The 543,204-nt window shown below is 47.8% G+C and overlaps 6 protein-coding genes and 1 long non-coding RNA gene across 26 annotated transcripts; 3 read left to right on the top strand and 4 right to left on the bottom strand.

Moving 5' to 3' along the window:
* Positions 1 to 88,053: 88,053 nt before the first annotated feature.
* On the top strand, positions 88,054 to 136,494 carry NDRG1 (N-myc downstream regulated 1). Its single transcript, XM_006207995.4, has 16 exons — positions 88,054 to 88,206; positions 99,095 to 99,175; positions 102,230 to 102,265; positions 113,694 to 113,799; positions 115,723 to 115,843; positions 119,322 to 119,384; positions 120,352 to 120,412; positions 121,430 to 121,516; positions 123,683 to 123,739; positions 126,498 to 126,601; positions 128,024 to 128,080; positions 128,858 to 128,909; positions 130,124 to 130,171; positions 131,300 to 131,335; positions 131,728 to 131,779; positions 134,624 to 136,494. Exons 2-16 carry the CDS (start codon positions 99,113 to 99,115, stop codon positions 134,833 to 134,835), a joined length of 1,155 nt encoding a protein of 384 aa, XP_006208057.1. The 5' UTR covers positions 88,054 to 88,206; positions 99,095 to 99,112; the 3' UTR covers positions 134,836 to 136,494.
* A 5,729-nt stretch (positions 136,495 to 142,223) lies between these two features.
* CCN4 (cellular communication network factor 4) lies at positions 142,224 to 171,482 on the bottom strand. Of its 2 annotated transcripts, XM_072949749.1 has the most exons (5): positions 171,215 to 171,482; positions 158,210 to 158,489; positions 151,126 to 151,389; positions 148,053 to 148,246; positions 142,224 to 146,274 (listed from the first exon to the last, which is right to left on the bottom strand). In XM_072949749.1, exons 1-5 carry the CDS (start codon positions 171,278 to 171,280, stop codon positions 145,975 to 145,977), a joined length of 1,104 nt encoding a protein of 367 aa, XP_072805850.1. In that variant the 5' UTR covers positions 171,281 to 171,482; the 3' UTR covers positions 142,224 to 145,974. The 2 variants fall into 2 exon arrangements, with proteins under 2 accessions (XP_072805850.1, XP_006208058.2); XM_006207996.4 differs by lacking the exon at positions 151,126 to 151,389.
* Positions 171,483 to 182,894: 11,412 nt separating this feature from the next.
* LOC140689197 (uncharacterized) lies at positions 182,895 to 185,181 on the bottom strand. Its single transcript, XR_012064081.1, has 3 exons — positions 184,987 to 185,181; positions 183,818 to 183,975; positions 182,895 to 183,119 (listed from the first exon to the last, which is right to left on the bottom strand). It is a non-coding gene; the product is annotated as an uncharacterized lncRNA (long non-coding RNA).
* A 24,401-nt stretch (positions 185,182 to 209,582) lies between these two features.
* TG (thyroglobulin) lies at positions 209,583 to 412,365 on the bottom strand. The gene is made up of 48 exons (XM_031690392.2): positions 412,261 to 412,365; positions 411,169 to 411,277; positions 409,753 to 409,850; positions 408,422 to 408,625; positions 407,787 to 407,946; positions 401,988 to 402,094; positions 400,679 to 400,822; positions 400,296 to 400,481; positions 395,305 to 396,387; positions 394,298 to 394,885; positions 392,044 to 392,283; positions 388,675 to 388,791; positions 388,177 to 388,254; positions 387,569 to 387,681; positions 385,312 to 385,414; positions 384,311 to 384,511; positions 381,356 to 381,568; positions 379,847 to 380,001; positions 377,244 to 377,400; positions 375,588 to 375,812; positions 368,759 to 368,908; positions 366,566 to 366,736; positions 364,100 to 364,216; positions 363,499 to 363,614; positions 361,330 to 361,438; positions 356,063 to 356,254; positions 351,367 to 351,531; positions 348,317 to 348,382; positions 346,250 to 346,330; positions 343,086 to 343,223; positions 342,081 to 342,257; positions 340,730 to 340,841; positions 338,790 to 338,869; positions 337,905 to 338,048; positions 330,928 to 330,990; positions 315,674 to 315,808; positions 314,099 to 314,263; positions 309,912 to 310,131; positions 308,271 to 308,364; positions 304,619 to 304,778; positions 298,068 to 298,270; positions 241,789 to 241,953; positions 240,673 to 240,840; positions 228,327 to 228,508; positions 225,939 to 226,046; positions 212,382 to 212,516; positions 210,823 to 211,013; positions 209,583 to 209,813 (listed from the first exon to the last, which is right to left on the bottom strand). Exons 1-48 carry the CDS (start codon positions 412,325 to 412,327, stop codon positions 209,695 to 209,697), a joined length of 8,274 nt encoding a protein of 2,757 aa, XP_031546252.2. The 5' UTR covers positions 412,328 to 412,365; the 3' UTR covers positions 209,583 to 209,694.
* SLA (Src like adaptor) lies at positions 260,997 to 292,137 on the top strand. 3 transcript variants are annotated; one of them, XM_031690393.2, is made up of 8 exons: positions 260,997 to 261,152; positions 270,799 to 270,944; positions 278,930 to 279,029; positions 279,785 to 279,871; positions 282,651 to 282,754; positions 285,212 to 285,343; positions 289,106 to 289,241; positions 290,117 to 292,137. In XM_031690393.2, the coding sequence occupies exons 2-8, from the start codon at positions 270,884 to 270,886 to the stop codon at positions 290,328 to 290,330; spliced, it is 834 nt and encodes a 277-aa protein (XP_031546253.1). In that variant the 5' UTR covers positions 260,997 to 261,152; positions 270,799 to 270,883; the 3' UTR covers positions 290,331 to 292,137. The 3 variants fall into 3 exon arrangements, with proteins under 3 accessions (XP_031546253.1, XP_072805849.1, XP_006208059.1); XM_072949748.1 differs by lacking the exon at positions 260,997 to 261,152 and adding an exon at positions 269,631 to 269,659; XM_006207997.4 differs by lacking the exon at positions 260,997 to 261,152 and having other exon boundaries at positions 270,437 to 270,944.
* Positions 412,366 to 426,049: 13,684 nt separating the features above from the next.
* Positions 426,050 to 496,739, bottom strand: PHF20L1 (PHD finger protein 20 like 1). 14 transcript variants are annotated; one of them, XM_072949741.1, is made up of 22 exons: positions 494,261 to 494,361; positions 489,745 to 489,887; positions 486,450 to 486,501; positions 478,653 to 478,824; positions 478,425 to 478,509; positions 474,724 to 474,812; positions 474,400 to 474,477; positions 469,958 to 470,171; positions 469,253 to 469,381; positions 463,711 to 463,793; positions 459,924 to 460,176; positions 457,637 to 457,825; positions 457,165 to 457,371; positions 451,315 to 451,371; positions 450,006 to 450,113; positions 440,675 to 440,839; positions 436,944 to 437,125; positions 435,396 to 435,495; positions 433,826 to 434,021; positions 431,136 to 431,505; positions 429,712 to 429,877; positions 426,050 to 428,285 (listed from the first exon to the last, which is right to left on the bottom strand). In XM_072949741.1, exons 3-22 carry the CDS (start codon positions 486,464 to 486,466, stop codon positions 428,143 to 428,145), a joined length of 3,003 nt encoding a protein of 1,000 aa, XP_072805842.1. In that variant the 5' UTR covers positions 486,467 to 486,501; positions 489,745 to 489,887; positions 494,261 to 494,361; the 3' UTR covers positions 426,050 to 428,142. The 14 variants fall into 14 exon arrangements, with proteins under 14 accessions (XP_072805842.1, XP_072805836.1, XP_072805839.1 ...); XM_072949735.1 differs by lacking the exons at positions 486,450 to 486,501; positions 489,745 to 489,887 and adding an exon at positions 496,457 to 496,739 and having other exon boundaries at positions 494,261 to 494,380; XM_072949738.1 differs by lacking the exons at positions 486,450 to 486,501; positions 489,745 to 489,887 and adding an exon at positions 496,457 to 496,739 and having other exon boundaries at positions 469,253 to 469,378; positions 494,261 to 494,380.
* A 138-nt stretch (positions 496,740 to 496,877) lies between these two features.
* Positions 496,878 to 532,109, top strand: TMEM71 (transmembrane protein 71). Of its 4 annotated transcripts, XM_072949397.1 has the most exons (13): positions 496,878 to 496,968; positions 498,302 to 498,497; positions 499,437 to 499,553; positions 500,658 to 500,759; positions 510,592 to 510,660; positions 511,885 to 511,948; positions 513,505 to 513,717; positions 515,794 to 515,966; positions 521,983 to 522,162; positions 525,832 to 525,907; positions 528,046 to 528,107; positions 528,199 to 528,259; positions 531,786 to 532,109. In XM_072949397.1, exons 5-13 carry the CDS (start codon positions 510,615 to 510,617, stop codon positions 531,799 to 531,801), a joined length of 891 nt encoding a protein of 296 aa, XP_072805498.1. In that variant the 5' UTR covers positions 496,878 to 496,968; positions 498,302 to 498,497; positions 499,437 to 499,553; positions 500,658 to 500,759; positions 510,592 to 510,614; the 3' UTR covers positions 531,802 to 532,109. The 4 variants fall into 4 exon arrangements, with proteins under 4 accessions (XP_072805498.1, XP_072805499.1, XP_015097898.1 ...); XM_072949398.1 differs by lacking the exon at positions 496,878 to 496,968 and having other exon boundaries at positions 498,299 to 498,497; XM_015242412.3 differs by lacking the exons at positions 496,878 to 496,968; positions 498,302 to 498,497; positions 499,437 to 499,553; positions 500,658 to 500,759 and adding an exon at positions 508,832 to 509,106.
* The last annotated feature ends 11,095 nt before the right edge of the window (positions 532,110 to 543,204 follow it).

The following is a 543,204-nucleotide window of genomic DNA, read 5'->3' as shown; positions in this document are numbered from 1 at the left end:
CGACCTCTCTGAACCTCAGCTGCCTCATTTATCCAATGGGCGCCACAGTATGGAACATCAGAGCAAGTGGGAGATTAAGAATAAATGGAGGAAGCAGGGAGAGTATGGCTGAAGTGGCAGAGCACATGCTTAGCTTGGCCCAAAGTGTAATTAGCATTTGACTTTTTTAGGTGTTATTATCATCATGGCTTTTTTAAACTGTCATATAGTCAGTTTACAATGTGGTGTCAGTTTCTGGTGTACAGCACGTTTCAGTCATACGTATACATGCAGATACTCATTTTCAGATTCTTTTTCATTATAGGTTACTACATGATACTGAATATAGTTCACTCGCCCAATCCAGAACATCCTTTCTCCAGCCCTAAGGAAGGGGTGCTCATGTATAACCTATTACTGCAGAAAGTTAAGTGTCCTGAAAGGCACCTCTGGATCCACAGGTGTCCGGATCAGCTTCCTGTGGGGACCGATCAGTTCTGAGAACCCCTACCCCTCCATGGTTTAGAGCATTTGGACCGGCTTTCCTGAAACTGTGTCCCAAACAGGGAGCTATAGTTAGTGTAGATTTGTGGATTGCTGGAAGATTCCTTCCCTGTGGAAGCCCCCCAAGAAGGGGGCGTGGCTGGATCACAGGCACCCACAGGTCCCGGGAGTCAAAGACCTGGTTTCAGACATGGTCGTCTGTAAACTGGGAAAGATGGTTCCTGACTTGTCTGCCTCATAAGAAAGTGTGAAAAACTAAACTATGTTATATACACACACATTTCATTTGATGAATGTATACAAAGGCCACAGAGAGCTGGAGATGGGCCAGACCAGTTCTCGACCATCAGAAGGTCCCAGTCTTAACGGAGGACAGGCAGAAAGCAACACTGTGAAAAGGGTGAGATTATTAACAATGAACGTGGTTCTCTTTCACACTCTGTTCAACATGCACTAAATGCTTTGCCTGTGTTAATCTCATTTAATTCTGCAACGATCCTGCCGAGCAGCACTGTTTCTTCTAGAGGAGAATTTAACAAGGAAACTGATGAAGTAACTTGCCAGTGAGGAAGGGGTTTAGCCAGGACGTCAAAAGTGAGACTCTGAGTTCCGCACAAGAGCAGGGGGACACAGAACTGTCAGCTTTGCTAGAAACCAAAGCGCTTTGGAGATGAGCCCCGATGGCCTGGTTACCCTGCCCTGGGACTGCCTGGAGCTGCCAGCCTTTCACTGTGACCTTGATTGAGAGCCTGACCAGGAGAGATTGTGGCCACCAGAGGGCGCAGTGGAATCACCTTCAGCCAGATTTTCAGAGCAGGATTGGTTGGGACCAGAAAGAGTTTGAAAACCACATGAGAAAACACACACACCCAGCTCAGAACTTTAAAAAAAAAATATTGGCATTGGATATTATCAGGTCCACATCCTCCAGATAAGGAGATTGGGATCTCTGTCACTTAGCCAAGAGAACTGGGTCAAGAGGAAAAGTTGGGACGCAGTTGGAAAATGTCAAAATCCTGAGCTAATGTGGATGGTCTAAAAAGCTTTACATAGTGTCACATTGTCTCACAGGACCTGCTGGACCTCCAGACCTTAGAATTTCACTAGCATCCTACTCTCAACCCTTCCTGTGTGACTCTTTAGCTGTGTAACCTATGGGATAAACCTGATTTCTTGGAACCTTAGTTTGCTCATCTGTCAAATGGATATTAAATGACAGAGTCTATATAAAGCAAAGATGGTAGCATTGCATTCTCCAAGTCCTTTCTGTGTACCAGCATTCATCTTGCCTTTTATCATTCCATCTTCACAAGAGCTCCATAAATGAGATAGTGTTACCACGTTCACGGCAGATCTGAGGTTCAGGGACAGTTAGTTACTTGCCTGTGGCCACATGCTCCTACTAGTTGTCAGGGTTGGGGAGGGGATGCATCTCCCCAGCTGGACCACCAGTCCCTCAAGCATTCCTAGAAGTGAGCAGAGAACCTGACCCAGGTGTAGAATACATGTGTGAGGAGCTGAACTGAGTTGAATGGAATGGATTTATTGTGGAAAGTCTCAAGTTCTAGCATGGGTGCTGGGGTCTCACAGCAAAGATATGGGCAGGGCACATCTTCACCACAGTTCCAAGCTCAGCATCCTCCATCTAGGTGAGGACGAGCATCACTCTGAGCTTTATGCGTCTACACAGGGGTAGTTAGCAATGCTCCACAGAGAACCACGCAGGCAGCCCAAAGGAGGGGAAAAGTTCTCTTACTGAAGTACAAAGTTATTTCCCTTTCTCTGTGAAGATAGAAAGAGGAAAGGAGGGAGGAGAGAGAAAGGGCGGGGGAGAAAGAAAGGAGGGAGGGAGGGAACAAGGGAGAAAGGAGAATCTCCGCTCCCATCCTCACCTGCACAGGTGTATTTTAACAGAGTTGTTATCACAGAGGGGAATCTAATTTTGCATTTTATCAGTTTGTTATTTTGTAACCATATTGTCCACATTGAGACATTGTTTCCCAACCACCATTTCAACTGCAATAAAAGTGCAATAAGAACCTCTATCCAGGAGGCCAGCCTTACTGTGTGTCCGCTGGGCACTGGGCATGGTGTTATGAAACAGAGAGCCCCGCTGCCCGCTGGTGCTCATGGGACAAGAAGGGGAAGGATAGGGAGGGGCAGAGTTGGGAGGGGTCCTTGGATGGGAAACATCACAATTAACTAGGCAAGTCAGGTAGGGAGGGGGCAGGATGCCTGGAGTACCCAGAGGATGCCTCCCTTTGTTAGAAGGAGCCCAGCTCAGGGAGTGATGGATGTCAGCAGGAGCTGGCCAAGTAAGGAGGACAGAGAAGGGTGTCCCAGGTGAACAGAAAAGTACATGCAAAGCCTTTCCTCACCTCCCTTTCCTCATCTCTAAAGTAAGAATGGTACATCAAGAATAAATGAGAAAAAATATATAGAGAGAGGGAGGATATAGCTCAAGTGGTAGAGTGTGTGCTTAGCATGCACGAGGTCCTGGGTTCAATCCCCAGTGCCTCCTCTAAGAATAAAATAGATAGATAGATAGATAGATAGATAGATAGATAGATAAATAAATAAATAAATAAAATTACCTCCCCCTCCCAAAAATAAAAAGTGAAAAGAAAAACAAATGTAATTTTTTAAAAAGAAAAAATACATTAAGTTCTTAGCATAATTTCTAGAACAGCTAGTGTCCAAAACAAAAGAGAGAGAGAAGAAGAAGAAAAAGGAGGAAGAGGAGGAGGGAGAGAGGGAGGGGGAAGGGGAGGTGGAGGGAGATGCAGCAATGCTAAAGCTACTAATATGTACCAATTTTCTTTTCCATTTTTCTAACTAGTATTAAAAATATTTTTTTCAAAACCTACAGAATGGGAAGAACTGTTTCCAAATCATATACCTGATAGGTCTCCAGAATATATAAAGAACTCTTATGACTCAACAAAAAACAGGCAAACAGCCACATTAAAAAAATGGGCAAAGGATTTGAATAGATATTCCTCTGAAGAAGACAGACAAATGGACAATCTGCACATGAAACATACAAAATACCTTTAGTCATTAAGGAAACACAAACCAGACCTCCGTGAGGTTCCACTTCCCACCCACCAGGAAGGCTGTAACCAGAAAGATGGAAAATGACCAATATTGGCAAGAATGTGGGGAAATTGGAACCCTCGTACTTGGCTAGTGGGGATGGAAAATAATGCAGCTACTGTGGAATATAGATTAATTTGTTCCTCAAAAATTTACACACAGTATTACCATGTGACCAAGTGACTGTGCTCCTAGGTGCACACCCAGAATAGCTGAGTACTTAAACACATGTACCTGAGTGCTGACAGCAGCACTATTCACAGTGGCTGAAAGGTGGAAACAACCCAAGCGTCTGTCAACGGAATAGTGGATGGATTGTGATGTACACATACGAGGGAATATTATTCAGCCATGAAAAGGAATGAAGTACTGATCCACGCTGCCATGTGGATGAACCTCAAAACCACCATGCTCAGTGAATGAAGCCAGACACCAAAAGGGCAGATATGATATGATCCCATTTATATGAAATAACTCTACTTTGTAAATCCAGAGATAGAAAGCAGATTAGCAATTGCGAGGACAGAGTGTTAGGGTGGGGTAAGGGGGGCCAAGAATAACTGCTTATATCCTGGGTTGATGCAAACACTGTGGGACTAGATAGAAGTGGCAATTGCACAACATTGTGAAAGTACCCAATGCCACTGGAGAGCACATGTTCATATGCTTATGTGTTATATGGGTACCGCCTAAGTCAAAAAATTAAAAATTGATTAAATAAATAATTTAAAATAGCCATCAATATATTTTTCTCATCTATCTTCTCCTTTGATAAGATGAGCCCTATTGGGAAAGGGGCACAGAATATGTGCTGATAATCCCTTTTTATGAATGTGGAAACCTCAGCCTGATGAGGTTAAAGCAGAGTCTCACAGGGTCTTAGCAGCAGGAGAAAGATGTGACCCGGATTCCTTGACTGTCTGGCTTCGAGGGCGAATCTAGGGGCCAGTGTCTGCATCACAGGTCCAAGTTCAGAGGTTAGGCAGACATGAGCCCCTCTGGGCGGAGTCCCTGGGCAGTTGCCCGGCCCTGTGTCTGATGGGTGGGGATTCTTCTGGAAGCCCTGAAAGAAAGCCTCCAGGTTACACATCCCCCACAGCCAAGCCTTTGAGCTGGAAAGGAGGGAAGGTGGGAGGCAGGGAGGACCACAAACAATGAGAGAGAAATCTGGCCAGCGGGGTTCCATTTACGGTTTCTAAAGCAGTTAGAGCCCATAGAACTGTTCCAGAAATAGAGCTGAGACTGCAGGCACGTCCTGGAAATCCAGCTTCCTGTTACACACACATGGCTTCCCTTTACCGGCTGAACTTTCAGAATAAAGATGGAAAACACACAGCACAGCCTCTCCAGGTCCTTGTTGTATAAACAGTGCATGTCTCTCTGTCCTGACGCACGTAAGCACTGCTGGGAGTGGGAGGTTGGGAAAAGCAGAGCTGATTAGGTGATGCCTCTGGACAGATTCTTCCCGGGGCTCCAAATCCCTGGGAAACCAGGTTCCAGGCCAGGTGGCCAAGGCCTTGCCCCAGCCCCATCCCTGACCTCCAGCTCTGCATTCTCCTTACTGGGCTGTGGTAGATTGACAACCTTCCTGCTTTTGCATCAGCTGGCCAGATGGGGACGGGAGCAGCCTTCTGGCCCACTGGAAAGTCATCCATTGCCTGCTCAGCTTTGGCTGGAGGATTGATCTCCTGCTCCCTCTTTGCACTCAGGTTTCATCTTGGGCTTCCAGAGCCCCCAGGAGCGCCATCTGCCCTCAGAAGAACATCCTTATTCCACCAGAATTATTTCTTTGCCTTTCTGTCGACCTCATCCCCTAGAGAGCTCCCAATCAGGGGTTGGGGAGTTCCGCTTGTGTTCTCAGTGTCCAGCACAGCGCCTGGCAGCTGGCAGGAGCTCCATCAGTGCTGGCTGAATGGAAAAGGGCGTCACCTTAGAAGTGCTGGCTGGATCCGTGGATAGGTAAGCGTGAGAGATGCAGCAGAACATGAAAAATGGGGGACGAGGAGTGGGAAGCTCGGAGAGCCTCCTTGTACCATTCTCGATGGCAGTCCAGTGATTTAGCTATTTTCTTACTACACTGGGCTGTCAACATGTGAGCCTGGAGTGTTGGAAGGAAGGAAATAATGGGCTGAATGCCTTTAGGAAGAGCAAAAACGAGAAGGCATTTCAGGTACAGTGTTAGCCAAAGTCTGTGGGCACAAATCAAGATGGCGCCCCTTCCAGACCCAACAGTCTGTGATGGACTGATGTTGCCATGGTTCCCTGACTTCTGCCCTCCCCCCAGCCTGCCCACAAGGCTGAAGTCCTCCTGCTGATGCAGAAAAGACCTGACGCTGCCACATGCTTCACGTGCAGATTTCTTAATTTCTCTGAACCTCAATGTCCTCATCTGTAAAATGAAAAAGAGGCACATCTTCCTCAGAGTTTGGTCAAGGATGGAAGGCGAACACCATGACTATGAATTGCTTCATATGGTGCCACCAACGTCGTGAGGGCTCAAGAAATGGTTAAGGAAGTCCAGTGTATTTTTGGTACATGTGGTGAAATGTATCCTCTATACACTGTACGCTTGCCTGATCTGCTCGTGTTCCAGAGGGCTGACCCCCGGAGACTACATTTCCCAGGCTCCCCTGCCAATGACTTCTCACTGGGTTCAGCCGATGGGAGGCACTGAGGGGGATGGAGGGCAGGAGGAAGGAGGAAGTTATACCTTCCATCCCTCTGCTTCGGGCAGCATCTTTGCAGTGGCTGCATCCTCTCCCTGGTCCCAGCCCCAGCGAGGCAGTCCCTGCCAAGGTGCCGGCGCCACGGAGCAGCCTCAGCCCCTGGACCCTGGTAACAGCCCCTCCTTTTTTGTCCCCCAGGCCCAGGAAGGGATGCTTCCTGCTATGCTAACCTCTAGGTTATGTCAAAGTACCCTGTGAGCAGAGTTTATCAGAATTAATAAATAAAAATGTAGGAAGCCCAGTTAAATTTGCATTTCAGAGAAACACATCATTTTCTTAGTATAAGTAGGTATTTCCAAATATTGCATGGGACATACTGATGTGGAAAAAATGTCTTGCTTACTGGAAATGCAAATTTAACTGGCTGTCCTGTATGTTATCTGGCAACCCCACGTGTAAGGCCTCTCAATTCTTCCGACACCGTTGTACCTAACTCTGTGTTAGATGTCCTCTACTCAACTTCCTGGTAAGGGTGCTTTCGTTGCTGGATCCTGCTTGCTATGGATGCCAGGCCCAGTATGAGCCAATGGCAGACTTCTGGAATTCTAAAGTTACTCCCTCACCCCAGCCTTCTATTCCTCTTCCAGCTCCCCAGGAGTTCAAAGAAGACAGAATTCAAAATTAACATTAATTGAGTGTCTCTAGATGCCAAGCACTCAGAAACTTGGCAGACATAAAACACTTGCTATCTTAATTGCTGGCATCGGAACACAACTCTGAGAGAAGTTTTGTTTAGGAAAATACCTTAACAAGCCATTTGGGGTGGAATCTGAGACCCCGAGGGCAGTGACTAAGACAAGAAGAGAGGTGACTAATGCGATGCTTAAGAAAAGGAGGAAAACCTCTTTGGCCTCTGGGAGAGCGGGGAAGGGATGTTCCAGGGGCCGTGTTACTGCAGAGCGAAGTACAGCCCCCAGACCTAGTGATGGAAAAGCACAATTTTATGATGCTTGTGAATTCCGTGGGTCGGAAGTGGGAAAGGAGCACAGAACGGTGGCTCCACTGGGAAGACTTGGCAGTGTGCCATCTCAACAGCAGGGAGCTGGGGACATCAAAAGGCATCTGCCCTCGCCAGTTTGGTGGCTGGTGCAGCCGCGGCTGGGGCTGGTGACCAGAGCAACCATCGCAGCGTCTCCATATGGTCTGGGCTTCACCACCACTATGGTGGCCTCAGGGGGGCTGGACTGCTTACCTGTCAGCACAGGTCTCCAAAAGCAAGCGTCCCAGCGGACGAGGCAGAAGTGACAATGACTGTTGTGACCCGGGCTCAGAAACCACATGTTGTTTCTTCCTCCTTGTTGTGTTTGGATGACACAGCTCTGCTCAGAGTCAAGAGAAGAGGACAGAGACCCCACCTCTGATGGGAGGGTGGCGAGGTCACATAGTTGAAGGTTACGTCACTGAAGGGAAATGGCTTTGGGAAAAAAGCACAATCTGCCATGAGGAGAGAGGGGAGCGGAAGACGACGGACAAGAGAACCAGGAAAGGACCATGTCATTAGAACAACGTGGCCATGGCAAAGGAGAGCAGTGGGGGGCCCTGGAAAGTATAAAGGGGCCCCGACTTCATTCGGAAGTTGCATGCAAAGCTGCGGGGTGATGATCCTTGTCTGCTTTCATTTTCCTGCCCCTTTTTTCTGCTTCTCTACAGATATTATTTATGAAAACTTGGAAGCCCAGAAGACCTGTGGGCTCGTCTTGGAAGAATGTTTGCCAGTGCCCCCGACTTGGAGCCAGCTAGGGGCCCAAGACAGGGGTGGCGCCTGAGGCCCTGGGTCCTGTGGGAAGGGAGACAGCCACATCCCCAAGATGCCCGGGTGGAGGGCGGGAGGGAAGCCCGTTTCCCTCCAGTGGGCCTTCCAAGTCAGAGGAAGCAGGCCTCCAGGGCCGCCTTCCCCGGAAGACACCCACCACGGGGCTTTTCAGAGGCGCCCAGGGCCCTTTCCACTGCAATTCTCAGGGCTCCCGACAGAGGGCCCCCAAAGCAAGCCCAGCTTTGACCCTTGGCCACCCCCATGGGGGTGGTGGTTTTGGCCTCCCCAAGGGTGCTGAGCAGCTGGCAGGCTGGGAGAGCAGGGCTGGTTAATCAGTAAGCCTCTTGTTTGTCTGGCTTGGCCTTTGGGTGACTTAGCACACCTTGGCCTACTTGTGAGGGCTGGTGATATCAGCATTAATAAAATGTAATGAGTAACCAGGGTCCTGAGGCTTCCACACCTGCCTTTTATGGATGCGACTCATGGCCACCAGTCTCCCCGGGGACTTTGGGCTGGGAGCAAATCCGACACGGTTGAGAACCTGCAGCCTCCTGTCAGGACAGAGGCCTGAGCTCCAAGCTCTGAGCCGGCTGGTCTTGGGTGTCTGGGCCCAGCTGTCTTTACCGGCTGGGGTCATCCAGCCTCCCAGGGTGTCCAGGTCTGCCTCTGCAACGGACACTCCTTTGTCCATTCGACAAATGCTTCTTTTTAAAAAAAATTTTTTTTATTGAAGTTGGATTGATTTACAGTGTAGTTTCAGGTGTACAGCAAAGTGATTCAGTTATACATACATACACATATTTTTTCTCAGGTTCTTTTCCATTACATTTCATTATAAGAGATTGAATATAGTGCCCCGTGCTGTGCAGTAGGTCCTTGCTGTTTATCTATTTTATATATAGTAGTTTGTATCTGTTAGTCCCAGACTCCTAATTTAGCCCTTCTTGCCCTTTCCCCTTTGGTAACCATAGTTTGTTTTCTATGTCCATGAGTCTGTTTTGGGTTTGTAAATAGAATTTTTATCATTTTTTTTAGATTCCACATACAAGTGACACATGATATCTGTCTTTCTCTGTCTGACTTAGTATAATCAGCTCTATGTCCTTCCATGTTGCCACAAATGGCATTATTTCATTCTTTTCACGCCTAAGTAATATTCCATTGTATGTAAACTGGACAAATGCTTCCTTTGTTGTTGTTGTATATATTTTTTTATTGAAGTGCAGTCAGTTTACAATGTTGAGTCAGTTTCTGGCACAATGTCTTAGTCATACATATACATACGTACATTTGTTTTTATCACATTGACTTTCCTGTGCTTTTTTCTTTTTTTTTCATTTTTCAGCTTTATCAGATAGAGTTGTTACAATTTGACTGCACATGTATGATATATTGCATGTAAATACATACACACAACATACTGCACATATTTTGAACAAATGCTTCTTAACCATGAGCTCTGCTAACTGTGCTGAGGGGTACAAATAGCACAGAAGGAAGCAGGTGAGGGGATCTGAGGCACCTGCTAAGCACCCAGTAAATGAAGAGCCACTTCCCATCAGTCCCTGGATGTCAGCCAAGGTGGTGTGAGCTGGCCCCCGAGGGCTCCCAGAGAGCTGGGGCCTCTAAGAGAGGCACGTGCACTGGGTGGGGGCATAGGTTAGGTGGACATGGTACTGGGGTCACCATCCCAGGGGTGTCAGACTGAGGCTCTGCCCTCAACCCCCAACAATGGAAAACCTCTTTCTGTGTAGAAGGGAGCTCCCCGTGGCTGGAAGCTTTCCGGCAGAGACAGGCTTCCACACGTGAGTGCGGTATTAAGAGAAGGTTAGCATGTGTGGGCCTCCTCAGTGGCCTGAACATCCATGGAGTCGCCTGTTGCTGGCAGGGGGTTCTAGAGACACTGACCACTGGGGAGATGGGGAGCAACTGGGGGGAAGAGCAGCAGAAATGGTGAGGTCAATAGGACGCCCCTGTTCCTCAGACCTGCCTGCTTCCAGGACAAGACACCCAGGCTGGGTGCTCTTGCTGGAGCCTCCTTCGTGGCCAGGTTTAAGGCACGGCCTGCTCTTGAAGCTCAGAGAGTTTGAAGGACATTTCCGAGAGGGTCAACTGATATCATCTAAGCAAGTTAGAGCTTGACGGAGGCGCAGACACTACTAGATCCAAACCTTCATTCTGCAGATTAGGAAGCTGAGATCCCAAAGCTTGGGGACTTGCTCCAGGTGATGGTCAGGGATCCAGGCAGCTGTGCCCTGGGTGGACCTGTGACCTCACACAGGCCAGTTCTAACCTTGCTGGCGTCCTCCCGGCATCCTCAGGCTCCCAAGGACTTTGGTTCATTCATTCATTCAGCAGGCATTATTTGGTATCTTATCTACCGGGACAGAAGATAACCTGGCAAGAGAAATTTCAAAAATAAAAATAGTTTCTGTCATTGCAAAGCCTAGAGGTAGGACAGTTATATATTAAGTTACTATACAAATAGCTCCTGGCTTTCTCCCATTAAACCATGAGCCCATGAAGCGCAGGATTAAGTTTGTCTTTGTGGAACAGATGGAGAGAGGAAGCTCAGAAGATCCTAAAAGCCGATTGTTAAAGATGCAGGAATCTTGCCAACCACTTAAACTGTTGGTGGCTTGACGTGGATGGCGGTGGGAATGTTTACACCACAGCAGTCGGCAGAGGACACACACCAGGGCTCTTTCCTTCTTTTGCAGTGTGTGGTTTACCCACATGGCCTCTTCCCCTCTGTATCAGGGGCTCACGCCCAGGAGAAACTCAGTAATACTTACTCAGATAGATGAACACTCACAAATCATTTCTTTGAACGAGGCACTGTATTGTGCCCATTTTTCAGACGAGGAAACTGAGTTGTAAGAGGGTGAGTCATTTGCTCAAGGTTGTATAGCTTGGAAGTGGTGAAGCTGGATTTGAGACTTAAGGTCCCTGGCTCCTATCTGTTCTCAGCCTCCTGTCTGCACGGCCAGGTCTTCTGGGGAAAGAGGAACGTCTACACTGCAGGACAGAGAAGGAAAGGGGCCTGGGGCTTGGACCCCTTGGCTGCCCGATGAGACAAGGAAGGAGTTTGAGACACTGGATAGTGAGACCAGATCTGAATTTCTGAAAGTGGAGGCAGAGATTGCTTTTGGCTGTTGTGATCAATTTTGTTCCCCAAAATATAAACGTCCACCTGAGGGGTCTGGATTCCTTTCCGGGAAGGTATGTGTGAAGCCGAGGTGATGGACCCCAAGGCTGATTGCTTAAATGTGCGGCTGTCGGCGGAGCTCCCAGGCAGACCTGCCTCTTTTATAAGAACAGGTGGGCTGTGAGGGCTCCACGTCACTGGACCAGCCGCAGCTCTGCGGCCTCCGTGAGCCCAAGGGCTGCGTGAAGGCTCGCCGGCTGGGGCTTGAGCATCTCGGCAACGCCCGGCTTTATCAGCGCTGACCTCAGAGTCGGCACTTGGTGAACGTGATCGATGAAGGAGACAGTGTATCTCTGATGCAGATTAAACAAATAACACCTATGTTTATTCTGATTTAAAAGTAATCTAGGGTATAGCTCAGTGGTAGAGCACATGCTTAGCATGTACAAGGTCCTGGGTTTGACCCCCAGCACCTCCAATTTAAAAAAAAGAAAAAGCTAAAAGTAACCTACACTTAGTATACTGTCATTCTGGAAAACACAAATAATTACAAGAAAGAAAATAAAAGCTAAGCTGCAGTCACAGAGATAACCATGCTTAGCATTCTGGTATATTCTTTTAAAAAAATATTTGCCCGTGTGTGAGTGCATCCTTATTGAATCACACAGCGTGCACGCATTTGTATTTTCTCATTTTCATATAGTCCTTTATCAGAAAAGAATTCTATTAAAGTCCAATGCTATTAAAGTCCAATCTGATGTTCCTTTTATAGTCTAGGTAGCCTACTGTCGTACAGAACTCCCCCAGTGCAGCTGATCCCCCCAGCTGACTTTAGTATCGGTCCTTTGTTTATGCTTACACCTAGCATGGCCATGATGCCGTTTCTACGTAAGTCATTGTTCAGATGTCTGTTTTGCCTTCTTTTCTTTTTGATTATGATTCCCTAGAAGTGGAAATAGTGGGTCAGAGGGTCAGAAGTTTTCAAAGTAATACATAAGGCTACTTTGATTTCTAGCAAATTTGTTCTGGAACTTTTGAGGGAGTATGTATATTAGCATTTTTTTAATGAAGTACAATCAGTTACAATGTATCCATTCCTGGTGTACAGCACAATGTCCCATTTTTAGCCTCGGGGTGCAATAGGTAACTAATGTGTGTTTCTCTGACTGCTTGTGGGGGAAGCTGCGTTTTCCATCTCTTGGCGAGCCGCCCACAGTTTTCTTGCTCTGCTTTGTGCTCGCGGGAGCCCAGGGTGCAGACCTCCAGCTCGACTCTGGGGAGGGTCCTGGAGGGCTATCCTGCCCCAAGGCCCTGCATGCGGCTGCTCCCAGCCCCTGTGCTGTCTGCTTTCCTGCAGGCGGACCAGAGCACAGAACCAGAACATCGCCTGGCACAGTGGGCAATGCAGATTCCAGGAGAAGATTGGCACAGCGTGGCGATTTCTGGGAAAAGCCACAGCCCACCTGGCCAGTGCCCGAGGCCGACTTGGCACCCTAACATTTCCCCTCCTCAGTGGGACGCCAGGACTGGGGGGCGCTGAGGCAGAGGCGGGGGTGTGGCTTGGCTGGCTCCCCGACCTGCCTCCCAGCCCACTTGGTTCCCAGGAGGCCAAGCCACCACTCCAACTGTTTTCCTTAGGGCTGCCAGCTTCCTCCTCGGGGAGGAGGGAAAGAAAAGGGGAAAAAAAGTGAACAAAGAAAGAGAGGTTCCTGCCTCGTGGGTCTGGGGATCCGGAATAGGAAGGAGCTAAGATTCTTTTAGATTATTCCTTAGAATCAACACTAACGCAGTCAGCTGCTGTGTCTTGGGATCACAGGGGTGAAGGTGCCCAGCACCCTCTCATTCTGGGGTGCAGTAAAGAGCTGGTGCTGCAGAGTCGAGTTCCACGTAGCATCCACATGGCAGTCACTTCACTTCTCAGCCTCCGGGGCTCAGAGACATAACCAGTGCTGCGTGCCGAGCACAGGGAGGATGCAGGGAGCCCCCCATATGTGTTGGCTGTTCCTTATGCAACGCTTTCCTATCTCTGCTCTGACAAATTACAGGAAAGCTAGCGCCTTAAAACAAGATGAACTTAGGATCTTACAGTTCCGGGCACCAGAAGTCCTAAGTGGGACTCAAAGAGCTCAAATCAAGGTGTCAGCAGAGCTGTGCTCCTTCTGGAGGCCCTGGGGGAATGTTTCTTCCTCGTCTTTTCCTGATTCTGGGGTCACCGGCACTCCTTGGCACACAGCCCCTTCCTGCATTTTCCAAGTCAGGATAACTTCACTTGGGCATCTGCTTCCATCATCTCATCTCCTTTCCTCACTATGGTACCTTCCCCTTCCATCTTTTAAGGCCCCCACCCCCACCCAACCTCCCTATCTTAAAATCTTTGACTTACCCGTATGTGCTGAGTTCCTTTGGCCACGGACATCTTTAGGGGCCATCAGTCTGCCTATCCCACGGTTATATTTCCACACATAGTTCTCGAGTACCTGTCTTGCCAGGTGCAGTATCTTATTCTGAACTAAAGATTAAGGATTGTTTTCTCAAGGGAGTCACAGGTGAGTGCAGAGGACAAACATGCAAACAAAAAAGCAAACGGAAGAGCTGCAGAGGGAAAGGTGTTACTCTAGCTTGGAAATGGAGGGACAGGTGAGGAGAAAAGGAGGCCTGGGGGAAAAGTACATCCCAGGAAGAGAGGGCAGGAAAAGCAAAACCGTGAAGGTGAGAAGATGACGATCAGAAGCCACGTCGAGGAACTAACGGTAACTGCAGCTGAGGGCAGGTGGCTGCCTCTGTGCACTGTGTGTTGGTTGAGTCAGGGGCTGAGGTGGCTTTGAGACATGAGCCTAGAGAGGAAAGAGGAAACCAGGTCACAGAGGGCAGCCTATGTCCCAGTAAAGAGCCTGGACTTTATTAAGCAGGCAATGGAGAGAGGGAGAAAGATGGAGAGCACCGTGTGACATGGTTAGAGTTCTAGTTTATGACGACAAGATGGAGTGCGGATTATAGAGGGCGAGGTTGCACATCTCACCCACTTCCATGCTTCCACCCAGCCAGCCAGCCATCCAAGCATCCAACTGTCCATGCTTGACTCCATCATCCATCCAACTGTGCATCCACCCAGCATTTAATCCATCCATGAGTAGATGCATATATGCTTACATTCTACCAACCTGTCTGTCCATTCTTCATCATCCATCCATTCAACTATTCATCCATCCATCTACCCATTAATCCATTTATTCATTCTTTAATGCATCATCCACTCGCCCACCCACCCATCCATCCATTGAGCCTCAGTCCATCTACCCATCTATCTGTTCAATAAATATTTATTTAGTACCTATTTCTCTGCTTGGTGCTGTGCTCAGAATGCAGAGATACAGATGACATCATCTATGTCTTGAATAGCTCGGCTTCTAGGAGAATAGGCAGATGAATAAAGGCCAATTACAATAAGTGTGATAAGTATCAAGATAGCAAAAGCTCTCTGGAGTAAGGGGTGGGGGAGATGTGGCAAAGAAGGGTACCTAAGACAGCCAGACTAGAAGATCAAGGAAGACTTCCTGGAGGAGGTAGTGCTTGAACTGAGTATTTAAGCCAAGTAGGAGTTAACAAAGCAAAACAGAAGAAGAATTAAAAAAGCAAAGAGGATGCTGAAAGCATGAACAAGCATGATGGGTTCCGAAACTGCTTGAAGGATTCATAACAAGACTCCAAGCTAAGCACGTAGTGGGAAATTATTGTCCCAGAGCCCAGCAGAAGATCAGCTCCACGAGAGAGGGGACTTTGCCTTGTTCTGACACGTGGTAAATGCTCAACTAATATTTGTTGAATGAATGAATGAACGAATGATGATGAAAAAGAAGTGTGTGCCCTTATGTACGTTTCTAACATCCCTCCATTTCCTGGTAATTACACTCAGGATCAGTGATGCTTTCAATGTCAGACTTGCTACAACTTGCTTTCGATTTCAGAATCATACTTCTCACATTTGTTTTGAATCACTTGGGCATTTCATGGACTCATTGTTGATCATTAGTCTGTTTATGACAATTTCTCCGTCTCAGTGTCCTGTGTTTGATTTATCGCTTGAATAACAGGAATTCATATCATCTGTTTTTTCTCGTTTTCTCCTTTTCTTCCCCCAAGAAGAGCTCATGGATGCTCTGGTTCCTCATTTCTTGCTTGACTGCAAATATCGGTCTGCTGCTTTCATACATGCAAGTCAGCGTGGCTGGAAGTTACATGTGTGAGCCCCACTGCCTTTCTTCAAAACGTCATTGCCATTGTCTCTGGCACTTAAGGCTGCTGGAGGACAATCAGGAGTCAGCCTGGCTTTAACCTCCTCTCACACACAATTGCGTTTTCTTCCTGAATGTCTCCAAGGTCCTTCCCTTAGCATTAAAGTTCAGTTACTCTATCTTGACCTTCATTATTTTGCAGCCTTTTTTTTCCCCCTGGGGCTTTGCCCATTGAGTCTGCCTATTTGTTTTAGGAAAGTTTCAGTCTAAAGCATCTGTGGATAATTTTTCTCTGATTTTTTGTTTTTCTTTCTCAGAAACCTAATTATAAAGGAAAATGGATGCCTTCTGTTTGTCTTTCTTGTTTATCTCTCTTCTGCTCTTACCTTATTTTCCACAAAACTGGAGCAAAGGAAAGAAGAGACCAGATCAGAAAAGAAGAAAGAAGAGCTGATCACATAGGCCTTTGTAGCCACCGTAAAGCTTTTGGCTTTTTCTTTGCATGAGGGATGGAAAGCCGTCAGGTCCAAATCAATTATTATTATCATTGACTTTGCTGTTGTGTTCTTGTTAGAAGGATGGCTGCTGTGGCCCGGATTGCTGTGCTGAGTACTGGCCACTGATTGGGTTAGACCTGACCCTTTCTCTGGGCCAGCAGGAATCCATCCAATGCTATGATTTCTGTAAGTGCACTGTGACTCATGCTGCTCCACCCACAAGAGCCAGGCTGAGCTCCCCGGGCCACCCTCCTGGTCCCAGGCCCCAGATAAGCAGCAGAGCTCCATCCAAGGTGCAAAGCACGCTGCTGAGTGTGCAGCCAGCAGGGGAGACCAACTGAGCACCTGGCCCTGTGCTTGGCTCCTCCGCCCATGACCTCATTGAATGATTCCAGCAAACTCCTTGAGGGTTTCCATCTTTATCACCTGGCTTAAAGGAAGAGGGAGTTGCATGGGGGCAGGTGAGGGGCGGAGGACAGCAAGGGACAGTCTCTTATGCAGGGTGATAATGTCTGAGGAATCAGGGAAATGGCTGGAGAAGAGAACCTTGACAGAATGGCCACCAATTTGCAAAACCAGGAAAGAAAGCACAGATGGGTCTTTATTCAAAGATGAGGGCAGGGGATGGGGAGCCAGAGAAGGGAGGGCAGGGCACACAGGAGATCTGGGACAGGAGCAGGTGCTGGGGACAAGACAATTGCCTTTTGTGTGTCCCTGGGCTACGATGTATGAGGGGCAAAGAATATTCAAAAATGCAGCTCAGAGCCAGCAAGAGATGCCAGGTCTTGGGCTGAGTTTCCCAAGAAGCAGACTGTGATGCAAGGATTTGCGTGTCGATAGTTTATTGAGGAAATGATCTCAGGAAGCACTAGGGGTGGGAAAGTGAAGCCTGGAAGGGAGGGACACCAACGCCAGCCGCATCCATGGGCAGGTCACCGCTGAGGGCCCGGGGCTCGCTCCTATGGCCATGTGGGCTCTCTGAGAGACCACAGAGACCCTGGCTTAGCGTCGTCTCCCTGAGGGGTGAGAGCTGGGCTGAGACCCCCCAGCTCCCACCTGCCGTGGGTCACAGGCAGCTCCTGGAACTCCCGGGCTCCTCCATGCGCAGGTTGAGTCTGCTTTGGCTCAGGGAGACAGCACAGTCCTGGGGGAGGAAGCCATCGGCCACTGAGAGAACACGGCTGGGACACAGGCAGCATCGGCCTTGTTCAGGGGGTGAGAGGCCCCTGAGATGTTGTCACCACTGCGTGAGACCATGTGGGCCCCCACTGTTTACCTATGATCCTGCACAACCCCAGGCCAAGTTTTCCACTTCTGCCCACCTTGGGGGCTGTGGGAGGAGAAACGTTGGTCTAAAGGGCTCAGAGTCCCTCTCCTTTAGTTGAGGGTTTTCTCGGAGGAATGTTCCGTTCTAGCCCGACGGTGGGACCATAAAACCAGCTATCACCTCACACACGTCCCACCGATGCAGAAGCTGTTTCCTGCTGTTGCATATAGAGATATGTCTTTTCCCTTTTTATGACCCTAGGAGGAATACGTCTGCATGATATAAAGTCTAAACCATATAGAAATGCGGAAAGAAAAAAATTACACCTGAAATTCCATCACCCAGAGATAAACATTGTTAAGATTTTTGTAATTCATCTTTCAGATTATTCTCATTACACATATTTTAGATGCTTGAAGTTACATTTCATACATAGCATTATCTATCCTACTTTTTATCTAACATCCTGAGCTTTTATTTTATTTTTTTTGTTAAACAAATATTTGCAAGCATGCCTTTTATGACAGCCTGTCATTCCAAGCTGTGCTTTACCTTTATCTTATCCACTCAGTCTGTAATAGCTGAGCATCAAGATTGTACCAAATGCTAGCAATATAATGTACATCGCGCTCCCTGACCTTGGGCCCCGACTTACTTTTGCATCTCAGATTATTTCCTTAGGATTCCACCCCTCATACCGTCTCTCGAGAAATGAGAATTTTATACTCAAGTGGAGCAAAGCCAGAAATGTGTGGCCAAGTCCCTAGAAAACTGCTTATTTCTCAAGAACAAGGGGACATCACGCTGACCCATTTTATTATTTTTTAAATTAATATAGTTAGAGACAAGGCAAGCTGAGGAAAAGGAGAAAATGTTTGTGCTTATGGACAATTTCTTTCACATGTTCTCTTATGAGTAATGGAAAAGTAAGTTAGACATGACTTTTAACCTCTAAAATCCATCCTTTTGGTAACAGAATCCCAATTTTTAAATGGACACATTCAATGGACATTTAATTAGAGGATTGAAAAAGATGTCTCAGGTAAATGGTAGCCAAACAGAGTAGGCGTGATTCTATTAATAACAGACAAAATAGATTCGAAGTCAAAACTGTCACAAGAGTCAAAGAAGAAGGTTCTATGATGAGAAATAGGTCTATTCCCCAGGAAGAGAAAGCAATTATAAATGTGCACCAAACATCAAAGCTCCTAAATACAGGAAGCAAACGCTAGCAGAATGGAAGGGTGAAAGAGGCAGCAACACAAAACTAGGAGATTTCAAAGAAGTCCCACAGAAGGACGAGCACTGGAGCTGAGACTTGAGATACCGGGAAAGATTCCCTAAGCTAAAGGGCTAAGACGGTAATTACATCGCAAAGCACGTATACTGAGCACTGTTGTAAGCTCTACCCGAAAAAATTCATGAAACCACCCCCTGTGCTTCTGAAGGAAGTATGTTATTTTCCCATCAGACCGATGAGGGAGCAGAGGCTCAGGGAGGTTAGGTCACGCGCCCAAGGCCACACAGCTAGGAGGTGGGGGAACTGGGATTATGTCCCCGTCAGAGCTCATCTCTGTGACCCCTACTCTTGACCCCCAGCGTGGGCCTGGCATGGCGCCAACATCTCCAGGTGGGTGGGGAGCCAGAAGCGCTCCTTGCGGCTGGAGGGAGGGGTGCAGAGGGGCCCACTGAGGAAAGGGCAGGGCTGGAGCAGGGATGGCCTGGCCAGCCATGCTTAAGAGCTGGGCCTTTGGGCTGAGGTCAATGGGGAGCCTTCAAGGTAGAAAGCAGTGGGAGATCCATGCTCAGCCTTGCCTTTTGCACAGATCATTCCTGCTTCAGGAGGGAGGGGATACCGGAGGTCAAAGGATAAGGATGCAGGTGAAAAGTGAAGATCGTGGGGAAAGAAAGGCAATGTGACATCTTACGATATCTCCCCAAGTTCAAACGATAGACGCTGAGCCCGCTCTGTGTGGCCCTGCGTTGGGCGCTGTGGGGTGGAGTCAGTACTGTGAGGTCCGCCCACCGAAAGCTGCCCGGGAAGAGACAGACCTGCCCCCCGAGGGGGGTGGTATTACCCACTTGTTTGCTGAAGCCAGTCAGAGTGGGAGAGGTTCCCCAAAGGTCAAGCCATGGGTTGCACTGGAACTTGAACTCAGACATAGCGTCTCCTCGGGACCTTCCGAAGAGTTTTGGGTAAGTGTGAAGCCCTGGAGAGGTAAGGGATGACCGTTGCCTAGTTCAGGAGAGGCGGCCAGGGAAGTGGAAGCTTAATTCTGCGCGTGGCCACTGGGCACTCACTGTGTGCCAGGCCCATGGCTCATGCCAGGAGCTGGGGACTAGAGATGAAACGGAATCTGCCCCTGACCTCCAGAAGCTCGCAGTCTAATGAAAGAGAGACAGAATTAAGCAGGTAACCACTGGGGACCTTTGAAGAGGCTCAGCCCATTAGCACCATGAAATGCCTTCATGGGAAAAGGGAGCGGTAATGAGATCAGAGCCTAGGGAGCCGTCTCTGCAGGGCTCTGTGCATCACACACACACACACACACACACACACACACACACACCTGCCACCGCTGATCAGCTCTTCTCCAACCCTGAAGTCACAGTGGGGGCGGCTCCCGCCATCCACCAGCTACCAGCACTCGTGCAAGCAGAGTCAACCCTCCCAGGCTGCAGGGAGATTCCAGACCTGAGTTACCCAGCTCATCCTTCTCCTGTGTTTTTCTCTCACATTTTCCAAAGGGCTGCTCCAGTATCTTGAAAACTTGCTTTTGTTACATCCAGCATAACATTCTTCCCTTGAGTATTGGCCACAAATCCAAACAAAGCACCATCTGCCTGTGTTTTATCAACTGTTGTGAGTCAGAACTGTCAATCAAAATGTGAAAGAAAGAAAGGACCAAAGGAGCATCCACAGAGGCACAAATGGCACCACACGTGGCAGAGAACACGTTCAGCCTGGGGAGCCCCAGAGAGCCCGGCTCAGTGCTGGGAGCGCGGGCAGCGCGGAGCACCAGGGAGCATGCGGAATCCGAGAGAGAGCTGGGGGTGCAGAGTCAGGAAAGGGCAGAAGCCGGGACCTCAGGGGTCTCACTCAGCATCCTTGTCTCGTGAGGGTTTGTGTTATTTCTACGGCTGCTGTAACAAATGACTACAAACTCAGTGTCTGGAGCAACACAGAGTTGCTGTCTTACAGTTCTGCAGGTCAGTCAAGGTTCCAGCAGGGCTGTATTTCTTCTGGAGGTCCCAGGGGGAGAATCTGATCTTTGCTTTTTCCAGGTTCCAGGAGCCGCCCACATTCCTTGGCTCCTGGCCCCACATCACATCCCTTTTCTCCCTCTGCTTCAGTGGTCACCATGCCTCCTTCCATCTCTGCCTCTGATCCTCCTGCTGCCTTCTCTTAGGACCCTTGTGGTTATATTGGTCCATTTCAAGATCCTTAATCACATCTGCCAAGTCCCTTTTGGCATGTAAAATAATCAATTCCAGGTATTAGGAATATGGACATCCTTGGGAGGGGATAGTGAGACTGCCCAGAGTGACACCAGCCATCTCGGTCACACGAAGGTCAAGGACTCTCTGCCAAGCACTGGGTGTCACGCTCTCCAGGAATGATGGCTCATCCTTAAACACACCGTGGGATCTTTGTGACTATGTCCATTTTACACCCGGGAGGCAAGGAAACTGAGGCTCAGAGAGCTTGGAGAATACTGCCTGAGAATATTGATTTAGTAGATGGTCAAGGAGAGAAACCTAGCTATAAAAGACCTTAAATTCCGTGCAATAACTGACTCAAGTGTTAGGCTGCTTTGTCTTTTCTTCTCTGTTTTGTTTTCCATGAAATTCAAGGCTGGGTGGGTAAAGAAAGGAATCTGCTAAACTCGCTCAGGTCTGGAACTTTTCCCAGAGCCCTGGGGGCAGAGAACCAAACTGTACAGACACGCCCTTTCAGCCAGAAAGTTCTTTTCAACAGCCAGCCCAGCCGGCCCAGTTCCTATTTGCACCACGGGGAAGGGAACGCCTCCAGGCCAGCGTGGAGGGAGGAACGAGCGCTCACGGACGCCACCGCCCCCGTGCAGCCCTGAGCCGACGTGCTGGAGCCGCAGAGCAGAGAGAGGTCAAACAACCTGCCTGAGGTTACACAGAGGGAAAGAGGGGGTCCCAGGAGACGAAGCTGGTTCTGCCAGACACAGATACCCTCTGATCAGTCTCCTGAAAGGACTTTCGGAACAGATGCGGCCTTGGAATCGAGGGTCATCAGCCAAAGATGACTCCTCAGGAACTGGAGGAAGATGCCGTCATTCCATCCCCGACCCAGAGAACGTTTCTCCTCCTCTCGGGCTTGCGGTGGCCTGAAGTTCCAAACAGAATCACCAGCTCCAGGGGGTCCAGCACGCTGCCCCAGGATACCCCAGCTCGTGAGCAAAACAAGAGTCTACATAAAACGTTGTTTTATACCTTTGCTCCGAAACCAACAAAGAAACACTTGGCAGCCCCGGCTTGCTCCTCTGTGAAGTGAGAACTTTGGAACTGAGAGGACTCCACGCAGAGGCTGAGCGCTCGCTCAAACAGCCTGGGCGCCTGGAGACACCCCAAGGCTCAGGCGAACTTTGTGGACTTGCTGTGTGACTTTGGGCAAGTCGAGCCCCCTCTCTGAATCCAGTTGCCTTGTCTGTGGAGAGAGAAGACCAGGGAGGGCCCGGGGGGTCCTACAGGTGGCAGCCTCTCGGAGTCAGGGCCCTAAGAAGGCCGTACCTCTGACAAGTTTCCCCTGACCACTCCCGCTCTGTGACTTGCAGGAAGAGATCCATTGCGCCTCCTCCCACAGCAGGCTCTGCTCTGAGAAGGCGGGCGGGGTCTGCCCCCTGCGGGGTGGGTCACGGGCTGGCAGCCAGCCCTGGAGCAGGACCTCTGACCATCTTCCAACGGGTCCAGCGACTTCTCCCCATTAGGGCCCTTCCCCTGTCCGCCTGTCAGCCTCACTTTGTGTCCACATCACGTCAGCCACACTGACCTCCTTTGAGTTTCAGACACATCCTTTCTCTGCTCAGAGTCCTCTCCTGGTGACACAAAGACGCAGAGCCCGAGCCCTGGCCTCGTTCTCTGCTTGGATAGCGACTCCCTGTGCGGCCTGGGGCGAGTTTCCACTTCACTGTCTGTCAATCGGCAGTGGCGGCGGCTGCAGCAAGGACCCTTCTATATGACTTATTTTAATGAATCAGATTGTTTGGCTTTTTGATATTGAGTTATCTTTTGTTTCTTGTATTCACTAATGGGGTGACATTATCCCCATTTTACAGATGAAGAAAATGGAGGATTACAGAACTGAACTATTATGTGCCGACTGTGTGCCAGGGAAGAATGATTAATTCAACAGCCAGATCGTCTCTTCAGCCAGGAAATGCCTACAGGTGGCCAAATACTTTGAGTGTCAGCCTCGATACCTCTCTTGTTTATATAGTTGAATAAGACAAAGTCCTTGATGTATGGTCAAGTGGTAAGATACCGACAGATATATGAATAACCATTATCAGCAGAGTGGTGATAAGGTACATTGGAGAGGTTCAAAGTTGGACAGAAGACCTGGGAAGGGAAGGTGAATTCAGAAAGTGGGTTTTTGGGAGGTTCCTGGTGGGGCGGGTTGGCCCCGGGTAGCCTGCGGCAGGGCTTGGACTATATGGAGTGGGTGAGGGTAGGAGGGGGGCTGCCGCAAGTTGGGACATAGAAAATACCAGAGTTCAACGTGGTTCGAGTCTGAGTGCAGAGCAATCTAGAATTCGAGAATTATCTTCTCCCGATTTGCCGGGCCTTTCAGCCGTGTGTCAGAGAAAGCCATGGAGGACTTTAGAGCAGGCAAATGCGTGTTCTCCGAGCTGCCATCAGAAGGGTTTTTGGAGGATGGGTTAGAGCTGGAGAGACCAGGGCCAGCAAGGCCGCGAGGGAAGGGATAAGAGGACCAATCTGAGAGTCGAGGCACAGCCAGATGGGCCAGGGTGCGGCATCTGGTTCGATGGGGAGTAAGGAAGCAGGGAATGGGGGAGCCTGGTAAGTCTCAGGAGCTGGTCTCAGAAAAAGACTCTGGGCAAAGCCATCCCACAGGCAGTTTGGTGAGGAGGTGAGGCTGAGGAGCCCATCTGGAATTTTCTGGGTTTGTACTGATGCCTAAGGGGTGTCTAAGAAAGAGCTAGCACTCGGATCCAAAGCTCAAAAAAGCAAAGGCAGCTCCCTCTAGAAGGCGATTTTAGGGCTGCTTTTGGTCTCTAGCTTCTTGGCCACGGCAAGACCTGAAACCCGAGCCCTGCGTCTTCCATGGTGTCCTCCAGCCCAGGGCAAGCAGGGCCTCTGTTTCTCGTTGCTGTCTCTGGAGGGTCCTTTTGGCCCCTGGCCTGGCTTGGACCCACCACATTCCAGAGCCCTGACTTCTTGCAGGCCCCTGGTTTCAATTTCTTATCTGGAGTGTTTCTTCATTCTCTCTGCTCCCTGGTAACTGTCCTTCACCCTTCATTTCTCCGTGTCTTGGGCCAACTGGGTTTTGTCTGCGCTGAGCCCCTCTCCTGTGCTTGAGGACGGACTTTCTGTGAGAGGGTGGCATTATCCCCATTTTACAGATGAAGAAAATGGAGGATTACAGGACTGAACTGGCTGAACTGAAGCCCCCCTGATCTCTGTCCTCCAGGAACTCACTTAGTGACACAAATAAATCCAAAAACACCTAGAATGTCATCCCACCATAAGTGAATGTGAACTCTGTGATATTAAGTTCACACCAGGCAAAAATATGAAGCATTCCCAATTAATGTGCAAAGCGTGAAATAATTCACATTCTCCACCCCATCCTATGTCAATCACGTGATTTCCAGGTCCGTGTGTGGAGTGAGTGGTGAACAGTGCTTTTACCACCGCCAAATCTGTGCTCCTTTGCCTGGAGAGCAGAGATATTCTTCACCACCGTTGGCAGCACTGGTGCTGAGTTAATTACTTATGTTTACAGTGATCTGCAGGGGCAGTGCCCCAATGAGGTCTTCATGGTGGATGCTGCAGATGTACCTGTGTCCATACAGGTGGCTGAGGGTTCCAAGGGACAGCAAAGTCAAGTCTGCCTGGAAGAGGAGGGGGAAGTCAGTGAGGAAGCAGTTTTCTCTGTTGGGTCACTCTTTCTGGGGAAATTCAGCTGCCGTGTCACAAGGACATTCAAGCAGCCCTGTGGGGAGATGCATTCTGCAAGGAACTGAGGCCTCCAATATCCATTCTTCCCTTCTCTTAGAGGTAGAGACTTTTTACTAAGACAGGATACCCAGCTAAACTATCCATTTCCTAGAGTCCTTTGCAACTAGGCCATATGACCAGGTTCTGGTTAATAGCAAAGGAGAGGAAGGATTATGTGCAACTTCTTCTTTCTCCCTGCTCATTAGGTGGAGTGAGGATGGGGTCAGTAGGACTGAAGCCGCCATCTTGGAACATGAGATGTCAGTTTCACATTGAGAATGATGGAGCAACAAGCTAGAAGGAGGCTGAGTTCTGACCACTGTTGCTGTACAAACCCTGGATCACCTCCCCAAACTTTTATGGGAAAGATAATTAAATTTAAATTTCTGCATCAAGTCATTTCTGTTATAGCAGCCAAGCTGATACATTAACTAATGCAATCACTATGTTCTGCTGTCCTGTGGCATCTCAGAAATAGTGAGAGTAGTGAGAGGGGTACCCAAAGCCACACATGCACCTGGAAGAGTGTGTACGCTAAGTAAATCTTGCCTCCCAAAAAATGCACTATCAGTTTTCCAATATACGTGGGTACTGCTTGCTAATCATGCACAAATTTTTCAGAAGTGCCACTGCATTTTTTTAACATTTTTTATTGATTTATAATCATTTTACAATGTTGGGTCAAATTCCAGTGTAGAGCACAATTTTTCAGTTATACATGAACATACGTATATTCATTGTCACATTGTTTCCTCTGTGAGCTGCCATAAGATCTTGTGTATGTTTCCCTGTGCTGTACAGTATAATCTTGTTTATCTCTTCTACAATTTTAAAATCCCATCTGAATTTAAAAGTAAGGGGAGCAAATGATATAGATATAAATGTAAATAACGGAAGCAAAGCCTCTGACATACGGTAAATTTTCAAAAAAGATTCATTATTATGAGGCTGTAAATGATAACGTTTCCTAATCTGCAATTGGTACCAGGCAGAGAGTCACAAGATGTCTCAGTAGTTACAGAGACATCTTAGCTGAAGGTATGGGGCTGCTCTGCTGATGGGAGGCCCTGTGGTTGCAGACATCAGCTGATTATCTGGGGAGGTCCTTGGTCACTCACACTCAGGCAGGGATCACACCACTCACGCTACCAGCATGCGGCCCCAGGATTCTGGTCCAAAGTGAGACCAAGACCTGGGAAGGCAAAGGTGTAGCCTGACGTGAACTGGAGTGGCACAGGGGCAGTCCAGACCCCCAAAGGCCGCCATCTCGCTGCTCATCCTCCCCACGTGAGGCAAAGAGGAACAACTCAAGTCCCTGGGTCTCCCGGACTGGGTATTTTCGCTACCTATGGAGCTGCACCCTAAGAAACCCTTACATCCACACCTATAATTAATTCTATAAAGCGTTTCTTATCCATGGTTGGATACCACAAGACTTCTTCCTAGAATCAAGAAGGGCTTTTGAACCCCCACTTTACACTCTTGGAACTTGATGCTCAGAGAGGTTCACTGACTTGTCCCAGGTCTTGCAGATTGTTAGAGGCAGAACCGGGACAAGACATCAGGCCCCCTTCCCCTACATCGATTGCATTTATCCTGTCACCTGCTGGCCCACAGCAAGTGCAGTCAGTCAAAACCTGCCGGCTTGGTAACTTCATGGGGCGTCTTTGCATCACTGGATTTGAACAAAGCCTCAAGGGACCCCTGAGGTTGTGCACAGTCTTGTGCCTTTTCTGATCCACTTTCCTCACATCTTACCCTCTGAAGACTGCAGAACCTCCGCGGGCACCCCGCAAGAACAGGAAGGGCGCTCAGCGTACATGCCCACGCCACAGCTCGTGAAAATGCAAACAGAGGGAGAAATCTGTAGACACCAGCCACTGCCTGGCAGCCAAGCACCTTACAGCGGTTATTTTATTGATTTTATTTCATTCACTCTCTTGCAGATTTCCTTTGTGTAGCTTCCATTCTATCCTATTTCTACAAGAAGGACATGAAACTACAGGAATGATGTGGCAGACCCCCAGCCAGAAGTGACAGGCCGGGTTCCAATATGAAACCTGTTGGCTTCAGAATATCTAATTTCTATAGATTTCGACCAGTAGTGTTACCTTATATTCTGCCACTGAATTGCACTGCATTTTGTAAGAACAAGCTTTATTTGCTGTGAGCTCACTTTGGGACGACCGAGTCAGACAGGTTTCCTTGGGATGTCAGGAGGGGCATGGTTCCTGAAGTGTATATTTCAGCCTGTTTTCTTAAATGTTGTCTCTGTGAGGTGGGGGAGGGAGGGAGAGAGAGGGGCTCTTATGGGAATGTAACTGCTTGAGAACAAAAAACCTTTCCAGGAAAAATAAATCAGCGTTTATAGAGGAAATGATTTCTTCCACTGGTTGAGGACAGGCTGCGCACTTACTTAGCCAGTTACTTCTCCCAAATGAATCCTCAGCCCCACCCAAGTTCTCTCCTCTCCCAGCTCCAAACATTCCTGCCTGTGCCCCTGTGGGCACGTGAGTGCTATGGGTTTTCAGGTCGCCCCAAAGCTGAGTTTGTCAGAGGATGAGCCACACTGCTCTGACGCATCCTCCCAGCCCTGGAGAGTGACCAAACCCAGGTCAGGATCATGTCTGTTCCTTTTTGTCTCCTCAAAGCCACAGGCATTTCCTAACCAACAGTACAAGCTCCATACTTGAGAAATATCTGAGCGTCAAGAGCCCCAACAGATGACCTTGAATTCCTTTCTCTTACCTGCTCTTTGGGGAAGTAGACCAGTTCTCCAGGAGTCAAAACTGAGAGCAGTAAGCGGACACTTCACGAAATCAGATGCGAACACTATGTAAGAAAGAACATTCAAGACTCTCCAAAGGTCAAAGGAAAGGTAGTGAGCTCCCTGCCACCAGATATGTTCAAGCAGAGATGGGCAGAACACTACTTCTGCAAAGATTGTTTGGCTGTTCCTTCACTAAATACTGCCTGATACCAAACACTGCACGAATAGGAGTGTGGACTTTGGGTTCTAAGTGGGAGGACTCTAGAGGCATGCTTGCCACTGTCTTTCTTCGTTATATTTGGCACATCATTTTTAAAGACCTCTCTTGCCTCACCTGTAAAAGGCAGGAGGGTGGGGAGGTTTAAAAAGAACAGGAACTAGTCAGCCCACTGTGGCAATCTGTGCTGGGCTCTGAAAGCCTGGTGGTGAGGGTGTTTATACCAGGTGGCTATTGCAACGAGGTTTATAGTGTTGAAAAGCAACTAGAAACCTCCTCAGGATAGCAACAGGAAAATTGTTAAATAAACAGTGACGGACGCCTGCTATAATGTAACAGCCTGATATGGAAACGATTATGCTAGAGTGCTGCGTGCCCGGGCCTGGGGGGTTTGTCTTTGATACATATTGTTTAGCAAGGACTAAGTATGGCTTTGGGGAGGACACCATTTTCTAGGCATGCACACATAATACATCTTTGCTGGGAGCGTAAAGCTGTAGAAAGATGCGATTGCTAATACCGGTCATGTCAAGACGGGTACCAGGGGAGAACTTACTAGTTACAGTTAGATCCAGGTCCGTACAATGGAAAACTCAAAAAAAAAAAAAAAACCAAAAGTGTGGCTTAGGTAAATAGGAGGTTTTGTTTCTCTCACAAAAGGAAGTTCAGAAATAGATAGTCCAGAACTAATGTGGGAATAGCTCAACAGTCATCAGCTCAGGCGCTGGCTACCATTCTGCTCCGCCATCCCTGACTAACAGCCTCTGGCCTTCAGGCCACCTGCGGTCCAAGACGGCAGCCAGTACATTAGTCCCCGCGTCCAGGCAGGAACATGGGAGAAGGTGTTTATGCCCCTTCCAGGAATCTGTCTCAGAAATCCCACCAACCATACCTAACTGCCAAGGAGCCTGGGAAATGGAGTTCTTTAGCTCCCTGCAATCATTGTTTTATCTTATAGTTTACTGTATTGGGGCCCCTTAGTACAAGAGTTTTACTAAGAAAGAAATGGAGAGTGGATTTTGGGTAAGCCAAGTCATGGTCCCTGCCACAGGGACATAATTAGCTTTTGAAATAGACTTTTGTATTCTCTACATAAATACCGTGAGAATTCACTGTTTTGCAATTTTAAAAAATCCACTTCGGAAAGGTTTTCAGAGAAGAGGGGACCTACCTTTTCTTAGCATCCACCATGAGCCCAGGAGGCATTCACGCTATCTCATTTCATCCTGGCGGTAATCCCACAGGGGCCGGCTGACTGTTCCTCCCCTTCTGTGAGAGGAGCAGTCCGGGTTGTAGATGGATGGCACACATTTCCCAAAGTTTCACTGTCACCAAGGAGCAAAGTCAGAGCTGGAATCCAGGAATGCTTGATTATAAATTCTGTGCTGTCATCTCTAAGACCATTCTCAGGAGGGGGAAAGAAAACCAAAACAAAACTCATGTAGGATTCTAGAACCCTGGATTTGAAAGGGGCTGTATTCCCTAACCAGATCATTAGGAAACTGAAACCTGACTCTTCCTTAACATCCAGACCTCTGATGGTATCCAACGTGAGAGGCTTATGATACCAACTTCTGGGATGTATTCAATTCCCAGTAATGTGAATCTTTCCTTTCCTTTCCTTTCCTTTCCTTTCCTTTCCTTTCCTTTCCTTTCTTTTCCTTTTCTTTCCTTTTCTCTTTTCTTATTTTTCTCCCTCCTTTCTCTCTTTCTTCTTTCCTTTCTTTCTTTCTTTCTCTCTCTTTGTTTCTTTCTTTTTTTTTGTTTCTTTGGTTAATTTTCATGCAGACATTCAGGCAAAGACAAGGAGGCAGAAACTAAAGAACATGTTTTTATTTTTTCGTTTCTGTTTCCTAACAAGTCTTGTTTCCCAAGAGTGAAAAGAACAAGACCAGAGTCTTATACAAACACTGGGCTCCTCTCGGATTTTTATTGACATGAATTTATGAGGGAATTGCAGAGGGGACCCTACAGAATAATATTAGTCCTGCCAAGGTGCTGTCTGCCGCCTGCTGGGTGGGAAAGCACAAGTGCTGGGGTATTTTTCTTGAAGCAGTTTCAATTCTAGACAGGTCAGAAACAAACACAAAAAGAGAAGATATTGTGTTCCTCTGTCCTGCGCTAACCTGGGCTTCAGGCCTTGGTCTCTACCCTATCAGAGATAGAGTATTGCCCTTGAGATGAAAGCTTTTCTCAGACAAATATGAGCTCCACTCAACAGAGGGTCTTTTTCATAGTGGCTTCTGGTTTGCGCCACATAAATTCCTATAAGGGACCAGTCTTGCCCTCTTCAAGCTCAGAGAATGAGCCAGAGCTTTCTTCCCTGGAAGGCCCATTGGCTTTTGATACACACCTGGCGTTTCTGCCAAAGTGCATCTACTCTTGCTCAGGAAGGCGTGGAAGGGAGTCAGCCTGACCTGGGATGGAATCCCAGCTTCACTCATCACCAGCGGTGAGAACTCTGGCTGATCGCTCAACTCTCCTGGCTCAGTTTCATCACCTGTAAAATGGCGAGAGTGAAGCTGGGTCTTTGCTTTTCCTCTCCCTGTCCTTCAGGAGTCGGGGAAGGTATCTGACTCATCTCTGGGCCAATATAACGTTGCTGGAGAAATTCAGGGAAAAAAAAGGGAAAATCAAACAAAGATTGTTCTATCAGTATATGTAAGGCTATATATACGCTTAGCCACTGAAAAATTGGCTGGAGGCTGGCTCAGAGCCTGAGAGGCGGTGCGGTGAGAGCACATTGCCACGAAATACTCCGAAACCCCAAAGCTCAGGTTCAAATCCCAGCCTCACCCACCACCTACCTGTTATGTGAACTTCCACAAATGACCTGACCTGTCTGTGCCTTTGTTTCTCCATCTGTAAGTGGGAATAATAGTCTCATCTGTGAGTCGACTCATGCAAAGTGCTTAGAACAGCCCTAATAATGCAGACTCAGTAGACACAGGCAGGTGACTGCCACTATTCCCACAACCGCTCAGGAGAGGTCCACGTCCAGAAAGCACGGCCGCTCCTGTGGCCGAAGCCCAGAGGGGCAGGGGGACCCCTCCTGCTGCTCCCCTACAGAGTTCTAAGACCCATGCTCTTTGGTCCCCCACCCCTCGTAGAGCCCACAGGACGGAATTTTAATGAACCACTGGTTAATCGGAAAACAACTCATTTGGAACCAGTGAGTGTTGCTGGGATCCAGCCTTCACCTCCCAGCTGCGCTTACGGTGCAACCTTAGACTCAGACAAAACATCCATTAAGTGAGGCAACCAACCACTTTCTCAGCGGGAAAGATGTTATCGGACTGGATTTGCAGTTCCTCCGGGGCTAACTCAGGACACTTGCACTTGGTGAATTTACAGAGCTCCCAGGATTCTGGGCTATGCGTGGCTTTTGTTCAAGCGGATCTGATTTATTGAATTCCTCCTTCATCCCAGGTCTTTTGTTAGTTTCCTTACCTATTTAGTTCTCTCAAAGGCCTGGGTGGAGTGTTCCAGACACTTCCACAAATAGTCACTGAGCACGCGTGGCCCTCGTGTAGCATGCTAGTTAAGCCGACAGGTTCTGGAGTCAGTCTGCCTGGCCAAGCTGTGGCTCCACCAAGAACTAACTCAGGCACTAGGGCAAGCCAACTTCCCCTCCGACACCTCAGCTTTCTCATCAGCACAACGGAGATAATAATGGTGCCAGTGGAGATAAGAAAATCCACGTGGAACCCTTGGCACGCACTGTGTATTTGACAACGTCAATCAATGCCAGCTGCCGGGTGACCAGTGGCCTGGGTCTCGGGGGTAGGGAGGTGACAGAGGCCGAGCGCCCAGCTCTGAGGAGAGTGTGGTCTGAGAGGATGATGCGGAAGTGAGCCTGGACCGCTGGGCATCTGGGCCTCCCTTCAGAGAGGGGGCCCAACAAGGCTCAGTGACTTGCCCAAGACACCCCCCCGCCCCCACCCAGCACCAGGTGGAGGTACAGGGACTGCCTTGGTGAGCTTTAGTCTGACCTGGTCTGGTCCCCCCATCACACATACTCTCCACCCGCTGGTCCTGTCAGTCACCCCAGAGGAGGCATCACACTTGCAGACTCCCCTTTGGGCGACCCTGCCTGGTTGAAGGAGTGATATACGTCCCCGGCTGCCAGCTTTGATTCTGAGTGAGCCCTTGGGACGTGGTCAAGGGCAGGAGCAGCCTTGGCCTCGATGGATCTGTCTTTGTCTGGAGGCCTTTCGTTTTGTGCACTCCAGTGGGTGGGAGCTAAGAGCTCCGTTGTTGCGGGAGGTGGCTGAGCGGGGGGCAGCATGGAGAGGGGGGCGTTCAGAGAAGTCAGCCAAGCCGGCCCTGTGTGGAAGTGTGAGAAATGTAGGGGAACTGTTTCTAGCGTTTGCTGCTGCCCGAGTCGTAGCAACCCCTCCCACACCCACCTTCAGGATGGTCCGTGGTACCCAAGTTGCTCGGGGACGCTTGGTACCTGGGCTTTGGAAGGGAAACCCAGAAAAGAGAGGAGAGGGGCTGATGCTGGAGCTACTGCAAACTCCTTCCGAGTTTACAGGCCAGCGAGGGCATCAGCTCTTCCTCTGAAATGCCCTCGCATCAGCCTTCCTCTGCCCTCCTGGTCCTCTGGTTCCATCCACCTGCACTGCCTCCATCTGGGCTGGACCATGGGTGGTGTGCTTGGAAGCAGGAGCTACTTCCCACACCTGCTCTAGTTTCCAGGAGTGTGGTGCCTTGGGCTGGTCACCTCGTTGCTCTGTTCCAGCGGCCCCATCGGTAAAATAGGAATCACAAGAGCATCTCCCTGAGACGTTCTTCTGAGGGTGAGGAATCACAAGCAGCTGGAATCAATTCCCAAGCAGTGGCCTCAGCGCTTCCAAGGAAGGACATTGTTTCATCCTGACCACACGCTTTGCAGTCCCCAGCAATTGTTGCCACCTCCTTTTACAGAGGAGGGAAGCAAGTCCCCTGGGGCTTGGGAGAATGAAAGTGTTCCTGGAGGGGAAGTGAATAAAAGGGTGAAGGGGCTGGGAGCTGAGCGGGGTGGTGCAGACGCTGAGTCCAGGTCCTGACCTGAGGTGGGAGAGGGGAGGACACACAGGTCTGGGTTCAAATTCAACCAGTGGAGCTGGAACAGCCCTGAGCTCTCTGTGCCTCAAACTTCCCGTTCTGGCCAACAAACCTGAGCCTTGAAGGGTTTCAAGCAGGGTGGGGATATAGTCCATCAAGCGTGGCTCATGGTGGGGGGCGGGCATGAGAATTCATGCCAAACCCCCCGCATGGCGCCTGGGCCTTCATAAGCACTTCTTAGAGGTCAGGCCTCTCTCTGTGGACATGTTTGTCTTCCCAAGTTCATTTGCAAAGGATCAAGATCTCCCTTCCTTTGGGACCCCCAGGGGCTCCTCAGCCTGGGGAGAGATGAGTGATGCTCTGGACCTTCTGGAAGCCCAGGGCTCTGGGAGGTGCCTGCCCAAGGCCAAGGCCTGTGGGAAGAGTACAGGAGAACAGAAACAGCCTGGGGGGACAAACACACAAACAAACCCACTAACAAGGGCTCTGTTTGTTCCGACAGAGAAACAAGGGCCCATTCAGCTCTGGGCCCTGGGCTCCTGTGCTTCCTCCAGGCCTGGAGCTCTGAGAGCTGCTCTCCGTTACCCTGGGGCCTGGCTTCCCCAAAGCCACCTGTGACCCCTGGCTGCAGCGCCAGGGCTCAGGGGCTGAGGCCTGACACATCCCGGAGTCAGGATGGGTGAAGGCAGCTGCCATTTCCCCAAACGCTCATGGGTGGGCTCATCTGAGAGGCCGAGGCACCTTGGCCCGGCCACGCGGCCGGGGTGGGGTCTCCCTTTCGCTTCCTCTTCCTCCACTCTGCTGTTTCATCACCTCTGCAGCTCCAGGGGCAAGCGGTGGAGAGAATTAGTCCAGCCATCTTCGAGTGAGGGGGAAAGGAAAGTGGTATTCAGTGAGCACCTACTGTGTGCCGAGCGCTCTGCTAAGTCATCATCTACCACTCCCGGCAGAGAAGGAACCGAAGCTCGGAGAACCGAAGTGGCTGGATCTGACTCACAATTCATTTTCTTTCCAGCACAAAATCTGCCCCCTGGGGCTGTGATGGGGAGAACGAGGGTGAAGAGGAAAGGCTGCAACAAATGTGGGAGCAGCTAGCACACAGTAGGTGTCATTAAATGCATGTTGGGCCCCATCTCTGATTCCCCATGGTATGGGCCAAAGACTTGTTTAATGCAAGGAAAGAAAAAATGGCTGCTATGATTGGTTCATTTATTTCATTCAGCAAATATTTACTGAGCACCTACTATGTGCCAGAAACTATGTAGCAGCTGGAATACATTGGTGACAGAGACAGAAGATGCCCCTGCCCGCCTGCAGTGTGCCCGCTATGCGGTACTCTTTTCATGCATTTATCCAGTGCAAATGTGCTGAGGGCCTACTGTGTGCCAGGTTCTGCCGTGTTCTTTGACCAAATTCTGTCAAGCTAGGAAGCAGTGTTGCCCTGGGCCACACTGCAACTTCATGGGGACTTAAGAGGTGTCTTTTCCTCTGACATCTGCCAGAAAAATCCTAATTAACACACAAATCGGCAGTTGTAACAATGTGAATGGCACCCCCGGAGATGTGTAGCTAGTGAGTTGCCAATTAAGGCTGTACCCAGTGGGGCTGCAGGGAAGCCACTAGAGAGACCCTCCAACCTTAAGGACGTCCCTCCCGTGCTCTGCCACACACACTGGAAAAGCTCCATCATGACAGCAATAGTAGTAATTACTGTTAACGAAAATCAGAGCTGACATTGGCTAAAGACTCAGTAACATTCCAGAGACTGTACTCACCCTTTCTGATTCCGTTCAGTCCTCCCCGCACCCTAGGAGGTGGTGTTATGGGCTGAATTTTGTCCGCTACAAACTCACATGTTGGAATTCTAACTTCCAGAACCTCAGAATGTGCCTATATTTGGTGAGAGGGTCTTTAAAGAGGTGATTAAGTTAAAAAGAGGCCATTAGGGTGGGACTTAATCTAATGTGACTGATGTCCTTATAAGACGGGAGATCAGGACATGGACAGGGACAGAAGGAAAGCCACAGAGACACAGGGCAAAGATGGTCATCTACAAGCCAAAGACGGAGGCCCAGAGGAAATTAACCCAACCAACACCTTGACCTTGAGCTTACGGCCTCCAGAACTATAAGAAAACAAATTGCTTCAGCCACCTGGTCTGTGGTCCTTTGTCACGGCAGTCCTAGAAGACCAATACCGGCAGACAGTTTTTCCCATTTTACCAACGTAGAAACTGAGTCTCAGAGAGGTCATGCAACTTGTCCAAGGCCACAGAGCTAAGAAGTAAACATACGAGGTTGAAACTCAGATCTGTCTGATTTCAAGCCCATGTGCTTAGCCATGCTGCACTGGACAGATTTTTCTTCGTTGATACTTTTTTGGGCCTTTCAAAGCTGCATTTTTTAACTTCATCTCCACAAGTAGCAAGCAAGCATGTGGGGGAGGGAGCCTGGCCCTAAGCCCACCCGGTACTCACACGCCCTCACCCCGAGCAGAAGCAGCGGGACCTGGCAGTGGGCTCTCCGCTCACCAGGCCCCAGCCCTGCCGCTGGGCCCAGCTACAGGGACCGCCTACGCATGCTGCTTTGTTTTCTAAATCGTCTTGGTCTTTGGAAGCAGTGACCTTTGGAAAAAGAAAGAAAAATGCACAATATTCTAAAGACAGTGAGTAACCTGTAAAGTCAACTTTAGACCAGGGGACAGCAAGCTTCGTCCGCAAAGGGTCAGATAGTAAATACCTTAGGCTTTGCTGTCACGTGGTCTCCATGGCAACGATCGACTTAGCCTCTGTGGCTGGAAGCCATCACAGCGTGTAAATGAATGAGCATGGCTGTGTTCCAATAAAACTTTATTTATAGATACTAAAATTTGAATTGCACATTATTCTCCCCTGTCACGAAAATGTTCTTCTTCTTTTGATTTTTTTCTACCACTTAAAAATGTAAAAATCATTCTTAGCTGGTGGGCCCTAGGAAAACAGGCCCTGGGCCGGGTTTGGCCTGTGGGTTGTAGTCTGCCAGCCACTGGGGAGATAACTGTATTTAATGTTGCTGGGAAGCAGTTTTGGACTGTTAGAGATTAAGGCCACCCGCCTTGGTTTACAGATGGGGGCACTGAGGCAGCTCAGAGTGTGAAGTGATTTCGGGACCCTGATTTCCTGGGGGCTGCGGCTCTGTCTCAGGTCTCCTGGTCTAAACTCGCCTGTCCCCCTGAGGACACAGGCCCCACCATGGGAGTGATGGCTTCCCTTTCCAAAATAGTCTCCAGACCCAAGGGTCCGCTGTCTCAGGTTGTAAAATTTCCAAGAACAGTTCACCAACTCAGCTGAAAAGCTCTGAGTTAGAATTCAGAGCCATTTAGGACTGTGGGTGGCACACAGTCAGTGCTGTCTACGGATCTGCAGTTAACAGCTTGCTAACTCTGGGTAACTTCCAGCCGCCACTGGATACTTCACCAAGTGCCCCACTGGCATCAGCGCTTTATCTCTGTTAATCCTCACGACAGCCCCGGGAGGTGAGTGCTATGATTGAGTCCATTTTACAGATGAGATCCAAACTCAGAGAGGTTAAGTTACTTCACTAAAGACACACAGCTAACAAGGGACAACCTCAAGTCTCAAACCTCAGGCCCAAGTGGCTTTATTGCTGGGTGGTCAGTGGTGACATGACCAGTCCCCGCTGCCCTGTTGGTCCCTCAGGCCAGATGTTGGGCTTGGTAATAGAGTCACTCTGACCATGGGGCTGACACAGTGTAGAGCATTTCTGGTGCAATCACAGGGACATTTCTCAGAGAAGGTGGAGACACAGACTCCTGTCACTCAACTGTCCCTTGAGGCAAGAGAAGGCTTTATCTTTCTGTCCCCAGAAACTCAGATGACAGCCTTGCCACCCCTCCTCTCTGTTCTGTCCAGACCACTTTGAAATCGATCCTGACAAATAAACAGGTGGTCAAAGTTGGGCACACAGGAATGCCTGTTGCTATGTTGTGTCGGAAAGTGCAACTTGAAATCAACCCAGAAGTCAAAATAAGATGTGAGTTTAATAAGGGATGGTCCATCCAAATGACAGAACTGCACAGCTGTTAAAATGACACTAAAGAAGATTTCTATTCGTTGCCCTGGAGAGATGGTTATAGTACATCAAGGGAGAAAACTGATGACAAAATCATATGTATGGGAAGGTCTCTTTTAAATGAAAAAAAAGTGTGTACATGGAACATACGTGCCTGGAAAAATGTCTGGAATCTTATCCAGCAAAAACAGTTACACTGTTAGTTTGGGTTTGTTTATTCACTCTTTACTCATTCAGTGATCCAAGGAACACCTATTCAGTACCTACTATGTGCCAGCAAGCATACTAAGTGCTGGGAATGCAGTAGCAAATACAAGAGAAAATTCCTGGGGCGATGAGTGACTGTTTATTTCCAAATTAACTTTTTTAAAGAAGTTTTAAAGTTACAGCAAAATTCAGCAGCAGGTACAGAGACTTCCTCTGGCCCCCTTGCCCCAATGTATGTGTCACCTCTCCTGCTATTAATATCCACCACTAAAGCAGTGCATTCGTGACAATCCAAGAACCTGCACGGATGCATTGTCATCACCCAGCGTGCACAGTTTCATTAGGATTCGCTCTTAATGTTGTACATTCTGTGGGTTTTTACAAATGTATCCACTATTGTAGCATCATACAGAATGGTTTCATTGCCCTCAGAATCCTCTGTGCTCTGTGCTTTAGCTCTTCTTCCCTCCCTTCCTCCCTCCTAATCCCTGGCAACTTCTGATCTTTGCACTGTGTCTGTAGTTTTGCCTTTCCCAGAATGTCCTATGGTTGGAATCACACAGTGTGTGTCCTTTTCAGACCTAGATTCTTTCACTTGAATATGCATTTACATTTCCTCTGTATCTTTTCCTGGCCCCCTTCTCTTTAGAACTGAATGCTATTCCATTGTCTGAATGAACCCCAGTTTATTTATCCATCCATCTACTGAAGGACATCTTAGACACTTCCAAGTTTGGGCAATTATGAATAAGCTGCTATAAACATTTATGTTCATGTTTTTGTGTGGAAATAAGTTTTCAACTCATTTGGGTAAATACCAAAGAGTGAGATGGCTGGAGTGTATGATAAGAACATATTCAGTTTTGTTAAAACAAAAACAAAAACCCAAAACACAAAGGGTCTTCCACAGTGCCCGTACCATTTTGCATTCCTACCAGCAATGAAAGAGACTTCCTCTTGCTCCACATCTTCACCAGCATTTGGTGTTGTCAGAGTTTTGGATTTTTGCCCTTCTAACTGGCGCATAGTGGTATCTTATTGTTGTCTTAATTTGTATTTCTCTTATAACTTATGCTATCGAGCATCTTTTCTTACGTTTGTTTGTCATCTGTATATCTTCTTTGGTGAAGGTGTCTGTTCAGGTCTTTTGCCCATTTTTTTCTATTGTTGAGTTTTAAAGATTTTTTATGTATTTTGGATTAACAGTCCTTTATCAGATATGCCTTTTAAAGTGTTTTTTCCAAGTCTATGACTTGCCTTCTTGTGCTCTTGATGGTGGGTGATTTTTTGAATCTTTTCTTTTTGATTATCTGTATTTTCAAATCTTTTTGCAATGAGTATGTATCACTTGAGTATGGACCATTTGAAAAAAAGATTTAAAGCAGGAAAGAGGGAAATTCCATATATGCCACTTAATATTCACATTAACCCTGTAAGAAAAAAAAATAGTGATCGTGTGTGTGTGCATGTGCATGTGCGTGTGTGTGCACGTGAAGACCAAAGTCTGGAGAGAAGAAGTCCTGGCTCAAGGTCACACAGCTAAGAGGTGATGTCGGTGTGTTTGAATGGGGCTTTGTCAGTTCTAGGACCCAGAGGGTCCACACCACTCCAGTCCATGCCAAGGAACACTAACAGAGGAGACCAGCTCTGCCGGCCCCTTGGTGGTCCTGAGCTGCCCCTTCCAGGACTCTGCGTCCACCAAGACCAGCCTGGCACTGCCTGCCTCGTTCCATCTCAGCATGTCCCTACTGGATCTAACTCCTAGAAAAACTTCCAGATTTTCCGTAGTGATCAGACAGCTTCAAAGCATCAATGACTATCCCCAAGGCAAACAGCAGGGTGGGGAGAAGACGAGGATGTCTGGCAGACAAGATGAGCCAGAAGGCCACACTCCAGCTCTCCTGGGAACAGCCCCCCTCCTGCTCTTGCCAATGCCCGGGCCAGCCTGACCTGCAGCAGGTAATCACACTCATCACCTTGTACCTAGCACTGAGCTGAGCTCAAGGGGACTCAATGAGACCCTTGAGATACTTGGACTTAGAGGACCATCTCCTCTCCTGATGGTTCTCCCTGATGAGATGCCTCCTCCGAATCCCCTAGGCCAGGGTCTGGTCCATAGTGAGCCCCAAATACATGTCAGAAGCAAGATCCCAGGTGATGGGCCAGCCTCTTCCTCCCCTCCTGCCGGGGGCACCGCAACACACACTCTGGTCACTGTTTCATCATTACCACTCTTTCATTCATTCCTTGAACAGATGATTGTTGAGCCTCTTCCATAATTCTAGGTCTACAGGGATGCAGGAACGTGCTCCGTGTGGTTCTGGGCACTGCAGGTTCCATGAACAAAACAGCCCAAACACCCCTCCTCCCACGCAACTTACGTTCCAACTGGGGGAGGTAGGTTTTCAGCAAAATGAATTCATACATTCCACAGAACTGAATATTGACAGCCATCAGTGTCATAGCGGAAAAAACAATGAGAAAGAAGCACAGGGCATGAGGAGTGTGCGTGGTTTGCAATTTTAAATAAGTAGTTCCTTGAAGCAAGTAAAATTTTTATTGCTACCCAATAAAGCTATTTTTAAGCGTTCTTCCAAGTTAATCATATGTCTGTCTTACAAATGCAGTCATCTTTCTCCCTGCCAACCTCTCTCCAGGATTTCTTTCTTTTTTTTTTTTTCTTTTGTTCCTTTCTTAAAGCTAGTACTTAGGGAACCCAAGGAAGACACTGGCACCTTCTCTGTCCCCTGTCCTTACCCAAAACATTCTGCATCTGAAACACTCTCAGAGATCAGGAGATCTGGGATCCAGGCCCGGATCTTCCACACATTGGCTGTGTGAGCCTGTGTGCCTGAGTTTCACAGAATGATTTGAACGATCAGATAATATTAGGGATGCAGACTGCTGTGGGAAAGGTATGAAATTATCCTGACCAAGGCACTCCCCTGCAGGACGTTGTCCAATAGAACCAGAATGCAAGCCACACTTGTAATTTAATACACACAATGTCCTGGTAACCATGTTTTAAAAAGTGTTTCCATGTTTTCTGTCTGTCTGACTGTGGCAGCTCAGATTGAATGGGGTAATACAAGGAAAAAATTTTGCAACGCAGATGTAACTTTGTGAACATTGATAGCCTGCCTTACTTCAAAGAATGAGTTTACAAGAAAAGTATTGGAAAATTATTCTCCCCCCCCCCAAAAAAGTGAAAAGAAGCAAATGAAATTAAGTCAAACTGTATATTTTTATTTAACCCATTATCCCTGACATGATTTCAACATGTCATCAACATAAAAAAATTTGAGATGTTTTATATTCTTTATTTCATTCGAAGGCTTTGAAATCTGGTGCTTATTTCACGCTGCCAGTACATCTCTACTCAGACGCTAAATTTTCATCTGAAGGACTTGATCTGTACTTAGATTTCATAAAATTTGCAGTTGGAAAAATTAGATTCACATCCTTAACCCCCTGTTGCAAATACACTTCAAAGTTTTCCAATATCTGAGTTTGAGAATTGATTTTTGTTTGTTTGCTTTTTGTTTTGTTTTGTTTTTTTGATTAAGGTGTAGTCAGTTTGCAATGTTGTGACAGTTTCTGGTGTACAGCACAGCACCTCAGTCATACGTGAACGTACACATATTCATTTTCATACTCTTTCCACCATAAGCCACTACAAGATATTGAATATAGTTCCCTGTGCTCTGCAGTATAAACTTGCTTATCTATTCTATATATACCTGTCAGTATCCACAAAGAGAATTGGTTTTTAAATGTTTATTTTCACTAGTTAAAATGAAATCCAATGAAACACTCAGTTCTTTGGTTGCTGTGGTTAAACACCAAGCACTCCAAAGCCACATGTAAACTGTCATGTGGGCAGTGCAGTTCCACACCTCATTCATTCATTCATTCATTCACTTATTCATTCATTCACCACCCCTGCCCTGGGCAAGCCCATGCCTCATCAGCCACAGTGCCCACCCTGAGGAGCAGAGAGGCAGCCATGGTCCTGTCCCAGGGCAATGTCGTGGTGCCCCTTCTCTCCCCCATCAGTCACTTCCCTTCCTTGTATCTCCGTCTTTCTCTCTCTCTCTCTCTGTAAAATGGGCAAAAGTGGGTGAGCTGTCAGAAGTCCCCGAAGGGCTCACCCATCCCCACTCAGTGTGACTGCTCTGGGAGAAGCTCACAGTCTTGGGGTCAGGCTGAGCTTTGGGTTTAAATCAGCCCCTTGCACAAGTCGTGGCCCCTCTCTGAGCCTCAGTTGCCCTCCCCTGCCTTGCAGAACTGCAGAGAGGATGCAGGAGGGAGATTCTGTGGAGACTCCAGCACTGCAAACCATCCCACCGGCCCTGAGTGCTGCTCGGGGTGTGAGGATGGCAGAATGGAGAACAGGACGGATGTGTGCAGTCCCTCCCAGCAAAGTGGAAGGAAACTACCAGAGGGAGCGGCAGGGGCAGAGCAAAGTCCCCACGGCAGCGCAGGTGCAGCTCCTGCAGCTCCGGGGCAGGGGGAAGGGTCACCCTGCCCTCCGCGCACACCCCGCCCACCCGCCCTCCCCACTTGGCAGGCCCTGCACTTGGCGGAGGAGGCAGGGCTCACGGGGCGCTTAGTCACCTCTTGGCCTTGACAGATTCCTGGGAAGGCGTGAGGTGCAACACGTAGCATCCCTGTCTGGGCGGACAGGAGCCGGGAGAAGGAGGGTGGCTTTAGCACCAGCTCGCCTCTGCTGCTGGGCAGCCCCAAAGGGAAAAAGACTCAGGTTTCTGGGTACCAGCAAGGACCTTCTTGGGGTTCAGTCACCCAGCCCTTGCCCAGCCCTCCTGGAGCCTGCAGCTCCGCATGGGAGACAGACCTATAATTTTATCCCAAGGCACAGGGATTTCGGGTGCCAGGCCTTGCCATCCAGCCGCAGTGACCCTGGGCCCAGCTCTTTGCTCTCTGAGCTGCAAGCTGGCACATTTACAACATGGCCATGAATAACATGTTCTGCCCTGTCTTCCCGGCAGCTACAAACAAGTGGGTGCAGATGCCCAGAGACCTCCATAAAGTCAACGGAGAGGCTGGCGGAGGCTGGGAGCTGCAAGGGACCCTCAGGAGAGAAGGGGCCAGATTCTTGCTGGGCATTTAAGCCTGGCTTGGCCTTTTGGAGGATTTTGGAGGGTGGAGGACTTGAGGTCTCACCTGTCTCTCCCTACCCACCTTCGTTTGCTTTTCTGCCAAATGGGCAAATTCCATCTTCCTCCTATGGCAAAGCGCATCCTCAAGATGAAATGAGATGATGGATGTGAGGCAGGTGGGGACTCCCTGGCCACCCAGGGGACCTCATTGATTCTTACTTGGCAGAAGGTCTGTGGCCATTGGTGACAGTCATTTTGTTAGTTTTCTTGGCTTTTGTGTGTTTCACCCTCTAGACTCAGCACCATGGAGGCAGGAGTCTCCCTTGGACTTGCTCTCCACTGTGTCCTCAATTCTTGGGCTTCATAAGCCCTCAGAAAATGTTTGTTGAATGAATAAAAGTAAGAGAATGGCAGAGGGTATGCTAAGAGTAGGTGCCTGTTGCCCTCGGAGGCCTGGTGATTCCAGAGCAGGAGGAGGGTAGACAGAAAGGGTGAGAGTGCAAGGCAGGCTGGCTTGGATGTGTCTACACTACTCGACCCTTGCTCTGTGTCTGACCTCATAGGCCTCAGTTCCCTCATCTGTAAAATGGATATTTGAAGATGCAACAAGTAGTTGGGTGAATGAACTTTATTATCTTACAGAGAAGACAGCTGGTTGGGCCCAAATGGTGGATTTTTGCTGCCATGGATGTCTTCTGTTGTTGAATTGAGGAATGACATAAATAGACAAAGCACGCAGAACTTCCATCATCTCATTTAGCCCTCACAAGACCCCTGCAGCTTAGGCATTCCTAGTCCCATTTCGAGGTGGAGGAAATCAAGACTCAGACAGTCCCAGTAACTTGCTCACGGTCACACAGCTAAGCAGCACCGGAGCCAGCTTCAGAATCAGGCCTGGCCCACTGCAGCAGGGAGCCAGGCACTGGCAGGCGAGGTCCTGGAGTCTCCACCAGGACCCAGCTTCTGCTGGCAGACCTGCAGCACCCACACGGGCGTCTGGAAACCAGGCCCGGGTCCAGGACTGAGCTGGAGAAACGTGCTGCCCTGGGGGGCACATGTCAGCCAGGGCGGACCCTGCTTTCACTGGGATTTTAAACACTTCTAACATTTCAAGCTCTTTCTCTCTCTCCCCATCTCTCTCCCCCTACCTTTCCCAGAGTCACTGCAGGCTCCTGCCCCGTCCCTCCTACCTGTGCTCCCAACCTGTGATTTTAAAACTGTCAGGGGCCTCAATCTAGTTGTTGCAAATGCTGGCCAACCAACAGTGAAATGGTTTTGAAAGCATTTCAGAACTCAGCCAGCCAGCAGAAGGAGAGGAGGCAGGAACCTAAATGACTATAATCCAGGGCAGAGAGCGATAAGGGTCCTGGAGATAACAGATCTACCTCTCAGTCAAGGGCCGGGTGGGTCCTTGGGCGGCTCCAGTTTACTGAAAAGAGACAGAAACAGGTAATTAAGGTGGCTGAGATAAGGGCTGGAATAGAGCTGTGTGCAAAGGACTGTGGGAGCCCAGGAGAAACCAAAAACTTTGCCCAGAGTCCACAAGTAGCTCCCAGGAGGAGGGGCCTTGTGAACCGGGGTTTGCAGAAAATGCTGGAACTTGAAGAGCCTGGGAGGTGGGAGGGGCGATCCAGGCTCGAAGAGCAGCAGGCGTGGACTGATGTGGTCTAGAGACCGCCGGAACCCCAAGCTTGTGGGCGAGGGACCCTTGGACTCACAGTCTTCACTGCTCTGTGCTTTCTGGGGGTCCTGGACATGCTGTTTTACCTCTCTGAGTGTTTGGAGAACTAGAGGGAATATTAGCTGTGCTCAGGGCGGCTGCTGGAATCAGGGGAGGGGCGGGAACGTACTCCTGCAGGTCTGCTGCTAACGGGAGCCCCACTGCTCTCGGGGGCTCTGCTTTTCCACTGGGACTTGCCGTCTCCCATACAGGAGAAGTCCCAGGGCCGGGGTCTCCAGGGCCGGGGGGCACCGGCAGACACACTCTGGGGTCCTCAGGGCTTTCCAGAGCCCTCAGACCTCTGTGTCTGAGGGAATGATGACAGGTACTATTAAAACAAAAAATTTTTTTTTCTATTGGAGTTTAGTCAGTTTACAATGTTGTGTTAATTTCTGGTGTGCAGCACAGTGATTCAGTTAAATATATGTATATATTCCTCTTCATATTCTTTTTCACTATAGGCTGTTACAAGATATTGAATGTAGTTCCCTGTGCTGTACAGTAGGACCTAGTTGCTTATTTGTTTTATATATAGCAGGTAGTATCTGCAAATACCAAACTCTTAATTTATCCCTCCCCACGGCCCCTTTCCCCTTTGGTAACCATAGATTTCTTTTCTATGTGAGTCTGTTACTGTTTTATAACTAAGTTCATTTGTGTCCTTTTTTTTTTTTGGAGTCACATATAAGTGACATCATATCATATGTTTTTTCTCTTTCTGACTTACTTCACTTAGTGTGACAACCTCTTGTTCCATCCATGTTGCTGCAAATGGCATTATTTTATTCTTTTTTATAGCTCAGTAGTATTCCATTGTATAAATATACCACAGCTTCTTTATCCTGTCATCTGTTGATGGCCATTTAGGTTGCTTCTGTGTCTTGGCTGCTGTAAATAGTGCTGCTGCCATTTGTGGAGCGCTTGCCGGTGCTTCCCAGTAACTCTGCAAGTAGAAGTTAACATCCCCACTTGATAGATGAGGACACTGAGGCACAGAGACATGCTGGGTGCCCTGGGTTGCACAGTTAGAGACAGAGCTGGGATTCAAACCTGGACCTAGGCCTAGGCTGGGGGTGCTCATTTAATGTTTAAAGACAGATTGGCAGTTTGTAAGTGAGGAGTAGTGGCTACAGAATTTGAACAATAGACCCCATGGGTGGGCAAGTGGGACCAGGGAGTTTTGATTGCTCCCTGACAAGCTATCCACTGCTGATCCTTGATTACCTTTAGTAACGGGGAACTCGGTCGGGAACCCAAGTTCTGGGCTTGGTGGTGGGATTCAAGGACTTGAGGAAAGTCCCTCTCTGGGCCTCAGTCTTTCCCTCTGAAATACTGGGGTGTCTGTCGATCACCCTAGTGATCAGATCTTGCCCCAGTGGAGTCCAGGTAAGCATGAACATATTATTGTAAGCAGGGTACTGATTGCCAAGATAAGTAAATCAGGAACCTGGCCTGGCTCCAGGAAGTAGGTCCAGGAGGAAGGAGAAAGTTCTTTTTGTTTTGTTTTGGGTGGGGAAGGGGAGGAGCAGAGTGTCAGGGGTGGGCGCAGGGTGCTGTGGGGGAAGGAAGCAGAGAGCGGCTCTCCGCTGGGTGGTCAGGTGTGGGTAGAGGGGCTTGGAGCTGACGGATCATCCCGACTGAGTTCCCCGTTACTAAAGGTAATCAAGGATCAGCAGTGGATAGCTTGTCAGGGAGCAATCAAAACTCCCTGGTCCCACTTGCCCACCCATGGGGTCTATTGTTCAAATTCTGTAGCCACTACTCCTCACTTACACACTGCCAATCTGTCTTTAAACATTAAATGAGCACCCCCAGCCTAGGCCTAGGTCCAGGTTTGAATCCCAGCTCTGTCTCTAACTGTGCAACCCTGTCTCTGCCTGGTGTGGAAGCTGGGCAAACCCGGACAGCTGGGCTCCCTACACCACAGCTACTCGCGTTAAAGCCGAGTGACCCCCAAGACCCCAAGTGAGCTAATATCACCCATGTGCATTACCAACACGTAGTCCCTCTTCAACCTCATCTCCCCCTCCCCTCGCCCCCATGCGCCCTGCTCCAGCCACACTGGCCTCGCTGCTGGTCCTTGAATCCACCATGTTTCTGACTTGGGGCCTTTGCACCTGCCGTTTGCTTTACTAGAGTTATTTTTCCCTGTGTGTCCACGTTGCTCTCTCCTTCACTTCCTTCTGGTCTCAACTTACTTGTACTTTTATCAGTGAAGCCTCCTCTGTATACAGTATCATCCCCTGGTCTCCAAAAACAGCTGCCTGCAAGCGCTCCTGGGTCGTCAGGCATTTGCCATCCCTCAGGTCGAGGGAGCGGGTATCCCTCCTTTAAATCTAGGCCGGCTTTGGACGCCTTCCACCAGTAGAATAACACTGTGTCCATCCAGGCCTAGCCTTTAAGACTTTCCTTCCCTCCCTCTTGAAGGCCAGCTGCCACAGAAGAAGTCACACTCCTGAGCCATCGTGCTGTAAGGAAGTCCTCGCTAGCCCGAGAGGGACCACTTGACGAGGGAGAGATGCTCGGTCAGCCCCAACTCTTCAAGCCATCTCAGATGAGGTACCAGATATGTGAGAGGAGACGCTGTCTTGGTCAGAGTTGTCCCAGGAGGCTCCATGTGGAGCAGAAGAACCAGCCAGCTGAGCTGAGCCTGGACTGCAGCACAGTGAGAAATACCAAACCAACGTCTTCGTAAATTAAGACATTTGAGGGTCTATTGTGCAGCAACCTAGAACTGAAACACCCCCTCCCCCTGACACACCAGTCTCCCTGCTTCATTTTTTTTTCCTATAATTTTATCATCTCATAGCTCAATAAATATTTTTGGAAGGAGTGCTTGGTGAATTTGCACAGTTATGTGCAACACAGAACCAAACCTGCTCATGCTGTGCTTTATCACAGAGCCCACAGCCAAGCCCGGGATGCCACCAGCGCCGTGTGGAGCCTCACACCATGTGAGCACTGAGGGCTGAAGGGACGGCTCTCCCTTCTCACCTCATGACCCCTCTGTGGCACACATTCACTGAGGGCAGCACAGAACAAAATCATCCATGACATTCAAGCGGTGTCTTCTCTCCTTTTCGTTTGTGGAACTGGTGGTGAGCTATCGCATGTGTGTGTGACATGTCTGCACTGCACATATGCAGATATAAAGATAAGCAAGGTTTTAAGATGCCCAGACGTTGTAGCCACCCAGCCTTCTTTGAGAGAATTCCTCTTCTCAGTGTCCTGGGATTCTCGAGCGGTAATTATCTCCCAGGCCTGCCGGGAAGGCCACGCTTGATCTCAAAACTAGAACTTGGAGAGCCCAGATTATATGCAGCATCCAGGAGCTTGTTAAAAACCCAGCTGTCTAGGGTCCTCCCCTGGGAATTCTGGTTGAGTAAGTCAGGGTGGGGCCTGGGAATCTGAACTTTCAACCAGAATCACTATGCAGAAACTATTCTAGGAGAATGAGATGAAAGAGAATAGACAGTGTAATTAAATCCCACCTCGATGTCCATTGCAGCCAGGCGCGGCCACGTGACCGAGTTACGGTGTGTGGTTTGTGAACAGAAGTGAGATGTGCAACTTCCAGGACGAGTGCTAAAGGGAAAGGAAGGGCCGTCTCCTCCCCTCCCCCACTCCCGCTTTGCCCCCACACGGAGGCGGTGGAGCGCGGCAGGGCCACGTTGCACAACCCCAGGGAACACCGTTCTCCCCACATCCTATGTGAGTGGCTCGGGGATTGTGCAATCAGAAGCCAGTTGGTGAATCATCTCTAACCCTGTGGATTGAAGCAATACCCAGGGAGGCCTGAGCAGCGAAGGGGAAGAGCCGAGTCCCCCAGCACCTCACACGGAGCAGCCATTGCAATCATGGGCTGCCCGAGCCTGGACTGTAGCAGGAGAGGGAAATAAAATTCTCTTTTGTTCTGGTCATGCTTATGTCTGGTCTCTGATGGAGCAACTGACTATAGTCAAACAAACAGACTGCATAGCCTTCCATTGCCAAGAGTCCATCCCTCAGACACTGTGGGGTGCGCTGGCCAAGACCAGGTCTTTCTTTAAACAGCCATGATTTTGACAGCAAATCCCACCTGCAGAGTCCTGTCGACTGGACACTGGCACCCAGAGGAGCTGGCAAGACGATGTCGTGTGTGATAGCATCCATCCACCTCTGGACTGTAAGCCCCAGCAGGGCAGAGATCAGACCACTGCTGTGTACCTGGAGTCCGTCAGAGTCATAGCTCGGCACATACTAAGTCAACAGGGGAGTAAATGAACACGTGGATGACCCCAGCCAGTGCTTGCTGCGGTGAGCATCGCTAGGCCTGTGGCCATGTGCTCGAGCTATTCCGAGATCTGATTCCATCCAACCTCCTGCCTCCTTCCTCTGCAACCTCTTCTTCCCCGTGTGGACCAGCAGCTCCAGCATCACCTGGGAACTTGGTAGAAATGCAACTTTGTGAGCCGCACTCCAGAAACCCTGAGGGAGGAGTGCAGTGATCTGTGTGTGTCTTAATAGATTTTATGGTTTATGGTACTTTTAGGTTCACAGCAAAATTCAGTGGAAAGTACACAGATTTCTCATAGACCCCTCCCGTTATACATGCATAGCACCCCCAACCATTATTAACATCCCCTACCAAAGTGGGACATTTGTTACAAGTGATGAACCAGCATTGATTCATAGTCACCCAAAGCCCATAGTTTACAATAGGTTCACTCTTGGTTTGTACATTCTTTTTGACTAATGTACAATGACTTGTATCCATCAATATAATATCATACAGAGTAGCTTCCACAGCTCTAAAAATCCTCCGCTCCATCTGCTCATCCCCCCTCCTCCTTAGCTCCTGGCAACACCTGAACTTTTTACTGTCTCCATAGTTTTCCTTTTCCAGAATGTCACATAGTTCGAATCACACAGCACGTAAGCTTTTCAGTTTGACTTTTTGCACTTAGCAATACGCATTCAACTTCGCTCCATGTCTTTTCACGGCTTAAATAGCTCGTTTCTTTTTAGGGCTGAATAGAATTCCGCTGTCTGCATGGACCACAGTTTATCCACCCACTCACCCACGGAAGGACATCTAAGTTGTGAGAATTGTGTTTTCCCACACTGTCCAGGTGATTCTGACGCCAGCTAGCATTCTAGAGTGACTGTTTCCTAATCCTGGATACCTTTCTTCTCACCTCTGCCTACAGCAGTCTTGCTCATATTTGGAAGGCACTGAAAATGCCAGCCCTTTGAGAAGGCATCTCCAGACCCCATCTCCAAACCTCAGTCTGAACTAGTGATTCCCTGGGGATGCTTTCACGGCACGTTTGTCCGTGGGCCCATTCTGGCTGGAGCTGCCTGCCTGCCCGACTGGATGCGAACGCTTGCAGACTGGACCAGGGCTCCTGTACCTCACCAGCTCCTCGCTCCAGGATGGGTTTTCAGTGGGGCACAAAAAATGCTGTCTGCTTGAACAATGCAAAAAGGTAGCCATCTAGGAAGCACATAGACACAGATTCACAAGCAAGCAAGCAATGTGGCAGAGCAATTTTTATCACATTCCCAGGAGTGACATCTTACAAACACATGTCTCTCCAGACCAAAACCCATTTCTGAAAAAAGCACTGATAAATTTAATCTCCTTCTAACGGTAAGGCAAGGGAAAAAATTAACATAAATCCAACAGTATCCAACTGCCTGCTCTGTTTTTGCTTTCTCTATCTAATTATGGTTCATCACCCAGGTCAATATGTGCAATTGTCTCAGCTGAAGACAGCAATGCTCAGAGATGTTTAATAACTTGCTCCTGATCACACAGCCAGGGATTTACTATTGGCCCAGGGACCTGTGACTGGAATGCTCTTCGCCTGTGCCAGTCCCCTCAGAGGGAGGACCCAATAGGGTGAGAAACAAATGTTTTGCAGGAATGGACTCTTCTGCCCATATTTGCCCCATTTGTAAAAAAGGTGGGGTGCTGCCTTTTGGGGGGACACCACATCTCAGGCAGTCTCAGCCAACGGGAGGCAGCATGTGTGGCCGCTGCAGGGACAAGCAGAAACATTTGTCGTTTCACAGGCTTTACTGGGGCAGGCCTTATCTGGTTAGACTTCAACTCAGTTTATAAGTGGAAATCATAAAACCAGTGAAGTGTGAGTGGGTAGGCCGCTGCCCGTCCGTTTCGAGGAATAAACTCGAAACTCCAGGAACGTTGCAAACAGCCGGGGCAGGCAGCGTGGAGAAAGAGCAGGGACCCTGCCGACGTCTGCCCCTGAGTCCACATTCCTGAGTCCTTGCGTAAACACCCCCTGTGGGAGCATCGTGCAGAGCACGTGGACATACAGGGTCCAGACTGGTGTTTCAAATGCCATCAGCTCACCTCAATTGGAACCCGGGGGCTCTTTCACTGTTCTATACTTCTGTTTCCTCATCTGTGTGGACAATCGTGGGATCTACCTCTGGGTGGCTGTAAAGATTTGGGGACATAGTTCATGTCAACCACTGGCCCCATGCTTGCCCTGGGGCAACTCAGTGAGTTTCCAAGACTGCTCTCTGCACAGGGTGTGATGGGACCGGGGTGTTCACACAGGCTGCTTCTAAATCCTCACAGCAGAACAGGGAGGAAAGGATGGGTCCCAAGGCTCAGGAGAGAGCAGCAGAGTCAGGGTAGAGCTGGGAGATGAACACGCACCTCCTGACCTCGGGCCACTGCTGTTTCTCCTCTGGGTTGGAGTTGGTGGTGAGGGGTTGCTGTCATTTGCTCCTCTCAGACTCAAAAACCCACATCATGGTGGCTCAAGGCAATAAATATCTGAGATCTGCTGTCAGATCAAAGTCCTTATTTGAAATCCCTGGGCCACGTTTTATAGGAGACATAGTCCAATGTCTCTTTTGAATCTCCGCAGGGCTGTGAGGGAGGTGACACTTGGGGGCATGTCAAGCAGAGCACGCACTTGCAAACTTGAGTTCAGATTCCAGATCTGCCCCCAACAATCTGCACGTCGTGGGGCAAATTTCCTGCTGCCTCTGAGTCTCCACTGTTTCCTTCCCTACAAAAGCAGAAGAGGAAGACCCATTTCTTTAAGGACCCACAGAATACACACAGCCCACTAGGGATAGAGCAGGGTGGATGGAGGAGGTGCTCCCAAAGGGTGATCAGTGCTCCCCCACTCATGCCAAGGCAGAAAGACTTAGTGCCTTACCCGAGGAACCGCCCAGTGGTAACCTGGTGACCCCCACGCCCTCACCCCTCACCTGCATTGCACCGGCCTCTGCCCTTGGGAAGTTTCCATCTCCCAGGGAGAAAAGAGGCAGCTCAAAGCCCCTGTAAAAAGGTACAAGTGAAGAGCCAGAGGGGACAATGCCGGTTTGGAGAAAAAGGCCAAGCTTCCAGGAGGAGGCGGCGGCGCGAGGTTGGGTCTTGGAGAATTAACGGGCTTGGAGGAGTGGGTGTGCTGGGCCCTGGCGTGATGGAGCCTTCCGGGAGTGGGATAGCTCCATGGTGCGCTCTGGGGAGGTAGGCAAGGCAGGACTTGGTCACCACTGATGGCTTTGGCAAAGCTGCCCTGGGAGCGAAAAATACGCATTCCTGTCTCATTTCTTCCAGGTACCCTTCCTCCCTCCTGGTTCCCAACCCCCATCTCCTACCCTCTACTGTCCTGGTGTCCTTGAATTGATAGAGGAACCAGCAGACCCTGGGCCCCAGTGGGCTGGATGCAGTGTTATGTCTCAGATATATACACAAAACTCTGAAATGTAAAGATCAGGTCAGAAAAGGGAGTGACGTGAAATCACATGGATGGCGAGGGAGAGTCAGGATGTCAGCTCCTTTCTCTCTGGTTCTCAAATCCAGCATCTTTCCATTAAAACACGCTGCCCTGAAGGCTGAGGAAGGCTGTGCTGGAGAAAAACAAACCTCCAGGAGGAATGAAAGGGATCGACCTCCTTAATAACCGGCCAGTGGGCTGATTAACAGCCTAGTACCCACCACTGAGTCTGCACCGTCCGCCTTCACGGGCTCTGGCTAGCTCGGCTTAATTCTCACCGCTGCCGCCCAGTCCGGGAGGCAGTGATGTTATAATTGGCCTCTATTTCTCACCAGGCAATTGACACATAGAGTTTAAGTGGCTTGTCCAAGGGCACATGGGTCACGGGAAGTAAGAGGTGGGATTTAAATCCGGACAGCCCTGATCCAGCTCACTGCCCTAGCCAGAACGATGTGTGCGCTTGGTCAGGCTGCGCCCTGCAAGGGGGTGCACGTGGAGGCTGAAGTCCAGCTCCAGTTTTGCTCTCTGGGCTGTGTGACCTGGCCCGGGACTGCCCCGAGGAAGGGGCACCTTCATGCACCTTACACACGAAGACCGCCAGACCAGCCATCCTGGGAACCACAGATGCTGACCACATTGTGGCTTTTGTTATTTGCATGATTGATTTTTTAATGACCTTCCCAAAGCCATCTAAGCACACAGATCAAAACACAAAGTACATGGAGGCTGGGAAAAGGTATTTAAACACTACCCATCACAGACTTTCCTCCTCCAGCAGACAGAAGTGAGCCCTGGAGCCGTCTTTCCAGCGGGCGGCTTGGCAGGCCCATCTGGGCTGTGTGTCCACACTGTTGACCTGGCAGTCCCTCTTCTAGGAACCAGTCCAGCTGAAATGTTCATCATCCTTGGCCAAGGTCTACTTGGGAGCACTGCGTGTAAGAGCAGAAAATTGGAAACCCACCCAAAAAACCATAAAGAAGAGATGGGTCAAATCAATTACGGTAGGTTCGAGTTTGGAGTACCCAACAGATTTCTAAATGAAGGAGGCAGATACGCTCGTTAATAACAGTGAAAGTGGCAGAAGCTCTACCCCAAGTGCGGGATGTTGAGCATACTTTGAGACGGTCTGGGCAAATAATATTTTAATGGAGGTGTGTGTGTTTAATCATCACTTCGAAGGCAGCAGAGAATGGGGTTAAGTCCAAGCCTGCTTGGGTGGCAACCTCGGCTCCCGAACCAGGTGGGTGGGTGTGGGAGAGGATGGGGGAGTCACTCGACTTCCTGTGTCTCAGGGTTAAGGGCTCAGACTCAGAGCCGGGTGTCCTGGTTCTGCCGCATCCTTCCTGTGTGAACTCTCGCTGTGCTTCAGTTTCCCCGTGTAGAAATGGGCATGTAGTCTGCGTGCCATGGAGCTATTGAAGGGATTAAATAGGTGAAACCACGTGACACTTTCAGGCCTGGAGAGAAGTGAGCCCTCAGGGGTTTCAGTTATGCTGAAGCCTGGAAGGAAATGCTAGAGAAACGTACGCAGCCAACGTTGGTCATCGGTTGTCTCTGATGGTTTATGGTTGAATTCACACGTTTCGTATCACCTGACGTTTTGGAAAAAAGAACGAATTACACTTGCAGCTGGGAAAAGAAATCATTGATTCCAAAAGAAGACACTTGCCCACGGCCCTGCCGGAGAGGTCAGTGCTTCCTTCTGCCGCCGTCCCTGGATTCACCCCGCTAGACTGCCGGGCCTCCCTGCCCCTCACCCCCAGTTCCCTGTGCCCACCACTGTTCTAGCCCCTGGGCCTGTCCCTTTGCAGATCAGCCTCCCCACAGCCCTGGGAGCTATCTAAGACAGGGATTGCAACTAATGGATGGCACTGCTCTCCAGGCCTGGTTTAGGGCCTGCACAAAGAAGGTGCCTGAGGAGAATTTGCTGAGTCCTGGATCTGGACAGCATCACCCAAAGGCTTAGCGGAGGAAGGTCCTTCTACAGCCTGACAGTAAACACGCTCCCTCCTGACCCCTTAGGAATGCTCTTGGCTCTCAGACCCAAGTCAGGCCCGAAAAATGAACACTGTGTGTTAATTACACAACAAAACAGTGTGTTCTGGACTCAGCCTCCAGGCGGCTGACCCTCTGGGCTGCCATGTGGTCCACCAGCCGCTGCAGAGCCTGTCCCCCGGGAGGGGACCTCTGCCCCCCCACCCAGCCCAGCCTTCTCCAGGGCCTCCAGGGCCAGACGGCTGACCACGGAAACCAGGGGCCCACTCTGCATATTAAACAAGAAGAGCTGTCATTTCCAGACACATGTGCATGCATGTGTGTACGCGTTCACACACCCACACAACACACCCCTCAAACAAAATAATGTAAAAAAAATTGTAAAACAGAGAAAGGGAAAATGTCCCCATCCTAGGTGAACTCTCTGTTTAGCTTTTTCCCTCTCACTTTAGAAAGACACAGATCCTGAGGAATATCCCTCCCTTGTAATAGGGACAAGCGAGCTCCTGAGGACAGCGGACACTTGGCCTGGGGACCCCAAGGGGTAGCAGGGGTGGGAAGGCCTGAGATCCAGCATCCCATACCCAGGGGCAGCCAAAACCCTACTCCAGCCACCTTCTGCCCTGTGGGAGATGAGCCTGGTGATGCCAGCGTCACACTTTTCTAGCAAAAATCCAGACAGTTGGATTTTTATGACATATTTTGATTTTTTAAATTGCTGTAGGAGGTAGAACACAAAGACAGGAAGGAACAAACAGATGTTTGTGGGCCACGTAAAGCCCCTGAGTTCACAATTACCAAAGCTCCTCCCCATTTTACAGATGTGTAAACTGAGGGGCTACAGCTTGCCAATGGTCATTAAGAACGAGTGAGAGAGCCAGGATAGAGGCATCCGATCTCCGAGCGCAGACTCTTCCCTCAATTCTGCCCTTGAGGCCAAGGGTCTGCACTCCCAGGGGCAGGGTCTTTCAGGAGAGGAACCAGGTGCTCCTGCTTCCGCTCCATCCCCCAGTCCCATCTCTTCCCAGGAACCCGTGGTGACAGCGGGTGACCAGTGCTCGTGCATCAAGTAGCCGAGGCTTCCAGACCCAGGAGAGAGCCCAGAGGTAAGGGACTCCGGCTTTTACAGAGACACTAGGGTCAAGGGAGATGGGAACTTCTCTGAAATTGGAGGTCAAGGGCAGGCGGACCAAGCTGGAATGCCAGCTCTTCCCCTTCCCTGCTGGATGAGTGGATAAGTGACAGAGCCACTCTGGGCCTCTGCACTCAGGTTTAAAATGTGGAAACACACGAGGTTGTAGGCATGCTCAGTCACATACTGTAAATAAGGCCCCGGGGTGCGAGCAGGTGCTCCTTGGTTGCTAGAATTCTGGGTGGGCCAGGCACGGCCCTGGCCAGAGAAACCCGAGTCCCATGCAGTTCTAGGAGGTGGATCAGCGCTTCATGACTGATCAGCACCAGGAGGAATCCTCCCCTTCACGTTGAGATACAGCAATCAGGGCTCAGTCAAGGACTGAGGACAGAGACTTGCTCCGCAAGAACAGCTCAGAGCTTGCAGATTCAGCTCCCCAAATGTGCAGGGGAGGGGAGAGGGAGCTTGATGGGGGAGGCGTCAGGCCAGGTGGAAAGGGCACCGACCCAGGCCTGTCTCTACCCCAAATAGCTGTGTGACTTTGGGAAAGTCACTTAATCTCTCTGAAACCTAGTTTTCACAAGCGCAACAGGGAAAATGCATCTTGCAAGCTGGTGGCAAAGAGCGAAAGAGAAAGTAGATGCCTACGACATGTGACTCCCCAGTGGTCCCAGCTCCTTCGCATCCTAGTTGCCTGGTGTCCTCAAAACTCCCCGCCTGGATTCCTGTTTGTCTCTGAATAATGCTTCCCAAAAGGTAGTCTTTGGCATCTTACATTTATGGTTTTCACTGTGAGCCAAGCACATTTTGTAAAATTTATTACTTCACATTAAAAAAATATCTAATGGACTCCCTTATATAAACTGAAACATAAAAATTAAAGGACAATGTTGCATCAGCGTTCTTAGTTGAGAAGCCATTTTGCAGGCCATAAACTGAAATCATTGGTAGAAAATAAACACAATCAAAAGCAAACGAGGTATTAAATTCTAGCTGAACACAGCTGCCCGGGAAGGTTCTGAGCACAGAGGCTGCTTTTTCCTTGTTACAAGGAAAGAAACGTTAAGTGTCAGAGAAGTGGTAATGCTGACACCAAACCGAGACCTGCTCCTCGATGGAAATGGGAGGATTTAAGGAATTAATCTGGGAATAATGTTTGTCCTCTGCGGTTTGATCTTATTCACTGCCTTGAACTTGATGTCAGGGAGCCCCGACCATATCTCCATAGGCAGAGGCCTGTGGGCCCGGCAGAGGCTGTGCCCGACCCCACCCCTCCCCAGGTCTGTCCTGGGCGACGCGAAGTGACCGCTTATCAGGAGGGGGTAGTTCGGAGGGCCCTTGGGAGGGACCACAGACTCCTCAAACTTTGGGGAGGGGCCCTGGGAGGGGACTTCGGTGCCGACCTCTGGTGTGGCCTATGGTAGCCAGGGCGAGAGGGAGAGGCTGGGACGCCGGTCACAGGAAGAGTATCTTCAGGATGCAGACGAGACCAGTGACCTTGAAAATGGTACTAATCACAGCCCAGACACAGCCATCGCTGCTCTGACTGGCGGTGATGATAACGTAAGGCCGAGAGACCCACTAATCGCACGCTCCCCAGCCTAACACTTGCAAGAGGCCTCCCAGGCAGAACTTTGATAGCTTTCGTTTTGCTCCCAAGTGGAATCAAGATAATAAAATCTCCAGCCTTTCTCGGGTGTCTCCCACGTGCTAATTTAACTGTTTTGCAGTCTTTATTTCACTCACTCTTTACAGTGGCCCGCGAGGTCATTATCATTCTCCTTATTTTAGGTCTGAGGAGAGGAAGACTCAGAGAGGGTGATGAGAAAGCCAGGGTCACCATCTCTAGGATCCAAGGCCAGGATTCAAATCTCTGACTTCATGGGGTCCTGCCGTGGAAAGTGAACAGGTGTGGACTGGCTCTTGTGACCCAAAGACATAAAACGAGGGACAAGGGTAGACATTGTCCAAGGGGCAGCCCAGGATTTGAAATCTAACAGAGACTCCGGGAGCCAAAGGCACAGAGGCAGGCTGCCTGCTGGCACCAAGACCGAGGCCCGGCCTGAAGAGTCCACTGGCTGATCGCCATTGTGACCCTGGGTGCACATCCACAAGGCACGGGCCAGGCATCACCTCCCAGGCTGCTGGCAATGCGGTGAGCTGGGCCTCCTGATTCTGACTTTACAGACTTTACCACAGGTCCAGAGACACGAAGTCACCTCCCAGAGTCACCTGGCCACCGGGAGGCTGAGTTGAATTCAAATTTGTCCCAGAGAAGAGACTTGATACTACACATTCCCTGAGTCTAGAACAGTGCCTGGTGCCCAGCAGAACGAATGAATGAAAGAGTGAATAAATGAATGAGTGAATGACTTCCGCTTTCCCTTGCTGCATCCAGAAAAGGCACACGGGGAAAGGCGTGCGCTTGTCAGCAGTGGCGGTCTCCGGCCTCCTGGGTGACGTGTTCACTTCCCTCCTCGCCTTTCCTGGCTGCTGTGAGTTTCCTCCGACGGCTACACCTGGGCCTCGCAACGACAGGCACGTGCAGTGTCTTTTATTCTTCCTGAGCTGCTCCACTCGGGCGGGCCACCCCAGGGGAGCCAGGATCCCAGGGCAGAAGCGTTTTCTAACACTAAGTGGAGAGAAAGAGCTGATAAAGACCCTTGGGGCACCACTGCCCTGTGGGCATGGCCTTGCCTCGAGGTCTGCTGCAGAGACAGCCTGGGACCCCGGAGAGCGTTTCCCACCCCTCCCCCACCCCGCTCCCCACATCTGCTCCAGCTTTACCAGGGCAGGTCGATGGGTGGACTTGGCCCCGCACGGGCCCGACCTACTGCAGCCTCGCTCAGGGCCAGCCTGGGGAAGGCCCATACAGGCCGGACAGTGCCGGTGTCGAGCACTGCTCTCAGCAAAACGGAGAAGTAGGTCAGACTTGGCGAGGAGGCCCTAGCTTCCCCTCTTCCTTCTTACCTCCCTGGGGCTCCTCATTCTGGGCTCTCCACCCATCCCCACAAAGACTGAGCCCCATCAGTCTCATGGGTTTGGGCCCCAGGGGACCCGTGACGAATTCTGTTTCTGCTACTTGTTTGCTATGTGGTTATTTTTTACTTACTCACTCGGAAGCTCGACTGTCCTTGAATGCTGAATGGGCGTAACAGAGCCCACGTCACAGGAAAACTAAGCGTGTGGTACACGGATCTTGCAGCGGAGTGATTGGCACAGAGTAGGTGTTCACATTTTGAGTGCTAGGTACCCTGCCGGGCAACATACGTTTTTATTTTAACACCCTGACTCAGTCAAAACCCCCATCACTCAAAGTGACTCATCCCAGCTAGGAGCTAGGAGAAGAGATCAATGCAAAACTAATTCTGATTAAAGTGTGAGTGATGGAGAGTGCTTAAATAAGGACCCGGACCCTCGTTCCTAAGTGTTTGCATTTTCAAATGCTGTAGAAGTCAAAGAGATGTCCCTTCATTTATTTAGGGAATATTCATTGACCATCTAATACGTGCGAGGCATTTGACCAAGTGCTGAGGTTGGGATGGCGTAAAAAAGACAGAGTCCCTGCCTCAGAGCAGAAGCGCATGGTGGATGAAAATAACCAGCAAGATGAGGGCAGATAAACTGCTGCTGGAAATCAAGGAAGGCTTCATGGAGGAGGTGGGTTTTGTAAAGTATGTGGGACCTGGCGTGTAAGCGCACCTACCCACCCAATGACTGGTGACAAAAACCCAGATGTTCTTCATAACTTCTGCCTCTCACATCTCACACCCGGTCACCCATTAGCAGGTACTGTCATCATTTCTGTCTTCAAAACATCCCTCAAATCCAGCCATTGCCCCACCTCCGTCAGCCATATGCTATTTTATTCCCAACCTTCTGCTGGCTTCACACCAATTTAGAATAAAGTCCATCTTCCCTTTCTGGCCCTAAAAGGCCTTCCAAGACCCTGCCTGTTATTGGCTAAATGTGTTCCCTTCCCCCAAACCTGTACTTTGAAATTCTGACTCCCAGAACCTCAGAATGTGACTATATTTGGAGACATGGTCTTTAAGGTAAGATGAGATCATTAAGGGGGTCCCTAGTCCAATATGATAGTTGTCCTTATAGAGTTTAGGACACAGATACACAGCACACACACAAATACACACACACACACACACACACACACACACACACACACACAGAAGACTTCATGGAGGCACAGCAGGGAGAAAATGATGATCTACAAGCATGGAGAACTGCTTCAAAGGAATCAACCACACTGACACATTGATCTCAGACTTTGAGCCTCTGGTCTGTAAGATAATAAACTTCAGTTATTTAAACCACCCAGTCTCTGATGCCTTATTCTGGAGGCCCTGGCACACTGGCACACTGGCACACTGCCCTGTGACTCTCCCTTTTGCTCTCATCTCCAGACACTGGCCTCCAAGTTCCTCCAAATTCACTGATTGTGAATACTTATGCCCCAGGGCCTTTGTACAGGCTGCAGTACTCTGTGCACTTCCCCCCGCATAGTCACGGAAAGATTAATCTGGAAGCAGAATGTAGGATGCATTAAAAGAGAAAGCTATTCACTCAGCACCCACCCTGTACCAGGCCCTGGGCCAGCTCCAGAGCTGCGCAGATGAATGAAGAGGCTTTGCATTCCCTGAGGAGGGAACTGGAGTCCAGGGAGAAAGCAGAACGTTTTAGATAGTAAGAGAGGTGGGCTGGAGAATTTGCAGAAGAATGAAGAGGCCAAGGGGCCTGAGGTGTCCTCCAAATCTTGGGGAGTGCTTTGGAGTGAATGCATCCCCTCAGAATTCACGCTGAAGTCCTAACCCCAATGTGGTGATATGTGGAGGTGGGGCCTTTGGAAAGTGATCAGGGTTAGCTCAGGTCTTGAGGGTGGAGCCCTCATGATGGGATTAGTGCCCTTATACAAAGTGGAAGAGACAGGAAGCTCTCTTTCCACCTTGTGAGGACACCTGTGAGAAGGTGGAAATCTGCAAACCAGGAAGAGGGCCGCGCCAGGAACCTAACCTGCCTTGAGCTCGGACTTCCCAGTTGCAGAAGTGTGCAGAATCAACACTTGTCATTGTAACAACCTGGGCAAGTGAAGGCAGGAAGAGTGAGGCCCACGAGTGGGTGTCGGGAGATGCAGTTTGCATCCCTCTTCTGCTGGTGTGACACTAGGCAAGGGATTGCCTGCTCTGGGCCTCAGTTTCCCCATCTGTACATATCAGGGTTTCTGACCTGACTATAGGAGATGACTTCGCCTTAGCTGACCAGCTCTGAGGCCCCAGAAAAGGCTAGAGCCTACACCCTATTGGCTGGGAGCTGCCGGGTAGCACCCTCCAGGGCAGGTGAGAAGGAGGTGGGAAGGCAGCCTCAGGCAGGGACCTCACAAAGCACTTTTCAGGAGTGCCTGGGGTCAGCACTGGAGCTGAGTCCTGCAGGATCTGGCAACCACGGGACATACATTCCCCTCCTTGGTTAAATATTTGCCTGCTTTGGCCCCATCTCAGAGGAGTTGGACTAGTCAGCCCAGCCAACACATTTGTACGTGGCCTTGAGCACACATGGGCTTACGCTTAGGCAGCACTTTTGTTACCCAGTTTTTTATTTACCTAGAAAAGGAAAAAAAGAGATACTTGCTCCCTCCCCTCCCCCTATACCCGCTCCCGCCCTACTACCCAGCTGACCTTGGCTCCACTCAAGACCAAGGTCATTCAGGCCACCCTAGTAGGGGAAAAAGCCACAGGTCCTCATGCTGAGAGTGTGGGTCTAAATTCTTGCTCTGCTGCTGGGGCCGTGTGTCTTTGGCAACTCTCTTAACCTCTCTGAGCCCAGTCTCCACTTCTGCAAAGTGAGTTAATAAAGGGTTTGTGGTCTGAGCCCTCTTAGTTCTCAACCCTTCCCCTTCCTGGCCCTGCTCTGCCAAACTCATTGCCCTTCTATCGGGCAGCTCTCCCCCTCTGGGCTTTTGTATTCCTGTCTGGGCCACACCTGTCCTTTCCACATGGCAGTGGGCAGCCTCGTGGGTGGGTTCAGATCTCCTCTGTGTGGCTTACCTGTTAGGGGAAGTTACCTAACCTCTTTCAGCCTCGAAGCCCTGTCTGGGTGATGGGGGACGAGAACCAGAGCTTCTTCTCAGGGTCGTGGGGAGGGTTAAGGAAGACGATGCTTGCGCTTCATGGTCCTGAGGAAGGACATCGGTGAAGATCAGCGTGAGCATTCACGACACCAGCCTCGCTGCCCTCCCTGCCTCCGCCCTCTCCCTGTGTCACCCTGGTTGGTAGGACGCATCCTCCTTCTTCCCCTATGCCATGCTTACCTCGAAAGGCACAGCCCATGCAGGGCTTGTGAAGACTCAGAGTGCCGCCAGGGCAGACACCGGGCCTCCTGTATCTTCCAGCCTCCAGGTCACCAGCGCTTGATCAGAGCCATGATCTTGAATGAATGACTAAATGGGTGAATGAATAAATAAACTGCCAATGACCTTTCCAGCCCTGTGGGGAAGCGCTCTTGGTCTTCACCAGTCAATCCTGATCCCTGTCCCACTTTCTAAGTCATGCCCTAGAAAACAACTGCCAGGCACAAGTGCATGACAGAGTGATCGATGGACGGACAGCCCGGCAGGACAGAGGAAGGAGGCCAGAGCGGTCACGAGGGCCAGGCCCTGGTTCGCACCACGGCTCCTACAGTGGGCGAGGGAATACCACGCATGTCTACACCCTTCCATTCACCTGGCCTTGGAGGCAGGTTTGCTGGGCTCCCAGTCCAGGCTGGTGCAGTCCCCAGAGAGTTTCCATAAATTGCATCTGAGAGCTGCCGGGGATGAATTCATAGGGTACATGAGACCTGAAGCTCAGCTCCATGAGGGAGGACGCTCCCCTGGCCACGCCCAGACCCTGAGGCTGGGCTGCCACCAACCCACTTTGAACTCGGCCCCGGGGTGGGCCTGCACCACTGAGGCCGACCAGCAGTTTCTCAAGGATCATAACAAAATCCCGAGTGAGAACCCAGAGACTGTACCTCATTTCCCTTGGCACCAAGCCTGCTTCTTATTTTTTATTTTTGAAAACAATACAGTGATCACTCTTCTAACTACTTCTTAAGACTCAGGACCCTTTGTGGTTTATTTTTATTGCTGCTTTTGTTGGCTGGATCTTTGGAAAGTAAGATGCAGACCTCATGATCACTTACCCCCAAATGCTTCAACAAATTATCTCCTAAAAATAAGGGCCTTGTCTGAACATAACCACATTCCACCTTCTCATTTCAGATAATTAATGATAAATTCCTAATATCATTTAATATCCAGCCCACAGTCAAATGTGTAGAATGGTCACCCAAATAGCTTTTATAATTTCTTTTTCCCCAATCAGAACCTGACCAAGATTTATGCAGTGTGTTCTGTACGGTGCATCGTAAGTGTTTTAATCCAGAGCTGGGTCTCCTGCCTGCACCTCTTGTGTTCTGTGTTTTTCCCCTGACTCTGGCTGCTGGTCAGAATCAGGCCAGACATCATGAAGGATTTCTCACACCCTAGGCTTGTTCACAGTCCCCTCATCCACCTGGAAGTGGCTCCCAGATGGGCCTGAGTACAGCCCATTCCAGGGTGAGTTACGGCTGGTGATGTTAGTGAGGGACACTCTGTGACCCTTTCCAGCACTGGCTGTGGGGACCCAGGGGGAACTGAGCAGAAGACAGGCTCTGGGGATGAGGCACCACTGTCACATCAGAGTGAACTCAGAGGACCCGGGCAGGTGGGGGCTTCTGGATCGCTCCTGACTCCCACCCACCCACATCACTTGCCCCTGCCTCCAGCCGCCGGCGCTGCCTCACATAGCTTCTGCCTCCCAGTTCTTCTCATCTCAGGTCTGGGAAAAACCCTGGGTACCCATCCTCTAAACCTGCCTTGGTTCAGTGTAAGCTCTAGATTAACAGAAATGTTCCGTATCGCGTCAAAAAGTAAATAGATAAATAAATAAAACCAAATTAGAGATACAGCATTACTGCACTTCACCGAGGTGAGTCGGAGCTTTCAGCATGACCTCAAAAGCTGAAACTGTGCAGAGAAAAAGGAATGGATTTGGCTAAATCAATCAGCTATAATAAACAGCCGAACAAAATCTGGGAAAATAAAATGAACTATACTTAACCATGGTTAACTGTTGACACATCGTATCTTCAATGTATAAGATTTAATCTGTAGAATTTGTATAAATAGTAGGCACTTTTGGCTTTCTATTGAGGTATAATAAATTACTCCAAATGAGTGGCTTGAAACAAGAATTGTTTTAAATATTTGCTATTGCTTCTGTGGCTGGACAGGGCTTGGCAGGACAGGGCTTGGCAGGACAGGGCTGTCTCCCTCTGCTCTGTGCTTTGGTCATCAAAGTAGAGCTGGACTGGCTACAGGACCCCCCTCCAAGGTGGCCACACACCTGGCCGGCTGCCAGAGCCAGAGCTGTGAGCTGAAGCCTCGATTTTCTTCCTTTCTTTCTTCTACAGCTGGTCCATGTAACCAGACGGGGCCTCCGGCAGCATGGGGGTGTCATGGTGGTGGGACTAGTTGCCTGGCAGCTGGCTTCCAAGACAGCCAAAGCAGAAGCTGCTAGACTCTCTGAAGGCTGAGCCCTGACACTGTCCCGGTGTCACTCCTGCCTCATTCTGTTGGTTCAAGCAGGTCACCCGAGCAGCCCAGATTCAGGGGAGAAGGGAGCAGAGACATGACTGCCAGGAGACATGGTTCACTGGAAACGCCAAAGGAACCTTCTGCCACAATGAGAAACTCAACAAAATCCCAACAGAAAAACTGGCAGCAGAAGACAACACATAATTCACATAAAAAATACAAATCACTGATAAACATATAAAAATGTATTCAACCCAACTAATAACTGGAGAAATACGCCTTTAAATTTCATCTAATTTTTCCCGACCCAAGAACGGAAGAAGGCATTGCCAAGACTCACAGAGCACTGTTGGCGTGGAAACTTCTGTACATTTCCCAGAGGGAAATTTTGATAAGAGGTATCAAAAAACCCTAAGAGTGGTGAATCTTTTGATTCAACAATTCCATATTTTGGATTTTCCAGAACATTTTAGCAAGGCAATACTCGGAAAAGTGTACAGTGTTGTTTAGTAAGTAAAAGATTGAAAGGAACTCGAATAGCGGACTAAATAAATTGTCACATTGACTCGGTGGAACACAATGCAGGAAATGAGATCTTAACGGACTTGGCATTTATGCCACTGACCTTGCATCAGGAAATATTTGGCCACCCTTCCTGCCTCACATCACCCAGCTCAGATGTTCGTTTACTCATTCGTTCCACAAACATTGAGAGTCACACGGGTGCATGATACAGCCCCTGCCTCTGAAGCGTTTTCACAGTCTTTGGAGAAAGTGAATAGGGATGTTAATTGCTAAGTATAACACAATGTGAGTAACAAGGATGGATACACATTGACAACCCACTTCTTTCATTCAGAAGTCACCCCCATAAGGCCCCCAAATGAATAAAATAGTACCTAATACTGGTGAGGATGAAGGCAAACAGGCTCAAGGAGAACCTGTAAATTGGCATATCACCCTCATCTTCCAATAGAAACTCATTAAATGGGGGGAGGGTGTAGCTCAGCAGTAGAGCACATGCTTAGCATACATGAGGTCCTGGGTTCAATCCCCACTGCCTCCATTAAACAAACAAAGAAACAAACAAACCTAATACTTATCCCCCCCCCCAAAAAAAACCAACAAAAAGAAAGAAACTCATCGAATAAATTATGGTGTAACCATAAAATGGGACTCTATATAACTCTGAATAGAGATTGATCTATCTCCATGGTACTTGCTATAATAATAAAAAGATTTTACTTCATTTTGTTTTGTTCTGTTTATTTCTTCTAATTGAATAACTTGTCCCCAGTCACATAAGACATACAAAAGGGACATTTCTAAAAATATAAGAAATCATTTTCAGGGTTGGAACATCTGGGGAGTGGTACCAGGAGGTAAAAGAAAGACTTATTTTTCATTTTATGCCCTAAGAACTGTATGGGCTGAATGTTTGTCCCCCTCCAAATTCATGTATTGAAATTCTAACCCCCAACATGATGATATTAGGAGATGGGGGCCTTTGGGGTGATTAGACCATGAGGGTGGGGCCCTGCTGAATGAGATTGGTGTCCTTCTATAAAAGACCTCGAAGGGTTCCCTGACCCGCTTCCACCACATGAAGACACAGTGAAAAGATAGTCATCTGTGAACCAGGAAGCCAGCTTTCACCAGGTCGTGAATCTGCCAGGACCTTGATCTTGGACTCCACAGTCTCCAGAACTGTAAGAGAGAAAGTCTTCTTGCTGAAGTCACCCAGTCTATGGTATTTTGGTTACAGTAGCCTGAACAAACTAACACAGGCACCAAAGGATTTTTCTGGGACCCAGTATGCATGTTTCATAAAAATACTGTATTATAATAAAACATTTAAAATGTATCAAAGACAGGGTTTTCATTACAGTATCTTACTAGCATCCTTTAAATTCATGCATAGATTGATCCATTTGTTCACTGAGTCATTCAACAATTTGGTGGCAGTCACATCCCAGGTGGGACGATACAAAGAACGGAATACTCAGAGTCTAGGGGAGAACCCACAGGAAAAGGCACTTTAGCACTGCAGGAGGGTTCAAGAGCCAGTGACATCCTCGGTCCACCTAGGGCACACTGCAGGGGCCATGGAGTGGGCAAGCAGGAGGTGGGGAGTTTCGAGGTGGGGGGTTTCAAGGAGAAGGGGACATCTGAGTTGGGCTTTGAAGGGTGTGTGATTTGAGCCAGGTGAGGAAGCCCGGGCAGGAACCCTGGCATCCAACATCACAAACAATTAATGTTTCCAACTCAACTGACCTATTTAGCAGGAATGAAATTTGCAAGCCAAAGGGAAGAGATAAGAGAAGAGAGGCTTCCAGATTGGGGAAGAATGTGAATGCATTTTATAGCTTATCACAGAAGGAACCACACCTCGTTTGTGTGCGGGTCTTTTTTCTTTTTTCATCCAGAACAAGAAGCGTCTCTCACCATCCCTACCCTGTCACCATGGTAACCAAAGGCCCTTCTGCTCAGTGTGAAGTGATGGGCTTTGTGTCTCCTTTCCTGGGATAGCTCGTGGTTCATGATGCAATGATTTCCAGGCAGGGCTTCCATGAGGACAGCCCACATCCTTCCTTAGATGCTGAAACACATTTCAGTGACACAGTGCCAGGCAGTCGAGAGTTCTGGGAGGGCCTCTCAAACCTCTGTCCTTCAGTGTCTCGGTTAATAAGTAGATGTAATCATGGCTTGGTTTCTACAGATGTGACCTTGAACAAGTCACTTTCTCTCTCTGAAGAACAAATATCCCAGGGCCAACTAACTCTCAGGATTGGTCCAAAGATCCCAGTGATATTGCCCCACATCAGTTGCCACCCATACAAAACTCATCATCTTGCAATCTCAAGTGCCTAAGCTTTGTCCTCCATAGCTCTGGGCTAATGTTCTCTGCCCAGGGACCTGTTGGCCACAGCCATCTCGGCTTACTCCAATCACTCCTTTCTCTTCTGCCTCCCTTAGCATCTTTCAGCCCAGTTGCCTCTTATTGACACCCACGTCCAGAGCCCCAGTTTAATTGTCATTGTTTCTCCCTTTATAACAGGCCACCAACCATTTCTCCCTGCTCTGGTTCTTCCATCACACAACGGGAGACATCAAGCTCTTTTGAAAACATAAATCTATGTCCTCTCTTGCTTGCAATCCCGCAATGGTATTCGTTGCTTGAAAGGCAATGAAAATTCCTTATAAGAGTTTATAAGGGCCTTCCTGGTTGGCCCCCATCTACCCAGTCAAGATCAAATCTAGATTTTCCAACCCCCATAATATATGCTCTGTAAATCTATTACTAATCAATCTGAAAGCACGCCATATTTTCTCATGCCTCCATGCCTCTGCACAGGCTGTTCCCACTGCCTGGAACTACCATGCTTTCTAATCCTTCCCTTCATGTAAAACAGTTATCTCAGGTGCCGTGGGCTCTTTAGCACCTCCCATAACACCCACCTGTGTGGGGGCTCCCTCACACATCCAGATAGTGTACAAGCCTGCGCTTAGCTGTCTTCTGTACCCATCTCATCATTGACTGGGAGCAAGCCGAGGGGTCTGCTCAGGGAAGGTGCTAATCAAAACAGACGGGGGGCCCTGTGCTGACCCAATATGTGAGGAGGGAAAGCCCTTTGCTCACCACTCCAGACACAGGAGCCCTGCCTGAGAGCTTACACAGCACATGGAAATGATGGCCATCACCTTCCTCTCTGGAAGTAATTTTTCCTTCCGAGGCTATTTCTATAGACGCATGGAATATTTGGGGTTTAGCTTCTTTCCATTATTTTTTCTGAATAAATGGATTCCTCCTTTCTGCGAACATGTTTAACCTTAAAGTAATTTCGTGGGACTTTGGGGGACAAATAGGCCTTAGGACATATCTGGTGAGTTGGGTCCTGCACCCACCTTGCAGATGGGGAAACTGAGGGTAAGAGCTCAGGCCCCAGGGTGGCAGGACCAGCTGGTGGACAGAGCCAGTCCTGAGGCCTTCCCAGCGTGCCTTGCTCTCTGGGGGTTGGCAGAGGGGGGGCCTTACTCCCTGCAGGGCCTGTGGGCTCAGCCTCCTGGGTAAGCTGCTTCGTGTTCATATGGCCCCTTACAGACCTCAAAATGCTTCCCTTTCAGAGATAGGACTACTAGTCTCGCTTTTACAGATGAGGAAACAGAAGCTCAGAGAAGGGCAATGTCCCAAGGTTAGTGGCACAGGGGGACTCAAATTAAGGTCTTCCACCTGCCAGCCAGGCACCTTTCTCTATGAAAGACAAACATCCACAACCCGTATCCTGAAGAGCAAAACAACTTATTTCTAAAGACTTTTAAGGGCAAAGACACATGGATGTTGCTGGAGTCTTAGCAGCCAGAAGAAGTGCAGCAGAGGCTGGGGAGGAATTACTGGAGGAGCACCAAGTAATTTCCCCAAGGGATGTTTACATGCCTGAAATTCCATGATCCTCTCCCAAGGCACTTCCTCTTCCTGACCTACTTATTTCCTAGAAAAAACTCACGGCTCCGTGTCCCCCTTTAAAAGTACGCTGTATTATCTTGAAATCAAAATCATATTATAATCTGCTTGTACAGATGGTTTTAAGAAAATACATATGATGCTCTAACTTGAATACAAAGGGGGAATAAAAAGGAAATGTTTTGCAGTTCAATGATACATATTTCAATATGCAAATACTCGGGCAGGGTTGTACTAGAAAACATAAGGAAGCAATCAGATCGCCTACACCTATAAATAAAAAAAAAATCACCAAGAATAATTACAAATGCCGGCCAGGCTGGGTGTGTTCTGTCGGTGACGTAAAGTGCTTCTCGGAGCGATGTGATTTTCCAAAACAGTAGGCAACACTTGAAAGAATCCCAAAACCGACAAAGCACAAATTTCCCTTGATTTTCATGGTAGCTACAGTCCAGAAAATTCAGAAAATATGAACTGCTTTGAGAGTCTATGCAAAATGGAAGTAGGTTCTGGGCTCAGATCATGATAAGAAACTGTTTTACTTGTGTGGATGTCCAGTGGGAGATTTTTAAGTGGGGCGGGGTGTGGGGTAAACTTTGTTGTATGATAGACCATGCTGGGAATAGTAGCATTTCTAGGTCATTCACGTTAGCCCAAGCATGGTGTATGTGAGGGTGGGAGTGAAGGGGAGATGTAAATAATGGTAAATAATGATAATAAAAGTAACCACTGCCATTTGATAATCTTTACCAGGTGTCAGGGACTGTTCTATTAACTCCTTGGATGCTCACAGTGACACTATGAGGTTCGTCCTGGTATTGTGCCCAGTTTACAGATGAGGAAGCTGAGGCATGGAGAGGTTACTGGACTTCCTTGAGGTCACGCAGGTAAAAGGTGTTTAGTTCAGCACGACAAATGCCCATGAGTACCTACTGTATGCAAGGGCCGAGCTAGGCAGGGAGAATGTGGAAATGAATCATGTTCAGAGCCCACAGCAGAGGGAAATAATGTTTACTGAGCACCTGTTATGCACCAGGGTCTATGCTGGATGGTGTACAGCCAAAAATGTATCTCCAAATGTATCTCCATCCCTTCCTTCCCCGTCCACTGCCCACCCTAAGTTGGGGCTGGCACAGTCCCCTCTCACCAGGACGGCTGCGGTGGTCTCCTCACTGATCCTGGCATTTCCACCCTTGCCCCACACCTGCACACAGCATTCACATCATCTCCCAGCTCCCCCGCTGTGGACCTCCAGGACCCCCTGGACCCTGGGAGGGAACCCATGCTCCTGGCCATGACCATGGGGAGTCTCCCTCTCAACCCACCCAGCCCCTCCTGCCTGCACTGCAGCCCACCTGTTGCCTCCTTTTCTCTTCTTTCCAGAACCTTTCTCTGTTCCACCCCATGGGATGCCTCTTGTCCTTTAGGTCCCTTCAGCTTCTCATGGAAGGTGGTCCCCCAGCCACCCCCTCTCACTCTGTTTCCCTTCTAGCTTCCCTGGCTTCCCAGATCATTTTATCATACCAGTCTCCTCCCACTGGAATACAGGTTCCACCAGGACAAGCCCTTGTCCTCCACGTCTCCACTGGAGTCTTCATGCCTGGCACGTGGTCAGCCTTAAGGCAAATGAGCAAACAGATGAAGGAATAACTGAAAAATAAATGAACCCCTGAGTTTAATCTCGTACAAGCCCTGGGAGATGAGTGATACTGTGCCCATTTTTGAGATGGGTAACTGAGGCCCCAAGAGTGCCCGTGGTTGCCCCCAGATCAGCTCCGAGGGACTGGACCCTAATTCAGCCCAGCTCCCCAGGTGGTCCTACTGCTCCCACTCCCCAGCCCCAGGATGTGCAAGGGGGTTTTTGTCCGAGCAAGGGGTGCCTGCATGTGCACTATACTGTGCTGGCAGCCAGGCAGGGAAACCTCTGGGGGTGCCACCTGGAGCCGACCTCAGAGTAGATTCTCCAAGAGTGACTCACCCTCTCCTGGAAAAGTTGAGGACCCGCCTTCAGACGGCTCTGCAGAGTCTACCGTGTCCTTGGGCAACAGAGCTGGCTGTTTTATCTGTGCATTTGGGAAGTAGCTTTGGAAGAAGAAACACCTCCCAGCCTGGCTTTCCGACTTTATAAAACCTCCACAGTTAATCCCTGTGACGCTTCCTTGGGCTAAGATCTGACTTCTTGGGGCCCATTGTTTCTTTAGCTAAGAACTGGGGTTTGCCAAATTCCAGCCAGAGGACAACGCCCATAAGCCCCAAGGGGAGAGTGAAGTCATCAGCTGGGAAAGGAAGTCGTGATACAGGACAGGTGAGGCAGGGGGGAGTGTGGAATCAGACAGCCAGCTCTCATCATCCATGTGCCGTGAGCCTTCCTGAGAGGTGCTGGCCCCTGTGACCTGGCTGCATCTCACTGGAAAATGATCTAGAGAAGCTTCTCTAACTTCAGTCTTCCTCATTTAGTCAGCTGTGCATGAGGGTCACAATCTGACCTACCTCGTATGAGGGGCAGTGAGGGTCAAACGAGTTAACACGTCTTCCATAAAGCAATTTTTATTATCCCCTCACCGCCCCCAAAGCAGAAAGCATTTTGGACTCCCACTGTTAACAGTGGTCCCACTAAAACATACGTACCCCGCCCATCACACCGGCAGCAGAAAATGTTAATGCTCGCTCCATACAGACATGACCCTTTTTGCTTTGTTTGGGACCCTATATCTACTTCTGGCCAATGGACTGTGAGCAAAAGTGATTTGTGTTGGTGTGAAGTCATCTCCCCTCCTCCCTTTTCTCCTGTTACTACAACCTTGCAGGCCATGTGCTCCTGACAGCCCAGCTCCATACAGAGACAAGTCTCACTAACGGATGTCAGTGCAGAACTTTTAAATAATACACTAACAAATGAAATCTAACAGGACATTAAAAGAATGATACACTGTGACTAGATAAAATTTATCCAAAAATTTAAGAATGTGTTAAATATTCTTAAATGTAAACTCTCTTAATTTATTACATTAATTGACCTGGGAGAAAACCTCATAAGTTCATTTTTACAGAAACAGAATATCCATCTGACAAATGCAACAATTTGGATGTTTTTAAAGTAATACTATAGGAATGGATGAGTATTTCTTTAACATGGTAAAATGTGTCTCTAAAAGTCACATCACACTTAATGAGGAAACAGATATGATCCTGTTAAAGGCAGTAAGTCAGGCTAACTATTCTCACTATTGCCAATTTTGTGAAAATTGCCAATTTTACTTCACTATTGCCAATGTTTTCAATATTGCTATTGTGAGTTTATAACTAAATTCACTGTTGCCAGTTTTAGTTAGTGTCTTACTGATGGTACAAGGCAATTCATTACACGATTAGCATTTCTAAAAGAAATGTAGAGAGGGAAGTTTGGGAAAGGAAAAAATAAAACAATGACTCTGAAGAAAATATAAAAACATATCTGGAAAAAGAAGGCATCCAAATGAGCCACTATTACAAACATGATGAGGATTCAGTAAAGTGGTCAGGAAAAAAGTACTATAAAAATAAATAATTTTTACACAGACCTATATACAGTGAGAAGATATACTTTAAAAAAAAAAACAAACAACTTTATCTCTTAGCCTCCCTTCTATATTCTGTTCTGAACTTTGAGGGCTAGAAGACCAAAAGCTACGTTTTCCAGGCTCCTTGGAGCCTACCTCCTATTAGGTCCTGTTAGTAGGAAGCACTGGCAGAGACTGGCGTTGCAGGGCGGGAGAGGCGAAGTGCCCCTGGCAGATGCCTTAGTGCACTAGCAGCAGCCTGGCTGGGGCAGCTAAAATCTTCAGGGACCCCCCTGCCTGGCACCTGGCTGGGGGGCCAGCACTGACAGCAGCAGGCTTCCCCCCCACAATACCGCCCCCCATGTAAGCGGCAGAGCAGGCTCTGAGCTCTCCCCTTTGGCGTGAACAGCTTCCTGATCTCAAGGTAAAACCCCTTCTCTTTGGCTCCTCAGCAGCACTTCCAGTAATTCTGAAACAAATTCCCGTAGTAAATTCTCCCGAATAAAATGCCAAACAGGATTTCTTTTTACTGACTGACTAATCCTGACTCATAAAATAGACATAGTAGAAGAAAAAACAATTTTACGATTACAATAAAAAGGTAAAATATCTAGTAATAAACTTGAAAGGAAACAAGCAGGAGCTCTTATGGAGAAAATATAAAGCTCTGCTGAGACACACAGAGGTGGACTTGAAAAGATGAAAAGCCGCCCTGCCCTCGGTAAGGCAGATTCCCCTTCGTAACAGCGGCGATTCTCTCTAGGTTAATTTCTAAATTTAATGTAATCTCAATAAAAATGCCAAATTTTCATTTCAGTTTGAGAAGTAGGCTAGATGATTCTAAGGTTCATATTGAAAACAAACAAGGAAAAATCTGATCAAAAAATAAGAACAATGAGGGAGGTCCCGTCCTCTCAGATATTAAAATGTGTTATGAAACTCAATAATCAATTAATTATTGTTAATTAAGTTAGGGTGGTACTGAGGCATAAAGCCCAACTGAACGGCATAGGAAGTTGATAATTAGAACCAAACATATTCTGTAACTTAGCATAAGGCAAAGATGGCTTCTTAAATCAGCAAAGGAAAACAGTGTAAAAAATAGTGAGACAAGTGTGGGCATCTTTCTGAACATCTTACTTCATACACTACAATACACTCAAAATGAGTAAAATACTTAAATGTAAAATTGTAAACTATAATAGCTCTAGAAGAAAATACGGAGTAAGCAGCTGATTTAAGTATGGTCCAAAATCTAATGCTCTTAAAATAATTGATTGGTAAGTGTTATTATATAAAATCTTTTAAAATTTCTGCATAGGAAAATAAAAACCTTTAGAAAAGTCAAAAGGCCAAAAAAAAAAAAAACAAAAACAAACCAAAACAAAACAAAACCTCAAACTGGGCAAAATATTTGCAATGCATGTTATAGACTAAGCTTTTAATTTTTCAAAAATGTAAAGGTCTCTCAGAAGTAACAAGAAAAAGACTAATAACCCCAAAATGGGCAAAAGATATGGATATATAGTTCTTAGTAAAAAACATAAATGAGTTTTTTGAAAAGTAATAGACTTCATTTTTTTAGAGGAGTTTCAGGTTCACAGCAGAATTGAGCAGAAAATACAGAGAGTTTGCACATAGCCCTCCCCACCCACACATACATACTCCCCTACCCTCAGCATCCCTCATCAGTGTGGCATATTTGGTACAACTGAGGAACCAACATGGATACATTATTATCAACCAAAGTCCATAATTTACATTAGGGTTCACTCTTGATATTGTACATCCTATGGGTTTTGACAAATGCATAATGACATAAGACATAAATAACTTTTAAAATATGAAAAAGATGTAGCTCTTGACACAAAATAAGAGAAAATGAAATTAAAATAACACTAAGATATTACTTTTCACCTATTGGGTTTATTTAAAATTTTAAATATTAATAATACACTGTGTTGGTGAGATTGGATGGAAACTGGTTCATTGCTGGTGACTATGTGAATTAGCACACATTTTATGGAGGGCAATTTGGCAATACTAGCAAAATTATAAAAGCACATACACTTTGAAACAGCAATCCCACTTCTTGGAATTTATCCAACTGATAATCTTGCTCAGTTACCATGTGACATGTATTATTGCAACAATATTTGTAGCAAAAAGTTAGAAACATATCTGATATCTACCAGGTAAATACTAACCAAACACCCCAGTAATCCGTTCAATAGAATTTATGCGATGTCACAAAGAAGGAGGACATGCTTTATGTTTTGTAAGGGAAAAGCCTCGGGAATATATTGCTACTTGAAATAAACAAGGTCCAAGGTGATATATACAAAACTGCTAACTTTTGCCCAGCAGAAGTGGGGTGATAAGCATCTATGTTCATATATGTGAGGGTTTTCTCTAGGAAACTCAGAAAAGACACACACAAAGGTAACAAAAGTGGTTATTTATTATGATGGAAGTGAGGGAACTCAATGGTTGAGACAGGCATGGGAATCAGAAATTTTCCTTTGTACTTTTTATATCATTTATTTTTTAACCTATTAAAATGTATTCCCTATTCAAAGTTACTTAACATTAAACATTAAAACACTTGCAAAATTAGCACAAAGGTCATACAAAGAAGAAGGGGTGCGGGTGATGGGGAGAGAGGGCACCTGAGTTTCCACAGTGAGCCTGCTAAGAGCCCTCAGATTCTCGCCCTGCAGGCGAGGAGCTGGTGCAGGGCACACAGGTATTAACACTCCCCATTCTGCTAGAATAAGCAACCCCGACCATCCAGGCTGCCCTGAGTCAGCACCCGGCCCTGCCCCTGCATGCAGAGGAATGACTCTCTAAAAGTGAGTCCGTGGAGAACGTGCTTGCAGCCCAAGCTGAACTCTCTGGGACAAAACACCGGCATTTCCCAACCCCTGGAAGAACCACCCAACTGTCTGGTGAAAGTCAAGGCTGAGTCCCAGGGCCAAAGCCAAATGGAGGCTGAGGAGGTTGCTCGGGAGGGCCAAGGAGAAGCGAGCTTCCATAATTGCCCAGCGGGATGGTCCTCCCCTCTGCCCCGTGGGAACAGTCTGGCTGAATGGCCGCTTCCAGCTCTGCCACTTAACAATTCAGTAAACTTCTGGCAAGTCACTTAAACCCTCCGAAACTCAGTTTCCTAGTCTGTACAACGGTGTGCTCTTGCTCCGCTGTAGAGTTGTTGGGAAGATCAGAAACAATGTCCAGGGTCGGGGGTGGGGCGAGGGTGATAGCTCAGTGGTAGAGCACATGGAGGTCCTGGGTTCGATCCCCAGTACCTCTATTAAAGGGAAATAACAAAAACAAAAAAATACAACACACACCAAAAAGCCCCCCAAAACAAAATACCAAGTATGTAAAGTGTTTAGAATTCTGTGCTCAATTCTGGATAACTTATCAGAGGATCCACGTATCAACGTGTATTTCCCTTCCAGCTCTGCCTGGAGGAGAACTTCACCAAGAGGAGCTCTCTGAGCTATTACCTGGCTATTAGCTAACTTTACAAGGTTTAATCAGATGGTGGGAAGGAACTAATCCAGGGGTGGCAAACACTCTGACCATGTGTATACGGTCACACTTTGGCACTTTGCCCAGGGCAGACATCACTAGCTGATACAAAGCGCAGAGGCAGCTCATGGCCCAAGCACGTGAATTCTGGACCTGCCCACCTGGGTTCAAATCCTGGCTCTGCCCCTGTGGCCCCCAAAATTCATATGCTAACGTCTTAATCTCTAGGACTTCAAAATGGGGCTGTATGTAGAGACAGGGTCTCTACAGCGTTAATCGAGTTCAAAGCAGGTTATTAGGGTGGGCCCTGATCCAACATGACAGGGGCCCTTTATCAGAGGAGGAGAGGAGGACACGGACATAAACAGAGGGAAGACGGTGAGAGAGGACAGCCATCTGTAAGCCAGGGAGAGACGCCTCAAAAGAAACCAGTCCTGCCACACCTTGATCTTGGACTTTTAACCTCCAGAACCGCGAAAATTACATCTCTGAGGCTCTGGCCGCCCAGGCTGTGTTCCTTCTCCATGGCAACCCTACCAAACAACACGCTGTGTGACATTTTTTCATATAAATTCTCTGTGTCCATTTTCCTCATAAAATTGGACGCATAATAGTATCTCCCTCATAAGAATGTTTTGAGGCTTCAAATATGGAAAGTCCTAAGAACAGGGCCTGACATGGGATCAGCCCCAGGCGGGGGAAACTGTAATTAGGGTGATGACGACCCGCCCAGCTGCCCCACCAGATACCAAGGGTGGAGGTTCCCTAGCCGTCCCCCCATCTCCCGCACTCAGTGGAACATAGAATACTCCGCTCCTTGAATTGTTGGACAAATGGGTGACGAATGAGGTTTCAAATGCTTCTTGGAAGGAGGCAGGATAAAAATGCTGTGAAATTGTTTTTAATTGACACCTGGAAATGCTTATGGACAAAGTGAGTGCCCTCGTGTGGAAATGGGGGGTTTCTGTATTTGGCAGGAAGAGAGGCAGTGACACTCACAGTTATCCCTACCCAGCAGGGGACCCTTGCCAGACTTACCTGCGTCTGGGCCAGAGGCTTACCTGCATCTTGTGAGGCTGACGCAGCGAGCGTGGAGAGCGTGGCCAACGGGCAGGACGTGACTGAGCATGTGGGCAGGGTGGGGATGTCAGGGAAGCTGGCGAGACGCCTGTCCAGCCCAGCTGGGCCGCCTACGAACACAGTGCTGGCACCTGTCCTGGGCAGACCCAAGGGCCTGGCCACCCCAAAGGCCCAGCCCCTGTTGATCGATCTTTCTCCTTCTCATTGGCTATTGAGTTTCAACCCTCCCTTCCCGTTTTCTGGTGACTGATTTATCTATCTGTCTCCTACCTGTAACCCCAAAGCCAGTTCTGTGAACCTATGAAAGCAATGGAGAAATCTTGGATCCTTACAGAGCACGCTTCTGGCTCTTAAATATACAGGATTCTTCTGCCCAGAGTTGGGGGTTGTGGTCGGCAGAGATTTCCGGGAGAGGATGAGGTTTAAATCTAGTTATATCGGAGAACAGAGCCAGCCACCCGCAGCCAGCCTGCCATCCAGGGATGTATCCATCCATGCTGTCAATGTTTATGAAGCGTCTTCTGTGTGCCAGCCAGGCTTTGGGTGTCGGGGACACACTGGGGACCAGGAGATTTTTCTCAAAGAGCTAGCTCCCAGAAAGAAGAGACAGCCCTGCAAACAAAAAATTAAGGCTTCATTGTCACACTGTCATCCCCAGAAAACCTTCTTCAGGGGCACCACGGGGGGACATGGCAATGGAGACCTCATCCCAGACATCATCACAGAAGGCCCTGAGAAGGAGGGACCCACAGATGCATCTCAAAGAACAGGAGGGCCACGGATACATACGCAGGCCAGGTAGAGACTGTTTACATGAACACTCCCGCTGCACAAATTTTAATTGTGCCCCAGGCTTTTTCCAAGCCTCTTCTTCTATGATTACTGGAAATCATTAAAACTGCCCCTGAAAATGGTAGGAGGTCTTCTCCCGTCATCAAGCAGAGAGGAGACGGTTTTTTCCCCATTGCTCCCAGGGAACTGTCCAGATCAGCAGTGAACAGAACCTCCTGTGATGATGAGACTATGTGCTGGTTGGGACAGGAGCCACTGGTCACATGGCGCTATTATCGGGCACTTGAAATGTGGCTAGTCTTTCATTTCATTTCATTGAAATTAATTTCAAAATAGCCACCTGTAGCTGCCGGCTAGTGCATCAGACAAGGCAGGGCTAGCATCGAGGAAGCCACCTCGTCAGACCCGCAGCCACCCTATTTCCCGACAGGTTTGTCCTCAAGACACACTCTCCCCAGGAGCACCGTGTGCCCGGGTGCTCGGTCTCCTGCAGGGATGTGGGTGCCCTGCCATGGGTGTGGTTTGACACCTCAGGCCACATGCTTGGGTGCACAGGAGAAGTCTATTTCCTTATTTTCTTTAAATCAAAGTAAATTTGATTGGCGGCCCCCATTCTGCCATCTCTGGGGGAAGTTTGGTCTCCATCCTGTGCCCCCCACGCCAGCATCATGCCAGGGTTCTAGGATTCGCCCTCGGTAACCCAAGCTTCCTTCCAGGCAGGGGTTGCTGCCTGGGCACCAGGACCCACTGCAGAGGATGGACCCCCCCACCGCCTCTCCTCAAGACGTGGGGTCAAGGGTCCCGGCTGCTAAGAGAACCCATCCAAGGCAGAAAAGTCTTCCCCCTCCACCTTCTTGCTTCTCGCCTTCCCTTCCGATATTTTTACCACAAAATCTTTCTTGCTTCAGACTTTACAAAAACAAAAGCCAGCAAGGGCTGTGTCTTGTCTTGGGCCCAGTAACCCTAACGCTGGATCCAGAAGTCTCACGATGGCTGGGTTATTTTTCCCTAGAATCCTACTAAAGATAAAAAAATAGAACCCTACTATTTAATATTGTAAGGAATTACATTTCCTCATGAAACTGTAATGCCCTACATGGAGAAACAAAGTGGGAGGCCAGGAAAAGACTCTCACAGCAAAGGGAAATGCATGTGCAAATGGACAGAGGCCGTTAAGCCCCACAGCAACCACACTCCAGGGGGGCAGCCTCAGAGGAGCTCATCTTACTGGTGGCAGCTCGCTGACTGTCTGCTCTGTGAGTATTTCTGCTAATCCTCATGATTTAGATGTCAGTGTGCCCATTTCAAAGACGAAGAAACTGAGATTCCAAGAGGTTAGACCGCTTGGCCAAGATCACCTCGGATTTAAACCCGGGTCTCATTGACGGGGAGATTTAGTTTCGACAGCCAGCCTGTGAACAGATGATGTAAATGAGGAGCAAGAAGGGAGGTGAGACAGAAATTTGCTTTGGGGATTGGGGTGTCTCAGAGGCAAGAGGCCAAGCCTTCAGCTGAGGGAGCGCATCACAGGAGACGGCCTGGAGTCTGAATCATCCAGGTGACTCCAGAAACCGCTGGCTTGTGGCTGAGCATACCATCTTCCCCAGCTTCTATTAATAATCAGCCACAGAAAGTCCTAGAGTTACTCACTTAATGATTAAACACATTATCACTCCTTCTCAGAGTACCGCCCCACAGTCCTGGTGGGGCAGGGAGGGGTGACATCACCAAAAACACCCTCTTCTGCTTTGAGAAGAGGTGGTGTGGGCCAGGATTGCACTAAGACAGGATTCAGAGGCCCAGGACCTGGGACCGGGGGCCCGGTGCACTCTCTCTGATTGTCAAAATCCTCCAGCTACAGAGAAAAAGTGTTGGCTCCAAGCGTCTCCCCACCAATGCTACAGAAAAGAGGGTCTCTAGTGTCCCTTGCATTTAGAAGGCACTTGGTGGTTTAGGAAAAAAGGTGGGTTTGGGGGTCCTCCAGACACAGTGGTTAGGGACAAACTTGGGAGGCCGAACACCTGGGTTTGAATCCCAGCTCTTCCATCCAAGCCAAGCCATCTTGGGAAAATGACTGACTTTCTTTCTGCCTTGGTGTTTCCATTTATGAACTAGAAATGACATACATAGGACCTTCAGTTGTGGAGATGTAGTAAAGATTATAATTAGTACATGCAGATGGTTTACAACAGTCCCCAGTGCTTGTGGGCTTAAGAGGTATCAGCTCGTCTCACCAGCCATGAATCCTTGGTCCCAGACTTTACCTGTCTGGGGCCTAGCTTTCCCATCTGCAAAACGGGGACAGAACCCTTCTTTGCAGTTGGACTGTTACTTGCATGAGAAGATGTATGTAAAGACCTTGGGGCAGAATTGACGTTTAGTCATTGAAAGCCCCTTCTCCTCATTCTTTTCTTCCAAGAGCCCTGAGGTTAGACATTCTGAGTTTCCATCAGGGAGAGCTTCCTAGACAGGTGTGAGGCAGTCTCTCCATCAACCTGGATGTGTGTGTGTATGTGTGTGTGTGTGTACCTGCTGGCCAGGAGATTTTGCTCTACAGCTTTATACAAAGATGGGTTTGGGGAGGCATGTACAGGGATGGTCACTCCAAGGGAAAACCGGAAACACCCAGAATGTCCAACAATCTGGGACATGTTAAATGAAGTGTGGTCCATCCATGAAATGGAATAAATACTATGTGTCATTAGGAAAGATAGCATAGCCCGGTGGGTAGTGGTGGTGGACATGGGGAGCATCCATGGGGCTGCCGTATGCCCTGTCTAGGCGCCTGGTGGGTGCCATATTCTTGCATGTTCATTTTATAATTATTCTGTTTGATGCATTTTCTGCTTTATGCATGCTATATTTTATAATTAGAAAGTAAAAAAATATGTGGGCTGATTTTTTTAAATGCAAGGATGTTCATCATGTATGCTCTGTGTAAAAAGCATACATAAACATATCTTATATATAATGTATAAAATATAATATGATAGCATTTTAAAATGCTGTCATCAAAACATCTATTTGCAATTAAACATTGTCATGCAATTGTAAATGCATATTTACAGTCACACACACCCATAGGAAGATGTCTGGAAGGACAACACTATAATAATAGAGATTATTTCTGGGTGGTGGTTTGTTTACTTTGATTTTTTGTAATACTTGTGTGTGTATGTGTGTATATATTTAGGGCTTATCTGCATTTTCTAATAGGTCTACATGGGGCATTTGTTTCTGAAACATTTTTTATTTCTTTATTATGGGATAACACCCCCTCTGTAGCATTCCCTGGTTCATAACAGGCTCAGGATTAAGCCATGGTCCGCTGATGCTGGTGCTCACGTGCTGAAGGAGAAGTCAGCATCTACCTGGGCAAACGTGCACTTGAACGAGATATAAACAAGGGCTTGTTTGTCTGTTGTTGGCAGACTGGGCGACTCAGGCTCCACCCACTGCCCCCACCCAGATCTGGCTCTGGGGGGCTCTGTCCCCTGCCTTCCCATGGGACCACAGCAGCCACCTTTTCTCTTCCCCAGACACTCCCTGGCTGTCTTCCTCCTCGGAGGCAGCCTGCTCAGGTGACCAGCTCCCTGCCCAGCAGCCATGCAACCTGTGGGTCACCAGGGCCACCTTCTCAGGCCTGGGCCAAGTGTTGGATTGCTCTGTGGCATCAGCCAAATCTGGGACTGAGCTTCCTTATCTGTGAAATGAGGCTAATCAGAGGTGGCACTTCACTCTGGTAAGTCTGTGCTCTGCACTTGCAGAAAGAATATGAGGTACAAATCTGCCTCCCTGCTCAGGTGAACTCTTCTGAACCCAATTGGGTTACAAATAAAGGCTTGTTGGTTTCTCCACACATACCTCCCTTCTTTGCTTATGAACATGGCAGCTCTGCCTTGTCTGCTTTATACCTTGAAAGTAGCATAATTCCCCCTGCCCCAGCCCTCCCTCCCCTGTACATGCACACCTCTTTTATCTGGTTCTTTGCAGCTCACAGGGGCAATCCTGGTACCGTGTTCCCCCAAGTGGAGGGGGGGTGGGTTGCAGAGCCCCCTGATGATGGTCAAAGGAACACCTTGCTTGAACGCCTGGGTGAGGTGAAGATTTCAGTCTCTGTCCAGAAAGAGGGAGCAACAGGTCCCTGCAGATTCAGGGCTGGGCTGAGCTGTGGGTCAGGACACTCCTAGCAAGGGGTGAACCTGAGAGTCACCCAGGTTTAATCTTAGAAAGCATTGCAAAGCAAAAAAAAAAAAAAAAAAGGCAGTAGACTCATAGACTCCCCTTCCTGATTGTAATGACACTGGTCCAAGAAGGATAATTTATTGACCAATGTGGAATTTGCCATTAGGACCAGCAAAGGAGGTCTGACTAAGATTTAATTTAACACAAGGAATGCAAAGTCATGTGATAGTCCTTACCTAATCTTGCTGGGAAATAAATTTCATGGTTGCTACCAAAAAAATCCTTTTACATTTCTTGAACCAGGTCCCAGGTGATGGTGGGTGGGGAATTCTCAGCCAGGAGCCAGCAGGGAGATTTACTCAGGTCTAATTTCTGTGCTAACTAAGACAATTCAATGATTTGCATGGAACATCAGCAAGCACCTGCAGGGATAAGGTAAATGCAGCCTCAGAGGCAAAAAGAGCAGATTCAAGTTTAGGAAATGCTGGAGAAGCATTTTATCTTCTAACACTGGATGAATGATGGTAGTGGTACCCAGCTCAGGTCTGTCTGCTTGTTGCTCAGGAATCCAATATGGAGAGATGAGCGTTGGGTAAAACAGAGACAGCTTTATAGAAGAAGCCGGCAATCCTGGGGAGAAGGTGGACTCATGTCTCAAAAAACCAACTCCCTACTCCCCATGTTTTGCTCAGAGATTACACAGAGAAAAGAGGAAAAAGGCTACGTGCTGAGGAGAGGGTTGCAGGGTGTGTGATCAGCTCCTGGACATTCTTCTGATTGGCTGGTGGTGCGGCAACCAGGAGTTACCACCATCAACATTCTAGCTGCAGCCAGTCTGGGGGCTATGTGCCTGTGGCCAGCGTATAGTTAACTTCATCCACCTGGTGGGGGTTTCAGGCTCTGAAAAACAGCTCAACGGCTCAGCTATCTATAGCCCTTGGGGAGGAACTAAAGGTCCTTGACTTTGTTTAATGGCTAACTTATTATTATTCTGTCTTGTTCGATTGCTTTCCTTTGCTTTTTCTCATTTCTCTGATTAAATTTATTCTTTGGTTAAAGTTTTTCTACAGAGGCAGGTGGAGGACCTGGCGGGGTGGGTGTCTGTCCCTGGAAGGCCCCGTAGGGTCCTGCTCGGTTACAGTAGTTTGAAGCGAATTGTCTGTACATAAGTTCAAATCTTCTTTCTTCTTTCCCTTCCTTGCTTCTTCCTTCCTTGCATTCAATTAGCAAATATTTAAGTCTTGCCCATTCTGTGCGAGGTGTGGCAAGGGGGTCCCAAGATGGTGGAGATGCTGTCCCTGTTTGCAAGGAGCGCTGTCTGCAGAGGTACGAGTAAAGTGCAGAGGATAAAGGAGTCGAAATGACTGGGCAGGTAGGCAGGCAGATTAGGCTGGAAGGTGCAGTTGGAGCTGGTGGTGGAGACAGACGGTCAAGCCAGAAAGGTGGGCAGAAAGGGAAGGGCCAGAGACTTCAGGATGGGTGGCTGCCAAACATACATACAGGTTCCTTGAAGCTCCCAGGACCTCTCAGAGAAGATGACAGAAGTTTCCCAGGGCCCTGTCCTCCTTGGAGTTCAGCAGTTCTCTAACCAACCAACCTAAATTTACTTGACAGCCTTCTGATTTAATCTAGAAAGGATCTGCCTGAGAACCAAGCCAACATGGACTAAAACTCATCTAGGTGATATTGAGAATTAGAGAGACTGAGATCTCAGGCTCCAGATCCAGCTGTGCCTGAAGCTAACTCCTCTCTGGATATTACTGCTGTATGAGCCTGTACGTATGCTCCTCTTTTATTGCTTAAGCCATTTCAAATTATATGTATGCCACATATACACTAAGAGTTCTAGCTGATAACAAGAAAGGAAAAACACGTAATGCTCTGTGGTCAGAAGATGGTAAGGGCATGCTCAACTTCGCCTAATTTAATGGCTGCCTGCGTCAAATATTTCTTTTGCTGGAGGGCTTTTCCAGAACCTCCAGTGTAGATGAGATCTTGGGTCATAGAGTCTTCTAAGATCCTGTGTTCTTAACACTTGTTACAATTCCAATTATATAGTCGTGTCATTTTTTTTTTCATTCCTTCTTTATTCCTAGCACTGCACACAGTGCCAGATGGATTTTAAATGGTCAACAACTATCCACTGAATTTTTTTAAGAGTGAATCTAGCTGGAGAAGAACAAGAGAGGTTTACTGGAAGAGCCGGTGTCTGGCACAGCCTTGGAGGACGGTGACCAGTCAGGATGGGCTGTGTTGGGCTGCAGCGACAAACCCCCCTCGTCATCCCAGTGGCACACGGCAACAGGGTGTATTTCTTTCCCTTGTCACATGTCCATTTTGATCAGCTGGGGACCCTGCCCCGAGTTTCCTCCTTCCAGGGCCCAGGGAACGGAGCCTCCACCATCTGGAGTACTCTGTGTGGTGGGAGTGAAAAAGTGAGCATGAAGACAGTGCGGTGAATCACAGGCTGGCTGCTAGAGTCCCCACCCAGAAGTGACACACATCACTTCCGCTCCCCATTCACTGACGTGCCTGATTTCAGGGAGGGAGGGAGGGCAGAAAGTGGAAGAGCTGAAATGGTGGCGAACGATCTGATCTCAGTATCTCCCAGATCTGTTCTACTGCACGCTAGCTTTGTTCTCAGGCGGGTCCTTTCTAGATTAAATCAGTGTTTTCCCCAGACTCCTCCACAGGTGAAGGGGCTGTGGGAGGGCTTTCTAGAAGGAGAAAACAACTTGGCCAAAGGTTCAGAGGTGACGACGTGCAGGCTCTATTCAAGGGAAAGCAGTGAGTAACCCTGTGACTGGAGGAGGGGGAGAGAAGTCCGGACATGTGATGGGAGACACTTCCATTGCTACCCTGGGGACGGGCGGTGCACTTGGCAGGCAGCAAGAGCAGTCAAAGGTTTAATTAGGCAGGACCTATGATTTGGGTTATTCAAGGTAACAGCCAAACATGGGATGAAGGGAACTGGGAAGCGTAGACGACAAAAGTGGGGAGGCTGTTGGGACATGGGGTGAGTCACTGCAGGGTCATCTGAGAGCAGCTTGCTTCAATAGGGCTGCCCTGAGCAGGCCAGTAAGGAGGTCTCTCTGCAAATATGCAAAAAATATTTGACTCCTGTTGCCCCCCTCCACCCCAATTCATTTCCACCCGGAACCTCAGAATGTAACCTTATTGGGAAATACAGTCTTTGCAGATGTAATGAGTTAGGTTCAGATGAGGTCATACTGAATTAGGGTGGGCCCTTGAACGAACATGACTGGTGTCCTCATAAGAAGAGGAGTGATGCAGAGACAGAGACAGAGACAGAGACAGAAGAGATGAAGGCTGGGTGATGACAGAGGTGGAGGTCAGAGGGCTGCAGCTCCAAATCAGGGGACACCAAGGATTGCCCGCCAGCACCAGGAGCTGGAAGAGGCAGGGAAGGGTTCTACCCTGGAGACTTCAGAGGGAGCACAGCCCTGCTGACACCTTGATTTTGGACTTCTGGCCTCCAGACTGTGAGACAATACATCTCTGTTGTTTTAAGCCATCCAGTTTGTGGTCATTTGTTACAGCAGCCCTGACAAACTGTTACAAACCAGGAGCAGAGAGAAATCGATTTTTTTATGGGCTAAACACTGTATATCTCTTCATTTCTGCTCAAAGTAAAAGAATCACTAGGAACCCTGAGTGTAGGCTAACATCCAACCTCATTTGGAATTGTTTTTCTTTTGGAGATCTTCCCCATTGCTTACAACTGGCTATTATAGGTCAGGATGCTCTCAGAGGATCAGGAGAGTTTCCTTAGGTCCACACATACAGATTCTCTGACTTGGGCTCCTGAAGCAAGTAGAAAGGTCTCTTTCCCTCCCAACGAAGTCCAAGCAAGGCTGCAAAAAGTAGGGAGAGGTCAGAGGGAAACACTTACATTCCCTCACTTATTCAACCAATATTTACTGGATTTCTGTATGAGTCAGACACTATGCTAGACACCAGGAGAGATGGGATGCGGTGGTGATGATGATGATGGTGGCTAACATATTTTATCAAGCGCTTTCTATGTGCCAGGCACTGTTCTAAGTGCCTTCCATGGATTAACTTATATATTTCTTACAACGATGCTAGATGTTAACTCTATTATGATATGTATCCTCTATATGAGGAAGCTGAGGCAGGAAATTCTAGAGCTTGCCCAGGGGTAGAGAGCTGGTGAGTGGCAGAGAAGAGACACAAACGACCTGCAAAGAGATGGAAGAGAGCCTTCCGAGGAGGAGGGGGAAGTGAGAAAGTGGGGGGTTGGTGAGGAGGCAGTAAAGGCTTTGTTTTTCCTAACAAGCTTTGTAGAATTATTAAGCTAAGAGTAACCCATGAGGAACTGCATAAATTAAACACTAAAAAGTAAAAGGAAGGGAAGATGAGGAAGTGGAGACTATGTGGATGGGCATCTATTTAGAGAAGTTTGAGGAGGAAGGGGGAGCAGATACAGCTGCAGTAACAGGAGAGGGACTTGGAGTAAGAGAGGGCTGTCAGCTTGGGCCATTGATGGCTGTGAACATGTAACTGGCGATTAGAAATGACCCACAAGAGAGGGAGATATGGCTTCTGGAGGAGCTAAGAGATGGAGGGGGAGCTCAGGTCTAGAGCTGGGAGATGCTGGCTTTTCGGGGACACTTTCTAATCTTGACGGGAGGGAAAAATATGGAACAGCAACAGTGGCTCATAAATTGTGGTCAGAAGGTCTTATGGCTACTTTTAACCGTTTCCTCCATGTTCATGTGGAGGAAATGGATGCAGAGAGAGGCAGGGTAACTGCCCAAGGTACCACCTTGAAATCAGGTGTTCTTCCTCGGAACTCTAGCTTTCTCCTGAGTCTCTTGCAACCCTGGGTACCCATACATTCCAAGAAAGAAAGTTGGGAATGGATGAGCCCTATGGTCCTTTTAGTTAGAAGATTCTCTGCAAAAATGTAAGGTGTTGATAAATAGAAATTTCCAGGGACATTCATCCAGAAAATCCAATCTCATCCTGTGATGGATTTGCAGCACATGTGCATTTACTAAGCAAATCTGATTCTATTGCTGACCAGAGAGAAAGAGAAATCATTTAAATAGCTCAATACAATTGCACCCACATTTGGCCCCAAGAGCTTCTGCTGCCTCAGCTGGCCTGGGCTGGGGGAGGAGGAGGTGGGGTAGCTCTCAGTTCCCTGAGGCCACTCCATAAGATGAGTATCTTCTACCCACGTGTGCATCCAAGGTTGCACCAGATTCAGTCCTTTCTACAGTGAAACTCAAATAAAACCTCTTCATCGGGTGCGCAGGGAAGAACCAATAAAGCACGCAGCCCTGAAGGAAAACCTGGCTGTGCTGAGCCTGTGAGAGGGAGTGTAGGATCCAAATGACACCTTCCTCAGAACTTTTCCAGGCTGATTTGGACTCTGCAATGATCTCCTTTCACTCTGGTTTTAGAATGCCACCCTTCTCAGAAAATTCTACTCCCCTGTTACTATTCTTCTCGTCTCCTCTCTGTGCCTCTGGCCACTGGTCTCCCCTGTCCCCTAACTTGCTCTCTGCACGTTGTCTTCAAGAAGGTTGGGGTTTCTTAAACCAAGCCTAGCCTCCCGCTGCAGGTCCTGCTGCAGGTCCAGGCTGCTCTGTGTGCTCTGCCCCCCAGACCTCCTCAAAGGGGAGGGAGTGGCTTCCCCTGGCAAAAAGCTTTTTTGCAACCTTCACACAAAGGCACCCAGTTGTTTCTGAAGGAGTAGGCAGCCTAATTTTCTTTTGAACTTTACCCTCTATATATTTGCCAGGCTCAATAAATGTTGAGTCAAAATGTGGGGAAATGGATGAACGTGAGTGGCATAAAAGAAAGCTGTCCTACTGACTGCTGGATCTGGGAGGGTCTTCAGACAACAGAGACGCTCTGGAGGTGGCAAACTCTTTGTTCATGACCATGTCCCCGGTGTCTAGAACAGAGACTGGACATAGTTAGTGCTCTATCCAGTTACGGAATGAAGGTGCTCAGCTTAACCTTCTTGTTGTGTGGATGGGGAAACTGAGACTTGAGACTCCTATGAAATGACCCCACGGGAAAGGACCTTGTTTTCTCAGTCCTTTTCCAAGCAGCTGAGCACAGGACCTGGCTCCCAGCAGCAACTCAACATGGAATGACAGAACAGGTAAATATCAGGGTGTATGGAGGCAAATGGATGCACAGAGGAGAGCAGTTTCCCTGCCTTAAGCAAAACCTGGGCTGATGAAGGGAGGAGGTTCACCATCAGCAGGCAGAGGGAGGGTTGGAGAGGGGCGCAGGTACCTCCAAGCACAAGTCTGGGCAAAGGGCCTGGGGACAATAACAGGGTCTTTCTTTACCCATAAAATGATGTTCTCCCAGTGCAGTGATTCTCACCCGGGCTGCACGTTAGAACCATCTGGGAAGCTCTTAAAACACCCCAATGCCTGGTCTGCAATCCCTGATCAAATTGTCCTGGGGTGGAGCCTGGGCACGGATCTTCTAAAAAAAAAAGGTTCCGCCCGGGATTCTGCTGTACAGAGCGGGTTGAGAACACCGAGGCAAAAAACAGATAGCAGAGAAGGCAGCTAAGCGTGGAAAGGGTTCTGAGTACAAGTTCTGGGAATCGGGCGAGGAAAGAGTGAGACTCTTCCCTTCCAGCCCTGGTCCTGGGGGCGGTGAGAAGGTCCCCTGGGCGGGAAAGGGCGAGTAGGCTTAGAAAAGGGAGGTGGATGGGAAGAATGGGGTCCCAGGCGTTAGGGCGGGATGAGCAAGAGGGACTTGATTCAAGGGAGCGAGGATTTCAGCGGAGAGCTGACGCAACAAGGAAGGGGCATAGGGTGAGAATCGCAGGGAGCGGGTCTGGGGAAGCAAAGGAGGCAGCGGCGAGAAGGCAGCCAACGGACGCTTGGGTCTCGGGAGCTAAGATCTGGAGGAAGCAGGGGAGTCGGTCACAAGGGATGTCAGGGCGTGGCGCAATGGGGTTCGAAAGAAGAAACTCTGAGACGCACATGGAGGCTGCTCGGTCATACAGAGACACACGGAAGTCCTGATGCACACGCACCCGCGCACAAACGCATCCCCAGTGCACACACTCCCGTGGCACACGCCGAGGCCCCGGCCTTCCGGGCGAGGGAGGGGACAGCAGAGCCGCCCCGCAGCCGACGCCAGGAGGCCCCTCCCCGCCGCGCCCCTACTCAGGCTTGCGCAACAGGCGGCGGCTCCGGCGGGCGCCCGCCGCGCGCGGCCCCTGCACCGTCAGGCGCGCGGGAGGGAGCGGGAGGAGCGCCGCGGAAGAGGGAGCGGGCGAGGGGTGTGTCCCGGCTGCGGGCCGGGCCCGAGAGGGCCTGGGCGGGGCGGGGCGGGGCGGGGCGAGGCGCGGGGGCGGGGCCGCGGCGCCTATAAAGTCGCCCTCCTCCCGGGCATAAACAAACCTCGCCTGGCTCCGCGCTCCGGCTCGGGAGCACTCGCCCATCCTCGCGGCTCTCCTCGTCCGCTCTGGGCGTCTCAGCCTAGCTCCGGCTCCTTTTACCTTTTTTCTCTACCTTCGGTAAGCCCGACGCCCTCTTCTTGCCAGGCAGGGAGGGATCGGTCGCCCGTGAGTGCTGCTGCAGCTCCTGGACCGCCCTTTGTGGTCCCTCCGAGCTGCGAGTGCTTGGGGAACCCGTGGCACTAGCTCGAGGAGGGGCTTTGGGGCGCGGGCACTGCTGGAATAGAGTGTTTCGATTTGGAGGGAGGAGAAAAAAGGTCCCTGCTCAGCTTTCCCCCAGCTGAGGAAGTGGGATTCTGAGGGTCGGGGAGGGGCGGAGGAGAGCCGCGCGGGGAACACCTTGATCGCGCTTCCCGAGGCCCTTCCAGAGCGCAGCTGGCGCCATGGGTCGGGAGGCGCGCTGGAAATGGGAGGTGGAGGAGGGACTTGGAGTGTGTGTGTGTGTGTGTGTGTGTGTGTGGTGGGATGGGGTGTGTCCCTGGGGTGGGGTGTCTGCGGAAGGAGAGATTGAGCGTCCGTGTGTAAAAAGGAGGTGGGGAGGGGTGAGGCGCTGGGGCTGAGGCTGGAGAAGGGGGCGTGGGTACGTCTGGTTCCCAGACTGTGCCCAGAACCAGTGTGCGTCTGAGGGGCGGGGGCCGATTCAGACTAGAAGCCCGAGTGGGGCCCGCGCTCGTGTGTGTGTATGTGTGTGGGGGGGAGGGTCCGAGGTGTGTTACAGCGCGTGCGACACGCGCAGGAGCGCGGCTGGGCAGGGTGCGTCCCCCCGACGTGGCCCAGGTTGGGCGCCGTGGCAGCTCAGAAGAGGTGGCCTGGGCCTGGGGGTCCTGTGGGCATCTGGCGGCCCTGCGCTGGCTGGGGCTTGGAGTGGCGTCATTTTCGCCTCCGCCCATCCTCCCCCGCTTTCCTTCTCTCCCCTGCCTCCGGGGCCAGCCTCTCCTGCCCTCGAGGGAGGAGAACAGCTGGAGTTGCTCCGACGTTCCCGGGAGATCCGCCGCGGTCTCTGATTCACCCTTGGGCAGGGCGAGTGCGACGTGGTGGGCTCCGGGGGAAACGCGCTGTCCCCGTTTGGGTCAAATTAGTGGCTGACGCTGGGATTTAGTGGATCTTTCCCTTACTCCCCACCACCTCCCCCACTCTCCCGTCTGTCGCCTCTGCTGTCAGATGTTCCTGTGGGTCAGAGGCAGCACCGGTCTGTGGCTTGAAAGGGGGAGGTGCCTGGCAGCTGGTGGGGGAGGGCCCGGTTATCTTGTGCGGAAAACGAACTCTTCTTCACAGATGTCCCGGGCACTTCAGTTTGTTTGGTTCCTTTGAGTTACTAGGAAAGATGAAAGATTAGAAGACAGTTCAGCCAGTGGCCACGCAGGAGGGCTTTAGCCTCCCGGTAATGTCCCTCAGCCATATTTCACCTTCTCCTAATGAACAAAATCTCTAAACACAAACTGTGTTCTTCCTGTGAAAAATGCAGTTTCAAGACAAATCTTCCGCCCCGACCTCCTCCTATGTACAAATTCCTGAGTCTTTACTGAGTTTCACAAACATGGATGGAAATAAGCAATGTGCAGAGAATGCAAACCCCAGCACCGGCCTGCTCGGGGCCCACCAGCCAGGGAGTGACTGAGGTGAAGGTGCAGAGCACAGCCCTCTGTGTCGGTAAGTGCCGGGGTGGTATAGGGTGGGAGTCAGGGGAGTAGGTGAGGTAAGGTGGTCAGGAAGTGATGGGGAACCTCCAAAGAGACAGTGCTCTGGTATAAGGAGCAAAACCTGGGCTGTCTCCAGACCTGTGACTTCTTAGCTTTCTGGGACCGTGTCTCCCATTAGAGAGTGAGAAGAAAGGCGTTGCCTGCCTCGCCCTGTGCCCTGGCACCTGACCCTGGGCCAGGCAGTTGGGAGGAGATGGAATACAGACATGGAATGAATTGAAAGGCTCTTTCCCTTCTGCCCTACTCCACTCTGATCCCACAGCTAGAGTCCCAAGGAGGCAGTTGACCTTCTGGGTGGTAACGTGTGACTGGGCTTTCCAAGGAGACCTTGGAGCATCTGTTGGGGTCTCCTCTCCTGAGAAGCAAGTCCGGGATCACTAATGGTTGGTTTGATCATTTGGAATAGAATTAAAAACTCACCCAAGTTCCTGGTCCGATTTCTTCCCATTATACAGATGGAAACTGAGGTCCAGAGACAGGGAACAACTTGCCAAGGACGAGCTAAAACTGGACATCGGCTCTCTAGAACCTTTTCCGGCAGTTTCCTGGTTGGGACTCAAGGTGGTGCAAGGAGGTCTCAGTCTTGATTTGTGTCCCTCTGCTGTCAGAGGGATAAAAATAAATTGGATCTCCACTGAGTTTCTAGTGAGGAAACTTTCCAGTCAAAATGTGGGTGATTGGTTGATTTTAAGTGCAGATTGCATGTTCTTTAAAGATTAGTAGAATCAGTCTAGTGAGAAAGGGCTACAGCCCTGCTAAGTGGTGGTGGATGGAGTTTGGGCCACCCCCTCCAGGCTGGACCACAGAACTCAGAACAGCTGGGATCCCCTCTTCTTCCCTCAATGCCCTGAAATCTGGCCCAGCTGCCTTGGTGTGGACGGGGAAGAAAGATCACATTGTGTTTTTCTGATGGCCTGAAGCTGCCGTCCTTCCTTGGGATCTCACTCCAGAGATTCCTATCCAAGGCATGACTCAAAAGGCCCTGGGCTTCAGAAGGGAAGCCAAGATGATGACTCAGCATCTAAGATTCTAGCAAGGAGGGGGCCTGACTCAGGCAGAGGGGCCAGGGTGGGGCAGGACCTCTCTCTCCAGATCAGCTGCATCACCTCTGATCCTTGCAGGAGCTCTGCCTGGGCTGGATTGGGACCGCTGAATGGATGAGAAAACCAAAGCCAAGACTGTTGAAGGGACTTGGCTGTGGCCACATGACTAAAAGGGGGTGAGCCAGGCTTAGGATCCAGAGAGTCAGACTTCAAAGCCTTTGTTCTTTGTCATGTCAGCATGTTGGGGTGACTGCAGAAAGGCTTGAGTGAAAAGTACAGGGTGGCAATCAGGAGCTTTAGGCCTCAGCTTCCTCCTCTGTAAAATGGGAATAACAGGCACCGTCTCACCGGGATGTGTGAATATTAATAGAACTAATCCATGGAAGGAGCTCAGACCTGGACTCGGCATGTGGGGACACCAGGTGGGAGTTTGCTGTCAATCATTTCCACAAATGACATTCTCAAGGCATTTTCTTGGCAATCAGTGTCAGAGACCTTTGTTCTAAACTTACCCAGGTCAGTGGGAGTGCCTCCAAATGCCAGGCTCATGGTTTGCTTCTTAAAGTTTTTCCAAAAAGCTAGGCTTATGCAGATTTCACAAAAATATAATGGGACTCTTGTCTGAAATGCAGATTTCCAGGCCTGGTGGATCTGGGATAGGCCAGGAATCTGCATTGTTTCAAAGCTCCCTGGGCTGGGTTGGGAGTAGGGTGTACTGAAAGAAGCCAGAGTAGAGGATATCTGCTCCAGAATGATGGACAGGGGAGACAAATAGGACAGCAGTGACTTTTTTTTCCCAAACCTCTAGGGTCCGGGGACACAGCGCTCCATCAGCAGCTCTTATCTATCTAAAGTGCCTTGTGATTTCAGGGCATGCCCTCATTCAGTTGAGCTAGGAGACATCTTTGCCATTTCTCAGGTCAGAAAACTGAGGCTCGGGCAGGTAACTTGCTTGTCCAGAATCAAATGATGGGATCCTGTTCGAAGTGAGCCATCCCAGTCTTTCCCATACAGTGTTGCCCTTTGAGGTTGTCCATACCCTTCTGGAGCATGAACTTGGGTTCTTGGACTCAACTCAGGCTGCCCTTTCTGCCTCCCTGATCTCAGTCTGGTCCCAGCCCCCGCCCTTCCACTTGCTCTTTAAGTTCAGGGACAGAGATAGATGGGACGGTCATCCCTGCTGCAGAGCCTGAAATGGTTAATTCCCTGAGCATTCACTTGGCCTCTGCTGTGCCAGCCCAGGCTGTTTGGAGGAGAGTGTGCAGGGCAGGCCGGGGACTCTGATCTGGTGTGCGTGAATCCCAGTTCTCCAGGGTAGGCGCCTTATGAGAAGAGACCCAGGAAGTCCTGGGGAGTCTGACTTGGCATTGCAGATCAGATTACAGAATTCGGGTCCCCACACAGGTCTCTCTCTGACCCAGTCTTTGACTTTCATGCCGAATATCTACTGAAGACCTCCCAACCCTGCCCTGCCAGGCTCCATCTCCAGGCATCTCCAGTCCAGCGGGATGTTCCTCCAACCCAAGTGTTGGGAAATGAGGCTCATTAGCAGTCTGGGGATCTCATCTTTTGTTTTATAGATTCCCACCCCCTCTCCTGCCCCACCTAAACCTGTGGAAACCTCTGTCCAAGTATAAATTTTACACCCATGTGCAGCTCTGCTCAAAGAGGTGGATGGGGCCCAGGGCTCCATCCTGTTCCCCCATCTTGACCCCCAACTCCACCCTGCTGGCTTTGAGAAGGTTCTGAGCAGCACTTTCGGGATGTGAGTGTGAGGCATTCTTAATAGGGAGGTAATTCTGAAGACTCTCCCAGCTGGGAACCCTCGCCTCCTCCCCTCTCTCATTAATCATTGAACTCACCTCCTTCTCCGGAAAGCCCTCCCTGGTTTTCCCCTCCAGGCAGGCAAGCTGGGTTGCACGCCCTTCTTGGATCATTCTGGGCTGTGTTTCCTTTTTTACCCTTTTTTCCCTGGAGACCTGAGAGCCTGGGACTTAACAGGCACTCAATTAACGTTGGTCCAAAAGAGACCTCCATTTATTAAGGAAATAACTTGGGTCATCTTGTGTGGGAAAGATTAACAGATCCTCCAGAGGACAGAAGCAGCAAGACCAATTCAGAGAAGAATCTTGTCAGCGTGGCGATCATCCCATCTTGGGGACAAAGGGTTTTGTAGGACGCATCTCCATCCATGTCCTTTGCTAGTATTGGCTCTGTCTGTGTGCTTTCAACAAATGATGTCACAGACCAGCCGGTGCCGCTCATGCTTCTCCCATAGATTCACAGAAAAATCCGCTAACCCAACCAGCATCCTCCTTCGGACTTCCTTTATTCTGCTTGTCCCTGCGGACAGTCTGATCTTTCTGCCAAACAAGTGCTGGGCTGCCAAAACTCCCGCTGTGAACCTACAGGAAGATCCTGGGTGGTGCAGGGAAGGGGGTGGGCGAGGACGAATCGCTGACCCCTCCCTCTTCCTGCTATTGTGTTCCAGATCCACTGCCTGACCTTCTCGCTAGTTCTGTGTTCTGGCTGAACACAGAGAAGTTCCATTCCAGCTGCAGCTTGGTACCCAGGGAAGGAGGCAGCTGGTGTCTGCTTCCTCCTTAGAGATTGCCTTTGCATTCTTTCCATATCAGACAGTCGGTGAGAGGCTCCTGAGCTGCAGCCTCTGTGCAAAGCGAGGAGTTGGGATGGTCTGCTGGTCTTTCCGGCAATAGCATCTGCACCATTTTACTGGCTTTTGAAAGCCCTGGTTTTGACTTCCCTTGCCCTCGACGAGGGAACTTTCTTGAAGGTCCAGTGAGTCCACCCATGTTTACTAGGTTGATTACGTAAGAAAAACATTGAGAGTTAAGGCCACCAACTTCCTCACCCTCCCCAGAGCCTTGTGTTTCAGAAGGTCCAGAAAACATCAAGAGAACCCGGGAACTGCCTGGTAACTTGATATCAAAATCTCTCTGGCAAAGAAAGGACCAAACGCATCCACAGCAATCAGGGGGAGGCAAGGCATACCCCAAGGCTACTCTCCTTGAGGTTGAGGCAGACATGGGACTGTTCTCTGGAATCTTCTGAGGACTGCTGTATTCGGGGGAGATGTTAGAGCAGACAGCAGTAGCGTGCATTGATCCCCCTGCCCCACCCCCTTTTAAATTCTGTTCTATAAAGAGCCCAGTGTGCTGGAAAGAACAGTGCTTTCACGTGGCTTGGAAACCAGGCGTGTTCTGGAGGGGACACAATCTGGGCCAGTTCCTGACAGTCACAATCGATGCAAACTTAACGACAGTCCCTGGTCCCTCTCTTTCTCTGCTTCACTGAAGGACTTCTGGGAGGCTGTGGTCTGCCCACCCCTTCCCTGAGCACCTGCACCCACATCGAAGGATGGAGTCTAGGCCTTTAGGAAGTCCTGGGGGCCTTGGTGTTTGAGCCTTGAGTGGCCTGTCTGTCAGCTGGGAGGGTCACGTCCACTGTCTCCCAGTTCCTCCTTGAGGAACACACAGAACAGTGTGGGTTCCTGGGAAACTCAAAGGGAGGACAGAGTTTGGAGCCCGGGAGGCACCATCGGAGTTCCTGTTGCTGTATTGTGCTCTGTCTGTGCCGGGTTTCAGCCACTCTTGCCGAGGTGGGTGCATCCTGGGGTTCCCAGGACACATCCTGGTTGTTTCTCTGCTGGACACCTACCTCTGCCCTGCCTTGGGGGAGTTCTAGGGGCCCCGGAGAACTTGCTCAAGAGGGAAAGCAGATTGGGTTCCCCCAAGTGGCTTGTTAGAGGAAGCCAGAGCTGGAGGCCTTGGTTTTACACACTCAGGTCTCATGGACAGGAAGGGGTTGAGGCTGGAAGGAGAGCCTCTTCCAGGGCCCCAGGGCAGGCGGATCCAGACAGAGTCGAGCCATGTGGGGCCCTGGTAAGACCCCAGGGTGCATGGCCCTTTGGTCAGGGTGCAGCATTTTCCAGTCTGGGCTCCCGTCCTCCCTGAGTGTCTTTGGGACCATGTGATGTTCATAGAACACACACTGCATATTTTGCAGATGGGAAGTCAAGGTCCAGGGAGGGGATGAATGACTTGGTGAAAGTCACGTGGCGAGAGGGGCAGGGCTCCCACGGCCCCACTCCTAAGCCAGTGTTCCTGCTGCTCCACCAGGGCTTTTAAAAGTCCCAGGCTCCGTGTGTCCCCTCACTCTCTCAGTGACTGTTTAACAGCTTTCACGTGACCTCATTGCCTGAGATGCCTCTGCCCGCCAGCCTCCCAGTTCCCAGGGTCACGTTCTTCCCTCCTCCAGGCAAATATGAGGTTTGGCTCCCCTGGACCCGTGAGGTCTGGCTGATTGCTGACTGTCTCCTGGGTGTGTTGAACTAGAAAGGCATTTGCCTGCCCCCAACTTGGGCCTTCGTTACTCACTGACCAGCATCGCTAATTTCCTATCTGGAGTGGCTTCCCTCTGTGCTGAGACATGATTGGCGGGTGCCCCACCATCCCCTGTCTTGCAGGGTAGAGCAGATAGTCAACAGTCAGACCCCTGGGCTCCTACCCACTGTGCCCTGTGCCCTACATGGCCTTGCCTTGTCACCCCGTGTCCACTGAATGACTGCCTTGGCCCTTCTCGGTCCGACACTCTGCACTGGGACTTTCCAGGAGGCAGAGGAGAGGGGCAGGGACGGGCATCCAGCGCTCGGCCTCAAGCCCAGGGAAGGATCTTGCTGTGGGCTCTGAGTGGCACCTAGGAGGGGCAGGGGCACCAGCTAGAGCACCCAGTCAGGTCACCTCCCATCCATCAACCTCCTGCAGTGCTGTGAGAGCCTCCACAGCCCAGAATGATGAGCGGTGCAGGTGGAGAGGCTGCACCCGAGGAGAGGTGTGGGGTGGACCACAGCCCCCCTGCCCTGGGCGGAGCTTCCCCTCCTGCAGAGATGGATGGTTGTGACTGGGCTTGGTGGGAGAGCAGGTGCTGCGGGACCCAGGGGTGGGGCACCCGGCCCCAGGACTCGGCCAGCTCTGGGCTCAGGACTGAGTCTTTTCATCTATGGCCCTGTCCCCAACTTGTCACATCATAGAATTTTGTCAACAAAACTATTTTTGGTACTTTCTCGCTTTGCTCAGCACCTGGTGCGTGAGAGCCTAATGTGCAGGAAGCCACCTCTGAGTAAATCGCGGTGTCAATCTGGACTTCCTGGAACTCAGATGGTCTTTGAGGGCTGGTCTTGCTGCGTGGGTAGTGGGGAGGGGCAGAGGGAGGGGAGGGGAGCATGAGGGGCTGCTGGTAGGTGTCCCTGGTTTCATCCAAACAAACCTGATTTTATGTATTGAACTTCCTTGTAAGATTTCCTTTAGGCAAACAGCTTCTGAAACAAAAGTTCGCAAAGTTCTTGGATTGAGGCAACAGAGACAGGGTAAGGGCTGGCCCTCAGCCGGCCTAAGTGGGCAGAACTGGGCGGAGGGCAGCCAGCCGTCCCCCTGCCCCTTGCAGGCTGACCACCAAGACGCAGAGACCACCTTCTGCAGCCAGTTTGGGCAGCCTTGGTGACTGCAGACTGTGACCTAGGCGGAGGGCCTGGCCGAGCTCTCCCTGCCGGCACATTTGTGGTTATCAGCTGCAGATTCTCCCAGGGACAAGGAGTCCCTCCTGATGCTCCCTCTGCTTTATCTAGTCTCCCTGCAGACTTCTGAGTCCCGGATCCCTTACTGGCTGCTTCTTGGTCTCGGCCAGAGTGTCTCAGCCCCCTCACCACTGAGACCAGATGATTTTGCTGCCGGGGCGTCCTATGCTTGGCAGGGTGAGAGCTGCCTCCCTGGCCTCCACTCGTTAGACGCCAGTAGCATCTCCCAGTCGCAACAATCAAAAATGTCCCCAGACATTGCCGAACGTCCCCTGGGGGACAAAATCACCCTGGTGTAGACAAACACTGAGAGGTTATCCCTGGTGTCGCCTCTGAGCCTCCCCGGAGCCTGAGCACACCCGGGGCGGGGTTCCACGAGACCCCCTCCCACTCCTCAAAGCAGCAACTCTCAAACACTGATACTGAAGGGAGGCTGGCCAATTTTCAACCCACTGTCTCATGGGGCCTGGGAAGCTGGGTCGTAGGAAGGGAAAGAAACTGGGGGGTAAAGAGAGTTCGCCAGGAGCACATCAGCGAAGCGGTGAAGGCTGGAACTGAGCTCTTCCCTGTTCTAGAGGAGCATGGGGGGTGGGGCTGGTGGAGGCTAACTCGAACAGGATTGCAGCGTCTGGGAGTCAAGGACAACTGACCATCTTGGGCTGAACTATAGCCTGTGCTCGAGGCCTTGTAAATGTAGGCTTGTTTTCACGGCGTTTCACTCTTGTGGTTTAGTGACCACGGAAGAGTGAATTTAAATACAGACATCGCTTATGAGGCTGCATAAAACCTGTTTATCTGTCTATTCAACAAGTGAGTCGAGGCTGGACTTTGCACCTGGTCATAATGCTAGGAGCTACAGGTAGGGAAGGGAGCGAGCCAGGTGGGCTGCCTGCCCTGGGAGCTCCCAGGTGGGGCTGAAGATGCCCGCCAGGGCCCGCCCACGGGGCAGTGAGACTGTGACTTCACCCCCAGGTTCTGAACGGGCCCCTGGGAAATGTGAAGTCTTTTCACTCTCAGCACGAAGGGTAGCACTGCCAGAGCCCTGGGCTTCTGGAAAGCTCTCTGGGCTGTGTAGGCGAGGTGTCCCACGGCCAGAGTCTCGGGACCATGAACCTGCTGAATTAGCAAGGCCAGCAGACCTTGGCTTTTCATGCCTCCTGCCTCCGAGCTGGCAGCGGCCCAGGAATGCTCACAGATATAAAACCGACTTTGTTTTCGGAATGTTCTGGAGCCTAGACTCCAAAGGCTGCATAAAGACATTCTTGTGGGGCTGGTTATCTGCTGGGGAAAATCGTGCTGGGGCCGCAGACCAGAGCATCCCAGGGGATCTGCCCACGGAATGCCACGTGCTGGCACGGGGCTGGGTGCGGGGCGGCCCTGGCTCTGGTGCCCGCCGAGCTCTGAGAGGTGTTTCACAAAGAGGGTTCTTCTGGGTTCGGGGAGCTGGGTCTTCAGAGGAGCACTGGGCTGGAAGTTCAGAGGCTTGCACTCTCTCTGGCTGTTACATCTGTGGGGCCCTGGCGAGCCTGGGGCCAGGCTCCCACTCTGGGAAATACTGTGAGGGCCTTGATCAGAATGGTTTTCGCCAAGGTTCCTGATTCAGAAGGTCTGAGTCTGTGAACCAGGGATTCTGTTGCTCCTTCCCCCGTCTCTTCTGCGTCTGCCTGAAGCACTGGACCCTCATTCTGGGCCCTTTGTGCCTCCCCCCGGTACTGGTGGGCACCTCATCCTTCCAGTTTGACTATCCATCAGTAAGAAGAGGCGTTTACGTCTCCTGATCCCCAGTTAAGCTCCCGGAAGTGCACATAGTGCACATCACCACTCAAACCTTGCTCCCCAGGGACTGAATTACGGCGGCACCCCAGCATCCCTAACTCTGCCCAGTCCAGCTCTCCTGGCCCTTCTGCACCTGCCCCGTGCCAGAGCCGAGGAGTTCCTCTTCTGGCCCACCCCGGCCTCTACCCCTCACCCTTGTCCCCCACCCCTGCCCTCCCACCCTGTCCCCCCGTCCCCCCACCCTTCTTCCCCATCCCTGCTCTGACTCATGAGGTGCTTTTTGCCTCAAAGTTCCTTTTTCTTTCAAAATCCTACCGAGTGTTCAGTTCTGTTGGCCCCCTTGGCTTAAGGTGCTCCCCGCCCCCACCCCTCTTCCCCCCAGCGTGGAGCAGGACACCCAGCACAGAGGTGGACACGAGGTATCTGTGCAGCCACCCCTCTGCTGGAGCTGGTTTGAAGAGGATGGAGGATGGAGCTGCCTCCATGACCTTTTGTCCCCTTTTGGTTCTCAACCTGGGACTGCCTGACTTGGGGATCAGAGATGTGGGTCTCCTTCTAAAATGCAGGAGAAACGTCCCTAGTGTGGTAGTGAGCCTGGACTGGGTATGAGGACCTGGTTTTGAGGGTACTTGCATCCCTAAGCCTCAGTTTCCCGCCATTGCAGGAAATCTCCTACCCGGGCCCTCAGGGACAAGAGTGGGATGGGGCTGTGGGCAGGAGGTAGGAGCTGCTGGGCCGGGCCCAGTGAAGCCTCATTCCCTGATCTCAGATTTGCTCCCTTCTGGAAACATCTCTCAGCCAGAAGTGCTAACCTCCTGGCCTCTGTTCCTTTGCAGGCAGGTGACAGTGGGGACATGTCTCGGGAGCTGCAGGACGTGGACCTTGCTGAGGTGAAGCCTTTGGTGGAGAAAGGGGAGGTGAGTGGAGATGCTCCTGGCTCCCCCCACCCCATACACACTCACACACAGGCGTGCATGTGTGCACAATGCAGCACACATCCACATACACACGTGAGCACATACACACCCATGTCCACGCTTCCTTGTTCCCACAGGTCAGCTTGTCCAGGGATGCAAAGGGACAAGAGGTAACAGTTCAAGTCCCAGTGTGGCCACAGAGTTCTAGGGCACTGTGGACCCGACCTCTCGCCCATCTCTGGCTTTTTCGCTCCTACCTCCCTGATCTCAGTTGTAAAGTAAGAGCATTGAACCAGAGTTCCTCCCAGCACCTCCACCTCTGACAACCTGTGTTTCTAGAACCTGCAGCGTGAGGCCCATTGCCCATTGGCTCTGTCTGCCCCATAGCTTCAAGGTTAAGGCCACACACTCTGGGGCCAGACCACCTGGGTTCAGATCCTGCCTGTGACACTTGGCAGCTTTGTGACCACTGGCAAATCCTTCGATCTCATCATGCTCCAGATACCCAACTTTAAAACAGTGACACAGCGACTTACATCGTGGGGCCAGGGAGAGGATAGAGTGGTTTAATTCACGCAGAGCAGTTAGAACCTTGCCTGCCTCAGAGGGAGCCTGCAGGGCACAGGAGCTCTCACTGCTGCAATCATTACCATCTTTTTGGTCAAAGCTTTTCATGGCAGTTTCTGTTGGAAACAGAAGCCCCTGCCCTGCAGCCTGGCCTGGCATGATCCATCCGGGACTGGTTGTGCTGATGATGGATGCGAAAAGCCTTTTCATTTGCACAGTTGATGTTGTATTTTTAAACTATGTTCACATCGCAGTCCTCACTGAGACTTTTAACTGCCTGTGATGAGACACCGTTTTTAAAAAGGAAAGCTCAGGTTCAAAAGTGAAGTTACTCCAAGGTCAACTAAACGCTTTCGAAAAATACTTATTAACACACATGGACCACATCCTGCATGCCTGTCTCTGGGCCAGTCGTATTTCGTGGGTTATCTTGTGCTAAATGAAAGGATAAGACTGGTTGATTAGACTAGGTTCTGTGATTGTTCCCATTTTCCAGAAGAGGAAGCTGAGTCCAGGAGTAGAAGCCAGGCCAGGGGAAGCTGCAGAATGCTTGATGTCATTGCCATGCCAGGGGTCTGCAGATGTCTTCTGCATAAAGGGCCAGAGGCAAATATCTTAGGCTTTGAGGACCACGTGGTCTCTGTTGCGACCACTCTGCCTTACAGTTACATCATGAAAGCAGCCCTCGACAATGTGTAAGTGAACGGGCTTGCTGTGTTCCAATAAAGCTTTACTCACAAAAACAGGTGGAGGAAGGTAGAGGGTCATAGTTGGCCAACTAATAGTATTCACTATGCATGCTCCAAACCTATTTCTCTTCCGTCGGGGTCTTTGACATCATCTTAAAAAGCAAACAAACAAACAAAACCCCTCTAGGTGATACAAATACATATCAACATTGTCTTATCGCCCCTCTTTGAAAAACCACATGACATACTATTCCACACTTTGCTGTATTTATTCAACCACACACGTTGGAGACCTTTCCGACATCAGTCCATAGAGCACCTGTTTTTCTCTTTCCAGTGCCGCAGGATTCCACCACGTTTATTTGACCAGTGCCCTGTATGTGGACCCTTGGGCCCACGTTACCGTTACCAGCAGTGCTACACAGTGTTCATACACTCATTGGATCCTTCGTCTACATCGTTTCATACACATGGCAGGTGCATCTCAAAGATAAATTCCCCAAGTGGCATCACTGGGTCCAAGGGCAAATGCCTTTTTAAACACAGCATTTATATATTTCAGGCAGTCTAGTGGCATCCTTGGAGAATTTTATTCCTGAAACAAATATCTAAGAGATTATCAACTCCAGGTCACATGTCAGTCTATCTCTAAGTAGATATTTACCTTTTCTTTCAAGGTTTAGATGGAAGTAAACCTTCCGGTTCCTTGGATTGACTCAGCAAAGTGTTTGTAATTAGGCTAGCTGTTGGGAAGTTCTGCCTGATGTCTGTCCTCAGGCTGGGTGGCCACTGCACTCCTGTTGACATTCTGAAGATTAGGGTTGTACACAGTAGCTGGTCTACTCCCTCCTACCAATACAGAGACACAGACACACACAGACATACCACACAAAGTATTGTTGGTCACATTTGCTTCCACCTGAATTTATCAGACCTCCCTGACGTTCTTAACCCCAGACCAGGAGATGTGAAGTTATTTTAATCTCCTTCAGCAGGCGTTTGTTACTGTCTTATCTCCCAGCTCCTGGCTAGCCCGAGGGGCCCCCTTCCCCTTCCTTCACCTCTTTTGCCCTTGGCTCTGCTGAGCTGTCTTCCTTCATGGTGAGTGGTGGTAGGTCTCGCTGGGGCTCTGCTTTCAGATGGTGTTTGAACTCCATCTCTGAGTCGGGAGGAACACGTGCCAGCAACATTTCTTGGAAACACTGGCCAAGCATGGCTCCCTCTCCAACTCTGAGTGGGACTTTCACTACTACCCAGGTGACAAGCGCCCTATTGCTGTCTTCCTCGGCCTGGCCTGCCACTGACAACTCTGGTGAAAGATGGAATTTGGGCTGGAAACTCAGAATTATTGGATTGAGGGAAGTGCCCTGCTCTCCTCCTCCATCCACGAGAAACTGGATTTTAATCCAGATGGTGGGCTAATGTGGAAGAAATGTAAAGACAGTGACATGGTCAGGTTTGAATTTTAAAAATGTAGTACATGGGTGGAGACAGAGACATCAGTTAATAGGCAATTACAGTCCTGTATCTCTCAAGCTTGTGGTATGCTTAGACCTTCAGATCTTTTTTTTTCACCAAGGCTGCAGTCAGAACAGAATCCAGCTAATGTGTCTACTTTTCTGTGAGGTTGCTATTCTTTGTGGTGAAAAGTGTCTCTCTGTAAGGAATTAGAGAAACCCCACAGAGGCCGTCAGGTAGATACAACAGATTCAGGGCGTGGAGAGGTCCTTGTGTTCTGACATTCCATCTCTGCCCCAGGAAACTGATCAAACTGACTGTCTCTCTTTTCCCTCCACAGACCATCACTGGCCTCCTGCAAGAGTTTGATGTTCAGGCAAGTAGAAGACGTGGCTTCCCTTCCCCCTTTCTTGCTCTGTCTTCTCTTTCCCTCCTTCTCCCATTGGTTTGAAGTAGATTCGTGTTCAGACCTTAGGGGTGAAGGCAGAGAAGCCAGTGAGCTCAGCTGGTTCCCCACACTCAGGGCCTTCTCCCCAGAGGAAAGCTGGTTTGAGTTCTGGCCAAGGAAGCCGCAAGCCAGTTACCCGCTGTGCAAGCTGGTCAGATACGGCCGCCTTTGACCCCACAGAGCTGGGCAGAGCTGTGGGGCGAGTGCGGGGGAAACGGCGAGGCACTGGGTGGGCTTGGGACCCTGCGGCGGGAGGGGACGGAAGCAAAGGCTTGATGTTCTTGGCTCTGCTTGGGAAGTGAGACCAGCCTTCCCTGTGGCTTTCTGGCTCCACCTCTGCTCCGGGTTGGTGTGAGAGCAAGGTGGGGGGTGGTGTCTGGAAGTGTGTTCAAGAACTAGCTTTCGGGAGAGCCAGTTGGCCTCTCTTGGCCGAGGGGTGGGTCAGAACCTCAGAAACTGTAGATCCTGGACTCGTTGTCCTGGAGCCACGTGGGCCCCACGCTGGGCCGGGCTCTGGGGGTGGGGCCGGAAGCCTGGGCAGATCTGGGTCTTGTAGGCTCCCGGGAGAAGACAAACCAGACGCCGGCTGACACGCTCACCTGGACCTCTCCCTGCACATCACACAGGTGTCCCTGGCTCCCGGCCCATTCCGAACTCCGCGTCTTCATCACACATTTCATCCCCATCCCCCCAAAACAGCTTCACTCTTCCTCCGGAATCTCGTATTTCAGTTTTTGGCCCACCATCCATTGGAGGCGGGGATCTTGGCGCTGTCTTTGGAAGGAAGTGGGGAGAGAGGGAGGAGTTGGAATCATTGGCTGGTCTGAGGTCCTGGGGGCCTTGAACAGCACATGCAAGGTGTGTGGGCTTTAACGTGCTTGCGTGTCATCCCAGCTGTGCCTGGGGGCCACCCTGACCTCGGGCCCCAGGGAACCCCTGGGATGTGCCCGAGGTATTGGTTTCTGTCCCTGGCATTTGTTCTCTGAGGCCAGTACATCCCACTGTGTAACATCAACTTGTTCAGAACACACTTATTACACCACCACCGTGCACCCCCTGGACACCCAGACAGATGCGTGGCACCTGTACTCTGCGGGGGACACCCCACTTAACGCCAACCGAGTTATAGAGTGAAGATCGCTGTCTCCATTCTTAAAGCTGGGAAAACTGAGGCTCAGAGGCCAAGCATCCCTGGCTCTCGGTCGCAAGGCTAGCATGGTGCCCTGTGCAACTTGACCATGAAACCTCCTTTGATAGCCTCCTAGGGACAGGGTGGACATTGACCCCTGAAGTCTGTGATTAAAAGCAGCTGAGCACAGAGACGCCCTCTTCCCTCAGAAGAATTTCCGACTCAGCCCTGGGTTTAGAGCTTCACTGCTGCCCCAGCATCCCCACGCCCCTGCGGTGGGTGAGCTCGGACCAGGGCTGGCTTCTCCCCACTTTATGAATGAGGAAACTGAGCCACCTGGACAGTGAAACTTGCCACGGTCAGGCCATGGCAGAGACATCATGCCATCTCGAACAAAAGCATCTTTCTTCTCTTTTTTTTTTGTGTCGGGCCAACCAGATTTAATCCTAGCTGACCCTTGCAAGGTGTGTGCCCTTGAACAAGTGACCCTCCATCTGTGAAATTAGCCTGACAGTAAGAATTAATGCTCCTGAGCCCTCACTATGTGCGGAGGCACTGTTCTAAGCATGCTGCCTTTAATTATATTTATCGAATTAAAGGCACTCATTTAATCTCCACAAGGGCCTGGGGCTCTGGTATCACCTAATACAAGGGCCTTCAGGTCACACAGCCAGGGAGGCCCCCCCAGCTTTCAAGTCCCCTGAGCCCCCCACCCCCTGTGATAACGCCGACACCAGTGCTGTTCACAGCCGAGCTCATTGTTGCTTAGAAAGCAAAGGCCACATTGTCTGCAACAATGCAGGTTACAGGCATGGATGGATGTGTGGAAGTGACCCTTAAACTCTGGGGTCTGGGGACCCCTGAGCCACCATGCCTGGGGGTGAGAGGAGACGAGGTCAGACCTCCAGGCACAGTTTCTCCTCTGGGGTCACTGTGGGTAGGAGTGCAGCGAGGTGGTCCTGGCTCAGTCTGCAGCTCCACTGGAGCTGGAAGCAGGGCTACCTGGCAGGCTCAGCCCACCTTTGTGCATAGAAACGGGAGAGGGGCCTGGGATGGGTGGGGCAGCCTGGGTCTATGTCTGAGCCAGGGAGGGAGCTCTGAGTAGCCCAGGCCCCAAACTAGTCACTCGCCCCCGCCATCACTGACTGTGTCTGTCTGGCTCGTTCCCCTGTGACTCAGACCATCAGGTCCCTGCACCTTGTAGGCCATCAGAGGAGGGAGGGACCCGAGCCGGTCATGTCATTGGCTGCATCAGCACTGAGGACACTGACTGTGGCCTTCAAGGAGGGTGTGGTCTCACGGGACGTGGCCTCCGGTTCTACTCTTTATTATTCTTGTTTAAGAAGAGAGTCAGAGTTGGTAGGTCGCTTGCCCCAGGTCACCCTGCAGTGACGGGAGGGTGGCACCAGACCCTGGGCCCTCCCTCTCCGAGCCCTGAGAGCTTCCTGTTCTGCCCACGCCTGATGAGGCGGGTTTAGTGGTGCTTCCTGCAAGCCAGACCCTGTGCTAAGGGCTTCCTAGCCAAAATCTCATGTAACACCGCAACAACAGCATAGACAGAGGTACTGTTATCCTCTTTGTTCCGATGGGGAAACTGACTCCAGAGTGGTGGGACTGGGACTCACACCCACGTCTGCCTGAGCAGGAAGGAAGCCCGCAGTCTTACTGTGCCGTCTCTGCTTCTCCCAGCCCCGGGCCAGAGCTCCGTATGTTGGTCTCTGTCTCCCAGGACTCTGGGCACGTGGGGGATGTTCTGGGGAAGCAGGAGGTGAATCGGTCCCCAGGGATCCTAGGTTTATCTCATGCAGCCCCTTGTTTTACAGCTGGGGAAATGGAAGGACAGAGACCGAGGGGAGTCGTTTGTCCAGGGCTGTGCGGTGGGGGAGCTAGGAGTGATGACATCTGATCCTACCTGGTCCTTTCCCACCCTCCTGAGAACAGGGAAAGGCGGGTCACAGGGCGGTGGAGCTGGACAGATGCTGCAGCCATGGCCTGGTGGTTGGATTGGCTCTAGGGACTTGAGTCTGTGAGTGACAGCCCCTGGGACGGGCGGATCATTCAGGGCTGGGCTGGGCGAGGCCCCGGAGGAGGGGGAGCCGCTAACCTACTTTCTTTGCCATTGAAATGTCAGCTTTTTGTGACCCTACTGCCAAGGAGGCAGCCTTTAGCTCTGTGGTTTCGTCTTCCTGCGGCAGCCCTGTGATGTCCGTCCCCCCGCAAGTTCAAGGCCACAGATTCCCCCAGACTAGGCATTCAGCAGCTGGGTTGCCCTCTTTGTGGCTGTTTGACCCAGAGCAAGATGCTCCCCCTCCTTTCAGCCTCTGTGTCCTCATCTGCAAAGCGGGGAAAGTCGCTCCAGCCTTGTGTAAGTGGCAGTGTAGGGAGGATAGTGACGACGAGGACCCTGATGTGATGTTCCCCAGTGTTGACTCAATGACACGCCATGTCTGCCAACTCTGTTGTGAAAAAATACTGTGCAGCCATCACCACCGTCCATCTCCGGAACTCTTTCCATCTTGCAAAACTGAAACTGTCCCCGTAAGACACTCATTCCCCATTCCCCTCCTCCCAGCCCCTGTCAACCACTCTTCTTTCTGTTTCTATGAATTTAACTCCTCTAGGTAACTCACGTAAGTGGAATCACGGTGTTTGTTCTTTTGTGATTGGCTTATTTCACTTAACATGATGTCCTCAAATTTCATCCACGCTGAAGCATGTGTCAGAATGTCCTTCCTTTTTAAGGCTGAATAATGCTCCGTTACACATCTGGACCACATTTTGCTTATCCATTCATTAGGCTGCTTCCAACATTTGGCCATTGTGAATAGTGCTGCTGTGAACAGGGGTGCACGCTGCCTGTTGATGACTCTGTTTTCAGTCCTTTGGGGTGTAAACCCAGAAGAGGAATGGATGGGTCATACGGTTATTGTAGATTTCCAAAATCTTGCTCATCAGAGAAACCTAGAAAGCCTAGTTTATCTGCTCCTTGGGAAGATAGTTCCTCACTTTTATATCCCTCTTGATAGTTTGCAAAGCACTTTACGCGCTCCTATCCCCAGGCACGGGTAATAGGTAAAGCAGAGAACAGGAGTTTGGTGCCATCTATCTGTGCAAGTCAACTTGAAGGTCGCTCGGGCTGGCGTGGGTGGGGTGCTACGTCCTCCGAACTCAGCAAAGTGAGGACCTGGAGACCACAGAGGGAAGCCTCGGCGTGGGGCCGGGGAGACAAGATGAGGTTCATCAACATCGTGCACCAGCCTGGGCTGAGCCCGCCCAGCCAATCCCAAGAGCTCTCCTGTGAGGTGGAGGCATCTTTCTGATCATGCATTCCTTTGTTCTTAACAGATGCCTGCTTTGTGCCTGGCACTGTCTTAGGTGCTGGGGCTCCAGGGTGAACGTGACAGGCAGTGAGCGCTGTTTTTAGGGACTGTAGTTCCAAACTAATAGTAGTATGAGCTGCTGGGGCTGCAGGAAGGAAGTGGCTTGATCCGGCTCTGCAGAGAAGTTTCTGGCATCAGACTAGGCAGTTGTGTTTTCAAATTTGATGAGTACGGAAAGTGGGAGTGTTTGGGGTTCTGGTTTATTTTCTTTGGCTAGAATCCTAGAATCCAAGAATATCAGAGCTGGCAGATGCTTTAGGATCCAGCCCTACCCCTTCTGCTTCAGGTGGGGAGGCTTTGTCAAAGGCCCCTGAGGGGAAGGGAGGGGAGGGAGGGGAAGGAGTGAATGAGTATTTGTGTGCCCACCCATCGTGCAAGGCTTCCTTGCTAGGTGGGAAGTGATACTCTCCTTTGCAGATGAGGGACCAGTTTGGAGATGTTAAGAAACTTGCCAAAGGGTTCTAAGAGATAGCCCTGAATTTCGGCCCATCGGACTGTTAGATACATAATAATCATGGGGGTGGTGAGAGCTGACGTCTCTCGAGCACTGTCTCTATGTCAGAAACTGCGCTGACCTCTTTCCCTGCATCATTTCATTCAGTCCTCCCTTTGGAGAAGATATTGTTGCCATCCTCGTTGAAGAGACAAGGCTCTGAGCTGGCTTAAGGGATTTGTCCAGTGTCACACAAAGATGAGATCGATGAAAAGCCTGACTCAGTCTGGAGCCCAAGTGCAGAACCAGAGTCCGTATAATTGGTGGGGGCGGGGTGATGTGGGGCGGCAGAGTTGAGTCCGCTGCTCATCAGTCCTTGCTCGTGGGCTGGGTAACTTCCTTTGGCCCCAGATCACCTCTCTTGGTGGATTTGCTATTTCTCATTCCTTCCACCTAGATCTTTAGCTATTCAGATAGTTTGATTTGATTTGGTTTCCATGGGAACCTCTGTTTGTGTATTTACCAGGGATCTCTGGGCAATGAGCTGATGTTAACCGCCGGGCCCTAGGGTAGAAGGGATGGAGGGCCTGGGGCAGGAAGGGTGGTGGGCTGGAGGGTCTCCCGGGGTCTGGCTCCCGCTCTGGAACACCCAGTCTGGTGGAGCTGGGCCTGGGGGGATGTCTGATCCTCGTCGTGAGGGCAGTGATTTTTTTCCCCTCTCTTGGAAGTAGACCAGCTCACAGGGAAAACAGAAATTATGCCCTTTTGCGAATTTCCTTCTTTGCACACAGTTGCTTCTTGTTTTCATGCCCCCGACTGAAGGTGGGCAGAACTCAGAGGCTTGGAAATCCTCAGCCCACTCCACCATTTCCCGTCCCTGCCCGCCCCCAGCCTCACTTCCGAGGAAGCCATGGGGACTTATAGCAAACTCTGAGTGACAGATGGCAGTGGCATGCATCTGGGTCAGCGCCAAATGAGTCTGTGCCTCTCCTGCTCTTCTCTGTGGGTTTCCTGGGAAGGCCCTCCTGGTGGAGGCGACAGGACACCCCACCCGCCAGCCCCCCTGTGGTGAGGCTTTGATAGCCTCCCTAGGGCTGTCCAGCCCAGGCCATCAGGCTGACCTAGTGTGGACGCCCATCTCCGGGTGTCGCAGAATGGGTGCAGTGGATTGCGGGTTGGGATCAGCTCCGTCTCTGCTAGCCCCATGCCCTTGGCCAGTCACCTGACCTCCTGCAGGCTTTGTCTTCTATTCTGTAAAAATGGGGACCGTATCTCTGTCCCCGAGATGTCACGATTCTGATGTGAACTCAGCATCAGACTCAGCAGGCGGGCCTCCTTTGCCTCCCTCTGCTCCGTGGATGGCCCTCCTTCCATTCTTGCTCTTTTCCCTAACGCCAGACAGACGTTCCTCCTGATTCTCTCTGGCTTGGAGATGCACATTCTCGGCGTGGGTTCCAGCTGCTGTATCCCCAGGCTGACGCCTTCCTACACACTATGCATCGTTTCCTGACTGTCACTACTCTTCTGTTTCTTGGTGTGACAACAACATTAAGGAAGGCTGAGAAATGGTGGGAGTTGACCTCTTTGACATCTTCTAGATGTCCCAGCTGGCCAGGGATCAGAACTTGGGGGCCCCAGGGTCTGTCGCGAATCTTAACTCTACTCCCCGCAGCTGTGCACCTTTGGGTGCTGGGCTTCACCCCAGAGGCCGTCTGGAAAGTGGCTGACCTGATAGCACAGGGGTCAGACCTGGCTGTGTAGAGTCTGCCCAGGAAGGGGATGGCTGTCCTTCGGTGCAGATACAGTTGTGTTCCTTCCACACACGCATCCCTCCCCATCGTTCTTCGTGATTCGTGTGCTCCTTACCCAGTGGGAAGGGCAAGGTCCGTGGCACAGCCTGGCCTACCCTCCCCCGCTGCGGGCACAGGAGATGGACCAGGAAGATGGGGAGGGGTACGCTATTTTACAAAAAGGTGGGACAAGCCTGCGGCGTTTTCTCTTGAGTCTCTGTTCTCGTGATTTGCCTTTCTTGCCTCAGTGAGCCCTGATGTCATGCTGCGTCTGATGAGCCAAAATCAGCTTTCTTTGCCTATTATTCCAAAGGTCACCCTCCACCCTCGGGCCATGCCTTGACCAAGGCTTGCTGGACTGAGGGGAGGGGCAGCCTGGCTCCCCAGCTGACTTAGAGCCTGGGTAAGTGTGTCATCCTCTTAGTCCCAAGTGTTCAGCGTCTCTCTAGGGCCTGCTGGGCGGGCGGATTACGGAGGGAGGCGACAGCAGCTGGTCTCAGAGCTCCTCTAGATCATCCAGCCAGTTGACTTAAACCATGGGGGCTGGCCCTTGTGGCTTCACAGTAATCACCTCTGGGGTAGGTGTCTGTAACAACCAACATGGAGGGAAACACTGCAATTTGCAAAACACTCTCCAATCCCTACCATGGTTTTAGTTTTGGGAGCATCTCCATAAGCAGATATGTTTGCTACTGATCTCAGTTTACAGCTGAGGGAAGGAATTCTCAGAGAAGCCTGGTAATTTAGCCGAGGTCATATGGTGGGTGTCTCATTAGAATTAATATTAATCAGCAGTACCCTGAATAAGGAAATGTTTGACATTTTTGCTGACCTAGAAGGTCTAGTACAGCAGGCTATGAATGTCACCCAGTCTTAGACTCCTTCCAGCTTCCTGATCTGCCATCCTGAGCTTGTAGCTTTTGTCCTCATGCTCATAAAATGGCTGCTGAACCCCCAAGCATCTCACCCATGTTCCAGGTAGTAAGCAGGTGGAAGAGGGAAAGGGAAAAATCAAAAGGCCAAGTTTGATTCTTTAAAAAATATTCTCCTCAAGTCTGCAGCAAGTTCTGCATCTCATTGGCCAGAACTGAATCTTCTGACCACCCTTGGCTACAAGGGAGATGGAGAAGTGGAGACTTTTCTGAGGTGCATTGCTGGGAATTCTGCCATAACGAAGGAAACAAATGTCTGGAAAGCCCACCAACATAGTCTGCTCACAACATAGCTCACAAAGCTTCCAAGCCAGAACCGGCAGCCAAACGGCTGGAATCTTTGAGGAATACTTAGTGGTGGGTACTGTTTTCAGCAGCTTACAAGCATGCAGACAGCCGGCAAAGGTGCCGTTTCACAACTTGCTGGCTTACAGGTGGTGTGAAGTGCGTACATCTCTATGCATCCCCTGCGGATCAGACCATTTAGGGCAGAGCCAGCCTTTCTCCCTGGGAATCCACAGTCAGGTTGAGGAGGCAGACATATGTCGTTGTGGCGGGTGCTACAGCCGAGGGAACAGGAACCACGAGCCCCGTGTGCAGTGGGTGGCAGGAAGGGCCACCCCCAGGAAGTGATGTTTGTGCCGAGGCTTTTCCAAGTGTGATGCCCTGCTGTACGTTCCTGCTGGTGGGGGCAGATGCAGCTTGAGGAGGATGAGAGGAGCAGATTATTTCTCTGGTCTACAGGCCAGTATATCCCAGCATGTGACCTATGGATTGCTGGTTTTTGGAGAAGCTGGAGAGATAGAAAGCAACCTACAGTCACATCAGTGGGAACCTGACTTCCTGCATCCCTCTTTAGAGAGTCAAAGCGCACGTTGCACATTAAAGGTTTTCTTTCTTCGCGGGACACCTGGCACAGGGTGTTAAAACGGAGACGTCAGAGAGCACAGGCTTTGGACTCGGGCAGTTTCAGATTCAGATCCTGCTGCGCCGTTCCAGCTGTGCGACCTTGAGCAAATTCCCCTCTCTTGGCCGCAGTCTCCTCATCTGGGAAATGTGGACCATCCCTAACCAGTGGGGTCGTTGTGTGGATTCAAGGAGGGAGCGAGTGTAAAAAGCTTGGAGCAGGGTCTGAAACAGTGATTACTGCCGCCCTCCTGCCCTCCCCTCTGCACCCTGAGAGAGTGGCTTTCTAGATTCTTCCAGAGGAGGTGAGAGGAAAACCCATGCAGCCTGGATTTCTCTCTCTTTTGCGTGGCCCCTGGCTGGGTCAAAACTCTGAGCAGGGTTCTGGCTCTGAACTTGGAAGAGCCAAGGCTGGTGATTTGGAGGGCGGAGGGGTCTTGCCAGTGTTTCTAGCCACTGTCCTAGCCAGACCAGGGACCCCGATGAGCCCCGAGACGGGCCTTTCCCCGTCAGGCAAGAGGACGCGAGGTGCACCGTGCAGCTCTGACGTCCTGGGTCCCTTGGTGCCCGCTCTTTAGGGGAATGTGGGGAGGTGCAGGGTGGATTCCTTCCCCCGCGAAACTGGGTGATTCATCCCCACAGGGACAGGACAGAATGTTCCTCAGGGACTGAAGAGGACAAACGGATGTGTCTGTGGGTGTTTTAATTCCTCCATCCAATCTTAGAGCCTGTCTTCTTAGTTTGGGCCAGTGGGGAGAGAGCATCAGGGCGGGCTGAGAACTTGTGTGCATGTGCGGGACACTTCTCGGGCGAGGTCACACTTGCCTTCTCTCCCCCTCCCTGTGAGGGCTGGTGCGCACAGAACTCAGAGGAGAGCTGATGGGGGCCAACACCAGTATGAGGACCCAGAGGAAGTGAGCTGTAATCCTGGTTCATTCGACAAGCTGGGTGCTCTGGGGGAAGTCACCTCAATTTCTTTGTCTATAAAATGGGACTGCTGGGCTCACCTGACTCTTGGTGGGTGCTTCGCAAATTGTATCCCTTACCTGAGCCCCCCTGCACGGAGGAGACCGTGCCACACCCCCACACCTCCACCAGGCCTCTTCCACTTTCTGAGACTGGGTTCTTTACCCTTCCAAGTAAGGCTGACCATGGTGCTTCTGTTAAGAGCACAGGCTGAAGCTCCAGGTGGTGCGAGGCAGAGGGCCACGGTCACAGCGCTTCCCTGGTGCCTCGTGAGAGTGACGTGTCAGTGCCCCGTGAGGCTCGTGCCGGTCCCGGGAGGCCTCACACCAATCCTGGGACTCACGTGGAGAGGGCTTGCTGAGACTCTCACAGCCAGTTAAGGGGCAGAATGGAGCCAGAATCCAAAATGCGCCAACAGACTTTCTAGAGACATTATGTTTCCTGTGATCGTGCGAGCCTCAGGTCTTTATCCAACAGATCCTGAGCAGTGCGGGGGCCTGACGATATCACAGTAAACAGGACGGAGGCAGGCCCTTCTTTCTTGGACAAAATTTAGCTCTGGTTCCGCAGCTTTGTAACTTTAAGGCCTCCAAAGAGATCAGTCAACATCTGTTACCCATCCCCATGCCTGGGGGCTGCCAGACGCAACCCTGATGCCAACCAGGGCTGGACATCCCATATCTGCCACCAGCGTGGTGCCCAAGCACCTCATTAAACCCTCTGCCACCGTGCACTGAGCACGTCCATCCCTCCTGGGGCTGTGTTCTGACCAGCGTTATCTCCTCCGCAGAGGAGCCCGGGGGGAGGTGGCTGGCCCCCGTCTTACAGGTGGGGCCTGGGGGCTCAGAGGGCTTGAGGAAAGGCAGAGCTTGGATTTGAACCCTGATGCCCCAGGCCAGTTCCAGGACACTGCCTGGCCGGGCCTATTTTTAGACAGCGCCGTGTGGGTCAGCTGGGCAGACAATAGAGAATGTGGCCCCCACAGTGGACCATTGTTCCCACAGCGGCTACAGGGCCAAGGCTGGGCCCAGCAGATGATCTGTGGCCCCCACTGGGGGCCAGGCTGTCGCTCCATCGTCTGTGGATTTTTCCAGCACTTGTATAGGCAGGAGCGAACAGGCACTGAGAGGAGGAAGGAGAGAGGCCCGGGGAGACGGGAGGCTCTGTGTTCAGGGCACTCATTGTGCTGGGTGATTAGGCAGGTGGGCCAAGAGGACCAGTGTGCTGGGGTGGGCCTGGGCCCCGACAGGGAGCAGAGCCCCCTCCATCCTCGTGCCTGTTTCTACCCATCGCCATCCCGCCTAAAGCACTCGCCGTCCCCCGGGCAGCCCGGGGGACGCTACAGGGGTCCTCAGAGCAGGGCCCTGGGAAGCCCTGGCCTTGCTCTGCCTGGGATAGAGAAGGGAGCCAGTTTTCGTTAAAAGTACAGATACTGAACTTTCCCACTCTCGAGGTAGAGCCTGAGAATTGGGGTGTATTTCTTTACTTTTGAGCCAAGTTCTTTTGATTGACAACCACTGACATCAAGGGATGGGGGGCTGACTACCTCAGTCCCCTCCTACCATGGCCCTGCAGGCCCCCTGGTGGGTTAAACCCCCTTTCTCTCAGTTGAGCTCTCACCCCTCTTCCATGTCTGCCGCTCGGAGTGGCTCCTCTGGCCAGAGAGGCCTGCCACCTGAAACTCAGTGCTTCCACCACCGGATGAGAAGCTGCCTCGGGACACAGTGGGATGCGTGCTGGGGGTCTGCAGCAGTACCTCCCGCCACGCCGTTGCTGCACGTCCCCCATGACAGCCCCGTCTGTCTGCTGTCTCCCCCCAGGAGCAGGACATCGAGACCCTGCATGGCTCCATTCACGTCACACTGTGCGGGACCCCCAAGGGAAACCGGCCTGTCATCCTCACATACCACGACATTGGCATGAACCGTAAGTCCCGAGGTGCCCCTGGGGAGCCGGTTCCCGCCGGGGCTGGAGGACCAGGATGGTGGGTGGTGGGGAGTCCAGTTCTTTTTTTGCTGAGACTTCCTGGAGCTGTTCTGGGAAGAACTCTTGCCACAGACTGGAAGAGCCTGGAATGCACTGCCTTCCTCCACCGTCTGTCTGTGTGACAGGGACTTCTTTCAATGAATGCCTGCAATGGTTTTTAGTATATTCACGGGGTGGTGCAACCATCAGCACAATCCATTTGAGAGCATTTTGATGCTGAAAAGAAATCCTGTCTTCTTATCTGTCATCCCCCCAATCTCCCACACCCCTCAGCCCCTGGCAACCACTGGTCTACCTTCTGTCTCTGAGGATATGCCTATTCTGGACAGTCTTTTATCAATGGAATCACACAGTATGTGGTCTTTGGTGACTGGCTTCTTTCAGAATGTTTTCAAGGTTTGTCCACATCACACCATGTGTCTGTCCTCCATTCTTTGGCTGAATGGCAGATATTCCATGGTATGAATGCACCACATTCTGTTTATCTCTTCTCAGTTGACGGGCGTGTGGCTTGCTCCCACGTCCCCGCTGTGCTGAACACTGCCGCTGTGAATGTGTAGACTGCGGATTTTTAAGATTGTCAGCAAGTGTTACCAGATGTAGGTTTTTCACAGATGGGAATGGAGTAAGATCTTCTTAATAGTAAAATTACACAGGACAGAAATGATTCTGTGATGATTCAGAAGGCACTTACAGCCCTTCCTGGTCCAGTGAGTATTGCAAGCCGGATGCTTGCTTGCACTTTGATTGACGGGCTGCCGATTTACATTGGTTTCTTCCCCCTACAGCTTGTAATTCCTTGAGGCTGGGAATGATGTCAGCCACTGAAAACTATTTTTCTCTTTCACGCTCACTTTTATCTCTCTTCTTGCCCTGTGTGTCCCCCTTGTGATCATTACGAACCGGGTGCCATGTGAGGTACTTCGATGTGCACCACCTCATTCCACTGGGCTCTGAGGAGGACGTGGGGTGGATAGTGTCAGCGTATCACGCCCCGCTGTTAGAGCGCCACCAGTGCTGTAACGAGGGACCCAAGGCCTCTGTGGCTTAACACAATGTATGTTCACTTCCCACTCGTAGAACAACTCCGTGAGCGTTCTGTGGGACACCTTCCACGTGGGGATTCGGGGACCCAGGCTCCTTCTAGCTGTGACTCCACCATCCCCTGGGGTCACTAAGGCCTCTGTTGGCTCCTCCACATCTGGCAGAAAGGGAAGGGCGCGAAACCTAGAGGACTGGGTGGCAGGTGTCTTGAGGGAACTCTGAGCCCCACCTGCTGTTGTCCAGAACCCGATGGCCTCTGATCACAAGGGAGGCTGGGAAGTGTAGTCCAGCTGTGTGTCCGGGAAGAAAAGGGAAAGGGTTTGGTGACCAGCTGGCCATCTTTGCCTCAGGCCGTTAGCAATTAGGAGACTCATCCCCGGCCACATAAGAATACTCCTGCTTGTTTGAAAGTCATGTGTGCCCTGGCCAGTATCCTTGAAGTGAGGGTTTAGGAGACCCAGAGAGAAACAGAGGGTCAGTGGAGCGACCCCACCTCACTGGAGGACCATCAGGCCGTGACGGACGGGAGGAAGAGGGGGAAGCCGGCTGGGACGGGATTCCCTCCCAGTGCTGACTGGAGGCTTAAGGACATCCGCCAGCGTGGGCAGTAGCGTCATTGACCGGGTCCACCTCCTCGCTCACGCCCTTGCCCCATGACTTAGTCTTCCCTTTTATCTCCAGAGGAAAGTGGTAAAGAAAAGGTGGCTCTTTCTCGGAAGTTCCGTGCCCCTACTGAGTGGGCGTGAAGCAGACAGGATGAGCCGCTGCCTTAGTCTCCCCTGACTTCTCCCTCTTCTCTCCCGCCTGCCCGCTCTCCAGACAAAACCTGCTACAACCCCCTCTTCAACTCCGAGGACATGCAGGAGATCACCCAGCACTTCGCCGTCTGCCACGTGGACGCGCCCGGCCAGCAGGACGGGGCTGCCTCCTTCCCCGTGGGGTAAGGGGATGGAGCCTCGGGCCCCAGGGCAGGGGTCGGACACCCACGCAGGGTGCAAACAGCTGGTGGGGGACGCAGTGGATGGCTTTTAATACTTTTTTTTTAATTGTGGTAAAACATATATAACCTGAGCTTTACCGTTTTACCCGTTTCTAATTGTACGGTTCAGTGACATTAAGGACGTTCACATTATGGTGCAACCCACCATCTGTTTCCAGGACTTCTTCATTAGCCTAAAGTGAAACTTCGTGTTCATCAAACAACAACTCCCCATTCTGCGCCCCTCCCTGCTGCCCCCTGCCTCAGCCCCCGCCCCACACCCACTTGGCTGGGCTGGATTTTTAATAGGTGTACACGGCCTGGGCAGGACCGAAGTGGGAGAGGGCCTTGAGAAGACTAAATAGTAGAAAGATCTCAAAAGTTGGAAAGAAAAAGGGAGGGCATGATTGAAAATCATATTGATGAGGTACGTCCTGTGGGCCAGGCTTAATAATCTTTATTTACAAATGTCATCTGCATTTAATCCTTACGTGGCTAGTACTGCTGGCCCATTCTCTAGATGGAGAGACTGAGGCACGGAGGGGTTCACGACCTTGCTCAGGGTTGCCTGGCTAGTTTAACTGGGGGAGTCAGGTGTGAGCCCATCTGCAGACCCTGACTTGTATTCTCTTTGGAACATCAGGCTGCCTTGTTCTTGGGTGTTGGCACTGCCTGCTCCTCCGCAGCATGTGGCTGGCATGGCCCTTCAGTTCTCATTGTGAGGCTGAGTCCAGAATTACAGAGTGCACTGGACAGTCTGGGTCACATCGGGGAGGCAGACCTCTCAGAGGCCCCCCGCCATGCTGCCATCAAACCAAAGTAGGAGCAGGTTCTTGGGTTTCAAGTCTCCTACAAGGGGCCTTCCTGGTATCCACAAATAGATCTCCTTTTTTGTTAGTGTTCTGAATCATCTTTAATAACTAACCTTTATCAGAGGAAGGGAAGGGACACCGAGACCTATGTTAAGAGTTGAAAGCTTCTTAGCACAACAGTGGATTAAGACAGACGTGTCAGTGTGTCCATCTTTGGTTGGAACAATTGTCTGAAAGACCTGGAGTTGACCCCATGGCTCTCAGCTCCCCAAGGGGATATTTAAAAAATATTCTGAAACCTGGGCCCCATTCCCAGGGACTTTTATTCAGTCGTCCTGGAGGCCTGGTGCAGGGCATTTGTTCCCTCATGTCTCCAGGTGACTTCAGTGGATGGCTGGTGGGAACTGCTGTCTGAATGGGGCCTGGCTTGCTCTGCCTCCTGTGGTTGAGGGTCTCCTGGCCCCTCTAGGATGCACTCTCTCTCTCTCCATCCTGAGGCTGAGATGGCAGAGTAGGGGTGGGGGTCCCTGGCTGGGTTCCTCCCAGCTCTGGAGTCAGCTTGGATGAGTGGGGATCTTGTGAGTAGAATGTGAACTTGACCCCCAAGAGCAGTGAGGAAAGAAGTCGCAGAGTCAGATGGCTCCCCCACTATCACTCTCTGGGGGCTGCTGGCCCCACCTGAGCCATAGCCATTTCAGAAAGAAAATGTCTCCATTTACGTGTAGCCACACCAGCCAGGGTCTTCCTGGCTCTTGCCTTTCGCACACGTTGGTCCCCCTGCCTAGAATATGTTCCCTGCGCTCTTCAGTCCTCAAGCTCCCTGCCATGTCCCCTTCAACATCACTTCTTCCAAGAAGCCCTCCCTGACCACATGATCAGATCTCCCTGTTTCGATCTCCCCCCTCAGACTCTTTGCCTCCCTCGTGGTCACCATTGTCATTAGTCACACTCACCTGCTTCTGCGGGCCCCCTGCCCGGCTCCTGCATAGGACTGTGTCTGCCTTGCTTACGGGGGCCCTCCTGTTGCCCCGCCAGGAGGCTGGCATGAGGAAAGGCCAATGACTCCCTTGTTGACCGGAAGGGAACCCTTCCTGCCCGCTCTGAGTCCTCTGCCCCGAGGTCGGCACTGGAGAATGCCTCTGGTCAGTGCCATCCCCACTCCTCGCAGCACCTGGACCATCTGGGTCTGGTGAGGCATCTTGACGGCTCTCCCAGGGACCTGCCGGCTGGATCAGGACATTTGGAGGAGCTGGCTTCTCACATAGCATGTCAGGTGGACCTGCTTTTGATGAAAAGGGCCAGGCTCCCTGATGACAGCCACAGCCTTGGTGAAAGGGACAATTCTTTGAGTTCCTCCTGGGAACACAGAAAAAAAAATGGCAAGAACGCTGGCTGGGGTTGTTGGCACCTGGTGGAGCAGAGGTCCTTGGGCTCCTTTTTGGAAATTCAGGGGAGATGAAGGCACACTTGCTTCTGGGGAGGCAGAGGGAACAGCGTGTACAAAGGCCAAGAGGACAGCCAGCTTAGACACAGTAGATAATCGGGAAGGAGAAACCTGGGTTCGGAGAGACACGGTGGGTGCGGTTGCTGCTGGCCCAGGGGGAGGAGCCAGTGTGGAAAGTGGCTCTATATGCTGCCAGGGGTTGGCCACTGGCGTCCGCATTGGAAAGGAGGGCACAGTGGGAGCAAGAGACCCTTTCCCGGCCCTGCTAAGGAATGGTGGTTGTAGACTCTGTTGTTTCCTGCATCCGGCAAAGGGGAAGCTCTCACCTTAACGAGCACCCAGGCCGCCTGCCAGCTCCCTAATCACCCTAATCACACACCTGCTGTGTGTCCTCACTGCGATCACCCTCCTCCGTACCTGCTGTCATGGACCAGTTTTGAGCCGAGGGGAGCGCCCTCAGCCCTCTGGTAACAGGAGGTGTGGTCCCAGAGGATGTGTGAGTCGAGGCATCCTTGTGCCTTAAAATCCCCCTGGAAATCTGTTTCCCAGAGCCCGATAGCCCACCGGGTCCAGCAGATCAGGGTGGCTGGCCTTCTCTGTCTCCTCTCCCAAGCTCCTTCCTAAGCATCTCTTGGTGAGAGGAGTTAAGAGAGGGAAGGGCTTCCTGAAGGTCAGAAATGCTCCACGGGAGGGCTGCCAGGAGACCTCCTTTGGGGTCGTGAGTGAGTGCATGGGCCTTGAAATCCCAAGAGCTCCAAGTCCTGCCTGTTCCCCTGAAGCCAAGCTGCTTATCCTTAGCCTATGTGATAGGTGATGTTCGCAACTTTTCCAAGGGGGACACCCTCGAAGCCTCACAGAGATGTTGTGAAGATTAAATGAGCCTATAATGCTAATGGAGGCTTAGGGTTGGGCCTGGAACATGGGAAGCAGTTTGCAGAGGGTCACTCTACAAACAAAAGGTGGGGGAGTCAGGATGGAGAGCATCCTTGCTCAGGGGAGCAGGCCGTGTACCCTGTGGGGCGGGGTGCTGGGAACAGGGGCCACAGGGACGAGACTGGGGAGTCTGGGCGCTCGGGGCGGGTTGCTGCGCAGGCCCTGCCCTCCAAGCACATTCCCGTTTGCGCCGTTCATCCCCCCCGGGGTCCGGGCTCTCGCTAACTGCCTCCCCCTGGCCTCTCCCAAGGTACATGTACCCCTCCATGGATCAGCTGGCCGAAATGCTCCCTGGAGTCCTTCACCAGTTTGGGTAAGAGTCGGGATCCCCTTCCCCGCCAGCTTGCAGACAAGGGTGACCTCTAGCTGCTGCCTCTCCTGCGGCCTTGCCCTGGCCCCACCCGCTGCAATTTTGGTTAACGTTTAAGGATCAGGGGAGAAACCAGCTTGTCATGCTCTGCGAACACTTTCTCCCGCAGCCGCTTTACTCCGGTCTGCTTCTTGCAAGCTGAGTTTTTCTCCTGGGTGACTCCATCGCCTGATGACAGCCACCCCACCCATCCCTTCCTCCCCTCTCTTTCATTGCTTTCTCTTTCCCATGGAACATTCTGGAATAGGGTTGCATGAGCCCTCAACTTCTCCATCCAGGCCCTTATGTCTTCAGTGCTCATTTCCTTCTTTCTCGAGCCTTTTGTATGATGATAACACCTCAGAGTTCTTGCCCAATTTATTTATTTATTTTAATTTAAATTAAAAAAAATTTTGTTTGCTTTTTTAATTGAAGTTTAGTTGATTTACAATGTTGTGTTAGTTTCTGGTGTACATATATATATTCTTTCTCATATTCCTTTTCACTGTAGGCAATTACAAGATATGGAACGTAGTTCCCTGTGCTATGTATTAGCATTCCAGGTTCTAGAATCCAAACTAAAGCTCAGGAGCAGGAAGAAGCAGTGCAGGAAATAGGCCTTCTTGTAAACGACAGCCGGGCTCTCAGAGCCTGGCCGCGGTCGGGAGAGCAGTGTGGAAGGGGGCGAGCCTCTCCAAGGTCATGGGCTTCCGTCAAGCCTTATAAAGCATGGTGCACTGCAGGTCCTCCAGGGCGTGTACGGCAGTGGGTTCCCCTTTGGCTAGCCTGCCAGCACCCCAGGGAGGCCCAAGACAGACGCTGGGGCAGGCAAGGTTCCTCAGAGCAAGGGGGAGCCAGGTTCTCAAAGGGTTGTGCGGGCTCCCCTCATTCGCTCCTTCTAAGACATGATTTTTTTTATTTCTGCTTCCAGGCTGAAAAGCATTATCGGCATGGGAACTGGAGCGGGAGCCTACATCCTCACTCGATTTGCTGTGAGTTATTTGGCATTAAAAAAATAGGTTTTGAATAAAATTAATTCAAGATTAAGGAAGGAATTTGGAAAAAGCACCCCAAAATCCCAAAAGGGAAAAAAATGGCCCATAATTCCATTTCTCAGAGGAGAACCGCAGTTCACATTGGGGTGTGTGGTCCGGAGTTCTGCATGCACATGGGGGTGCGGGGGTGCCATACTCACCAGAGGACTCTTTCTCCTACACTGAAATGCTGTTCCAGACATATTTTTATCATCGTCTTTGCTCACGTCGTGGTGATTGTGGCCGGGTCCTCACGTCACTGACTATTCTACTCTGCTGCTTCCTCGTGATAGCCGCCCCGTTGTTGTAGTCAGGGAACTCTTGGACCCTGGCCGATCCCAAACTAGAATCAGAGATCCACGTGGTAACGTGATCACTGTGGGTCCCAGTGGGTGCTGCCGGGCCCTTTGTATCCCTACCAAACAATTGTTTAAAAATGCAGGGATGCTCAACTGTATGTATTCCGCCTGCCTGTTACTTGCGGGACTTTGCTAGAGGTCAGCAATGCCGACGTGAACCCTAAACGGTCTGGCTCTCTAGGCTCTGAGCAGATGAAATCAGCTCTCAGCTGTATGTCAGATTTCTATCCCTCAGTCTCCGAGAAGTAATAGAATTCTTACTGATGACTGAGGGACATCTGAGTGCCCCGTCTGATTTATGAGGTCAATGGTATGGCACACCCATTTCACAGCTGGGGAAGCTGAGGGAAGTGGAGTGAAGTGACTTGTCCCGCAAGTCTGCCAAGCGCACATGCTCTACTTCTACGATGTTCTCTTCCCACGTCCCTAGGGACAGTGTAGTGTCTGCTAAGCGGGAGCCTCCACTGGCAGGGCCGGGGCGCTGAAAGCGGCAGCCTGCTCTGGGGGCCACAGGGGCTCTCTTCTGGTGCTTTTCTCAGTCTTCGGTTTGAAGTTTAAAGTTCGCAGTATCTCGGATGGCGGGGTTGTCTCTCTCATTCTGTATCTTGAATTGCAGCTGAACAACCCTGAGATGGTGGAGGGCCTCGTCCTCATCAACGTGAACCCTTGTGCGGAAGGCTGGATGGACTGGGCCGCCTCCAAGGTGAGGCTGGGGGCTTGGATCGGGCAGGGGTTGTCCCAGCCTGCAGAGGGACAGGTGTGCCTCACCCTGCCTGAAGGACACAGTCAAGAGACCTCTCCAAGCCCTACCTTTCCATCACCCCCAGCAAAGAAAGCAGATTGCTTGGCTCTGCTTGGCTTTGAATAGTGAACGTGACCTCAGCCGTGTGCCATTCAGATTCCAATAGGACATCCTTGCCCAAGCCGGCAATACCAGTGGGACTTGGGTCCCCAGCCAGCTTTGATCAGCACAGCCTGGGTTAAGAGGTATTTACTGGGGACTTAGCATATGCTGGGCTTAGATCACGATGCTGAGAATAAAAAGATGAACAAGACAGATGCCTCTCACCCCGGTTACCTACATACTACTACTGAAAAAGAAATATGTATGAGGCACTGACTCTATGCCACTTAGTTCTACGACAATAATAACTAATATGTACTGAACGTTGATCAGTTTCCCTTTCTGCTCTCTGTGGCTATGCGTGCGTGACTTCATTCAATACTCATGGTCACTGTAGGAGGTGGAGATTGTTATACCCATTTTACAGAGGAGGAAAACTGAGAGTTGCAGGGATTAGGAATCCAGGGATCCAGGGTGGCACAAGGCCAGACAGTGGGAGAACTGGGGCTGAATGCAGATTCCTTGGACTCTGTGCTCTGTGACATCACCCCTGAGCTGGGCCCATTGCCTGCCCCGTCTCTCCAGCAGGCATCGAATGCCCGCTTTGACCTCAGCAGCGCAGGTCTGGGAGCGCAGAGCGAGTAGGACACACCCCTGCCTGGAAAGGCGGCCCGAGCTGTCTCAGGAAGCTCTGCTTTGGCTGGTGTCCTCGGGTTCCTTGTTTATCTTTTAAAAATGATTTTTTTTTCATAAAGTCCCCAGTGTTTGCCAAGGAGGGGGAAACCATTCCAATGGAAACAGGACAAAGACTTTCAAGCTAGGGGTGATTCTGGCTTCTCAGTTTGAAAGTGTGTTTTTCCCAAGCTTGGGGTGGCTGCTAGGGACAGGGGGCTCGCAGGAGTCGTGCTCCTCCCCCCACCCCCCACCCCATCCCGGCCACTCTGATACTGCATTTCTTCCTGGAGCACCCTGCCAGAATGCGCGGGAGCCCTTTCCTCCCGCTGGCCTGATACTCCGGGGCAGAACACACTCCCTGTTTTTTATATTGTTTTCCAGTAAAGGGAATGGTGCTGCAGTTGGCCAGTTGGCTTCTGAGCCGAATGTGGGGGCCTGGGGTGCTGACCACTGGCTACCATGGAGCCTGAGGACTGCTTGTGGGGTTTTGGTATCTGCACCGTATCCTTTCTTTTCAACCCCAGCGCTGGTAGGAAAAGGCCTCTCTCAGGGGTCTAGTGTGTGTCAGGCACTGGGGTCAGACCCTGGGACGTGTGTAGTTACCTTGTGTGACCTTCACCTTGGCCTTGTGACTCTGAAATTCCTGGCACCCTGGTTACAGATGACAGGTCTCAGGTCCAGCAGCTCTGCCACACAGCTCTTCCAGGGCCACACAGCTCGGAGGTGGCAGTCGGGTCAGCCTAGGAGCCCTGCATCTAGAGCTTCTCTCCCCTACCAGTCCCTGCCTGAGACTGAAGTTGGTCAACACACACTTACGGAGCTCCTGCTGTATGCTGAGCATTTGCAGAGTGCCTGCTGTATACCGAGCATTATTCGGGGGGAGAGGTAGAGAAGAGAAGGTCGCCAGTATCTTTAGTGACCTCAGTATATTCTGAGAGAAAACTGGCTTGAAAGGGAACATCTCGAGGAGGACACAGAAAGAATAATTCGAAGTAAGCAGCTCTTGTCACGTAGACCGGGAGAGCTCAGTGTGTGTTTACAGGCAACAGACGGGTCCCCTTGCTGAGGACTTGGTGAGCTGTGGCACGGCGAAAGCTGGGAGCACGTGGGGTCTTTGTTCAGACACATTTCCGTGCATCTTCTGTGCACGGGGCTCTGAGAGTAAGGAACTGATGGAGGGCCAGGCCCTGCCTCCCGCAGCCCCAGGTCTACCAGGTAATGGCGTCCCCATCAAGGGGGTGTCCTCAGACCTGGGTGCTGGCAAGCCCAGCACTGCTGCTACAGCCCAGGGCAGTGGGGTCATGACTGCAAACACCCGCTTTCTAATCCCGCCTGCCTCTGTCCCCCCAGATCTCCGGATGGACCCAAGCCCTTCCAGACATGGTGATATCCCACTTCTTCGGAAAGGTGAGCAGCATGGCCTGGCCTTCTGTTTTTGACATCGAGCAGTCGTGTGCCGCCTGGCACGTAGGGCTCAGAGGCGAACCAGATGTGGCAAGGGGGTGTGCCATTTGACCCTCCCCAAATCCTGCGTCATCATTCATCCACGATTGTCAAGTCATTCCTTCTCTCTCCCTCTCCCTGTAGTAGAGGTCTCTTTTAACAGCTTTGTTGATGCACGATACACTGCACATAGTGAAAGTAGAAAATCTGATACATTTTGACATACGTGGACACCAATAACCCAGATAATGAACAGCATACCATCATCCCCAGGTCTTCCCCTGTGCTGCCGGGCAAGCCTTCTCTCCCTCCTCTGCCTTCAGTCACTGTTGATTCGTTGGTGTTTACGTAAACAGCATCATACAGTATGTGCTGGGGTTTTTTTAAATCTGGTTTCTTTCATTCAGATAATTATTCTGTGATCTTTGTTATGGGTGTATGAGGAGTTCATCCCTTTTTAGTGCTGAGTGGTGTTCTGTGGGATGGAGGTACCACAGTTCACCTCTACATTCACCTGTGGATGGACACTTGGATTATTTCCAGTTCTGCGCTCTGACAAATCACACCTACGGCAAACATATCCACGGAGTTTGCTGTGTGTCAGGCTTGGTCCTAAGAATTCTATGAGCCATGTGAGAAATAGTTTTTATTCGAAGTTGTGGCTAAGGAGACTGAGGCCAGAGAGGTTGAGGGACCAGTGTGAGTCTCACAGCCAGGGAGAGAAGGCTGGGATTGGAACCTCTGAGTCTGGTTCCGTTGTGGTTCCTGTAAGTTATGCAGGATGTTGGCCATCTGTGCTCCTGCCGGTGCCTGGCTCTCAGATGGATTGTCCCGCAGGTGCCCCGCCGAGGACGGGCTAAGCCAAGCCCTGTGCAGCATGCAAGTGGTGTGTGGCCCCACCCTAGCAGCCGGCCAGCATGGCCCCTCACCCTGGCTTTGCACCTCCTGCTGGGCTTTAGGATGTGCTGGGAGCTCTCCTGCAAATCCAGGGTCTGAAGTACCCCTCAGCTGCCCAGCTCGAAGTGTCTTGCTCTGTTTACTCTGTGTAGTCCACACACCACGGTTTGCTCCTGAGCAGAAGAGTGGGGCCATCTGACATGTGATCGTATGATACCCAGGGAAACAGATGTTCCGCTGGAGTTGATGAACTGTGCCCACCATATTTGGTCTCTGTATTAGTTTCCTGTGGATGCTGTAACAGAGCAAGGCCAGCTGGGTGGCTTAAAACAACAGAAATATGTTCTTTCCCAGGTCTGAAATCATGTGCTGGCTGGGCCACACTCCCCCCAGCAGCTCTAGGGGAGGGTCCTCCTTCCTTGCTTCTTCCGACTTCTGGTAGCTGCGGCGCCCCTTGGCTTGTCCCACTCACGCCCATCACTGCCTCCATCTTTGTTTCAAATCTCTTTCTGCCTGTCTCTTACAAGGACACTTGTTGGGTTTAGGATTCACCAGGATGATTCAGGATGACCTCATCTCTGGATTCTAAATTACGTCTGCAAAGACCTTTTTTCCAAATAAGTAAACACTTGAGGGGTCCAAGAATTTGATGTGGGTGTATCTTTTAGGGCGGCCTTGGGCCTTTCAGCCCGCTAGTCCTCCTTCCTTTCGTATGCTTCGTTTCACAGTCTGCAGTGTATTTTCTCCACTCTGAGTGTCTAATCTGAACCTGATAGGAATATGGGAAAGATCAGAACCGATGTCTGTCTGTATTTTCTTGGAAGAGGGGTGTCAGGCACAGGGTGAGTCTGGCCTGATTGTACCCCACATTACTCAGGGTATCTGTTGGTGCCTCTCAGTTTCTGCGATTGTGTTTCAGTGATCTGTAACCCCAGCATGATTCCTCGGACTGTTTTTTTCCTGATTTTTTTTTTTTTTTGAATAACCGTTTGGTCTCTGTTGCTTCAAGGATCGTGGACTCTTTTGACACAGCTCGGAGCTGACCCTGGGCCCCCTTAGCTCCCTCCCACTCCTGCTCTTCTTGGCCTGGATCACATCAGGCCATTCTGTGAAACCTACAGCCTCTGACGTTGCACAAATGAGAAACAGAGCACCCCAATAACTTGTCTGTGTCCCAAATCACATTCTGGAAAGAGCCAGTGAGAGGGAAGGCTGAGGCTGGACTTCTGCATGGGTCTCGTTGGCCCTCATGGGATTCAAGATCGTCCTTTTTTCTAGAAATTTCCCGTTGCATGAATTGGTTTTGTTTTTCAAACATGGACTTCTTTTCAACTCTTCCCATTAAAAACATAATAACTGCTAGCAGTTGCATCAATTTTTTACGGTTTACAGTGGGCTTTCCAGAGTGCTCAAACGCTATTAAATCCCACCGTTGGTGAGGTGGGTAATATCATCCACAGTCTTTTTTTTTTTAAGGGAACAGAGGCTCAGGGAGGTGAAGTGCTTGCCCAGTAAAGGGGCAGTGATGGAGCCAAGCTCCCGATCTGACTGACCTCACATTAAGATGCCTGAAGTCTGAGCCCAGCAGGGCGGGCTTGTCTCTCCAGGTCTGCATTCCTTCTGCTCCTGGCTGATACCCAGACATCAGTCTGCGCCTGGGCAGCGGTTTCCGCTTTCCCAGAGGTGCCCTTAGGCTCCATCGCAGGCTCGTGGAGAAGACATTAGTCTGTTGTCTCTGTACCTGAATCACCTGAAGAATGGCGAGGGTAGAGACTGGCCCGGGGACACAGTCCCCACAATGACCTTTCCCCCTCTCTCCATGCAGGAGGAGATGCAGAATAACGTGGAGGTGGTCCACACCTACCGCCAGCACATCGTGAACGACATGAACCCCGGCAACCTGCACCTGTTCATCAACGCCTACAACAGGTACCGGGACGCTGCGGGGCCACGCGGGGGCCACGCGTCCGGCTCCTTCTGTAGGCCTGAAACGAACATGGGGCAAGAGAGGGGGGATTACAAAATTAGTAGAAAATGCAGCCCCTGAGGAAATAGATGACCAGAACAGGAGTGCCCGGTAAGGACCCCAGGGAAGTAAGTTGCCTCCCAGAATTTTGCAAGGAGCTGAACTTCCACTCCAGCCCACCAGGGGCGCAGGCATGAGTGGGACACAGTCACACCTCAGAGGGTTTCCAGGAAATGCCTGTGCTGTGGCTGACTCTCAGGAGAGGCCAGATGCGAGGAAAGCTGAGAGGGAGAGCTGCAGGGCTCTGGGGGAGGGCAGGGGGGAATCCAGGGAGGCTATTGGGAGGCGAGGGAGTCATTCCAAGGATGAGGACCTGGAGTGCCCAGTGAACTCCGCCCGCTGTGCTCCCACAGAGGACAGGGAGGAGCCTCCTGGGCTCTGTCTCCTCACATGTTAATCACCTGACTTCATGAAGGGCGCTGGAGTCTGTTTCCTCTTCCTCTCCTCCCCGCCTCTCAGTGCGGGAGGGACTGGTGACATCCACAGGGCGTAACTGAAGACGGAGGCTGAGCTGTTCACTTATTCAGCCAGCACTAAATGAGAACTGGAGTGGGTGGGCTTTCGTCCCGGCAGTGGGCACCCAGAGGAGACCAGCAGCATCCCCCACAGCCCGACATACTGCAGGAATGAACTGATTCCTCTCAAACACCCTATGACGAGGGTGCTGTCACCATTGTTTCCTGCTGAGGAAGCAAAGGCACAGAGAGGTTCAGCATTCTGCCCAAGGTCACACAGCTAGGGAGCAGAGGAGGGTGATCTGAATCCAGCTGGTCTGGCTCCAGGCTGTGAGCCGGGAAAGGGTATCTCAGGATGAGAGCTGCCAGGCAGTGAGAGGCTGGGGTACATCTCCAGGCAAGAGTGATGGGGCCACACTGGGCCTTACAGGACAGTGGGGAACTGTAGGAGGATTTAAAATGAGGAAGTGAAAGGATCTGGTCTGAGTTCTAAAAAGATGGTCTTGGTTACTACATAGAGGACTCAGAGTTGGAGGCGAGAGTGAGACTGAGACTAAGAGTAGAGGCTGGAGACCATGTGGGAGGTGGTGACAACGGGACGGGGGGTACGGATCCTCTGTAGATGAAGGTGTGATTTCTACTCCAATAAAAAGAAACACACACACACACACACTTTGGGGACAATGAAGTGGCTCCACCGGAAGTGCGTGAGTCCTGCTCTCCCTGAAACCACTTGTATGGACTCTAAGAGGTTGGATGTGGGTGTTTGCCAGAACGGCCAATGGCAGGACCTCCTGGGATTGGCTCAGTGGGAGGGGGCTTCCTCCCGGGGAGGCTCCGCTGATGCATTTGTTTGTCACTTGTCCGTAGCCGGCGGGACCTGGAGATTGAGCGGCCGATGCCCGGAGCCCACACAGTCACCCTGCAGTGAGTGCTCTTCCTTCCCTCCCGCCCTGTCCCTTTAGCCTGGCTCACAGATGCCGGCAGCACCTTGGCTCTGGGTTTGGCAGGACTGCCCCCCTTGCCCTAGGACAGCGCAGTCAGTGAGAACTGGATGGATTCTGCCTAGGTATTGGGCACAGCCTCGTTCATCTCCTCATATAGGAGTTTGGTTTGTAGGGTGCCCCCAGGATCCAGAGGGGAGACTTGGATCTCAGACAAGGAATGCTAACCACATGAAACAGAATTCATGAAGCACCTACTCTATGGCTTTGCTTCATTGAACTTGGAGATGAGTAAGACACAGGACCCACCGTAAAGCGCTATAGAAAGCTAGAAGGAAAAGACAGTCAGGGATACATCAACTGGATTTTTTTTTTTTGTTCCTTAATTGAACTATAATGTTTGACACCTGATCTTGGCACATGCCACATCCTTTGTCAGGCATGTCCTTTTTGTCTCTGATCTTGATTGCTGGTGAAGTCCTACTCATCCTTCTTTGAGGAGAGAGTTCTTAAAATAAAACACCAGGGAGCAGAAATTCTCTGGCCAAAATTCATACTAAGGTGTAAATGACTACTTAAGCCATTTTATCCTAAGAACATAGCAGAGGAAAGAGAAAGAAGGAAGTAAAAAAAAGCAAATGGTATTGGGGAAAACAAAATAAATTTTTTTTAGCGTTCTGATCCCAGCCTGGCAGGCCCAGGAGTGTGAGAATCTTTCAGTGAACATTGCGTTAACTCCCTCTTCTCTCCCTGCCCCCAGGTGTCCTGCTTTGTTGGTGGTTGGGGACAGTTCTCCTGCTGTGGATGCTGTGGTATGTAGAAATCACCCACTGGCTTCTGGGCTAAATGCAACAGTCCAAATCTTGCTGACTTTGTAGGAAGTCTCCCTGTTCACCCTGCTTCCCAACTCTGCTCTCATCAGGACAGGTGACATCTTCTCAATGCCATATTAGCCTTTGGGCAGAGTCCCCAGCTGCCAGCTTCTTTCCCTGGTGACTGCCAGCCCTAGTTGCTTGGCAGTGGGCCCTTTATCTCCTCTCCCAGGCCCCCTCACCTGCCTATCTGCCTCCCATTGGCTTGTTTATATGGGCGTGTTGCCACTTGACTTCCTGGCCAGGAGACCATTTGGGAATCAGGTGGAGCTTTCAGACCTGCTTGGTGCCTGATCATCTGGCAGGGCAGAGAGGCACCTGGGGAGCAGGGCTTAGGAAAGACTTTCTGGCTCATTTCACCCCTTAATTCCCACCTGTGATATTGTGGAGGCAAAACAAGGCCTCCATCTTTCCAGTATTGCCATAGCTGGGGACATGGGAGACTTGGGGGCTGTTGAGCAGAGTCCTAGAGTGGTGACATGTCTTGTGCAGTGGGCTAGAGCAGGGTCTGCAAAAGTTCATTTAGTAAAGACCTGGAGTGTCTTAATAAAACATGAATTTCTTGTAATCTAACCCACTGGACACAATCATAGGATGCATCAATAAAGATATATTGTTCACATTAGGGGAGGTGACAGTTCTACTGTAGGCATGTTGAACATCACAGGTTATATATGGGTATTTTTCTCACTTCTGGATGTACTTTTAAGAGGGCCATTGACAAACTGAAGATAGAAACCATCTTGGTGGATGTGATTTCATATGAAGAATAACTGTTGGGACTGAGGATGTTGAATCCATAAAATCACTGGCAGCAGCTGGTTAAACAAGGCCATTCATTTAGCAACTATTTCTGGAGCATCTTTTACATTTTAGCTAATCTTCATCACCACACTTTGCAAAAGAGATTATCCCTATTTCATTAATGAGGAAATCAAGGCTCAAAAAGTTAAGTAACTAGTCCAAGGTCACCCAGCTAGTAATGGCGGGGCTGGAATTTAAAGCCACATATATTTGATCGCAAAGCCTACATTCTTTCTTCTGTGCCCATAGGAACACTGGAGTTTCCGATGATAGTGGCAGGTGTGGGGAAAGGTTATGACTTTGGCACCAGGTAGAAAATAAGCGAATTTCTTCTCGTTCTCCTTGTCCAGGTGGAGTGCAACTCTAAGCTGGACCCGACGAAGACCACTCTCCTCAAGGTACAGGGAAATTGATGGGGATTTGCATTTGTGCTTAGAAACCCTTGAGTTTTCTGCTAACTTGCATTGTGCCTGATTGAGGTGAAGCTGGTGGTCAGAAACCACAGACATGATTATTTAACGTATCTGTTCACAAACATCTATTGAGTGCTCGCTGACTGATAATCTAAGGCTATAAAGATGAGGGGATCCCTCTTCTGGGACCCCAGGAGTTTACGGGCTGCTGGCTACAGCGCTCTGAAGAGAGATGGACAGGTATCGTGTGGGCGGGGCCTGATTCTAAACAGACTCTCCCCCCTGCACCCCCAGCCCTGCTGAATGGGCCCCCGGAGTTCAATTCCAGTATCTTTTCTCTGCATTCTCATGGAGCTGAGGACTGCCCCAGGTTAGCTGACCTTGAGGCTGGCCTCTGGGATTTAGTCTTGAGGCTGGGCTGTAGGATGGCCACAGCCTCACCCACCCTCACCAAGACCTCCCAGTTCTTTTTCTTCATCCTCACCCCATCCACACCCTGCTGCCCAAGTGCTCCAGGGCCCTGGGCTTTGATATTCACACCTGCCTGGAATGGCTTTAAGCAGTAATGGCTTTGGGTTTGGTGATTTAGTAGGAACTTTGGAAGTTGCAGCATTTACCAAGGGTGGCCAACCAGGAGCCCCATCAGACCAGTAGCCTTGAATCTAGCAGTTTCCTTCTGAGAGGTCTTTGAACAGATGGTGTATACAGGGCCTCATACAGTGAATGTTCTCTGGCCAGAGAGACCCTGGACAGAACTTCGCAAATTCCTCAAGTTCTCCCTGGCCCAGTTTCTGCCTCTAAAATAAGAACCTTCTAGCATTCTTGGGGAATGGATTGAAAGCATCTACAGGGCCTATCACAGCGCCTGGTCTATCATAAGCTGCAAGTATCAGTTGCCAAGAAGACTGAGTTCAATGCCAAGACAGACAGTAATCAGAGCGGCCTTGCTAGATGGGGTGGGCGTTTCCCTGCCTGTAATATGGCCACGCCCCCTCAACAGGGCCTGGCCAGGGCAGGGCAGTGGGCAGAGTGGATGCCCATGGGGAGCTGGTCCATGGAGCTGGGATCTCCCCGCCAAGGCATTTGACGTTAACCACCTTTTCTCTCTCCCAGATGGCAGATTGCGGTGGCCTCCCACAGATCTCTCAGGTGAGTCACACCTGTCCCCACTCCCCAGGTGGAGGGCCCGGGCCTCTGGGGCCTGTGACCCCTTTTCCTTCACTGCCTGCTCACCCCCCACTTCACTGTGACATTTGATGGCACTTTGTGGACCTGTTACTCAGACTGGCCCTGTAACTTGGGCAAGCTCCCCCAGCTATGAAATGAATTTGAACCTTTTCTTCCTGGCCAAAGCTAATTTTGGTCTCCAGAATTATCCCATAGTCTTTCCTTTACTTTTTTGCTTGCTCCTATCAACCCGTGATGGCTTTCTGTCTTGGGCCAAGCTCTTTAATGAAGGTGACCTGGGGCACAGCTCCACATGGCCACGCGTGGTCTGGACCTGCAGTGACTGACTGCATGTTCCCTTTTCTCTCCTGCAGCCAGCCAAGCTTGCTGAGGCCTTCAAGTACTTCGTGCAGGGCATGGGCTACAGTGAGTACGACCTTTCCCAGCAGGTGGCGGGTCGAGGGGCAGATGTGGGGATTGGAACCAGGTTGGGATGAGTATTCTGTCTCACCTTGGCCAGCTTCAGCTTTTTGCAAATTGAGCAGGTCAGGGAAGAAGGACTTAGGTGCATGGAGGGTGGGCAGCAGTGCAGAGGTTCCGGTATCTCCTCACAGCATAGTGGCTCCTTCTCCCTCCATGGCTGAGCAGAAGCTGTTTCACACCAGGGAATTGTTGTAAGGTTTAGGTGAGGACTGTCCTTTTAAACACCAAGAAGGCAACAAACAGTGAAACCATGAAAATCTTTTTGATTTTGATTACATGCTTTCTAAGAGATTTCCCCTTGTAGTGGTGATGACGGTGGTGGTGGTGGTGATGGCGGTGATGATGGTGGTGGTGATGATGGCGGTGATGATGGTGGTAATGGTGAAAGATTAATAAATCCTTTGTGTTTTTCTCATTTAATCTTCACAATAATCCTATGAGAGACTCTTAACCTCATTTTACAAATGATGAAACTGAAACTTTGAGATATTAAGCAAGGAGCAGAGTGGGGATGTGTGAAAGTTCTTTGGAAACTGTGAAGCTCTGAGTAGGTGGGTGGTAAAGTCGCTTTATATTTAAGACAGGGCATGTCTTTGCTAAATCATTAGACTGGGAATTGGAAGATAAAAAGAAGCACTATTAGAGAACTTGAAGCCTCTTCCGTTACGGTGATAGTTTATTTATAGACCAATACAGCCCTTTTCAGAGCTGCAGTCCCATGACCAGGACAGACAACACCCAGTTTAAGCGCCCTGTTGGGCGGCAGCCGCCACTGCTACACGGTGGTGTCGGCCACGGTTCTGGCCCTGATGTGGTTCCTTTGGCTCTTTCTGCCTGCTGCCTGGAGTTATAATTCATGTGCCCATCTTAAGTAGGAAGTCTGAACACCTAACCATTTCCATTTTTGTTTTCTCTGAGACTTCCAAGTGTTTGCTCGTTTAAAATAGTCATGTTATGTTTAGTAAACTGACCGCAGTCTTAAGATTGGCCTCAGGCGTTAGACTTCTAGTGCGGCTGAGAGCCTGCAAGCCTGATTTACATGCTTCGGGCAAGATCCGTGTCCCAAACTGCCCTCTTCCAACAGGAAACCTCTGCCTGTGGGGCTCCTGCCTTTCAAGCCTCTTTCTCTCTGGGGAAGTGTGTGGGCGAAGGTGGTAACCGGAGAAAGCCATCGTTCACCTGGCAGGCATGAACCGTGACTCGTTTGTCTTGGACCTGCCCTGGGCTTGGATTTCTGCTTTGAAAGTGCCTTCTGGGGAGAAAGGAGGTGGAAGGCAGGCCTTGTATCTTTCCCCCCATCAGCTTCTGTTTCAGAAAGCCGAAGTGTCCTGCAGGTTGTAGGAAAGGCAACAGGCAGAGCTGTTGTTCCACAGGCATCAACCAAAGACAAGGAGAGTGGCCATTTACTGAGTGCCTGCTCCCTGTGGTGGGCCAGCCCTTAGCATCCGCGACAGCATGCTGTAGTCACCCTGCAAGGTCGGTTAGACCCCAGATCGGGGCTCAAGAAATAGGGGCTCAGAAAAAATACCTGAGCAACAGAGGTGGACTCTATTCTGATTTTTTCTAGATCCAATAACTAGATCTTTAAGAAAGGGAGTCCATACGGCAAGAATTAATTCTGTTTGTGGGTGTCTGCTGCAGAAAGCCAACACATATGCTCACTGAGCAAATAGTGTAACGCTTCCGTGTAGCTGCCTCAGTGCGTGACGTCCGTTTTTCAACATGGCCTTGGCAGTGATGCTTCACCTGGGTGGTGCAGTAGTTTCCTGTGGCCGCCGTAACAAATCCCCACCAACTGAGTGGCTTAAAACAGCGGAAATGTATTCTCTCACAGAGCTACGGTTCTCAAGGCTAAATCAAGGTGAAGGCAGGGGCATACACCTCTGGAGGTTCTAGAAAAATCCTTCCTTGCCTCACCCCAGCTTCTGTGGTTGCCAACAGCCCTTGGCGTTCCTTGGCTTGTAGCTGAGTCACTCTGGTCTCTGTCCTGTCTTCACCTGGCTTCTCCTGGGCGTGTCTGTCTCCTCTTCTTATGAGGAAACCAGCCATTGCATTGGTGCCCACCCTAACCCAGGATGACCTCTTCTTAACTAAATAGGTCAGCAAAAACCCTGTTTCCAAATAAGGTTACAGTCTGTGGTTCCAGTGGACATGAGTTTGGGGGGGAGGGTGGAGATGCTATTCAACCAAGGACAGGTGGGGGTATTTTTCTTTTTATTCCACCTGCTGTGTTCAAGGGCATTTGAAGTCCTTTGGACTGGACAGTGCCATGGAGCACTCCTGGGAGCTCACAGGCTTCTCAAGGGAAGAGGTGACAGCTGACACTTCTGTGTGGCTGGGGTTTCCGGCCTGTGATCTGCAGGGATTAGCCTGGCTGACCCTCAACATCCTCCATGCTCTAGGACTGCTGACCGTACAGGGTGGTGGGCACACATTCGGGTGCTGATACCAGGGGGTCAGTGTTAGGATTCTCATTTTACAAGTGGGGCCAGAGGGACACTCCCAAAGTCACACAGCTATTAAGCAAGTAACAGAGCTGGGATTCAGACCCAGCTGTGGGTTCCAGCCGCTGTGGGGTTGCAGGAAGTCCTTACCCCATCTGCACCTCGCTCTCCACCTCTGGGAGCAGATACAGAAGCGATGGGGAGCCCGACAGCTGGGTCACCACGAGGATGGACAGGAACAAATGTGCCCGGCCAGGTCGGGCATGCAGCAGTCACCATTGCCGGCGTGCAGGTGCCTCCAGTGTTCTCCCGTCCCTCACCGGGCTCTCTCTCCTCTCCCCAGTGCCCTCGGCCAGCATGACCCGCCTGATGAGGTCCCGTACGGCCTCAGGCTCCAGCGTCACATCCCTGGAGGGCGCCCGCAGCCGCTCCCACACCAGCGAGGGCACCCGCAGCCGCTCCCACACCAGCGAGGGCACCCGCCTGGACATCATCCCCAACTCGGGCGGCACTGGGAACAGCGCCGGGCCCAACTCCACAGAAGTGTCCTGCTAGGCGGCCTGCGCTGCGGGGATGGCCGCCCCCTGGACTCTGGGATCAGTTGCTGTAGCTGTCCCTCCTCCGGCCCCTCCCCACCCCTGCCTGCCGACCGCACGTAACTCGGTATTAATCCAAAGCTTATTTTGGACAAGTGAGCTCTGGTGACAACAAAGTTAGATTGGGTTTGTGGAGGGCACCCTTTTGGCCGAGGGAGGGGTGGGCTGGACCAGAGGGAAAGAAGCATCTCATTGTTCTGTTTCCACTAACGAGGGGCCTAGTGGCCAGTCTCTTACCTTCCCTCCGAGACGCCAAACTGCCAAAAACAAGAAATGCAGCAGTAAACACTTCGTAAATCCAAGCTTAGACTGACCTGAGCATCCTGGTCTAAGGGACATTTGATTGGAAGCCCAGCCCACCTACTTCCTGTCTCCTCTCCAAGGAAAGATGAAACAGACTCAGTTTCTGGAAACCAAACCCTTTTCTGATTTGGGGAGGGGGAGAGCAGCGAACTGCTCATTTAACCAGGCCAAACAGGAAGTGGGGGAGTGAGGTGGGATTTGTGCGGAGGCCCGGGAGAGTTTGGAAAAGCAAACCTACGTAGTTCGCTTGAAGAAATAGATTTTTAACATTTGTGCATATATACATTTTTTATTGTTGAAACCTACAAGCCTGTTTTTCTGGCTTTTTTTTTTTTAAGGACAATAAAAGCAGGCAACCACATCTCCCAGTTTTTCAAAGAAATGGTCTTGGCAGACATTTGGCATCGTGGGTTTAAGGCGTGGGCTCTGCTGCCTGCCTGCCTCCTCCATGGCCCCTACATCCCACCCCCAAAACATGAATGAGTGATTCTTTCATTCATGGGGAAGATCACTGAGATTCGCAGTTGCTTTCCTTGACGTGGAGGGAAAGATTGCAAACAGCTTTGCCTGGCGGGGATGCAGCTCTGTGCAGTGGGGGCAGGGGCATCGGGGTGGGTGGCGTTTTGGTGATTAGATGTAAAGGATTCCTTGTGGTTGTGATGGAATCCAAAGCAGTCGTGATTTCGCTTGATCCCATCTGGTTCCCAGGAATCATGTCCACTTGAGTTAAATCCAGCTTCCAATCTTTGGCAAGCGGGGTTGAGTCTGAACTTGACGGCCAAACGTTTCTGACTTAGTGATCTTCCCGGATCTTCAGATAGAACTGTTTGCTCTTGGTGGGGTGGGGATTCGCATGGGGAGCAGTGGCCCGGAAGATGTAAAGACTCTGGGATGTGGAGTCCATGGGATTTCCTTCCCTCTCCTGCCTTCCCCTCTTCCTGGCCCCTCTAACCTTCCGCTGGATGGGGTGGCACCACTGACATTTCTGGGCAACATCAGCGTTGCTGTCAAGTTCCTGTACTACTCTGCCTTTTGATTTTCATTTTGGCTAACCATGGATCTCCTTATAGGAAGTTTGAGTTGAGAGAATGGAACATTGTGAATCAGCCGCTGGGGTCTAGTGGTCACTGGGAGGATGTAGTCAAGCCTTCTAGGTACCTCGAGGGGTCTTGACTCAGTTTACCTGCCACCTACCACCTGGGAGACAGGAGTGACTGAATCAGAGCAAGAATCCGTTGTGTACAAGTCTTTCCAGAGGAGTTTCTTAATAAGATATTTGTATTTATTTCCAGACCAATAAATTTGTAACTTTGCAGTGGCTTGTGTCTTCTTCCTCTACCTGAGAGATGGTCCACTGGGATGGGTCCTACCTTGCCGGGGGGCCTCCTGCCACAAGCCCCTCACCTTTGGAATTCTTTGCTTTAGAGCATCGCTGTCCGACAAAAATGTACTGCGAACCACAGATGCAGCTCTCAGTTTTGAAGTAGCCACATCAATAAAGGTGGAAAGAAACATGTGGGACTAATTTTCATCATACATTTAACCCAGCATATCCAAAATATTACCATTTCAACATAGAATCAGTATGATAATTATTGTTATTTTGCATTCTTTTCATCTTCCTACTAAAAAATCCAGTGCGTATTTCACATCACAGCGCATCTCAATTCAGACCAGTCCCGTTTCAAGTGCTCGGTAGCTGAATAATACAGTGACAAAGGGACAAGGCTTTTCAGCCCATAATTTAGAAGAAAATATCTTTTTTTGTATTTTATTTCCATTATAGAAAATCATGTGGAAAGTCCACCGGTTGACAACCACAGCCATGCTTTCTGCTTTTGTACTTAAAAAAAAAATGTAAACACAATAGGTTTCAGTATAACTTCCTGTCTTTCTTTAAGATTAGTTTAAAATTTACAAAACAATAGCAAAGACAGTACAGAGAGTTTCCGTATACCTTATGCCTGGTTTCCCCTATTATTACTGGCATCGTGTTTCTGTGGCACATTGGTCACAACTAAGAAATCAACATTGCTGCATTACCATTGACTAAGCTCCATACTTTCTTGGGATTTCACTGGTTTTTCCCCGTTGTCCTTTTTCTGCCCCAGGATCCCATCCACGTACCGTGTTATATTTGGTCTCCTGGCTCCTTAGCTTCCTATGGTCTAGAACAGTTTCTCAGACGTTCCTTGCTCTTGACGACCTTGGCAAGTTTGAGAAGCCCTGGGGAGGCGTTTTGTAGAATGGCCCTCCTCTGAGGTTTGTGTGGATGCTTTTCTCACGGTTCGATTGGGGTTCTGAGTTTTGGGCATGAAGACCACAGAGGCTCAGTGTCATTCTCACTACCTTGTGCTATCAGCGTGATGGGTCGACATGGTTTATTAAGGACGCGGTTGACCTTGAGCCCCTGGCTGAGGTAGTGTTTGTCAGGTGTCTCCAATGTCAAGTTACTTTTTCTGCTTTTCCAGGCTCCTTCTGAAGCAAGTCGCTGACTGCAGCCCACACTTAAGACCCGCCACCTAGCTATCACACCGTTTCATTTGTTTGGTTTTCTTTTGCTTACCTTGAGGAGTTTGTTAGAGTGTGTGACTGGCTGTAAAGACTTCTGCAGTCTGCATCACCATGCCGCAAGGGAGCGAGGGGATTTGCAAGCTCGCTGGCCCTGATGTCTGAGGGAGAGGTTTGGGATACGGAGGAGGAGCTGACGGCAGGGAAAGGTGAGCGGGGTGATCAAGTGTGCCTCACACAGCAGGAAGGGAGGCGGGAAGAGTGTTAAATGCATAAAATACAACACATAATACTGCAGAAGAGATCATTTACAGTAATTATCCAAATGGTAAACTGTGTGACATAGCACACGCTTCTTCACTCATACGTTAAACAGTAGTGCAGGGGCAGGTTTCAGTGTGGCTTCAAGGTAGCGCTGAGCATGACAGCGTAACAGCGTCTCAAGGTAACTGCCACAACGGCGATAAGAAAACTACACGTGACGCCAGCTGGTGAGATTAGGGTTTGTGGCCCATGTTTAGATAGGAGGAAATGCTCAGCTGCAATTAGAGGTTAGTAAGAACAAAGATGCATGCCCTCGCCACATCCAAGCACACGGCCCCTGCGTTAACCCACGGATCTCTGGTCCCAAGGACCCCAGGTTAAGGAGCCCTGCTTTAGATGCAGGAGGAGAAGTATGCAGGCTCATCCTTATTTCTACATTCACAGTAAGTGCCTTTCTGTGTCGGGATCTGTGTGAGGGTCTGAAACAAAGGAAAGGCAGGCACAGAAGGGCCAGCAAGTAATCATCCTAGCTGTGGGTGTATACGTGGCACAGAGACCCCCCGGATCTGCTGCAGTGGGCTCCGTGGAGCTCAGGCTTCCACTGAGGGCGATGAACTGCTGCAGGTGTTTGCACGGATGGGATGCTATTTAGAGAAGCCATGCCCAGAGGCTGTTGTGCCAGCTGGGGATCTATTTCTGTTCTCCTAGCTGCTTGTTTTGGTTTCGATCCCCGAACCCTTGGGTTTTAGCGGCAGCTGAGAGACCAAGTGTGCACCAGCATCAGCCATGTGCAAGCGATGCAGGAACAAGTAAGACCCCCATCTGCCACCTTCCTCATTCCCTTTCTCAGACACAATCTCACTGTTGGTCATTCATTGGCCCCTGCATGTGGCCTAAATCCATCTTCGGCTTCTCAGGCTGCAAGGAAACCCTTCAACTGTGTCCCAAATGGAATTCAAGGGCAAAAGGGGAAGCTTGGCCTAATGGGATTGGAGATGAGATTAGGGAGGAAACCTAGGGAGCAGATCAGCCTCCTTCTTTCTAAGATCAGATTTCCCCGCTTCTCTGAAGCACAAGTTGGTGGTCCTGACCTAAAGGCTACTTATCCTTCTGGTTCTTGGATCTGGAACCACTCAGGTCTTGTGTCTCTAAAGGGGAAGAATTGCATTGGCTCAGCTTGATTCAGGGGTCCATTTGCTGTCCAATCAACTGTGACAGGGTTCATACTACTCCCGCCCCCTCCCCCACGTACACATGGCTCCTGGTAATTGATGTAGTTGTAGCAAGTGAATTTCTATGTCCTTTGCAGTTAAATCCATTGACAGCCAAACTATTGCAGGAAAGGCCCTTCCTCATCTCCGCCCTGAGGAATGTTTTCTGAATGCCCAGCCTTCCCCAGGAAGCACTGACTGTGTGACCTCATGACAGGGGCACTCTGCAGAGATGGACTAATAGTACTATTTAGCATACATTATAGTTTCTTTTCCCTTTTTATCTTTACCTGTGAGGATGCATTATCCTTGCTCCATAGATGAGGAAGCCAAGTCTTGCAGAGAAGAAATGGTTTGTGCAGCCATTTCTAAAATGGATCACATCCCTGCTGCCTTTTGTAACACATGGCTGAATCATTAAAAATCCATAAACGATAAATGCGGGAGAGGGTGTGGAGAGAAGAGAACCCTCCTACACTGTTGGTGGGAATGTAGTTCGGTGCAGCTACTATGGAGGACAGTATGGAGATTCCTTAAAAAAGTTAAAAATAGACTTACACTATGATCCAACAATCCCACACCTGGGCCTACATCCAGAGGAAACTCTGATTCGAAAAGATACATGCATCCCAGTGTTCACAGCAGCACTGTTTACAGTAGCCAAGACATGGAAACAACCTAAATGTCCATCAACAGATTATTGGATGAAGATGTGGTGTGTGTATAAACACACACACACACACAAACACACAGACACACAATGGATTTCTACTCAGCCATAAAAAAGAATAAAATGCCATTTGCACAACATGAATGGGCCTGGAGATCGTCATTCTAAGTGAAGTGAGCCAGAAAGAAAGAAAAATACCATATATCACTTATAAGTGGAATCTTAAAAAAAAAAAAAAAGGACACGTACAAACTTACAAAACAGAAACAGACTCACAGACACAGAAAACAAACTTATGGTTACCGGGGAGGGGGACTAAAAAGAATGTGAAAAGGAATATATAAATATATATGTATAGATGGATCTCTATGCTGTACACTAGAAATTAACACATTTGATATCACCTGTACTTCAGTAATAAATAAAGAGTAAATAATAAGTAAATGAATCCAACAGGTGGCCGAGCACAGAGCTAACGCAACCACCTGCTGATGCCTTGGGATCCTAGAACACTGGTTAGTTCCTGGGACCGACAATGTGGAGGACTTTAAGCCTTTTATTGCCTGAGTGGGTATTTGTCCCTCCATTGAACAGTCCCACCGGGGCTCAGGTGACCTGCTTTTACCACATTTTCTATGGCTTCTTAGTTCTGTCTCTGCTGGCAGGAGGACATTGTTCTCATTGCTATCAATTAGCCTGACTTCACCATCTTCCTCTTTATGGGCTGGACTAAGAAACCCACTTTTGTTAGCCTTGTGTGAAAAGCAGGATTTAGCACAGAGATCTGGAAACATTATTTACAGAATGTAATATACGGAACTGTACAGAGGCTTGGTGCTGGCTTTTTCATCTCTTTAGGAATCATTTTTGCTCAATTCTATGTTGGAAAGAACCCAGCTGCGGCTGGAACCTGGACCTCTGAACACAGAGGACGCTTCGGCATTTTTATTTCACAGCTGGGGCGGAAAAGAGCACTGGCTTCTCTGCTATCTGCTTTCTTACTTTTATAATCAAATGCTCTGGCCATTTTCCCTGAATCCCATTTTCCCAAAACTTCAACCACCTGATAGCATCAGAAATTTCTCCCCAAGTCTACACATTCACCTTCATCTGAGGCATCCAATGGACTCCACAATCTAACTTTCAATTTTGAAAAAGAAGGATGCTCCAGGATGGATGTGTTCTTGGAAATAATTCACGTGACAATCATTTTTGTATTGGAATCGATTCTCTCCTGCAGTTTATTATAACAGCATAATGTGCGCTGGGGGGGCATTTGGATGAGGTGGACTTAGCCGAAAGGTATCGAATGTGTCATTCACTTCATTTACTCAGTCATCTGTGTATCTGTTCAAGTAGTTGAGTGTGTGCCATGCTTTGTGCTGGATTTGGGAGACACAGAAAAGCATGTCACCCTTTTTGCCTTAAAGAAACTGGGTGTTTAATCAAATTACAGCATAATATGAAAAGATAAAGATAAAAAATTAAGGGATCAAGCAGCCTATGATTTAAGTACAAAAGCATTCAACTATTGGTGACATTTGTTCTTTATGTTTACTATCTGACTAAATCAGTAAAATATACAGACACAAAATATATTGACTTGAATTCTTACTATAGCCTTGTGGATTATCCCTGCCTCGTGAAGAAACTGAGACTCAGCTAATATTAGATGTGTTTGCTAAGTGCTCACTGTGTGCCAAGCTCTAGTCTAAAACTCTGCCTGCCATATGCATTTCATCATCACGTCATCACCCTCAATAAGGAAAATACTATCATTTGGTTTTTTGCATTTCACCGCTGAGGAAACGGAGGCATAGATAGGTTAAGTGAGGAATTCCAGTAAAGAATAAAGTATATAAAGACCCTCTTGACTTCCATGGTCAGAACTGTTCCCATTGTAGGATGCAACCTCCCCTATACTTCATTTTATTCCTTTTGGTTCCTAAGGCAGCTGGCAACAGGTACTCTATCTACCCATCTCTCCATCCATCAAACCCCTGCTCCCCATTCCCTTACATGTGCTGGGCTCAGAGGATGCACTCAAGGTCCCTGACCTCTAGGTACCCACAGGGTAGCTGGGGATATAAAAAGGCACTGAGTAAATGAGTAAGTGAGTGAATGAATGAATGCCAAAATGTTCATTTTAGATTTACGTGAGATGTCTTCCAGCTTGGACACATGGTGTACCCCTGGTCTTTTCTGAATGCCAGAAATCGTATTTCTTGGTGCATTTCCAAACTTTAGCTATTTTTATTGCCATGTATAAAATATCCGGGACCTAATATCCACCATCCGCACATTTATTGAGTGTGTTCAATGTTCGATCATTTCCTCATAGTAACTGAATCTACAAGAAAACTCATCAAATCCAGTAAGTCACTTTACTGATGATTTATTGCTTTAAGGCAAAAAGGCTATAAACAGGGAATCTGAGCAGTGAAAACCGTTCACTTTGAATGAACACGTTCCACGCTACACGAATCATGAGAAAAATGAGGAACGCTGTAAAACATGACAGATTGCCCAAGCGCTATTCTTCCTCTGTTGGGAAATTCCAAGACATTTCTTCATATGCATTTTTAGTTGCTTACAAAAATGGCAGTAGGAATACTTAAATATTAAGTCACAGTTTGAAAATAGATACATACCTATGTATATACGAACACATGCATATGTATACGTGCAGAGCTACACAGCTGACCATTCTCACATCCGTGATTCCCAGCTATGCAAGGTTTTCACTGCAGTTGCTTTGGATCAAAGGTCGTTATAAATCAGTGACCCAAGTCAATCTAATAATCACGGGCAGCATTATGTCCCACAATTCTATCTATACGAAGTATATACCATGTTAATGAGATTATAGGCAATCATATCATTTGAATCTACTTACTTTGATCACAGTCTGACTCATTTTCAAAGTTAAAATTGCACCTATTATCAGTAAAGCATCTCTTCTACCTTCTGATTTTGGGGAGGCAGGCTGACCAGGCTTGGGGTGAGGAGAGATGGCTCAGGTGTCAGACTAACCTTGGTTTGCAATCCTGGTCTGCAGTTCATTAACTGGTAAGACATTGAGCAAATAATGTAACCTCTATGAGCCTCAGCTATCTTATCTCTAAAATGGGGAAATAATATCTCATAGGTTTGCTCTGAGGATTAAATAAGATATGGCAGTGAAGCACCTAGCATGAGGCCTGGTAAGTGCTCATTAAATGCTAATGATAAGATTTAGCAAACATTAGTGGTTTGGTAAATTCAGGTTTCCTTTTTCTCCCACACTGAAACACGCAAGAGAAATTCACTTTAAGCACTTGCGTGGATTTCTTCACCAAAGGTTGACTAATTTTTGGCGCACCCTCCCTTATCCCCGAACTTGGAGTTACCAGGGACTAGAAAGGCGATCTTTCGGCTCTATTTGGTCCCCTTGCCAATGTGGCACTCCAACAGGGTTCATTCGAGCTCTGCCTGGAGGCCTCCCTGAGGACAAGGCAGAGTGGAATAAGCCAGGATTTGGGCTTCCATTTTGTCAGACTGATTTCTCAGCCTCTTTGCATCTCAGAGTTTCCATGAAAATACAGGGAAGGGTTGCTTAGGTCATAGAATTAGATATGATTATTATTCTTAACTTTTATTGAAGCAGGTCACACCCGTGCTGGGTAATTCTGACTGCCAGCAAGAGCTTCCTTACATTGGGCCCATGTCTCCTTCTCCGTGACTTCCAAGCACAGAGCTGAGACTTGCCCTCTGGGGCTTGCATAGGACAGATTCGTTTCTCAAACGGGGGTGTTCCAGCCACCGCATCCCACCCACTCCCAGGATCACTTCCAATTCCTCCAACCAGGCTTCTGTGTTCTTGGAAGCTATGCTCACTTACCCAAATTGGGATGCAGATTCAGTAAGGACCTAGCTCTTGGGTGTCTGCTAAATTTCAAATGGGATTAGTCCTCATCTGGTCCTTGTAATTTGTAGATGGTAGGTAATGTCACTCTAAGAAAATCCAACATGAGCCACATAGACTTACAGCGGAGATTATTCATGGGATAAATTCTCTTCGCACAAGAATTCCTGAGGTGTTTTTCTTTTCAATAAAAATGTGCATTTCTTTAATATTAAACATCTCTTTTTCTTTGGCATTTAAGATTTGGCTGATAAAAATTAGATTGTCATGTACCTTTGGAAGAAGAGATCTGAATGCAAGCAGGAACACATGTACAATTTCCTTTATTCATCAGATACATATTAAGCACCACTGTATGCCTTGCACTGGGCATTCGGGAGGTCACAGTAAGGCGAGCACATTCTCAGTCCTTGTTCCCTGTCTAGAAATCCCTCCGCACACCACCCAGAGCTCCCTAATGGGTAACTGCAGCTTCACCGTGTCTGCAGCCCTGGATAAACAAAATCATCCTTTTAAATGCGTGATGAGAGCTGGTTCTGCTCAGCAGGAGGGGACGATGTGCTGGGGGTTCATGGATTTTTGTTTAATCCCATATTTTGTTTGGTGAGTAGGGACCTAAATAATCAGACACTCTCTTGTCTTGGGAAAGGAGCTAGAAAGACAGAAATAAGAGCCAACAACGACAGCGAGAAGTCGCTCAGCCCAGCATGTTTTCCTGCTCAGACACATTTGGAAGCTCTAAAAATAGGGGGGAAATAAGGGTTACAGAGTCAGCCCGACTTGGACTAACTCCCCCACTGACCAGCTGAGTGTCTTTAGTCAAGCTCCCTTATCTTTCTGAGCTTCCATTTCACATTTGTAAGCACAGAAATAACAACAGACACTTTTCGACATGACATCGAAGTTCCCGTGAGCTAGGGTAACGGCGTATGTGAAGCGCTGAGAACAACATCTGATGTGCAGAAGGTATTAAATAAGAGAATTCCGGCCGTAAGTACCTATACGTTACTAATAAAATAAATAATAGCCTCATTTCCATTAATAACAACTTTCTCTTCCTTTTAGCTTCAAACCCTTTGGCTTTTCATCCGTGTTAAATAAAATTCTGTTTCAAAACAACTGGTAAACCTCTGTCTTCACACCAGAACTGGGTTGTTTGGGTCAGCAGACCCACAGTTTGTGAAATGGGTCACTGAGGCAGAAAGAGACCCACTTCTTGGTTTAATTCAACTTCACCTGGACCTGTCTCCATCATTGCAGGCAGGTCTGGCCTCTCCCAAGACTCCCCCAAAACAGAGAAATGTCATAGGACACCACTCTCAGGAGTCAGAGACATCATCCCAGGGGACTCCACCAACTCCCACGAGCCCCCAAGCAGGGAGAGGGGCCAGATGTGAGGAAGAGCCTGGCTAGTTGCCCAACGCCCTGTCCACGAGCGGCAGATCCAGTGCTGAGTTCAATCGCTCCTTCTGAAAACTGGCTGGCCTTGCTCTGACCCTGGAGTATTGACTGGGAGCTTTTCCCAGGAACAAGAATGAAGTTTCTCGAGTTGGCTTTCTGATTGAGATGAACCCAATTTACACCCTTCACAGTGTAAGGGTGAAGAGAAACTTAACTTCAACAATGCCCAGATTAATGAATACAATTTTCCACTAAAAAACAAAACCAAACAACCATTCACCTCGCTTGGCAAGTGTCTGGGGACCTTAGGATGCACAGATCTTTGGAATGAGAGACACTTCGGTGTGCTGCAGTCAGCACTGTCTGTTAGAGGGCTGCTTGGCAAATAATGGACCGTTCTGCTGTCCTAAACCCCATCTGTCCTTCTGAATGGACCCAAGGAGCCTAGTGGCCTGGCATCTAAAGAGGGAACAAGTGATATTGAATGTCTAGCTGATCCTGTTCCTTGGGACTTGGGCAAGATCCAGGAGGACTTCCAGAGACTTGGATGGGCCAGATCCAGCTTGGGTACTGTCCAGAACAGCTGGAGACAGGCACTTTCTTTGAAGGGTATGGAGAATGCTGCCGAGGAGAGGACCCACGGTCTGGGCCTGAGCAGCACCATAATATAATGGGTGCTTTGGGTGGCTGGAGACAGGGAAGGGGCCCACGGGTCTGGATCAGGGTAATTAGAAATGAGTGGGAGGTGGACAAAAGAAGGCTCACCGAGGGCCTCAGAAGGCTGGCTGCTTTGCAAGCACTGGGCCAGGTCTCAAGCCCGTGTTTTGTCCCTGCCTAATTGGCAATTTCTGAGAAGTCAGGGTAGGAGTCCAAGTCAGCAAAAATATCGTTGGGATTCCTACAACTCAGGTTGCAGAAGCAAGCGTTGATCCACAGGGCCTGGCGGGAGAAACCAGGCCCATCGGGGCACTGGAAGGAGATGTCGATGGTCTTGGACTTGTAGGGGACGCAGCACCTGCTGTCTGTGCAGACCCCACAGTACTTGGGCCGGTAGGAGCGTGCGCTGACACAGCCGGCGAGCGTAAAGTTCACGGACGCTTCCGGCTGGTACACAGCCAAACACTTCTTCCCTTTCTGCAGGAAAAGGAGGCTTCAGTTGATATCAACAACCACTTTCTTCCCTCCAAGCCCTCAAGTCTTCCCTTTTCACTCTCCATGCACTCCTGACTTGCAGATTCGCAGCATCTTCCAAGTAGGAAGAACTGCCCCCAGTACAGCAAGACCCCGCTGTATTACGTGGGAAGAAACCGAGGACCACAGAAAGGGATAGCCTTGCTGAGATGGTACCTCTCAACCTCCAATTTCCCTTCCTTCCTGCATCTCCTCCTCGGCAACACCCAGTCCCTCATCAGTTTCACCAACACAGAATGCCTTTGTGGATCCTTCAGGCAACCCAGTGGCCCCAGCTAGTTAGTGGCAGAGCCAGCATGGCCTCCATGATTGGGGAAGTGCGTACCCTACCCCCTCCTCCTCTGCCTCCCACAGCCTCTCACACACACCCTTCCTGTGCAACTGATTCAGCTGGACTGGCATTATTTAAAGAGAGCTCTGTCTCTCCACTGGGCTGCAGGCCACTCAAGAGTGGGCTCTTTCTGTGTCTCTCCAGTCTAATTTGTGCTTGGTATACAGTAGGCACTTACTAAACTCACTGGACTCCTGGTTGTTGGGGTCTACAATGTACCAGCTTCATGCCAGAAATGGAGGTAGAGCAGACCCAGGCTACAGTCTAGGGCCTGAGGTTTATACAATCTAAGAGCCATCTTAGGCACATAATTATGGAAATGAACTTGGATGGAAATCATGAGCCAACAGCAGGGAATTTGGATTAGCTTTATGGTAAATCCACCTCTACCTCGAATGCCCTGTGCATTCACCCAGCTTAGGACTCTGCTCCTGTTTCTCCTGCTGCCGGTAACTCAGAGATGTCTGCTGAGTACCAACTGTGCTCCAAGCACCAAGACGACAAAGGCTAGTCTGGAAGGGGGAATAATCTGAGAGGAAGAAGAGAGATGAAGAGGAGAAAGACGAGGAGGAGGCAGAAGGGCCCAGCTGACTGCCATGGAGATGACTGTCTGGGAGAAGATGTGGGAAGCAGGCTGTCTTGTCCACAGGGCAACCATCTCCTCAGCATATCCAAGAAATCCAGAGCTCCAAAAATGGAATCAGGGCTGAGTTTTTCTTTTTCTTTATTTTTCAAATGATACCAAGGCATATCACGTATCACACCAGTCTAAGGCATAAGCGAGGAGGCCCTAAGTTAAGAAAATCAGATCCATTTCTAACTCTGAGAACTGGGTCTTAGTCTACTGTGTTCTGCTACATCCCTGATCCTTTATTTTAATTATCTTTGACTCTCAAAGCTAGAAGGGATATCTGAGTTCAATTCCAAGATTCTACCAATGAGGGGACTGGCGCTCAGAGATGCAAAGAGATTGGCCACAGGCACATGCAGTCAGCAGCAAAGAGGCATTTGACTCCAGCCCTCCTGAGCCCTGTTGCCCCGTACCCCCAGTGTGGTGGTCATGCCCGAGCCCGCGGGTGTGCGCAGGCCCGGGAGCAGAGGGGCAGTCAGGGAGGGTCCCTCAGAATCATCTCAGGAGAGCACGTCTGAGGATCCCCAGGCTGTCTCCAGAGCGACCTTGATTCTAATGACATGGTGGCCACTTCCACTGAATGAAATTCACAACCCAGCCAACCTGGTGACACATGCTATCCCAAATAACTGCTCCAATGTGGGCTTGATCATTCCGACCTTACAAATGACCCCCACAAGGGCGCTCAGGAGCCAGGCTCAAAGCCAGGCTTGTCTGTTACACCCAGGACGCCTGCCCCACCCTGGGAGGTGGACCCACCTTAATGTGTGGCTGGAGGTCCACGTCACACAGCCGCAGGTTGCAAAGGCGGCTCTCCTGCTCAGGCCAGCACCGGGCGTTGACGTTGGAGATCCGAGTGGAGACCCCCAGGCCGCAGCTGGTGGAACAGGGGCTCCAGGGGCTGGTGTAGGATATGCAGTTCCTGTGCCAGGGCTCTACCTCACCCGCGGCCACTGCGGAGGGGGCCAGATTCCTGGTGAGCCTCCCGCCTCCACCGGCCCCCAGTCCCCACCATCACCGCCCTAAGGGCTGGGGCCCCTGAAGCTCGGAGAGGAGAGGGGTGGGGTGCCCCTCCCCACAGGAGGGCAAGCTGGCCTCTAACTCAGGGGGTGGGTTCCCACCACCAAGCGTGGGTTCCCAGTGAGAGGAGGACTTGTCCTGAGCTCCTGATGCTTTTCCGGAAAGAAGACCATCTGAAGAGACAGGTGGACCAGAGTTCAGTTCCTGCTCGACCACCTACAGACTGGGCGATCCTAGGCAACTCACTCTGGGCCTCGCGCTCCTCATTGGAGCAGTAACATCTGCCTGGTGGGGCTGGTATGGCCGTAAAATGGTCCCGATATTGACTGAGTACACACCAGACATCTGCAAGGTGCTGGGAATAAAAGGTTAAAAAGACACCATCCCCGTCCCTGTGGAGATTATGTTTACCTGGGAAAGGTCGCCGGGGAGAGTCTACACAGTAGCAACTTGGTACTAGCGTTTCATCTGGGTGATGTTGAGGGGTTCAGGGGACACCCAGGTTTCAGAGGCAAATGGCCTAGGTTCAATTCTGAGTGTGGTCACTTAGTAGCTGGATAGCTTCCAACAAGCTAGCTCCCACCTCCATGCCCCAGGTTGACAATCGCACCTCCCTCCCGCCTGTCCTTGGCGGTGGACAGAAAAGATCAGCGCACATACGTGACAGCACTCAAGCTGTCCCTGGCCCTCAGTAAGCCCTGGGTAAAGTGAGCTTGTGCGGTTGCTTGACTGTTGGCCAAACAAACACCAGCTCTTGGATGGTTCTGTTAATGAGTGTATCCCGGCATCCTGCTCTGCGTGGTAGGTGCTCAATTAGTAAGAAAATGGAAGTGGAGAATGGAGTGAGCTAGGCACAGAGGCAGGTAAAAAGTCAGTAAGACAAAGGTGAGATCCCACAGAAAGAGGGAACAAGACACAGGAGAAAGACCCAAAGAAGCCAGTTTCACTTTGACACACACGTGCATGGCAGCCAGAGAGGTGCAGGCAAAGATGATGGGTGTGCAGGGGATGTGGATGAATGAGTGCAGGAAGGAAGGATTGAGAGAAGAGAACCTTTGAGAGACAGGAGAAAGAAAAGAGAGGCCTCTGAGCACAGAAGAGAGGAGGGGCCGGGCTGGGATGAGCTGGGGCTGGGAGCCAGCGGGAGGGAGGGAGGCAGGCCATGGGGAGGGATTTGCTTCGGAGGATGAAGGAGCTTTGGTTTCTGGGTCACCCACTCGGCAGGGGCTCTGCTTGTGCTCGGTCAGAATGGGGTCACTGGGCCACACACAATGACACAATGGGCAGACAGCCATTGCCCCCCACCCCCACCGTGACCCTCTTGTGGCTCTGCTGAGTTTCCTGGTGGGACTGCTGTCTGGGCCTGCTAGGGACAGAGTCCCCCCCCCCCACTACAGGGACAGGGGGCTGCTGCTCCATGGGGCTGCTCAGCCTAGTGGGGGCACCCCAAGCCCCACCCAGAGAGGCTGCGCATCCCTGTATGAGGGGTAGGTTGGGGGGACACCCTCCTTCCTGGTCCAGTCAGATCACAGAAGGCGGGCAGCCTGGGGGCAGGTCTCTGCCGTCCGGGCTGAACCTTGTACACCAAAATTGAGAAACCCTGCTCTATGCAGTCTCCCTGAACAATTCCGTGCACTTGTAATTTGTACAAAGTCACCAGTACCCTCAGAACCCCCAAACTCCATTGCCATTTCTTTGCCCTGTCATGTCACTTGTCTGATAGACGCTTTCCTTCCAGAAGTGTCCTCACCTGCCGCCTTCCATGTCATCAGATGCTCCTGGTCTTCCTCTTACATCCCTGGCTCTGCTTCCTGTCCCCCTCTCGGCTTCCTCTTCTGTCCACCCTCACACGTCAGCCCCCCAGACGTCCACTCCAGGCCCCTCTCTCTCACTCTACATGTTACACCTAGGCCGTCAGCAGCTCCAGGTGACTTCAGAGCTCTCTCTCTGCCCCATTTTCTGCCTCCAATGCTGTCCCCAAGGATGCTTCTGGGTGATCCTACCCATGGGCAGGGCACCCCGCCCAGCCTCAGTCTCAACCCATCTTAAACAAGGGAGATCTCCTCCCAAACATACTCCTTGGATCCTGTCCTAGGGAACCTCCAGCCCTGGGAATCATCTGCTGCCCCTCTCTTTCCTCCACCCCACGCACTGCATTGACGCCAAGACCTTTGGTCTTACTCAGGCAATGGCGCTTGCATCTACTCCTTCCTTGAAGCCTCTGCTCCCACTGCCCCTGTTCAGGTCTCCTGAGCCCATCTCTCCATCCACGCATGCATGCATTCATTCATCCGTCTGTATGACCAACATTGATTTGGCCCCTGCTGAGTGTCTGGCATTGGGTAGGCTCCATAATCTGTGGATGAAACAAACAGGCCTGCCCCAGTCTTCCCTTTCCGGAACTTTCTCTGGGCTGGCTTACCTGGTGAAGCCTCACCTGTCCATCCATCCCTCGTGAGGGGGAAGCCATGGACTCCCTCTCCTGCCCTTGCACTTGCTGCTCAAGCCTCTCCTCCGGGTACCCACACACCACCTCCACCCCTCCCCACGTAACCTCTTGAATAGGAAACTAGGCAATCGCAGGCATCTACTTGCTCCTTCACACAGCACTTCCTCATTTTCCGCAAGGAGCATCCCACGGGACAGATAGGACAGCCGGCGGCATTTTCATTTCTTCCATGGAGAAATAAGGTCCCAGGGGAAATGCGACTTTCCCAGGGTCACGCCGCTCCTGCGTGGTGGACGGGGGTGGGACTCAGGGGCTCGAGGCAGCACCCGCCCGCCCTCCCCGCGCCCCACTCCCCGCACCCACCGAAGGCACCCGTGTGGCGCGGCGCCGTCTTGCGAGGCCTCCTGGCGTCGTGGTCGTCGCACAGCCACTGCTCGCAGCAGCGGCCCGGCACGCGCACCGGGCGCGGGCGGCGGCACCAGAGGCGCGGGGGGCGCGCCCGCAGGCACAGCGGCGTGCAGCCCACCGCGCCGTCCACGCACGTGCAGTTGTACTTGCAGCTGGGCTGGAAGGACTGGCCGTTGCCGTAGCGCACTCCGTCCAGGACGCAGCCCACGCCGACCACCTCTGCGGACACAGGCGCGGCTGCGTCAGGCCAGCGGGCTCGGGGGCCGGCAGGACAGCCCCACCCCCCTTCCAGGGCGCCCCCGTCCGGGGGGGAGGGGCAGGGGCCGGGGGCAAAGGCAGAGCAGTGTGAAGCGCGGCGCGGCGCGGAACTGGGTGGGACTTGAGCAGGCGGAGGGCCAGTTCCTGTGCAGCTTCAGTCGCCACCCTGGCGTACCACCCGGTGCCGGACTGGAGGGCTGGCCTTGGAGTGAGAGGCAGTCGCACGCCTGGGATAAGGGCCGTGAACGAAAGATGTTGATGGCTGTTGTCAGCGAACAAAGGATGCTACTGCCGTGAAGCCACTGGCCACTGCCGCTGCCCCTGATGTGCGCTGGGGGGAAGTCGGGATGGCTGCCAGGCCCTCAGCCACTTCAGCTGCCCCCAGTAGTGCCCCGAGGGGACTCAGGATGGGAAAGAACAGGATACTGGCCCTAGATAGCCGAAGTGCATGTCAAAGGCATGTTTTCAGGGAGCGCAGACCTTTGCACCTCCCCACACATAGAAAAGCACTTAATTCATTAACTTGAGATGTCTGTGTTCTTTAATTCCCAGTTATATTTTGATGTTCCAAATACCCAGTCTTTACTGCAAAATCTCCTCTACATCCTGGCGCCTCCCTTACCTCTTCGGAGCAGCCCCTCGGAGTGATGTGAGGGGCTGCCTCCTTGGCTTGAAGTCCTCAGAAATTCCACTGAATGAAACATAATTCTTAACTTTTAGGCTGTGCTTTTTTTTTTTTCAGTCAACAGGACTCATGGCGAGCCCCTTGTCCTATCCCCACTAAGTGGCACAAAGCCAAGTCCTGATAATTGTCTGCTTTTAGATCATGGTTCTGAGAAGGGCCAGATATGATGTAAAACCAACGGCAACACTTTGGAACAAAGACTTCATTCATCCAGTGCAGATCTATGGAGTGTTCTAGGTGGGGAGGGGGGGTTAGCTGTGACTGTCTTGGCCTCATAGGGCTTACATTGGCCTCATAGGGCTTACGTTGTAGTGGGGGTGACAGAAGAAAGACAAAAGATCTTCTTTCTAGAAGATCAACATATGTGTTGATAGGGGCAAGTGCTAGGGAGCAAAGTAAAGCTGGAGGGAGTTGGGGGTGGGGAGGTGGAGGGGTCGCAGATTTAAATCGGTGGGCAGGCAAGGCCTCGCTGAGGTGATGATGCTTTGGCAAAGATGGGAAAGAGGTGAGGAGGTAGGCCACCCAGGTGTTGGGGGAGGAGCCTTCCAGGCAGGGAGGGGGCTGCAGGTGTAAAGGTTTGAAGTGGGAGCAGCCTGGGATGTGGGAGAGGGCAGGGGAGAGAGAGAGAAGGCAGGAGGCAGGAGATGCGGTGAGAGACAGCTTTCCTGCAGCTTAGAGGAAAATGCAGAGTTCTTGGTGCCTAGAATTGAAGCTGACATGTAGGTGCTCAGTAACTATTGAATCAAGGATACGCATTATGCTTCACGAAATCACTCATGGTGCTGAGCTGAGAATAGATTGACCGAGTGAGGACATAGCAGTAATCCAAGTAAGAGATGGTGGTGCTTGGACCAGAGAGGGACAGACAGTCTTGAAGAGAAAGGGCTCGCTGACAGATGGGATGCCAGGATGACAGGGGAGGAGTCAAGAGTGACTCCTAGTTCCCGGTCCTGAACCCTGGCAGGAGAGTGATGCTCTGTCCTCAGAGGAGCAGGGTTGGGGTGGGGTGGGGTGGCTCAAGTTCTTCACTAGACATGAGATGCCTGGTTGACATCAGAGTGGCGGGGTGGAGCTGGTTCTGCAAGTTCCAGGAGGGATGTGGGGCTGCTGGGCCCCGGTCAGCATCCCCACCCTTGATGCAAAGTCCGGCCCTAGGAGAAGTGGAAGCGAAGGCAGAGAGCCCAGCGCAGCAAGGGCGTGCCCCCAAGGAGGGCTAGTTTGGCATCTGCAATCTGCCAGTAGTTCCAGCTCCTCTCCTGGAGTCACCTGAAGGTGGCTTATTAATAAGGATAATAACCCCTATATCCAACAGGAGTGAAGATTCTCGGTTGCCTGACCTGCTTTGTGTTAGGCTTCCGTGCACTGCTGACTTGATCCCATAAGGAAAATCTACCGTGTCATCACCTCCATTTTTATGTGCGGCAAAACCGAGTCTCAGCGAGGTTAAGGCACGTGCCCAAGGCAGCAGAGCGAGACTCAGCGGAGCAGCAGGGGCAGGATCACAGCCTGTGGGAATGTCCGAGTGACTGCTGGGTTTCCTGAGAGGTGACTGTGCCGGAGGAATTGCAGGAAGGAAAGGCACTAATGCTCACTGCCCATCTGATCTCGGGCCAGGCACCGTCTGATCCGTTCTCGCACACAGTGCTCCCGGTGGCTCCACCAGGAGAGCGTTGTTGTCTTCCTTTGGCAGGCCAGGAGGAACAGTGATTCATCAGCTTAAGGCCACCCAGCCGGTGAAGGATGGAGCTGTGCCCCAAGCCCAGGGGCTCTGACTCCACTGTCCATTTCCTTCCACCAGGCACCAGTAAAGGAGTGGAAATAGGAAAACAGAGCAAAACAAAGCAGAGGAAGCATGGGGTGAATCACCAGTCCCTGCCTTCTGCGTCACCCCTGATGGCACTCTCTGGCTCTCCAGGGAGTGTGTGCGTGCCTGTGCCAGGGTGTGTTGGCGGCAGGGTGGTGGGGGAGAAGGGAGTGTGCTAAATAAAGCCCACATCTCTGCCCCTGTGTGGGTGGACATTGGATGCAGAAGGCAGTGCTGGGTGCCCGGGAGTGCTTAGCACAGTGGTTCTCATCGCCAGCTGCAGGACGGCAGCCCCCAGGGGAGCTCTTGAAAATTCTGATGCGCACGCCATGCCCCAGTATATGGAAGCGGACCTGGGCTTTGGGGTTGTTTTTTATTTGCCTTGGTAGCTCCCCAAGTGAATCCAGTTCGCAGCCAGGATGGGAACCACTGCATCTAGAGTTGCTCCTGCTCTCCTGGGAGCTTTGGGGGTGGGGCAAGGGAGGGACGCTATGCATCGGTGGACTCTGGGGCCCCTTCCTTATTCACTTTCTAACTAGTTGAAAGACCGGCTCCAGGCTAGAAGGTGAAGCCGGCCACGTTCCCTTCACCATCTCCTATCTAATCTCAGACTTGCGAGTCCAGGCATGACCTGGAGAGCTTTCCTCTTACTGAAGGACTTCCAGGAGCTCAGGTCACCTTGCTGTGCCACCTGGACTTTCCCTCCTCTCACCAACCCCGGGTGGACTGTCCGCTGCCTGGGAGCAGGGACGTGGGCCATGTCTTGTTGTAACCGCATTGTTGGATTATCACTAACCTCCATTCACCATGTGAATGAACCGATGGATGGATGGATGGATGGATGGATGGATGGATGGATGTCAGGTGGGCTGAGCCCTACTCTGTACTGGGTTTCTACCATGTGTCTAGCGTGCGGCTTCCCAGCCACTCAAAGAGGCAGGCATTATTTGCTGCATTTTCCTTGATGAGGAAGCTGACACTTAGGTTAAGCAGCTTTCCTAAAACCAAAGTACTAGTTAATTATGGCACTGAGGTTTGAACTTAGGTTGTCTAGCTCCAAACACCATGGGTGAGTTTTCTGCTCCCTCACTCTTCAGACTGGGGAGTCCGAGCTTGGAACCCAACTTGCCCCCTGACTCTGAGGGTGACCACGAATGGGGCTGAAGTGACTTCTATGAAGAAAAGTTGAGGCACATGAGACAATAACCAAGAGCAGGCAATCACATTTCGGGCTCTAACGGAATCCTTGGTTTATCCTCAACCGCCAGGTGAGCTCCTTAAGTGACGTGTCCAAGGTCACGTAGCCAGCAAGTGGCAGGGCCAGGAGTCAAAGCCCCAGTCTTTCCGCCTGTAAGTTTCATGATCCTTCCAGCAAACCACACCGCCCTCCAGCCTGACCCAGCTGCACCGAATGCAGAGTCGTGTTTGTACAGCCGAAATAGCCAAACATTCGGAGGTCACCCTCTGCCCACAGATGTATTTATTTTGGCCCGTGGAATGTTTTAAAAAAATTTTTTGAATGTGTTGCCAATGTTGCCAAATCATACACAAGTCTGGATTCCTGGATTCTCTTGAAAACGGAGTGAACTGGACCAGACCGAGCTCACTTTTCTGCCACAGTGGCTGGAGCCCAGTAGGGTTGACCTCCGATAGCCAAAGCTTGCATTCATTAGTTTCCCATGGTCCCCACCATCTTTTCTTTGAGTTACTGGTGCAATTGCTCATTTTTACTACCTTGTCCTGGCCTAGTTGCATACACACCTCTAAGGACAGATTTACCCTGTCCTGGGGAGTGTCTATTGGTTGTTGGCCATTTGCTGAAAGATTATTTATGTAGAGGAATTTTTATTCCTCTTTCTCCTCTGGCCCTGAAGCACCTTCTTCTCTATAGACTTCAGATCCTGGATTCCCCTCTTTCTTGCATTAAGGTCCCACGAATTCAGACACAATGGCAGCATTTCTGGGAAGATGTTCAGTAGAACACTAGTGAATTTGTGTGTGTTTGTGTGTACCTACACATGTATGCATGCTGTGTGTGTATCTGACTGTGTGTGTGTGTATGTGTGTATGGTGGAGGGGGGTGATTGGGTAAAAATCTGCCTGGACAAGAGTTCACTGTGCAAATAAGTTTGGAAAGAAAAGCCTTTCTATGATGGCTCCCCTTTGGAATTTGACAAAACCTCTGAAAAGTTCTGTAACACTTGTGTAACTTTATTTATTCCAATGTCTGCAAACCTGTATGACCAGAGGACCCTTGGCAAGTGTAAGACTTATTAAAATCCCTCGAAGACCATAGTTTTCTTTCCAAAGGCCAGGAAAGGAAATACATGAGACCCACGACGCGGAGGAGCTGGGAGGCTGTGGTGAGTGGAGGTGGGGGTGGGGTGGGTTGGGATTGTCCAGGCCCCTGGAGGTAAAGGCAGGCAGGAGAGGTAGTTCCAGGGGCTGCATGGTCTCTGGGCCTGTGAGAGAATGTCTACAAAGGCATGGCGGCAGGCATATGGTGAGATATAAATGCAGCTTTAGAGGTTAGTAAAATTACAGTGAATTACCTTTTTAAAGACCTCGAAGAACAGCTGTAAAAGGGGAAAGAGATGATGAGACAGTCTCATAGAACTGGAGGGGATTCTAGTGCAGAAAGGCTCAGCCTGGTTTCCTTTCCTGGATAAGGGAGAGTCAATGGATGATGTATCTATTAGCAATCAGCTCAAACGTGGGCATGAGAATCACCAAAGGAGCTTGTTAAAGATGTAGAGTCTCATCCCCACTTCCAGAGAATTTGAATCAGTAAGTCTGGGGTAGGGCTCAGGAAACACATTTTTAACCAACACATCAGATGAGTCTTTGCGGATGGTGTTGCAAGTTCTCTTTGAACACTGTTTTGTGAGGCTACTGATGAGTCTGAGTAAAAGAGGGGAAAAATGGAAAGGTGGGAGAATCAATGACGGTTACTTGGAAAACTAAAGACAGATGACTTGGTATCAAAATTGAAGGATGAACTAATGTCAAAAGAGCAGAAAGGGCTCATAGGTAAACAATGATTGTCTGACTTGGAATTATGGACATAACCCTCATCAACAACCCATTTCAGGAAATATAATGGGTTAGCTGGCTTTGAGAGACTCTGCTGTGTGGGAATATGTAATGGATTGTATTAGAGTCATAGTTATGGGGAAAACCTGATTCAGCATTGAAGGAAGAAAGGAGTTCTTGGGTTTATGAGGCTTTTTGCAACTTTTCAGAAGTTAGGCTTCTGCGTCATGATGCCTAGTTACCTCTCTTTATCATGCCAGATCATGTATCTGGAACAAATGCTTGGATGATTCAAGCTAAGTGAATGCCAGTTCTGACTCAGGAGACCAGAAAGTCCCAGAAAGGAGGTCTCTGGGAACAAAAAAGGACATGATAGAGCCCTTGAAGGGCAAACAACAACAACAACAACAGCCTCTCCCCCAACATGAGGCTGTTATAAAGATCGAGAGTAAAGAAAAACAAAGGCAACTAGAAACCCCAGGAAAAACAAAAGGCTTCATCATAAAGGAAATTCAAACAAATACACTGTCTCATGCTGTGGCGAAAAACATTTACAAAGTCGTAATACTGTAAACAGTGGTTAGATAGTGTTTTATAACCAAAAATTGACAATGGTATTGGAAGATGGAGTTAAGTTATCAGCTATCACATAGGACTATTAATAGATTATCCACAATTAAGCCAGTCAAGATATAGCAGAAGACATGCATATATTGAATAGTCGCAACTACCAGAAGGAAGGACTAAAAACTTTAAAGTGACTGTAGTAACTGGAGGAAGAGGGGTGGGTGGTAGGAAGGGATGGTTGCAGGCTGCTGGTTTTTATTCTGCCAAGGCTACTATATGTTTTAAAACCATATTATTTTAATTTAAAATATTACTGAAATATCTGGAATTCTGCAGGGTCCTAGTGCCCCCTGGGAGGTCATGGGCATCCCACAAAATGTCCTACCACTAAGAGGACAAAATCAGGCTTTGGTCTTTCCTGATGACTCCGTCTTCCTTAGAGTCAGCCATGGAGGTGCCTCCAGGATGGAGAAGAGAAAGAAAGCCAGGTTCTGGACACATGAGAAATGTAGCATCCGTCCTTGCTCAGGAAGGGCCCAGCCTCTGGCCTCTAATCATGGACTGGGGTTGGGGTGGGGGGTACTGCCCACAAAACTGGAGCCTGGCCAGAGAAAGGGCTATGGGCAGGGGCCCTGAGCCAGACCTGGGGGTGCTGGGGGCTGGCCAGAAGGTGGAGGGGGGATCTCACTTACGTGCACACACTCCTACTGCGTACCTCGGGCGGTCCCCACTGTAGTCGCAGTAAAGGCCACGGTGGGGGTCACAGACGGCAGCCTCCGTACAGTTGTCCCCCAGCTGCTGAGCGCACATCTTACAGCATTCACAGCCATCTGTGATGAGGCTGACCCCCAGCGGGCAGCGGGGTGGGGACGGCGGGCACTCACATGGCCACTTGCAGAACTGGGGGCGTGAAGATGTGTCCTCCAGTGGTGCCGGGGTGGAGGCCATGGCCGTGGGAGCTGGAGAGAGGGCCTGTGGGGGAATTGGAGATATAAACGGGGCTGCCCCACGGGGGTTTCAAAGCCCAAAGGCCTGCAGCCATCTTTCCAGCTTCATGCTGTTCAAAAGGCTTACATCAAATTATATTTTTCTACTGTGCTTTTGGTAGCCAGACATTTCCTTTCTCCTCAATGAAACAAACAGGACGGAGGAGCCTGGAGTTCAGAGAGGCTAAGCCAGTTGCCAGAATCCCCCTGCTGGTGGGTGGTGGGCGCAGATTCTCCCCCGGATCTCTGAGCCCCGTGTATGTTTCCTTCCCTTCTGACCACCCTGCAACCTGGGAGGGTGGTGAGTGTCCTCGTTTTACAGGGGGCGCTGAGGCTTGTAGTAGCCGCCTTCTGATGAGTCACACTGTGGGGTGCGGCCAGTACCCCATTGCTCTTCTCTAAAGGTCTGCCCTCCCTACCCCGTGAAGGGCCCTTTAAGAGCGCGCAGAGCCAGCTGGCTCACATTTAACGCCAGGTTTCAGCCAGCTGACCTATTATCCTATTATTATTTTACCCTCTGAGCACCAGGAAAGGGCTGCAGTGGGTGGCGGAGGTGGCAGGTGTACAGCCTCATGGCTCCTGAGCCGGCTCGCCTCACCCCACCCCGTGGGGAGGGGAGTGACGCTCCTTTTCCAGAGCGAGCCTTGCAGAGAGGGATCTTTTCATTTTGCGCTCAGGGCGATGGATGACCGCTCCACTCCTACCTGTGCTCCCTGCCAGAACCCATTCCCATCCCCCCACCAATATGTTCATCTTCATCTGGCAAATATGATGGACGGATGACAGGCAGTGTGAAAAACAGAACAGGAAGCTGCTCTGGGGAGTAGGCCAGTATGAGATGCTTCAAGCTGCCTGTATCTCAGGGATGCAGTCTCCTGCCCACCCCCTTCAGCATCCTCCCTGAACCGCCATCCTTGCCCCTCACTCTTTACACTGGATGAAACCGAGGCCCAGGGAGGAAGGGCGGTGCCTGAGGACAGAGAGTGTGGGCTGAAGGCAGCTTCTGGCCATTTTCTGACTCCCAGGCCAGTGGTCCTCACTAGGGAGCCTCCTGTCCCCGGGCTTCTCAACCATTGCTCCTGATTTTGGAGGTTAGTGGAGGCGGGGCCAGGGCTTGTGGGGGGACCCCACATGTTGCCCCCCTCCATCCTGAAGCAGAAGAGCCCTGCTCTGTGGATTTATAGATCTGCATTTCATTCCTTGAACAGCAGAGGCTGAGATATTCAGGTAGATTCTTCCTTCCTTTTATTGAGGAGGAAACCAAGACTCGAAGAGGCAGAGGGACATGTCCAGGGTGACACAGCCCACGTCAGGGCCTGGACACGAACGACTCTCTGAGTTTTCATTTCTGCACCCTTTACCTCTGCCTCTCTGGGATCTTTCAGTCACTCGACAAACATTTGCTGAGCGAGCTCACAATCTCTCTCAAGTTATAAGCATTTGAAGATGAAGTTAAAATTTTACTGTGCTTATGGGACCACAGCTTATAGGAGGGACAGTGGTGAGAGGTGATTTGTTTCAGTGCGAGGCTGCGTGCAGGGGGGTGGGCTTCCCAGCCAACCCTGGGGGCTGTCTGAACGGGACGGAAATCTCTCTGCCGAGGTGAGTGAATGTGCCCTTGGCTGTGAGGACCGGAGGCCAGGAGAGATGGTCCAGGTCAAAGTGCTGGATTAGTTGGACTCCTGGTTCTGGGCTTGGCCCATAACAAGTATAGTAAATATTAATGTGACGAATAAAAGGCCTCTGAAAGCTCATTACGCAAATTTTGATTTGAGGCTTTTGTCACGTCTAGGCTTGGTTTCAGGCAGATTTGCTGGCAGCGAACAAATTATTCAGGAGGGTGGCAAGTGCTAGTCTGTGTTCACCTGGAAAGCATTTGGTTTGCGGGCCCTTATTTGCTTTTCCTCGAAAAACACAACAGGACATGACAAAACCCCAAACCTCCAAATCAATGAAACCAACGACACACACACACACACACTCTCTCTCTTCTTTCTGGCCTCATGGAGAGAGCCTTTTCCTTGTCATCTGGGACAGTGGAGGCCCAGAGCTTTAGGAGTCCTCCAGACCATCTCTGACAGTCCCTAGACCGTCAGGACCTACTGTTGGCAGAGGACATAAAAAAAAGCCCTCTCCTCCAGGAAGCCTTCCATGCCTTTCCCAGGTTGTGTTACAGGTGCTGCCGCCCCTATTAAAATGTGAACTTTACTTCTCTCTGTGGACCTGGAATGAGGCCTGTGGTGCAGCTGGGATGGGCTGTCATCTGGCAGGTTCCCATCTCCACATGGATACTATCCACTCTGCTGTCTCCGCACCAAGTTAAAGCTCCCCAGAGGGAAGCCTCCTTCCCAAGTACATACCTGAGCCCCAAGGCACGCAGCTCCTCAAGGGAAGCTCAGAGAAGGCCCCCTTGGACAAGGAAAGTAGGTGATGGCACCCCCGGGGCCCTGGAGGGATGGGCTCTGGTTCGGCTGAGCCAAGCCCTTGCCATTGGCGCCATCTAGTGGTGGGAAACTTCCCAGACCTTCATCCCGGGAGAAGGTCCTTGTAGGGCGGGAAGACCTTCAGATCGCAGGGATAAGGACCCCTGGGATTGGTGCACGACCCTTGGAGTTCCGGCTGCCTTGTCAAACATCCACAACCCAGGAAAGTGACTGCACACCCACACATGACATCAGCCACCTTGAATGCCCAAGATGGCATGACTTGTCCACCTGTCCTTGGCCTTGGTATGGGGGCCATTGCAAACCCACTGCCATGGGGTGCCTACATCATTTTTTCTCACAGCAGAAGCTATGAGTGAAAAAAGAAAACCATAAAGCGAGGAGAAAGTGGGGGGAAGGCCAGAGAGAGTCAAGGACAGCCTTGGACCCTTCCAAATTGCCATTGTTCACATAAAAGTCTCTTTTTATGATGTGCTTCTGCAAGTAGACTCCCTGCAGACACCACTGTGTTTACGGGGAAGATGGGAAGGTGGAGGTGGTACCCTGATGGGTCCCGGGCCGGGTGCCCAGGGCCCGTTCAGGCTTCTGCCTGGTTCCGTCTGCTCACCTCTCAGCTCTCGTCTCATGGAGGCTCAGCACTGCTCCTGGCAGACCCTGGGCAACGCTCAGTGAACAGAAAGGGTGTCCTGAGAGCACAGCCTGCCTGGGTTTGGATGGCCGCACCCAGATGCTCCACCAGAGGGCAGGGTTGAGACAGAAATGGTCTGAGCCTGTCCAGCCGAGCCTTGGGGGTTTTAGGAAAGAGCTCCCCTGCCTGGAAACAGGTTCTGTTCAGGCCTTTACTGAAAAGAGAGGCCCAGCGGACACGGGCCTGGGCCCAGAGCTGGGGGTGCCCTGTAGCCCACCCTTCCCCATGCTTCGTTCTCACATTTCTGGTGTAACTCACAGGTAGCCACAGTGCGACTTGGTGGACGCTACCTGAGGCGTGTACCCCTGGGGATCTGTTCCTGGGACCCTGGTGGGAATGCCCTGCCGGTGGGGCCGCCGTCTGGGAGCGCTCTTAGCTTCAAACCCCTGAGGTCGCCTGGCCTGAGTGCTCGGAGGCCCCGGCCCTGCCCGGGGCCTGCCACGCTCCGATCTCCGGCGGGATCTCCAGGGAACTGAAGGCCTGGCAGCTGACTCAGCGCTGGCCGGGCTGCGTGTCATGGGATGTGGAAGGTTTGTGGAGATTTTCTGCTAATTGGTTTTATAAACATGCAGTCTTGTGAGCTTCTGGCTGGGGAAGTTGACTTTCTACGGAGGGTAGACGGGGCAGGAAGCCAGGTTTCTTTCCAGATGATGAGCCCTCGTGCATTGATTCATTCATCAAACATACACGAAGTGTCTTACAAAGTTCCCAGTGCAAAGCCTCGGGGGGCGCCCAGCCTCCTGAGGAGACAGGGCTATAAGAAGGCGACTGTGTTACAAAGCAAGGACCAGACACCAGCCCACGGGCACGTCGAGCTCGCAGCACTTGTGTAAGGGCCAAGAGTGCGTGCTACGCTTTTAAAAAGGTTGTAAAACAACCAAAAACAAACAAACAAACAGAAGAATATTCCACAGAGAGCTTGTAGGCCACAAAGCTGAGAATATTTACTACCCGATCTTTTATAGAAGCTGTCCTCTAACTTCTGTTACAGAGTGACCATGCTATTAAGAAACGCCGACGTGGAGCTCAGAGCAAGTGGCAGGCATTTATGCCAACACTGTATATAATCACATTTAAAACGTGTTCATTCTGTGTTAGAGGTGTGCTCAAATACTCACAAATTTGGGAGGATAATATAATGAACCTCACCTACTTATTCCTGCTTCAATAATTATCAACTCCTGTCAATCTTGTTTCCTCTTCTGTTCCCACCAACCCACGTAATTTTTCATTCTTGAGGATTTCAGAGCAATCTCAGACATCATGTGACCTTACCTAAAATTCTTCGCAGAGTGTCTCTAAAGTACAGAGAAGTTTTTTTTTTTTTAAAGAAGCAACCCCATTCTCACATCCATAAAATCAGTTACAATTTTGTCATTTTCTCTACAGTGCATGCTCAGTCCCTATTCAGACTTGACTGGTTATCTCAAAGCTTTAAAAAAAAAAAGCGATGGTTTCTTTGAATCAAGATCAAAAGTGAGGTCTTCATGTCCTGCACTTTGCCTTTCATGCCTCTTTGATGAGTTTACACCCTAAGTCATCTAATTTTTGTAATAAGCCTAAGAGGCAGGCTGGTTTTACAATCATCTCCCCCAGTTTACAGGTGAGTAAACTGAGTTATGGAAAGGTCCGATCAATTGCCCAAGGCCACTTGCAAGTGGCACAGTTGGGATTTGAACCCAGTATCAGTCTCCTAAGGCATCACACCCAAGGGCCCCACTGCAGGGTGTCTCAGCAGAGTCTAGGAGGGGGCTATGAGAGCCATGTGAGAAGGGAAGGGGCGGGGGTGTAGCAGGAGGGAGTGCTTCCTGGAGGAGGAACCATTTACTCTGCATCTTAAAGGATGAGTGAGAATTGACCAGCAGGGCAGAGAAAGCATCCAAGCTGAGAAGCAGCATGAGCAGGGGTGTGACCAGTGGCCACTGTTGTTGGGGCATAGGGTCCAAGAACATGGAGATGGCAGGCAGAGGCAACGGCCGAAGGACCCGAGGGCCATGTCTGGGATGTGTGCGCCCATTGAGAGAAGATGGGGGTCTTTCCTGTGTCAGCCAACCTGTGTGCCAGAGGGGATCAAAGCCCCTGCATGGGCAGCACTGACAGTCTCCATCTGACAGATGGGGAGACTGAGGCCCATTGAGGTTAAGAGACCAGCAAGGAAAGTACACACTCAGCACTGACTCTGGATCTCACACTCCTCCGATGACCTCTAAGGGACCCTGGTCTTGTCTAATTTCTGGTTCATTCGATTCACCAAAAGGATCTGAGACCCTTCACATCCCAAGACTTTCTGTGGCATGACCAAGGAGGGGACCAGCCCTGGAGTAACAGCCAGACAGACATGGGTGGAAGAAACTGTCCTCCGTGGAGCTCAGGCCTACTTTGCATATGAGGGAGAGGTGAACAGCTGTCCAGTACGACCCAGAGGACCATCTTTAGCTCCTACAGCTGGACCTGGAGCGAGAGGCCCTGGGCTCGAGCCACCATACCGAGACTGTGGCCCCTCGACGGGGCTGGCTGGGGTGAGGCCATCCCTCTGGCGCCTTCCAGCTCTGACTGAGCCGGGCGTCAGATAAGGTCCCTCCTCCCTCCACTGCCCCGAGTCCGACCCACCTCCCTTCCCTGCTCCTGCAGGGGGCCTGGACTCTGGCGGGGAGGACAGATGTGAGCACGGAAGTCCGAGAGAAGGTGAAGGAGGGCAGCCCCAGTGGGTGAGGCTGAAAACAGGCTTGGGCCAGACTCGGAGGAGGCAGCAAAGCGATGCTTATGGAGCCCCCGTGCGCTGCAGGCTCTGTGCTCGACCCAGCCCGTCCTCCAGCACAACTACATTCAGAGGTAGATGCCTTCACATCACAGATGAGCAAACTGAGGCTCAGAAAGGTTAAGAAACAGGCTCAATATGATCTCCTTTCTAAATTCAAACTCTGTGGTTTACGCCACATCATTCTGATGACAGAGTTCATTGGACTTGAACCTGTAGGCCAGACGACCGTTGTGGAGGGGCAGGAGGGAGGGCTCTGCCGAAGGAGGGCGCTGCTCCCACCGGCGGCCGGGAGGAGTGAGCAGCTGGAGGCGCTGGCTGGGGAGCTAAGGGCAGATGGCGGCCCCAGGTTGCTGACAGGGCAGATGGAGGCTTTGTCCACCGAGATGGGGAGGTGGGCAGGGACGGAGCTCTTCAGTGGTACCTGTTACCTACAAGGATGCTTCCCAAACTTGCAAGACCTCGGGAATCAATTGCGGTGGGAAGCGTGAACCCTGGGGTCCTGGGCCCCTGGCCAGCCCGCTCAGTAGGCCTGGGGGAGCCGGCATTGCTCTTTGCAGCCGCACCTGGGGATCTAAGGACCAAGCCTGCCTGGGAACCACTAGGACGGTGGGATCCTTAGAGATGAAGCTGGTGGCTGCTTCCCAGTTTTACCAGAGCAGGGGTGCCCTCTGAGGGCTGAAAGAGGAGATGCGGGCCAAGGGGAGAAGACGTTTGCCCATCTTGAAGGGAGGAAGTGTATTTAGAGGGACATCCCAGAACACGGGACACCTCTTTTCAGGTGCAAAGGCCAACGATACCCTTCACAGAGCGTCGTTAGCAGGAGTTCCCCTACGGAAATTAGGGCACCTGCGCCCTGCTGCTGGCCCACCCGTGTGTGAGTGCCGGCCCCTGGGGCTTGACGAGGGCTCCAGCTGGAAGCGAGTCTGGGGTCAAGTCCAACCTCCTTACTTTCAAGATTAGCAGATGAGCACCAGGAGGGCGAGTAGCTTGTCTAAAGTCTCCATGGTGAGTCTCCCCGGGCCTCTAGCTGTCTGGGCAAGACGACCCTCTGCCCCAAAGGGAGGGTACCAGTCCCTACTTGCTCAGAATATTCCTCTACCCTTAGACCACCTCCTTCCTCCTCCCAGCCCAGCCCTGGGCAGGGTCCTGGTGCAGGCCCACCCCTTCTCTCCACTCCAAGACTCAACTCAGGATTCTGGGAGGGGCAGGGGAGGGCCCCTCCCTTTCTCTCCATTGGTCCTGGGCTCTCATTTCCTTTCCTTCCCCCCCTCACACACCCACCAAGGCTGAGCAGAGCCACGGCCCATGCCCCAAGCCTGGACTTGCCTCCAGATTAAGGGAGTGGGGTGAGCAGGCAGACTTTACCGTCTCCCCTGGAATGTTCATTACTCACATCTGAGAGGCCCAGTTCCTTCTCTGATTCTCTCTCTCTTCCCTCCGCCACCCTGCCCTTGTTATGGAAGGAGCTGATTATCAGGATGTCAAGGCTGGAGGAGACACCAGAGTCTCTCTAATTCAGTGGTTCGGGAAATCAAGTGCGCATAAGAATCCTCAAGGTGTCAGTTACAGTACAGGTGCCTGGGGATGAGGTGGGGGGGAAGCCTCCCCAGAAATTCCAGCTCAGGGCCCCAGAGTGGGTATTTCACTCCTGCAGCCCTCTAAGCTTCCCTCTAAAATTTTTCAACACAGTCCCCTGTGCTAGTGTGAAAATCTGTCTCCAACATGTGAGCCATCCTCGATGGTAGGAACAGAGCTGAATGTTTTGTTACTCATATCTCTAGAAATAGGAAGGGGCTGGATACATGGGAGGGGTGTTAACATCTATGAAACAAGGAAGTGGATAGGCTGTGAAAACCGCTGTCATTGACAAGGGACCCTGACTTGGGGCTGTAAGACACAAGTCTCACCTACAAACATCATCACTACCATCACCATCATCACCACCACCACCAGCATCACCAGCATCACCACCAGCATCACCACCACCATCATCATCACCAGCATCAAAGTACTACCATCACCACCAGCATCACCACCACCATCATCATCACCACCATTGGCATTGTTATCATCACCATCATCAGTATTTCTTTCTCCTACACGATAATCCAGACGTGTTTACTGACTCCCTGCAAATGTACCGGGAAGCTGGCCAGGATATGGAAACCTTGAGATCTTCAGAAGAACAACCTCAGCTCTGAGCCCAGCACAACCCACCAATTACTCTGTCCCTCCTCTTGCCCACCTAGTACTGAGCATGGGGTCCTTGTAAACCCTGCTTGCTCAGTTGTTCGGAGCTGGCGCTTGTCTGCAGCCACTGCTTTCGCTCCAGCTGGCATGTCCCCAGCCCCACTATCAGAACCATGGGGACCAGTCCCCATTTCCCTTTGGGTGAGCTGGGGCTTCGTGGTCCTCACCTCCCTTTCATGTTTTAACCCTCCTGAGAGGATTAGTACCCAAGAAGCAAATACTAGTATTATGCCTCTTTACAATGAAGAACCTGGCTTGGAAAGGCTGGGTTCCTTGTCCAAGGGCGCGCAGCTGAGAAGTGGAGAAGCTAGTATCAGAGCCCTCAGTATGTTCCCCTCCCCACCTGTTACAGCCTTTCTCTGTACCCTTGTGTCTTTCCAGGCCAGCACTGTCTAGTAAAACATAATGTGAGCTCTAGATGGAAGTTTACTTTTTCTAGCAGCCACACTAAAAAAGTAAAGGTGAAATTTATTCTAATAATATATTATGTTTAACAATATATTAAGGGTATTATTTCAACACTGAGTCAAGAAAAAAAATAATAATGAGAACTTTACATTCTTGTATTCACATTAAACCATTGAAATCCAGTGTGTATTTTACTCTTACAGCGCAGCTGGGAGCAGCTGCATTTCAGGTGCTCAGGAGCCTCACGTAGCAAGTGGCTACTAATTGGACGATGCTGGTCTAGAGTCTAATGATGCTGCCTGCCTTGTAGGTGTGTGGTTTTCAAGTGAATCAGTATATGCAGATGCTCCGGACACTGTGTCCAGAACAGAGCGCTGAATCAGTGTTAGCCTTCATTGTAGTCCACGCTCCTGGGAGAGAGGGCGCTCCATAGGAGGTGCTGGATGAATGACCAGTGCGCCGAAGCCCCGCCCCAGACATCCGCAGTGCTGTGCGGTTCTCTGGTGAGCCTCCCTACCTTGCTCTGCTTCCTGGGCTGTGGCTGGCATCCCCCCAGCTCCTCCCGGGATCCCACCCTGGACCATTGCTGGCTCGCCTCCCTGCTCCCATATGGAACCCACCATGTGTGTGGCAGCCCCTCCCAGCCGCTCAGAGAGATGGCAAAAGTTCCTGGAAGGAATTCCAGGGTTTCTGTTTGGATAAAGACAGCCACCTGGCATTCAGCTCCTTTGCTGGCAAGGGGCAAGGGGCCTTTTCTAAAACCACAGGAGGTGAATCTGCTGATGTCTGGAGGTACTGCCCCGTCCATGGTCAGGATCTGGTTTCCCAAGGAGCACCACTCCCATGCCCATTCCAGAGGGCGAGCCTTCACCGAGGGCCGGGCCCAGGTGGGAAGTGCCCGTCCAAGTCGAGCTCTCGCCAGCATCCTGGACAAACGTGGCAGGAGAGGCCCGGAACTGGGCACAGAATCTCCAAGTTGCTGGAAGAGGCTCTGAGCAGGGAGCTGGTGGTGCGGGGCCTGGGGTGAGGGGGCGGTGCTGGCTCAGATCCCCACTACGGACAGGAGGTATGAAACAGCCATGTCGTTTACGGTCCTGCCGTCTTTTACAAGGGATGTGCCTCGTGCCTGGGGTCACATTATTCTGCAGTTGGTCCAAGGAGCTGAGAATGAGTTTGCGTTTCACACCCAGCATGGGCATCGCCTCCTGCTCACACACACCAGGGGGATTTACACGTTCAGACAAGCCATGATCACTCACATATCCTTATACACCTGTGCGCACCCAGACTCTTTGCTGCGGGAGAAGGGATGCGGGTCCCAGCCGTGTACCGACTACCAGGCGCCTAGTGTGTGCCTCGGCATTTATCAGCACAGCGTTGTTTACCAGTCCCGCGCTTCTGAGAGGCTTCCCTCAAGCAGTCCCATGCTCACTCCTCAGCAGCAGGGAGCCTGGTGGGGCTGAGGTCATCAGCCCCGATGAACAAGAGGGGACATGGAGGTCTGAGCGGTTAGGGGACTTGCTGAAGCTGGCCCAGCCAGTGGCAGAGCCTGCACCCTGCCTCCTTCTCCTGGATGGCATCACACCTGCTGCCTCTCATCCCAACACATGAGTGTCTGTCACCTGCCTCCCCAGCCTGGAAGCTCTGCAGGGGCACAGACCCTGTACAAGCATGTGGATCAGAGAGCCAGGAGGCTGCATTGTTGAGAGCGGGACCTAGGTTCAAATGTCACCTCCACTGATTACTAGCTGTGTGACCTCAGGCACATTACTTAACCTCTCTGAGCTTCAGTTTTTGCATCTACAAAGGAAGATAATTACATCTGCTTAATAGGATTGCTGAGGATTTAGGAGATGCTTAAGAACTGTTAATAAATGTCCTCTGGATAAACTGAGGAAGTTATGTGTGTAAATATACAGCTTTTGGCACAGTGCTTGGCAGTGCCCACCAAATGCTTTTTTCTTCACATGTGGCGGGCACTCAGTGCAGGTAAAAGGAAGACAAGAGCGATGAGACCGGGGACCAGGTCCTGTCTGAGGCACGCCTCTATCTTGCATCACAGCCCTGGAGGTGCTTGGCTATGCCTCTGGGCTCCTGGATTTCTCTCTTCCTGGGTTGGCGTCCTCCTCCTTCAGTTACAGGACCTTCCGATAATGTTTTACTGTCTGATAAGGCAAGTCCTCTCCACAGCTAGACTTCCTCGAAGCCCTCTTGACGATTCTAAGACACTTTTCCTTCCATATGAACATCTATAATCATTTTTCCCAGTAAATTCCCGGTGGGACCCTGCACAGACTCATGCTCTGTTTATGTGTAAGTTTGGGGCGGACGGCCACGTATGGAATTTGGCTTTAAAGCAACGTGTGGGTCGCCGTTTGTCCCCCAGTTCTCACTGGGGGCGTTATGGCTCTGTCCGGGGAGCTCCTGAATTGGAGAACAGTGTTGGGAGTAGTGTGGGTCCCCAGAGAAGGTCCCCAGGCAGGGGCCGCACAGAAGAGAGGTAACTCGTCTCCTCCCAGAAGCCTTCCTTCCATCTGGCTGCCTGGGTCCGGCTGGGCTCCCAGCTCCTGTGCTGCGTGTCCCCTTAGCTGAGCCTGGGGGCCTGTAACCCCTCTTCCCTGGAGCCTCTGAGGTGGTAAGCGGGGTTCCCGTGCACTTGGACCCCTCACATACTTATCTCCTCCTCTTCCTCTCTGACCTCGCTACCTGACCCCTCTGACTGCTTCTCCACCCACCCCCGGTCCTCCCAGACATAGCAACCCTGAAATAAAGGCTGATTTGGCACCTCCTGGTTGCTCCAGTCTGTAGGAAAGCTCTGGGAGAAAGCGGGACTCGGCAGAATAAGATTTGCACCCTCCCACTTACTAACTCTGAGACCCTGGGCAAGCCCCTTACTTGCCTTGTCTCCATTTCTTTCATTTGTAAAGTGGAATATCCTTTTTTCGGGGGAGGGAGTAGGATGGTTCTGCACCAACTGTGGGCAGGAGCCATGCCAGATACGGAGGACTTAACAGCAAGTCACACAGACACACTCCCTGCCCTCATTACAGACTACCGCGCTTGGTGGAATGTCCCTCACCCCGCTCCTACGTACAAGCATCTGGCCTGTGGTCAGCCATCAGCTCTCAGCCTCAGATCTGAGTGAGTCAGAACCAGCATCTTTGAGCTCACAGGCAAGTAGCTTATCCCTTGAGCCTCAGTTTCCTCATCCATCAATGGGACACATGGATCCCAGAGAACGCTGTCAGTGTGAGTGGGTAGCAAACTCCCCCTTGCCATCCTCCCTCTGTCTCGCAGCCTCACTACTGGCAGCAGTCCCCGGCCCAGGCTGTGGGATCTTGGGTCCAGAAGCTCTTCCCAGCTGCCCACCTCCTGCCCGCCCTGTGCCCGCTCCACACGGGGAGCCAACAGGCTGGCTCTGGGCTGCCACGTGTCTCGCTCCCTGGCTTCTTGGAGGTGCCGACCTACCTCCCTTCCCCTCGGTGCGCCCTGGGATGGAGGTCAGAGAGACAGAACACCCAGGGCGCCCCGAGACAGCGGGCTTCTTATGCAGGACTGGAATGTGCACGCTTCCTAAACTGCAGAGGGCTGTGTAAGGCCAAGGCGGCAGCAGCTGGGGTTAGAGACTTGCCACAAGTATTGTTTGCTCAAGTGACTGCTTTTGTTGAAAGGTGGCATTTTTCCTTCCAAGTTTTCTTGGAGTTTTCCGTCTCCCCTCCCTGTAGCATCTCCAACACTTCGCAACTTGTTTTCCAAGCTCAAGAACTCTAGAAGTCTCCTAACAACAGTCTTCCTCACTTTATGCTGCTCAGAGAAGGTGAGTAACTAGCCCAAGGTCACACAGCCTGTCTGGGAAGACCTAGGCCCAGAGTCAAAGCCTGCTGACTCCCAGTTCCTCCGGGCACCCCTTTCTGCCAAGTTCCCAGTGGGACAAAAGGACGTGGGAGTCCTGTTTGTTTAGTTTCCCCAGGTGCTGGCCCTGCCTCCTAACCCACTCAGGATCAGCTGTCCCCAGCAGCCCTACTCCTCATTCTGGGCCTCGCCCTTGCCCCTCAGTGGGCACCTCCCTGCCCTGCAGCATGCTGGCCCTTCTCATCCTGCCCACCCAGGCAGCAGGACCAGGTGGGACCCCTCTCTGCACCCCTCCGGGCAGGACTCACCGTGGCCAGGGCGCTGCCCACTGCTGCTGTCACTGCTGCCAGCGTCCAGGGCAGGAGCCACCTCATGCCTGGAAGTCAGTGGCAAAGGCATCTACGGAGCAGCCCAGAGGATCCAGCCACCTCTCGGGGGAGCGGGGCCGAGACTGACCCGGCCCATCAGGAGCGCCAGATACGCCTCTCCCCGCGGCTCTTGGGGGGTTTTATTAAAGCAAGATCTGACGTCAGGGTTAAGGACAAACCCTGCATTTTCCTCTGAAAAAAAACTTTTCCTGCCTCTCTCTCTCTCTTTTTTTTTCTTTCTTCCCTCTGTCCCCACCTCCAGCCCAAGCTTGGCTGGCCTCCCCGGCTCTGACAGCTCTTAAAGGGAAAGCTACAGGGCTGTGATTTCACACCGGGCGGTGAGCTCTGGCAGAAGGAGCTGGGGTCACCCTGCCTGGGCATTTCTCAAAGCTGGGATGGGGGATGGGGGAGGGTGGGAGTGGAGGCCGGGGAGATACAGTTACAGGGCTGCCTCTGGCGGGGGCTTTGAAAGTGCTCCCAGTGGGAAAAATAAACTCCCTCCCATCCCCTCAGGCTGCTCTGACTTCTGGTTTGCATTTGTCATCTCTCACTCCTCTCTCTGGCTGTAAGCAAAGGAGGATGGCTTTCAGTCTACTGATGTAGCAACGGCAGGAATTGGCAAATGAACTCAGGGCTGGGACTCTGGTTACCATCGTCACCTCCGCTACAGATTGAAGCCCTGGTTTCCAGTGTGTGGACCTTCCTCCCCTGCTCTCTAGCCTGAAGACAGCTTTGGGGCTGAGCTATCTACCCATCTCTGGGCCCTTGTTGTCTTTGGTGGGATTCAGGTGCCTGGTTTTCACCCCCTGCTGGACCCTTGCCACACTGGTGAGGGGGTCTCCTTTGCAGCCTGGTTTGCTCTCATCCAGCCCCTTCATCCCTGCGTGGACCTCAGCCATAGCGTCCTGACTGGTCCCCTAGCCTCCCCTCTGCGTTACTGCCCACACTTCTCAGGGCCACTAGAATGATCCTTGGGGAGTGGAACTGGGGTGATGGTGCACTCCTGGGTCCAGCCTCCCAAAGTCCACCTGCTGACTTAGCATGGACTCCCCAGTCCTGCTGTGGCCTCTGAGGCCAGCTGCCTCCCCAATCATTCCTCTTTCCACTCTCCCCTCCTGCACAACCCTTGGCCTCGAGGGCCTCCTTGCTGTTCCCCGCACACCCTAGCAGGTCCCATCTCTGGGCCTCAGCGGAAACTCTCCCCCTGTGGTTTTCATAAGAGTTAGTCCTTCTCTTCTCTTTTCCTGGAATGTAGGCAAGGGGGCTGCTGGAGCATGCATGGCTGCTTATAGGTGGCAGTAGGCTTGTGGCTGTGGAAGGAGTTTCTGACCATGGATGTGACCCCACAAGAGGTGACTCCGAGGAGCTCTCCATTCATTGACCTAAGGGTGGGCCTCTCACCCAATTCTAGCCAACAAGACATAAAGAGAAATCTGCCAGGGCTCCCAGAAAGGATTCCATTCCTCGAGAGGAGGAAAAAAAAAAATTCTCTGTCCATTCTCATCTCCCTTTGTGGGCAAAGTTGAGGGCTGGTGCTGCAGCAGTCACTTTGGGTGTATAAGGTACAAGCTGGAGAATGAAAAGCCTACATGCTGAGGATGCTAGAGCAGAAGGAGGGAAACAGCCTTGGTTCTCGGACCTTCGAGTGTTACTGAACCAAACCTGGACCTTCAGACTTTTGGCGCGTGAACTAATTTGATGACATCCCCTAAGTCGTAGGTGAAGAGTAATTTGCTCCTTGGAGTCAAATGCAGCCTATTTAACATGGGATTCATAGAAATTGTGTATGTAAAGAGGCAGTGAGGCAGATGCTTCAGTGCTGCCTGTTGGACCCCTTCCCTGGGTCAGTCACCCGCTGTGTGACCTTGGAGAAGTCACATAACCTCTCTGTGTGCTGGTTTCTTTTGTCTCTAAAATGGGAATGAGAGGTAACTGATCACTCTGAACTGCTCCTGGCACAGGGTAAGTGCCGTGGAAGGACGTATTAAATATGCTTAGCTCGTAATAAATGCTCAGTAAAACCCCTGGCCCATGGTGAATATTCCTGCTTGGACTCTGCGTGGGAGTGCTTCAAGGGCAGGTTCTGGACTGGGCCATTTCTCTGCCCAGTATCCCGACTTGACACACAGCAAGCACTTAGGATGTGTGTGGGGACAGACAGGGCGCTTGGGTGGGGACCATGTGAGGGCTCGGGCCTCCCTCCCCTCGGGTCTGTGCCTCCCACTCCCGCCTCTCCCGCCCCGGGTCCCCGCCTCCAGCTGTTTGTGGGTTCTCCCTCAGTCTGAGCGCAGCTTCCCAGCGGTTTCTCTAACAGACCTCCCCGAGCAGCTGTAAATAAATTCCAAAGAGGGGCTGGTGGAGGGGGTTCAAGAACAGAGCCCAGTTGAGAGCATTCCTATGCCAGACAGTAAGGCCTCCTTGACCAGAGCCAGATGCACAGAGGATTCCAGAGACTCTCTGGACCAGGCGTCCAGAGGCCCCGGATCTGCTCACAGCCTATTCGTGTGTCATTTATTGGTCCCACAGATGTGCACGCGCCCACACAGCACAGGCGGCACGGTGCCAGTTCCCAGGGCTACTCAGACACCCCCTCCCCGCCCCCGGCCGAGTCAGGGGTGCAGAGACCAGGGCTGAACCAGCCCGGATGCTGCAGGCAGTGGAGGAGGTGGGGCTGGTCCGCTCTGCCCTCCGCCTCCCTGTCTGCCTGGCTCAGTGGTGCAGGTGCGGCTCTGCCTCTCTTCCTGGAGCTTCAGCAGGAATGGAGGCACCCATGAAGGGTGACCCTGGTCTCCAGGTCTGCCTAGAGGCCAGTGGGTCAAGGTCACTGTCCCACATGCCCCAGTCTCAACAGCTAGGTCTGCTCTGGGAGGGTCACTGGGCAGCCCCTGGCCGGCCCCTTTGATTGCTACTCATTTCTATGACTGCCCTGGGCAGAAACTCACCTCTGGCACCAGCCTGGGCTCCCCATTTCTCACCTGGGAAGGTGGAAGAGAAGGGCAAGGGTTTCAGAATCAGGCAGACCTGCGTCAGAGTCTCGCTTTGTTATGTACAAGCTGGGAGACCTTGGGGAAGCCACGTCACCTCTCTGAGCCTCAGTCTTCCTATCGGTAAAAAGGGGGTGATGCTAATAGCTGCCTCCCAGTGTGGAGCTGGAGATGGACCTAGGGCTCAGTGTGGGGTGGATGCTGAATAAATGGCGGCATTCACACCCCTCTTTGCTCTTCATCACAGATATTCTTCCCTTGTCCCCCGCCCCGGGGTCTTCTCTCCGCTCAGCATGGCTGAGATTGGTACACAGTGCCCCCTGTTCTTCTCTGCCCCGTCTCTTCCAGTAAAACCTCCCAGTCCTCCCAGTCCTCAGGGCAAGTGATTCTGCTGGTCTTTTTGATGAAACCTATTGGAAGGGGCGGGGTGTGCTGAGGAGGAAAGAGAAAGAAATCCAGTGAGACAGCGGTGGCAGGGCCAGCCTGGCCTGACCCTCTCCCTGAAGGTCCTGGCAGCAGCCCGGGGCTCCTCCCCTAGAGGGGAGGTAGGGTCATCTCACTGAGTGCCCCTTCAGGACCCGATGCAAATTCTCCCCGAACTCTCCCACCCAGAGACCCCTTCCCAGCCCAGAACCGCAGGGTGTCTGGGGGCCCCTGGCTTGGCGTATCTGGGTGTCTCTGGGCTTTCCAGACCAGGGCTCCGCAGGGAACTGCCTGCCCCACGGGCCGTCCCTACAACAGGCAGATGCTTAAGTTCATTCTTTTAAAAACTATTTAATGAGGTATAATGCACAGGAAATTCACAAATCTTAAGTGTGAAGATTGACAAATTTTACATGTGAATTTGGAGCACTCCCATGGACTCCTCGCCCAGACCAAGGTAGGGGGGTTCCTCATACCCTCTCCCCGGTTCATGCTTACCCCCGGAAGTCACAATTATGGCCTCTGTCCTCAGAGACTCACTTTGTTCTGGAGTGGCACACGTGGAGGCGTCCGGATCCTGCCCTTTTGCCTTTGGTTCTGAGTCTGTGTCTGTGGGAATCGCCACGTGAGTCTGCAGGGTCGTGGATCTGTGGTGTCCCTGTTATCCAGTTCTGGGTGATGAGGCCACAGACCCAGGCCTTCAGGCTCCCCCTGTCCTCTGCCAGAGGGGACCCAGCTGGGACTCTGCCTCTGGTCCGGAGTCCGCCTTTCACTCCCATTGCCCCTGACCTGGGCTCCAGCCACAAGGATTTCTGGCCAGAAGCAAGGCTCTGCCGTGGGTGGCGGCAGGGACACAAGGCCACAAGACACCCTGGTCATCTCTATGCCCCCTGGGAGCTGGCCCTGGGCCGGGCACTCAGCAGTCACTCAATAGGCATTAGTTATAAAAATAAAGCTGCGTCGCCTTCTTATAAAGGAACAGTGCCATCTACTTCCTGGGGTTTTTGTGAGCATCAAATCTCTCAGGTCTGAGACAGGAGCTGACACAGGCCACTTCTGTGTGCTGGGTCCTCTTCTAAGCCCCTTCCATGGTTGCTTTTTTTTTTTTCCCAAGATTTTAATTTTTAGAGCAGTTATAGGGTTAAAACAAAATCAAGAGGAAGGCACAGAAATTTCCTATAAACCCATTTCCCTCACACATGCATAGCCTCCCCTATTAGAAAGATCACTCACCAGAATGGTACTTTTTTTTTAACCAAGAATGAACCAACATTCACGATTCAGTATCATTATCACCCAGAATCCAAAGTTAGGTTCACTCCTGGTGTTGTGCATTCAGTGGGTTTGGACAAATGTATAATGACGTGTACCCGCCATCAATAGAATGGTCCAGAGTGGTTTCATTGCCCTAAAAATCCTCTGCGCCCCATCTGTTCATCCTCTCTCCCTGCCAGCCCCTGGCAACCCTGGATCTTCTTATTGTCTCCATGGTTCTGTCTTTTCTGGAATGTTATATGGTTGAAATCTCATAGTATGTAGACTGTTCAGATTCGTTCCCATCCCTTAGTAATATACATTTTCGTTTCCTCCTTTGTCTTTAATGACTTGATAGCTCATTTCTTTTTGGTGCTGAATAATATTCCATTGTTTGGATGCACCACAGTTTATTCGTCCATTCACCCACTGAAGGACATCTCGGTTGCTTCCAGTTGTAGGTAATTGTGCATAAAGCTGTACTGCACATTGTGGGCAGGGTTTTGTGTGGCTGTAACTTTTCAACTCATTTGAGTAAATACCAAGGGGCACCAGGGCTGGATTGTACTTAAGAGCATGTTAAGAGGTTGGTGAGAAACTGCCCAAGTGTCTTCCAAAGTGGCTGGACCATTTTTCATCCCCACCAGCAAGGCCTGAGCGTTCCTGTTGCTCCACATTCTCCCCAATATTTGATGCTGTCAGTGTCCCAGATTTGGGCCAGGCTAGTAGATGTGTAGTAGCATCTCACTGTTGTTTTAATTCCTCCTCATGTTTTAATTCACGACTTCAGAGCCATCGGATAGACAGGTGCTAACATCATCCCCACTGTACTGAGGCGGGAACTTGGGTTCATAGAAATAGGGACCCCAAGTCACATGACGGGTGGAGCTCGGCTGGAACCCCAGGATGCCAGTGCCTTTGTCAGGGAGGAGGGGCGCTCAGGGCTCCAGGGCTCTTGAGTGCTCAGAGGAGGCAGAGCATGGCCTCGAGCCCAGGGCACATTTGGTGGAAAAACCACGTGCACGCTGGGTCGTGGCGACTCACTAGGTTTGGGTTGGCAGCGGGTAGGAAGGAAGCTGGGCTCCAGGCTGGGGAGCAGTGAGCAGCCCTGCTGTGGAAGGGGCGTCATGTTACACTTGTCCTTGGCACTGAGGCTTTCCGAAGCACTCGTGGAAGGAATGTCGGAGAAGCGGGTTCTGCGCCAGCCCGTGCCAGGAGACCCCCCAGCATCTGAGCTACACTCGGGGAGCAAGCATGTCTTTGTTCTTAGGCGTCTGAGCATCCGACCAGCCTCAGATGCAGCCCGGTATTGACTGGGCATTCTCTAAAGACATCGTGCACGGGATTCACATGGAAGATTTTAAGGCGTACAGATTCCCAGGACTGCAACCCAGAGGTTCTGAGTCAGTGTGTCTGGGAAGGGATTTGTGTCTTGCAAATTTGCTTTTAAACAAACACTTCCTGATGAGTCTGAAGGTGGTTTCCTTGGAGCCTACTTTGAAAAACAGGGCGAAGTGTACAAGCCTGGGCTGTGATGCAAGTAGGCCTGGGTCTGGTCCCAGCTCTTGCCAGTGTTTGGACTTGGAGGAGCTGTTGACATTCTTTGAGCCTCTGATTTCTCATCTGTCGAGTAGGGTAATAAGGTATGTTCCCCTGGGGCCGTGAGGATGACGTGAAACAACACTGTTAGATTCCTAGCGCTGCTTTAACAGGTGGCCATAAACTTGGTGACTTAAAACAACAGAAATGAATTCTCTCAGAGTTCTGCAGGTCAGAAATCAGAAGTCAAGGTCTTGGCTGGGCTGGACTGTTGCCAGAAATTAGGTTCTTGTCTCGTCACAGAAAGAATTCAGAGAAATGAAATAACTCAGAGATGGGTGAACAGATAGTCTTAAATAAACTCTTTCCAGCAACCTCATCTCCCTAAGTCCATCATGGAAGACAAAAGAAATTCTGGCATTCCAACTTCATTCCATTTTGGCCACCTTTGGGTCCAGGATTCAGCGACTTTACCAAATAAACTGTTAAAACCACTCGCAGCTGCTTAGGCTGACAGGTTAAGTCCCGTTAAATCCAATCTCTAGTTAGTGAGATCACATCAACAAGTAAGACCCGCTCCACGATCGTGTTCCTTTCACCCGGATCCCACATCCTTATGAGTCACTTACATACACAGGACTCAAGCGCCTGCTGATATAAATTAGCAAAGTTTTACAGGTGATAGAGTGTATCCTCTAGTGCTGCTGGAGGTTGCATCTGGCTCTAAACCCAGAAGCAACGTGAGGGGGTGGAGGCAGTCCGTGGGGAGGACTGGCATTCCCCCACGTATAGCCACCTCTGAACCTTTCTTCATGGGCTCTGCAGACAAGGGCAGATGACCCCCTCACATGGGGAGGAAGGCTTGTTTCTATGTGAAAAAAGAGGCTTAGAGAAGCAGAGCGTTCATGGCCCTCAGATTCATTGGAATATTCCCATGTGTCCTCATTCTGATACTGATATCATCCCAGTCTCCCCATTTCTTCTTCCTTGCAAGACGGTGAATTCAATTTGCATTCTAATCTAGCCACCCCAGGATTTGGTGTAGGGTTTGGATTGCATCCTTGTGGCTGCAAAAGACAAAGGATTTCTTTCGGGACCACAGCAGAGGCGCACATACACACACTTCCTGGTTCACATCCCTGTTCTAAGGAGAAAGACACTCTAGACCCACGACATTTTGCACCATACTCAGTTATCCCAAGCTCTGGATGGGGAATGTGGGTGTTGGCCATGGGTAGTCCTGTCTGTCAACTGTTGGATGCTTGGGAACAAGAGCTGGGAGTCACTGCCTCCTTAAAGCCATACCCGCCTGTTCCCCCTGCTTCCTGGAGGTGATCTGCTAAAGGTGAAGCTTTAGCTGGAGATGACCAGGACCCCCTCCCAGGGCGGGCTGGGGCAGCCGCTTCGCAGAGCAATCTGGCACTGCTTAATAAGACCAATAAAACAGGCGTGCGCCCTACGGCAGCCCCACTCCTGTGTCAGTGCTCTTGTGACATTTTCCAAATATTATAAAAGGATACGTGGGGAGGTGTTACTCCAGGTTTTGTTTGAGGTGGTGGGAAAATGGGGATGTAAACTGTGGACGATGCAGACCGTGGAGAAACATGTGCCCGGAGCCACAGGAGAGAATGTCCAGTCTAGAGCTGAATGAAAGACTTTATGGGGACGGAGGCTTCGGGCCAGCACTGCTGATGTGGATTAAAGTCAGATGCACACAACCACACTCTTTTACAAGGATATGTCCCTATTCATGGACACAGGGAGAAATGCTGCCCTTGGCTGTGAAGGAGAGGAGAGCGAGTGGGACCAGGAGAAGGGGAACACAACAAACCAAGACAGGCGTTTTGAAAGCCTTGATGGGAAGGAGCCACAGACCGGAAAATGCAGTTAACCTCGCCCCGTCTGCAACCCCAGGCCACAAAACAAATGTAAGAGAGATCCAAAAAAAGAAGGAGGAAGAGAAATAGAAGGAGAAGCGAGAGACTAGAAGGAAAAGAGAAAAGGAAGGAGGAAGGAGGCGGCGGGGTGGGCGAGAGAAAGAGGGGGCGGAGGGGAGGGGAGAGGAAGGGAAAGGAACATCCGCACAAAAAGCCGTGCGGGATGGTTCCCAGCTGCTTTGTTTGTTAATAGCCCCAAATTGGAAACACCCAAAATGCCCTTCAAGGGGTGGATGTTTAAGCCAACTGTGGTTGCTACTCAGCAACAAAAGAAGAACACGTTAGAAATGGATCACAGAGAAGAAGAGGAGAAAGTAAAATCTGGGGGGGACCTCCCACGTTCCAGGCACTTTTAAGTTCACAACGCGTTCTGTTCGCACCCAAACCTAAGAGAGCAGGCATTGTGGTGCCCAGTTTACAGATGAGCAAACTGAGGCTCTGGGAGGTCACGGTGTCTCCTAGGGCTGCTGTTTAAAAAGTATCGCAGACTGTGTGTCTTAAATAACCAACATTTGTTTATTTTCTCCCATTTCTGGAGGCTGGAAGCCCCAGATCAGGATGTCACGGGGTGGGTTGTTGGTGCCTCTCGCCTCGGCTTGTAGCTGGCCGCCTTCACACGGTCTTCTCTGTAGGGGTCTGTTTCCCAGTCTCCTTTTAGAAGCACGCCGGTCACGTTGGATTGGGGCCCACCCTAGAGGTCTCATTTTAACTTCATCACCCCTTTGAAGACCCTGCCCCCAAATGCAGTCACGTTCTGAGGTCTTCAGCGTATCAGTTTCAGAGAGGGATTCAACTCAGCCCGTAACAAACGCCTGCTAATCAACAGAGCTGAACTTGAACCCAGACCTTCGGGCCTTTCAGCCCTTCCCCCACCCACAGGCGGCCCTGGTCCAAGGCGCACGCGGCTCGGTTGGTGCCCCGCTCACCCTTCCATCCTCATGAGCCTGTCTGTTTTGACTGTGTCTGAGCGGCTGGGCTGGCCCCGACTCCCCGCGTGCGTTCTCGCCAAATTCCCTTGAATCAGTCATCGGTGCACATTCTCCGGGGACAGGCGAGCGGACGTGGTGGGAGGCAGGGCTGAGGCCAGCCACGCTTGACTCAGCCGAGCAGAGTGTAGGCCGAGGTTTAGGGAAGCTGGGAGGCTACTGGTTTTGTGCTCTCTCCGCAGAGCTTGCTCTGGGGGATGTGAGGCCCGTCTGCAGCAGGGCTGGAAGGATCTCTCTCCCCTGGGCATGACGCTCCACTTGCTTCAACACAGGGGCCAACTGGCTGGATTTCCACACGATTCCTTTGCGTTCTGAACATGTGGGAGATTCTAGGAGTCACACAGCATCCCTGTTTAGCACCTTGTCCTGCCAAGCCCGTCTGGGACTTCTGGAGATGGCATGACTTCTTCCCAGCGTCTCTGAGCTGTGATGTCGCGCTCTGGGCAATCTGGTTGTTGAGTACCAGATGGTCTCAAACTTCTCCAGTTCTGTGTCCCATCTTCTTGACAGAGTTGGAGACACAGATGTCACTAAAGAAACCTGACAGCCTCCTTACCCTTGTTAGTTCTGCACCAACTCAAACGTTCTCCCCACTCCTGAATCTCTCACTAGCATCTGGGTAAAGTAAGTGAACTTAACTCAACAGTGTCTACAGACCCACCCATTAGCCAGGCACACACAGGGGGGCCCTCCAAGGTGAATAAGAGGACAGGCCTTGGTCCTGGTCACTGCAGTGTCATAGGCGATCATAGCAGGTCCACATGCAGCTTCCCGTATGGCAAATGGGGGTCACCTGTGTTTTGGATCAAGGAGAGTGAATCACGAAATGCCATGTACAGGCCATAAAGGGCATGTAAGGATGAATAAAAGTTTGGTCATTACGTAGGGGATGGAGAGGGACTGGAAATCCAGGTGGAGGAAAGAGTGCACAGATTCACAATACAATCCTGCGTTTACTGAGCTCTTCGTTCGTACCAGGTGCCTTTTAAAGTACTTTACACATATTCATTCAATAATCTTCACTGCAAAACAAAACACAGCTATCCTTTTATCTCCATTTTATATTTACAGATAAATGAAACCACATGCCCCAAATGTCATGGCTAGTAAGTGGCAGAGATGAGATTCGAACCCACAGAACTTGGCTCCAAGTCCACCTCTTTAACATGATGCCAGTCTAGTGTTCTACAGGCCTGATGGTGATTCTCCCATTTGCTGTTTGCTGTTCTCTGAGCACCTACTATGTGCCAAACACTAGGAGGAACTGGGGTTAGGGTGACCAGTTACAGCCCTTGCCCCCAAAGACATTAGGAAACAGTCACTTTCAATACTGTGCAGTAAGGTTGCCATTGAGGCAAACTCAGGGAATTATGGAGACACACTCAGCCTGGGGGTGGTGTGGGATGTGGGGTCAGAGGTGGGTGGGAGTTTGCAGGTGGAGGAAGCAGAGACATGAAAAGTAGAGCTTAGCAAGGCCGAGCAAGAGAACGTGGCTTTCCAGGCAGAAGGAAGGGCAGGTGGCCCAGGCCCAGGGACATGGAAGGGAAGGGCACTGCTTCTCTGTGGGCCACAAGGAGTCCAGCCTGGCTGGGGAGGGGACTCTGAGAGGCAAGGGGTTGGGAAAGATGCAAAAGGGCCAGATCTCAAAAACCCTCTGGACCTACTAAGGGGGATGGTGTCCCTCTGAGGGCTGTGAGAGCCACTGAAAAGGTGTCAACAGAACAGTGATGTGGTCAGAGACAAGCCTGGCTACCATTTGGAGTAACATTCAGTCATTTTTCTATATATGTGCATATATGACATCTATATTTAGAAAATGAAGTCTTGTTACTTTTATTTATTTGCTTTTTACTTGATTTTTAAAGCTAAGCATTTTGCGCCTCTCCTGGGAGGGCCCAGTGTGAACTGGCTGGATGATATCCCGTGTGTTGACCCACTGTGACTTACAAAAACAATCCGCTATGGTTGGACACTTAGCTTGTTTCCAGCCTCCTACCACTCTAGCAGTGCCGCTCAGGGTGTGAACGCAGGTCTGTCTGGGAACAAAGTCCAGGACGATTGCATTACCCACAAGGCCTTCCTGGGGAGCTTGAGGCTTCAGTTTCTGTCCATTCCTCTGAGTTTCTCAAATTCCATTTCTGCCTGGCTTGTACTCCCCCACTGCTCCCCTCTGGGCCTCCCTCCAGAAACCCAGTAGTCTGCTCGCCACCCACGGTTCACATCTCACTAAGGAGCTGCAGATGTGCCCTCCTGAGAAGCTGCACCCACTCCCTCCCCACGTGGCCGGCCTGGTGGGAGGGGAGAAGATCAAGGGCTTTAGGGAGAAGAAGAGTAAGGGGAGAGGCCACAAGAAACATGGGTAAAAAGTGTGGTATTTGCTAAGAATCCTGTTTTTTTCCTGTCCTTCAGGGCTTGGCCCAGAGCTTCAAAGCACAATTTCAGAATTTGATCTTGTAAATCTGCTTTTGTTTTCCTAAATGCAAGAAACCCAGTACCATGTGTTTCTGGTTGTATTTACTCCACACTTCAGGAAACATTGCTAGGGGCTGGGAAGGACTACATAGTGATGAACACAGGATGAAGCACCTTCCTGCTGGGCGTGGACGGGTTCCCAGGACCAGTCTCAGAGCATCCACCTCTCACTCTGCAGCGCATGCTCCTCTGATCTCTCTGTAGCCCTGCTCCGCCAATTCCTTCTCTCCCCATTGCCATAGCAATCGGCCTACAAGAGAAATCTGACCACTATATTCCCTTTCTTAAAATCCACAGAAAACGCCCACTGTCCATGGGGATGACACACTCACTGAACTCCCTCTGCCTCGGAGAATAAAGGAGGTGCTCAGAAAGACGGCTGGTTCTACCAGGTGGTCGCCTCCAGCCATCACCTCCCCCTGCCGCTCTGTATTTCTGGTCTGTGTCCTGCAACTTGTGTGGGGATGGATGCAGACTTGGGGCTCCGTTCTTTCCTTCACACATGCAAACACACACACGGGCACACACACAAACATGTATACATGGCGCCTCTGTGTGTAGCAGAACGCATCACTGAGCTTTGAGAACATGAAAGGAAACATGTTCACAGTAACACAAACAAAATGAAATAGACTTACACCCCTCCCTCATCTTACCAGGCCACCAGCCTCTCTGCCACGTGGCCTGGCCTCTCTCTCCCCTTTCCCCCCGACCCTTGACCCCATCCATCTTTACCCCAACACTTCTTGATTCTTTGTCTCTTACTCATTTATGCCCTCAGTTTCCAATACCGACCTCAAGCGACCAGAGGTGCTTTCTAAACAAACAGTCGTGCTGAAATGTGACCTTCTGAGAGAGACTTCTCGGATTATCATATCAAAAATCAACCCCCTCCTCTCTAGCCCTTTACCCTTCAATCTTTATTTTATGCAAAGCACTGATTCCTACCTAATAGAGTCGGCTCTCTGCATCAAGCACAGATGGCTGGTTGGATCCACAGGTGCAGAACCAGAGGGTAAGAAGGGCTGACTGTACTCCACTATTTCATGCAAGGAGCTTGAGATCCACGGATATTGGTCCTTGTTAGGGGTCCTGGTACCAATACCCTGCAGATACCAAGGGATGACGGTATTATGCATAGTTTATGTGTTTATTATTGGCTCATTCTCCATCAGAAGGTAAACTTGAGGTGGGCAGAGATTTTGTTACTTTACTGTTAAATCCATAAAGGCCAGAAGAGTGTAGGCACATCAAAAGGCCCCCACAGATATCTTTTGCAAGGATGACTTGAACTGAATGAATTGAAGAGACTCTGATGCCAATTGTGGGTACCTTAAAAAAGTTTATTCTGCTACTTAATAAATGGTATGGAGCCCCATCATCATTAGAAATCAGATGTCCTTACAGTAACCAAGACATGGAAACAACCCACATGTTCATAGACAGATGAGTGGATAAAAAAGTTGTGGCATATATACACAATGGAATACTACTCAGCCATAAAAAGGGTGAAATAATGTCATTTTCAACAACGTGAATGGACCTGGAGATGAACATACTAAGGGAAGTAAGTCAGACAAAGAAAGACAAATACATATGATACCACTTATATGTGGAAAATTAGAAAATGGCACAAATGAACTTATTTACAAAACAGAAACAGACTCACAGACATAGAAAGCAAACTAATGGTTACCAAAGGGGAAAGGGTGGAGGAGGGATAAATTGGGAGTTTGAGATTAGCAGATACAAGCTACCATATACAGAAGAGACACACAACAAGGTCCTACTGTGCAGCACAGGGAACTATACCCAATATGTTGTAATAACCTATAATGAAAAAGAATACATATGTGTGTGTGTGTGTGTGTGTGTGTGTATAAATATATAAAACTGAATCACTATGATGTACATCAGAAACTAACACAGCACTGTAAATCAACTATTCTTCAATTAAAGAAAAAAAAAGAGGGAAAAAGAAAAGAAATCAGGTGTTTACAGACTGGGCCTGAAAGAGCAGTCAGAATTAGCAAGATTGGCCTGGATAGGGGCTCAATGAGGAGCAGGGAAGGCTGTGGGCCCCCCTGCCCCCACCCCCACATCAACCCCTTTCCCACCACTGCTCTGCTTCCAAGATGAGGTGATAAGATTCCCTTTTCTCCTTCTTTCCTGCTGCCTGTCTCGGTCTTGGCGCAACCATGGCCAGAGCTGAGGTCTGGCTGATCATTCCTCAGAGTTAACATTTTCCAGGCTTTTGTATCTTTATAGCGAATCCCTGGTCTCAGGCCAGTCCATGCACTGGAAGAGGGTTCTCTCGCATGGCTGGACCATGTGCTGGAGCCACCCGAGCCAGTCCTGTGGTCCCCACACTGCCGCCCACTGTGAGCTCACCCATGAGCCATGCAAGTTGCCATGGACATTGAGTCAGACAAGTCTGCCTTGGGCTTGGGGCAGATCTGTGGTTGGGGAGAGGCACCCAAAGCCAGCATTTGACCTCAGACTTAAATCTCCTGAACCTCACGTACTTGAGTTGTAGGTTTGGTTTCCCTGCCAGGAGTAACTCTGGAAGAACAACGGAACATTCCAGGAATGGAGTGAGAACCAGCCTCAGGCCCCCCGGGGACTCACAGCCCAGCTGTGGGTCACAGACTGGAGCTGAGAGCTGGGGGGCAGTATCGAGACCATCCACTTATGTCACAGATGGGAGGACAGAGGCCAAAAGAGGCTCATATGAAACTGACAAAGAAAGCTGGCTTAGGTGCCCAACCCCACAGGCCAAATGTAACGGGGGTGACATGACGCGGGGGCCTGAGCGCTGCTGTTAGTGTCAGGTGGTACAGGTCCTGTCCGCCACTTCAGTGTGCGGCTTCCAGTGAGTCCGTCAGTTGCTCTGACTGTCAGTCTCTTCATCTGCAAAGTGGAAAAAAATGCTCACTTCAGAGTAGCCGTTGGACAGATTAAATGAGAGAATAAGTGTTCAGAAAACAGTTGACCTTTTCAACTCCAGTGACCTTTGCATCCTCACCTCCTGGAAGGAAGGGCTGATTTATTTTTAACACCTTTATTGTGGTGTGGATCCTGCACAGTAAACTACACATATTTCAGATGTACAAGTTGATGAATTTTGATAGATGTATGTACCAATGAAACCACCGCCACAATCAAGATAGCTGACATTTACATCAGTCCCCAAGAGGGGCAAATTCCAAACTCCCAATTTATCCCTTCCCACCCCCTTTACCCCTGGTGACCACAAGTTTGTTCTCTGTCTGTGAGTCTGTTTCTGTTTTGTAGATAATCTCATTTGTGTCTTTTTTTTAGATTCCACATATAAGCGATATCATAAGGTATTTTTCTTCCTCTTTCTGACTTACTTCACTTAGAATGACAATCTCCAGGTCCATCCACTGACGCCAATTCCAAGTCCCCTCTGTATGTGTTTTCTGTTTCCTGCAGGAAACTTGACAGAGGTACACATGAAGTTGTTACCACAATTATTCATTCTCTCATCCAATAAACACTCATCAATGATCCCTCTGTGTCAGGCACTGGAAACACAAAGTCCAAAAAGGCCTGGCCCCTGCCTTCACAGAACACACAGACAGGCAGAGGAGGCCGCTGATTAAGTTAGAGAACACGGCACAGTGTGAAAGATGTCAGGACAGTATAATAACAGAGTCACAGAGGAGGAAGCATCTCAATCAGACAAGGGGAGGAAATCAGGGGTGGAGGAGAAGGATGTTGCCAGAGGAACAGGTACCGGGCAAGAGGAACAGTGTGTGGGCAGAGACAGAGGCTCAGGCAACGGTGAGCATCAGGGGAACCATGCATACTTCCCTAAGACTGAAGCGAGACGTGTGGGAGGAAATTGGGGCAGAGAAGACCAGGAGGCAGGCCGTGGCCATGACACTGGGGCCTCTGGATCGCTAGGAAACTTGGAATTTCTCCTGAGGGAATAGGAGGACCCGGCAGGGTTTATGTTAGAGAATGAGGATGCGATGGATGAATTAGAAAGATCAGGGAGCCGAGTGGAGGATGGATTGTGGTGGGGGGGGAGGGAATTAGGGTGGTGAGCCCCCAGGCAAAGAGACACAAGCAAGGGCTGCTGAAAACCTGGGCTGGGGCAGTGATGGGGAGCGTGGGGCAGAGAGGACCGTCCCGAGCATCCCTCAGGGAGTCAGAGTGCAGAGAGTTCAGACTGCTTGACTGTGGCTGCTGGGGGAGGGGGAGGAATCTCAGCTGATGGGTCTCTTCCTTCTGACTGAAGCAGTTGGATGAATGAGGGTGTCATTAACAGAAATTAGCAAGACTGAACGAGGGTCAGCTTTAGAGGAAAAAGCACCCTGAGTTTCCTTTCGGGTGTTAATGGTGAGTAGCCTCTGAGACAACCTGAGTGGAAATACCAGGCAGGCAGCCAGTGATGCAGGGCAAGGTGTCCCGTCAAACTTGAATGTGGAGGCAAGACAGAAAGGGGGTTGGTTTTCTGCAGCCACACTCTACCTGAGAAAGAAGCTCACACCATCTTCCTTTCTCTGCAGTGACCTTCACCCGCCCTGACACCAGACCCTACCTTATGCTGTGTCTCCCTCGCCGGACCTCCTCCAGCACCCATTCGTTCTGGAACTGAGGCTTCCCCTAAACAAAACCCCACAGACCTGGCTTTGTCATTTCCATCCTAGACACTTGTGACTAATATGAACTGACGTGGGAGTATATGAACAAGAAGGCAAAGTCTTGTAGAATCCTTAGAGCCCTTCCAGAATTCTAAGACCAAAGTCCCGTGGTCTCGGGGCAGAGGTGGAGTGGAAGGAGGGGGAGAGGGGCGAAATGGGATCATAGGACCTGGCACGGGGACCGTGGGAGGAGACGTGGTTTCCAAGCCGGCTTTGCACCGCGTGGGCCAGCCAAGGACTGGGGCCGCAACATCACTCCTGCAGATGATTAGCAGATCCCAGAACCTCGGAGGAAATCCTGCCAAATCCTTTATTTAAAAAATCCAGGAGGATCTGGGTGTTTTGTTTGGAAATAAGTGGGTTGGTTTTTGAAAATTTTTAAGGGCCTCTTCACGCCTTCATCTGTGACCTCATACATTCCAGTGCTTTTAAATACCAACCATATGCCAGAGACTAACGGATGTGCACTTCCAGACAAGCCTTCTCCCGGGAGCATGAGGCTCATGTGTCTAATGGATATGAAATAGACATTGCAAGGACAACATGTTCAAAACTGAGCTCTTGGTGGAAATTCCAAAATGGCCCGCCCACAGTCTTCCCATGTTAATAAAGCCACAACCCTCTCCTCATTTGCTAATGCCAGAAAAACGGGGCTGTTTCTTCATTTCCTTTTCTAACTTTGTAACAAATCCTCTTGACTTTACCTCTTCAATGGGTCTTGAACCCAGTGGTTTCTTTCCTTCCCTACCCCTACCATTCTGGTCCAAGCTTCCGCCCTGGATGGCAGCGGAAGCCAGCTCATGGATCGGCCAGAGAGAGGGAACGGAGTTGAATCAGCACAGGGGAATTTGCTAAGACCTGGGATAAGAGATCCAAACCTCTTCTGAAGTTTCTTTTGACCCAGGATACACTGGCATCTTTGGGATTTCTAAGCCTGTTCATTTCAAATGAGCTTGCAAATGAGTTGGAGTGATGAACTTTGCAGTTCCAGAATATTTGGGAACTGGAGTATTCTAGTCATTTGAAGATGCTGGTTAATGAAGAGGTAGGACATTCATCAGCTCTTAGAAGCTCTCTCTCACTCTTTTTCATTTTTAATAACTTCCAGTTCATCAGATTTGCATGGGGCCTATTCATTTTCTATTGTCTAGGAGGGGAACCCCCCCAAACTCCCGACATCCGCCTCACTCCTTCTGCTCCCCCATTCCCCACCCTCTCACAGCTTCTCCTGGCCATTCCATTGCCAACAAAAAGGGGGAAACTTCCGTGATCTTAATTACCCTCCTGCTGCCGTTTCTCCTATAACCTGTTCTCCTGCTTCTCCAAGCTAGGGGCGCACCCTGCATTTTCACGTCTGTGTTTCTGCATCTGCTCCTCCCTTTGCCAGGACAGTCCTTTCCCTACATCCCTGAAAGGTCCAGCCCCGCTCATCAGTATTTTCACTATAGTTATTACTTTTATTTTACTCAATAAGGTGTAAGTTCCTTCCATGCAATCAGTCGGTTGTACCTCTAATGGAATCTTATATTTTTTCCTGAATTTTCAAATGCACATAGACACACACACACGGAAGTGATTGCACGTGCTTTTGGTCTCACTGACCTGCCTCTTTCTTCCTTGCCCTTCTTGCTTCCTTCACCCTCTTCCTTTCACATTAGGGCCCCCCACCCCTCAACCCCACCCACCCTGAGTAATCAGTACGATTCCTGACATGCTCATCCCCCGTCCACCCTGCTCATAGGATCAGCCACGTAGGCGTGTGTCCATGCAGAGTTTTTGATCGTTGTTTGCTTTACCAAAATGACATGATATAATGCAGACATTCCTTTTTGCATCTCAATTTTATCACTCAGCAATATGTCCCATAAATCCAAATGACAGAATCCAAACACGGTTTTTATTTTACTAAAAATCTTTTTTCCACTATCTTATTTTTTAAATTGAAGTATAGTCAGTTTACAATGTTGTGTCAATTTCTGGTGTACGGCACGATAGTCCAGTCTTGCCAGATATGGGTTTTAATACTTCCATTGTCTTCCATGGTATAATGCAGCATTAACATTGACCCTTGAACAATGCAGGGGTTCAGGGCATGGAACCCTTGCACAGTCAAAAATCCACAAATAACTTTTTACTCCCCCAAAACTTAACTATTTAATAGCCTATTGTTGACCAGAAGTCTCACCAATAACATAAAAAGTCAATTAACACAACGTATTTTGTGTGTTGTATGATTTATATACTATATTCTTACAATAAAGCAAGCTAAAGAAAAGAAAATGTTGGGCGAGGGTATAGTTCAAGTGGTAGAGTGCATGCTTAGCATGCATGAAGTCCTGGGTTCAATCCCCAGTGCCTCATAAAATAAGCCAAATTACCTACCCCCCACCCAAAAAAAAAAAATCCTCAAAAATAAATAAATAAATAAATAATTCAAAAAAGAAAAGACAATGTTATTAAAATGAACATAAAGAAGGAAAAATATATTTGTAGTGCAGCACTACATTTATTGACACTAATTTTCTGTTGTCTGTTTATAAGATGAATCGTCTGTCAGTATCTGCATCGATATTTTCTTATATGATACAAAACATTGTAGGTGTGATACAGAGTACTAACAGTAGGCATCCAAAATGGAACGTTAACTTGCAAAATAAAGTCATATCTATTTACAGGTATAATAAGTCATACATTGATAACAAAAAAGCAGCAATGTGATTACTTGATGGCAGGCAGCCTAGGATAATTGATACGACTGTTTCACAGTGGCCTGAACTACAACACTAATGAAGGCATCATTAAACAATCTTTATTGTTTACAATATTACAGTCATATTCATTATACAGTATTGGAAACATTGTTACATTAAAAAATACATTTACTTATGATGACAGGCTAATAGGCCCTTTCTCTAATTATGAGAGAGACCTACTATGTGGTAATGTCATTCTTTGAAAATAGAGTTATAAAACAGTAAGAAAACATTTTTAACGTTGTATTAAATATCACTCACCTCATGCCTGTGTAAGGATAGACTAGTACCTGCACATATTTTAGGCATTCCTAACTTTAAAAAATGTTTTTCAATTATTTCTAGGCCAAGGCTCTTGTCGGTGTTTTTCAAATTGTTGTAAATCTCCAAAAAAATTTCCAACATATTTATCGAAAAAGATCTGCCTATAGGTGGACCCACACAGTTCAAATCCATGTTGTTGAAGGGTCAACTGTATTTATTTAATCATTCACCTAAGAGTATGTGCGTGTGTGTGTGTGCGCGCGGGTGTGTGCGTGCGCGTGTGTGTGCGCGTGCGCGTGCGGGGGTGTGTGTGCGCGTGAGTGTGTGTGCCCTGATGTGCTGATTCTTTCATTTCTATGGAATTGAGTCCCAAAAGTGAAATCACTGACTTAAGGAATATATAATTTAACGTTTTTAATAGATCTTGACTTGTTGCTTTGTAAAACTGCTATGACAATTTTGTGTCTTCCTCAGCTACGTATAGAAACATTCTTTTTTTTTTAATTGAAGTACAATCAGCTACAATGTGTCTATTTCTGGTGTACAGCACAATGTCTCAGTCATGCACATACGTACATATATTTGTTTCATATTCTTTTTCATTAAAGGTTATTACAAGATACCGAATATAGTTCCCTGTGCTCTACAGAAGAGTTTTTAAAATCTATTTTTATATATAAGGGCTAACAAGAAGCATTCTTTTTATATCAGTCTCACCAACCACAGGTGTTACTGATCTTTTCAGGCGTGCCAATCAGGTGGATGTAAAATGCTCTCATTATTACATTAATTTTTCCTTCACTGATGTTTAGTGAGTTTAACTATCTTTTAATATGCTTCTCGTTCATTTGGATTGCTTTGTTTTATGCGTTTACCCGTTTTATTGGGTAGTTTGGTTTTTCTTGTCAATTTGGTGTAGAGATCTCTGCATATGACAGCTGTTCATCCTCTCCTATTATCTTCATCATCAGCTGCAGTAAAAATTTGTGAATCATATTCGATTAATACTCTAATGAGTTCTGCATCAGTTAACCCAAAGAAAAATGCTCCATACCTCAAAACTCTATTTCTTTCTACCTACACTTGTTTTATTTCCCCTGTTCTCCCAGGAAGTAGCTGGGGAGGCAGAAAGATGAAATGGACACACTCTACATGCTAGAGAATAGACTGCATCACTCATATGTTACCCTATTTAATTAAATGAGATCTAATCTAACCACCATGTTACAGATGGGAAAACAGAGTCAGAAGGTTCATTTACTTCCCAAGGTCAGAGGAACTGCAGAGTCAAGATCTGAACACGTGTCTCTTTGGTTCTCAGACCTGCTCTTTTGAACACTTTCCACTGGCTCTTGAGCACGTTCGAGGCTCACAGCCACCTTGTGGGATTGGGAGGCAGGTTCCACCACCCGCTTTCTCAGACTCAAAGAGGGTGAATGGCTTAGCTTTGTCACAAATGGAGGTGACTTGCACACCTATGGTTTCTACGACACTGCCTACCCCTTTTCCCTGGAGTTGGAATAACAGGCACAAGATGGCGGGAGGGTGGGGAGCGAGTGGCAGAGCCACTGGGTGATCCAGGGCCTTCCAGGGGATCCTCAGCTGTCCAGAGGAGCAGAGGCACCACCTGCTTTACCAAGGTGACAAGAATTTCTGCTCTTTAGCAGATCTTTCCTCTGGGGGCTCAGGTGGGTGGGAAAGAGAGGGGAGACATGCATAAATGGAGGGACCCTGAAATCCCCAGGACGAAAATAACCTCATTTTCCCCCACCTCCACTCCAATCCTCCATCCAAGGGGAGGAGCAGCAAAGTTTCAGAAACTGAAATGACTAGAAGCAAAAGAAAAGTATTCCGATCGCCCGCTATTTACATAAGAAGCTGCTTGCATTTTCCTGTCCTATTTTTAACTTATGAGCTGGCCCACAGATGTGGACACCCACCCACATGCACACAAGGATGCGTGCCCAGATCCACATGTCTCACACATGCATGGGAACCCCCCTCCCCCCATCCCACACACCATGGACTATGGATACAGCAGGACCTCTGGGATGGGTCTATTCCCCTCTCCAGGGTAAGATCTGGGAGAGTGCAGGCCACACCTCCAAATTACTCCAGCCACTGAGGGAGGACGCTGGAATGTGTATCAATCAACTCCCTTCCTGTCCTGGTTGAGGGCTAGTGTGGAAAGAGAAATGCAGACTTTCATATTAACCTGTTTGACGGGCAGGTGTAGGATACAGCCAGGCCAGTCACACCATATGGAACAAGCCTCCAATCCCGGCTTACATTCTTATTTGATACCTCGGATAATTCTGTTCTTTTCTCCCAGCCTCAGTGTCCCTCATCTATAAAGCTGGGAGAAGCTGAAGGGTGGGGATTTGGGGTGACTTTAAATTTTTTTATTCATACAATATCTACATCTAAAAAATTTCCTGCAACAAATTTGTGTGACTTTCACAATTTAAAATGCAACAGGCATCTTAAAAGAAAAAAACAGAGGCTGTCAACGAAATGTGAGAGTCTCTCTTTCCTCAAGTACACTCTTCTTAGCACTGAGCCGTCATCTCAGTCAAGAATGTTTTCTGATCCCATTTTAATTCTTATTTCATGGAGTTCAGTTAATTATTTACAAACCACTTCTGTCTTCTCCAGAGCCCATATTCCTACTACATATCGAGTAATAGCTTCTATAGATTGAGACAAAGTCTTCTCCAGCAACTTCCTTTAAATACCATCGGGGATTTGAATGTAGGGCAACCAAACATCATCTGCAGCATGTACTCCACATCGAAGGATCGATTGCATATTTCATTTCTTGTAATAGACAAAAGAACGTCGGGTTGTGGCCACGGGCCCAGGTTGTGGTCCACCTTCGCCTCTGCCATCTCAGACTAAGCCTCTCCTGCTCCTGTTGTCCTGAGATCCCAACCTGCAAAGACCAAATTCTGGCAGAGAACATTTACATCCTGTGGGCATCATTAGGGAATGAATGAGAACATGAGCCAGACATCCAATCCCGATCAGAGCCCTGAGATCCAGGATTCAGACGTCACCTGGTGAGAGAAGAGGCAGGGCAATGTCTTCTCCTCCCTGTTCACGCCAGAGAGTCCATACATGTCCTCACAGAGACTCAGTTTGTCAGGAAAGGACTGCATTGCGTTTTCTGTTACAGGGCAAAAACAAGGCCTCCACGTAGACTTTGCATTGAAGTTTTGTTCTTCTGTTTCAGTGACAGTAAAATTCTTAATCCACAGCAATTGTAACCGAAACGATCCTGGGGTGGTGACAAGCTTCCTGTCTGAGGGCTTTTGTAAGCAGAGCATCTATCTCCCTGGGTCCAGCTTTTCTTCCCTGATGCAGCGCCCTCCTGGGCTGCGAGGAGGTCCACGCTGAATTGCCCTGGCCGTTCCGGCGCACATCCTGGAAACTGACAGCAATGGGGCTTTATGCAGAAATCAAGGACAGACAAGGGACGGAGGGCTTAGGTAGTGGAGGGACGGAGGAGCCAGGAGAGGGGATTTAGGAAACTGAGGCTGTGTGAAGCTTCCCTTTGGCTCTGCTCACTGTCCATTGATTCCCAGGAAGAAGGGGCTCGAGGCAGAAATAGACAATGTCGTTCACCCAGAAGATACTGCTAGCCAGCGAGGCGTGTGCTTTGGGTGTCTAAACGGCAGCGAGGTCCCCGACGCACGAGTGAGCATAAAGGGCGGTGGGTGGGGGTGGGTAGGAGGGACTCCTCCCCCAGGGGGGGATATTTAAAGGCAGGCAGGTAAGTGCACTGAGCAGTCGGTGAACCAGCCTGTAAATCACCAGCACTGGGGTTCCGACGCACCCCAGCCAAACGTCAGCACTGGGTCCATAAGAGCAGAAGGTGCGCCCTGTGGAGTTACGGGGGCAGCCACTCAGGGCAGTACCCCGCGTACGGGACACAGAGCCCAGCACGGAATGTGGCGTCACCCCGGGAGTGAAGCGGGGCCCTTTGACGCCACCATTCGGAAGCCGCCTTCCCAATGCATCAAGACGCCTGGGTCTGACTAAACAACAGGCCCCTGTCCTGCTGACCAATGTGCTCAACGAATGTTCCCCAGACTCACCCCGTGCCCCGCTGGCCTGGATTCTGCCCACAGGGTGGGGGCCGGGGCAGGAGCGGGGGAAGGGTCTTGCATTGGGTGAGGTGTCTGGAGTGCGAATTCTGCAGAATGAAACCGTGGACGTTTTTGTGGTTTCTCGAGTGGACACGCATTCAGTGCCCCCCGCCCCAGCAGAGGTGATGTTGAGTCAGGTGTCTCTGGCTCTGGGGTGACAGGTCCCCACAGGGAGAGAAGGAGACGAGGTCCCTACTAGCAGGAGAGAAGGGAAGGGCATGCGCACTAGGACCTGTGGGACTTTGACGACACTCCGGGGCTCCTGGGGTGAGCTGGGTAGGCTTTGTTGGGGAGATCTTTGAGCCCAGAATACAGAAACAAACAGCAGAGTGGTAGTCAGCAGGAGGGAGGGAGTCAGGTGATCGATGTGGCAAAGGGTATCCATGGCCCTCCGAGGTCTTGGGGAGGAACAGAGGCCCTCAGAGGCACAGCCCGGAGACAGGGGTGAGCAGGCTGGAGCCCAGGGCTCGAGGTTGGTTGTCAGTGCGAGCCTGCAGGCTTTCGGAATGAGTCAGGGTCTGGCTGCTGACGCTGGTATTTTCCACCCCGGGCCATATGGGCTGATTCTGAGCTTCAGAGGAAACCACTTGGCAAGAGGCGGCCTGAGACATCTCAAATCATATACAAATGTCTCCCTGCACCGCAGCCCACCAACCCCCGGCTCTGGCAGACATGAGCCTGACGCACCACCTCCAGCCCTGGCACGTGGATGCACACGTGTGCACACACATCACCTCCAGGGCCAGCACATGCACAGTCTTCAGCCCTGTCACCTGTGCGCACATGTGCACACACACATACACACAGCACACACTCACACAACCCCCAATCCCAACGTATTAATATGCCCCCACGCAGAGAATCGGTGTCTACTGACTCATTCTGCCCACGCTAGTGTGAAAGAAGTCACGCAACTGATGACAGATGGGCAACTCCACTGGACACGGGACCTTGCCCTCGCGGTGGAGCTGGGGAGGTGCAGGGTGCAATCCCACTGGAGGGCACGCTGAGGGACTCCTAACACTGCCTGAACTGTGGTGATGTAGCTAGAGAGAGAAGAGACGGAATGGATGGTGCAGCTGGAGATGGGGGGAGGCTCTCTGTTTAGAAAAACACTGTAGATGGCCGTCTGGATTAGGAGAAGCAAACGTCTCCCCCCCAGTCCACTCAGGACAGGGGCACAGACTGGCTATAGACGGAGATGGCTCATCAAGTAACATAACAGGAGTTTCAGATCTTGTCTGATGGGCAGGGAGAGACAGGGCAGAGCCTGGGAAAAGGAGAAGCGAATACAGGAAGAGTCCATGGGCAAGTGGGTGGGCAGTGGGGATGGAGACTGGAAGGAGAGAATTGCCCAGTGGTGTGATGGCTAAGAAATCCAAACATCTAGCGTCATACATCGAGTTGCTTTTCTGATCTTTTGTGGGTGGTGTTTATGACCCCAACCTTCAGTACGAGTTTGCCACATAAGCAGCAGGGTTGGTGAGAGGGAGAGTGTGGAGAGAGGCCCAGGATGAGCGAGGCATTTGGGGAAGGAGGACATCAGGTCTGGAGGGGGAGGCTGAGTGAGGCGCACTGGGATTGGAGGGTCACACCCTGAAGTGAATGTGAGCATGTGTGTTGTGGGGGAGCTGCCACGCTGCATGTGTTGGGCCAATGCTGGGGCATCACCAGTGGCCAGGCATCGGGGTTGGGGATGAATGTCACAAGGTCATGGGCGTGGAATTGGTCTCCTTGCTAAAGGGGACCTCCAAGGCTGAGTTGGGAAGAGGAGAAATCATAGGAACCCCATCATCCCATCATCCCCAGAGAGGCATGGGGCCAAGGCAGCAGCGCTCTGCCTCCCAGGGAGGATCGCTGCCTCTTTCAGGGAGAAAGCAGCCTCCTCAGTGGGGAATTGTCCAGGCTGCCGAGGGCCAGGAGGTCTGCACTCGGGTGCCAGTGGTTTACAGCTGTTGTCTAGGAAACCAGCTGCCCAGGGTTTGGAGAGGCTGAGGACCAGGGAAGTTGGTTTCCCAGACAACAGCTATCATGACCAAAGACCCAGTCTAGAGGGAAGCACAGCCTGGGGGCAGCCCTTCTGGCCAGGAGGAGGGGACCCCCAGTCTTAGGTGACTCATTGTCCAGGCAACCTGGAGTGAGACCCTAGGCCACTGCAGACATCCCAGAGTTCACAGGGAGGGCAATGGTCCTTCTGCATTATGAGGGATGGGAGCCTGAGCCATTTATTTTCATGAGCAAAAAAAGTAATCGCAAGAAAGACTGGAGGGTTTGGGACATGAGCTCATTTATATAGGCTTTGAAGCCACAGACATGAGTAAGACACATTTCCAGCCCTTGACCTGCTCCCCATCCAGAGATGAGTATTGCAAGTAAATGATTATAAGTCAGCATTCTAAATAATAAATGTCAGGAAGTGAAATCCTGTGTGAGGGCAGAGAATAGAGTTCGTCAGGGCCCGGAGGGGCCGGGGCAGGCGTCACCGGGAGGGAGACGGGAAGAAGGAAGACAGGAGAGGGGCTCCCAGGGAGAAGAGCAGAGAGCCGGGGGTTGGGGGTGGTGTGACTCTCCTTAACCCTGGGGCTCAGGCTGACTTCAGCCCGGAGCAGTTTTGCAACTCTGTTCTTTCCTTTTTTTTTTTTAATTTATTTTTATCCAAATGCAGTCAATTACAATGTGTCAATTTCTGGTGTACAGCACAATGTCCCGGTCATGCATGTACGTACATATATTGGTTTTCATATTCTTTCTTAACTTCCCCTGAGCTCTACCGTGGAAAAGATTGACATCTCAGGAAGAAAGTTCTAGCTTTGGAGGTTTAGCAGCCCGGGGAACCTACTGTCTTCTCCCATTTTCCTCGCTGATTATGGATGGGCGCAGATGGGCAGGCTGGAAGAAATTCTGCATCTTTAAAAACCTGAACAACAAATTGAGGAGGAGGAATATGACTATTAAGAATGTGTCCAGCCGGGGCAATAGAGATCCGTCGTCATGAGCAGAGAACTCGGTGGAACGAGTGTAGACACGCCTGCGTATCTGGCTGAGGAAGACCCAACTGCGCCACGGCATCACTTTTAGTTCCCGCCAGGCACAGGGCGGCAGCTCAAATCCACCTGTTGTCTATTACCCGACCATGAACCTACAGGGGCCTCCTCGGAGGGAAGCCCCTCGTTTTAAGAAATATAAACGCTCTATATGGACAAACAGGGTCCCGAGAACACTGGCCTGGAGTTAGGGGCCCTGTGTTCTAGTCCCACTGGGGCTACTCAAAAGGTACGGCCCCAACTCTACTTCCAGAGAAGTGACTCTATTTCCCCACGAGCTTATGAAACATGATGTGACACAGCAGGTGAGGGAAGAGCATCGTGGAGCTAGTGTCAGATGAATGACCCCCAGGGACTGGCTCTGTGATCTTGGGCAAGTCACTCAGCCTTTCTGAGCCTGAGTTTCCCATCTGTAAAATGCAGATGGTAACTGCTCTCTGTCTGGCCTGCTTGCCCGAGCTGCTGTGGCGATTAGACGAGCTGTAAACATCCCACAGCTTGTGATCACTCCTGAGATAGTCATGTTTATATGTAAGAGTCCAGGAGTGGGAGTCTGGTGACCCCGCATAGCCACTGTGGGACCGTGTCTCAAACTGCATGGTGAGGCCACGTCGCATCATCGCCAGTGTCCCCGCCAGCCCTGCCTGGGGACCCTGAGAGCATGCGGTCCAGACTTGCTGGGATCTCTTCCTCTCTCCAAGCCTCGGGTTCCATCTAGAAAACGGCAGAGGGGGCCACGATAATCCCAAGTGTCCCTTCAAGTTCTGACTTTCTGCAGGGCTAGGTCGCTACCCAGCGTGGTCTCTGTGGTGGGACCGTTTGGATCCTCAGATCACCTCCTTGGTCTTCAGTGAGGAGGTCAAAATGAGGCTGAGGAAGGTCCAGCAAAGTGGAACATGGTGAAATGGCATCGTGTTTGCATTTCACATGAATATTCAAACCAAGCACTAAGTAAATAGTGATAATAATAGTATGATGAAAATATGGAATTCTTTAAAAAAATCAGATGCCTATAAATGCAGGCCATCTACTGCTGTTTTGTGAAGAACCAAAAAAAGACAGGAATCTGCTCCAACATCGGAGAAAAAGCGGACTTAGATTTCCAAAGGCATATTCTCCACCACGGCCGGAACACCTGGACATCTCTCTGAGATTTCTCAAGGTCAGTTTTGGCTGTGGATGATTTTCACTCATGATGTCAAAGCAGAACCTCTCTCTAACAGTGCCAGATTCAGTGCTGGAGCAATTCCAGTACTAGTACTAAATTCAGTACTGGTGTAATACACCGTGATTAAAAATTACTTGGAAGAGTCATTAATGACACAGAAAGTATCCACATTTGATTAAAAAGTTTGCTTTTTTTTATTATGTAGCTATAAAATAGTATGTAGCATACAGGCCTTTTTTGTCTAAGTGTGTAAATAGTTATATGCTATAGGAATATATTTGTAAATGGTGTATATATATATATATATATATATATATATATATATTCCACAAAGTAGAAAGATATAACACACCAGATGCTGTGAGTGGGTTTCTCTGGATGTCGGGTTTCAGGGCAACCTGAGTTCCCTTTTTGGTTGGCCTGCTTTGGCAGTGGTTCTTATGCCTCTGCAGTGGAAGCTGTCAGCCACCAGCTGACCCAAACAGCAGCCGGCAGGAGTCCCCGAGGGCCCCAGAAGAGCCGCAGGGGCTGGCAGTGGCGGTCCCGGTGACCCCGCAGACTCTCTCCACTGCTAGCAAATGTGGGAGCTATTTGGGGCCTGTGATGTCACGCGGCGGGTCGGCCTCTGGCTGTGGTTATGATGTCATTTGCCGTCGGGCTGGGTGGCCCTGTGGTCGGTAAAGTCACTGCGTCCCCTGCACAGGAAGCTGTCTCCCCCGGGCTCAGTCTATAGGAATGTGCCCCCATCTCCTGAGAAGCTCCAGGGTTGAACGGGGAGCTGGTGAGGTCCTGGGGGGCAGGGATGTTTTAAGCCTCTGCCCCCATGGGGGCTGAGATGCCCAGGCCTGCCCCGTCCTCCCGGCCCGCTGCTGCTCTGCCATTGAGCAGGCCCTTATCATAACTGTGTCTACCGGACTGTGCAGATTTTCAAGGTCAAGTCTGATGATTCTCCAGCATCCTGGCCTGCTGAGCCCAAACTTTGTTTCATGCCAGGTCCCTGCTACCTCTGCGTGGTTAACATCAACCCAGCCTTGAAAGAGCCTGGGGCGAGGTCCCCGCCTCTTCCCATCGCTCCAAAGCAGCCCAGCGTGGGTGTTCAGGGCTCCAGCCCTCCTGCCAGACTTCTAGGTCTAAATCCCCCTTACAGGGTGTGGCCTTGGGCAGGATTTTTCACTCCTCTGGATTTCTGGTGAACTGGATTTTTTCACATGGGAAGGAGATGAGGAATTTCACGTAGCAGCACAGGGTGATCCCGGCAGAGCTCAGCCTCGGTCAGGGGGTCAGGGTTACCGTTTGCTGCTGCGCATGGCAAATAATCTTCCCTTCCTCACGTCTCAGGGCAGCTTCTCCTTCCGGGCATTTCTGGAGACCCTGGCACCTTACTCAGATCCTCCCAACTTACTTCGTCATCAGTAAAAGGGGGATGGAAATAATTATTAAATCAGGACAGAGAGCTAATATTAAAACTGGAAATGATCAGCTGGCCTCCCTTCTCTCCCAGGCACCCGGGGATCTTTGAAGGCGAGGTTGCTGAAAGACCAGGCAACATTTTTTGTTCTTTCTAGTCCAGCTAATTGAATTTGCTACGCCTCTCTCTCTCTCTCTTTTTTTTAATTTTGTAACCATTTTATTTATTTATTTTTTTAATGGAGGTACTGGGGATCAAACCCAGGACCTTGTGCATGCTAAGCAAGCGCCCTATGAGCTATACCCTCCCCTGGCTATGTCTCATTCTAAACCATCATGCACCCAAATCTTTGACCCAGTTTCAGCCCCTGCGAGCAAGAAAAGGTGTGAAAAGAATGGAGAATGTTGACTTTTGCCTTAATGGTATGTGAAACCACAAGTAAAGGATTTTCACCCCCAAGTGCTGGGCATGACCTACGTGAGATATCAGAGTTCAGGGTGGAAGTAGCAACAAGCTGTCTTCCCAGCAGAGTCTCCTCCACCTGCTCCCTGTCCGACCCCTGCCTGTCTGCACAATCCATCAAATGGATGTGAGCTATTGCGCAATTGTGAGGGATACCAGCCGTGGGAAGGAATTCAGGATATCCGTGCACCATGGGGCTTGGGAGATCTTTGGGAAAATCTGGACTTTGTTTAGAACACTACTGGACTCCCATTATACGGGATCTGTTTAGTTCTAATAAAATTCCCCCAAGATTCTCCCAGCCGAAATGTCTTGGTCTTAATTTACCTGCCTGGCACTCTAGGGGCCCAAGGTCTAGTGGGCCATGGACCTTGGTGGCCACACAGTAAGATGTCTTGAAGGGTGGTATGATGTTTAGGGAAGCGAGATATGTAGGAGCCACTAGCATGATGCCTGGCTCTCAGCAGACACCACAAACGGTGATGATGGGGACATGCCCAAAATGCTTGGTGAAAGTGTGTAGTAGCCAAGAAGCTTGGTGGCTCTCCAGGCCTCTTCCTAAGCTGGAGGCTCGGTGTAGTGGTTTTCTATTGCTGACGTAGCAAATGGGCTTAAAACAACACAGATTTATTCTCTCAGAGCTTCTATAGGTTAGAAGTCTGACACGTCACCCCAGGCTGAAATCAGACTGTCCTCAGGTCTGCATTTCTTACTACAGACTCTGGGGAAGAATTCACTTCCAAGCGCCTTCAAGTTGTTGACAGAATCTAGTTCCTTATGGTCGTAGGACTGAGGTCCTTGCTGGCTGTCAGCTGGAGGCTGCCCTTTGCTCCAGAGGCCTCTGTCCCGTTCTTGTATGTAGACCCCGCCCCTGACCCCCACCCCGCATTTCAGGGGCAGTGACGGCGCGTTGAAACCTTCTCATGCTAGGAATCTCCACGCCCTCACCTTTTGCAGCATCTCTTCTGCCCCCAGGCACAGAAAGTTCTTTGCTTTTAAGGCATCAAGTGATTAGACTGCCCCCTCAACTAGATACTCCAGAAATCTTCCTATATTAAGGTCCCTAACCTTAATCATATCTGCAAAGTCCCTTCTGGCATGTAAGCACCTGCACATAAGCTCCAGGTATCAGAGTGTGGCCACATTTGCAGCACCGTTATTCAGTCTACCACACCTTACAGTGGATTTGGTTCCACCGTGAGAATTCTGTCCAATCTGGGGAACTCTGAGCTCTCCTTCATTCTTCTGCAAAACACTTATTGAGCACTCACTGTGTGTTGGGAACTTCCTAAGTCCTTGAGATACAGAATGGAAAGGATGTGACTAGTAAGAGGAAAGCGTAAGAAACTGACTTCTGTCGAACATTTACTATGTGTCAGATGAAGTCACACATTTTCTCCAATGTTCAAGGGCATCCCATTGTACAGATAAGAAGACTGGGTCCTGGGGGCTCAGTAATGTGCCTAAGATCGTCCAGCTTTTATGCTGCTCAGTGAGGGCTCACTTCCTCTTTCCTTTCATACCCTCCAGCTTCGAGACGCTCCAGACACTGGGACGGAGCCGTGGACCCTCCCCACCAGGGACCACTTCCCCCTTCCCCAGAGCTGGAGGCTGTCTGCATCTGTGACCTTACTGAGGGGCCCCGGGGGGATTCTGGAGGCCGCTGGAGCGGGGAGCCGGCTGGCCTGCGGTCCCTGACCTGGAAGCCCAGAGTCTCTCTGCAGAAGTGAGGGGAGACGACGGCGCTGGGCAGGCTCCGGACCCTGAAGTCTCCTCCGATCAAATTTACATGTTCTGGGCTGTCCAGGTGCACTCCTTCCTCTTTTTGATGACCTGGTGTATTTATAGCTCATCCTTCAAAGGGTGACGAGCTGTGGGCTTCAGTCTTCAGACGGCAGACATGTACAGGACCGGGAGCACATTGGGCGTTCGTGCTCGCTATTAAACAAAGTGAGAAGGCCATGACAAAACGCCAGAAAAAGTGAAATAAAGAGCCCTGCGGCATAAAAGCCTTTCATCTCCAGTTACTAATATTCTTAAGCAGGACAATCACCTCTCGAGCAGGGGCGTGTGCAGACGCTCTTATGTGCTGCTTGTCAGCGTGTACGAACTGATTTCACTGCTCACAGGGCGCTGAGAGGCGTGGCTCCGGCCACTCACTCCGTAGGTGCTCAGAGATGTTAAGTAACCTGTCCTAGGACACGGAGCAAGCAAGGTGCAGAGCCTGGGTTCAAAAGGGCAGGTGTGCCCTCTGCCAGCTCACAGCCAACCAGGCCACACAGAAACAGCAGCAAGGCCTCTGGGCCCCTGATTTTGTTGTAGTCCCACGACCCTGCACTGTCGGTCATTTTTGTCCTGTTTTATAGGTAAACAAACCAAGAGAGGAGAAGGATGGGGGCTTTGGATTTTGAGCGTTTCCACGCTGCCTTGTTCTCCTCTGGGACGTATCAGTCCAGGCACCCAGGCTGGTGTCTGTGGTCACACTGACTTTCCACCTAAAGGGTCAGGCCTGTAGCTCCTGGGCCTGCTCCCCGCTGTTGGTGCAGGGATGGGGTGGGGTGGAGCAGGGGGCCTTCTTCTCTGTCCTGGTTAGCTGTTTTTAGTTCCCAGAACACCCTTCCCTGGCTCTTCCAGGAGTGGCTCCAGCTCCTCAGTGAGATACACACAGACGCCCTGTTTCTTGAGGGGGATTCAGGCGCCCCTCCTCCCTCCTCACCTCCACCTCAGGCCTGGCACACAGCTGGGCTCAAGGATGTCAGGGCACAGATGGACAAGGGCGAGGGGGGAGATGGAGGGATCATCCCGAGGGAGAGGAGACCGAATGAATTACAGTTTAAATCTAAAGAAACAGAGAGCATGAGAAGATCCCAAAGGTTATCTTAGAGAAGGACCAGCAAAGGCCTTGGACACACATTGGGCCCCACCTCCCCTTTCAAGGCAGACACACCACAGGCCAAACGGTACCTCAACAGAGCCACAGACATTGGTCACTGGCCCCACGTTCATTGGTAAAGTCCCCTCACTTGTCTGTTTCCCCACTGTGACTCACTTTCCGACCTCGGAAAGGCCCAGAACGCGGGCTCACAGGCACGATCAGGACTGGGGTTGGGTGGAGGGGAAGGGGGCGGAGGGAGGGAAGGGGGTGGGGGGCGGTGCCTGGGCACAACACAATGCACTGTTGCTTTGGGGGCAGGAACATGACCACCTGCCAGGGTGGAGGCAGGACCATCAAAGTAGAGGAGGATGGGCAGCCACGGGAGCCCTGGGAGGATGGGGAGCTGATGGGCAAAGAGCTCAGAATGGACCTGGGGCTTCCCCCGGCAGGTGGGGGGACCCCAGCAGGACGGAGGCAGCTCCTGAACACAGAAGCTCACCAGGTATTTTCAGGCCGTAAGGGCTCCTGTGTGATTGTGGGACCAGCTGTGCTTTGGCTCCTGCAGAGACAGAGGGTGAGGGTCTAGAATAGCTCCCCTGCAGGCCTAAGCTTTCTATGCTAGGCTTGTTTTATTTTTTATCTATTTTAAAATTTCTGAATTTTTTTGAATTGAAGTATAGTCAGTTTACACCTCACATGTCTAAGCTTTCTATGCCAGGCTTTTTAAAAGATCTATTTAATTTTTTTAATTGAATTATAGTTGATTTACATGTTGTGCTAATTTCTGGTGTACAGCATAGTGATGCAGTTATGCATATATATTCCTTTTCATATCCTTTTTCATTATAGGCCATTGCAAGGTATTGAATATAGTTCCCTGTGCCGTACGGTAGGACCTTGTTGTTTACCCGTGTTGTATGCAGTAGTGTGTACCTACAGTGGGCAGAAGACCTAAACAAACATTCCTCCAATGAAGACATACAGATGGCCAATAGACACATGAAAAAATGCTCAGTATCACTAATTATCAGAGAAATGCAAATCAAAACTACAATGAGGTATCATCGCACACTGGTCAGGTTCATTTTTATTCCTCCTTTGCTCTCAGCCTGGGACCACCTTTTTGGAGAACATTCTCCTGTCTGACTCAGGTGCCCCCTCTGGCTCCTGAAACCTCTGTTTTGTCTCCATCATCACACTCATTGCCCTGAGCGGAGACCTGCTGCTTGTTGGTCTGAGCCTCCCTCTGGACTCGGAGCTCCTTAAGCATCAAGACTATTCATCTTTGTATCTTTAGCACCGAGCAGCGGGCCTGGTCTAAAGTGGGGAATGAGCGGAACAAAAACATCTATTGGTAATGAAAACATCTTCCAACTATTGTCCATCAATTTCTAATTAAGCAGGGCACTGATTTATCTTGCCTCGCGGGAGCCTCACAGCAGTGCCAGGAGAGTGATGAGTTGTCCACATTTTCCAGGTGAGGCTAATGCTTTGGTTGTTGTTGGTGGTGGGGTCTGCTGGGGTCATTCAGGGGGAGATCTGCTGACTCAGAACTCAGACTCTTGTCTGAACCCAAAAGCCGTATATTGTCCTGTCCTTAAGACGGTAATACCCGGACCTGGCTGAGACCCATTATGGGTGATATAGAAACATATTCATTCCTTGAACAAAAAAGACAGAGAGAAAAGGAGGGAGGAAGGAAAGGAGAAAGAGAGAGGAAGAGAAAGGAAAGTGACCATAAACGTTGGATGAAACAAGAAGCTGCACTATATAATTATGGTCTAAACAGAAATCGCTCCAAAACATAGCATGATTTTAAGAGGTTGATGGAGTATAGTAAAAGAGATGCTGTTTGATCTTGAGGCTGCAAAGAGTCCTCTTTGAATGCCCACGGTTTGTATCACAGAGAGCAAAATTGGGACCCATAATTCTACCCCACGCCTCGTCCTATGAACAATATATATGAGGTCTTTAGCTGGTAAGTGACGTTAACTGGTGCTCAGTTGTGGCAAGTACCCTGGGGAACAAAGCACGCAAGGCTTAGGCTGCAGGACAAATGAATCTAAGAGCATGGACAGCAAAAAAGAAGAGATGGTGTGACGATGCAAACATGCTCATCATTTAAGAACCAAGCCAGGGGTTGCTGGAAAATTGATGGAATAAGGAAAATATATTGTTTAGATTGACAAAAGTATGCAAAAGGAGAAATAAGAATCACACTGTGATTGAGCTTTCGGAGGGAAGTGAGGAGGGGCTGCGCCGGGGGCAGGGTGGGGTGGGTGGGGGAAGTGAGCTAAATCTTCATTCATCTTTCTCAGCAGGAAATCAGCAGTCCTAGTATGAAGTTGATAATCTCAAATGAAAACCAACTCACACTGCCAGGAGTAACCAGGGCGGCGCGGGTGGGGGAGCTGAGGCGAGTGGGCCCGAGGGAAGATGAAGACTGCAAGGAAGAAGCTGGGCAAATGGGGTTATGACAGATGGAGGGGCTGAGGGAGGGAATTCCTTGGGCACAGAATTGAGATGTAGATCTACAGCCCTACCTGAGACCTCTGTGTTCTCGAAAGTTTGGGAAGAGGAATGTGTTTTTCCCACGCTTCTCGCGGGACGTTCGCGTGCTCAGACCTGCGGTGGATCAATTGCCCAACAGCCTTGCTTGGCTGGGAGGAGCTGTCCCTTCTCCCCAGCTCTGGCGGGGACTCGGAGTCCCCGAGTGCAGGGGCTGGGGACTGGGGGACTTGCAGCCCTCTGACAACTTCCCTTTGAGAACATCACTTGCCTCACTCCCCTCTGTCTTTCTGGGTTGCTTCCAGCTAGGGAGGAAGCTGACTCAGGCTAATGCCAGGCTGAGGATGAATTTCTTCACTTCCTTTCCCAACTCCTGCCTTACTGACTGCCAGGGTCACTCTGGGTCTCCTGGGGGGTACTGCCCCCTTGACCTCCTGACTGTTCCATGACCCTCACCTTGGTGCTGGGTGTTCTGTGGCTTTCCTGCCCTTAGCAGAGCGAGGGAAAGTTATGACGTTACCGTGGCTGCCTGACAATGTTCGGGCTGGTCCAGCCCATCTGGGACAGAACAGGGTCTTGCAGGGGCATCTCCACAGTGCATGTGCTAAACCATGAGCTGGACCTGAGTCCCAGAAGCAGCCCCAGCAGGGCTGGCAGTGGGCCGCCGGCGGGTGCCTCTCAGCTCCTTCCTCAAGACGTGGGCTCTGGTCTCCTCCAGCTCGAATGGCCTGACTACTGCATGCGTCTCTGTGGCCGGACTTTTCCGAGAGCTATTCTAGGGCAAGAGTCAAGAGAGCCTGGCCGTTGGACCCTCTGATTTCCCATCCCTGCCTTTCTCACAAGCTGGCTCATCCGTAAGAGCTGTCCCCAGTTGGGTTAACTTTCCAGGCTCCATGGACAGCACTTTGGTGTCTTCTGTTCACACGCATTAGCACTCTCCATCAGCGGGGCGAATCTGCAAAGTCGGCAGAATTACCATGACAGGATGTTAAAATGGGATGTTTTCTATCTCAGTTTTCAAAGGCTGAGAACGAGTAACAGGTGGCATCCGGTGCTGGGCCCTACAAAGGGGGTGGCCCCTGCCAGCTCTGCGAGCATCAGTCCATCACCCACCGCAAGCTTGTTAAAGAGCGAGAACAAGCCACTTCCCTGGCTGCTGATGGTGACTGTGGGGTTTGAATTTTGGATGGGACTGGATCTGTTATTGGGGAAACTACGGAGCCATGCCTGAGGTTTGGCTCAAGGGAAGGATAAATATACCCCTGAACAGGTACAACAGTGTATCAGGTTTTTACAGCTGCTGTAACAAATGACCACACATGTGTGAGCTTAAAACAACACAAATTTACATTTTACAGCTCTACAGATCAGCAAGCTGGGGGCTGACATCGAAGTGTCAGGAGGCTGCACTCCTTTCTTAGAGGTCCTTGGGAAGAATCCATTTCTTTACCTTTTCCAGCTTCTGGAGGCTTCTCACATCCCTGGGCTCAGGGCCCTTTCCTCCATCTTCAAAACCAGCAACGTTGGGCCAAGCGTTCACATCGCCATCTCTCATCCCCCGCACCACCACCACCCCACCACCGCCACCTCTGGATCTCCCAAGAGAGCCAAGCAGGACTGGGAAGGCAGCGTCCTGCCTCCTGGTGCTGTCTCCCCTGCATTCTGTCTGAGCCCCCAGGTCCAGGGGCCTGATCCTGTGTTAAGGGCACCAGGAAGCACCAGGACCATGGCCTCCGCCATGAGGTCACGTGTGCTCACCTGATTTTATACCCCACTCTGGGGACTGAAGGAATAAAGAGGTGTTTCAGGCCAACTCCAACTCTGGGCCAAACAAGAATGACCCCAAGGATGGGTAGGAGGGACCAACTTTCACGGTCTTGGGAACAAAAATGAATTATATGGCAGAAGAGACAGCTATTTACCCAATAACTGTCTCTCCATGTATCACTAACTGTACTTCAGCTTCGTTGGGATAGCAATCTCATCTCCTTCTCTAGGGAGTAAGTCGTGCCTGGTCTCATCAGATTATGGCAAGCTCCATCCCCACTGTCAGTGACTTAGTCTGAAAGTGGGGACACAATTCCCTTCTAGACAATGAGATGTAAAGGGAAATCTGCTAGGGATTTCTGGGAAAGATTTTTTCCAAGAAAAGAAAGAGGCACTTGAAGGCAAGGCCCCTTGTACCTGCCCTGCTTGCTTCCAGCACAGGATGCTGTCAGGAGGCGATGTGATGTCTGGAGCTGTGGCAGCGTATCGTGTTAGTGAAGTGAGACATAATCCATGTGCTGAAGACAGCAGAGAGGAAGGCTACAAAGGGTCTGGGTCCTTGATGGGTCACCGAGCCATTGATAAATCTTGGGACCACTTGCCTCTGGGAATATCCTTTAGTTAAGGCACTGTACTTGGAACCATACTTACATGGAACCACCCTAGTGAAAAGAGCTTATAATGGAGGTTAGAGGTTACCTGGGGTTTTCAGTGATATCAGCAGGTTTTATAGGACACATGATGTGCCTATAGGCTTATTGGATGGCCAGAAAGTGCAAAAGAGCAGAGAAATCAGAAGACCTGAGTAGAACTCTAATCCTCTACCTTGTCCCTGTGTGAATTTAGGCACAACACAGCCTTTCCAACCTTCACCTTCTATCTAGAAAATAGAGGCGATAGTTCCAACATATGAATATTCACTGACTTTTGAATTCAAATGAGATGATGTGTGTAAACACATCTCATGAGATGCCGTGCAAATGACAGATTGTTAACTGGCTCCACCTGCTTTGACTTTGGGTGACTTGTGTGAATGTATAATGGGGGGCAGAGAGAGAGATTAAAACAGAAAGTAACGGAAGATTTGTCTTCATTAAGTGTGTCCCTCAGGAGGGTGAAGGATGAAATCAGCTATTTATCTGGGAACCCAGGTCAACCAAAAGCCGGGGCAATAATTCTGCATCCTTACCCCTACGTCCTCTCATGCTCAACCAGGTCCTGTCAATTCTACTTCCTAAAGGGTTCTTGGGTCTGTGACTTCCCCCATCTCTACCCTCACTGCCCCCATTCAGAACTCAGTGTCTCTCGCCCAGAATATTGTCCCAGCCCAAGTTGGTCTCCTGCCTCCATTCTGGAGCCTTCACAAGAGCATTCTTTCTAACACACAGGTGAGACTCTGTCCCCTGGGGCCTGCCCTTGATCAATCCCTTTCCCTGCGTCACTGTAAATGTCTGTTTACCTGCCTTTCTTTCCTTCTGGAGGGTAGGGTCCTGGCCTCCCCAGCACCCAGCACAGAGGACGCTCCATAAATATTTGTTGGAAGGAAACAGCAGCCTGGGATTCAAACCTCAGAAACAGTATTAAGATCTAATTTGGTGTCTCCCAAGGATTGTCTTGAATTAACAAATCTGAGTCACCAATGCTTCTCTGCTTGTAGACACTTTATTGAAAGTTAGGGTTGTGTTGGAAAATAAGGTACCAGGGTGGCCCCCTGGGGTGGGGCTGGCAGGGTGGGTGGGCGATCTCAGGGGCCAGTCACTTGCTGTAGCTCTTGGAGCCTAACTCTGGGAGACCCAGGAGGCCTTCTGTCAGCCCAGAGCCAGCCGGCTGGTCCTCCTCTTCACTCCCTGCTGACGGCTCTTCCTCGGCTTCATCTGAAATAGGAGAGGCAAGGCTGGTCCAACTTGGATCAGGACTTCTCCTCCCTTGTCCCTTTCCCTTTGGCCCCAAGAGACCCTAGCCTCTGATGGAAGTTCCCTACAAATGCCCTCCAGAAGGACATTTCTGGGGTGGGGCACAAGACTGGTCACACAGCTCTAGGGCTGTGCTAAGGGCACCATGGGATTTGGGGTCATCAGCAGAGAACCACATGGCCTTGGAAGATAAAAGTACAGTTGAGAGTCTAAACCATATATTGAACAAGGTCACCTCCCTGCTTAGGGTGCCACTCCTACCTTCCCCATCTGCAGAGCTCCTGTCATGCTGAAAACCTCAGCCCGAGTATCACCTCCTCCAGGAAGCCTTCCCAGACCCTCCGGGGAGACGTGAGCCCTCCCTCCTTTGCTGTGTCACTAGTTTGGGGCAGACTTCCATCACAGCACCAGGAAAGCTAGAGAACATTCACTGGCTTATGTCACTCACTCCCTGGCTCTTCTGGAAGCTTCATAAGGGCACTGCACTGACCTCTATACTCCCAGAGCCTCATTATGATTCATTTTTCTGTCCTTAGTGCCTTTACAACAGGAAGTTCTCTTCAACGGGAAGAGGTGAAATTCCCACTTCTCCCCTGGCTAGAAGCCCCTCTCCAGGATGCTTCACCCAGCCTCCCAGGGCAGCGAGCGTGAGGTCCACGATCTTGTCTCTCCTGCCCACGCCAATGCTGCAGGTGTCCCCCACTCAGCCCCCGCAGCCCTCCCACCCTGGTCCCCCCATGTTTTCTCTCTCTTCCCTTCCCATCCCACAGCAGAACAGGAAGTCCTCAACAAGGAGGAGTGCCGCCCTACCCCTCCCGGCCAGACCGTGAACTCCTCATGGGAAAGGGCAGTGCCAATGGCACCCCGGTGACCTGCGGCTCCAGTGCGCTCACGCGGACCCAGGGCACAGCGAGCTCAGTGTGTGTGAGGACCGCCCTCGGCCCGGCCCCGCCCGCTCCTGGCTCCCTACCTGCCGAGGCCCTCAGAGACCGGATGTACTTGGACCAGAAAGAGCAGTCGGCCTTTCTCAGGCCCTGCCGATTGGGGAGCAGGGCACTGAGCTCCTTGTAGGTCTCTCCGCCATCTCGGGGGATGAAGTCAGGCCAGGGGACAGCAAACTCAGGCGCCTTCCTGGAGAACTCATGAGGGTAGTTGGGATTCCTGGGGAAACGAGAAGAAAGGGGCACCCAGGAGGGAACCCCGTCTTTCCTTTCATCACCTGGGGTCCCTCCCCACTTGCACGTGCTCTCTGAGGACCAAGCCCCACACCCGACTCACCACCCTTACGTCATTTCTAGAAAAGACGTGAGCCCATGACCCAGTGGTGTTCCTCGGGACGCACAGCTGCCCTTCTGGCTTTCTCAGTGCTCAGGAGGTCACCGTGTCCCTTTCGGTCTCGGTGTCCTTTCACCTGGGCACCACGGCCAGGACCTGGAACACCTTGTCTGTCCAAGGCCTGCGCAAGAAGGTGGGCCTATGGCCGCACAAACCTGCTGGCCACCTACAGGCCGACTTCCCCTTGAAGAGGATGTTGCGGCCTCTCAGACATCGGCTCCTTCCCACATTCGCAGCCCAGCCGCACCTCGCATCATGTCCCCCTGCGGAGCCCACACACCCGGGACGACATCCTCCAGACCAGATCTGTTTCCCTCTGTGCACAGGCACCTCTCCCAGGGCAGCTCCTCCTCGGCCAGCCTCAGTATCCTACCCCTCCTTTGAGGCCCAAATTCAAAGCCCCTTGCTCAGGGATATATTTTCTAAATCCCAAATGAAATGTCTTTCTGCTCAACTCCTACAACAAACTGTATAAAACTTAATTTTGTCCTGCTTTTAATTGCAGTCGGGTTTTGTGTTTCAGACTGTCAGCAGTTCATAGCTGAACAATGATTTTTTTTAATCTTTTTCCTTCCCAGGGGGCCCAGCACTGCGCTAGGTGACCACTGCTGGACTGGCAGAAAGGGAGACGGGTGAACTGCAGGGAGGAAGGAAGGGCAGGAACCTGTTTTGGGAGTGGGGTCAGTGAGGGTGCTGGTTGGGCCAGGAGAGAGGTGGGTGGGGAGGCCAGAGACAGACAGTGAGCGCCTTGACTGCCAGGACTTCCTTTGACCGTCTAAGACAGCGGTCCTTGATTTGGGGTGATTTTGTCATCCAGGGGGCACTTGGCGATGTCTGATATATTTCAGTTCTCAAAACTGGAACGGGGTGAGGTGCTCCCAGTAGCTCGTGGGTAGAAGCCAGAGATATGGCTAAAGAGCCCAACCCAGCCCAGTGTCAACAGTGCCGAGGGCGAGAGCCCTGACCCAGAGCCAGCAAGGGTGCCTGAACAAGGGAGCGTGTGTGATCGGACCACTCTTTACCGGGAATCATCTGCGCAAAGGCAGTCCTGCCCAGCAGGGGAGCCTGCGCAGGGAGGCCAGCGGCAGGGACCGGAGGGCCTGCCCTTCCGCGCGCCACACTGCGGCCTTGGCCTTCAGAGACGGGGAGGGAGGGGAAGCACACCGTAGCCTCCGGACCCAGGGGGCCACTCACCCCGATCGCACGAAGTTGGAAAAATACTGCATGATTTTCAGTGACAGGCTTTTCTCCTCCAGAGTGAACTGCCCCTTGTAGGCAGGGTGGAAGGGGAGCCCGAAGGCATGTTGAACGTCTGCCAGGAACTCCAGGCTGGGAAAACACATGGGAAGAAGAAGGAGCGAAAATCAAAGGAATAAATAAACTGCTGGGAGAACCGAAGGAGCCAAAACCCAGTACTCTTCCCTCAGTGGAGAGTCTTCTCTCTTTACGTTTAGGACCCCTGCTTGGTGTTGGCTTAGCTGAGGTTCTGCTGGGCCACTCGTCCAATGGCCCCCGTGGGGCAGACCCACAGCATCTCTGGAGGTTGAAATCCCTTAACTCTCTGAACACAACACCTGTAAGCCATCTTCCAAGCGAATGTTCTTTTGACCCCATCCCAACCATGATACTAATGGTAGTAACTGAACGCTTGTTTGCTCTAAACAGCCTGTATTTCCAACCCCCTCCTCTGTGCTAGTCCTCGTCCATACATGGCCTGCTGTCTCCTAGATTCTGAAGGCTGACATCTATCCGTGGAACCAACCCCAGGGCACCCGGCACTTAGCTGGTCGACAATCTTCATGCCGTGACTGAGCTATCTGATGAGCAGCAGGCAGAAGCGAATACGGATTTGGAAGCCAGATGATTGGTTTGAATGGACTGGGCTGGAGCTGGCACTGGGGGGACCGGCCAGGAGCACACAGGGCCCTGGGAGTGAGCACTGGAGGAAAGCTGGAAGGGGCTTTTCAGACACACGGAAGAGAGTTTGGCTTTTCCCAGCGAGAAGTCTGGCCTCTGCCCTCTGGCATCTGGGAGGTAATCTGTGTCACACCCGGTATGAGTGTCTTTATTTAGGGCGAGGTTTGGCCACGCCGGACCTTCTGTAAATGTGGCCACACTCAACAGTCCTGGGGGGGTTGGCTGTGCTTGTGACTTGGGGTGGGAGGGCTTTGGGTCACATGGCAACAGTCAACCTGGAGACTGAGATTAACCACAAGGGCAATCAATCAATCATGCCTACGTAATGGGGCCCCGATAAAGCCTCTGGACGTCAAGTTTGGGTGTGCCTCCCTGGTGGGCACCACTCTGTGTGTGTTGTCACCTGTCAATGCCCAGAGAGGAACCCCTCCTGACTCCACGAGCTTCGTGTTTGGACCCCCACTCCGCATGCTGCAAGTTCTGTGCTCTGTCACTCCTCTGTCTAATCTGTCTGCATCCTGAACCATGAGTACAGCCGTTTCCGTGAGCTCTGTTAGTCTTTCTGGTGAATCATCAAACTGGAGGGTGGTTGGGGGAGCCCCCTGAATTTGCTCTTGGTGTCAGAAGTGAGCGTGGTCTTGTTGAAGACTCTCTGACCTTGTAATTGGCCCAATTTATCACAAGAGCCGATCTCTAATTTTGTAGACGAGGGAAATAAGGTCCAGAGAGGTCTCCTGACCTACTCTGAGATAGGAAGCAACTCGAACAGCTCAGTCAGACCAGGAATGTTGGTAGGGAGCGTGGTGCTAACATAGGGGGCCCCCGGGGTACCATCCCTGGGTCTTGGTTTCTCCATTTTCTAGCTGGATGACTTTTCAAATACTGACCTCCCTGATTCCTTGCTTCCTCATCTATGGAACACGTCTATAAATACCTACTGCACAGGGTTGTTGTGAAGTTCAATATAAGATGGTGTATGCAGTAGGTACTCAGAAGCGTGGCCCACTTCTTCCTCATGCATCATTCTACCTTCCGATGCAGGCATCCCTCTTTAGGGTAACAGCAGTGTCTCTGACCAAGGGTGCAGAGAGCCACCAGTGATTCTCATCTGAGCTGGAATAATGGGCAGATATACCCAATGGACAGATGTTCTGGGAAATGGCTCAGACGAGATGGTGCCCACATGAGGCAGTTTGTACAGAGGTTAAATTACTATAAAGCAAGATGCGATGCTCCGTGAGCAGAGAGTGGCTCTAGCTCAGAGTGATTCATTGTGATGCTCAGAGAAGGGGAAAGGCGACCTTCAAGCTCAGGGATGTAAAGCGGAACATTTCCAGCCCAGAAAGCGCCTTCTCTGTCATCTCTGCCCTACGCAGGCTGGGAACTATGGTGCCTGACAGGCACGGGGCTGGGGCTTGATGCCAGGCATCTAGCTCAGCTGGCCTGGGGAATTCAGAGGGGCTCAAGAGCTGGAACTCCTCCTATGACCATAAGAATTATCAGCAGGTGTCCATGTGACTAGCAGCAGGGCCGAGAAGAAACGACTTGCCACTGAGTCAACCAGCTGAGCCCCAGCCCTGTCACAACTGGTTGCTCGTGTAACTCTGGATGAGTCATTTGACTTCTCTGCGGCTGAGTTTCCTCATCATGCCATCCGGAGCAGGGCAGCCACTGCACGTGGAGGACAGCAACAACAAAGGTGATTACGGTTACTATGTGTCAATATCCGCGCCTCGCTGGAAGGCGTGTGGAAGGGATATGAGACCGTGTGAGCTGCACGGGACTCAGAGCACTCGGTGAGGACGGAGAGACTAACAGCCTCAAAGGGTGGTGTCTCTTTGCAACTGTTGTCAGGACCCCATCCTCTTAGTGCGGGTGGGAGCTTTGTTTCATTCCTGACACGGGGGCAGGAAGTGGCAGTGGCATCAGAATTTATAGGTCCTGGAGCCCCAAGAGCCATGTCCCTTGTCCAGAGCCGGAAGTCTCTGTGGTCAAGCTCAGAGCAGAGCCCAGAGTCTGCGGTCGCCAAGTTGGCCTGTTCACAGCTACCATTTCAGGAGTACCCATGACATGCCAAGGACCGTGGCAGGGCTGTGATGGACAACATTCGGGACCAGCTGGGAAGTAGCTGTATTATCTACATAGTTTCGAGGAGAAGACCCAAGTCTCCGAGAGATGGAAAGCAGGAGAGCCAGGCCCCAAAGCTGTCTCCCAGGCCCCAAGCCTTGCTCTCCATCTACTCTTCCTCTGGGGGCAAGGGGGGTGGGGCTGAGGATCACTGCAGGGGATCAAAGCTCCAATGTCTCAGTGGTGTTTTAAAGGGAAAAGGAACACAAAACAAAATACGCCAGGAAGACAGACACTGTAACAAGAGCATTAAAATCTCTCGCATCCCCTGCACTTGGTAGTTCACAAATGGCCTTTGCCCTCATTCTCGCAAGGGCCCTACGAGCAGATATTGTTGGAGTGATTCGTAGAGTTTTACCCTGGAGGAAACTGAGGCTCAAGGAAGCCTCCAGCCCACCACTGTCTGTGACCCAAAGGTTACAGCGCCCTGCTCTGGGAGAGGCCGGGCCTCGCAGCCCATCTGATCTGTTTCATTTGAGAGCCTGCTGTGTGTGCTTTGGTTTTTCCTTAGCAGGGCTGATCTTTATCAGGATGCTAGAGTTATTTCCAGCAGTTTAAGGCAGACACCTGGAGGGCGGGCAGGCAGTGGGAGCCTCAGAAGAGGGATTTGGGATCGGAGGACCAGGGCCTCACTGAATCTGGGCCTGAGAGTCCTGGACCCTCGGGAGGAAAAAGGAGGGAACTGGATTCAGGATCAGCACAGGGATACACAGAAGGACACTCCAGGGACCGACGAGGTAAAAGGAGGAACTCGCTGGCTGAGTGGCCGCAGTGCTGAAGGCTGGGGGCAGATGGGTCATGCTGACCAACCTGGCGTCTCTGCTCTGGACTGGCTTGCTCACTGAAGGCCATGTACCCCAGGCCTCTGGCAGTCGCATCAGTGCATGGTCCTGCTGCTTTCATTTGGCTTTTAGTTGTCATTTGATGTCTTTGAGAATAAGCCTCCCACCAAACTTCCCTGAGACTTACTCGTCCTAACTCAGACCAGGTCGCATCTTCCATTGCCCCGCGTGGACGTGGGGTCTAGGAGAGCCCCCCGCCCAGGCTCGGCTCAAACCCCACTTCCACCACTGACTCTTGGGTTTTCTGTCTGTGCAATGGATCTGATCATCCCTGCTCAGCCTCCCACGTGGTGTCACTGGATGCTCGTAGACGGATGTGGATGGAAACCCCCCTAAAAAGGTACAAATTTCCATCCAAACCAGAGCTACTGTTGCTGGCGTTAGTGACATTTAGCCAGCGGGTGGGAAGTACTGACCAGCCACACAGGCCAAGGGTGAAGTGAGTGTGTGCTTCAGTTCCAGGATGTGAATACAGTCCAGCGAGGGCAGTGACAGAACCCAGGATGTCAGGACAAGACTGTGCTTGAGTCATGTTTGCCAAATGCCTACTGTGTGCCATGGTCTGACTGTGTGTTGGGGACATCAGAGGAATGAGTGGGCCACCCTGTCATGGAGCTCACAATCTAACAGGAAATGCAGATAAGCCAACATTGACAAAGAAATAAAGTGCTGTGCGCTGTGATAGACAAACAGGTATCAAATGACAGAATCATTTACAAAGCTTCATGGGAAGAGAGAGAAAAGCAATACCACTTGTTTCAGGCAAGGAGGAGGAGAGGGGTTTGTGGAAAGTCAGAAAGAAGAAATTATGGTTGACTTGTGCCGAAAGCTGGGTAGGGGTCTTTAGTGAGTGGGCCAAGTGGGGAGGGCTGTCTGGGCAGAGACTCAGGGCGAGTGAACCATGATGTGGGTTCTGTGCTTCCTACGGAGGGTGGGACGGGAGGGGCGGCTGGGCACGGAGGGGCAGGGACAGAATGGGGGCGGAGCTGCCGCTGCAGGTACAGAGTCCCCATGCTCTGGGCCTCCTGTAGCCTATAAGTGCATCGTGCTGCAAGGGGAAATGGGAATTTTTCCCAGTCCAGGGAAATCAGAAGTTTGGGGACCACTCAAGCCAGTGTTCGCTAAGGTCCTGTAGCCTCTGGTTCTGTGAAAGGCGTGAAAACTGAGGCCAGAGGAGCTGAGGGCTCCATCCTAAGGGACGGGGGACATCGGCGGTTTCTTGGCAAGCCAGTCACGAGCTGCCTGTCTTTTGGAACCATTCCTGGAGCTGGGTGGGAAGAAAGACTAGAACTGAGAAATCACAGGGAAGCTGTAATTATCCAGGAGAGACAAAGGTTGGTTCTTTATACACACATGTCCCCTGACACTCCCTTTCAGCCACCTTACTCATTTGCAATCTGCCGTTGTGGATTTGCAGGGAAGCTAAGCCTGCATTCCAGCAAGTCAGAAGCCAAATCCACTTTTCAGACTATTCACATACAAGCTCCTGCCTTGAGCCCTGCTTCTGGTTTGAGGGGGGCCATTGGCATGGACACGGGGCTCATGAGGGCGCAGGACTGAGGTGGTGTCCCCACAGGAGTCCCCCTGATCCTTGGCCCTGCTGACACAGCGACCTGAGCTGGGGAGGGGGCTGAGCTGGGCTCCCCTCCCAGTGAGGAGAGGGAGTGGGTAGCATCCTTCTTGACATAAGCGAGAGGCATGTTTGCCTTTCGGAGGCTGTCCTTTCACTGACAACGGCCTGAAGAGGCTTGGCTGGGAAGAGGCCCATCGCTCCAGCCCATCTGGTCGGGCTGATTTGAGAGCCTGCTGTTCGCGAGATTTCTACCCCTGCTGCTCTGTCTGCAGGAGGAAGTTTGTTAACCTCATCCCCATAAACCATAACCCCTTTCTTATCTTTAGGCAGCATCTCTAGATCATTTCCTCCAAAGGAAATGAGGCAACTTGGAGGAATAAAAGCCCTCCTGCTTCCCAGGCATTTTTTTTTTTTGAGGGGTTGTTAAGTAACTTATGAATAGAATCCTACCAGGGTGCTTCTCTTTGGGCAAATGTAACAAGCCAAAGTTCAGATTCTGCCTATAAATTAATCGAGAAGTAATTATATGCATCGGCTTGTGTTTTACAAAAGGATTCACCACACAGGACAGTCCCACTCTGGCCCCAAATGAAATACTTGCAATATATCCGGAACTCCCTAACGCCCACCAGCGCTCGAGGATACACGGTTTGATGATACAGGTGAAGCTTTCAACGGACTTGCTGGATTAACCTGGACAGTGCGCTCCTTTCATCAGGTGTAACAACTGTTGCTCAGAAAAGGCTGAACTTTCCTGGCCCAACACTGCTATTCTCACCAGAAAGTCATGTGTTTACCAAGAACCAACTGTGTTGTCTCTCACTTGTTGGTGCCAGTTAGGGTTCTTGTTATAATTACAGAGCTAAATTAAACCTAGTACACATCACGTGGATGCCCCGCTTTTAAGAAACCAAAACTGGACATCATAGAGCAGGCATTATGGTTATGGTTTTGCACAAATTTCAAAGGAAGAACTCCAAACTCCAAACCTACTCAAACTTTTGACCCTGCACTGGGTAGCAAGCAGATGCATGTTCATACGCTTAGAGTTAAAATTAAATGTTTAAGGCATATACATACCTTATTCATTTTTCACAAGTTCCCAGTTTAGTTGACTTTTCTGAGTAACTAAATGATCATCACATTGGGCAACAGAGTTTCTATTCTACATTCTATTAGAAAAAACAAACAAACCCTGGTTTCTAGTGAGTTGCGTTTTGAATGTAAAAGAAAAGACCAATGTGCATGCTATGCAACCTGTCTTAAACATTTCCAATGCCTTTCCATCACACTCAGATAAAATACTATCTCTGCCTGCCACAGCTTACAAACTCCTATACGAACTGCAAGACCCTGTCTTTTTTCCCCATATCTTCAACTACCTTCCTTCTCTTCAGTAGACTCCAGCTCTCTGCCCTTCTTTATCCTCAAATATGTCAAGTCCTTTCCCTTTCTCCTTCCAAGTATAGTTATCTGAATGTATTCTGATTATTTAATGTGTGCATTGTCTGTTCTTTGCACTTTATCCCCAGACACTCATCAGCCCCACATCCTGACTACAGTGTTAACCCCAAGAGGGCCTTCTCTGTCTTACCAGCTGCTCCATCTCTAAGATCTAGAAGAGAATTTGGGGCCTAGAAGACAGAAAGTATTTGTCGAATCAAAGAGGACATACAGCACAGGTCCTTATACATCGTGCGGTTGGCGCCAGTCCTGGAAAATGATTTACTCCCATCTTTACCGGGAAATAAGCTCGCTAATCACACAGGATGTAGCCAGGCCAGTGGACCCAGTTCAAGAATTCAGTCACTTAATATTTTCTCTGGTTTGCTAATTCCAACTAATTCACCAAGACCATCAACTAGAAAGATAATATTTTGAATCTGGAATGTGAAAGGCCCCTGGAATGCACAGAAACATCTAGAGTGCAAAGGCAGTGGTGTACAAAACGTCTGGAGTCTGGACTTGATGGCTTTGTTTTTCCAGGGTTGGGACAACTTGTAAAGGAGGGCCATTACTACCTCTTTAGTCGCTCTGATTTTTTTTTCTTCTCAGAACCTTATTTTTCCTAAAAGGAACATAATCCCAACATTGACCATCTACAATACGCCAGGTGTTTAATGGGCATCGACTTGAAGCTTCACACTATGGAGCAGGTGTAACTACACCCATTTTATGTAAAAGTGGGGCAGCCACATGATATGTACTAGATTTAATTTAGCTCTGTAATTATAATGAAAATTAAGATGCAGGAACTTGTTCAAATGCAGATAGCTGATAAATGGAAAAGATGGGATTAACACCCTAGTTGGTTTAACCTCCAAGAATGTGTTCTTTCACTATACTGAACTGCTTCTCCCTGAATTAAAGAGTGGTCCAACATCTCATATGGAGCCTGGACAGGTGTTTAATCCTGAGAGCCCTACCCTGCTACCCATTCAGAGTCAAGCCTCATCTCTCTGAAACGTCTTCTGCACCATTGAGATGTGGGAATGACATCTCAGGACTATGGGGACCAAGGACTTTGGAATAAGGACCTGAACACAGTACACAATTCTGGCATAACAGCTTACACACAGACTTGCGATAAATTTCCATGGGAATGATGAACTGGTACCACCCCCCAGGCATCTTAAAATGATGGGCCCCCACTTCCCCTCTGAAGGGGAACGGTACCCAGAAACCACTTTGCTCGTGGTTGCTTTCTTCCTGGGACTTGTTCGATGCCGACGTGGGCTCTCCCAACTCCAAGCAGAATGAATAGACCTACTGAGTGCCAACATTATGCCAGGCAGCGAGCTAGGCCCTTTGCAGGCTTTGTCTTATCTGATCCCACACACTCCTATAAGTGTAAGTACTATTACTAGCTCCATCTATCGATAAGGAATTGAAGCTTAGTGAGGTCGTCACCTGCCAGAGACATGCAGTAAGAGACAGTGACAGGTGGAGGCCCCTAAGGACAGGCAACATCAGAGAACACATCAGAGCTCCCTTGTGCGCTTGCTGGGGCCTGGCTCATGGAGGCAGGTGCGGAAGGATCCCCCAAACCTGGGCTCCAGGGTCTGGGCATCCTTTGTTCATGAGTTGCAGAGAATACAATGGGGGCCCTTCCTGGAAAGACACTTGGATGAGTGTGTCCTTTGGGAGGGGCTAGCTGGAGAGAAAGACATCAACTGTGGTCAACAAGATGGTGATGCTGGAAGGAAGGCCTGGATGGGAGGAGCAGTCCCAGCAGAGCACAGGAAGCAGCGCCTATAGAGAAAGCTGGGCAAGAGAGAGGATGTCCATGGCCTCAGGCCGGGAGGGGACAGCAGGCCAGGGCCCTGCCTGGTGTGACCACACGAAAGAGCCCGCCAGTCTCTCAGGTCAGCTTTGTAACAGAAACGCCAAATGCTCCGCTTCCAGGGTGCACTGAGGTCTGCCCGTGGGGCTCTGCGGGGCCAGGGCAGCGTCTGGGGTGGGGGTCGGGGGATGAAGCACTGATTCCAGGATAAGGTCTGGGAAAGGGTCACTGCTTCCCTTCAGTGGTAACCCCTCTTTTAGGGGGTGCCAGCTGTGCCTCTCAACACAGGGCCATTTTAGCCCGCAAGGGACAGTGGCCATGTCTGAAAACATTTTCAGTTGTCACAACTGGGAAGGTACTTCTGGCACTGAGTGGGTGGAGGCCAGTGGTGCTGCTAAACAGCACAAAAGGCAGAGGACAGGCCCCCGCCCCCCCCCTCAAAAAGAATCATCCCGCCTGAAATGTCAGCAGTACCCAAGGTGAGAAACCCTGGATTACAGTCATCACGGAAAACCCCTCTCCCTGAAACAGCACGCTATAGATGGGAACCACAGAGGGAACTGGCCCCAAATCTCCCCAGTGAGCAGAACTGAGCAAAAGAAAGTTGGTAAGTTTTGCCCTTATATCGACAGCCTTGGTGATCAAAGCTGCCAGGTATTGTGCGCGCGCACACACACACACTTTTGATGCAGGCACTATCTTCCTGAACCCTTCCAGCAGCCTTACGGGACATGCACTATCACTCTCACCATGTATAGGTGCAGATGCATGGAGGCTCAGAGTGGTTAAGCAACCTGTCCAAAGTTACACAGCTAGCAAGTGGACTTAGCCATCGCAGGCACTCAAGAGGCTTTGGGTTGAAGTGGATACAAAAGAAAGAAAACTGGAGACAGGGCAGGAGACAGGGTGTGGGTCCAGACTGCCATTTACTGACTCTGGGACTGGGAGATAATCCCAGTCTGCTCTGGGATTTCGCTTCTTTATCTGTAAAATGAGTTGGATGAAATCATATTGCATATCCCGTAATTCTTTGAATCTGGATCTTAAAATTGCACCTTCGTCTCGCACTGTGGATTTTAGTGTCTTTGTCTCCTCCCTCATTTGTTACGCTTATTCCTTCCTCATAGAGCCCGACCCTCAGTTTCAGAGATACAAGTCTCTTCTACAATCCAGGTGAGCAGTTAGAGAACCAAGCTTTGCTGTGAGCGATTAACAAGAGTCTGTAAGAAAGTGGCAATTTATTGTGTTTTGTTCACCAGCTATGCCAGGAAAGCTAATATATGCTCACAGCAATGGAGGCATGAGACAGATGGCTGAAAACATAAGGCACGCACATGTATTTTAAGTCTGTAGATTGGAGCCAGAAATAAATGAGAGGTGTGACAGCTCCAGGACAGAGTGAAAGAGATGTCTTTTCAGGCAGAAAAGATAAACCTGCCAACAATTAAATGGGTTAGTTTCTGTGATTCATTCATTGATTCAAGTATCTACTACATAGGTGGCACCATGTTACAGTCATGGTGGGGAGAGGTGATGAATGCCCAGAAAGTTGTCAAGAACGCATTCCGGTGGACAAGAATAACAAGACATTCTTAGCACCTCCTGTTTGCTAGGCCTCATCCTATGTACAAATTTATTTTCACCATAAGTCTCTGAAGGAGGTACTGTTATTATTACTCTCATTTTTCAGATTAAGAAACTGTCACCAGGGAGGTTAAGTGGCTTGCCTTAGGTCCCTGAGCTAATGAGTCAAGACAGTCTTCTAAGAAGGCAGTTGGCTGAGAGTCCCTGCTCTAACCAGGACACTGTCTGCCTCTGTTCAGTTGGCCAACATCTCTGCCTATAAAATGTTTCAGTGGCTCTGAGTGTCTCCTTCCTCCAAAACTGATGGAATGTGAGAGTCAGAAGATGCCCTAAAGGTGACTGAGTTCAGTGGCTCTCTGTAGCTCTCCAAACTGCATGACCCTGAAATTTTACCTGAAGCTCAGTTAGGAGAGAGAGAAAGAAGCCAGGAGGCTGGGACCCTCGATCTTGCTCCCGTCTATACTTCTATTCAAGGAAAAAGGGAGAAATTTGGACCCACACAGTGGAAAGATCTTCATCTACAAGCCAAGAAATGCCTGGGGCCACCAGAAGTGAGGAGAGAGGCCTGGAACAGATCCTCCCCTTGAACCTCCAGAGGGAGCAGGGCCCTGCTGACCCCCTGATGTCAGACTCCCCAAATCCAGGACTGAGACGACGCACTTCTGCTGCTCTCAGCCTCCCCGCTTGCGGTACCTCATCTCGGCAGTCGTAGGAAACGGATACTGACTCTGGGTGGCATCACATGGACCCTCTTGCTATGTTTTACTTTGATTGTCTTTGTCCTCGCACAAGAGCAGCACTTCTTACTTGTTTGCCACTGCAGTACAACTTTGGAGTCCCAGAGTGTTTGCGCATCTTGTGATTTTGATGAACTTGGGGCAGGAGCATCACACCTTCTGCTCTAAGCTCTGCTTGCAAAGGGAGGGAGGCGGGACAACTAGACCGAAGAGCACGTGCCCCAGGCATGAATTCCTGAGAGCCCTGGCGTTCGGGAGCTGCTGCCAAGACTCACTCTCCAGACGGCTTCCCATGCTGGGCCTCGCTGGCCGTGGGCGGCCCCGGGGTGACCAGACCTCCTTTCATCTCTGCCCAGACCATCAGCTCTCTTCAGCCTCCCTTCTCACCCGAATACCTTCTTACCAGAGCCCTACCCTGGCATTCACTTTCCTTCCCACAACCTGGAGGCAGTTGCTTGAATCTAGGAAGTCAAGCAGGTTGAAATTATAAATAGTTCTAAGCAGAGAGACCACAGGCTTTGGTGGGAAGAGAATTCTGGGACTCCGAGAAGCTCTGAGTAGGTCACTGCTCTCTAACTGGCCACTACCTGTCCCTGGGGAGACTATGTGGAACCCTTGACCCTCAGACTCTTTATCTGTAAAACAGAGATAGTCATTTCAACACCGCTGACCTCACAAAGGTTGTGGATGTTTTGTGGTGCTAGAAATTGAATACCTAACAGGGAAAACCAGGTTAAAAAAATGAGTGCTTGCTCAGGGAAACTAGAATGTCTTGGGACCGTATTAGTTTCTTGTGGGTGCTGTAACAAATTTCCACAAACTTCGGTGGCTTAAAACAACAGAAATTTACTGTGTCCTGGTTCTGGAGACCAGTTCAAAACCAGTTTCACTGAGCCAAACTCCAGGTGTTGGCAGGGCCACCCTCCCTCAGGAGGCTCCAGGGGAGCAGCCCCTTCTCACTCCCCCAGCTCTGGGGGACACTGGTATTTCTTGGCTTGCGAGTACACCACTCAAATCTCTGCCTCCCCGGTCACACTGCCTGCTCTTCCTCTATGTATGGCAGATCTCCCTCCACCTCTTTCTTATAAGGACACTTGTGAATGCATTTAGGACTTACTGGGCTAATTCAGGATAGTTTTCCCACATCAAGATCCTTAACTTAATCACATCTGCAAGCCCCCCTTTCCTTAGAAGATGACATTTCCAGCTTCCAGCGGTTAGGACCTGGGATCTTTAGGTGGCCATTATTCAGCCTGCTGGATGTTGCCAATTACAATGAGAAATTGTGCATGTTTGTAAGACTTTCTTTGATGTTGTTGCAAAGCAACACTGGTTAAACGGAATCATTTATGTCTCAGCTATTACCAATACCAACCCGGTGAGAGGAAACAATAAGCCTTATTTGGTAGATAAGGAAAATGATGATCAGAGAGGCAAAGCAACCTGCCCAAGGTTGCACAGCTGGCAGGCAGTGGCAAGCTCCACCTTCAGCTCTCAAGTTGGCTTTCTCATATCCCATCTCCCTGCTGCCCATTAAACAGACCAGGGACGTGGGTAATGGCTCTCCTTGCTTCACATGGCAGGCCTGGCTCCCACTCTCGTATGAATTGGAGCAACCATATTCCAGCATCTTTAAGAGACCTGACCCCCTGACATTCTACTATCTGTGGGTGCTACTGGAGCACCCAGACAACACTCCTCCAGGCTCTGAGTGGAGTATTAGGTCTTCCCAAAGGGGCTCCAATGTGAAGTGGCTGATCTGATGTCATTTATGGGAATCACATCAGGTAACGTGGGAAGGTTCTGGCCCCTCCGGGAAGGGATTTGTGGTTTTCCAGCCCAGATGAACGGCTCAGGGCTGTAAGGTCGTGAAGAAGTAGAACAGATGGTCCCACAGTCCTGCCTCCAGTGCCCTGGATGCCATGTGCCCCAGCGACCCTGGTCACATTGTCTCCCACTGGCCGAGACCAAATGTGTCCCCTGCCCCCACTCCTCTCTGCTCTTTGTTTAGCTGACGGAGCCATGAAAACCAAAGCTTTGCCCTTTCCTTGTTGACTTCTTAATCTCTTCCTGACTCGCGGAAACTCGCGGCTACACTCTGTGCCCGTCGGTTGCCCCTTCCTTCATCATCAGTTTTGATTTGTTTGTACCTCTTATTTCTCTTTTCCATTTTGATAATTTTATTACATTTGAGACTCTTCTCATAAGGTACATTGAACCTTTTCTGGAAGTAAGAATTTAAATTAGGAATAAACAAAATTTTCCTTTGGTTGCAAAAAAAAAAAACTTTTTGTACTTTAGAAAGTGATTTTCTTGAGTTAAGCCAAGTGCTCTGCTTTTAGAGACATAAACATGTCAGGTTAATGAAGACTGCTCCTCCCCCAAGCCAGGTCAGTCAAAGAACAGCCAATGCTGCAATTCCAAACTGCTTTCTATGTCTTGTATTTCACCTGCCCTTCTTACAGAACTGCAAGATAAATTGGTGATGAATGTTCTGCCCATTTTTCAGATGAGAAAACTGAGCCTTAAAACTAAGTTAAGAGAGGTATCCCATATCACTGAACCAGGACTTGTATGGCAGTCCTACGCTCTTTTCTCTGCTTTTCTGTGGGTCACAGAAGTGACAGGGGTCCTCTGCCAGATTCCCTTCATGTGCCAACCCCCACTGTGGCCACAAAGCCAGCTTACCTGCTGTGGCCATAGCTTTCAGGAGCGTGGTACATGAAGACGTTTCCCCAGGCCTTCCTGGCCCAGTGGCTGGCCATGTCGATCACGGGGCAGATGATAAAGTAGTCCCTGTGGAAGAAAGGACAGATAAGGGGGTCTAGCTACACACAGCCCTACGATGCACAGGACAGACCCTACGGCAAAGAATGACGCAGTCCAAGATGTCCATAGTGAGGGGGCAAGAACCCTGCTTCAGAGTCCCACAGTTTCCCGTTCACTCCCCCTTTGAGGGGATGGGAATGAATCTCAGAGGCGCCCACTCTCAGTGGCAGGGTCCTGCGTACGGCCCTCCACAAGCTGAGTGCCCAGGAGGCCGGCGGGCCTGACCAGAACCGGGCAGATGTTGCCTGGCCTCGGACCCACCCGGCCTTGAATCCCACTCAGCATCCCAGCGTCTCCCTGAGTCTCCATCTCCTCAGCTGAGAACTCTGCTGAGACTCCGAGGATATCGTGAAGGAAGGCTGCCCACGCTCTCCTCTGACGACTGAGGCCAGCATTTTTAGCCCGTCTGTAGGGCAGCTCCAGTGCTTACAGGAAAGGCTCTCAGAGAGGGTGGGGCCAGCAGGAAGGTCTGGCAGGGCAGAGGAAAGCAGCCCTCCTCATCTCACGGTCCCCCAAGGAGCGGTGGGCAGGGCAGCGGTGGGAGCAGACCTATGGGAAGCCATACCCCGGCAGTGCTGGGGACAGGCACTGCCAGAGGGATTGGAGGCAGGGAGGCCCATGGAGGTTGTTGCCTCAGTCTAGCGAGGAGGTAACGAGGGCCGGAGCTAAGGGAGGACTGGAGTCTGACTCCTCAAAGAAGCCTTCCTTGGTTACCTGCCCTCCCTCACACCTCCGCTCTTGTCCCTGTTCACAGATTGACCTCAAAGACAGTTAAAGGCAAAGTTGGGGCAAGAACGAAGGTAGGTTTCTGAACTCTAGCCCTGAGCTCTTTCTAGAACATGGATCTGAGCCAGTCTCAACATGGTTATGAGCCTCTCAGGGTCTAGGACTTGGACATCTGTGAGTTCCTGGGGCTGGGCCTCCAGGAATGGCTGTTGGCTATTTGGTTTGAAACTGAGCTTTTCCCTAGAGGGAAAATTAGAGCTTTCCTGGTCCCAAGGTCCCAGTGGGCAGTACAAAGTTTTATTCTGAGCTAGTGGCACCCTGACTGGAAACCACAGACTCCTGGGTGGAGAGACCAAGCAGGGCAGTGGGTCTCAGCAGCCTTCAGTCCATCCCTTCCCAACAGAGTCAAGTTCAGCAGAGGCCTCTGAGCCTTGACACTGGCTCTGTCCCCACGGACAAAGAGCAAGGGCCAGCGTGGACCCTGGAAGACAGCAGAGAAATTATAGGATGCAGAAACCACTGACCATGTCCTCCCTGCTCAGACGGGGGCCCTGCCAGGGAAACAGAACATGTCAAGTGGCCCACGAGGGGCTCCGAGGTGACAGGAGCTGGAGTCCCCACAGTGGCCTCACCCCCAGGGGGCTCTGCAGGCGGAGAGAACTGGAGTCCTGGGCTGTTTCTTGATTCCATTCAAAACCCATTTCTTGAGCACCTGCTGTATGCTCATAGAAAGCCAGGTTTTTGGCCCCAGTGAGCCCACCATGGCTGGAGACAGGCCAGTCCTGACAAAGGAAGTTGGGTGGGGATGGTGCTGAGAAAGAGGGACGTTCTGGGGACAGACCTACAGAGCCTGCAGTGGGTGGGGGCCACCCGTGACCTGCTCTTGGGGTGGGGGGCAGGGGCAGACTTCCGAGAGAGCAATGAACTTGAGTAACAAGACACATAAGCAGTGAGCCCAGAAACAGCACCCCGGGGAAGGGGCTCCTTGGCGTCAGGAGCCCAGGTCTTCTCCTGTTTGGGGTGTGGTCTCAGGCATGAACCTTCCCGTCTAGGCCTCCGCTGCCTGTGCAGGATGAACTCTGGCCGCACAGCAGAGTCACCCCGGGGAGCTTTGAAAAACACTGATGCTAATGGGGCCAGGGCTCTAGCCGCCCTCTGAGGGCTCCCAGGAGGTTCTCCACGACAGCTGGGGCCGAGGCCCCTGGGATGGAGGACCCGGGGTCCTCTCTGCTGATCCGAGTCCCCCACGGGCTGTCCATCAACACCTGCTGAGAGCAGCTTCTCCGCGCAGGGCTTTTACAGCAGGCGAATACAGCAGGCGCCCTCTGATGTGCGAGGCCCGCCAAGGGTGGGGAGGGTTGGGTCACCCCTCGTGTCTCCCGCTGGCGAGCACTCAGGCTGCGCTGTGGGCTGAATGAACGACGCAGAGGAAAGTGCCAGCACCAGGCCCTGGGTTCTCCCGGGTGATGCGGGCACCCCCTGGGCATCTCCGTGGACGCGGCGCGGCGGGAGGCGGCTTACCGCGCGGCCGCCTCCAGGGCGCGGGAGAAGGAGGCGTAGTCGTCCGCGGAGTGCTCCAGGCCGTAGTACCACGTCGCCGCGGCCTGCACGCCCGCAGCCGCCGCCTCGCCGCCCAGAGAATTCTGCAGCGCCTGGTAGAAGGCCGTTTTGCTGCTGGTCCGGCCTTGACTTTCCTCAAATTGCTTAAAAAAAAAAAAATGAAAGGAAGGAAGGAAGCAAGGAAGGAAGGAAAAGGAAGGAAGGAAGGAAGGAAGGAAGGAAAGAAAGAAAGAAATTACCCAGATTCTGAAAGCCCCAAGTTATCTCTCAAACCCTTGGTCTAGAATTTTCTCTCTGGGAGGCAGCAGAAGATGGCTCTGGGGCATGGGCGCTGGGGCCAGACTATCTAGGGGTGAATCCCAGCTCTGCCTGGTTCCAGCTGTGTGACCTTAAACAAGCATCTGTACCTCTCCGGGCCTTTGTCTCCCCACCAAAAACAGACACAGTGGAGCCCCTCCAGGCAGGGCTGCGGTGAGCACTTGAAGGGTTAACACGTGCGGTGCCTAAGATGGCTCCTGGCACTTCATGAGTGCTCAGTGAGGGCGAGCCTTTGCCCCACGATGATCACGGTCTCAGTGCTCCGTGCCCTTGACTTTCTCCACCAACTTGTCATCTGGTTTTGTCAAGAGCCCCGGCTTCGGTTTCATTCACTGACTCAAGCGTTCATCGTAGGGGTGCTTTCTGTACCCTCTCCTACTGTCAGACCCACTGTTGGTCCAGGGCCAAGTGCCCGCCAGGCCTGGGAAACAGCCCTGAACACACTGACCCGATCGAGCTCCCTGCTTTCACTGGCCTCCGCTCTAAGTGGGCGGAAATGGAAAATAAGCAAATAGTTGTGCAGTTCATCCAGGACGTGCTATGCAACCGAGCAGGGTGAGAGGCGCGGGGCAGGGCCCTCCTATACAGGGCGGTCAGGGTAGGCCGGCAGCCCCGGGGATGTGTGTCCAGATGGAAATAATTCTTCCCTTCTTTCTTCTTTTTCTCTCGTCCTTACTCTCTCTTTTTAAAATTTATTTTTTAAATTGAGCTGAAACAGGTTTATAACATCATGTAAGTTTGATGTGTGCCATCGTAGTTCTATGTCTGTGTACCCAACCGCGCTCACCTGGAAAGATTCGGTTTCCACCTGTCACATACACTTGAGTCAGTGAACGAAACTGAAATGAACCCCATTTACCCATTTTGCCCTCTCCCCACCCTCCCCCTCTTGTAACCACTACTCTGTATCTACGTGTTTGTATTTTGTTGGGTTTGGTTTGTTCATTTATTTTGTTTGCTTGTTAGTTTTCTATATTCCACATCTGAGGGAAAGCACACGGTGTTTGTTTTCCTCCCCTTCCTTCCTTCCTTTCTCTTATCCCAGCTTTCTCGCTGTCTGTGTAAGAGCATCTGGGGAGGGTCATCTCCTCCCCCAGCTCTCAGTTTCCTCATTGCTGAAAACAAGGGGTGATGGAGTGTCAGAGACATAGCTCTTCAGTGTGAGGTCCAGACCCCTCGGCCCTTGTACGGTCCTAGGATGTGTGTTTACATATTTCTAGGCTCTAATGTCAACACTGACATGTGCTTATCCTGACATGTTTAAATTGTTTTCCTAAACATTCCCAAACACACAGGACCTGGGGTTAGAATTCAAGGAGTGGGCGTGATCAAAGCGTCTCTTCCCGGCAGAGACAGTCTTTCCCCTGATCCTGGGCTGCCTTCAGCCTAGCTCACCAAGGAGAGGTTGGACCAGTTAGTGGAATCACTGATCAGAGGCATGTCTGCTGGTGGCCGCACACCAGCTTCAGGAAAGATGCATAAAGGAGAGAGGGAGGGGTGTGCAAAGCAGTTTGAATTCTACCTAAAATGAGGCTATTTACTGGAAAAAAATCTGAAGTAAATATGGCAAAATATTAATAGCTCTTAAATCTGAATAGCAAATTTATGAGTGTTTATTCTATCAGTGACTTTCAAATATTTTGACCCTGATCTACAGCAAAAAAGACATTTTATACATGCAGAATGCACACACACATGAGCACACACACACATACTCAAAGGCCTGCAGAAACGTTCATGAATTACACACACACTCAAGGCTGTCACCAGCCATATCTGACACTGTGTATTCTATTCTAGTCCAGTCTGCTCCAGTCTGTTCAAAAATGCTTGCCTGCAGTCTATTTAATTGACTTCACAAACTACAAATAGTTTAGGAGGAAGCCTGCATTATGTGCTTCTCTGTACTTTCTTGAGTTTCTGGAATATTTCGTCATAAAAATTTTATTACTAACCATTGTGTAGCTCCAATTATTGCCAAACATTTAGCATGTGTATTTCAGTGAAGTATCAAAATCACCCTGTGAGTCGGGCAACTGGGTAGAATTGCCGAATTCCAATGAAGCCTGCACGTAAAGGGCTTAGCACAGAGCTGGGCACGTGGTCAACAGACGTGAGCGATTACTATTCCCTTGTCCAAGGCTCGGGCAGGGGCCCTCGTGTGCCTTCAAGATGCGCTGCCGAATCCCCAGGTGCCATTACCGTCAGTTTAGCTCTCCAGGGCTACCAAACAGCAGAGGGGCACGCAGGGCTCAGCATGGTGCCAGGCACCCAGGAGGTGCTTGGGAAATAAGTATTGGACAAATGAATGAAGACGACACTGACCTTCATAGAGAGAGTACAAGTGAGGCTGCAAGTCCGAAGTCAAACCTCCTAGGTTCAAATCCTAGAGCTGGAAAGACCTGGGTTTGGATGCCAGCTTTGCCACATTCTAACAATGTGACCTTGGACAAATTACTGAATCTTCTCTGCCTTTGTTTTCCCCTCTGTAAAGTGGGCACAATAGCATTACTCTCTTCATAAAACTGTCATGAGGTTAAAGGAGATGGCACCTACACATTGTCAGCCTGATGTCTGCTGTGACTGTCACTGGATGTCCAGCTCTGCTGGGCCCAGGGAGCCCAGGTTTTGGGAGAGGCCTGATCCATCCTGGGCCCACTGGCTGTGGGTCCAAACCCTTGGAACGCCTCTTCTGAATCTCAGCTGGAAAATGACTGACCCTGCCCCCCAAATTAGAGCTTCCTTCATGGTTTCTGCAGAATCTCTTCCCACCATGAGGCAACTTTTAAGAGCAGCAGGGCACCAGGCCCCGCGCATGGCTGGAAGTGCCACTAACAGTCCAATTTCATGGCTTGAATGCTGACGCAAGGGGCCAGTTTATGCTTCTGTGAGATTGCAATGTGTTTCACATTCTAAGGGGATCGGAGCTGCTGAGTCTAGAGGGGGCACGGCCATGTCCGCGGTCATATTTTGGAGAGATGCTAGAGCGCGGACCTGAGCCCCCAGGGGCACGTGGGAACGGGAAGAGGCCCATTGTCAGCCAGGCCCAGGTCTCCTCCTTCCTGGAGAGATCAGAAGCACAGATGCTGATGCTGGTTTAATTAGAGAGTCAGCAAGAGGGAGTGGGGCCACCATGTGACTGCGGGGGCGGGGCGTGGGGGGCGTGGGGGCGCTGACTTTACCAGCTGTAAATACAGGAGGCACCTGCCTCAGAGGCGGGCTCACTAGGGCCGAGCTGGTTAAGGACCATCAAGAATAGACTCGTCCCTGTGCCTGTTTTTAAAGGACTGCCCTTAACATGTCCTATAGAAAAGTTAGCGCCCTGGGAAGCATTGACGCTGTGGAGGGGGCCACAGTCACCTTGAATGCCTGTGGCCTCGTGGACTAAGCCTTGAGACACCCAGGTTCAGATCTGGCTCTGTGTGTGACCTCAGAAGATTCTTTGCTGATCAGTAAGTGCATTCAGTGGATACTCCTCTCTGTGCCTGGGGTCAGTGGTAGAATCAAATGAGAATTCATAATTATCAAGCGGATGGCAATAAATATGACTTCTATCTCCCCTCTGGTTAGTAAGTTATTAAAAACATAATAATAAGTTCACTTGTGTTCACCCCGAGAGGGACACGATGAAAGCCACTTTGCTGCAGGGCCTTTATCTTCAAGTCACTGTTTGGTCAACAGATTTCTCTTGAGCCCCTGCACGTGCCAGGAGCAGCTCCAGGCACTTGGGGTACATCAGGGGACCACACAGCCTAAGTGCTTTGCCCTTTGCGGGGCTTCTAGTCAAGCTTGGGGGAGGACGATACGTGACAAATCTCTGTAAGGGTGAATGGTCAGTGGCGATCAGGGCTATGGCACAAATGAAGCCGGCAGGGCAGGGAGGGGCACTGGAGTGCTGGCCGGTGAGTATTGAAATCGTTCAGGGGCCCCTCAGAGGGGCTCAGTCCTCATGGAGGACAGTAGAGCCGAGACTGCAGGGAGGTGGCGAGAGGAGCAAGGAGGCCAGTGGAGGGGACCTACATCCTGCCTGGTCCAGGGATCAGATCTCTGCCATCATCTCACACCACTTCCAGTGATGTTCTGCACTTGACCTCTGCTTCCTTTCAGAAAAACTGCCTTTCCGTGGCTTTCTGTGACATCAAATGTTCCTGTTTTTTTTTTCCCCTAAATCTGTAGCTCTGATCTCTCTCCTGAATTCCCAACTCATATACCCAGCTGCCAATCCAAGACATATCCCAAATCTTGGCATGTCTCACTTTTAGCACGACTTTAACCCTAAATTAATGTACCAGCTTGCTCCCTAGACTTTGCAACAGACCTCAGTCTGGTCTCTACTTCTTCTGTTACTTCCCATAGTTAGTTTTCATAGAGTTGCCAGATGCTCTTTAAAAAAAAAAAAAAAGACAAATCAGTGTAATCACTCTCTAGCTTAAAACACTCTGATAACTGCCCACAGCAAGTAGAATAAAGTCACTTTTCTGAGGGCCTGTGGGGTCTCATCTAACCGGTCCCTCCAACACATCCAACTTCCTCTCCTACTGCTCCTTCCATTATCCACTGGGTTTCCTAGCACTCCATCCTTCTATGTCCCCCAGACCAGCTCTGCCTCAGGATCTTTGCACTGGCTCTTCACTTAGATCCCCTGACAGCTGGCCCTTTCTCATCATCAGGTCCATCCAGAAGCCACCTCCCTGATCTCCCTGCTGAAGTGCTCTTCCCCAGTGCATCACTTCTTCTCCCATTACCAGTACAGTTTTCTTCAGAGCACTTTTCAAGACCTGAAATCCTTACTTTCTTTGCTGACACATCACTGTCCATGTCATCTCCCTAGGACACGAATTCCACAGCCAGGAGACTTATCTGCGCAAGTCACAACTCTCCCCCAGAGCCTAGAGGGGAGACCTGTATGAGTGTGTGTCGCTACATGAATATGCACATAGCCGGGTCCAGCCTCGACCACTAACTGTGGCTGTGAGGGGACACGGGGTCCACTTTTCCATCAGGAGCAGCAGACCCCATGTCCAGGCCCCACCATAACTATAGGGACCCACGATACAATGTTCCTTTTAATTCCTTTTAAAACCGGAAGAAAATAAATACAACAATAATGAATGTATAATAGTGACTCCTGCCTGGCTCACATTCATTTGTAACCAGTACAGTCATAAAATATTTTCACTCTTTTGGGAGTACAAGTGAACCCCGCTGATCCCTGGGTTTCTCCACACTGAGAACAACAATACACGTGGCAGAGCCCGGGGACAATGACACAAGGTGACGTGTGTGAGTGACAGCTCTGAGGGCCTGGTGGTCACAGCGCCAGCATGGAGGGGTCACAGTGTGCTGGGGCCGCCCAGAGTCAGGAGCCTGACAGGGCTCGGGGGTCGGGCGCTGTCTCCTTTGCCTGAAAGTCCTCTTGTAACTGCAGGGCTGGTCGCCCTGTGCCCGTTCAAAGGATAAGGAAACTGCAGCTCAAATTGGCTGAGCAACCTGCTTGACTTGCCTGGTTAAAGCCAGGAACTGAGACCTACGTTCCTGATTCCAGATCCTGGTATCTCCACAGGGTCCCATTGTGCTGGGAGTCTGGACCCTCGCACCCCTCCACCTGCCAGGGCCGGGGAATTCGGTGCAGCAGCGCGTCTCCGCAGGAAATCACTGTACTCACTGGGACTCTTGCACGCTCCTCTGCTATAATCTGTCACCAAAGGCTTGATTTTCCTGGGCTGGGGCTCGTGCCAGCACATGGGGCTGCCAGGTGCTACTTTCCAACTCTCAGACGGCTGCCTCGCCTCCCCGCTCCCCCCGGGGCCCCCACTCCACCTGCTCCCGGACGAGGCCAACTCGCGGCCAAGCTCAGGGGCACCACGGCAGCGCACCGACTCTGATTTTTCTCGCCTTCCTTGGAGATGCTTGTGCTTGGAAGGGAAGGCAGAGCATTGCCTCTTGGAACAAATCTGCTTTTGATCATGCAAATTAATGCCCGGTTAATGTAGGCAGACTGTCAATTTCACCAGTTACGGAGAGAGAGAGAAGAGGGGAAAAAAATCTCCACCACGGCGACTGATGAAGAATTTCAACAGGGAGCTGCTACCTCAGAAAATAAGATCATTCTCCGTGAGCAGAACCTTTCCAGGCGGTGCTGATGCACCACGGTATGTGATTAACTTTGTTGGGGTCACTGAGACTCTCTTGGTGGCCCTTAGCCTGCCTGGGGTGGTAGGCGGGTGAGGGTCTTCACAAGGACTCGCTGGAAGCCCTACTCACTCTCTTTGGTCTGCAGGAATTTAGTGGGTCTCTGCTGAGGTGGTGGACGGGTGAGTCCAGGGGGCTGGCTTGGGGTGGGACGGATGCCTAGCCCTCCTGTGACTTCCCCCGGGAAGCTGGATGGTGTGTGTTTGCGGGTTGGGCTCTGGATGGTACTGATGCAGGCTGGGGGAGGAGAAAGCTTGTGTGTGCCTCTGCCAGGATCCGGAAAATTGGCTCAGGTCAGGCGAGGTAATTCAGTGATTGTAGGTCTTTTGTATTCCTGCTTTCCTGGGATAATTTCCAGGGAAAACAGCTTTGGCCATTGATCATAATAGCACAGTAAAGAATTAAGTGAAAAACTGATATTTATTGAGCACGTGCTATTTGCCAGACACTGCTGCATGTATGATTCCTTTCAACATCTCTATGAGGATTTGTACTGATAATCTCCCAATTTTACAGATAGGGAAACTGAGGCTCAGGCTCTGAGGAACTCAAGTACTCCTGATTACAGTCCATGGACACCCAGGACACTCTCCCGGTTCCATAGATGGACAGCTGGGGGGACGGGGTCCTGGTCAGTTCCTTCGTCACTGGGTCACTCCTGCTGGCAGTGCCACTGCAGGTCCAGTGACCCTCTCTTCCCCAACTGCCCTGGGGTCCTGCAGGAGGATGTCTGTCTCTCCATATCACGTGCATCAACCCGTATTTTAGTTATTCACTTGTGCTCATTTTCCATTCCATTACCTGATGGTGAGCTCCCCGAGGGCAGGGAATTAATTGGTATTTATGCCCCAAACACCCAGCACCGTGTCTGGCACATAGTAAGTGACCTTGTTAAGTTATGTGGCTAAACGAACAGGCCTCTGTGTTGGGAAGACAGGCTCGAGACCCTGTTCTAGGCGGATGTGGAGATTTTCTGCAGTCGATATGTCCTGCTTCTCAGCATGGACATGGTGGGAGGGGCTGGGCCGGTTTGGATGGACAGAGGATTCAGGAGAAGGAATCGCTGGGATTGAGGCCCTCGGGAACGTGCCATCCTGGCGTTCTCCTTGGCTCACGGTGGTTGGACTCAGGTGCTGTGGAGCCTTGTAGAGGGAACAGAGAGACCCAGAACCCAACTCTGCTTGTGGGTCACAAGCGGGCTGAGGGAAGGGAGGGCAACTCAGAAGGCACGCGTCAGCAGGATGTTTTGAAATAACACAGGAACTTGGGTGCCGCGTCCAGAGGGCAGCTGAGAGCTCGGTTTCCACTTGGGCGTCTACACTACTCCATTGCAGTTCTGTGCTGGGCAGGATTCTGAGGATTCCTCTGGGCTATGAGCATGTCTGTAGGGTGTAGGTGGTGCTAGAGTTCAGCACACAGAACACCTCAATTGGAGCCAGGGGACTTGCAGTGGAGACTTGACTCTGCAAATGACTAGTTAGGTGACCTTGGGACAATCCTTAAACCTCTCAAAACCTGTTTCTTCCTGGTACTATGGTGTTCAGTGTTGGTTCATGGGTGCTTACCTCATAGCATTATGGCTAAGATAAAATAAGATATGGATGGGACCGCAAAGCCCTTTGCACTGAGTGGCCCTGATTCTAGCTGGGTCTGTGTACACGTGAGTGCCCAGCATGCCGTCACTGGTGGACAGCAAGCTTGTGGAGGGAGAAGCCAGCTTTTCCCAGAGGGCTGGAATGGAAAGACGGTGCCTTTGGAGTCAGACAGACCTGGATTTGAATTCTGGCTTCTCTCTGAACTGGTTTCCCATCTGAAATTCAGTGATGATGATCCCTGATTCATAGGGTCATTTGGGGACAAATTATTTCCTTGAAGATGCCTAGGTTAGATCTATAATTTCATTCTTTCAATTGGTTAAAGATTCACTGAGCACTTACTGTGCACCAGACACTTGTAGGCACCAGAGCTGCAGCAGGAAAGGAGCCAGGTAAAGTCTCAGAGCTCAGGGCTCACATTCTAGTTGAATAAGAAATGAAATAGACACGTGTCTGAGTGCTGAGAACGGGGAAGAGGATGAGGGGGAGAGAGAATGCTGGGGGCGTGGCTGCCTTTCCACCTGACTGGTCGAGCAAGTTGTCTCTGAAGAAGCAGACCCTGAAGGAAGTGAGGCAGTGAGTTACCTGGGGAAGAACATCCCAGAAGAGAGTACAGAAGGTGCCCAGACCCTCAGCGGGGAGTGTGCTTGGCATATTTGAGGAATACCATAGGGTCCAGCTGGGCTGAAGCACAGTGAGTCCGGGGGAGCCGCAGGAGATGAGGTCAGAGAGCAAATGGGGGCCACAGCAGATAGCGGCATCTCTTCTACGTGCGCTGAGGCCACTGGAGGGCTTGAAGCAGAGGAGGGACATGGTCTGACTTCTACTGCAAAGGGTTTACAGCAGCCACTGTGGTTCTCGTAGACCACAGGCGACAAAGCCAGAAGCAGGGAGATGGTTGGAAGCCATTATAAAAATCCCGGAGAAAGATGATGGCAGGGATCAGGAGGGTGGCAGAAGACGTGGGGAGAGGTGGTTGGAAACAGTTTGGAGATACAGCCAACTAGCTGTGCCCATAGGATGCTGCTACGAGGAGAGAGAGGTTGGGACCCTGAGCAGGCAGGCACGGAGCCTGTTATGGAGATGGTAAGGACAGTGGAGAACATGCCGCTCGGGGGCAGGGGCACAAGTGGAATCAGCAGTTTAGTTTGGATGTGTTAGCAGTGAGAAGCAATGAGACATCTAAGCGCAGATGTCAAGTAGACAATGGGCTAAACCAGTCTAGAAGTTCAAGGGAAAGGTCCAGGCAGGAGGTATAGAGATGGGCTGGAGGCACGCATTTAGGAGAGATCAGCGTGCAACGGTGCTGGACGTGTGGACCTGCCTTCAAATCCGCGTGTTAGTACGTTCCTCCTCCTCCCAATTCTCCATGTCAGGCAGTGCCTGGGTGGGTGCCCAGCAGGACGCAGGCTCACAAGAACCACCTGGGAGCTGCACTGACACCTGTTCACAAGAGAATACACAGAGAAGGAAAGAGAGGAATAGTCTAACCAAGAATAAAGGTGCCGAGGGAGCACTGCCCGGGCCTGGGGTATGGATACGAGCCGTGGAACGGGGCTGGCTGCTGCTCCACCAGGCCGTTTCCCTGTTCTGGTGCCCGGACTTGAGCGCACACTCTCCTACCCATCCCCGGGAGCAGGCAGTGAGCTCCTATCAGCAGGCACCATTTTCCTTTGCAAGTGGATCAAGGAAACATTTCCTTGAAAGCCTCAGAGGGAAACTCAATGAGAGGAATAGAAATGCATTGCTGAGGAGGCATCCCAGGCCCCTGCACCCAGGCTCCCTGCTGAAGGGGCTCAGACATTCAGGAGAGAGATGGGAGACTCCCATGATGCTACTGGGAGGGGACCAGGAAAGACCAAAGTGGCTGCAGACAACCCTTTAACAACGGGCTGGCATCATCCGAAAATACAAACTTAAGCTGCCCTTTGGTCCATCCCAGCACCAAATCTGCCAGTAATACCCTTCCCGCTGCTTCCCAGCCCTGGTGAATGGCTTTTCCCCTGCGGGTGGGAGGAGTATGGGAACTTGCTGCCAGGATCTGCTTCCCTCCACCTGTCTGGGATGACCCTTCAGGCTCCCAGGAATGTGGTTCTTCCTCTCTCTCTAAGGTTGGAGATGGCTGGGATGCATTCTCAGCGCATGATCCAAAGAATTGGTGCTCAGAGGAAGCAGCATCTTCTGCACAAAGATTCCCACATCCTCCCCTGCCGGGCAATGTGAAATGCGGCTTTGCGTGGAAGAAGGTGCAGGCCAATGGCAGGTCTCTCCATCATGGCCACGCTGTAGGGCAGGGCCTCCCGCGTGGAGCGTGTAGACTGCACAGCATGCTTTAAAATTGCTTTGTTTTCATGAATCTTTTACAGCGATTAGTCTAGGAGTGCGCGTGTATATAATTTATACTCAAATGCCTAGGCTGACTAGGTTTTACCTGATGACGAGCTTAATCAGAAGTATTTTGAAGACACACTACTTTTGAGAAGAAAAGCCCAGGGCTAGTGGTAGAGAGTGGCATTTTTTTTCAGAGTTTCTGAGTGTTAGTCTGGTTCAATAATCAACTTGTGGCCCCTTAAAGTAAAGAGCTGAGTTATATACGGGTCCTTGACAAAAAAGTAGGGATGGATCAGGGGCAAAAATTCCTTCTCCATGGCTGTGAGTCAACCAGATGGAAGCTAATAGTGAACAAGGTCTGCTCTGTGACCCCCCTGCTGCCACACACACACACACAAAACACTGTCTATGCATATACATGTACATGCACACATATATGTACATATATTGTAGATAACTTGCAGATATGTTTATGTAGCAATGTCAGTAACATGAAATCCAAAGCATACGTTTTCACACTGCCACGCCTCCTGAGAGAGCCCATGTTGACTGCTTGTTGTGCATCTCTCTACACCACTGTCCTTTCCCATAGATACATACACAATTATACACATTTACAGATTGCTTGTTCTTTAAAAATTATGATTGCTACTTTAATTTCACATTCCTCTGCATTCCTATCTTTTGTTTTCTGTTTAACAGCACATCACAGGCATCCTTCAAGCCAGGAGAGATGCGTCTGGTTCATTCTTTTCACCGTCTGCATCATATTCAATAGTTCGTGTGTATCTTAATTTAGGCAACCGTTTCCCTGGCACTTACAGGCATTTGAGTTGCTTACAGTGTTTTGCCACAATAATTGCATCTATCATGACAAAGTGGTGCTTTTATTGTTGTAACATAGATTCCCCTAAATGAGGTAGATTACCCAAGGGAACAGAATAATCCAAAGGATGTAAGATCCCATTTGGTTGCATTAATGATTCTTTTTTGTTATGAGATTTTTTTTAATGGAGGTACTGGGGATTGAACCCAGGACCTCATGCCTGCTAAGCATGCGCTCTACCACTTGAGCTATAACCTCACCCTCAATGATTCTCTTTTGTTGTTAAAAATTATACTGCCTTATACTCAATAGAGCCAGACAGAGCCCCGCGTTGAGTGTGTGTTATCAGTGTGTGTCATGTGCTGGGGCCACCGTCCCAGGCTGACAACCTAGAGGGCCCATCAGGAGCTACTTGACAAGGAGAGGTGGGCGGGCCAGGGGAGGGTGTGCATGACCTCTTCCAGGCTGAGCCACATTCTACTGAGATCTAGAGATGATTTCTCGGGTCAGAGTAGGAAGCATGTGTCCAGGCAGATAAATGACCTCACAAATTCCTCGCACTTCGCTGAGTCTCCAACAAGCCACACAAAGCTGCTCTTGCCAGGTGTGTGGCCCATGCTTCCCTGAGAAGGTTCGGAAGCTCAGAAACTTGGAAGGCTGGTGTTTGGGTTTCCCTGCCAGGATTCCCCTCATCACCCCGCCTCTCCTTCTCCCAGTCTCCATGGGACAAGCATCCTTCATGGAGCAGGGGTACCCACGACCTGGAACCCTGCAGCTGCGGAGCTCCTGAGTCTGGCTCTGCTCGCAGTTTCCCACGCTGATTCATTCACAGGTGTAACTTGGGGGTGCGTCTGTGTCTGTGTTGCTCCCAACTCAGCAGGTATCTTATTTCTGAACCCCACCTCCCACCACCACCTGCCAAATTCCTTATAGAGCCTTTGCACTTGTAGTTTTTCAGTAATTATTTTGGAAATAAGCAAGTCAACGATTCTTGACCAAGGTCAGACTCAGGTCCAGAGCCACCCCGGAGGCCACCCCCGCCTACCTTCACGGCCTTGGCCCTGTTTATAAGCCCGTCGTCCTGAGAGCTCCCGATGAGCAGATCCACCTTTGCCCGCGGAGGCCTCTGCAGCGCTCTGGCTGGAGCCTCTCGGAGGTGCTGGCCGTCGACCACAGGACCCCAGTAGTGGAAAGGACCACTCACAGCCAGGAGCTGCACGGGGTGCAAAGGGGTGCCGTTATTTATATGGATTTTAGCCTTTAAAAAAAATGGTACTGGCATCATCAGTTGCTTTGCTTCCTCAGGTCTTAGCCATAATGAACACCGATGCTATCCTCCTGGGGCTCTACTGAGAAATGACCAGAACGACAGGCAGGCAGGACACCAGGTGACAGCGTCAGGGGCGGGAAGCTGAGTCTCCATATCTACTGGGAGGAATGGGTAAGGCTGAGCCTGGTGTTGTGTGAGCCAGGCGGGAGGAGACATTGCCTGAGGAGGGGTGGTGGCCAAAGGCAGGATGTGCCAGGAAAATCCATCAGCTTTAGCAGCTGTCTGATCAGCCCACATTCAGAGGAGCTGAGGATAAGCCCCACTCCAGGTCTGCAAGTCCAGGCTCACTGCCTAAGGGAGTCAGCCACCAGCTCAGACGACGGTTATTCCTGCTAGTTTCCCTTTCAGTAACATCAGGGCCAGCCAGGGACGGGGGGCTATGAGCAGGATCCATACAGCTGGAAGAGGGAGCACACAGGTCTATCTAAGGGGGCATGGTGGCCTCACTCCACTGCAGCTGTGACCATAGCGCTCAGTACATGTAGCAGTGACGTGACTGGGTGCCATCACGGTCCCAGACCAGGCAAGACCCTTTCCTTGGGCCACCTCATTTTCCTCTCCTGGTAACTCTGTAAGGCTCACAGCATCACTCCCATCGTACAGATAAAATGCTATGTGCAGAGAGATCTGTCCACCTCCAGGACCCGTGCGTGATCCATTACGGGCTGTGGCCCACGTACGGCCCTGGCAGTCAGGGAATACGCATTCTAGCTCCAGCTGGTCATCAGCCTACTGTGTGGCCTTGGATGGGCCCTGTCTCCTTTCCTGGCCCAGTTTCCTTTTGTAAGAGATCAGAGAACGTCCCTCCCCAACTTGCACAGGAGTGCCCACCTTGGTCTGGGCGTCGTTGAGAATGTTGGCAGGCTCCTGGCGGAGGCAGGACACCATCTCTTGGATGGGTGAGGGGGGGCAGCCGACCTCCTTTGCCAAAGCAGCTGCCTGCTGCTGAGCCCTCTCCGGCCTGATGACAGCGGCAGGGGAGAATGCGGAGCCGCCCTGGAAGAGAAGGCAGACTCAGAGCCAGTAGTCTCACTCACGTCCTTCCCCCACTCAGCCCAGAGGCCGCAGGGCCACATCAGGGCTCTGCATCCTTCATCCAGGCTGGGAGTCCCGGGACCCTTCCCGGGAGGCCCACAGGCATGTGGGAGGTCAGGACTGATCGGTGTCATGTCAACATGCTGTGGGATCTTGAACGAGTCTCCCCAGGCCTCAGTTTCCTGTGAGATGAGGGCAGTGGATGCAGTGATCTTCAGTCCTGGCTGTGAACTAAAGTTGTACGTTGAGGCAAAGAGCTGGTTAAACCGGGACAAAGATCAGAACTGTCCACTGGGAAAAGGGCTCTGCAAAAAGCAGACACATCCCACCACCGCCTCCTGGGGCTCCTTAAATAGCAAGCTCTCAAGAACTGTGTCTGCTTTGTCTCCTGTAATTGTCACAAGGATATGGGGGCGGGAGGGACAGCGGCCATCCCCACTCTGCAGACAAGACAAACTGAGGCTCCGAAAGGACAGGAAGAATTTTCATTTATCAAGTACCTAACATGTACCAGGAGCTAGGAGCTTGGCAACAATGATTTTAAGTACTTCATATATATTTACTCATTAAATCCTCTCCACAACTCTGAGATGTAAATGTTATTTACCCACTTACCGTAGAGGAAAGTAAGGCACAGAGAGGTTCAGTATCCTGCCCATCATCACACAGCTGGTGGGTAGCAGAGCCAGGACTCCAGTCCAGGCAGCCCACCCCCGGTGGTGCTCTCAACCCCACATTAGGCCCTGTGTGTTTTCACATCCAGAACAAGATGGTGCATCGCATCCTTGAGCTGACCTGTCCCCTCTTGCTCCGATGTAAGCAGAGCACTGATGTGGCTGACTCCGTGGTGGGTGTTCCCATGTGCACCTCCACCCTGAGTTAAGGTACCAGCAGCACGGAGCTCGGTCTCCTCGTACATGAAATGGGTTTACCAGAGGGCGCTGCCCTTTCTGGGTCTTTCAGAGGACCATTGAATTAAAGCAGAAGCAGCATTCTGGAAACTGTAAAGTGAGGTGCCATGCTCACCTGGATCGTTGGTGCTATGACTCATCGTGTCAAAGAGACAACAGATAGATGTGTACAGGGGAGGAGACCCGTCCTCCCAAGTGCCCACTGGATGGATTTCCTGGGATAAGGGAGTGCGTTCCAGTGCTGCCTCCCGGGAGGTCCCAGTGGGCTTTGTGGGTCAAGTCAGGACTGAAGGGTCACCGGCAAAGCACGGGCGTTGCAATGAAAACAGGCTGCCCCAAGGTAGAGAGAGAGCTGAGGGCAGCCCTGGGCAGAGCGGATACCCACAGGCAGCCAGAGGGCCGGGGCCCAGGACTGCGCCTGTCCTCAGGGAGAGTCGAGGCCCCAAATCCCAGGCTGGCTTCATATGCTCACCAACCTCCCTTCTTCCTAGGTAACAGAAGTACTGAGCCATGTGGCCTTTTGGGGGAGGCTGAGATGCCTAAAAAACTCAGGAGCCAGTCTCTGTGGAGTATTTCTGTGTATCCTTTGTATGTGACGGATATTAATTTACTGAAGCCTCACAACCATCCCACGAGGCAGGTGGACTTCTCACCCCATTTTATAGATGAGCAGGTGAAGGCACAGGGAGGCCCTGGTGATCTCCAGCCAAGGGCTTGCCCTGAGCTTCAGGGCAAGGGAGAACCCTGACTCTCAGGCTTAAGCAGTAGTAAAAGTAAAATGCCCAGCCTGCCCAGGGCCTGGAAGTCGGCAGCAGTGGGCGCAAGTGAGGGTCACGACGATTGAGCCCCAGTGTGGAGGCTCCGTGCCTGCGGGTTTACCTTTTCACTGATGAGGGATCAGCTTTTCTGAGAAGCACTGGATGTGCTTAGTCTTAAGGGAAGACACACACACACAAACTCACACACATGCACACACATTCGAGATGTTCAAGGTCAAAGCCCCATGTTTTACATCATCAATTGAGCTGAAAAGTGCACAGCACGGAGCTGGGTCTCTGAGCCCGGCTTCACCCACCGGTAGGCTGTGGGGAGATGTGGATTTCAGGATGGGGCCCTGCAATGTGTTCTACATTTTCTACAAATAGAAAAAGCCAGAGTCCCTGATAGGGTGAGGAAGTGGTTAAAGGCGTGGGTTTTACGCTGATATCGCAAGACGGCTCGGAGAACATTCCTCCCTGCGAGTACTTTGTTTTAATCGATCTTTCTGAAGGAAACCACATTCTTCATGGAAAATCAGTGGTTATACAAGCCAACGGCTAGCCCAGCCCTCACTCTGAAGCACCTGATTGGAGACAAAGAACCTGGGGGCTGGAGGTGGGGGTTGGGGTGGGAGGAGGTGCAGAGTTGTGAAAAGACCTGAGGCTTTGGGGGCAGAAGGACCAGGTTCAAACTCCAGGCTTGCTACTGGCTGATGAACTAACCTTGGGCAAGTGAGTGACAGCTGGGTCACAGTCTCCCCATCTGTGAATGGGGGTGATGACCCCACCTCACAGGTCACGGTGAGGGTGCCCAGGAAGAGGGGGAGATGGCCTCCGCCTGGTGGGCAGCGATGTTCCTATTGCTCTTAGCACCACAGGGCCCATGGGACTGGCTGTGGGGTCGCTCCAGCCTGCCCTGTCACGCCAGCTGTCCCCAGGCCTTGGCCCGCGCTTTATCTCAATCTGACCTAGCTATCAAATGGCAGTGAGTTTCCACTTGTTTTCTTTTTAACTTTAAAAATAGTGCAGAGCCAAACCACAACTGCTGACCACTTCTTTTTCTCTTGAACATGGTAAAGCATCTTGACCTCAGTCAGCCACTGTGGTCACTTCTGAGTCAGGGCCTGCCCCTGGCCAAGCACAGGCACAGACCACAAGGCTAAGATAGAAAGACATACTCACAGTACAGTCATACACACACATGCTCACGCAGAGACACACACACAGCCACACACACAGCCATACACGGGCACACACTCAAAAACACTCTCACGCAGAGACACAGATAGAAAGACACCCCACATGCACACTAACACACACAAACATACAGACACACTAGACCTCCTTGAAACTGACACCTCAGTGAACCCCTCGCAGGCCTTCCACGGAAAGCAACAAGGAGGGGGTGGTTCCTGTGACAAAGGTGGCCGTCCCAGGAGGGCCCCATGGTCCTTTCTTAGGCGGTCAGTGAGTCTGAGGAGGCGCTCTGGTGGAAGGTGTGGCTTCCAGGAGGTGCGGGCTCCTCATCCCCGTCCCAGCATTGCTCACCCTGCCCTGCCCCGCCTCACACGTGGGCTCCTCGTCCATAAGGGGGATGGTGATGGGTGGTCTTTGCCTCTTGGGGAAGGAGGGGACAGGTGGGAAGCTAGGTAGGCGCCGGCTGGGGCACTGTGTGGAATCAAGGGGTCCATTTATGCAGAGCCCCTGAGACAGCGCCCTGCACGTAGACACAGAAATGGTGGCAATAATTATCATTAAAATAGGGCTCACTATGTGCCATGCATTGTGGGAAAGCCGTACATGTACAGGCTGATTCACACCCCTGAATGCCCCTATGAGGTCGGTACAGTGTGATCAGGACCTCACAGGTGATGAAACGCAGGGGCAGAGATGGGGCCCCCGCCCCACGTCTCAGGTCTGGACTGGTGGCAGAGGGATGTGATGGCACCAGGATCTGAACCCAGGCAGGTGGCTCCTTACCAACATGTCCTAACTACTGTGCGTCCTCAGTCTTACGCCTGTGGTCACCAGTCTCTTTCCATCTCTGCACAAATGTGAGGCCAAAGCAATGTGGGAGGTCAGGGCTCTGGGTCCAGGCAGACCGGGTTTTGACTCCCGCTCTGCCCGTTGCCACCTTGCCACCCACCTTCATCATTCTGAGCTTCCAACTCCTGACTGGGAAAATGAGGACATTACGGTGAACATTCGCGGAGATGATGTACAGACTGAACAAGGCAATGGATGTAAACTACCTACCACAAAGTTGTCATTCGGTGAAGTCAGTTGTAACTGTCATGGTGAATATTGTTATCCATGCATTTAAATCCTACAATTTGACTTATTATCATGGCCTAAAAAACTCAATTAAACCCATCGTTACAAACTAAGTGACAGGAAGCAAGTCCCCTGTGATCTCTGCCTTGGAGGCCTGCTCATGCTCACTGCCCACTTTTTGAAAATGTGGACTATATCCAGCAGAACACACATATGAGTGGCCTCAAGACAAGGCTCTCTATCATCAGGATCAAGAGAGAGCCAGGATTTCTCATGCTTTGAAAATTCAGAGTGGGGAGGGATTTCTGAGCAAGAGGGTGGTCCGGAGGAAGCTATACAGAAGTAGGACTTGAGTGAGCTTTGATGGGAGGAAATGATTAGAGAAAAGGAAAGAGGGCAGGTGGCCACTCTTGGGGGACTGGGCAGAGATGGCAGGTGAACCCAGGGGTCTGATGCCCAAAGGAGCCATAGGGGACAGGTGCTGGCTTCAACTATCTCAGTGTCCCCAGGACAGGACTTGGAACTCAGGAAAATATGTACTGAATGAGTGAGCCAGTGACTGAGTAAGTGAATGGACAGATGGATGGATGGATGGACCAATTAATTCTCCTGAGTGAAGAAAGGTGTGTGCATAGAATGGTGGTGAGGAACAAAGTTGAGAAGGCATTAAATCCAACCTAAGCAAGAGATGCAATTAGAAGGTAGGAAATCCCGGGGTACTATCCCACAGGCAATGAGGAGTCAGTAAAGGCTTCTTAACTGGATGCTACAGAAGGTATTTCAGAAACGTCATCGAGTCATTTGTCTGCGCATCATAGCGCTGAAAATGGTACATAGCACCCAGTAGACTCTTAGCAAAGGAGCATCGAAGTCTCCTGAACGTGAACTCCTGACGGCAGAAGCTGGGATGGTTATTCCTTTACCCCCAGAGCCAAGCACAAAGCTTGCTGCATAGAAGTCCTTTGCTAGACACTGGTGAGCAGAATGGAACTCAAATGAATGGCTGGGTGGTGGATTGACTGCTGAGTGGGGTGAACAGGAGAGAGGACCTGTGTGAAGCCAGGAGCCCAGCAGAGGCTCGTGCGGTCTGAGGAGACAGGGGCGAGGCGTGAACTGCAGCATCACTGCCACTGCCCTGCATCGGACCCTCTCCTAGGAGCTGGCCCAAACCTGGCAGATTGCAACCAGAATATTGCAGACTAGCTGGCTTGGGAGACAACGTTGAGGCAGCCAAGACAGCTTGCAGAGAAATGCAAACTAAAGCAGAGGTGGACTTTAAAAAAATCTTCTTTCCATCCAAATCAGTGCAGTATTATTCTCTTTCATCTTTTCTAAACTGAAATCATCTTTACTTGATCCCTAAAAGCGTGAGTTTTACTCTAATTGAAGTAGCACTTCAATTTTGGCAAAACTTCAGTCAAAGGGATGATCGTTAGCACAAAATCTTCATCTTGAAACCCTAGTCTTAGGGCATCAGAGCACGCGTCCCGCTTCTTCTCAGGAATCAGCGGTTCTTGGTTTCCTTGGTGAAGCCCAGGGGATGTGGATGGAGGAAAAACCAAAAAGCACATCTTAGCCCTTGTTAATGTGGCTTGAATATCAGCTGAGGTGTTGCTGTTGCCCCGAAGCATCTTCACACCCGGTGCGGGGGTGAATCGCCGTCTAGGAGAGCACGTGAGTGGCAAGGAGGTTGAAGGAGGTTCAGTGAGCGACGCTGCTTTTGCAGAGAAGTGTGAGTGTACAAAATACTCCACCTCTCCAAGCCCCAGGGCCTCCACCACAAAGCGCCGGCCGGCCTCACAGCCTCGTCCCAAGAGGCGTATGAAGCGCACTGCGGTGGGAGCTCAGCACGGCGCCTGGGGCAGGGCAAATGCTCCCCTGGCGTCCGTTCCTTCTGCTCCTCTTACTTCTACGGGTCCTCCCAGGAGGCCGATGGCACACTGGCCCTTTACTCACTAAGTCTACATGGTCGTTCTCTTTAACACTTTGAAAACAACGTCGAGTGTGGAAAAGTGGGGTAGCACCTCACAAATCGTGGCTGATTGCAGGAGTCAGAGGCTGCAGGAAGCACCAGCAGCCCAGTCCCCCCGAGGGGCAGGGGACTGGGCAGGAGGCACGGCTTGGCTTCACAGCCACTTCTGCTTCCTCCTGACCCTCTCCTGACTCCCGACCACTCTCCACCTGCATCTCCCCACCTTCAAGTTGTGTAACTTTTAAAGGGAAGTGGAAGCAAATCAAACATTTGCAAAGTACGTCTTGAGAGCCAGGTCATTCATGCACGTGTTCACATCTCATCCTCACAGCAGCCTTATAAGGATTATCACCCCCACTTTACAGATGGAGAGACTGAGGCCCAGAGTGGACAAGCACGTTGTTCAAGGTCTTGGGACTGAGAGCAGCAGAGCCAGGACTGTAACACTTGCACTGTGTCCCCCATGCTGTCCTCCCGACAGCTGGAAACGAGAACTCAGCCCATCACTCCGATTTTCCTCTCCGCTCGGGGGTGGCTGGTGGAGGGTGACTCGTAAACAAGTCCTTTGCAAGAGCGGCCAGGACAGAGAGAAGAAAGGCGGGGCGAGGCTGGCTTCTCCCGAGGCAGGAGTGCCAAAGGAGAGGGGTCTCCCACAGCAACGGCTCGGAAAGGCCTGTTGTCATGATGTCGTTACGTCTGCAGCCTGGAGAAGTCACGTGGAGACAAACCAGAACCCACCCTGGGTCACTCTGACGTGCGTTTACAAAGTACCATGCTCTGCTTTATGTGAAGCGCTGGCTCAGACTGTCACATTTAAATACCCACCCGATGAAGCAGGAAGAGCCAATGTTATTTGAAGAGGAAATACATTACTTATTTAATCACCCTTTTGTACTTTCTCCACTTCATTCCAAAAAGAAACCAGGGTACACTCAGGAAGGACTGTCGAGGAAGCTTAATAACCTGCCAGTACCAGGCGAAAGGCTTTAACCCCACGTTTCCGACCCCGAGATGCTGTGGTTTTCCCATGATGCCTCAGCGGATGGCAGGGATCGTGTGAAATTCAGAGCAGCCCGTCCCGCTTGCCCCCTCCCCGCCGCCAGTCACTCCGCCAGGCTCTTGGGCTGGTCCGACTTTATCAGTTCCCGGAGCTCCCTATTAATTCCAGGGGAGGGAAGCAAGGGCAAGTCTTATGGGCTTTTTATACTTTTCAGAATATTCTAACTTTCTTCTGATGAATTCATACTAAACTCCTAATTAGAAAAAAAAATCTAATTACATTTAAGGCTGAATCCCATACTAAAATACAACTTCTCCTTGTCAAGAGGAAAGCAGTCATAATCACTGGCCAGCGGACAAGCGGCACGGCCAAGACCATTTAAGACCCCTCGGCAGGGGACTAAAGGGTGGAGCAGAAGGGAGCCCCCGAGGGCGAAGGGCGGTGGTCCTGACTGAGAGGCGTGGCCTGAGAACAAGCCTGGCTGTCAGCACGGGCTGGTCCAAACGCCAGTCCTCTGCACACCCTAGAAAAAGGCCAGCGTGTATTGCTCTCCTCCACTGGTCCTCACCTCAGTCTAGTTAAAGGAGCAACTTCTGCCATTTCTACAGCCAAAACAGCAGTGCAAAGATCAATAGTAGAAAACACAGGTGAGCAAAGGAAAGAAAATTAAAATTACATGTAATCCTCCCAAATGAGCAGCATGACAGCTAAGTGCTGTTCGCCTCCCAGCATATCTCCTTCATTTGTGTATTTGTGTGTGTGTGTGTGTGTGTTTGCATATTTACGTGCAGGAACTAGGAAGAGCATACTGATTTTGAACCTGTCTTTTTCACCTCACAGGCCATTGTGACTATCACTCTGCACCAGTATCTCTTCACTTATGAGACTGTTTTCAGTGCCACCTGCATCGCGTATGTAGGCTGCTGGGGAGAGTCGTGGAGAGACTGGGGGCAGCTGCAGCCCAGGTAGTGTGACAGTCTTGTATGCAAAGCTCAGCTCCGACTTGCAGTTTTTGACTTGGACTCCTTCTGAGTCTGTAAGGAGGAGTGTAATGGTTCTGACAGCTTCCCCAGAGGACTGCTGTACTGAGAAGGGAGACGATTTTCTTATAACACTGGGTACCTTGCACACTGCGAGTATTCAGTAAGTGAGAGCTATCAATGTCTCTAGTTTGATGCTGTTTTAGACAACACTGAGATGCACATCCTTATAGCTGAATCTAGTCACGTATCCATGACTTGCTTATTACACACAATTACTGGGTCAAAAGGTATCCACATTTTTTTTTCTGAGAGAGAATGAAAATGTATTGCACAAGCAGTTTATATAATGTTTTAATGGTTTCCCATTAAGTAGATACCATGTGGAAAAACCTTTATTAAAGGAAAATATTTTTTTGTATTACTATGTATGATGAACATTTCGATAGTATGTTAAGCCATGTTTCTTGGCCTCTATAGCTAACTTTTTGAAAGATGGCTTTATTGAGATATAAGTCACATACCATCCAGTTCATTCGTTTAAAGCATACAATTCAATGGTTTTTAGTTATATTCACAGAGTTGTGCAAACATCACCATAATCTAATTTTAGAATATTTTCATCATCCCACAGAGGAATCTATTACCCATCCCTCAGCCCCTATCAACCACTAACGTACTACCTGTCTCTATGGAGACGCTAATTCTGAATGTGTTATACAAATGGAATCATACCACGTGTGGCCTTTTGTGTCTGGCTGCCTTCACTGCATCCATGCTGTAGCACGAAAGCATCGGTACTTCATTCCTTTTTGTTGCTGAATAATATTCCATCACATAGATATGTGATTATTTTGTGCCTGTATTTTTCAGCTGATGGAAATTTGGGTTGTTTCTACTTTTTGATGATCATAAACAATGCTGCTGTGAGCATTCATGTTCAATTTTGTGTGAGTGGGTATATGTCATGTCATTTCTCTTGGCTGTATTCCTAAGAATGGAACTTCTGGGTCATATGGTAACATTATATTTAACCCTTTGAGAAGCTGCCAAAATGTTTTCTAAAGCAGCTGCACCATTTTATATTGCCACAAGCAATGCGCAAATGTTCCAATCTCTCTACATTCTCAGCAACACTCATTATTGTCTTTTATTATTTTTAGAGCAATTTTAGTGGATATGAAGTGGTATCTCATTGTGGTTTTAATTTGCATTTCCCTAACATCGAGTGATTCTGAGCATCTTTTCAGGTGCTTATGGGCCATTTGTATATCTTCTTTGGAGAGATATCTATTCAGATCCTTTGCCCATTTTAAAATTGGGTTGTCTTTTTGTTAGTGAGTTTTAAATATTCTCTTTATATTCTGGATACAAGTCCTTTATCAGATACATGATTTGCAAGCATTTTGTTCCATTCTTTGAGTTGCCTTTTCGCTTTCTTGATGCTATTTTTTGCAGTACAAAAGTTTATAGCTTTGTGAAGTCCAATGTATTTATTTATCTTTTTGCTGCATGTGCTTTCGGAATCATATCCAAGAAACCATTGCTTCACCTAAGGTCCAGGAGTCCTGCTTTGCATTCTAAATATGCATATTATAAAACATTATGTTTTACAATGTGCTGCCGAATCGCCCTGCAAAAAGGCTGCACCTTGGTGTGTTATTATTTGCAAACTTAAACCACCAACCAACCGTGTCTACACGTGGAGAAAAGGGAAGGCAGGAACCAGCAGGTAGTGGGCACCTGGTGTGTTGTACACACTTTACATCATCTTCTCAGTTTGTGCTCACTGAGACTCTGGACCAGGGAGCAGTGGCTGTGCCCCTTTTATTAGGGAGGGACAAAGCCTCAGAGGAAATAAATGACCTGCCCCAAACCACCCAGTGCTCACGAGCCACTTGTCTCCGAATCGCCACACTGCCTGGCCTCCGTGTGGCGGAGGGAAGAGGGATGGGGCATCTGTGTGCTCTCAGCCTCACATCTCCTGACATCCTTGGCGAACACTGCTCTCCACATTGTTCGGCTGCAAACTGCCCCCTCACCTGCGGATGTTCTGTGTGGAGGCCTTGCCCCAGGGTCCGCTGCGGGGAGCCCTCTGGAGGGGAGGGGGCCTCCGGGGCACTTGCTCCAGCTTGGCTTTGCCGCTTCAGAACAGAGCTCAGGCTTCAGTCATGCTTTTCCTCTGGGCTCTTGGAGACTTGACAAAATGCCTTTTTTTCCATCTGTCACAATCATTACATCCCATGGCCCCAGTCACCTTCTGGCTGTCAGAAACCATTTAAACGCTTGGCACTTGAAAAGCACTGATTTCCTAGGCAAAGGTGTCACCCTTTGAAAGTGACCCCCGGAGTGATGGCCCAGGCTGTGCCTGCTCCCATATTTAAAGAGAGTTGAAAAGACAGGCTCTTGAGTCTTTCCCTCCGTCTCAACCAGCATTTCACAGGTACACACTGGGTAGGGAGCACCTCTTAAAAATAATTTCATAAGAATAACTTGTAAAGTGCCTAACGTTTCTCTCCAGTCACTGCTTCCTGTAGCTTTGTTTTAGGGACCAGCTGGCCCAGAATAATGCCTAGGACAGCTGGGACCGCATGGAGGAGATGGAAAGTCTTGGCCCTGGAGGATGTCAGTCTGTTTGGTAAAGTGGGGATTTTATTCAGCCCTCTTAGGTTTGTCATGTGGGATGGTGACATCAGGACATATATGAGGAACCGGGGGTAAAGCCCTGGCCCAGCGCTATGTTTGTCTAACTTTAAGGGGGGAAGATGGAGAGGCGAGAAGCCCTGCCAGTACCCCCGGCCCAGAGGAGCCGGCTCCCAGCTGAAGCCTCGTGGCTCCACTTGTTTTTCGTATAATTTGACTCTGGGATCAGCCACGGCGCAGGAAGAACTACCCCACCAACATGACACCTAGACGATGGCAGAGCCTAGCCCAGACTTCTAGAAGGGAGAAGCCGTGTCTGATTACTATTTTCTTCTCTGTCACCTCCGATCGCCCCCCTCTCCCCACGCCCCCTCTTCTTGCCTTCTTCCTCCCTCCTTCCTTCTGGAGTGAAAGGCACCGACCAGCTCCTGAGCAGGAGACAGGGCTCAAGGTGCCTGCCCTGGAGAAGAGCAGGGGGTGTGGAGGTTCTGAGATTCTGGGGGTTGTGGACGGTCTTGTGAGTGCAGAAACTGAGCCAGCTGCGGGGGGCAGGGTGGCCTCCCAGGGGACAGTACACCAGGAGGGGTGACCTGGGCTACATGGACCAGTGGTGGCTCTGTGCAGAGAGCGGCAGGAGCAGAGCAGAGAGGAGGGACGCAGCCCAGAGCTGGTTTGACATCCCTGGAGGGGTCGTCTGAGGAAGCGGTGCCTTGGCAACAGGCTGGACTGGGAGAAGGGACTTCCTGGGGGCCATGTTCAAAGGCATGGGTGAGGGGGCTGCCCAGGGGAGTTCAGTTAAAGGGTGCCAGAGTCAGGTTCTGGACTGGGAGTCCCTGCACTGGAGCCATAATTCACACAGACCCTCTTTCCAAACTTTCCCGTGTGGGCAATCCCAGGGGACTCTTGCTGAGGTGCTGACGCGTCTGTATGAACTAAATAGGTATGTTCCTGAATCCCTGTCCCTGCTGAGCTCCTGGAATCCATTTCACATCATTTGTAACATCATCCCCTTCAAATTTGTCAGGTGAAAACAAGTATAAGATATTCTATATTGCAGACAAAAAAAAAAAAAGGCTGAGCACGGGCTTAGGGATTAGAGAAATCTTACTGAATCCTGTGTTGACAACTTGGTAAGTGGCTTTACTCTCTGGGCCTAAATTTCCCCACCTGTAAAATGGGTACATGTTAATGTCTCAAGGCACGGCAGCAAGAGCATGGGCCACGGGTCCATCATTAGCCTAGGTTCAAGTCCAGCAGCCCCTCTTAACCATCTGTGTCCTTAGGAAAGCTATTTGAATTCCCCATCCCTCCGTTTCCTCAAATATAAAACTAGAGTAAGAAGAATGTTTACCTCCTTTGTTTGCAGAGATGAACAGATAACAGGTAACGTGCTCACACGCGTCAGGTTCCCCGTAAGCAGTAGCAGTCATTACACTCGTAACTGGTATTTCCAAGAATCCGCGTGAAAATTAAATGAAATAACAGATTTGGAAAATGTAACCTGTGGAGCACTGTTCAGAGGTCAGTTGTTATGATTTCTGATGTGACTGTTACTCTAGCTAAAATATAAAAACTAGTGAAATAGTCTCCAGTCTCAAGAAAGCTTTTGAGGTTGAAATTTTGTTTTGGCCAAGGATATTTTAAGCAGCTGAGCATGTCTCTCCTCTCCTGTGCCTCCTCGGGGGCCCCATGCTGCTGGCTGTAATTAGTTGTGGCTCAGTGGGTGCTGAAGCCAAGGCTGCCTGACAATTTCACACCCATCCAGTGGCTTATGAATGGATGACACCATTCTAAATTACAGCAAGGCCGGTTTCCAGCTTGCCCTCATTTAGATGACAACCCCAGAACCCTGTCATGAGTACAAAGCACATCTCACAGAAGTATTAAGGCCTTGCAGAATGAAAGCGTGAGAGAGGGAATGTTAATAAAAGCCATAAGCATTCTGTTGAGATCTGAGCCTCATTTTGTGCTGTTAAAGCACATGTCGAGGTGGTTGGCGAGTTTTACTGTGATCACTGTTCATGAGATGAAAAAACAGGGGCAAAGCAGTTAAGAGGCCTGACTCCTGTCCTGCTGGGAAGCTAATCTCAGAGGCCTTATCTCTAAATGTCCAGCCCGCTGTTGCTACCATCCCAGGGACGCAGCCTGCTCTGCTGCTACAAGCTAGTCCGTTCTCAGGATAATTCCACGCACATCCTTGAGCACCTTCTGTATGCCAGCTGCTGCGGGGGATCTGAGGATGATTAAGGCCTTAAGAAAGTTTGTAATCTACAGGGAGGGGAGTTTCGTTTCTTTTTCTCACTCCCTCTGTCCCATCCTCCAATTCTCCCTCCCTTTTGCCCTTCCCGCCTGCTAGTAAATATGTGATGGTTGCTCTGGCAAGGTGTCAATCACTGACAAAACCGGTAGGCTCCCTGTCTTTATGGGACTTACAATTTTTGGAAGTCAGACCAACATAGAGATGGGAAAGGGAAGTGTCAGATAGAACCCTGAAAAAACTCCCTTCGTGGGGCCTGATCCCACCCGGGGCTACCATGCACTGGCTTTTCTTTGCTGTGGGAAGACTGCCCCTTGTCTTTGTTCCAAGAGGAGTTCACAAGGATCTCATGCCTTTCCCAGAAGATAGACTATGTATTTGCACCAGGGGGAGATAACTTGAAATGTTTCAAAATTCCTTGTTAAAGAAGCCTCTTTGTTTAGAAATGAGGCCTGTCTCCTCCTTTATGTTTCTATTAGAGTCTTGGTCTCCCAAATGGGATGCATGAGACAATCCACTGCAGCACAGGAAGAAAATTCTGGAATACTTACTTAGAACTATCACTTAATTCATTTTATCCTTTTGAAATATTTTTATATTTATAATGCATATATTAATAGAGCCATCTGTGTATCTAATTGATGACTGTATATAAATAATGATAGATGTGCATAAGTGGGGGATGCTTACTCAAAATTTTTTACTGTCATGATCAAAAAGTTTGGAGATAATTGCATTAGAGGACAGGAAGAGGCCCTTTTCTCGGGTGGGGGCTGAAGAAAGCAGAGCAGAGCTGGAATGTCACCATGGACCCACAGCGTCTGCCCTGCTGGGAGGAATAAAAGCGACCAGCAAACTTCTTGCCTCTGGGAGAGTTGTGGGTTATTCTGGCGAAAGGCTCGGCCACAGACAGATGGCTTCACCTCTGCCATACGGCCTCACCATCAGGGCCACAGAGCCTGAGCCAGGCTGTGGAATGGTCCAGTAGGACAGCTAAACAACCTCGCCTTTGGACAGAGGGCAAGAGCAGGGGGGACAGGGCTTGGCCCCCACCTATTACAGGGGGTTAAGGGAACAGAGCCCTTCAACCAGGCTCTGACCCTGTAAGATGAAAGGATCGAGCCCCGGCTGGCCTGAACGGGAGACTCATCCCTGATTCCGGCAGATCCTAAAATGAGGGGAAGGTCATTCCAGGCAGGTCAACGGAACAGCAGGAGTAAATTCAGAGGCAAAATCAGCAGAGCCTGTCCAGGCAGTAGGAGAAAGTGGAAGGAAACTGAGAAAGCAGGTTGGAGCAGTGAGGACCCCATGAGGACTCCACACAAATGCCAGCGCAGTGCTGGGATGAGGGGCTGCCTGGACGGCCGGGGCAGAACTGGGCTGAGACTGAACTGATCTGAGGGTCACCTCCTCAGCCTGTCCCACATGCATCTGAAAGGGAAAAAGAGATCACAGGACACAGGATGACTGATGAGTGGTGGACATGAAGTCACTTCCAGCTCCAGGCAAGATGTACCTGAAATCATCCAAAAAAAAAAAAAAAATAGAGCAGGAACAAGCTGAACGTCCTGGCCAGCACCACCAGATGTGTAGCCTTAGTGGACTCCCCTCATGTTCAAGGTTGAGCTGAACATCACCCCTCCATCCAGCCTCAGGGCCACTGCAACATTTTGAACCATTACTTATGGTTTCCCTCACTGTCGAACCCCCACCATGCTGCCCTGTCGTTGAGGGCCATTCCTGGCTCCTGTTCGCTGACCTCCTGGATGTCAGGGCATGTGTCCCGGTCACCTTTGTGCCCTGAGAGCTCAGCCTCATGGCTGGTGTGAGACTAATATATGTGTAATACAATATTCATTTAAATAAATGATCACTGTTAGATCTAGAAAACAGAAGAGTTTGCATCTCCGTGCGTCTAGAGGAAGTTAGTAAGGAAAGCAAAGTTGCAAAGTTGGGAGGACTGAAATCGGGCCCCTGCTCAGGGAGCTTCCCAAGTTCTGAGAAATCTGCTGACCGCTTTTTCAACCTCCGAGGTGGATGCAGTGGGGTGATGTTGAGCAACAACAGAAAAGAACAGCCCCGATGAATCAACACGTCTGTGCAACTCATCACAGCAGAGAAGTCCAGCGCAAATAGAACCCCTACTTTTCTTTTTCCTGAAGAGACTGTCAGCTCCAGTAAGGTTCCCAAAGAAACACAAAGATTCTGATGACATACATTTAGGTCCTACTCTTGCTGGAGAATTCAGCTCATCTGGATGGACCACTTCAAAGACACTATCAAAAAAGAAAATTGCAGACCAGTATCTTTGATGAATACAGATGCAAAAAGTCTCAACAAAATGTTAGCAAACTGAATTCAACCACACATAAAAAAGATGATACACTACGACCCAGTTGGATTCATCCCAGAGTCACAAGGGTGGTTCAAGATACACAAAATAATCAATGTGATATGCCACAGGAAAACAAAAAAGGACAAAAACAACATGATCATCTCAATAGATGCAGAAAAAGCATTTGATAAAATGTAGCATCCATTCATGATTTAAAAAACTCCTACTAAAGTGGATATGGAGGGAACATAGCTCAATGTAATAAAAACTAATTATGACAAACCCACACCCAACATAATACTCAACAGCAAAAATTTGAAAGCCTTTCTGCTAAAATCTGGAACAAGACAGGGTGCCTGCTCTCACCACTTCTATTCAACATAGTATTGGAAGTCCCAGCCACAGCAATCAGACAAGAAAAAGAAATTAAAAGGGGCCAAATTGGAAGGGAAGAGGTAAAATTGTCACAATATGCAGATGACATAACACTATATATGAATGGACCACTTACTCAATTCTGCCAATAATTCCAGAAATATGAAAAACTCCCACCTCTAGAGAAACAATAGGGTCTGCCGTCTCCCTGATGGTTTTCATGGTTAGCTGATTCAAGATATTTGGGATCTTGGGTGTCCTTGCAAAGGTTTCTGAACCTCTCTATGAGCCAAAATGGTGTTACTAATCCTCCTTCCTTCCTAGGTTGTGTGGGTTCTTGGAGGATGTGCATAGATTAACAGCATAGTGCTAGGCACACAGTGGGGGACCACAGAATATGGGTGCCTCCCTTTCCTTTCAAAGTGGAGCATAAGCCGGGGAGGGCAGGGAAGGGCAGGACTCACACATAACCACTGAGCCCGGCACTGAGCTTTGCCCCAAAGAGATGACCCATGGGGAGTTTACTGGTACTTGAGGTTGCCTTTTTCATCTTCTAACTTTTCCAGCATTTACATAGAAAGAAGGAGAAATAATTTTGAGTAGCACTGGGAATCTGGTAACACTAGATCAAGCTGTACACTGTGGGGCTTAAACACTTCCTCCCTGACCACATGACACTAAGTCGCCCTTACCTCCTAGAACCTGGAGCCCGGCTGAGACCTGAAGCTGGAGAGGTGGGCTTTGTATCGCTTGGGTTGGGAGACCTGCGGGCCCCCAGTAGGGGAAGCAACACCTGGTTCCCGGCAACACTAAGTGCGTAAAGCTAGTTGTTTACAAAGTGTAACGTTTCATTGCGATAAGGTGATGACTGCCCCTTAAGTATGAGGAAATTAACCGAGCAAATCTCAAGCTCTGGGGGCGTCTTGCTCACCTGCCTGTGGATGTTAGCCTGGGTCCCAATAGCTGATTAACTCGCACAGCCCTCCGGAAATCAGGTGCTCTCACACGGATGGACCTGGGTGTCTCCGTGAGCTCTAAAGTGTGACAGGCTGACTCGTTGTCACCTGGTCGGGGCTCACGCCATACTTATGCTTAAAGACCTCGATGGGGGCATCCCCTGCCAAGTGTGGGCTCCGACCTCTACACCAACCCCCGCTCGGGCCACAGCCCAAGGTTCCTTGCGGCCCAGAGGACAGCGTCAGGAATATTTGCTGGAACAAACCCTGTTTTGGTGCGGTCACACCAGGGGTGAGAGGGAGGCAGTGAAACACCGCAGCCAGGGCTAGTGAGCAGCAGCCCCAGGCCGCCCGCCACACGCTAGAAATGAGCAGAGCGCATCCTGCGACCCCCGCTCCCAGGGCTCCAAACTCCAAGCTTCTCCTCGTGCGGCAGCTTCTCTGGTTCATGGACTACTCCCTCCAGTGGAGACCCCTCTGTGGTCCCCACCTGCCAGCCGTCTGCCTCCATCATTAGCTTGGGGCTGCCTTAGGCTCCACTGTGCCTGACCCCTGCCCTCCAAAGTCCATGTTAAGCCAGGAGCTCCTTCTGCACGAGCCTCTGATGCTCCAGTTTGTCCCAAGACCCGCTTCTTTTCTTCCCGAGGGTCTCCGCAAATGGCACAGAGAGCACCCCCCCCGCCTCTGCCCCCCCTCCCCAACCACCTGTGGGAAGTAGCAGCTCCCAGGCCCCTTTGTCACTCTGGCCAGTTCACTTCCTTACAGAGTCCCTGTAGTTGACAGCTGCCATAGTTAAGTCTTTGTCCCGTGGCTCCCCTAGAGAAGATATGCTCAGTGAAGGTGGGGCTGTGTGCACAGCTGAATTCCTGTGTCTGGAGAATTTTTTTAATAAATGATTGAATGAGGGAATTAATTAAGAGTCTAACTCATCAGAGGTTCTCAGCAAATATTTGTTGAAAAGTTGCCACAAAGCTCACACCTTCTGAATATCAACTCAAACCTCTTTTACTCCTCTATGGGAATTTGAGGGGGAAAAAAACACACTTCTGCTTCTGTCTGCCTGTCTGCTCTTTCCCAGCTGGGCAAACCGCCCATTCAGTCTTTGCAACATTTCCTCTGTACCTTCCCAGGGTGCTGTGCGCGGAGCGCGGACTTTCACAAGTTGTCTAAGGAAGCATCTCTAGTACAGAGCTCCTTCTAAATTTAGAAGCAGCCCTGGTGTTTTTCATTCATCTTCAATAATAATGCTGAGAAAGGTTTCTAAATGACTGTCCCTGGTGGCAGTGTCGGCCCCGCCGGCTTGGAACCGTGTCATCAGCCCTAGACACTGGCCCTGGCTCTGCTTCGAGACCAGCTGTGTGGTTCCGGGCAAGTCGCTGGAGGCTCTGTCTTCTCTGCAAAGTAGGGGGTCGGCCAGGGCTCTCAGGGCCGCCCAGCAGGCCATCTGGCATTCCCTGCTCACACTCCCAGGCACCCTCACCTGGAGCTGGCGCCCTGGCAGCTTCTGCGACTGTCTGCCACCAACAAGCCATGGGCCTGGGCTGTCTCGCTTGAGACACACATGCTATGAACCAGGAACTGTATCCTATTATTTTTAAAAAGTTTTAGACCCAGCAGAAAGATGAAATAGTGTGATGCACATATGCCTTGACTTAGATTCACCAAGAGTGAACATGTTGCCACCTTGATTTTCTGTCTCTCTCATTCTCTTTCTCTTTATGTGTGTGTGTTTTCTTTCTCAATAGAGACAGCAGGACTCCACCGTGCATTTCCTAAGAACTAGCACATGCTGCACATAACGGTCACATCATCATCATCCCCGAGAACATCTCCGTTACTACACAAATTACCTCAAGTACAGTCTACACTTTAATACCCCCACCTCCATCCCAGTAACGTTCTTCTAGTCCTTTTCCTTGATCCAGGACCCAGTCAAGCATCCCAATCCAGTTGCCATGTTTTCTTAGTCAGCTTCGATCAGGAACCTGGGGGAGCTAACTATTTGTCATAATCTTTATAGTTTCTTCTGGTTGCAGCCCAGCCGAGGAGGGGTGCGTCTCCCCCGGGAAGGCTAGTGGGCTGCCCCTTTCTGTAGAGGGTCTTTGATACCCACTATTTCAAGCCACTGCCAATTAAAACTGGTCTACAGCAGAGCCAGGGCCAGCAGCTCTGCTCTGGGGTCCACCGGGCAGCGACATCAAGAAACTGAGAAAAGAGAAGCTGCAGCTCTGAGCCACGGCCTCCTCGGACCCAGTGGGCTTTGGGGACCGTGAGAGCAGCTCTCAGCCTCCTTTGCCTTTTAATTAGAGCCAAAAAAGAAGTTCCAGTGTCTGAAACCGGAGTGTGGCCGGGACATTTAGGATCAAGCTGCCCACATTCCCAAGTGCTTTGTGAAAAAAAACAAAAGAAGCACACCATTATCTTCCCTGTCCTTACAGAGAGAAGTCTGCTCCGTGCGGTTGCTGAAAACAGGAACCTGCCTTCTGCAAGCCCCGCGCCTTCCTCGTTTCTAGCAGAGGAAGTGTGCAGCCGGTTTAGCAACTGCCCTTCTTGAGAGCGTGGCCTCCTGGGCTCCCGCGCCGGGCCCTGCTGCCCACTCACTCCGCCGCAGAAGCCACTGCTGATGGAGAGGCGGTGACGGTGCTCCTGGCAGCCCTTCCTCGGCTACTCCCAGCGGACATGATGCCCGGCTACTGAAGGTATCCTGGGGGACATGGCAGGGGCCGGGTGGGGAGAGGATTTGGGACCCCTGAGACACACAGCTGGCAGCGGGCTGACTTTCTGGAGACCGATGTGCTCCAGGAGGACAGGCAGGGCCAGGTACCCAGCACAGTGGCCAGCACGTCGTGGCTGCTCAGTGGACATCTGATGCATAACTTCATGACCAGAGGGGTGGAGAGAGCTCGGGCCGGGCACATTCCTGCTGGAGGAGATTCTCCAGCCACTAGACATCCTGGCACATAGCAGGCTTCTTACCAAGGACACTACTGTTCACTCTCAGACTTTCTAGCAGTGTTACCTTGGGCGAGACAGTGAAACCTCTCCAGGCCTTCATTCTCTCCTCTGCGAAATGGGAATAGTGGCACCCAGCTCACACAGGTATCGGGCAGATTAAAGGAGCTAACATGTGCAAAGTGCCCAGGCCAGTTTCAGACACGCAGTACGGACTCAATAAGTGCGATCAGTGTAGGTCATAACATCTAAGGATGCACGGAGCCCAGGCTGGCAGACGGACCATGATGGTGCTCCCAGGAGCTGGGTGTGTGGACCTTCTCTGAGTAGATGCCAATGAGAATCAACGACAATAAGCAACTGTAATCCAAGAAGGTGGGAGGTGTGACGGGCAGGAGTAGGAATCAAGGAAAGGCAAACATGACAGACATATAAAACCTGAAAACAAAATGCTAGAATGAGAACAGCTTTTGGAGAACTAGAATTCCCTAAGGAAGATGGCACGCTCCATATCCTTTGAGGCTCTTATGTGTCCAGAGAGCCAGTTAGCAGGGCAATGACCTGGGTTTTGGCCTTAGAATGTCCTGAATCAGGGTCATGCGTGTGGTGGGAAGGGATGGCGTCTACCATGCTGAATGGCTGGGGAGGAGTGTTGCATGAAAAGTTATTTCCCTGCAGTGCAGTCTTCAGAACAGTCCTGTCAAGATGATGACTATTGTTTGCTTTCCACAAACGAGACAACAAGGGTCAGAGAGGTTAAGTGCTTCGGCCAAGTCACACAGCTGGTGAGAGGCCCTAGGCCTCCAGGGGCTGAGGGGTGGGGGAGGAAAAGCCTTAGTGACAGCAAGTGTGGGAAGGACAGACATGTGTATTTAAAGCAGTGCTCATTGTTTCAGGGGAAATGCACCCCACGGTCTGCAAATTGTCATTCTGCTGTTTGCTGTGAGATGCTAGAAACTGGGCAGTGGTCTTTTGAAAACTTGGGCTGGGGTGAGCCCAAGTCAAAGTTCTGGCCAAATCTGTTGCAATCCATACTCTTCGGTTGGCAAAAATAACTATTCAAGAGTGCTTAATATGCTCTGAAAAATATAATATTAATAATAGTAAAAAAAAAAAACCTATGGAACAGACAGACTGCAACCTATTTAGGTTTCTGCATTTTCAACAGATCTAGAATCAGGGAAGAAAGACCAGGGACACCCATTGTTTTAATCAGCTACACCTGGGCCAGCACTCTGGGTCAGTGGCCAATGCGCTGTGTGACTCTGGGCAAGTCACTTTGCTTCTCTGAGCAGTAGTTTCTTCCTCATAAAAAGAGGACCAGTTTCCTTGTGTGTTTGTAAGAAGTTTAAATTATATGCAATATGTAGGAGAGGCTAAATGCTAAGTAGCAGCTACTTGCTATCATTCCTAACCTAGACAATTAAAGTACACTGAGTTACTGGTCTATTCCTAGGCAGTAAACAGTAACACATAGTGTTAAACAGGACACATCAAACTGCACATCTGATGACCAGGATTCTCAGTTTTTCTGAATGCTTATCTCTGTGTGTTCCTCCATCACATGTAAGTGAAACAGATAAGAGTAGGTTTGTATTACGGCAAACCGAAATCATTTTCCTAATAGAGAAAAAAATGTCCCCACTCTGAGTTTTGAGAGCTGGTGATGTATTTCCAAGGGGAGTATGTCTTTCTTAAAGACTTAGGAATTATTCATTCCGGTAAACCCCAGTCAGCTTCCTGCATTAATAGCTGCTGCTGGTTTTTAATTTTTTTGTTTGACATTCAGCAAGAATTTATTCCCCCCGGCTCTGAGAGAAGCTGGAGCTTAAAATTCTCATTAAAATTTTCCAGCATGTCAGGCCAGACCATTTGGTTCTTGTCAGCAAACTGAAGGCTCTGTTAGTACATATATCCACCCATCCATCCATCCATCCATCCATCTATCCTTTCTCTTAATAAATATGCATTGAGGCCACACCCATATGACTGACTTCCCCCTCTCCCTCCTCCCCAAGAGTTCCAAAGGAAATAAGTACATTGGGTCTGAACCACTTCCTCCCATCTGAGAACCACCAAGGGAGGGGGCTCATTTCATTACGGTAACTCGAGCTGCAGACAGAAGCTGTGGGGCCTCTGAGTGGCTCACTTTTGTTGTCAAACAGCTTTGCAAAGTCACACTTCCCTCCTTGGCATCACCCAGGCAGCTGGGACCACAGCAGGAGGACTTGGGGGGGTGTGGGGGGAAGAAAGGTGGGGAGACTAAGGAGCTTCAGAAGATAGTAGGAGTTGTCCCGCGGGTTGTCCTGAGGGGAAAAGGACCACCGTGAGAGGGTCAGGCTGCCCCTGCAGGCACAGCCCCTCCTGCCCGCACTTTGCTGGGTACTTTGTAGACAATACCTTCCCCACTCAATCGAATTCAGTGAGCACTTACTATAGGCCAGGCACCTGCTAGGCGATGATTTTTCATTGAGGATGTGATAGGCATGGACCGTGTGCTCAGGGAGTGTACAACAGTAACACACGCTTAAGGAAGCAAGTACATGATGACGAATTGTGGTGTGTGCCATTCTGAGAACAGAGCCCAGGACAGGGGGAGGAGGGGAGCCGGTTGTCAGTGAGGTCTTTCCATTCAGTTCTCACGTTAGCCCTGGGAGGCAGCCACGCTCCTTCTCAAGTACAGATGTGCGTCTCCCCCGCTCCTTCCCACTCCCGTGGCCTCCAAGTCACATGGAAAAATCAGTTTAAAACTCACAACCTCTGAATAAAACTTCCAAGCACCCAGGGAGTCAGGACCCACTTCCCGGTATGCTACTCTATCAATACACCTGTGGGTCCATCTGCGGGGTACCTGTGATGTCCCTGACCCTGCGGCACACCAAAGAGTAGCACCGTGATCTGATCATAAAGAAGGGGTCGATGCAGCTTTATGTCATCCTCCATCCTCTTCCTTATGCCTCAGAGCAGAGTTAAGAGCCGGGCTCTGGAGCCAAACGGCTGGATTCAAATCCTGCTTCCACTTCTAAGTAGCTCAGTGACCTCGGACAAGTTACTTCAGTGCTCTGGTCTCGGTTTCCTCAGTCATACAAATGATGGCACGTGTCTCTCACATCGATTTTCTAATCCTTACTTGTGAAAACCCAGCAAGGAATATATGGTTATGCTCATTTTAAAAACAAAAACAAACAAACAAAAATGGAAAGAAGTTTACTGGCTTCCTAAGGGGTGAAACTGAAATTTGCCCCAGTACCAACTCGTCCCAAATCTGGCTTCTTTCTATGACGTCTTAAAATGACCACAAAATGTTTTGCAGAATACCTCCATCCTGGTCTTAGGATGAAGTGGAGGCTCCCTGTTAGCCTGAGGGTATATGAGATCCCCCTGGGCACCCAAGGATGGAAGGGGCCAGAACACAGGCTTATGGACACAAGGGTCAGTCTTGACAAGTGGGCAATGTCTCTCTCTGCTGGACAGAGTGCTGGACAGGGAGTCAGAACACTTATCCAAACTTACTGAGTGGCTTTGAGCAGATTGCTTGCCCTCTCTGAGCCTTTTCTTTTTGGGTTGTCTTTTTTTTTTTAATTGAAGAACCATCAGTTACAATGTGTTAGTTTCTGGGGAGCTGCTTGCTCTTAGCAGGTCCTGGCCGGCCACTGCCCCACAAGCCCCCGCCCGACTGTAGTCTCCACTGTGTAGGACAAGGAGAGCAAGACAGGACTGGGGGCAAGGAGGACAGGCCTGTGGCTGCACCTGCCTGGAGAAGAGAGCGGGGAACAATGTGGGTCACAAGGCAGGTGCACCTGTTGAACAAGGTCAGGATGTGGTGGGGTGCCCCCCGGAAATCCTGCGAGATCCTTGGCTGGGGAACCAACCGATGTTCAGCCCCTGTCCCAGCTCTCACTGCTCCTAGTGCAGAATGTCAGACCAGAGGCAGCTTGAAGCAAGTCTCAAGTCAGCTGGGTGGGTACCAAGTACCAGTCACCCAGGTAGGGGAATAGGATAGTTGAGGCAAAAGGACCATGAGCCCTTGTCTGACCCAACCCTTTCCCCCATCATACGCGAGGACCTGAGACCCAAGGAGGGGAAGGACTGCTCAAACTTGCAAAGTGACTTAGCTGGCCACCCAGTACACGCAAGGGATCCAGTGTGGGTTAATTTTTAGCTCTCCCATTTTATCAGACTTATCTCTGCCTTAGATATCACTTTAATTTAATTCTCAGAACAACCCCTCAGGGCATGTATTCTTATCTGAGATTTCTGGATTCGGAAACTGAGGCTCAGAGAATTACAGTAACTTGCCAAAGGACACACGGCCAGTAGACTGGGACCTGGAATCTGAACTCAGGCTTGCCTGCTTAGAAAAAAACGCTTTTCAAATCCCCTTTTCTTCCCTAGTTCTGCTTCTGATTATGAAAGCAATTCAGGCACGTGGGAGAATTGGGAGAGTTTAGGAAGGTATAAAGATGAAATTGATAAATTCATCTACAAAATCACTGCTCAGAGAGAGCCCTTGGAAACACCTTGGAAAGAATTTCCTTTAACATTTTTCTACATATATGCACATGCACATTAAAGTTTTACAAACTGAGACAATATGAGCATGGCTAGTTTTTCTTCCTTTTTTTTTTCTTTTCTTTTTTTTTTTTTTTTTAACCCATAGCATTAAGCATTAATAGTTCTCTAAAACAATGCTATGACAGGCTGGAGAACATTCGACATAATTCACTCCTGCCCTTCTGACCACTCCGGGCGCCAAGTGAACCTAAGCAAGCCTTAACTGGCTTCTCTCTCCTTCCCCTCTGCTCCCCTAGCCAGATCCCCAGCCCAAGGCTTCCAGACGCTGCCACCTGACAACCAAGAGATCCCTCAAGACCCACATGTCCTCTGGACTAAAGTTTCACCCAAAGTTTGCTTCAGTGACCTTTCAAAATCACTTTCTGTTGCCGTCTGGGACTGGACCAGAGGGCGGGGAAGCAGCACCGACTGCATGGTAGTTGAGAGCATGGGTTTTGGAGCAGGTGGACTTGGTTTGAAGCCCAGCTTTCTCTCTTACTAGTCATCTAACCTCAAACATGTTACTTAGTTTATCTTAACCTATAGAGCGGGGCTCTTGTGAGTGACCCGCGGTGTCTCGGCTGTAAAGGCTGAGCCGGGTGCCTGGCAGGGAGGGAGGGCTGACAACCCACGTGGTGGCGGAGGGCCATACTATCACTGCTGCTGTTGGGGTCCAGATGTGATGGATGAGGTCCCCACGTGCCATCATGCTTCCGCACCTTAGAAGCAGGTCGTGTGGAAGGGCTTTCACTGTCACTGGAAGAGATTTCTAAGGCCAGAGGGAGGGCTGCATCCCTGAGTAGGTTTTCACGTTCGAACTGCCATCAAGGTTTCCCAGAAGGGCCTGGTTGTACCGCAGAGTCCGGACCTGCCTGCCCTCGGCTGGGGCTCCTTAGCTCTGGCCACCGCAGAGCCATATTATGAAGGAGTTCCAGCTACTTCCTTTCCGACAGCCAAGCCTGGCTTTTGGACAGGCTAAAGGTGGCAAAGGTGCATGGAATTGTTCTGAGCTGCCGCCCAGGGACTGGAAGGTGCTGAGAAGCCAGAGCCCCTGGGTGTATAAGATAATGCAGAGCTCATGAGGAAAGGCTCCCTGATCTGGTCAAACAGAAATCAGCGGAGAAGGCACAGCCCACATTCCTGCGACCTCTCCAGCCATCCACCGACCAGAGCCCCTCCGTGACCCTGCTTCCTGTGGAGACAGCAGTGTGGTCCTGGGGAAAGGATGAGGGGCTCTGAAATCCGGAGAGGCAGGCGGGTCCCTGCGTTCCTGCCCTGCGCAGGGTTCCAGACCTGGGCACGTGGGCAGGTGAGCTAACTGGCTGACCTCCATACCAAGAAAGTGAAAGAGGTGTATGTGCCTCCTGGGAGGCTCGGAAGATGAAATGCCGCGGTGCCTGCGGATCGTCCACCAGCAGGTGACCACAGAGCACACGTGGACTGCCTCCCCCTGATCCTGAGGGATGCAAAGACAAGGTTTGAATTCTGTCCAGAGGGATTTCACAAGAATGTGATAATGGGTCTTTTCTCTTAATAATTTTCAAGAAGTCTTGACTGTTAGAATTAAAGGGCTTAAGTGATTCTTTCCTTGGAGATCACCTTTTTGGCCCATTTCACTTTTCAGAAGAGTAAACTTAGATCTGAGGTCCCAGGTCCCCCAGAGAAGGTAGTGTTGGTCCAAAGACTAGGGGAAAAGAAGAGGCAAAGACCAGTTTCGATCCCCTGACATCACGAAGGGAGGAAGAAACAGACTGTTCGGAGCCAATGGTAATTAACTCATTTCTTTTTGGCCCTCTTATTGCTTCTAGAAGCAATTAGGTCTCACAAACCCTCTCTCCCACCTCCAGTCACTGCATAAAACTGTCATGGATTAAATCAGATTGTTCAGCCATTTCATTAGGGAGACTCCAGCCCTCAGTGTCTGGGGACACTTTCACTCCTCAACTCAAAGCCTCTTTCAGATGAGTTACCTCCTTCCTGGAGACGACAGGAAGCCAGTAAGCGGACCATTAAGCGCAGCTGGACAGATGGATTTTCCTGAACCGCACGGGACACGGTGCCTACAGCCCCACCCAGGCCCCTGCCCTCGGTGCGCGCCCACCTGCCAGACAGAAACAGGGAGAGAGAAGGCACGTGTCCGACAAAGACCCGGGCTCCTAGCGTCCACTCCACCTTTCTCGTCTCAAGACTCGAGGCTTGTTACTTTCCTTGGATGGACCTCAGTTTTCCCATCTGAAAAATGGGGAAAAAAGTTTCTAGTCTTTTGTTTTGTTTTGTTTTCCTATATTGGATTCCCTGAATCACCCCCAGATAGCACACAAATGCTTGAGAAGATTTATAATTTTGTTGGGAAGAGAGGTGGAGTTAGAATTTGAGAGATGACAACCTTGAGAGGTGACAAAACCTTTTCCTCACGACTTCTCTGGAGTTGCTGATGTCATGATGAGGGTCAGACATGAAGGCAGGAGGCTGCTGCCTAGAAACAGCTCAGAAGGAGAAGAGGGGGTAGGAGGGAAGGGGCCTGGGAGGTCAGGAAGGGTGGGAGTTCACAGGCCATGTGGGCGCTCTGGGGGGGTGAGGGGCACCGGCCTTGGTGTCTAGTTGATCCCTGAAGCCCGGGGCCAGGCTGCCAGGATCAGAGAAGAGCTGTTTGGTGCTGTGGGGACCCCCGGGAGAGTGAGGGGGCGAGCCCAGCACACACGTTTCAGAGGTACTCTGCATGGGAGGCCTGCCAGGGCCTCTCCTCTGCCTCTCCTGAGAGCTTTCTCTAGAAGCCTGAAGGCCTTAGTGATGACAGATGAGGGGGCTGCAGGACTGGGGGTGATTGTGGCTCTAGGAGGGCGCTGGGAGCCGGACACAGGGGCTCTCAGGACGTCTGTGCATCCCGTGCAGGGCGCCAGCTCCTGAGATGAGTCAGTCTGCTCGCTCTGCTCCGTCCCTGGACATAGCCGAGGTGGGACTGCAGGGGCGGCAGCGTTCCCGTGAGCTGGGTAGGACCACGTGGCCGGCCTTCCTCTGGACATCGGCTCAGGGCCCAGCACAGAAGATGCTGAGCTGCAAGGAATGAGGTTTCCTTCCACTGGCATGGTTTCTCCAGCACTTTTTTGGAGCACACGTCTGTGAGTGCCTACACCAGGCAAGGGGCAGGCCAGGGAAAAAGCACCCCTTGGCTGCACCCGGGGAGGGAGGAGGCGAGATACAGAAAGAAGGGCCCAGATCTTGCATCAGGACGAGCCTGACCCTTAAACTATCCTCGCAGTTTCCAGACACAAAGAGCAACAGGATAAGAAGACAAAACGCCTAACTTCAAGCGCGTGGCCCATTCCAGCCACACGTCCTGTGGAGCCTGATGAGCTTACAATCTTTACAGGCCTTGTAATTATCTTGGGAACAGCACAGTTATATTACAATCTATTAGTCTGAGTTGTAAGCGATAAACTATTCATGTAAATATTTAAAACAGATAAACTTTCAAAAACGTGCATTCTGGTTTTCCTTTTTTCCTAATATGCCAGGTTTCCCACCTTCCCCACCCTCCTCCCCCACCAAATTAGGAAGTGAAGCAGACCTTCCTCAGCCTCTAAAAGGCCTTGCTCTGAGAACACAGATCTTTCCAGAATCTGAACATGTAATGCATAGAGGAAGGATTTAAGGCCAGGGTGGAGGTTGGACTGGCTGACTTTTGGACCCTGTTAAGCTCGTAAGTCCTTGATCCCAAGTTGGAGATGAAGAACGGGGTGGAATGCAAGTTTCTAGGTGGGCTGGATCCGGGCTGGGGGATTCCAACTCACCAATTCTTTGTCCCAGAAGACAGGAATAGCTCTGTCTATGGATGTGGCTTTCTTTTCTGTGCTGCTAGCAGCCTGGAAGGACACGTCTATTCTGGAATCATTTAAGTCCCTTTGTAAAATACTTGCTTGAAGGACCAGAATTCAAGCGTTTCTCACTACGGACTACCAGAAAATACACTGCAAATGGCAATAAGGAACATGGATTTTACACCAGGCTGTGTTCTAAGTGTTTCCCATGCCTTATCTGTTAACATGGCAGCCACAGCCCAATGTTACTTTATTATTATTCCCTGAAACAGGCAGAAAAAGGTCAGGAACTTGTCCGAGATCACCTAGCTTACACGGGCAGAGGCAGAATTTGAACATTAAGGAACAAACCAGAAACTTAGCATCAGCCATTCAAATCCCAGCTCCCCAGTTACCTGCCGTGTGACCTTGGCCAACTCTTTACCTTCTCTGAGACTCAGTCTCCTTTCTGCAAAACGGGGTTAGGGATGCAGGGATTCTGTGATAAACAAAAGTACCAGCGGGTGCCAAGCGCTGGAGCAGCATAGGAAGCAGGCAGCAAACAAACATATTGTTACGGGGTTTTCATTTGTCACTGTTGGTTAGAGTGTTGAGAGACTCCGACAGAAGAGAGAACGTTGAAACAGAAAGCGCCCTCTCACCTCCTTTTAGTCGTGGGACCACATAACTCCTGAGCGTTAAGAGTTCTGAACGCCTGGTGCCCGGGGGTGGAGGGCCAGGGCTCAGGAGGGAGGCCCTGTGGGGCGTCTGCAGGGCGCTCAGCCTCTCCCACAAACCCTGCTGGCTGCTCTGTGTCAGCTGGTGCCGGCGAATGGAAACTTTCTCCGCCAGCAGCACTTGCTAGCAACTTCCCTCTCTGTGGTTTTTCTCTGTCATTCCCTTGATAAAAGAAGTTGAGCTGCGCAAATGTAACCAACATTCGCGAATCTCATCTCCACATAAAAACACCCGCCTTTCAAGAAGCGAGCTGCCTGAAAAAATGATGCACAATGTACTCTAAACTGGGTCATTCTCCACCCAGAGGGCTTGGCGCGTGGCTGCCTCTCCGTGTGGATCCCCTGCGACGTAGGCTTCAAGCGGCTTGGACGGCCCAGGGAGAGAGAGAAATGGGGAACAGCATGCGATCCACCCCAGCGCCCCCCGAGAGGCCTGTGCCCAGCCCAGATGGTAAGTCTGGCAGCTCTGAGGAAGACGGGGTGATGGAGGGGCTGATGGTTGTTGAAACAGGGCAATGGGTCCATAGGGCTCCTTTTACTTGTTTCTCTTGCTTTGCTTGTGTTAACGCTTCAAAAGTTAAAAAATTAAACGTTAAAAAAATTTGACAAAGGTGCCCTGGAAGGATGCTGAATCTCTGGCATTTTGGGGATGGACCTTCCAGAGCAGCTGGTTCAATTCCTTTATTTTATAGGTGGGGAAACTGAGGCCCACACAGCAAATATAATTGGTGTCCTCAGCTATCGGCAGTCAGATTTCCAAGCTCGGCCAGTCTGATTCTGAAACCTAGGCTCTGGCTTGCCATGCCCTGCCAGCCATGATGTGATATTATTATGGACGGATAATACTGTCATGGGAATATCAGATTATCATGGATATATAATATGATCAGAGCTCTGCAAGGGCTTTTTCAGTGTAACTTTGTGAAACTAGCCACTAGCCCTAGGAGATCTTCCTGATAATACAAGAATCTTTGTGCCCATCCGTGGGCTCCCAGGGGCCAGGCGTCTTTGGGGGAGGACACAATGCAGTGGGTTAATTGAGGACGACCAAAACCAGCTTTTCCCAGAGATGCCTGGTTGAGCCAGACTCTCTGAGCTCAGAGTCATTTGGGGATGGCTTGAGAGCTGGGCAGGGGGTGTGGTGCAGGGACAGACACTTCAGCAAGCAGAAGGCAAAGGCTGAGAGTAAACCCATCGGGCTCCGGGTTCAGTGGTGCTGGTTGCTCTGAACACCTCACCTTTGTTTCCTATCAGTGCACCTGTGTGTCCTCTAGGGCGTCGGGAAGGGGCTGGTCAGGAGGTCAGTGTCTCCAGGGTGAGTCATGGGGGACTGGGAACACTTTGGCTTCCCAGCTTACATCACGGCACTCAGGGCCTGGTCCCCCTCTCCTAACAGGGGTGACCCCACCTGATTCCCCCATGTCCCCTGTGACACCAAACTGGGCCAAGTTCACACACACAGACGTCCAGCACACGTCTGCCGAGCGCAGCTCAACATGAGTGTGGACGGAGCCCGGGGCCCTGCCTCTCCCGCTCATTCCGTGACCTCTGTGCCCCTTAAAAAGGAGGCGCCTTCTCACTTCCAAGAAGGAGACACCCAGCTCATGCAGTCTCGTGACTCCTCAGGTGCCCCCGAGTGACCTTGCCGAGAGCCTATGCCCTCCTCTGGCTCAAGTCAGGTGCTGGCAATTCCAGGCGCTCCCCTTTCTAGCTCAGCAATACCACCCCCCCGAATCTAAGGGGGAAGCAAGACTGCTCCCCGGGACAAAGGAGATGGAACCACGTGATACGCGGGCCGAGCATGTGCGCCCCAGGCCGCTGAGCCGCGGAGGCCTTTACCTTCCCTGCAAAGCTCAGGACCGTGGGTGGCTGTGCAGATCGGCCCTGCCTGCCCCGCGGGAGAGGGCCCAGGCCCCTCCTCGGGGCATCATCCCGTCCTTGGGTGGTGGCCACTTCTAGAGAACGGACTCTGCCGTGCCCAGGCTGGCTCAGGAGCGCCGCCCACCACCTGTCCTGGGTTGTCGCCTCTCACACTGTTGGGGGAGGCAGGGTGGAAGGGCGGCATGCTTGAGCAAACCCCATAAAAACACGGGCCTCCGAGGACTTGCCCATTTGCCTTTATTTTTTAAATGCAAATCATCATGAAAGAAGTTTTTCTTTTTCCACTATGTGGGTGGGAAGTCGCCTCTAGAGAGGAGGTAGAGGGGTCTCCCCAACCCCCCGCCCCCTGGCTCAGAGAATTCCCCAGGTCTACCCAGTGTGTGAATCCAGGCAACCACATCAAGCACTGGCGGGTGGCTTTTCCATCCCCCACCCCGAAAAGTTTCCTTTGCGATGGCTCCTGCCTCGATTTCCTCTTTTCTCTGACACCTGCTTGAATACGGGGCAAGACGGTGGTGCCGCTGATGTTCCATTCATGCCTCTCTATCCAAATGATGCAAAGAACTGGGGTTTCATGGAACAAGCACCTCTCAGCTAACACTCCTGCTTCCCCGCTTGCTTGGTCTCAAATACCTAGATGGTCACGCGGGAGCGGCTTGCTTTCGGCCAATGTATAGTTAGCACTTCCTCTGACGTTAGCCAAGGTGGTGGAGAGTTCAAAGCCCCACTGACCAGCCGGAGGCCAGCCTGTGGGCTTCTAGACAAACAAGTGTTTTGAGCTTTCAGGAGTTCATTCTTCCCCCAACCAGGTCTCTGAATGCCTTGGAATATGGATTTGCCTATTTGTGTTCCCCTAAACTAAGCTTTCCAGAACCTTCCTGATGAGTCTAGTTCCCAGTGACTAATATCACAAAACCTGTAGAAGTAGCAGGGCTTGATGGAAATAGGGCAGGTCTCAGAGGCAAATTACCTTGTTGAGCTTCTGGTATTGTCCCCTGGGAGCTGTGTGACCTCAGGTAAGTCACCCAGTCTCCCACGAGAGAGGCTCTCAAATTGAGATCAGAGAATCTCTCCCTAACAGCAATAAGGGCACAAAGAAGCTACCTGAAATATGTGGGTGGAATCACTTTTTTTAAAGACTCCATTTGAGTTTATCTGATTGCGTTAGGCTGTGTCTAAATGGCCATCCCCTCAAAAAAGTTTTAAAGTGATAGAATCGTGACTTGTTTCCAGAACATCCCAAACAGCTCATTTTCTCTATAATTCTACACACAGTTCAGACTCCTGCTCTGGGCCAGACACAGGCGGTACAAAGTTGAATAAGATACAGGGAGCTCCGAGTAGCGGGGAAACAGCGTATTTCCACCTTAAAATGAAAATTCAGTCACATTGCTGTGATCTCTTTCCCCTTCCATGTTTCTTGCCTTCTTATCACCCCGACCTAAAGTGAGATCTCACAGACAGAGGTGGTAATGCAAAGCCAGACCCCTTTCTGTGCAAGGGCGGAAAGAATGCTAAACTGTGCATTTACATAGCACCAAGGGGGCTGCCCAGAGGGAAAGAGGGGTGGGTGGGGCTCTGGGACGAAGAGGGGGCAGGGGAGTCTCAGAGTCAGGGGGCGGGGCAGTTTGCAGTGAGGGGTCCTCAGACCACCTGCCTCCAATCCTCTGGGAAGTCATCAAACATGCAGATCCCTAGGCCCCACCCCAGACCTGCTAGTTGGAAGGAATCTGTCTCATTTCTTACACACCCCCTGGTGCATCTTAACCTCCCAAAAGCTCGAAGACCACAGACCTAGCTTCAGTCCTGCTGCTACACCCTCACACTTTAAGAGATTAGTCAGCTTGTCTCCCTGGTGTCTCTCTGTCCTCATTTGCAAAGTGGGGCTCATTAGAGTTACTTGGTGCTGATAGTTGCCAGCCACAATTCCACAGGCTTCTGATGCATCAACGCTGATCCTCACAGAGCTGCGGGAGGTGATCACGATTATCACCCCCACTTGGCAGCTGAGGAAACTGAGATTCAAGAAGTTTCGATTACATGCCTGAGGCCAAAGAGCTGGGATTTGCAGCCAGTGGCCTCAATCTAGAGTCTCCTTCCTCACCCCCACATTACATGCCTGGAGAAGACAGACTTTCAAGAAGCACATGCAATCTGAGAGGGGATGGACGTTCTCTGGAGTGACGGAGAGCATGGTCATCAGATTAAATGACACACTCAAGTGCCCTGGTGACAGATACACAGACAGGAATCCACGCCAGATCTTAGACCAGACCCACGTTTCCCATCCGGGTCTCACTCACCCCACTGCTGGTATATAGGGTGGTTTTAGGTGGAACATGATTATTCAACTTTCATACTGAAATGCATGACATCTGTACATTTAATGGCTACCATACAAATCATAACAAGGCCATCAAATCCCTGATTTCACATTGCTTAGGATGGGGTTAAGGATTTTTTTTTAAGTGAATTAACCCAAAGAAACACGTGGTTAAGTAAGTGGTAGTGTAGGTGGTACTCAGCTGTGACCAGGAGAAGAGCAGATATTGCAGAGCAGAGTCTGCGTCCTCTGCCGATGCATCACCTGGCTTCAGAACCAGGCTCTCAACCTACTAGTCGTGTGCTCTTGGGCAAGTCTCTCCACCTCGCTGTGCATCTGAGAGCCTCGGGGCCTGCTCCGCCTCACTCTGCCCCATCTGACAAATGAAGAAGCCAAGGCTTTGAACAGAAAACAGCTTTCTGGGCCACTGTCTCCCTTTCCAGCCCATTATACAGGACCCACAGGCACAAGCCATGGTCCGTGATGACCAACAGAACTCGGCAGGCCTTCTATCAGGCCAGGCTGCTCAGCCCTGTCTGATTGGTCAGGGGGGTGTGTGTGTGCGCGCACGCGCGCGCGTGTGTGTGTGTGTGTGTGTACATCCTGTAAAAGATACTGAAAGTGAGGCCTGCTTTGGCCCTCTGGAGGCCTTGAGTTTGGGCATGACTCAAGGAAATGCAAAACCAGAAGCAGAACTCGCTGGGTTGGTTAATGCCTCTCCCACCAACTGCACTGAGATGCTTGTGCCAACCCTGAAGCCCCACTTAAATCAGCCTTGGTCCCATCCTGTCAAGGGTGGAGCGTCGACTGGGGAGAGCCTGGTAACTAAGTCCCAAAAAGAGCTAAGTGTCTTAGTGACCTGACCGTGGGCTTGGAAACCTTCACGTTCTCCCCTGGGCACATTCCTAAAACACCCCAGCCTGGGTTTTTCACCCTTGAAATAATATATGTTCCGTAGGGTTGTAAGGAGCATTGGAAGTAAAAAAAAAAAAAAAGAGCTGGTTTTACTAGATGATTATAAATGAGATCTACTTAAAGTTTTCAGCACTTTAAAAGAAATGATAACAATGCTCTAAGGAACAATAATGCAAAAAAGGGCCTGTTCTCTTGACCAAGTAAAACTTGTGGCTAGTAAGTTCTGCCTCGGTCCCCTTCCTTCTGGGGACTCATTTCCTATTTTACAGTTTTGTACGTGTTGTTCGATCTGACTCATTTTTGAGCTGAGCTATCAGCAAATATTCAGTCTCTTGAATTTCATCCTCTGTTCTCACCAAATGGAGTTTGTTTTTCAGAAGATAAGAATATTTTCAAATTCACACGACTAGAGGCTTTTCAAAAGTTATGACACTACTGGCTGAAACTGGTCTTGGAGGATGGAAGGGTAGCTGCCCCAGGCCAGAAACACGGTGTCAGCTGCCGCAGATTAAGGCAGACTGTGCGTGTATGTCTCCCGAATCCTAACCTGATCAGATGAGGTTGACTTTGATATCGCCCGTTTTTTATACATGAAGAAATCAAGCTCAAATTAGTTGAAAAATAATCTCTCTCCAACTGGCAGGACGATTAAGTAGAGGCAGCGGAAATCAAGCCAGGTCTGATTGATTTCAAAGCCCGTTCTCTCTTCTGAAAATTCTCCCTGGATTTCTCCTTTTTGTGCCCAGTACACATTTCTTCACTTAATTTGTTTCCTTATCTTGAGTCTGCAGGAATCCTGTCTACCTCCTCCAATCTCCTCCTCTCCGTACCCCTCATTTGTCGGACTTCATGCAAATGCTCCACTGCCCACCAAGCTGGGGGCTCCAGGGGTACACCATAATGTTTGAATTGAAACTTCCCACCTCGCATTTGTTTCACCACAGGGGCCAAAGCGCAGGGAAGACTTAGATGGGATGCCGGCACCAGACCTTGTTTAGACCCGCTGCCCTTCTCGCAAAAGTACACCCCCAACTTCCTATCTTGCGCTGGCTTTGCTGTCTGTTTTCCCAACACTGGGGGTGAAGGTGGTAGGGACAGGCCTGAAGTCCCCTGCAAAAGACCCCACAAAGGCCCTCATCTTTAAGCAGAAGCCCCAGTGCAGGATTTTCTCAGTGATGTTTAAGTGTCATTGCTATGAAAACACGATCACGGAAATTCCACAGGAAGCTCGACTTTGTTGTTGTGAAACTGAACCTCTCCAGCCCTTTAAGCCTGTTTTCCCCTATTGAGACTATTTTTTGATTATAACGGGACTTTGTTTTTGTTTCTGTTTTTCACGTTACGACAAGACGGTTGTTCTTTTTCACAGCCTCACTCTAGAATCAGAGATCAAAGCCCCAGCCCCTCTTGTAGACACGCCGTCTATTTCAAGTTTCCATTATTGTCACAGATAACAAATGCTGTGCGTCTTGCCTCCACGCTGGTTTTTCAAAGGGCGCCGGTTCCGTGATGGCCGCCCACCACGCTGCCTGCCACAAGTCAGGCTTCTGACTCCCGGACCCCTTAAAAACTCAGCACAACGGCAGGTTTCAAGGCTCTAGGAGCAGCAGGACCTCTTCACATTTTTATCTGATAAGCCTGCCTTGGGCATCCTGGGTGGGATGGGCACGATGCTGGGCTGGGTTGGGGGGGGAGCCCACAAGACAGCGCCTCCTGGCGTTCACAGCCCTTCCCTGACAGTCACACAAAGGCGAAAACACATACTAGCCCGAGCACCGCAAGCAAAGAGCGCTTTCAGTTCAGCAAAGCAGGGTGTGAGGGAGGCCGCTCCACAGGCTCAGGGAAGGCCGGAGCCCTCGCTGGTCAGCCCTCCCCCGGCCGACTCTGCTCGCCCCATGACCCTCTCCGTTTTTGGTCCTTACAGTGAAGGGGGCTGGCTTTTGGTTTCCATCCCACACGCAGGAGCGCTTGCTTTTGCAAAGTGTATTGCCTGTGACTCAGCTTTTGCAAGGTGTATTGCCAAGTGAACAGTACATCTGAGTGCACTCTTCCATGGGATAATTTGTTCCCCATCCATTCTTACTCATCCTGGTACCTAAGCTCTCTTTTTGACTCAGTCTAACCCAAGACCGACGAGTTGCAGACCACAGGACATTTGAGTTGTAAAGGGCAGGGGCTAGAGGTCCCACATGAAGACCCCTAGAAAGTGGCCAATTTGGGCACCAAGGCTATCATGCCCGCGTGCTGGGATTTCTCCAGCTTTTGCTGTGGTGAAGGGGGCAGGGAATGATCCCTCCCACTATTACTGATGTATTGTCTGCACTGTGAGCTCCCGGGGAACAGGGAGACTTCGCCTGCTTTGTTCACCATGCTTGGCCCACAGTAGGTGCTCAGTAAATAATTGGCAAATGAATGAATAAATGGTATGTTGCCCAGAATTTTGAGTCCTAGGAACGTCATAGGAAACAACTACTGTATTTGCCAATTTATAGGATATGCTATTTCCCCAAAAACATACCACTATATGACACTGCATCTAAGGCACCTGAATTACGGTAAATCACTAAGGCTTTGCTTAGTGTCAAACAGCAAGCTCATGTATCGTCACTCTCTCTAGTCTACAGTAAGCTGTACTCACGTGAACCAGAATGGACCAGAGAACACGCTTCACAGAGCCTTACATTCTACAAGGAAGAAGGGCTTTGTTGAGCTTGAGAGTTAATATCTCCTGGTCCTGGCGGGTCTTCAGAACTCACAGAGCCAAATCCTGACATCCCCCCACAACATGTAGCAGATGTGGAGCCCGCAAGCCCCAAGGAGGCAATGGTAGGAAGAGGGGATGTTCTTAAAGCACCACATCATTCACGGGGTGCTGCTACATGCTTTCATCTCATCTCATCTCTTCAAAATCCTGGAAAGGGGCATGACTAGCCCCATTTTAAAGATGGGGAAATCAAGGCTGGGAGGCATTCTGGGACTTGCCCAAGATCACACAGATCAGTAGATATTGGGTAGATGCTGTAGCCAGGTCTTGTGACCTCAGCTCAAGGACCTCTGTATCCCCATTTCTCAGATGAGAACATCAGGCCCAGGCCAGGCCTGAGACTGAGAGCAGGTCATCGGGTCACCTGACCCTCTGGGTCTCTTTGAGAACCCCGCGTCACTGTCCCTGAAGAGAGGAGCGCCAGCTGTTTGCTGTTTCAAAACAGGTGACTCCAGCTGAGAAGTCCCCAGGAGGGACTCAGCTCTGCCCCACCTCCCGGGGCTGCTCTCCATCTCCTCGTGAATAAAAGCACCCTTTTGCCTTGTTTCTCCAGGACTGGACAGCGACTTCCTGGCTGTGCTGAGTGACTACCCATCGCCTGACATCAGCCCGCCGATATTCCGCCGCGGGGAGAAACTGCGCGTGATTTCTGAGTGAGTTAGCTTCCAGAACGTATACGATGCCCCCAAAAGCAAGAACTCAGTTTTGGTGGGAATTCTGGGATTTTGGCCATTGTTGTCCAATTCCACATGGGCTCTGGTCTTATTGTGAGGTGAGAAATGTGGCCCATACAGCAGGCCTTAATGTTTAATCCTCCTTAATGCTGCCAGTGCTCTAAAGCCTTCAGTGGCTCCCCATTGCCTGATGGATAAAGTATACATTCCTTTCTGATCCAACTTCTGCTTCTTACGTTGGCCTCATCTCCTCCCACAGAGGCAGGGTTGATATGATATATTAGTGCAGAATCAGGTAGGAGGGCCCAAAATACCTCTGATGATGAACAGTAAGGTGTTGCCTTCGATTCTGATTTCTCTCCATGGTTTGAAATAAGCTGTAGAAGAAACAGGGGCTCTGAGCCTTTTTCACCGATACAGACGTATGAAACTATCCTGGGGATCCTGTGGAGTGTTATTCAGCTTCCTCCAACTGTGGAACATCGGCTGGAAGCATCAGCTGCTGATCCCTGAAAGGGAGCTATCGCCAGCATTTGGGAGGATTTCCCAGTTAGTTCGGAAAAGGGGGATATAGTTTAAAACTGAATTTTCATAGGGAGAAAGTTCAGTCAGCATAGCCAATGATAGACCTTAAAAAAGGGCCATCCCAGTGTGCCTGGGTTAGATCTGATTACTCAGTCTGTTCATTCATTTACCTCCCTCGTCACTTTTTCTACCTGTTCTTGTCCTTACAGTGAAGGGGGCTGGTGGAAAGCCATTTCCCTTAGCACTGGTCGAGAGAGTTACATTCCTGGAATATGTGTGGCCAGAGTTTACCACGGGTGAGTGCACTTCTAAAATAGCATCAGTAAAGCACGGTGTTTATGTAGTGACTGGTCTGTGTGTGCCGAGACAGTCCAGTGAGGGACAGTGGAAAGGAAGGCATTGGTTCGAGAGGGTAACCGCTACTCCTTGCTTAGTCCACAAGGAAGGGTGCAGCCTTGGGCTAGCCCGTCCCCCCTCTGGAACTCGACTTTCCCATCAGGAAGACGAATGGTGGATCTCTCAGCTCGAATGCAGTGTTCCTGCAGCAGTAAGGACTCAGGAACGGTGATCAGATGAGGGAGCAGCCAAAAGTCAGTCCGTCTGGGTGCAGGTCCTGCCTCTGTCACTTACTGGCTGCAAGTGGGCGAGCAGTTCAACATTCTAAGCATCAGTGTCCTTGCCTCACCCGTCAGATGGAGATCGCAGTATAGAGTGACAGGAACAGTAATGTACAGCAATGTGACTGAAGCCTAGGGTGGTTAGGCGAATGAGATAGGCCACAGAGAGTTCTGGAACCATGGCTGGCACTCAATACGCATGAGCTGTATTCTTACTGAATCACATCCAGAACACAGGGAACTGCCAAAAATGCTTATGTTCCCACCTTGACACATAGAAAAGTCAAGCGGAAAAGAAGGACCTTTAACTACCGGATGTGGCGGATGAGAAAGCAAGGACGTTGCTGTCCCTGGCAGTTGTGCAGAGGAGGCCGCGCAGCATGACAGGTGGCCCTGGAGGCCAGCGTACCTCCTGCTCCCACCGGAGAGCCTTGGAAGAGTTCCTTAACCTCCTGGGGCCACGGTCTCCTCACCTGTCCAGCTACCAAGGCCAGAGCGCGACCCAGAGGAAGAGAGAAGGGAGCACCCTTGGCATTTGAAGGGATCCAGAAGTAACCTCCTTACATCCCTGCACACCACGTGCCTCACCTGGTGAAGCAGAGAAAACTGCCTCAACTTCCCGAAAAAATGTAATTTGCTGCACTTCACTGCAGTCTTACTGGCTTCGATCATGAATCCCAAAGTCGTGGCTGTGCTTGGGAGGACGAAGGTGAGAAGCGGGACAGTCGCTGCTCCGAGAGTCACATCCTGAAAGAGATGTGAGTCACGTGGCTCCACGCCTCGGTACCTTCCAGTGGAAGATGTGGGGCTGAATGCTGGCAGGAGCGGGGGATGAGGAACCCGGACAAACAAGGTGTAATCATGACCCCATGGGTTTCCAATCTAACAGATGCAATAAATGCCCTTAAAATATAGACTAGGAAGGGAGGCGGTGCAGTCTAGTGGTTATGGAACTGGATGTCCCAGGAACAATGCATTCAAATTCTTGCTCTAACAATTGTGACCTGGGTGACTTGGATAAATTACTGAATCACTCTGACCGTCCGTATCCTCATCAGTGAAAGAGAGAGAATAGCACTGGTCTTAGGGGGTTGATATGAAGATTAGATTTCAAGAGCTTAATACAATATGGTATGTGGCCCATAACTGGTATTCATACGTGTTTATTGTTATTGTTGTGTTTTACTGCCTTCATTTTTATACATGGAATTTTATGTAAGGACTTGAAAGGATGAAGATTTGTCACATATGCTAAAATAATTAATAAGCCACACATTGTGGAGAACTAAGGGAATAGCTGAAATACTTGGCTGAATAGGGCATAGTCATGATCTTAGCAACCAAAGCGCTGCTGGAGACCAGTACCTAAACAAACAGTATCCGATGTTATGTCTGCGGGGCTCCTCGCACGTGGTGTTTCGGGAGTCCTCAGCCAGCCGGGTCAATGGCCCGCTTTCATGCCATGAGGGATGTTAAAGGGTGAGAAACAATGGAGTATTAATATTGGCCACGGCACGCGCTAATTCAGACGTGTAATTAAAAGCCCGGGTCCGTTCACTGAAACACAGAGACAGTTAGAAAAGGATGCACAATGACTTCCGAGTACACACCAGCCAAGTACTAACAAAGCACTTCCTTCCACGCTGAGATCTGGCCCAGGCTGCTCTGCAAAACGAGCGAGCGTCTTTCCCCTCGTAACACTGATGCCTCTGAGTCTGGAGCTGCTTTCTGAAGAGCATTGTAAGTGCCCGCTCTCCTCTAGAAGGTCAGATTTCCATCGGAGAGCTGGCTACGGTATTACCACTGCACTTTTTTTTTTTTTAACAGTTAACCAAAAAAAAAAAAAGCAAGAAATGCATAGTGCAATGGCAACTGAGTTTAAAATATACTGAAAAAGAGAAGACAAGAAGGAAGTGGAAAGAATGCAGAGTGAGGCTTGTCGAGGTGGTGAAGTTAGACAGCACCATTGCTTTCTCTCTTTCTTGTGTCTCTTGACTCATTCACAGATGTGCACCAAGCTTGGTAACCTGGATACAAAGACAAAACCCCAAATGACAGACGGTCCCTGCCTCCAGGGGGCAGTGACGGAGGAGCTGGGTAATCAGCGCCCAAGGGACACAGACGTGAAGTGAACTACAAGACAGGCCCCTCATCACGTTTTGGGGCCCTATGTGTTGTATAGCGTAGGATGGGCTCAGTGCAGCTGGCATCTGAGAAACAGGATATGACAGATGTCTCATGCGCTCCTGGGTCCTCATTATCCAGCGTAATGCCTGGCATGCAGTGGGGACTCGGGACTTTTACTTGAAAGACGGTAGTAATGAATGAATGGTGACTGTCTTGCTCTCTTTAATCCTGTTTTACACTGACTGGACCTCGACCATCATTTCTGCGGCCCTCCTGTCTTTTGAGGGGAGGGTATGTTCCGTATACTCATGGCTCCTTTCCTTCTTCCCAGCTGGCTGTTTGAAGGGCTGGGCAGGGACAAAGCTGAGGAGCTGCTACAGCTGCCAGACACGAAGATCGGCTCCTTCATGATCAGAGAGAGTGAGACCAAGAAAGGTGAGCCGCCTCCCTCCAACTCATCAACTCATCTTTCTGTGCGCGGGTCAGACAAGCAGGCTTTGCTCCTGGCTGACTCATTCATTACCTGGCTCGTGTTCCCTCCTCCCACGATGCACGCAAATCCATGCGATGCTGTGAGCTCCCCCAGCCCACACATCACCAGCAAGGCCAGTGCCAAAGCGTGGGGGACTAGAACCAGGCAGCAGTGACCCAGTGGGGCACTGGCGCCGGCTCTGACCCACATCATACCCTGCAGACTCCTGCTGGAGAATTTCCCAACAACTGAGAAGAGAGAAGGCTAGGGGCAGGCAGCACCTGGGGCAGAGAGAACGTGGGCTGCAAACCTCGGGGCTTGGGCGTGTCATTTACTTCTCTGAGCTCAGTTTTCTCATCTGTGGAATGGAGAGAAAACCCCTTCCTTATAATGGAATAGTGTTTGTTGTGCTATTAGTCCCCGCTGGTCCCTACAGTGACATCAGACGAGCAGACGCACACCCTCGCATACTCAGCGTGACCTTCACTGTTGCAATTTCCTTACGTCCTCCATGTTAAGTAATTCAGTGGAAACGAATTTTTTGTCATGGTTTTGTCATGGTTCAGAGCGAGGGTCCCCAGTTCTAGTTTGGGCCATGTGAGTTACTCATTACCTCCTCTTTCTAAGCCTCAGTTTCCTAATTGTAACATGGGCTTAACACTAAGAAAGAGCTGGGCACGGTGTCTGGACCGGAGTGCGCACTTAAACTCACAAAAGCGAAATACGAATAGCTTAGGCTTTGCCAGACCTGCTAAGAATAGTAAGGACTTCTTAAATACAGAAAATACTTCCAAGTTTTTAGCCCGTTTCATGTACACTCACTATTAAGAAAAGAAAATGTGGTATCTGAGAGTATTTTCCGTGCACTTATTAAGCACCAGATCTTCCTGGTGCTGGAGCCCTTCGCCAAAATGAGCATCTGCTTTCCTTTGGGGAAGCAGGAGGGACCATATATATGTGATTAAAAAAAAAAAAAAGAAGAAAAACCCCAGGAACAACTTTTCTCTCAAAAGCCTGAATATGCTGGGTGAGAGCAAGATCAAAGCAAAGGCAAAACTTCCTGTGCATGTCCCGGGGGGCCTCCCAAGGCAGGAGACCCAGACTTGGGCACAGCCTCTAAGCTGGCACAACCAGAGAGGGGCGGTGGGGGGCGAACCCGATGTGAGTTGCCAGAGCTGATCTAAAAATAACGTGGCTGATCTGCAGCCGAGCTGGGGCCGGGGTGGGAGTAACCGGCTCTGCTCCCTTGGGTATGCAAAGTTCTCATAAGTTTCCACCTGCAACCCTTGACCCGCTCACCATGCTTCCAGTCCCTGCTGACATGACTGGAAGACACACGTTGAGCTGGCTCAGAGGGCAGGCCTGGGACACAGCTGAGGATGCTCATCAGAACCCCCTGGGAGGTCAGCTCTAGGAGGACAAAACCCAACTCCAGGGCAGCCACTTCCAAGCTGTGTCCCCCTCTCCATGTCACTCAGTGCTCTGAGCCTCAGTTTATCCATCTATAAAATATTTGAGGACAATACCAGCTTAGAGGCTCTGCCTGGGTCTTTCTGAGAATCAACAGAGAGGTTGCTTAGAAACAGCTCAGCTCCCAGCCCAGCACGTACAGCAAAGATTCAGTAAATGCAAGTGCCCCTCCCCTCTTACTGCTTTGTGCGCCTTTTCACCCCCAGAACCCCAGAAGACAGAGCAGGAAGGACCCTTAAACATGACCTAAGTCCAATTCTCTCTCTTCCAATTTGGGGAAATTGAGGCAAAGAGACGTGTAGGTCCCACCCAAGGTGCCACTCTGATGAACCCACCTTGGGTCATTACTCTCATGGTCCTGAAGAAGCAATAATACATTTTACATTCCTTAGGAATACTCAGAAAAAAGTGTCTCAACTGCCATTTTTCCAAATTTATGAGAAAACCAAACAAAAATCAGAGGGAGCAGGGACCTGGAAACAGGGGTATAACTGTGTGGTGGGGCAGCACTGGCAGGTCAGGGCACAGAGACCTTAGACAGCATCCTTGGGAAAGACTCAAGAATGACCACAGATCCTGGATGGACAGGGTGCAACCCAACTCTAGCCATTTCACTTGGTCTAAGGACCCACCGAAGGATGTGGAAGCCCCCCAGATAGTACCCCCACAAAGCAAAGACCTAGCCCGTGCACTTGAAAGCCCGCATTGCAACATGGCTAATGTGTCTGTGCTTCTAAGAGAACACGGTCTGGGGTCTCTGAAGAGTGAGCTACATCCAAGCAGGTGGGGTTCAAGTGGCCCCTGGTCAACACACAGGAGCGCATGTCCAGGTATCATCATTGTATCACGAGGCTGAAGGTCTCTCTGTCTCAGCGGTCGTGGGGTCCTTAGCTGCTTGCCTTGGGTGGGGGCCTGTGGAATGCCACTGACTTGCCCTCCACTTTCTGCAGGTTTTTATTCCCTCTCGGTGAGACACCGGCAGGTGAAGCATTACCGCATCTTCCGCCTGCCAAACAACTGGTATTACATTTCCCCGAGGCTCACCTTCCAGTGCCTGGAGGACCTGGTGAATCACTATTCCGGTAAGAAGCACTCCATCAGGACTGACCGATCTCTCTCCTCTTGGCTAATCGCCCCCCAGCGAACGCAGTCTAGGCTGCACACGGGTCACTGAGACGTGCCGGGTGGTTGACCTTGCTCTCTTGCCCACTTGATTCCTTAATCTCCTCTTTTCTTGTTAATGCCAATGGTAGATTTCAGGCTAAAACAGTCCGCCTGAGAACGCTGCCTAAGGAAATAGAACGCAGCTAACCTCAGCCTCGCCCTCTCCCTGCACGTAAGTGAAAGGGGTTAGGATGGCCCTACACTCAAAACCACAGTCTGCACTTCCTCAAGCGGGCCGTGCGCTTGTGCCTCTGGGGCTTCACTCTGAAATGGCACTCGTTTCCCCTTTTCTAAGTGTCAAGATCCTCATCAACCTTCAAGGCCGACAGGCAGGCCTCCTTGATGAAGCCTTCGGCGTGAGAAGATGAACTGCCTGCTTTCTCTGCCCCCCTCTGAGGCAGGTGTTCTCCCTAGAACTCCGGGCTTTCTGCCCGGTGACCTCGCTACCTGTGTCCTAGTCTGTGTCCCCAACAAGCTCTTAGAGACCAGGGATTACACTTCACTCATCCGTGTGTCCCTCCTGGGCCCGGAAGTGAGGTCCAAAAGTTCCCCGCCGACCAAGACAGGGGGCGCCTCCAAGACGGCAGAGGCAGAGCATGGGCTGGCAGAGGGGACGGTACAGCGTACGGAGCCGGAAGAGGACATCTGAGTTAGACTGTGAAAGGCCCGAACACCTGGTCAAGAGTTAGCGTTTCACCCACGGAAAAGGGAGAAAAAGTAAAAAGGTGGCTACGTTTCTAAACACTGGCTCTGGAACGGTCTTGTGTTCATGTCTCAGATCTTCCTGGCAACCTCGGGCTGGTGGTTCACCTTCATGCTCACTTTCTTGTCCATGCGATGCAGACACTGACTGTTCCCACTCGGCGGACGCTGTGAAAGTCCGCTGGGTCGGTGCACGGAAAGTGCTGGCGAGAGTGCCGGGCGCATAAACACGGGATCCGACTGTGTGAGCCCCTGTCCCCCAGCCAGGAGGTCCCCCTCCTCCTCCCCTCTCCTGCCTGTGAGAGGGAGGAAGACAGAGTGGCTTCCACTTTGTACATGCCTTCCTCCTCTTGGGTTCAGGATGTCTGACCCACACCTTGGGTTCTTTATTATGTGGGACCTTGAAGGGCATTCCAAGGTGAAAGGAGGAGTCTCATGGGACTGGGTTATCACACCTGGCCTGTGAGAAGTGCAGGTCTTAAAGGAGGAATGGCCACTTGGGAGACAGGCCCATCCACGGTCTGGACGCTGTGAGACCCTAGGCAGAGACCTCCACCTCTCAGAGCCTCGGTACCCTGTTCACCGAAGGTGGATGAGAACAGCCCCCTGCCGGTGGTTGTCGTGATTATTGAAAGCGATGGGTCACGTAACATGGCCATCGCAGCCTGGCACAGGGTAGATGCAAAATAAACAACAAACATTACTCCTGTGACACCTGAACACCTAGCAGCTTAGCTAAAAATGAAAGAGGAAGGGAGTCCTGGAAACAGCGTTTACTAATCATGAGTAAAAGTTGGTTGTGGTATTTGGCTTTTAATAAGAATCATCTGAGAGGTGTGGCGACCATAAGTTTTGCATAGACAAAAGCAAACATGAGAAGGATGCTGCCCAAGCCAAGATTTTACACACCGGCAGGTCCACGAGGCTTTCAGGCCGAGGACCCCCAAGGATCTCAGGCCAGCGCAGAAGCAGCGCCTTCCAAAAATATGCCCCTGGCCATTGCATCAGCGGCCACAGTCATCAGTCACCTCTGCAAAGGACTGAAAAGAGTCTGAAACCCTGAAAGGCCCCCAGGGGGGCCTTCAGGACCCAAAGTTGGGAACAACGTGGCCGATTTACCTCCCACGAGATTCTTCCTAAAGGCCAAAGACAGGGTCAGAGAAATCGTGCGCTAAGCAGTGGGAACAGGTATCTTTGTTTCAGGGGTTACTGACGTTTATTATTCCGGTGCCCTTAGGCAAATTAATGAACATCCTAGAGTCTCAGTTTCTTCGTAATGGGGCTTAAAATGCCTCTTATAGGACTGTCACCAAGATCCAAAAAAAAATCATGTCTGTGGAATGGCTGTGAGCACGTGCCTTGACCCCAGATTCCTCAGTTTCCCCATCCCTAAAATGGGTGTAACAGTCCCGATGGCCCAGAGTTGCTGCAGGCTCCCGGAGCCAAGCGGAAGCATGCCAGGCCAGCTCAGCACCGGGCTCAGGTCACGTGCTCAGAAGTGCTGGTCCTCTCCTTCTTTGCCAAAATGGATTTGCCACCCTAAGTATTCACCTTTCTAAGGAAGGACGTCCCCCCGCCTGTGCTATCCCCTCCCCTGATTTCTTCCCTCTTTGCCTCTGATCTGGTCTCCCTCACCTCCTAACCTGGGAGGTCCTTTCAATTTCCAACCCACGACAGGTAATTATTTCAGGTTCACATTCAATTAAGTTCCCCGTAACCTCAGGGTCCAATCTCACATTTCTCGGTGTGAGCTAGCGTGGGTGGACATTTGAGTTCACCGTGAAAGTCACTGGAGCACCACAAGGCAAAGCATCACCGCCTGCCGCCCCCTGACAGCCTGGGTTTGTTCCTTCAACTCAAAGTTCCTCTTGTTCTTTGGCAAGGATGCCCTGAGCACTCCGTCAGTGAGGTGGGAGGTGCGCCCACCTAAAACCTGATGATGGATGTGCCCAAGGCCTGGGATGTCCCACTGCGGGTCAGCACAGCTCACATCCTCCGCCACTTCATGTCCTCTGGAACGCAGAAAGCACGGGGCTCTCCCGCCTCCATAAGGCCACACGGGATGTCCTCCATCTGTAAGAACGTCTGAGTACAGCAAGGGTGGCGTCTGTCTCACGATGACATGGGCTAGGGGCAGTCTTCAAAGAGATGGAGGCTCCGTCTTAAAACCCCTGGAAAGATGAGGGGCCCTGGAGGCTCAGCAGAGGGATTAAAAATCAAAAAGGATTTAATTTTCATCCTCTTTGTGCTTGAGTATCTAAGACAGAGAGGGGAGAGGTTTCTTCATTTTCGTCTTTGTCCATTTTCTCACTTTCGCCTTTTATCTTCATTTTTCTCCTCTTCCTATTTCTGGGTCTTTTATCCGTTTTGTTCTGTCTTTACATCTTCCCCCCTTCCTTCCTCCCTTCCTTCCTCCCTTCCTTCCTTCCTCCCTTCCTCCCTTCCTTCCTTCCTGTCTTCTTGCATTGTTCCTGTGACCTCTGCTGCTTCCAGCTGACGCGTCAGCAGTCCCGCCCACACTATGTGAACCCTGTTCCAGGTGCTGTGGGGGAGCCGTGTGCACACGAGAGGGCCACCCTAAGCAGATGACACTGCCTCGGTGGGAAACCACGGAGTCTGGGGGCTCGTGCGGGGGTCCTGCCAGCTGTTCTCACCTGTTAGCTTGGTGCCCTCGTTTTGCAGTTGAAGAAACAGACTGGGGGAGGGTCAAGGTGATTCACTATTGGGACGGAGCAGAAATTCAAACCCACGTTGGGTTGATCCTGGATCCTGAACTCTCTCCTCCACCTGCGTCCGGCTCAGGGCAGTGTGGACTCAGGGCAGGTTCCTGTCTCTTACACGAGGCACGTGACTCTCAGCCCTGCCGTGTACCCCTTAAGTCTGGGCCTCAGCTTCCCCTTGTGAACAGCCGGGGCCCCGCACCCCACCCTGGCTGGGGCATCCCACGTCACTGACCAGTTGTCTCCTTCCCTACTCAGAGGTGGCTGACGGCCTCTGCTGTGTGCTGACCACACCCTGCCTCACTCAGAGCACAATGGCTGCCCCGGCCGTGGGGGCCGCTGACTCCCCCGTCACCTTGCGCCAGAAGACCTTCGACTGGAGGAGGGCAGCCAGGTGTGTGTGTGTGTGTGTGTCCCATCCATGAATGCATACGCTCAAAACCAGCATTTGAGCCTAGCACCTCAGAACCGTGGCTAGTTACAGCTGGCCCCGCTGAGCCTGCACTCTGAGCAGGTGCAGACCCCGAGGAGCCCCGCTGGCCCCTGGGAGGCAGACCCTGTCACAGGCCTCCTGCCCTGGGTGGCACGGCAGAGCCACTCCCTGCCAAGGCCTCCGCCTCCCAGTTCTGCAAATGTTCATTGAGCCCTCATTCAGTGGCAGAAGACTATTTTCCAGCTGAAAGATACCACCTTGCTGTTTCTAATTGCTAGTATCCTAGAGCGTAACACACAAATGAATCTTGGATAAATCTAATATTATTATAAACTCATTCACGAAGCTTAAACACACCAGCAAAATCTCAAGGGACTTCATATTTTTTTTAAGGGGAAAAAAATCTTTCCTTATTTGTTCTGTTTATCTGATTGTCAGCTATTGCATTTTAAGGGGTATCTGTAGTTGGGGATTGGTGGGTTATCGTATTAATTAAACACTGATCCAGACATCCCATTGGTGCATTCAAAGAAAGTCAGCAATCAGAACTGCCTGGGAAATGAATAAAAGAGCTCTTCCTTATAAATATCATAAAGAAATCTTCATTAACATTTATAGTTGGAGGTTTCAGCCATCCAAAGAAATAGTGGTTCAGAGAGGTGAAGTGATTTCTCCAAGATCACACAGCCAAATGCAAGAAGCAGAATTAGAATAATAAGTCAGATAAATATTAACCGGGCTTTTTGTTTGTTTTTCTTCCTTTTTCCTCTTGCCCTCCATCTCTCTATGTTCCTCTCCTCTTCCCCTTTCTCTGTCCACTTTCTTCCCACTCGCAGACTGCAGGAGGACCCTGAGGGCGCAGGGAACCCACTGGGGGTGGATGAATCCCTTTTCAGCTACGGCCTTCGGGAAAGCATCGCCTCCTACCTGTCCCTGACCGGTGATGACAGCACTCACTTCGATCGAAAGAAGAAAAGCGTCTCCCTGATGTACAGCGGGAGCAAAAGGAAGAGCTCTTTCTTCTCGTCACCTCCGTACTTTGAAGACTAGCTCGAGAACAGATAACCTGGTGTTTGCCCAAAAGAGCAGAGGTTCAGACTGTCCCCTGGGATCGTGCAGAGAGGCACGGTTCCCTGGTCCCTGGGGAACCCCAAGTCTTCCAGGAACCAAGAGAAGCCACACGGAGATGAACTCACGTCTTCTCTGTCCACATCACGACAAAGGGCACCCCTCCCTGATGTCTGATGAGGCACATCACAAAATGTTGACTCTGGGATCACGGGGCAAGGCTTGGGAATGGCCCTGCGTGCACGTGTGTGCGTGCGTATTTGTGGGACAGACGAAGATGCTGGCTCACAAAGGTGCGCAAGGACCCCTCGCCAGCACGCCGCCGCCCAGCGGGCACACCCTGAGGGCACTGAGAGAGCTTCCCAGAGAGAAAAGCCTGAGAAGAGGGTGAGCCAACTGCTGTGGCCTGGCTGGAGGTCTGGGTTTGCAGGCTGATGCCCTGCGTTCAGCGTTGTAACCAGTCCGTCACGAGACCGCCCGGATGCCGCTCCTCTTTTCAAGGGAACTCAGTGACACTAAACGCTAACCTTCCTTACGAGCCCCACGTCAGGAGTTCCCTTTAGGCTTCTCATTCCAAAGCCACCTGTGCAGAAGTCAGACGGCCTCCCTACTTCTGCCGAGGTCCCACGGGGGAGGGGGTGCCTGGAGGGGGGAAGGCATGAGGGTGGGCCTGGAACTTTGCCTCACTGCACAGAAAGAGCTTCTCTGGTGAGCTGAGATTTCTTGCCTATATTAATGCATCAATTCATGATTGCCACAAAAGGTATTGTTTTAAGTCCCAGGTAAGGTGTCAGGTCAAAAATATATACATATATATATATATATATGTGTGTGTATATATATATATATATATGTGTGTGTGTATATATATATATATATATATATATATTTACAGGCCCCAGCAGTGTAGACAGGGAGAAAAGTGTATAAACAAATATTGTGATGGGCAGTGTAAAGGAGAAATCAGCTCACAGCTTTGGATGGGACTGGAGTCGGGTAAGGTGACCCAGAAGCTCCTATTTCAGCAGAATCTTCAGCGAGTGGAAGGGCTGGCTGGATTGAGCAAGGGAGAATGGTTGGATTGTTTTTTGTTTTTGTTTTTAAAAAGGAAATTGATAAGTTCTAGAGCAATAATTCATCCAGGATTTTATTCTAAGAAGAGTCTGGCATCCACATGCGTAAAAATGCTAAGCTCCAGAAAAGCTGGGAATCAGAGTGGTTGAATTCTGCCAAACATAATTTTCAGAGATGAGAGAGAAAACATAGTGAAGTTCTAGAGAAGAAGAAGCATTTATCTCCGGACGCTATTAAGAAGGGGCTGCAGGCATCCGTGACCCTTTCCCTGATGCAAAGAGACTCAGAGGAGGAGGGAGCTGCCGACAGAAGTCTGTCTGTTCAGCACATGCATTCCGTCCGTCTGAGATCACTGCCCTGGTGGTTTGTGTATGTGCAGTTACATGATTTTCTGTATCATCAGATTCCAGTGTGTTTACACAGGAAGACGTTTGTGGTTTTCTCAACAATCCCCAAAGGCTCTTTCAAAAACAGCCAGTCAATGTATGGGAAACGAACGTAACACCGTGGACGCCGGCTTCCACCATAAGGCAGGGGACCTCGCCGCCTCCAGATGTCTGTGCAGTGTCTTATGTGTTGTTCTCCATTGTGGCTGTTGTGGTGGGAACGTTATGCAGTTACTTAGAGGGATTTCTAAGTGGGAAGCATTACACTTTGCTAAATCATGTATTTATTCCTGATTAAAATAAACCTAATAAATATTTAATTCTTGGAACGTGGGGAGAGCTTCCTGGGTGAGGTGGGTGGGTGGTTCATTCAGAAGCCCTGTGGGTTTTGAATTTTCAAATGAACTTGCAATTGGAGAGAGAGGTGAACAGGGACCACCAAGAGGAGCCCACAGTGCGTAGCAGCTCGGCTTCTCCTTGAGACGCAGCCATAAGAAAATAGGGTTTTATGACTTCCGGGGGTCTCTCCCCCACCTTGAACGTGGACATCCGGGATCAAGGGAGAGAAGCACTTCTTAGCAGTTGTTTTGAAAACTCTGTTTTCTGCACTTTGCTTGTGATCCCTCTGCTACTAGTGCTTCCAACACTTCCTGTCTACAAATAGGTTTTGGACACCAGACACTGCTCAAGGTGCTGGGGCCACAGCAGCGAAAAGCAGACGAGGTCCCTGCCTGGGGAGTGTACCCCTCCCTCCCTAAGTCTGCAGCGGGGGGCCCTGCTCCCCTTCCATCCTCTCCCTGCTGTCTGGAGTTCCCGGCAGCCCAGACTCAGCCCTGAGGATGAGAGCAAGGCCCTGAGATGACAGAGAAACACCTAGAAGGAACCCGGGCCCTGAGCAATCAGGAGATGCCCGGGCTCTTCACCTGGGGAAACGTTATGAGAAAGAGGAAAAAAGAAACGCATTTGTCATCCAAGCTGCTTTCTTGATGGACCTCCTTCTTAGAGCAGCTGAGCTTTTGCTCCAAATAAACCTGCCATTATTGGCAAATAATGGGGTAACTTCACAGCAAATCCAATGGAACCAACAGACAAAGCCTGAGAGGCGGTAAGAAAGCTCAGCAAATGTGGAGCCAGCTTATTTCCCTCTATCAGTATTCACCAACTGGAGAGCGAAACAGAAAATAGGACACCATTTACCACGTCAACCAAACCATAACATGAGTAGGTTTTGCCTCACAACAGCTTTGCAAAACTTTTATGGATCAAAGTTCAAAACTCTGCAAAATGTGGTCTATTTTTATACAAAATAGGTCAACAACAAGGTCCTACTGTGCAGCACAGGGAACTATATTCAATAGCTTGTAATAACCTACAATGAAAAAGAATATATATACATACATACATGTATAACTGAATCACTACGCCGTACACCAGAAACCAACACAACATCATAAAGCCACTGTACTTCACTTTAAAAAACTCTATGAAAAGATGTAGGGAGACAAAAATACTATGTTCCTGGTTATGAGGTTAACCTGATTCATGAATTTAAGATTTAACATCATGAAAACATAGATATTTTTTCTGAAGTTTTTAGAAAACTTCCATGAAACTACGATCAAATTCCCACCAGGACTATTTTTTTAAAAATCAGTAAACTAAAAAAAAAAAAAAAATCAGTAAATTTATTCTAAAATGCATCTGGAAGCATCAAAGTCCATGAAGAGCTAGACCTGTTTTAATTAAGAGGAGTACAGGGGACCGTGCTCACACTAGGAGGTACGTGCAGAAACAGGAAAAACGGTGCTCCGGGCCCAAGCCGCCACCTGCCTCCTGCTGGTTGAAAGGACTCAGCACGGTCTCAGGTGCCCTCTTTGAGCCAGGTGCCGTGCTCAGGGTTAAAGCAGTACTAGGGGATAAATCACGGACCAGTCAAGCCCCCAGTCACAGGAGACATGGAATAAGATACATCAGAAAATATAACAAGCCTGTAAAACAAGTCAGAATTCCTGAAAGTTGCTAGGTGGAAATCTCTTCACCAGGGCAAGACTCTTCTTGTTTTAAGAGATGGAGAAAGGCTTAGAGGCCCCATTCAGCTGACCCCAGAAGGATGGAGTGTTTTTCCGGGCAGAAAACAGGATGTGCTGCCCACAGAACAGCATGGAAAGATCGAGGGGGAGGCAAGGCATTTTCTAGGAATGGTGGCACAGCTGGTGAGCCCGGACTGCAGGGTTCACGTGGGAGAAGAGCAGGAAAGGAGACAGGAAAATCCAGCCTGAGGCCAACTCATGAGGGCCGGAGTTCACTCTGAGGAACGCAGAATTGGGGCAATGTTGAACAAAAGCAATGGAAACTTCTTCTGGGTCCTGTGAATCACACCACAGAGGACGTGACCTCCTCTCTCTTCTCCTAAAACTGGCCGAGGGGTCAGTGACTTAGAATTCAGGTTTGCAGCATGTCCCCCCTTTCCTTCTGCAACCTGGACCCAGGGCAGGTGAATTACCCCAGACCAGCTTTTGTTTGGCGTTGACTTTGGCACGGGACATGGGGGAACTTGAGTTTCTAGAGTTCCCATAGTGTGCAGGATACTTTACAACCTTTACATCATGATGTCTTGAGCCCTTGGGACGTAGAATTAATCATGCCTATTTTATCCATGAAGAAGGCAAGGGTGAAGGGTCTCACCCAAGGCCAAGACCTTAACGGAGGCTTGTCTGATCCTAGGTCTGGGCTCTTTCTCTGACACATTGAGACTCTGAATGAGTCCTGGGTTCCTGGAGAAGCAGCCTGAGTGGAAGAACACAGTATTTGGCTTCAGTTTCTAGCCCCTAATGCAGCTCCTTCTTTGCTGTGTGTTCCTTAGCAGGTCACTAAACATCTCTGAGCCTTGGCTCTCTTATCTCTAGATTGGAAATAAAATAAATACCCCTTGCAAATCAACGTGAGGAGTCTATGAGATGTATTGAAAGTGCTTTCTGGCCCCAAACACGCTAAACAAATAAATATAAGTGATTAATGATCACAGGAGTCCATCTTGTCTGATATTTCAACAGTTCTGGTCCCAAGATTTTCAGAAAGACTTAAGATTTTATCCAAGAATATATCACCAACTCACATTCACTCCCCCAAACATCTGTTGGTAGAGAGCACGTCTAAGAACTGCTAATATATTGAAGTATTTTCGTTCTCTCAATTCCAAATAATTTCACATGCATCCCAAAGTCTGGTGGGAGCAGTTGTAAAAACTGTCTCTCAATGACTAAAGCAGACGGAGGATTTATTTTTAAATACACTACCATTTGTTAAAACAGATTAGTTTTTTAAATTCCCCAAACATCTAAACCCTCCAGAAATTTCAAAAGGAAAATTCTGCCTTCTGGCCCTCCTGGAAGGCACTTCTGGTGTCTTCTGGGTCCCCCTGCATGTCTGGTTTCTGGGTGGGTCCTGGGGAAATTCCTTCAGGATCAACTCGAAGTTGTGAAGATCTGTCTTCAACACCAGGAACTGAAAGGTGTTTGTGCTCAGACTTCCTGTCACTAAGGTGGACCACCACAAAGGAACAGATTTAAGGAAACCTGAAGCCAAGGACAAGAGACACAAGGAAGAGGTGGGAGGGAGGGAGGGGGACCAGCCTGTAGGTCCCTGGACACACTCCCGCCTTCCCGAGCTCCTTCACTGCCAGGAGGTTAATCACGGAGCATCGACCGGAAGACAGCAGTGTTGGGTGCCCCAGGCTCTGTGGAGAGCGAGGCACAGCTGGCCCTGCTGGCCCGGAGTTTACAGTCTTGTGAGAGGGACATGCGTGGCAATAGGAGCGATCACGTGCTGGTGGAAAGCGTGGGAAATGCCGTACAAGGCTTACAGATGGCATCAGCCTTACAAAGGGGAGCTGCTTCTAGGCTGAGAAGTCTGGAAGGAGTTCCCGAGAGATCAGTAGGGCCAGCAAAGAGGAAGATGGGAGGAAAGTGTGCCAGGCAGAGGAAACTGCCTGTAAGAGGCAGACCAGAGCAGGGACTGTTTGAGGAAAGTTAGAAGGACCTGTGGCTGAAGGAAGGACATGAAGTGACAGGAGACACTGCTTCCTGCAGGGGTGATGGTGACGCTGTTCTAGCATCAGTTGCACCCAAACAATGACACTTCTTCCACCCTCCTTAAGATCCAGGGTTCAGATTCCCCGCAATGCTGGACAGAGCTGGGAGTAGTTTGATGGCCTTGGATTTGCTAGCAGGCTCATGGCACTGGCCTCCATCTTTCCTCAATTTGGGTCACTCAACAGTCTCCTCATGGCTTTCTCTTTCTTCAGCACTGCCCCTCTTAAATTCATCCTCCCCCAAGCTCTAAAAGAAGTCTTCCTAAAGGGTGGCCTAAGCAAGTTGTCCCCCTGCTTCAGACCCTTTGGTGGCACACTGTTGTCCACAGCAGCACAGTTTACAGGAGCCAAAAGGTGGAGGCAACCCAAACATCAATCATCAGATGAATGGATAAACAAAGTGTGCTCTAGACATACAACGGAATATTATTCAGCCTTAGAAAGGAATGATATTCTGATACACGCTGCAGCGTGGGTGAACCTTGAGGACATGATGCCAAGTGAAATAAGCCAGCTACAAAAGCACATTTCTGGTAGGATTCTACTAAAGAAGGTACCTAAGACTGGTCAAGTTCATAGAGACGGAGAGTAGAACAGAGGTTGCCAAGGGCTGGAAGGAAAGGAGAATGGGAGTTCTTGTTTAATAGGTACAGACTTTCTGTTTGGGATGATGAAAAAGTGCTGAAAATGATTAATGGTGATGATTGGACAACACTGTGAGTATCCTTACTGCCACTGAGCTGTACACTTAAAAATGGTTAAGACGGGAAACCAAACCAAACCAGCAAACAAACAAAACCCTCCAATGGCTCCCATGCCCTCAGGGTAAAACCCAAGGTGTTCAGTGCAGTCTGGCTGATCTCTGCCTCCCAGGCCCATGCCACATGACAGGCAGGTCCCAGCGAAGAGCCAAGCTCTCCCTTGGTGCCAGGACATGTGCGTATGTCCCTCGGCATCAGCTCAAACATCCCCCTCCCCAGGAAGCAATCCCGGACACCCCCTCTTTCCCTGACGCTTGCTTGGGGCCTTTTCTCTGAGCTGCTCTGACCCTCTTTTGAATATCTGCTTTAAGTGTTTGTCCCCTCTCCCCTCAGAAAACAGTAAGCTTTCTGAGAACTAAGACATGTTTAATTATTTAGAACGGCATTTCCAGCACCGAACATAGTACCTGGCACCAGATGGACATTCAATAAAATGAAAAGCTAATCAGTGACAGAACAGACATCAGGGCCTTTGCTGTGGTCAACCAGGTTATTTCTTCTGTCGTAAGTATTCCATCATCATCATCAACATTATCATATCATCTCCATCACCACCTCCATCATCATCACCATCACCATCACCACCACCTCCTCCATCATCATCATGACCTTCATCACCACCATCATCATCATCACCTAGTAGGTACTTCAGAACATCTAGGAGAATCCGGAGTGCTGAGTTCTATTCTTTGCCTTCATTCAGCAGTCAACAGACCTTTGCTGTTCTGTGCCTCAACCCATAACTGCGACCCAGCTGCCTGCCACTCCTTGAACAGCCTGTATAGCCACGTGGACCAGCCCTGCCTCCCCTCACACCTCAGGCAAGGGAGACAACAAGGAGATGGAAGGGACTGGTGAGGGTAATGGCTCCCCCAATATTCAGTTCACAAGAACTGAATCTCAGGCAGGGACGCAGCACGGGCTGTTGAGGAAACCAGACAGCTTAAGGGAAGATTCCAAGTGTAAACCTGGAGAAGATCAGGGAAGCAACACTGGGAAATGGATGAGCATTCTCTGGGTTCTATTCCTCTTCTGTGTTGGGTGTAGTTCAGCATCATATTGGTTAAATAGACCGTTATCATTAAAATTCTAGAACGCTTTCCATCCTACATTCCCTGATGTTTGTGTATTGACAAGGGAGCTAATCGAGGCTTCAGACCATTAAACCTTAATGAGGCACTCTCAGGAAATAGAAACACTTCCCTGTTTAGAATGATCAGCATTTCAGATATGAGTGGACAGCAGTCTGCTGAGCCCTGCAGCATCCTGGCTCACGTGTACGTGGAAAGATGGCAACAAGCAGGACACGGATTCAGAACAAAGGATAAAGGAAATCCAAGCAATTGAAGCCAACGGGGGCAAGAGAGGACCACCTTCAGCAAGCCTGAAGGCACAACAGCTGACTCACCATCAGCACCGCTCTCCGGAAGAGTCTGGAGTTGGTGGTCCTGGTAGTTAGAAGGTGGATGCTGGCCACTTCGGCTCCGCCACGGTCTGCTGCCAGGGTCACTCGCCGAGGGTCCCCACCAAACACTCTGATGTGGGTCTGCACCCAGGTCAGAGCCGCCACCTGGTCCAGCAGCCCCCAGTTGCCACTCACCTCGCCGGACCCTTCAGAAAGAGGAAAGCACTCAGTTGAGTTGATCCCTCTTTTTTTTCCATGGAATTCAGTAAATACTTATTGACACACGCACACACACAAATAGAAACATCTCTTCTGCTTGGCATTTGGGATACCCATGTCTATGCCCTTCTGCCATCCTCTGTGGATCCTCCTTGTCTACACCACTAACTACCCCAAAACCCCAAGCCTGTTCTGGTTGGAGCTGAGGCTCACCCCTGTCTTCTCTGGCTTCCCTCCAGGGAACCTCAGCAGACCCCATGGCTTCACCTGCGTGAGGATGACCCTCGGGAGTATGTCGGCAGCCCGCAGCGCTCTCCCACGCCCAGGGCCCTCACATTCCTCCAGGAGGCTGTCTCACAGTCACCTCAAGTCCATCCAGTCCCAGAGGGAATGGATTCTCAGTCTCCTGAGCACCCCAGCCAGCAGCATTTCCAGAGGTTCTCACCTTCTCCGCCAAATGCAGCACCGTCCACCCACTCTGCTCTTGCATAACCTCATTCTGCCACATCCCTGCATCCCCGCTTCCCCCGCAGGTGCTGCGGGCTCTGCTTCCACTGATCTCCACCCCATCTCTTCTCAACACTTCTCATCAGCTTTCTGTATCTGCACGTTCCTCCCTCCAGTGAAGTCTCCACAACACATCCAGAGTGGTCTTCTAAACTTATCATTTTGATTCTCTCTCTTTCTGACATACAAATATCCCCTGCAATACACCAACACATGCACACACACAGACACACACACACAGACACACACACACATCCTGTCCCATCCTATGTAAAATCTCCCATCTCATCCCACTGTCCTTAGAGCATAATCTCAGTTCTTCTAATGCACTGAAACCCACGGGACTGGGTCATCCATCTCTTGGGCCGCATCTACTTTGTCCCCTCCCTGTGCCTGAGCTGCAGCCGCCCAGGCTTCCATCAGATGCTCAGACACACCAGCCTGTGCTTGGCACCTGTCATTTCTTCCACCCAGAGCCTTCCCTCTCCCCTTGGCTTTCCTCCCTCCCTCCTCTGGCCCAGTCACCCACAAGCCTTAAAGCTACACCATCAGTTCATAGGCAGCACTCAGGGAAAGGGAGGGTCCCCTTTCAGAGTATTTGTCACTGCTGTCTTCCCTGCTAGACTGTGCTCCTCACGAAAACCAATGACACACAGTAAGGCCCGGCTAAATGTTAGATGAATGAGTGACTATGCTTATGATGAACACAATCCAGTGTCAGATGAGAAGATATCAACAAGAACCCATATTCCCCAACAGAAAAACAGAAAGACCTCGTAACCCAGTGCCCAGCCTGGTGTTCACAAAGCCGACGAGAAGGCCAGTGCAGGGGACACAATGGTACAAATCACTCCTCCAGATGGGGAGACGCTCAGAATTTCTTCAAGCGCATTTTCATGTTCTGGGTTTAGTGAAGCCATTGGCACTGTCCCCTCTGGGTTTAGTGAAGTTACTGGCACCGTCCCCTCTGCGGACTTTTCTGGACTGCCTGCACATTCCATCTGTCTCCAAGGTCTCAGGGAGGGCAGGAAGGCAGGACACCAGCTGAACGGGACCCAGTCCTGCAAATCTGGGAAGTGATGCCCGCAGCCTGCGTTTCCAGACAATGGAGGTGGGGACCGTCCCTGACTCTCACGTCCAATGTCCCAGCTCTGCACTTGCCATGCTGACTTTCTGGGATCTACAGACCCCTGGGAGGTCAGAGTTGAGGGTGTATTCAGGAGGCAAGTCTGACGTGGGCTTCACCTCATACCAGGCACTGTGCTGGGTACTTTAAAGAGCAAGACAGACAAGACCCTGGCCCTGTGGGCAGACAGCCTCAGGGATGCGCATACAGAACCGCCAACTTGCTGGTCTGAGATAGCGAGTCCCACCCTTTCCTTCGCTGGTGGGGAACCTGAGACTTGAAAGAGTTACTTTTGGTGCAAGAAGCAAATCTGAGGTAGAGCCGGCACTTAAATCTCACCGCACGCTCAGAACTCTTTGTCCTAACATTCAGTCCAATTCAACAAACATTTGTCAAAAAAATCTATGATGTGCAAGGCACTGTTATTTTCATTAAAAAATTTTTAAGTACTCTATGGAACTCTCTCTGCTTGGAAGCCTCCATAACTCCCTCATTCCTACTACATTCACTCTAACTCCTTCCTGGCTTTTCCACTCCTGTGAGATCGACCCACCAGCCCCTCTGAGCAGCCTTGGTGAGCTCCCTTCACCTCCCAGCACCGGCATCATCCAGCCATCAGGGCCTGCTCTTCATCTGTGTTCACTGCCTTGCAGTCTGGCCATGGCTGAGCCCCATTCTCCTGCCCCACCTGGCTCAGCCCCTCCGCAAACACACCACGTGCAGTGCTGCTGGGGTGTGAAACTGGAGCGCGCTGCTCTCTGCTGGCCCGGCGCACACGGTCCAGGAGGGAGACGGTTATGAGTGGAAGATTTCTGGACGGTGTGAGAACGCTTCTCTCCACCTGCCTCACCCGACCCTGGTCTACCCCTATCCCTCCTCCGATCTCCCGCCCCCGATCAGAACTCCCCAGCAAACATTCGGTTATTCATTCCCTCACTGTCTAACTAGCTCTTGCTTACTCATTTGATTTCTTCAACTAGCCCTCTAAAGCTCCTTAGCTCGATTCTGGGCTCCCAGCGGGTTCTCACCCAGGTCTTGTTGATGTCCATCGATAAGAGGTGTCACGGTGTGTGGGCTTAGCACACGGTTATGAAGCCAGACCAGCAGGAGTGGAGTCCCCTCCACCACCTACTAGTCGTGTGGGGCCCTGGACAAGTCACTTCACGGGACTTGACTTTCCTCATCTGTTACCTACCTCGTTAGGTTGTTGCAATGATTGAATTAGTTAATATTTGTACAAGGAACAGAACAGTGCAGTGCCTGGCATAAAGCATGATAGAAGTTGCTTGGCTTTTCTTAAATAAAATAAAGCAGGCTTCAGTCCCAGCAGCCCCTCCCAGATGCCCTTCGCGGGACTGCCTGTCTTCAGTAGAACTTGTGCCTGTGATGTTCTCCTGCTGGGCAGGACTCTGCCCATTCTTACAGATCAGAAAGGGTAGCCGACCCTCTCAGGAGAGAGGACTCCTAGAGCCCCAGGGACGATGCAGTAATGGGGATGTTACTGTGCCCGGCCTTCTGTCTGGCGTCTGGACTGAAGCTCACGTTCTCTCTCCTGTGCCCGGCAGTGGGCCTGCAGGCCATGGCCCACCCACTCCTCTGAGCCCACCTACCACTGACAGAAGGATAATCACTGTGCCCCGTGCCCCCAGGGTCCATCCTGCCTGCAGGGTCCAGGCTGGAAAAACAGCCCCCCACGGCCCGCCACCAGCCCCCTCTCCTTCCCCACTGCCCTGCATCAGGACCTGCACTCCTCTAAGCACCGCTGGGCTGGGGCTCCTCTCGCAGAGAACTTGCCCAGCGGCCGCAGGACTGGCGCGCGCTTCTGTTGTCATCTCTCCCCGCTCCTCCCTCAGTGTGCCTCTGGAGGCTGGTGCTTTCGGGGGGTTATTTTCACCCTGGGCTACAACAGCAGATGCTGCCCACATTTATCACACGAGATTCTGTACCCGAAGCGGCGGCGCCTCAGCCTGACTCAGTAAACGCCAGGGGCTGCTGCTGTGGGCCAGATGCAGGCCAAGACCTGGCCCGGGAAAGGAAAGGGGCGTTAACCCCTGGGAGCCCCTGCCGGGTGCCACCAAGGTTCTAGGTGTTTGCCTTCACCTGCCTGATCTCAGGAGAGACTGGCAGCCTGGGATGGGGTGCGGAGGGAGGGAGCCGCCCAGAGCCTCTGCGCCCCACAGAGCGAGGCGCTGCCCCCAGACCTGGTCTTTCTCGGGTGCAAAGCCTGTGCACCGTGCAGGACAGCAGCCCGTGGCTGCCCTCGAAGCCACCCAGCGCTTTCTACACCTGTGTCCTGAACTGCAGTTTCCAACTATTTAAAATGGAAAAGGGGAGAGGTGGACAGGCGGAGCTCAGGGGTGCTTCAGGGCAGTGAAACTATCCAGTAGGAATGGTGGACGCATGTCATGACACGACGTACAGCACAAAGGTGAGCCCTGATGTAAGTGTGCACTTCAGCGGCATCGATGCACGATGGTCGTAACAGGGGAAACCAAGCCTGCGGAGGAGGCAGCGTGTGCAGCTCTGTGCTTGCTGCTCAGTGATTCTGTGAACTTAAAACCACTCTAAATAATGCAGCCTATGGCATGCTTTCAGTGAGGAAGGGGGCGACGTGTTGGGGAGCCTGTGTTTGTGCCCTAGCGCAGCTGCTCCTCCACCTGCCGGTCACTGGCTGCCCTGTTCTGTCTTAGTTTCCCGGCTGGTTGATGGCTCCCCATGGGCTGAACTGTGGGAAGCTCCTGGTAAAAGATGTGAAAGCTCTGGGTTGTGGGGAGTACCGGGAGGTCTAGTGAATAAAGCAAAGAAAAGCTGCCTGTGGCTAAATAAATGTAGAAGATGGATCCTCTGTGTGTGGAAGAATGAGGAATTCGAAGGGCGTTTCTAAGCATCAAAAGAGCAAGCTACAATATATTTCTTCTTCTAGTTTCATCAGTGGGTTTTAAAGCCCAGCGTGCCATGCACAACCACGCACAATCGTGGGGCATGAAGTTCCTTAACCTCCCTGAGCCTCACCGTCTCATCTGTGAAATGGCCACAGAGGGCTGACCTCACGGAGCTGCCTTGAGAATGAAATGACGACGTCCAGGAAAGACCTCTGGTGGCGACCAGCGCTGGGCGAGGGTAACTTTCCTTCCCTCTGACTGACAGCTTTGCTTTAAGTACAAGGAACAGGCAGCGTTGCAAGTCAGGAATGAGAAGTTTAGGTGCTCTGGAAATTTCGTTTGCCTCTCCCGACACTGCCCTGTCGGCAGCAGAAATGAGTTTGCCTTCCCAGAAGCACAGCAAATTCTCACTAAGACTACGGCCCATGAAATCATAATCCCCTGCCCCGTCAGGGACGGTGACATATGGAAATTCGCTCTCTTCTGTCTGGAAACGCTCTGAGCTCCCGAGTCAGCTGTGTCTGTGAGCAGCGCACCTGAGTGTGCTCAGCAGGGTGGGCTCTGAGTTTGACCGTCTCTTTCTCTGAAGGAGCTACTGACTTCACAAATCGTCGGTTGTGTGTTGGAAAAGAGGAAAGGAAATCCAGGAGAGCATCCAGAGCTCCAGCAGCTGCCCTTGCTGCCCTGAAGGACAATCTGAAATCTGCTCATCATCCACGCTTCCGTGTTCCCCTGCGCTCATTGCCCATTTCATGTTTGTCGTGCAGGCCTAGAACCTTCCTTAGGACCCCCACTTCCCAGCACTCCCGGCCTCCGCTCCTGCAGCCCGCCTGCCCACTCACCCACACTCTAGAGGAGCCCGTCATTCTGGCCACACCACCTCCCACCTGCCCAGCCACACTTAGTGGACAAGACATTCCGGGTCTTAAACAAGATTCCTGGAGAACAGAGATGAGCCCAGTGCTTGTCCTCGAGGACTCGTAAAGCCCGTCACAGCCTCCAAAGCCTCTTCCCACGCAGTGCTCCCTTGAGCCTCACAGTAACTTTGGAACTTGGGTAAATTATTCCTACTTTACAGAGGAGAAAACTGAGGGAGGGTTTTGTCCAAGTCACACAGACAGTCAATGGCAGAGCTGGCCCTTGGCGCTTCAGACCCCCAGACCTGAGTGTCCGCTCTCGGCCACGGCTGCCCCTCCACTGCCCTGCCATCGAAGGCACTGGAAACAGTGGATGACGGTGGAATTAGTCCAAGCCTCAATTCTGCCCTGGGGGATGTGGGGAAGGTGGAGGGAGTAACCAGAGTGATAAAGGGGCCCGTGACTAGATGGGGACAGGCCAACATTTACAAGTGATGCTGGAATTAAAGGGGAAGCAGAAAGCATGACCCATGCAGCCCTCACTCCAGTAAATGGCTCCTGAGGCCCGAGAGCCCTCATCCACCCTGCGTCTCCAGGGCAGGTTGGCCTGGTGGTGAATCCTGGCTCTGGTCTTTCCTGATCCTGTGAGTTCGAGCAGGTGTCCAGCCCTCTGGGGTTTCAATACACATACGTGCACACACACATCTCACAAGATAAAACACACAACGTAGTCGGAACAGCCTCAGAAGTGTTAAGCATGAGTTTAACCAGTGGCCCCCCTGCTCAGCTATGGCGTCAGCAAGGCTGGAGGGTCTCACGAGTGCTGGTCGTGCCCCTGCGTGCCCAGCTGGGGGATGGCCAGGGACCAGGACGGATGGGGATTCGTGAAGAAAGGACTAAACACACACAAAGCACAGACTCAGCTCAGGGGGCTGGCGGCCTCCACCAAGCCCAGCCGCTCACCGGAACTCAGGAAGCCAAAGACGCCCACTCGGTAGCTGGCAGTGACCACGATGAGGTTGCCAACAGCAGCCAGGAAGGAGCCGTCCACGGCCAGCCGTCCTCTGCTCGGCCTGCCCTCCGCGGCGTTGTGGAAGAACACCAGCACGGACGCGTTGGGGGCCTGTAGGGGTTGGAGAAATTGGGGGCTCCAGGTGACCCATTTTCACCCACCAGAGCTGGGAGAGGGGACCTTTCCCACGTAGGTGCCGGATTCTGGGCCTACAATGACTCTTTTGCCAGCTCTGCCCCGGTCACGCTTAGTCTCACGTTATGGGCTGGATCGTGTGCCCCCCAAATTCACATATTGAAGCCCTAACCCCAGTGTCCTCAGAATGTGACTATTTGGGGACAGGTTCTGAAAAGAAGGGGCCCTACTCCAGTGGGACTGGTATTCTGACAAGAAGAAATTTAGACACAGACACACAGAGGGGGCCTTGTGGAGACACAGGGAGGAGACGATGATGATCTATGGACCAAGGAGACGACCTCGGAAGGAAACGGCCCCACAGACACCCTGACCTTGGACTTCCGGCCTTCAAGATCTTGATAAAACACATTCCTGCAGTTTAAGCCACCCAGTCTGTGGCACTTTGTTAGAGCTGCCGAGCAAATGACCAAACCTGAACTCACGGATAAGGAAACCGAGGGTCCTCGAAGGAGAAGCCACGTCGCCCACACTGCCCAGTGGGCGAGTGCGGGGTGACTGCCCACCGCAGGCCCAGGGCCCGGCCCCCAGCCCCGCAGCTCCCCCGCCTCGTTTACTGTTCTGTGCCCTCCCTGGGGAGTCCTTGAGTTTGGGCACCATGACTGAACCCCACACTGTCAACCCAGAGTCACTTGTGTTAAGTCCTGAGAAGAGCAGTCACTGCGCTGAGTGTTCACCCGTGTCAGCTGCTCGGTCTGCAAATGGCCCTGCGAGCCTGGTGTATTGTAGTCATTCCCATTTCACAGATGAGAAGGCAGAGGCTCAACAATGCCATGCAGCTTGTCTAAGACCACACAGCTAGGGAGTGGCCGAGCTGGGGTCTGAACCCAGGCTGACCCTTTTGTATCAGAATATCACATTCCACGTGGGGGACCGGATGCCCCACTCCAGGCTGGGGTCGATGCAAGGCTTGGGGGGCTCTCGCTCGCTCGGACCCTGACTTCCTGGGCTGTGACTTCTCTGCTCCGTGTGTCCCAGGCTCTGACACACAGATACTCTCCTCCCCAACAGCCAGCACTGACTGAGACCAGCCTGGGTGGGTGCTGTGCTAAGTATGCTCACCCAGAACGTCTCATCAGAGATCCCACCCCACAGGGTAGATGCCACAGGGGCTCTAAGCACCCCCATCCTACAAGTGCAAACAGAGGCTCAGAGTGCTAGAGTCACTTCTTAAAAAATCTGTGCAGACGAAGGGGCTAACCAGAGTTCTGCCCACCCCGCCTGCCCCACCCTGCCACACTCCTGGGCTCTTCCCTCTGTGACACTCCATCTAGTATGTGTCACCACTTGGCGGGAAGGTTAATTCTTCAAATACAAGGCCTTCTTAAATGCCATAGAAAAAGGTCAGCTCTTGTGGCCGTGGTTTCATTTGCTGTGGGCTCTCGGGTCTGGGAAAGGCCCTGTATCCCCTTCCTAAAAGTACCCTGAGTCATTTTATTGGGGAGCACCAGCGAGAGAGAAGGCCATTTGGTTCATGCCAGCAAAGGTCAATGAAGCCAGGGCAAGGGGCGGAGGTGAGGGTCAGCTCTCAGCCTCTGCGACCCCACTGGCCAGAAGGAGGTACCCAGGTGCTGCCCCAGCCCCGCAGGGTCTGTCACTTCGGGGCCTGTGTGCTTCTGTGGCACTCCAGGCTCCGGCATCAACACTCCTCCACCAAGACTAGGAAGGGGCGACGGCGCGGCCCAAGACAGAGATGGTGCGGCTCCCTTTGGGAACCTCCTTAGGGGTTAGGAGCTCTGGATGTGGAGTCAGGAAATGAGGATCAAGTGTCCACTCAGCCCAGCTGTGTGTCATTTAAAAAGTCACTAAGGCTCTCTTAGCCTCAGATTCTGCACCTTTAAAATGAGGAGAGAGAAAACATACATTTTTTTTCCTCCAAGCGTTAATGTGAAGACCAGTGAAATCATAAATATAAAGGTGGTCTATAATCTCTAAAGTTCTGTCACCAAATTTTGTTCACACTTTGGCAAAAGTATGTCCTCACTGGTCACCGTTTGCTGGCCCTTACAGTGTCTTCGGGACCTGACTGACCAAGTCTACAGCAATCACTCACTAGCTGAGTGCCCTTAGGCAAGTCATCTGACCTCTCTGAGCCTTGGGCTTTTCATCTATACAATAGAGGTGTCAGGAGGATCAGAAGGAAGGATGCTGACAAGCGTCAGGCTGACGACAGGCACAGGCCACCAGACGGTCCCTTCCGCCGCACCCCCGTCCTCCTTCCAACACGTTCAACATTGTCTGAGGTCCTACACCACCTAAGTGACAATCTTTTCCTCCAGGCTGAGGGGCCCTTGTCCCTATAAGTGTGATCTCTGTCCCACTCACGGCCATTCCCAACATCCCCCTTGTCAGCCACTCATTGGTTACTTGGTATCTATGCATCATTTTATTTAATCCTCACAAGAGCTTTATGAGGAGATGCTATTTCTCTCCCCACTTTCAGAACAGGAAACTGGGGCTCACAGATCTTGAGTTGCCTTCTCCAGGCCAGGGAGCTGGTGGTAAGCGGCAGGCTGGTTTGGAGTCAGAACTTAATTCAACATCCCAGGTATGAGCCAACCAGCACTGGGCAGAGTGGGACTCATCACCTCCTCACTCTAGGCTCCATAAATCTATTAATACAGCCCAGGAGAACCTGCACGGTTTGGTGCCCTTGTTGCAAAGCTCACTCAGGTTAGCTGGCTTGGCCTGACCTCCAAAGTGCATTGACCTCGCCCTGCTACTAAGCTAGGGAACCAGGAAGTGGCGACATGGTCACATGTACCATGGGATCTGTCAACATGGGGTTGGTGTCACCAGAAACTCATGTTTCCTAAGGCTCACAAGTTGTGTTTTCTCTCCTGAGCTCTGACCTTTCCCCCAAAATAGGAACATTCAACATCAGTGTCAAACACTGCATCAGGAGCATAGCTGCTACTTCAGCAGATACAGCCTTCAAAACAGGGCCTGCCCGGAGGCAGGGCCACCGCCCTGGCCCCACCCTCCAGAATAGCCTGAAGGGAGAGATCACATGGAAAGAAACGCTCGCGGGGTTCTCTCCAAGGGTCTTTCCAAGGAGAGCGGCTGCTTTCCTCATTTGCAGACTAATTCTATCCGCTCCATGCTGCCCCAGCCTGAGGCCCTCAGGGAGACTCTGCATCGCTGGCCCTCACCCACTGGGCGTGGCTCTCACCCTCCCTCCTCTGCAGCCCCGCTCAGGCCCCATGTGGGTGGGGCTCGAGGACAAGGACATGAGGAGATCCTGGAAGGGCCAGGAGCACCCACTGCACGCTTGCTCTCAGCCACTTGGGTCTCAGGAAGCCAAGAACCAGCGAGGACAGCGCTGGGGGGACCGTGCCAGCAGCTCTGGGGACGGGAACCTACTAGCGACGTTTTCAGGGCTAACACAGCAACGGCTGCAGAACTCACCACGGTCTGAGGGACAAACACGTTGAGATACAGGCAGTCTTCACTGACCCCGGGAGATGTGGCCGCTCTGAGGCCTGGCTGCCAGCAGCTGGCCCTGCAGATACAGACTGTATGACTTGCAGGGTAAACGACCAAGGGGACAGGTCCCAGCCCCCCTTCTCGCCCACCACCAGGAGCAGAGCCCAGCCCACTGCCCCATTCCAAAGGCCGAGCACCAGTGCAGTTAGGCAGCTTCAGGACATGGGAAATGGGGATGGTGGGGAAATGGGAATGGTGAGTAAATGGCAGAAACAGCAGGACCCCCATCGCCCCCTTCTCCACGGGCCTGAGGAACATCGCCCAGGGACTAGGTGCGGGCCCGGAGAGAAGGCTGCCTGGACAGAGGAGAGGAGAATGTCTCCTGGGGCCTGAGCCCCTCTTGGCCCCGAGTGTGCACACCTGCTCACATGGGGTGTCCCAACCTGTTTTCTACATGGGGACAGAGTCCAGGTGTGCCAGTTGGAGCATCTTCTCGCCTAAGAGCTGACACCACGCTTGGGACACACCTAATGGAGGCATGATGGTTGCCCGCCGAGCCTCGTGAGGACTGGGCTCTGACAACCATGCCCGCCAACTCCTGTCCACTCAGAAGCCTGTGTGACTCAGCACCTCACCTGTCAGACGGGTGGACCCCAGCACCGTAACATGCTCTAGTCAGTGCATGTTCGCTTCTTTTGTTTCCCCGCAGTGGAGGCTTATTCTTGGCTTTCTGCATCTTTCTGCCACTGTCCTAGTTTAATCCCTCACTTTCCCTCGTCTGGAGTATTCCAGAGCCGCCAGCCTTGTCCCTGGCTCTGGGCCTGTGGACCTGCCTGGCAGCCGGTGGTGGGTGGTGATGGACAGAGAGAACTCGGCTGCCTCGGGACAGAGACTGTGGGAAGGGGAGATGCTGGTGGGAACGAGAGAGGTGAATGGATGCTCTTTCACAGATACTCTGAATGCTCTTTAATTAGAAAAATCTCAAAATCTTATCCAATCAGTTAACTTTTTAGAGTGGTGTATGCCTGGGAGGGAATGGGCAAAACTGAAAGAAGTTGATGAGGGAGGAAGATTAGATTTGATTTCATTTTTCCTCTTTTCTGAAAACTCCTTTTAATATGGTTCCTATCGGGAAGGATAAAAGCACTTTTAAAATATTTTTCATTTGCTCATGTGCTTTTCCTTCTGTGCTAATTTCTTAGCCTCACCGAAGTCACACGTGGCCGGGAGGCCGAGCTCCAGCCACGGCCACACTGGAGCACGTGACGCATGCACCTCCCCTGCAGGCGAGGCCCTGGAGACCATCCCTGTAGACTCTGCCGCAGCCTCTCTTTCCCGAAGGCAAAGTCAAGGAAGGTTCCTGGAAGGCACCTTGGAAGGTGTGTTCTGACGAAGGCAATCTCCATCAGCCTGGGTCCCTGCATCACTGCATGGCACAGAGCCCACCAGCGCCTCCATCCTCAGATGGACTTCACGGAACCAAGACAATGTTCAGTCACTGACAAGCAGTAGAGTTTATGTGTTAGAGCACCCCCTGCCCATGCACGGCTCAAATGCAAACACTCTGCTCTGCTACCAAGTCTCACTTAGATGGCTTAGCATGGGAGAGGGCTTCAACCCTACCGTGGCTTGGTGGCATCCCAGGATCCTGTCCAGTTCAAGGGCTCCGGTGCCCGGAAGCGGCTCTCTGCCAGGGGAGGGGTGGCATATGGAACTCCCAGGAACTGGTCCACCTGCTTCCACGAAGTGCCCACCTGGATGGCCTGGGACCTACCCAGCAGCTGGCCATGGGCAGCGATGGTCACAGAAGGTACAGATGTCCCAAAGCCAAGCAGAGGGATGTCTGTAGGGGGACGTTGGGTGGGGAGGAAGAGAGAACAGCAGGTGCTCTATTCACAAATATACTGAATATGCTCTAAGAGACAAATCAAAAGCCTAGACACTGCTTTCTGCACTTTAAAAATGTTAATAATTCATTCAGGCCCCGATAGCTTAAGTCTACTGAAGTTAGTGCTCAATGTGAAAAAAACAAAAAAAAAACAAAACCAAACCAGCACAGACGCCTGATTGTTCCCAGGCAGGGGGTCACTCCCTTCCCAGGTGTGCTACCTCACTGATTCCTCCCAGAGGGACTCACCCAGGCCCACAACCCCATACTCAGCCCACGGGGGCCAGATGTCACCACGATTCTCAATTATGTGGATTTTAAGAAGAATAGAGGGGCCCAGAATATGCCGTGTTCTGCCCTCCCAGGGGACTCTGGAGCTGAGCCCCATCATCAAACACATCCGTTATTTCTGTGATGAAACGTGTGGGATTTTCATACTAAAAGAAAGAATAAAGAGGGTCATTTCTTCAGTCACTTTAGGTCAGGTTTTGGCACCAAATGAGTTTGCCACAAATTTAACCAAAAAAAATTTTCCTGACTTTTAGAACTTTCGGATTTCAGAATTGCAGCTGAGGAACTGTGAGCCAGTATTTGCGTTTCCCCGATGAAGAAATAGTTTTAGGGGCCCAGGGTGGATAGCTGCCAGGACTTCAAGGTGACGCAGGATTCAAAGCTACACTTCTCTGAGCCCCAACCTGACCAGAGGGTCAGGGGCTCTCTCAGGGTCCAGGGCCAGGCCTGCTGTGCCCGCCCTTTGCTCCTGCTGGGTCCCACTGGTCGAAGAGTTCACGCTGGGGCTGCCCACCCTGCTGCGTGCTCCGCAGGCCTCCCCCTCCTTGTAACACTCACCACCTCGACTTATCAGCCTCTCTCCAGCCCTATCTTATCTCCTCCACTATATTTTCTTTCATTCATTCATTGGTTCAATAAACTTTTGTTGGGAAGCGGGGGCTCAGGGCCAAATACCATTTGCAGGGACTTAAGACAGGCCCGTGTCTGATTCCCTATAGGCCTTCCGGCCTTGCACGGAGGAAACCAACACTGGTGAAGAGAGCCTCCGTGTGTGTGTGTGTGTGTGTGTGTGTGTGTGTGTGTGTGTGTGTGTGTGTATGTGTGTGTGTGTGTATGTGTGTGTGTATATGTGTGTATGTGTGTATGTATGTATTTGTGTGTGTGTGTCTGTGTGTGTATGTGTGTGAATGTGTGTGTGTGTCCAGCAGGTGTGCTCGGTGTGCTCTGCTTTACTGTGGGCTGATGGGGAGAAACATCTTTGCAGCTCTTTCTATTTAAAATGCACATATATGGTGACTAAGCTGGAGCCTGGGAGAGGAGGCAGACAGACAGACAGACAGGCAGTCTATCCATTCCTCAAGAACTTGGTTCAGTGCAGTGGTTCAGCTGGAGATGGTTTTGATCCCAGGAGACATTTGACAACATCTGGAGACATTTTCGGTTGTCACAAGGGTTGGGGAGAGATACTAGCTATTGGCATCTGGTAGCGCAGAGGTCAGCGATGCTGCGAAAATCCTACAATAGATAAGCTAGGTCCCCACAGCAAAGTCACCCAGTCACAGAGGTCAGTGGCGGCGGGGCTGAGGCCCCCAGGATGATGTACATTCAAAACTTCCAGGCCACTGAGGGTCAGCGTGGTGAGGAGGAGGCAGTGGATGGTCTGAAGAGTCAAGCAGACCTGTGGTTTATGTTGTGGACCAGCTACTTTGGAAAAACTTTATAATTTTTCTGACCCTCAATTTTCCTAACTGCAAAATAGGAGCCGTAGCTGCCCCTACAGCATAAAGATGTTGGGAATAAATAACATGATGCCTGTAATGTCCCAAGCAAATGGCAAGAGATCCACACACGAATGAATGAATGGATGAGAAAGAGGAAGGGAAGGAAGGAAGGAAAACAGAAAGGTAGGCAGGTGGAGAGAAAGGAGGGAAGGAAACAGTGAGTGAAGCCTTCTCTGACTGGCACGTGAGCGGGAACTCAAAACGGAAACTCAGGATGGAGAGAAATAGTTGCTGCTTTTTAATCTGGCCTCAATCACAAATCACGACTGCTCTCACCCCCACAGTTCCTTCTCATAAGATTTCCTGTCTCAGCTGCAAATAAATCACAGGCTCTGGGGGAGGGGGTGCAGCATTCAGGACTGTGGGGGCTACAGGAGCAGAAACTTCTGAGGCCAGCTCTTTCACTCCGCAGGGAACAGCCGCATTTCATGGACGTGGCACCCTCTGAAGGAGGGAGCAAGGACAGAAGATGTAAAAGCTAAGGAATGTCGAGGGAATGCAAGTCTGCTTTCCCACAACAGCAGGACTCGCCCCGCCCTCCAGAGGCTGCCCCGTGAATCCCAGACTGAACAAGAGCCAACTGTAGAAAATATTTGATGTGTGTTTCTCCCTTTTGAAATCTTTTGCAGAAAGGTGGATTCTTTCCAGAATACCCACATATTTAGGCCATGTGACAGCTGACAAAACTATCTGTAGCTCTGGGTGTACAACAGGTGCAAACAGCGTCGACGCAGATGCACGTGGGCCTGCATCTCCTGCCGGAAGGAGCCTTTCACATTGAATTTGAGTCACACCGACTTAAGAGAGAAGCGGTCTGATTGGTTTTACAGAACTCAGACCTTTTGAAGGCTTTTCTCAGCAGGACTACCATGCAGATTAGCTACACTATGGATGAAATTTATCTATCTAACTTGACTAAATGATCTAAATGTCCTGAGAGAAGGCAAGACTTGAGATTAAGGGCCCAAGACCTCAGCATATAGGAATCAAAGCACTTCCAGGCCTGCGAGACACTCTCCTGATCTAGAGCTGAGGTGGAGGAGGGGGCAGAGAAGATATCACTGGATCCAGACAGGCCTGAAGGACGTGTAATGCTCTAGGACAGGGTGGGGCCACACCCTGCTGCTACCTGGTTTTGTAAATAAAGTTTTATTGGCACACAGCCACGTCCACAGATATATTATCATCTGAGGCCACTTTCTCACTACCACAGCAGAGTTGAGTAGCTGTAACAGAGAACTGTGGCTGTAAAGCCTAAAATATTTATTATTTGGCCCTTTACAGAGGGAGTTTGCCGACATCTGCTCTTGAAGATAAGACAGCGGACACAGCCAGCATTTCTCAGAAGTTATTCATTTCATCCCATAAGCATGTCTGATGGGGGAGGTGCGACCCCCAGGCACCTGGCTCCCACGTTTCCAACCCCACAGTGCTCACCCATCTCATTCAGGGGTGCATTTATTTCTATGTTGTTCTCCCCTCGCCTGCTTCACCCCTGGGTCCCCCCAACACGAGGGCTGAGACATAATAGTACCTTCTTGAATGTTTTTAAACTCAACTGAGCCAGGAGCAGCTGCCCTCTCCAGCAACAGTGATGTGGTCCTCAGGCAATGAGGTTTTGTGCAAGAGGATTGCAGCTGGAGACAGGAGACCTGGCTCCAAGTCCCTGTTCAGTCATCACTAGCTGTGTGAAATTAGAGAAGTAACTTAACTTCTCTGGACCGGAGTCTCCTGAGCTCTGAGACGGGGATAGAACCCTTATCTCGCCAGCTCACAGGACAGCGTGAGGATCAAAGGAGATGGTGAGGTATGTGAAACAATTTTCTAAACTAGAAAACGGTCATCAAAAGTGGCCGACTTAATTCGTTTACTCAGAAACTCAAAGGCTAAAATGGCTTCTATGACTGAAAGGAGGGGATGAATGAAGGCGGTGCAGAGAAATTCTAGGTCAGAAGTAGGGTTTTTCATCTTCCTGCAGAGCATCCCATGTGACTGCCACACAGCCTAGGATGACTTTGACTAACTTTCCCTTAAGAGCCTCAAAAGCCACAAGTCACCACATGCTTGGACAGTCCCCCCAGCCACACCCAGGCCCTGAGGGGCGGCTGCAAAGCCAGGCCGGCACTTACTTGGTTTCCTGTAGATGTGCGAGGCTGCTTCACGGAGCAAAAGCTGGCAGTTCTGGGCCTGCAGGCTGTGTGTGCAGCTCTGGGTATCAGCATAGAACAGACACCTGACAGCACCAGGTCGGGTCTGCAGAGTGGTGACGAGGCAGGCCTGGTGACGGGAACACTCTGCAGGGCAGGGGGAGGGCAGTGATGCTTGGGCCTTGGAAATCTCACCTCAGTCAGGCATCCATGCTTCTAGTCATGCATCCAGTCACACATCCACAAATCCATGCACCATCCACCCGTCCATCCATCCATCCAATTATGCATGCATGCATGCATGCATCCATCCATCCATGCACCTACTCACTTCATTTAAGCACCTGAAAGTGTTAGGAGCTGAGGATAAAATAGTGGTTGTTATTGGGCAGGGGGCACTCAACCCTCCCATCAGTCTATTTTCCACATAATAGTCAGGATTTTGGTTGTTTATTTATTCATAAATATCACAGACAATATAAGTTGTCATTCCCCTGTTTAAAGCACCTCCATGGCTCCCCACTGACCTCAGCATTAAATCATACAAGACTAGGCTCTCCATGCTCCAACCCTTGCCTTTCTCTTCAGCTTCTTCTCCCTCTGCCCCTCTCCCCATCATACCCACCATGTTCCATCAGGAGTTATATCTTTCCCCATGTATGCTAGGTCCTGCACTAGACAATTTAAATGATTCATGGCATTAGGGTCTTCAGTTCTAAGAACAGCTCTCAAAATAGTGCCACTACATTTGATTGAGCAAGCTGTGTACTGTATAAAGGCCTTATTACTAGCCCAGTCTCTGTGCTTTGGCACCAAGCAGAGTAGGACAGTGTACAGCCTGTACAGCTGTACATGGTGGCCCTGTCTGTAATACATGTGTATTGTCATCCAATCACGTAGAGAAGATTCCTGGAATCTCAGAATTAGAGACGTGTAAATGTTATCTAGCCTCAGTCTCTTTCCAAAGATAAAGCCTTTGTAGAACATTCTGATGATGTGGTCACTTAGCTTTTGTTTAAATACCAGTAACCAAAACCCTCTAAAGGAAGTATACATCTGTGGACAGCTTTACTTATTAGAAAATTCTTCACATTGCACTGAAAAATGTCTCTTGAAATTTGAGTTTTACCCATAGGTCTTCTCTTTGCTCCTTGAACCTGGCCAGAACTATATCTTTCCTCCTCACCCAGTACCATGTACTTCCTCCTCGCCAGGATGGCTCTCAGATTAATCTGAGAATAGATGTCACAGCATCTTCTCTGTCTCAGACTAACCCCCTAGATCTTTCCTGGGATCTGTCCCTGACCTGGCTCAATGCTGTTCATTTTCCGGCTGGCTTATCCCCTTAGAGACCATGACCATGGGCCAACACTGCAGGAGGATGAGGGGACTGCAGAGGAGAGCCCACCCAGGGCTTCTCTCCCAGGTGCATTCCTTCCAGCTAGGCATCCCAGGTTATCTTGAGGTCTCTTATGTGTTTCTGAGGGCAGAATATTGAGCAGCAGAGGGTCCCTGCTCAAGAAACCCAACTCCCTGGAGGGTGGAAACTCCCCTTACCCAACAAACAGCGGTCCCGTGCAGCAGAGAAGTCACCCATGGCAGCCGTGCTGATGTGCGCAACATCAAAGCTCCTGATGAACGGATCCACAACTGCTGAAGAGAGGGCCAGGGACTGCCAGGAGTCCAGAGCAACTAGGAGGGAAAGCAGGGGACAGTCAGTGGGGCGGCCCCCAGTGCCTCCAAAGCACAGCCCCAGAGCACCCTCCTGGTGGTCTCCATTCTCATGTGACTCCATTTCTTTATCCATCTCTCCATTCTACAGCGACTTATTAATAGTGTTTGTTTGTTTGTTTTTAGGAAGCAAGCTCTGTGTTCAAGCCTAGGTATACAGAGGCAAAAAGCAAAACAAAATAAACCAACCAACAAAAGCCTGGGTGTTTCTATGGAGCGGCTCACAGTAGAATGGGAGAGAACTTGAAAAGACAAGACAAAGATTGTAATGCAGTTGTTATAATGAAAAAAACAGACAATAAGAGCATGATAATAAGAGGCTTATCAGTGCTTGTTACGTGGTATGTGATGTGCGGCCCGGGTCACCTTTGGGACCAAGGCTCTCATTTCCCCTTTCTCTTGGGAAGCTGGTGGCTGGACGGACAGTGACCAAGCCAGAGATAGACTCGGGTCTCTCGGCTCTAAGCCAAAGCTCCTTCCATCCCTCTGAGCCTGCTACAGAGCTGAGCATCCTTCCCGGAAAATTATCCCCAGGCATCGTTGTCTTTGACGGCGCCGTGCTCTTAGCTATATGGGAAAGCTTGTCATTTTTATCTCGAACCTGTCTTTGACACTCAGAGCACTGGTGGAGGCGGTCACTAAAATTAAATGGTAAATAAAGTAGCAAAACAATCCAGCATCACTACTCTTTTGCTTCAACAAAAAAAAAGACAAAGAGAGAGAAAAAAGTTTATGCAGACAATTGGCCAAATAATGCAACCAAATTTCACATGGACTCAGCAAGAGGAAGGGAAACCCCACACTCATCCTGGAGCCTCAGGGCCATCCGTCCTCAGAATCCAGAGCCATGTCTTTCTGAACGTGGCTCCCAGCTTCCCTGTAAGAGACTCTGGGCTTTCATTTTCTTAAGCATCCTCTGCATGTTGCCATTTTTATGGTCAGTACAAGAGGCATTTTTGCAACATGGCCAAGCTGAGCTGCATATTTTTAGATGGTGAGTACCCTGCAATTTCAGATAAGAGTTATGATGGGGTTTCAGGACCAAACTTGCCACTTACGGTCTTAAAATGGAAGTCCTGGCTGCCCTCCACGTTTACGCTGTTATCTAGGGAAAGCACTCTAATTGAAGGGTGAATTTCGCCTCCGAAGGGGGAGCCAGCTCCTCCGTCGCCATCCCAGGGTCTGGAGCCAGCTCTCTGCCACATTCTCCACCTGGCCCCGTCCCCAAGCTGGCAGTCCCCAGGATGAATCAATGCTACTGAGCAGAATCCAACATCTGGGGTCCCATGTGCATCCCATGAAAATTCTGAAAACAAGCTCTTTATGAATGCAAAAGTCTGGCGAAGCATGAAAGCTGGGGGATCTTGGTAGCATTTCGTGAGAGTTTACTGATTTGCCAAGAACCCAATACCATTGCATTTAATACGATACCCCACGCTGGGGGCACCAGCACTGTGCACATTTTACAGACGAGGAAACAGATCCAGGAACACACCTAAAGGGCTTAGCTGATAAGTGGCAGTGCTTGGGCCTGAGCCCAGCTGCTCCAGCATCAGAAACCATGGTTTACTCCAGGGCCAGATCTCTTCTCGCAATGAACGAGCGGTGGTGGCTTTCAGGCTCACCCAAAGGGAGAGTCTGCTCTGAAGTGCAGCATCTCCAAAATGATTTGTGTCACTTTTCCTTTTGTTTAAAATATCTTTTACAGATTGGAAGGCCAGCATCACTTATTTTTAAAAAACCATTTCCCCTAGAATTTGAAATGCTATGTTTATAATACATTAAATTTTTCTATGTAAGTGAATTTTGTTTGGTGAGTACCAACTCTGTTTCATTCATCTCTGTTAATTCTGGCTCTATTCCCACTTAAACTATAGTCACTTTATAATATACTTTATCATCAAGTAGTGAAAGTTTTCCCATGTCATTTTTCTTTAAAAAATATTTTTGGCTATTTGTTTGCCAGATGAAACCCAAACTCTGTCAAGTTTCAAGAAAACATTCTTGGGATATTATTTGGAAAAAAATTAATTTGAGAAAGATTTTTAATTTTATTATGTTGAACTTTTGATGTCATTAAGAATGAAATGAGACAGTGGGGAGGGATAAATTGGGAGCTCTGGATTTACAGCTACAAACTACTAAATATAAAATAGATTAAAACAAGGTCCTACTGTACAGCACAGGGGACTATATTCAATAACTTGTAATAACCGATAATGAAAAAGAATATGAAAAGGAATATATATATATATGTATAAATGAATCACTATGCTGTACACCAGAAATTAACACATCATTGTAAATCGACCATATTTCAATTTAAAAAATGAATGGAATGAGACTTTTTTCCCCATCATATTTTTTAAATGGTTATTGTTGACTGAAAGGAAAGCTGTACATTTGTCTGTATTTATTCTCCAACAGGCCCTAGACTCACTCGGAGTGTAACTCACAGACACAGCTGAAGCTCAGGCCCATACCTCTGCGGCTACTTTGGAAGCAGGCCCTCGCCAGATTCCAGATTTAGCGAGGACATGCCATCCAGCTGCTGGAACTCATGATGGACTCTGGGCTTGGTTCAGCAGCCAGGTTCCTTGAGTTTATCCTGGCTCCTCCATGTAACAGCTCTGTGACTCTGGGCAAACTCCTCACCCTCTCTGAGCCTCTGTTTCCTCATTGGTAAAATGGGGCCATTACCAGATGTTCTCCCCTTGGGTGGCCATCGGGATTGAATGAGTTACTGAATGTGAGCTGCTCAGCACAGAGCCTGCACGGGGCAGGATTAGTGAAATCAGCCACTTGAACTGTCTCTGGGCCAAGCTGCTGGGCTCTGGCTGTGTTTGGGTCACTGTCTTTTCAAAACTACAGAGGTATGTGCCTGACTGACGTGCTGGGGGGAAGTTCTCTAAGGGGTATAGGAGCCCAAATCACTACCAGTGATTTCAAAACCTTCCTCCTGACTTCCCCTGATCCCCCTTCCCAGCCCCACCCCAGGCCTGTCCCAGGACCCCTGGCTTCCTGTCAGCACCTCCCCTCCTACCTCAGCCATGAGCACGGTGGCACCAGGCTGTGTGCCCCACAAGCCACAGGGCCTCAGTCTCCACAGGAGGCCTGAGGCTGAACACAGCCACGTTTGTCAAGGGCAGTTTTTCATTTACGAACCCCGCACATCCCAAGACAAAGCCATCGCTGCCACCTCCCTCAGCCTGCTCTTTACCCCACAGCGTGTTCTTTCTCTCCCTGGGGTCCACTTCCACCACCCACCCTGTTGTATGATCATAAGCAGAAGGAGATGTTGCTTTACCACATAATTTGAATGACTTAGGTTAACCCAGATCCACCCTCCTCATCCTCCTCATAGCAAATAGGGACACTGAGCCACAGGGAGGAACAGTCACAGGGCACTCTCCAGGGTCACGGGGCACTCTCCAAGGTCACAGGGCACCCCCCAAGGTCATAGAGGCACTCTCCAAGGTCACGGGGTACTCCTCAAGGTCACAGGGTAGAGCTGGTCTCAGACCCGCCAGCATGGTTTCCACCTGCCCGGCTGTAGGCTGGGACCTCCCTCCCAGCAGCAGTGTAGCCCCCCAAGCCTTGGACACACACCCTGCGTTGTAATGTGAAGTCTTGATGACTTGCTCATACTACAAAGACAACCTGCATATGAAATAGTTCACCAACAGGTCCTGAGACCCTGGAGGAGAGCATGCCTTCAGAGGAACATGGCCCCGCCTGTTCGTTAGCAGAAAGGAGAGGGTGACCCTGAGGGGAGGAGAGACTCAGTGAAGTCAGGCGGCCCTTTCCTCCGTGATGGGACGTGCTGGCAACGTGTGCTACCATCTAGCAGGCCGGCAAACTCAAGCTGCACTGATTCTGTCTTACAATACTCTGCTGAGATGGACAACATTCTCCCTATTTTACAGAAGAGAAAAGTGAACCCCAGAGAGGGCCAGTGACTTGCCCAAGGCCGCACAGCTAAAAGGCACAAGTCAGCATTTGAACCCAGGACAGTCCCACACCGCCATCAAGTTCCCCTGTGCGCCACAGAGCTGCAAAGGCGAGCGGGGCTCGGGGAGGGAGGGGCGCTGGGCAGCATGGCTGCAACCTCCACCAGGTAGGGCCTCATGGTGACATCCAGGTATTCCCATTCCCTTCTAGACAGCATCATTCCCTTTTAATGTAGACTAAGTTTAAAAAAAAAAAATCACTGGACTAGAATATATTTGAAATGTTTCACCAATATATGGAAAACTATGTTTAATTCCCCTTCCCTCCTTCCTTCCTTCCTCCTTTTCTGCCTCTTGTCTTCCTGCCTTCCTTTCTTCCTTTCCAGACATCAGTTAAAGAAGAAAATGTGTGATTTTAATTTTAAGACTCCGATAGAGTAATTTCAACTGTTAAATACAGCTAAAGCAAAACTAAACAAATACTCAGGTAGCTGCAGACCTGCATTAAGAGGAACCGAATGCAGGAGGGACAGGTCTGTTTTTTGCTGGCTGTGTGACTAAGGGTAAGTTCCCTCTTCAACCCTCACCTTCCTCATTTGAAAAATGGGAAGAAAGAGCCATTCAACATTTTTTTAAACCAGATCAAAGTGCAGAAATGTCAAGCCCTTAAAAATGCCCAACATTCTCTCCAATGTTCAAATAATCACAGACCAATTTTTATAAATCAAAGATCAATATGATTTTCTTAAGAATCAACAAGAATAAAGATAACAAGGAGGGTAAGCCAGCCCTAAAGCCGTGAAGAGAATTCAGGATTCTTACTGTTTTGCTTGCAGTCAGAACCAAGAAGAATTCCTTCTCCCTTTCCAGATGCTCCTGCTGGCTTCTCCTCTGCTCTTCCCTGAAAAACTGCAGTTCCTCAGGAACCTATCCTTGACCTTCACTATTTACATCCTACACACTCTCCGCGGCTGAGCTCATGATCCCGGTGACTTAAACTACCACCTCGTTGCTAGTGACTTTCAAACCTATCTCCAGGCCAGAGCTTCGCCCAAGCTTCATGCAGAGATAGTCAGTGCTCGCTAGACACATCTCCAAGCAGATGTCCCCAAAGCATCCCATCCCAAGCATGTTGAAACCTGAACTCTTAAATCTTACTTCCATCCCTACCTACACTCTTTAACTGGCTTCCTTCCCACATTCTCTCTTGGGAATTGGCACCACTATCCATATGATTGCCCGGCCTGAAATGTTCAACACCAACCTTGCCTAGTGTTTCAGTAGACTGATGTCCACCTAGAAAGGACACCATAGAAAGAAAGTCAAAATAAATACTTTTTTCAAGTCTAAATTTCAGATTCTATCATGATAAGTGGATACTTTCCACGGGGTAAATGCATCTATCTGATTTTCTAGCAAAGAAACACAACGTCCACATTTCCTCACGTTCTGTCTGCTGTCTCCCTCGCCGGCCTCTCCAGCCCCATCCCTCATCCGTCTGCTTCCTGCCAGCCCGAACCCGCGTCTGGGGGTCTAGCAAAACATGCTGCGTTATCTGACTTTGTTCACTACTCCTTCTGTTCGACATGCACTTACTTACAAAGTGAAGGCGGTTTATTCATATGATGAACGCATAACATCCTTCAAAATCCAACTCAGATGCCACTTCCTACAGAAACCCTTCTAAGACTCCTTCCTTTGCCAGCCCCTCAGTAGTTTTTCCTCTGTTCTGAATATCTCATAAATACGTCTCAAGTCCCACTAACATGCTGCATTGCCACTTACTTACATTTTCTCTCTCTGCGAAATTATGAGCTCCTTGAGATCAAACACTCTGCCTTAGTTCTAATTCTCCAAAACCTATCATACTAGCATATAAAAACTTTAACAACAGAAATAATAAAATAGTTGTAGCTAGCATTAATTGAGGGTTCTATGTGCCCAACAGCGATAACATCATAATTTTTCATGAAATGCCCAATTTATAAGTAGGTAATGAATGAGTGAATTACTAAAGCTCCTTAATTAATACAGGAAAAATAGGATACTAATATTCTCTTTTACCTTCATAAAGATTAACACTATAATTATACTATAATTATCTTCATACCACAAGAAGTCAGTAAACAATTATTGAATAAACCAATTAGTTGATCAAATAATCACACAGGAAGCAAATATTAGGCATTTAATTTCATAATATCTCACTCTTACGTGGTACATTTCAGTATATGAAGCACTGCAATTTTTAATAATGACATCAACCTGTGTGTATTACTACTGCTATTTTGTTGGGGACTGAACTGAAGCTCAGAGGTGGGGAATACCGTGGCCAAAGTCACAGCGCATGATTGGCAAGCCAAGGACTTGACCCAGACTGCACCCCCATCCCCACTCCACTGTAGCTGCCTCTTTCTCCTCGTGGCTCAACTCCAGACTCATAGATTGGTTCCCTTTAGTGGCATGTACATTTCAGGGAGGGGTTTTCAAACCATCTGACATGGTCCAGCATCTGTTGAGGTTATGAGCTTGTGGTTGGTGAGTAATCATCGTTTACGCTGCTAACTTCAAAGACAGTTCTAGGGAAATTTCTAACTAAGAAAAAAGCATATGTATGAAACCAGACTTGGAGCTCTACTCTGTCCACGTCCTCATGACAAATTACTAAATTCATCACCAGCAAAAATTCCTGGTGGAAATTCAAAGGCTCAGATTGAATCTGATTTCTTTCTAGGAAGTTTGACTCATATCAAGTGGAACCCGCCCCCAAATTCTACCCACATACAAAGGCTACCTGGAAGATGATGTGATAAGTGGGTTACTGAGAGCATTTGAACCCCTCTTTCTTGGGGTCATTGTAGGTGATCCTGGGGAGCTGGGTAAAACTGCACATATTCAGAGGCACAAATGCACATGGGAAACCAAGATGAGCTGAGTAAAGTAATTCCAATAATGCAGAGGCTTCCCTAGGGAGGTTGACCAAGAGCCTTGGACAGAGTCCATGCTGATCTCTCAGTGGACTGCAGGCAACTTGCGGAAGGTCATACAGCTGGTTTGAACCCAGTCAGTCAATCCCCCAAGACTGCACCCCTACCCTCTGCCTCTCCAGTCACTGTGGTGGCAGGAGCGGCCGCCCCTGTCGCCACTCACCGGTTATGTACTATACGTGTTAGGTATCATGCTAAGCACTTTACCTACATGACTTCATCCAAATCGCATAGCAACTTGTGTGTGTAGGTGATGTTATGAACCCAAGGCTCAGAGCAGCGAAGTGCTTGCCCCAGGTCATGCAGAATAGGAATAGAACTGAAATTGAAACCCAGATTTGCCCAATGCCAAAGTCTCTCTGCTTCACTGCTTCTGCTTCTAAAAACATCTGCCAAGAGCCCTCTGCTTGCCTGTGGGTAAGTTGTCACAAAAACAGAAAAAAAAAAAAAACACCTTAAAGAGTAACTGAGCCAATCATTAGAATTACCAAAAAACAAAACTTAAAGAGAAACTTAGAGGCCATTTAAGCCACCCACTCACGCAGTGAGGAAATCTCCAACATGCTTGAATATCCCAGCGACGGGGAGCTCAACCTTCACCTCACTCCATCGCAGCAGGATAACCAATGCCTTCTTCCTCCGTCCTCTGACTCCATCACCTCTCACTGTGTCCCCCACTGTCCTTCCCATGACACCTGATGCTCCGTCCACACTAAAGCCTTCCCTCTCGGTCTCTCCTGCTCTAGGCTCCTCTCACCTCCTGGACTTTGCTCTTGCGGGAGGAAAGGCGACTGCTTTCTTGATAAATCAAACTCAGTTCCACCAAGGAGGTCAGAGAAGTCAGCACAGACTCGACAGTGGAGGACAATCAATGAAGAATGACCAAAGGATCATAAAAAATTTTTCCAAAAAAGAACTTTGGGTAGCGCTAGCCACTGGTAACATAGTATTACCACTTAATCAACAGTTAAAATTGTTATAATTCATAAAACTAAAGGAAATCTACCACTGCTGATGGGTTGCATTCAGGGGCGATTTAATTCACAGTATATTCACTAGAATATTTGAGAGGCCCTAGGAAGGGTGATCTGTCTAAAGTATTCCCCTCAGACGCTTGTCAAATGGTCTGAATTTCCCGTCTTAAAAATGAAACCTTTCTGGTTTACTCATTGCTAAAATGTGAACGTTCTTGGGGAACATATTATATTTAAAAAGAAGGTAGGTCCCAGGTTGGCATATTTTCCTCTTGGCTCTCTCTCAAATTTGATTGAACAAATCCTTGATGAACCAGGTCCAGAACTGGAGCTGTCTGGGAAGGAAGTTATCAAGGTAGATAACTTGTCTTCTCCATTCCCAAAGACCTAACAAAGGTTTAAGAAACAAATATTCAGCAAACATCAATCAAACGCCTCCCAGGCACGCTAGGTACAGCTGTGCAGGTTGTACACTGTACAATAGCAGAGGCAGCATTCACAAAGATTGTCTGTGAAAAGGATCCCTTAGAACTGATAGTGCTGGACCTAATCTAGGCCAAACTTCACCAGGCATTGGATGCAGCAATTTTACATAGAATATCTCTTTCAAGCTTAGTAACAACCTCTTTGAAGACACCATCATCTCCATTTACAGGTGAGGCAACTGAGACTTGCAAATATCCTTTAAACTGGTCAAGTTCACAAACCTAAGGAATGGCAAAGATAAGATTCCTGGATCCCATGTGGTTTCAAATCCATTCATGTGATCGCCATCCATTTATGCATCTTTCAACAAACATAACACTGTAAACTGACTATATTTCAATTTAAAAAAAAAGAAAATGGGTCCTGTTAAATGTTTAAAAAAAAGCCCACACAGCTTTTCATAGCATCCATTCCACCCTCAAATGTGCCCCGGATGAGATTATTAAAGTTTGACGCCCCTGTGGTGCAGGCTGTGATGTCCTCAAGACCCCCCTTCAGGAGTGAAGGGCTCTCCCCCAGCTGCTGGATCCCCCCAGGAGGTCACGGCCTGTCTCAGGGCAGCCCATATCAATGAGTCAAGGGGAGGTCGTAACAATTTTGAAGACTGCCGCAGCATCCCTAGAGTTCAGCTGAGGCCTCCACTAGGGCTGCACGGAGGCTCAGCTCTCCATCTGCCCTTCACTCTCCCTCTCCCACTCCTCTTGATACCGTTCCCTGAAAAATAACCTGCACATTGAATTCCATCTCAGAGTCTGATTCTTGGAGAACCCAGCCAGCCACGGTCAGCATCTTCAGTGGGGAGACTCTGGGTTTGGATTCAGATTGGGTTTGAATCCCAGCTCTACCATTCATTCATTCATGTGACTTTGGGCCTCTCTGGCCCTCAGTTTCCAAATCTAGAAAATGGACATAATGGGGCATACCTCATAAGGCAGCTGTGGGGATTAAATTATGGAACGCTCTCAGCACAGTGATTGGCATATTCAGTCAATACATAGGAATGTAAACATTTATGCTTTTATAGCTCTGGCCTTAACTGGCTGTAACCTGGGAGAGTCATCCTCTCTCTCGCTGCCTCAGTTTCCTCCTCTGTAAAAAGGTGGGTCTGGACTTGGGAATTATTGCTGACAGTTCTCGAGCCCCCAGGGTCTGTGCTGTTCCTTGCACTTGACTTATTCTTCAACACAAGGCTCCTGGGTGGGTCTTTCTTATTTTTCCCCATCATCCTCACTTGACAGAGGCCAGCTGAGGCATCAGGAGCTGAGCAGTCCGGCCCCGGAGTGCTGAGTTGTGGAGCGATGGAGCCTGCTGGCAGCTGGGCAGACAGACTTCAAAGCCCCCTGCCGCCCCAGAACGCCCCACGTTTCCCTCGATTAGACGATGTGCGCGCTCCCTGCCAGGGCTGACATTTTTTAGGATCACACGGCTGTGTCTCAGCTTAATGGAAAACACTTGCAGAAAAGATCAGCTGAATTCCATCGCCCGCCGGCACAGCCTGGAAGGAGGACAGAGGCAAAGCAGAGCTGACTGACGACAATCGCGTGTCCCCAAAAGACTGCTGGTGCGGCCGCTTCTGCCTCCATCCAACCTGCATTCAGGCTTTGTCGCTCGGCTCCGGCCTAGGTTCCGAGGCCTGAGCAGGGCAGGCTTTCACAGGCCACCTTTCTCGGCAGCACCTCGCACCCTCCCAGCCGCAGCCTCCCCCACAGCCCCGATCTGCTGGTAGCAGCTTGTGCTCACAGTCAAGGGTTGGGGCGTTCTCTGAAAGGCCTTTTGAAGTTCCTTGGGTGAAATAAACTTAGATTACACATACAAATGTCTAAGGACACATATTGTGTTGTCCTCTGGCATGCAATCTAAACACTCAGTTTGTTTTGGGGGCACCTGTCAGAGAAGAGCTTCTGAAATAGTAGATGACAAGCAAAATGTCCGTTTCCCTGGGAATGAGCCCTCGGAAGACCCCACGTTCAGCCTGCAGGAGAGGGGAGACTGGGCATCCTGCAGGCAGGCTCCGGCGCCTGAAAAGAACTCACACTAACCCTGAGCGTCCCTCTGGGCTGGTTGTTGTGGGTCTCTCAGGAAGCAACAGGCATTTTCTAAGAAATAGCATCTTTACAGTTTTGCCTGCTTAAAATACACACACACTTTTTCCCTAAAGAGAGTAAAATGGCACTCTGCACACAGCTGACGCAACTGTCGTCATTTTCTCAAAAAGCAGCTTGTCCCTGTACTAGTGCCTGTTCCCCACAGCCCGAAGGGAGAGCTTTAGGGTCATTTTAAAACTCATTCTGGAACTGCTTAAAATCCTTCAAGGATTTATGGTACTCAAGGCACTGGGATTTTTGGCCCCCGTCCCCTGTCCATCCTCCCTGCTGCCCCTTGCTGGCCCTGCAGTCCTGAATCCCCTGTATTTATTTCCCTGCATGTGCCGTGCCAGCACGTGCCTTGGGGTTCTGCCCATGCACTGCCCTCTGTTCAGGACGCCCCAACCCCTCCTGGCCATCTGACAGCTGCTCACTGGCCCTTATGGCCCAGACTGGCCGTGATGTGCAGGGGGAGCACTCCCAAACTGTGGTGAATTTAAGGGTGCCTCCCACGGCCACCTGGAAGTAACTTCACTGTGGGAGGTGGCTCCTCTCCTTAAATTCTTTCTTCCTGTGCCTTTCTCCTAATTAGAATGCAGGATCCTGTCTTTGCAATCAAGACGTCCAACCCCAGCACAATACCTTTTTAGAACATAAGTGACAATTCAGAATCCAGTGTCCAAAATACATATTTACTGAATTGAACTAAACTGAAGTGAAAGATGACCTACTTTGCCACCACATGCCTCTCTGTAGGTGCCTGCCCTAGTGCTCCCAAGAGAGCCTGCCAAGGCCCAGTTCTAAACCAGGTACAAAGCCTCATATGGGCTCAAGCCACAGCATTTCTCTACTGCTCGTCTTCTGCCTCAGCCTGCTGACAGCCATATCAAACCGGTTCCAATGTCTGAATGCCCCAGGCTGTTTTATACCCCTGGGCCTTTGCACATGCAAATTGCTCTCTCCAGAAAGACATTCTGAAAGGTTCATTTGACAAATTGCTGCCATCTTAGAGCCTGTTCATATGTTAAGAGCTTTCTCTGGAGCAATATAAACCAAGCACTTAGAGTAACCTCTAGCACAAAGTGTGTCCCCAAGACAGGCCCGTCAGATTTTATAAGTCATCTTCGGTTTCACCATCCCCACCAGCCAATTGGAGCGTCAGAATCCCATTTTCAAAGAGGCTTTGAATGGGCAGCTTACACACACGATCTCATCAAAGAAACAAGGCCAAGATTTCAGGTCTTCAGTCTGGGACTGGGAAGTCCATCTCTGTCACCCTTTCCAGAAGCTCAAACCAAATGTTTTTCTCCAGCTCTGAGGGGGGACCACATATATGTGGGTTCCAATCCCAGCTTGGTTTAACCTAACAGAAATTCAATTTCCTTTGTTTGAAAAATAGACCTTCTTACCATTTAACTTTGAGCATTAAATTTATGCTCATAGATTTATAAAATGTTTGGTATTTAATAAATACTTTCTTTTCTCCTTGAGTAAAAAGTGCATAAAGATGAGGGTTTTACACACGCTTGGTGTCTACATGCACACACATGCACACACCGCATCTGGGTCAGAATCGCACGGACATACCGATGCCCTGAAGGCAGAGCAGTGTCCTGCCTCTGACTCACATCAAAGGAACAGGCTCAAGCTCTGAGTTCCAACTTGGGAGCTCTAAGCACAGATGGAATTCCAGCTCTGGCATCTCTCCTGCTTTCAAATCACACTTGTCAAAGGCACATTTAAAGACAGACTCGTGTGTGTGTGTGTGAAGGGAAATGTGGAGTTCTACACCTTTTTTTTTTCCTTTTGTTGGTAATTCAAGTCTCAGAAATACAAATTTTAGCAAGTCCAGAGTGGAAGAGTTGCGAAATCACCTGAAGAGGCTTATGCTTTGGCTGATTTCTGTCTAACAGTACGCATTGCCCATTAGGCATCGCAGCTTTCTCTACCCATAAATGTAATAGGTGATATTACTTAGTAATAATACTTAAGGATTCTAAGTATGTGATAAAAAAACCCACTTTGATTCACGCTAGTAAGTATGCAACTACAAACAACTGTTTGTGACTAATTCGACAACACAAATCTAGGGGCTGAAGATCTAGAGTTTTCAAACCCAATAATTCTGCTTTGGAGAAGGTGCCCCCAGGAAATAATGTGGACATTGGAAAGAGCTTTATGTACCCAGGTCATCTTGTGGTACTTTCATAATGATGAAGAGCCAAAAACCATCAACTACCAGAGATAGAGGAGTGGGTGAGTGAACTGCGCTGTGTCTAATATGACAACTGTTGCCGGTCACTGCACTGTTGTGACTTGTTTCTTCATCACCAGATGGGGAGAGGAATGAATGAATGAATATATGCACGCATGGCAAGTATGATTTAGACATGTGTAACAATTTAGAAATATACACAGGATGCAATATTAGGTAAAAACCAAAAATGTAGCATTGTAGAGAATTTGCAATCACTTTAGACCATACAGAAAAGTCTAAGATTAGGAAATAAATCAGTAAATCAATTAACTGACATGGAGTAACTTCTAAATCATTCTGTGATTTTTTTTCCTTCTGTATTTCTGCATTGTTTGAATTTTCTATAACTAATAAATATTAAAATAGGATCTGTCTCTTGAGGTTTGTGTGACGATCAAATGCTTAGCACAGTGCTGAGGACAAAATGAAATCTCCATTAAATGTTGAAAAGCTTCCAAAAATACTATCTCATTGTCTTTCATTAAATGTGACACATGTCTCTTCTCTCCCTCCACAATCCCTACAAAATGAAGTGAAGGAATAAAGTCTCAATGCAGAGATAAAAAAACAAACAAACAAAAAAACCAAAGGGGATAAACAAACAGCAGAGAAGGGATTTCAAGAAATTTTTAGATGAAGATGTGGAGAGAGACATGTGCGGGTGGACACGCAGTGTGGAATGACTAATGTTCCAGGCACCTACAGAACAGAAGGTGGACATGAATCAGTTGTTCCCTGGATCCCCTGGGAAGCCCAAGATGCACAGGGTACCATGGAAGACAGGGTGAACGTAGGCTGAAGACCGGAGCATCCACTGAGGAGCCCTGCACATGGCGGTTGGTATTAACAGCAGGAGTTTGCTGTGAACTACAGTGGGCGCCCCCGGGAGCCGTATTCACACGGCCATCCGATGCAGGACTCACTGTTGTGTTAACCCTGAGTCTTGATATGACCAGATTTTGAGGAAGAAGTATGGGGAACTGTTAAAGGGAAGATAAAAGAGAGTTCTAAGTCCTCATCTGGCAAGGCAGGAACTCAACAGTTACTTCCAAGACTGACAAGTCCAGGGAGAGCAGGATTCGCATACTTTGGAGAAACATAGAAGCCAGGATAAGGAAAAAAACAGCTAAAAGAGTTGAACGTGGTGGCCTTTGGGAGTGGGAATGGCAGGTGGGTAACGATGAGACAGGCAACTACTGTTTTTCAACTGTAAATTTGGGGGGACTATATGATCATTTCAGCTGCTTGTACATTATGTCGATAAATCTCAGAATCAATTGTGACCAGAGTCTGGCTCAGATCTGTGTTCTCTGTTTGGCTTCAGGCACATTCACTTCTAAGTCCCACGTCCACCACCTGTGACACAGCAAGGATGACTCCTACCTCACCGTTCTGCGGGAAGCTAACAGCAGATCATTTATGTAGAGTGTCTAGACCTCAGGTCTTGGACATGAAATCTCTAAGTGCTCAGATGTTACATGTTCTGTATAGAATGCTCAGGAAACACACACACACACACACACACACACACACGACCTCCAAAGTTAGCTCCTTTAACTGAGTGCAGGAGGTGATAACATGGTGGAGAACATTTATAATTTCAGCCCAGCCTCAGCCATAGATGATTCCTTCCTGCCTGAGCTACATTCTGTCACGTCAGCCAGGACCATAATGACAGACGTCTAGAGCTCCTCAGACACCACGTCACAGGACAGGAATGACCAGAGCCTCTCATTTCCTGACTGAGGGGAGGCAGAAAAGGGACATGTAATTCGGTGCATCCAGCTTGGCCCCACGGTGCCCACGCCCCGCATTTCCTGCTGCCCAGACGGGGCGCATGGTGGTGGGGATGGTGCCAAGTGCAAGAGGGGAGAGCTGCCTCCGCCTGGGCTGTGCTCCTGGGTTTGGGCCCAGGGCCCAGACTTAGATGTCACTGTGCCACCCAGCGTGCTCATGGCTATGACCTCCCAACTCTTGCACATAGAGGAGCTGATATCTTTCACTTTGGGGCCACAAATACCACAATCCTTGACATGGCCCTGGGGTGCACAGGTCCAGTCATTCTGCGACAGGTGAAATAGGAGGACTGGGCTCACGTCCCACTCAGCTTTCCCATCGGCTGCAATACATGGCCAAATCATTTCACTGCCAGGAGTCACTTATCCTCATCTGTGACATGGCCATGGTGCCAGTGTTTGCCCTCCCTGGGCACGTGTGTAACCACAGGAGCTCGAGTTAATGAGTGTGAGAGTGTTGTTTGAGCTATGAACTACTGGACCACAGTAAGGAGAAAGAAGAGAGTCAAGGGGAAACCTGAGAGATGAAGGACACAAGGAACTTACCTTTCTCTGTGAGGGGAGGCAGGGCCACTGGAGGGCAAAAACTGGGAGCATCATTTTGAGCCACTGAAAAGAAGACAAAAGCGGCCTTTTAGCTCTTTTTCACTCTTAAGATCACTGAGCTCTGAAGGTGTGAGTAGAGGTGCTACTTGCTGACAGGAGAATTGCACTTGAAAGGCAGACAAAGTGCATCCAGACCCCAGCACCGCCCCTGGGTGGGTCAGGATGGGCTAGGTGAGGCCGAAGGGACCATCCTAACATCTCAGGAGCTTAAAACAACAAAAGTTCACCGCTCCTCTGCCCACATGTTCCCTGAAGGTGGGCTGGGGTGCTCCCCTGTGACATCCTCCCTCAAACCCCAGGCTGAGGGAGGCACCGTCACGCCCCCTGCTTCACCGAGGAGGCCTCAGCACGGGAAAGAATGCAGCCAATGTCACTCCTGCTCTTACAGCTTCTGCCTACAACTGACCCATGACACTTGTCATTTTCACATCATTTTCCAGAGCCAGGGGTGAGGAAGTGCAGACCTACTATGTCCCAGAGAGTGAAGAGCCAGAGACATGCCTCCCGCCACCACTTAACTGACCCTGCTCACTTAGGGGAGGCAACCAGCCTCTCTGGGTCTCGGCTTCCACATCTGTTCAATGGGGATGATACAGCCCATGTTGGGAACTGCTATGAGCATTACAGGAGCTAGTGTAGGAGACACCCAGGCACGGGGCAAGAGTGCAAAAAATGGCAGCTCTTAACTGCAGGTAGCATGGCAGGGGAGTGGAGCCTGGGCTAGGAGGGCAGACAGACCTGGGCTTGAACCGCCACGTACCTCTTAGAAGCAGTGCAGACAGGCAAGTTATCTGGCTTCTCCTACACCCAGTTTCAGCATCGGTGCATGAGGGTAATGTAAGAATTTACTGAGAAACCACATGTACCTGGTAGGTGATCCTTGAGTGTTAATTACCCCTTCCCCATCCTCTTTCCTTACTGAACAATCTAAGTCTTCAAAGCCTCAGCATCCTTTTCTCCCAGTGGCCCAAACTAGGAACGCCACCGATCTCGTCCCTCTCCAAGCTGCAGTGTAGCCTGGTCAGGGGTCAAAGGTCAAGAGTGGGATCCAGGGTCAAGGATCAGTGACCCAGGGTGAGATCGGATTGGCTGCTTTCCTTGTGTAACCTGGAGCAGGTTTCTTAACTTCCTTGTCCTCACTTTCCTCGTCTGTAAAATGGGGGTAATGACTACTCTCCTGGTTGTGAGGTTTAGATGGTTGGTGTATGTAAAGCTTTGGGTATACAGTAAGCACTCAATAAATGCTGGCAATTGTTCACTCTTAATATCATCCTTTCATAGTGACACACCCTTGTCATTGACTCTGTTCCTTGTCTGCCTCCATGAAGAGTCTCGAGTCAGAGTCATGCTCTGTTCTGGTCTCTAAAATCCCCTCCCCTCCCGCCCCCTCCCCCGCCTCCTCCACTTCAGTCAGGTCTGCATGACCCAGCCGCTCTGAGTTCCGGAACCCCCAGTGGTATTGTGCCTTTCCTGCTTGGCTCCATCTGCCTAGAAGCACCTCCCAGTCTTCTTTCTAAGGCCCTGGTTCCCAAGCTTTGACAGACATTGGCACCCCCGGAAGGCTTGGTAGCACACACTCCAGAATCTGATTCAGCAGGTCTGGGCCGTGGCCTGAGATCTGGCACTTCTGACAAGTCCCCAGGTAATGCAGACCCTGCTGTCCAGGGACACAGTCTGAGGGTCACTGAGCTAAGGCTTCTGTCATCCAAATCTGTGAGCTCCTCATACAAAACGCAGAATGACTGACAACCACCACCACGCCCCACCTCGCCGGACAGGCCAGCTGGTTTACTGAAATGTCCATCCTTTCTTTTTCTCAGAACAAAGACCCTGAGGGTTAGTGCGGCCTTCAGAGAACAACTCGACTAACCTACCTCAAGAGCATTCAAATGTCCACACCCTGTACCCCAGTCATTCTGCTTCTGGAAATTTATCTGGAAATTCAAAGCAGGCTCAGTTTGCAAAGGACACGTTTACACAATACTAACGAAAACTACGTGCATGTGAGAACAGTCAGGCGAGCTGCCGTCCATCCACGAGGAGACCGACCGCGGCACGTCTCAGCCGGGCGTCTAGCACCCAGCTCGCTGCTGTGGCTGCTCGTGCTCTTCCTCACGCTCCATCAGGGTCTCCCGACCCAGAGCTGGCAGCCCTCTGGGTGGGACCTTCCTGACAGGACAGGAATAGCTGAGCCTTGAAGCTCTCAGCTTCACTGGGCCCCTGGGGCACAAGAAACCCCAACACACTCAGTCCCTGGGAGGGACCCAGTCCCTGGGGACCCCCTCACGGAGACTCGTACTGCTAACCTGGAGAGAGTCGCTCCGCTACTTCACACTTGTTAAACAAATGGACGGTGACCTTTCTGCTTCTTCCCAACTCTGCTTTCAGTGACTGCAAGTTGGTAGCTTGAACGGGGCGTGGCAGGAGGATTTACACCATGGGAAGTGGCGACGGCTACAAAGCTACACATCAGGACTTCCCCGGCCTCCCCGGTTGTAAAATATTGGCCAGCGCAGCACAGGACAGGAGCAAGGATAGACCCTGTCCCATCAGGTTGTTTAGGGACTAATAGAATGGTGCCTGCAAAGCCCCAGCCCAGTGCCTGGAGCCGACCCCGAGCTAAGTAACAGGCCGCCGCTGTTGACAGGGCGCAAGCACCAACGAACAGTGGATGGTAACCGCTCCCCCGTGCGGGAGTTTCCACGTGGGCTGCAGAGAGGCATAGTTAGAAGAGCCGGGCATTTCCTTTCCAGGTAATTCCTGTGTCTAGAATAGCTACGGGGTCCAAGGGCATTTGCTTCACAGAAGAAGAGAGGAACTGTTTTTTTTTTTTTTAGAAGCCACATTTGACTTTGTAAACAAACCAAAGACCCTGCCCCACTCGCAGGCCCTGTGCAGCTGCAGAGAGACCAGCAGCCCAGTCCTCCGCCAAGAGCAGCAGGTACCAGTGCCCACCCCTTCCAGGAAGCCCTGAGCTCGGGGGCAGCTGGACCACAGCGCATCCTCTTCTCCTGCACTCCCACCCTGCTTGCCTAAGAGCACTTCCTCTTTGGGTCCTGCCACCTGCTGCCTGCCAGGCAGGGGCTGCAAAGAGCCTCATTTGCATTCACAATTGCTCAGACTGAGCCTCTCGGTTCTGCGCTCAGACACTGCATGGAACCTTCTATCTGCTGTGGGCAGCAATCAGCAAGCTCATTGCCATGGGCTCTCTGAGGTCCTCTCTGGGCACTCCCAGCTCTAGGTTTGTGCCTCCCTCCTGGATCAGCTTCCGCCTTGGTTCCATGAACACAGCCCAGTACCAGGGTTATGTTGTAATTGCTCATGTGCAGAGAATCCATCAAGCCTTAAGACTTAGCACCAGCCCCCCAGTTCTGATGGAGACAACTGAAAGGAGACAGACTGACCGGTGAGAACCTGGCTCTACTCTCCATCAGGAGAGCCAGGCGGGTCGCCAACCCCCTCTGACAGCCAGCCCTCTTCTTTCCGTTCTTCTGAAGTGGGAAACTGGGAGCCACTCACACCAGACTGGCCATGAGCCATGGGCAGCCAAGGTGGGTTCGACCCAGGGGTCCCGAGAGACTGATGCTGCTTTGGCATTTTTACAGTTTTCTCCCCGCACACCCCACCCCTGACCGCAGGCAGCACGCAGTGTGAAACCCTGCCTGCTTGGGCAGCTCCATGCCAGGGGCCAGGAGGAGAAGGAGGTCCCTAAAGCACAAAGGAGGGCCTGCAGGGGCCTCTCAGCAATGGGTTTCCGCCTCTCAGATGCAGGGTTAATTTCCTGTTCCCTCTGTGCCCATGACTGTTCTGGTACTGAGCCTGTCATGCTGGAGTTAATCACATATGCCCACATCTTCACACCGGGATGAGCATCTAAGAAAAATGACTACATTCTATTATTTTAATAATCTTCCATTTCCCAGTACCCAGCACGGTGTGTGACCCAGCACGGACACTCAATAAAGTTTCAAAACTTCCAGACTTAACGACGTGAGTAATTCAGCACTAGCATGGCTGACTTATTTATAGCTTATAACTCCTTCTTAAACTGTGAGAGTCTGGAGGCAGGAGCCATATCTTATTCATACTCAGCCATATTATATAGTGAGTAAGTCAATGGCTGAGTATAACCATATAATAAGGTTATACGTTATTTAGACCCAGTTCTTTCTGACTGAGTCCAAATTCTGTCATTTACCTGCCGTGTGTGGGCAAGTGACTTAACGCCCCTGAACCTCTGTTTCCTCGTTTCACAGGGGCCGTGAGGATGAGGCGAGATAATGCTTGTGAAGTGCTTGGCATCCAGCCAGGCACGCAGTGAGAGCCCGGTGAACGGCGGTGGGGCTCGTAACCCTGAGGCCCCCGGCATGACTGATGCCCGGCCGGTGTCCGCCGAATGAAGCACCTCTGTGAGCTTTTAGTTCCCTGCCCTGGAGTTCCTGGTCAGAACTCCTGAGTCCTCAGCCTGACACCACAGAATATATGTCAGAAAAGGCTAGTGGTCTGTGCATTCAGATAGACAGTCACAGAAGAGATGCAGAGGTGGGACAGCAAGCACGTGGGCTCTTGTCCTCGCCGACTCCTGCCAGGATGCTGTAACCCTGTGGTCTGGTTCCCATGTTTCCGAACAAATGAATTAGTTTTTAGCTTCTTTTTATTCAGCTCTCCCCTGAGCACTAGGAAGGTGGAAAATGACATCTTCCTGCCTTTGGTGGGGTGAGGAGGTGGGAAGAGGGGAGAGGGGACAGAAGGGGCAAGTAAGCATTGAGGGATGGGTGAGAGTTCAGTTGAAGACCCTAAAGCTGGCATTGGGTCTCCTGCCGGGGCCCCGTCCTGGGCAGGCGCTCACTCCCCCCACCCCTGTGAGTCAGTTACAGCCTCCTCTCTGTGGGACAGTCCCCCCCAAATAGAAACCCACTGAGGCTATTTCATCATACAAGCCTAATGCTTTTCTTAAAATAACTCAAGATGTTAAAGTAAAATAAAAGTAATAAATAGAGTGGACTCGGATCAAGTCACAAGATGCTCACGGTGCACAGCAGCAGGGAGGGTTCCATGCAGCCTGGTAACAATTAACTCCAAAAAAATCTGCCCTGAAGCCACGGAATGTCTAGGGAATTAACAGACTCAAAGACAAGGGCCAAGGACCCGTTCCACCGAGGAGCCCCAGCCCAGGCCTCTCCGGCTGGACATGGCTCTACAAGCAGAGGCCAGCTTACCAGCTGGTCTAATTGACTAGCTTATTTGTCAGTTTAATTTTTTCAGTGTGTTAGTCAACTGCCTGTTTAGTCAGCTGAGTTGAGTTGAGGGAAAACCAGTCAGACAAGGTGTCTATACATTTTCACTTCCAGTCACTCATGGGATATGGGAGACCAGCCAGGAGGCAATGTGGTGAAGGGGAAGAGTGAATTTTGGGGTCATCAGAGCTGGGTTTGTGACCTGACTCTGCTTCTTGCTGGCTATGTTGTTTGGGTCAAACAACTTCAGCTTTCTACACCACCCTCTCTTCACCTTAAGATGGAGGAAACAATGTCCACTTCATAGGAGCGTCGAGTAGAATGTTATATAGCCCACGTAGAAGCCCCAGCCCATGGAGAGACCGAGCACATGTGCAGACACATGGTGGGCACGTGAGTAATGTCAGCTCTCCTCTCCTTTCCTACTTTGGGCAAAGTGTTGTGGTGGGTGATGTGCAGAGCATAAAATCAAAGTTACAGACCTCTAAGGTTCCTCCAGATCAGACATCCCGTAACTCATTTCCAAGGCAAGGGCCAGGCCAGAGCCAGCACCCACCCTATACTGACTCTGAAAGTGAGGAGAAGGCCACGAACGGGGGAGGCTGGAGGCACTGACCTCAGCTCAGCCTCTTCACTGGACTCCTGCTAAGAGGGGGTGTCTATCTCTTTGCATCTTGAACATCTTTCTGAATTTGCTTCCAGGACACATGGTGGGGAGGATCTCCAGGCTCCATGCAGTCACCTACTGTCCCCCAAGTGTACCCACACCCACAAACACCCAGAATGTAAGCACTTGATAGGGCCCCAGTGACTCTCCTCAGTGTTTCCCTGGTGGAGGAGCTGAGGGAGTGGTATGACTTTCCTAAAGGCAAACCTACGGTAGATGGCAGAGTTGGAAAGATAATAATATCCCTTCATTTGAGTCTAGAAGCTTCTCCATCACACCATGTAGATCATTCATTCATTCACCAATTTCAAATTGAGCTCCTAAAATGCACTGGGCTAAAATCAGAACACATGTGGGAAGTACACACTTGGGGCCAACACTGCCTTGCCCTGAAGTCCTAACTCCACATACATCATCAGATACACACTGGGGACCCTTTCCCTCCTTAAGACGCCAGGTGCTCCACTGTCCTGGTTAATTGACAAAACAAGAAAACCACGGGAATCTGGCGGAGTGCACAGCTATTGATTTCCCCTCTCCAGGGACAGCACCTTTACAATACTCTGAGGCTTCTCCTCTCCCCTGAGTGTGCAGTCTTACAGGGACTGTCCCTCAAGCTGTCTCTTCACCCAAACCCCCACCCTCTGGCAGTGGTTGGACTTGCAGCCCAAGCCAGGCCAGATTCTCTCCCTTAAATGTAAAGCTTGAACACAATCATCTGTATCCCTTGGTGCCAACTGATGAGGATGGGCCACGCTGAAGAGGCTGCCCGCTCATTCCTGCTAAACACACGCATGCAGCTGAGGCCTAGTCAGTCACCTTTCCTTTGCGTCTACAGGCAGACTTCCAATAAATTCCTTTTCTGCTTAAGTTAATTAGAATCTATCCCTATTGCTTACATTCAGTGAATCCCGACTAAATCTACTTCCTGGCCCCAGGACATCATCCTGATACACGATTGAGAAACAGTCAACTAAAGATGCCCAGGTAGCTGTTGAGACTAGGTCACTTACCAGGCTTCTGGTACCATCCAAACGGATAGGTGCGGACTTCAGTGTCCGGAGAGCCACAGTCCAAAATGCGCCAGGTTCCTCCATTTTCCTCGCTGCACGTCTGAAGTCCCAAGCTGTTTAGAGTTAGGCATGTCACCTCTCCCCCTGGAGCAAAAGATAATCAGGGCCAGGAAAATGATCATGCTGGAAGACTCTAACTGAATGAGAGAAGTTCTGCCAACTCCTTCTTCAACAGACATCGGGGCCGCACCATCATATTCCAGGGATGGGCTTAGCCACTGAGGAAAAACCCGCTACCTTAACGAGCCTCTGGTCTAAGAGCACAGGGGTGGAGGCGGCCCGCTCTACTCAAGCGGCCATCATGCCCCCAGGGCTGTGCCAGGGCTGTGTTTGCATCACACCACTTGGTCCTCACACAACTCTGGAGGAGGGTAGCATTTGTATCCCTATTTGCAGATAAGGAAACTGAGGCTCAGAGAGATTAAGGAACATATCCAGGACCACACATCTAGTAAAGAACAGAATCAAGTTTCAAATACAGATCTATGGACGGGTCCAAAGTTCTCCCCACCAAGCTACCTGGCCCAGGTCTTGAAAGGCGAGCAAAGACAGCTAAGCAGGCAGTAGGAGGAAGGCTACTTCGGTCAGTGGAAGCGCTGTGTAAAGCTGACCGAGTGCTGGACCACGAGCCGTGTCCCAGCGGCCACGTCTATCAGCCAGCTCCCCTCCCCCAGCCCCCACTCCCCATCTGCGAATGAGGATTACCCCTGCCCCCACCACGAGGACGAGGACGTGCCAAGGGTTAGATAAGGCCATAGATGTGGATGTGTTTCCTACACTGTGAAGTGGTTTATGCGGGCCAGAGGGAGTGGTCATCATTGTCACCTTTTGACTGGGAGACGTTCAGAAAGCCAAAGCCGGTGCAGCACGGGTCCTCATCACACAGGCGTTCACACTCGAAGAAGCTGGCGGAAGAGGAGAAAGAGCAGGCCTGGAGGTTTGCATTGGACCAGGCCTGCTGGGGGCTGCAGGGTCGTCATTCTTACTCCTGGGAGCCTCCCTCCCCTGTACGACGGCTGTGGGGGTGGATTCCTAGCTTTGAGGTTCTCTCTGAAAACAAAATTCTACTCTTTTCTCAGGAATGTCGTCTTGCCATCCTGCCATCATCATTCACTCGGTCATTCATCAAGCATATATCCTACGCCTCTTACGTGCCAGGCTCCAAGCCAAGCCACCCCAGGCTCCTGAATGTGTTCCCACAATCCTCTCGCATAGAGAGAAAGCCCCCACTTTGGGCTCCAGGAAAGGAGAGGAGTGGGGGACTCCAGGGAGTTACTGTGGGAACCACCCACCCAGGTGCCTGTTGAGCGGCGAAGAGTTGTGCTTGATCCCCGCTGACCTCCCCCTACCCACTTATAGCACAGGCTCCTCACAGTTCAGGAGCGCACCTCTGTTGGCTGGGGCAGGGCACCCAACCTCGCTCTCTCTGGACCTACTTTGTTTAATAACTCAGTGTGGTTACTGGACCCCACCGTTATAGGGCCAGTCCTGGCAGGAGGAGCTTGGTGGCTCCCAATCCATGCTCCTGGGGTCAGCTCTGAGTTGCCCCTGCCCTGACCACGAGTCCCAGTTCGGATCGACCCCCCCTGACTTGCAAGAGCTCGCTCAGCCCCTTCATCCCCCTTCAGTGCGGGGGCCCTGCCATGCTCTGCGGCTCTTCTCCTTCCCTGACTTAGGCGCCCCTGAATCCCAGTCCCATCTGGGGGATAAAGCCTCCGTCTCCTGGGCAGCTTTGCCCATGCTGGCCGCATCTCCGCCCATAAGTCTGTGGACCACCTCCCCATTTCCCTCTCCCAGAGCCCAGTTCACCTGCTCACCCACCACTTCACTTTCCTCTCTTGGGGCCCATTGCCAGGCTCTACCCTGGATGACATGTTTCACCTCTGAACCACCCTCCCCTGAGTCCAGATACGCAAGTTATGTTCCCGCAGCCCCTGTCCCAGCACGGGGGTCAGGCTGGTCCCTGTTTCCAACCCTCCTTCTCTTCCCGCTTCCCATCAGCCAGATCTCAAGACCGACTTTCCCATATCGTCTGTTTATGTCCATTTTCAAAAGCAGATCTGAATGCCAGCAACGTGACATAGTTTCATAAACCAGCAATATTTCATAGATCAACAGTTCATAGGTCAAAGACTCTCAGACACCAACGTACACAGGAATAACCAGGGGAACTTGGTTCAAATTCAGATTCCTGAGCCCCCTGAAATGCAGATTCAGTAGGTCCAGGGTAGGACCCTGGAGTGGGGTTTGTAAAAAGTCCTCCTGGTGATTCGGATGGATGAGATCCACAGACTGGGTGGGGAGAAACATCACCTTCAGTGAAAACTAAATTACAGCTTACTAAATAAATAACAAAATACATTTTTAAAATAATAAATTAAATCAAAAATCCTTATATGCTGATGGCCCTGTTCAAAGTCCTATTTGCTCTCCAGATTCTGAATGCAGCACAGGGAGCCTTTGCTGGTCAAGTTCATTACCATGCTGGATAATGTGTATTAATTGATGAAATAGGGGTCAATGTTTCCCTTTGGCACCAGCTGACCAGAGGTTCACAGCTAAATGCTATGTTGACTATCAGTCACTGATCTCAACCATGGTTTCTAGATAGAGTTACCTCTTTATTACTTTTTCACCCTTTGCTTTGGGTTTTACAGTTTTGCATGCTTGTGCCTTTAATCGATACTTTGCTACTTTCTTTATGAAAATAGAAGGATCTTTATAAAAGTATTGGCAGTGAGGCAGGGGCCAACGGAAGAGCTTACCCATCGGAGATGGATTTGCTGGACATGGGCACTTTGTTTCTAATGGAGATCCCCGTCAGCCTTTGGAATGGCAGGCGAGTGTAAAAATTCTTCACTTTCTCTTGCAGTACAACTACACAGAGGAAGAAAGAAATGACATTATTTAGGGAGTGATGCATTGTATCCACAAAATCAGGGGGACAAAGGTACGTGAATCACACTGAAAACTTCCAATTAAAGATGGCATATTAAACTCAGGTACTTACACTCTGTTTCCATCCCAAATATCACTAAAATACTGGTAAAGGGATTTTTCTAAAGGCATACACCCGCAAGGTGAAAGAGTCGGAGAGAGGATAGAGCAACAAAATTGGGGGAGCCAGGAGAAACACAGAGGGGTAAACATTGACCTGATCAACCTAAGGAAGCTGAATGCTCGACCCTTCTGTGGGAAGATCCAAGAAGCAACCCCACACGTCTTCTGGAATCCCAATAGATTTAAGCATCAACAGCACTGGGAAAGTGAGCTAAGGCAGAAAGGGCTGGAAGTCTTTTTAAGAAGCAATTAAGTCTTCAGATCCCCTTCTCTTTTTTCCACGGCCAGCAACGGCCCCTTCCCGTCATAGAAGGGCGGGGTCTCCAGGTGCCCCAGGTGGGGCAGTAATGGCGGGAGCACCGCACTGAAGCCACGGGAATTTTTCAAGTCCGTCTACATGGTAACTGTGGAGACTCTTTCCTTTTCAACCTTACTTGGCATCTAAACCACAAGCAACCAGGCTCATGACTCTGGGCCAGATGTGACGAGATTCCAGCTATAGTGACAAGAGGGATTCCCCAAAGGGTGGCCCAAATAGATTATCCTACAGGGAAACCCAAAGTCAACAAGCTCCCACCACACGCTCCACTTCCCGACCAGCTTCTGGGCCCCTCTCTTACATTTAAGTGGAAAATCAAGAGTCACCAGCTACCTGAGAAAGGCCTCCAGCAAACAAGAAGGAACAGTAAGTAACAGCGCAATGCAACATCAGGGTAGAAATGGAGACTGTGGGGTAAAGCACCCCCTCTCCCCCAGTAGTATCGTCAATATCCTCAGAGAATAGAATCAACCTCTATTTTGTTGGAGCCACAGTTGGTGAGATTTTTGAGAGCATACATACGGCCAACTGGAGCTCCACTGAAACGTGCATTTGACATGGGTTCTATGAGCAGTGGGATTCCAGTGTAAGATTATTGTTTATAGTCAATATGATGCATTTCTGAGTGCCTTTGCATCTCCACAAGAAGCATGGTAAATTTATTTTTAAGTGAATCGATCTGGATATTTCTAAAGCTACAGAGCCCGCAGCCCACTGAAGACCCACCAAGCACTCACCTTTCTTCCGGAAGAGGACACTGGGCCTGTGGGGCAGGATCAGCCTGCAGCCCTGGGGACTGGACTCCAGGACATCATCACACACCTGGGCCTCTGGGTAGAGGGTGCAGGTGAAGTACAAGGGTGCACTGTCCATTACCTCTGCCAGCTGACAGAAAGAGGGCTTCTGGATACAGCCTACAGGTGAGAGAGCAGTTGTGTTTCAGTCCTTGGGAGGCCCACGGGGGAGGGTACCTCTACAGTATCTTCTGGGAAGAAATGCTCCAGACGGGTTCTTCCCAGGCAGGGCAAAGCCTCAGGTCAGTCAAGGCTGTCCAATCTGGAAGGCCCAAAAAGACAGACCAGGGTTCTGCTAGCTGGGAGAGGGCCGTGCGCAGAACAGGGAGTCTGTGTGGCTCTGAATAAAGGCAGAGCCCGAGAGGGTGAGGAGTCAGCTGTCAACTCGGCAATATGGGAGGAGAGAGGGTAAAACTCCACTGGATCTGCCCAGCACCATCTTGGAGGCAGTCAGGATCTCAGACCACAGGCCACAGGGCCGGAGAGCTTGGTGACGCTGTGAACAGCTCCCCTGCTTTCACTGGGTCAGACTTTGCTGCTGGTACATGCGAGCTCCCTGATGCGGAGGGGTAAGGCTGATTCATTTTTAAATTTTCTCATCCCCAAGGTCAAACACAAGGCCTAGAACACAGCACATGCTCAACACAGCACATGTCTGCTGGGTAAAAGATGGATGGATGAATGGACGGACGGACGGATGGAAAGATGGATAGGTGGTGGATGGATAATAGGTTCTGGGAGCAGAGTAGACATTAACTACAGCATTGGCATCTTGAAGATCTGGGTCATGTCCTGTCTTTCTTCAGGATCACTCACGATACCAACACTAAAGTGATGCCTAAGTTATGCTCTTGAATTTGATTTTATCTATGTCTCAAGAGTTGTTAAGGCCTCTGATGCCTGACCACAAGGCAGGGAAGAAGAAGGCTGAGGCCTAAGGCTACTCACGAGAAAGGCACCACAGATGTGCCTGTTGACGTGAAAACAGATGTCGGAAAAGCCGGTGCTGCTTGCTGGGCAGGGATCGGTTTCCGCTGACGATGACCTGGTCAAGGTCCACAGGGGAGAAAAGCTCTGCGGTCAGATCTGAAAAAGAGGGAGCGAGTCCACTTCCTTTGCCTTTATCTCTGTGGTGGATCAGTCTCTGTCTGCCTGTCTCTCTCCCTCTCTCTCAAACACACTCACACACACACATTCATTTTGGGGCCATGTGTGGCCAGAGCAGGTCTGCAATCAGTAGGGCCGGGAGCCTAGTCAGGCAGGAAGGGCTCAGAAGGTCCCACACAGCCCTAAAAATCATGGCGTTGCAAGATTTTAGAATCTTGGTTTGGAAAAAAACTTGGGAACCATCTAGTTTAGCTTTTCGCCCAAGGCAGGATTGTCCCCATGATATTTCTGACCAGTGTCCCCGCAGACTCATGTGACACGCCTGTGCTGACCACAGCAGCCCACCTCACGGTTAGGAATTCGCGGAGTCAAGTCTGCCTCTCTGTAACTTTGAACCACTGATGCTCCTTCTGTCTTCTGAAGCCACGTGTAAGTTCTGTCTTCCTCCTAAACGGCCGCCTTCCTCATCCATGAAGACAGCGTTCGGCTCGGCTCAGCCTCAGACTTGCAAGCTCCGGCTTACCCGTCCCCCAGCCTTTCCTCCTGTCTTCAGACTGCGATTCTGACTGAAGGCTCTTCCTGGGAGCTCCACTCCCAAGGGACGGAAGTCCAAGCTCTCTTCCTGGTCCAGGCTCTACCTGCATTTCTCGCCTCCTCTCCCATTGCCTCCACGCACCCCCGAGGAGCTTGCAAACCCGGTGATTCCAGCTCCTCCCCGCACTGCGTGCTGCCCAGGGCTCCTGCCCGTGCCCGCCCGGCGTGTACCGCCTTCCTCCTACCCTACCTGGTCCTCCTGTGCTTCAAGGACCAACACTGCTCCTCCTGCTCTGATGTTCGGAGGCTCTATAACGAGGCTCTCCAGTGCTGAGGGACCCAGAAGCCCTGCCCAGGAGTGGGGGGGGGTATTTCTCCACCTCATGAGGGCCCAGGTCTTCCCAGAGGGCTTCCACTGGGGGTGTGCAGCCGACCGTGGAGCTGAGCTGGGGCAGGTTTACAGCATCTCTGGAACGAGGGGCACACCCCCAGGTTGCCTCGGACTGGAGCTTCCTCTCCGAAGCCTGCTCTCCATGCAGGCTTGAAGCAGGCTCAGGAAGGCTGGACTTCCTGACCTACAGTCACACCAAAGGGGATGAAAGCCTCACGGGCATCTGGCAGGGCCAGAGGTTCAGTGCGAGCAGAGCCCCAGAGGCCGTGTCCCGCTGCCTCCTTGGGGCAGCCCCCACCCTTTGGGCCATCGTCTCTCATACTGTCGTACAGCGGCCCGTTTGCGTGCTGAGCCACACCTGGCACAAGGCAGGAGAGCCCAGACCACCTCTTAAGACAGCAGAGTAAGAAAGGAAAAACAGCACAGCCAGCCTAAAGGCTCACTTGAAGATCCTGGAATCACACTTTGTCCTCAGAGCCTTTGCACAGGCTGCTCCCCTCACCTGGAACTCCCTCTCCCCGGGCTTCTCTGGAAGTGCCTGGCAGATCCTTTGGGCTCCTCCGAGAAGTCACCTAGCATCCTCCCTCCCTGCGTTCCCATCGCCCTGACACTTGTCCCCATCACAGCCTTCGCCAGGCTGTCACACAGTGGCTGCTACGTGGGAATCCTCCGTCCTCTGGGAACGTCCGTGGGTCCCACGTACACAAAAAAAGTGTTGGGTGAAGGAAGGGATACTGTAGCCACTCAGTTCATCCCTGATTGACACCCCACATCAGGAAGAACCCTTTATCTACGTGTTTTCTCACAACTTGACACTCCCTGTGAAGGCAAGGAGGCCAACAGGGGGCTTGCCAGCTGGGGGTTGGTTCTCTTTGGCTCTTCTTTGTGTCTCAGATGCTCAGAGTATCTGCAGTCACCTGAAGCAGAAAGGGGAACATTCCTTGCTGTGCTTTGACTCAGAGGGGACCTTCTCACACAGAAGAACAGAGCCCAGGTAAGTGAGCCCCGCTGCAGAAGAGCCCATCAGAAGGGTTTCCCGCAGGGCCATTGTCTTCTGAAGTCCAGGAGTGTGATCAGCTGGGCAGGCGAGACCCAAGCTGGGCTTTGTCTATTCACCCTGAAGCCCTTCTGGTGGGGGGAGGAGAGGGGTCCTTCCTGTGGGAATCATGTGATAGTTTTGTAGATGCAACCCTGGCAGCAGCGGATAATGACGGATTTTACAGAATATTCTCAAGCACCATGAAAACATTCACGTTTACAAGGCCATGAGCAGCCTGGCTACCCCTCAGAGGTGCTGCTAAGGTGGGGGACCAGAGATCACAAACATAACTGCCCCAGGGCAGGTGTGGTTCTCCTGTTTGCCTCGGGCCTCGCCTCCCCCCAGCACCCTACACTCTTGCTGGCCCACCTGGCTCCTCCCGGATGTGGCATGTCGATCAGGGACACACTGAGTGGCTACAGTGTCCATTCTTTCACCCAGCGGACAGGCTTCTTCATCAACCCTGCCCACAGGCTGACCTGCCTCCTGTCTCCCTGCCCTCCCCTCCCTCTCTCTCTCCCTCTCTCTGACTTTCCGCTCCACCCAAGGAATAACAACCGTAGTTCCCGGGGATGGAGGAGCCTCAGACACCACGCACGGATGGATTTACATCCTGTGAAGGTATGCATTGGTATCTTCCACTGCCTGAAATGACTCTCTCTCAAGAGACCCTCACAGACATCTTGTTCATTAAACAATTCCAGAACACTTCCATTTTGCTTACATTCTTCAGGGTTTGCAAAACCGAAGGCACTGACCCCGACAGATGAAACTTGCTCTTAAATAGTTTTTTTTTTTTTGCTGGATTTGTTATTGTGCGTGTTTTCTCCCTCATTTCACGTTACTTTCTGTGCCCACTGGCCCTCCGAGGAGCCATCCACGTTTATGAAATGGATAGTGGGGTTGGAAGCTTAGAGGGCAGTCCGTGGCTGTAGAATGGAGCGGGGGTTAGGGGTGCATTCACCACTTAGACCCTTGGCATCACCATGTCGCCTCCACGGTCAGCCACTCAAATACATTCTAAGGTTTGGGGGTGAGTACCTGTCTCTGTTGGAGACGGTGGCCTTGGTTCCATGTCTCTTCTGCATCCCATAGACTCAGCCCGAGACCCCATGTCAGAATCTAAGAGAAAAAAAGACTGTTGTTCTAATGTTGGGAAGAAAAAGGGGAGATACCCCTCTGGTCAACGAAATGGTGATGACCGTTGTGGGAAATCCCTGCGGTCCACAGCCAGGCGCTCGGACAAGATCTGAAACAACCCAGCGGCCTATGCTTGCGCTCCCTGGCCTTGTATGGAACGTCAGCCAACCTCTCTCCATAGCAGGGCTGTTATTGTCCTTGACACTGAAAGTATTACCATTTGCAAAGAGTTAACGAAATAGGTTTATAAATATTGGTCTTTACGACACCCTGTGAAGGAGTAACATTTCCTCTTTACTCTTGAGAAAACTGAAACTCAGAGAATTGAAATAACTTCTCCCAGAACATGGAGGTGGAAAGTAGATGAACTGAAATTCGAAAAAATTAAAGAAAATTTCCAAGGCGGGAACAGGTCTTCCACGAGGGGGGATAGGGTTTTACGCAGGTCCCTGGGTGCTTCTGTTTAGTGGGGCAGATGTCCTGGGGGGAAGCAAATCCTTAGTTTTTTACCAGCTAGCAAATCATTTACCAGAAATTTCTTTTTTCTTTTTAATTGTATTTTTTAAATTGTTGGTGTACAATATCACATGAGTTACAGTGTGTTACACGGTGATTCACAATTTTAAAGGTTATACTCCATATATGCATCTTAAGCTACAGGATATCGTACAACACAGAATTTCCTGATAGGTGGAAATCACTGGACTTGCAACTAGTGTCTGGGTCCCACCCCAGGACCTCCTGTGGGCATTTCACTGAACCTTTCCAAGTCTCTTTTTTTCTTTTTGGTCTGAAAAATAAGCAAAATGTCACCCGACCCTCATATATACAATGTAGTTATGACTAAATGAAGAAAGAAGCGTATAACCTCATTATGTCACCTTAAAATGCAAGTGATGATGGGCACCTTCCTCCCCCTTCCGTTTCTCCCTCTTCCTGCATCATCATCTCCACCACCATCAGTACCACTGATTAGCCCTGGTGATGCACCAGGCACTGTCGTAGGCACTTTACAGGCATGACTGAGCCAACGCTCACACAACTCTATGAGGTTGGCACCATTTTTAATGCCATGTTACCCATGTGTTCAAGGTCACATGGGTGGGAAGTAACAGAACCAGAATTGATACCCAGACACTCCAAGTCCACAGTCTGCTCTCTCCCACTATTTCACAGGCATAGAAACAGGTCACCAGTCCTATCTCTTAGGGGACTGGAGATGAGAGAGGAGGAATCACAGGAAGAGGAGGGAAACAGCGATACAGGGGCCGGATCTTTCCTGTGCCTGCACCTAGCACCTATGGCCATAACACGTAGCGGTCCCTGCCGGTCGGCTCCCTTCTGAGGCCGGAGCCCCTGACCCATCAAAGCTGCGCCTCACTCATCCCTCTCACCATGTTGCTCAGACCCATCCCAAATGCCTTTCTCAGTCCCTGGCTCTGAGTGGGCACCTGATCAATGTTTAGAAAACTCAAAGGAGGACAAAGCAAGCAGAATGGAGACGCCGAGCGTGTATTTCACCTGTGCCCCCACCGGTTAAGTGCATCCCCAGGAGCAGGCACACCAAGCATGAGTCCACGGCACACCTGCCTCGAGGAGGGAGGCCCCCGTGCCCCAGTGCCCTTGGAAAAAAGCCTCCCCTAGTTTGCAGGGGGCCTCAGAGCTCCCATCCTCCTAACAAGGGCAGCTTGTGGTCAGCGAACTTGATCTCACAGGAGCCAGCGCTTCCTCCCTCCCTCCTTGCTTAAGTTTCCACACTTTTAGCTTTTGTTTTATACTGTGGCATCTTATCTGATGAGAGTGGAGGCCCTTCTCACCACACAGAGCACTCACTTCAAAGTACATCTCTACATTTGCTCTCTGGCGAGCAGAGTGCCTGTGAGAGAGCCGTGAGGCCAGTCTCCGGTGACCAGTGTCCTGCTCGGCCCCCTACCCCCCACCCCCACCCCCCGCAACCACAGAGCTTACCTTTCCAGAGATAAACCTGCTGGAAACTGGTAACGGTGTCCTGTGCGCCTTCCAGGGCTGTCAGACCTGCAGAGAAGATGTTTATTTGTACAGCCTTGAGCATGCTGTTAGGAAAGGGTATCTATCAGTTCTTCACACTTTAATAAGAATTTAAATCACTATGTTTGTTTTCTTAGGGATTTGCTGTACTTAAAGACTGATCTCTTATTGTGGAAAAGGATTTATACCCTATTGTTCCCAGTTGGAAGTGGCCTCCTGATCAGTCTATGAACCAGGCAACCTCCAATTTGGAACATCATGAAGTCAGGCTGCCTGAAATCCCCATCAAAGGGTTCCCTTCTTAAAGCTTTGCCCACACCCCCAAAGATACACAGACACACAAGGCCCTGGAAAAAAAACCTCAAAAGCCTTTGGTGACCACTCCTTCTCAGGGAGGCCAGACAAGGGCATATTCTTGGTTTCTTGGGCACCTACCAAGCACGTGCTCTGTGTTAAGCAATTCACTCTGGATTTACTGCCCATGAATGGATCAAATGTTTTCCTTCAAATGCTCATTTTCACCCTGGGCTACCTCTCAGCGTAATGGATCCCATATGTTTACAGTCCATCATATAAATAAGCTATTCGCTTTTATTTACCCCAAAGAAACTGATCCTCATGGAATTCCACCAAATTCTGCAATATTTCTTCCAGGCTTTGGTAAATAGGCACTCCACAGATACTATGTGTGTTCTCTAGGCCAGGTTTTATGTTCCATGGTGAGACTCCAGGAATCACTAAGACATAGTTCTTATTATATATTATATAAAAAGTCAAGGGCTTAAAATATAGCAAAAAACCAATGATAGGTCTTTAAAATGATAATAATTTCATCTAATATTCACACTATGTGTCAGATGCTCTGCTAAGTTCCACATGTGTATTATTTGTAAGTGCCAATATAGGGAAGCAGTTAAGAATGTCACTTTGGAGCCAGAATGCCTGGTTTCAGACCCCAGCCCTTCTACTCAGAAGCTCTGAGACCTTGGGGAGACCTCACTTCTGTGTGCCTCAGTTTCCTTAGCTATAAAATGGGGATAATGATAACAATAGTGTCTCCCTCAAAGCACTGTGTCGAGGATTCATGAGTTAGTGCAGGCCACGAGCTTGGAGCGGCGCCTGCCTGGTTCCCAGTAAGCACGAAGGAAGACTTTTCTGTTACTGCTGTTGCTGGCTATCCTCTCTTTTCATCTTCACAACAACCCCGTGAGAGGGGAGCTGCCAGCACGGCACTAGCAATTAGGCCTGAAGGTATTTACTGACTTGCTCGAGGTCACACAGCTGGTGTCCAAAGCCGGGATTCAACCTCACAGGCAAACTCTCAGCTGGGCCAGTGAGGGAGGCAGACAGGCAAAGGTGCACTTCCGGCGCACCGCCCGCTGCACCAACAGAGCGATGCACGGAGCACGCGCGAAGCTGTGCAGGAGAGGAGGCAGTAAGCACTGCAGGGCAGTCAGGGAGGGCTCCCGGAGGAGGTGAAACTGAGCTCTCTGCCATCAGAACTGCAAGAGCTGCAGTGCACTGAGAAGCAGGGCTTGGCAACTTCTCCAGGAGGCACGACATGGTCTCTGCCAACGCTTGGAAGATCCTGTCCCGTAGAGACAGGGAACCTTCCACGGGAGCCCCCTAGACAGCTCCTTTGACCTCCGCTCGGTCCCCTCCCCTCCCCGTCTGGCTGACATCAGTACATGCTTCACGCCTCCCAGCTCAGAGGGGAGACTGGAAACACGGTGTAGAGTTTGAGTTCAGGTAGCAGAGCAGAGAGGAGGCAGACGAGCCGGGCTTCCCCCACCCTCACACTGGATCTGGGAGAGGGAAGGGAGCAGCTGGGCCCTGTTCTCACTGTAACCTCAGGCTCTCCGGGTCGGAAGGAAACTTCCAGGCCCCCTAATCAGTGCTTCACAGACTTAGCAGGCGTGGTACTATCCAGACAGCCCATTAGAATGAATTCCTGTGGCCTCCCTGGTCTAGGAAGAGGCCTGAGAATTTGTATTTCTAGTGAGGCTGCCCTGCGGTCCTGCCCACGCTGAGGAGCACTGGTGAGGTCAGCCCCGGCTCAGGACCCAGCGGCACCCACTCCTCCCCGAGGGAGATGTGCGGAGAGGCCCACCGGGCGGGGGAGGCGGAGAGATTGCCGCCCAGCCACCTGGGGCTGCGGATGCTAACGCCCCTCCCTGTAAAATGAGGGGCAGGCAAAGGCTCTCAGAAGTACCTTCTAGATCTAATGCTTACAGCTTGTGGAAAGGGGTGGATTGCTTCTGAGAGAAAGCAGGGGAAGGAGAAAGCTCCGTGGTTATTTCAGTCGATCAAGCCCCTGTCGCGGGGCCCACAGTTCCTTGCGCCCCAGTAATTAGAATGGGCAGTGCAATCGTTACCACCTGCAATTTCTTAACTCTAAGACAGGAAAGACGCCCTGGGGACACTGGCTTGGGGGACATCTCACGTTTTGGGCCCCAGTTCTTCACCTCTCCTGGTAGCCACATATTTTCCCGGGACTTTGCAGTTCCTGCCACTAGCGAGAAGGAGTGCTTCCCCGCCTGGACCGTCAGTCGGGCCAGCGCACTAAGGCAGCGGTGACAGAGCAGCAGATCCAAGCCTCACCCTCATCGCCTGGGGCATCGCCTTGTTCTCTCCCGCTTCTGCCCACAGGAGAACATGCTCTTTCAGAACGAGAGACACGTGAAGCAGGGCCAGGCCGTCCTGGCCAAGGCCAGACGAGATCGGCCAACTGCCAGGCGACCCCTAGATGCCTGAGCAAGTCCAGCCGAGGTCAGCGCGGCCACTAGCTGAGCCAGCCGCCCGCAGCGCACCTGCAGCCCAGGGCTACGTCGGTGCGTCTTGCCGAGTGCTGTTGAGATGCTCTGGGTGTTTTTCATGCAGCATTTTGACTCAGCGGCTTTTCAGGATGCATCCCTCAGAGTATGGAGAGGGCTCCTAGTGGTCTAGCAGACCTTGTGGGTCAGGACAATTAATCGTGAAGGAACACACGCGGGCAGAAGGTAAAGACTTACCCTTGAACTCCTGGCCTCCCAGACGCAGCATCATCTGGCCGCGGTCCTGATCATAAGTCACCCCAGGGCATGTGGCATCAGCCTGGGCTTGAGGAGGTTCCCTCCAGTCTCTGACGTGGCAAAGCAGGACATCGGGAGAGCTCAGCAACCCACAGACGATGGGACCTGCAGAGTCACGAGAGTGGGGAGAGGTCAGTGTGATGGGGACCCAGCAGAGCCCCTCTGGAGACTCACGTCTGCGCCCTGAGAGGCTTGTAGGGTGGGGACAGGGAGCAGCTCCTTGGGAGTGGACAGGAACACCCGAACTCAGGAGCCTGCTTTTAAAGTGGGTTCTTCTTCCCCAATAGTTCTCCAGTTGTCTTACTGGCAAATTCCCAAGCAGAGAGCCGCCACCATGCCTGCTGCCCCTCTCCTCCTCCACAAGAGCCCTTCTCCCCGGGACAGTGGCAGTGACACCTCCGATGGCGCTCGGGGTCTTAGTGCCAGAATCCTCTGTCCCCATTTTCTATCTTTTGGGGCTTCAAGGAAATAAACAGCAGACTCACACTCTCTCTCTTTCTCTGTCTCATACACACACACATACACACACACACACAAACACACACACAGAGGAAATCAATTTGGAAGGAGCTCAGGAAGGAGTATTTAGATTCAAAGTGAAGAACTATTTAAAAAGAGCTGTGCCCCCGTGGCGCACGCTTCCCTGCTGGGGCGTGAGCTCCTCGTCTCTGGACGTGTCCAAGCCGGGGCTGTGTGGATGCACAGAGAGAAATCTGTTACTAGGTTTGGTGGGTGGAAGGCATCGGACTATTTTGTCTTGCATGTATCTTCCAAGTGAATTTTAAAAAATTAAAACCGCCTTAATGTTGTGACATTAAGTAGTCCCTTCCTCATCCTAATTCATGTTCAAATCCGGATAAGCTTCAAGCTTGTCTCACCAAAATCTGCCCAAGGTGGATGACACGTGGGCATCTGGCTTATGAATCTGACATTTTGTTCTTCTCCTGTCCCACTTTTACTCTGAGTAGTTAAAAGCCATCACCATCATCAACATTATCAGCGGCAGTAGCATCTCTGAAAGAAGTAACCTTAGAGACCCACAAACATGGTGGTTCTCAAACCAGGGTGCTTAGAGCGATTGTATCAAAAACAGAGAGAGATTTGAAAATGCTCGTCCCTCGGCACCAACCACAGCATTTCTGACTTGATAGGTCTCGGCTGGGGGGAGGTGGCATTTGGGAATTGGTCATCGTGAGTCGCACCCAGATGATGCTGGTACACAGCCAGATTCCAGAGTCCCTGACTGAGTTAGAGCACTTGGTTTCACAGGTGGGGAAATGGAGGCACAGGAAGGGAGAACGGTTGGGCTAGTTGCTCAGAACTAGAGGAATGACCAGCAGACAGCCAGTGCCTCGGCCAGCCAGGACTGAGTCGGAGCACAGGCGAGCGGGGGTGCACGAGAGCCCACTGAGAGCCCAGAGAGGGTCTGAGCCCCGCGGCCGCCCCCCAGCAAGCCAGAGGACAGAAACACGGAATTAAACAAGAGGCGGGGCGTGTTTCCCTCCGCTCTCAGACCTGGGAAGAGGAAGGCAGGCAGCCCTCTTCTGCAACTAGCACCAACTTGCCAGTGAGAGCCCTGGGGGTCTGAGAGGCGGGCGCCAGCTGCAGAAGGAAGTCAGCTTCCAAGATGCCCCCGTGAGCCTCTGAACCCCACTTCCAAGTGGCCTCACTGCTTGTGAAGTACAAGTAGCCTCATGAAATGTAGGTGCAGAAGCCTCACGAGTTTTCTCAGCAGTGGAAACAAAGCCATTTAAGGGTTGGAGTTTGGAGGACACTGGAACGTTGCAGGGAAGAAGGGGACAGGGGAGGAGGGGGAATCTCCCAGAAATTAAACGACTTTCCAGACTGCAGTAAAAGGATGTGCTGGGATCCTGTTCCTGCTCATCAGCAAACCCAGCCAAAGCTTTGTAAGTTAAAACTCCACGTCTGCCCGTCAGACGAGACTGGGGAGCATCTGCCTGATGTTTTATGTGTGTCTCGAAGAAAGCTGAGCTCGCAGCGTTGTGAGGTGGCTGGTTGTTCGGCTCAACATAATTCACAGATCATAGGTCACCCTGGGAAGGGAAAGCAAGCCAGCTGCTAGACAGAAATGTCATGGAAAACAGGACTGTGTGGGCTGGCTGCTCCATGGAACAAAATAATTATTCTATATATGATCGTAAGGAAAGTGAAATCAACTTTTCCAACTTGAAAAATCATATGGTCTGGTGAGTAATCAAACATCTGGGGAAACTGTGTCCTCAGGAGAGACATTTCGTTTAAAGAAGGCAGAAGGCACCCTGGGTTTGCACTGCAGTGTTCCTGAATATAGGCAGACATACAGACATAGACAGACACCCCTCAGAGCCATTGCAGGTTTGGGTCCAGACCACCACGATAAAGCGAATATTGGAATAAAATGAGTCCCACAGATTTTTTGGTTTCCTGATGCATATAAAACTTAACGTTCATACTATACTGTCGTCTACTAAGTGTGCAATTACAGCACCATGTCTAAAGAAATAAAGTCTACACCTTAATTTAAAAAATACCTTAGTGCTCAAATATGCTGCCCATCATCTGAGCCTTCAGCCAGTCCTAATCTTTTTACAACAGTCACATCAAAGACCACTATTCACAGCTCTCCGTAACAAATGTCCTAATGACGAAAAAGTTTGAAAAACAGTGACCCTGAGACACGAAGTGAGCCAATGCCACTGAAAGGATGGCGCCAGGAAAAAATTGTACAGGCCTGAGTGCAGACAGCGGGGGTGGAGGCGGAATAAATCTTGATCCCACAATCGGTAAGAAAGTAGCAACAAGAAACGGGGGTGACAGTTCAGCAGAGGGGAAGGACGGTTGTCGGACAGTTGAGCATGATTCTTAGGTTGACGGTTTGGGTGTCTTTCCCCACGACGGGCTTGTTTAGGGTAAAAACTGTTCATTTAGACGCATGCAACAGTCAAGGCCTCGGCCTGTGCTCCGGAGGCTGCAGGGGAAGGAGTGGGCTGAGAAGGGAGGAGCAGCAGGTCTTGGGAGGCAGGGAGGAGAGTGTTTAAAGCCCTGGGGAGCGGTCCACAGTGCTGGCTGCTGGAGACAACCAGGCTGGGGAGGGGGGAGGACGGGGAGGGGCGCCTGGTGACTGTGAGCTGGGGAAGCACAGAGCATCCGGCTGCAGGGTCTGCTGCGGCGGAAAAGGAGAGAACACGGCTCGGAGCCCTGCTGTGTTATGCTTTCCTGGCTGTTCAGGAGGGTCGAAGGCTCTGGACCGTGCAGAGGGGCACACAAGGCAGAGCCCTGGCTGGTCTCAGGGTGGAGAACAGGAGCGAAGGATCAAGACCCCGAGGAGATGGAGGCAACAGGCTCTCACCCCCATGAGGCGGGGTTCAGCCTCTCAGGAGGGACCCTCCACCTCCGAGCCTGGAGGGAAGGATGCACGGGTGTTGGCGTTGAGCCCCGGGTGTGGTGGATGGTGGGAGCCTGAAAGATATCTGCTTACTGCTAAGTCCGGTGTCATGGCTGGTACTCTCCAGAATGTGAGTTCTCCCCGATTCGGGCTCAGCTCACAGGGACACCCACTCTGACCAGACACTCTCTCCTCTCCTGTCACCTAAACACCACCCCTCCCACAGAGCCTGGCCCAGGTCTCGCCTCTTCCAGAAAGCCCTCCCTGACCACCAAGTGCCCTGGGTACCTCCCTCCTCTGCACTCAAGTCTCCTGCGTCTCAGACACTTATGGCACCTTGTTTACAGCGCCTGGTGCACGGCAGGCTCCGTGCACGTTTGCTCGATGACAGCACAGATGAAGGAGGGGAGATCAAGGTCTTTTCATGGTGCGCTTGCCTCCCCAGCCACACTCTGAGCTCCTTTCATCTCTTCTCAGTATCTCAGTATCTCAAACATTGGCTTGCACAGGTAACGTGATCAACTAACATTTATAGTTGACCATAAGTGAGGGTCATAAAAAACACTTCAGTGTTTTTTAATCTTCAGAGCTCTCTCTAAGTGAATGCTGCCGGTCATGTAGCTGGTCACAGGTAAGTCCCTCCATCACTAAGTTAATAGCGCGACAGGAGCCAAACCCAAGTCAGCGCTCGGTACCCATTATCCTTATAATGAGGGGTCAGATAGGAATTATCGTTCTCACTCTTTTATGGATAAAGGAACTACAACTTCGTTTTGGAAACTTGTCCGAGGCTGCACAGATGGAAACTGACTGAGTGACGACTAGAACCCAGGTCTGTCTGACCTAAGTGCCTTCTCAACCACAAGGCTACACAGCCAAAGACATGGATTTATTTCTATAAACAGAAGTCCAGCCTCACTGTTGACAGACAAGTGAAAATTCCAGTCCTGTGGATCCCAGGACCCGGCATACAGTAGGCGCCCAACAGATAATGACTGAATGAATGATCCTGCGTGATGAGAACGAACTAGCATTTCTTGACCAAGTGCGGCTCGTCCAGGCTTCAGAGGTAGCGGTGAGACTCTATTGAAGATACACCTGGGCCCAAATCTCCATTCCACCACTGTGTGACTGTGCCGTGAGCTGGAGGACTATGAGAAGAAGATGTCTGGGGAACCCTACACCTTCCCCTAGAGTTTGTAGACCTCAGGCTGTGGAAGAGGTGGGCCCCAGCCCTCGCTATCCCATTACCTCCTTGGACCTGCGTGAGGATGAAGCCATCGCAACAGGAATCATGGTCACAGGCAAGAAGACAGAAGAGGTGGACTTCAGTCAAGCTGGCTCCTGAGGCTGAGAACACGACGGGGCTGTACATTCCGGAGAGCGTGTTTTGGAAACCAGTTTGTTCAAAGCTTTTCTGACCTGTTGTGGTGAATTCTTGGCCTGGGAAAAGGGCAGGAAAAAGAAATTCTTTTAAGATCTCAAAACAACGCAGAGTTAAGTAGAGTGTGCATCCAGCAGTGGAACCTCTGACCGTGCCAGGTGCAGGAGTGGTCCAGTGAGATGCTCTCTGTGCCAGGAAAGCCCTGGGCCTCCGTGTGTGAAGAGCGTGGAGCCAGTCAAAGCCTTAGCCCCAGACCAGCAGCCCTGGACAAGTGCCCATCGTACCTTTGTGGGTCTGAAAGGGAACTGTGGAAATCTGGCATTTATTATCACATTTTTATTACCAACAGATGTTTACTGAGCTCTGCATACCCAGAGCCCAGCCATGTGCTAGATGGCCTCATGTCATGTTCACTGCCCTGTGAGCTCAGTCCCGCCTGCTCTGCAATCACGTGCATTTCTGCAACACAAAGTGGTTTGAACACATGGTGCACAGGCAGCCTGGCTGCTGCAATGCTGAGGCTGCACTGGTTGCTCCGCAGTTTCCCTAGCACATCACTGCCTTGTGCCATCAAACTACAGGCGAATGTAGCGCCTACAAATGCAACCGCAGGCATCAGGCGGCAGAAACACAGGAACACACGACGCCCATCAGCCCACGTGACTCCTCTCCCCTCAGACTGGCCGGCAGCTCTGCCTTCAAAGTGACGTCTGCAATTTTGCCTTCTCGTTGCACATCTGGCCCTTGTCTCCCTAACGCAGCATCCTCAGCCCTTCCCTGCTCCATCCCCCATCAGCCTACCCTGCCCTTCCCACCCACTGCAGCTCTTCTTCAGGATGGATCCATCATGTCTTTCTCTTTTTAATTTTTGTTAGCATTTTAAACAGGATTGTTTTTGGTTTTGTTTTTGTCAGTCCTGTGGCTAAAAATGGCATGGTTTGAGTTTTGCCTGTCCCGGACTCCAGTTTTCCCATAAGCCCTGTTATTTTTAGAGCATCTTTTTTCAAATATGAGATTTTTCAGGGTAATATATATATATACATATATATTTGGAAAGCCAAAATGCCTGGCCTATTATGATGTGCATTTTACATTTGAGGAAAGAGAGCCTTAACAAGTGGGTGGTCTTGCCTAGGTTTTTACAGCTGGTCAGTGGCAGGAAGAACACCAGAGCCAGGGCTTTTGTCCACCCTGACCTCCCAGTGACTCAGCAGGTCACCAGATCTTAACCAACTCATGCACCTAAAAGTGGTGGAGACCTTACAGTGTGGGACCCAAGAGTGCAAGCTTCAGAACTAGACAGACCTGACTGCAAACCCCCACAGCGCCCCTGGCAAGCGGGTTTGAAGTCCTCGGAGGCTCAGCTTCCCTTCTGTAACTGGGGAAGATTTTCTGTATGTAATCCTCACAAATGTTGATCAGTTAAACAGACAGACTGTCCACTAAGAGGCTGAGCAACGATCCTGGCCCTTGGCTGGCGTTCAGCAGATATACTACAGGTTTCCAGAAGCCTCCTTCCTTCTCCATCCAAGCATTGGCTCACTCAGCCTCCTCTGCCTGACTGCCCTCTAACTGTACCAGGTGAAGCCCCGGTCCATCCTTCAGCAAAGCGCGGCTCAACTTAAAGGGCCCATCTCCCAGATTTTTATGGTTAGACTTCGTCTGCCTCTCTCCATCTCTCCTAGATTCTGCCTGTGCCTCTACTGAATGCTCCGTCATCCTTCACCCTACAGTTAAGCCATTGAGACAGCAGCTGCTCCCCCACCAGCTGTGAGTCCCTGGAGCCAGTCCTTGTGGTCAGAGGCAGTAGTCATGAGCCATATGTGACCACTCAAATAGCAATTTCAGTTCATCATAGTTTGTGTTGCAATAGTCACAGTCCAAGGGCTCAGTGATCACAGGTGGCTGCTGGCTGTCATTTTGAAGAGCAGGGATTTACAGAATATGTCCATCCCTGCAGAAAGTTCTACTGAACAGTGCTGCTCGGGATGGCAGGGCCACGTCTCAGCTCACTAGGCATCTTCCAACAGCCCTGCAAAGAGGGCCACCTGCCCTGAGATCTGGGCACAGTGGGCCCCACCTCATCCTCCTTTCCAACAGCTCCTTCTCTGAAGCTCCTTCCATGAAGCTCCTTCCATGAGCACCTAAAGCATCTCATGTCCATCTTTCTTCTCCTTTTTAAAGTGTCATAAAATACACATAACATACGATTTACCTTTTTAACCATTTTTAAGTGTACAGTTCAGGGGCATTAAGCACATTCACATCGTTTGCACCATCACCACTATCCATCTGTAGAATTTTGTCTTCCTCCCAAATTGAAACTCAGTCCCCATCGAACACTAGGTCCTCATTCCCCTCTCCCCTAGCCCCTCATAATCACTGTTCCCCTTTCTTCTCCATGAATTTGGCTCTTCTAGGTGGCCCGTGTCCATCTTTAACCCAATGTCCTGTTTCATTTTCATCAAAGCACTTATCACTCTCTGAAATGCTCTTACTGCTGGACCAGCTCCGTTATCAATCAGCGATCCTGTCTGTTTTGTTCATAGCTGCATCCACAGTGCCTGCCAGTGTGAGTATCACACCACGGGCGCTCGGGAAACGTTCACGGGATGTCAGTGCTTTGCGGACCCTCATGGAAGTCCAGTCCTAGACAACGGGGCCGGTCTGGGAGATCTTTCTGAGTTGCAGTCACAGGTTCACCTGGATGTAGCGGGTGGCAAGATGCTTCTTCTGTCTAGGCTTCATCTGTGAAATGAGGGCTAGACAATCTCCAAGGAACCTTTAGGCACTGACTTCTTTTGATTCTGAAAAATCACATGGCTCCTCCTCCATGTTCAAGGCCACGGACTCAAGTGGGTGCGGACAGAGGCTGGTACTGGAGGAGCGATCAAGCAGTCCTGTCTCCCAGGTCACTCAAGGTCAGGCATGTGGGTGGATGTGCTGACTACCTACTTGGTGCCACGGACTGTGCAGGAGACTTTCAGAAACTGTATCCTTTCCTCCTTGTTTTATGTGATATTTTATTCCCATTTTACAGAAAGTAAAATAAGTCATTCCTGATCAAAGACAGAGCTAGTACGTGGAGAGGTGGGAGTCTGAAGCCAGATGCTGTTTCCTTCTCTTCCCATTATTACACCACGGTCCAGAATGGCTGGGTGGGCCTGTGCATTTTCTGCTTTTTTTTTTTTAAAGGCAAAACAAAACAAAAAAAGGCAAAAGACAGCTCTGCCCTTGATTTAGTTTGGCAGCAAAGCAGCTTCACAATTTCCCCCGCAATTTTCCTCCGAAGTATAAACTTTCAGGAGATGAGAAGGAAAAAAATAACAAACACTTAAAAAGAAATACAATTGCATGTTTTAAAAAACACGCTAAAAGGCTGAAGTGTGGTTTGAAAGAACATTTTTGGGAGGGGCTGCTTGTTTTATTTTGGTTTTCCTACTCAGAGAATAATCTCTGTGCTCTGTCATTTTAAAAAGTGGGTAGTAAAAATAATTGGAATAAACACTGGGGCAGAAATTTTAAAACCCTGGCCGGGGATCAGAGAAAACCCAGATCTGCAGGAGTCCATGCTCCCAAGGGAGCTCTCAGTTAAGACAGGATGGAGGTATTAGGCGAAAGAAGGACCAGAGACAAAAATACACAAACACTGGTCCCTGCCACGGGCCGAGGACTGACGAGGTCAGCCGAGGCGCAGGGCCCGCGTGGAGGCTGCTCTCCACGGGCTCCCCACCACTCCCAGCACAGGTCGGAAGCTGCTGGGGGCCGGGCCACCTGCCCTGGGCTCAGACCTAAGGGACTGACGTGCAGCCACCTTCAGTCCAACCCCTAAATCCTCACTCAGGCCCCCTCGGCTCTCCTCTGGTCCACAGCCTCGGGTCATCGGGAGACTTTGGCAGGAGTGAAAACGACCGTAGAAACTTCCTCCTGCACGTGCTCTTTACACGTGTCCCCTCATCGCCACCTCCCAACCACCTCGGTTCACCTGTGACTCCTATTTGACTAACAGAATCCCAGCCGCCTGGGGCGTCAAGGAACTTGCCCAAGATCACACAGCTCGTGCACAGCACAACTGGGGTCAACCCAGGCCGGCGGGCTCCAGCCCCCCGACCCTTAACCACGCTGAGCGAGGGCCCAGAGAGCAGTGATGAGCAAAGGCCTCACGGCTCACAGCGCAGAGCCTAGTCGTGGCCCGGGGCTCAGCACCCTGAGCTGCTGCCGCCTCTCTTGGCCCCGATGGAGCGGGCAGGACCGTGCAGGCTGCAGGATTCTGGGGAGACACTCTCTGCTTCTCCCACACATGCTGCAGTGACCAGGAGGTGTCCTCCTGTCCCCACCTGTGAGGCTGTGAAGAGGAATCAGACCCCCTGAGGTTCAGACCGAGCTCCCCATTTACTAGCAAGATGGCCAGCCTTGGGCAACTTTCTTAACCTCTCTGAGCCTCGGTTTCCTCATCTGTAAAACAAGCAGTATGACTCCATTTCTGCCTTCCTCCAGGAATTTCTGTGAGGGTGGAATGAAAGGAGGTGTGGGAAGTGAGCTGTAAACTGTAAAATAGGAGACACGCCTGGACTCAAAGTGCAGTCCAGGGACCAGCAACTTTGGCATCCCTGAGAGGTCATTTAAAGGCAGACTCTTGGCTTTACCCTAAATGACTGACTTGGCACGTGCATTTTCACCAGCCCCCAGGTAACGCGCATGCACAGTGCAGCGGGGAGAGGTCCTGGGTGCAGGGCGGTGAGAGAGGTGCCTGGAAGTTTGGACAGCTTGTGATGTCTGACAGCTTCCAGGGAGGGTGGAGAGGAAAGGGAGAGGGGAGTAAAGGTCCAGGAGAGGGAGGGCCAGGGCGGGCAGCTGCAGGGAGCCCAGGGCCAGCGGCCCTGCTAGAGTCGCCCCCACATCACAGGCAGCCTTGTGAAGTTGCATAGGGTGAACGGTCTGGACTCAGCTGGCTTCTGCCCACAGCCTTTGTGTCTGCCCTGTAACTTAGTTCCTCACCAGCAAGATGGGCCTCCCAGCCCGCTGGGCTGGCAGCAGAGTGGCCCCTCTGTAAACGCGCCCTGCTGGAAAGCAGCTCCAAACATTGAACAAGTTAAGCCTCTGATGCCCCCAGTCATCCAGCTCATCGACCTACCCTTTTTCAAATACACAGCCGGAGAGTCTCCTTCCCCGCTCCGCACTTTCACCTGGCACAGGAGACTTCCGAAGCGGCTGGCCTCCGAGTTCCCCAACGCCTCTTGATCCTAAAGACGGAAAGAGGCTGCATGATCGTCCTGTGATAGTTAACAAACAATCCAACAAACATTTCTCAAACTCTAACCAAAGCTAGTCACGGGGGCTATGGATATAAATAAGAGAAGATTCCTGCTTGTTGGTTTCTCCCCGTCTACTGGAGCACACAGACACGTAAGCAGTAAATTCCAGCCCAGAGTGTTGGCTGCAAAGACAACATGGAATAAAAGAGGGGATAATTAACAGAAGAGGAAGTGATCATTCTATTGAGAAAGCACAGCTAGAAAAATGTTCCCAGATAAAGTGAACCCAGTTGGGGTTCTGATGCATAAGTGTTTGTCGGGTGAAAACAAGAGAAGTGGGATTTTAAGCAGAGGAAACAGCACAGATGGAGACCTGGAATCCCATGGGTGTTTGATTAACTAGGTCCAGTGGTTCCCAAGGACTGTCTGTCATGAGAGGCGGCAGGGGGAGAGAGAGTGGCAAGGGCCAGCTCACAGAAGACCTTGTTGGCACACAGCTTGTATGCAGTGGGGGTTGGGAGGAGGTTCTTTAGCTTGGAAAAGAGGAGGTCTGACCTCCGGAGAGGGTGCTGTTCTCGCTTCACTAGCTCTCGCTCTCCGCATCCGGCGCTCTGGCTCTGTGGGTGTGGTGGGGAGGACCTGCGTCACTTCGCGTCTCGTGTTTTGTCCTCTCCCTGCCAAGTTGCCACTTTTGAGTTTTCCGGTTCAATTTCGGGAATTCTTGGAGGGTGAGGCTAAAATCAAGGCTATTTGAAGGCAACAGTTCTTCCTACTTTTTAGGAAACCTGAACTCACTGAACAATGATGGTCTGGGGAGGCAAGAAGGGCCTTTGTGGAAGAAAGGTTCCTACAGACTGAGAAGGACGTGAGTTTCGAGCCCCAGGTTAAGGAAGCCCTGGTCCCATCTGTGGGGTGTGTGCCTGGGGGTGCCAAACCCAAAGTGTGGGGCTCCAGCCGCAGCAAGAGTTCTTTCCACACCCCGACTGGCCCAGACACAGTGGCACCAAGGAGCCGGAAGGCAGCGCCTGGGACCGCGGCGTCGGCTCTGGGCATCACCATCAACAGGACTGCGGGGCCCGGGGCCCCAGGGCCCTGAATGAGCAGAGCCCTGCTGATGGTTGAGGTGGAATTCCTGCCAGCCTGACGTGCAGTCAGCAAGACTAACAGCAGCGGTGACAACTGTTGATAGAGGTCGCCGAGCACCGACTCTGCAGCAGAAACTGCCCTGTGAGCTTTTCCACGTAGGGCTTTACAACAATCCTGGGTGTGGGTGCCACGGCCACCCCACATTTATGGGGGCTCAAGCAGCAGGACTGGGACTTGAATGCAGGTCACCTTCTAACTCTCCGTGTCAGACAGGGTCTCTCACGGGCTGAGGAGCTGGAGTCCATTCCTTTTTTTTGCCTTTTTTCTTTGTAACAAAGAGGCTTTGCTGTTGTCCTAGACTAAAACCCACACTTACTGAGCAAGCAGCTTTCAGACAGCAGAGGACTAAATGATCAATAAGCTAAAATGCTCGCGCAAAGAATTGCTTTTCACTGCAAACCCTTCTGTCCTAATGCGGAATAATGATGAAATTGCCAAAACTCCATCAGCTTTGACTTACATCGACAGCAACTTCATGTGGTTCTAACAAATATTTAACTTTTTTCCTTTTTAAGCCAAAATCATGTTTTGCTTCTACAATGGAAAGGAACACAGGGGTCCGGGACTCAGAGGGACAGATGGCGTTTAGGGCCTTGGACAGTAGCCCAAGCTGCCGATGAGATCAGCTTGTGGGGAGCAGAGGGGGATCCTCTCCTGACTGACTGGTCAGGAGATGGTACACTCAGCTGTGGTCCCTGTGTCTGCTTCATCCTGAGCCCCTGCTGGGCTACTGCAGCTTCCATTTCCCAAAGTCCCATCGTTCTGAAGGAGTGGAGGCCACGTAGCACCAGCTACTGACAATCTCCTTCCATCACCTGATCAGTCTGGTGTCGATTCAATCAGGTCACGTCTGCCGCAGGAGGGACGAGAGGCAGAACCGCCGCACAGCTGCCACCACTCACCTGGTCAGAAGCTGTGCAGGCGATGTTGTCACTTGTCCCAGCATAGAAATCACATGAGACTTCTGATCCCACTGTGGTCACTGTGAGGAAGCTGCAGGCCTCGTCCAATGCACAGTCTGCAAGCATCAGAGGGGACAGTCACTCCCCCGTCTCTCAGGTGACATGGAGGAAGGACAGACACACACCCTTAATCCCTGCACCCAGACTCACACACACACTCAGCTGTTGCATGAGTCACACTGACTTTTCATGGACAATTGTAGGATCACAAGACAATACTTGTAAAGAGAGATGCTCAATAAATGGTAGTTGTTACTACACGCTCTCTGGCCTCACTGTTGAAACAGATCAGAGCTCTATAAGGAACTAATGTCCTTCGATTCTGCTCCCTAACATCAAGCAGAGCATTGGTCTTGGCGTGTCGTAGATGCGCTATAAACTCGATGTGAAATGAGTTGGGTGTACATTGGGGGAATCGATGGATTTACAAAGTGTTTTGGTAAAGTGTTCTTGATCACAGTTCCAATGGCTGTGCTTGACTTGTCTTGCAAGGACAGCACAGAGTATTGTTCCAGGTGCCCGAGCTCCCACCGCCCCTCACCTGCCAAGCACTGCGTCAGTGAGGATTCAGCAGCAGGAACTTCGGACCTGACCCCAACAGCAACACTGGCGTTGAAGATCACCTTAGATTCTGGAACTTTCTCAAATTTCCGCATGACTGAAAGGAAAGCAGATGGGTAAAATTTGACTCTGAAGGGTGCAGGGTCTTTGCAGAGACTCCAAACTGTTTTGTGAGAGCAATTCTGAACCACTGAGGGGTTTTAAGGGGCACCACGTAAACAGAATCGTCTCTTAAAATAATCGCTCTGAAGCATTGTGGGGAAATCATTGGCAGAGGCAAGACTGGAGCAGGAAGATGCTCCATGGGGGTAATAACCCAGGCCGGACAAGGAGTGGTGTGGGGCTGGAGAAGGGGCATGTCTCTTGCAGGTAGACACTTGTTTGGGGAGTCACCCAGCTGAACTCTATGCCCTTTGCCTTCTCTAGAGGACAAAGCCTCAAAAATAAGACTGCAATTCCACTCCCAAAGAGAAAGTTCCTCTCAAAGTCAAGTCAAGAGGATTCTGAGGAATCCCAGTGGGGGCCCAGCTTCTTAACATGGAAATCCTTCCATATATTCAGAGAGAGAAACTTAAGCTCAGAGATTTGCATAAGAAGCCAAAGATGCTGCGGACCGATCTGGAGGCTGTTCATAAGCCGGTACCTCAGGGAGGCAGCATCAAAGTTGGCAAAGCTGAGCTGTTCCTCATAAATGTTTCTGACCGATTAAGCTGTCCTTGCTGCTCCAGGTGAACACAGGGTGAACAAGCAATTAAACGCTTTACAAAGTGTATGTGACAATCCTCACAGTCGAGCCAGTGACAGGGATGCAAAGAAGGGTGGAGTTAAGATGCAAGCACCCAGAATGGCCAGTAATCACCATGGTCCCCGGGCACGTTGCCTTCCCTCTGAGGACAGCCTCACCCTCGTCTGTGAAGAACAACAAAGATCTGCCTAACTGACTCCTAAAGCACGTCCAGCTGCAGCGCCCCAATGGCTATTTCTGCCCAAGAGGAGGGACACTGGGGAACAAATAAGACCTTTGGTGGATTTTATCCACAGACATAGGATACACAGATCCTTGGGATTCACTAGCATTTTGCTGGAGACGGGAAACGATTCGAAAATGAAAACTTCTTGGCTTTTCTCAGCTACGTTATGTCATTACCTGCACCAGCTTCCCTAGAGGAAGCAGGCAGGCTATGTGTGCGTGTGCATGCATGTGCGTGTGTATGTGCATGTGTGTGTACATGTGTGTGTGTGCAGGTACACATGTGTGTTTAATGAGGAAGCAGGTAAATCCAGGTAGAAATACCAGTCTGGGAGTTAGATACACACCAGTTCAAATTCTAGGTATATTATATCCTGACTATGTGACAAGATAAGACATGTGGACACTCTTTGGCTCAGTTCCCTCAGCCGCATTATCAGGGATAACAATAACCCCCTCCTCAAAGTCATGGCCAAGTTTATAGGTGATTGACTCTGAGAAAGGCCTGGCCCGGGGCCTGCCACACTGGAAGCCCAGGTCTGGGGTGCAAAGGTGGCCCCAGGCTCTAGAGCAGCGGGAGGGGGCTGTGGGGAAAGGTGGAGCCGAGTCCTGGGGACTTCGAGGAGGTCAGAGCGAAGGGGACCTGCAGATCGTCTCAGCCTGCTCCTTGTGTAACAGAAGAGGAAACGAGACACCTGGTATTTCTGGGTCCTCTAATCCATCTGAAACATCTATTACCTCTTTCACTCAGGTCCTTGCTAATGCACTCATTATCCCCATTTTACAGATGGGGAAACTGTGGGTGGTAAGTAACTTGTCCAGCACTACACAACCAGTCAAGGGTGCCACTGGGATTAAACTAGTTCCCACCGCACCTCGTGCTGTGGGACACTTGTCAGTTCACTCAGGACTGTCGCACCCATTATGTCATTGAAGAGCTGGGCTCAGTGAATGTCTGCCAACTTCATAGATGATACTGACCCTCATGGTGTCTTGGGAGCCAAGCAGGAGGCTGCTGGGATCAGAGAAGGTGAGCGATTTGCTCTGGGTCGCTCAGCAAGTAAGTTATGGAAGAAGGGCTGGTCCTTGGGTCTTCCCCCAACATCCCACTGAGGGAGAAATGCTAACCAGCTTTTCGGAGGCGAGCTGCCCACAAGAAAGGAAACCTCAGCAGATCAATGATTTTTAAACGCATTTCTCATGATGCTGAGATACTTAGGGGTGAGGTTTCATGACGTCTGAAATATATGTTCCAATGATTAAAAGAGAGAGAGGAAGAGCAAAACACTAACAATGTTTGGATCTGAGTGACGAGTATTTGTTCATCCAACTGTTCTTTCAACTCCTACATAGGCTAAAGTTTCCGACATAAAAAGCTGGGGGTAAATGCATCTCACACGCCTCTCCCTTTCTAGAAAGCCCTTGAGGCCATATGCTGTGCCCCCAGCAGTGACTGACTTAACGGCCTGCACATACTCAGACACTGGGCATCCGCCAACGGGGCCTCGGTTTCGGACCACGGCAGCCTCTGCCCCTCGCCATCCACGCAGAAGGCCTTCCCGCTGTCCCTGTCCCTCTGGCTGGCTCGGTACTGGCCGTCCTGGTCACACTGCAGGCCTGCTTCATTCCTCTGACACTCAGTGACACCTGGAACCAAGAGATGGACACAGTGATCAATGACGTGCCTCGGGGAGCGCCCTGAGGCTCTCTTCAGTACGCTTCCATCTAAGAACACAGACCAGATAACACAACAGGCAGAACGGCAGGGTTAATGGGTCATGGAGACGTTCTTAGATATGAACAGACCTTAGCATAGATTCCACCCCTGACCCTGGAGAGCCATTCACTGAAATCCGTTCTCTTACTCATGACGTCTAGGGGAGTGATAATGATGTGACAGACCTCCACTACTGCATGGAAATGCAGTCCAAGCTCACCCAAAAAGTGAGATGGAGATGAAGCCTTGTGGTTCATATTAAAAACTTTAATAGATACCACATTGCTATGGGCTGAATATTTGTGTCCCCCTCAAATTAACATATTGAAGTCCTAACCTCCCTGCCACCATGTGATGGTATCTGGAGGCAGAACCCTTGCGAACTGATTAGGTTTAAATGAGGTCACGAGGGTGGGGCCCCCATGATGGGATTAGTGCCCTTATAATAAGAGGAAAGCACAGAGGATCTCTCACTCTGCGTATAAGGACCAAGGAAAGGCCACGTCTTGCCATAACCAGGAAGAGGGCCCTCACCTGGAACTTCCAGCCTCTAGAACCATGAGAAATAAACCTTTGTCATTGAAGCCACCCAGACTATGATCATTTGTATGTAGCAGCCTGAAGTGACATGCTTTATGACCACCCAGTGAATGAGGTGTCATGGTTCCCAGCTAATAGATGAGGAAGTTGACATTTAGAGAAGGAAGGTGACTTGGCCTCAGTCACAGTGCCAGTAGGAGGGAGACTGGGGGTGGAAATGGGTCTGGGTGGTGCCAAGCCCCAGCTCCCCCTCTGTCCCCTGCAGCACCCACTCCTGTATGTCCCTCGGGCAGTGTGATAGCCCCTCAAATCATCTCAGACCACAGTGACTGGCGCCAACATCTGTGAACTGACAATGACACTTGGATGTCAAGGACAGTCTGTGTTCCTGGGGAAGTTTACTCTCCAGCTGGTATGCCTGACTCTCAGCCTATGAAATCCCTCTGAGTTTTACTTCCATGGGAAATACCACCCTATTTCCAACTGCTCTCCTGACCAAGGAAACTGCCTTTATCACAGAAGGTGCCTTGATCTCTTTCAACTGATTATTTTAAAATTCTAAATGATATTCAGATTTTAAGCAAATAACGGTTGCCTTGTGCTGACATAATTTCAGACTAACATGAAAAGGTGTGTGACAAAGCAAGGTATGGGTCCCTGCTAGGGAAAACCCAACACTCCCCAGGTGACTATTCAGTCCATGGGCCAAGTGAAATCACATGACATACGGGAAGGCCACACGTACACACGGACCTGGCAGAGTCATAGGGCCAGAAGGGGAATATGAGCTACACAGTGGTAACATGCCTGCAGGCGGAAAATATCCCCCACTTCTCGATCTGATAACGCTGATTACAAAACTCAGAAGTTTCAGAATCAGACAGTACCAAGATCAAAGGCCAGCTCGGTCACTCAGTAGCTGAGTGACTTTAGCTACATTTCTTCCTGAGCCTGAGCATTCTTATATGTCAACGTTGAGCTCATAATGTTTACCCAGAAGGGGAGTTGGGAGAACTGAATATAACAACACAGGTGAAATGTCTGGCCTAGATCCTGGCAGGGCCTAGGTGGTCACAGGTGGGGCCCCTTTGATGATTATGCTGTGTACCCAAAGATTCTCAATGGCGGGCACTTTTGCCCCCAACCCAAGACAGACTTGGCATTGTCTGGAGATGTGCCTGGCTGGCACAATTTGGTGTGTGTGTTGGGGATGGAGGGTGCTACTGGCATCTCACAGGCAAGGATCAATGACACTGCTATATAAGCAAATATCCTATCATTCAAGGGACAGCCCTCAAAAAAGGAAGAATTATCGGTCCCCAAATTGCAGTGGTACCAAGGTTGAGACACCCTGCTGTGTCCCCATGGCATTGTAGGGTTTTTCTCTCAAAGCAGGACCCCGTAGAACTTACAGTGAGTCTGGCTGAAAGCTCCGACGGAAACGGTCGTTCTGCCCGCAGGACAGGGCACACAGGCCAGGCTACCTGTCTGTTCTTGGTAGAATCCAGCAGGACAGGGGATGCACTGCTCATTCTGGAAATAGCTTCCTTCAGGACACTTCACTAGAAAGGACGAGCAGAGCAACGGTGTCAGAGAGCAAGACGCATGCTTCACAGTTACAACCTCAGAACCCGCAGGGTCTGGGAAATTCCAAAATCAGACAAGAGCCCATTCATTTAACAAGTGCCCATGGAGACTCTGCTGTGTGTCAGGCTCCAGGAGTCCAGAATGAGCTGTGAAGAAGGGAGATGAGGTTCCTGCCCCCCCCCAGGAGCTTGCAGGCTGGTAAGATCAGAGGGTGCCCGACAGGGATTCCCGATCTGGGTAAAATGAAGCATGAGAGGAGGGCATGTTCGTGAGGAAGGCCCCTGTGGGAGGAGGTTCACGAGACTTGACTGGTGAGGAGAACCCCAGGCAAAGACCCAGGAGAAGAGAATTCCAGGCAGACGGAACAGCAAGAGCAAAATTCTTGAGGTAGGAACGAGTTTGGATTCTTCAAGGAATGGAAAGAAAGACGCCAAACAAAGCTGGCGACTTAGTAGACAAAGGGAAGGATGTCATGGGAGGAAGTTGGAGAACATCTTGAAAGATGAGGGTCCATCCACAGGTTGCCATGGAAACGTGATGGCGCTCAGTTGGGGGGGTGCCAACTTTGTGGTTGAAAACTGGGTGAAGACCCTCTCCACGCTATGCCTAACTGACTTCGGTCTTCTCTGAGGCTCCACGTCCTCCCCTGTAAAATTGGGTTAATAATATCTCGTTGGCGTGTAGTGATGTGGCACAGGAAGCACGTATTATAATGCCAGACCCCCGTGTGCTTACAGATGGTAATCGTTTTTACCCTTGAGGGAATCCTTCCTTGCAGCCCATCTCGACACCTCCTCTTTCTGAGCAGGTGCCCTTGCTCCACAGGGCAACCTCAACAATGCAGCCCCATCTCCCTTGGCTCCTGTGAGCTCTCGCTGTTGGTGGGTCTTTAACAGCGTTGCTCAGACCTGGGGCTCCAGAGGGGCGGGTGAGATGGCTGGGGCCAAGGCTTATAGAGGCCCTCACTGGCAGATTGTTGTGTTTCTGATTTACTCAGAAATACCAAGTGTGACCCTGAGGGTGAGGTCCTCCTCACATCTTGCACCCTGGCTGCCTCACCCACCTCATTCGCCCTCCCCAGTTAACCTGCAGATTCTCAGTGCTTTCTGTCCCTCTGACTCTAACACTCCTGGTCCTTCCAAGTTTGCTTCCTCTGATAGGATATGAGCTAAGAAGCTGGAAACCCAACCTGGACAGATGCATGTCTCACGAGGGGTCTCAGCTGGAGTTGAAGAGCTCTGCCCTGAGCACAGGGCATGAACGTGGTGGCGCTGATGCTGACAGCTCAGGGGAGGGGGTGACAAGAGGAGGTTCTTTGCTTTCGTTCTTGGTTCAGGGCTGTATTCCCGAGAGTTTCACAGATAGCTTCCAGAAGAAGTGAGCTGTTACCCGGTGAGGGTGGGAGATGAAAGCATGCCCACTCTTGGGAACACTTCCTTCATGCCTGGCCCTCCTCTGTGTACTGCATGCACGTCCCTGCAGCACATCCATGAGTTGGTGTTTTATCCCCATTTCACAGATGGCAAAGCTGAGCCTCGGGACATGCACACATGATGCATTGGCACACTCTTGTGCAAAGGGCAGTGGGGAGGTAAAATTACAGAACATGCCAAGCCCAGTGCCAGGTGTTTCAATGTCACCACCCCACTGTACGGGAAAGGCATCATCCCCACACTGGACAGGAGAAAACTGACGGTCAAGGTCGACCAGGAGGCGAGGTGATGGGGTGGGATTTGAGCCCCATTGTCTCCAAACCAAAGCCTTTTCACCACCCACCAATTCAACCACCTTCCTTTGACAAAGAAGCAGCACCAAGGTGGGGGACGTGCTAGAAAGGAGCCAGCGTCGATCTGAGCGACTCCCTCTGGTGCACATACACGCGCGGCCTTTCTGACTCAATCAGAAACTCCAGGCACAGCTTGGAAACTGAGCGGTGTGTTTTCCGGTCTGCCCTGCAGATGAACGCCCTCGCTCAGAGAGCGGGGTTTCATTACTTTTATGAGTCACACTGTTGATCATCTCTAGTATTTTTACCTCAGTACTGGAGCTGTTTTTTTTTAACGTAGTCTCCAAATGCATTGCTATAGAAAAACAAAACCTTTCCAGCCAGTCTGAGTGGCCGCCACTGAACCCGAGGTGCAGGGCGAGGTGCAGAAAGAAGAGAGCTGGGGCCTGACCTCGCTGCCGTCCGCTCCAGGCCCCTGGACAACGCTCAAGGAACGTGCCTGCTGTCTCTCGCTGTCTCTGACATCGAGTCTTTTCACCCGCGGAACCCTTGTTTACATCACAGCGAGGAAGCGGCCCATGACCGGCCCCTTCCCCCAGCAGGAGGGTCCTCTGAAGACCCCGAGTCCCCTGCAACAGCAGGTGGACATCCTTCAGTTACGCCCCTCCCTGGACATCACCGGCAGACCCCTGAGGGCCTCCACTTCCTCCTTTGTAGAATGAGACGATCTGGCCTATTTGAGTTTGAGAGTCTCTCAAGGCTTTGGGGTTAGGTTAGGCCACCCCTCCCGCCAGCCCGTTCCCATGGTCCCCAGACAATGACAGCCACAGGAAAAGAACACCTACGAGGAAGCAAAACAGTCCTTCACTGCTCTGCCTGGGTCACTCAGCGCCACCCTGCCCTGTCACTCTCCACCTTAAAATTCTCCCACGGTGACCCCGCCCAAGCAAGACCCTCGCTGTGTCCCCAGGCTTCCCCCACGCCAGTCCCTGCCTATCTGTCTGGCCCCATCTCCTGCCACGTTCCCCACACACCCCATGCCCCAGCCATACAAACCACGGGCACTGTCCCCATAAAGCCACACCACCTCATGACTCCCTGCTTCTGCAGTGGTCTCCATTTCTGGAACGTCCTTCATCACTTGAGCACCCTCAACATAGGGGCACACACACACATGTCTATACAGGCACTCGCAAGCACACAAATACATACACACACACACACCCCCACGTCTTGTCTGCTCTTGTCCAAGAAGCAATTCCGACTCACCTTTAAGACTTCATGCCTTCTGCTACCCTCGCAAGCCCTCCCTGACAGTCCTGACTGGGATGCAAAGGGCTTTTCACATGTTTTAGCTGTCTTTTCACCTACCTCTCTCCTCAACTAGACTGAGTTCCTTGAAAGCGGAGCTATGACTTTTCCTTCCCTGAGTATGTAACCTGCTGTTTACACATAATTATATTTTGAAAGTGTGGATGGATGGATGCATGGATGGATAGAAGGAGAGATGGATGGATGCAATGCATGCATGCATGGATAGATGCATGAATGGAAAGAAAGAAGGAAGGGAGAAGGAAGAAAGGAAAGTAGAAAAGAAGGAGGAAGGAAGCGAGATGTAACATATTACTTCAGTAAAACTCCGTAGAGAATTATAAGAACTTGGAGTGAACGAGTGGAGGTGAGTGTTGTCCAGAGTGGACATGGAAAATCTAGACAATTTCTCTGGGATTCTCCTTAATGAGCCAAGCTGGTATGAAGGCTGCGAGCAGGTAATTCCAAGGTGAAGCCATATGGCTGGACTTGAGGCAAGAGGGTGCACATTTCTGACCCCATCAGAGTGCAAACCAAGCCTCCACCGCCGGCAGCGTGCTCCCCCCAGACCAAGGCGGCCGTGCTGCGTGCATCCTGGGGGGCCGACCTTCCCACCCGTCCCCCTGAGTCACTCCCCCACCAGGGGACCATCCAGATTAGCCCCCCAAGATGACACACAGAAACCCTGTTTCATCTCCGCAGAACAATGCTCTGCTTGTAGCCTCGCAGCTGTGTTCCAGATGTGCTTCTGCAGGAGTAAGCACCAGGGAGAACAGACGCAAGGCAGCCGAGGGTGCGACTTCGCCGAGAGCGCCCTTGCTGAGAAGCGAGCTTTGTGATGCAGCAGATGGAACAGAGAATTCGGACCCAGCAGAGCTGAGCTGAAGTTTCACGTGGCCAATTAATGACAAAACCACTTGTTGAAGGTTCACCGGATGCGAAGACGAGTTTTGCATCGATTATATTCTGCTACATGAGTCACGCCCCCCACCAGGTAGGTATCACTGTCCCTATTTTCCAGATTACAGCTGGTGAAGACGGGAATGTCCCAAGAACCCACATTCGGGAGGTGCTGGAGCCAGTACTCGCACCCAGGTCCACATGACGTGTTTCCTAACACTCTTAACTGTGTGCTTCTGGCTGCTTCGTCTACACCACGGATTAAAAACACCTGGGTGTCTGGACCAGAGCTGTGCAGAAACTCAGTAATGGATGGATAGTAGCTTGCATATTGGAGAAAACCCAGGGCTTTCGGTGCTGCTTTTGTGAGATCCTTTCTGGACCTTTCTAACCATTTGGGGTGAGGGGGTGGAGCTGAATGGTGTGATGGGCAGTTCTTTGAGAAATGGTAAAAAGCTGCAGCAGCCGGAGAACAGAACGCAGGTGTGGGCAGAGCTAGGACTGGCAGAGCAGAGCCCCCAGGCCCACCCCGGGCTCCCCCCCTCTCTGAAGCCCTGTCTGCCTGAGGCCCGGCTCTGATTCCCAGCGCCCCCGCTGGTCAGCACCCTTCAGACAAGTCTATCTGTGCTCCAGCCCAGAGCCCCCTCCCACCTCCCAGGCGAGCTGGACTGCCGTCCCAGTAGACAGGAAACAGTCATCCAGTAATCAGCCGAGTTCCCTGGAAGGAACCTAGGACCTAGTCCACCTCCTTTACTTTATATGCAGGAAACAGGGCCCTGAGAGGCAAGAGGGCTTGTTTAAAGGCACAGAGCCAGCCCAGGCTCTCTGACTGGTACCTCTCCCGTCTCCTGCCACTGCTGCTCTTGGCTCAGTGCTCCAGACGGGGAACCTGGTGTCAGGGAGCCTCTGAATGGGGCTCCAGATCCCCTCATCAACACTTCCTGGGGCGACTATAAAAGCAGGCTCCTGGCCTCCACTGCTCCCAATACACACACACATGTGTGCACGCATGCACACACACACACACATGCACACACACGCATGCACACACACATGCACACACACTATCACATCCTACCCTCTCTGAGCCTTTGGCCCTGCAGCCTGGGGTCTTCACAGCAAGTCTGAGGACACAGCAGCAGGGGTTCCAAACACCTCCATTGCTGTGACCCTGTTCCACCCACCCTGGCACCATCCGCACCTGCTCCCGCTTCATGTTCTCTTTGTTTGGGCAGCTCTGGGGAGGTGGAAGGAACGTGAGCTCCGGTCCCAGAGGACCCATGGTGACTCATTCACAGACAACTGGTTTTGTGAACCAGAGTCCCTCCTCTGAGTCAGCCCTGCTCTGGCCACTACGATGCGTGACCTCATATCATCTGAGCCTCAACCTCTCCACCTGTCAAACTGCCACCGAGGGCTGTTGTGGGAGCAAAGTATTCACGAAGGTGTGTCGTAAACTGCAGAATCCTCTCTAAATGTTAGTGAGAAGCAGCTGTGTCCCTGATTTCTATGTTAAGATCCAGCTGCATCTGAAATCCAGTGTGGGGTTTAGAACTTGGCGTGGATTTCATGAAAGGAAAGGCCTTGTAGTTTTTGTGTTGCAACCAATACAAATAGTGGAAAAATAAATAACTAGGAGATGTCTTCTCTCTCTTCAGCTCAATAACAGTGCCTCTGTCTCCTGCCACGTGGGAGGAAGACTCTGCATCAGGAGTAGAGAGGACAAAGGCCCTCAAAGATGTCCGCGTCCTAGTCCCTGGGACCTGTAAATACGTGAGGTCACGTGGCAAAGGGATGCTAAGGTTGCAGATGGAATTAAGGTCGCTAATCAACTGACCTTAAAATAGGGAGAGTGGCCTGGATTGTCCAGCTACGTGTCATCACGAGGGTCCTCAGGAGGGAAAGACAGCGTCCGAGGGCGCTGTGACTGCAGAAGGCTGGCCAGGGAGCTACAGTGTTGCCGGCTTTGAAGATGAAGGAAGGAAGCCACAAGCCAAGAAATGTGGGCAAGATCCAGAAGCCGGAAAAATCAAGGAAACTGTTCCCGTCCCAGGGCCTCTGCTAGGAATGCAGCCCTGCGGACCCCTTGATCTGAGTCCAGTGAGACCCATATGAGAATCCAAGCCCAGTGAACTGCAAAATAATAAATCTGCATTGTTTTGAACCACCAAGTTTGTGGCGATTTGTTAGGGCGGCAACAGGAAGCTCATTCAGCTTCCATTCAAGGAACGGCAGCTGCCGTCTAGTGAAAGTGGCTCCAAGGCTGCTCACGTGTAAAGCCAAGAACCACCCTGTAAACCTCCACCAGGAATCACTTCCCCTGAGCCGTGGTGCCCTGGGCTGATCGATGGTCATCTGGGGATGGCTGTGAGTAATGTTTCACTGTCACCAGGCTGAGAAACGTCCCAGAGCACACGGGTGGATGTCAGCCTCCTCCACAAAGACTTCTGCCCGAGCCACGGGGTCCAAGCCAGTCAAGGACCAACAGAAGGACAGCTCTAAACCTTTCTTCTGTCCTGTCGCCTCTGCTGACAGCTACTACTTAATGGATAACTATATGCCCACACATAAAGGACAATTGAAAAAACTTTGTTGAACAAATAAATGAATGATTGGCCACTCTGCACATCAAAAGAACCTCTCTCAGAGCTCTGGTGGCCTTTCCCGCCACCTCAAGTGGCTCAGTAGCAGCAGTCTAGGGAGAGAGGAGGACCTACCGCACCCCAGTGGGTCCTGACTGGCGTTGCTGGTGGCCGAGACTTGGCGGAATCCTTCCAAGCACCCAAATCGTGTCCTGGGAGAGGTGCCGAAGTGGTCCCCTTGGAGGAAGCGGATGGAGGTGTCTGCTTGGAATGTCTTGGAGTCCACCTGAAGCTGGAATGTTCCACTTTGGACCAGATCTGCAAAGCGCCCAATGAGATCCTCGCCCACTAAGGCCTCCTCTGCAAGACACAGGATGAGGCAGGAGTGTTACCTCACTGGGGCAAGGATTGGGGAGGACCCAGGGGCAGAGCCGCCCAGAGCATCCCCAGAGAAAGGAGACACAGGCTTTACCCAGTGTCTCATTTTGCAGAGGGAGAATCTGAGGCCCAGAGAAGGGGGTTGATTGACATAAAGTCACACAGGAGACAGAAGCATGACCAGGACTCCAACCCAGGTCTCTGGCTCCTGTCATTTCTGTGGCGGCAGTGTGATCCCCATTAGCATAGATGTCATGACTTCAGACACTCACCTAAGGTGCACTCTCCAGATACACGATGGTCTCAACCTTTGCCAAGCCACCCTCTCTGAACCTCAGTTTCCCCATCTGAAAAATGGGGCTGGGAATGCCCCTTATGCAGTTGGTGGGGATTACAAGAGAGAATGTGATGGGGCCGGTCAATGGGAAGGCAGAGCCTCCATCCTCGGCATTCAGCTAAATGCTGGGAACCCAGCTGTCCAACTACGAGCATTTCCCAGGAGGAAGGCAGATGAGTGAGCACGGCCGGAGCTGGCATGGACCCCAGCACACGAGGGGCACTCACATCGCAGTGGTCTGCTGCAAAGCCAGCCTGAAGCCGTGCACGCCAGGCATACACATCGCATCATTCTGCAGCTTCAAACATACCCACAGCCTGCAGGCACTTTACAGAGGAAAAGAGAAGGGGACCCCTAACTCATCATGCTATGGTTGGGGGGTACTCATTGTCACAAGGACTGTAGAATGGCGGAGATGCAGTCTGCCTCCCGGGTAATTAAAACTCAGGCGTTTTCCAGAAGTTCCCCCACATAGAACAGAGGTCAAGCTCCCGCCAGCCCTGACCCTGGGCGTTTGGCCCCTGGATGGTGGGAGAGAAAGTGCAGCTGCTCCCGCCCTCTGGTCAGAAATCCCTGACCATGCGCCAGCCTGGCTCAGAGCAACAAACGAGCACGACGTCCAGTCTGCTGCCCCTTCTTAGACCTTCCCGGTCTCTCTGCTCATCCATCTCCTCACCGGCTTGTTATAAACAGCGTAATAACGAATGTAAATAGCATAGGTGGTCTGGGAAGTCTCTCACAGGAGGGAGGCAGGACATAATTAAAAACCAACAGAGACCGCCTCTCCCCACCCCGCTCTCGCCGCCTTCACACCGTCTCCCTCCTCTGTGCCCAGAAAACCAAGAGAAGAAGCAGAAAATGTTCACAAACACACAGTCAGGTGACATGATTCTGCTCTCTGCTGCTTGTTACGTGCTTTGGAGCCACCAGCTCCTCCCATGGGCCAGGCACACGCTGCCCTCGCCGGGGTCCCAGAGGAAGGGAATTCGGGCTTAGTGGCTCCATCCGATGGATGGGGACAGAGACTCAGCGAGTCTGCGCTGCTTCTTCAAGCCCAGCAGCGCGGGAAAACATACCAACGTCACGCAGATCCGGGAGAGAGGCGGCCGGGACGTCCTCAAGCCGCAATGTCCATGTGATGTTGGCTCCTAAACGCTCCCGGCTCAGACACTCCACCTGCACCGCGGAGTCGCCGCAGACGGGGACAGACACGGGGGTCCCGGATGTCTTCACCTGCACAGAGACGGGCACCTTCAGTTCAAGAACATGGAGTGGGGAGCCAGAGCTGCTGAGCCCACACCAGGCGCCAAAAGTGGCTTCTGTTGCGGTTGGAGGAGGAGGTCACAGAGCGGACGAGACCGCCCGTTGACCCGGGCGCTGGCCTCGGGCAGTCAGAGGCTCCGCGCTCCTCCCCCGACTTTGGAAGGTCTGCTCTGACCCCGCCCACCCCTTACCCCAGCTGGGGGCGGTTGTCAAGGATGCAGCCTTGAGAGAGCTGGAAAATAGTGTCCCAGGTTCAGAGAGGCTGAACTACCTGCCCTGGTCACAAAGCTGGCAGAGGGGTGCCAGCGGAGTAAGAGCCAAGCTCTGTGCTTCGAAAGCTCAAACACTCCGAATTCATGGGGCCGTGTTTCAGTCTGCCAACTCTGCCCATGTCCTCAGAACACCCACCTCCGCAGGACACACCCCGCCCTCCTGGGAAGCACCCACTGGTTCCTCCGTTTTGACCACCCGGCCTGGCTTCTCCTCCCAATTCGAGCACAAACCACCTGTGCCCCCTGGAAGTCTGTGACTCGAGGTCCCCGCAGGGCAGGATGAGTGGAGGGACTGTGGTGGGGCCTGGTTAGCCTGAGGCCAGTGCCGACAGGGACCGAGGTTCAACACAAGCCTCACCGTGCCTCTTTCAAAGGCAACATCCCAAGAGCTTCTGTAGCAAGCCCCAGCGGGTTTTAGGTTATCAGAAGCCTGGGCATCCAGGGGTGATGAGAGCTCTGGAATTGTGACAGGAAAGGTTCTTGGGAGGAAAAGTCAAGGCATTTGTCCAGCCCACGATCCAGAGTCCATCTGGGCCCGGCCCTCAGCCTGCAGCACAAGAGACCTTGACCACCTCGTTCAGGGTCTGGACAACGCCCTTTCAAGACAGGCAGTGGTCTGCACCCGCACCCTGGGCTTCAGGAGGCCACCCAACGTGACAGGTCATGCCACAGACTGGCCCCAAGAACCTGCTGTATGCCACGCACCCCTCTCCACCCAGGATGCAGGTGAGTCGGGGATGTGGGTGTTCAGGTCATTGTCACTGGATAAGAGCTGCTGGGTACCAGGCACTGAGCACTCTCAGAAGGCACCATGCACAATTTTTGAACACCCTCTGTTATTCAGGCCCTGTGTGAAGTGCTTCAAACATATTAGCTAGTTTTGTCTCCAAAACAGACCTGTGGAGTCAGAGTGATCATTATCCCACGCCACAGACTGAATTAGCTTTAGAGAGTCTGAGGAACTGCCGAGGATCAGTATATTACCGATTAAAATCCGTCCTGACCTCCTGAACTAGTGTCCCACTCTGTTTATCTCTGACAGTCCTCAGTGCTGAAAACCATACATACCTGGCCTGTCCTCAAACACTTGTTAAATGCAAGAATGAAGGAAGGAAAGAATGAATGAAAGCATGAACAAATTTGGTGTCATAGAAGAGTCTAGACTTACTCAGTGGCATAAAAATCTTGGGCCACTTACTTACCGTCCATGGACTTTAGTTAATTCACTTACAAACTGAGGGCTAATGGTACCCACTGAACAGGGGGCTGTAAGAATCAGAGGTAAGGACTAGAATTTCCAGCACAGCGCAGCACCAGAAATACAACTAGTGTTCGATAATTGACAGAAAGGCGGATACCTGATCTGTTGCTAAAACTGTCGCCGTCGAGTACATTTCTTTAGATAACAGGGGGCAAGATGTTTCTCTTTTAAAAAAAAATCAATATTCTTTGTATCTGGTTTTGTGAAACTGTGTGTTCCCCAAAATTCTTGACGTGAGCTGCTAAAAATTAGTTTCTCTGATACATCAGCAAATTTTGAGCAGAACAAGCAGTTATTTAAGTGACTTTTAAACATTCCCTCTGTGAGTATTTGGGACTTCAGATCACCAAAGCCCTTGCCTATCGCACAGCTAAAAACCCTCAGGGAACTACATCTCTCCAGCTGGCCTGGAACATGTCCTTCCATGGCAGATCTGCAACGCCTCCTCACAGGTCAAGGAACGTCCCCAGCACAGTGAGTCAGTGAGAGCATCCTGGCGTCACATCAGCCGGCCTGGCTCTACCCCTTCCCAGTTGTGTGACTCTGGACAATTATGTGGAGTCTCCAGTAACAAAACAGTGATAATAATAGGGTCCGCGAGAGGACTGAACCAGCTAATCTATGCCATCGGACGCACAGTCTAAGTGCTCAGTGCACATCTGGTTTGATATCTTTGTGCAGAAAGAATGGCCAATGATGAGATGGACACTGACTTCACCTTGGCCTCTGTGTAATTAGCCTTGTCTGAATTACCTTCTCAGTTTGCCCATCGGGAAAATAACCGAGGTTTGAACTATTGATTCATTTCAGCTCTGGGCTTCTCTGACCCAGTGACCCTGAGTTCCGCCCAAGCCCCCGCTGGTGGGGAGGGGCAGGCACACACCTGCATCTGACAGAAGCCGCGGGCTGTGAGCTCGTCCAGGATGAAGATCTCAAAAGTCGGCAGCAAGCCCGCGTAGTCGGCGCTGCACACCTTGCCCGGCGGGAGCTGGAGCTGGAGCTGCCCTTGCACCTGGACGGTCTGCCACAGCTGGGGCCCTGCAGACGGAGGCGAAAGGGGCTGTGGGATTTTTTTCTTTTCTTTCCTTGGCTTTTCCTCTGCAACAATAACCCCTTCTTCATTTAGCTTGGAGCACACAAGTGCTGCCACCTTGTTCGTCATCCTCTGCGTCTAAATACGTCCCAGTATGACAGCTTGTCTCTGAAATTACTCTGCACCCTCACAATGACCTCAGTCCTGCATCAGCCTCTAAACCAGCCTGCTTTACATTTCTGTGGGGTCCTGGACTTGCTTCTTGGAAAATCTCCTGTACTATCATGTTCACACAGGGCCACTACACATCATGGTTTTGCCAGTTAAGAGTAGACACCATAGCCTGTGTGAAGGGCTTACTCTCAGGCTGTTCAGTGCACAGCCTGCACAGTCATCTGCAGCAGCCGTGCACTCCACTTTAGGAGCTCAGGACCTGTGCCTCTTTTCTCTCAAGTCCCTTGCTCTAGATCCAATCGTGACCTGCCTGGTCTTGATTTCAGCTCAAGTCACTCTTGTCATCATCAGGCAGGTAGGACCCTTATTTGTCCAGGCCACATTTTGAACTTTTTCTGGATAGCATTCTCTAGTCAGAATGTTTTGTGACAAATATTCTCCTTTCCCCCACTACCAACCGCCCAGAGCCTTGTGACGGTCAGTCCTAGGGTCCGGGTCTCTCTCCTGAATGCCCCTCCCATTGCCCTGGGTGGACCCAGCCCTGGTCCCAGCGTCCGCCCCTGCCCTGCCCCTGTGAGTAAGCACGGCCGGCCTTGACCAAGGCAGGTGCAGTCAGGGCCCGGTGTGGCCTCACAGCCATGTGTGTGTGAAAGTGGGTTCAGTGTGAGAGGAGGAGAAAGGAATTCTGCCCATCTTTCAATAGGGCACAGCCCACAGTGATCAGAACAGACGCCACACCCTGGAGCAGCGTCCGAGCCGAGCTCTGCCAGGCGTTAGCCCTGGAGCTCCAGGTGGACCTGGGGAGAGGCCGGTGCGGTGGTGTCACTCCCAGAGGTCGGATCAGCAGCTCTGAGCTTGATGACACCATAATGACCAGTGCGGCCACTGGAGCACCTTCTCCTTGGATTCAGTTCTATGTGCGAGACATCCCAGGAGAGCCCAAAATGAAGGCGGCCTCATAGGGGGCGGATCTCTCCAGAGAAGCTGCCACTAAAGCCTCACCCTGGGGTCTGGGAAGCCCGTCTGCTCCCTCTAGAAGGGAGTGTCGCGTCGGGCCCTCTCTCTGCTCTTGCAGCCACCTGGCTTCTCACAGACACTGCACTCTGGTCGGGGGAAGATGAAGGCCTTGGCCCTGGGCCCTGGGAGGGAACAGGGTGCTGGGCAGACCTTCCCGAGGCCACTCACGCTGGCAGGCCCAGGGCTGAGGCGGCGGTGACTCCCAGCGTCTGGTCTCCGGGCTGCACACCAGCGGCTCTGGCGGGAAGACACTCCGGTGGCCCTGGCGACACAGTAGCCGGCACCGCTGCTCGCTGGCCCCGCCGGGGCCCGGGGCTGGCTCGCACAGGACAGCCCCGCCAGCCACAGCCGTCGCGCTGAAGGGCAGCGGGCACCGCGGGCCTAGGAGAGGGAAGGGCAGCTGGGGGCCTCTGCCCAGCCCAGGCGCCAGCCCTCCCACCGCACACCCCTTCTCGCCTGGCCTGGGCCTGGCCTCCTCCCTCTCTGCCTTCCTCTCTCAGTGTCAGCGGACACCTGAGCAGGATGTCTGGTGTGCCTTCACCTCCACCTCAGGCCCTCTCCAGTTTCTTCCCATCTCTAAATCTGAGTCCCAACTGGTCTCCACCTCCAAGCCAGCAGGCCCTGGATTCAGCATCAGCTGCCACACCTGCTCCTGCTTCAGCTCCTCGAGCCCAAGGCCTGGCACCTCCAGCCGCCCAGGTGTCCGGAGCCAGAAACACAGCGGCCAACCTGGCCGACCCCACCCCCTCAGCCCTCACACCTCCTCGACTGCTCTTCATTCTCACTGCACTCCATTCAGACGTCCGTCATCCTCCTGAGCTGCTGGCAGAGCTTCCTCATCAGCCCCCTGCACTGGGGCCTCATCCCCTGCCCTTCTGCTCCCACGTCCAATCCAGACCCACTGCCAGCAAAGACACTGTGTGGCGGCTGGACACCGGCTCTCGAGTCCCCAGCGTGCCTGCTGACCCAACTTCCTCTCCCTGCTCTCACCTCCTCCAGCCCTGCTTTGCCCTGAACATTCGTTCCCCAAACACAAGCTGGTCGCGCAGCCCATGCCCTTCCCTCTGCCTGCTCGTCTGCCTCAAAGATTCCTTTTTTCATCCCCAGGTATCAGCTCAACCCCTATAATTTCCTAACGCCTTCCGTGGCTCCCCCAGGCTGCCTTAGGCCTCCTTCCTGCAAGCTCTCCATTCACCTGGCATAGACCCTGCATTCTGGGCTCCCCACTGGACTGAGCCCCGAGACTGGGGGAAAGAGGATGTCTTTTCTCTGTTCACTCAGTCCGCAGCCCAGTGCTGACCCAGAACACAAGCTCCATGAGTATGTGTTAAATAAGCAGGTGGATGAGTGAAGTAAAGAACAGACACCCTCGGTGTGACAATTTCACACCTGGCTAGAGACTTAGTTAATTATCTGATTCTCGAGCACATCCTTGCAGCTTGCATATGTCTGGCTTTAAAATCTGCAACCTGCATGTGATCCAAGGGTACTTGGGGGCCTCAAAGATAGAGGATGACCCCTTTTAATCTCCAGGATGCAGCCTGGGCTTCTTTCTAATAAGGACGATGGCCTCTGGCAAAGCTTGTGGACGAGATTTGCAGTGGTCTTACTGAGATGACCTTGACCAAGAGCGATGTCTGTGGGGGAGAGTGGAGAGAGTCAGCCTGTGGGCTGTGGGGCCAGCCTGCTGGGCTCTGAATCCCGGCTCAATCATTTACCAGTTGAGCCCCTAGAGCAAGTGATTTAATGTCTCTGTGCTTCAATTTCCTCACTCATCATGGTGAGGATAGCAGTAGGGCCTGCCTCCTAGGGACGGTGTGAATCAGAACGAGTTGAGGCATGTGAAGAAGAGCTCAGAGGAGTGACCGACCATAAATGGTCATTAATGTCAGTCATCATCACCGTTATTATTATTAACAACAACAACAAGAGTGGTGCATTATTTCCTGGTTGGAAATTCTAGGGTGTGAACTAACCCTTTCCGAACAACGGAAGAGCACTCGATGAACTGTTAGGGTAAACTTCCGGGAGAAATAACAGCTGGCGTTTACTGTGAATTTTAAAGTACGTGAAACTCTATCACAGTTAATATGTAACTGAACCTCACTCAAAACAACCCTGTGAAGGAGGCAGCCCTGGTTTTACCATCCCTTTTCATAGACAAAGAAACTGAGGTTTGAGGACTTGGAGGGACAGAGCCAGGACGTGAGTGCAGGTTCTTTGACTCTAACCACGACCCCAGCAGGGAAAGGCCACGCTCCCCGTTGGTCTGGTCCTGTTCAGAGATGGGAGGGTGCCCCTCTTCCGGGCTCCCCGTCCTCCAGCATACCTTCTGCAGAACCCTCAACACTTGGTGTTACAATGGCTCACGGACGTCTCCTGGGCCTGGCTCTGTTTCTGGCTTAGACAGCCGTCTTGGGGCCACACAGAAAGCCCGCCGGGCTAGGGGAGGACTCCACCCCTCTGTGCTGAGCCCGTGATCCTGCCCAGCCCCCAGTGTCTCTGAGCTGCTGTGTCCCACTGCTAGGATGGCCACAGAGATCCCTGGCACTTGTGACCACCAAGGTGGACCAAGTACGGGAGGGGAGGTCCTGGACACCTGGGGAGCCAGAGTGCAGCTGGACCGTCAGCTCTCATGCGGGAGCGCCGGGCCTGAGGGCCCGCAAAAGCCTTCCAACAGCAGCAGCCAGGCCCCCATTTGCAGCCGAGGCCACCGAGGCTGACGAGGCCAGGTTCCTACTCCTGCTTTGAGACAAGTGAGCTTCTCTTACCAGTGTCTCTCCCTGCCCAGCACACCTGCCTTCTCGCTACCTTCCTCCTAGTTCCCTGGAAATGCAGACTCCCTCGCTATGGTTGACTCATCTGCCCTCCACAGTCAGGGAGGAAGGGGAAAAGGAAGAAGTAGGGAAACCGAAGTTAACTGGACACCCACAGAGAGGAGCACGGGAGCATTTCGACGTCATGAGAGCCAACTGCCACCACCTCCCTCACACGCTTCCCTCGCCTCCCCTCCTGCCCCGCCGTCCTGGCACCTGTGGAGTACCCCCTGCCCAGCCTGGGCGGAGGAAGAGATAAACACCACGCCCTCCGCCCAGGGAGCCCCTCCAGGGCGTCTCCACTCACTCTCACACGCTGGCTGGCTCCCGGCCACGCGGGTCCCGGGGACCTCCTCTCCGCTGCCCAGGACACACCAGCAGCTGCCCTGGCCTGGGTTGCATTGCACGGGGGAGAAGCCTCCATCCTCTGCCCTGCAGGCCGGGGTGTAGCCTGGGCCAGCTCTCCTGGAGGGGACTCCACTCTGGAGCACTTCACAGAGGCTCGGGCCTTGACGCAAAGACAAGCCAGATGCGCTTGTGGCCCACAAGCTGCCCGGCCCTTGTCGCCACCCGCCACCCACCGTCACCTGCCTGCAGGGCCCCCAGGGTCTGGGGCTGCCTCCCCACTGGGGTGTTGAGCTAGAACAGGGCAAAGCCTGGGCCTCACCCCCACCCTCTCCATACACACACACACACACACACACACATACACACACACACTGCCTGCCCTCGGGTCAACAAGTAAGTGAGCAGCTATAGTTCATAAGAGATCCTGAAGTTGACATGAAGAAACAGGAGGAGCCACAGAAGGTACAGAAAAGACAGACAGGGCCCCGTGAGCCACAGCAAGGAGCCTGGGCCTGGCGCTGGGAACTACGGGGAGTGTTCCTGGTTTTCAGGCAACAGAGGGACATCAGCACGTTTGCACTTAAGGGACGTCATCTTGATTTCACGGTGGAAATCAAGTTGCAAGGCCAGGCTGGAGACCAAGGGACTAAGCAGGGGCCTGTTGTGGCATCAGTGTCGTATCGCTGGTCCCCCGCAAAAACACCTGTACCCCCTTTAACAGGGACCAGCACTGGTTTGAGCCTCTTGCTTACAAAGCACAGTGCCCCTCCCTGCCGTGTGTATTTCTACCAAGAACCCATGGGGGTGGAGGAATAGTGTCGCTATTTCATAGATGAGAAAACTAAGGCACAGTGAGGTTAGAGGCATCCACAGCTCTGGAAGAGACAGAGCTGAGCCGTGAAGCCAGCTCTTGGGACTCCACGCCCAGCGCTCATGGGAGAGGTAGGAGGTGATACTCACACTGGGCACTGCTGTTCGTGCCAGGCGGCATGCTCTGTCCCGAGACCGGGTCCACACACCAGACGCCGCCCTGCGATGCCTGCAGCCTGGCAAACTCTCCTGTCTGAGACAAAGCCGAGGTCATGTCACCCAGGGAAGATGCTTTTGTGACTGGTAGGTCAGTAACCAGATGTCAAGAATATTCCTTCCTTGTGTAACTGAAAAATCATGCTCTACACTGGAGTTTGACACAACATTGTAAAATGACTGTAACTCAATAAAAAAATGGTAGCAGCAACAACAACAACAAAGAATATTCTTTCCAAAACTTCTGGGGATGGCTTCTCTAAATGGAGGGGATGGTGTGGGCAGGTGGAGTCCTGTTCCAGACCCTCTACAGACACTGTTTGAATTGACAGTTATAACAACCCCATGAGATAAGAACCACAGTTATCCCATTTTAGGGTGGGAGAAACTGAGGCTCACTCAGAGGGGGAAAGCGACAGAGCAACACCCCGAAGGTGGGGAATGGCAGACCCTGGCTGGGCTACACCCGTCCAGCCCCAGAGCCCAGCCAGTCTCTCGAAACAAGCCCCCCAGCTCCAGCAACGACCTTCCACAAACACCCGCCAGAGAAAGGGAGTCTGTGACACCTGCACAGGGAATGAAGAAAACAGGACACGGCAGGAGCCCAGGCCCCACATCTGGCCAGGGTCCGTCTCGCCCTTGCCCGTCCCAGGGCCGCCGCCAGACACCGGGCCAGCCCTCAGCCCTCTGGGCCTCGTCCCCTGTCTTGGAAAAGGAGGCGGGACTAGATGGATCCTTGAGCACCGTTCTCGGCTCTCCCAAGCATAGAAAATGTCACCTTCCTACATCTGTAACAGAAAAGCATGCGGACGAGCAGGTGTCCTGCAGAGAAGCAGCTCCTTCAAGCGCCCTGACCATCACTGAGGGTTTTCTAGAGCTTTTGTTGGCCGTTTGTGCATCTTATACTCTGCTGTGCCTTGTTCACAGACAAGAAATGACCATCACAACACCACCTGCCATTTACAGAGAACACAGCCAGGAAGGCCACCCTGAGCGAGTCAGCCCCCACTACCCGGGGTCAGTCAGTCCCTGGAAGGGAGGAAGTCTATTGTTCCCATTCCAGGAGGCCCAGAGGAATCAGGCGACGTGCCCCTGGTTGCACGGCTTTAAGCTACGCAGGTAAGATTCAACCCCAGCCACGATTTGAGAAAATATGGGAGAAAGACTTGAAGTTGAGAACATTCTAGCCATTAACATGGCTTTTCTTGGGGAGTTGGGTCAAAGGCACAGCCATCCAGTGTGGCCAGTGGGAGTCTTGCGTCTTGTTTCCTGGCATCTGGGTCCTCCAGGAGCCAGGCTGGGAAACCACATAGTCAGAGGTGCTCTGGGACCAGCTCTGAATCACTTTTCCCTCCATCGGAGCCATGGTTTCTACTTGTCCTTCTCCACAGGTAAACATCACCCCTCAGGAGGATGGCGCAGACTTTCAGTCTGGTGGTAGGGGTTGTCGGCCAAAATGAATGACTATTTCATTCAAAATACACTAATTTCTCTACAAAACTCAGTCATAATCGGGGGTCCATGTTCACAGCAACAAACGATAATAATAATAAGGAGCAGTAATCAGGGACCTTTTGCTCAGTAATCTGCAGTTTCACTAACCTCTACGTTGCTGACTTCATCTGCCTTTCCTAGAGGCCCGGGGAGCCCAGCAGAGCAGAAGGTAGCATTTATATCATCCCTCCTTTAGGGAGAGGGGACTGGGGCACACAGATTTCCACCACTTGGCACATAAGCAGTTGATTCCAGCAAGAATCCTTCCTCCAGGACCTTTCACATCGGTCACTGCACTAAATTACTACAACAACCCAGGGAACGGGGGAGGGAAATATTATGATTGATGTTGAGAAACCAAGACATGATGTCCAGGTGACTCTAGGAATAATATCTGTGTAGATTATTTTTCAAAGCATTTTCATGAAAGATATTTCCTTGGGGCCTCAAAGCGAAATAATGCTAGCACTAGGGAGGATAAAATGCGGCCTGATCTTAGGATAATACAAAGCACAGAGAAGGTAAGTAAATTGCCCAAGGTCACACAGCCAGGGTCAGCCAGGGCTAAGACAAGAACCCAGGCCTAGAACTCCCTGTGAGCTTTCAAATAAAACAGATATATTGAAAACTAGAAAAATCATCAGCCAGGAGGTTCTGGCTTCCCTCCGTGAAACTTCCTGGGCCTTCAGAGCCTTACCTCTGAGCAGGCTGGGATGAACAGGTCTTCCGGAGATGGTTTTACTTGGGAGCCAGCCTGTTTCCAACTGGAAAGCAGCCCACTGGCTCGAGATTTCTCACAGGTGGTAGGGCCTGTCGGGGAGGAAGAGGAGCTCTTAACAGACTGGCTGTGGGCACCCAGGGAGGGCGGGGAGCCCAGGTTGGCCCCAAGTGTCAGAGGTGTCCATCTGGTGGATGGAGTTGCCCTGCACAGAGAGCAAAGAAGCAGGCTGAGATTCAGAGACAAAGACCCACGTGGGACATGTCATTTCTGAAATATGAAATGATCGCTTGACTACAGGAGAGAGGTTGGACCATAGGACAGGTGTGAGAAGGCTGTTGAAACCACAGAAGTGGATGAGCTGTCCAGGGAGCAGATGTGTAGCAGGGACCGGGGGCTCCTTCCCCACCCCAAGCTGCTTCTCTCCACCTGGGAAGGTCCAAGGTCAGGGAGAGTTGTCCAGGCCTGGGGACTTGGGGACATGATCTGGCTGCACTTGGGGGCTGGTCTGAGGGACTGGTCCCCAGGGCCTCCCCAGAGCCTCCCCAGGCCGGGTCGGGTGACAGGGCCTCGCAGGCTTCACTCACATTGAGGGGCCTGGGGGGAACGGGCAGTCAGCGAGCCAGGCACATACTCTCCCTTCCCGTCCACACACCAGCAGTGCCCTGGAAAAGAGCCATGGCCACAAGTTCCAGAAGTGCGCCCAGGGGCTTACCCCAAGTGTCCTGCAAACAACTTTCCCTCTTTACATTCATGGCATTGTTAGCAAGGTCCCTTGTCCACCCCATCCCCGTGTGTCTGCCCTCCCCAACACTGTCCTTACTGTCCACAATCATTCATGCTCTTAGCACCCAGATCCCCATCAGCAACCACCTACTTGACCTTCAGTCTGGAAGAAGGTCACTGCTCCCATTGTACAGATGGGACAACCAAAGGCCAGAGAAACTAAGGGAACTGCCACCAGCTGCCTAAGAGGGGCCTAGAATCCAGCTCCCTTGCACCCCCCCCCCCGTTGCCAGGCTCTTTCCTCTAAATGAAAAGGAGGGGTGTCACTTGGCCTCCCCAAGGCACCCATCTCCCCTCACCAGTCTGGGCATGGCACTGCACCGGCTCCCAACTTCCGAACGTGTCACACTGGGGCACATAGGGGCCAGACGGCAGAAGGGTGGATGCTCGTGGGGAGTCACGGTAGAAGTCCAAGGCTGGAGTCGGGAGACAGAAGCAGGGATGTGAGCGCCTGACTGGCAAAGCCCACCAATATAGGCGTCCTTTCTATTTAAAACAAACGTTCCCACCCAAAATAGGACAGAGGTTCCTTGAACAGTGGGTAGGCCCTCACCAGATTGTCCTTTAAAAATAAAAATGTAGGCTGAAGTTTGAAGGAATCATTGTTCCTCCTTTAGTATCTTCCATCTAGACTTGGTTAGGAAAACTGAAGTGCCTTCAGGCACCTGGGACACCAGGGATAGTTGATAACATTTACTGTACATTTACTATGTGCCAGGCCCGACCTAAACACAGGTTCTAATTAACTGAATCTTCACAACAACCCTCTAAGGGAGATAATATGATCCCACTGAATAGATGAGAAAATTCAGGCAGCAGTGGATTAAGCCGCTTGCTCAGCTCAGAAGTGGAGGGACAGGTCAGTGGAGACCACTCCCTTGCCTTCCGTGCCCACCTCTTACAGCTTCGTTCTTTACCCCTTCGAAGCTTTGCTCGTCATGGAATCTCATCTGATCTGAATTTTCACCCTCAGCTGAGGAAACAGATGCAGGTGGCCACCTTGCTGGTCAGACTGCTCCCCGTCCTCAGCTCTCGCGTCCCCCTGCCCTGCCCGCCTTTTCCTCACAGCCGTCTCCACGCTGACATACTAGATTTTGTACTTAGGTTTTAGGTTTGTGTCTTCCATCTAGCACTGAAGTCCTTTGGTGCAGGGACGTGTGTTCTTCTGTACCTAGAGCAGCGCCTGCCTCCTACTAGGCTCTCAGGACATATTTATTGAGTGGAAGGAACAAAAGAAGAAGAAATGCATGCGGACGGCGGGGCGAGGGTTGCGGCCAGTCGGGCTGGCCCCCCGCTCGCCCTCCCCAGTCTGACTTGCCCCCTGCGCCATCCTCTAGGTGGCCATGGACCCTTGCAGGCTTTTCTCCAGGTCTCCCTCCAACCTCCTCTCCAGGCTGGCCGGTGGCTGGGGGTTGTGGGGGGGTACAGCCTAAGCGTCCCCCCAGGGGTCCCCAGGGAGAACGGCCGCATCTGGGGCAGCCTGGCCGCACTAGGAGCGGGTCTCCCAACTCGCCCCCTTCCAGAGTCGGGCTTCACGGGTCCCAGAGGCGAGAGGACAGGACACCAGCCCGCAGTCAGAACCCCTGTGAGGAGACCCGGACCCCTGCAGAGTGGCCTGTGCAGGGGACAGGGCTCAGGAGTCTGAACCCTGGTCTGGGGGCTTCTTAGCTGTGTGACCAGGAGCACCTCTCCGAGCCTGGTTCCCCGTCTATGAAATGGGCCTGCTGTTTACCTGATAGGGTACGTGTGATATTTACATCAAGAGCTCTGAAGCCCCAAGCTCCCCCCGGGCACGGCCCTTCCTCCTGCGCCCCTCCCTCACCCCCGCTAGGCCCTGGGACACTGCTGCCGTGCTCTGATGGACAAAAATGATTTGAGACCCTCAGTCTCTTTTTGTGCTGGGTCTTCGATCCCCAGGCCTTCCAGGACCTGGCATTCTGCCCACGAAGAGCTGCCCCTCCCCTGTCACAGTGGAGACGCCTCTTCTCGTCTAGAGGGATTCCAAGAAAAATGAGCAACCCTGGTCCTTCTCCATAGACACTTCCTTTTTTTCCCCAGTGGCCTCAGACATGCAAATCCAAGCCTGTGGCCATATGGAGGGGAACCTCCTCAGCCTGGCTTCTGAGGAAAATGTCATCACAACTCAAGGGAATCAGCCCCTCCCCCTCTCTTTGGCTACATCGTACCCTGCCCACGTGCAACATTGAAAACAACTGGTTTCTTGCCAAAAGCAGAATCTCCAAGTCCGCAAGGAACAGAGAAAAGAGGTGCCTGGGTGAGAGGGAAGGGAAGGAGAGAGAAGAGAGAGAAAGGGGAGGAAAGAAGACAGAAGGATGTTTAAGCCACATTTCCTGGGCTCCCACCATCTGTCAGGCGCTATGCCAGCCCCAGGATAGAAAGATGAATAAGACGGGGTGCTTTGTCCTCCTGAAGAGACAGCCAGCGAGTGGGAGAGGCCGGAAACAAGGGTGGCGCTGGGGGATTCGCTTACATGGGGTTAGGAGAGCAAAGACAAGCAAAACCGAGCCCCAAGGCGGTGCAGACACACCAGGACCGGGAACGCAGGGAGGCTTCGGCCCGTGGGAGTGGGGGCTTTGTCTTGGTACAGATGTTGTCGGGGAGCACTGCTTGGCTGTTTTGTGACTCAAGCCCAGAGAACCGCAGACAGAATTAGCTGAGATTGTTTGACACGGGGTGGGGAGCTCGGGTACGCTCGGAGAGAGATGAATCGCCTGTCCCTGCCGGGTCGGTGTGGGGTCAGTGAGAGGACTGGGAGGGACAGGGGGCCCTGCTGCTGGTGGTGGGGGAAAAGCAGGGGCTCGGGGTTGAGACGGATCTCAGCTCGGAGCCCAGCCGCACCAGGGAGCAGTGGGGCGGGAGACAGAGGCTTGCGCGCCAAACACCAGCATCACGTCCAGCCTCTGATAGTTATTACCTGGGTGAACTTGGGCGGGTGACTGAACTTAGTTTCCACGTTTGAAAAGAACCACAGGTGGTGATTTAGACTTGTTCTCATGGAACAGTTGGAGGATCAAATGCAGAGATCTGGTAATCTCCTTAGCGCAGTAGATCCCTGGCCAGGGGTACATTTCAAGTAATGTTGGATTGTTACTATGCCAGAGCAGCGTCAGGGCTCAGAGGACATTTCTCTGTCATTTTCAGGTAACAAGGCATGCTTTTGGGGTTGCCATCAGGATTCGATGTGAGCATGGGAGGAAGGTGCTTAAGGGTTCCTTTCCTTTCCCCTGTTGGGGGAGTCCTTGAATCCACGGAAATGGAAAACAGCTTCAGAACTGGCTATGGGGGCATATGAACATTCGGGGCTCACACACTTTAACATTTTAACAAGAGCCCCTCACATTTTAACAAGAACACTTGGCTTCGCGGTGGGCTGCAGGCACCATCTGCAATACAAAGTGTGGAGCCCTGCCCACCCGCCCCCCGCCACCAACAGCGGCTCTGCTGAAGGATGTGGGAGCATCTTGGAGAAGTGGGCAGCATTTCATTTGGATGGGATCACAAAAATGATTTTGATTTTGCCTTTTCTTTCCCAGGAACCCACAGGTCTGGGGAAACGAAAGTCCTAAAGATGACCAAAGAGGAACTGATTGAAGCTCTTGCTTCCCCCAAAGAGATGGAACAAGAAACCGGAAGTGTGTGGCACTCACTAGACTGAGCTGCCAATCGAATGGCATAGTCGCTCCCACTCAGAAACTTCTCCAAGAATGTCTCCCGGGATGGGGGCAGCAGAGGAAGGGCGAGCTCCTCATTGGTCAGCCTGATCCCTTTGGCAGCGAGGAAACTCTCTCCCAGAGGAAACTGAGAACTGCTGGAATCCAGGACAATCTCTTCTGTTTCCTTAATGAACTGTAGGACACGGAGCTTCACTTCCTCACAAGAGCCAGGACCTGGGGGAGTAAAGACATCACAGGTGGGTTCACCCACCACGAGTAGCTCCTAGCTCCCTGTGACCCCCTTTGAAGTATGCACGTGCGTGCACACACAGACACACACACACACACGCAGACACACACACAATTTCTGCCTCAGCTGTTTCCTTCTCCCCAGCTCTTTCTGCAACCTGGAATGTTCTTTCTATTTTATCTCCACCATTGCTTTCACCCAACATTTATGTAGTCCTGACTGTGTGAGAAGGTAAGTAGTAGCCAGTGTGTATTCCACACCAGGCGCTGTACTATAACAATCTAATTTAATTTATGCAACAGCCCAGTATGATAGTATTCTTATCCGTGCCTTACAGATAACCAGCTGAGTCACTGAGAAGGCGTGCAACTTAAATCAGCCCCTAGCAGGCACGAGCTGCTTCAGAGCTCCAGTCTATCTGCGTGACTCTAGGACCAGCCGTCCTGACCCACAGCCTCACGTGGAAGGAGGGACTTGTAGGGCATTATGCTCAGCGAAGTAAGTCAGACAGAGAAAGACAAATACTATAGGACATCACCTACATGTGGAATCCAAAAAACACAACACACTAGGGAATATAACAAAAAAAAATAAGCAGCAGACTCATTGATACAGAGAACAAACTAGTGGTTGCCAGTAGTGGGGGTGAGGGTAACACAGGAGTTCGGGGTGGGGTACAAACCAGAGGGTGTAAGACAGGCTACAGGGATGTTCTGTACAACACAGGGAATAGAGCCAATGTTGTGTCGTAACTGTAGTAACCTTTATAAATTGTAAAACATTTTTTAAAATAAAAAAATTAAAATAAAAAAAATCTGATTAATTTTCACAGTATCCAGAAAGGTCTGGACAACGTTGAACATGGCAAAGAATGAAACGAGAGATTTTGTTGGACTTAAATAGCTACAATATTACCTGTAAAATTAGCAACTGCTGGTCAGCGGGATTCTGATTGGGTAATACCAGTGTTGAATCTGTCTGGCTGTTCCTTCAAACTGCCTGCATGGCTATTTGGTAATAAGGCATTTTAGTTAAAGACACGGAGTCAGCCGCATTCTGATTATGCCTCGCACACCATAGCTTTCTTAGTTGTCCACCTGCCTCAAAGCTGAACATACAGATCTCCTCCAGCAGCTCTCCGATTAGTCCTTTAATTAAATCCCCTCAGGTAAATTAAAGGCTCTTCGAAGGCAGAAGCTCCTCCTGAGGTCCCGCGCGCCTCACAGTACCCTTGTAAGTAGCAAAAGAATCATAGTGCACCTTGGTTAACCAAACGATGCATCTAATGTCTGAGTGGTTACCGGCACCTTAGCCACGGAGGGCAAAGTCCAGGTCATATTCACTTTATAGCCTTAATCCAGCTAAGATAATGCTTAGCACACAGAAAACATCCAGTTAAAATCTGAGGCACTGATTTAAATAATCAATTATATGAACGTTTAAAAATTAGCTACAGTAATTTTGCCAACACATGACTGTGTCAGGTAGGGAGATCACCTTCCTTCTCTGCGCCTCAGTGTTAGGGACCGAATGTTTGTGCACTCCCCAGATTCATGTGTGGAAGCCCTAATCCCCAGTGTGATGGTATTTGGCGTTGGGACCTCTGGGAGGTAGCTGACTAGATGGGGTCATGAGGGTGGGGTCCTCATGACGGAATTAGTGTCAATAAAAAGATGAAGAGACCGGAGCTCTTCCCCTCTCTGCCATGTGGAGACACAGCAAGAAGATGGCCATCTAGCCAGGAAGACGGCTCTCACCAGGAATCAAACCTGCCAACACCTTGACCATCCAGCCTCTGGAACCGTGAGCAATAAATCTGTTGGTTAAGCCCCTCACCAGCCACCTGAGCTGAACAGCACGCACGGGTTCCTCCAGCACACAATGAAGGGGTGTTATCTGACCTTCTCTAAACTTGACTCCTGCTGTGACACACAGTACGCTCCCACCAGACATCCGTTAAACAAAGTCACAGACTCAGTTCTTCATGGTGTAACTCACATGCTGGGACCTTGCTGGGCTCGGTCTGGGTTCCTTCCAGTTTTTGACCAGCCTCATTCACACACCAGCAGCTCCGAAGGTCAAAGTGGGAGAGTGGAGCACTGAAGTCGGAGTAGGGGCCTGGGTATCGTCTGAGCTGGCCGTTCAGGAGCTGCCAGAAGAGGTATGGCTCCAGAAGGACGTTCCCCCCAGGCTGGGTCAGGTTCCCTTCCAGCACCGCCAGTGGGACATCTTGGAGAGAAGAGTATCTTGCCAGCCCCGGGAAGATGGCTTGCTGGCCGGCCTCATACAGACTTTGCACAAAGAGACGGAAGCTTCTGGAAGCTGCTTCTCTATAGCTCACAATCTTCATTAGCAGCTCTGCAGGGGTCAGCTCCTGGCCACCATTGTTCTGAGCCTCCCATCGTTCATACCACTCGAAGGCCTGCTCTGGGGGCCCATCACATTGCACGGGTCTCCACCGCCCATTGGCACTGCACTGTGGAATGTAGATGCTGGAGGGGGCGGGCGGCACACTGGGGTTAGAGACCAGGGCCCGCACGGTCCCCAGGAAGTCCTGCTCAGCCTGTAACTGACAGAGTGTGGGGCCTGGGGAGGAACAAAACACAGGGACATCAGGTTAAGAAGGTTAATAAGCCCCAAAGACCAAAGCAGAAGCCCTAAGCTGTCCAAACTCCATCTAAAACCTCATGCAGTCATAGAAACCCCATCAACCTTAAATGTGTGAAAATCTCTAGAGAAGAGCAGCCTTATCATGAAATCAACAGGGCTGAGGCCAGCTGTTGCCAGCACTACAGAGACGTAAGTGGCAGTTCCTAAAGGCCAAAGAAATCTCTCTATTCACTCATCAGAGTGGTTAATATTATCAAGACCTTTCTGGACAACTGTTACATCGGCTAGCAAATTATGCCATTAACAGAAGCTTGTGCTTTAGCTACGACCGTGATGTGCTGTTTCAGCGCCCAGGGGGAAATCAGAGTCTGTGACTGAATCCCCAACAGACTTACATTGCTTGGGTTCTCCAGGTACACTTCGAGTCCCAGGAATGAGCTGCCCCTCGGCGTCCACACAGTGGCACTCTGAGTTAAAGCACTGGACAGGCAGGAAGTGCCCCTCGCGGGTACAAGAAGGGACAAACAGGCTGGACCCAGCGGGCTGGCTGCCCAAGAGGCTTTGCATGCGCGCTCTTTGCTTTTCGCACTCTGTGGGGCACCTCGGTCGTCTGCCCCTAACCCTGGAGCCGGCAAGCTCTTGGCCCCGGGAATCCACGCACCAGCACTCTCCTGCAAAGCACTGGACATCCTCGTAGCTCCCTTCTGCAGTGCACGAAGGGACAAAGAGGCTGCCAGGTGTCTGCTCACAGCCCTGGGAGCTGAGAGCCATCTCCATCACGTCACCTAAATCCCTGGCTATGTCCTCTGGCACAGAAACAGCATGCTGCAAGAAGAGAAGGAATTCTGGAAGCTCCAGGAGGGAAGAAAGGGATTTCAGGGCATTTTGGTTCTCCTGTAAGTTGACTTCGAAGCCAAAGCTGCCCACAACTGACTTATTTGTAGCAACACCTGTCTTCAGGGTTCCGGGGGCTTCTGTGGCAGGATTGGAATCCAATCCCACGGAGAGGGGCTTGGCTGGGTCTGCTATTGCCCGTCCATTCTGGAAGCCTGGGAGACCAAGTTGCTGGAAAAAGTGACTGAAATTAAATGTGCCTCTTGTGCCCAGGGCTCCAGACAAGTTAAACTGGCCGACGTTCTCCAAAAACCTCCCTCCAAAGAGATTTTGCTGGAGTCGCTTTGGGTTGGTGGTAAACTGGAGGGCGAGACGGGCCAGCTCTCGGGAGGGGAGAATCGCCGGGAGAGCCTCCTTGAGGAGACCTTCTGGGGCGCCAGACTGTTTTCCCTGCCCTGGTAGCAGGGGCTGGAGAATCCCAGAATCCACAAAGAGCTCCTTGAGGGAGGGTGGGCAGGATGTGGCCAGTCTGGTGACGCCCTGAGAGACCGAGAACAAGTCATGCTGGCTGAAGTAGCCCGCGGGCCCAAAGCGCAGTCTGGACAGGGCCCGCCGCCGCTCCGAGGGACAGCGCTGGTCCTCAGCTGCAGGAGACCGAGCAAACAGAGAGACGGTTTTACCATCACAGGTCATTCTGACACAAGCCCTCACTCAGATCTGCCTGGTGATGAGATGAAAACGTTGAGTCAAGGACTGAATTTGTACCTCTTTCTCCTGTGTTTTTCTGTGCTTCCCTTTCCCTCTGAGCAGAGTCCATCCAGGGCCGTGAGTACTCCTAGCTTCCACTAGAGGGGAGCCCCTTCTCAGGCAAGGCTCAGAGACACCAGCCCACTTTTTGAAAACCTGACCACACACATTCTCCAAATGTACTAATTTGAGTAATGTCTTCCCGCCTGGCGCCCTGCCTCTCCTAGTATTCCTGTCCACCCAGAACCTCGGAAGGTGATCTCATTTGGAAATAGGGCCTTTGCTGATGTAATTGGTTAAGATGAGTTCATACGGGATTAGGGTGGGCCCTAAATCCAATGACTGGTGTCCTTATAAAAGGCCATGTGACTACACGGAGGAGACACACAGGGAAGAAACGTACGTGAAGGTGGAGGCAGAGCCTGGAGGGATGCAGCTGTGAGCCCAGGAACGCCAGAGATGGCCAGCAAACACCAGAAGCTAGGAAGGGGCAGGGAAGGACTCTGCCTGGAGCCTTCAGAGGGAGCGCAGCCCTGCTGACACCTCGGCTTCAGACTCCTGGCCTCCAGAACCATGAGAGAACACATTTCCGTTGTTTTAAGCTCCCCCGGTTTGTGGTCATTTGCTATGGCAGCCCCAGGAACTACTGCGCAACAAATTCCTATTTGCTTATTAATGAAACGCTTTTGTTGGAATTCTATCTGAATATCCCAAGTTGACTGTCATCACATTAAGAAAAAAGATTTTGTTTCTGTTGTGATGGGATAATTAGGTTTATTTATTTATTTTATTATTGCTTTTGTTTTGTTTTTTAATGGCAGTGCTAGGGACTGAACCCAGGACCTCGTGCATGCTAAGCATGCACTCTACCACTGAGCTATACCTTCCCCGTAATTAATAATTTCAAGGAAAGGACCTGGGTTCAATCCCCAGTACCTCCACTTATAAATAAACAAATAAATTTATTTTTAAAAACCCTAATTCCCTTCCTCCCACCCACCCCCTAAAACGTTTAAGAAAATAAACTAATTTAAAAACACAGCGATCAGCTCAGTCAACTCCATGCACGGTCTGGTTGTTCTAGCTGAATATCCCAAGCTGATTGTCGCCACAGTAAGAAAAAAGATTTTAAATTCAAACTCTGATTGTCTCAGTCAAATAGGTAGAAGGAAGGCAGCTCCATTTTTCTCCATAAAACCATAAATCACAGAAGTCCTTTTCAACCCACCCACTTCCAACTTTTCAAAATAATTCTTTCCCCTCAGTTCACACAAATTTCAAAAAGGAAGTCAGCCAGTTTCCTTCTGTAACCAGGCAACAGAGAAAGAGCTGGAACATGTAGTCAGAGAGAGAGAGGAAGACTGGCAACACCCGAACATATAACACATCCCTCCACACGGCCACAGCCTCTACTAGGTGTTACGGGAAAGGATGGAGGAAGTCAAGTTCAGTGCCCTGCTTACTCTCCTTCCAAATTAAGAGCATATCATGTCCATTCATTTGTTATGTAGTGTTACCAAGGCAAAAAAAAAAAAATCCAGACACTGGCTCCCTGTAGCATTGTTTCCATGGAAATAAGATGATGCACCAGAGAGAAAAAGTAAAACAACCCGTGACCTGTGCACTTGGAAGCACTCTTGTTTTAACAGGGAAGACCACAGTTCTTCATTTGCACCTGGAAATTGGAAGGCACAGTATCCTCCAGGTTTTAATAGAACTAAAATATAATTGTTAATACTACCTGAGCTTCGAAATTTTCTTTTTCTACATCCTTACACTTAGCAGGTAGAATGTTACCCAATACCGAGCAGAGTACTCAAAATGTTAAGTTGCAGAAATCAAATGATTTCCCAGGAATTACTGCAAGAACAGTCATAACAGTAATATCTATTTTGAGGCTCTAAAAAAAGATTGTACTCCTTCCCGATTTCAAACCTTGCTGAATCCCCCCAGCTCCCCCGAGGTGGAAGCCTGCTGGTGCCCCAGGATTCCTCCCTCTCCGTTGCCAGCACCCTCCGAGTCTTACTGGGAGATGGGATGGAGTCTTACGGGGATGCCTAAGGACGTGTCTCAAGTCCACACACTTCTGCACAGCCCACGGTGCCTACTTCAGTATCGGTTGCCATAGTGGGTTGAATAATGTCTCCCCAGAATTCATGCCCTTCCTAGAACCTCAGGATGTAATCCTATTTGGAACTAGGATCCTCGGAGCTGTAATCAGTTAAGACGAAGACATCCTAGAGCGGGCTTTTAATCCTCTACAGCTGGTGTCATTATAAGCCGAGGAGAAGGGACAGAGGAAGACAGCCATGTGACGACAGAGGCAGAGTTCGGAGTTCTGCTGCCATAAAGCCAAGGAATGCTGGCAATCTCTGTGACAACACAAGCTAGGAAGAGGCCAGGAAGGGTTCTCCCCTGATGCTTTCAGAGGGAGTATGGCCCTGCTGACACCTGATTTTAGACTTCTAGCCTTTAGAACTATGGGAGAATATACTTCTGCTGTTGGAAGCCTGTCGGGTTAGGGTCACTCGTTACAGCTGCCCCAGGAAGGCGAAATACTCCCCTCATCTCTCGTCAGGACGCTGCAGTGGCCTTCAGGTGCCCCACAGCCTGCAGCCTGATCCTCCTTTTCGGTCTCCCCTCCAAAATGCCTGGGCTGTCTTCCCTACGCACAACTCCCGTCATGAACACAACAGCCATCATGGCACTCTTCAGCCGAAAACCCCTCAACAGCCTCACCTGACCTCCAGAACCAAGCCCCCAAGCCTCTGCTTTGACGTGAAACACCTCATCACCCCTGCCTTTCAGAGCCCCCATCACATCATGCTCCCACAAGGCTTTTCTCTGTCCTCAGCATCGGTGTTCATGAGCACACCAGTGCCTGTTACAGACCTTCCTCGACTCCGATGGGATGACATCCTGATAAACCCAGCATGAGCTGAAAATATCATTAAGTTCAAAATGCGTTTAACACACTTCACCTGCCCAGCATCTTAGCTGAGCCTCGCCTACCTCAGACATGCTCAGAACACCTACCTTAGCCTACGGCTGGGCAAAATCATCCAACACATTTTACAATCAAGTGCTGAGTATCTCATGTAATTGAATGAATAAGGTACTGAAAGCAAACAACAGAACGACTGTCTGGGTACAGAACGGTTGTAAGCATGCAGGTTAGAGTCATGTGGCTGACTGGGGGCTGCAGCTGCCCAGCATCACGAGAAAGTATTGTACCGCATGTCATCAGGCCAGGGAAAGATCAAAATTCAAAGCACTATTTCTATGGAATGCGTACCATTTTTGCATCATCACAAAGTTGAGAAATTGTAAGGCAAACTATCATAAGTTGGGAACCATCTGTACTTATATCCTTATAATTTTGCTTCTCCTGCTCTATCTATAGAGAACACCTCTCTTTCCTCCTGCAGGAAGCAGCTTTATTTAGAAGACTTGCATCAAGTGTCACCTCTTCCATGAAGCCTTCCTGGATTTCTCCTCTTCATATATGCTGCAGGAGAGAACTGACCCCACACTGCGCTGTCCTCCTCTAGTCACCACTACGCACGTCTCTCGTGGTACACGTACGCTTAATTCTCTTTTCTTCTAATGCTGTCTGAGCTCCCTGAGGAAGCAACCATGTCGGACTCCGGATGAGAAACATGTCAGAGATTAATGACAATAAACAGGTTTCCAACGAGTTCAAGGGCCTGCGGGGCACCCTCAGGAGGCATGGAATTAATGGGTCTGGAGTGGTTGGTCAAGAGAACCGGTTAAAGTCACATAACCCGAAGAGAGGAAAACCCACCGCAAGACAGAGGCTGCCCTGGCCACCGCGTCCCGTGGGCCTCCCGTCCTCGGGCGTCCACGCACCAGCACGGCCCTTCCTGCTGACACTGCACCACCTCGTAGCCCCCATCTCGGCGGCAGCTCGGAACGTGCGGGTGACCAAAGCTGGTGGCTGCAAACCGCTCCACTTCACACTTCGTGGGGCCTAAAAGGGAGCCAGGCGGGAAAGGAGAAGACGGTTGGTGTGTTTGCAGCCTGCGCTCTGGATGCTGGCAGGACTTTTTAAATCCCTGCACCACACCCACTTCGGTGGGACAGCCATGGAAATCGCAGCGACTTCAAAACCCAAGGAGCTTCCTCCCAGCAGAAACACACACTTCTGCTCTCGACTTATTAACTCACATCGGAATCTGCCGGAGATGATTAGTTGAACTGCTAGGAACCGTCTCTGCAATATCCGGTACAGGGTGGTCTCGGTGAAGGTGGAAGCGAGGTCCAGGCCAGCGAAAATGGTGTCATAAATTTCATCGAGTAACAGCTCCAGACCTGAGCAAAGACAGTGACCTTTGGGAGGGATGGGTTCATCTAGAAAGGAAGCCCTGGCCTCTCCCTGCAAACAGACATAAGGGGCCAGAACCTTCACCCTCACTGTGCCTGGGATCTGAATAAGACTTTAATGGTTTCCAAAGTCAGAGCAGCTCTGTACAGTTGTACAGGTTGTTCACAGCACAAGGAAGCACTGCTTAGAGAGCAAGGAGAGACTGAAATCCATCCTGTATTCCACTCGCCAAGCTTGGAGCTGCATCTGCCCAGAGACGGGTGCCTCTTCCCAGTCTGCGCAGAGGCACCATGTGGACCAGCAGTAGCTGCATTCAAAGTACCACCCTTCTTATATCTGGAGGGAGTGCTAATTCAAAAAGATACATGCACCCCAATGTTCACAGGAACACTATTTACAATGGCCAAGACATGGAAACAACCTAAGTGGTTATCAACAGGTGACTAGAATAAAGAAGTTGTGGTGTGTATATATATATATACACAAACACATATGTATGTGTGTGTGTACAATGGAATCTTACTCCACCATAAAAAAGAATAAAGTAATGCCCTTTGCAGCAACATGGATGGACCTGGAGATCATCATTCTAAGTGAAATAATCCAGAAAGAGAAAGAAAAATACCATATGATAGCACTTATATGTGGAATCTAAACACACACACACACACACACACAAATGAACTTATTGACAGAACAGAAACAGACTCACATAGAAAACAAACTATGGTTACCAGGGTTGGGAAGGGATAAATTGGGAATTTGAGATTTGCAGATACTAACTACTATATATAAAATAGATAAACAACAAGTTTACACTGCATAGCACAGGGAACTACATTCAATGTCCTGTAGTAACCTATAATGAAAAGGAATATATATGTATGTCATGACTGAAACATTATACCGTACCCAGAAATTGATGCAACATTGTAAACTGACTATACTTCAATTTAAAAAAAAATCATTCTGAAGAGAAAACAAAAGTACCACCCTTGAAAGTCTGCAAAGGCCACGCCCTCTTCACTGCCCGAGCAGCCTGGCAGGAGAGCAGACAGCCTCAGCTTTCTCTGCTTTACAGGGAGTAACACTCAGGCTCTTGGGTCTGAGGGATGCCACCCCCTCCGCTCAGACTGCCGGAGGTGCGCTCACCTGTCTCCGCCAGCTCCCGCCCTTGGCTGTCCACGCAGTGACAGTACCCAGACACCTCCGGGAACCTGCTCCGGAAGGAACTGAAGGTCACGAATGCGTCTGGGAACCTGAGAGACAACGGGATTTATGGTCACCATTTCATACAAGGCCAGCCATCGTGCACTCTGCCTGTAGAAATAGATTAATGTGGCTTTGTGTCATCGAGGGGATAAGGAATGTCTGCTTTTTCCATCTCATGCCATTTGCTCCATGCCTCCTGCAGTAAATGTATTTCTTTTTTCTAAATTGATTTGAGCTGGCAAGAGCGAGGCTGGACCTGTGAAAATAAAGCTGTGCTTGGCTGTCACCTACTAATTAGCATTTTTCTCGCTCGTGGCATTTGATCAAATTATGCCCAACCCTGTGTCTCACAGGATTAGGCAGAAAACAGTTAATGAAATTGCACTAACGAGTTCCTTTACTAGAATGTAACTCTAGGGACTAAAGGCCAAGCATGATTTACAAACATATGGTACGTTGTCGATGATCTCATGTGGGGAGATCACACGCTTCAGAACCCTTTACATCTCATCAAGAGCTTGAAAAGAAGCCAGATTCCATCACAGGAAATTCCTAATGTAGGACATTTCCCAGTTCTAGCATTGAAAAAAACCACCAAATCAAATGACATCACTCACGAGGGTTATACATCGCTTTCCGTAAGTTGAGGAAAAGGATGCCTAAATCATGCCTGACCTGGCAAGTGCCATACAGAGCTAACTGGCTGGGCTCCCCAGCCTGGAAGTAATATGAAGCTCGAGTGATATAAAGCTGTGTTCAGGAGTTCTTCCCCCGTGCAATGACAGAGCAACCAGAGGCGCATTTTTCATCTTTATGCAACACTGAGAGATTCGTTTTCATGCCCTGTATAGCAAGGCTATAAAACCAAGCATGATGTGTTTTCTACCTACGTCTAGAAATATATCCCCAACCTTTAAGTTAGCAGAAACAGCAGCTCTCTGCACAGACAGGTCTATTGCTGTGTAATCTATTCTAGAAAAAATAATGAAAGCAACCTTAACATCCAAAGACAGGACAATTAGGAAATAAATTATAGCAAACTCCCTAATGCACACATAACACTGTGTAAAGAGGGAGAACACAAAACAGCATGTACGCACACTGCAGTTACTCCCATGCACGTGAACCAGTGTTGGAAGGGAATGTATTGTGCAGGAACTGCTCAGAGTCTGAACACAGGCTGCACAAGTTTTGGTTACTTTGAATGGAAATGAATATGCAAAACAAAACCTATGGATGCACTGTAGAATTATGGATTTTTTCCATGTTGCTGGTCTGTTGCTGTGAGTATGTGAGTGAAATTAAAAAGAATGCTATAGTAAGGGAGTTGCATAGTAGAAACTAAAAACTCACTTGGCTTAGTTACCACTGGTTGGAGGTATGTAACAGAAGTTCATTCACTGGAACCGGGGATAACTGAATTCTAAAAGTGCTAATAATAGTACAAAAATCACTTCAGCTTATTGAACTCCACTTTATAAAAGACAGTCTGCAAAATATGTAACATACATTGACTCACTCAGTCCACTTAACCCTCCTAGAAGGGAGGTGGTATTTTTTTCATGCCCAGTTCAGAGGTTAAAAGAGTGAGGGATGTTGGCCACCATCTTGAACTAGCGGTGGAAGCTGGGGTTCCAATCCAGGCTTTACCCACCACGTGATCTCTGCTGATGGTGCTACTCAGTGTGCCTGGCTGTACTCAGTTCCTGCCCCATATCCCGAGAGGTGTGTGATTTTGTTTAGACACCCTTCTCTCTATGCCTCACGCCCAGCTTTTCCTTTTTCTAATAGACACTGATGAGTTACACAGTGGCCCGGAGTTCTGAAGCCCATTCCAGTACGAGGCCCAGGGAGCTCAGATCACTCTAGTCCCATGTCCGGCCATCTAACCCGAAGGTCCGCCTCGACTTTTAACCAATGGAAAGGATGCTGCCTTTCTCTTGAGTAAAAAGCAAGATCTCAGAATGGTAATAAAAGAACCCTCCAGTAAGAAAATGGTCGTGGAAGGGGAAATGGTGGCATTTCTGCTCCGATTGTGGCCAACATAGACGAGAGAAGTCACAAATAAGGCTCCGGGAAATATAAAACGTCAGTCCCTGCCAGGCAAACGGTCCCGTTCACTCGCAGAGGAGGATTCACGCCTCTGGGCTGAGGTAGCCAACACCCCTTACTCAGAGACATTCCCTGGCTCCTCTCACAGACAGTGCCTCCAGAAATCTAACTGTCGGTGAATAAATTAGCAATTTATCAGATTCCAATGCTCGTGACGCCCTCCTTGAAGCTGGGAGCTGTGACTAGCAGAATGCCTGGTGCACACAGACCGCTACAGAGCCCTCCTGTGAGGGTAACGGAGGTTAGTCCACGAGGATTTCTCCACGCAGTCACTAGTAAGTCCAGGTGATGAGGCCCCCTTCACATGTGAAGGTGCATCTGCCCTTCCCACTGGGTTATCTGAATAGCATGAGGTGCCAAGGCCCTTAAAGAGGTCTGAGTGAGCTCAGCCAGTAAGGACAAGAACTGATAAAGAAACCAATGGACAGAATTTTAAGTCAGATCACTAAGGCCCTGATAATGACATCAGCTCTTAAGACCTTTACTTATAATCTGCTCAGCCAGAATATGGTACCCTAGTTAGCGGTTAGGCAAGAGCCTATGAAAGGTGAGGAAGAGCCGGAAAATCCAACAAAGCTCACTCCCCATCAGGACATGTTCTTTTTTTAAGTCACTGGCCAAATAGGTGTAGTTAGCAGTGGCCTTTTTCAAGAGGCAAAAGGACCTCTTCAATGAGCAAACGCTATGGCCAAGTTCAAGTGTAAATCATCACCCCGCACATGAAGAACCCACGACAGGTTGGCAAACGAGCTGCCCACAGGCTTCCAGCCTCCCTGCGGCCCCAAGGAAGTAGGTCAGTTGCCCTATGCCATGTCTCCACTTGAAGTTCCCAAAGAAATCTCCTCAGAGTCAATATTCCAAAAGCAAATTTGTGACTTTTCATTTTCAAACTTACCCTCTACCATCCATTCAGAAACCAGACCTTGGAGACATCCTTAACTTTTTCCCTCCCTCACCCTCCACATCTATACTGTCACCAGGTTCTGTGGATTCCACCAAGTCAGTATTTCTGCTGTCCTACTCCGCCTCTCCATCACCTGCTCTAGTCCAAGTCAACAGCACCTCTCACCTGGATGGAGGCAGCAGCCTTCAGACTTGCAGGGTCACCTCCAAGCACCCACTCTGCTCTTCCCCAACCCCACTCTTTTTAAAATCCAAGTCTGATGGTTAACAAAATATACCCAACCCCCTATTCTAGGCTTAAAATTCTTGATGCAACACTGGGGACACACTTATACTAAAAAATTACTCCCTGCTTATCCAAAATTCAAATATCACCGGCCATGCAGTATTTTTCCACCTGCCGACTGTAGGTACCAGGCCTAGACTCTCCACATTGCCCCCAGGGCTCCTCACACTTTGCCCAGTGGAGTCACTGGGGCTGCCGGCTGCCCCCGTCTGCTTATCAGAAAATTCCTGACTGTGGCTGGGCTTCTAGTAACCAACAATCTGAACTTTCCCATGACCTTCCTAAATCAGAATGCGCCCAGGGACATGCTTGCTTACATAAAAGAAAGGATCCCATTTCAGGGGTAAATTTTGTTGTTATTCTTTAACAATAGATGCTCAGTCCCGAACTTTTGCCTTTAACTTGACTGCCCTCTTGTGGAAGGGGCTGGGAACTGTGCCTCAGGCTGGCACCTGCAAGAAGCCCTCTGATGACTGCAGGCCGACAGTACCCAAGGTTCTGTGCTATAGTCCACGGGGCACAGAGACGAATTGAGGTTTTGCGGGATAGCAGAGGAAGCCAGACAGCCCTAGAACCCACTAATCGTGCTTCCTAGGGAGGGTTCCCTAACTTCTGAGCTTCAGAAGCCCCATTTATGTGCTAAAGACCATCATTTTCCAATTACTTTTGTAAATATTCAAGTAGATAAAAGGGTATCAAATTCCTGTACATGGTGAGCATATTCAGTTGAACTTGAACTGAACATACACTGGTTTGCATCAATGAGCCTCAGTAAGCCCGGCTGTTTGGAGATTCCTATATGCACACGGGTACGCTCTCTAGGCCTGGGGGGAAGGATGTAACCTACATTTGCTGGAGCTGATGATGCATGAGGAAGGATTCCCTACAGATGCAGAATAATTTACAGTTTTTGCAGGGGTTTCGTGGACAGGGGCTCAGCGGATCTTCACCAGGACCTAATGAACCGAGTGCTGTCCTCACAGATGGGGACACTGAGGCTCAGTGGCAGAGTCAGAATGAGAGTCACAACGGCAGATGCTATGGGGCCAGTCAGGTAATGCGAACAGATGGAACAGGCAGGAGTAAGTATGACATCCGGACAGGGAGAGACCCGGAGCAGGGGAGGACGTGCGTTCAGTCCAAAAGGAAGAGTTCAAGGCCAGCTTCTTGGTGCCATGGGACAAGGCATGCAGCCCCCATCCTTGTTCTTTAGAATCAGGAATTCAGAATTTTGTGTATTGGGGTGGACATACAAAACTGCTAATGTTCAACTATTTTTACCTACACAAACAGAAATTTCATAGGACTCTACTGACAATTCCCCAGTTTTTAAAATACCGTGCGGCTCAAACCAGACTTGTCTCTGGGACAGCTCCTGCTCACAGGCTGCTGATCTGTGACCCCTCCTGGCACAGCCTGGGAATTCCCTCCCTTTTAGGGAAAGAAACAGGCTGCTTTGAAAGCCAGCCACATAAGTGCTCAGGTTCTCCAAGAGAATTTCAGTCACTACTCATGGTCTAATATTCTTCTTTATTTTTACTCAGAATATTTCAACTAGATTTGAAGTCCACGCGGGCCCTTGATAGTAACAAAGCAACCATCTCGAAAAACCAGAAACTATTCAGTTATTTGGCCTGAGACCTATAATATATCTCTCTTTTCTCTTTGTTATTTAAATTTTTAATTTAAACTTATTTATAAGAGCATACATACACATACTTATATAAAACTGCATTAAAAACGGTCCATGTTTTTATAGAGCCATATTTTTTTCTGTCTTCTCTTTCTCCACAGCACCTGACCCTCAAGGTGGCTCTGATAACCACCCAGTAAGTGCTAATTCATAGTCTTCTCTGTGCTCACCTAACCCTGTGCAGACACAAGCACAGTCATGTAATCATACGTGCACACAGAAGGAGCACGCTTACTTGCTTTCTAAAAGTTAAATCCTGTCAGCTGCACCTATAGGTTATGTTATATTATCATAATGTGCTGCAGAATCCTCTCCAAATCAGCTGCTATAGCCCTAATGAATCCTGTTTAAGGGCTACATACATGTTCATGGTGGGTGCACAGGTATCCAGCCATTCACCTTGGGCTGCTCAGCCTCTTTGTTCCCAATATTTGGCTACAATGAAAAACAATGCAGTAGACACATAGTACTTAGGCCTTCACATTCTGGTGTTTTGATCCCATGGGCTGCTGGGTCAGAGAACTGGTGTATTTCTAATTTGAATAGCTATTCCCAGCCTGCTTTGTGGAAAATGCCGCAGCCCTTCCAGACTCCATCACAGCAAATGAGCGTGAGGACTCTCAGGTCCCACCAGGCTGCGGGTATCACACATCCAGCATCCAGCCCCAAAGTCAGCCTGGCCTTTGGCAGGAGATAGGAGGGGATGGCCCCAGACCGGCAGGCCCCAGGCCCGGGCTGCCCTCACCTGTTGTAGCTATGGACCAGGTCGAAAATCATCATATCTGTGGTGTTGACAAACTTGCACTGGACAGGCATGAAGGCTCCGTCTGGAGAACACTGGGGCGGTGACTTGTCGCCCACTCCATGGAGAAGACGGCGGTTTCTTATCTCACAGCTCTTTGGACCTAAGGATTTCCAAGGAAAAAATTTTTATTCTTACCTACAAGGAGGTATGTATGCACATATGCTTCTTAAATAGCCTAAATGCATCTGTTCATACTACACGCTTGACAGCATCCCAGTCGGGGACTAAGGCTCCAACAGGAGGCGCTTGTTGAAATCCTGCTTGTGCTCCTTTTTATTATTATTATTATTATTTTTCTCCTGGAGTGACTGGGGATTGAACCCAGGACCTTGTGCGTGGCAAGCCTGTACTCTACCGCTGAGCTATACCCTCCCCTGGGCTTGTGCTTCTAATGATCAGCAGGCAAAGACTACCATCCACCATGGGGAACTATTAGAGGGGGTAAAATCTTCCTAGAATGCCTTCCTTCTCTGTGCCGAGGGCCAGGTCCCATGCCTTTTCTCGGGGAGCCCTGGCACAGTTTGGGGGATGGTGTGGCATGCTGCAGGTGCCACTCTGGGGGTGCTGGGACTTACATCGCGTCGGCCGCCCCCGCTGGCGGGTCCCGTACACCTCCATCCCCTCCGCGTCCACACACCAGCACTGCTCCCGCCGCAGGTCGCACTGCACAGGCGCGTACTCCCCGGAGTCCTGACACTGAGGGAGGTAGGATGTGGCCGTGCTGTTAAGGTAGCTGCTCAGCAAGATCTGCTGCCTGTGCAGCTGGCAGAAGGACAGACCTAAGGCAACAGAGAGCGGCGGTGTCAGAGCAGTGCAGCAGCGACAGTGCAGGGGCCTTAGCCCAGGAGGAGCCCCACGCACCCCCTAGAGGCGAGAAGGCCGGGTGGTCCTTCCCACAGCTCAGGGAGTTGGCAGCAGCCTTAGGACCAGTGCTCCAGCCATCCAGCTCTGTATCCCAGGACTTCCTCTGGCATCCTGCAGACCGAGCCAGGAACGGGCCTATTTCATCATGCCCCAGCGGTCTCCAGGACAGCCCACCACCCTGGTGCTGCAGCGCTGGGGTGTGAATGGAGTACAAGCTGGCTGTTAACAGCTCGTCTGAGTGCGAATTGCGAATTTCCCCACATGCTCGCTGTGTGACCTCCGTGAAGTCACTTCACCACTCTGTGCCTCACTCATCTTTAGAATTGGGATACAACTGCTTTTTGCAGGTGCCTGAGGACAGTGACATTCGTGGTGATGGCTCCTGCTGAGCACCTCCTGTGTGCCAGGGGTTTATGGGCTCTGTAAGTCCCCACAACGGTCACAGTTAATCCTATTCCAGATCCTGTGTTCCTGTGACAGACAAGGCACTGTAGCCGAGAGGTGGCGTGGGACCAGGCCAGGGTCCCTGAGCGGGAGCCAGCCTGCCCCCCAAGCCCGCATGGCTGGCCCAAAAAAATAGTGCCCAAAACAGAGCTGACAAATGGTGCTTGGCTCAATGTCATCATTTTAAGGTGACCAGCTTAGATGGACCTTTGTTTTAGGCTCACCTCTGACACGCTTAAATGGGGACTGTGTTTCTCCTCCCACCCATCACAACAGTTATATCACAGGGCACATTTCACCTCAGGTGAAACAGCCTGGGTGAGAAAACACTTCCTGCGCATGGGGCCGCTCTCTGGGCTCAGAGGCGTTTCATGTCTGTTCACTGCTGCTTCCTGAGTGCCGAGCACCGTGCCTGGCACATGGGGGACTCAGAGGCTATTGAGTGTCCCACTGATTTTCACAGCAGTCCTGTAGGACACAGGGCCTCATTCAAAGAGGAAGATGCAGCAGCCCGGAGGCAGACTCGCCCTTGACACACCCAAGCCCAGCGCTTTGTCCAGCATGTGAGTTGTCCCCGGCGGGTCCCCTTCCCACTTACAGGCCGTGGGGCGCCCGGGCCGCCGGCTGCCAGGCACTTCCCTGCCGTCAGCGTCCACACACCAGCAGGAGCCACCGCCGTTCCTGCACTGGGTAGTCCTGGGGCAGGAGACACCACGCGACACCTGATTAGCTCCGGAAGCCACAATCGGGTACCTTTGCTCTCCCTTTTCATCCTTCCAAGCTTTAATTCACGTAATTAGAAAGAGATCTGCATGGAGCGGGGCCAGTGATTGGAGAAGGGAAAAGCCCCGACACCCCCAGCAGCCCCGCCTCGGCCGCTAAGCCTCCACCTGCCCAGCCGGCCAGCCCCGAGCACGTGCCCACCCCGGCGCCCAGGCTGCTGCCACACGGAGGCCGCAGCGGGTAACGCGGCCCTTCCCTGGACCGGGAGCGGAGAGAGAGCAGCCCTGGTTACAAGCACTCGGGAAGCGCACGGGGGGGTTTCCCGGGGCAGTGATGGCTAGACCAAGGTGCGGGTGATCGGGTGCTGTACCAGGGGCAGAGAAAGTAAAAGGTGTTCCACGTAAAGACAGCATCGTGTGCAAAACCTCCTGAGGAGGAGCAGGGCTGGCTGGAAACGGCCCGCGGAGGGGAAGGAGACGTGGGGACAGCTCCGTAAGTCAGGGGCCAAGGCAAGCCCTCCTCCTCACCGCCCCGCAACTCCCAGCGCTCCAAGCTGGGCCTGGCCTGTGCACTCTTGGGAGCAGGTAAGAGCTTTGTTAGGCACAAAGAGTGGGAATAAACTGGAGGAGGGAGTGAAACAGTCCCAGGGCTGCTTCCCAGAACACAGAGACCCAGATCCCGGAGCTCAACGTGGCTGGAACAGCGCGGGGAAGTGAAACTTCAAGCATGAACAGAGGGTTCCTGTGTGTTCCGATGATCACTCCACTCTGCAGGGAGAGAGTCCCGGACCCAAGTTCACGTGAGGGCAGCTAACAACCCCCTTTCAGAGCGGAGCCCGCCAGGGAAGGAGGCAGCTCGCAGCCCAGAGAGCTGCACTCAGCAGGGCGTGGGGGCAGCCACCGGCCTGCCGTCCAAGGGCCTCAGCTCCCCTCCCCCTGTGACTTCTCAAGAGGATGCAAGGGGGAGAGGAGGCGCCAAAGTTAAATCATTTGACTCCCCCCACCCGTACACACCTCTTGTTAAAGCAATTAGGGTAAAAGTTTAGGCAGGAAAGAAAGGGACATCTTTGGTCCTGGCTGGAGGGAAGCGTGGACTGGGCGCTCCGGGTCAGATTCCTGATTGCTGATTAGTCTGGGGAACCTCTGAGAGGCAGGCACCGTCCAGGTGACAGTGGCCACATCTCATGTTCAAAGGGGAGGGCCAGGAGCAGGGGGAGGGGGCAGGGGAGAGGAACGAGGAGCATTGAGGGCGTCTGAGGCCCCTGAGTCCGCGTGGCTGGAGCAAGCCTTACTGGAAGCTGCCATCCTCTGCACACTGGGGAACGTAAGCTGCTCGCGTCTGGAAGGCCCTTTCTCTCTGCAGCTCGCACGGACGGAGAGGCTGGGAGTCCACCTGGTATTCTACAGAAGGGAAGCGACTCATCAGAGAAGAGGTGCCGGTCTGGGTTCCAGGAACGGAGATGGGCTCCCTAAGGACACACGTGCTCTTGTGGGCTTTATTTCTAGCACCGTCCTCAGCCAGTCTGTTCTGACTTGCAATTCTGTGGCTACTCACACTCCTCCAAGTGTGGCGTTAGCCCATCCCCTGGGAGATCTTACCCATCCCCATCTTACCCGTGTGGCACTAAGACTCAGGCAGTGAAGGCAGCCTCTACCAGGTCACACAGCTGGCAAGATAAGGTCTCAGAATAAACCCTTGGACTGCACATCCCCCCAGGCCACACACTAAAGGAGGTGGCCATGAATTTATCAAGGCACTCCCTGCACCCTCCGGCACAGCGAGGGAATACGAATTCATTAATAACTCCCACATGTCTTCTTTTCCACTGACAGCACACGGAACATGCAGGAGCTCACTCAGAAACCATGATCACAACTGCTAGCTTTCCCAGGGAGGGGATGAGCTGAGACTTAGCCCAAGCCGCGCATCAAGCAGCTGGGCCACAGCTGGGACTCAGCTCCGCGGGCAGGCTTGTGCTCGTCACTGCCTGCTGACTGTCAGACACCTCACATGGATGACCTAGGACTTCAAAGAGCTAAGGGGATAAAAAAAAAAACCCACTAATGTCAATGCCAAACTTTGCTGGCAGGGTGGGGCTGGGGGAGCTGGAACCGAACCAGGAAGGTCTGGTTTCCCATCTCCTCTCCACCACTCACTGACTCTGTGACCTCACACAACTCAGCCTACCTGTCAGACCCTCTGTCTCTTCATCTGAAAAGCAAAGAGCACATAACCGACCTCGGGACCTTGTGAGGATTAAAAGAAATCACAAATGTTCCAAGGCCCTGGGGCAGATCCTGGCTAGCATGGAGCTCTGGACGGAAAACTTCCTCCCAGCCCCGGCCTCCTCGCCCCGCTCCAGGGCCTCAGGCGCAGAACTCACCAAAGATGTTGGCCGATACCAAGCAGGCCAAGCCCAGCAGACTGAAGACCCCCAGGGCCAGAGCCATCTTTCCGAGCCCTTCCAGGGAGGAAGGGGTAGAAGCCACCGCCCACCCTAGGGCTCTGGCCAGGGAGCCTTTATAGAGCCGCCGTGGGCTCCGACCCCCTCCACGGGTGCTCAGTGAAGCAGGGCCCGCCCTGTTTTCTCTACGAGTCACAAGGAGGTCCTCCACCTGCGTCTGCTCCCCCAAGGACACTCATGTGGCCAGTGAGGGGTAAGAATCTCGTGGGGGATGTGGGAGAGCAGAACTAGGGCCTTGGCTCCAAAATTCATCTTTAGGGGCAAAGGCCAAAGCCCTGCAGCTTTGGGGACAAGGTCAGGCCCACCGTGAAGGAGAAGCAACCCCTCCCACTCCCCCCTCCCTCCTTCCTCCTTCCCTTCCAGCAGTATTTCTTCAGAGCCAGCAGTAGCAGACACTATTCCAGGCAATGAGGACATAGCAGAGAACAGGCAGAGCCATTAATATGAAATAAAGCATTTTAGTGAAGGAAGCCAAACACACACACACACACGCACACATTCATATTTGTCCTCCTTTCCCCTCTGTCCCAGGACTTCGGATGTTGCCAGTCTAAAGGGAATAGGACCAGTGTCTTCCACACGAAGCCTGGACATCAGTGTGTTTTCTCTTAGCAAAGCTGACCTCCTTCCTTCACTCCCCACTGTGTGACCTGGGAAAGTCACCCCATGCCCCTGAGCCCCAGCCTCCTCTAGGACACAGAAATGAAAGGAGAGGAGGCGTGTGTCTGCGGGCTCGGGTTGCTGTAAGGGAAGAAATGAGACACTGAAGAGTACGTGCTTGAGGGATGCTCACAGCTAATATTACTGATTGTCCCATTTTGCAAATGACACAGTATGTCATATGGGGAGTGACCGGAATGACAAGGAACAACCCAGTAGGGCGAGGGGCTAGTGACAGGTAGGACGGGGTATGGGCGAGCAGGGGAGACCTCCACAAGGATGTGGCACCTGAGCGGAGAGGGCGGGTGGGTGACGATCTGGACGGACACCGTCCTAGGGAGACGGAAGGGCGGGGGGCAGGCTGGGAGGTGGGCACACTCTGCACGGGAGGGAAGTGAAGGGACTGTGACGGCAGAGCAGGGGACTGGACTACGCAGCAGGGTGGCTGTATCACAAGCATTAACACAGGCAAAGTGATCCAAGCATCACTTGCATAGAGTAAGTACCCAGTGTTGGTCACTATCATCATTTTAATGTTCATGATACAAAATACATAAAGTAAAACTCAGGTTGTTTTACCTGGGAGGTCGTGGGATTAAGCATAGGTGAGAAGCCCTGCCTGCGCATCACACCCGCCCATGGCTTCAACGGCTCCAGCACCAGCTCCAGCCAGACTTCTCTGTCAAGTTTCAGGTCCACTTGGCTGGCGTGCTCCGCAGACATTTCCAATTCGACATGACCTGAATTGAACTGCTTAACACTTCTCCCAGTGCTGCACCTTAACGTGCTTCTGGCTGTAATCACAGACCCGAGTGCCATCCTAAACATCTCTCACGTCTCATCAGCCTCCAAATCCTAGCAGCAATCCCTCATTCCCACCCTCTTCACCCTCAGTCCCCCTGCCCCCTCAGGGCCCCCAGCGCGGGGCTGGTCCTCCAGCACAGCCTCCTACCTGCCTGTCCGCCTCCCACCCCGCTGCTTCTCCAGCTGAAGGCGTGGGGGGTGGACACTCACTGCACAGCTGTACAGAAGGAGACCCCTCGGCCGCGGGGAGTGAGGGAGATGACTGAGACCGATTTCAGGCAAAGGGGATTTGAGAAGATGTGTTGGCATTTGCTGGAGAAGCAGGCACAAGAGGAAGAGCTGCCCCCTGCGCGGCCCCCTGCTGCCCCCAGTGCATGGCCCAGGTCGCCCCGCACGCTGTGGGGACCCAGTGGCATCTCTTTACTATAATAATATAGTAAGATAGCATAGTGCAGCCCCTGTCATCTCTCTATGTCCAGGTGTTCTAAACCAGACAAGTTTTATGACGTGTTAAACCATGGCTGGAGGTCCACCAGAAGCCCCCACACCATGCTCCCCACTCCCTGCAAAGTGCGCACACAAAGCGCGCGTCAGCCCGCGTGCTGAGTCACTCCCTCTGGCCTGGCCCCCGGGAAGCAGCAGAGCGGAACCAGCGAGGGTGAGAGCGCGCAGCGGGGCAGGGTCGGCACGAAGGGGGCCTGGGGGGAGAGGTGCTTCTTTCCACCCAAGCGGCAGAGCGGTGCGCCTGGAGAGAACCAGGCCAGGCACGGCCGCCTCCCCGTGAAAAGCTCTTTCTCACGGTGACTCAGCTCCTCGGCGCTGCTCTCACCTCACGCCCCTGTGCTGGGAGGACGTACAAGCACCTGCGGTAACTCCCGGTGGCCATGCCCTGGTCTGTTCCCGCCAGCCTGCTCCTGGCTCCCGCCTCCTGCCTCCATCGCTCCGGCCGACTCTTCACCACTGGCCCTGCCACCTCTCCCTCTCTTTCTGATCCTGACGCAATCACATAACCCACTCATCTCCTTCATTCTCAAAGACTAGGGTGCTATGTATAATAAGCACCTATGGGGGATTTGGGGAAAACAAAGAGTGATTGGAATACAGAGGAAGAAATTGCTTCAAAACAACATCAGATGTCACTGTTTCTGACATCGATGAGCTGTGGCTCACCACCGAGAACTGCTTACCAGCCATCTCTCCTCTAACCCCGCCTGCCGCCATGTTGCTGGGCCCCCTGCCTCTGCCTGGGACAGGTTCTCCCATCTCCCACATGACCGGTGACTCAAAGCCACATTCCTCTTTCTCCTGGGTTGCCAGAGCAATAATCAAAATTCATGGAACTTGTCTCTTGCTTCCAGAAGATGGAATAGACACATTTTTCCTATTCCTCCTGCTAAGTACAACTAAAATCCCTGGATGTTATTGACAAAACAAATAAACGAAGACACCAAAAGATGGATAGAAGAAGACAGCCAGCTAGCAAGCTCAGGACCAGAGGAACAATATGGTAGGACGTTCCCAGAATATTATTTTGCCTCACGCACCTCATACTGGGTGTTGGAAAAGCCAGCAACTAGAAATGCCAATAAGCACAGACCCCAAAAAGAGCCCCAAGAAAAGCCTTTCGAGCCAAAGGAAGGGAAAGCCTGGTAAGACAGAGAACTTTCAGCCAATAATTGCTCTATTCCAGCAAACCTCACAGAAAAAAACTGTGGCTCCACTCCCACCCATGCCAGCAAAGGCCAGCTGAGAAGCCTAGATTTCCATCCTTGCCAAGCTAAAGAGGCTCTCCAAGCCCCCTGCCAGGGTGGTGACTGAAATGTGAGAAGCCAGAAATTTTACCCCAGCTGGGCAGTAATGAGCCCCTTCTCTTTGTAGGGTCAGTGGAGACCATGTGGCAAGCCTGAACTTCCACCCCCAACCAGCAATAATAAGGATGCCAACCCTCCCAGCCAGGGTGGCATCAGCATTGGCCTGGGGGCAGCTTAGATTCCCACCCTCAACCAAGAAACTGGACTTCCATCCCCCACTGGCAGCAATGAGGCGGTGTCCCTTTTCTCCCACCAGAGTGATGTCAAGTGTTCTACTAAAACAGAAGGCTCAATGAGATCGAGATTTTCTTAACATAATACCCAAACCAAAAATCACTCATCATACCAAGACCCAGGAAAATACCAACTTGAATGAGAAAAGGCAATCAACAAATGCCAATACCAAAATGATACAGGTGTTAAAATTATTTTTAAAGGATTTTAATGCAGTTATTATAAAAATGCTTCAGTGAGCAATTATGAACACACATGAAACAAGTGAAAACATAGAAAGCTCTGGTAAAGACATAGTCTCAAGGAAATACATAGAAAATGTGAGAAATAAGGAACAGTATGGAAAGTTTAGAAGTAGAAAATAAAATAAACACAGTTGAAGAACTCACTAGATGGGCTAAACAACAAAACGGAAAGAACAGAGGAAAGAATTCATGAACTTGAAGACAGAACAACAGAAATGACCCAACTGGAGTAACTAGCCCAAAATTCATCAAGGATACAGAGGAACTCAGCAACACGTGTTCATCAACCAGAAGACCTCATCAACAGTTACAGAACACTCCACCTAACAGGAGCAGAACACACATTCTTCTCAATGCCCATGGAATATATATGAAGATAGACCATATCTTGGGTCATAAAAGAAATCTCAACACATTTGAAAGATTTTAAGTCATACTTTGACTGTACAGTAGGATTGAACCAGAAATCAATACCAGAAAGACAACAGGAACATCTCCAAGCAACTCAACAACACGCTTGTGAATATTCCTGGTGTCAAAGTGGAAGTCTCACAGGAAATTTAAAAATACACTGAGGTGAATGAAAATGTAAACACAGCATATCAAAATTTGTGGAACACAGCCAAAGTGAAGCAGTGCCAGGAGGGAAACTAACAACACGATGCTCACATCAGAAAGGAGGAAAGGTCACCTGCTAGCCCTGTAACTATCAACCTCCATGGAGAAGTACAGGGCGAAGCAAGAGGCCAAGAGCACTTAGAGAAAAAGCTCTTCTCATGGACTGAAAACCAGGAAGGAGGCAGGTTATCTCCCTTCTAATATTTGTCTATCATACTCTTCCTCCCGTAAATCCAATGGAATGGTCTTAACCATTAAAAGCAGACTGGCTAAGTCCTGGAGAGGAAAAGATCATCCATCCAAGTGGCCCTTCTCCAACCTCAATGAGATCCTACTAAGAGTACTAATGGCGTGACCTTGGACAAGCTACTTAATCCCTCCACGCCGCAGTTTTCTCATCTATGAAGTTGTCATGTTATTAGTGCCCAAGCTTATAGGATGATGTGACTACTAAATAAATTAATAAATATAAGATGCATAGTACAGTGCCAGGCATACAATAAACAATGTATTTTTCTTGTAAAAATGAGAATTTTCCCATCGTGGCAGCCCCAGACATCAGTCTCTTTTAAGGCGCCTTTCTTTCTGTTCAGCATATCTGAAATTTCTTAATTTCTGTTTCCTCTTTGAGCTCAGTGTGCTACACTGAATATGGGTGTGTCTGGCAATACTTCATCCGCTAGCTTGACTGGGCAGTCATTCATATCCCTGCCCCACAGAGACTGCTGTCTTGGACCCTGGCCCTGGAATTTTGCCACCCTCTTAAAGTTTAGCCTAGGAAATGTTTCCTCCTCATCTCCCTTTTCTTTTCTTTTTTTTTTTTTTTTCAGCTGAAGAATCATCCTCAGCTCATTGGAGTTTTTGAAGGCCATGGCACCATGAAACTGGTGGGACTGCGTCAACTGAAAGAAAAATGCGCAACATAAAGAGTTGTGAGTTTGTTTCATTCAGGGACCTGAGGACTACAGCCTAGAAGACAGCCTGTCAGTAGCTCTGGAGACGTTGGGGAGAAACCAGCTCCTATGTGCATTTTGGCTAGGGAATACGTGCAGTCAGGCAGACATCTCGGTAAAAGGTTACTGCTAGTCACAAGGACAGGTATCTCAAGTGAATGATTTAGTGCTTTTCCATGTATGGGAAGATGCAAGAATCTGGGGTCGCTGAAGTTCCTCCTGAGATATACATCTGTCTAAGGGGCCTGCTTTTCCAAAGCACAGAGTGCTCATCCTTTTCATCCTAAGTTCCTCTCAGGCTGCGCTGTGGGTCACTGACCACAGCGGCTGACAACTTGATCCTTGTGGAACTGGGTGGTGAGCCACGCACTTTGTTCTTCTTTGTTCACAAGCAGAAACCTGACGCTCCTGACGCACTGCCCTTCCTCACTTCCGACTCTTCAGGTCTCGAGCAGTATTTGTTTTGTTACATTATTTTCTGCAATAAAGGAACATGATGCTGACATTTTATTTTCTGTGTTGGCTCCCCTTTTGCTTTCAGAAACGCTCAGCCTATTTCCTAATACTTTAAATAGCTTCTCAAGTCACTCACTTTTCTTCTCTGATTCATCTTGGACTGGTATTGTTTGCTGGATTTGAGCCTCTCTCTCTCCCCACCCGCCAGCCCTTCCTTTCCTTATGGAACACACACATATCTAACATACATGTCTCTAGATTTTGTCCTGTGGGGTCTCTCAGATTGGAGAAGACAAAATCACTAAACTCTGGGACTGACAAAGCGTCAGTTGTTCAGACCGATCTTGTGCTGCCAGTTCCTCTGCTGTCACAATCAAGACTTTCTGACCTCCAATCAAGAAACCAGACGTGGATGCTGTCTTGTGTGCCTGGCTTCCCTTCCATGGGTTTCTTTTCTGTGTGCCTTACTTTAAAGTCATCATTTGACACATTTCTCAGGCATGTTCCTCAGGGCATAAGTAATATCTATATCTTTACCTCTGCGTGAAGGTGGCTGCCTCACCTTGAAACCCACTGAAATGACTTGAAGTTTTCTGTGCTGATCTTCCTGGGCCAATCTCACATCTGTCTAGAGTCTCTGTAAGCATCCCGTACAGTGGCCCATTCAGGGTGTCAGAGAGAAGAAATTTTCCTCTACCCTTCTAGGTTCTTCTGGCTAGTCTAAGAAGTAAGTCAACGTGAGACAAATTAACAGGAGAAAAACTAAAGTTTAGTAACCATGTATACATGGGAAAGACCCAGGAGAACTGAGTAATGTGCCCAAATGGCCGAAGTCCTCACCGTAAACACCATCTTCAGCTGAAGACAAAAAAGGACATTGTGGTAGTAATTTGGGACTTCACAGGGGAGGAAAGCAATTGACATGGAGATGGAAGAGCAAACGTTTGGTAAAAAATATGCTTACTGGGCGCAGGCAGATTTAAAGAGACATGGGTCAAACTCTGCTCTCTAGGCCCTGCTGAGTTCCCCCCACCACATTTAGCCCATACTCTTTCAGGTATCTCCAGTGATAGCTGTATTTTGGAACAAGCCATATATCTAAATTCTTTTAGGCCGTTATGGGGAAGATCAAAGTTTCTTCCTGCATCTTTTGGGCCTTGACTGTTTTCAGCTAAAAATAATCCACATTGGCAAAAAGACATTTTGGGATGGCAGATTTTGTTCCCCTGTAAAGAGATGGTTCCCTTCACTCTTACTATAATAAGCCTTCCATTTGTGGCCGTATGATGCAGCTTTTTCAACAGTCCCCTAATCCTAGTGCTTTCTCTCTTTGGAGAAATCCAACAAATGAGAGCCCAGATCTGAGAGTGCAGAAGGTCCAGTCTTCTCAATCTGTCTGATTTGGTGACAGTTAACATCCGTCTGCTTTCTCTAGTGCCTCTGTTCAAAGCAACCGTGTCTCCCATGCAACTCCATCACCCACTCCTACCAGCCCGTCTGCCTTCTAAGATCTCAGCTTTTCTCCCAGGCAACACTCTGCTATTACCCTGTCTTTTTAAAGTTTGTTTTCAATCTTCCAGTGCTCCTGTGCTGCCTGTAAGAAGGAAGCATACTTTTCTAATAAATACATTTCCTCCTTGATTTCCTGGGCAAGCCTGACTCCTAGAGACAGTGTTTCAAGGATGGGACTTTAAATTGCCTGTGGGTTTGGAATGATTTCACTAAACTCTTCTTTCTCAAACTACTAAGATAGCGTATTATAATTATCCTCTCACATTCCTTTTTCTTTAACTTGTTTTAATTAATACACTTCACAGTTTCAGATTTACAGAAAAACTGAGCACATAGTACAGAAAGTTCCCATATTCCTCCTTTTCCCACACAGTTTCCACTATTACTAACGTCTTGCATTAGTGTGGTATGTTTGTTACAATTAATGAACCAACATTTAAACATTATTTTAAACTAAAATCCACAATTTACATGGTTTCATTGCTTTTTTTTTACTTTGTATTTTGAAATAGTTTTTCAACTTATCCCAACGTTGAAATAATAGTACAGATTTCCCATATACTCTTCAATTTCACCTAATATTAACATTTTACATGATCATAATGCAATTATCAAAACTAAAACTATCAATACTATCAAGTAAACTACAGAGTTTAACAGAATTTCACCACTTTTTCCACCAATGTCTTTTTTTTTGTTGTTCCAGGATCCAATCAAGGATCTTACATTTCATTTACCTATAAGGTCTCCGTAGTTTCTGCCCTAGAAAATATTCGGAAATATGCAAAAAATTCTAGGATTAATAAGTGAGTTTATCAATGTCTCAGGATATAAGATATAAAAAATCAATTTTATTATATTCTAGTAATTAAACATCTGAAAACAAAATTGAGAATACAATTCCATTTATAGTATCATCAAAGAAAATAAAACTTAGAAATAAATTTAACAAAATAAGTGCAAAATCTGAACAATGAAAGCTACAAAATATTACTGAAAAAAATACATAAGTCCTAAATAAACGAAGAAACACACCATGCTCTTGGATTAAGACTCAATAGCGTTAAGATGGTAATTGATCTGTAGATTCAGTGCAATTCCTGTCAAAATCCCAGCAGGTTTTTAAAAGAAGTTAACAATCTGATCCTAAAACTTTTATAGAAATGCAAAATACCTAGAATTGGCAAAAACAGGTAAGAAAGAACATAACTAAAGGAATTACACTACCTGATTAATCAAATCTTACTCTTAAACTACATTAATCGAGACAGTGTGATATCTACATGAGGACATAAATCAGTAGGAAGGGAGTACTGAGTGCGGAAATAAACCTACGGATGTACGGTCAATTGATTTTTGACAAAGGCACCTAGGTAACTCAAAGGGAAGATAATATTGAAGAAATGGCACTGGAGCAATTGGATATCTACATGCAAATTAAAAGTAGGTATCACTGCACATCTATTAAAGTGGCTAAAATCCAAAACACTGGCAAACGCCAAATGCTGGAAAGGAAGGATGTGGAACAACAGGAACTCTCCTTCATTCAACTGACTATAGTCTTTTAGGTCTATTTCTAGATTCCCTATTCTGTACTATCAATCCACATCTGCCTCCAGGCTACCTCTACATTGTCTTGGCTACTACAGCTTTGTAATAAGCCTCCAAATCAGAAATTGTATGTCCCTCTACTTTAGTTCTTCTTTTTCAGAATTGCTTAGAGTATTCCAAGGTCCTTTATACCTCCAAACAAAATTTAAAATCAGCTTGCTAATTTCTATTTCAGAAAGTCTGCTGGAATTTTGCTGGGGATTGCACTATCGCTTCATTTCAGGAGACATAATACCAGTATTACATCTTCCAACCCATGATCTTAGTGTTTCTTTCTGTTCCTGTATCTCTTTATTATATAGGTATTGTTTTTGTAGTTTTCAATGTACAGGTTCTGCATTATGTTTTCAGACTTATCCTTAAGTATTCTTTTTTTGATACTACTGAAAATGGAATTTTTTTCCAAAAATTCTTATTTCCAATAGCTCTTTGCTAATGTATAGAAATATTAGTTCTAGTGGCATCTTGGTAGGTTCCTTAGACTTTTTCATGTATATAAACTGTCACCTGCAAATGTTTCTTCTTCCTTTCCAAGTGGGATGCTTTTTATTTGTCTTCATTACCCAGCACCATATTGCACTAGTGGGACCTCCAGATTCATGCTGGATAGAAGTGTTGATAGCGGACAACCTTCTGGACTTGTTCCGTATTTTAGGGAGGAAAGTATTCATTTACCATTATGAGGGTTAAGTGTCTTGATAGATGCCCTTTACAGTTAAGTAAATTCCTATCTATTCTTTTCCTTTTAGTTTTTAATCATGAATGGATGCTGAAATTTATGAAAAGCTTTATCTTAATTTATTGAGATGAACATAATAATTTCATTATTTTATTGACAGTAAACCAACTCTGTATCCCTGTGGAACACTCAGCTTGACCCTGATACCGTATCATTACTACAGACCACCGGATCCACGTGGGTACTGTTTTCTTGACGCCTGTGTCTGTGTTCGGGGGGTTATGTACTTGTCTGTAATTTTCTTCCCTTGTGGTGTTTTCTTCTGATTCTCGTATGAGGTCAAAATTGTCTCAAAAAGAGTGTTCCTTTCTTCTCTATTTTCTGTCAGTGTTTGTGTAATATCAAGCTTTCTTCCTTAAGTGTTTTGACAGAATTCACATTTAGGCCTTGAGTTTTGAGGGAACATTTTCAATTACAAATTCAATGTTTATGAAGTTTTGGTCATTTGCATCTTTTGAGAAAATTTTGTTTCATGTAAGCTATTAAATTTATTGGCCTATGGTTTTTCATAATATTCCTTTTAGAAACTGTGTTGGGTATGTTGTAATATTCCCTCTTTCATTCTAATTTTTGATCAGTATATGTAGGAGTTAACCACTTTTATTTATTGTTCTGTTCAAAGAATCAGCTTTTTTGTTTATACTGTTGCTTCTTTATTGTTTGTCCATTTAGTGTTTTACTGATTTTAGCACATTTCCTTCCTTTTCCACTTATTTTGGTTTTAATATGTTTGTTTTTCTAGTTTTTAAATCTTTAATCAGTGACTTTTGTATTCTTATTTAAAACTTCCATTCTTGAAAATTGAGATATAATTGATTTTAGTTTCAGGTGCACAACATAACAATTCAGGATTTATATATATTGCAAAATGATCACCACAATAGTCTAGTTAAAATTTGTGTACTTTCTTTTTAGTGAAGCATTTAAAACTATAAATTTCCCTCTAATATTCATCAGCATCCTACAAATTTATCATGATGTATTTTCATTTTCATCCAATTAAATATTTTTTGATTTTAGTTTAACTTTTCTCTGACTCTTGGATTGTTTACAAGTATGTTGATAATTTCCAAACATTCTGGGTTCTTTTCAGATACCTAATACTGATTTCCAGTTTAATTTCATTGTTGTCAGAAAAGTTACGCACGATTTCAATTTTAAATGAATAGAGACTGTTTTATAGTCTGCCTTCTGAGGGCTCCATGTGTACTTAAAAAGGAAATTTGTATTCTCATGTCGCTGGGTGGAACATTCTCTCAATGTCAATTAGGTTGAGCTGAGTGTTCATTTTTGTTCAAGTCTTCTATCCTGATTCCTGATTTCCTTCTACTTTTGTTCTATCAATTAGTGTTAAAGGAGGGTTGAAATCTTCAATTATAATTGTACATTTTTCTATTTTCTATTCAATGATATTAGTGTTTGTGTCATGCATTTTGATACTCTATTAAGAGGACTATAAATACATTTTAAAATTTCAATTTACTTTGTGTGTGTGTGTGTGTGTGTGGACAAAAGAATCAGAGGATGATAGATAAAGACCTGTAAGGTATAAAAGAAGGTAACATTCTATTAGGAAGCAAAATGGAAAGACAAAAAAGAGAATATAAAACTTGTAAAATTTCCAAATGCTAAGGAAGAGCTTGTTTATGTATTTTTAAAAGAGATGTTAAGTTGCAAAATTGTACTGATTCTATTTCATATATTTAAAAATGGTAACAGGCTGATTTTTCACTAGGCCAGTATTTACAAATTAGAAATCATACCCTTTGCAACTGTTTCAATTTACAGTGAACAATTTTCAGTGGCAGAAACAAAGCCCCACTGTGCCTAGCAGTGTCCTCAGTTGTACATATTGACATTGGCTTTTTCCTCCCCAGCCCTACTTTTCCGTCTTCCTCACTCCAACTTCCTTAGGGGATCTCTTAAATACATTAAGGACACTTAAATCTTGTCTTCAGATCTACTTTCAGGGGAACCCAAAGACAACAGGTACCAGAAATGGATTCTAATTTTTCAAAATTCCCATAGAGAGGTCATAGTCAGAAAACATTCAAAGACCACTGTTTTAATTAACACATTATTTCAGTGCCCCCAATCCCCTCAACCTACAAATCTATTATCTTTCCTTTCTTTTGCCTCTTTGGTTCCTTGCACTCTTTGATATAACTGATCCTGTCAAAAAATATGTTTTTTTGTTTCCATTGGTCTACAGACTGTGATCCTATTAACACTAATTTCATATCAAACCACAGAACTCAAGGGCTGCCACACAGATGCCATTCAATATGTCTACTATATTTAACTTTCAACTTCATAATTTAGGTACTTAATTTGCTTCATTTAACTCTCAAAACCAGGTTCTAAGCTAGATATTATTCCCACTTTATAGATAAGAAAACCAGTGCTCAGGCAGATCACTGCTAGAGAACTGTCAGAGTGAAAACCCGAGAACTGCAAAGCTCATGCTGCTCCAGTTTATGAAATCGTTGCTCCCTGACGCAGTTCCTCCATAGCTTGGTACCACATAGGGTACTGCAAGAGGCCTCTAATAACAGACTGCTTCTCTTAGGAAGAGAAACTAAAGCCTGAAGAATTGCCTGGATTTGTAGAGACCCAACAAAGGAGAATTTTCCAGAAGAGGAAAGTGATACGAAGGCAAGAGACAGAAACAAGCATAGTCTATCTGAAGAGCGAGGCTCTGTTTACATGGATTTGAGAACTGGTTAGGTGAAGTCTGCACAAGAGGTCCAGATTACACAGACCTGACTTGGGTTGAAACAGGGAGATGGTTTCAGAGAAGAAAACGGAAATGACAAGATAGTCGAGACAGCCCTGCTAGGAAAAGGACACGCGTTTGAATAGCGCGGGGTTTGCATCTTGAACCTGCTACTTAACACGGGACATGTTTCTAAAGGTTTCTAAACCTCAGCTTCCTCATCTTGAAAATGACCCTGCTTCACCTCTCAACAAAGGAACTAAATTAGATGCTCCAGGTAACATGCACAACACCTGGCATGGAGCAGTTACCCAGTACCAGTCCTCCAGCTTGACAGTAGCCATTCTGATGAGTCAGAATGAAGGCAAAATTAAAATTTCAGAAGCTCCATGATGGTTTACAGACAATGGACTACTAAGCAGGACTGAGGAGGAGGAAGATGACACCACCCATTTTGAGGAACCAGAACATCCGGTGATGGAACGGGTAACGGCGGGGACTGCGAGTTTCAAGCCAGGGCTCTTGGGATGCTATTAAAGCAGAGAGTGTGAAGATGGCAGGAGACCCAGTTGACTGGGGGAGACAGGGGACCTACATTTTGAACATATGGAATATGAACATCTGAGAGGACATAAGTCAGTGGAAATCATGTTAGGAAAAAGGATTCTACCTGAAATTAAGAGAATACTCAATTTTCTTTAAGGAAAGAGTGCATTACTCTTAAGTTTGAAAATAATGAGCCAGTGGAACCACACATGAGTATGAAGAAGTACACATCTTACTCCTCAGTAACGTACTAGGAAGGTTACCTCCCCACCAGTGCTCTGTCTGGGTAGCAACGAAAAGCTACCTTGTCAAGAAACACCCTTCCTAGTTTATTGCTTTTACTTAAATTTATATACTCATACTTTTTAAGCAAGACTAAGTAGAAAGAAAACCAGCTCATCTGAAACCTCTCCCAGTGGGCTTACTTCTCAAAATCAAGTTGACTCTCTTAAGGAATCACTCAGCTGACTAGTTGCTAAAAGGCTGCTACCAATTGTTGACACACTCTCTATTAAATGGGTATGTGCATACAAGTAATCTGATACAGACTTGCTTTAAAAATATAAATTAAAAAATTCAGAATTTCAATTCCTATATATAAAAGCAGAGCAAAAATTCAATATCCTACGTAGTAACGGAACTTCCAGTTTGCGGGCTGCTAATAAACACAGCAATCTAATTTAAGACACCCCAATAACAAATGCACATTAACTTAGCTGTGGTCATCAGGAATTGAGAATATGAGTGTTACTGGGTACACAGGGCTCTCTGTGTATGTGAGAAGAATCTAGGCAACACCACTATTCATAGCTTGTTAAGGATGCTATTTGCTCCATTCTGAAAAAAAAGATATACATTACATGTCTAGAATTTAACCACAATAGAAGATCAGAGCCATTACTTTAAAACACAAATGAAAGATAAACTATCAATCTTAAAATATAGACATTAGCAAGTTTACTCCACACATGAAATATAGGCACTATTTTTACTTTAATATGCATATTTAATAACTACCTCATATCACCTCTACTAAAGCTTTTCATTTCTCAGTAAGATCTTTGACAAAGTTAACGTATCGTAAGTAAATACACAGGACGTATTTTGTATCTGTGATCTTTGGCACATCTGTCAAGTTGGAGAATCTCAAAAGGCAATACAAATTTCTAATGACTGTTTTGCACATTCTTTTAATCATTTTTACATCAAAATATAAGGCTGCAAAAAGGCAAGCTGAAATTTTAGGATATGTGGAATAGTTTTAATAAAGAGTTTTACATACAGTACCTTACATATAGAACAGTGTGTTTGCAAATTTAAATAATATCTGAATGTACAGTGGCATGTATTCTTATCAAAGATAAATTCAAGTTTACTGTCTATCAGTTCTAAAATGCATTTATACAGATCGCTAGAACTGATAAACAGAATGAGGCATAAAATATTCAAGTGTTACATGTCACCAAATAGCCTCCTCTTAACAGTCTTTTTTCCCCTTTTTAAAAAAAGTTTCAAAACCTGTACATACATTTTTAGTTTTTAAAAACAGTCTGTTGAAAGGTAACATTTCATGTTAACCACCAATTCTTATGGTCTATAGTAATAAAACTAGACATGTGTAGATATATAAATATGTGTAGGTTATGTACATACGTACGCTGAGTTGAGTGTCTGTTTCAAACAAGCACACACACTTGACGCACACCTGCGCGTGAAGCACTGGGGGCGGCACACAAGTCACAAGAGCACTGGCAGACGGGAGGACCTGGGCTCAAAATCCAGCAAGAGCTGACACAGCAACTTTGTTGCCTTTGGTTTCAGAAATCTGTCCACTTGTGACCAAAGCTAAAAGTTTTGAGTGCGTATGTATTTTTTAAAAATAAAATTCATCTTCAGAAATGAAGCTTTTCCAGTATTTCCACTACCAGCAGTTAAAAAAATCCACAGCCACAAATTACTTTGATATTTCTGTCACTCCTCATCCCAGCTGAGGTTATTTACAATTTTTTTTTCTGAAGGCAAACACCAGGCATACTCAGGATCAAACTGTACGTTGAAGCCTGAATACTGAAATTCAACTCTATATATTCCATAAATAGTATATGTGACATATGCATTTCTGATGGACTGATGGCATCATGTAAGACCTGGGCGAGAGAACTCCCACGGGATTTAAAATTCTCTTTCCAGCAGTATCATCATCATTTGGCACAGTGACCCTTCTGCAAGCCATTCTGTTTTTACAGTGAGCTTAGCGTCAGCAATAAATTCCAATTATTTCATTGTTGTTAAAATATATTCATAATGAAGTAAGAAGCCCACAACTGTCTCCCTCAGAAGTGAGACTTCTACTGTCAGTTTTCTGATTAAGGACATTCATCACCTAAGAAACAGCTCATGATCCTATAAAAGTTTAAATACTCTATAAACTTCAGTGTAGTTGGATCAACTGCAGAGAAGACAGTTCTTACACAACCTTATAGAACTCTCCAGAATTTAAATTGCCTCTACAATGTTGTTTTTGGCCAAATGCTGGTTTACAGACATAGACCTTTTTGCTAAAAACTATATAAATACACCGTATGTCTTTCTACAGGTATCTCCAGCTTCACGTTAGCAACTATTCAACATTCCTGCCAACCTGGCTCCCTTAGCGCAGATTATACTCTACCTCTACTGATCCTGGCATATGATCTTGCTCACACTTTTTTTTTTATATTAGCTTCCTTGATAAAGTTGTTCTTTTCCTTTCCACAGTGCCATCCTATTGATGTCACAAATCAGTAAATGACCAAACATCACTAAGCTTTTTATCTATCCACTTAGCAGCCACGTGGATAATAAAAATTAGTCGACTGAACAGAGCCACATTCACTGCATTAGCTGTTCACTGCTGTCATACAGAGCAGAGAGCTGCTATCTGCTGTACTTTGCCCATGTCAATCAGGAGCTGTTTGATGTGGCGTTTAAGTTGGGGCAGCCTGGCAAGTGGATCAGGTGGCTCCAACTCCCCCGTGAAATCAAGCCAGCTTTCCAGAACTAAAAGAGAGAAGAGAACAAACAAATTAAATGGCAACTGGAAAAAGTGACAAAATGGTATAATTAGAGGGTTGCAAAGGTGAGATGGAGAAAGAGTTCACTTCCCTTTCTCTAGAAAGCCATTTCTGAGTGGTTTAGCATCCTTTATACCTCATCCCACAAGTGTTCTAGTCTCTGCTGGTAACCTTTACCTGTTATTTTATCTGCTGTTATTTTAGGTAATTTTTACCCTTTATAGATATAAACTAACTTCATTTTGGGTGTCTTCTTTCACTGTCTTCTGGAACAGGAAACAGCAGTTCCCTGTGCCTGCTCCACTTTCTATTAATTTAGGCTTGAACTAGCTCTAATTTATCTTAAATGAAATCTAGCTACTCTAACCACTTTTTTTTTAATTCAGAAGTTCTTTTTAACAAGGAAAAGGAGGTAGCAATTTCTCAGTGTCCTTTCAGTCCCACTATTTTATCATTACTTCAAAAAATGCAAACATATTAGAAGTCCAGGTAGAATATAATTAATATTCTATACTTTTATTAATAATAATAAGGGATAGCATCAAGTTGTATTTTTTCTTCTTCAAAAATCTACTTAAAACTAACTCTACAGCTTCCTTGTAGACAAATGGAAGAAGCTTCTGAAATGGGTTTCCCCTTCCTCTTTTCACAGGGAAAAACAAAGCAGTAGGAATTCTAATTTAGTGTGGGGTGAAAGTATCACATGCTTTTGCAAATAAAAAGAGGGAGGGTAGGAAATATAATGTATGAGGCTAAAAAAAATGGAGTCAAAAAGAATAGGAAAAATACTAGATTAGGAATCAGGTAATCTAAATTACTGTATTTTCTGAACCATAAAATGGGGATAATATTTTTCTTGTCCACTCCTCAGGGCTCCTGTGTGATAAAACAAAAAGTAAAGAAGGAAAAAAAAGAATGTGTATGCAAACTTAAGGTTTACCTACTTAACCTCGGAGGAGTTTTCTGTTGTTGTTGATTTCACTTAATAAATACTGACCAAAGTTTAAAAAAAAAGTGACCAAAGTGAAAACAAAGATTCAAAATGTTTTCCCCCATTCCCCCGTATTTCAAATATGCTTAAAGTCCTTATGCTGACTTCCAAAGAAAACACAGTTCAATGAAACTAATAAATATTCCATATATGGTATACACTGAGCCTAGCAGATGGGCAGTATTTAATAAATGTCCATCTTAAAAAAAAAAACAAACCCTAAGCTAATATGCAGTCACACTCCCTTGAGACTAAAAACCACACATGCCAGATGTGTCACTACAATGTAAAGAGCTCCATCAGATGGACCGCATCTGCAGTTTTCATCCCATAATTTAAAAAACTGAAGAACCTCTTTATAATCACAATAAACACACTTTACAGACTACAGTAACTGTATTTCAGTTGTCTCTTCAATTACCATCAACTTCTTTTTCTATCAGGTCCATCCTGCTGGTGACCTCATTCTGCACGTTCTCTATGTGCGTAAGGAGATTGAGCTGCCACTGAAGATGTGCGTCCCCGGGGTCTTCAGCGCCCCTTTTATCATTGTAAACAAATGCTGTATTTCTTTCAGCTGTATTCTTCTCCATAGAACCATTGGGAAAAACAAAGAATGGGGTGAAATGTAACATCATGAAGGGAAATGTACATTAAAAACCTCATTATCCACAATGATCAGTGAAACCCAATCTGACCCCTAGAGGATTTTTAAAGAAAGTGCTAGCACAGAATTAAATGCCATCTGATGGTCCTGAAAAGCAGACATGCCTGCTGTGTCTCCTCACAATGCCAAGCACAGTGCCCCGTAGTGTGGAGGGCCTTCCATAAAACTGCCGAAGAAATGAAGTTGCTAATTACATTCTGTAACTAGAAAGCCCAGCTAATTCAGACTGACCCCTTTCTCCATTAACCTAAACTGTGTCACAAGTGAAGTGAAGGCAAAAAGCAATAATGGGAAAAAAAAAAAATCAAGAAAGTTGGTAAAGGCCAGTATGAAGCATAATTAACTGTAGACTGGACTTCATTGTTGCAGCTAACTCAATGAACTGAGGGAAAAATAAAAATCTTTTAAAAACATAAAAAGTACAGAGTGCTTATTAAAACATACACACAAAATCTGAACTCAGATTCACCAGTGATAACTCATTTCCCTAAGAGGGATGTGAATTTGACAAAATAACTTATCACCAAATTTCATATAATATAAGCTTTTCAAATTCAGTTAAGTATTTATTTATAAAACTTACTTGATAAAAGAGGCCAGAAAAATAAACAACTAATTTTAAAGTGGTACTGCTCAGTGAAAATCAATAAAAAAATGAAGGCATGACAGCTCTAAGACAATCCCAGTGAATAGAAATTAAGTTTATAAATTCAACATATACAGAGATGTAAAAATTCAGCTTATTGCATAATGGATGGATATGCATATACAAATATGCTAAAATTTAAAACAAGAGGATTAGAGCGCCACCTTTTATCTAAAACACATTAAAAAGACAAGTTATATAACATATAGACACCCAGAAGCACTGTGATGTTTTCACACTCATTCTCATTTGAAAAAAATGTGGCTCATGGTTTTTAGAGATACCTAAACGTACTTATGAAACTGAAACTTCTGTTAGGGCAAAAGTTTACTGAGTGACTGCAATTCTGAATTAGGGGATAATTAAATGTTCGAAGGGCCAATGTTTTCTCGAAGAAAAAGCAAAAATGTGTCTGTACTCTAACGAGGTACTTGTGAACTTGGAAAAATCTGTGAATTCAGTATGTTTCGTTTCATAAAATTTCCCTTTGTTCTATCATATTTCCAAGCAAAGACAAACGATCCAGTTGTACCTTTTCGGGCACTCCATCGTCCTTTGCTGGGTATCGTGAGCGGCTTCTCTCTCTCACGTGGAATTCCTGTTCGTCTTCAAAACTGCTAACGCCATCGTCGTCATCTGAGCTCCCAGGGTCCACAAGAGATCTGCAGTCTTGACCAAAGCTCTGTGGCTTCTGGTAGCTGTGCTCACTTGTTATGTAAGTTCCTTCCACTTTTAGGGGCAAACGAGGTGGTTCCTTATGGTTTTGTACATGATATTTCTTTTCTTCCACATTAACCGTGTCGCACACTGTTATTTTTTTCTCTACCCCGGCAGTTACTTGATCTTGATCTTTCCGCTTCCCAGAACAAGCCCAGAGATGCAGGTCAGGATGATGTTTATTCCTTAAAACAAAGTTGGAGAAACATCAGTTAAAAAAAAAATCCAGCAGTAAGTTTAATGCTACAATAGATTTCAGAATATAAAATTATATGGTTAACCCTCGGTTATCCATGCCTTCTGAATGCTGAGTGGACTGACTTAGGTGGACTGACCCCACTTCCCTGTTGAAGACTGAGACCACCACCAAGGCAACTAGGTCAGGAGGAGGTCAGGGACTCAAGACAAAAGTAAAGGTGCTCTTTAGGTTAACCTGCGCCAGGATTTCATCCAAAATTTTATTTCTCACAGTTTTATAGAAATAAAACCCAGGGAGAAAAGCAATACTGAATGTAATTCTGAGACAGTTCACACATAACCCTTCTCTTTCTGCTGATTTTTCATGTATTTTTAAAAATTGTACGACATGAAAAACCTTTTATGTGAGCATATTTAAAAATCTTTAGTCAATCAAAAAGTGACACTTGCTCTTGACAAGCAATTCAGACTACCAGTACGTACAAAGTAAAAACCTCCCTGCTGTGGCAGCTGTAAATAACTGAGGTATAATCTGCCAGACTTTTTCTGTATATATACAATTTTTTAAACGGGTAAGCACACCTTTTCTTTTCACACAACTGGGGCTCTCGTATCATTTGCCTTCTTCATATGTAACATATATGGGCATCTTGCCTTGTGAGTACAGATAGATTTCCCTTACTTTTACTCTAGTAGCTAAAATGGTACTAATGTGCCACCGTCTAGTCCAGCCAACCAATTCCCCACTGACAGATGTGTGTGTGTCTGCATGTGTGTACCTTTGCACACAACTGGGAATATTTCAGTCAGATAAATTTCTAGATATGAAACTGCCAGATAATGTATGCAACATTTAAATTTTAACAGGTACTGCCCAAGTGGCCTCAAAAGAGGCTGTACTAATTCCATGCTCACCAAAAGTCTATGACACCTGTATGCATGGAGTCTGCCGAGGACGTGATCAGCCCTAGCCGGGCAGGTGATCATGAAAAGGCATCTTCTAGGAAGACCAGTGGTAGAAGGTTATCCTGGCTGTGAGTGAAGGCCTGGAGCTATGAAAAAGCATGCTTCATTCAGGGATTATGGCTGTGTACAGCTGGACCATTTAGGGGGAAAATTAGGAGAGGGAAGACATGGCAACACAATGGTAGAGAGACTATACATCATGGAAGGACTCAGAGTGCACGCAGGGGGAGCCTGGACTTTGTTCACTGGGCACCAGGAAGACACTGTGGTATATTAAGCTGAAAACAGACAAGCTCATCTTTACTTCTTACTAAGATTGCACTGGCAATCGTATGAGGGATGAACTGAGTACAGGACTGGAGCCGCAGGGAATTAACAAGGCATAGCAACTGTTCATGTGAAAAGAACAGCCGGGCGGACACAGTCTGAGTGAGGAGAGAGCTGGAGATACTCAGTGCACCAAGCTGCCGTGGGGGGGACGGGATGGAGATAGAGGAGGGGAGGCGCACACTTCCAGCCCAGGCGAGTGAGTCTCAATGAAGGAAAGCTTGTGAAGAACCTGTTTTATGTATAATTAATTAATTAATGGCACTGGAACTTGAACCCAGGACTTTTTAAAAAATTTCATTTCTTTTGTTTATTTTCTTGAGGGGGGTGGTAATTAGGTTTATTTCTCTTTTAATGGCAGTACTGGGGACTGAACCCAGGGCCTCGTGCATGCTAGGCACGCGCTCTACTACTGAGCTATATTCTCCCCCATAAAATATATATATTTTAAAGAGGAATTCTAGGCAAGTATTAGGAAGAACTGAAAATAAGAACTTCAAGAACATTCTGATACGTCACTTAGGGAGGTTCAGGGGGTTTTTGTCTTTTAAGGGGAAACTGTCTGGGATGACTGAAACATATTTGGTGCACAGCAGACACATGGGTTACATGACCTGTTAGCTCCCTTCAAAGCCAATCTTAAGGTAATTTTAAAATATACCTTTGAATCTATTTCATCTTGACAGCAGTCCTGAAGGAGGACACAGCCTACAGGGCGCACCACAGCAGCCGCGCCTTCGTGCACATGGCGAGCACGCGGAACGGTGGGACAGGGACTAGCATCTGCTGAAATACCAGGTGCCACATTTCCCTCTCCCGCACGCATCCACCCCGGGACAACAGGCGTGAAGCAGTTACTCATCCAGAATGCTACTAATCTTTCCTTCTGTTTTTTAAGTTAAAATTTATTCAAATCTATTCTGTTTTCCAAACTGCTAATCTGAACCCACAAAAAGCCAACTGATTTAGCTTGAATTAAAATTTACACTGAAGTGTGACCGTCCCTTCACTTACTTCAGTATTCCAATCTTCAGCTGTAACCCGTGCAGTACCTCTGTAACTCCATAGACGTCAGCGAGCAGGTGATGTGTGGAGACTATCTTTTTGGCATTGAGATGAGAGTAATTTTCTTTTAAAAATGATAACCCACACATTCTCCCATTATTCAACCAATCCTTATCATAACGATACTTTGCACTCCATCTCTGACCTGTAGATGAAGTTGACATTCAAGTGACAAAAGATTCCACTTCAACTGCTACCCAGCTGACATCAATCAGTTAAGCAAAGCGAGTTCTAGTACTAAGAACAAATTCAAAAGATGAGCAAGACAGTGCTTCAAAGAGCTGGTACTGTAAGAGTTCCCCTATCTTCAGACTTCTTGCCCAGTTAGGAGAAAAACTCCGTTAAGAATGTGGTCAGTGGCAGGTCACACCTGCAAAGGAACCTTGAGTGTATCGCCTTCCATTTTTTACATATCTGTCATCTGCTCTATAAAAAGGCTAAAGGGGCTGGACAGACATTAGACAGGGGTACCTGTTTCTCTCACTAACATTTATTTTGAACTGGATGGAACAAAGAGTTCTAGTTGAGTGAACAGGGACCCCTTCCCAGGTCTAGTATCTCAGAATCCTATATAACCATGGATCTTCGACATCAGTAGTTATCATCTCCCATCACAATTAGCTGCGTCTATGTCTGTGCCCCTGCTATACTATGAGACAGTGGAAGGTGCAGTCAGAACCCATCATCTTACCTCTTATCACAGAGTTGGGCAAATAGCAGGCATCCAATAAATGCTGCTGGATGAATGAGTGAACAAATGTCTATATTCACATAGGTCTGAATAATTCTCCTGCTTCTTAATGTTATTTTATTTTTTTGACAGACATGAGAACACAGTAGCCTTCTATTGGAGAATATCTAGATGTGCTCTGCCTCAGAGCTGGAAGTGTACACGACATAGAACCTTGCTACTCGGAGAGCCTCTAGCGTGGACGGAGGGACTACCACGTGGTCGGGGAGCCAATGGTACAGGCTTTCCTGCCGGCTCGGCCAGGCCAGTACCGTCCCTGTGCATAAAGCTAGGCACATTCTGTATCCTAACTGCCTCATCAGTAAAACAAAGGGATTGTACATGATAATCTAACATCCCACTGGCTCTAAAATTAGGTGGATGTGCAGCACCATCAGACACACATTCAAAACCACGTCAGGACGAATGTGAGTTCAGAATACGATGCCATCCAAATAGCCACACGTAAACCTATTCCAAAATCAGTACATGGGAGTATAGAAAGGAGCTGGTTCTTCTCCAGGAAAAACCTTCCAGTAAGGCAGCAATTATACTGATGAATTTATGCTAATGCTTTTGCCTAAGTAATTAACATGGAAAGTAAAACTGTAACAGTAATTAATATGGAAAATAAAACTATAACAAACAGTGAAAAATATTTTAAAACGTGAACATGGAAGCACAGTCTAACTGACAAAGGGGGCATGGTGCCTTACATAGCCGATGCGATCTGGGGTTTGGAATGAGACACTCAATGTCTTGTGGTGAGCGCAGGGAGCGGAGTCTTACCAGGAGGGTCTCGGCAGATGTAGCAGATGTACTGGTCTGGGATGCTCTCCTCCAGCAGCCCCATGCACACGCTGTGCTGCCAGCACAGGCACTCTTCACACTGCCGGGAGACAGGGGGCGCTCACGGTCACTGTTTCACTCTAGCAACAGACACCTTCCCTTCTCTCCCATCAGCTGCCTTAGTCTTGCTGGTGCTGCCAACAGCTCAATTCCTTATTTTTTTGTTTTTTGTTTGTTTGTTTGAACTTAAGTATAGTTCATTTACAATGCTGTGTTAGTTTCTGGTGTACAGCACAGTGATTCAGTCATACAGATAGATATATATTCTTTTCCACATTCCTTTTCATTATAGATTATTACAAGATAGCCAAGACATGGAAACAACCTAAACGTCTATCAACAGACGACTGGATAAAGAAGTTGTGGTGTGTGTGTGTATATATATATATATAGAGAGAGAGAGAGAGAGAGAGAGTAGAATATTACTATATATATATATAATATATATAGTAGACTACTACTCAGCCATAAAAAAAGAATGAAATAATGCCATTTGCAGTAACTTGGTAGGACTTGGAGATGATGATACTAAGTGAAGTAAATCAGAGAGAGAAAGACAAATATCACATGATATCACTTATATGTGCAATTTAAAAGAATGAGATAAATGAACTTATTTACAAAACAGACTCAGATAATTCTTAATCCACATAACAAAAGCAAGTGATCATTTACAATGAATTTTTTGAAACTGTCAACTATTTCAAGAACTTGCGGCACCCATTAAAATGTGCTATGATAAACTGGTTTACTCATTAAAAAAAGTTATAAAATTATTTCTCTCGTCTATCTCCCCACACTTAAAACTCTTAAAAATAGCTTATTAAAGTGTAGAGATTTTTCTGAAAAGGCAAGTTTGTAGCAGTGACTGTGGCAATGACCTCTTACAGTGCTACCTGTGTGGTGGACCTATAAATCTGCAGTTCCCTTATTTGAGAAAACCACTGAAAAGGGGGAAAAAGAGATTACTCTTTTTTTGTTTCTGTAACTAATGTCTCCAAATCTTCCAAATGCCATCACGAAATATCGGTTATACTTTCTCTCTTTCTTAAATACACTTTTTCTACAGGGAGAGGTTACTTGTAATGGTAATCTTTGCAACAAAGTTTTCCTTTCATCTTTGATACTGTGGTATTTTCCCTTTGAAGAGCGACTATACGACATAAATTATTAAACAGGATTCAGACCAGCAGGAGAAGGGTCGCTATGATCTACCCTTCAACGTGGATACTTAGCCACCTTAATGGCTCTTGAAAAGAACTTCAGCTTGAAGACCTCAGAGTAAACACCCTGAGAATGATCCTCAGGTAAGAAAACTGTCTACTTCATCTGATGAAGAGCTCTGTTACTACTGGTACTTGAAACATGCTGATAAGCTAGCAACCGACAACCGTCAAGAGGACGGTTAGTAAAGAGAACACAGACGTCTGGATGAATGTGCTGAGCACCCGAAACAACTCGTTCAGTGCTGAAAGGAAGACAGGTCACCTGAATCATGAAGCCGTTCTCCTCGTCCATCTCACAGACACATCGCACAATTTCGTTAAGAGCATCCTCTTCATCCTGGGATTCCTCAAAATTGGTTGAATCAAAGTCCTGATTGTACTCGTCCCCACTGAGGAGCAAACTCTCTGTTGAAGAGTCATCTAGGAAGTCCACGTCTGATAAGTCTAGAACATATATAAAAGGACGCTCAGCATTTTTTTCAACTTCACGCCGTTTCTCTAGAAAGAAAGGAGCTACGGGGAGTGAGCATAAGCAATTAAATGTTTAGAAAGAGAGGGCAGTCAAATGGGAATGGGGCATTTGTCTCTGGACAAAGAAACAAACGATTTCTGAAACTTGGGTAATTATGACTGCCTTACATCTTAACGTAAACACTGTTACAAGTAACTCAGAAAGTCTTCCCTGGTCTACTGATTACAGAGGCTATAGCTAAGGTCAATATTAATTATTTTCATTTGCAGTTTTTCAGTGCTTTCACAAACATTACCCCTTTAGATCCTCACAAGAACAATGGGTTGTAAAGAGAACAGGTTTCATCATTTGCACCATACAGATAACCAGCACTTGAGACAGGTGAAGGTGGCTGCCTAAGGTCCTAACATCAATACTGCTACTCTTGACAGTATCAGTATCGTCAACCATCACTGCACTTCATATACACCAGGTTCCATGCTGAGCACTTTAAGTTCTGTAACCTGCTCAGGAATGCAGCCAGCTAGGGGGAAAGCTGACTGCACACCAGGACTGTCTGCCTCTAAAGGCTGTGTTCTTGATGATTTCATCAGTACTTCTTAAACTGGGATTATGAGTTCCCTAAGTAATTTTAAAATTTTAAAATTTTATTTTGATAAAAATCTTTTTAAAATAAATAATTATATTCTAGAAATTAGATTAGATGGATGACCACTACATACAACTCTATTTAAATGCCAGGTGTCAGGGTTGTACTTATAACACTGTTCAGTCCAAGACTGCCATTTAGCTCAGGCCACTGAGAAAAAAACTGAGGCAAACGTAAGGAAATATTTATGACAAGGGAAAGAAATGATGACAGGGCACTAAAGGTTCGCCAGAGTGTGGAGAAATGTCAGGGAAACTGAGTCATCACATGGGACGTGATAAAAGATGGTAAATGGAGGCTAATCCTTGGAGCACTCTGGCTCCCCACCCTAACCTCTAATCACATTCTGACTTAGCCCTTCACCTGCTGGCTATTCACATCCCCTTCCTAGAACATCAAGAGTCCATGAGGGCAAGGGCTCCTGCACTGCTGAATGCTCCATATCCAGTGCTTAGAATGAAGCCTGATCTGTAAGACAGATACTCCAGAATGTTTTTGGAAGAGGGAAGGAGGGAGTTAGTATATGGAGAAAACTTCTTCAGACTTAATCAGACCAGATGGAAGCTGCCTGAATTCAAACTAAATAATTCATGCTATTTATATTTTAAATATTTCATATGATTTAGTGTTTCCTTAGCTTCTAATCTTACTTATTTTTTTCCCTGACTCAATATTTTTTAATTTTTGTAGAAAAATAAATGTTTTCCTCCCTTTAGGATCTTAAGACATCTTGGAGAAAGTTAAGGTTAGTAGAAATGAAATAGTAGTAGAGAAATACAAGAAAATGATCAAGGAGTAAGAAGTAAATTAATTAGATATTATAAAATTTTTCTAATATTAACAATATGAGCAGTTTTCAGAACCTGAAGAAATTTCATTTATTCATAATCTTGCAAGCTCAAATCCAAAATTTGTATTTTCTCTTGGGCTTTCCTGAATATAAGTTCATGCTTCAAAATGGCAGACTAGAACATGGATAAACAGTTTCAAACACTGTTACAGCATATATGTGGTATTAATCGGACGACAATCATAACAGAGTTAGAAATGAATTAAATGTAAAACCTATTAACATTGCAAGGAATTAGTGTGTCTCACACAGGCTTGCATGATGTCAGGCTTTATGGTGTTAGGATGCAAATTTAATATACGGCCAAAAAATCCAGTTTGACTAACTGGCAGCATCAAATCAATGCTTAGATGAATTCTGGGGGTTAAGCAAATGGGTCACTGGGTTGAAAGTTATAGAAGAAGAGCAAGTACAGATTCCCTCTTACACTGGAACAGCCACCTGGACAACAGCTCCACTTGAGTGGCCACAGAACACTGTTCTCTTCCAACTGCTACCCCTTGAACTGTCACTGCTGTTTCCCCAGACGGTATTCTCAGCGTGATTTCCAGATCAGCATTGCCTGGGAACTTGTTAGAACTCACAACTTCTAAAGGTAAGGCCCAGAAATGTGTTTTAAGACGCTCTCCAGGTGGTTCTGATGCAAGCTAACATCTAAGAGCCTCTCCGTTTTCCTTCTCACAGCTCCGCGCTTGGAACCATGAAGGGCGGGGGGAAGACAGAGAACTGAGGGCAGAGATCCATGACTCTTTCCAGCCCTCAGCTGTTCTAGCTCCAGCAACACTGCCACCCAGGTATAATCTCCCCATCTCCATCACTCTGTATAAGAAGACAGTTTTCAGACTTTGATGGCTCACACTATGGGTGTTCTTATGTGATTTTCAGCCCTGGCTACCAGGGCTATCTTGCCAGGATCTGTCCTCCCAGAAACCTCAGATTTGTGTTCTGCTGCAGGAGCCGGTATTGTATTTTAGCATCACAGGAATAAATATAATGTGCACCTGGGGTGAAGAACCACTGGCCCAAAAGGCAAAAGGGAATTTGTGTTTGTTAGAAAAGGGGGGGTGGACCTTTTCCTAATCCTCGCTCCCACCAATTTCTTTTTAGATTTGAGATTTAAAAATCTCAAAAATGCTATGTGCGTATCTTAGAGTAAAGGAAGGAATATGCTTCACTGAAAGGAAAGGCAGGAAGTGAGCTCCCCATAAGGTTCCTTGGGATTTTACGTAAGACGACCCCCACTCCTGACTCTTGTTCTTCGCTCCCTGACTCACTTCTGCTGTGCTAGAGCTCTGGTCTGGAGCCACTGCCGTCAATGTCTAGTTGCGAGTCTCTCTTCCCACCGCTTAGAACACTGGAAGGTTAGAGTCCTCATGCCTTCCACTGTCAGGACCTGACCTGCAGGAAAACCTGACAGATTCCAACTCCAGGGCTCATGTCACCACCTGACATGGCCTTCTCTCTATGGACCTAATACCTAAATGTGTTCAAATCAATGATTTGAACACATTTCCAGACATTCAGTTGCAGATGTATCTGTGATCAGGAATTCAAAGTGCATTTTTAAGACTAGGAGAAATAACTGGTAGAAAAAGTACTATCTGAGGAGTTAAGACAGGCCTGGGTTTGAGTTTTAATTCTAATGCTAACTAGCCCCCAAAGTTACTTCATTGATAAGCCTCTGCTTATATATCTATGTAATGTGGGTAATAGTATTTACTTTCTAAGTTGGTAGTGAAAATGTGAAAAGGTAAACACACCTACAGAAGACCAGTATACAGTAGACACTAATTGTTTCCTCACCACCTATCCTACCATTAAGTATAAAAGCCAATTTTACCTTATATAAATTAAAAAGTAGCTCAAACTTCTAATGTTGAGATTTTCATATTAGTTTATGGAATAAATAACTTTTTAAAATTGTTTGCCCTGCTCAGATAGGCCTCAATAAAGTATGTTTTATTCTCAGTTCAACATTAAGAATTTTAAGACTTGTTTTAAACATTACATGGTTACACATACTTTCACCACTAAGATCAACTGACAAAATTGCCCTTGGGTACTGATATGTTGTATTTTTCTCCGTAAACATGCTTCGCAGAGCCAGAGAACTCCCAGAAGATCGAGTTAGTGGAGAAGAGCACCTTTCCAAAAAGTCTAGGGAACTGTCTTCATAGTCTGAATAGTCTGCAACATAAGATACATAAAGAAATATTAATAAAGTGTCAGGTAATCAAGAAGAGTCAGTATAAAAATAATGAGAAAGTCACGTTTTATGATACATAAAATAAGCATGCGACCACTTTCTCTTCTCATCCATGAATAACTAGATCATTATGCATCTGAGCAACTGGGTTTGGCAAGAACACCTGGGAAATACAGCCCAGGCAGTACCCACACAGCAGGGAGCGCCACGTTCTCGCTGGTACCCGTAAACTCTCGTCAAGCAGTCCAGAAATGAAAAAGGATTATACCTACATTTTCTCTTCATTATAATCACAGCTATGTCTGCAGTAAGATGTGCAAGATGGAAATTAATTTTTTGTTTTTTGCAATTTGTAAAGATGTAATGATGTTAAATGATGTCCAGCATGTCAATTATTAGAGTGACAATTTGATCAATAAATTCTTCAGCAGAAAACCTCTGAATGAAATTAACTGGGCCTGAAAGAAATTAGTCAAAGTTCTGTCTCCCTCAGCTTGGGAGTCATGGAGACAGATGAGCAGGGACAAGCCGAACACAGCCTAAGGAGAGTGGAGCTGTAGGGGAAGCAGACAGGAGGGGGTATGCATCTAGGTATGCGGGAAGGCTATGAAGCAGAACACCTGGCGCACTACACAAACTACAAGACTGCAGCTGGAGCACAATAAGTGAGGGAGGGAGATAAGAGATGAGGCCAGAGTGACAGGTTAAAGATTTTTTTTGTTTTTAACTTTATCCTAAAGGCAACAAAAAGTCAAAGTTTGTAAGGCGAAGCAGGATGTGACGCAAGTCCAGTTCCATTTTTCAAAAATCACTCCAGCTGTAAAAGGGGAGGAAGGAGGGCGAGGAGGCACAAGTAGAAGTGGGGACACAGTTCAGAGGCTGCAGCACAGTCCAGGCAACAGATGCTGATGGCCTGGGCTGAGATGCAGATTTAGAGGCAGATGCAGTGATGTGTGGAGATGGAGGGCTGAGATGGCGTCATCAAGGGCGATTATCAGGTTTCTGCTTGAACAGCTAGGTGTGGAAACTGGGGTTCCGAGATGGAGACGAGGTGTAAATGACACGTGGAGAAATAAGAGAAGAAATGCGGGTTTGGAGGAAGACTTTTTAAAGATGGGAGATCCTACACATTGTCCATATAAATTTAAAAATGCAGGGGTCAGTGAGAAATGCCAGGATTTTAAGAACAGAAAGACAGACATTCCCTCCATTTCAGTAGAGACAAAGGAGATGACTGATGTATGTATTCGGGTAAGGACGCAGATGTGGAGAAGAAATGAGCAAGTGCTCATCTGTTGGCTTCACTTCCTCAGCTGAGTGTGAGGCACACGATGTCAACTGAGGCACACTGGGCAGTAAGTAAGAGGCAGAAAAAGCTGAAGAAAGGTAGAGAGTGGGAAATTAAGTTTCCAAGAGAAGAGCAGTCCAGTGCTGGTGTCTACTGAGTATCTATTTGAAATTGGTGGTTGGGGGAGGCAGAATAATGGCCCTTTAAAACGTCCACATCCTAACCCCCAGAACCCATGAATACGCTAGGTCACATGGCAAAGGGGAATGAAGGTGGCAGATGGAATCAGGCTGGCAATCAGCTGACCTTAAAAAAAGAGATTTTCCTGAATTACCTGGGTTGGCCCAATGTAATCACAAAGGTCCGTAAAAGTAAAAGAGGGAGGCAGAAGAGTCAGTGTCAGAGTGATGTAAAGTAAGAAAGACTAGAGCCGCCACTGCTGGCTTCTAAGATGGGAGCGGGACACAAGCCAGGACACGCGGCAGCCTCTGGAAGCCGGGAAAGGCAAGAAAATGAATCCTCCCCCAGAGCCTCCAGAAAGGAGTGCAGCCCTGACACCTTGATTTTAGCCCAGTGAGACCCATTTTGACTTCTGCCCTTCAGAACCTTAAGATAACTATTTTGGGTTGTTTTAAATCACTGTTACATAGTAATTTGTGCAAGTAGCAATGGGCAATGAATATAATGGTCATCATAAATACCACAGCATCGCCCATGTTTACTGAGGGCGCTCCCCGTGCCTAACATGATTCTAAGTGCTTTATGTGCATTAACTCTTAATCCTCATAACCATCCAGTAAGGGAGCTACAACTGCTAACACTATTTTACAAATGAAAAAACAGGGACAAAAAAGGTTAAATAAATAGCCTAAGAATACACAGCCATCAGTGGCAAAGCCAACATTCAAACCCAGACAGCCAGAGCACAGAAGCTTAACTCTTAAGCAAAAAGCATTACCAGTGGAGTTCAACATTTAATGTGCACGTAAACTGGAAAGCTTGCTAAAAGCTTCCCGGGCCTCCTCACAGTCGTTCGGCGGTGCAGACACCCTCGGATGGTGCTGATGCCATCAGACCGCAGAGCAACCTCTCACAGACAAGCAGTAACTGCACAGCACGCATCAAATGCTAGCCAGGTACTGTGTTAAGTACTTCACATCGATTACCTTACGACATCCTAACAATAAGTCAACACAGTGGAAACTATCATTGCCATTTTACAAGTGAGGAAAGAGAGGTTCAGAATTTAAATAACTTGCCAAAGATCACCCAGAGCTGTAAGGGTTGCAATCAGGATTTGAACCCACATGCTCAGCTCTCAAAGCTGCCCTTTTACTGACTACCTGTTATAATGCCCTCTCAGCAAAACCGAAAGCGAAAGGACTGGCTGAGTGTAAAAGTAATGACAGAAATCTCAATTTGGTGTTAAAAGTAAAACATGGCTGACATTTAATCTCTCTACAGTATACTAGCAATTGAACAAAAGTTCTTAGCATTCTATTCCCGACCTGTGTTCCCCACTCCAATGCCCTCTGTCTATCATGAATAAAAGTCTACCACTATGTTTCAGGGTTAGATCAAATGTGATCCTCTACGTAAAGAAGGAGATCAATTACTCCGGCTTCTCTAGATAGAATTTATTTTGTACCACCTCACCACACATGTAACACATCACACCTTTTCTGCTAGGTATCTGTGCAAGCTTCTTGTCACTCTCACCATACACCTATACGCTTACTTACATGCACCTGGGAGGGATCTTTGTTTTTACTATGCAATACTTTGGATTCTCTTTGCATTTCTGACTCTAGTTCTTTTAAATCTTTGTATGCCTTCAGTTTTCTCATATTTACAGATACATGAAAGACAAAGAGATGAAGCGATTTGCTCAAAATAACAGAGCTAACAACTGGCAAAGATGTCACTCTTGATTGCCCCAAAACAACAGTTACTCACACACAGACTGAACACAATGTTAGTTTTGTATTATGTAACCTACTTCTGGTAATCAAAACATATGTGAACCCACTATTGCATGGAATAATTATAAAGGACTACTTAACTAAATTACTACTTTCCATCGCTTCATTTAAACTAATAAATAACTACTAAGAACCTAGTATGCCAACAAAGACAAGGAGGGAAGAAAACACAATCTAGCAAATAATCTCTAAGGAGATTAATAATCTCTAAGGAGATCTAAAGGAGGTGAGATTAACAACGTAGCATGAGGATTAAAAGTTAAAATTAAGACTCAGAACCCAGACTGCCTGGATTTCCATCTGCTTTTCTCCACTTACGAGTCGTGTGAGCCTGGACAGCTCTCTTTATCTCTCTCTTTTACTTAACATTGTAAAATGGGGGCAACAGGCCCCACTATAAAAGGTTAATGGGGGGATGAAATGAACCAGCACGTGTAAATGCTTATATAGTGTCTGGTACATAATAAGCATCAGCACGATACGCAAAGTAACACTGGGTGGTGGAAAGTAAGAGTTTTTTAAACTCCTTAATGGTATAGTGTAGATGAAAATACACACTCTGTTATGAACCTCATGTGGTAATAATGTGAATTCTTTAAAATTAGTATGTCTTTAATATTTCAAAGTTATTTAAAACCCTCTATTTCCAGCTTAAAGAACACTCTTCCAATTTAATCATCTGGAGAAAAGCATCACGTCCAAGGTGAATGTAAATAGCCCAGAATAAATTCTCAAATGTAATGATTAATTGCAAAGATGGTGGTGATTACCCGACCCAACACCTGCTGTGTACAAAGAGCAATGCTCCTGCGCATCTTTAGTATTTGCCAGGACTCTACTTTCAAAGTTAAGATTTTCATTTATAGGTCTGATTTTAAAATATAAATAAAGATATGAGGCTCTTTCTTTTTAATTAAAAACATAAAATATATCAACATTTTTAAAGGTTTATTTTTTAATAGCTCTTTATAAGTAGGGTTACCATAGTTAATGGTGGGTTACAATTCTGAGGTACAAATTTTCTCTGCAATTTTTTCTCTAAGACATCTTAATCCTAATCACTCTCCCTTCCTTCAAGTTACCATTTCCTGCATTCTCATGACCATCTCTCACTTTGCTACCAAGTATGGCCAACTTCTTACTCTGCTACTTATCAGCCCCTCCCTCTTAGCTTTCCGCGCTTCACAGGTGTTTCAGCACCTGAGGTTCTGCATCTGCTGCTAAGTACTGGAACACACCTGTTGGCCAATGCGGCATAAAAGAACTTTAAAAAGCTTGGCCCTTCCTGCCCTGACGCCTCGGTGGGTGTCTCCACTAGAATACCCAAGGCAGCCAAAACCCCTCGGCCTGTGGTCAGCAGGGAGCTCACCTGGCAACCTGGCCTGCAGTAGGAAGCTTGTCATGTCCGCATTCGGACCCACAATCACGGGAGGGTGCTCACTAAACAAAGGGATCTGTGGATGATGGTTTCTGCTCACAGAGCTCCAGGGTCTCCTAACTTTACGTTTCCCCCAGTGTGGAGTCTCCAGCACTATCTGTGCAGGGGCAGGGGCAGGGAAAAGCGATGGGAGCAGCGCAAACACAGGAGTGTCCGGAAACGTTCAAGACACTCTCTGGAAAGTGGTTTCAAGTTTTTCAATCCCATTCTGATTCCTTATCTTCAAATTTATTTTGGTAGCTTTAGAGTTAAGAGAATGTGGAAACTTCATATCTTGTGGAAAAATCAGATGTTATTTTTGGCCTATAGAAAGAGTTAAAATCTGAAGGATCTACCAACAACGATCACCAACTCTGAAATTATCTAGTAGGCTCTTACCGTTTTTAAGACTGTTTTAAGTGTTTAATGAGTATGAAAAAAAAAAAGATATGACACAAAGTATGTCAATATCACAAAATACTTAGGTACCCAAAATGCACTATAAGAGAAATCACTGTCACTTCTGAAGGTTCCTTTGTGCCACTTTCCAATCTGAACTGATAAATTCCCTTCTCCCCCTCAGAGGTGGCCACTGACCTGAATTTCCATTTGTCATTCTCTTTTCTTTATGCACTTGCTACATACATTTGAATCTCTAAACAACAGACTGCTTAGTTTTACAACATTTCGATCTTTACATAAATGAAATTGTCATCACTGTACACGTTTTCTTCAGTGACGTGATTCTTAGCTCATCCATTTTGTCCATGAGATTCCAGTGGGTTTAATTCATTTATTTACATAGTGATGTGGATTCCACTGAAAGGACAGGGGTGCATCTCGGCCGATGCCAGCGCTGCCGTGAACATTCTTGTATACATCTCCAGATGTGTCCTGTGAGTGTAGTCAGGAGTCTGAGGTCACGTGGTATGCACACCTTCAGCTTCTACTCTGATGCCCACTGGTTTTCCATAGCAGTTGTACAGCTGTCTCCATTTCCTCAGCAACATCTGACATCATCCACCTAATAATTTCAGTCCATCTGGCAGGTATGAAATAATTTCACTAGGTTTTAAAAATTGTATTATGCAGCTTCTCATAAGACTGATGCATTGTACTATATATTCAATTGGTTTCCACTTCCAGGAGATTCCTGTTAAAATCTTTTGTCTGTTTTCATACTGGGTTGTTTTTCTTCTTGATTTGTCAGGGTTTGAAATACATTCTGGATACTGACGCTCGGTCAGGTGTCAGCACTGCAAGCATCTTCTTATGTTTTGTGTTCTTTTCACTCACGCTTTTTATAATGCTTTTGATAAACCAAGTTCATTTCAGTCTAGTTACATTTTCAAACTTTTCGTTCAGAGTCAGCATTTTTTGTTTAGAAATTCCTGCCCACAGATCATAAAGATGTTTTCCTACACTGTCTTTCAAAGTTCTTGAGTTTTTCCTGTCACATATTAAGTCTTTAATCAACCTGGAATTGATTTTTTATGTATGGTGTAAGATAGGATAGTTTTATTATTCTTCACCATACGAATTATAACCTGTCTAGTACCATTTACTGAAAAGTTCATTCTTTACTGCTAATGTAAGATGCCAGCTTTGAATAACCAAGGTTTGCATATGTACAGGTCTGCCTTGGATTATCCTGTTCTTAATCAACATGTCTGTTCTTTCAAAATAGCTCACTGTTTTAATAACTATGACTGAATAGTAATTCTTTTCCTTATTATTCTCCAAGAATGACTGTATTCTTTTTTCTCTTTACTCATCCATATTAAGTTTTAGAATCAGCAATGAAATCTATAGATTCATTTGAAGTGACATCTTTTCAATACTGAATATACTAACCCATGAACATGAATTAGTCCCCATCTATTTAGGCCTTCATTATATTTCTAAATAAAGTTTTATAATCTGCTATTCATAAATATAAGTACACATGGGTATATCAAATGGCTTTTCTGCATTTATTAAAATAGTAATGTTACTGTGGTGACCTTCACTCACTGATTTTCTAATGTCAAACCAACTTTGCATTCCAATCCTATGGGTCATATTTTTAAATATCCTGCTAGATTTTATTCCATAGCATTTATTTACATGTTTTGCATCTTTGTCCACAAATAAGAACAGCCTGTGACTGTCCTTTCTCATACTGCTGTCTTCTGATTTTGAGAGCAAAGTTACTTAAATCATCTAAAGTGAATTTGGAGTTGTATTAGCTTCCTAGGGCTACCCCAATAAATCATCACAAATCTGATGGACTGAAACAACAGAAATTTATTCTCTGTAAGTTCTGCAAGCCAGAAGTCCAAAATTAGGTGTCAACAGGCCCATCTTCCTCTGAAGGCTCTCAGGGAAAATCCTTCCTTGCCTCTTGCAGCTTTTGGTGGTTCACGTTCCTTGGCTTGGGACTGCTTCTTGTGTCTTCACACAGCCTTCTCCCTTATGTGTCTCAAATGTCCCTCTCCTTTCTCTTATAAGACGACAGTCACTTATGTTAGGGACCACCCCAAATCCCAGGTAATCTCATTCTTACTCATATCAGCAAAAATTCTATTAACAAATGTCATCACATTCACAGGGATGGGGGTTAGGAGCTCAACACCTGTTCTGGGGAAACACTTTTCATCTCACTATAGAAGTGCTCCCTCTTTTTCCAAATTCTAAAATAATTTATGTAAGTTTGGAATAATCTGTTCCTCTAATGTTTGGTAGAACTTGGCAACAAAACTTCTTGGACCAGGACTGTTTCTTTGTGGAAAGATTTTAATAAAATACTGATCAAATTTCTTTTAAGGCTTGAAGACTATTCAGGTTTTTAACCTTCCTGAATAAGTTTGGTTTTTGGCAATTGTCCATACCTTCAAATAACCTCTCAGATTCACTGGCATAAAATTGTTTACATTATCTCATTTTTAATGTCTGAAGCACCATAGTTATTTTCCCTTTATTCTTGATATTGTTTGGGCATTTTGTCTTTTTTTTCTTAATCAGTCTTCCAAAAGGTTTGTTAATTGTATTAATTTTTTACAAAAAAAAATAATTTGGGCATTTTTTAGTTCTTCCTAGCATTTTTTTTAGTTCATTAATTTCCACTCATGTATTTATTATTCACTTCTACTATTTTTAGACTTGTTCTTTTCTAACTTCTTAATCTGGAGGCTTAGCTGACTTTCAGCCTTCTTTTCTAATATAAGCATGTACAAAAATAAGTATTTGTCTTATAAATGCCATTTTAACTGCATTCTCAAATTTCAATATATATATAATATTTTCATCATCTGTCAGGTTCTCAACATCTTATTATATTATTTATTATTATTATTATTTACGTTTCTTTCGGTACTGCTCTCTCATCCATGTGTTATTTAAAAATATTTTGCTTGATTTCTAAACATACAGGACTTTTTATTTTTCCAATACTGATTTTATTTTTCCAATACTGATTTTATTTAACTATAATTGTTATCACAGTCAGAAACTATGGTCTGAATTATACCAATCTTTAAAATGTGTTGAGATTTGCTTAAAGCTGCATCCCACAGTCAATTTAATAAATGTTTGCATCTACTTGAAAACACAGTCAGCTCTGCAGCTGCTGAGTCCGGTGTCCAGACAGGTCTCTTAGATAACTGTACAGCTGCCGTCTTTCTTATCATCCTTACAGACACTTCTGACCTTTGTTTATTAATTACTAAATATGATATGATGTTATTCAGTGATAAAATTTAGAAACCGTTTATCTAGAAAGATATAAAGTGAACTGAAACTTTATCATTATATGGTAACGCCCTATCTCTAGGAATGATTTTTGGCTTATAAAGGATATCCTTTAGAGACAGGCTACGGATAGAAAAATCATTTGATTTTTTTTCAGGTTTTTCTAAAAATATTTTTCTTCATTTTTGAAAAGTAATTCAAGGGACTATAAAATTCTAGATTGAGAATAATTCCTTCAGTACACTGAAGGGTGCCTGGTCAGGGTATCTAGTCCACCACAATGCTGGAAATGAAAGACTAATCAGTTGCAGTGATTAACTTAACAGACCACTTAGTTAACAGACTGTAGTAAAACAGAGTTGCATATTTTCAAAATTAGCAAGACAAAGGAAAGCTACCACAAGAACCTCTTAGTTCTCAAGAACAGGGGGATCTTGTCCTGCCTCCATTTTGGTAAAAAACAAAAGTATAAAGCATCTCAGAATTTTAAAAAATGGGAATCACCATTTTAGCATACAGTCGGCCCTCTGTATCCAGAGGTTCTGCAACTGTGGATTTAACCAATTGCAGATCAGTTTTCAATTTCCACAGGTATGGAGTGGAGCCACAGGTATGAAATGCCAACTGTCTCCGCCATTTGATATAAGGAACTTGAGCATCCGTGGATTCTGGTATCTGCTGGGGGCCCTGGAACTAATCCCCTACAGACACTGAGCAAGGACTCTACTTACCATGCTGCTTAGATTTCTTTTTCTTCTTCTTCTTCTTCTTCTGTTTTGGTTTATAGTGATCTTTGTCTCTCTTCTCTTTTCTTTCTTTATCCTTTTCTTTTCTCTTACCTAAATGACAAAAGTGAGTTAAGTTAGTAATTATGACTGATTCTGAGTTGTTCCATTGTGGTTAACCTAAAAGCAGCATTTAGGTTTTAATCAGCTATTCCAGTCACCTGCCCAGAGTGGATGGATTCAATTAAACTGTTCCTGTTATGAGTCTGGAACTCCTGATTAGCTTACTGGACTATAAGAGGGGATCTTCATTAGCAGTGTTGAGAAATCCCAACTCCTGACACCTTAAAGTTAACACAGACAGTAGTTAAAATCTTTAAATGAGTAATATAACTCAGTTTCTGGGTGTGGCAAGAAATAAACTCCGTAACTTAAGAAAGCCATAACTGAGGAGATTCAGCATTTCCACACAAAATGTAATTAGAAAATATATTAGAAGATTAAAAAAAAAACTTGACCTTTTCTCCTTTGGAAAAATAAAAAAACTAAATTGATTCCATAAATAACTCCTCCAGTCTTTGAATAATTTCCCATTGTGTACAAGAATGAAGACAAACACAAAGAAAAAAAACTTATTTCATTAAACTAAACTCTGTTCCCAAATTTTTAAATATTCCTTTCCCCCATCACATGTACTTTAAAGAAAATGAACAGATGTTAAAACAGTATCCTAGAATATTTTATTTAAAATTAATTCACCATATATATTCAACTACTATTCCAACTCAGAATGGATTAGCCCATAACTTATCAACCACACTGAATCAACTTTCAGTAACCCAAGCTCCAATTAGCTAATCTGTAGAATATTTAAGACTATTATCTATTATTCTAAAACTTTTAGTCATTATAGCACAGAAGACAGAAAAGACAGCAGAAAAGTTGGTAACTTTTTATAAGGTAAGTGAAAGAAAAAAGTCTGAAAAAAGCCTAGTTTAAGTTACCATCCTTTCTCTAAGTTTCAACAATAATAAATGGCAGCTTATTTTTAAACAGCCATAATTTTAAAGATGTTCAAAAACATTAAGTTCTCAAGAAAGCCTTAGGCTCCTCTTAACAAAAAATACACATATTACTACAAGATATGTATTTAAGAAATCACATATTTGGAGCTGAATAACACTAATAAACACTGAAACAGATGATCACTTACACCTAAAGGAGCACTAACAGGTAAAAAGTAAGGGACAGACTATGTCCTCCCACTGCCAAGCCATCTACAGTCTTTTGCTTAAAGATTACTTTCTGTTCATACCAAATGCTGTTGAGCTTTTTTCTTCCAATTTCACTTTTTTTTCTGTTTTCGATATTCCTGCAGGTTTAGGGGAAAAATATGTAAGTTTAGTCAGAAGGGGTTAAAAGTATGGGACAATGTTTTAAATTACAATTGCTCACAAAATTCTACCTAAGGCTCTTTCCCCTTAAAGGTCTACATTATCTTATTGCCTGAAACAGTAACAACGAAGTAGGATTTCTTAAGTTCAAAAAAATGATAAATTAAGGATGATTTTTGTTCCTTCAGAGTACTCAGATTAGATTCCTAGTTTCACCATTTATTAGCTGCGTGTCCTTGATTAAATCCTTTAATCTCTCTGTGCTTCAGTTTTCTTATCTGAAAAATAGGAATAAGAGTTCCTGTCTCCTATTGTTATCAGTGTTATATGAGTCAAAAATATGTAAAATGCTTAGCTCAGCATCTGATAAATAATCAGTGCTTTTTTTCACTTTTCCCTTTGTGTGGGACTACATCACTTCTAGAAATAGCATAAATATGGGTCTAAATATAGAAAAATATTAGGATAAATACACCAGGCAATCAGTTAAGATCAACTCTGGCAACACAGTCTTTGCAATCCAGAAGATGCTGAAATGCACTCCAGTGGTAGGTCCATATATAACATTTTTTCTCCTGTGATAATTATGACAAAATGCTATTCTGGTCATCCAAATGAAATATTAAATTTCATATTAAATGATACTGGTTTTCAACAATCTGTATAAAATTTTTTAACTAGTATTTAACCTCTGTTGCCTACAACAAACTTGTACCTTTGAACTCCATCATGAATGTGTTATTAGGCAATGATAAAAGCCAAAATAGAATTATTCTATAAGTAACTTTCACTCTTTATCCAAATGCAAAATATAAAGGCTTACTAACACACACAAAAACATTCAACCTTAATGGCATTTAGGTATTATTACCAAATAGCCTGAAACACATTTTTAAATAAACAGTGTACCTCAATAACTGTGTAGCTGACAAAGACACACTTAACTAAGTTTCTCAACTCATATTCAACCATTCCCAATGCTACTATCTTATGCATGTCTAGGGTTACTTTAAGAAAAACAGTATACTTGCATTTAAAATACAAATTCAGTCTATTAAATTATGCTTTAATATCATCATGTATGAGTTCTTTGATTTTTTAAATCACTCCAATTGCACAGCATCAAAAAAGCTAGCATTTTGTTCATCCTACTTCAAATACTTTACATAATTTAAATGAACACAACAAAAATATAAAAATGCCACACAACTTGAATTAAATGCTAATAAGGCTCTAAAAAGTAAATTTCAAATTAAGTAAAAATAATGATAACCTCTGTAACAAAAAGATTTATGACCAAAAAAAATGAAAGGGATGTCAGAGCAAAGAGAAATACAATTAAACTTCCTTATTATCAAGACTGTTGAACAAATGCCTCACTTCCTTTCACTAATTATTGTTTACTAACTAATAACATGAAAATGCCACAAATTTGATGTAATTTTCTTGAAAATGATAAGGCATTTACAACAGAAACAACAAGAGAGTTGCTTTCTGAATCCTCAATAAGAGTAGGTATACCAGAAGCAGCACTTGATCGTAATTATTGCCTGTTGGTCCCTAATCCTTGGGAGCACTGAATCTCCAGGGTCAAAGGTCGAGGATGGCTGGGGTGATTCAAATGGAAGGAATTGCCTTATTGGGCTGCCTTTTCTGACTGGAATGTGTGGGATCCCTTGGGTACTTGGAAGACAAGTAAAATGGTCATTCATGAACACAGCTCTGGAACACACGTCAGCACAGCAGAACAGTTACAGTTATTATCAGAGTGCTTTCAAGAGGACCAGTTCTATATTGTTTTCACATGTTCTAGAGAATCCCAAACACCTTTAGATTTCTTAACTGATAAAATTTCAAAAGTAAAAGTGGGAACTCAAAAAGGGTTATCAAATTTTACATAAGTAAGGATAGTAAAATAAATATTTGTATATGCAAAAACAGCAGGACTTTTAAAAAACACTCATGCCCAGATAGAAAAAATAGAATAAATTGCATTTTATGAGACATTCACCACATTGTCCTTATTTCACCATGTGCTAGAATCTGGGAACCAAAGTACTAGGATATTAGTTTACAGAAGAGTAATTTTTAAACTAAATTTTATCAACAGAACATTTCCTTCAAACAAAATAGCTCATAATAGTCCAATACATAATACAAATGCCCTCAAAAATGAAAAACAAAAAAATTTTTTTAAATGGCTCTATTTAGATGAAAGTAAGAGAGGCAGATCTCTGAACCATGCCTGCTTTCACACATAAAGCCCAGTAATGTAGACTGGTTTCTCAAACCCCTTCTGGTATGCTAAATATCTGATTCTTCTGGTTAAAAAAGAGGCTATCCCCAAGACTCTCCATGGAAACCCCAGGCTCTGCACAAGCCATGAACATTTGGTGTGGGGGTGGAGGTAGATTACAGAATCTCTGGTTGTAGTTTTGTTTTGTACAAGTCTGGAAAAAAACTGAAAAACACTTTTAAAACAAGAAGGCTTTCAAAAAGTAAATGTAAAGCTGATGTAAGCGATTAGACTAATCATCATTTATGTGAAGTGCCAGCACAGCACAGGGCACAGGCAACTCAGCCACAAGTCAGGGAGTGGAAGTATTACTGCCTCCCCCTTCCATACATTGAGCTTCCATATTTTAACTCCTTAAAGAGGTTAGAGGAGCTTAGTATTTGTCACACATACACCTAGTAGATAAGTATGAAAACTAGTCAACATTCTCAGTAACAGAACTAACAGTAATAGAACTAAGTCTCTACCCTTACCTAAAACTGGTTAGCTCTGTTAGATAAAGCATTCTGATCATAAGATGAAAACAAAGGCATCCATTTTTACAAGGACACCAATGACTTTTTTTGCTGAGACAGGCAATGATACTATTCTTAACCTTGGTTAGTCACGGTCCCCAGTTGAAGAATGTAGAAGGGTTAGTGCAAGCTCATTAAGTCTACTGGAAAAACAATTAAAAACAAGTTTTAACATATTAAGAACAGGTGTATGTAATTATTAGATAATTTGCATGATCTCATCCATTCTTTACCATGACTGCTAAACTCAGCAGTATGCACATGTATCTTATGTGAGAAAGTAAAACTCGAAGTCTGTTCAATTAGTTCACAGTTAATGACTAACATTCTCATCATTCTAAATACCCCAAGAGTTTCAATTTGAAAAAAAAAAATTCCCCAAAAATGTCTTTGATACAAGTTCTGGAAAATAATGATTTCTACTGAAGTTTTGAAATTCAACAGTAACAAAATTTACTTTTATAATTAAGATGGAAACAAACCAATCAAACATATATTTAAAAAAAAAAGGAAAGAAAAAGAAGAAACAAAAACAAAACACCTGGTACTTTGACTCTAGATGGAAGACAGCTTGGGGAGCAGACAGAAGTCCAACAAATACTGCACAACACTTTCGGGAGGGAGGGTAGCTAAAAAAATATTAAGAGAGAAAAGTATGCAGACCACTGAGAATTTCAGTGTAAGTCAGACAGGTTCACAAGGTTTTAATCAAAAGGTGTCCAATTAGAATAGAACCTGAATCCCACCACTTACCTCAAAAAAATAAAAAACTAAAAGGGGTAATAGAAATAAATTAGAAACCTCCCAACCCCACACTCAAATGCTGTGTTCAACCCTCTAATAAATGGACTTTCAGTAACTAACATTTAAAACCATGCATTTCCTTGATTTAAGCAATTAAAGTTGTCAGTCAACAACATATATAAGATGATCCTCACTCTTCAACAAACTTACAAATGTATCACGTTACAAATCCAAATTTCGACCTCTCATGCTCCCAGAAAACTATTTTACTACTTTGACTTTCTCAAATAGTTATTTCTAACACTTAAAAAGGAAAAAATTATTGTGCCTTCCCTCTACCCAAGTACATTTTAACCACTATGAGAAACAAGAATCACACCCCAATGGTAATTAGCTGTATCTCCACAAATATGCTAGAACTTCTGAGAGAAAAAAAAAAAAAAAACAGGCTATACTCTGCTTAGACACAAAGTCACTGGAATCAAGGATTTCCATGCACAGTCACTACCTCAACATTTTAGGAGACATCACCTGGCTAACATAACTTAGTTATTATATAGCTATTTATATTGGCCTTTCAGTCTTGTTACTATTGTTAGAATATACATATATATACATTTAAAGAAAATACAAATATTTTCAAATGTACATCTAAAAATAATTTCCCCAACAGAGTTCGAGATTTGCAGATACTAACTACTATATATAAAATAGATAAACAACAAGTTTATACCATATAGCACAGGGAATTATATTCAATATCTTGTAGTAATTTATAGTGAAAAAGAATATGAAAATGAATATGTGTATTTGCCTGTATGACTGAAGTATTGTACTATACAACAGAAATTGATACAATGTTGTAAACTAACTATACTTCAATAAAAATACTTAAAGTAGTAATAATAATTTCCCCAATGAATTATGTATCATAACTCGAACACATTTTTCACATATTCAGTACAGCAATAAATTTCAGATTGTTAAAGAACTACATGACCCTTGCCCAGGAAATGTATCTCAAAGGTTAATGATAATTCAGAAATCTTGTGAAAGAGCCCAAAGACAATGGATCATATTTGGGAAATGACTACAAATCTTCAAAGCCTACAAATCTTCAAATTTGGACACTAATTTTTTAAAACGAGATACAGAAACACTATCAGGCACAAAATAACTTCCATCTTTATTGATTACTGGAATTATAGAAAATTGCATTTTTAATATTAGTTACATTTTCACTTTGAAAGAAGGAATAAGAAGTTAAACCTATATGTTTCTTAAGTTACTTCAATCATTTTATTTTAACATAAACCAGCACCAGAAAAGAGCAAGCTCTATTTTATGCTTCATTCAAGGATTTGATAAAGTGAGTTCAGGGAAGATGCTATTAAAAACAATTCTCCCCAATACTCTTTGGCTGCAAATCAAAAAACAGTTTTATGTTTTGCCCCATTTCAGAACTGCCTCAATTCAGATCTCCTTCATTTATCTAATTTCAAATTAGTAATTTACTGAAAAAGCATTTGAAGTTACTATTTGCCCTTTTTCTTAATTATATGTACTCTTTGGTTGAGGTTAAAATTGTATAAAACTTCCAAATAAAACAATGCAACCATATAAGGGAAATCTAAATTAATATTCCGATAGATTAAAATATCAAGTTTATGAAGTATCTCTGAAAGGTTTCAGATTACAGTAAGTATCATAAAATCATCCAAAAAATGTCTTATTGAACATGGCTAATTTTACATACTAGACTTCCAAAATAGCAGTATTAAAAATTACATTTGGAAGATACTGCTCCAAAATATAGATCATATTTAAGATACAGGCACATAGTTAATTTAAATGTTAAATTCTATTAAAATCCTTAAATCTAAGTATTGACCCCATTAAGTATTTTCTGGCTTCAAAACCAAAAACTTCTGTTGTTATATTTAGCTCTAATGATTCTTACTAAGTAGAAATGCGATATAAGTAAGTAAGGAGAAGGAAGTAGATTAAAGTAACAAAATAAGTATGTCCAGGGAATATGACAGTAAATGGTTGCACAAAAGGACTTTAAACAGACTGAGAAACCCTATCTCCCACAGATGTTACATAAAAGTATTTATGAAGAGAAACTACATACTAAAATAATATAATTATACATCAAAATGTTTTTACCCTATAAATGGCAAGACTAGCTAACTTGTAAAGTAAGTCTTCTTTACCTGATGCTGCTGCAGCTCCTCTTCCATCGGTTACTGCTTTGGGAGGAAGATTTGTAACCATCTGTGTATCTTCCTTTTCTGCCCTGGGACATTCATTATGGAAAGAGGGATCTGGGGCTAGTGGTGCTGTAACTTCCAAACCACGACTTAAGTCAAGAGGGAGACAAGGTCCCAGCTTCTCGAGTGATAAATGTGCAACATCAGGCACTATACAAAATAAAGAATGTAATATGTTAACACAGATAAACTGTCTCAGTATCAACGTGGATCAAAGTGTTCTGTAAGTTACAACGGTGCCTGGCAATAAAGAAGGCACCAAATAAGTATTTGTAGAATTAAATGAAGTGCTTATAAGTCCAAAAGATGTTAAGAAGGAAAAAGTAGAAATTTCTTAATATTTCAATAAGCTTTATCTTAGCGTTTTCTTTGTCTTCTTTTACATTTGGTTCTATAGGAAATCAATATACATTACCCTCTGGCACTGAAGATTCTTGCTGATTTTGAGAACTGATGGAGAATGCTTTCCCATCAGTGGCTGGAGAGGGAGGAGTAACCTTTTCTACAGAATCATCAGGCATGGGCAAGGTGGCTAAACGCTGAGATCTTCTTCTCCGCTCACTATGCTTGAAAGGTCTAGGGGGATTCACAGGCTGTGGAGGACCTAGAAAAAGATCTTCAATGTTCACGAAGCAGATACATGCCAGGATCATCTTATAATATTTAAGGAGAAAAATGAGAAAAATGATTCAAATTCTGCCCTCTGATGTTGTAGGGTATCCACAAGGAATGGCATGTTCCAAAAGTAATCAAAGGCAAAAACTGCCCTCATTCACAAGCTTTAATCAAAACGTCTATCTAAATCTAGAAGAACCAAAAGAAAATAACATGGAACATTATTTTCAGGTAGTTTCCCAAGTGACAGACTACAGTTAAATCTCTAATTGCAGATTGTTGTTAGTTGCCATTTTTCTTTCAGGAAAATAATCTCTTCATAATCAAAGATTAAAAAAAATATATATATATACACCCCTTTTGTTACATTATACGTCTAGACACTCTAAGAAAAAAAAAAGGCAGGGGCATAGGTGACAAAAATCTGACATGCATTGTAGAGTTAGTGCTTTACTTTACTTGCCAAAATAAAACTAACATAAATAATTTTATCCCACCCTCAGTCCCCCAAATGGACTTTTATAAACATATGTTTGGGCCTGATTCATTAAAAAAAATTAAACACAAACAACTTTAAGTACTTTATCAAATGATCAAGAAATGGGGATTTTTACAGAATATGACACTGTTCTTGCCATCATGTGTTGTTTTGTTTTTAATAACTTGGAGAATCATTTAAGCATCTTCTAACTATATATAATACAAAAGTTTGGCAATTTCTTTTTTTGAACCTTTCATTTCTGCTTTCTACATGGCATGTAAACATGTTTGATCACTTAGAATAGGCAGGACTACATAAGCCAATATACTCATGTTCATTTAGAAGGAGGAAATAAGAGTGGTCTAAAAAGGTTGATGCTTTGGGTATTTAAAAACAATCTCACAAAAATGAAAATGAGAAAGACATTCTTAAAATAATTCTTAAAAAAGAATAAAATTCAACTGCTGTAACACTGTGGTTATATCACCAAAATACAAAACAATTTCAAAATAAAATATGTATCAATGTCATGCGACATTGTAGTAACTACTACTGACACTATTGCATGATAAATGCCATGATGAAACCAAGCTTATGAAGAAACAATAGTTTCTCTTTTCCTAACCTTTCTACCCACTTATTAAAAAGAACCAAACCAAAAAAAAAGTACTAAAACCTGATCAAAAGCTGAAAAATACGGTTTGGCAAAAAAAAAAAAAAAAAAAAAAAAAAGCAACTGAATAGGAGTTTAATACATTTGACTCACAGAAGTCTTTTCAATGCTGCCATTTTTAATTATTGTGTAAAATATGATATGGAGAGGTTCATAAGGAAATGTGTGACATCCATTTAATAATGAGGTTACCAATTCATTCATTGTATAAACAGCTAAAGAAAATCATCTTTTCCAGTGCCTTTTCAGGTAATTATTTTTCATATGTCTCTAACTTGGAATACTAAAATATGAGAAACACAAGGTCAACAAATATCTTGTCTTACATATATCCAAACCCATGTTGAAAGGCTATTTAAAAAAAGACTAAGTTAATTCTTGAAAGATTGTGGTATTGAAACAGTAAAATCTTTTAAAAATAAGATCAAGGAAGCATTCTTCCTCATTCATTAGTAAGATTAAACTGAAGTTTGCACTCTAAATTCTAGAATAAGAGCTGAATAAAATTATTGCCAAGAGGGGTTCAGACAAGTGGGGACAATCCATCCATGAGAACAGTCTTAGGAGTTTAAAAAACATCCACCACAGGTCTTTTTGTATCTCTTTATGGTTTGTTTTGTTTTGTTTTTTGTAATGAATCAGGCCTCTCATTGTGTTTGGCTTATTAGCTGAGGAGTCAAACTACAGTGGAATTTGCGGTATTACATGGTAAGGCTTCTTAACCAGCAGTACAGTCACTGTACCTGTGTACAGTAAACCAGTCAGAAATGTATATGGTTTTTGCCCCTGAAATAGTTTCAAGCCTTTCCTAATATACCACTTAAGTCTGAGTTTTTAAAAAGCAATTTCATAAAAATACAATATAACTACAACCAAACTGTTTTTAATGTATCTTATAGGATAAGTAACTATTTTTTAAAAATCTGTGCTCACTAGTTTTATTTATCATTGAAGAAGAAAGCTGAGATACAAGCGTCAAATCCTCGACTTGTATTAATTCTGGGGAAAGTGGTGATTTAGGGGGTTTTATACACCCAGAAGAATCTCCAGATTCATGTTTGCATTTCTTGCTGCGAGCCTTCCCTGAAGACAAAGTTGAGGATAACAGTGCAGGTTTCTGAGTGTTGGCAGAACTGCTAATGTCAGCTTCATTTTTTTTCTGACTTTGAGGTTTAGGTGAAATCGCCTGAATAAATAATAAAAAATTGATATTTTTATTTTGGTTTCTTCATTTTTGTTCTTGTATTCTATTTTGATTGTTAAGCAACTTTAGTATCCAAAAACATTGTTAAGCAACATATAACATTTCTATTACAAATGAAAAACCAAAAAGAACCCCACAAATTATTAACTAAAAGTTGAATAGGCTGTCTTTAAAGGGATGCTGTCAACTTGTCATCTAAATTTGTTTTAAAATGTATTATTTATAATATTCCCAGAATATAAAAAGTTACCTTACTGGACAAATATTTTCAGTATTAAATTGAAATACACCTCTTTGGAAACCATAATTACCAATGACATTAATAATAATCAGGTAAATAAACAGCATTTTCATGTTTTAGAGCATCAGAGCAGTACATTTAAGTTCTGACTTTCAGATATTTTCTTGTAATTCCTTTATCAAGTTCAGTGCAGAGGTCTAAGTGGACAATTTCCCTTTAAAGAAAGATCTCAACAGGAAAACAATGACCAAATTAACGAAACATTATCTTTAACTCATTTTAGTGCTGAAAGCTAAAGTTTCATAAGCATAATGCATCATGAAATCAAAGCCACCAGCAATACAGAGTTAAAAGACTAAAAAAACAATACAAAACAAGCAACAACAACAACAAAAAAAAACCAAGGAGTAAAACCAAGTGTAAGTTAAAAACATTGGATTTAAAAACAAAATACGTCGCATTCTTAGATGAGAGTTTTTACCTTCTTCCTGCCAACTGATACTTTTAAAAAAAAATTAGAACTTTGTCAGTTCTTTCATAAAGAATATCTTTATTCATTTGGCAGTAAAATGGCCTACATATGTAAAACTATATGTGAACGTGTCCAAAGAGAACAGAGAATAGCCACATTGGATGGATTTGCAATCTATGGTGTTGGAATGTCTATACTGTATCTCTTTTTGATATACGTATCTAAGGCAAAGTATGAGATATACTTTTTTAAAAAATCTATACCAAGATAGGCCTCTATAAAGAATCAAACGGCCAGCTCTAAGAACAATATGCTTGTCCCCAAGAAACCTTTTTACTTCCGTATCTTTTGTGAGGGATGACCATCAGCTCTGCAGTCTGCAGTTCTCTGGAATATGAAAGATCACAGTCTAGGGACCAGTTTTTCTGTTCCCACCAAATACAAGACGCTCAAATTTTGGTGGAAAAAAACGTGAATATCTGGTATTAAGTATGGCACCTTTGAATGGGCTACAGATGGCATGTTGGACACACCACATAAAAGGGCTGGTGTCAAGCGTCTCATTCATTCAGTTGTCATCATTTCTATTCTTGAATTTACTCATTACATATGTGTATAAGTGCAGATTAATCATTTGAAAAAGGGACTCCATAAACAGAAAGGATTCCTAAGCTTATCATAAAAGGTGTTGCCAGAAAAGTAATTAGAGCCATTACTTGTAAATAAACAATTTTATTGTTCATCTTCACATATGTGAGAGACATTACTACAGCATCCATTACTCTCGAGTTACAAAGTTATAAAACAAGATTTTAAAACTTAAATTAATATCTTGATAAGGTGCTTAACTTCTAAACAAGGACAAATTAACATTTTTTTAAACTTACTGAATTATGCATCGAATGCAGGGTTTATCCAAAAGTAAATATAACATGACAATTCCCTAATACAATTAAGTAACCTATAATTAATCATCTGAGAACTGGGGTTCAAGACCACAGAGTTTGAATTTTTTTTTTAATGTAAATAAATAAATCCCTTAGCACAGTAAGTTTTGGCCCTAGGCCTGTTATAAATCTATGTCATGAGTAGCAATATTTTACTCATTAGGACAACAGAGGTTAGTGACAATCAATACCTCTCCTTCAAGTCTATTGTTGATACCAACTGAGATGTAATTAAGAATTTTACAACTCGGCTTTTTAACTCTGAAGCAGGGCAAACACTCAGTATAAAAATTAAGTTTGGTTACAAAACATTTCCCATTGAAATCAACCTGAATGACCAAAAAATGAGGGAATAGCATTATGTTCCTTAAAAATCTAAAATAACTTACAAAAGTTTTCATTAATGATTATTGGTCTCTTTGTTACAAAACTGGCAAGGAAGGACTCTCAAAAATTTTATAATTATGTAAATAAAAACAGCCGAGTTAGTCAATTTTTCTTTCCTTTTTTTTAAGCTCAGTTTCAGAATGTTGTTTTCTCTACGTCTCTCTGAAATGGGCAGTGCCCTCTACACTAACTTCCACATATAATAAGTAATTTTCACAATCACATTCATTTCAGCAGGATTGTGCATAATGAAAGATTGACATTGTAATGAATTTTCCAGAAACATTTTATTACCCAAGTCCCTGATTTACTGCATTCTGAGAATACCATAAACAGTGGTGAAAATACAAAATATTGTTATATTTGGGACGGTGAATATAGTAATACACAGTAAAAAAAAGTCACTTAAAATTTGGTTGATATACTCAACAATAACGGCAAAGACTTAACCGTTTGACGACCACAGAAAATCAGAAGGTATGATTCGCTGACATATTATTAAATTTAAAAGACCATTGATTTAATACAACATTAATGGAGGCACCAAAACAATGCACTGTTATCAAATCAGGCCTAAACTAACCCTGAAAAACTCAATACAATATCAATTAAATTTGGACTATTTTTTAAAATGCATATAGAGAAGAGCAAAAGATACTCATTTTAAAGTATTCCTGATTAGGCTACTAATAAAGAAAATTAAAATAATACAAAAAGGATATATTAAAACTACATTAAGGCTCAGATTTTAAAACAGGAGAACCAAAGAAATCCAGTTATGGCTATTACTGTGTTCTTATAGTCTTACAGTGCCCAAGAAGTTAAGCCCTTAGAGAATGAAAAGCATGCACAGTCCATTATGTACAGGTTATTGTGGGAATCTGAAGGTAGCCAAGGCAAAATCTAGCAACTGCAACCTTCATTTTTAAATTCCTCTATTAGGTGGTTTAAAGACAGACCCTTAATAGTTTTTTTAAATTATTTTTTTTGTAGTTATTAAAATATACATCCTAGCAAAAATGTATGGCTCATTGATCAATTCATAAAACACAGTCAGTCTAACAACACCAATTGTTACAATATAAAAGAAACTTCTTACAAAAGAAGCTTTATTAGATGTCAAAAAACCCTGTTTTAACTCACAAATGAAAAGTATTTGTGTAAGGGTCTTTTTGTAAGCTAGTTAAAGGTGATCCAGCTGGAAGCCTATACCCTGGGATGCCTGTCTCCAGGTCTTCAAGTGTTGGAGACAAAGGCTTTAATGCCAGTCTATTGAAAACAAACAGTAATGAAGTCTGTAGTTTATCTGTATACCTTGGAGAAGGCAGAGTTAAAAATATATCATCAATTAATTAGCTTCCTATTTCCCATATCTGATCAAAAGGGCAATTTCAGTTATGTGGATACTATAGCTCCGTGATCATTCCAGTTGAGAACCTTGAAAAAAATCAAATGCTACCATTTCATACCTGCTCCAGCATTGGAGCCGTTTCACTGTAGTCTTCCTTTTTTTCAGCACCATCAACCCCAACAGCTTTGGATGCCAACAAACCTTGAGAAAAATTGTACAGAAATTGCTTATTAGAAAAAATAGTGACTTTCACCCTAATTAACTTCGCAAAAATGTAAGCAGTTGAAATCTTCTATGCTTTGTCATAGGAAGTAAATACTCTCAGAAGTTTACTTGTTAATAATACAAACACCCTGAAAAATGACTCTGTGGGCTAAATTAGAACTTGAAAGATGCTCGTATAATTCGTTTTTAAAATTAAAAAATTAACTAAAAATATCCTTTTAAAAAAATCACACTCATACACATTTATTCTGGGCAAATACAAATTTCTACAGCTTAACGTCCAAAAATCTAAGGTTTAGATTTTTTAACACTCATAATATAGGCTTTGTCTATACAACTGAAATAAAATATAGAATTAAGATATAATAAATTCTTCCAAATACTAGAATATAAATTTTTTGTTGTTGTATTATTAGCTAAAAACTTACTCCCAATTTTTTATTCCACTTGGATCCTTTAGCCTAAGCTTTACAGGTGTACCTCTATACCCGGTGGTAGCTTATCTTCTTACAAAAGTGGTGAAAACACAGATAGATGCCTTTTATGTTAATAGGATAAAGAGTATAGGTCCTTCCTACAACATTTGCTCTTAATATTATAGCCTCATTCTACAACTGATGTAAACAATCGATGTAAATCTATTATTACTAAGTAGTAAATCGATATAAATCTACAACTAATGTAAACAGCTGATGCAAACAATTGCTGTAAACAACGATGTAAACTAGAAGTTCCAGTTTCCTCCAAAGTACACCACTAATTTTCAATTTTAGAAGACAATATTTTATCTAGAATATATTTAATTAGCTTTACAAGACATTAAAACTGCTTTAATTTAGAAATTAAAGGCATTTATTTGGTCAAGATTCTTTGCTAAGCACCAAATAGGTACCTTCAATGGTGTCAAACTTATAACCCTTGTTCATATCTGTTTCTGTTTATGGCCACTGTGCACATAAAAGGTCACCAAATATCATTTTTGTGTCATTTCAAAGTTGGCCACACAAAACCATGGCTTCAAAGGAAGCATGTTTAATGATCAACAACGTAATAGTAAGCTCACTTCAGCAATTATACCACCTATATTATGGAAGTTGTCTACAGCATATTTAATAGAAAAAAGGTGCCCCCAGATGCCACATAACTTCGAGTTACCCCTGTGACAATATCTAGACCTTTTCAGGTAATTATCTCAAAGATGTTACGGAATCTAAGTAGAAATCCAAATATTAAAATTGTATTCTTAAATAGTACTAGAGCCAACTGTTAAAATGGGCAAAAAACACTTTTCCTTTACTAATAATAAAGTTGAATAATCTACCGCTGAGAATAGTAGTTTAAAACAGAAAAGGCTGAGCATAAAACATGATTATGATACCTCAATGACTGCCATTTGGTGCAGTCTGAGATAAACCACACTGTCCAAGTCCCACACAGTATCAAGTGTAGGTTTAAACGGGGGAGGGGGGGGACCCAATGTATAAGTAATTTTACAAAAATAGTTTATAAATCATAAATTCAATCCTTACTAAAATAACTTCTGAACATATTTTCAGATGACTAAAAAAGATGTAGCATGGACTATTCCTTTAACATTTAAGACTGCATTCACTAGATTTTCCTTCTGTAGCTAATATTTCTGAGAATCAAAACTACTGAAAATAATTAGGAAGTTAGGTTCTTCTTTTGCAGGGAACTGAGTAGAGTCCCTATTTCTAAGGGGCATTTAAATAGGACAAACATTCGCTATTCAATCTACTAAATGTCTTACATTGTTTTGTTTCCTTTCACATAAGCTGTAGAAATACTTTAAAATCTCATCATAGATGGAGTAGATCACAAACTACAAAAATAAAAATAAAGTAACAAAAGTTTTAAAAGAAAATAATTCATCTATACTACATGAATTTAAATTAAGATATTGTAGACCCAGTTAATTAAAAGTGATTCCCACTTAATGGTCTGTGAAAGAAAAATAAAGCTTTATAATGTTCTTATAAAAGTAATGGGGCATTTAATAAAAACTACTTAAAATTAGGTTAGAAAATACAATACTTGGTAGCTAGTGAACTCAAAAGCCTCAAACATGTTCAATAAAAAGCTTTTCACACTTTATATACAACACCAACCTACAAAAGAGTTACCAAATATAAACAAAAATGGGACAAAAAAATTTTAAATGCCCTTGAGGAGATGACTCTGACTACTGCTCCCTTGAGAAGCAGTCCAAAATCTGTTATCTTGATCTGCTAACATTCTGGGGAGAAATGCAATATTCTTCAAAAATAAGTGGAATTAATTGCAAGGAAATAAATACAAATAAAGTTAATTTTAGTTACTTGCAAGTATGTATGAATTATAAATACATTACTAATAAGTCCTCCTCCAAAGAATATTATCTATAGAGTAAACATCTTAACAGAATGTATTATGCAGTTTCAAGAAATTATTTAAGTGTCAGGTGGAAGTAGAATATAAATTTTCATGAGTCCCAGCCACAGTGATAACTTCCCAATAGTCTCCTTCAACTATAAAATATACAGTTGGTCTCCTGCTGCCAATAGGAATAAACAGAATAGAAGCCAGAGCATCTTGGAATGGCAATGGGGAGGAAAGACAGCAAAGAGGTTAAATTCATGGTCTACTTTTCACCCAGAGATTCCAAAGCACAATATCCCTGCTGAGATCAAGAGCCAAATATTCTTTGATATTATTATCAATAACATTTTACTGGCCAATTTAACCCTCTGGGTATTTTTTTTAATTAGTTTTTAAATTCCTTAAGCTGTACTAACATCTAAGTTGGCTAAATATCCAGGCACTCCTAGAACCACTACAAACAATGTACCAACTGCTGATGTTTCTTTTACTCTCTGACAACCTGTATTTTAAAATCTACTCAGCCTGCTTGCAGTTTGCTTGGAACTTTGTCCCAAAGTATGGGAACTCTTGATTCTCTCTGTAAAACCGTTTGTTCTAAATCAGTACGTGTGAAGTATATAACTACCAGTAAGGTATACGACATAATGAAAAATAAGATTCTAGAAGAACACGTATGAACTATGCAATAATAATTTCACGTCTACTTATTTGAAAAATTTGAAAAAAGCCATCCTATACCATTCCTTATTTGGAAGTCAGGTTTAGAATCTCCACAGAGTGTATATATGGAAAAGGTAACAGAAAGAGAATGAATAAATACATGAATTAAATGTATCCAGTGGTTGGTCCACTTATTTCTTGTTAAAACTATTTAAAAGATAAATAAAATGGTGTGGGGGCAAATACATCAAAGCAGGCTGAGATGCTGCCATGATACCAGCTCTTCCTCTCAGCAGTAAAGGGACAAAAATACACGTATAAGCTTGATAAATTTAAAATACACCATAATCTCATAACAAAACTGCTATTTTATATTAGCACTCATCTCTTTTTATGGTCTACAAACAAAATTTACTGTACAGAGGTGAGCCCAAGTTTCAATCATCAAAGACAATTTTAAAATATCTATTATATTTTTGCATGAGATAGTTGTAACATGAAATAAAAAACAGATGCGGAAATAAGACCAAGTTTCAATCATCAAAGACAATTTTAAAATATCTATTATATTTTTGCATGAGATAGTTGTAACATGAAATAAAAAACAGATGTGGAAATAAACTATTAAAAATTAACATATATTTAAACCTTCTGGTAAATAAAGGGAAAAAACCATAATGGTTTCATATTTGTAAATCTTATGTTTTCTACTGCTGCCAAATCTATTACTTGCTGATTTGAGATCCCCAAAGGAAGGTGAAGACAAAGTCTCTCCACAGAAGGCACAGAGTGTGACTAAAGCAACCAGTATCAGAACTGCCTTGAGGTTCGTGGTAAAATGTTTTTTTGCCCCACTACTGTCTTTCCAAGGCCATCGGAGATACTGCATCATTGTGGACTGAGCTGTTTTGTTACTTTACTTCTTTAAATGTTGAGCTTGAACTTCTCAGTAACACGCAAGTAAGAGTATACTGACTGAAACTAAACTCAGATTATCCAGATTGTAGGAAAGATCATGATGCCGGTAAGCTGGCAGTTGTAGTGTCAGTGTCATTTCCATCTTCCTTGATCCTGGTTCTCTCAAAAATGCTGTTTCAATATTGGTATCACAGGAATTAGAAGTACTATTTCACAGTACGAAACACTGGTTTCCATTACTATATGGCAAAACTGAAGTCTCAAGTTGTCATAGTAATAATCATTAGGACAACATTTTGGCTCTTTCCAAAGCTAACAGTTTCCAAGGAAAAGGTGGAATGGAAATGGGTAAACTGATTTGAAATATTTCCTGTCCTGAGGCCAAATATCTCTTTTATCAGAGAAAGGCACAAAAATAATATGAACAAATGGCAAGACTAAATATTCTCACCTGCTGACACCAATCATAGTTACTTACATGAATACTACAATAAAACTGGTTCTAAAGAGCCCTCGGCTGCAGAACCACCTTTCAGTAGGCTTACACTCTTTAGAAAATGGTCAAAATGTTTAATTTACATTTCTTCTTGGATCTGACAATGAAATCAAGCTTTTTGAAATTATTTAAAAGAATGTCACCAAAGGTTTGCATAGCTTTATTAGGCCAAAGGCATGAAAAATCATTTGTCCTTAAAATAAGAGCATATAACTGAATATTAGTAAAAGTACTTTAGCTCCCATTTTAACATATCTCAGAATAATAAAATATAGTCACAATTTTTTTAGACTAGAATCATTAGGCTGAACAGGCCCTGGAAGTGATGGGACCTAATACGACTGGCTGCTTCTTCTATGAACACTAACCAGGCTAGAACTTCCAGTGTTTTTCATAATTCTAGTACTTTATTTCCTAAATTACAACAAGTCACAGAGAAATAAGCCCAGATTCTAGAGACCAACCTGAAGATAAGGACAGAAATTTTAGAAACTTACAGAATTACTTTTACATTGAGAATTAACAGAATCAGGAAATGAATTTAATTCGGTATTCATCTTTCCAACCATATATGGTACCCTCCTTAATGGGACTGGTCAAGAGCAAGAATGTGTAAGATGCAGAACCTCAGATATTATGTCACAAGTTGGCAAAAGCAGATAGTTCAATTCTTAGAGAAACTACTCCTACCACCAAGGTGATTTTAAACCTATGGGATTTTGTAACATTTGACCCTACAGGCCCTCACAACATCCCTGTGAGGTAGGTAGAAGACACGTGATACTCTTCACATTTTACAACAGGAAAAGCCGAGGTATTCAAAGATGATGATCTTGAAGAAACAAAGCAACTATCTTTCTTATTAATCAGTTTAGCTACACTAAACCAAAAGATACATTTTCCTTTATTAAAAAACAAAAACAAACTACTCAAAAATCAAACCCTCCATTCCCCGCCAAAAAGAATCATTGTAGTTTACCAGTAATCTTGTTAAGTCGAGCTCTCTTTGCCTGAAATGAGTTGCCTTGATTATTTTTCCTCTTGTTTGATAATGTGCTCTCTGGCTGTGGAAAGACCATCTTTGGAACGTTCTCTACATGAAGTCCTACTTTTAATAGAATATATATATATATGAGAGTTTATCTAGAACCCAAAGTTAAAACACATGAATTTTTTTTAATAGAAAAGTAGTAAAAATGCTTTGCACTTAATTTTTCTTAATCTAGTGCTTGACATAGAACTTTTAAAAAAACACAAATCTCTCCAGACCAATATATTAGAAATAAAAAAACTACTAAGCAGTAATGCTTTAGGAAAGAAATGACTTACTGCTTTTTTCCATACTATATATTAAAATACATGCAGAAGCATTTAAATGGTTAAAGAATATAAAACAAAAACACACAACATAATCCCAAAACCTACTATCGAGAAGTTACAAATCAAAAATTCAACTCATTTCTATTCAAGAATATGGAGGGCATCCATTATCAAGTACCCATATCAGACCATGAAACTTCAGATCTGTAAAATGCTAAAAAAGTTAACCACTGTATTATACTAGGGGGAAAAAGCCTCATAATTTAAGTATCTGTTCAAATTACAGATAGCCAAAGGCTCTGACTTATTCACTATCTGAGTTTACCACTGCCATAAGGAATGAATGTAAGAACATATTTTGTACCAAATGTTTCACTAGATGTGGGCAGATCTTCCTTCTTCTCAATTTCTGGTGTGGCTATAGTGGTTGAAGTTTCTTCCTTTTTTGAAGGTACTTTAAACCATTTTCTCTCATCTTTCTCTTTATCTTTATTGCTGTTAGCGCTGGTTCGAGGTTTGTTCCCTGTTTTATTCTTGGCTGCAGCTGCAGCAGCTGCTTTGACTAAAGCTATCCAATCCTCCAAAGGAAAAACACAAAACATGTGAAGCATTAAAAATTAATTAAAACTTAATTACACTAATGAATAAAAACGTATCACATTTTCAAAGCTACTTTCACTCACATGCACACAAATATAAAAATTAAATTAACTGTATTTACAAAGTAAATCATCAACATGGTAGATTATCAAATTCAATAATCTAATTGGTTGTATGACCTTACATAAAATAGGAAAACAACAAATATTTCTTTGATAGAGTAAAATCTAAAGTAAGAGAAAACCTATGACAAATGTGTAATATTAAAAGACATTCTACCTTAGTATTTTAGGGTTTAAATGCTGAATTATGTTTCTTTTCTGTAATGCAACAGATCATAAAAGCAGTAAGAGAAAAACGCTTATGCTGTAATTGTGAAAAGATTAAAAGAAGCTGGCCCTCCCTATCCTCGGGTTCTGCCAACCAACTGTGGACCAAAAATATTTGGGAATATTTCAACCAAGTGTGGATCAAAAATATTTGGAAGGAAAAATTCCAAGAAGTTCCAAAAAGCAAAACTTGAATTTCCCATGCTCTGACAACTATTTACACAGCATTTACACTATATTTACAACTATTTACATAGTATTTACATTGTATTAGGTATTATAAGTAATCTCAAAATGATTTGGGAGGATGTGCAGAGGTTATACGCAATACTATGCTATTTTATATAAAGGACTTGAGCATCTACAGATTTTGGTATCCGTGAGGGTCCTAGAACCAACCCCCTGCAGATAATGACGGACAACTGTATTTCCATTGAGCAAATTACTTTTCTTTATTAGGAAGAATATACTAAAGTAAGGTCAACTTCATAGAAATCAAAATATGATTTCATTATTCTTTAAAGCCTTTAAAGTATGGATACCAATTTATCACAACAGCTTAGTATTATCAGTAAAAGAAAAGGCTACTTGGCTTGGCCAAGGTAAAGTACACACTGTAAGGCTCCAATTTAATTTCCCTCCCTCTACAACTTCCTGGGTCTGTGTTAGCTACCATTCTTCTGAGATACAAATATTTATACTTCTTGTGTTAATTTTTTTAGTTTGTGGTTAAATAATTTTTACTGTCTTATTTTTACCTAAAAATGCTTATTGTAAAAATTATGGAAAGATGTAAAGAAGTGGTATTAACACTTAGATTTTCACAATCAAAAAGATTATTTTAGAACTAATATTTATAGTATCTCTAGAGTCAATCTTCCACTGAGGCCACTAAGCTATCAGACCACTGATTCAGATTCAGCCAAATTGTGTATACATTAAATTCTCTGTCCAAGCAACTAAAAGCAATTTCACAACATCAAATGCACTTAATTCACAGGTTATATTAACATAGGTCATTAAGCAATTCGAGTTGATGGCTGCTGTGTCTTGAAAATACAAGGTAAAGACAATAAGCTATTAAAAGAAAACAAACAAAATCTATGTCTCTCTCTCCCCCATGACTGAAACAAGCTGAAAACATCATGTGACTGCACCTAGCACATTCATTCACCAACTTTCTATTGAATACCCTATTACATATGCCAGAAAACATGCTACTCATTCATGAGGCAACAGCTGATAGAAGATGCTAGCTGAACACCCCAGGAACCCACTGGCCTGGAATGATCACATCTTTGCTCCTAACTATGAGACAATGTGAGAGGAGAGACAGTACAGAATAAACACAGTATCATGTGAGAACAACAAAATTTAGACTGATGAGAAAGACTAATGGAACGCTTCAGGGCAAATGACAGATGAGTTGAACCCTGAAGTAGGAATCTGCTAGGGAAAATGGCAAAGGAAAAGCAACAGGCACTCCAAGCAAAAGGAAAACGATTAACAAAGGCATGGCAATCAAAGCATATACTAACGGGAAAGAGGAGTTTAAGGTCAAGGAATAATCTGGGGGGGCCTCAATATTATAGCTAAATTGAGCCTTGAGACTAAGATTTAAGGAGGAGGAAGAAAGCAACACCGCTGAAAAAAGACATAGAGCCATCAACAAAGTAGAAAGAAGAGTAAGAGTAAGTACAACCAGACAAGCAAAGGAAACTGCTAAATTCAGCAGAAATCATATGTCTGCAGTCTTACTAAGAGCAGGGCACATAATTCTGGATTCCACATTGAGGAAAATTTTTAGTTGTTAAGAGAAACGCTAAAAGATGCCAGGGGTAAATTCCAGACCCAGTTGTCTTCTATCTCCAACAAAGAGAAACTAGAAGAAAGAGATTCATGTTGCACCCTTTAAAAGTGAAATTAGACAAAACAGTTCCTGATCATACAACTTCTTAATCCTGGGCACCACTGCAGCTGCATGATTAGAGAGTTCACCCATTGTTTTGCTCTTTCATTTTTTCACAGGAAAGATTCACTATCAAAATTAACCGGTGTGATCCTTCCATGAATGAGAACTAAAGATATGTTTCAAAGTTCCCTGTAGATAACAGATTACTGCACCTATAATGAGCCCTGCTGAAATCAGATCTGAGTTCAGAGTCACTCTGCATACTACGGTTGAGTGAGACTTTAGGTAAGTCACTCAATTCTCTAAATTCTGAATTCCTCAACTGTGAAACAGAAATAGTAGCTGTACCTATGTCAAGGGATTTGCTATGAGAATCCGATAAAACAATGTACACAAAAAACGTTTTGAAAATAGTAAAACACCTTATGAACCAATCTTTAACACCAGTGAGTTACACTGTAAACTTTTTTGTATCAGCATACACTCAAGAAGAAAAAGAATAGGTAAGAAAAAAACTACAGGAAATTTAAAGAGCATTTCATCATAGTGCCATTACTTGACTCCTCATCTTTTGCTGGTTTGGTAAAAGAAATTTTACTGTGTATCTTCATAAAGGAATTCTCAAAGTACTCAAAATTTAGAAGACAGTATGGAAAGCCAGAGTCTCTGAGAACCACCCAAACAACACCTGACTGTAGTACACGTCCTACGTGAAAACAAGCTGAAAACTTGTCGGGAAAAAGACATTCATAAAATGAGAGTATTTTATAAAAAACAATTCTAAAATGTTTCTAATGTGCTTGTAATTAACAATTATGGAAGAAAATGTAAATTAAAGGAACTATACTGTCACATACTTTTCTTTCCGTAGTTTGTATTTTGACATTGTTTTTAATGTTAACATACAACACGGTCTGACTAGAATACTTATTAAAAATAAACATCCAATACGTCTAATAAACTAATTTTTACGACTTGTTTATTTACCACAAACCAAACTGGCTCAATGTCACTTTGGAAAACAATTAAGTTTTAAGGTTAGTCCCATCTCATAAACATCTGAATAACCAGAATAACAAAATAACAGTTTTAAAGCAAAAAAAGGTTGAGAATTTTAATTAAACAGGTAAAGTTCCCAATGTTTAAATCAATCTTTCTATGCGGTAACCAAGAAATCACACCACTGAATACTTAAAAGAACATTTTATTTATACATACAAGTAGGAACACACAAAGCATTTTCTGATCTAAAGTATTTCCATTCTAAATTGCATTTCCATAGTAATTGGGGGAAAAAAAAAAACCTCTGCTCAAATTGATCATTTCAAAACTAAATTTTTGAAAACCTGGTAATTTAAAATGCTCACACTTTTCAGAAGATATCAAAAATATTTTTTTAACTGTGGTAGTCTACATTCTAGATGTACACACTTGACTAGAACTGACCACATGACTTCAACACAGTTCAGGATGACATTTTTCACTGCACAGATTGCAAAAAATATGTAGCACATTTGCATAATAGACATTTTTATAGATCACTTTCAATTTCTTAAAATTAATTGTAGGTCCAGGTGCTGAAAATCCCAAATAACAGCAGAACATAAAAGAAAATATTCTTTTTACTGGCACCTTTTCTTTCCAGCATTTCAGGAAACATACTCAACCAATGGATTCATGGTTTTAACTTCATCCCAGATTCTCCTTCAAATGCTTACCGTTCATTCTTGCTTTGAGCAGTGACAAAGAATGTAATCCACTGCTTACATCACATAGCTCAGAAAGCCCTACCTGAAGCAGCCTACAGAGTGTCAGGTAAGCGCCTTTTGAAAGAAGATTAATGACCATGACTTACAGAAGAAAAGAAGGTAAGAAACTCAGTATAAAATTTTATACTAAAAATTAACTTTCTAAATGATACTATATACCAGGAGAAACAAAACAGAATTAAAAAAAGGCACTCACCTCCCTTCCCATAGACTGGTTACACGCTCCAGCTGGGTCGATAGGACAACACCAGCTTAGTGGATGCTGGGATCTCACCTGGAACAGAAACTAGCGACCTGTAACTTCAGCAGGTCTAAAGCCAAAGAAGCACAAATCAAGTGTATAATTTATTTTACATTCTAAGCTGCTTTTTCTTGCTGCTATTTGGGGCTATCAGCACATAATCCTACAATTATTTCACTTAAAAAAATATATATATACACACACATATATATATATATTGATCAGTCACCATTCAAGAAGACATCCCTTGGAGCAGCTAGGAATGCTGAACACTCTTACCTGCCCCTTAGCATCCTCAGGCATGGCTTTAATGTGCATTCTTTTTAAACAACGAATTACTCCATCATAAAACTGAACTGTGAACGTTCCTGAAATAGGAGCGAGTCAGTACCATTAGAAAATATAATTCAATCTTACGGCAACACTTGACATTGAACAAGTAACACCCTGACAGAAATAAACACCCATGACTGCAGTAACTGCACACATATACCCCTGTTAAAGACCCTATCAAGTTTATTGAGTTTATTGTCTCCTTCCCTGTAAAAAAAAAAAAAAAAAACTGATTTCCCTTAAAAAGTACACACATTAAATCTTGTTAAGTTAGTTGTATATAATCCTGATTTTTATTGGAGGATTTTAAATTTTACTAACAATTTAAATAGACACTTAACATCAGGTATGCTATAATACACCTGAAAAAATAAAACTATTATTTACAAAAATGTATGCTATTTCTAAGAATTATCATTTACTCTCTTTGAAAGTTTCTTTCCGAATAACAGAGAGAAAGATCTGATTTACACAAAAATCATTTTCTCAGCAAAGGATTATTCCTTTGCAATATTAATTAACTGGCAAAAAAGAATTATAGATTCACAGGCTTTCAAGCTAGAAAATACTTTCATATATCACCTGCATAAAAAAATCTTCCTGTTCAGTAAGAACACCTTCCTCCAGGGAGGCTAAATGCTGTGTTCAACGGCAGCTAAACGGCAGCACAGCCATTAACCAGCATCCCCGCTTCCTGCGCACTTCCCGCGCCCTTCCCGCTACGCCACCCTGCTTTTAGGACTCAAGATTCTGTTCATGTATTTACTTTGTCACAGATTTCATGCTTTCGAGTTTTTCTTTTTACTGTACTATCAGAAAACATATAAACTATGTAGATTTTATACTTATGGAAATTCCGATGTTTTTCTATCATTTCCTGTACAAATGAGAGCAGAGTGCCATTTTAAATAAACAGATACCTGACCTTTACAAAAGAAGTAGAAACAATAAATGTGTTAATTGGCATTACTGGCTTTGAAGCTGGCACCAAAGCCAATGAATCCTTGTACGAAGATTTTTCTTTTTTTTTGTAATTTGAATAACACCATTGATTTCATATCTTTTTATAATCAGTATGATTACAACATCACAGATATAAAGATCTAAGCCCAAGTTACAAAAAACGCTGAAGAGCAAGAATCTGAAGACACTGGGAAGGCTGTGAGGATGACCAACCACATGGACCCTACAGGACCACCATTCCCGCCACTGTCCTCTTCCTTCTTCAACCCAGTGCTGGAGGGAGAGCAGGCTCCTTGCTAAGCAGACCATGCATTCATCCCTCCCTGCCACTGCTCACTCTGCTTCCTCTGTTGTGATGCCTTCCTCCTGTACTAACTCCAACCCATTCCTCAAGGATCAGCTCTTCAAACCCCACCTATAACATGAAAACTTCCCTGAGCGCTCCCGTCTACACTGATTTGCCCCTTCTCTAAGACATATTACATATGCCTTATACATTCCATTATACTATAGCTAAAGATTCACATTTGTGAATTTTGTTTAGCTTTTGCAGTGAATGGAAAGCTCTTTGAGGGCTTCTGGGTTTTTTTCCTTTCTTTTTGGGAGGATGGTGGCAGGCGGGCAGGGGCAGGCTCATCCATCACATGGGACATACAGAAAAACCACCAAACTAATACCTCCCATGGCGATTTTTAAAAAACAAGTTATATCTGCCAATACTTCACTAAGGGCTTACTCAAACTACTCCTGAAATGGCAGAGATTTCAATCAGTAACATCACTCTCCCACTGATGTAAGCTTCAATTTCCATATTACCTGCCCATGAACAAATGGGATAGATAGGATAAAAAACAAGGAGATGGGTTGTTTCTGAGTACGTTGCATGGGTGTGTATGCAGGTACTCATATATACAGACTCCTAAGAAGCTTTAATGGTAGAAGAAAGGTCTCAAAGCTCCGCACATTTAGCGAAATCTCTCTTAATTAAAACAGAGAGCGTTGTTTAATTTTGCTTTGTTTTGTTTTGGTTGGATCCCATTACCCAACGAAACTGATTCACTACTTCTTTTCCTTTCAAAAATTTACTAACTGCCTACTCTGTACGAGGCTCTGGACTCGACACCTGGGAAGCCAGTGTGAGTAAGACATGAGAATAAGAGCTCCATAACATGGTTCTCCAGAAGTTCAAGCACACAGTAATTTAAAGGCCCCACTAGAAAAAGAGAAGTAACCTGCAAACTTAATAACCGAGAGATGTCCCTTGGGTGACTAGTAATAAAATCACAGCCTTATTTGTTATTTCAATTAATAAAACAATACATTGGACTAAGTTTTTGTTTTGTAAACAGACAACTCTGATTTACTTTTTTCACACCTAACATTCTTTAATATATGTCTTTTTAAATGTTTTCCTCTTCAATCTTCTCTTACCTCTTAATTTTTCTCAAGTTTGTTGTTAGTTTAAATTCTCAGCTTAAATCCCTTCCCTGGATCCCATCACCTCCAAATAAAACTCAAATTCTTTAGCAAGACTACAAGTCACTTCATACACCAACCCTTGCTCCTCCCACCCTCCTCTTCTGCTTTCTCCATTCAACCTTTAAAGGAATCCTTCCCTCCAGTCACATCAAAGTCTTGCAGGTCCTTAAAAAACAGCAGGCCTCTCTTTTATTCTTCTCTATACACCATTTCTTCTGCCAGAGAAAACCTTTTCATCCCTCCTTTTCTAGCTAACTTGTTTGTCTTTTAAGACTCAGTTTAAAGGAAGTGTTCCCTTACTTAGGTTAAATGCTCTTCTTGCAAAGAAGCTGTCACTCAATGTGCTTCTTTAGTAAAAAGAATGAATGAGTGGTCGAGTTTAAGAAATAATTATAATTGAAAATGAATGCATTACTGACCTACAAGTATTTCATAACTGTTTTAAATGAGATTTTAAATATGAAATTTAAAAATATTTAAGTACGCTTCCAATTTTAATTTAAATATTAATCTTGATTCCTTTCCAAATTAATCAGTCTAACATTTTTAAAATTCATTAACTGTCCAACAGATTCTCTCATTTTATGCCACACTAACATACCTGATTTCTGTGTTATTTTCAACATTTCTGGTAAGTTCAGTAGCTTTTGCTCCGTATCAATATTAGACACCACAAAAGGCTATTAGGAAAACTAACTCTCAGTTATCTACAGAAATTAAGAAAAAGGGGGCTGGGGAAAGACGAAATAAAGAAAATCCACAAATTGATAAAGTCCCATATTCTTTCCTCAGACAATATTGTGCTATATTCTACTTCCAACTCGAACTGATCTGAATCTTCCTCTATCTTTAGCATACAGGTGGAAATGTTCATAAAAATAATTTAGCCAACAAACTGGGAACAGAGAAGTAGAAATAAAATGTATATAACATAAGCCTGTGAACTGAAAGCTGAAAACTTTTATCCGTTTACCTCTACTAATTTACAGTTTATTTAGGCAGTATATTATGTATCATCTTATTCTCTACAATATATAGCAAATTAAGTACTCCTAAAAAAGGATATTATTAGAAAATTCATTAAGAATAAAACAAAGAGAAGTAACAGCTATATGTAACAATTACATACATCAATTTACATTAGAAAGATAGTTAAATTTTACTATAAATCCCATTCTAATTCTCAGATCATTTCAAACACATACCTTCTTTGTTAATCGCCTCAATCTTGGCAGGGTAATAGCGACAGTCTGTCCAACGAGCGAGAACTTCTTCTCCAGCTTTAAAATCCTATTTTAAACAACTTTTAAGATCAATGCCATGTATAATAAACAAGCATTTCCTTAACAAAAAATAAGCTTTGTAAAATTTAATACAATTTCTTTTAAAATACATTATTACAATCTGGCAAACAGAAAAGGTTTGCTACTCACAAAGAAATCTTCCTCATCTTTTAGCCCTTCTTTTCTTAATGCAGGTCTCTCAAGGGGTCGCAATCTATTGCTATCCCAGTAAATCCATTCATCATAACGATGACTCCAGCGCTCAAAATGGACCAACATCTTGCCCTCCTCATAGTCAATTTTTTCAATTCGTGATGGATACCTCAAAAATAAAAAGAATCTTCATATCAAGAGAAAATTCTTACATTTGTTTACACTAAGTATTAACTGAAATACTGCTTACAATTACAGCCATAAACAAAATATGGATCCATATTTTTAAACTACTCAACCAGCAAAGTTTGCTTTATTCTTTGTCTTTTCTTCTCAATGACTGTTTTCAAGATCTAATGAAATAAACAGTTGATACACTCCCAGTGGAAATATAAATTATATAATTTGTAATACAAATTGTGCTGTCTTGGAAAATAATTTGATAACATGCATCAAGAGCCTTAAACATATTCCTACCTTTTGACCCAATAATTCCAATCCTGGAACCATATATACAAAACATTTATAACAAAAAAACAGAAACCATATGGTTAGAAAAACTGAAGACTGTAACTATAGAAACAATAGCCACTATATGGAATAGTATATAGATTTTTAATGTCTTATTTACAAAGAATTTACAGTGTAGGAAAATGTAAAAAAATAGCACTATGTTCAACAGAATAATAAGTATATAAAATAAATTTGTCTAGCAAAAAATATCAACATGTACATTTGTCTGTATATGGCATAAAAGTACTTTCTCTTTTCTATTCTTCTATACTTTCCAATATTTTGTGAGCATCAATGATAGTAAACTCAGCTAAACTTTAAATTCAAAAACATAAAAATAACATCACAATGTCCTGTCTTCATGTGTGCTGATTCTCCTACAATTAATTCCAAAACAGAAATCAGTTAACTTGAAACTTTCAACAAAAAAATGCCTCATCATTCCTAACGTACTGTATTAAATGTTCACAGCGACTCGGTATTTTTTTAAAAATAACATTAAATAGCATTAAGAGCTCAACAGCAGCACATGGTAGATGGCTCAGCCATGTAAGTTATCTCATGTTTTTGCTAGTTCTTGATAAATCTCAATTTTTAATTTTCCCTGTGGAATGAATTTAAGTTTATATTTATATTAAATATTCATATAAATGTAAAGCACAACACAGCTCACGTAACTTTGAAATTCAGGCACTGACTGCTACCTGCTTCACAGATCACTCACATATTCAAGGTTTTTTCTACCCACTAGGGCCCTGAATCATCCCCTGGCATGGCTTCTCTCCTTACTTTGGTTTAATGACAATGACTACCTGGAATTTCTGCAGACACACCGTGCTGTATCAAACATCTGTGCTTTTGTACATCCTGTTCTTTCTGCTTAGACCTAAGCTCCCCTTTCCTTCCTTTGTATGTTCATCATACAAGACTTGGTTTAACACATAACCACCTGTGTGAAGACCTCCCGACCCCCTCCCCTGGGGCTCTCACCACACCCAAGTCATCACAATCATCTCTGTGCAGGTTCCTGAACTGTGCTGTGGGGCTTGAGACGTTAATATGTGTGACACACACACAAAAAGGGTCCTGTGGTCAAATAAGCTACGAAAATACTGGATTAAATAAAGTTAAGCTGTTTTCTTTACTGAAAGATTTCTTGGTCCTGTCAACAAAACAGAAATCAACTATTCACTATTACCAAGCCATGTGACCCTTTCATCACAGATTATTCATTAACATCTCCTGAGATAGCAGAGATCTAAGGAACATGACGTTAGAAACTACTCCAACCTGGGAGTTTCCAGGAATAACTGAGTCACGCCCATCTCTGTACCCCCAGCACTCAGCACAGTGACAGACACACGCTGGCCACCCAGGGAATGCTCGACATGAATGGGAAGGGACGCTGAAGAAAGAAAATCTGCACAGTTCTTCAGAACTAAGAAGGCTGTCAACTCGATTATAACCTTAAGTTAGATCTTCCTCTTAAGTCTTTTTGAGGGAGGAGAGGTGTGTGAGGAAACATTCCGTTCAAGAAAAACATGAAAACATGAAAAGCTAGGGGATTAACCTACTCCCTGAGGTGGATGTACTGACTCCACTCATCCAGAATCAGTGCTGTGATGCTTGTCTTCTGCAGTGTTGCTGTGATTTGTTTTTGCTGCTCTGGTTTTTAAAACAAAAAAATGTCAATAGTATTAAGGGAAGCCTACAAATAAGGTTGTCCTTTATTTTTCAACATTCATTAGCCACTTAACTACTATAAAAAGATTTTCTATCAATTATAAAAACTGATAAATTTTAACTTATGTGTTTATCATCACATCTTTTTGATTTTGAACAATCAGAGGTTTATTCTATAGGTTCCTTCAAAGTCTAAACATACACAATTAAGTATACACAAATAAATGATAAGTTAAAAAGAAACACAATTAACTCCTAGCTTGGAGGAGCTCAGAATTAGACAGAAGCAGCAGAATATTGACCAAGAGTCCCATGTCTGCCAGCCTCTCTGTTCTTTCTTTACCGAATGTCAGCTGATTTTTATATACTTTTATCTCATTAGACCCTGGTAACCATCCAAGGTATAGATAACATAGTCACCATTTAAAAGATGACGACTATCCAAGAATACACATGGTAGAGTATTCAAAGCCAAAGCTGACTAGCACAAAAAGCCTTTAGGGGAAATGGGATAAGGCCTGTATCAAAGAAATTATACCACATACGGTAAACTGGTAAATACAGACATTATTTTTCTCTTCTTTGTGTCGACAGCTTTTATTTCTGAAAAACTATGAATATTGAGATGACCATACAGTAAGTTATTTGGTAATGGCCCCGAAATTATGCTTTGACATAGAATGGGGGGGTTAATGACATATTATACCAAAAGTATCTAAAAAGAAAACCAAACTTTTGTCAGAGTTGATTTGCTCATCAACAGATTTCCTAAGAAATTTAGTTCTCCCTGAAGACAGTGAGCAGTGGGATACTAACTTCATGCTAATTTTGACTTTGATTTCTCATTGCCATTAAACTTTTATTTTGCTAATTTGAACATACTTTTTTTTCACTGAAATATAGTTGACTTTATAAAAATTTTTACATAAGACATTATTATTAATAGTTCAGAGAAAATTGGAGCATTCACTAAAGGTTCTCAGGAGGCATTATCTATGTTGGTCTTGGTGGGGAACTCCAAGGATTTAGACTTAATGAACATGGTACAAAGGTTAAGTGTGTACACAGAGCATAACTCATTTATTCACTCACTGTTCATTTACTTAAAACCATCACGTGACTTAGAGTTAAGCAATCAGCTGGACTACGAGTATTCAGAGACAAGTGGGATGTGGTTTTTGTCCTCAAGGACCTCAGAGATTGGAGGGACAACTGAAGGGAATAGTTCCCTCGGGCTAGACGACACAGTAAAGTAAGTAAAGGAGAAATGTGGGACATCAGACTGGACAAGTCAGCGAGGTTCAAACTGAAGGGCTTTGGAACAGTGAACTAATGAAATGATCCTTCATTCATTATATTCAAACGGAATCCTGTAAAGTCTGTACTTAATCTGGTTATTAGTTACACCTTAGGAAAAATCCTAACATCAAGATCTTTGCTATACATGTCAAGTGCACAAAATGGCAATTTAACGTATAGTTCTACACAGTGAAATGATTTCTGTTTCCAGATGGCCCACCATGATAATGCCTTAATACACGTAGTGAATAAAAAATACTTCTGAACAAATGTATTCACAAATGCCTCCAGATCATGAACCACAGCAATATGATTTTAATGCATGATTTATGTTTTACCATAGCTGAGTGTGAATAGAATGTAAGATTTTTCTTACCAAATTTGGAAGATGTAGTGATAATGTTTTTGTTATTTTTTTAAAAAAAGATGAATCATGGAAAGCTGTTAAGAGTAAAGAATAGTGATTAGGCTAAATCTCAGACATTTATAAACGATTTGGGAAAAGTTTTGAAAAGTAGGAGGGCTTCAGAGCTGAAACAATTAGGGATAGTAAGAAAAGAAAACGCCATATTTGGCATCTCTCCAGGGTTAAAAAGAGAGAGAGAACATAACCTCACTAGGACTATGATTCCTCGATGCCAAAATTCTACATAGAGCTGTGTTACTCTTTATCATCTGCTACTGTAAAGTACCATAATATTTTCACTCTCTCTCTTCCCTAATGTAAATCCACTTGGATTGCATGCATTGTTTAAATGATATTTACTTGTGTAGAAATTAAGGGACTGCCTCCATTGCTCTGGGCCTATCTTGCCCTCATACTTTTATACTTGAATCTTAGAGAACAGTTTACTCTCAGCAAACTTAGCAAGAAAAATAATCCATGCAAAATAGGTATTAGGTTTAATGGAAATAAATAGGATTCAGAAATACTGAGAAGACTCTACAGTGGTTCTTGCTGAATTTAACAGCATTTTCACACATGCAATTAACTCTACTACTGTAATCTCTCAATTGATTTCTTAGGACTCTTTCTGAATCAGTATGGTCAAAATCCTCTAATGGTCAAGTTCAACTTTGGCTCTAACAGCAGAGTACAACAAGGCCATTACCAAAAACAAAAATTACTTTCACCTTCTCTGAACTCTTACAACATTTTATTGCCTCATCTGATAATACGAGCATTTAAACACTGCCACTAGTGCCTCCTACCTATACAAAACTGTTCAGAGAGTAGCAAGACTTATGGATTCTGAACTAAACCTGTAATCCAGTATGAACCAGATACTGACCAACACTGAATATACGGTATTGGTTCCTTATAATAACAACTCTTGAGTGTTGTCAAAACACAAACAGAAACTGAGAAATCTAAAATGGGAATTAGCATTACAGATGAATTACTACACTGGCTCACACTCAACTGCTTTACGCGGGCAGGTCCTGACTGACAGCGAGGTCAGGATTCCCCGAGGCTATGTGAAAAAACACTGTGTTTGGTATAGACATGTGTGGGTTTTCTCTTGTGGTAGGTAAGATTTCCCAATTTTAATCAGATTTCAAGGGGCCCATGATCAAAAAAAAAACTACAGGTGCTCCACAATCCTTGGAAGGAAAAAAAAGATGATGAGCATACAGGTATGCCAGACCTATAATCTAACAGATTAAAAACAAAATCCTTTTATATTCAATGTATTAACAGCAAGACAATTAAACATGATCTGAATTTAGGGAACTCATTCTGATTTATCACATAGTTTGATACACTCAGATTTTCACCTGTATTGATAAAGAACATCAACCGTGAGGAAATGATAAGGGAAATTCCTTGATACACTGATGGACTACAATCTACTGCACTTAAAGCCAAAGGACACAGTTGTAAACTACTCATTCATAGGTTACAATCCACCAAGCAAGGCCAGACATTATCAAACATCCTAAAGACTATCAGAATTCACTCCAGGATTTAACTAATCATTTGAATAAGTGTCATATTAATCAAAAAAGCAAAGTACTTTTAACTGACCCAATAAATCATTCAAATTATGCATTTTAAATAATAGTCCTTTTCTTGTTTATATTGATAAGACAATAAAATTTCTAATTTATGTAAATTTAAAAACTGACAATTCCTCATCCATTTCCTTTAAGTTTCTAGTTCACTATATGCCAGACACTGAAGTATGTATAAAGCTACAAGTAGAAATAACAATCACCAAACTCAAACTCAGCAGGGAGGGGAAAGAAACAGAGAATCACATAAGCTAACACAAGTACAATATAATGTAACAGCCAGTAAGGATATACTATAGCAGCACACAGAAAGAATACCTAAATTAGACGTTCCCTTGGATAAAGTAGTTCTTTAATATTTAAAGGATGAAACACACTTGAAATATGACTTTAACATAATCTAAATGTAAGCAGAATATTCAGGAGTTAAAATTAATAATTCAAAACAGTTTTATGGACAAGAATTTCATAAGCAAGAAACTCTAACATGGTGTCATAAAAAATGACTAAAACATATTAGGAGAACTAGAAATAGAGAACTTCCTTACACACAATTGTTAGAATTATTTGCCAAATAATAAAAATGTAGAATGGAGTCCAAAGCAAACATAATATTCTTATAATCTACTAACCTTTTAAAATTGCTGGCTTCCTGGAAACATTTTAAATCTACATTATGCTTTGTAATTTTCAAGTATTTTCTCGCCCATTCAATTACTGATTATAACTACGACCAATGTCACCTAACAATATTACAGTATTTTTAGGTGACTTGCTTGTAGGTATTGTATGTTAATTTGTTTCACACTTGAAGAAAAACACAGTGAAAACAAAACCCTTTTCATTAATTCAAGTCTGATATTCCCAAATGAAGTATAAATACAGAAGAATCTAGAATTTCAAGAACATTCAGAAAATGGCTATGTACGTCAAAACCACATCTTTTCCAACACTGACGTCTAAGGATCTCACCACATCACCCCTCAGGTCCTCTTTTCAGCCCATCCATCCCCAGACACACGTCGAATGTATGCTGCCAGACCACCCTGCTTCCTACCTATCCACGGTCTCCGTAGCAAAGAAAGGGTAAGATAGGAGAAAGCTACGTATTTCCCTTTAGAAACTTGGGGCAGCCACCTTTCAAATTAAGGTTTCATTTCAGCCACTGGATTTAAACCTGTTTCCCTGTATCTCCTCGGCACCTGCATCTCTTGCCATGCCTACATTCATTCAAACATTCACCCATACCAGCAGTTCTACCCAAATCAAATGCTTCCAACACAGCCTCTACATTCATCACCAACTCCCATCACAAGAATCGATCAGACTATCAAAAATTCCTTTCCCATTGCACTAAAAATGCCACTACTATTCTACTCAAAGTTTAGAATTTCATATAATTTGTTCAGGCTAAGATGACCAAACTCTTTATTATTTAATTCTGTCACAAAACTCCAAACTCTAGCAGGTTGCAGTCTATTCAGTTTCTATTTCTTAGTATTTAGTACTTAAAAATTATTTCAATACTACAGATAGTCATAAATGCTAATATGCCTATTGATTAAAGAATTTACACTGAGTCCTCTCATTAGATTCTACTGTCTTAGAATAACTAATGTTCATGCTGTTATTATTAAAGCTAACATTTAGAAGTACCTATCATGTGGCAGAAACCGCCGTAAGTTCTTAATGTGTGTGCTCTCTTGCTTAACCCTCAGAGAAACCATCGATTTAGGTATTATTACTGTTCTCAGTTATTAAGGGGAGGTCATAGAGGCTTTGAAAGTCAAGTTAACTTGCTCAAGTCAAAACAGGTAGTAAGTGGTGGATCCCTAAACTGAGGTTTGTCTATCCTTAAAGAATGTGCTTCTGATTATTATATATTCTGCATCTTACAACAGATCATGTTTAGCTCTTGTCAAACTTAACTGCAGTGTTTCAAATATAGGGGGCTCTTTTATCAGGAGGTACTAAAAACAAATAAATACAATATAAAATCAAGTTATATCACCTGTTTATTTTTTCTTGCAAATTTAATTTTAATCTTCTGCTTCTGACACAAACAAAATACAAAGTTTTTTGTTAGCCCAGAAGGTAAGAAAAAGTTTTATTATATTGTACAAAATAAACACCCTCCCAAATGTATAAAAAGACTAAGCAAAAGGCTCTTTTGTTTAATTATTAAAATGTCTCAAAAAAAGACATTGTACCTCAACTACATGTAAGTATGAAACATCACATTAAAAATGAAAGAGCCTAAGAAAAGAAAGTAGCTTCACTTACAGGTTTGACATTGTCATAATGTAGGAAAGCTGGGATATGATTTGTTACAGATCTAAGAAAAAACACGAAATTTAAAAATGAAATTAAATTTGCTAATCTAGTTTGATAAATATCATTCTATGCTTAGTTTTCAACCAGTAAGTCACAGTTCATTTGCGGTAGTGTTTTGCAATGGTAATCAGATTTCAGAAAATTCCCAGAACTTTGGGGTTCATTCTTTACCAAACTCACCAAAATTCAATGAACTTTCCTGGGCACCTTTTATGAGTAAAAGGAGCTAAGCCCTTGTATATAATTTATTTCACTTAAGTAGCTTATACTTCAGTACCTTACCTAACCATGATGTACTAGGAACATACTCATTTTTAATTGAAGAGGGTTGGTTTGTTGTCAATGAGAAAACAGACGTTTAAGACACACTGAATATTAAATATCCACATGCTTTCTTTAATTTTAGTGCAACAATTCTCTCCAAGTTGAGTTAATTGTAATTACTGAAATAACATAACATTTACATACCAATTTCTAATTTAATAAAAACAAAATTTTTATGTGCTGACTAATGATCTGTAGGAAGTGGTAGTAGCAATGATCAACAAGTTCTTCAAAATATAGTCATATAAAAAATATAAGAAACTGAGACCCTTATAAAGAATAGCAAAACTCAGCTGCCTTTTCAATATCATGTACATTTCCTTTAAAAAATTATACTACTGATATTTAAAACATAAAGCCAGTATTTTCTTCCTCAGTTAAAAAAAATCATTAAAAAATAAAATTAAAAACCCTTAAGCACCTGCAGATACCAGTTCCATCTACTCAGCAAAACTAGAACTGTAAAACATTCTTTTGAGTCAAACTGACTACCACCACAGATAACTTATTTCCCAATTAGTGGCGTTAATCAAAATAAAGGATTACCTAATGCGATGTGACAAGTGTAAAATCTCACAATACAAAATAATAATAATAATATTCAGCAGGAATGATGTAATGAATAGGGAGCTGGATGTGTGTGACAGGTGATGACTGAACTTCAACCAACTATCAGATAAGCAAATAAAACTGTCCTCTCTCTTGGTCCGATCCTTGCCATTACATGAATGCACACGAAGTACAGAACAATAAAATTCAATCCATGATTAACCACAGCTAAGATAGCTTGTTTTAATAAAGCAACAGGAGCCTAACCCCTAACAACTATCCAGTCAGGTAGCGCTGGAGACTACAGAAAGGGGAGAAAGAAATCTGAAGCACATCAAAGTACATGCAGGTCAATATATTCTATTCTACTGAAAAATAACAAAAAAAAAGATTTTTGGATCATGTATCACTTTGCAATGCCCATACTTACATTTTATTTCCTCTAACTAACATAAATAATTAAAACAGACTGTAAATTCAAAAAATAACCCTGGATATTTCCATCGCTGTCCACCTCAAAAACTTTTCTTCAGGTTAATAAGGTTAATAATTCTGTACAGTCTAAACCAGTGGTTCTCACGTGTGATCCCCAGACCAGCAGCATCAGCATCACCTGGAAACTTGCTGGAATGCGCGTTACTGGCCCCACCTCAGACCTGCTGAATCAGAAGCTGCAGGTGTTGGGCCCACCAACCTGTGTTTAACAAATCCTTCAAGTGATTCTGAGGCAGGCTCAAGCTTGAGAACCACTAGTATGAACTTCACCTGAATCACTTTCAAAACTATAGTATCAATGAACTTTGTAAGAGAACTAATTTGTTAGTGAATGGATACCAAATGGTAAGTTAGTGAGTTAAAGAATCCTATTGGATAAATCTACTTTTTAAAGCCAATAGTTACGGTTCTAACTAATTTCAAAATTAAACAGTTAATGAAAAAGCATTTAAATGAGTGGGAGAGCAGGATGGAGAAAAAGTAACTACTTGCTCACTATCCTACAAATACTTCAAACCTCTGTATTTTTGTTCCCAATTATATTCACCTTTCTCCACCTTTTCCAACTCATTTTCTCTTCTTCTAGAGACCAGCAGTTTTGAGAAAATACATGTGACTTCTAGTCCTTGCCTACCTTACTTATGCCTCAAATTGTTATTTACCTACCTAAAAGTGAGATTTAAAAAATCTGTCATCATCCCTGAATATGTGAAAAGTAGATAAAAGAATCTGAGTTTCTAATTCAAGAAACCTGAAAGATCACCTAACATGTCACACCTTCATTTTAAAAACATTAAAGCAGAGAAGCAACTCTTCAAAGTCACATAGTTTATGGCAGAACAGCACCTAGGACCCACATTATCTGACTTTCAGTTAAATTTACTTGTTTCAATATTCCTTTTCTCTTATCTTTTGAGAAAACTAGGATAAGCAAAAAACGTGAGTAGGTAAAAGAAAAAGCTCTATAAAAAAAACGAATCAACATCATGGAAGGAAGAGTATTAGAGAAAGAACAATAAGGACAAACCAGGTATGTTTTAAAATAAATGTCTACTCTACCCCTATTTCTAATCTTGCTTTCAAAATCTGGGGGGTGGCGGGGGGCGTGGAGAATTTTATCTTTAAGAGCTTATGGGACTTTCTTTTTCAGAAATTTTAAAAATTAAAGAACTAAAATGTCTGTACACTGGTGCACACCTGTTTGATGATTACTAAAATGAGAGTTCACTTAGATCTTAAGATTCAAAACTTGTGACTTTCTGAATAAAGAATCTCAAAATTTAAAAGCAAGTCTTATGGATTTCAATTTGAAATTCTCTACAGGCAGGGTCCTGACCATAGGAAGGTTAAGTTTTCTACAGCCACTCATAATACAGTTTTGGTATATAAATAATTATTTTGGTATATAAATGTGATTATACATTTTTCTGAGTCTACAGCTGAAATTAGGTTTTCAAAGGTAGTTAGTGATTCAAAATAAGAATTAATACTCTCCACCTACATACAGATGCAAAAAAAACGGAGCATACAAAAGGACAAAACCTTATTAAGCAAAAGAATATTTTAGAAGTATTCACCTATGGTTTCCACAAATTCCAAGCTCATCTAATAAAATTTAAATATGCTCTCGGTTTTTAAGTCTGATCTACATTCTGCTTTTCAGAAGCACTCTTCCATTCCAAATATAAATCACATAACTTATCTCTGCTCATGTTTTCCTTTGAATAGCAAATCTAATCAGAAAAAGATAATCCCTTTTAATTCAGATAATACATAATTTTATTTAAATTAGAAATATTTGTACTTGCTACAATCTAAATGTCTTCAATTTTCCCACTCTACTAAAATTCTGTTCACGAACATTTTAAAAACTCACATTTGCAAATGTTCCATACAGTTCAAAAAACTCCAAATGTGTGGAAACAGCTTTTACCAATTCAAATTTATACTGTTCTATCAAATTCTGAACTTGGAGACATCTCCACATTTTTTAATCTTTCATTTTCCTTTCCTTTAGATCTAGAAGAGAATTAAATAGAAATATTCCAAAAAAGGTCAGAAGAGCATAACTCATCTGAATGTTTTAAACTGATTCTATAATTTCAAGTTTAAGAGTAACACCAGAGCATATTATTTGATATGTTTTATTTTCATAACTAAATCACTTGCTGTAATTATTTTAACTTTAATCAAAAAAGTTAAATCAGTAGTCAAACCAGTTTGATGTTATCACTTTTCTTACTGAGCAACACTCAGAATGATTAGATACCTTAATATTTTCAAGGGTGGTTTGTAACCTATAAAACTCTTCAGAAACAAAGATTTTATTATCACCTTAAAAAGATGGTTTACAGCATGTTGCAGTGACATGACATCCCTTCTACATTCCAGGCCATTCTCACATCAATACTAAGGCTACATTTAAAAACTTTTACACTTGAGTCTTTGGAACCCCAAAGGTCTATTTTTCAACTCATTTACCTCAGTGCCTAATAATTATTATTTTGGATAATTTGAAGCAAGTTTAAATACATTATTTTACTTAATCCTTAAAATAATTCTGTAAGTAAAAGCCAGTAACACTACTTCCATTTTACTGCTAAGCCAACCAAGTTCTAAGACTTACCCATATTCACACGATCAGAAAGTGACAGTATGAATTTGAATCTGCCTCTTTTGTCTTTACAATCCACTTACAGTGTCTCAAACATAACTTCAACTCTGAACTTTCTCTTTTCCCAGACACACTCCTGTATCAACAATGTGTATCTATTTTCATTCTTACTGTGTTACTTAATTCAATAGATTATAAAGCTAATAAATATGTCCAGGTTTGGATGTACAGAGGCTGTGGTGGAAAATATGATAGAAAATGGTTGATTGTGTTAGCTACAAAAATTAGCATATTTGAAGTCTTTTAAATGACTTTTAAAGTAAGACTGTTGAGAAACAAATTAAACAAAATGTTTTAAGTGAAACTACAATTTTTTTTTTAAAAAAGCAACCCTCACTTCTCAGTAGGAATTAGGTTTAGTCAGTGTAGAAGAGACCCCGTTCTCCATACTAGAACTGAAGGTGACTGGGCTCTCAATGGCTTCTCAGGGCCTGCATTCATTAGTACTGGTAAAGAATCAAACAACTAGGGCTTTTTGATGTAGGTTTAAAATCACTTTGAAAGCAAAAGTAATAAATCACTACTTTCAAAAGTGGAGTGTACTTTCAAAGATGAAATATCTTTCTGAACTTTAAAGAATGTGTGATATGGCTCGCTCAATGAATAACAATGTACTCTTTCAAAGAAAAACAGGTTGTGTCTATTAAATCAAATCTACCCCAAACCTAAACCTGGGAGCTTAACTTTAGTTTATTTCTGCCCACTAAATTTGGATTTTATCCTGTTATTTCTAAGGCACATACTAAAAACTATTCTCCTTTTTTTATATAAGAAAAGTCTTCAACATGTAAGACAAACTGGCGTTTGGGTGCTCCACTACCACAACTTGCCCTTTGTACGTTTCTCTAAAAGCTAATGTATCAATATGTGATGAGTTATTCTCTTAGTAACAGATATATTGCTGCTTGTAAATATCTTGAGTACAGAGGAAGGAATATTTGCATTCCTGCTTGTCCCTCCCCATCCAATGCCTCTAATAATTCAAAAGACATTTATGTCAGATAGGACCTCGGTACTTTTCCAACTGAACGAATAAATACGAAAGACTAAGCATTCAGTACGGACGCAACAGAAGAGAATACGCAAGAAAAGAGAAGGAGGGATGAAAGAGGGAAGGGAATGAGTTCAGTATATTCTCAGGGATTATTTTGCCCTCACAAGAATATCAAAGTTTCTAAACACTTATATAGTCCATCTATAATTTTACCTGATATTAAAGCAAAAATTCAAGGAATTTATATGGAATACAGAGTGGCCCTTAAATGAAACAATATAAAATTAAGTTTATCTCATTTAGAAATAAAATCTGCTAAGAGCACCATGTCTTACAGACCTTCTTTTGTGCCCCTTACAAAATTCAGTAAATCTTAGCAATTAATTAGCTGTCCTACAGCAAAGCACTTTAATACTAAATTAAAGGGTCACCCAAGCCTAAAGAGTTCTTGAGACTACTGACATTAATAAACAAAGTGACAACAACAAAATCATTTCTTTTCAATTACCTAGAATATGTATTTACTCTTAACTCTTTTTTAATTGAAATGCCACTATAGCAGAATGCTAAAATCTTCATTTAAATGAGTTCATAAAAATCAAGCTGACAGCATGTTTCAATGATTATCACATGTGATTTATTTTGGCTAATGTTTACATACCTTAAAAAGACTATTACTAGGGTCATCAAAATTAAATCTAAACTTCATCACTGAGTACATCCGAATGATATCACTCTAAGCACTTACAAATTTTTTGGTCAGAAGCACAGAAAATGAAAAAATTAAGCTACAACTGTCATTTGTTCTTTGAAATTCCAAATATTCTAAAAGGGAACTCAGACTTGATTTTATAAGTAGTTCTTTTTTATAATCTTTTTGATTAACTACTGGATCATGGATATAACAGCTGTTGAATTAGAAAATGTTTCACCACAAAAAGTGAGTTTTTTACTAATACCAAAGTTAATTACATCAATACCCCTCAAGGCCACTGAGAGAACTAATGAGCCACGTGCTTCTCCAAAACTGGAAGCTAGTTCAGCTGCAACTTTGTCGGTTTGCAAGGATAATATGAATTAACTGGTAATTCAAAAAAGCCAATGACTTTAAAAAAAAAAAAGAAAAAAATAAATAACAAGGTTAACTAAGATTAATATCAAAGAAGTAAGAAGTAGCATTTCTCATACTCTTGCATCACAAAGAGGTTCACTAGGGTGTGCCTTCAGAGTAGTAAAAAGCTTCCTTGGTCAAATCAGAATCAAAGAGAGCCAATTACTGACTAAAATGGCATCTTCTGTTGTTTGGTCTAATGCAGTGGTTCTCAATCAGAAGCATATCTGCTCCACCCTTTCTCTACCTCCGGAACATCTGGCAACATCTGGCGACACGTTTTACTTTCAGGACTAGGAGGAACGCTACTGCCTGGTTTCCAGGAACTTCCCAAGCCCTTCCTGAGAACACTGCGTACTCGCCACCTGACAAGAGTAACTCTTAAGTCTCCTAAGCAGCAGCACTCCCAGAGATGCAGCTTGGAGGCATGGGGCCAAATGACGGTTTCTTCCCATCTCAAACTGCAGTTTCAAACAGTCCCAAGCAGAGCCCATTAAGCTGGGGGTCATGGATGTGTGCAGAGTTCTAACACCGGATGCTAAGAGACAAAAACCCCACGCTGGTCTAAAGTCAAATATCATGACTAAACAAGATTTCTCTGCCTGCCATTGTCAACTCAGGAAGTTGACCTAACAGAAATCAATCAAAGACAAATCTACAAAATGCCCACTACATTTTTAAGGGAGTCATAGTCGAGAGGAAAATGTCAAAAAAAAAAAAAAAAAGAAAGAAAGAAAGGAAGAAAGAAAGAAAGAGAGAAGAAAAAGTCTGGTAGCCTTGTTAAACTGCCAGACCCCTTATCAAAATAAATGGGCTTCAAGAGGAGCTGAGCCTGAACCACTCCCAGGAGAAGAGCCTCTCCAACGCCCCTCTCAGAGCATGGGGCTGAGAATGGCACCAGAGACATCACCCAGAGAGCAGAACTAGAGGCAGCTAACCAGAATGAGGGGGGCATTCCCTAGCAGAACGAGAATCCTCCTTATTCCTACCGAGGCCCAGCGATCCTTGTGTGCTGTTTCCCCTTCTCATCTTTCCAGGTGGTGGTTTCACCTCAGGTAACCAATTTCTCCTACTCCATCGTATACAGGGGTATGTTGGAGGCGTCTGAATTTGCCACTTATCACAGATAGCCAGTATAGGAGAAGAAATAAGAGAAGGTCTGAAAGGACTAATCAGGTAAAACTGGGGACAGTGATAACCTGACTTCAGGCCCCTGTGCTCTGGAGAAGGAGGAGGTAAACTGAGTTTTGGTTTTACATGGGACAGTGAATAGTGCCTATGCTGACCATCAGTATATTCTGTAGTCTGAAAGACCACCTCTAACATAAGCCAGGAAAACAGATTTACATCAAGTTTTATCTCAAAACCTGAGAACCAGGTTATCTGGATTAATCCTCTCCCTCCCACCACCAACAGAGCTCGTATTAAGTATACAAGAGTACTGCTACCTGCAAAATCAGTTGAAGAGTAAGAAAATGAAAAAACAATGTACATGTTTATTCAAAATGTGAACATGACAATGTCTCTACCACTGTCAGAAGAACAGCAATTAACCAACCCATGTAAGACTACAGATACTGTGCTTTAAGTCAACAGCTCCGTATTTTCCATACCATTTTTGTAAGTAGTCCAGTGCCTCCAAACGAGCACCAATCTCAAAAGTGATTCCAGGACGATTTGGGGGCTTTTTACTCATCTTGAGATCCTATTCTTCAGGATTCTCTTTTCACTACCTCAAGAGAAAAAAAAATAGTTAGATTCTGATGTATAAAATGTATAAGGGATTAAACAGAATTTTTAAAACATTACATGAGATGTTAAAATAATTGTCAAATTTTTAAGAAATTTGAATGATTACCAATATCTCTAGGTAAAGTACTGTGCAATTTGCAATCTTAACAATAAATTAAGAAAAACGACATCAAAAAGGCAACCACTTTAAAAAAAATTAATAGATGGGGATTAAAACTAGCTAATGGCTAAAATGCTTTAATTTTAACTTGAAAATGTTCATGAAAATTCTCCACAATAATGGCTGAAAATGTTTTTCCACCTTTGAAAAATCAAGACAACTCAGTGTTCTGGAATATGACTACCGAAATTCTTGAGAACAGATTAGCCTAGTTTTCCAACAGATATTTATTGAGTGGCTTGTAACAGAAGACACTTGATAAGAGACTAAAGAAAGCAAAGGTGGAAGAAGCAATAGACACACTCTTCTTCCAGCGAAGATTTTAATAATTTCTTCTGTGATTAGGATTTTTCATTACCTATGATCTCCCACCTTGCACAGTCACCAAGTCAATTTCTATCTCAGTCTTCACATTCAATAAGCAACAATATGGATTTTAACTCTGAAAATTTATTTCCACTATATTAACAATAAGAGTCGTTGTACATTCAAACAAAAAACTACAAAGGAATACCTATTCCTCTCCAGACCATCAACATGTGGCATATTCGCTATCCTTCTGGCCAGTTGCCACCCAGCAAACTTGAGATAGTCACATTTTCACTACCTAGTACCTGAGGAATAGGAATGCATTTTGAGATAGCCTAATCAAAATATAACATGTAATCAGAAATGCAAACCTACTGTGAGCGGGGAAAGGGAGAAATCCCTAAAATCTTTTTTATATTTAGAATTACTAATGACCATGCTCCCTCCTAGTTTAGAAAACACACAACTGTGTAATGTGTTTTCAAGGTTTTGTCACAATTCACAAGGGACAAAACATAACAGCAAACATAAAAAAAACCAACTACCCCTTCAAAGAATTTGACAGGTAAGGGAAAATACGTGCCATATGCATGCCAAATACAACAACAATCGTGCCATAAAAATACGTAAAATCAAACTTAAATACGGGGGGGGGGGGGCGGACAGCCTCCTGCCCACCGTGGCAGCAACAAAGATTAATGCATTAAAGTTAACAGTAAGTTCAGCCAGAAGGCACTCGTTGTAAAAGAAACAAGAGTATAAATATTTTTAAGAGCAGTCTGGTCAGTGTGCAACATACAAGGCAGTTACTTAAATCTGTAGAAATCTAATCCATCTTTTCTGCTGTTCTTCACAGGAAAAACTTAGTTAAGGGGTAACTGACCAGTTACACTAACATTTTCTAGGATCAAACTTACAACCCACAAGAAGTGAAAGAGTTAAGGAGATAATCTCCCAGTGATACTTCTGGATGGGGTACCAGAAAAGGCAAGATTTCCTTTTTCTTAGGTGGAGAGGGGAGGATGGGGAGGGATTTGAATTAACGAAAAGTAAGACAAAGTAAGAATCTATTGGGAAGCAAAACTTGAAGCAAAAAGAGAAAGGGAGACAGAACGGAGAGGAATAAAATCGGGAAAGAAAACGAACAAGAATGCAAATATATATAAGGATGGTGAAACTTGTGGACCTAACAAATGACAGAGAAGAGAAAATTATTAAGAAGAGAAAACGCTGGGAAAGTGAAGCGACAGTCACAGAATGGCCGAGGAGCCAAAAAAAGGTCAAGGGACGGTGATGTGGGCCGGGAAGGTGTTGGCCAGGGACGCAGAGACGGCCAGGAAAGGCTCAGAAAGGGCTGGCTGGAAGCAGGAGACGCCTCCAGGTTTGACAGCAGTCCGGACCTCGGCAGGGGGGGAGGAAGGGAGGGGGAGAGGGAGCGGCTGCGCCCAGACAATAGGGGCGGCGAGTTACGGGGAGAGACGCGGGCGGGGAGCCGGCCGGAGAGAGACATCAGCGCGGGGGCGTCCCGGGCAGCCAGGCGAGGGCCAGGCGGCCTCCGGGCCCTGCCACCGCCGCCGCCGCCTCTTACCGACTCGGCCTCCTCTTTGCACAGTTGCCGGGCCGTCCGGGACCGAGCCGGGGCACGAACAGGACGGCCAGCCCGGGCCTCCGCCTCCGCCTCCGCCTCCGCCCAGGCAGCGGTCAGGGAGGGAGCTGGAGCGGAGCGAGCTGAGGCCGCAGCGCGGGGTCGGGCCCGACGTCGCGCGGGAGGGAGCAGGTCCGAGCCCTCAAGCCCGCTCGGTGTCCGCTGCCATCGCCTCCTCCGCCGCCGGCCAGCCCTGACGCGACGCCGGGCCCGGCGACGTCAGCCGCCCGCGACGCGCCGGAAGCGGGCCCGGCCGCATCACGTGACACGCGAGGGTTGGGCCCGGGCCGCGCAGCAGATAGGAGGGCCGCCCTGGGAGGCGGGGCCTTGTGGCAGTTGGATGATGCCTCGCGGGAGGGGCCCGGGTGAGCGGAGGAAGGAACGCAGGCTCCAGGACCCCGCTGCCAGTTGTGACGTGTTGGACCTTTGAGAGATGAGGATGAAGCCCATTGAAGGTTATTGTTGTTAGTTTTTTGGGAACCAGTTCCTCAAAATTCCTTAATTCCAGCACCCTAGGCAAACTTCTGTAAATGCACTACACGCTTTCCTAGATAACCCACCCCATTCCGTATTAAGAATAGAGCAAATGGTTACTGTTATAAAGTAAATAAACGTCTGTTGAATGAATACTTTGTAGAAGGCAGTGTGTTGTAAGTAGATCACGGGACAACCACAATGGCACAGTCGTGTTGCTCTGTAGTCTAGGAGATCCTTACAAAAGGCAAACATTACTAAGACGTTTTGTGTATGGGTGCGTGGGTGGGTGTGTGCGCGCGCGCGAGTGCAGGTAAAGAACCTATAGCTAAATTGATGTGACTTTCCCAAGAATACACAACGAATGATAGAGCTACTTTTTATGAACACTTACCATAGCCCAAACTCCGTACTAAGCACAGAAGGAATTGTCCCCGCTGTAGGGGAAACCAACAAGAGAACACTTTCAAAGCAATATTGAGATGAAGCGTCTTTTCTCTCTCTCTTTCCAGTGTGCCACATTGGCTCTCAAGCTTTCTAAATGCAGCATTGCATACAAATAACACTTTTATTTAACATGCTTTACAGTGTGGAGTTAAAATAGCAAAGTATCTCTCTTTAAACTTCAATTATAGTGAGATTCAGTAATTTAAACAACCACATTCATATCTTTTTATTCAACAGACACTCAGTCAGCACTTACTATGTTACTAATAGCTACAGAGTCAGACTGAGCATGGCAATATATAGAAAAAATATATAGAAGACCGTCGCTAGTGGACATTTGTCTTCTCAGTTTTGGTTGCCCAGCATCTGAAATCCCTTTCCATGTTTGGAAGATCTTCCATCATGGTTGTCATTAGTGCAATACGCCATATATATCCAGAATCTTCTGGACACATGGTAGGATTATACTTTCCACCCTCCTTAGAATTATGTGTGGCCATTTGATTTCCTTTAGTTAATAAAATGAAATTGGAAATAAGTTTTGTCATAGCCAGTTGGTAATTTTAAAAGCCAGTTCACCGAGTGTTCTGTCTCTGGCACAGTGAAAAGCAGCTTTTGGGATAGCGATTGCTCAAACAACCCAGGTTCTAGACCGATTGTGATGATACTAATCCACAACTGATGTGTAGTATAAGGGAAAAAATAAATATTTGTCGGTTTAAGCTATTGAGTTTTTTTAGAGTTGTTTGTTACATAGCATAACCTAATGCAACTGACATATACACCTTATGAATCTTGAGGCAAAGTCAACTTCAAACTAAATAAGATGAAAATGTGAGAAACTCATGATCCCAATTTCCATTGCAGCTTAAGTTCTGTTCTCAGCTGCACCAATTAGACTCTTTCACTGCGAACTGTGTATGAGAAGCTGATAATGATGTTCAAGATGAGGAAAATTTTCTCCTGCAGCAGTGGCAGTACCGTACCAGTAATCAAATTTCTGACTTTCAGACCAGAGTTAACTAACTGAACCCAGGCAAAATCCTTGCCGACCCAAAAGCCAGTAAGTAAGAAAAAAAATATTTGCTGTTATACATCACTGAAAATTTGAAGTTGTTTGTAATTTAAACAAAATACATACATGAAGGATAGAACAGAATACTATGTCCTCTCCATGGTTTGCTGACAATCCATCAATCTACCCTGAACAAATGATTCTTTCATTTTACAAGGGATCCCTCCTCTAATGCAACTTGAAAGAAAATAAATGCAAATGAAGTCTTATGTAAATGATACCGGACTTGAGTGCATTGTATAGGTAGGTCAGTGTTCTTAAGAGAGTTAATACCACCCTTTAGAGGACACTTTGGGAATTGGGGGTGAGGGGGTAAAGAATTGCTGCAGCTTAGTGGAGGAGGGACCAGAGGTGCTAAACATCCTGAAATGCACAGTGCAATCCCATACCTTAAAGAATTACCCCAGGTTATACATAACTTTTGAATGTCCTTCCAAACATTCATGTAGGTAAAAAGCCTGTTTATAATTGTCTGAGCCTAGAACTCAGCTTTACACATAAGTACAAAGTATTTTTACAAGACTTTAATGTACATTCAATTTATGAGGAGTGGGGCCGTGATATAACATGAGGGAGGATTGTCGTCTTTGTATGAATATTATGAAGAGTTTATTGCATTTTTAAAAATCATATCACCAATGGCAAAACTACTCATAGTCTTTGAAGCACTGATGGAACACACCTACATCAATCTCCGTTTTCTAGCTGTCGTATTCAGGATAAATCTAAATTTCTGTGCAAGCACTTGACTACTTCATTGTGATTGTGTCTCTTTGTGAGTTATGGCTGAACACTCATGTACTGAGATACATAGTATTTTATTGTGAATTCTTTTCATAAATTAATTTTTATTTTATGGTTATGGCATTGTATTGATTTTTTTAAATATGTGTAGCTTGATTATTTCATCTATGAATTTAATTTCAGAAAAGTGCTGAAAAGAGGACGTCAAGTCTAGTAAGACTGATGCAAACCCCATATAGGCTATCATTGCCGCTTTTGACCCTGTGGAGTCAAAGGACAGGATCAGGGCAAGGATACAAGGTACAGAAAAGTCTAGAGAAGACTCTTCAGCCATACAGTGAAGTTATGCATTGCTGTGCCCCCTTTCCCCTCTCCCACCCTGCACACCCCTCATCCAGATGGTTAAATGTTAGCCATCAGTCACTTCATCTCCAAATTTAGAAGGAAAGAACTTACAGCTGTGTTTGAGTAGAACCAAACAAGCAGTGGGCAAATTATCTTGAAACAAGGGTCCTAGGCAGAAATCACTGAAATTCTTCCAACATTAAGAATATGAAGGTGAGACTATAATGTCTCCCAGAATATTTAACAACTGTGTATACCTATTTTAAGGGAAGAAGAAATCACTACTAAATACCAGATATTCCTTAATTACTAGCAGAAGAAAGCTATTTTTTTGTGTGCATTGCTTTAATATATATAATTAGCATCAATGAAGAAAATCAATGCAATTCAATGTTTTGGGTTTGTTTTCGGTTTATGGGTTTTTTTGTTTGCTTGCTTGTTTGTTTTTTTTGTTTTTTTTTGTTTTGTTTTTTAAATAGATTAGGTAGAAACCTAAACTACTGCAATAGACTCCCCACCCTTGGCATATGTTTGTGCTCCAGGTACCTAAAAATCTTTGAGAATGGCACTAACATCATTTCCTTCACCTGCCAAAGGACTTAGTGGTCTTGTCTCTCTGTCACCATATCCTTTTATCAACTGAACAGAAGTGACAATTGTTCCAGATTAATTCTGGGCCCCTAGTGCAGGTATGAACCTGCCAGGGCGATATCATCTCATGTGTGTCCACACCCAGCATCCTGCTCATATTCCTAATTTATTTCCCATTTTGACTTCTGGGTTCATAGGCTGCTTCCTTAGAATGAGTTAATCTTAAGGATGCTGGGACGTTCTAGATAATTTTATTTAATTAATTTATTTATTTGTTTAACTGTAAGTTCATGTACTATTCAGAAACTGCCCAGGTTTCTGAGACTTAAGAACTTTAGGCTTGGCACTAATGATTTCAGCCTCTGCTAGTAAAAGTCATAAAACAGAAAAAGAATTACATGCCTGGCTCAGCCAAAGCTTAGACATGCCGCCAGAGGCCTAAGTGACAAAGAACTCCTTTTTGTGCAGACTGCCCTGAAGCAAAGGAGTGACAACAGCTTTTATTATCATCCAAACCTGGACACGTTTAAGTGGAAAGAGGTGCTGTTAATAATCATGCCAGAACAACAGGTGGGTTCCTGGGCATTCCTGGACAAACCGAGGTGTTTGATCATATTACCTAAAGCAGGAAGAAATTAATAAAGAGAAATTAGGTAAAGATTTCCTAAATTTAAATCAAATATGAAATCGACTCCTGATTCCTCAGTGGATTTTCCCATTTGTGATATCAGGACAAAGCCTGAGCTCTCTACTTTCAGCTACCATGCTGAGACTTTGAAACTCCTCTGACTCTGGTTACTGTTGCTTACTGTTATCGCTCCATGAACTTTTATCTGTGTGTCTCAAGCACTGGCCCATCAATCATCAGTGTTAGACCCACCCAGGCCGTCTGTTAAAATGCAAGTTCCTGGGCCCTGACCTGTATCTTGGGCTTGGAGACTAGGGATCTGCATTTTAAAGGCTGTCATAAAGTGTCTCATGTACACAGAAGTTTCAGACCTGCAATGTGTTAGGAGTCTTGTGGTTGCACAGGACAGAAATTCAAAGCAAACAGGCTTAAGCATAAATGGAATTTATGTTTGTGGAATTAGGAAGGGATATTTTGGCTTTCCAAGCAGTTTGATTCAGGGACCAAATGATAACATCTTTAACTCTGCTTCCCATGGGTTGGCTTTATTCTTGGGATCCATATCCAGGCCCCCAACAGCTTCTGACTTGTCATTATAACATCCTAATGAACATAAAAACAAGTCCTAGAAGGCATTCCCTCATTGGCCTAAATTAAGTCAGGTGTCCAACTCTGAAACAAGCCTGGTGGCCAATGGGAATGATTTACACTGATTTGTCATTAACCTGGGTCCAATCCCCAACCAGGCAGGTGGGAGTGGAGACTAGCCCCAACCTCAGGAACTGAGAGATGGAAATAAGTGGGTCCTCTGAAGAAAATGAGGTGCTATTACCTGAAAGAAAGACATTGGGAGCCAGACAACAAAAACAACTAATATTCATTGCAACTGGCTGATACTGACTGTAATCCTAAATTACAATTTACACCTGAGAATATTCTCCTTGGTTTGCAAAGCTAGAAAACCAAGCCAAATGAGAGGAAAATCTAGTGAGAGACTGACCTAATACTCATATTTTTAATTATTTCGGTGTTTGCTTTTAGAGGCAGATATCTATAATGTAGAGCACACTGCTGGGGATTGTTAAAACTGGAGAAGGAGAGGGTGAGCAACAGAACGTGGCAAGTATACAAATTAACAGTAACCAAACAGCGAACTCTTTAAACCTCTTAGTGGCCATTAATTTCCTTGAGAATGGAGCTAGCTACAATTCAGTGGCATCCTCTAATGTGGCAGACAGCAGCGTTCTTTTACCATTCAGGTATCTGCTTAATCATGCAACAAACTTTTGTTGATCTACCTAATGCTAGAAACTAGGTGATGCAGAGTGAGAAAATAGGGAGAAAAACAGGACATCCAGTGCTAAGGGGATTTGTCGTGATGGGGATGTGGATACAGAGACAGCCAAGCACAATATGAAGCCAAATATGAATCCGTTTGAAATGGAGATACTATGGGAGTGTATTCATTCTGACTCAGCAAATCAAGGAGGACTGCATAGGGAGGGGAAGTGACATTTGAAACATGCTTTGAAGGATGGGTAAGCTTCAAATAAAGTTCTATACAGACTTCAAAATTATTATTGCCCTATAGTTCTTTATAGTTTTTTATTGAAGTATAGTTGCTGTATAATATTAAATAAGTTACAGGTGTACAATACAATAAGTCACAATTTTTAAAGGTTATACTCCATTTATCCTTATTATAAAATTTTTTGCTATATTCCCCATGTTGAACAGTATATCCTTGTAGCTTATTTTATACCTAATAATTTGCACCTCCTACTCCCCTACCCCTATATTGCTCCTTCCTACTCCCCTCTCCCAACAGTTAACTGCTTGTTTGTTCTCTATATCTGTGAGTCTGCTTCTTTTTTGTTTCATTCCCTAGTTTGTTGTATTTTGGGGATTCCACCTGTAAGTGATAGCATGCAGTATTTGTCTTTGTTTCTGATTTATTTCACTTAGCACAATGTCTTCCAAGTTCATCTTTGTTGCTGCAAATCGCAAAATTTCTTTCTATGGCTAAGTAGTATTCCATTGTGTGTGTGTGTGTGTACCTGTGATATCTATATATTTACACCACGTCTCCTTTATCCATTCATTTGTTGCTGGACACTCTTTATAGTTTTGATTCAAGCTCTGACAAATAAAAAACAACATTCTACTTCCAATTCTTTTCCACAAGCATTTATTAAACATCTGCAAAGTGCCAAGTTCAGAACTAGGCCCAAGAAGCATAAGAATGAATAAGCTTAATTCCTGATTGTAAGGCACTTAAAAGTGTCGAACAGACCTGCACACTAACAGGTCATCTTGATACAGTGTATGTGTTAGCACACAGGAATATATAGGGTCAGAATACATTCTCCAACTGGTCTCTTGCAATTTAACTAAGTATCTGTCCTCTTGGTCAGGACCAGAAAACAATACCAACATCTCCAAGGTAACTGCCTGACATTGAGATGAAAGAGTTCCACCTGTGGGGGAGGGGAGCGGGCTGGAAATGGCCAAGAACCTGTTAGCACACATAGCTCCGCAGCCCACAGTTCTGCCTTAGTTAAGTAAATAATCCTGAGGCAACGCAACCCAGCCTTGTGGTCAGGTATTGGATTACTTCCTCTTTTGCATTTTGCAAAACATTCAACAGAGCCAGCTTCCCCAGGATGAGGGTAAACATCTTTTGATTTTCTTTATTTTCTTTCCTTTTGTTTTTTTAAGAACTGTGGCTATCATGAAGATCCCAGGAGACTATAAATTTAAAGGAAATCAATCCATTAACAACTTAAAATAAGAAAGCATATTTAGAGCCAGGGATTTGGAATAAGACCAGGAATTGTATGTTAGACGTGACACTATTACCAGAGTGGCTGGGGAACGAGACACTCCTCTGACTTTCTTTCCCTTACGTGTAAATGAGAATCTCCTTCACCGACCTGTAATGAGGATTAAATTGGAAAGAACCAGCCTTATGTGTTTTGCAGATGATAAATGATACGCAGACGCCAGGTGTTTCCGAACGTTCCTCTCACCTTTCATGGGAACCCGTGCATCTAGTCTCTGCGCTCTCTGCGGACACTCCCAGTTTCACGCTCTGTGATTCCGTGAAAACGTGCACTTTCTGAAGACTTACTTTGCTTCAAGTTTTGTATTTGCTGCTGGGGATTACAGAGATGAATACGACACTGTTCTTGCTGCCAAGAATGCAAGCTTTTATTAAGACTTTATTACAGGGTTTTCACCAGCTAATCAATCTCTCTCTATCCTCCTCAACCTCCCCCCATTTCTCAGTCTGACTCTTGTCTCTCCATCTCTCTCTCTCCCTCTCTTTAAAGAAAAATTATTCCCACTGCAATTAGAATATGAACCCTGAGCAAACAGTAAGGGCATACCTAGAGCATTTTTGAGAGACAGGAATTTCCATTAAAAAAATTGCATAAATTCTAAAAAGACGCATTGGCAGCAAAAGAAGTTTGAGAATGCCAATTATAAGAAAATCTAATGTAGAGGCAAATAATAAAAGTACTGTGGTGAATCTAACTGTGTCGTATTGTAAGTCCTGAAAATCAGAAGAAACCATTGGAGATTTTATTCTTCTGTCAGCATCTGAACATGTGACACTCTAGCATTGTTACAAGGGAACTGGGGGGAGGGTACAGCTCAAGTGGTAGAGCGCATGCCTGGCACGTATGAGGTCCTGGGTTCAATCCCCAGTACCTCCTCTAAGAATGAATACTAAATAAACCTAATTACCTCCCTCAACCAATAAATAAATAAATAAATAAATAACATAAATTAAAAAAAAGTCAAAAACAAGGTTGTGAACAAACAGTGGTTCAAACCATCTGAGATGGTTTTACGTGTACACACACACACACACACACATATTCTATGTTTATAGTTCCTTCATGTTAGGTGTTTGGAGGAGAGGGGAATCTTAGACAATTTTTGACACTGGTAAGAGGGTTTCAGTTTGACTGTTTCAGGGGTGCTAAACCTCAAGTTGTAGGACAAGCTGGTTAGTATCAAAAGGTGGGCATGAAGTAGGGTGAGTGGGGACAACTGGAATCTATGAAGACCCAGTTGGAATGTGACTCCTTCTATTGTTGAAACCCAGTTGGCCCCTTCCCATCTCCAAACCTTCAGCTTCATTGCCATGGATGCTCTGCTATGGAGTCACACTCACTCCTGGACTAGGATTTGGGAAGCTGAAGGAAGCAATCCCACAGGGACTGGAGCTTTGGGGTCAATCCATACAGCGAGTCAGCAGAGCTGTGAAAACTTCTGTGAGCTGCAGCCAAGTCTGACCCACGTGGACCTTCCAAAGACCATCATGACTCCTGCTGCACTCCCGCTTCTGACTCTTGAACTAATTGCATTTATGGCCCATCCTAACAAGGAGCATACAAAGAAAGGGATTCTAGGACCTGTGGTCAGCTTAGCCACATTGACACATAAAGCTACCATGTGGGACGATGTGTGATTATTGCTATAAGCCACTAAGATCTGGGCGTTGACTTTTACTGTAGCATAATTGTGCTACAATGGCTGGCCTCCATCTCCTTCCAGATCATTAATCTTTCCATATATCTCTTTCCGGACCCCATGGAGTTCTGTGCTATGTAGCAAAGAGCCCAGCCAGACTTGGACGGTATCAGAGCCTATTCATTTATTATTATTAGGCCTACTGTGCCCTAGACTGGATGCCAATGATGGGAACAATTACAACAAACTAGAAAAGCATGATTCCTATTCTCCCCAAACTCACAATAGAGCGCTAAAGAGAAACATCAGTAAAAATCTGGTCCATCAACCGGAATTGTGATACATGTTCCAAAGGAAAAGCACAGTCAGGTACGAGACCTAGAACCTGATCTCGGAGGGTCAGAAAGGCTGCTCAGAGCAACTCTTTGCACCTAAAATATGAGCAGGAGAGACAGAGGCTGGGGAAGAAGGCCAGCAGCAAAGAAGTAGCATGTTCAAAGAGCTTGAGGTGGGACCCAGCTAGAGAAGGTGAGAAAAAAGCCACTATGGTTGAATTGTAGAAAGGTGGGAGGGTGGTGAGGAAAAGATGAGGCTGGAAAACAGGCAGGACCGGACCCCAGAAGGCCTTGAAGGCCATGGAGGGGATTTTGAACTTTATCTGAGAGAGGAGCAAAGACAAGCCGTGCAAGGATTTAATCAGAGGGGCGACATAACCAGATACTCATACTGCAGAGGTCATTCTGGCTGTGGATTGGAGAATATATTGGAGAGAGGCTGGGGACAGTTAGAAAGTTGGTACCGAAGTCCAGACAAAAGAAGGAGGCAGCTGCAGCTCCAGAGGTGACAGTGGAGATGGAAAGAGTGTCTCCTTGAAGAGCTACAGAGGGGAGAGTGTTGATTCCTCCCAGTTTCCTGGCCTAAGCAGTTGGATGGAAGGTGGTGCCGTTTAATGGGACACATGATACCAGAGGAAGGTGAGGCTTAGCTAGGAAAGGAGATCATGAATACGTGAAGGATTTAAGCAAACATGCAGGTATGTTTATGTATTGCTTACAGTATTTTTAAATTAATGCATCAAATGCACCAAGCACATTAGCATTTCCTGAAGTATATTCACTAGCATCTTGCCCTTCCAAAAGCAGCCTGTGATGAGCAGCACCGTCTTCACCAGAGCTAGTTAAAAATGCAGAGTCAGTATTGCTACCTCAGACCTACTCAGCTTCTACAAAACCCCTGGGTGATCCACAGTACGTTAAGGTTTTGAGACACAGACCTAGAACACAGGTCTTAGGAGATGTTATGTGACCAAGAGGTTTCCAGGGAACATTATTTTCATAGATGATGAGAATAGTTTTCTTTGGAATAGTTGAAAAAGTCCGTAATTATTTAAAAGATTTTATTATGACTTCTATTTTAAAACCCTATTTTTTTCTTGAACCTTTTTTAAAAAACCACTTTATCAAGGTGTTATTGACATAGAAAAAGCTGTACATATTTAATGTATATGATTTGATAAGTTTGGAAGTTTAGAGTTAAATATACATCCATGAAATCATCACCACAGTCAATGCCAATAAATACGACCATCACCTTCAAAAGTTTCCTCCTAGCCTCTCTGTCTGTCTGTCTGTCTGTCTGTCTATCTATCTATCTATCTATCTATCTTGTGATAAGGCCACTTTACATAAGATCTATCCCTTTAGCAAATTTTTAAGTATACAGCACATTCTTGTTAATTATAGGTATTATTCTGCACAGTAGATCTCTAGGACTTATGCATCTTTCAAAATTGGAACTTTGTACAATTTGACCAACACTGTCCTGTTTCCCCCTCTCCACAGCCCCTGGCAACCACCACCATCCTATTCTCTGCTTTTCTGAGTTTGACTATTTTAGATTCCTCATGTAAATGAGATCATGTCATACTTGTTCTTCTGTGTCGGCTTATTTCACTTAGCATAATATCCTCCAGGCTCATCCATCTTGTCACGAATGGCAGAATTTCCTTCTTTTTTAAAGGCTGAATAATATTCCATTGTATGTAAATACTGCATTTCCTTTATCCGTTCATCCATCAGTGAATTTAGGTTGCTTCTGTGTCTTGACCACTGTGAATAATGTTGCAGTGAATGTGGGAGTGCAGATATTTCAAGATCCTGATTTCAATTCCTTTGACTCTCTACTCAGAAGTGGGATTGCTAGATCATATGGTACTTCTATTTTAAATTTTTTGAGGAATCTCTGTACTGTTTTCCGAAGTGGCTGTGCCAAGTTATATTCTCACCAACAGAAAAAAGCATTCTCTTTTCTCCACTTCAGCAACATTTCTTATCTTTGGGGTTTTACTGATAATAACCATCCTTATGTATGTGAAGTGATATCTCGCTGTGGTTTTGACTTGCTTTTTCCTGATTATTCCTGATACTGAGCAGTTTTTCATGTATCTATTGGCCATTTATATATCTTCTTTAGAGAAATGTCTACTCAGGTCCTTCGCCCTTTTGGGGTTGGTTTTTGTCTATCGAGTTATCAGAGTTTCTTTCATCTTTTAGATATTAACCCTTAATCAGATACATGGTACGAAAGGATTTTCAGGTTGCCTTTCATCTTGCTGATTGTTTCCTTTGTTGTGCGGAGTCTTTTAGGCTTATATAGTCTCATTTGTCTGTTTTTGCTTTCGTTGCCTGTGCTTTTGGTTTCATATTCAAGAAATCATTGCCAAGGCCAAAGTCAAGAAGATTTTTTTACCCTATATTTTCTTCTAGGAGTTTTACAGTTTCTTTTACTTCATTTAATTCTCCAAGTCCTTCTGTGAATGTATATTATTACATTTATAATTGAGAAAATTACCACTCAAAGACATTAGGTCATAAATCTGAGGTCACACTGCTAATATGGCAGATAGAGTTTGAATCTCAGCCTGTGTGACTTGAAAACACATGCTTTTTCTGTTACCCAATGCACCTCAGCATTGCTGGAATGTCTAATTCTTTTATCACTTAAAATACCAGAGATTTGTAGGGACCCAACCGTAGCATCCAGTTCTTTAGCTCTACAAATACACGAATACAAAACTGTAAATGCCACAGGCAGAGTTTCTTGGAAAGCCCACTCTGGTGGATCAACATCTTGGCACTATAGACATTTTCAGAAGATCAAGCCCCTAGTATTTACTAGAATTCTGAATTTAATAGCATCAGTGCATGACCATCAATAATGATTTGGATAAAGCACTACCATGCACTACTCGTATTGAAAATGGCCAGAAGATGAGAAGCAAGAAATTGTTGCTTCTCTGAAAGTTTTTCTCATGTGCTCGCAGCTGGTGTTTGATGAGTTAGCTCAGAAAAGCATCCCTCGAGTGACCACAATGTAACCAGCGGGTCTGGTTCGTCCCCCACTGCTGGTCCAGGGTGCATCTTTCATCTTCACCATGTGCTCCAACGTGAAGCCACTGATGTGAGCCCAACAGGAAGTGTGACCTCATTCTGGTTCTCAGCCTCTGGTTACGCAGGCTGTTTTTGAAAGAAAACAAGAGCAGTTGTAGGCTGATTTCCCCAAGAACTGCAGGCTCTTCTATTCTAGGAAACAGTCAAAAGAACAAGAGGCCGCTGAGGACAAAACTTCTCTGCAAAATCCTGCACACGGGGGTGTGTGCAGCCACCCATTAGGAGGACGGAAAGATGGGCTTCTCCTTTCTCAAGCGCTATCTGCACCTGTTGATATTCTGACGTTATTTTCAGCTGAAGAACTGCTAAGTCCTGGATTTCCCTGCTGACTTTCGACCACAGGAAGCTTCATATTTCAGTAACTATTTTGTTATTTATCAATTGGAGGAAAAGACTGGGAACTTCCTTTGGAAGGAATACGTATGGGAAAATTATTTTTCAGAATAGATGAGCTGCTCTGACGGAACTAGGAGATAGGATCCGTCTTTTGAAAAGTTTTAGAACTGCAACTGGTTTTCAGTGTTACTAATGCTCGATTAACTATTAGTTTACCACCTGAAGCCTGTTACAGGTATTTGTAAGATGTTAACACTAAGACTTTGCTTTCTGCCATAGGATTTGTTGGCTTTAAATTAAACTTAATGATTGGGGAAATTAACATAGGTTAATGTGGGCTGGACTTATTCCTATTGTATTGGTCAAAAATCGAAAGGACAAGTGACTTACTATTATGTTATAGAGAAAACAATATTATTTTATATTCCAAACCAATAAAATCTATGAATGTGTGCTCTGATTTAGAGATCATCCAAAGAATGCCAGAAAGTTCTGACTTCTCTCAAGGTCTCTGTAAGCCAGGATCTATATTGTCTAACAGATTTTGTATCTAGCTTATTGAAATAATCAATTTGAAGCTATAGAGTTAATTTGGTTTGTTTTATTTTTTAATATATATATATTTATTGAAGTATAGTCAGTTTGAAATGCTGTGGCAATATTCTGGGTTGTTTTAACGTATGACAGCTATAAAATCAATCCATTACTAATTATCGTATTTTAAAAATGTGAGTAGAAGTGATGAATCAGAAAAGAGTTTAGTCTTACCTTACTATGCTGCTAGGATAGTGGTAAAGCTAAGTCTTAATTGTCAACAGAAAGTAGATCTATGTGATGTGTGGTGTGATCAAAGTTTACATAATTTACACGCTTGGACATGTGTTTCATTTGTAATTGAGAAAGTAAATTATATGTTCGTGAGAGCTGAGTTTTGAAATCTGCCCAGTGGTGTACTATATTTGGTGCAATGCTGCTTCTGCTGCTTAGGAACGTCCAGGCTGATAGCAACTGCAAAATACCACCAGCCCTCCCCATCACTACCTGTCAGTGGTTTGACGTGTTGGGGAAAAAGACAGACACCAATACCCTAACTTTGTTTAAAACTTGAGAGTGAGGTTGATGTGTGTTGGGTGACGAAAATACAAATATGTTTATTCAGAAGGTTCTAGAACCAAACTTTTTCCCCAATTTATTAATGAATTAATTTTTATTATTTTATTTTGATTGCAAGTCAACCTTTGTAAGTCTAGCTTTCCTGAATAAAATGTGGTTCTTATTTACACAAAGATTATTTAGATGCACTGAGCGAGACAAGGGAGCATGTAATATAAAATCATAGAGGCAGACACAAGTCATCCTCCAATCCGGTCTCCTGCCATCAGTCCCATTTATCTCTGTATTCTTTCAGTAAACAAATCTGACTAGTGCAATTAGTAGATGCCATCTGTTTTGGCATCATTTTTCTATTTTTAATACATAATCTACCTTTTTTTTATCTCTTCTGCAGAAAATCTGTGAAGCCTTCCCAAGATGTACCAAATTTCTCAACTGATGTCAACACCAGTAGCAACTAAATGTAGGAGAACTGCTATACGCAATTATCTTTTGAACGATTAGACTACTTTTAGCAATTTCCTTGCTTTGATTTTGCTGATACTCATACCATTAACCATCTGTCAGTAGCTTGTGCTTCTTAAATGCCAGTGTTCACTTTGGCAATGATTTTGACTTCATTTCTTTCCTTGAGAGAAATGTGGTATTTTTCCTTTTAGTTGGAGGGAAAAAAAAAAATCACCATTTTTTTTAGATGCCTGTGCATAAATGTGAAAGGAGATTGTTTATCAGCTACTATTAAGATGCAAAACTGTTTGTCTATAAAAAAAATACTGAATGATTTTGATAGCTACTTGCAGAAAACATGGGCGTTGTTAAAACGGTAGTGGTTTCAAGTTTCTTCCTTCCTCTTGTCATTTTCTCCCCACACCCTACTTCTAACCCTCCCTCCATGCCCATAATTTTCTCCTTCAAATCAACCAACCCAATCTGAAAGTCTAAACTCCTTTCTTTGTCTTAGGTATTAATTGTGAGTGATAGGCTCCAGTTTCACTGAGCCTGTCTGTTCGAAGTATTCACACCATTACTAAACATTATAAAATGCTGCTTCAGAATTTAGAATATTAATCAACTGCAACTTTCCCGAATTGAAATCTGTTAACCATGCTTTTGATTAAACTAGAATGAACGAACGAGTGATCTTTTTTACATTAAGAATACTCACAGGCTTAATTCATTGGGAAATCATTTATACAAAACAAAATTTTATTTTTTCCTCCACTAATGTCTTCTGCTCATTATTTCACAATAGAAGTACCTTGAAATGCACTAATGAGAGAGAATCTAAGCAGATGATTGAATGTCTCGAATTACCGAGTAACCAGCAGGTTGGGTAATTGATTTGGGTTTTCTGCAGTTTCCCACAAGATGTTTTCTTCCTCCTTTTCATGAGTCAGTTTGATGCTAATGATTTATTATTGCCTCATGCTACACTAAGAAACCTCTGAAGGAGTGTTGAGTGAGAGAAGAAACAGAAGCTAGAAGCCCCTAGATTATCTCGGCTTCCCGTGGAGGCCTGGTGACAAGCTGTGTTAGTCCTGATTCCTTGGATGGCTGCACCAGTTGGAGTCCCTGCCCAGCCTGGGACATCAGCTATTCACACCCTCTTTACAGCCGCCACTGTTTGCAATCACACGTGTTGATGAAGTGTGATGAATTGGTACCTCTCTCTCATTCGATTTTGCAGATTCTTCCCCCCGGTCTCAGAAACAAGACGCTGGAGAGCCATCTCCCACATGCATTTTCCCAAGGTATTCCATGGGGCTTTTCGCAGGAAAAATCAATCATTTCTTCTGTATGCATCGTTTTGTTGTATTCTCGGTTTTAAAATATTTGTTTCAGCTTTCATCCAGTTTTGGAACCGGAGTACCTTTTCAGTCCTGTGCACATACAGGCTAAAAACTTGCCTAAACTCATAATGGGATTTCGAGAAGAAAGGGGTGAATGTATGGGCAAATGTGAATTGTTTGTTTGGTGAGTGGAGAAACTACTGAATGCTGATGTATGGTCCCTTTTTCTCAAAACGATGCTCTCTTAAATATGCTTTTACTCTCTCACTTCACAAGAGCCATGAGATTCTATACCAAGGCACAAACTGGCCAAATGGCATACTCCACTAAAACACGTAGCATCTACCATTTTGTTCAAGTTCTGCAATGAAGTCTCTTGTCTTTTCCTTCCCTTTTTTCCCTCCGTCTGTCTGTCTTTTTTCCTTACACAGGAATCAGTTGATATTTTCTCCAGCATTTCATGAAAGGTGCCAGTGGTATGAAGGCATCATGCATCAGTACTAGACCTACCCCTGGTTGTAAATACTAGGCCTCCTGCTGCTATCAAGTGACTCAGCCAAAGATGAACAAGCAGGCCGTGTGGAAAAGGGCACGTGCTTTATAGTCCGATAGACCAGGGTTCGAATCTTAGCTCGGCCATTCACCTTTCAATTTATTTGCCCATCTGTATCTCATTTTTGTCCTGCTGTACAATGAAGATAACAATACTAAGCTTTTAGGGGATTTTGTGAAAATCAGATCAAACATGAAGTATGGGCCAGGCTTAGCAAGTTTTCCATATATAAGAATAGAATTAGTCTTTTGCTAATGTTAGTGCATGCGTTAATTGTGAATAGGCTTTTAAACTTAAAAAAAAGCATGAGTCATGACGTTGCCTTTCAACCATACAGGCATGTGATTGTTTTTCAAACCTAGGATATATACAGATTGACCCAACGAAGTAGAAAACTTCCCTGGGTACCATCTCAGGGAAGGTAACTGTGCAATCATTTGTGCATCTGACCTGAAGGAAATTGGCAAAAGCCAAAAAGATCTCTTTGACTTCATGTTCTCCCTGTAACTCATACGCGTCTGGTGGCTGGGAAGTTACGATTTATCTGTAGTGACAAGAGGAAGGATACAGCAATCGAGGGGCTATTTAAAGTAAGGGTGGGGGGTGGAGGAGACTCTGAGCTTCCAACATCCCAGATAGATTGTTTTGCAATTTTTTCCATCCAAGAAAACGGACCGATGTCAAGGATGTAGGTGTGTTGTGTGGTGAGGAAACTGATTAGGCATCAGTTTTCATCAAAGTGTTTAAAACAGAAAGAAGCACTAAATGTTCTGTAGTTCAGTGTTTTCACAGGTGAAGAGATAAAGTTCTGAAGATTAAGAGTGACATTCTCAGGGTAGCGGAAGTAATTGGCCAGCATGAATGCAAAGAGTTGGTTTTCCTTCACAGTGACTGGAAATGTGGTTTTTGTGTAACTGGATGAACTGGACAGAGATTTAAAGGACTTTTCTTATTCCCTCCTTAGTTTTCTCTCTGATTTCCTGGATGGTGACAGTTCCTTTGAATGCTGCTCCACAGACCCCCTGACAGGTTCCCACTTCACCTGTCGCCGAAGTCCCAGACTCCTCACCAATGGCTACTACATTTGGACAGAAGACAGTTTTCTCTGTGAAAAGGATGGTCACGTAACTCTGAGCCCATCCCAGGCCAGTGTTCTGTACAAGGAGAACTTAGTCAGGTGAGTAGAGAACGTCATAGAAAAGAACCTGACGTCTAATCGATACAGGAAAAAATGTGGGACGAGAGGACAGCCACATCCTAGATCCCAGCTGAGTCCCTGGGTCGTGCACTGCCAAGTGTGGACCCTTGGCTTTGTGCAAGAAAGAATTCAAGAGTGAGCCACAGTTGAGTGAAAGTAGATTTATTCAGAGAAGTACATACTCCGTAGACAGAGTGCAGGCTGTCTCAGAAGGCATGAGAAAGTCCACGAGGTGTGGGGGTCAGGTGCTCAGTTTAAAGTGAAAGCAGATACACACTCCATAGATAGAGTATAGTCCATCTCACTCAAAACAGAGAGCGGCCACGAGCCGGGTGTTGCTAGTTTTATGGGCTCGGTGACTTCATATGCTAACAAGTGGGAGGATTACTCCAACAACTGTGGGAAAGGGGCTGGGATTCCCAGGAACTGGGCCATCACCCACTTTTTTACCTTTTATGGTCAGCCTCGGAACTGTCCCGGTGCCTGTGGTAGTGCCATTTACCATGTTAATATATTACAATGAGCGTGTAATGAAGCTCAAGGTCTCCCGGAAGTCAGGTCTCCCGCCATCTTGGTGCTCATTGCTGTGTCATTCCTTGAATGGCTGTGCCCTGCTCCCTTCCCTCCTGTCTCACAACCCTTCCATTAATCATTCGTTCACTCATTTGTTCATTCAGTATCATTTATAAGGACCCCATCACTGCCCCAGACTGTGGAAGCACACAGGCTAGTAAGGGGCAGGGATGGAAGACATGAAAACAAACAAAAGTGAGGAAGCAATACAGAGGCTGGGCTGGAAGGCTGACTAGAGGGCAGTGGAGGGGAGATGGAGGGGCGCCCATTTTACTTGGAGGGGCAGGTTAAAACAAGCTTCTTAGAGATGATGGTGATTGATTTGAGTCTTGAGAGATGTCGGATGTTAGTTAAGATAGAAATAGGAAAGAGGACTTCCAGAGAGAAGGACCAGGCAGACAGCTCTGAGAGACCCTGGTTCAATTTGAAGGATGGCAAGTATATGGGTAGGGACATAGCTAAGGGAGGAAGGGATGCTTGCCAAGGCAGGAGACTAAGTCCAGAATCAGGGCTGGACGGAGAGTGCCACATTCCAGCCTCAGGAGCTCGGGCTTTATTCTGCAGGTAGAGAGGCGCCATTGACAAATGATCAGATCCATCCTTTGCAAGATAACACTGACTCCAAGGTAGAGGATGGACTGTTGTTGGGAGTGTCAATGTGTGAGGAATCAAAATCTTTTGGAAATGCAGAACAAATCACATCACCGCCATCCCCTTCCCCTCGACCTTCTTCAGTGGTCTCCCGTGCTCTTACCTTAAACTCCAACTCCTTCACATAACAGTCAAGGTTCTTCTTTATCTGCCTTCTTTTTAACTTTTCTAGCATCACTCAATATGAGACTCCTTGTTCAAACATCCCAGAGCGCCTCCCTTGTCTCCCGATTAGCCATGTGCCTCCTGGTGCTCTCAAAGCAGCCTCGGTTAACACTGTCAGAGCACATGTCCACATATCACAGTAACCGAGAGCAGAACCTACAGAGCCAGCTTGCCTGGGTTTGCACCCCAGTTATGTCACTTACTAGCTGTACGACCTCAGATAGGTTATTTAACCTCCTTGTGCCTCAGTTTCCCAATCTGAAAAATGGGGTGACAGTAATACCTACTTCACAGGGCTGTCCTGAAGATACTGTGAGTTCCTCTATGTAAATCACTAAGAAAGACACTGGGCACAGGATAAAGTCAGTGAAAGACTTAGCTGGTATCTGCATTATTTTTTGTCTCTCTTCCGTATTAGATTATGAACTTTTTATCCAAAGTTTTGTCTTTTGTCTCAGTATCTTTGACATTGATCCAAGCACCTGGTACATGCAGAATTTATGAAACTTCTATGGAATTAATGGAGGAAACAAATGAAACAAAAACAAATGAGCTTCACAGACCTGGGTTGGAGGGCTGTGGTCTGGGCATCCAGTCACATTCACTGCTTTGACCCTGAGGTGACTGCTTTTCATCACTCACCATGCTACTTCCGTTTCTCTCCAGAGTATTTAGAAAGAAAAAGAGAACCCGCCGCTCTTTTTCTTCTCTCTTCAACCTCAGTGCCTCTGAATCCTGGCTGCACGGAAGTATCTTTGGTGATGTTGACTCTTCCCCAAGTGAGGACATCTGGTTGGAGGGGGTCAGGAGACTGGACATAAACCATCACAATGCAATTGGTGAGTTCGAATCTCTTTTTGCATGGTGAAGTATCATTTCCAAATGGGCAGTAGCAACCACATCGTCCTGGACCAATGTAAAGTCCAGACACAGCAGTCACTATGATATAGAGGTTGAGCACATTTTAAATATTCACCTGCCGTCCTCTCCACGCTACTGATATGATCCAAATACACACGTCTCCACGTATGCAAAATAGCCTTATTTAAATGTATACATTATTAAGTTGATAATTCCTGGAACATATTTGCCCATTTTCCGTGGATCTTTTCTGTATGGGATATAGGTGGACAAAGGACACTGGAGTCAGGGTTCATGTCCCAGTTTGCTCACATTGTGATAGTTACTTAAGTTTGCTAAATCTCAATTTCCTCATTTTTAAAATGAAATATGTATACATAGTATAATAAAACAATACATATTTATATATGTATTCCTTTTGAAATATGTGCTATATATAATTAAATATATCATACATATTATATAATGTGCATTATGTAGTATTTATATATATATTCCTTTTGAAATATATGCTATATGTATAATTAGATATATCATCTAAGAGGCTGTTAGAGGGATTCAGGTGGAAGATGATGGTAGCCTAGACGAAGATGATAGCAGGGCGGAGCTGAGAAAGGGTAAGATTCTGGATACATTTAGAAAGTAGAGCTAACAGGATCTGCTGATGTGCGTGGGGCTTATGATACGCCAAGCACTTTACATTCTGTCCTGTCGAAATACATTTCCTTGTTTACATACATTATTTTGTCTAAACAACCCAAAGCCCCCTAAGAAGTAGATCATATTATAATACTTACTGTAATTATGATGAAATTGAACTGCAGGGTTAAGTGGCTTGCCCACATTCATTTAGTTTATAAACAGCAGAGTTGGAATTCAACCTAGGTCTGTCTAGTTTGAAAGCCCAGGCTTTGCTCTGTTGCCAGCAAGGGTGTTGCCAGCAAGGGTTTTGCCCTCCTCTCCTGCATATGCCTCACAGCCCAGGCCCAAAAAGCAAGCAAGAGGAGTCATAGAATACAATCACATAATAACTTAAAAATACAGTGGTCCTTACTTGTCTACCATTTTTCTCAACCTGCTTCCGGGGCAGAAAACTCAAATACTATATTATTTTTTGTTAAAACTTTTTGATGTGCAGTAATTATAAATTCACAAAAAGTTGAAAAAAAAATAGTGCGGAGAGCACCTTTGTGCCCCTCCCCAACATCCCCCGCTGATGAAACATAGTCAATAGTACATTATCAAAACCAGGAAGCTGACATTGACATAAGACCATTAAGATTTCACCAGTTTTTACATGCTTGTGTGTGTGTAATACTAGGTTTGTTTAAAAGATTGAACAAGTGCTTGTTAAATGAAGAAACACCTCCTTACGGAAACAAGCTGTGAACTAAACTGAGTGTGTCCCAATTCCCCACAATAACAAGGTGTATAAACAGAATAAAAAGAGGAGAAAGAGGCAGGGATGTGGCAGGGGAGCCTGGAATGGCAGACTGAAGATATTTGAGGAAACTTCTGTGCTATGCTGAGGAGTTTTGATTTTATCTAGTGTGTCAAGGATATTTTAGAAGGCTCTTAAGCAGGGCGAGGCGCAACTAGATTTGGATTTTCAAAGATGGCCTTTACAGCAACATGAAGTGAAGACTGGATGGAGAGCACCCATTGGGAGCTCAGAAGGGAGTAAAACCCACAGGCACACCAAGGACAGTGGCTCTGGAGACAGAGAGGAGGGAAGAGACTGAAACAGTGTTTTTCAAGGTAGAATTGACAGGTTGGTGACAGATCGAACATAGTAATGAAAATGCGGGGGGAATCAGAGAAAACTGGTGTGTTTAATCTGAGCAACTGCCTGACAAGTTAGGTCAGTCGCGAAGGACTGGAAGACTGTCTAGCCCAGTAACGAGGAGAATGAGCTTTTGAGCTGAAGGAACCTAAATTCAAATCCTCAGATCACCGTCTCCAATCTGAGTGTTCTTGGGGAAGTTAATTAGTAACTTGGGCCCTCCCTTTCCACATATATAAAGTAAGGAAAATAGTAGCCTATGGAATTGCTGTGAGGGTGAAATGCAGTCATTCATGAAAAGTGCAAATTAGTATAGGGACTGGTGTTCCGCTCCGTACAAATTAGCTCTAAGAAGGCCAAAAGTACCAGATTTGGGTCAGGGAAAGAAACACTAAATTCTATTTCATACGAGTGAAATTTGAGGTGCCCACAGTGAGATTCCAATGCTCACAATCGTTCTGATAAAGCCAAGGAGAAGGTGTCAGTTTAGAGCCTTAGCAGCTTTAAGTCTCTTGAAATACTTGCTACTCTCTTTTGCGTTTTAACAAATACTGTTAACAAAGAACAGGCTCAGAGCTTTCCACTACAACAGTATTTAGTTCAAATTAAATATGGTCTCATTTTCATGGCACTTGTTTTTACATTTACTTTCTCATTAGGACATTTAAATGATTGGTACAAAATTTCCTTTAAAGTGAAAGACTAAAATGAAACAAATTGAAGAAAATATTAAATGGTAGGAGTTAAGAATTCTCCAGGATATGGCAAAAATCAGGAGAATGATGCTTGGATGCCTAATGTTTGGGAATCACTGTTCTAAAGGCAGAGTTTCACATATTTGGAAATTAACATCTAGCTTTCCCATAGTTCCCTCTTAGAAATATGTCCAAACAATCTTAGAGCAATTGGACCATGGCAGCACTGCACGTGCATGAGGTATCTTGTTAAAATTCTCATGGTTTCCAAATATCTTCTAAATATAACGAATCAAACCACCCTCCTCCAAATCAGTAATTAGTCAGCCCGGGTGCACACAGGACTTTGAAATCTCTCGTCTCTGCTGTCAACTGTAATCAAATCTTGCCCAGACTTCTTGTTTTCCAGATTTACCCAAAGCCCCGTGACTTTTATCAGCAATTTATTTTTCTCTGGAAACGTTGCCTAGTTAGAAGACTCAAGAAGAATTCAAAATTAAGTTGTCTGGCTGGCTCTTTTCTCTCTGGGCAATGGATGCAATCAAAACTTACTTCCCCTGATTTTCTTTTGCTTCATTTTTTCCAGGCTAAAAAGGATCTTTTTGTTGTGCTTGTTGCGTGTTTCGCGTATCCTTAGTTCACCCCTTCCACAGCTGTGTCCAGACACCTTTCCTCGTTAGTTGCAATTCATTCTTAAGCATGGCATTTTATAGCTCCCCAGACCTCAATACTGCAATTTGGGATGCATTCCCAGAGCCTGTGAGTCATATCGACAGAGGATACAGGATTCGTGCAGGGAGGAATAATCAGGACTTCCCGCTCTGTTTCTGCCAGTCTCAAGAAAGAAAAGCAAGATGACCCCCGACAAGGCACCCCAGCCTGAGGTCTGTGGTTTTCTCTAGCTCTGGTGCCTCTCCCATAAATATCTTTGATGGCAACATCTGTATATGGCTTTGCATTTCCCTCTATAGCCAACAATGATGCCCAGTTTTACATGCAAGGATATGGAAGTGTGCCTGGAAGAAACAGAACTATCCTTTTAAAACAGAAGTCAACTGCACTGAATTTAAATAAATCAGGAGAAACAGAATGAGATTAATATCGTCAAGTAAAATGCCATTTTCTGCATTATGATCCTTTTATTTATAATTAATGTTATAGGAAAAAAAATTCAGTTAGGGAAAGTGTGAATTGGGGGCAGATCTTGTCTTTTCAGGGATGAAAATCCCTTGATCATGTTTTAATGTGAAGTTTTTTTTGTGCTTTCTCTTTCTAATGCCATCTCATCTTTTAGAAAATTCTGTGTAATATTTCCAGTGTTTTACATGAGATGCGTTTTTAATTTCATCTAACTCACAGTGGCAAATCTAAGTCCAGCGGAGCAGCCCTGAGCACAGGAATATTTTCACTCTGGTCACAGCCTCATCCACATCTCCCCAGATCTTAATTAAGTGCCACTCATGAATACATACTTAGCCACGAACGTTCCCAGTTCCCTCCCATTCCCACATTAATTTGACCACATAGCTTCCCCTCTTTTTTTGAACAGCTTTTTTAAAGGTATAATTGATACACACAGAATTGTACATATTTAATGTGTACAATTTGATGAATCTGAACATAGGTCCACCCCCCGTGATACCATCACCACAGTCAATAGACATCCAACACTCCCCAGAGTTTCCCTGTGTCCCTTTGCAGAGTTTTTTGGGTTTTGTGGGGGTTTTGTGGTCTGTATTTTGTAGTAAGATCTATCCTTTTGACACATTGTGAAGCACATGAAATACCATATTGGTAGCTACACCCACCGAGTTCAGCGGGTCTCTAGACCTTATTCATCCAGCATAACTGAAACCTTACACCTGTTGAACAACTCCCCGTATTCCACTTCCCCCCAGCCCCTGGTAACCACCACTCTATTCTCTGCTTCTATGAGGTTGACTGTTTTCGGTGCCTCATGTGTAAGTGAAATTACGCAGTATTTGTCTTTCTATGACTGGCTTATTTCATTTAGCATGACACCCTCCTGGTTTATTCACAGTATCCCCAACAGCAGAACTTTCCTTATTCATGCGCCTATGAGTAAACACTTGGGTTGTTTCCGTAGCTTGGCTATTGTGAATAGTGCTCCTGTGAACCAGGTCCAGGACCTCCTCTGCAGCGTGGTCACTACTGGGTGCTCTGCAGGTTTCCCCTTCTGCCATTTCCTTTTCTTATGGCAACCAGCAGGGATGCTTCTGCAGCGTGCTTTTTCAAGAGGCAGCAAATTGTGGGTGGGATGGTGGGAGGCAGCCTGCAGCGCTGGCAGGAATCCCATGTCCAAAAGCACCAGCTCGTTGGCTCAGTATCCAGGGCTGTCCTGTGCATTATAGGATGCACAGCAACGTCCCTGGGCTCTGTTCCCTTAGATGCCAGTACCACCCCGTCCCTTCTCTCCTGCTCAAGTTGCGACAACCAAAAATGTCTCCAGACCCTGTCAAATGTCCCCTGGGGAGAGAAATTACCTCTCGTTCAGAAGCAGTGTTATATGAAGATCCCAAGAGTCTCTTGGATTTCCACCGTCACTCCCAGCTCCTGGAACAGGGCTGGGAATCTCTCAAATCTCTCACTGCTGGGTGAGCATTTCAGCACACAAAGCATCTCATGTTACACCCATGCCCACCAGATAAATCTTAGCTCCTGAGTGTGACCCATGAGGCTCTTCCTGATTTGACCCCTGCTTAGCAGTCTGGCCAGAATCATTTTCCAGGGGCCCCCTGACTCACAGGCTCCTGTCTGGCCACAAAGGAGAAGTCACTGTACTGGGAACGCAGCATGTTGATGGTGAAACAGGTTGAGGTCTTTCCTTCTCCTCTTCTTCCCCATCCTCCTCCTCCTCCTCTGTCTGTGTCTGCCTGGACTGCCCTCTTCCTGCTGTCTCTCTGCAAGAACTCCTCCTCACCCTTCAAGTGTCCACTGAAGCACTGCCTCCTTTGGATTCCCCTTGACAAGCTCAGACACTCCCTCCTGGGCTCCATCTGGACACCTTCTGCTGGGCTTCAGCTGAGCGATGACCTCACCGCCTTCTAACTGTGGGCTTGTAGGCCAGTCCCTCTCCAACCACGAGTAGGGCGCAGCAGTATGTACCTTGACTTCCTACTCCCAGCCCCTTGAGCAGTGCGATGCACGCAGCTGCACAATAACTCTGCGCTGAATGCGTCAGTGGATCCGCCCGCCCCACGCCCATGAAGCTTTTGCCTTCTCTACCCATGAGCCTTTTCCTGAACCCCTCTGGCTTGACATCTTCTCTGGGGATGTCGCCTCTGGACGGTCAGTCCCTCCTCTCAGCTGATACCTTCCCTCAGTCATCTTATGCCCCAGACATCCATGAAAATACAGGTTAGGAAAACAGTCTGTCTGCAAGTTCACTTCCAATTCTCTGCCCTTGTTGGGATTATTGCTATGATTGTTAGAGTTACTGAAAATACACACACACACACACACACACACACATGCTGGATTCTTCTGCTTTTCCAGGAGGTGATTTTGACTGTTCTCTGACTGATGACTGGGAGTCGGAGAAGCCAAACGCCGAGTCTGTGAAAACCTCCTTTTCTGGCCTCGTTACATCTCAGACTCCCAGAGAAAATTCCCGTAACTCGTGTCTGCAGTCCCAGTTGATGGCTTCTGACCAGGAGAACATTTGGGATTATTCAAGTGAGTGATTTTTTTAATCTTTGCCACACCCAAATAATTCTTCGTTTCAGGTCCTACTATGGGTGAATTAGAGATGACTAGCACACCCTTAGGTGCTGGTATCAGCCTGGCGGGGAGGGGAGGACCTCAGGCACTGCCAGTGCCTATGTGATGTGTCTGCAGTGGAGGCGAATGATTTAAAGATTGCATCTTAGAAGCACCAGAAGGACTGGACTTGTGGTGTTTTATTGATTCTTTTTAAAAACCCTGAAGACATTTGGCAAAATGTTAAGCTTTGCTGAGGCTGAGTCGTGCACACACAGGTTCTGCTACCATTGCCTGCATACTTAGCTGGGCACTTGACATATTCTAGAAGAAGAACATTAAGGAAAGAAAGAAAAGAACATCCTTTAATGCTTTGCCCCTGGCAAGAAAAGTCAAAGGATATAAAGGTATTCGCATTTCCCGTCAGCAGTAAATCTGGAATAAATTCAATAAGCATCTCCCTTAATCTCTGGCTTGCTAACATCAGATTCACCACGTTTGCACAGAGCCTGCAGCAAGGCTCTCCCAGCAGCTTGCCAAGGTTCAAAGCCCAGGTCCCGCTTGTTCGCTGTAACGCAGAAGCAGTTTACCCAACTTTCTAAAACTTCACATTTTCCTCTGTAAATGGAAATAATCATAGTTCCTACCTTGTAAATGACTAAAATAATCCGTGTAAAGCACTTAGCATCGTGTGTCATGTATACTAAGTCTCAGAAAAGTGAGGTTATGATTATATAAGACTGAGGTTAAACGGAAAAATAATATCTTCTCTCTATTTGCCTTCCCTACTTCATGAATATTTACTTCTGCTCCCAAAATCCAATATGCCCTGCTTCATTTGGTTCCGGTTGCAGCTATTAGCTAAGTGTTAAGGGTTTTTTTTAAGTTCCCTTTCCAGATACTGGGATGACCGAGAAATCAGTCTTTATTGTTTAGACAGTTTCCAGGTGATCCACACCTACTAAGGTTCCATAGCCACCTCCTCCAGGGAGTCCACCCTGTTTTGGGGGGAAGGGGTATTAAGTGACCCCAACTTGTGTCCCTCCAGCTCTCAGGACTCCCCTCTCTCATGCCCATTTCCTGCACTACTGTTCTTGCGTGTTTACTTTTGTGTCTTACCCATCAGGCTACCAGCTCTTTGCGGGTAGGCACTATGTCTTAGTCATCTGTAGCTTCCGAACTGCCCACGCAGTCCCTGGCACACGGCAGGAGCTCCATGACTGTGGTGGACCAATTCAGGGTGCCATCTCCATTTTATAGATAAGAATACTCAGGTTCAGACAGGTCCTGGAAGCCTTTGTACATGTTCTTTGCTGTGTCTGGAATGTCTCCCACTGGCAATACCTGGAAGACCCTTCCTCCTTCGAGGTCTGGTTCAGATGAGATCACCTCTGTGGGGCCTTCTCTGTCCCCTTCTGGCTGGTGGAGGTAGCACTTGGCTTCCCTGAGATGCCACAGAACCTAGCACTATGTGTCTCTCTATTGGAACCATCTTCCTTTGCCTCACTGGGCTATAAAGCCCTGATTGGACAAAGTTTCCATTTGACTCTATTTAATCTCTTTCACAGATAGGTTTTGAGTGCATAGTCTGTTCCAGGTGATGCCCCATGTGCTAAGGATACAGGCATACAAGGCATCATCTTTATCAGTCAGGGCTCTTTGAGATCCAATGAATGGACACTCAACTCAAAATGGATTAATCGGTAATTGAATGTATTGGTTTGTATTAATGAAACTTCCAGGCAAAGATTTCAGATTTCTGTTGGTCTCCACAAGTCTGTTCTCCTCTATCTCAGCTTTACTCTTTAAAAGGCTGTTATCATGCTGGCTCTGTGCCTACAACGTCCCATGTTCAAGTTCAGTAGAAAGAGATTATAACCTTCTCGAGTTACGACAAGAAATCCAGTTTCTTTGATTCTGGAAGGGCCTCATTTACATGATGAAACCAATCCCTTTGTCAGTAAGTATGTGATGCTCCAAATGTCTTGGAGTGGATCACGGGTTGGGAGGGAAGTCAGTGCATCCATGTGAACCATGTGCCAAGAGAGGGGATAGGGGACTTCCCAAGGAAAACATGGGCACTGCCACCAAAGAGCAGCACATAGGTGTGGGCGATTCTCAGGTCTGGAGGCAAAACACAGAGAAACAGAACAGCAATTTTAATTCAGTGTGAAAAGACTGTTGACAGGACATGCAGGAGGCATAATGCGATGACAAAGATAAAAAAGCAAAGCACCACAGGGGAGTTAAAGGCATCAAGGAAGGCTTCCTGAAGGAGGTTTCATTTGCGCCAAGCCAAAGTAAATGACTACTGGATGACCGCAGAAGGAACAAATCAATGAACACCTTGTCCACAATCACACAACGCATATCTTCGTAGAACTTGAACTTAAACCCAGTCGTCCTTCAGTCTTCAAGTCTAGTGATCTTTGTGGTTTGTCAAGCTAGACTTGTTTCTGTGAGAAAATGTGTTCCAAATTCCACATGAAATCAGAGCAGGCCTAAAACAGAAACACATTTTAGAAGGGTGGTTGAGTATTCAGTTGAAGCCACAATAACTTACTTAAGTCACAGTATGTATGAAATACTGTACATTTGCAGTGACATCATTCACACCTGCTATATTTTGCCCTGTCAATCTCCAGTATTCTGCCCACATGATGGACTAAGTAGGTTTTTGTTAGCTGACTCAATCTCCATTCACAGCATAAATAACAAAAAGAAATACATTCATAGCACAAATTAATTGCAAGTTTTAAACGACTGTTGCAGAATTAAGCTTTTGAAGCATTTGGCAGAAATTAAGCTGAGGTTCGTTATTTTTTCCTTTAGATCTTGATGTGGTAGGCCTTAAATCAGCTCTGCTTTCTTTTAGGGGATTAGAATCACACTCAGGGTCACAGGGTTTAATTCTTCTGTTTATAACTGCTGAAGGATCTGCAGTCATTTCCACTGTGGCTTGATAGCAGTGAAATATTTTACAATAGCAAAGAGTTTTGTAAGGACAAATAGTTCAGAATATGTCTTCTCATTTTTGCCCTTTAGAGACTCCCACTATGGCAAGATGCAGTTCTCTCTTCCTGCTCCATCTCAGGCCAAACATGATGTTCTGGCTAGATTTGGTTAATCAGTCTTGGCTCTGGCACTTCGGAGCTGTGTGACGTTGGACGAATTTCATCATTTGAAATTGGATCTTCTCGTTTGCAGAACTGTGATAATTGTTCCTACCTCACCATTTTGTTGTGTTGATTAAATGAACTGTTGTATGAAAGCTCTTTGTGAATTATAAGACACTCTACAAATTTTAGGCATTAATATCATCATTATCATCATCACAGTTGGATTTCTGCCATTAGCATAAATTCTACAAAGTGTTTCCACAACATTTTAAGTAAAAGGCAAGTCCCAAACAGTTTATGTAACATAATCATTTATTTTGTAGTGATAGAAAAAAAACTTACAATTTTCAGAAAATGTTTAGTGAATGGTCCTGTACAACATTTGAAAATTTTATCTTAAGCTGACATACATTTGAAAAACCATTTCTGGGGGTGAATTAAAAAAGGTTTCAGTATGATTTTGTTATTCTGAGATGATTTCATCAGCAATGATTTCTAATTCATTTATTTTTATTTTTCCTATTAGAAACCAGTTTGTTACGAGAGGTTTCCTTCCATGCAATCCTGCTCGCTGCATGCTTAATCATTTCTGCCTGTGCGAGGTAATTCAGATTTTATGTTCATCCAGTGATGTTTCATAATTAATGAAGCTGTAATTGATGATGATTTCCTTACCTATTCCACAAAGCATTTTAGGGAGCTTTGTGGTTAAGATTTGTTCATTTGTCCACTGCGTATTTATCTGTCACCTCCCTCCTCCCGATGTCTCACAGAGCATACAAAAGACAGCAGATCATGGTAGAAATTGGATTTTACCATGTAACATCCTTTGTTTAAATCCTCAGGGACTCCCTCTTACAGATATGGTCTAACTAACCGTGCTTGGAGTTCAAAGGCACATGAAGTCCCCAACAGGATGCCATCTGTCCCACTATATTTTTATATCTTCACATGAAATGTCTTCTCAAGGAAGACATCCGCTCATGCCTGATGCCGGGCGTGTTTCTGTTCTACCCTCTGTCCAGCATGTGCCTCCTATGCTTTTCCTGCCCAGGTCTCCAGGGCGGTGATCGCGTCCCTTCTGTGCTAAGCTTGTTTGTGCCTCAGGGCGTTTGCTGTTTATTCCGCCCAGGACAGTTTTTTTTTTTTCTGGAGAAACAATAACACGTGCTCTGACTTCTTTCTGACATCTGTTTAAGTGTCGCATCATCAGAGAGCCCTCCCCTGACAAGCCTGTATAAACAGAGTACCACTCTCTGTCACACCCATCTCACGTCTCACTTGGCTTTTGTTCAGAGCACTTATCACCGCCTGACCTATTAGATGTTCACTTGTTTAAATGTTAATGATCTAGCTCTCCCCACAAGACTGTGAGCTCCCTAAGAATGGAGGCATGGTGCTAGGGGCTCATCAATGCCTGTTGGACCAGTGAAACAGGGATGAATGGTACACTTCTGGGGTCTGTGAGGTCCTTGTACTCCAGTCAATAAATGCTGCTTGCTCTCAACCCCACACCAACTGGGGAACTTGTATTTTTAATACAAAGTCCTGGATCCCATCCCTTGAGATGCTAATTAAGATCTAGTGAGAATCCGTACTTTAAAATAGCTTCTCGGATAATTAAGAGGTTTGAGAAGTATTTATAGATCATAATGGGACCAAAAGAACAAAAAAAGGGGGAGGGAGTCCTGTAGTTAAAAATAAGTTTGAAAAATTCTGCATTGTGTATCCCAAATTGGGGGATCACAACATGGATTAGCATAATAAAGGCTCTGGGAAATGATGTGGTGGAGAAGCCTGGTTAACTGTTTAACTTAGCTTTTCCTAAACTGAGTTGATCATGGGACCTTTTCTTTATTTCCCAGGACTATTAAGGAAATGTTCCTCTTAGGTTAATTTATGTAGAAACTACCCCCTCAAGAGGAGAGCTTGACTCCCCATTCCTTAAGTGTGAGTTGTATTTATAAACTTGCTTCCAAGAAGCAGTGTTTGGAAAGAGGGGGAAAAGGAAACTTCACAGCTGAGAAACCTGACGGACACTACCTCAAGCGGTCAAGGTCGACATCAACAGAGACAGGTCTGGAAGGATATTAGTCAGATTTTAATAAATGGCTGCTTCAGGGTGGTAGGAGCTTTTGATGACACTTTCCTTTCTCCTTTGTATTTATTTGTAACCTCTGTCAAAATGGTTCATATTTTGAGTACAAAAACAATAAAGATATTATTCTTTAAAAAGAAAAACACAATCCACACTGTGATACACTCTTCCATCAGACTGACAAAACCCCAAACTTCAACACGTTCGTTTGTCAAAGTTATGGAGCAGCAGGCGTACAGATTTGTTTCCTAGAACTTTATACTTTCGTGGTTTACATTTCAGTCTGTGACTCATTTCGAGTTAAAATTTGTGTTCAGGTGTGATGTCCAGGTGGGGGTTTGTTCTGCATGTGTCTATGTGATTGTTTTGACACCACTTGTTGAAAAGACTCTCCTTCTCCCATTGGGCGGCTTTTACACCTGTTACAAGTCACCTAGCTGTATCTGTATGACGCGGTTCTGGGCTTTCTATTCTCTTCCGTTGATCTATATTTCTAACCTTCTGCCAATACTACACTATCTCTATTAATGCAGTTTTATAGTAAATCCTAAAATCACGCGTCTGTAGTAAGTCTATAAAAACATCTCTTGTGTTGGAAATGCACAGTTAGTTGGCGGAACCTGAGCAGTCCTGTTGTTTCAGATGGTTTCTTGGAGGAATACTAGCCAGTGTCTTCACGTGCTCCTTGGTGGTAACTATTGCTTGTAAGTAGCTGTTTCCCCAATGACTACTCTGATTCCTATTATTTCATTCCAGTTTTGTTCACTTTAAAATATTTTCTCTTTCTCCGTCAAGATGTTGTCAAGTCGTCATTTCTCAGCCTTGCCAACTATTTCAAAGCCATCACTTGCGCTTGGTAAGTGTTGCCTGGGTTTTCATCATCTGGACGAAGATGACCATAATCTGATACCTGAGAATGCTGTCTGCTGAGCAATGGGTGGCAATGATTATGCACAGGGAAGGTCCTGATCGTTTGTCCTGCAGAATACTTTCTGTTGCCACTGAGATCTAATAGTAGTATCATCCCATATCCTAAATTCTTACACCAACATAGATAGAATTAATTTTTAAGGCAGCAAGACTTAGGAAATAACATAAATTTTAAATTTTTAAATAGTTTTTAAAGGATTCATAGACTGTTCTTCATAAACACCTCTTAGTAAGAGGACTTTACCTTAGAGTTTCCCAAAGAGCTGGCAAACTGCCTGTGAAGTGATCTTAGTTACAAACCGTGATTTCTCCACCATCTCTCACCTACTTAATGATCCCGCTGTATGCTGACTGCTGTAGTTCAGCGTATTTCAAAGGGTTACTGGGGTCTGGGTGAGATGCTCCCAGAATCTCAAACAGCCTGTAAAGCACCATCTCATTGCAGGACGGACTGTGTTCATTACTGTCACTTCAATATGGCTGCCAGAGGCCAATTCCCAGAGCCTGGAGGCTGAAGTCTATAATTCAGATCAGTTTACTGGCCTTCACTTTTGACAGTCTGTGGCCCCGTTTATGAAATTTTTGTGTTAATTCTGAAATCACAGTGGGATGTGTGAAGATTTGTTTTGTTTTGGACTCCAGCCAGTATTGATTTGCTGATGCTCTAAGCCGCGTTCCCCTTCATTGCCTGGCATTCCAGGTTTCTGGGGACAGGCATCAGTATTGTTAAGTTTTGTTTAACCTGATAGTTAGAATATTGGGCCCTGAGGTCACCTGAGAAATCCTTAGTCATTAGCCCTTGAAAATCAATGACGTTTGTTTAAAGCTCTTCTGAGATACTCACTTATCTCTCTAGCATCAGGTCTGTGCACAGTCCCCTCACACAACATCAACTGCAAGGTTTGCACGTGTACTCAGCTGCTCAGGCTGAGATGTTGCACCAGTCAGGACTGGACTAACCGATAACGTATGAACAAAAGACTTTCAACCAAAGAGTCATTGTGTAACCCAACTTTCAAAAGTGTCAGGTGGTGTGAATTGAGTAAATCCATTTTGGGGGGGTTTAAGATGAACATGTACAATTAATCAGAAACACAAATATCACCTTTTCAGGCTGCTCTGTAATGAGGGCAGAGCTTCTCAAAGCGTGGCATGGGGACATCCGCTCTAGAATCAACAGGAGAGCTTGTTTGAAAAGCAGACTTGTGGGTCCCGATTCCAGAATTTCTGAATCCAAATTTTCTGAGTGGGTCTTTATTTTTTAACATCCTCTCCAGGTGATTCTTTGCACGTTAACGCTGAGAATCTTAGAAAGATGGTTTGTAAAACCGTTACCCCTTGATTTCTAAAGTGGCATCATTTAACCCACTAAATCTTTATTGAGAACTTAGAAGCTCTGTGCTGCACCAGGGGGCCAGTTCCGTCCAGCAGGTGTTTATGGCATCTCTACCAAGGGTCAGATGCTGTCATTAAGTGCCAGGGTTACGATGCCAAGGCCTTGAGATTTCAGAGTCTAATTAGAGGGACATGTAAAAGGCAGAGTGAAGTTGCATTGTAGTATGATAAGTGCAATATAGGAACACAAGGAATGCGGTTTTGCCAGACCAAGACAGGTAAGGAGGGCGGGCAGGGAGGGCTTGCTGGAAAAGCCAGTATCTAACCTGCACGGATTATGTCATCTGTTGCTTTATGGGCACCTCCCACTGTTCTGTGCGCCCTGTTTGTTCTCTCCTGGAAGAAATTAGATCAAGACCAGGATGATATTTCCATCCTAAACACTCACGTACAGCCTCATTTATGAAATAAGACCGCTTCTTTGATTACTTGTATATATACTTCAATTTGTTTTTCTCTCATTCCCTCTCCATTTTTTTCCTATTTCCTGCCCTCCTGAACTCATATACTCACACCCTTGCGTTCAAGATCTATGAAAGCAAGAACTATTGACTTCATTTCTGTATCCATCTCAATGCCTTGAAAATAGTATGTACTCCCTAAATATTCATTGAATGTATTTGCCGTATCATTTCTTAAAGTACTTCCTTTTTAAAAAAACAACTATATTGTGGTATAGTAAACTACACATATTTCAGATGTACCATTTGATGAATTTTGATAGATGTTTCCTGTGAAATCACCACCACAATTAGGATACCTAACGTTTCCACCACTCCCACCAAGAGGTACAAATTTCAAACCCCTAATTTAGGGGGGAGAGTATTGTTCAGTGGTAGAGTGCAGGCCTAGCATGCATAAGGTCCTGGGTTCAAGCTCTAGTACCTTCATTAAATAAATAGATGAATAAACATAATTACCTCTCCCCAAAAAAGATTGATTTTAAAAAATAATTTAAACTAAATTTAAAATTTTTTAAAGAATAAAAAATACTAAAGTACGTCCTTTATATCAAGGGGTCTGGTCCTGTACATTAAAGATTTTGCAACTTTCTTCCTCATGTATAAACATATCCAGAAACCAATAAGCCAAAGGCATGGTTATTAACATCGTATCAGTCGTGACCCATATGTCTCCCCCCACAGTCAAGGAAGGGAATCCAAGGGAGAGGAGGACACGCCCTGAGTTCAGCTCAGCAGACATTTGGGAGCAGCCCTCCCACCCCTGTCCTGCACAGCACGTGGTTAGATTAGATAAGACGCCCCTTACTTTTCAAGTCACATCCCTCTCATATCATAATGCAATTCTTATTCAACTGCTTTCTTGGTTAAATTTAAAGACTATGAGTTTGGGGACTGTCTATACTGCTCACCACTGGCTGGAAGATCCGTTTCACATGCAGGTCATCAGAGGTATCCCATGTTGCCAATAATGTGTTAGCATCAGAAAAGTCCGTGTTGCACATGTGTGACATCATAGTAGCAAGATGGGTAGCATCTGTTCTCACTACCTTTTAAAAAATTTTTGTTTATTTCTTGTAGGGGGACGCAATTAGGTCTATTTACCTCTCTATTTTTAGAGGAGGCACCAGGGATTGAACCCAGGACCTCACGCATGATAAGCACGTGCTGTACCACTTGAGCTATACCCTCCCCCTCCCACCGTTCTCTCTACTTTTATATGCAGGAACGTATGTTTATATAGTTGGTGAAAGAATGAACAACTTTAGGGAGTAGAGATTCGGGGAAAAACCATTTGTTGCCCAATAGGGATTTCTGTTCTAGACAGAGTAGGGAAGGAAAAAAATCAACATAAAATGCTATTAACTAAGTACCAAGCTGGGATTGGAGCAAAATCGCCTATAGCCTGTTAGAGGGACAGGAGAGAACTAAGAACTGGTGGGGGTAAAAAAAAAAAAGTTACTCTAATTTAGGGCTCCACTTTCGCTTATATATGTGCGTATGTGCACACATACATGCACACGTAATTCAAATAGATTCTGCATTTCTGTGTATGTGGATGAATTAAGCATTTCTTTTCTCCTTTCTCTGGTCTAGGTTTGCCAGAATTTGACAGCCATTCAAGAATGCCTCTGATGAGTGTTTCAGTCTGAATGCCCAGAAATTGTCCTATTTGTAGCCCACTTGGGATCAACTGTTCTGTTGGAAGTGATTGAACAACTGGATAATTGAGAAAAAAATTTTAATTTGGTTATTTGTTTTTTAAAAAGAAAATCTCAGTTTTGCCCTCACAATTATAATATGCTCATAAAAATAGTACTAACTTGTCTTTCCTTGGCAAATAGTGATTGAAAGGGGGAGGACTGGGAAATGTGACAGAGGAAAAAACCCACCTGGATAAATGGTCTCCTCTTATACTTTAAGGCAGTGGTTTTCAAACATTAATTTTCCTTAGAGAATTCTGTGCGGCGCTTATAACAATGCAGATTCCTGGGCCGGCCGGCCTGTACCTATTTCTTGCTGAATGGCTGTAATTGAACAATGAAAGGGAATTTACATAATCAACACCAACCAGAAAGTAAACAAACGCAGTCTGTACATAAATTATAATGTAGGAAAAGTTTGCTGTTCTCCCCAAGGAGGGGCTCACTAGGAGGTGGTAATGGTATGCTGGCTGAAGAGAAGCAGCAGGAGAGAATCACTCTTTAGAAAGTACGTTCTTCTTTTGAACCAGTTTTTTTTGTTGCTGTTATTTTCACCAAGTTTTCAATCATCTTGAGACTTATGATTACCTTTTACTCAAATTGCGGTTAAAATAAAGATACAACACAGAAAAAGTTCCCTAGGGACAGAATAAAGGCAAAACACCACAGTGCTTTGAAACACATAAAAGTAGAACTGTTGCACAACTGACTGAAGGATGGTAGAAGGGGCTGATTTTCTATCCCTCTTGCTTAGCATGTGCTCCCAAAGCAAATGTGGCCTGTGATTCAAATTTGTTCTGTATGATATTCTCTAGCTAGAACTTGTGTGGAGAAAATTGTCTTTGCTTAAAATGGTAATGTCAAAATACCACTTTTTATATCAATTGTATTTAGTGCATTTTTGGTTGAAAAAAGTATTAGACTAATAAATAAATAGAGTCATCAATAACTGGGTTTGGTCAAATACTAGTTTATGTCTTGCTGTGAAAGCATTTTTTGGCTGTAATTAACATTTACAATCAATTGAATGTAAGTAAAGCAGAGTACCCTCCATCATGTGCGTGGGTTTTGTCCAATCAGTTGAAGGCCTTAAGAGAAAAGACGGAAGTTTCCTAAGGAAAAAGGAATTCTGCCTACAGAGTGCAGCAGACAAATTCTGCCTGAGGTTCCAGCCTGCAGACTCAAGACTGCAGTATCAGCTCTCACCTGACTCCTCAGTTTTCTGGCTTGCCCTACAAATTTTGGACTTGCTGGCCCCGACAATTGCATAAAATAACTCCTTAAAATCTCTCTCCCTAGATAGATAGATAGATAGATAGATAGATAGATAGATAGATAGATAGATAGACAGACAGACAGACAGACAGACTTATAAATATATCTATAGATATCATATCACATGTGTATCATGTATCATATATTCTTTATATATTCTATTGGTTCTGTTTATCTGGAGAACCGTGACTAAGGTTAAAGATCAAATATTGCCCAGGTCACTTTCTCTGGAAATACTAACCCAGGAAAAAGTTTTCCATGAGACAAAAGATCAAATGAAAAGTCATCTTTCAGGGACAATGGTGACCTTTACATTTTACCTTGTGTCCCAAGATTCTCAAATCAAGTTCCTCAAAGATTTGGCATGAATGAGATGCCACAGGAGAGAGAAATCATCTAAACTCTGTCTGGTCTGCTTTGGGAGATTTGCTTGTAGAGGCTTCGGTAGCTCTGGCCAGCACATGATGGACTCTCTGTTGTGTGTGAAATACTTCATCTGCCTCATCCATATTCCTGACCTTAGTCCATGGCTTTGTTTTAGCTGCCAATACAGGCAAACCCATGTAATGCCTGATGTGGGCCAGGCAGCCCTCCTTCCTCTTGTAACCATGCCACTGGCCATATATGGACCTCCAAGCTTGCCTGCTTAACTGCCCCCTGGTGGAGAGTGACACATGCCTTCCCTATGCGCCAAGAGTGAGAGTTAGTCACATGACCCTGCCTTTGTGGGAAATGTAGCAAGGCATGCGAATCCTTGGTGAGCTCCAGGCAGACTGCCACACCCTCATTTGATAGGTGAGGAAGGTGACTCTCAGTGAGAACGCATGACTCAAGTACCCCAGATCTTTAAGGCTCCTGTGCCATTTCCCACAAGTAAAACCTACTGTAGTTACTTCAAAATAACTCAAAATGATCTGCCTGTGCTGCCATGGATGCCAACCACCTCCTCCACTCCCCCCGCCCCCCTGCAAGAGGAATCTCACTATTGCTCATACAATACAACAGAGCAGACACCTGCCAACTTGGCATACTTTGCATCAGTGCCACATTTCCCTACCAAGCTTCAATGAAGGTCTGATCATTTATTAAAAAAAAAAAAACAACTATCCGTCAGTGATGGCTGTGTCCCCTCCATCTGTCCCATGCTGGGCAAAATCTGCTACAGCTGCAAGCTACACCTGCTAGAGAGCCAGACGGGGTACCTTAGGGGTGGGGGGCACTTTAGCAGGTGGATGCTAAAAGCTGGCTGCCACTTTGCCAACATTTTCTTATACTTTTGTAGCCTTCAAGGAAATAAAAACAAAGAAAATGAAAGGCAGGATGGGGGACAAAGGCTGGGGCATCAGGACTTTTATATTCAATGCAAGTATATCATTTCACATTTGCATTGATGCAAAAGGGTGATCCACCCTCCATCCCAACCCAAACAGCCTACTTTTGTGGGGGCGAAGCTAAAGTTCAGGCTGCAGGTGATGGGCTGTCGGGGAGCTAACTGAAGCACTTCACCAGGTACTCCATTTTTCTCCCTTCGGCCTTTTGTTCTTTTTAGTAAAAGGAAAAATCAAGGACCACATTCCAGAGCTTTCCACCTTCCCACTGCCTTGTCTCTGCCTCTGGTGAATCACGTCCTTGGAACACTAGCACAACAGTGACTGCGATTTTCCTGCTCGAGGGGCAGCCTCGACCTGGGGCTGAGTTCTGACCCAGCTGCTTATCTGCGATGTCACTCTGGACAAGGCATTTCATCTTTCTAAGCCTTCATTTCTTCATCTATAAAATGGGACAAAATATTACCTATTTCATAGCATTTCTATGAGAATTCAATGAGTCCATGCAGGCCAAGTACTTAAAACTTAACACAGAGCTAGGTACATAGTAAACTCTCCCAAAGCAGGAGCTGCCATGCTACTGGCGGTAGCAGTCACATTAATAGTAGAGGTAGTAGTTTTTCTGACTTCTTGGGACTGTGAATTTTTCAGTTAATAGGTGAGATGGTGGAAGGAAGGGGTGAGCAGTGGGCTGAGACTTTGCCAAGGATGCATCAATCTAGCTTAATAAATACTTCTTCCACCGTTTAACACAGGACAAAGTGGTATAAGGACAACATGGGTTTTGAAGTCAGACAGACATGGGCAGGACTTGACTGCTACATCATTTATAGCCTTGTGATACTGGGCCTTTGAAGTTCACCAGTAAAACAGGTAAGTTCATGCCTCGTGGTTCTACAGTATTGGTGGTGGCGGTGGCAGGGGTGGTCATAAACACTTTCTGCCTTAGAGAAGACCAAAGAAGTGGAAGTGAGCTTACGTACTGGCATAAGAAAGGGTTCACTTTAAAAATAACTTATTAGATTTTCTTCATTTTTGTCAGTGATTCACCCTCACTTCATTTAAATAAAAAAGAAAAAAGCTACCCATAATCCCTTAACTCAAAGACAACACTGCCAATATTTTGGTGTTTATCCAAGAAAGCTGTCTTGGTTGCAAGGTTGATGAGATACGGAAACAGACCACCCAGAGAGAAGGACTTTGGACATGGAAGCAGCCACCAGCTGGGGTCAATGGTGCGACCACTGCCCTGTTGGCAGCAGAGGACTCCAGCAGATGACAGGCCCAGGCCCCTGCCGTGATTTATTGTAAGGGCAGTGCCACCAGCTGTCACACTGCAAGAAAGTTATCTCACTCCCCACTGCCATCGTAGGGGGCAAGAGGGCCACACAATACAAGTTAGTTTTAAAGCTCCTATATCAAAAGGGAAGCGGGACATAAACTAAAATCTAGTGTATCCAGGACATCATTGTGTCCTCACTCTCTCCCTCTCTCCTTCTTCTTTTAAACTCTTAGCCCCAGCGTTAGTTCTGAGCTCTGTGCCGCTCAGGGCTCACAATCTAATGAGCAAGTGAGGTAGACAAAGAGGCAGCGACATCAGCGGGATGGGCAATAAGACGGAGGGGACTCCAGGTAGCCATGGGGCCCTAAAGAGGGTGGGATGCTTCCACATCTGCCTGGATTCTAGAGCCTCCCAGGCATTCTCTGCACAGCACTCCGCCCCCTGGCATAAGTCCAGTGTCTCTCTTTACTCATGAGTCTAAGCTCCGGGAGGGCAGAGACCATTTCTATTGCCAGTGCCTAGCCAGTTCCAGCTGGGGAGATGCTCAGTGAAAACTGACCAGACAGATGCTGTTGAAAGACTATGTGAGCTGAGGGGTGTTTGGAGTGGACACCAGCTGTCATGTTCTGCTCAGTATCCCTTCTTCCTTTGTCCAGTTCCCACAGCACCATTCTCTATTACCCCACCCTCAATCCATGGGTTTTAGTGGGGCTGCTGATCCCAAACCCACCCCAAACCCTGGAGAACACAGAGTCACAGGACACAGCTTGGCCAATCATATTCTGTTTCTCCCAGGGACAGAGGTGATTGGAGGAGGGACATGAGCACCCCGGAGGGAGGGCTGCACCCATCCCGCTGCTGGCGCCCCCTCCCCAACCTGGTTGCCCAGCTCTTGCCTAGAGTCTCTGAGGAAACTTGGTGTCTTTCTAAGAGAGCTTTTTTTTTTAATTGATAGAAATAAGAAAACAAATCTAATATATTCCTTTTTTTCTTTAAAAAATTTAATTGAGATGAATTTCACAAACACAAAAGTAACCATGTTAAAATGTACAATTCATAGTGCAATCATAGTGTTGTGTGATCATCACCTCCATCAAATTTCAAAGCATTTGCACCACCCCAAAATGAAACTCTGCACCCAACAAGCAGTCGCTTTCCACGCCCCCTCCCGCAGCCCCCGGCAACCACTAGTCTGGTTTCTGTCTCTGGATTTACCTATTCTGGATGTTTCATATAAACAGAATCATACAATATGTGACCTTTTGTGTCTTGGCTGATTTTATTTGCATAATGTTTTATTCTGTTTTGTTTCTCTGAGTATGCTTTTCTCTACCGCTTTGGCTTTTGAACTATGTAAAAGTTTTTCATGCTTAAGAGATAAAACTTGCACAATGTTTTTAAGGCTCATCCACATTGTAGCCTGTATCCTTTTTATGGCTGAATGGAGGGACCACATTTGTTTATCCCTTCATTCACTAATGAGCATTTGGCTTCCTTCCATCCTTTGGCTGTTGTGACTAGTTCTAAAAAGCTCTTGAAGAAAGAGTATGAGTTTGGCAGGTGAAGAAAACAGGAGAAGATATCTGAAGAAAACGGAATATCTTCTTCCAGGGCAGAGACACATTCCTACCCAGCCTCTCCTCTTTCTACTCTTTCGGACTACACCCCAGTCCCCACACAGCAGCTACAGTCATCTTTCTAAAATGTACATCAGATCACTTCCCTTTCCTGTGAAAACCCTGCATTCCTTTGAACCTCCCTGTATCCCGTGTGCTTTTACCTCGGCTTGTATCTCATGCTACATCTGTTATGCATCTTTACTCACACACTGAACATGGCTTGAGGAAAACCACACCACTGGATCTTTCTTTAAATTCATGATCCCAGCCCTCAAAGTGTGTTGGGTGGAGCCTGGTAGTCATCTTACCCCATCCTCTGGACTCGCCCTCCCACTCCCCAGGTGACTGTTTCATACCTTATCCTTTTCCCTCAAATCTTCAGGACATCTTTTCTGAGTCCGATTCTTAGCTGATGTCCTTGCTTCCCATTTTGCTGAGAAAATAGAAGCAATTATGAAGACATAGCTAACCATATCTAGCCACCTACAAGCATCTGTTCCTACTCTCCTTCCTTCCTGTTCTGTGGATGGAAAGTCCTTGCTGCTATCTAAGGCACACTCACTACTCACGCACTGCAACCCGCCCCCTCTTGTCTGTGCATAGAAGGTGCTCCAGGAATTCTCTCTTCTGCAGTAGCAGCCTCTCCTCTATTGCGCTGTAATAACACCTGTCTTAATTAAGCCTTCTTTTGAATCCACATCTCTTACAGATACTCTGTTCTTCCATGTCTCTGCTCCTGGTGGAAGCAAAATTCTTTGGTAGATTTGTCTTCTGAACTTATTTGTCTCCAATTCATCTCTCCCAACTCTTTGATGACCTCACCCCAAACAGGACTTCGCTCTGACCAGCCATCACAGCAGCACGTCCATCACAAAGCTACAACAGCTTTCAGTGCTGCTAAACCCAATGGGCAATTCTTAGGGCTCATTGGAATTGACCTATAGCAGCATTTGACATAGTCAGTCACTCCCTCCTTCTTGATGTGCTTTACTTATATGGTTTTTCCTCCTACTTCCTTGGCTTTGTGTCTCTTTTGTTAATTCTTCTTTATTTGTCAATTTTTACATTTTATACTCAGGCTTAGTCCTTGGGTGTCTTCTCTGTCTAAACTCACTCCTAGAGCAGCCTCATTCATGCATGTGAGTGTAAATACCTGTGTAATTACATCTCCAGCCTGGACCACTGCTCCGCATCCACATACCCAACTGCCCTCTCACAATTTCCACCTGGAAGTCTAGATCATATCTCTAGTTTAACATGTGTAAAACAGAGCTCCTAATTCCTGCCTCCTCCAAATTTGCTCCTCCATGGTCTTCACTATGTTAGTTAACAGAAATACCTTTTTTTTCAGTTGTTCTAATTAAAAATTCAGGGGTCCTCCTGTATTAGTGTGATCTGGCTGCTGTAACAAAGTGCCACAAACTGAGTGGCTTAAATAGCAGAAATTACTTTTCTCATTGTTCTGGAGACTGGAAGTACAAAATCAAGTTGTCAGTAGATTTGGTTTCTTCTGAGGGCCGTGGGGGAAGGATCTGTTCCACGTTTATAGACAGCAGTCTCTTTTCTGTGTCTTCACATAGGTTTCCCTCCACATGTATCTGTGTCCATCACGTTTGGAATAACACCTTGTCTCCTTATGAGGTCCTATATGATTATGAGCCGCCTACCTACTCCTCAACATGTGTTCTTTGCTCATCTGCCCCATCAAACAAGCCACCTTTCTCCGTTCCGTTAACAGGCCAGGCTTTCTTCAGTCTGGGAAAAATCTTCCCTTAGCTCTTCAAATAACTGGCTCCTTCTCATGCCCAGGTCTCATCCCAAATGCGATCTATTTGATTACCTAAAGTAGCTCTCCTCCGAACTTAGTCCATCTCCCGTTTTTTTTTTTCAAACCCATCATCATCTGCAATTGTCTTATATCGTCTTTTTGTTTATTTGTTTACTATCCATCTCCTGAATGTGTATATAAGTTCCTAGATGGTCAAAACCTTTAAATCTTGGTCATCACTCTATCCCCAGTCCTAGGGGCTCAATACATGTTTGCTAAAAAAAAATGAGTAAATGAGTTAATGGGATGCCCACCCAGATGAAGAATCTTACACCAAATACATCATGCTCTTGAAACAATTATTTGAATACACATGTGTGCATGTGTGTGCGCACATGCACACACATTTGGGTAGGTGGAAAGAGACAGGGCAAGTAAGAGATTATATTAAAATCAGAATTTGGAATAGTCAGTGTCAGTCTTCTGTTTGTGTAACCAAAGCCTTGAAAATATTTTCTCTAAGCTGACATGAGAAGTTATGAACTCTAGAAGATTTCGTGGGTAAAACCTCTTGCCTTGGGACAAGTGATGCCCAGTCAAGCTGTGTGACAGAGAAGGTGAGATCATTTTTCAGCAGCTGCCACCCAGCTTGTAAAGGGTTGACTGACATGACAAAGTCTTTTCACAAAGAACGTAAATCAAAGAAGATGACTGACAGCGAAGTAAACATTTTAGAATTAAAGTAATTAGGAATATATTAGCAATTAAAATAAACTTATTATCATTAACAAAATTGGCAGTTACTTGCAGTTTCCCCAGGGGCCTCATCTCAAGTGTATTCTGTAGATTATATTAAGGCAGGATGAACGTTTTGGAGATGCGGTTTCAATTTTGATGGATTTCACCTTCTCATATCCCCGTCTATAGTGGAGCTCGGTCGCTCTCAAATCATTGTCTTGTGGATCTCAGGTCCTCCATGAGCTAGACTCGGGTGTTCTAACACTGAAACTGAACAGAGCTGTTGTCTACCCAGTTCTCAGAGAGAATTAAATTAGTGGATACATTTTTTACTTTCCTTTCTATAAAATGTTTTTAGGCCTTCAGCACCTGCTATCATATGCCTTCCAGGAAGTACTAGAAAATGACAGAACTCCTGAGCTGGAAGCAAACAAATAACTGAATCAAGGAAAAACCTTTGTCACTAGCCTTCTGAGATCAATGCATCTCCCTTCTGTAGACATGTGTGCTCATGGGTCAGGCTTTGGGATGGTAACAGAGGCAGAACTGAACTCTCTACCTCCTTTACCCTTTGGTTTCTGCTCCTGTCCCGACCAATGGGGAGGGTATCTCTTAGCATCATAATGCATCAAAGTTGTATCAGTTAGAGTTCTTTGTTGCTAGTAATGAAAGCTGACCCTGGAAACAGAACAAAAAGGGTTTAGGGGTAACTTTGGCTTCTGTATCAGGAAACAAGCTCCTGGAGTTGCCCTCCAACAAGACCCAGAGGAGTAAATACTGGGACAAAACAAATGTCCACTTCAAACATGAGGCTACGAGAGACAGTCAATATGAGCAAGATTCTACTCTGTGCTAGAGATGATTTACTCAGAAGACTCTGGAAGACTTAGTCTCCTCCCACTGAGGCTAGGGAGGATCCAGAAACAACAGATACCCAAGGGGCATGGTAGGATGGAACGGCAAGGCAGGGGGGAAGACAGAGCTGAGGGGCAAATGAGGAAGCAGCTCAGGAGACTGGAAAGGGAGAGGGGATGCAGGTGCCTATCTGAGACTGGCCAACCTCGTGGGAAATGAAGCAATTATTTTATTCTAGCTTTTCAATGAGAAGAATGTAAAATAATTTGTATCCATGCATGTTTAAATCTTTCCACCCACCACTGGAAAATTTGGTTTCTTGGGAGAGGTTTTTCTAACACTGGGATTAGATTTGCCTCATTATCTTCAAGTCACTGGTTCTAATCAGGTCTTAGGAAGTGTTTTTCCATTTTCTTTTTTACATAGCAAACCTGCAAATACCTGAAGACAATTCTTTCTTCTATGAGCTAACCTCATTGCTCTCCATCGTTCTTCACATGTAATAATGAAAACTGAGATGTATCAAGCACTTACTATGGGAAAACATTTTACGTATCATCTTTTTTAAACCTTGCTCAAACCCAATCAAGTTGGCACTTTCATTTTTCCATCCTACAGATGGGGAAACTGAGACACAACGCAGTCAAGCAACTGGCTTAAGGCTCCAGTTCTCGAGTCCTCAGGGACACCCTGGTTACTCTCCTCTGGGCGTATTCAAGTCAGTAGAAGTTCTTCCCAAAATGTCAACTTTTTCTTTTATTAAGGTAACAGAGATGGGCAGAAGTTTGGAGGTGTTAAACTAATTAAACCAGGAGGTCATTACACTGAGGTGATTCTAATGTCTTGGCAGCCTTGTAAGCAAACCAAAGCCCACCCAGAGTCAATGCCTGTAAATGCCTCAAGGTTAAGAAATCAAAACCCAAGAACAACCAATCAGAAACAGCCACCTAGGCTTTCCCAAACATGCAACTGCTTAAGCGGTAGTCAAACAATTTCCTTGTTTTGCTTCCCTGTCTTCTCTATAAAAACCTCTCCCCTAGTTCTTGTTAGCGTGGTGCTCCTAACCACTCTGGGTTTGGCACTGCCTGATTCAAATCCATGTTTGCTCAGATAAACTCGTGAAAATGTAATGTGCCTCAGCTTCTTTTTCAGCAGAGGGCAAAAATAAATAAAATCGTTTAAAAATCATTTTACACTTGATTTTGACATGTATTTTTCTACTTCCATTTGATTATTGGAATGTCTAATGTTTGAGGAATTGTATCAAATAACACAAATTCATATCCATAGATATGGATCAAGAAAGCCCTGGAGAATTACCTAGCTGTCCCATTCCACCCCTTTTCTCATTTCCTGCCATCAGTTTACCAGCTGGGAGAAGTGATCCCTCAGATGGGTACAACAGATCAACTTAAATAATGCTACTCACCTCCAGTCTCCCCAGAGGCAAGCAAAGCAGGTAAGTGTGATTTCTCTCATGTCTTTTTCATTGGGTTGGTAAAAAAGTAGACTGTTTCCTCCACTGTTTAATGAGTATTGTCTCAATTACTCCTGACAGTGCCTAGTATATGGAAGGCACTTAAACATTCGTTGATGGATAGAAAGAAGGCCAAAAGGAAAGAAGGAAGGGAGGGAGGGAGGAAGGAAGGAAGGGAGGGAGGGAGTGAGGGAGGGAGGAAGGAAGGGAGGAAGGGAAGGACTTGCAATTGTAGTTTTGGTAAGCTTGGGAGCTAGCTTTATTTGTCATAAAGTCGCAATGAGGAAACTCTTCTGAAGGAAAATTAATGCAAACAAAGTACAATAGAATTGTAACCACTATATTAGTTACACATCATAAAACTACTGAGTTCTATATAATAATAAAGATAATAAGAACTGAATAGCTTTCTAGGTCAATGTCCCTGGGATTTATCCAGCACAACAGAAGTAGGAGGCCCTCTTCAAAATTTATTTCTACTTATATATAGACTATGTTGCAGCAGTTTTCTCAGGAAGCACCGCTCATCTTGTTACATTTCCAAGAGCCAAAGAAACAAGTCTATTTTGAATAGTGATTTGCATAAGCAGACACACACCGTGGCTCTCTAAATACCACATTCAGTTTGAATGAAATGAACTTGACGTTACTTGGAGCTGTCACGTTGTGATTTATGTCCCAGTTTCCCTTCCTGTCAGTGGACTCAAACACGCACAGCACACTGTGCACCTGTTCTTCATGCCCCATAGGTCCTCCTGTTTCTAAGAAACACAGTGTCGGTGATGTTGGGTTGAGGAAGAACACAGTATAACCAGCCCCGCCTGGCCCATGACAAATTAGGAAGTAAGTATTCCTGGTTTTCCTGTTTTATCACTCACACCTCTTCTCTATTCCACCAGAATGTCAAACAATCTGTCAAGACCCTGATCCCAGAAGGATCTCTAGTTCTAGATTTTGGTGAAAAGATCCC

Source organism: Vicugna pacos, chromosome 25, assembly GCF_048564905.1.
Source record: "Vicugna pacos chromosome 25, VicPac4, whole genome shotgun sequence".
NCBI lineage: Eukaryota > Metazoa > Chordata > Mammalia > Artiodactyla > Camelidae > Vicugna > Vicugna pacos.
This window is presented reverse-complemented; position numbering and strand designations above follow the sequence as displayed.

Coding starts and splice junctions, on each gene's coding strand:
- SLA (XM_006207997.4), top strand. CDS start 270,767: ATGTACTCTAAACTGGGTCATTCTCCACCCAGAGGGCTTGGCGCGTGG. Junction 270,945..278,929: donor GCCTGTGCCCAGCCCAGATG/GTAAGTCTGGCA, acceptor TTGTTTCTCCAG/GACTGGACAGCGACTTCCTG. Junction 285,344..289,105: donor CCTGGTGAATCACTATTCCG/GTAAGAAGCACT, acceptor TTCCCTACTCAG/AGGTGGCTGACGGCCTCTGC.
- NDRG1 (XM_006207995.4), top strand. CDS start 99,113: ATGTCTCGGGAGCTGCAGGACGTGGACCTTGCTGAGGTGAAGCCTTTG. Junction 115,844..119,321: donor GCTGCCTCCTTCCCCGTGGG/GTAAGGGGATGG, acceptor GCCTCTCCCAAG/GTACATGTACCCCTCCATGG. Junction 123,740..126,497: donor TATCCCACTTCTTCGGAAAG/GTGAGCAGCATG, acceptor CTCTCCATGCAG/GAGGAGATGCAGAATAACGT.
- PHF20L1 (XM_072949735.1), bottom strand. CDS start 494,343: ATGAGTAAAAAGCCCCCAAATCGTCCTGGAATCACTTTTGAGATTGGT. Junction 474,813..478,424: donor TGAGGCGATTAACAAAGAAG/GTATGTGTTTGA, acceptor CTCCTATTTCAG/GAACGTTCACAGTTCAGTTT. Junction 450,114..451,314: donor AAAAAGCTCAACAGCATTTG/GTATGAACAGAA, acceptor TTTGTCATTTAG/GTAAGAGAAAAGAAAAGGAT.
- CCN4 (XM_072949749.1), bottom strand. CDS start 171,280: ATGAGGTGGCTCCTGCCCTGGACGCTGGCAGCAGTGACAGCAGCAGTG. Junction 158,490..171,214: donor TGGGCAGCGCCCTGGCCACG/GTGAGTCCTGCC, acceptor ATTCCCCCACAG/GCCCTCTCTCCAGCTCCCAC. Junction 146,275..148,052: donor ACCTCCAGCCACACATTAAG/GTGGGTCCACCT, acceptor CTTTTCCTGCAG/AAAGGGAAGAAGTGTTTGGC.
- TG (XM_031690392.2), bottom strand. CDS start 412,327: ATGGCTCTGGCCCTGGGGGTCTTCAGTCTGCTGGGCTTGGCCTGCTTG. Junction 407,947..408,421: donor GCGGGGGCGGCCGACGCGAT/GTAAGTCCCAGC, acceptor GGAAATCCTTAG/GTCCAAAGAGCTGTGAGATA. Junction 314,264..315,673: donor ACGGGACCGCTGTTTGTTGG/GTAAGGGGAGTT, acceptor CCTGCCCTGCAG/AGTGTTCCCGTCACCAGGCC.
- TMEM71 (XM_072949397.1), top strand. CDS start 510,615: ATGTACCAAATTTCTCAACTGATGTCAACACCAGTAGCAACTAAAT. Junction 511,949..513,504: donor CCCACATGCATTTTCCCAAG/GTATTCCATGGG, acceptor TTCCCTCCTTAG/TTTTCTCTCTGATTTCCTGG. Junction 515,967..521,982: donor AAACCATCACAATGCAATTG/GTGAGTTCGAAT, acceptor CTGCTTTTCCAG/GAGGTGATTTTGACTGTTCT.